Genomic DNA, 576,716 nt, shown 5'->3' with positions numbered 1-576,716 from the left:
GCTTACCTTTCCTCTTGAATCTCGAAAAGGAAGACAAATGGGAGTGGCCTTGAGAGCAGCACTACAAAACCTATTGTCCCATTGGGGCACGGACAGGATGCCTACACACCAGGGCTGGTTAGGTAGGCAATGGAATGTGCTAGGCATGGAACACATTATGCTCATGTTACAGGGCGACGGGGCCTCCTTTGTGGACCTCTGGCGCTCATTCTTGTTTATATTGAGCACTGAGATGAGAGAACTAACCTGCCCCAAGTATTTGCGACTGCTGTGGCTTTCAGAAACCACACAGGAACCCACCCCACTTGCCACTCTGGACATGGAGGCGGAGAAGCCACGAGCTGCTAGTTGAGCCTGGATAAGAGGGCGGAGAGGGAGAAGTTGTGAGCTACACTGGAACTTGACCCGGGAAAGCGTTTTCTTTTTCTTTAATTTTCAGTCAGTCAATAGATCTTTATTCGATTCACAGAATCATAAAAGCATTACACAAACAAGAGAAGTAAAATATATAAGAGCTATTTACATTACTAGGGCTGATCCTTCGTAGAAATACTCCTACCAGCATTTAAAACCCCATGATGATACAAAATGCAACATGTTTGGTCTCTAACAAAGACACATAAATGCTTATTACTTGCTTGTGGACTAAGTATTTGTATATAGACAGAATTAATTTTCATAGAAAGGAAAGTGCGAAGTAGAAGATACAAAGTGCAAAGTGCAAGGTGCTTTATCATAAAGTGCTATAGTTTGAAAAGGTGTAAACATGAATTCGCTAAGAATAATAGCCTTCAATCATAAACTTTAAATACACACTAAGTACAAATTTTTTTTTAATTTTTTTTTTTTATTTTTTTTTAAAGAGAATTCCCACATTTCTCAATAAATATGAGTTTAAAATCTAAGGCCCTTTTTAGTCCTAATAAAATAAACTGACAGTAAGAATCTACTGGTGCCAAATACAAAGAGTCTTGATGAGTCGGTTTTTAGGATGCGTAGCATTTCAAGGTATTTTCCAACACATAACTTCCTGGCCAGAGGTTTTATCCATTTATTTCTCGGTACTCTGTAGACAGGGCAAAAAAATAAAACGTGTGCAACATCCTCTTTAGTCCCTGTATTGCATTGGGAACACCTGTCATCGGCTTCCCCTCTCTCTCTGTGGACAGGCCCCCATTTAGATGTAAAAGACTTAATTTGGAGAGTGCCATACCTGAATTTAAGATATAAAACTTTAGCGAGCTGAGGCTCGATCTCGTCCAGAAATTGTTCAAAGCAGGGGATTGTTTTGAACATTATAAATTGAGAGGTGAGGGGGCCAGCATCACAGTTCAAAACAGCATTGAGCATTATAAAGTTCCAGTAGATACTTTTTATTTCCTGTTTTGAGTCAGAGTTGAGCAGGTTCGGGTTAACCCAGAATCTGCTCAAACCCAGGTCCAGTAACCATTTGCGAATGTGTGCCAACCATGGAAAACTAAGGTTGGTGTCTAGGGCCAGGAGTTCGATTAAAGCTTGTCTGTACACGTAGAGTTCCTCTGTCGTCCAGATTTTTATCCAGTAAGACAAGGACATCCACACAGCTCTATGGCCCAAGCGTTTTATACCTAGGTCCATCATGAGGGGGGTTAATGGTGTGTTTTGTGGAAGTGTGACAAAACTCCTTAATATCTTATTCTCCCCCTTAGTTAAAACACTAAGCGAGCCCCCCCCCCCCCCATAGCTCTGAGCCGTATAGGGCAGCAGATTGGGCCCTTGCCTTGTAGACTTCCAATGCTGGAGTGATTGCCCTGGACGTGGTTGCATGCAGTTTTTTTAAAATTGGGACTGAGTTTTGCATTAAAATTGTACTTGATTTGATAATCTGTGGATTCCAGGAAAGTTTGGAGTCAATGTTCACACCAAGGTAGATAAAATTACGGACACACTCTAGGCTCATTCCATTCAATTTGAGATTATGCTTAAAACATTTATGGGGTCTGATTGACATATATTTAGTCTTTGCAGGATTGATTTCCAGACCCTTTAAAGTGCAATAGTCATTAAGTGAGTTCAGAAGGTTTTGCAGGCCCTTGGGTGTTTGCGATAATAATATTGTGTCATCTGCAAATGTTAGAGCACAAACATGGTTCCCCCCCAACTTCGGGGAATCATGGTTAGATCTTTGGAGGAACTCAACCATATCATTGACATAAAGGAGAAAGAGTGTTGGCGCCCAGACACATCCCTGGCGTACGCCTCTATTAACTGGTATTTCTTCGGTGAGTTCACCCGCCTGACCCCAACGTACTCTAGCATAATTGTTCTCGTGTAGCCTGAACAGTTGAATTAAGATGTTTCTGGGAACACCCTGTTGGAGCAGATTTGACCACAAAAGCTCTCTGGGAATTGAATCAAAAGCGGCCTTTAAGTCTATAAGGGCCACATATAAATGGCCGTCTCTTAGCCTGGTGTATTTCCAGGCTATTACTATCAGACGAAACACCTGATCTATGGTGCTTGTCCGTTCCCTAAAGCCTGCTTGGTAGGGGGAGATGATGTTGTTTGCAGTTATCCAAGCTTTTAAATTTCCCAGAATTTGTTTTGCATAGAGTTTTTGTAGAATGTCCAACAAGCTAATAGGCCTGTAGTTAGCCGGGTCGTCTCTGCCACCCTTTTTATAGATTGGAACAATCTCTGCTCCCTTCCAGGAATCGGGGATTGGCTGGCCTCCTGCAATTGCTTTAGTCTAGTATCTTCGATAGTAAATCACAATGGAGCAATCGTAGTTGGTGCAGTGAGACTACCAGTGGCGCTACTATAGCCACCCGTCATAGGTACTTGGGAAGCATATAAGTGGGCAAAGTGTCTATGCCAAGTGCCTGGGTCCAGGTTAAGGTCATGAGCCGGAATACCTGGATTCTTACCCTTAGCGATAATTCGCCAAAATGAGGATTGATCGCCCAATTTTGCTGCTTTTAATAGTTCTTCCCAGCTCGAATCTTCCCAGCTCCTACGTGCTACATTCAAAGTTTTATTATATGTTGTCCTTACTTCTCTAATGAGCAAAGGATCCTTTGTGTGAAGTGCCTTCATTAAAAGATGTTTTTTTTCTACGCAATCTTTGTTGAACCAGGGGTTAGATTTCATCGCCTTAGCAGGGTTTTTTATCTTAGCAAGCCCAGGTATTGTCAGATCTGGTTCGATTCTCTTTACCAGTTTTAAGTGGGTCTGTGTTATCAAGATAGACCCTGTAGGTTCGTTTAGGTACGATGACATAAGGTCACTGAAACTATTATAAATATGAGTGAGCGATTCGGTGTTCCCCATTATAGACGGCCATTTCACCGCCCTTCTGTTGTTACTCACAATAGGCTGGATTACTTCGTGACCAGATCCCATTTGGATCGTTGGATGTTTTTGAAACGATTCTACTGCGAGATCTAAGCAGAGTGGGAAGTGGTCACTTTCTCTTCTAGCGTCTATTTTAAAATCTTTAACAAAGGCCCAATAAGCTGCGCTGAGCATAATGTAATCGATCCTGAATGTTGCGGACCCCCTTGAGAAGGTGTTTGATCCAAGGGGGTCCGAAGGTGTCCTACCATTGCATGATTTCAGGCCATTTGCTATGGTAAAATTCAATAACTGTAGTGTGGATTGAGAAGTTCTAGAGGGTTTAGGTATTCCCAGAATGGGTATGCCCATAGCGGTGTCTTCATCTTCGAAAATTTCTTTCAGGCCTGACAGGGGTTCGTAGCAGCAGTTAAAATCACCGCCAATTAGAATAGGGCCAGAGGAGAGTAAGGGGATTAAAACATCTTCCAGTAGCTGTACTGTCATTGATTCTTTTGCATTGTCTCTGGGCCTAATATATACATTGAATAAAAATAGCCTCGTATTATTTTTAAATTTGAAACTTAATGCCAGAATGTCCTCTGTGTCTGAGCGTATTATCCCTATTGAAGCATTAATACTATTTGCAACCCAAATAAGGAGACCGCCTGATGGTCTACCCCTGGCTGATTGCCGCGCCTCTACACTGAATGTTCTATAGCCCGCCTCATACAAAGGTTCCCTGTCCCATGTTTCTTGAAATAAACAGAGATCGAAGGTGTCTATGTATTCGTGCCAGTCAGGTTCCTGCAACTTCCTTGTGAGGCCGGCTATATTCCAGCATACCATCTTCACAGCATTTAAGGTGGTATAAGTGGGGGGGTTACGGTCTACTACAGGTTGAGTTGGCTGGGTATGGTATGATGATAACTCAGAAGTGTTGACCAGATTGCCCGCTTCCTCTGCAATAATGCCTAATCCTCCCTCAGGATAAGATTTTTCACAAAGTGTGTCATTCTCAGGTACGGGAGGACATGCAGTTAAAGTTTGTTGTGCCAAGACTATAGGAGGTATTTCCCTTGTAGGCGGGGTACCAGTCCACTGTTGGGTCAGTCAGTCCGGGTCTTCTAGGTTCGAGGGCCCCCCTATGGTGTGGGGTGCTATGTCCCTACCAGCTAGACAAGTTCTTTTCTGTCTAATGCCAATGCTAGAGTTAAAAAAGGAATGGGATCTCAGGTTCATAGTTATTAAGTTGTCTGCAATGTTTTTGGAATAAAAAGTTAACTTAATATCATCCAGGTCACCCTTATCTTGTTGGATCCTTTCAACATTTTTTAAGTCAGATCTTATTATGGATATACACTGCCTTTCCTTTCTGATCCAGTGGACTGCTTTGTTTAGTAGGGAATCCTTGTCTTCCTTGTTGCCCACCTTCAGTCTTGGGACATTTGTGAGAAATACACAACATAGCTCTGGATCCTCCCTTGTTACAGAGTAGTTGGCCTGGTCTAGGTATCGGTTATGTTCTAACTCATTATCCATTGTCCCCCTCCTGGAAGTGGAACGTGAGGGTCTATCTATGTAGTGGATGCTCGGGTTTACCTGAATGTGTCTGGGGTATTCGTTGTTGTTATGCTGTACTCTGCCCTCATTAATCTGGGGAAATGTTTGTGTACTTGGGTTTTTGCGTTGTATGAGTTTCTGGTGCTCTGGGTGGCTATTGGGTGCTCGAGGCAGGGATTTTGACATTTGACTACCCATAGTCAAAATTGTTAATTTGGGTTCAGGTGCAGCAATTACTCCCATGTTTGGGGGTGGGACCCCTATGTGATGCGGTAAATGGGACGTTAACGTCTCAAGCATTTTTTTGATTATCCTAACCTCCTCTTGGAGAACATCGAGTTTGGTGTTTAGGGTTACCACTAAGCTGTAGATATCCAATGTTACTGAATTGGTTGATAGCTGTACCTGCAGATGAGCCCCCGTCACATCTAGATGTTTAGAAGTTGTTTCGTCGCTATTTCTGGTGGGGATTCCGATATCAGGCACTAAGTTATCACATAGAGGTGAAAATCTGTTTGAGCACACGACTGTGGGGACCTCTCTGCGTGTGGGACTATCTGGCTGCCTAGTCACTACCTCCGTGATATCAGAGATTTCTGAGCCAGCTAAGGGCTTTGTATTGGGCCCCCTTTTTTGCATTGGGGATGGGGGGATTAAGGGTTGAGATTGTATCTGTGGGGGAGAATGGGGTTCATGTACTATGAAAATGGGTTCTGGGGACTTTACCCTTGGCACCTTCTCTTTTTGCCGTAGTAGGATGAGATTTTATTACCCTTAATGTTAACCCCCTTGTCACTAGATAACATAGACTCTACTTCTTCAATTAAATTATCGATCTCAGCCAAAGTGCAATTATTTACGACAGATTTTGCTTGTTTTTGCGTTTTGGCTAATTTCCTCTTCCCGGTCATGGGTTCGGTGGCTTTCCGCTTCCCCATCGCAACCCAGTCGATGTAGCAACACTGTTGACCCCACAGCCAAAATGGGTCTTTAACCAATTACCAACAAATGAGTAAAACCAAAGAGTGTAACGGAAAACCAAACTATCGGTATATCTTGTGTAGCAGCCTAGGATAAAAGGTCCCGAAGATGTATTAGGGGCCCAGTCGGTATATCAGAGCTCGAGGTTGCGCAGGCCCCCTGCCACAGAGTAACTACCTTGGTGTCTTGGTTGGATCACTAGTACCAGTAAAGTCACAGGCAAAACTATTCCTAAGCACATGGAAATTGCACTCTTTTCTATTTGGTCTTACTTGAAAGGTGAGGGGGGTGGCCCTGTCCAGTCTTGTCCGGGCTTTGACGGGCAAGGACGGGCCTGCCCTTGGCCCGGGCTTCGCCCGGGCGCTGCCCGCGCGCGTCCCGCGCTACGGGAGGCGTGCGGCGTTGAAGTAGGCAGGTGACGCCTGCCACTGACGTCACCTGCGTGCGCCACTCGGGTGAGCCTGGGAGCTGTAGTTCACGTTGGTGAAGCCGTTTCCCTCACGGCGCGGCAAGAGGTTGTCCAGTAAGTGACCCCTGTAATTGGACCCTTCAGAGAGTGTCTGCAGGTTTCTCGTTATCCCCGTTGCACAGGGAGGGCGATGAGGATCAGGCCCCTTACAAACGCGTCCCGCGCTGCGGGAGGCGTGCGGCGTTGAAGTAAGCAGGTGACGCCTGCCACTGACGTCACCTGCGTGCGCCACTCGGGTGAGCCTGGGAGCTGTAGTTCACGTTGGTGAAGCCGTTTCCCTCACGGCGCGGCAAGAGGTTGTCCGGTAAGTGACCCCTGTAAATGGACCCTTAAGAGAGTGTCTGCAGGTTTCTCGTTATCCCCGTTGCACAGGGAGGGCGCCTTACAAACACGTTAATTTTATTTGTCGAGGGGGGAGGGAGGGAAAGAGGGAGTTTTATTTCCTATTCTTGTTAAATGAAACGCAATGTCTTATTGCTACTTGTGATCCTTTACCACTGGCACTGTTTGATTTATAATAACAACAATAAAAATGATTTAAACATATAAATATTAATAAATCATCCCTACGTAGGCTTTATAAGCCCTAGGGAAGGATACATTATATTTAACAGTAGATCTTATAAAAAAAAGAATGTTACACATGCCCTTACAGTGAGAAAGCTCCTAGAGCAATTTTCATTGTATCAAGTTTGTCTGTTCCATAGGAAAGTTAAAGTTAACGTTTTGTAGATTTATATAGCGCTGTATAGTTTTTTTAAATCTATTTTAATTGTAGAATTCATTAAGTGATAACTATTTAGGAAGAAGTAATTTTAGAAAGTTACCTTTTCTCTGCCTGAAGCCCCGGGGGGCCCATTTGCATGAGCTCCAACTGTCACCTACTAGCTGAATACCCCCCCCCCCCCTTCCTGATGAGGTGGCAAAACTGCTCTCAGTGCAGGATAAAAACCTTGAATGTTGGGAGGTCTGTTTGTTCCTCTGGCAGGATGACCATATGGGCTGTGCCTATGAGCTTAATTAACTTTAAGGAGATCTACCCTGTCACAGGCAAATGTTAGCTGACACCTGGCCAGGGACCTTCTTTGTTCTCCCAGGCAGGCAGGCAGGTAAGCATCAATCCAGGTGGAAGAGTAGCTGCCCTCAGAACTGAAGTGGAGTGACCATAGAGGAGGGATTGCTTATTTCCCTGGCCACACATCTAGGGTGAGCACATATGCTTTGTACAAGGGGAGAAGAGTTTCACCATCTAGGATTTGGGCAGAGAGATGCACTGTGGAGTTATTTGCAATAGGGCACACAGGAACTGCTGGAAACGTAGGTAGGGTTACCCCTACAGACTTTTTTCCTATTGATAGGGAGGTGCCATGAGCCACCATGACCACACAGGCCAGTGTAAGGAATACATGTGGCACCCCAGGGGACCATCTTCAGAACACTACTGGATCTACTAGACCTGTGAAAGACAAAAGGACTGTTGTTAAGACATGTAAGGAGACCTGAAAGGCTGGGCCTGTTCCCACTTGTACCCAGAACTAACACATGGACTCCAATGAAGAGTTAGGTGACCTCCTGTTAAAAGACAGGGCTATAAAAAGCTGCAAGAAGTCCCTTTTACCGACCAGCTCCAACTGGAATTGCACTTCTATTGGCTTCGGCTCGAGAACCCTTAACCCCTAGGTCTGTTCCTGAGATTCTGGAACCCTTGACTGTGTGAAAGTGCACTCCTTCTAACATCCTGAAAAACCTGGGACTAAAAACTTTTTGAACGAGCACCGGGACAAATATGCTAAATCAACTTGATGAAGGTGCATTGTCACTTAGCCAAAGATTGAGTTTGCTCCCACTTGGTTCTTTTCCACTTCAGCATCCATTTCAGTGGGACATCAGAGAGACGGTATCTGGCCTCATGAAGTCTTGTTCGGCTACAGCTTGCTGCCTTTCCAGGTGGAGGAATCCAAGCTTCAAAAAAGAGACTGGGTCTCACTCGACGAATTTGCAAAGCATCTGGTGAAGGCACATCCTTGGGTGCAAATTTTGAATCACTTCCACTCTAAGCTGTCCCATCGAAAGTCAACTGCCTCACTGGGACCTCAACTGACAGCTGTCTAGCCTTATGAGCCCTTCTCAATCACAGCCTGCTGCTTTGCCCTGCTGAGGACTTAAGACTTTAATTTCAGAGACTAAGCGGCATATCTACAAGGCGGCAATAAAAAATTATCGCCGCTTTTGCGGCCGTTTTCGGCCAAAAAGTGGCGATAATTGTATCGCTATATCAGCAAAGTCACGCTATTGCGTGAATCCTTGCCTTAGCTCCTGTTCACTTATTTCTTTCCCGAAATAACTGGAGAAATGTCGCTAACCGACATTTCTCCAATTCTCAAGGGAATCGCTAACACGCATAGCGATAAGAAAAGTAGCGCTAACCATGGTTATCGCTACTTTCCTTACGCCTGCTTTAGTTCTGACTTAGCCATGTAATCCAATGGGAGGTGGATTACATGGCTAAGACCACCCTGCCCTATCAGCAAGGTATTGCCAGTCACAGTGCGATTATCGCTGGATTTCCAGCGATAATCACACTGTTTTCCAGCTAACGCTTGCATTTCAATCGCTTTGGAGATAGCGTTGCAGATAGCACGCTATCTCCGCGATAGAAAGCAGCGATAGCCGGCGATAATTATCCTTGCGCTAAGTGCGCTTAGCGATAATTATCGCCGGCCCTTGCTGATATGCTCCTAGGTAATAAACCCTGAACTCTGGTGGCTTTGGCTGAAGTGAGCTTTGAAACAGTCCCCCCGCCTCCAACCAGGTCTGTTCCTGAGATCCTTGGCTGTGTCAAAGTGTATCTCTCCTAACATCTTGAAAGATTGGGGCTCCAAAGACTCCCAGAGTACTGGGACAAACCTGCCAAGTCAATCTGACAAAGGTGAGTTGCTGTAGGAACTCTGCAATTGTGACTGCCTGTTCAGTAGGCAAATATAGCAATATTATGTGTTTAGAAGAGTTCGGACAACTTTGGGGCCCGGTGCTACTGCACCTGCTGCACCATTGAAATCTTGACCCTGTTGTTTGCAAGGTAACTGCTCTTCTGGTTGCCTGTTTAGGAATACAATAGCAATATTAGGTGTTTAGTGGGGTGCCTGGAGCTTTTGGTCCCAGTGCCACTGCACCTTCTGCATTATTAAAAACGTGACCCTGGTGCTTGCAAGATAACTGAACTTATGACTGCCTCTTTAGTTGTAAAGTATATCAGTATTAGGTGCTTAGAGGAGTTTTGACAACTTTTGGGACAGGTGAGACTGCACCTGCTGCACCATTCAAATAATGACCCTTTTGCTGCAAGATAATTGCACTTGTGAGTGCCTTGTTTAGTTGTAAAATAGAGAAATAAACGGTGTTTAGTGGGATACCTGTAGCTTTTGGTCCTGGTGCCACTGCACCTGCTTCACTATAAAAATCAAGACCCTAGCGCTTGCTAGATAACTGCACTTATAACTGCCTGTTTAGTTGTAAAATGTAGCTATATTAGGTGTCTCGAGGAGTTCTGATAACTTTTTTGTGCCCGGTGCCACTGCACCTGCTGCACTATTCAAATAATGACCCTGTTGCCTGCAAGATAACTGCACTAGTGGCTGCTTCTTTGGTAGTAAAATATAGCAATGTGTTTGGTGGAGTTATGACAACTTTTGGCCCCAGTACTCCTGCACCTGCTGCACCATTTAAATCAAGCCCCTTTTAACAGCAAGGTAACTGCAATTGAGACTGCCTGTATAGTAGTAAAATATGGCAATATTTGGTGTTTTGAAAAGTTCTGTCAACTTTTGGGCCTGGTGCCACTGCACCTGCTGCACCATTCAAATATAGACCCTGTTGTCTGTAAGCTAGCAGCACTTGTGATTGCCTGTTTAGTGGTAAAATATAGCAATATTAGGTGTTTACCGGGGTGCCTAGAGCTTTTGGTCCTGGTGCTACTGAACCTGCAGCACCATTCAAATCATGACCCTATTACCTGCTAGATAAATGCACTTGTGACTGTCTTGTTTAGTAGTAAAATTTAGCAATAGTCTGGGGGAAGTGGGGTCCCTAGAGTTTGTGGCCCCTGTGCCACTGCACCTGCTGCAGCATTCAAATCAAGTCCCTTTTAACTGCGAGTTAACTGCATTTGTGACTGTCTGTTTAGTAATCAAATATAGCAATATTATGTGTTTAGAGAAGTTCTGACAATTTTGGGGCCCGGTGCTACTACACTTGCTGCGCCAGTCAAATCCTGACCCGGTTGACTTCAAGATAACTGCATTTGAGGTCGCCTGTATAGTAGTACAATATAGCAATATTAAGTGTTTTGAGAAGTTCTGTCAACTTTTGGGCCTGGTGCAACTGCACTTGCCGCACCATTCAAATCATGACCCTGTTGTCTACAAGCTAGCTGCACTTGTGATTGCCTATTTAGTAGTGAAATATAGGAATATTAGGTGTTTACCGGGATGCCTAGAGCTTTCGGTCCTGGTGCTACTGAACCTGCGGCACCATTCAAATCATGACCCTATTGCCTGCTGGATAAAGACACTTGTGACTGTCTAGTTTTGTAGCAAAATGTACCAATAATCTGGGTTTAGTGGGGCCCCTAGAGCTTTTGGCCCCGGTGCCACTGCACCTGCTGCACCATTCAAATCAAGTCCCTTTTAACTGCAAGGTACCTTCAATTGTGATCGCCTGTTTAGTAGTCAAATATAGCAATATTATGTGTTTTAAGAAGTTCTCACAACTTTTGGGCCCGATGCTCCTGCACCTGCTATGCCATTTGGCATCCCAAAGTAAGCGACCCTCCTTCTACACACCGCCCTGTCGGTGTGCCTCCATATCCAACCAATGTACCCTTCTTATCTGCCACGCCTCCAGGGAGGCTCACGTGTTCCTGCGGCATCTCCCATGCTGTCAGTTTGTTTTCTTCTTTGTCTTCCGTTAGACGCAGCCTGCTAAAGCTATCACGCCTCACAGGTTGCTCTGAAATACACGCCTCCCTTCCTCTGACATGTGAACCCCGCCCTGCCCCTACAGCTCTGGGCGGCCTGGTTGGGTGAGGCCATGCCTAACACTCCCTAGGCCATTAGTTTTTCAAGATTTCTTTTCTTCCGGTGGTTTGTGGACCGTCAGCCTTCCCTTGTGCCACCCCTTCTGTCCCTGATGCTGAAGTTGCCCACCCGACCATGGTCGTTGTTATTTCATTACTGGATCTTTAGGTCTGTGGCACCATAACCTGGTCTTGGGAGCCTGCTGTAACCAAGGCTTGTCAGATGTAGAAGTGTGCCCCGCCGACTGATTCACCATGGGCCCTTACTTTGAGCACCCGAGCCATACCCAAGACTAAGGGGGGAGGGGAGGTATGCCTCTGCAGTTGCCCTCCACAGGCGTGTGGTGCCCCTGTTACTCAGCTTTCCCTGTTGCCAATGGGCAGCAAGTTGCTTGGCAGCACTAGGTGTGTTCAAATACATTCAGTCAACTCTATAAACCTACTTTGCCTTGCTCCCCAGTCTTTTCAACTCCAATGACCCTGTACCAGTAGCTTCTGAACTGGAAAGTTCTGTCCCTCTTTGAGTTCGATTTTTATCGCCAAGGCCTTAATGAACCTGGCGATGCCCTCCAGAATTACCATTGTGGCAGACTGTGCCACGCCTAGATTTACTGCAAAACCGGTGGATGCCATAACGGTCTATGGTGCCTGAACAACTAGAGGACCCCGAAATTAGCGATCCCTATCCTTTTTGTCAGGAGTTTGTAGCTGTACCTAGGTTCCCATAGTCTGGATATCGCCCCGGCATCCCAGGACGGAGCCCCGTCGATCTGTCAGAAGAGTCAGGTATTAATTATTGCTTGTAGGTGTCACTTTAACCACTGTGTATTCAAAACGTATTTATTTATTTGTACATGATGGCTTCTTTTGTCTAACTATTAGTATTATTATTATTGTTATTATTTTTTGGATTGATAGATATTGTAGCAATCACTGTTCAGCCTGGGCATCCATTGAATATTATTCATGTCTTACTGTGGGGGTTAGGGACTCCACTGGCGTCCAAAATATTAGCTCATCACTTTGAAATTTTAGATGCTGCCACTGCTGGCTTCTGCATTGGTGGCAATAATCTGCCTCTTCACCTATTCCTTCACTACCATCTTCCCATGCCACCCCTTGTTACTCTATACGACCACTTATCCACTTATTTTTATGTGCCTTATGGTGCTGCTTATAATACTGTAATATGTCAGGGCCATTCCCACCTCACATGCATCATGCCCGGGACAATGGATTATATGCCCGTAAAGCAGTGTATGAGCCATGTCATATCAGATCAACAAGCCTCCGCTGAGTAGTCTTCAACCCTCGTCTCCACGCAGTTATATTTGAAAAAATTTTGGCCTGGAGAAGAGTAAGCGCAGGAATTGAAGGCAACCCGCTAGCTGTAGTTGGCTGTGCTAATATAAGAATGCATGTATACCCCTATCGATTTTTTTTTTTTTTTGCAACCTTAGCCCAGTTAATGCTGGGGGAGTCAAAAACGTTCTACCCGATACCTTGACTGCAGCCCGTACTGTTGGTCCCTCGCTCACCATTATCTAGTAGGCTTGTGACTTCGGAACTGTAAATACCAAGCAGGGGGGGCTCAGTGACCAAAGAAGTCTGCCTGAGTTATCTGTTTCAACAATTCTGTGATCTGCCTGGTGTACGTCCTTTGCAGCAGGATATGTTGAGTCACAAAGTGAAAGTAGACACCCTTCGCCCTCCTGACAGTGGGAACATTCATCGCCAGAGTTATCTTTACCCCATCTGCCCTCTGCCATGAACTGGGAGTAAGTTCCTCAACACGCATTTCATCGCACAAACTGGGAAATCGACCCGCGACTTTCTCAAGGCTTTAATGTCATTGGTAGCAACTTTCCATGTGGTGATAATTCCATCCCACACGCTTTAGACTGCGGGTTAGTCTAGTATCCGTGCTTCGAAGTGAGCAAATCCGTAATTTTCAGTAAAAGCACCCAGCTACGCTCCGTCGTACAGCCACAACTAGATCACTCTGTCTCGTCCTCGGTATGTTTTACTCATCAATCCCCCAGCAACCTGGTGTTTCTACAACTCTCCATCTCTCAAACACCCTCGCTTAATGACCTGCCCAGCATATTAGCTTACTAATAACTTTGTGCTCCACTTGCATTTCACCGGATGAGTGTGAAAGCTACCGTCCATCTATAAGACGCCGGCACACTTCAGCTGAGATCTTATCCTACATTAAAGCAAACACAATAACTGCAGTTACGTAGACCAGGAAGTCCAGCAACACAGGACTAGTGTTGACATTGGGCACCAATGAATTCATGTCTGAAATGTATACAATTAAATGGGCATAACTGTTTAGTTTTAAATGCGGACAAGTGTCACGCAAAGGGTCCCCTCTAAGGTACGGTAGTATACAGTAATAACCCTTCCTGTGGGTTTATTTATTTGCAGATGTATATATCGGAATCTCGACCCGAAGGTATTGGATCGCTTTACATTAGCACCAGTGACATTACACAAGGACACATTCATTATTTTTCTTTTTTCTTTTTGGCAGGCACGGGGAGAGGGAAGATTAAGTGATTTGTCCAGAATCACAGGATGTATATTCAACCTGAGGCTCGAACCTTGGATTCCCAGCTTCAAAGTCGGGCAGCTCTAGCCGTGAGACCAAATGAGCAACAACAGCTGAAACAAGCATTGGAAATGCAATAGGTCTTGCATTTGCTTGAGTAAGAGTTATTGGTATTGTAAATGGTAATGTCTTTTACCTACCAAGGAAGGAGGGAGGGAGTAGAAGAGATACTTTGAGGTAAGGGGCTTATGCCTGGAACACAAGCGAGAGGAGTAGAAAAGATAGAGAAGAGTAGGAAGAAAAACAAAAGTTGAGGGTCAGAAAGAAGTCTATGGCATTTTATGTCGATTTGCATCCTTATCTAACCAAAGGAAATGTTTTCCATTTACTGCATCACGCACGCGCACAAAACACTAATGACTGTGTACTCTGCCGTGTCAGGCACATTAAAGACATGCTTTTGAGCACCTTAAAATACCAAGGGCCTCATTTGGCAAGTCTGGATGCAACTGGAGAATCTCAGGGAATATAAAATGCTGGTTATTACAGGTGTATCTGAAGCTCACAAACGCAGAGTTAATCCCCAGATTTTTCTAAGGCGCCACCGGGAACTCGTTCACGCCGCCAATATGGCGGCTGTGCCGGTCCCCGGGATGCTTCCTTGGCGGGGGGCAGGGGCCAGCGCTGGAGGTCGCGCTCGGCGCCCGCCTTCCGCTCGCCCCCATTGGCAGGCAGGCCATGCCCCGGAAGCGCTCTAAGCACTCCCAGAGCAAACTCAGGGGAGAAAAGCGGGTCCCGGAACTTGCCGGGACCTGTTCTTACCAGTTTTTTCTGGGGAGCATAGGTTCAGTAAAAGGAGCCGCGGAGCGGAAAGAAGGTCTTTTCCTCGCCGCTCTGCTCCAGCACACACCGCCTCACCTGCCCACACGCCATAGGACTTCTAGAAGCTCCGGTTTCTTTTTCTCTTGTTTCTCTTTCGACAGGTCGCAGGAGGACATGGGGGCTCATTGGAGGCAGTTCGAGGAGCGCCTTTTTTCGGCGGGAGGAAAAGCAGACACTCGTTTGTTGCACCCCTGGTAGGCCTGCATTACACCGCAGCCGAGAGCCACTCGGGTTGGAGTACCGACTAACTCGACCCACTGTATTAGCTGGAGGGAGTGGCTCTGGCAGTGGACGTGATTGGGCAGACCCGGGACGTGCACAGCCAAGGCAAGGGTTTGGGCATTGTCCCGGACCAGAGCATTGGAGAGCCACCCTGTGGTAAAGAAGGTTGTAGTTTCAAGAAGGCTGTGGTTTCTTGGCTGGTGTCAGGAGCCAGGACATTAGGTCTGACAGACAGGGAAATTAAAGACCTAAAGGCAGCTAAAGGTGAGAAGAGATGTGTTAGAACCGGCGGTCTCTAGTTGGCAGAGGTATACACTTCTGACAAATAGGGACCCACCTTCTCTAGTCAGGGCACTTATTTATCAATTTTTTATCAAATTCCTCCACAACAATAACAGCAGGGGTAGCAGCTCCGGCATCCTCCATGGTCAAAACTGACAGTGTTTAAAAAAATAAGCTCCAGGAAAGCGGAGAACAAAAATAGAAGATCCTACCAAAACAGATTGTGGCTGCGCTATGGTCTGCTTTCACTATGTAGCGTACACTAATCACTGCACATGAGTCATAAATGCAAAGTTCAATCCTCACCGCTGACCACCAATGTTAGAACCGGCGGTCTCTAGTTGGCAGAGGTATACACTTCTGACAAATAGGGGCCCACCTTCTCTAGTCAGGGCAAGGGGATTACACACTCAGATAACCCCTGCTCACCCCCTTGGTAGCTTGGCAGAGCATACAGTAATAAAGTGAATACACTACAAATGGACACAACACAGGAGTTATTATAAAAATAGTATTTTTATATAAGGTTTAGCACAAGACCAAATAACGACAAAAATATACCACAATCTTAATAAATACTCTTTGGAAGGAAAAATAATAGTTCAGGTAAAGTTTCTTCTTAGCAAATAGTTCTTTAGCAACAAAAGTAAGTATTCTTCTGAAAACACAGTTCTTGGCAACAATGTGACCCCCACAGGAGTCACACGACGTCAAGTTTACGATATCCCCAAGGTTCGGCGTCGACCGCGAGGAGCGCTACGTCGAGCCTGGAGTTGCAACAGACCCCACAAACACAGTACCTTTGGAATGAAGAAAACGATGATCCACGGCGTCGAGGGGTCGGCGTCGAGGGGTCGGCGTCGATCGTGCCTCGTATTCGGGGCGGTCCGCAGCGGCGTCGAGAAGTGTCGGGCCGGAGCAGCGCTCACGGCGTCATGAAGGGCGTCGCGTCGATGCGATCAGCAGCGGCGTCGAGACGGGGTCGCTTGGAGCTGGAGCCGAACTCACTACTCACTGGCGTCGATACCGGCGTCGAGACGGGGTCACTTGCAGCTGGAGCCGAACTCACTACTCACTGGCGTCGCTATTGGCGTTGATCGGGCCCGGCGGCCGGCGCCGAAGGCTCGTAACACTGGAGCCGTTACTCACGATGTCGAGCTGGATTCGGCGTCGTCGTCAAGACTGCAGATTTCCCCTGTGGACTGGAAACAACACGTTCCAGCAACTAGTAATCTAGCATCGCGTCGATGCGATCAGCAGCGGCGTCGAGACGGTGTCGCTTGGAGCTGGAGCCGAACTCACTACTCACTGGCGTCGATACCGGCGTCGAGACGGGGTCAATTGGAGCTGGAGCCGAACTCACTACTCACTGGCATCGCTACTGGCGTTGATCGGGCCCGGCGGCCGGCGTCGAAGGCTCGTAACACTGGAGCCGTTACTCACGATGTCGAGCTGGATTCGGCGGCGGCCGGCGACGTCGAGACTGCAGATTTCCCCTGTGTACTGGAAACAACACGTTCCAGCAACTAGTAATCCAGCAGAGGGTGAAGACCTTTGGCCCTGTGACTTCAACAGGAGGCTGGCACTCTTCCAGCCCTTGGAGATTTTCTAGCAAGCTTGAGAGTACACACCAAGTTCCTCTCTCCTTGTCCCTTGGCAAAAATAAAGAAGCAGCTTCACGTTCCCCCCAGCAAACAGCACACTGGCAGAAGGGGGAGGCAAGTCCTTGGATCAGCAGGCTTCTTGTTCTTGGTAGAGGTTTCCTTGTCAGAAGTGATCTAAGTTCTTTGGTTCAGGGGTCCTTCTTTTATACCCCTTTTCTGCTTTGTTCCCTTTGTCCAAGCAGGGAAATTCCCCCCATCCTAGGTTTGTTGTGGGTGTTGCCAGGCCGAGGCACCTGGCCTATTCACTGAGCAGGGCAGGGTCATCAGCCGCCCAGCAGGAGGTGGAGCCAGCATTGTGTCAGGCAGGGCAGGCTAACAGGGACTACTCTTCCCCCACTCTAAGTGTAGATGCCTCATTCACCCCACACTGACTCATTCAGACCTCTGGAGCCACCCAGCAAAGTGCCACCAGAGGGATTCAACTCTAAACTCTTAGTTTTAAGCTCCATCTCCCTCAACATCTTCTCACGTTCAAACACTAATTTCTCTCTTTCAAAATCTAATCTTTTTCTCTCCATTTCAGCTTCTCTCTTGCTTCTTGCATTCTCTAACTCCAACTGCCCTCCTAATTTAAGTTTTGCCATCTCTAACTTGTACTCCCTCTCCTTCTCCCTGTCTTCCAACTCTTCAGGAGAAAGGCTCTTAGAGGAAACACTGCTGCCGGGAGATGCCACGTGCCCATCCATGGCCTCTTCCTCTTCCTCTTCCGGTACCACCCCCGGATCAGAGGGATTTCTGGCCTCTAACCAGGCCTTCAGCGCTTTAAGGAAGTCCTCTCTCACTCTGAGACCTGTGGTAGGAACTTTAAACTGCTTGCAAAATTGCTCTAGCTCCTTTTTCTTGTACTTATTTATCAATTTTTTATCAAATTCCTCCACAACAATAACAGCAGGGGTAGCAGCTCCGGCATCCTCCATGGTCAAAACTGACAGTGTTTAAAAAAATAAGCTCCAGGAAAGCGGAGAACAAAAATAGAAGATCCTACCAAAACAGATTGTGGCTGCGCTATGGTCTGCTTTCACTATGTAGCGTACACTAATCACTGCACAGGAGTCATAAATGCAAAGTTCAATCCTCACCGCTGACCACCAATGTTAGAACCGGCGGTCTCTAGTTGGCAGAGGTATACACTTCTGACAAATAGGGGCCCACCTTCTCTAGTCAGGGCAAGGGGATTACACACTCAGATAACCCCTGCTCACCCCCTTGGTAGCTTGGCAGCGCATACAGTAATAAAGTGAATACACTACAAATGGACACAACACAGGAGTTATTATAAAAATAGTATTTTTATATAAGGTTTAGCACAAGACCAAATAACGACAAAAATATACCACAATCTTAATAAATACTCTTTGGAAGGAAAAATAATAGTTCAGGTAAAGTTTCTTCTTAGCAAATAGTTCTTTAGCAACAAAAGTAAGTATTCTTCTGAAAACACAGTTCTTGGCAACAATGTGACCCCCACAGGAGTCACACGACGTCGAGTTTACGATATTCCCAAGGTTCGGCGTCGACCGCGAGGAGCGCTACGTCGAGCCTGGAGTTGCAACAGACCCCACAAACACAGTACCTTTGGAATGAAGAAAACGATGATCCACGGCGTCAAGGGGTCGGCGTCGAGGGGTCGGCGTCAATCGTGCCTCGGATTCGGGGCGGTCCGCAGCGGCGTCGAGAGGTGTCGGGCCGGAGCAGCGCTCATGGCGTCGAGAAGGGCGTCGCGTCGATGCGATCAGCAGCGGCGTCGAGACGGGGTCGCTTGGAGCTGGAGCCGAACTCACTACTCACTGGCGTCGATACCGGCGTCGAGGCGGGGTCACTTGGAGCTGGAGCCGAACTCACTACTCACTGGCGTCGCTACTGGCATCGATCGGGCCCGGCAGCCGGCGTCGAAGGCTCGTAACACTGGAGCCGTTACTCACGATGTCGAGCTGGATTCGGCGGCGTCCGGCGACGTCGAGACTGCAGATTTCCCCTGTGTACTGGAAACAACACTTTCCAGCAACTAGTAATCCAGCAGAGGGTGAAGTCCTTTGGCCCTGTGACTTCAACAGGAGGCTGGCACTCTTCCAGCCCTTGGAGATTTTCTAGCAAGCTTGAGAGTACACACCAAGTTCCTCTCTCCTTGTCCCTTGGCAAAAATAAAGAAGCAGCTTCAGGTTCCCCCCAGCAAACAGCACACTGGCAGAAGGGGGAGGCAAGTCCTTGGATCAGCAGGCTTCTTGTTTTTGGTAGAGGTTTCCTTGTCAGAAGTGATCTAAGTTCTTTGGTTCAGGGGTCCTTCTTTTATACCCCTTTTCTGCTTTGTTCCCTTTGTCCAAGCAGGGAAATTCCCCCCATCCTAGGTTTGTTGTGGGTGTTGCCAGGCCGAGGCACCTGGCCTATTCACTGAGCAGGGCAGGGTCATCAGCCGCCCAGCAGGAGGTGGAGCCAGTATTGTCACTGGCAGGGGCAGGGCTATCAGTCACCCGGCAGGAGGTGGAGCCAGCATTGTATCAGGCAGGGCAGGCTATCAGGGACTACTCTTCCCCCACTGTAAGTGTAGATGCCTCATTCACCCCACACTGACTCATTCAGACCTCTGGAGCCACCCAGCCCCTGACACACACACCAAACCAGCAGAGACCGGTGGATAGTTGGACAAGAAAATAGCCACTTTCTAAAAGGGCTATTTTCAAACACAGAATTTAAAAACCATCCAGCCTAAAGGGTATGTTATTAAATTCTGAGTTCAGGGATACTAAACTCGACCTGCTACCGTGCTCCCTGAGTCAGATAGATTATAATGGAGTTAATAATCCGTCTGCCCATTCTGGCCTATGGGAGGCAGGTAGCCCTTCAATAGCGAAAAATGGCTGTAATTCACTATTAGGTCATGCCACACACATCAGGGCATGACCTACCTTTTACCAACAATGCACCCAGCACTAGAGCCTACCATAGAGGTGTCTGAAATGTGGCAAAGTGAAGGTTTTAGAGACTGGCAAGTAGGTTTCCTTGCCAAGTCGACATGGCAGTCAGGGACTGCACGCAGGCTCTGCAATGGCAGGCCTGGGACACATTTTATAAGCTGCTTCTGTGGGTGGCACAACCAGTGCTGCGAGCCCACCAGCAGCAGTTAACTTACATGCCCTTGGCACACGCGGTGCACTAGACTAGGGTCTGAACAGTAAGTCAACCAAGCCAATCATGGTAACACCAATCAATGTATCAATTTAACATAGGGAGCACTTGCACTGTGGCACTGATCAGCAGTGGCACAGTGCCCAAAGCAATATTCCAGCAAAAACATCGTAAACAGAGGAGTCCAACAGAAAAAAATGGAGGAGAGACTCATGCCAATGATGCCAGGTCTAACAAGATGTTGTCCAGAGACATAGGGTCGAATGCTTTGTTCCTCTCACTTTTTATCAAATATCAGTAATTTCGTGCCCCAGTATTCCTCACGCTTCTCCTCTAAGGGGCATGCCAAGGAAGAGGAATTACAACATTGTTGCTGGTAAATAGGAGCTTCATCTCTGAGGCGCGGTGTTGGAAAACACCAATGGGTGAAATAATAACGCGATAACTTGGTAAAAATATTACAATTGTGCATATTCACAGCACCAGCTGATAGCGCGGTTAGGTTGCAAAGGGTATTGAGTGCTTACTGAGGAGAGTGTGTGTGACTCGTGAGTCACGGTTTCGCCACTTAGCTGTTGTCAGCTTGTGCACCCTCAGCTAACTACAATGTGGCCTTATGGCTAGAGTGGTCATCCTCGACATGGGTGGAACTGGGTGCGATTCTCGACAGGTGATTCTGGGCAAATGAATGTATCAATCCACTCATCTCCTCGTGCCTAGCAAAATAGAGAAATAATAAAAATAAACGTGTCAGTCTGTAACGCAACAGGTGGTCATGGAAAGCGCTATGATACCTTCGGGTCAAGTTCGCGCTAAATAAAACATCGGAAAAATAAGTGGGTGGTTTTAAATGGTGCACAAATAGAGTAGCCGATAGGTCTGCACATCAGCCGATATATTGCACGCCTCGCGCAATAAATCCACTCCACGCTGTATGTTTAGCGTAAAAGGCCATTTATAAGGACAATGTTGTCAACACAAACTTTAACCAAACATCATTAACTTATAACAATCCTCAACCTCAACCTTTCATCCACCAACCATTCCTCCACTCCTCTTACTCTCTCCCGTTTCACTCTGCGACCTCCTCCCTCATTCCATTCACTTCCTCACTTATCTTTCAACCTCCTCTCCAGCATCTCCAGCCGTTGCACTCTTGCATCCCGAACCCCCATCATGCATCCTTATTTCCCTCCCCAGAGGGGTGAGTATGCCTGTCATTGACTCTCCACCCCTCCAAAGTACTGCTAAAACCTCCTAACAACCTGTCCTAAACTGGCACGCTGCAGCCAGGTCGAAACCCCGGTCCCAAACTCCTGAAACTTGCAGGGTGGGTGGGTGGTCCAAAAATCTCTAGACCCTTCCCCAATGGTGCTGGGTACAGGAAGAGGCTGAAACCTACTCCCCTGCACCCTATAATTCCTCGCCCTAAACCCCACCCCTAGCCCAACCCCTTGACCCCACCTTGTCCTTAATGTGATGCGCGAACAGCCAGGGGGAAGACTGGTCTGTCGACCCTACTTGCCCCGGGAGCCGGCATTCCGGTCAGGATGCGTGCATCTTTAACCAGCTTTGGCCTGGTCACTGCTAGATATTCATACTTTCACCTCCTGGGGACCAAACTCTATGGATGCAAATTAAAGGTGGCGAGGGCTTGCGGTTTAGTGCCATGGGCCACTACAAAACTGACTGGGCACCAAAGCACGGTTTACCTTTTTAACACTTTCCACTCCTCCCTAAGAAGTTCTTGGCATCGCCACGGAACAGTGAAGCAAGAGGAAAACTGACTGCCCCATATGGTGTCACTAGGTGGCAAAACGTGTTTGACGTCACTTCCGCTATCCCTGAAATTTTGTTAAATCGCTGTACATACATGAACCTGCAGTCGTAGCTCACGTCAACGTAATGATGGCTGCAGGCCGCGTCTGCTGGAATAGCGTGCGGAATATAAAGTTGTCCAAGGATTTACCAATCCCTGTGCCCTGTGTAGGTTTTCCTCAATGCCAGCCGCTTAGCATGAATCACACTCGTCCAATTTCTAAATGTGTTTACATCCACAGATGTGTCTTTTACTGTTGTAACACAGCAGCAACTCGCTGATACTACTGCAAAGAATATCCGGGGCATTACCCCGTTTTCTCATATGTAAGGACTAATGTTATCTAACTTTCTCTTATGGATGCTGCATGAAAGATAAATACAACATTGCTCTGCCAAATTTCCAGAATAGACACACTCACATCACCCACATTGCATTAAAGGAAATGGCAACTAAAACAGTCTTTTTGAGAATTGTTTAAGGTCACTGGGGCAGGCCTCTCTGTGGAGCAGAACAGGCTCTATCATGGGGCACCCCGAGAGGCTGGGGCCCTGGGTCAGGGCCCACTTTGCCCATGCCTCAAAAAACATTTGTGTCTGGGGAATGTTTTTGTCTAAACATTACTATTCTGCTAGGTAGGGGGACCAAGTCATGGCCCCAGAAGAGTATCTCGCTATTTTCATGCTGGAATACATTGCAGCAGCAGACACCATCAAGACATCCTCTTCCTCCATTTCCCACTCTTCTCCCGACACTCCAGTGGTAGGTGCATCATCACTGAATGCTACAGACACCATGCTTGGTCCCATATTTGGAGTAAGCCCACCACTGATAAGGCGATTGTTGGAAATGGCCCTTTTTGCAGGGTTATTCCCAAACTTTTTGCTTCTTCCTCCTTTATTTTTTCTGACCCGTGGTTGTTGGCAATAGGACTCTGGGCACTTTACCACTGCTGATCAGTGCTAAAGTGCATATGTTCTCTGTATAAATTGTTACATTGATTAGTTATCCCTGATTGGCATATTTGTTTCACCTGTAAGCCCCTAGTAAAGTGCACTGAGTGGGCCAGGGCTGGTGATTCAAATGCTACTAGTGGGCCTGCAGCACTGATTGTGCCACCCACATGAGTAGCCCTAAAATGGTGTCACAGGCCTGCCACTGCAGTGCCTGGGTGCAGTTGCTTACTGCCATGCTGACCTGACCAGTGTCCACACTGGCCAGGCCTAACCCTTCCCTTTCTGTACACATTGGACACCCCTATGGAAGGCCCTAGGTACCCCCCTGGGCAGGGTGCAGTGTATGTGAAAGGTAGAGCATGTATTGGTGTAGGTGACATGCTCTGGTAGTGAATTACAGCCATGTTCGTTTTTCACTATTGAAAGGCTATCTTGCCCATAGGCTATAATGGGGAATGCTGAGTATAATGTTTACCTGCATATCTTCCCATAGGAGCAAGATTGAAAGCTAAAGTCTGGTATCCCTGAATTCAGAATTTATTAACACATCTTTTAGGAAGGATGATTTTGAAATCCTGTGTGTGAAAACAGCACTTTTTAGAAGGTGGCTGTTTTCCTTTTCTGCCCTTTTTGTGTGCCTTGGCCTGTTTGTGAATTGACTGTCTGGTTTGTGAGTGACAGGGACAGGGGTGGCTCCCAGGGGCTGGATGAGTCAGCCCAGGGCTGAATAGGAAATTCCCCTGTAGATGGGTGCGAGGAGTAGCACCTGGGCCTGAATAGGGCTGTACCTGCCTTCCACAATGCTGGCTCCACCCCCTGCTGGGCGGCTGACGACCCTGCCCCTCTCTCTCAAAGGAAAGAAGAAACCAAGTAAACAGAGTGCTCCAGGACTGGCCAGAACTGGTTCTGACTGGGCCAAGGCCCCTCTGCCTGCAGAGGACAAAGGATTTTGGGGTATAAGTATTGGGACCCAGACTACAGAAAATTAGATCATCCTGGAATCAAGAAGGAACCTCTGCCAAGGAGAAAGCTGGAAGACTGAAGAGGAAGGACTGTCCTGCTGTGTGTTTGTGGGCCGACCTGCAGTTGCTTTACTGCCAAGGAGAGGGGAAGGACTTAGCTGTTGCTGTATCCCCTTGCTTGAAGAGATCTCCAAGGGCCTGAGAAGAGCTAGCCTCCTGTTAAGAAGTCCCAGGAACAAAAGGACTTCACCCCCAGCTTCCCCCTGAACTCTGCTGAGTGAGTTCTGCCCTTCCTAGAGTGCTTGATCCAATTGTTGGGCCTCTGGAAGTTGTGCCTGCTGTTGGTAAGCTGACCAAGAAGAAAGAACCAAAGGATCTACACTTTTTCACGCACAACCGGCTTAGCGAGAAAATTTCCGTCGCTCCGCTTGTTAGCGGGCAAAATGTTATCGCTGCGAACATCGTCGCAGAGCCAGCTGCCGCTGAGCCGGATCATCGCTGGAGAAATCGTCGCCCTGCCCGTTAGCGGGCCGAATTTCGGCGCTGCGAACATCATCGCAGAGCCAGCCCAGATCCCCGCTCCGCTCGTTAGCGGGCAGAATTTTATCGCTGCGAACATTGTTGCAGAGCCTGCCGCCGCTGGGTGAGATCGTCGCAGAGCCAGCCAAGATCATCGCACCGCTCGTTAGCGTGCAGAATTTTATCGCTGTGAACATCATCGCATCGCCAGCCAAAATCATTGCACCGTTCGATAGCGTGCCAAATTTTATCGCTGCGAATATCGTCGCGGAGCCAACCCAGATCATCGCTGGTGAAATTGTCGCCCCGCTCGTTAGCGGGCTGAATTTTGTCGCATCGTGCCTTAGCGAGTAAATTTCTACCGGAAAAGCTACGCCTTGGAATCCATACAAGTATCGCCTCACTCTCCATACAGACCGGATTCATCGCCCACGCCCGCTGCGTGCAGCAGGGTTGTCGCCTCGCCTCCCCAGGGTCTCAGGACTGACGCTGTTGCTTGTTTTTCGACGCCTGGGCGCCGCTAAGAACTTTTATCGCATCACCAGGTACTGTTGGCTAAAATTGACGCTAAGGTGAATGATTTTGTCGCTAAGCTAAGAACTCTTTTTGAAACCATATTCTTGAACTGTGTATGTTAGATTTTTGTTGTTTTGGTCTTGTGTAGTTTATCTAAAAGTACTTTATTTATCTACACTGGTGTGGAGTCCATTTGTGGTGTTTTCACTGTGTTACTGTGAGTGTTGGTACAAATACTTTACACATTGCCTTTGAGAAGCCTGTCTGCTCGTGCCAAGCTACCAAGGGGGTGAGCAGGGTTTATCTAAAGAGTGTATCCCCCTTACCCTGACTAGAAGTAAGGGTCCCTATTTGGACAGCGGTACCTACCTCTGCCCACTAGAGACCCCCAGATCTAAAAGCGATCATCACACAAGGGAATCATTTTATCTTGGTACATGGGGTAGGAAGTTAATTACTCATCACATAGTCATCCTTTCGGAAATAGATGCCCGATCTAGCAGGGTGGGCTACGTTTGTTCCAAGGGCGCAACACAGGCCCCCGCAGCCCCCGCAGTGTGGGGGGGCCCCAAGCTCCAAGGGGCCCCCTCGGCACTGCACTCTGGCCAGAGAGCTCCTGATTGAGCCCGGACGGGGCCCCTCTGCGTAACCCCTCACTTTTCTTTACGCCAGTGGTTTGTTCCAATTAGACACATCGTTGGGTATTATCTACTGGTGATTCATACGGATCTAACATTCAACCTGTACCAGGAGGGCCCCGAAAAAAGAAGACAAATGTCGCTCCTATTTCCCAGATATATTTATTTCAGTGCTTAATTGGAGCAAGTGGTTTCCGGTGCTCGGTACTGAGGCAATTGTCAACACCGACTCATAACAGTCCGCCACAGGGTGGCGCTGTCTATCTAAAGGGAGAGATCAGGACAACAACAGTCGCTGATTCAGTCGATATATGGAAAAATAACTAAAACCTGCAGTCTAAGCCATTGTTGTACCTTTGAGGTCCAGAAATAGCCTCAAATTGTCACACTTCAGGTAGTTTGAGGGTGGGTAATTGTGTTTGCGGTGTCATTGGTGGCACTGGCAGAGGTAAAAGGTGGTGCAAGCTGCAGTGGCATCCTGACGAGGGCCCTGGCACCTACTATTATTTCACACATTGTCATTCACAGCAGATCATTGGTTCCTACCTATCATTGACATATTGCATGGTGCACCGCTTAAATTCATGTACGTACACCTGTTGTGTTCCCCTTTTGCCTGCTACCAGATCCCGCTGACTCAGAGCTTATAGAAATAAACTGTGACTTACTGCATAAAAAGCTAAGATGAAGTGATAGTAAACACAGATGTTGTGAAAGAGCACAACCAAGGTTGTCCGCAGCAACCACGGTTCGGATCCGAGTCATGGCATTGTGGGCGACAGTGTCCCGGCAGTTGGCTGTACTTTTGTAGAATACCTTCACCTTTTGATCATAAAACTGTTTGCATGTCATTACTCTGACATATAGATTGTTGTCAGCCTGAATTAGAAAATTATTTTGGGTGCCTGTCTGCACGAGGGATCCCAAGGGCTAATTTCCGGTCCAAAGGGCTCTGATGGGTGGCTGGGGTAGAGAAGCTCCGCATCCGGTAGGCCTTTGAGCCAATTCCCGCACAGGAGCATGGGCGCCAAAAAACTGGCATAACAGCACAGCCCCTAGGGAAATAGTAGTTGGGGCGTAGGCTGGAGGGTGCAGGGTGCAGGGGAAGAGAAGTTCTGCTTCTGACAGGCCTTTGGGCTAATCCCTGCACAGGCGCATGGGTGCCAAGTCGGCATAACAGCACAGCCCCTGTGAAATAGTATTGGGGGTGTAGGCTGGAGGGTGCGGGGGAGTTAGGGAAGTTCAGCTTCCGGCAGGCCTTTGGGCCAATCCCCACACAGGCACATGGGCACCAAGTTGGCATAACAGCACAGCCCCTGTGAAGTAGTATGGGGGCTATAGCCTGGAGGGTGCGGGGGTAAGGAAGTTCGGCTTCCGGCAGGCCTTTGGGCCAATACCCGCACAGGCGCATGGGCGCCAAGTTGGCATAACAGCACAAACCCTGGGAAGTAGATTTGGGGGTGTAGGCAGGAGGGTGCAGGGGGTAAGGAAGTTCCGCTTCTGGCAATCCTTTGGGCTAATCCCCGCACAGGCGCATGGACGCCAAGTTCGGTTTAACAGCATAGCCCCTGAGAGGTAGTATTGCGGGCGTAGGGGTGCCCGAAGAAGGTAGCAAGGTCATCCAGGTAGGATGGAGGACCTAGCACATAGTTAGACCAGTCATGACCTTGCCCGTAGGCTCACTTCGGGATACACGAAAACAAAAACAAAAATGATGCATATAATAATTCAGTTAGGTTAGGAATGGCTGTGTATTAGATAAATGTTAAGGTTAGCCATTACCTCGCTAAAAGCGATATGTGAGGCTGCATCTACTCTAAGTATCATTGCTAATGTCTGTTTTCACTCCTCTGCAGTTTTCCACGTCCTGTCCCGCAGGAGGGGACCTATCCGTCGGGCAGCTGAGCCATGCCCACTCCATGTACCCGCCTGGGGGGGCGGGGCCACAGAGAAGTCTGGATCATAGGCTATTCGTGTGTGATCATATTGAAGCAACACATTTTCCACAGGACGGTTTGGCGGATAGGGCCCACCAGGCGGGGGTTACAATACCAATATATGCTCAAGGGGGATGGAGATTGAAGCAGTTCCATACACTTGTTGGTCCTTTGTTGCTTAAGTCTCCAGCGGCACCCGCTGCGGTAATAATACGGCTGGGGCAATGACTTGGTACACATGGATAGGAAGGGAGTGGTAGAGGCTCTAACCACAGAAGTGGGTTGGTTGTCCAAACAGTGCACGCTGGCAGTATTAGTGCGGTCTCACGCGATCCCGGGGTTCCTATGGCGGTGAGGGGAGTCTATGTGGGTTTGATCACTCCGTAAGGAGGTTTAATAACAGGACTGACAGTTTTTTTCCAGTACCACATACTACAGACAATTGCACATGGTTGTATCCGTAGCAGCACCAGCAGGATGTGGTTCACCTTTCTAAACTGGGTAATGGTCTCTTCCCGGAGAATGTGCTAGCTTGGATGGCAGGGCATATACACAGGTCATGACCTTCTGGTCAGCAGCAGATGGGGGGGCCAGATAGTCAATCAACTATACTGGCCTGTGGCGGTAAGGTCATGATTGCTAGGTCAATTTTACATCCCTTAGTAGGCATCCCATTGTTTAATGAGGATGCCGAGGGGGGGGGGCAGTGGTCCCTCATCACACTCCCGGGGGCGCTTACGGCCGGTGGGCTGTAGGGTGCAGGGGTAGAAGTGCCGCACCCGACAGGCCCCTTGTGCCAACCCCCACGCAGGCACATTGCACGCCAGCTTGGCATAACACCAGTCCATGGGAGGTAGAATTGGAGGGCGTAGGGGGTACCCATGGAAGGGAACCCGATGGGCAAACTGGCCTCCTGCGCAAGGTCCGTTAAAGTGGGACCTGGCAAGTAGTTGGGAACAGTCATGACCTTGCACGTAGGCTCATCCGAGATACGCAGAAAACAAAGTGTACATATTGCAGTTTTTAGGTTTAGTATGGCTATGTATTAGACCCATGTTAAGGTTAGCCATCAAAGATCTGTAAATACGTGTATTTTTAAATGTTATTGAATATGTTTGGGTTTTCTGCGTATAAAAAATTGTGTTAATAATTTTAAATTATCCTTTATTCATTGTAATAAAATACGGCCGGGGTTATCCAAACCCTAATCCAATTCCTGTGGTTGGATGACTTAATTATCGGTACCTATCCCGGGGGTCTTGTCTCGAGGGCAGTGTGGGGGGTCAACTATTCAACCCATTGGAGGGGACTCAGCAGTACCAGGCCATATAAAAGGGACAATTGTCTTTCAGACAGAATGAGGTGACATGAGCATCGCATCCCTGAACAGAGCAGACTTTAACAATCCAAGCCCTTGTATCACAGGCAGCCATCGGTCAAAGGCTGACCATGAGAGCTCTTCGAGGTGCCCCGAAATCTGCGGCAGAAAACACGCAAGTGTTAAACGTGTATATAAGTCATAGCTGTCAAGTGGCCTCGTCCTGGGTCTGTAACTAACAATATGATGCGTGCAGAGATTTGTAAGTCACCACTTGCATTGATAAACAAAACTATACATTCACGAGTTAATTAACTAGATCACTGGTAACATTTGACAACATGTTTCAAATCCTATTTTATAGAGAACAGTCTAAACAGAAAGTGATCTCTAATTTTCATTGACTTAAAAATCACCTCCAAAGGCTTCATGTTCTGAGGTGTGATCTGATTTTACCCCTCAACTTGCAAATCAGTAGAATTTGGGGCCGAACTCCGCGTCATTTATATTTCCTATGCTGCATGCAAATTTCTCACACTTTCCAGGTATTAAGAAGGTCGTTCACACGTGTACTTTTTCTTGTAATTTATTTCCAATCCGGCAATATTTTGCCCTACACTTAAACACCACCAGGTTCGTGAGCCACCTATCCGTTTTAGAGTGCAGTCGGGTTTCAGCTCATCCCCGTGTCCCAGCTAACCCTCGCCTCTCTGAGCAAAGCAATGAAAATTCACGTTCGTCACCTCACACAGCGCAGACTCGGTTAATGTTTAGCTGCAGACAAGTCATGGTACAGCTAGAAACAGAAACAATACAGAAACGAGGGTTCTAACCTCTAGTAACCTCTGAGCCTCGGTGAAAGCCGGCTCGCAGTTTTCCATGGGGCTGTCTCTCCACTCCATGGCCGGTGGGGATGGTGGAGGTGCGGACAGGGATGGTCAGCGGGAGAGCCAAGACTTTATGCTGATGCAGAGCTGAGCTTGAGTCCTCTACATGATCAGTCCTGCTGCTTCAATAAACTGAAGGAGGAAGCAGTGGGTCACACGCCCCTTCCCTGCTGCTACCGCTGTCTGGGACACCAATGTAATAAAAATCCTGCGCACTCCCGCCACGTAGGAGATTTGAAGAAAACGTTTTGCAAGACGCTCCTCCGCACAGCGGTGAAGTTGTTTCACAGGCCAAGTCACCCGTTCGAGGAAAGCGGCGAGTTTGCTTCTTTCACTCCGGTTGAGTGGGATGAAAATCAAACTGACGGGGGGGGGGGGCACGGACTGTGAGAGATAGTGCTCACAGTCTAAATAAAATATACTGTGCAACACTCAAAGTAAAGGGGCCAGCAGCCATGGAAGGATACAAATGACGACATGGCCGTCATGAGGAGGGACTAACAAGCCTAAGACCAATCGGGAGGCAGAATTTAGGAACTAAGCCAATTAAAAAGATGGGCAGAGAGTGTGGGGCGCTTCCACGGAGCTTCCGCTCGATACTGAATACTGCATGCCTCGCAAAGCGAGCAGCGCATGCGCGCTGCCGCTATGGGCTCGACCTAAAAACGACTGTGCCTGATTTTGTACTTTGTGTCCACCTCAGAATGAGGTCAGCCTTCAGTGTACCTGAAATTTCCTTATGAGAGAAATGATTTGGGTGCACATTTTTTTTTTAATTCTAAGTAGAATAAACTTGCAATGTGGAGTTACATGCAAATTTTACATGCACATCCAAAGTGCACAAACTGAGAATTTGCAGTGTTTTAATAAATATTTTAATAGATTTTTCTTGCCAAAATACATAACATATTTATAAGGAGGGTGTAACCAGGGTTGTATTGGGAAGGAGGGCAATTGGGCATTGGTCAATGGGCTGGTGCCTCAGGTTCACCTGGAGGGCGCTTTTTGGGCCTTTGTAAGCCAGCCCAAGAAACTGACTTTCTTCCCCACTCCACGCCAGGAAACTTTAATGTGGCGCCAGCATCACACAGCACTCCACTGACAGTCTGTAAACTGAGGCAGGGTCCGAGGTGTTGCTTTAGCCTTTGGGGCATTCTCACCTCTGCCCACTGCCTCACGTGTTGTGCTAGAAGAAGTTATCACCCGCTTGGCCAACACATTTAGACCATGGGGGTGCAAGGAGGGTGTGTTGTATGCAGGGGCCTCGCTGGGGGGGGGGGGGGGACGGGTGATATTGGACCATTCTCACCTAAACCCCTCTCCCACCCCATTGAGCAGCAGCAATGCGCTTTTTGACACCTCCCTTGGCAGCTAAATGCCCTGAGGCTATAATGGGCTGGGGAGGGGGTGAGTAAGAGAGGTGGCCTCCGTAGCAGCCAGGTGTTGTCATCTCAACCCCAATGTCTTTTAGCCTTGTTAGGAGAGAGCAGAGGGTTGCATATAATTGAATGTAGTGCTATGGTCGGAGCTGCAGAGTTGAAACTAGGTTTGAGTCCCAGCGTCAGCTCAACGTCCTGTGATTCTGGGCACATAACTTAATCACCATACTGAAAATGCCAATGAATATGATCTTGTGTAATGTAACTGGTGCTCATGTCTCCAATGACTTTGGGCCGAGTTCACCCTATACAAAACTATGGCCACATGTATCAAAATTGGAAATTCAGATTACTTAAATGCGATTTTCTGAGAATAGCAATTAGGTAACCGCAATTTCCAATCTATGAAACTCCAACAGTTTCATATACCGTTTCCGAGGGGGTCACAAACCAACCTACCTCATTAATATTATTGAGGTAGATCGCAATTTCGGACACCCTAGGATTCGCTAAAATCACGGGGTGGTGGCCTCCCGGGGTCAGCAGACCACCATGTCCGTGATTGCTTTTAAATAAAGCAATCTTTTTTTTTAATTCAGCTTGTTTTCCTTAAAGGAAAACGGGTTGCATTTAAAAAGAATAAATGAAAAGTTTTATTTTTATTTTTTAAGAGCAGGCAGTGGTCCAGAGGACCACTGCCTGCTCTCAAAAAAACGTTTTTACAGCCATTCCCAAAGGGAAGGGGTCCGTGGGAACCTCTTCCCATTTGCGAATGGGTTACCACCTACTTGAAGTAGGTGGTAAAATGTGAATGTTTTGTGAATGTTTTGCGACTGCATTCACAGTCACAAAACATTCATTCATCCCATTAGGATTTACTATTTGGAATGGACTCCCTGAACACGCCCCTACCACTGGCGTAACGAAACTTGAGGGGGCCCCCCTGAAAGAAATGTGGAGGGTCCCCCTGCAGATACGATCAGGAGAGCTCCGACCAGAGTACTTTGCTGTGGGTGTCCCTTGGAGCTTGGGCCCCCCCGCACCGCAGGGGCTGCGTGGGACTGCGTTACGCCACACGCCCCTACCAAATACCGAATCACAACCCCATTTTATGATTTGTTAACAGGTTACCGAATCGCAAAATGGGTTTTTATACATGTAAAAAGCCTGTTTTGCATTCTGAAACGGAATTTGGTTGATACATGTGGCCCTATAACAACAAGCATTGGAATAGCCAATAGATCTCACCTTTGGGACCTTATAAGTGTTTAGCCATGCAACAGTTGCATAACTAAATACTTATAAGGTCCCAAAAGCGAGACCTATTTGGCGATCAAACATCAAAGCGGCCGTGAAAGTGAAAGTAATCGCGGTCAAGCGCGACGCGCGCGCCCCCGCACATGCACTGTAGCTCTAGGCTTGCCTGGTAGCACTTTTTGGAGCCCTCTCAAAAAGTCTTGCCAGACCAGTGCATGCGCTGGGTCAGGCAAGACCTAAAAAATAACCAGCCAGATTCCAGTGAGACTAACCAGACTGTTATCCATGAAAGGGATATGGGCCACTTTTTTGGGAGTGCCCGGGCCTAATTCTGATCCGAGTCCGACCCTGGGTGTAACACAAACACCCCCCACACCACCAACCCGCGAAGTTACGCTCCTGAGGAAAGTGTGTCTCAAAAAAGACATTAACTATGACAAAAGATAATCTCTACCTCTGGTTCCCAAGTCTCGCCCAGGCACCGAGCCCAGGCATGACAGGTGGTTGCACGTATGAGCTGTATTAGTGCTTTTTTAAACATTTGGAAGCGCTCAGCTGTCTACATACATATAACGCTCTCAAATAATGTTTAATAGCTGTCTTAAATCTGTCTGGGGGCTTTCTGCGGAGAAGCCTAAAATAGCTTGTGTTTACTTCTCTCGTATGTTTGTCACTTAGGAAACCCTACCCCTTGCCTTTCGCTTAAGACTTACGTTTCCAGCTCATGGCACTGCTTTTTCCCAGGGTCTTAATTGTAGCACACTTGCAGATGCCGGTCTCAGTGACACCTTCTCTGCTCCTCATTCTGCCCACCGAGGCCTCTGGTGTCAGTGGTCTATTTTCTGTGCGTTTAGTGATGACGGACGATGAGTCACAGAGAGCCGCCTGAAGGGCAGCGTCACCCTTCCTCGCGCGGTGAAACGTCCTCACGCGGTGAAACCTGTCCTCGCGCGGTGAAACCTGTCATTACTCGAGAAACGAGGGTAGACTTGTCATTGAAATGCAGTACTGTATTTTTTTTATCTAAAAATGTATTACTTTTCGTTATAAAGCGCAGCAATTACCCCCGAAGGGACGTCATGGCGCTAAGAAGAGAAGGCCACTAGGTCTAGGAGCGAACACCTGGGTAAGGCGATTTTGTAATTTACATTCTTAAACGAACGGGTGGCATTCTGAGCTGCAATTTTCAACTTGCCCATGTACCAAGGTTACAAGGAAACTGTATGTATTAACAAAATTGCAGCGAGTCTGAAAATCTCCTTTGAAAACCAACTGCGCGGCTTCGAAGCTGCTAGAACACTTGCTTGGCTCGTCTCGCGGGCAGTACATTCTTTCCACAGCACTCACGCAGCCAGTAAGGCAGCGTTGACTTTCAACATGTCTTTGAGGGTGCAGAGCACAGCATTCCTCGAAGGGGTTAGAGATAAGCCTACTCCTAGAGACGGCGCTGTCGAAAGACATGGGAGAGTGATGGAAATGCTGAGTGTCTCGGCTCTGAAAGGGTTCGGGCTCACCGCCTTGATTCTCCCTTTGATGATTTACTTTCTAATTGCAGCACCAAGTCTTGCGTGCTGATCATATCAAAATATTGTATTCGACAACGAGCTTCTGAATAGGATCACAAGCGAAGATCTGAGACCACAACTCGGTTTTGCCTCCTTTTCTCCGGGCCCCCATTGTCTCCTGTTCTCCATCCTACGTGCCATCTCTCGGCTGCCCCTCTCTTTCTCTTTTTTGTGTCTTTTTTAGATCTTTTTATTGATTTTTGATCAACCTGCTGGTAAAGCAGCCTCCGTTCCGCTAACAACAGAGTGAACCATACCGGTTCGGACACATTAGTGGCAACCGGACCTGCACTACTCCAGCACCGACCAAGACGAGCAACAGCAGCAGCCACCTGAAATGCATCCTGCTCAACACCCGCTCCATCCACAGACACGCCATCGAGCTCTGGAACCTGCTCGACACAACCTCACCAGACGTCGCCTTCCTCACGGAAACCTGGATGAACGCCTCTTCAGCGCCCGACATCGCCATCGCCATCCCGGACGGCTACAAGGTCATCCGAAGGGACCGCATCAACCAGACCGGAGGAGGCATTGCCATCGTCCACAGGAACACCATCCGCATCACGACCAACACCGATGACACCCTCGCACCCGCCGAGCACCTGCACTTCCAGGTCCACATCAACCCCAAGACCACCCTCAGAGGCACCCTCATCTACAGACCCCCGGGACCACGTACACAATTCAGCGAAGACATCGCCGACTTCATCAGCCCGCACGCCCTCCCCTCCGCTGACTACATCCTCCTCGGGGACCTCAACTTCCACCTGGAGAACAACAACGACCGCAACACCACCACCCTGCTGGACAACCTCGCAAACCTGGGACTCAAGAAGCTGGTCACCACCCCCACCCACTACGCCGGACACACACTCGACCCCGTCTTCTCATCCAGCAAGGACATCGCCTTCAGCCACGCCACCGGACTCCACTGGACGGACCACAGCTGCGTCCACTTCAGCTTCAGAAGGACCACGGTCCACCACCTCCAGCAACAGGTTGCACGCAGAAGCTGGAACAAGATCACAGCCGACCAGCTCGCGACCTCCCTGAGCATGAACCCTCCCACCAGCGCAACGAACCCAAGCCAGGCGGCCATCAACCTCGCGAAGTGGATCAGCAACTGCGCAGACGACCTCGCCCCTCTGAAGACCCCGCCTAGCAGACCCGCTAGCAAGAAAGCCCCATGGTTCACCGACAAACTCAAGAGCTCCAAGAAGAACTGCCGAGCCCTCAAGAGAACATGGCGCAGAGACCCGACACCAGACAACATGACCACCCTCAAGCTCGCCACCCGAAAACACCACCAACTCATCCACGTCACCAAGAAAACCGCATTCAAGGAACGACTGGACAACAACGCACACAACAGCAAGGAACTCTTCACCATCGTCAAAGAGCTCTCCAACCCCAACGCCGGAAACAACGACATCACCCCTTCGCAAGACCTCTGCAACTCCCTCGCCTCCTACTTCCACAACAAGATCGCTGACATACACAACAGCTTCAGCACTCAACCGATGCACGCCACGATCGAACCACCGCCCCCCACCACCACCCTCCCTGCCTGGACCCCGATCAGCACCGAAGACACCGCCCGCACGATGAACTCCATCCACTCCGGATCTCCTACCGACCCCTGCCCTCACCGCGTCTTCAACAAGGCCAACGCTGTCATCGCACCCCACCTGCGGGACATCATCAACTCCTCCTTCGACACCGCCACCTTCCCGGAGAGCTGGAAGCACGCCGAACTCACAGCTCTACTAAAGAAGCCATCAGCCGACCCCACCGACCTCAAGAACTACCGCCCCATCTCACTGCTCCCGTTTCCTGCAAAAGTCATCGAGAAGACCGTCAACAAACAGCTGGCCGCCTTCCTCGAGGCAAACGGTTCCCTCGACCTCTCGCAGTCTGGCTTCCGGGCCAACCACAGCACCGAGACCGCCCTGATCGCAGCCACTGATGACATCCGAGCACTGCTTGACAACGGAGAAACAGCAGCCCTCATCCTCCTAGACCTCTCCGCGGCCTTCGACACTGTCTGCCACCGTACACTAGTGCAGCGTCTCAGCAACGTCGGAATCCAGGAAAAGGCATTGGAGTGGATCACCTCCTTCCTCACAGGAAGGACACAGAGAGTTCGCCTCCCCCGTTCAGATCTGAAGCCACCGAAGTCATCTGCGGCGTTCCTCAAGGCTCCTCGCTCAGTCCAACCCTCTTCAACGTCTACATGAGCCCTCTCACAGACATCGCACGCCAGCACAACCTCAACATCATCTCCTATGCCAACGACACCCAGCTGATTCTCTCCCTCACCAACGACCCCGCCACCGCCAGAGCCAACCTTCACGAAGGGATGAAAGAGGTAGCCGAATGGATGAAGAACAGCCACCTGAAACTGAACTCGGACAAGACGGAAGTCCTCATCCTGGGATCCTCACCCTCCGCCTGGGACGACTCGTGGTGGCCCCCCGCCCTAGGCAGCGCACCCAAACCAACAGACCACGCACGCAACCTGGGCTTCATCCTGGACTCCTCCCGCTCCATGACCAGACAAGTCAACGCCGTCTCCTCGTCGTGCTTCAACATCCTGCGCATGCTACGTAAGATCTTCCGGTGGATCCCCACCGAGACCAGGAAGACGGTCACCCAGGCCCTCGTCACCAGCCGTCTGGACTACGGCAACTCCCTCTACGCTGGAACCACCGCCAAACTCCAGAAGAGACTCCAGCGGATCCAGAACGCCTCAGCACGACTCATCCTGGACATCCCCCGTCGCGGCCACATCTCCGGACACCTGAGAGACCTGCACTGGCTCCCGGTCAACAAGAGGATCACCTTCCGACTCCTCACCCACGCACACAAAGCCCTACACAACCAAGGCCCAGGATACCTCAACAGCCGCCTCAACTTCTACGCACCCAAACACCAGCTTCGATCGACCGGCCACGCCCTTGCCGCCGTCCCCCGCATCCGAAGAGCCACCACAGGGGGACGGTCCTTCTCCTACCTCGCCGCCAAGACATGGAACTCCCTCCCGACCCACCTCCGCCTGACCCAGGACCACCTCGCCTTCAGGAAGCAGCTCAAGACCTGGCTGTTCGAGCAGTAGCGGACCCCCCTCCCCCAGCGCCTTGAGACCCTCTGGGTGAGTAGTGCGCTATATAAATGCTTGATTGATTGATTGATAGCAGAACCACCGTCCTGCACCCCTATTAAACTTTTCATACATATGCGAGCACCAGGGCCGGCTTTAGGGCAGTGCGGCCGCACTGGGCGCTGACCTGTGGAGGGGGCGCTGACCTCAAAGGTGTGCTGTGTTTAGCAATAGGTTATGATTGGAGAGGTGAGGGGCACTTTTGCCTGGTGGTAGTGATAGAATTCGAGAAGGCGGTTATAAGGTGTTGGGGTGCTAAAAATTATTGTCGCACCGGGCGTCACCAGTGCTAAAGCCGGCCCTGGCGAGTACACCGTGACGTTCCTTGATATGGCTCTTTGCGTCCTCCCCATTGCACGATGCAGCGAGGCGTTTGCTCAAAAAAAAAATAAACCTCCCCTTTGTGAACTTCAGTCTGAGAGCATAGTTTTTAAATTTGCTTTCCCCACATTCCCTTTCACTTAATTCTGTAATGTATGTATCTGGAACATAGCTGCCAAATTTCCCTGGTCAACACGTGACTAGTTAGTCTAGTCCCAGTTGTTTCTTACAATTCTGGGACGTGTAGTCTTATTTACTACAAGTCCCCGAGTTCAAAGAAAAAACTGAATTAGGGTGATTACTCCCACATGGACTTGGGGAAACTTGCCAGATATGTTGGTTCATTTTGTATGTTAATCAATCTGTATGCCAAATTGCCTCATATGTGTCTGTTCGTTATGAGCATTGACACATTTGTGCTCTGCTTCCTTATTAGGCCTTTCTTTGCCTCTGACTTCATGTGTGATATATGCAAAAAGAACAGATGATGGACAGAATACTGAACCAATCAAACATTCAGCCCCAGTCACAGATCTGGCTTGAAACCATGTTTTTTTTATTTTTTTTCATGCCACATCATTCCAGTTTAGACCCAGCCATATGCAAATCAGCCTTGACCCTGCTTCCCATGGGAACATACCAGCCCAAACTGCCAGGCCCGCCCATCCCTGGACCAGAAACAAGCATCCTGGGGCCGATTTTGGGGGTTCACCCCTCATCAGGCAGGCTAGCTTGAATCTGGTGACATAGCGAGCATCGGACCCATGTCTGGGCCTACCCTTCCCCCTTAGGGTGACAAATGCAAAAAGAACTCATGATGGACGAAATGCTGAACCTATAAAACATTCATCCCCAGTCACAGATTTGGATAAAATTCATCGGTTTTTTTTTGCCCACCACGCAATTCCAGTTTCATATGTGATATTGGCAACCCCCTCTTGCCAATGTAATTTTCTTTTTTCCACCTGTTATAGGCCCACCTTTTGGCAAGGTGTGGTCCACTAGTGGATGACTGGACTGTATTTATACTGTAGTCCAGACACCAAACATGTGTGTACAGTGGTGGCAGGCATGGCTCGCGGGTGGCAGGCGTGCGCCGTGGGGTGTCACGGGCGGGTGTAAAAGGGGGGGGGGGGAATAAAAAAAAAACTTACCTTGCCGCCGGGTCCCGCGTCCCTGCTCTCTTGCCACCGACTCCAGGAACAAGAAGCAGGGAGCCAGGATCCCTCCCCTAAGCCAATTACTACGCTGCAATGCAGCATTGTGATTGGTCTGAGCGCCGTGAGGGGCTGGATGGGTGGGCATGTTTTCCTTGCAGGCTGTAATGCAGCCTGCATGGAGAAAGGGGAAAGTGCGCATGACTGGTTTAGACGGCCCGAGAGGGCCGACCAAACAGTCAATGCGCACTCGGAAGTGGGCAAACCACTCCTCCCCTGCTCCGAGAGCAGAGCAGCCCCCACCCACAAAGCAGCACAAACATAAAATGATAATAACTCAGTTACTATCATTTTATGTTTCTACTTGGCACTGCTTAAAAGCAGTGGGGTGACGCTACTCCGCCAGACTGGAGGAGTCGCCACCATGTATGTGCCCCAGAGGCTACTCAGTGAACAAGGAAAGCGGAGTTGCCTAATGCAGACACATTGTCCAACCATTGTCCCATTGTAGAGGACACCACAAGTACAGCACATTGATCCCACACATAGGCAGAGCCACACACCCCACATTTGGTGAAACGAAATTGATTTCCGACAGGCGGGATAGTAGACACTTCTGGATTTTAGGTGTCTCTGCCTATCAAGCACCTACTGGCATTTGCTGGTTTCCCTACACCCTAGAGAGAAGGGTGAAGCTACTCAAAGCTGAGTGGGGGTGCATTCTAGTTGCAGCCCCCCCCCCCAATTTGATCATAGTTGAATGCTCTGCTGGTTGTACACTCAAAACATATGATGCACAGCTGCATTGGTTGCTCATGTATGATACCTACTATGGACTTATTCGAAAAAGAGCTGTTTTGCACACCTGTACATACAGCGTGAGGACTTGCCTATCTCATACCACAAATATAAGTACATAAAAAATGTAGGCACTTTTGAGAAGCTCAGCACCTGCTAAAACTTTTATTAAGTGAGGATTTGTAGCGTCGAAGAGAGAGAAATTAGGGGCATATTATCAAGCCAGGCGATAAAATTATCGCCGCTTTAGCGGCAGAAAACTGCCGCTATAACGGCGATAATGGCCTTGATAATATGCTCTATGGAATTCCAAATGAAACCCATGTTAGATGTGAAGGACATCTAACCTGAGCTTCAACTGGAATTCCATAGAGCATATTATCAAGCGCATTATCGCCTGGCTTGATAATATGCCCCTTTGAGACTAGGTAGAAAATGGCCAGCGGTTAAGATGGGGCATATTAACAAGCCAGGCGATGAAATTATCGCCGCTTTAGCGGCAGAAAACTGCCGCTAAAACGGCGATAATGGGCTTGATAATATGCTCTATGGAGTTAAACCAGATTGGTCGCACACTGCTACACCTACCAGGCGTGTTCCCCCAATGAAAATGGTCCCTGAAGGTCAGCGTCGGCGGATACACCTATGCTCGAGTGTGAATGCAATTATGCGTGGCTTGTGCCATCCCTGGACACGTGTTTCGAGGTAGTTGCCTCTCGTCAGCAGGGAGTAGGAAAATGTGTGGGGTTGCTGTGTAAGCTGCTAAAATCGTATCAGGTCTAGTACCTCTCGTAGCGCGCAGGTGCGTAACCATGAGTCCGTCGACTTTAGCGGCAGAAAACTGCCGCTAAAGCGGCGATAATGGGCTTGATAATATGCTCTATGGAATTCTAATTGAAGCCCATGTTAGACGTCCTTCACATTTAACATGGGCTTCAATTGGAATTCCATAGAGCATATTATCAAGCCCATTATCGCCGCTTTAGCGGCAGTTTTCTGCCGCTAAAGCGGCGATAATTGTATCGCCTGGCTTGATAATATGCCCCCATGTGTTTGTTGCTCTCTGTTAAGGGCAGTGTTGAACTGTAACAGAAAATACACCCGGCTCCAAAATAAAAGCAGCAGCACATCAGACAGCTAAAAGAGTGTTCCACACTTGCAAGTCCGGGCAGTTTTGAACCTGTGCAGACAAGCTGTAGATGTGTTTTGCAAGATATGAGCCCCTGCATTCCTTTTGTGCCTGCTGCAGGCAAAGTTTGAGGCAATACCAGGGAAAAAAACATCGGCCCACCAGACCACAAAGTGGGCCCACAAGCAGCCCAAACACCGTCCTGACAGCGAGTGACCTGTCAGACCAGGCCTTCGTGCACCACCAGGGTGCCCCATAAACAGGTCCAACCCCCGGGTAAGGGATGTTTTTCTGAATTCATTTTAGGTTGAAGTGTGTAAAATGTTCAACACACCTCTCTGCAAGGGTAGAGCTGCATGCTATCGGTAGCGAAATGAACCATACTTGCCTCCCGGGCGAGCGTGGCCGGACAAGCTAGAGAACGGAAAGAGTATGATTGAGTTATTTAAGTAAGGGCTCTGCTGCCCCCTTCTGGTTTATAACGCTACTTCATGCTTGTTTTCTGAATACTTTTCTTGCTTCTGTGTCTTCTTTTACTTTGTTTTTTCGAAATGTTTTTCACTGTTCTTTTCTGGCCAGTGAGGGTCATTACGCATTTGTGGAGAGTAGGAGGATCGGCATAGATCGGTAGTGCTTCGGCCCTACCAAACACCAGCGCCCTCCCCATCTATATTTAGAGTCGAAGTTCCACCGGCGGAGGCACTATGCAGTCTAGCATACCAGGCAGAGGAAACGATCCCTGGCTCCTATGCTCAGGGAGACATTTCCCTGCATGTCAATGTCACTGGCTTTCACATCAGGTATTAACTCCCGCTTTGGGAGTTTATTTTTCGAAAACAAAAAACTTTGACGAAAGTGTACCTCAAACGTAGCGTCCGCCCGGCAAAGCTTCACTGCTATAAGACGAGCCATTGCGGGGGCTTCCCCCGTGAAGGTATAGAGATCCGGGCCTGTCCGGTCGGTGTGGTGCGCGGTTTTACGCTCAGAAGGCAGAGGCCTGGCCTGTCTGTCATCATCTAGATTCCCCCCCCCCTCCCCCGTCCCCGGGTTATATAGACCAGCGCATGAGGGGCAGCCAGCACACACTGGCAGGTGCCCCGTCTGCCCTATTTAGAGTGTGCAGTCAGATATATAAGATAAATAAGTATAAATACCCGTCTCAATCTTCAGGAATTCAGTTTGTTAAATTCAATCTGGGGATTTGAGTAGTTAAATTCCTAATCCGTTGAGAGCCCTACATTAGATTAGCCTCAGAGGGCTTGACTCTGTTGGGCTCATAAACAATGCCCTCTTACTTCAGATGGGCCCCCTAGCAGCTGTTACCACCCCTATCAACCTTATGAGCAGTGCTTTTAATGGAAAAAATAAGTGCAGGTTACAGTACTCACCAAAGTGAGCAGTGGACTGGGGGATTAGGGGGGCAGCGAGGCAGGGAGAAGAGTGGGGAAAGGGGCGGGCTAGGTTTTTGACTTTTTCAAGCTTTGCATACAAGAAATTTGCATAATTGTAAATATGTCCAATTATCCGTCCGTGAGGTATTACACTAATATCCATTTATACAGCACTTACCAATATATGTTTATTACGACCCAAAGTAACTCTTTTTAGCAACATTAGATAACAAAAGATTGAGGAAAAAATGGTAAGGTTCTAAACATATGCCATGTAGTTTGCATGCAGCTCCTTCGTGCAGGTCTATAACTCACTAAGCTGTATGACAAGGATTTTGACTTGTGGCCAGGACCTTTCCAACTAAATCAGTAATCAACTAAGGTACATAAAAAACAAATCTGCGATCTGTATGTTGCATGCTGTGCTTTACAATAGGCACATATACCCTCTATGTAATTTTATGGTGAATCGAAACTTTGACTAGAAAGCACAAAGAGCTAGTTATTAATTAAAGTTATATAGAAGCCAGGAACATGCTGAGTACACAAAGATTTCTGTACCAGGTGATATTTTGAAATGCATCCCAGTTTGACCAAATAAGAGGCATATCAACAACAACCGGTGATAATTATCGCTGAGCGCACTTAGCACTCGGATAATTATCGCCGGCTAGCGCCGATTTTTATCGCTGAGATAGCGTGCTATTAGCAACGCTTATCTCATCAGCGATAAAAATCCTAGTGCTAACTGGCTAACGTGAGATTATCGCCGGAAACCCAGCGATAATCTCACGTTAGCTAGTTGATAGGGACTCACAAACTTAGCCATGATATCCACCTTCCATAGGATATCATGGCTAAGTCAGTCCTGAAGCAGGCGTAAGGAAAGTAGCGATAACAGGGGTTATCGCTACTTTTCCTGACGCTATGCTTCATACCGTTAGGCTTGCTGATAGGAGAAATGTCGCAACATTTCTCCTATCATGCCAGGTCAGGAACGCCCACTTTGCATCTCATTAGAGATGCAAAGCTGGGCGTTAGGAATCCTGGCGCTAAAGCAAGGTTTCACGCGTTAGCATGAACTTGCTGATTAGGCGATAAAATTATCGCCGCTTTTTGGCCGAAAACGGCCGCAAAAGCGGCGATAATTTTTTATCGCCTGCTTGTTGATATGCCCCCAGGTGTGCCAGAACAGAGATACAGATGCAGAGAGATAGAAATGTGGTTGAAATGACTGAAATAGAAGTATAGAAATGAGTGGAGAGCGAGGGAAAGAAAAGGGGAGAGGTAGAAGAGTTGAGGTCAAGTAAGGGTAGAGATGTGAGACAAAGAGAGGCGAGGCAGAGAAAGAGAGGTAGAGAATAATAAAATAGGTGATATAAAGGTAGTCAGAAAGAGAGCTAGATGGATATTGGGAAGGGTTTAATGACTGGTGATGAAGAGGGTTTAATGACTGGTGATGAAGAGCGAAATGAGTCCCAAAACGATAGGTTGAAGGTATCAAAAGGCGAAATACAATGACAGAGGTATAGAGTGAGAGGCAAGGCAAAAATAAGGAAGATGAAGAGTAAGTTAGAGGGAGGAAGACACAAAAGTAGAGTGATCAGTAAAGAAGGGTGATGGCAGATAGTGAGATATGCTTGAACAAGTGTGCCCCCCCTGTGGCCAAGCCACAGGGGGGGCCAGGTGGAGAAGCTTGAATGCCCCTTACTGCTGGGTATGGGATGAGAACCACAATCACCGCCCAACGTTATTAAAAAACATTAGAAATTCAGGCATTGTCCCATTAAAGGATTACCAATGTGTTTTGAAATGTCATTACTGTCCAATTAAAAGCTTATTTGAAGTAGCAGCCAGTAACACAGCTTAGAATTGACAGTCCTCATTGAAGTTATTATAAATGCCCTGGTGTACTCCAAAGGCTGGGGCGAGGGGGGAAGGGTATGCGTAGCTTGGTTCCCTGCTGAGGTCTAGGGCATAAGTAGTAGTCAGAGTAGGGGCCTTGTGAACAGCCCAGTGAAGGTGCCAAGGTTATGTTGGATGCTTTTACTAGTAATATGCTTCAAAAAGAGGGCTTGATGAGCTGCGACTGCGGCTGACATCTGCTATGACCTGCTGGTGAAGTGCTCTAATAAAAGCAAAAATAAATTATGCTTCTGAACTAGGACTATTGAGTACTTTTAAACTGGGTGAAAGTGACACTTTTATGGACAGTGCTTAGAAAAATTGAAAGAGAAGCACTATATGAAAGCACTCGCCATCCTCTGCAAATACACACAGAGGGACAGATTAATAAAGAAAGTGACTTAGTGCATTCCGTAAGCCATTTGGCTGTGCCGCACTGAGTCACTTTCAAAGCACAGGGATGCAACATATTTACAACTATATGTCACATCTCTGTACTTCCTCGTGTGCTGGTGCACAAACTGCAGCCGTGCGCCGGCACCCTTGCACCATGGATGCCTGCATCATGGGGAGATTGTTTTTGTGCAGGAAGGGGCACCGTCCTGCACAAAAACAATCCCTACAGGCATTTTCCTTTTTCAGCGTGTGCTGTAGAATGCAGCACGCATTAAAAAAGTAAAAAAGAGGAGAAATGAACACATTTCCCCTCGTTGCTCCTCCCTATGCCTCCCCTGGGGAGGCGTAGCATTTAGACGCATTTCTAGATTTATGATTCCTCGTAAATCTGGAAATGTGTCTTGTTCCATGGGTGTTCTCTGGGAACACCCACAGCAACACCCATAGAACGCCCCTTCCACGCAAAGTGCTGCGGGTAAAGGGGCCATATTTATATGTACAGGAAAAGTCAAACAGGGTGGCTTTTACTGTCCTTGTAAATATGGGGCAGTAAAATGCACCACCAGTACATCACAAACAGTGACATACTGGTGGAGCAGGGGGCTTGTAAATCTGCCCCAGAGTTTGCATCACAGAAAAAGAAATCACACCTCTAGCATATCCCAGTGAGGCACCTGGCCTCTTTCGCTTATCCCTCATACTCCCTCTTTTATTCACGTGTGTCAGGCAGGCAACTAGAGCCAAACATCGGGGAGGGGCTGAAAAACTTTCGGGGGGGGGGGCTAAGTCTTCCAGCCATAGGCAGAATGGCTGTAAGAAGGGGTGAAAACACAACAAAAGCCTCATTAACGAGTAAATGGTCTTTTAAAGACCCGTGAAGTACTCTGCTGCGGCTGCAATTAGACGGACGCCAGCCCGCGAGGCTGTCTCAGCCGGGCTGTCAGACACGACGGGGGGGGGGGGGGGGGGGCTGAAGCCCGGTGAGCCCAATGGGTGTTGCGCGCCTGACGTGTGTACACCATCTCACACAACCGTAGCCTCGCTAATTCCTATCCTCCATGTTCCCCTTTTCATCATCTCTAATATCTCGAGCACACTTTTTCATTCACTTCTGTTTCTCTCACTGTAAGTTTCTCTTGTCCCTTCCTTTACCATAATTGTACTGTCCCTCCATCCAGCACTTTCTCTTTCGAATCTTTGCTCTTTGTGTCTTTTTGTGTGTCTTACTGTTTCTATGGCCCCATCTGTATTTTCATCACTCCTATCCCCATCTATCCCCCCCTGTCTATCTCTTCTTCCCCTTCAGCCTCTCCTCTACCCTTTCCTTCACCCTTGTTAAATTCTCTTTCCTTGTTCTCCCTACATGCCTCCATCACGGGTAGTCCTAAACTCCATGGGCTCGGCAGGAGAAGCGCGCCAGGAATCTTGCATGTGCAGAGAGCCTGACTGGGCAGGGACTGAGCAGTACAATTTCGTTTCCTACAAGGAGGTGAGGGTGTGAAATGGCCCCACTCAACCTGGTCTCCAACTCCCAACCCATTTCTCTCAGCGCCACTCCTCTCATGTGCCAGTTGGGAAGGGGAGGGGTCAGATTAAGGACGCACTACCCACATACAGTGAGTAGCGGGGGTGAAATGTCTCTTCACAGCATGGCTCTGAGGATCCTTCTCACTCACCTCCCCTAGATCAATCTGCACACATTATGTGTGCCCGTAGCCGGCCCTAATGGGTCGGCCCAGCATGAGACTGATATGGATGCTGACAGACCCCCGCTGCCCCACTAAGAGGTGGGGATAGGTTGACCAACTGTCTGTAAATTTCACGGACAGTCCGTAATTTCGGCCATCTATCCGCTGTCTATGAAGGATTCTTTAACGGACGCCATTTGTCCATAATTTTAACTTCTGTTGGGTGACAGCTAATTATATGGAGCCTTTGAATCACCAATCGTTGCTGAGAAAAAACAAAGCTATCTAGGATTGGCTTGAAAGACGTCAGCCAATCCAAGAGCTCGTTGGTCCACTGTAGGACTGTTCTCATTGGACCTGATGCTTCAGGGCCAATGAGAACAGCTTTAGGGTACCCAGCCACTGTCCTTCTGGATGTGCAGAGCACATTCCGAGTCTTTCGTTTTCAGCCCATAAACACACTTAGTGTTCCTTACGAGTTTTCATATGAAATTGTAACATATAATGTTATGTGTATTTGTATAGCGCATGCCCCAAAGGGTATCCAGGAGGAGCAATAGGGGCCAAGCCAGATACGGTCTGACATTAACATGTTCACCATTCTGACTTTCTACTTCAGTGTGGTGTAACTGGCACATGTTTTTGTGAATCACAGCAAGAAATCACTCATTTCACTATATTTTAAATAGAAAGAGACTTTAATGGGGATCTGGACATCAAAATGGCTGTAATTAGGGAACTGATAATCATCAAAAGGCTGTTTGGGTAGAATGCTCGTAGTTATCCCACAATAGCTCCTGAAGACTAATGCTCCGTGCACTGCCTCAGTTACGTCTTTGAATTACATCTACTTCATGATTGTGTCTATGAGTGGTGGATGTTCACTGTTAGGGTTCAGTTCAAATTGTTGGATGTGGGTAAAGAATTGTGCCAACAGGCATGCAGGGAATGGGCCCAGCAGATAGCGAGTGAACACACTTGTCCTTCGGAGGGTTTGGAGGGGTTCTCCACCCCAGAATTTTTAGGTCTCGCCTGACCCAGCGCATGCGCTGGTCTGGCGAGACTTATTGAGAGGGCTCCAAAAAGTGCTACCAGGCCAGCCTAGAGCTACAGTGCATGTGCGCGGGCGCGCGCGCCGCGCTTTACCGCGATTATTTTTACTTTCGCGGCCGCAGGGTCGCTTGGCATAGCCAATAGGTCTCGCTTTTGGGACCTTATAAGTATTTAGTTATGCAACTGTTGCATGGCTAAACACTTATAAGGTCCCAAAGGCGAGACCTATTGGCTATGCCAATGCTTGTAATTAAATAGTTTTTATTTTGGCAGTCTAACACACTACAGACAAAACATTTCAACGGCATGTTTTAATTTCCGCACAGTGACAGTTGCTGAAAAAGTGCTTTGTTGCTTTATACATCGGAGTGAAAAACAACTGCCGAAGAACCGACAGGGCGGGCAGTCGGTCACAACACCGGGCTGGTATTTTTATTCAAGGGCGCTGTTCTTTTAAAGCGCTGATGCAGTTGTTAGTTTTTCTGCCTGATTGTGGGGCACATGTTACCAGCTCCCTGGGGGATTTGCTTGTGCTGATCAAATGTAGCATCAACTGGGCTCTCACGGCAAAAGGACATTAAAAATCAGCTTCAAAGGTGAAACACCGGAACAATAAGCTGCGATTCGGATTTGGGTGGAGCGCGCGTTCTCAAAAGGAATGAACAGAAGGCTCATTTTAGCAGCGCACAATTCAAAGCCCTGTCAGCATGCGGCCACTGCTTTCATTTTCAGGCCAAATGCATTTCAACCCTCAATGCTTAACTGGTGCCTGCAAATAACAACCCTACTCCCAGAGCTTCGCCAGCAACCTAGATTTTATGGGACTCACATTCGAGTGCACTGCTCAGCATTGTAAATGTAGCAAGTGAAATAGGCGTGACTTTGTTACAGACACAAGAAGGAGATGCCACACTCTTGTAATAAGTCCTACATTCCGCCCCTATGCTCAGTGCTGTAACATCATATAGGAACACTGCAGCCGCTATGACAATGTCCCAACCACCAACAACAATCTAGAATGTTGCTTCGTTTGAAAATGTCAGCTTGGAAATTAAGATGCATTGTGACAGAAGTCACGGGGCGGTCCCTTTAAAATGAACATTCATACAGAAACACAAATCACTTCAAGGAACGCCTCAAATTTGAAATGCATTGTTGGATTATTTAAAGTGAACTTGCGAATTCACATTGACCCAAATCATTTCTGAAGCTCAAAATAAAAGAGTGTGCAACCTTCATGGAGATCGGCTTCATCATACCTCACCTTAACTGGCGCAAACTTAAGCAGCATTCAACAGAAACAAGCATTGGCATAGCCAATAGGTCTCGCCTTTGGGACCTTATAAGTGTTTAGCCATGCAACAGTTGTTGTTGCACCAAGGATATTTTGCTGCATAACTAAATACTTATAAGGTCCCAAAAGCGAGTCCTATTGGCTATGCCAATGCTTGTTTTATATGGAGTGTTGTGTGTTGCTGTAGTCTGATACACTGGCGTAGCTCTCAACTCCACCTGAGAAATTTGAAGACATGGGTAAAGTGGGCAATTGCCCAGGGTACGCACCATCCAGGAGTGCCCATGGTAATGCGAGTGGGACAGTCTCACCCCACTCTCTTCCTTCCTTCCTCTCCTCTACTGCATGTCTTTGCCTCTCTACATATCCTAAGTCATCCCTCTTGCTTTTTACTACCTCTTCTTCTGTACCTGAATTATTTATTGTTCTATCATCTTTCTCGCCCTACATTATTCACCATCTTTACCTCTCTCCACTTCTGTGTCTGCACTCTCTACCTCCCTTTAACTTACCTCATGCTGTCTTCTGTGCCTCACTACCTCTCCCCTCTCATTCTATCTCTGCTTCCTCTGCTGCATCTCTCCCTACTTCTCAAACCAGTAAATACTGATTATTCTCTCTGCCTCTCTCCCCCTCTCTAGACCTCTGCTGTCTCAAACCAACCACTCATAAGGGCTTGATTTAGCTGAAAATGAGTAATAAACGTAATGTTGTTCCAAACAGGCGGTCCGCAAATAGGTCTTGCCAAGGGCCCTAAAAAATCTTTAAGATAACTCCCAACCAGGGCTGGCTTTAGCGCTGGTGGCGTCTAGTGTGACAGTCTTTGTTGGCACCTCCCAATGACCTCCTTTTCCACAGATTCCCTCACTGCCTTCCTCCAAGGGTGCCCCTTATCCTTCCATGGTCCCTCTCACATGTTGATTTCTTTTACAGTGGGACTCCTACCAATGTTGGAAGTCAGATCACATATACATTATACAAAGACAATGAATCATGCAAGTGTGTAAATCAATGTATAGGAAATGCTGCATGAGACAATGAGGACTACTAGGTGTCACATGACAGCCATACTAGTATGCAGTATATTTTAAGAGTGTTTGGTCTGTATGTAGGAGAGTAGGATCTGCACTTATGTTGCCCCCACTTTTTTGATGTTAAAACTGGTTTCTGGCTATAGTCTGGCTGGGTCCCTGCTAATCAGGGCCCCAGTCTCTCTGTTCTCTCTAAACAACTTTGAGTGCATACTAGATGCACTAGTGATTGAAAACTGTGGTACCTTATGAGCCCCTAGTATATGGTACCTTAGGTACCTAGGGCATAGGTACTTCACAGGCCTACCAGGGGCTGAAGCATGTTTTATGCCACCCTTGGGAAGCAGACTCAATCTGACACCACAGGCCTGCTACTGCAGCCTGGGCGAGGTAGTGTTAGCACTCCTCACTGAGGTATAGGTTCCTATATCTCCCCATACACACACATATAAACCTATCAGCCACCCCTATGGCAGGCCCTATCAATCCTGAGGGCAGGGTGCTTGGTTTACAATGTGAGGGGGTGCCTCTGCATGAGCAGGACCCCTCTGCAGCTGGCAGAGTCTATTCTCTGTGGCTCTTTGTGGATGCGGTTAAACCATATACTCTTAAGTGCATTATAACCTACCGGTAAATGCTAACTTTGGAATGACTGCATCAAAACATGTCGTGTTTGGTGTCAAACAACTTGGAATCATACCCTCACACCAGTAATTGGTGTGGGAGTATGATCCCACCCTTCTAGAGGTGACGACATGTACCTACTGTGGTAACATGGTAGAAATCTGAAAGAACCCTGGCATCACAAAATGGATGCCACCAGCACAGACACTGGGCTGCCCTCCTGCTGCTGACTGAAACTCGCAGTGGAGGAGGCCCAACAAGAGGCATCCTGTCACAGGGAGGTGTCACCACCTTCCAGACAGGATTTAGTGTATTGGGACTGGGTGGGTGCACTTCTAGAGTGCTTTGAAGTCCTGCACTGGGGGAGCAGTAGGCTCCTCTGTGCATATGCCAGCTCAAACCGGTTCAGGGTCTACCTGTCCCTGCTCTGGCATGAAACTGGACAAAGGGAAGTGGGTGTAACCACCCCCTACCCTGACCTATCCAGAGGAGTGGTCATAGAGCTAGTCCCTCCCTTACCTTCAGTATAAGATAGGGAAACCTTGCCATTGCAAATCAGATATCCCTGGACGACGCTCTACAAGAAGAATCCTGGCCCTTCGACGTTCCACTACCTTTGGAAGACAGAAGAATCTCCCTTGGAGTCAAGGAGTGACTCCCCAGCTTGGCAGGCACCAAAAACTCTAATCAACGGTCGCAAACTTTCCCGCTCCCGCCGGAGTCCGAAGTCCCTGCAGCCCTGGAAGTAGATTTCCTGAGTTTTTCAACGGCCATTGTGAGTCCCCAGCAGAGCTGAGGCAAGTGGACCCCACGAGTGACGAGGAACAGCAATACCCTGGTACCATGCACTATTGTCAAGTGCAACCCCTTCACGATGTTCTACAAACTTGTGCATTAGACCATTTATGGCCCAAGCCTCCAGCAGCTTTTGCAGTGAAAATCAGAGGCCTACTCCATCCCGAGTAACCGTGGGCTCCTGTGAAGCACTTCCTCACGAGGCGTCTTTGCAATCCCATGCCCGTTGGCTTGTGGGTCCCCTGAAGACTTTCTGATTAAACCAAAGGACTCCCCTGATTGCTCCAGGCCTGCCCTCACTCACTCTCACTGGATGAGTCCCTCAGACCTTGCTGGTCTGCACCGCTGACTTTATTCACTTTCCACAAGACTTGCTGTTGCCAAGGCTTGTTGGCGCCAATCCGGTTGCCGACACCTCAGTAAGCTGCAGACATTGTGGGACACTCCGAATCCAGATGCTGGTCATCGTTGATGCCTCCTGGTCCTCGTGAGGAAAGAGTCAAAACACCCTTGATCGCCTGAAATCACCCGACTTCCGTGGGCATCCATCTTCCTGGCCCCGGGTCACTGGCAAGTGACTGTGAACACTGTCCCTTCTGCTTTCAGGTCATCTTCATCCTGAATCCACCCTTGGATTCCACCGGACACTTCTTCAGTCTTCGCAAGCAGCAAATCTTCTTTGGTCTCCATAGAAAACAGCGACGCGACCCGACACCAAAAGACACCTATGCACCCGGCTTCCCTGGGTGAGGTAACTCGTGCACTCCAGTACCCTAGTGTGTGTTGGCCCTCGAATTACTTACCTTGTAAGTGGCTTGCTTGTAGACTTCCTCGAAGTACCCTAAAACTTGAAAAATCCAACCGCGAGTTGCACCATTGAAATCAATAGGGAACCCGCGGCTGTGTTCTCACACTGCACGCGTCTCCCGTGGGTCTTTTACTTACCTGATTTTGCTGCATTAGTGAAGCCCCAGCGATTCTACAGGCCCTAGGCCTTGTCCCCGTGCAAGTCGACTTTCCTAAACCTCTTTTTTAGTATATGGTCTGTGTAGGACCGGGGGTCACCAGGCCCTATGGGGGTAGCGTGGCGCGAGCAGGTAGGCATCCAAGGGCTTACGTGTAAAGTGACCATACAGCACACACATCCACTGAGACAGGAAACGCACGCAATAATTGACACCACACCAGTAGGTTGGATAAAACCAATCAGTTTTATCTAGATCAACCTCAGGATCAAAAGCATTAACACATCAAAACCTGGCATGGAATCAACGCGCAGCACATAGCAAATCCATAGCGCTTCAAATATGGCAGTTTAACATAGCGCTGCACATAGCAATTTAATAGCGCTTCAAATGGAGCATTTTAACATAGCGCTGCACATAGCAAGTCAATAGCGCTTCAAATGGAGCATTTTAACATAGCGCTGCACATAGCAATTCATTAGCGCTTTAAAAACATGGCACTTAACATAGCCCTGCACATAGCAAGGCAATAGCGCTCCAACACATAGCCTTTAGGGATAGCGCTGCAAAACATGGCCCTTAAGCCTAGCGCTGCCCATAACAATTCAATCGCGCTTCAAATAGGACATTCTAGCATAGGCACATTCACCAGGGCTGGTCCTTGAAGCACTACCTAGTAGCTCACTGGAGCATTAACCATAGCAAGCTCATGGAGCATTAAACGTAGCAAGCTCTTACAGCGCTTCCCAATATCAGGGATCCAAGCGCTACCTCTGGCACTTGCTTGGAGCCTTCCTTGGGGGCATTACACCGGGTCCCTTCTTCCCGTGTCCCGCCGGGCCAGAGACACCGTTAGTTATTCTTTACGCGGCCGTCGGCCGGTGCGGTGCCGCTCCCGGGCAAAAGGGGGCCCAATGGGCTCCACACGGGACTCCAGAAGTTACAAAGCGCCAATACCTTACAAGTTCTGGGCCAGACCTCGAAGCTCTTAGGCGGGGTACTTGAGGCCACTCTTCAGCCCAGTCGCTCCTGGGGATATCCTCGGATCCCCACCAGATCCCTCCAGTCAGGTCCCTCGTTAAGGGGCTGTGGCCCAGTCCATTCGCGCTCTGTGGCCGTGGGGCTTAGCAGCTCCGCGATCGATTTCCCCGGGGGAGGGGCGTGCTCCGGGCCTCGTGGGCCTCCCACTCTCCTCCCCAGGAATTACCTGACTCTTTGGCCTGACGTGGGCCCTTGCGAGGGTTCTCTAGTCTCCTTTGGCTCGGGGCGGGGGAAGCAGGCCCTCCTTGAGTCCTCCCGGCGATGTCCAGGTCGAGGGGCTCCGCGGTGTTCACAGGCGATTCCGGTGATCTTCCGGCAGGCTTCAGAGGCCCGCCCGCAGCCGCCAATGACAGCGCGGTCTGTGGGGGCGCGGCCCACTTGACCAATGGCACAGCGGGGCGGGTGGCGTTTGGCAGCCCGCCCCCGTCAGGTGACGCAGGCCTCGGCTTCAGGCCTGACGAGGCCTTCGCTGTGTTCCGGCGACCTTCTCCGCCCTCCGACGGCAGTGACGGGGGCCCCGGGCTTCTCCGCGGGCCCCGGTGATCACGGGGACAATCTTTCTCCTTTCCACGGCGGCAATATGCGGGGTGGGCACCCACTTAGTTACACAGCCTGCAGAGCGCCGCCATTACGCGGGGTGGGCACCCGCTGTCAAGACGCAGTACCCAGGCGCTAGAAACACGGGGTGGGCTCCCGCTGTTTGAAGTCAGCAGAAGGACCGCGATAACGCGGGGTTTTCAAATAAACCAGTTCTCCTCTCCTCCCAGCGCTATGGGGGCCGTGGCTATAGCGCTTCCCAGGCGCTAGGTAGCAGGCAGCTGGGATTACCACACTCACCAGCAGAACACAGTCCATTCCATGGTAGCGCCCACCGGATATAGCTCTCTCCTTCCACGGGCAGCTTGTATATAGTGCTCTCTCTCCGCAGAGACTGCAGTCAGGGTCCCACGAGGCGCTTGCTGGTTCCTGCGCCCTGGGTTGAGGGTCTCTTGAGGGGGGGAAGTTGAGTTGGTGGCTAAAGGCAGTTTAATCAGTCTCTGCCAGTCGTCCCTGGGTTCTCCTCCCGCCGGGCCAGATCAGTGGGTCAGTTCAGGATCCCTCACTCACTTAAAAGGCAGCGCCTAAGCCCTGTCACTTCCAGCGGCATAGGTCCCTGACTAAGCCCTACCGCCTAAAACTCCTGCGTAGGTTTCTCCAGGTCTGCTTTGCCCCAACTGTAGCTTTCCCTCTCCCTGTGGACAGTAGAGGGGGGGTAGGTAGGCTCAGGGCCCAGCACACAGGCCCCTGTGGCGGTAACCCCTGGCAGCAGGTCCCCTCTCTCTCAGGTCCACCAGACCAGACTGAGCACATGGCAGCCCAGCTCCGCCCTTTATACGCCCCTCACCCCACCTACCAGACAGTGCCAGAAGCTTCTAGAAGCATCTGGGGGAACTGGTTCTAACTGGCCTAGGGGGAGGGGTAGAGCACCCTGGGTGCCAGGCTTCCCTCCAAAAGCTGGGGTTGCTGGGAAATAACCATTAGACTGTTAACCCAGCTCAGTCAAACGGCGCAACCACAGAGCTATGGCATCCATTTTAAGTTACATGTTTAAAATGGGGAAACTCAATCTGCGTACACCATCACACAGCTTCAATCTTCGCATTTATTTAACATGCGATTTCCCTTAAAAGCAAATAATTTCAGGGAAAAAGGGCCAAGTCCAACACAACCCCCTTCCAGCCAAAAGCCAGGGTAGACCGATCAATGCCTTGATGGGCTTCCCTGCTTGGGGCGAGAAAAGGTGGACGCAGGCCCGCAACTGCAGGAGCACCCGCAGGTTCTCCTCCATTCTGGAACCCGATGGTTCCCTCTCTCAAACCTTCCTCGACCGAGTAAGCCACCACCCGGGGGTTCCCTAGCTGGTTGTGGCCAGGACTGGCCCCTGGGCCATCCAGATGTCTCTGGCCCTTGCGGTCTCACAGAGTGGGAGGCAGTAACCCCAGGCCCGTAGTACCCGTTGACCACTCTCCTCCTCCTCCTTGCAGTTCCAAACTGCCACTGGTCCTCTCACCTGGGGTCCGCACCCTCAGGCTGACCAGCCATCCGGGGCGAGGCTCTACTCCCCTACCTCTCCTTCTGGGGTTCCTCACCCTACTCCCATGCGAGGCACCCTCAGACCACCACTTTCTCCCCAGTCCAGGGCCTTGACCCTGCAACTGGTTCCCCAACCTAGGGTCTAAACCCTTAGGCTGCACCGGTGCCAGGGGCGAGTCCTCCCTCCCCCTGCACACCCTCCCAGATTTCCGCACCCTCCCAACGGGAGCAGTACCCCTGGAAGACACTTCTGGGGGGACACTACTAACAGATGTCCCACCCGCCAGGTCAGGCAGTACCCATCCCTGGCCTCCCAACCCAGGATCTAAGCCCTGTGGCTGAGCCGGTGCCCGAGGTGAGACCTTCCTCCCTCTGCACCCCCTTCCAGAGTTCCGCACCCTCCCACCTGGAAAAGTACCCCTGGAAGTCAATTCTGGGGGGACACTGCTTACAGATGTCCCACCCGCCAGGTCAGGCAACCCCTGAACCTGGCATCCCAGCCCAGGATCTAAACCCTGCGACTGGGCCGACCCCAGAACCTCAGGAGCTCTGATTACAGTCGCCCCTGGTTCTCCTGACACTAGGGGCTCCCCTTCACTGGGCGGCACATCAGGACACCCTAGGCTCCCAACCTGGGGCTCCCTTATGGAACTCTCCAGGCCCTGAGACTGCGGTTGGGGCACCTCGGGACACCTCCCCGTCTCACTCCTTCCTGCAGATAGGACGTGAGGCCCTACAACCCTCTCACTTCCCTGGGACCAAGCTGGGCTATTCGCCACCTCTCCCACCTCGCTGGGTTGGAAGATCCCTGCACCACCCCCTTCAGGGTCACTCCCCAATGCCTCCTCAGACACCCTGGCACTCACCCAGAGGTATGCCTCCCGTGCAAGCTCCCTGGGGTCGGAGAACCCGCACTGTAACAGGTGGTGACGCAACCTTGGGAAACAATTCCTGAGCATGTGCTCCTTGATGACTACCTGGCACAGCCCTTCCCAATCATTCACTGCACTCCTCACCACCCAATCCTCCAATGCAGTCCAACATACCTCCGCAAACTCCCCTCAGGACTGGTGGGACAGTTTTCCCCTGTCCCTGAACTCTAACCTGTCCCCCTCCTTCTGGGAATCAGGCAGCGTCTCTCGGGCTCTGGGAGTGGTACACCCTACATTGGATCCACTCTCGCTGCCACCACTGGATCCCACCCTTACTGGTGAATCCAGACCACAAAAACCACTCTCAGGGGACAATCTACCCTCCCGAGCTAGTCTCTCCCTGGCAAAGGCCCTCTCTGCCTCCACCATCCTTTGCTGCGCTAGGACCTTCTCAGTCTCTAGCCTCCTCTCCTCCACACTCAGCCGCGCTAGCTCCACTCTGAGCCTTTCTAGCGCCAGCTGATGCTCCCTTCCTTCCCTCCTATCCACCCACTCTTCTGGGGACAGGGAAAGGGACGGGGCAGTGCCCCCGGGACTGGACTCAGCGCGGGACTCCCTAACTCTGGTGTCCTCACTCGCTACTGGCGTCTCCCCCCGGTCATCTTCTTCCTCCTCGTCAGTGTCACCACCCTCCTGGGTTATGTACTGTGCACCCTCACTCTCGGAGTCCTCCCCTCTTTGGAGGTCCCCCTCCGGGTCTCCACTAAATCCACCCTTTAAATATGCGGAGGGGTAACCTGACAGGTCCCCACCGATCTCTAAGTGTTCCCCCCTCCTGAGGGCCTCATAGAGAAATAGCTTCCGGCGTGTGTTGCCTACTGGGGGTATCCCTCTCTCCCTGCAGAAATACATCACTTCCTGCTCCGTGTACTCCATAAGGCAAACCTCCTCGTAGGTCAACCCCATCCTGGCAAGGTACAACCGGGACACACCACCCACAGTGCAACAGGGGAACACAATTTAAACACCATTTCTAGGAGGAAATCACAATCACAATAGGCGTCCAATTGCGGCGCCCACCGTCTCACTGGAGGGTGCTGTATAGTCACAGGTCCTTATCACACCGCTGGCAAACAATGTAGGACCGGGGGTCACCAGGCCCTATGGGGGTAGCGTGGCGCGAGCAGGTAGGCATCCAAGGGCTTACGTGTAAAGTGACCGTACATCACACACATCCACTGAGACAGGAAACGCACGCAATAATTGACACCACACCAGTAGGTTGGATAAAACCAATCAGTTTTATCTAGATCAACATCAGGACCAAAAGCATTAACACATCAAAACCTGGCATGGAATCAACGCGCAGCACATAGCAAATCCATAGCGCTTCAAATATGGCAGTTTAACATAGCGCTGCACATAGCAATTCAATAGCGCTTCAAATGGAGCATTTTAACATAGCGCTGCACATAGCAAGTCAATAGCGCTTCAAATGGAGCATTTTAACATAGCGCTGCACATAGCAATTCACTAGCGCTTTAAAAACATGGCCCTTAACATAGCCCTGCACATAGCAAGGCAATAGCGCTCCAACACATAGCCTTTAGGGATAGCGCTGCAAAACATGGCCCTTAAGCCTAGCGCTGCCCATAACAATTCAATAGCGCTTCAAATAGGGCATTCTAGCATAGGCACATTCACCAGGGCTGGTCCTTGAAACACTACCTAGTAGCTCACTGGAGCATTAACTATAGCAAGCTCTTGGAGCATTAAACGTAGCAAGCTCTTACAGCGCTTCCCAATATCAGGGATCCAAGCGCTACCTCTGGCACTTGCTTGGAGCCTTCCTTGGGGGTATTACCCCGGGTCCCTTCATCCCGTGTCCCGCCGGGCCAGAGACACCGTTAGTTATTTTTTACGCGGCCGTCGGCCGGTGCGGTGCCGCTCTCGGGCAATAGGGGGCCCACTGGGCTCCACACGGGACTCCAGAAGTTACACAGCGCCAATACCTTGCAAGTTCTGGGCCAGACCTCGAAGCTCTTAGGCGGGGTACTTGAGGCCACTCTTCAGCCCAGTCGCTCCTGGGGATATCCACGGATCCCCACCAGATCCCTCCAGTCAGGTCCCTCGTTAAGGGGCCGTGGCCCAGTCCATTCTTGCTCTGTGGCCGTGGGGCTTAGCAGCTCCGCAATCGATTTCCCCGGGGGAGGGGCGTGCTCCGGGCCTCGTGGGCCTCCCGCCCTCCTTCCCGGGAATTACCTGACTCTTCGGCCTTACGTGGGCCCTTGCGAGGGGTCTCTGGTCTCCTTCGGCTCGGGGCAGGGGAAGCAGGCCCTCCTTGAGTCCTCCCAGCGATGTCCGGGTCGAGGGGGATGGCGCAGGGCTCCCGGTCGGGCCAGACGTGGCCGAGGAGCTCCGCGGTGTTCACAGGCGATTCCGGTGATCTTCCGGCAGGCTTCAGAGGCCCGCCCGCAGCCGCCAATGACAGCGCGGTCTGCGGGGGCGCGGCCCACTTGCCCAATGGCACAGCGGCGGGGGCGGCGTTTGACAGCCCGCCCCCGTCAGGTGACGCAGGCCTCGGCTTCAGGCCTGATGAGGCCTTCGCTGTGTTCCGGCGACCTTCTCCGCCCTCCGACGGCAGCGACGGGGCCCCGGGCTTCTCCGCGGGCCCCGGTGATCACGGGGACAATCTTTCTCCTTTCCACGGCGGCAATATGCGGGGTGGGCACCCGCTTAGTTACACAGCCTGCAGAGTGCCGCCATTATGCGGGGTGGGCACCCGCTGTCAAGACGCAGTACCCAGGCGCTAGAAACACGGGGTGGGCTCCCGCTGTTTTAAGTCAGCAGAAGGACCGCGATAACGCGGGGTTTTCAAATAAACCAGTTCTCATCTCCTCCCAGCGCTATGGGGGCCGTGGCTATAGCGCTTCCCAGGCGCTAGTTAGCAGGCAGCTGGGATTACCACACTCACCAGCAGAACACATTCCATTCCAGGGTAGCGCCCACCGGATATAGCACTCTCCTTCCATGGGCAGCTTGTATATAGCGCTCTCTCTCTCCGCAGGGACTGCAGTCAGGGTCCCACGAGGCGCTTGCTGGTGCCTGCGCCCTGGGTTGAGGGTCTCTTGAGGGGGGGAAGTTGAGTTGGTGGCTAAAGGCAGTTTAATCAGTCTCTGCCAGTCATTCCTGGGTTCTCCTCCCGCCGGGCCAGATCAGTGGGTCAGTTCAGGATCCCTCACTCACTTAAAAGGCAGAGCCTAAGCCCTGTCACTTACAGCGGCATAGGTCCCTGACTAAGCCCTACCGCCTAAAACTCCTGTGTAGGTTTCTCCAGGTCTGCTTTGCCCCAACTATAGCTTTCCCTCTCCCTGTGGACAGTAGAGGGGGGGTAGGTAGGCTCAGGGCCCAGCACACAGGCCCCTGTGGCGGTAACCCCTGGCAGCAGGTCCCCTCTCTCTCAGGTCCACCCTCTGACTGAGCACATGGCAGCCTAGCTCCGCCCTTTATACGCCCCTCACCCCACCTACCAGACAGTGCCAGAAGCTTCTAGAAGCGTCTGGGGGAACTGGTTCTAACCGGCCTAGGGGGAGGGGTAGAGCAGCCTGGGTGCCAGGCTTCCCTCCAAAAGCTGGGGTTGCTGGGAAATAACCACTAGACTGTTAACCCAGCTCAGTCAAACGGAGCAACCACACAGCTATGGCATCCATTTTAAGTTACATGTTTAAAATGGGGAAACTCAGTCTGCGTACACCATCACACAGCTTCAATCTTCGCATTTATTTAACATGCGATTTCCCTTAAAAGCGAAAAATTTCAGGGAAAAGGGGCCAAGTCCAACAGTCTGGTACGCCCCTAGGGCCCCAGCCATATTTGTGCTTAACTTATTGTGAAACGTTGATATTTGAATGTGTTCCTGACTTCTAATCTCATAAAGAGATTAGTAGAGTGTGTCTAGAAATAAATACATATATATTTGTTATGTTATGTTATGTTATAGGTACTTATAGAGCGCAAACAATCATCCCAGATAGGATATCACGGCGCTATTTGATATATATACCTGTGTGGTGTCCTTTCATTTGGTAATTCAAGAGATTATAAGATAAAACAAGCTGCTTTACATTCCTCTGAGACTTAGCCTGAAGGCTGCTCTCCACAGCTACCACTAGGATAGCTTTCTTTAAAAGGTTGTCTTAAACCTATCTAGCATAAGAGTCGAATTGGACTTGGGAATCCCAGGTTGGCACCGGTACACACTTGTGACAAGCAGGGACTCTTACTTCTAAGTCAGAGTAAGGGGATCACCCTTTCAAATAACCCCTTCTCACCCTTTAGGTAGTGTGGCGCAAGCAGTCAAGACTATTTTCAGGGCGTCATAGGTTAAGCATTTGGGAACACATACAGTACTACAATGACACACCACAAATGGACACCAGTCAAGGTTGTATAAAAATAGTTTTCTTTATATAAGGCTTAGCACAAGACCAGAGTAACGAGTCAAAATGACCACAGTATTATTTTAAAGTTCAATGTTCTTGTAGAAAGGCTTAAAATACAAAAATAGGCTTCTCTTAGCTAATTACGCTTCTTTCAAGGCTCTGTACGGTTCGTACCTGGATGTGCGACTCGTTGGCATTCAAAACAAGGGAAGTACGAGTCTAACAATCGTTGCCGACTCCGGGGTCCGTGGCATGCACGCTGCGGTGCGAACAGAACAAAGTACCTTGGTTTTGTAGGGTCCGCGACGGACAGTGCTGGACAAGTCGATGGGTCCGGGTCGTAGCTCGGCAGCGTATTCGGATGCTAGTCGGGTCGCGGCGTCGGTACGCGGCGTTGGTACGGGACCTTCAGGGATACGTGCGGATGGCCCGGATCGGCTTGCAGAGTCCGTGGCGTTCGGCGTTCGAGCCGTACCTTTGGTGCGGATAGGCGGCGACACTTCTCGGCGAGCCGTACAGCGTACGGGGAGGATCGGTGTGATGCGGCTTCTCGGCTCTGAGCACGGCACAGTGCAGTACGTCTTAGCAGCGTACGGACCGTACCTGCGGGACAATGAAGCTTGTGTCCGAGGCGTACAGGATTAGGCAGCCAGGGCTGTATGACTCGAATCGGCGGGGAAGGTTAGGTGCGATGCGGCCGGGAGGAATACGGTGCATACTAACGCTTTTAAATCAGCGTAGACACACGGTGCCGGGCGGCAAAGACACGGCTTCGCGGCGGATGGGGTACGAGTTGTACTGGGGCCAAATCCAGCGGGAAACATGCAAGAATTGTCCAGGCAACTTAATTTTGGAAGGCAGATGAGTCCAATGGTCCTGGGACTCAGTTCAGGGGGCAAGCTCTCTTCCAAGCCCTTGGAGATTGTTGAAAACAAAGTTGCAAAGTCTCTTTTAGTCCTTTCCTCTCCTTTCTCAGCAAGGCACCAACTGCAGGCCAATCCCCCAGGTTAGGGAAAGTTACTCCTCCTTCAGCTTCTTCCAGGTCCTTCTAGTCAGGCAGAGTTTCTTCGTGGTTCAATCAGGATCTGAGCGCTCACCAGGCACTAGAAACAAAGCCCTTGATAGATCAAGAAAACAGCAAAAAGGCCCCACAAAGTCCCTCAGGCATCCAGGGGCTGGGCAGGGCCCAGGGAGGCAGGCCTTCCCCTGGGCCCCAGCAGGCAGCACGCCCCTGGTAGATTCGAGTCAGAGCAAGAACATTTTCATGGGGTCACAGCCCCTCTTTTATACACCAAATCCTTTGTCTCCAAAGGTGCAGGGGAGGGGCGAACCAGATGCAACTGGTTCCTGAGCACTTTGTTTTGCTCAGCCCCTCTCCCTATTCACAGAACAGGCCAGGGTCATCAGTCGCACCACAGGGGGCGGAGCCAGCAATGTGTGGGGAAAGCCCAGCCCTATTCAGGTCTCAGGTGTACTCCTCCCACTCATCAACATGCAGCTCTCTCCACCCACCACTGGGGCAGACCCAGCCTGACTCCTGGAGCCAGCCAATCACATGTCAGACAGTCACTGCACATTTATGCCAGCGTCTAGAAGTGGCACTTCTATACTAGACACAGTAACGCCGCACACATCATCGCGCAGCATTCACTCTCACGAATTCGCACATACCAAACTCGGCCCTGTACTCCCCACGCATCAGGAACTAACATGGTCACTCAGATCCCCCATGCATTCCTATGGGAGGGCAGGTCAGTCTCACTCAATGTAACCCAGAGCGCACGCACTTTCCAGTGGGACACAGTGTGAAAGCGCCTAGAGGCCTAAAACCACTAGTAGAACACAGGAAAAAGGCTAGGATAATGCAAAAAGTTCTAGGGGTGAACTTGCCAGAAGGGCCAAGTCCAACAGACTGGTGCAAGGTGGCCACTATAACTAGTGACCAGCATATACCAGGCCAACTTCTCACATTGGTGGGCAGCGTGTGGGATTCCAGCTTGCCATTGTTTTACCAGAGAATCTCTATTTGAATTACTAACTGAAAACCACTAAAGGTACTCAAGGTACATGTTAGAACCGGCGGTCTCTAGTTGGCAGAGGTATACACTTCTGACAAATAGGGACCAACCAACTCTAGTCAGGGCAAGGGGATTACACACTCAGATAACCCCTGCTACCCCCTTGGTAGCTTGGCAGAGCAGACAGGCTTATCTCAGAGGCAGTGTGTTAAGCATTTATGACCACATACAGTAATAAAGTGAATACACTACAGATGGACACGACACAGAAGTTATTATAAAAATAGTATTCTTATATAGGGTTTAGCACAAGACCAAATAACGACAAAAATATACCACAGACTTAATAAATACTCTTTGGAAGGAAAAATAATAGTTCAAGTAAGGTTTCTTCTTGGCAAATAGTTCTTTAGCAAAGTATTCTTCTGAGCACAGTTCTTTGGCAAAAATGTAACCCCCACAGGAGTCACACGACGTCGAGTCTACAAGATTCCCAAGGTTCGGCGTCGACCGCGAGGAGCGCTACGTCGAGCCTGGAGTTGCAACAGACCCCACAAGTACAGTACCTTGAGAAACGAAGAAAACGATGATCCACGACGTCGAGATGTCGGCGTCGAGGTCGGCGTCGATCGTGCCTCGGAGTCGGGTCAATCCGCAGCGGCGTCGAGGGATGTCGGGCCGGAGCAGCGCTCACGGCGTCGAGAAGGGCGTCGAGTCGATGCGATCAGCAGCGGCGTCAGGACGGGGTCGCTTGGAGGTAGAGCTGATACTCACTCCTCACTGGCGTCGATACCGGCGTCGAGACGGGGTCACTTGGAGCCGGGGCCGATACCCACTGCTCACTGGTGTTGCTGCTGGCGTCGATCGGGCCCGGCGGCCGGCGTCGAAGGCTCGGGACACTGGAGCCGTTACTCACGATGTCGAGCTGGATTCGGCGGCGTCGGCGGCGTCGAGACTGCAGATTTTCCCTTGTGTACTGGAAACAACACTTTCCAGCAATTCAGCAAATGGTGAAGTCCTTTGGCCCTGTGACTTCAGCAGGAGACTGGCACTCTTCCAGTCCTTGGAGATTTTCTAGCAAGTGTTCAGAGAGTACACACCAAGTTCCTCTCTCCTTGTTCCTTGGCAAAAATAAAGAAGCAGCTTTCAGGTTCCTCCACAGCAAAACAGCACTCTGGCAGAAAGGGGAGGCAAGTCCTTAGATCAGCGGCTTCTTGTCCTTGGTACAGGTTTCCTTGTCAGAAGTGATCTGAGTTCTTGGTTCAGGGGTCCTTCTCTTATACCCCTTTTTCCCTTTGTTCCCTTTGTCCAAGCAGGGCGATTCCCACCATCTCAGGTTTGTTGTGGGTGTTGCCAGGCAGAGGCACCTGGCCTATTCACTGGGCAGGGCAGAGTCCTCAGCCGCCCAGCAGGAGGCGGAGCCAGTATTGTCACTGGTAGGAGCAGGGCTATCAGTCGCCCAGCAGGAGGCGGGGCCAGTATTGTGTCAGGCAGGGCAGGCTACTCTTCCCTCACTCTACGTGTAAACGCCCCATTCACCCCACACTGACTCACTCAGACCTCTGGAGCCACCCAGCCCCTGACACACACACCAAACCAGCAGAGACCGGTAGATAGTTGGACAAGAAAATAGCCACTTTCTAAAAGTGCTATTTTCAAACATAGAATTTAAAAACCATCCATCCTAAAGGGTGTGTTATTAAATTCTGAGTTCAGGGATACTAAACTCGACTTGCTACCATGCTCCCTGAGTCAGATAGATTATAATGGAGTTAATAATCAGTCTGCCCAGTCTGGCCTATTGGAGGCAGGTAGCCCTTCAATAGTGAAAAACGAAAATGGCTGTAATTCACTATTAGGTCATGCCACACACATCAGGGCATGACCTACCTTTTACCAACAATGCACCCTGCCCTAGGGCCTACCATAGAGGTGTCTGAAATGTGGCAAAGGGAAGGTTTAGAGACTGGTAAGTAGGTTTCCTTACCAAGTCGACATGGCAGTCAGGGACTGCACGCAGGCGCCGCGGTGGCAGGCCTGAGACACATTTTGCACGCTGCTTCTGTGGGTGGCACAACCAGTGCTGCAAGCCCACCAGCAGCAGTTAACTTACACGCCCTTGGCACGCACAGTGCCCTAGACTAGGGTCTGAACAGTAAGTCAACCAAGCCAATCATGGTAACACCAATCAACGTAACAATTTAGCATAGGGAGCACTTGCACTGTGGCACTGATCAGCAGTGGCACAGTGCCCAAAGCAATAATCCAGCAAAAACATCGTAAACAGAGGAGGCAAACAGAAAAAAAATGGAGGAGAGACTCATGCCAATGATGCCAGGTCTAACACGTGTCCCCTCCAGCTGAAATGTGGGGAGAACTACCCTTCACCCAGGGAGTCCTCATCACTAAGGCGGAAAAATCTGGACAGACCATCAGCATTGGCGTGATCTGTACCAGGGCGGTGTTCCACCGTAAAGTCCATCCCCTGTAGGGAAATGGACCACCTCAACAGCTTTGGGTTCTCACCCCTCATCTGCATTAACCATCTGAGGGGCCTGTGGTCTGTCTGAACCCGGAAGTGAGACCCAAACAAGTAGGGTCTTAGCTTCTTCAGCGCCCAGACCACAGCAAATGCCTCACGCTCTATCGCACTCCACCTTTGTTCCCTGGGAAGTAACCTCCGGCTGATGAAGGCTACAGGTAAGTCTCGGCCCTCCTCATTCATCTGTGCTAGAACAGCCCCCACACCATGCTCTGAAGCGTCTGTCTGGACAATGAATTCTTTTGAAAAGTCGGGTGCCTGGAGGACCGGTGCTGTACACATTGCAGTTTTCAGGGTGTCAAAGGCGTTCTGACAGGCGTCAGTCCAGATCACAAGTCTCGGCTGCTTCCTGGAAGTCAGCGAGGTCAGGGGGTGCACAATGTTGCCATACCCCTTGACAAACCTCCTGTAGTAACCCGTGAGACCCAAGAAGGCTCTCACCTGAGTCTGGGTTTTGGGCGGTTCCCAAGCCAGGATGGTATCTATCTTGGGTTGCAGGGGGGCCACCTTGCCGCTCCCTACTTGGTGCCCCAAGTACACCACTGAACCCTGCCCAATCTGGCACTTACTAGCCTTGATTGTGAGGCCTGCTCTGCGCAGGGCCAACAACACTTCCTGGAGGTGGCGCAAGTGTTCCTCCCAGCTGGCGCTGAACACTGCTATATCGTCCAGGTAGGCGGCGCTGAAATCTTCCAGCCCGGCCAATACCTGGTTAACCAACCTCTGGAATGTGGCAGGGGCATTCTTCATCCCAAAGGGCATCACACGGAACTGGTAGTGCCCATCTGGTGTGGAGAATGCAGACCTCTCTTTTGCCCCATCAGTCAAGGCGATCTGCCAGTACCCAGACGTTAGATCAAACGTACTAAGGTACCGGGCAGCCCCCAACCGATCGATGAGCTCATCAGCTCTGGGGATGGGGTGCGCGTCAGTCTTGGTGACCGAATTGAGTCCTCGGTAATCCACACAGAACCGAAGTTCTGGTGAAGCACCAGGCGCTGCAGCCTTTGGGACCAAGACCACTGGGCTGGCCCAAGGACTGCTAGAGGACTCAACCACCCCTAAGGCAAACATCTTGGAGACCTCCTCCTTGATGTATGCTCTGACCTTGTCAGTCACCCTGTAGGCCTTGTGCCTCACAGGAGTGCTGTCCCCGGTGTCCACATCATGGACACACCACTGAGTGACACCAGGGATTAAGGAGAACAGATCAGGGAATTGTACCAACAGATGGCGACAATCTTGCTGCTGCTCAGGGGTCAGTGTGTCAGAGAGGACAACACCATCCACTGACCCATCTTTTTCTTTTGCACACAGGAGGTCAGGAAGAGGCTCACTCTCCTCCTCCATCCCAGCATCTGTGGCAAGGAGCATGCCCACTTCGGACCTTTCTAAGTGGGGCTTTAACCGGTTGACATGCAGGACCCTTAAGGGGTTCCTGGGAGATTTCAAGTCCACCAAGTAGGTGACATCGCTCTTCTTCTCCACAACCTCAAATGGTCCAGTCCACCTGTCCTTGAGCGCACAAGGTTCCACAGGGGCCATGACCCAAACTTTCTGACCAGGTTGAAGCTCAACCAGAGTGGCATTCTGATCGTACCACCGCTTCATCTCTTCCTGGCTGGCCTCCAGATTTGCCTGAGCAAGATCTCTGAAGCGCCGAGTCTGGTTCCTAAAGGCCAGCATGTAACTATATACATCCTGGGGAGGTTTCCTGGGAGATTGCTCCCAGCCTTCTTTGACCAGACTCAAAGGTCCTCTTACCGGGTGACCATACAAAAGCTCAAAGGGGCTGAACCCTAGAGACTTCTGTGGCACCTCACGGTAAGCAAACAGCAGGCATGGCAAGAGGACGTCCCATTTACGCCTCATCGGTTCTTCAAGACCCATGATCATGCCTTTTAGGGTCCGGTTGAATCTCTCAACCAGCCCATTACCTTGAGGGTGGTAAGGAGTGGTAAACTTGTAGGTTACCCCACACTCCTTCCACAGGGACTTCATATAATTCGAAATGAAGTTGGTGCCCCGGTCTGACACCACCTCTCTGGGGAACCCCATGCGGGAGAAAACACCCATCAGTGCCCGTCCCACCACGGGGGCCGTCACTGTTCGGAGAGGGATGGCTTCCGGGTACCGGGTGGCATGGTCCACCAAGACCAGGATAAACCTGTTGCCCATGGCTGTCTTGGGGTCCAGTGGCCCCACAATGTCAATTCCCACTCGCTCAAAGGGGGTACTGACGACGGGAAAAGGTTGGAGGGGAGCCTTCTGCTTCCGCCCACTTTTCCCACTTGCCTGGCAAGTTTGACAGGTCCTACAATGGATATCTGAATCCCTTCTCATCTGGGGCCAATAAAAATGGGTGACAAGCCTGTCATAGGTCTTGTCCTGCCCCAGATGTCCAGCTAACGGAACGTCATGAGCCAACCCCAGTAGGAAGGCTCTGAAGCGCTGGGGTACCACCAGCACACGGGCTGACCCAGGTTCAGCAGCCTTAGGCTCGCTATACAGGAGGTCGTTCTCCCAGTAGACCCAATGTGATCCTGACTGATCACCTGTCGTTTGGGCTGAGGCCTGCTGCCTCATACCCACAAGAGAAGGGCACACTTTCTGTTCAGCACAAAATTCCTCCCTGGAGGGACCACCATCCTGCTGCCAATGGGTCAGCTCGGGCAGGTCTCCCAGTTCGGCCACTTGTTCTCCTGTCGGTTCCAGGGCATCCCCCTCAGGGTCTGCTCCCTCCTGGACCGCGGGAACGATGGGGGACGGTTTCCCGCGCCCCCTGCCTCTTCTCTTCACGGTTGGGACCTGGGCCATACTTTCAGGCTCCGGGCCCCCATCAACACCCTTACTGACTGACATGGACCGGGTGGTCGCACACACCCACTCAGGCAGACCCAACATTTCCAGATGCGCTTTTCTCTCCACCTTAGCCCAAGGGGAGTCCTCCAAATCATTGCCCAAGAGACAATCAACAGGCATGGCGGGCCTCACAGCAACCTGAAGAGTACCCGAGACCCCTCCCCACTCAAAGGGAACTTGAGCTACCTCACACTGACTCTGTGAGTTGTCAGCAGCTACAACGGGGTAGAATGCATGAGGGACCACCTGCTCTCTGGACACCAAGTGACACTTGACAGCTGTCACACTCGCTCCGGTGTCTCTGAGAGCTTCCACCCTATGGCCATTAATGGTCACCCACTGCCTATATTTCTTAGTGTTACTAGGCAGAGGGGTTGGAGGGACCATTTCCACGTCTCCTAAAGAGACCAGGGACATTTCTGCGGGACCCCACCCACCGGGGGCACCCATCTCATCCCCTCCCAGGGCTACACTCGCTACCTGACGAGGGGGTGCACGCGGCGGTGCATTCGAATCCTTCATGGGACACTGGGGATCATAATAACGGTGTCCCACCTGCTTACAGGCATAGCAGGTCATGGGGCCCCTGTGAACAGGTTTACCTGTCGGGGCCTCTGGCTTCTTTACAGGGGGAGGCTGGGAACCCTTCCCTTGGTTCCCTTGGGGACTACTTTGGGGCCCTTTCTGAAACTCCCTCTGTTTACCCCTGTCCCCCCCACTCTTCCGCTGGGGACCCTGCCCACCTTTGGCTGAGTCTCCCACTGGACCCTTGTGGACCCTGGTACTGACCCAGCGGTCCGCCTCCTCAGCAAGTTTTCTAGGGTTAGATAGCTTGCTATCAACAAGGTGCTGGCGTAGCTCGGGAAAACAGTTATTAGACAAGTGCTCCCAAGCAAACAAATCATAAAGAGCATCATAACTATCAACCTTGCTACCCTTTATCCAACCATCCATGGTTCTGCAGAAAAAAGACACATATTCAACCCACGTAGTACCAGGCAACTTCTTACATTCTCTAAAGGTTTGTCTGTACTTTTCTGGAGTTAAGCCATATCTCAGCATTAAAGCATCTTTCATATGAGTATAAGACATCCTATCCTCAGCAGGAAGGCTCAACAAGGTATCTCTCCCCTCGTTTGTAAAGCGGCTCCACAACCCCGTTCCCCAATCCTTCTCAGGGACCCGGTGGGCCAACAATGCTAACTCATACGCTTTAAACCATTGGCTAATATCTTCATTCTTACTGTAATCCTTGATCACATCTTTAGGAAAATAAAACCTACTTTCTGCAGGCACAGATGGAGTGCTGCCACCAGAGGGATTCAACTCTAAACTCTTAGTTTTAAGCTCCATCTCCCTCACCATCTTCTCACGTTCAAACGCTAATTTCTCTCTCTCAAAATCTAATCTTTTGCTCTCCATTTCAGCTTCTCTCTTGCTTCTTGCATTCTCTAATTCCAACTGCCCTCCTAATTTGAGTTTTGCCATTTCCAACTTGTACCCCCTCTCCTTCTCCCTGTCTTCTAATTCTTCGGGGGAAAGGCTCCTAGAGGACGCACTACTGCCTGGAGATGACACTGGCCCACCTGTGGGCTCTTCCTCTTCCTCTTCTTCTTCCTCTTCCGGTACCACCACCGGATCAGAGGGATTTCTGGCCTCTAACCAGGCCTTCAGCGCTTTGAGGAAGCCCTCTTTCTTTGAGACACCTGTGGTAGGAACTTTAAACTGCTTGCAAAATCCTTTTAGATCTTTTAGCGTGTAGGAATCTATCTTCTCCTTATCAAATTCCCCCACAACATTCTCCACAGGTGTAGCAGCTCCGGCATTCTCCATGGTCAAAACTGGCAGTGTTTAAGAAAATAAGCTCCAGGAAAGCGGAGAACAAAAATAGGATATCCTACCAAACGGACTGTGGCTGCGTTATGGTCTGCTTTCACTATGTAGCGTACACTAATCACTGCACATGAGTCATAAATGCAAAGTTCAAATCCCACCGCTGCCACCAATGTTAGAACCGGCGGTCTCTAGTTGGCAGAGGTATACACTTCTGACAAATAGGGACCAACCAACTCTAGTCAGGGCAAGGGGATTACACACTCAGATAACCCCTGCTACCCCCTTGGTAGCTTGGCAGAGCAGACAGGCTTATCTCAGAGGCAGTGTGTTAAGCATTTATGACCACATACAGTAATAAAGTGAATACACTACAGATGGACACGACACAGAAGTTATTATAAAAATAGTATTCTTATATAGGGTTTAGCACAAGACCAAATAACGACAAAAATATACCACAGACTTAATAAATACTCTTTGGAAGGAAAAATAATAGTTCAAGTAAGGTTTCTTCTTGGCAAATAGTTCTTTAGCAAAGTATTCTTCTGAGCACAGTTCTTTGGCAAAAATGTAACCCCCACAGGAGTCACACGACGTCGAGTCTACAAGATTCCCAAGGTTCGGCGTCGACCGCGAGGAGCGCTACGTCGAGCCTGGAGTTGCAACAGACCCCACAAGTACAGTACCTTGAGAAACGAAGAAAACGATGATCCACGACGTCGAGATGTCGGCGTCGAGGTCGGCGTCGATCGTGCCTCGGAGTCGGGTCAATCCGCAGCGGCGTCGAGGGATGTCGGGCCGGAGCAGCGCTCACGGCGTCGAGAAGGGCGTCGAGTCGATGCGATCAGCAGCGGCGTCAGGACGGGGTCGCTTGGAGGTAGAGCTGATACTCACTCCTCACTGGCGTCGATACCGGCGTCGAGACGGGGTCACTTGGAGCCGGGGCCGATACCCACTGCTCACTGGTGTTGCTGCTGGCGTCGATCGGGCCCGGCGGCCGGCGTCGAAGGCTCGGGACACTGGAGCCGTTACTCACGATGTCGAGCTGGATTCGGCGGCGTCGGCGGCGTCGAGACTGCAGATTTTCCCTTGTGTACTGGAAACAACACTTTCCAGCAATTCAGCAAATGGTGAAGTCCTTTGGCCCTGTGACTTCAGCAGGAGACTGGCACTCTTCCAGTCCTTGGAGATTTTCTAGCAAGTGTTCAGAGAGTACACACCAAGTTCCTCTCTCCTTGTTCCTTGGCAAAAATAAAGAAGCAGCTTTCAGGTTCCTCCACAGCAAAACAGCACTCTGGCAGAAAGGGGAGGCAAGTCCTTAGATCAGCGGCTTCTTGTCCTTGGTACAGGTTTCCTTGTCAGAAGTGATCTGAGTTCTTGGTTCAGGGGTCCTTCTCTTATACCCCTTTTTCCCTTTGTTCCCTTTGTCCAAGCAGGGCGATTCCCACCATCTCAGGTTTGTTGTGGGTGTTGCCAGGCAGAGGCACCTGGCCTATTCACTGGGCAGGGCAGAGTCCTCAGCCGCCCAGCAGGAGGCGGAGCCAGTATTGTCACTGGTAGGAGCAGGGCTATCAGTCGCCCAGCAGGAGGCGGGGCCAGTATTGTGTCAGGCAGGGCAGGCTACTCTTCCCTCACTCTACGTGTAAACGCCCCATTCACCCCACACTGACTCACTCAGACCTCTGGAGCCACCCAGCCCCTGACACACACACCAAACCAGCAGAGACCGGTAGATAGTTGGACAAGAAAATAGCCACTTTCTAAAAGTGCTATTTTCAAACATAGAATTTAAAAACCATCCATCCTAAAGGGTGTGTTATTAAATTCTGAGTTCAGGGATACTAAACTCGACTTGCTACCATGCTCCCTGAGTCAGATAGATTATAATGGAGTTAATAATCAGTCTGCCCAGTCTGGCCTATTGGAGGCAGGTAGCCCTTCAATAGTGAAAAACGAAAATGGCTGTAATTCACTATTAGGTCATGCCACACACATCAGGGCATGACCTACCTTTTACCAACAATGCACCCTGCCCTAGGGCCTACCATAGAGGTGTCTGAAATGTGGCAAAGGGAAGGTTTAGAGACTGGTAAGTAGGTTTCCTTACCAAGTCGACATGGCAGTCAGGGACTGCACGCAGGCGCCGCGGTGGCAGGCCTGAGACACATTTTGCACGCTGCTTCTGTGGGTGGCACAACCAGTGCTGCAAGCCCACCAGCAGCAGTTAACTTACACGCCCTTGGCACGCACAGTGCCCTAGACTAGGGTCTGAACAGTAAGTCAACCAAGCCAATCATGGTAACACCAATCAACGTAACAATTTAGCATAGGGAGCACTTGCACTGTGGCACTGATCAGCAGTGGCACAGTGCCCAAAGCAATAATCCAGCAAAAACATCGTAAACAGAGGAGGCAAACAGAAAAAAAATGGAGGAGAGACTCATGCCAATGATGCCAGGTCTAACAGTACATATAAAAGTCAAGCTTAGTATCAATAAGTTCTACTGAACTTAGAGTTTTTTGTGAAGGGATAGCACACCCTTGCTACAGCTCAAGCTAGGATCAGTAGGCCACAAACTAGTGTAGGTAGTGCAACACTGCATAACACTAGAATGTCCTCAAGGGATGGAGCCAGTGGGTCCACCCAACCTCAGTTTAAGGACATGACCTTCTTTGACTTGAAGGCCATGTGTGTTGCAAGGCACCTGGGGTTAGGACAGAGTCCCTCCACACTACACCTGATAAATCTACTGATAGCAGATGATCTTAGACTAGCTCTAGGAGCTAGTGGATCTGGATCAGGGGGTGGGTCAGCCATAGTCTCTGGGTCAGATGATGAAAATCAAGATGACCTGGAGTCTGTGATTGAAGGGCCAGACCCACAAGGGTCTGAACAGGACAGAGGAATTCTCCCTAAGAGAGCTGGCCTGAGTGGAAGAGAGGCCTAGTTCCCCCTCAAGGGAATCTAACCACTCATACCACTCTGACAGAGAATCTGTCCATCAGAGGAACTCATACTCTAATAGAAGAGAGACCTCCTCTGAAAGAAGGTACAAGATGCTCCAGTATGAGGAAGCTAGGCTTGCCCTCAGAACCAAGCAATTGGCCTTAGATAGAGAAGCCTTTGAGCTACAGAGAGCTTCTAAAAAGAGGGGTTAGAACCCCCTGGTGGCAGCAGCAGTGTCCCTTGAGGCAGAGATTACATTCCAGACCATAGGAACCTGTCCAAGGTTGTTCCTCCCTACCAGAGTGGGGATGATATCCACAAGTGGATAACTGCTATGGAGAGGGCCTATAAAGTTCAACAGGTCCCCCAGAAACAGTGGGCAACAATCTTGTGGCTCTCCTTTTCAGATAAAGGTAGAGACAAGCTCCTCACTGTTAGAGAAGAGGATGCTGATGATTATGATGTCTTGAAAAGTGCATTAATAGATGGGGTTGGCTTAACCACTGAACAGTACAGGTTGAAGTTCAGAGACACCCAAAAAGCACAGAATCAGTATTGGACAGACTTTGTAGATTGTGCAACCAAGACTCTGGAGGGTTGGCTGGTTGGTAGCAGAGCTACTGATTTTAAGGGATTGTATAATCTTATGATGAGAGAACATATCCTTAATAATTGCCAAAACCAGTTGTTGCATCAGTACCTGGTGGACTCTGATCTGACCTCTCCTCAAGAATTGGGAAAGAAGGCAGACAAATGGGTCAGAACCAGGGTGAGGCAGAAAACCCAGAACCAAGGGGGTGACACCAAGAAGCAGGATCCTAAAGCCGCTGAGAAAGGTGGGGATAAAGCAAAAGACCAGAAGTCTTCACAAGGGCCCCAAAAATCTGCATCTGGTGGGGATTCACAGTCTACAAAGGGAAAAGGCCAAAAGAAGCTGTAAACAGAAAGGGCACTGGACTTCGGATTGTACCAAGTCCAAAGACCAAACCACCACCACCCAAGCCCCTAAGGCAACTGTTCCCCCTAGTACAAGTATTGGTGGAGGTGGTAATCAGAATAAGGGTGTAGTAGGGTTGACCCTGGGTTCTGATGTGGACTCTGGCCTAGTCAGAGAAACCTCACAGGCAATGCTGGTTTGTGAGGGAGACATTGACATGTCCTTCCTAGTGAGCCCCAGTAATCTGGGTAAATACAAACAGCAGCCTAAAATTAATGGCAAACAGGCTTTGGCATTCAGGGACACAGGTGCTAGTGTCACCATGGTGACAGAGGACCTAGTGGACCCTGCACAGATCATCCTGGGTGAAATGTACGAGGTTACCAATGCAAGCAATGTCAGGACCAAGTTGTGAATTTCTCCTGGGGAGGGGTGATTGGCCTCAAAAAGGTAGTAGTCAGTGGCAAGACCTCCCTGTCGAAGGTCTATTGGGCAATGATCTGGAGACTTCAGCCTGGTCTGAAGTGGAGTTATGGACTCATGCTGAGATGTTGGGCATACCTGCAGAGGTATTTGCCGTGACCAGGTCACAGGCCAAAATGCATAAAGCTGAACTAGCTCTGGATCCTGAAACTATGGACCAGATGCTACCCAAGAGGAGGAGCAGTAGGGTTAAGGCAGTGCCTTCCCCTCTGTCTCAGATCTCAGATTCCCCTCCTGAGGGAGGAGAAGCAGAGCCTGAAGAAGGAACTGCCCCAGATGAACTTGAGCATAGTCAGGTTGAGTTCTTGGGGGCAGGGGGACCTTCCAGGGAAGATCTGAGTAAGGAGCAACAGTGCTGCCTCTCTCTTGAACCCCTCAGACAGCAGGCTGCTGCTGAGGCTGCTGGGAGTGCTAGTGAGTCCCATAAAGTTTATTGGGATGAGGGACTCCTATATTTTGAGGCTAAAGATCCTACCCCTGGAACCACAAGGAGGTTGGTAATACCTCAGAAGTTTAGGGGGTTCCTCTTGACCCTAGCACATGATATCCCATTGGCAGGACACTTGGGCCAAAACAAGACCTGGGACAGGCTTGTGCCTCATTTTCATTGGCCACACATGTCAGAGGACACCAAGGAGTTTTGTTACTCCTGTGTCACTTGCCAAGCCAGTGGCAAGTCAGGTGGCACAACAAAGGCCCCCCTGATGCCACTACCTGTGGTGGGGGTTCCCTTTGAAAGGGTAGGGATTGACATTGTTGGTCCCCTTGACCCTCCAACAGCATCTGGGCACAGGTTTATCCTGGTGATAGTGGATCATACCACCAGGTACCCAGAAGCAAATCCCCTCAGGACCACCACAGCCCCTGTGGTGGCAAGAGCTCTCATTGGAGTCTTCTCCAGAGTGGGTTTCCATAAGGAGGTTATATCTGACAGAGGTACAAACTTCTTGTCAGGATATCTAAAAGCAATGTGGAAGGAGTGTGGTGTCAACTACAAATTCACTACTCCCTATCACCCACAATGCAATGGGTTAGTTGAAAGGTTCAACAGAACCCTAAAGGGAATGATTAAAGCCCTCAGAGAAAAGCTTAGGCGAAAATGGGACCTTTTACTTCCCTGCCTTCTGTTTGCATACAGGGAGGTACCACAGAAGGGGGTTGGCTATAGCCCTTTTGAAATTCTGTTTGGGCACTCTGTCAGAGGTCCATTATGTTTGGTGAAGGAGGGCTGGGAGTTACCTCTCAAACCTCCCAAACAGGATGTGATGGACTATGTACTTGGTCTCCGCTCCTGGACGGCAGAGTACATGAAGAAGGCAACCAAAAACCTTGAGGCTAGCCAAGAATTACAAAAAGCTTGGCATGACCAACAGGCTGTCCTGACTGTGTATCAGCCAGGCCAGAAAGTGTGGGTGTTGAAGCCTGTGGCCCCAGCAGCTCTCTGGGACAAATGGAGTAGCCCCCATACAATTGTTGAGAAAAAGGGAAAGATCACCTACTTGGTGGATCTTGGAACTCCCAGGAGCCCCCTTAGGGTGTTCCATGTCAACAGGTTAAAGCCATATGTGGACAGGGCTGACATGGGCTTGCTCATGGCAACTGATGAGGAACAGGAGGAGGAGAGTGACCCTCTCCCTGACCTGCTCTCACAGAACCCGGTTGATGGGTCAGTTGATGGTGTTGCTTTGGCAAGCAGCCTCACTGATCATCAGCAAACTGAATGCAGACAAGTTCTGCAACAGTTCGGACATATGTTTAGCCTGACCCCAAGTCAGACTTCCTGGTGCACCCATGAGGTGGACACTGGAGACAGTCTGCCTGTAAAGAGTAAAATCTACAGGCAACCTGACCATGTCAGGGACTGTATCAGGACTGAAGTCCAGAAAATGTTGGAACTAGGTGTGATTGAGCCTTCAGATAGCCCTTGGGCTAGTCCAGTAGTCCTTGTGCCTAAACCTCATACCCAGGGTGGTAAGAAAGAAATGAGGTTTTGTGTTGACTACAGAGGCCTCAATGCAGTCACCAGGACTGATGCCTATCCAATCCCCAGGGCAGAGGAACTGATAGATACTTTGGCCTCAGCCAAGTATCTTAGTACATTTGACCTAACAGCTGGCTACTGGCAAATCAAGTTAGATGATGATGCCAAGGCCAAAACAGCATTTCAACCCCTGGTGGGCACTATCACTTTGTGGTGATGCCCTTTGGTTTGAAAAATGCACCTGCCACTTTTCAGAGGTTGGTGAATAAAGTTCTGACTGGTATGGAAACTTATTGCTCAGCTTATCTAGATGATATTGCTGTCTTTAGTTCCACCTGGCAGGATCACCTGGTCCACCTCAGAAATGTTTTGGAGGCCCTGCAAAAAGCAGGCCTCACTATCAAGGCCACTAAGTGCCAGATAGGGCAGAGTCAGGTTGTGTACCTGGGACACCTTGTAGGTGGAGGCCAGGTTCAACCATTGCAGATCGAAATCCAGACCATAATGGAATGGGCAGCTCCAACAACCCAGACACAGGTTAGAGCCTTTTTAGGCCTGACTGGGTACTATAGGAGGTGTGTTAAGGGATATGGATCTATAGTGACCGCCTTAAATGATCTGACCTCTAAGAAAATGCCGAAAAAGGTTCAGTGGACAGCTAGCTGTCAAAAGGCATTTGATGACCTAAAGCAGGTAATGTGCACTGCCCCCATCTTGCAGAGTCCAGACTACAAAAAGAAGTTCATTGTCCACACAGATGATTCAGAGCTGGGTGTGGGAGCTGTACTGTCTCAAATAAATGATGAAGGTCAAGACCAGCCAGTAGCTTTTATAAGCAGAAGGCTGACCCCTAGAGAAAAAACGTTGGTCAGCTATAGAGAGGGAGGCCTTTGCTGTGGTGTGGGCCCTGAAGAAGCTGAGGCCATACTAGGTTGGCGCTCACTTCATAGTTCAGACTGACCACAAGCCCCTCCTGGGGCTCAAACAGATGAGAGGTGAAAATCCTAAACTGCTAAGGTGGTCCATTTCCCTACAGGGGATGGATTATACAGTGGAACGTAGACCTGGGACCCAACATGCCAATGCAGAAGGATTCTCAAGGTATTTCCACTTGGAACACGAAGACTCAACTGGTCAAGGTAAATTTAGTATCCTGGCGTTTGGGGGGTTGTGTAGGAGAGTAGGATCTGCACTTATGTTGCCCCCTCTTTTTTTTCTGATGTTAACACTGGTTTCTGGCTATAGTCTGGCTGGGTCCCTGCTAATCAGGGTCCCAATCTCTTTGTTCTCTCTAAACAACTTTGAGTGCACACTAGATGCACTAGTGATTGGATACTGTGGTACCTTATGAGCCCCTAGTATATGGTACCTTAGGTACCTAGGGCATAGGTACTTCACAGGCCTACCAGGAACTGAAGCATGCATTATGCCACCCCTGGGAAGCAGACTCATTCTGACACCACAGGCCTGCTACTGCAGCCTGGGTGAGGTTGTGTTAGCACTCCTCACTGAGGTATAGGTTCCTATATCTCACCATACACACACATATAAACCTATCAGCCACCCCTACGGCAGGCCCTATCAATCCTGAGGGCAGGGTGCTTGGTTTACAATGTGAGGGGTGCCTCTGCATGAGCAGGACCCCTCTGCAGCTGGCAGAGTCTATTCTGTGTGGCTGTTTGTGGATGCAGTTAAACCATATACTCTTAAGTGCATTATAACCTACCGGCAAATGCTAACTTTGGAATGACTGCATCAAAACATGTCGTGTTTGGTGTCAAACTACTTGGAATCATACCCCCACACCAGTAACTGGTGTGGGAGTATGATCCCACCCTTCTAGAGGGGACGACATGTCCCTACTGTGGTAACACGGTAGAAATCTGAAAGAGCCCTGGCATCACAAAATGGATGCCACCAGCACAGACACTGGGCTGCCCTCCTGCTGCTGACTGAAACTCGCAGTGGAGGAGGCCCAACAATAGGCATCCTGTCACAGGGAGGTGTCTCCACCTTCCAGACAGGATTTAGTGTATTGGGGCTGGGTGGGCGCACTTCTAGAGTGCTTTGAAGTCCTGCACTGGGAGAGCAGTAGGCTCCTCTGTGCATATGCCAGCTCAAACCGGTTCAGGGGCTACCTGTACCTGCTCTGGCATGAAACTGGACAAAGGGAAGTGGGTGTAACCACCCCCTACCCTGACCCTCCCAGAGGAGTGGTCATAGAGCTAGTCCCTCCCCTACCTTCAGTATAAGATAGGGAAACCTTGCTATTGCAAATCAGATATCCCTGGACGACGCTCTAAAAGAAGAATCCTGGCCCTTCGACGTTCCACTACCTTTGGAAGACAGAAGAATCTCCCTTGGAGTCAAGGAGTGACTCCCCTGCTTGGCATGCACCAAAAACTCTAATCAACGGTCGCAAACTTTCCCACTCCCGCCCGAGTCCGAAGTCCCTGCAGCCCCGGAAGTGGATTTCCTGACTTCTCAACGGCCATTGTGAGTCCCCAGTAGAACTGAGGCGAGTGGACCCCATGAGTGACGAGGAACAGCAATACCCGAGTACTGTGCACTATTGTCGAGTGCAACCCCTTCACGACGTTCTACGAACTTGTGCATTGGACCATTTGTGGCCGAAGCCTCCAGCAGCTTTTGCAGTGAAAATCGGAGGCCTACCCCGTCCCAAGTGACCGTGGGCTCCTTTGAAGCATTTCCTCACGAGGCGTCTTTGCGATCCCTTTCCCGTTGGCTTGTGGGTCCACAGAAGACTTTCTGATCAAACCAAAGAGCTCCCCTGGTTGCTCCAGGCCTGCCCTCACTCACCGTCACTGGGTGAGTCCCTCAGGCCTTTCTGGTTTGCACCGCTGACTTTATTCACTTTCCATGAGACTTGCTGTTGCGAAGGCTTGTTGGCTCCAATCCGGTTGTCGACACCTCAGTAAGCTGCAGACGTTGTGGGACACTCCGAATCCAGCTGCTGGTCATCGTCGATGCCTCCTGGTCCTCGTGAGCGAAGAGTCAAAACACCCTTGATCGCCTGAAATGACTCAACTTCCGTGGGCATCCATCTTCCTGGCCCTGGGTCACTGGCAAGTGACTGTGAACACTGTCCCTTCTGCTTTCAGGTAATCTCCATCCTGAATCCACCCTTGGATTCCACCGGACACTTCTTCAGTCTTCACAAGCAGCAAATCTTCTTTGGTCTTCATAGAAAACAGCGACGCGACCCGACACCAAAAGACACCTATGCACCCGGCTTCCCTGGGTGAGGTAACTCGTGCACTCCGGTGCCCTAGTGTGTGTTGGCCCTTGAATTACTTACCTTGTAAGTGGCTTGCTTGTAGACTTCCTCAAAGTACACTAAAACTTTAAAAATCCAACGCGACTTGCTCCATTGAAATCAATAGGGAACCCGCGGCTGTGTTCTCACACTGCACGCGTCTCCCGTGGGTCTTTTACTTACCTGCTTTTGCTGCATTAGTGAAGCCCCAGCGATTCTACAGGCCCTAGGCCTTGTCCCCTTGCAAGTCGACTTTCCTAAACCTCTTCTTTAGTATATGGTCTGGTACGCCCCTAGGGCCCCAGCCATATTTGTGCTTAACTTATTGTGAAAAGTTGATATTTGAATGTGTTCCTGACTTCAAATCTCATAAAGAGATTAGTAGAGTGTGTCTAGAAATAAATAGATATAGATATATATTTGATATATATACCTGTGTGGTGTCCTTTCATCTGGTAATTCAAGAGATTATAAGGTAAAACAAGCTGCTTTACATTCCTCTGAGACATAGCCTAGAGGCTGCTCTCCACAGCTACCACTAGGATAGCTTTCTTTAAAAGGTTGTCTTAAACCTATCTACCATAAGAGTCGAATTGGACAGGTGCAAGGTGGCCACTATAACTAGTGACCAGCATATGCCAGGCCAACTTCTCACACTGTAGAAGCACAAACTCAGGATTTCAAATGTAACACAGAGTTTAACGTTTTCTTTACTAATGATAATTTATTGTTTACCCAAACAAGCCCTTTTTATCAACCTTAGGGTAACAAAAGACTGTGGAAAGTGAGAGGATGTGGCGTAACGGCCCGAGCTGCCGACTTCAGAACCTGTGGGAACAAGGTTTGAGTCTCAGTATCAACATCCTGTGATTCTGGGCAAATCACTTAATCTCCATGTGCGGGTGATTTGTGCGCTTTACAAATCCTGGATTTATTTAAATAATCATAAGGTTCTAAGCCTATGCCATGCAGTCCCATGCTGTGCTTTGATGCCAGTTCATAGCTCGCTGTGCTATATTAGAAGGATTATAACTTGTGAACTACAAGAAACAAAAATATCTCTAATACAAAAGCAGTAACCTATTGAGCTTTCTACGTAAAGTACAGTTCTGTGATCTGCTTGTGCTTTGCAGCAGGCACATTAACCCTCTGTACTACTGTCTAAACTGCTATAATACAAAACTTAGATCTCTCTAGCAGGTAAATTATACAGTGCAGTTATCTTGAAATTTTTATTATTGCTTGAAAATTGCTGCGCACACAATGAACTCAGAAGCATGTGCTTCTACACCCGTAACATATTTCAGAATGCAGCGCCCATGGAGCTCAGCGCTTGGTGCAACGGCACTGGTCGCACCAACCTAAAGCCGGCGCAGCTTCCAACCCACCTCCCTTCTTGACTCGTGATGCTGGTGAGGTCAGGTGTAACAGACTCCGATGCAGTACCAAAGCTCAGATACCAAGCAGCATTGGAATATTACTCTTCACATAACAGACGTTATTGTTACTCAATTATTTTCAAATGGACCAGTCTTTGGGAGGATGCATGTCCTCCTCCTACTAGAGTGTGGCCCTTCACCCTATCAGACAGGTCTTCTTTGCAGAATATGAAAAGTAATTTTTCAGTTCAGTTCAAAACAAAGTTTATTTGGACTATACAGTTCTTAAACATATAAAATCATCATAAAATACAACGCCTAAAAATCGCAAATTACACATTAAAACAATATCATAAAATTCAAGTTTAAAATCCTTGGCCCTTACTTCAAGCCATATAACATAACACATATCATAAGATAAGGCAAGAATGTATTATTGGACCCATTTCAGATTTCTTTGGCTTGTTGAATAATCTTCCCTAGGGCACAAACGTTAAATGCATCGTCATACAATTCCAGGATAAGATCATTAAACCTTTCTTCGAATCATATAGCCTACTCATATACTGTGAACAGGTAAACTTTAGGATGCTAGTCACATTTCAAATATTCATTTACTTTTTGAATAAACCTCCCCAGAGCACAAGCTATATCCAGAGTCCTCATTTCCAGTAAAAATTCTGCTGCCTGTGCCCTGTTTTTTATTTTATACTTTTTAAAAATTGGGCATAAAATCTCTTTCCGTATATCTAAAACCATTTGGCAATCCAATAACATGTGTAAAATCTCACACTTTGTCCTCAGGGTACAGTTACATTTCCCATTGCTATCGATCATTTCTCTTTTTATCCACTGTTAGAGTAGCATGGGTTGACACCAATTCTCAACCTTAAAACTTCTCTTCTCAGTCATTGGCAGGGTAATCTATTGATGTAGGGTAAATGAAATTCATTTTGCCATGAAATAGCTATAGAACGTACCGATTTGTTTCCCCTGAGGTACTCCTGATCCTGGGCTTGAGAAATTCTTTGCCCAGGGATCTAAGTTTCCTCCTCTCAACCTCAATTTGTAGAGACAAGGGGCTAATCTTAAGCGTCATCATTGTACAAGCTGTTATCAGAGTTTTTCTTACCCCTTTTGCCCATGTTAGATCACTCATCAATATCTAATTTCTGCACCACTGCGAGACTTTATAATCCTCACCTAATCCCTGGTGCTGCCAGAATCTTACTAGTGCCATGCAGGCCGTTATATTCCAAGAGGTGATACCTGTTTCTAGCCTCGCTGCTTGCACCATTGAGGATTTGGGCAAAGATAATACATTTTTCAGGGCTTTTCCCTCCTCAACATCCCATCCATTTTTTCCACTCAAGTATAGTAGTTCGGCTCCATAAAGAAACTGTGGTGGGACCATAGCTCTATATGCTTTTAACACCGGTCTGTCCGACTTTTCCCCGTATACTCCATTACTATTCTTTAAACCACCAATCGAAGCTGATGTCCTTACTTTCAACGCTTCGAGATGGGTAGAGCAGTTCATATTTTTCTAAAACCACATGCCGAGGTACCTGTATTCATCTAATATTTCCAACTTTGTGGAACCCAAGTACCAACTGAACCTTATTTTCCTTCTTCCAAATCTCATTATCTTTGTTTTGTCCATGTTCACTACAAGTTTTTTATGCCCACAATATTCGTTAAAACTGTTCAGCTTTCTTTGTAGCCCAATCTCTGTTTGGTCTATTATTACTAGATCATCCGCATATAATAGCCAAGAGATATGTTTCCCGTCTCTACCTTTGGGCTGGCCCCCCTTTCTTTGCCTAAAACTGAGGGTAAATATGCAATAAATAGGGAAAATAGTAGGGGGGCCAATACACACCCCTGTCTCAGCCCATTTCCAATTTGTATTTTCTGAGAAAGACTCCCCTCTATATCTAGAATTACCTGCGCCCAGTAAGAAGTGTCAAGTTCTTGTATCAAACTTAGTAAGTCTCTTGGGATGTCTTAACCAATCAGAGTCTCCCATAGCTTCCCTTGGTCCACTAAATCAAATGCTTTGCTAAAGTCCACAAAGCAGCAGTACCAACTTCCACTCTGCTCAATGGACTTCCGCGCAATGGACCAGAGCACAAAGCAGTGATCGACCGTTGAATGTCCCTCCTTAAAACCCCACTGTTCCTGGGGCACAATCTGGTTCGCCTCTGTCCACTCCTTAAACCTCTCCAAGATTATTTTGGTGAATACTTTTTCACCTATATCTAAAAGGTTAATTAAGCTATAGTTCTTTTGGGCATTTATGTCTCCTATTTTGTGGATGGGTCTTATAATTGCACCTCTCCAGTTTTCTGGTATGATATCTGTATTAAGTATCCCCAGGAACATGCAGTCGCATGCAGTGCTTTGATGCCAGTTCATAACTCGCTGTTCTATTTTAGAAGGATTATAACTTATGAACTACAAGAAACAAAAGTATCTCTAATGCAAAAGCAGTAACCTATTGAGCTCTCTAAGTAAACTACAGTTCTGTGATCTGCTCGTGCTTTGCAGCAGGCACATTTATCCTCTGTACTACTTTTTGATGTGCCGAAACTGCTATAAGACAAAACTTGGATCCCTCTAGCAGGTACATTATACAGTGCAGTTATCTTGACATTTTTATTATTGCTTGATAATTGCTGAGCACACAATGAACTCTGAAGCATGTGCTTCTACACCCGTAACATATTTCAGAATGCAGCGCCCATGGAGCTCAGCGCTTGGTGCAACGGCACCGGTTACACCACCCTAAAGCCGGCACAGCTTCCCACCCACCTCCCTTCTTGACTCGTGATGCTGTTGAGGTCAGGTGTAACAGATTCCGATGCAGTACCAAATACCAAAGCTCAGATACCAAGCAGCATTGGAATATTACTCTTCAAATAACAGACATTTTTGTTACTCAATTATTTTCAAATGGAAAAATCTTTGGGAGGATGGAGGGTAGCGACAACTCTTCCATGATTCGAACTCCTAACCTGCCAATACCACTTTGAACATGTGATAAACATTCAATACATTAAGTCATGCCTCCGACTTTAAAGATCAAGCTTCTATGCTTCCCTTTCAGATATGCTCCTTGGACTTATCTTTAAATCGTACCAGGCATGTCCTCCTCCTACTATAGTGTAGCCCTTCACCCTATCAGACAGGTCTGCATTGCAGAATATGAAAAGTAATATTTTAATGTGTTTGTGTTTTCTTAGAGGCATACAGTAGCTTAAATAAATAACCAATCTCTTTGATTTAAGCTGCAACTAGCTCTCCTGTGCGGCATATATGTTAGAACTTACATATAAATGTGAATACTCTATAATTGAGGAGCATGCTGCAATCTTTTTTAAACTCTAAAAAGTGAGTATTACACCGAGGCAGTCACTAAATTGTAAGCAAACCTCGGTTCTTCAAACATGCAGTCTATAATGTAATAAAATAAGAAATGGCACAATCCCACCCAAACTGATTAAAAAAGAATGGAGGACGATCAATTAAATCAGTTCTCTTGGAGTATCTCCTGTGAGTACTGTACATCAGTGTGGGGTGCCAAAACTAACATTTTGGACAGAGGACCTGTCTTCTCGATGTCTTGTCCAGGAGGTGGTGAGGAGTCCTACCCCACTCTGGAAGAGACCAAGATGATACTAGGATATTGGAGAGTAGGGTGACCAACCATCCATAAATTTCACGGACCGTCCGTAATTTGGATCTCACGTCCATTTTCCGTGGTGATCCCTCTTACGGATGCCTTTTGTCCGTAATTTGGGGGGTTACAGTGCCCTGCACTGTTCACCTTTGAGAAGTCTCAGTGTTCTGAGAACTCCATGCTGGGCCGCCTCGCACTCCTCTGTGCTCAAGAGCAGCCCCACACCAGCCTCTCACAGACTGTGATGGACCCATTTTCATTCTGTGTGTCAGCTGATGGTCGCATACAGAATGACAATGGGCCAGTCTGGGCAGTTAAGGCATGTGGTGGGCCTGAAGGCAAGGGCACAAAATGTAACACATTAGATGTAAGTAACATTGGCCAGTTACTTAAAAAAAAAACAAGCATATGCAATGAGGCTCGCATTTGTACAGGTAAGAGCTTTTGGCATTGAAAATAACAATGTTTTTTTACTTTTTTGTTTTTAGGTCTCGCCTAGGCAGCGCTTGCGCTGTCTCGTTGAGACATGCAGTGTACACTATAGTGTATATAAGCTCCACCCACTCTCCAACCCTCATTTTCATTGGCTGGTGTCCTAGATGGTGCCTTCCGATTAGTTGTAGGCTTGTTAGTCCCTCCTTATGATGGACATTTCTTCATTTGTGTCCTTCCACGGCTATTGGCCCCTTTACTGTACAGACTACTTTCTTCCAATGCCTTCTCACACCCCCATACTATTGCATTGCCAATGCTTGTTTTATTTGTCTCTGCCAATGCATGTTTTATTTGTCTCTGTCAATGCTTGTTTTATGTGTCTTTTATGTGTCTCTGCCAATGCTTGTTTTATTTGTCTCTGCCAATGCTTGTTTTATTTGTCTCTGCCAATGCTTGTTTTGTGTGTCTCTGCCAATGCTTGTTTTATTTGTCCCTCCCCACAAAGCTTGTTTTATCTGAGATCTCTGTTTAATTATTTAGGATTAATTCAGCCCACGCCGCGGACCTTCTTTTAATTATTTATCATTATAGAGCCCAAGCAGAGGATCGAACTCTGCTCTCCAGCTCCAACGTCGGCAGCTTTATATGTTACGCCACCGCTCGTCGCTTCAAAACAAGCCCCCTTGAAGGGGTTTATCTTTGTGTCCATTGCGTGCACTATAGTGCCCCTGGGGCAAAAGCAGGGACCTACTAGAGTGCTTCTCTATCAGAATGCACTTTGCGGTCCCCCCGGGGCACAAGCAGGCATCCACTTCAGCATGCCTAAGCAAGCGTGTGATGAGTTGATGCTTGTGTGCATGCTTGCACACGCGAGGCTGCAGGAGTGTACGGATGGCGAATTTCACGATCGCCAGGCAACCCAGGATCTTTTAATTTTTTTGCTGCCCGGGGGTCAGACATCACAGCCGGAGCCCTGACGTCAGCCCGGAATGAGGGAGATAGGCGGGGAGGGGGCAGTAAGTAGGGAACCCGGTTCGAATCTCACATCGGCTCACCATCTTGAAATCCTGGGCAAATTATTTAATATCCCAATGCCTAAAAATACACAAAAATGAATTTGTTCTTGTCATGCAAGCAAGTAGTGCTGATATAAATTTTGCATTCCTCCAGGTCGAGTTTGCACTAAGTAGCCTAGCCCTTCCTTTATTTCTTTTACCAATGAAATTTATTTTGCCAGAATGAGGCTTGGAACGCACTTCTCCTCTCGTGTGACGTGTCTGCCAGCTAGCTACAAGAGCATGCACTGCGCGTCTATCGCTTTCTGCTTCTGTCATTGTATCCAGATATATGATAGAACAAGTGACATTACACCTCCCCCTCCCCCCTCCCGCGAGCCGCGACTGTGTGTGTGTGTAAATTGGGTGTAAACGTTTCCAAAGCATTCCTATTGTTCGTGTCAAGGGGGTAGAAAAATGAACTTCGACATCAGAAAAAAATAAATAAAAATGTAAATTTGATACTTGTATAGCGCACTACTCACCCGCAAGGGTCTCAAGGCGCTTGTACGAATACCGCTGTGGAACCCATCCTGGCTTTCCCTGTGAGGCGTCCACTCCTGGGCACCCCCAAGGTGGAGGCCAGGCATCCTTAGCGTTGTGGGGGCCGTTGTGGAGATTAAGCAAGCTATTGCCCAGAGTTGCAGAGTGGAGACTCCATGATTGGAATAGGCACCGAGTTGAGAATTATCAGGTCCGTGGAATTTTTGAGCCCAAGACCCGCCGAGGCGGGGAATTGAACGCTGGTCCCAGGCTAGACCTCTGCATCAGGGTCTGCCGCTCTAATCATTGAGCCACACTTCTCCACTTATTGAGCCACACTTCTCCACAAATCTGGCACATAACAAAAGTTGGTTAAATGAAGATATGTTTGTGACTCGGCTCCACAGACCCAGCGTGACCGTGCACTTCATTACGATTGGATGTTTGGAAATGTTCACTATCATGGCGCCACTGGCGGTAATCCGCCTTTGGAAGCGGACTGCAGGCTTTGGTACATTAGACGTAGCTGTCTTTCTTACCAGGAATCGGGCCTTACTGGGAGCAGCTTTTATGCACCTGAAAAACCTGTTTCTACGAAGAAAATAATGGATGGATGAAAGCTCTCAGGTGTTTGGCACGGAGCATGGCTAGCGCCTAAAGACCTGCACTGAACACTGTAAAAAATATTTTCACTCGGTCATTGCTCCAGTCTTCAGAAAGCATTTTTGTTCAAAATATTATTGACACAGGATTTGGTGAAAAACTAGGATGCATGCCTAACAGCTAAGAAGTGCGTCAGCCTCATGACATAGGGTTCGTGTGATCACTGCACGATGTTGTCATTGTTCGCAGTGATTATGTTTCTCTGTAATGTACAAGCATGATTTGCATAAAACACTGCCTTGTGGCAGGCGCTTCTCACTGCACGCCCATGTACAACAGTTAAGATTTGAAGTGCAGGCTGTTTAGCTGTACAGAACCTGCTTAACACCCTGCCACAGATTGCATTCCTTTTTTATAGTACATGGTCATATACTTTTACGTGACCATTTAAGTTAAAGTGACAGTTTTTCCCATTTTCCGCTCCCCTGCTGCATCTGAGACTCACAACTGGGAGTGATTGCGTAGAACTATTTAGATGCATCACTTCCATTTTCAATTCCAACAAAATTGCAATGCCCTTTCTTTAGCTTGTTTTAGTGTTATCATTACCAAATAGAACTGCTCACGTTTCAGTGCTTGCTGATGTGTTTGCAGTGCATGTTTTGTTTTATATGGTACATACTTTACATTTTAATTGCTATGCTCATATTATGTGCTGCTTCTCCTTGTCAGAAGATGTCTTGAAGTTGTAGCATAACTGACTATGGGGCCTTGACTCCAAGTATTGCCTCGAGCCGCAGGTAAAGGCGCACATGGGGCTGTACAGAAATGTCACAGGTCCACACAATCACAGACATGCCCTCTCCTTTTTGTGGCCCCTAACTTTAGTGGCTTCTTTCAGTAAAATAGGTAATCAAGTTTTTATAAAGTGTAAATTTCGCTCCAACCCAGCACAGCGATGTTCAGTGAAAAGCTTCAAAACACCAAGCATTCAATGATCAAAGTCAAAAAAATACAACACAATGCCCCACGTGCCACCAGTGCCAAATGATTGACAATGAAGAGCAAATTAGATGCGAAGGAGAGGATAACGGTAAAAATAAATGTCGCTTGTTTCTGTTTTCGGCACTTACTTGGATCTCTGAATGTGTGATTAGTAAGTTGAGTCTTAGTTTCCAATATGATTTGTCGGATTGAACAAGTTGTGCTCTGAACAGCTAGGTTTAATTTAAAAGAGTGCTTGCTGTATGTTCATAACAAATGCAGTTCAGCGGTACAAGCTGAGCAGAGGGGGTTAGTTCACTGTGCAGGCAGGTGAGATCTTGCTGTTCGAACCTGGTAATAGGCAGGTTTAAAGGGGGCTGCTCTAAACAGCACTTGTGTGCCCTTGATGGAAGACTTGCACAGTAATAAAACCTTAAAAGTACAAATAATGAAAAGACAGGTTTTCGTTATAAGAAAATCATAGCAAGAGACACAAACTAAATAAGATTGCTTTGTGGTACTGTGGGCTCCAAACAAGTATGGTCAAATAATTGTTTTTGGACTAGAAGGTGTTCAACCCAAAGCCATGAGGAAGGGAGCAGGTAGAGGATAGCAATACAGGTCTCACGGAAGCCCTTCCGCCTTCAACCCACAAAACAAATCTGACCTTCTGTATTTTTGGAATACTCGCGTGGCATCCACTATTACTTTTCTGTCTTACATTACCGAGAGAATAGGATTCATAAACAAATCAATGCATACTGTGACAATGAGCCCTTATATGTTACACTAGGCCATCATTCGGAATTAGGACTGATCTGCATGTGTCTCATGGTGTACACACATGAACCGGACACCATGGACACTTTAGAACACAGTCATAAGGTGCTTCATTGTGATGAGGTTCCCTGGTGCAGTGAACAGAGTTGATGCATGGTTGAGGTGATTTAGCGGGTCTGCTCCACAGCTAGCACGTGCTCGACTCCGCCTGAACAGTGAAGCCACTCAGTGCACACTTTTTGTCGTTGGTTTCGGAAGGTGGCCGGACCGTTGCTTGCTGTAGAAGGTAGAACCGGTGAGATTTAGACTATTAATGGCAAGCAGATTAGGAACATTTGACTATTTCCCTCTGATGGTGATGATTCAAGAATATCATTGCTCTCTCTGATTCAGTGTCTCCTCTGTAAAGGTTCTGAATCAAGAACACACTATGTGCACACCGCCTGTACATGTTCTGCCCATTAAGCTATAGGATGAATTAATCCAGAAATGCAGCCCTCTTTGAAAGCAAACCCTATGCTGTCTGACTGCTCTCATGCTAATTCTGCACATCGCATTAGAAATTAAAATTACACATCTTATTTTTTATTTGCAGCTTAAAACAGGCTTCTTTTTATTAAGCTCACTGTAAGGTGCTAACAGCCTGCTCATTGCCGAATAGTGTGTTACGGGCCTTTCTTTGTTTAGGTTTGTTAAAGTCCGAGATCGGAGCCAAAATAGACGTCATGTCTATGATTTAATTTCTTATATGAGACGAAAGCATTAATACTGGGCTAGTAAAATGAATTGATGCCAAATGACCACCATCAATTTCTATGCAAGGGGGAGCGAGTTGCTGGCTACTCTACTTTTTAATACCTTCTGTGTGGGGACAAAGCTTGACTTCCTGATCACAATGGCTTTGCTTTTCCTTTGTCACTTTCTTTTGCACTTTTTACAAAGAGAGAAACAGAGAGAGAGATGGAGCTAAGCAGAACCAGAATGAGAGAGTGTGGCAGAAAGAGAGAGGGGAATAACGAGTATGTTGAGCTAGAGAGAGAAAGAGGGACATAGGAAGTAAGACAGATATAGCTATGAGCATACGTACACAGTTATCTGTACTATAATCAGACACTGAAACAGACCATTGAATGTTGGAATGTAAAATCTTGTCCCGTTTTGGAGTAACTTAAAATTTTGTCTGCTACAGGAAATTTTAAATATGAGAGAATGTTAAATTGCTTTTGCAAGTCATGCATTGTAGACTGCACTTAGCCCACATGAAATGACACATAGGCCTGCTTTGGCAGTGAATTGGACATGGAATTTCTGAGTTTGAGTCGGGTGGTCAATATTTGTGTCACTTTCATAGTTATTTAGACTGTGTTTCTGTTTTACACTGTTTCTGCCAATATGTAACCTTGAGCCACAGTTTTGGTTGATTTTGATTGCAGTGGCTCAGTTTATTTGGTGATTCACTATTCCAATCATGGGTAAAACATGGCTCGTTGAACATAGATGAGATGTACTTGCAAATTGTTGGATTGCGTTTTGCATTTCAGGTTTTCAATTTGACCAATCTTTTGACTTCTTACCAACGAAATATGAGTGCCTTCGTAGCCGAGGAGTGGACCACACTGTATTTTCAGTAATATGACCACCAAAGGCCCTGATTTTATATTAAAAACAGAGCTTTGGACTATACCATTTCCCTCTAAAAGGCATGTTTATCTCCATGTGTTCCCATACCTAGCGTGTCACGCAGTTTGGTGCATACTTTCCCTCCATGTTAAAGAACAGTAGATGTTTCAGCACCCAGGCTAATGTGCTGCATAGCTATATACATATAAGGTCCCAACGGCGAGACCGATTGCATTGCAAATGCTTGTTTTATTTGCAGTGGAGTGATTATATTGTAATTTGTATGACCTTGCAGCTCCAGAGAACCAGAAAATGGGAACTAGGTTATGAGGGAGGGAAGACAAGGCTAATATGATGTCTGGAAAAAAGAAAGTAACTATATCCTGGAAAAAGCAAACCCTTATAGGGAATGCAAGATTGAGTAAAGCATGTGAAATGTAAACAGAGCAGTATAGTTACCTGAACATGTTTATACTTATTATTCAGCAATGAATTAATGGTTTTGCCAGGAAAGTTAAGGACATGACTACAGGGCCCGGGAAGAGACCACAGGGACCAGGGTGCACTGCTAAAAGCCAACAAAAGCAAATCATGGCAATTACGAGAAGTGAGTGTGGAAAGAGCATTCTAGTCCAGCACTGCAGTACCAATGCAGTGCTGCTTTACATCTCACAATGACACTCAAATATGAGATGCTAGTAAGAAATTCCATCCGAGCACATCATCCCGACCACTTCACTCACCAAGCATGCGCATGAACTGTTAACAAAATATCAGACTGGAACACCCAGTGCAGTAACCAAATAAATAGATCACGATCATATGAAAAACCACAAAAAGACCTGCACAGTTACTCAAAGCTGCGTGAAAAACTGTGAAGTGCACAATTCTCTCAACCTAATGTAAATTTATTTTGACTTGTACTTATGTTGGTTGTCTATTTACTTATATACTATTGCGTGACCTCCTCTGATGTGTCTGTAAAACTTAACTTTTGTCCCAAGGTTTTGTCCTGAATTTTGACCTCCTGTCCTAAAATATTGTCCTGAATTTTGACCCTTTGTCATGAATTTTTACACTCACCGTCCTGAATTTGCACCCATGCCAATTGGTCACCCTAGGTGAGGAACTCCCAAGATTCCATCTGTCCGTGCTGCAGGCTTCAAGAGAGGCCCCAAAGAGCCACTGACGACGCTGGGCAACACAGCTCAATACAAACGTTTTCAAATCTGGCACCACTGAACATATTAGTAACAGTACTGTCCTTGTCCAAAGAAAAGTTCCGGTACTGAAGGGGAGGAAATGGAAAATTGTCGGTACTCAGAACCGGTGAGTACCAGCCCTTTTAAAGCATGGATTATAAATCATGCGGGAACACCACGGGTCGAGTCCGCTGCAAATACAACACGGAGACGAGGAATAGTCACCAGAATAGGGCCGGCAAGCAACAGTTCTCCTAAATGATGTCCCAGATGCGCCTACCTGAGGCTAAGGAGGATTGCTGTTCTGTTCTGAAAGGTACTAGCGGAGTCTCACCTTAATGTACTCCAACCTGACACAATCCTATACAGTGGTATGTTAAGGTTACTAACCAGTGCCACTATAGTAGTCTGAATAACCTTGATTGAATTTCTCCTGGTTGGCCATGACCTGGACTTCCCAATGCTTTCACTTCCACTGCCCACCACTGGGCTTCCTGTTTCAAAACACAACTTGTGATTCCTGCCCGTGTGAGGAGGGCAGAAAACTCCCGACTGTAATCAACTGACCTGCCACATTTAAGCCACCCAGCCGTTCAGGTTGGGCATGCCCAGTGGCGGCTGGTGACATCTGAAAATGGTCAATGTAAAAGTTTGTGAGCAGTGCCATGTGAGAGCAAGTGAAGAGACCAAGCCCGACTGCCCGGCCTGGGGGGGTTCTCCCCCAGGGATTTAAAAAAAAAAAGAGTGGGCAAATTGTGCATTTTCAAGCACATTTGAGAAATCAAGAAGGGTCATTAATCAATTGTGAAAGTGTAGTTATGATATCAATGGATAGATTTCATATGATAATGATGTAGGTAGCTGCTTATTCAGTATAACCATTCTTAACATACCTGCTCAGTGCTAGCTCAGTACAGTGGCCTGTTCAGGAGAGCACAGTGCACCAAAGGCAAGTGCAGTCTCCTGGGAGCTCCTTTCTCATAGATTAGATTACACTGGAAAGGAGTACAACCTAAGGCACCATGTCTTTGCCAACCCATGGAATCTGTTACCACCAGGCCTTGTGTGTTTTGTTTATTTCCAGACAAATGGCTTGAATTTTACTGCTTGCATTTGAAAGTGCCTACTTTCAGCAAACCTGTATATGTAGGCTGCATGCAAGCCATTTGTCAGGCCGTAAAGACAGCACACAGCAAGGTTTAGGGCTCAGAAGGAGTCAAACAGGCTGCGAACTGTTTTGCTGGCAAAGGAACTCGAGAACAGGACAGGCCGAGTCCACTGTGAAAAGTAAAACATGTTTTATTTACATGCAAGTCTGCAAGCATTTGTACAGTTTTATCGAGCCTCCTCTGGAGAAAGACAACTGTGTGACTTGGTGCTGCAATTGGTACCGGTTAGGGGTGATATATGTCACTTTTCCAAATTATGTCGTTCAGCACAAACAAAACATCCTGTACGAGCGGTGCTGCTTATAAATGTTTGTGTTGGTCCCTGTTACGTGCGGACAGATCGCGATCCTGAGTACCGTCCTTTAAATGGCAGTGGTTTGATGTTCAGGGACATTGAAAGATGCATCGAGCTACACAAATAATAAAGGAAAGTGCATCTTTCACATGGCGCTGCCGAACAAAAGCTGATTCGAAAATGGTCACTCTGAATGCCAATTGGCCTGGAAAGTGCATCCTTATCGCGCTGCCATAAGTTTAGGAATTGACTAATGCTGCTGTATCTGCATTTAAATTGGCAAAGCAACATCATTGAATGTTATATTTCACATGCATTTCACAAAAACGTGTCTCATAATACAATATTCATCTGGCTTGTCACTGGAACAAGCTTGTGTTTTCAAAAAAGTCAATTTGTATTTCACTTTTGTAATCTTACTATGCACGGTGGTGTTCCAAATCAACTTTCCAAGCACCACACACTCTAAATGGGGCATAATAAATATCACGTGGGCAAGCGCTTCTACGTCTGGTCTGTTGTGGTAAGCACTATCTAAATGTTATTGTACAATGCAGACATATAATGCAGGCAATACCGCCTAAATTGACTGCTGGTTGAGAAGTACAATCTAACACTTTATTTTGTAAATGCAGTATGGCGTTTTCCAGGTACCTAAAGATACTGTTACTGTCTTCTGGAGGAGTGTGTGGCTCCTTCTACCATAGGAGAAAATAATTTTTAGTTGTTTCAATATACGGTGTTACAACCTGGTGAGTTCACTGTGTTCAAACACTGATTATATGTCATTATGTTTACCAAATTCAACAGTATTCTTTATCGGCAACTGAAGGATGAAAGGCTATGACTGACTCGGTGACTGCCGAAACTTGAATTGTGCCTGGTGGTCGCACACAGGTCTCTGATTGCAAGTGGTCCCTCTAGCCTTTCCGAAACATGTGGAGTAGATCACGTGTGCATACTGACAACCAAAAATGCGTGCAACTATTGTACTCTCAATTTTAAACTTTTTTTTCAAAAGTATGTGCAGGTGGTGAAAAATGATATGCAGATCAAATGGTGATACAATAACATTGTGTATTGCATACACCATATATATAGTACTATTTTTTGCCTAATTTTCCAAAGCTCTTTTGTATTTAATAATTGATTGCAGCAAAGGAGACCCCAGAGCGCAATGACTCATACTGTCAAAATAAACTAACATGTTGAGGACAAACAAAACATCCTGTACGGGCGTAGCTGCTCATTTAGATTTCTGTTGGTCCCTGACCCTTCATTCGCGTGCACACAAACAGATCGAGGTCCTGACAACCAAAAATGCCATTCAATAAAATACTGTACTCAAATTTCAAAGCTCTTTTTGTGTTTGATTAATGAAGGTTCCATTGGAGCGATTTTTGAGCCTACAGCAAAGGAGACCCCAGAGCTCAATTGCTCGAATCGTTAAAAGAAAGAAACATGTTCAGCACAAATAAAACATCCTTTATGAGTGGAGCTGCTCAAGTGAGCCTGGGGTTCTCGGAAAATAACACTAAGTGCTGATTGAGTCTCAGCGCTCGGCCCAAGTATATCCTGGACCTCATTTATGAAAAGTGACGCATCGCTGCGTGAAAACAGTGATGCGTCACTTTTCATTGCGCCCTCCTTGCGACATGCTGGATGCGTCATATTTACAGTATGACGCATAATGTCGCAAGGAGTTACAGATACATCAGTATTTCTGACGTATCTGTAGGCGCAAAAATTACGCATTGCTGGAGTGTGTCACAAAAGTGAAAGGGCCTGCGTCAGTCTTACGCCTGCTGTGAGGTATTGACGCAATGGCGTCCTAGAAGTGATGCAATGAAATCTCATAGATTTCACTGCGCCACTTCTACGAGGCTTACTTGCGTGGGAACGCCCCCACTTCCTGCATACATTATACCTGACGCAGGTATAATGTAGCGCAGGGGTTTACAAAGTGACGCATCTGCTTAGATGCGTCACTTTGTAAATTGGATGCAAAAGGGGGCATGTTTTACGCCGCCGGTGCGTCACAAAAAGTGACGCAACAGCAGCGAAAAACTGACGCAAGGCCTCATAAATAAGGCCCCCTGTGAATTGGGCAAATCATTTAGCCTTCTGTTCCCTTAAAAAATCTGACCTTGAGTAATGTAGCCTGGGTGCACCTGTAATGCGCGCCAATACCTTTGGGTTGTGTTTAACTACACACTTTCCTGTGTGAACACCACATGGCTGATCAACTGCATGCAAATGAAAAATCCCCAAAAAATTAAGTATATTAATTACAGCTTAAAGTGAAAATAGGCACCTACCAGCCTGTATTCTTTTGAGCCTACGCTGGATCAAACACAATGAGACATGGCTCAGCTTCAGCTGCATAACGCTTTTAAAAGTGAAAGCACACTACACATGAGGAAAGGAATGAAGAGAGCAGCGAGCTGCACCCCTCCTACAGCCCTCTCCTTCTCGTGATGACTAGTAATTGTTGCCACCCACTACGTCCTTCTCCCTCTCAGCCTGCCCTGCCCCCTGCCATTGAAATGAATAGAGAGTTCTGCCAACTCCTCCTAGTGCCATTTTGTAAACGCCCGATAAGTAGCCTTTTTCACGGCATTCTAACTCGGCACACTCCCTGCCATGATGTCACCGTTGTAGCGTGTGCCTGCAGGTCGAAAGATGACCTCGCCCTGGCAGGCACATGTGCAGCAGGACGTCTGCAGTTTATTACAGCTGCCCCATTAAAAGTAATAGAGCAGCCAGCAAGTAGAAATTTCTTTTCGGCTGATTGTTTTTTTTAATTCATTTCTTGCCTCTCCCCTCAGGCTCAGGATGGCAGGGCAACACCCCTTTTGCCCACTAACACCAGCCGCCCCTGGTAGGAATGATTCCTGGGCACACCCTTATTAATGGGGAAAACGTTCATTCCAGCAACCCTACCCACTTTGGGCATTTTCAAGATGATGGGTATCTTCAGCCACACCAAAATTGGGGATTGAGGACTGTGTGTGTGTGCATGTGGAAGTGTTTATGGTAATCCTAGTGTCCTCTAACATCCAACACAGAAATACAATTTTCGACAGTCACTATACACAAATTAACTGAGAGACAGAAGTCTGGTAGAACAAAGCAGGGGTTTCCAGCAACCAGACAGTGAATACATAGGAACTGTTTGAGGATCCTGCTTTCACCCTTTGAAGTGCGCCCAAATGTTATATGCAAAACCCCAATAGACCCGTCAAGTAGGATTTGACACTCCAGCAGGAGTTGGCACTGCAATGTCACAGAGGATGCTCACATCCTCACCCTACATATTCTATCAGGTTCAGAGGGGTTATCACTGCCTTTTCTGGTCAGCGTATTGTTTGCTTCTGGAGGTATTTCACACCCATTCACAACTATTCTAGTGCTAATTACTTGCTTGCAGAAGAGAGAGTGCAAGTGCAAATTGGCCCTCAGGGGCTTCAAAAAGAAAATAGTTAGCATTCTGAAAGTACCCTTTCCTTAATATTTATCAAAAATCTGATTTCACCACCAAATTAGATTTATTTTAATAACTATTGTAAAAAGTTATTTAATTTATTTTTTCTATTTAGTTGTTTCCTACCCGAAATTAACATTATTAAATGTAATATTGTAACCTAGTGTTTTCCTATGGAACAGCCAACCTTGCTGCAGTGAAAATAGCTTTTGGGGCTATTTAACTGTAAAACATGTTTAAAATGTAATCCCTACATGTCCTACTTTTAAATACCATGCACCCTGCCTTAAGAGTAATAAGGCCTGCATAGGGTTGATTTTTAAGATGCATACATTTTAAAAAGAAGGTTTTGGCCTTTCAAAAAGGGTTATTTTGGCAGGTCGAATTTGCAGTTTAAAACTGCAAGAGTCAGCTACAAATAGGTGGCCTGCATTAATGTTTCCACAGTCACTGTAGTGAGTGGCACTATGGATGCTGCAGTCCACTAGTGGCATTTAATTTACAGGCCCTAGGTATACTTTGCACCATATACGAGGGACTTTTAGGTAAGTTAAATATGTCAATTAGGGGAAAGCCAGATTTGTTGAAAGACGGGAGCACAGCCCATTATCACTTGTGAGCAGGGATAAAGTGCCCAGAGTTCTACAGCCAGCAAAAATATATGGTGCAGCAGAAGGCTTATTAATCCAGGGTGACCCTACAGACGGTGCATATTTCTTATAATTATGTTTAGTTTTTGGGCCCCTGATGGAAATGACCATCTGTCAAGTGGTGTATCCCCATATTTTTGCATTGACTGCTTTTGCTGGCTGTAGAACTCTATGCACTCTACCTCTGCTAACCAGTGGTGAAGTGCATATGCTCCTCCTTTCAACATGATGAAAGTGGCTGTTGGACTTGGCCCTTTTCCCTGAATTTTTTCGCTTTTTATGGGAAACCACATGTTATGTGAATGCATGTTAAATGCAAAGATTAAATGCTGTCCACTGGTGTACGCACCTTTATCTCCCCTATGGTATCGAAATGTATAGGCCATGTGTGGTGTGAGATGCCATAAGACGTGCTGTGAAATGGCGTGTGCAGACTGAGTTTCCCAATTTAAACATGTAACTCTTAAAATGGATGCCATGGCTGTGTGGTTGTGCCGCCTGACTGAGCTGGGTTACCAGTCTAGTTGTTGTTTCCCAGCAACCCCAGCTTTTGAGGGAAGCCTGGCACTCAGGGTGCTCTACACCTCCCCCTGAACCAGTTAGAACCAGTTTCCCCAGACGCTTCTAGAAGCTGCTGGCACTGTCTGGTAGGCGGAGCTGGGCTGCCATGTGCTCAGTCAGAGAGTGGACCTGAGAGAGAGGGGACCTGCTGCCAGGGGATACCACCACATGGGCCTGTGTGCTGGGCCCTGAGCCTATCTGCACCCCTCTGCTGTCCACAGGGCCAGGGAGAGCCATAGCTAGGGCACCGCTGGACCAGGGGAACCTCTATTGGAGTATAGGCGGTTGGAGCTAGGAGGAGACTACACTACTGTGGCTGACTGAGCTGAGGCTCTGCTGTCCCCAAGCTAGCTGAGTAATCCTGCCTGCCTGTCTGACCTTGCCCATGGGAGGGGAACCAGGGAGACTAACTCCTGAGTGCCTGCTGCTCTGCTAACTAGTGCCGGAGGAAGACGAGCGCTACCCTGGACTGTATCCCTGCCTGCACCCTAGCGCCTCGTGGGACCCTGACTGCATGCCCTGCGCAAGGTGAGCACTATATTTGGTGGGCGCTACGCTGGAGTGACTGTGTCCTGCCTGCTATCTGGCGCTTGGTGTGGGTGGCGCTACATGCTGAGTGCCCCGGAGAAAAGGAGCACCGTCTTATGCCCCTGAAGCTGGTGGGGCTGCCAAGCGCCTGTGAAGCGCTAGACTTGATGACCCAGTGGCGCTGTGTGGCCAGGAGGAACTGTTTTGTGCTTGAAGGCTTCGCGGGAGCCTGCCCCGCATGGTTGCTGCCCTGGGGTTTATTTTAATAGCGGGTGCCCACCCTGCATTATTGCCCCATTGTCTGCTGAGGAAGCGGGTGCCCACCCGGCGTGAATGCCGTCTTGAGCGGGTGCCCACCCCGCGTGAATGCCGTCTTGAGCGGGTGCCCACCCCGCGTGAATGCTGTCCTGAGCGGGTGCCTTCCCTGCGTGGTTGTTACGTGGCGGGAGGCCACCCGCACTTCAAAATTGCCTAAAATCACCGCCGCGGCCCGAGCCGCTGACGCGATGAGGAAGCTGTGAAGCCCGCCTGGAGGTGGGCGGGATCCGCACGACGGAAACCAATGTTGGCTGGGCCAGGACGGGGCAGCGGATAGGAGGACGGGAGCCTACCCCGCCTCCACAAGTCGAGCCAGAAGTCCCGGGCCCCACGAGGGGTGGCCCGGGTGAAGAGAGCCCCGTGTCAGGAAAGGAGCCAGGCGGGAGCCTACCCCGCGCTGGCCAACGTCGACGGAGACTTTGCTCCGTGGTGGGGGCCCTCCAGAGGCGGAGGAGAGCCCCGAGTGCAGCGGGAGCCCCGCCAGCTCCATGATAAAGTCCCGGGCCCCAGGGGAGGGACCCGGGTGAAGCGCGACATCGGAAGGAGACCAGAAGAGGTGGAGGACACCCGCAAGATCCCCGGTGAGTGGGGGCCCGTTGAAGGAGGAGGGGGGGTAGCGGGGCACAGTGTCGGTGCCCGCCCCGTTGGGCCTTCCCCGGAGACACCGGGAGTGTCCGTGGCGGTCCGGTTTCTTCAGCTGCCCCGACTGGCAGTGGGCAGCTGCAACGCACCGCCATAATTGCCCGGAGGCCCTGTGGGGCTCCCCCCACGGACAGGGCCACAGGGCCCCAGGGGCTACACAGCGACGCCGCAGTGGCGGGTCACTGCAACGATTGAGGCATTTTTGAGCCTCGGGCCCAGAAGAGGGATTACACCGTCCCAGTGTTGTTTTGGGGGGCTCCAACGTGACTGTACTGACTGGGACTGCTAACTTGTTGGAGAGTGCCTGTATTTAAAGGAATGTGTTGCTCATGGTTAATGCCCCCTGCAGATGGTGTTATATTGAGGCCTAAGGACCCTGCACCTGCGTTGAGGAGGCTTATGCCTAATGCATGTGTTCAAAATGCGAATGGGTTCTTTTCCCTAAGGCTACAGCGTTGGTGTTTTGCCTCAGGAGCTCTGCCTAATTTTTATGCCCACAGGTTCAGGCTCGAGAGGAATGCCTTATGCATCTGCTAATGCCTAATGTGATGTTGCCTGGCGTTTTACCCTAATGATGCCTGCTATGTTTATGCCCACAGGTGGATGCCTAATGTTGTCCCCTTACAGCGTTCCTGCCTGAGGGGTCATTCATATCGTTTATGCCTAATGTTATGCCCTGATGTGTTTTATTGCAGGATTGAGGCTGACGGACTTTGCCTTTATTCCTCACATGTACATTTATCCTATCTGTATGTCACAATGGTTCCGGCAGTGGCCCGATTGGCCCTGCCATGTATATAATTCCCCCCTGTAAATATTGCCTTGGCGCCGGTTTGCGTAGTATAGAGATTACTAAAAATACCTTGTGTTTCTACAATACAAAAGTTATTCTTACACAAACTTGTGTAGCGTCTCTTTTTGGAGTGTGCCTTGTGTGTCGCCTGTGTGTACTGCGTGGATGTTTTACACATTTCCTCTGGAGTTTGGCCCACCCGCTCTGCACCACGCTACCCGTTTCCAACAGTGGCATACCCCTGATTGGCATATTGAACTAACCCATAAGTCTCTAATATGTGGTACCACAGAGTAACTAGCACCTGTAAGTTAAATATCACAATTGGATTGGAGCACTCATTGTGGCATCCACTTTAGACAGAATAAATAAACATGACCGCAGGCCTGTCACCAATAGCCTGGCCATGCAAGTTTAAACTGCAAATTAAACATATCAAAATATCCTCTTTTGACCGGCTTGAATTTCTCATTTTAAATATTAATAAGTTACTCCTAAGTAGGCCTTATTAACCATTATGCAGTGTGTTAGACCTGTCAGCCTTAGGGTTGTCTTCCCTCAAACGTTTTGCCTTGACTTTTTTGGCCTTGGGACGCTGCACACTTTGCCACCGATAACTAGTGCTTAAGTGCCTTTTCCTTTAAACATGGTTACACCAAATTACCACATCTAATCTACTTGAAAGTCCCTAGTAAATTGGTACTACATGTACCAAGGAAGTGTAAGTGAAATGCTGCTACTGAGCCTGTAGCACTTATTGTGCCACTCACTTAAGTAGCCTTATAAAAACATATCTCAGGCCTGCCACTGCAGCCTGTGTGAGTAGGTTTACACTGCCATTTCGACTGGGCAAAGTAAACCTTTTGCGATCAGTGTGTGAATGCTCTGTGGTAGACGGGTGCAATTAGATTCGAACTTCGGGGGTCTAATATTTCCAGCCAGGGCCGGCTCAAGCGCTGGTGGAGTTCATTACAACAGTCCTTTTAGGCGCTCTCCTCCCACATAACCTCCTTCTCCATGAATTCTCTCTCTTGCACTCTTCAACAGTGCACCTCATCTCTCCATAGCCCCTATCTGATGTACATTTAATTTTTTATAGTGCTACTCAGTTCACTCACACTCAGTTCTGTGATCTGCACGGTACACATTCTTTGAAGCAGGCACATTAACCCTCCATGCTACTTTACGATGAGACAAAATTCTGAACTCTCAATAGCAGGAATAATAGTTACCAGAGTTATCTTGAGATTGTTATTATTGCCTGAAAACTACCTGATCAACAAGGAATTTCATGTGTTTTTAAATAAAGAAATACTTTTAAATACAGCGCCCCGCATCAAAGTCAACACCAGGTGCAGCTGCACCAGTTGCACTGCCATAAAGCCAGTCCTGCTCCCAGCGTTGGGGCATAACAAGCTTTTCCAGAAAAGGCATGAGAGCTAACCTCACAGCCACTATATGGGAAAAAAGATCTATGTAAGTGGTGGGGTGTGATACTTCCAGCAAACAAAACAAGTTAACTTTCTTGTAGATGATTTAAGGGAGAGTGTGTTTAAACTTTTGGGATCAAATTTGCTAAAGCGTCACAGACCCTTGTAGGGCATTCATGAAATATTTCAGTACTTTCATGGTGCACCAGGGAAGCCTGGCCTTTCCTAGGAGTAGATCATATTGTTTTTCAAATGTCTTAAGTCAGAAATTACTTCCACTATACTAAGGCCATCGTTTTTTCATGGGTGAGTCCCTTATGCCAAGGAGTACATTAAATATGACAGTGCCAGAAATTTACCATGGATACTTCAGCCACAGTCAGGGGCACTTCTAAAAAGTCCCTCAGGTATACAAGGGTGAGCATTTTGCCATTGACAACTTGCATTGTACTACATGTCCCGGAACGAAGCATTGTAATAAATGGAAAGCCAGGAATAGCTGAAGGTTTCTCGATCCATCACCATACCCCAAAGCCTCAGCCCAAGTCTCCCTCATTGTGTCATCCCACATTTTCAGTCCACTCTCTCCTCTTGAACCAGCCCCATTGCTGCAGATGGAATTAAGTAGGTATCTAGTACTACAGAAAGAGCAGGTATTCTGTGAGTTTCTTTGCAAAAATATGTGTATACTCTTGAGAGTTGTGTAATTTTTATATGTGCAGAGTAAGAGGTGTGCTGGGTGATGGTGAATAGTGTGAGTGAGTGCAGCATGAGTGGTGCGAGTGTAGGGTGAAAAATGTGCTGATGTGAGTGTCGGGTGAGCTGCATGAATGTAATGTGAGAGGAGAGCCCATGTGAGTGTCAGGTGAGAGGAGTGAGTGCAAGGTGATGTGTGCGGTGTAAATGCAGGATGAGTGGTGTGCCTGAGTGTGGTGCAGGGTGTGCGGCGGGAGTAAAGGGTGATCTGTGAGAGGAGTGGTGTGTACCTCTGAGTTCCAGCAGACTATTATCCCTCTGTGGAGGCAGGATGAACAGAGTGCAGGATGAGAGGTTTGTCTGTGTGAGTGCATGGTGAGAGGAGGAAGTGCTGAGTAAGTGGTGTGACTCCGGGGTGAATTCTGTGCTTGTTTGCATGGTGTGAGTGCAGGGTGAGGGCCCTTGCCCATGAGAGTCATGGGTGAGCTCTGTGATTGACAGACGGGCCTATGTGAGTTCACAGTGAGCGATGTGACATATGAGTTCGGTTGCGAGTGAAAGTGCAGAGTGGGAGGAATGAATGCAGGGTGAGTCATTTGCTTGTTTGAGTGACATTGCAGAGTAATCATTGAGAGTGACAGGTGAGTGAAGTGTCACATGAGTGCAGGGTGAGTAGTGTGCTTGTGTAAGTGCAGGGTGAAAAGCCTGAGCGCATGGTGAGTGGTGTGAGTGCAGTGTGATCATTGTGAGTGCAGGGTGAGTGTTGTGCTCATGTGACCGCAGGGTGAGTGGAGGGAGAACCGCATGAGTTCATGGCAAGGGCATGACTGCAGTGTGGTTGCTGTGAGTGCAGAGTGAGGGATGTGCTAGTGTGAGCGTAGGGTAAGAGGAGGATGAACAGTGTGAGTGCAGGGTAACAGCGTGAGTGCAGTGTGATTGCTGTGAATGTAGGGTGAGTGGTGAAAGCGACAAGTGAGTGGAGTTCCATGTGTGTTCAGGGTGTGTGGTGTGCTTGTGTGAGGGCAGGGTAAGAGGAGGGTGAATGGCGTGAGTGCAAGGTGAGTAGTGTGAGCGCAGTGTGATCGCTGTGAGTGCAGGGTGAGCGTGAAAGTGAAGGGTGAGCAGTGAGAATGAGGAGTGAGTTGTGTGAATGCAAGCTGTATTCCCAAACACCTGGAGTAACTCAGCATTGTATTGACGGCTGGCGTAGGGTTTCAGAAATAAGTAAACTATTGCTATTATGGTTCAATCAGGGATGGAGGTTGGAGGAAATAAATAATGTGCTGATCCTGCAACAAACGTTCAGTCTCCTCTTTAGGGTTGCCTGATAGGATTTCTACCGGCACCACCAGTATTTTGATGTCCTAGCCAGTACAAAAATAAGGAAAATCACCAAAAGACGGTATTTTTAGCACTTGTTTCTGCATAATTCGAGCAGCAGATTTAAATTGAAAGCATTTTTAAATGTGTTCTAGGACTGTATTCTTTATCCATGACTAATAATTAAAAGAAACAAAGACAGAAAGGTAATGTTACAGGTGAATACATACCATTTTATTTACAACCCTATTTAGTGTGAAGGTGAGGCCTTTGCAGATTCTTTAAAGAACAACAAATGACCCATATTTTTCTGCTGGAAAGGTGGCATCCCTATTTGTGAGATGTTTCGCCCAAATGAAAACTTAAAAAGTATTTAAGTATGCATAGCCAATTGAGTACGACACAAATACCATCTTCGAAATGTTATAGTGAAAATACGATTCAGGATGTACGAGACACTGCCATGTTACTCTCTATTACGGAATGTGTCAGGGGTGCCTATGTGTTAGAGACTTTACTGTCAGACTTACAGATCAACAGTGGCCTTAGTTTGGATAGTGGGTTAAAACAGAACTCTAGATTGACACCACAATTGCCAAATGGGAATAAACTCAGCCTGTTTTTCGTGGCCATTGACCTGGATTTAGATAATCTGGGTAGTAATATGGAGATAAAGTCAGTGATGACGAAATGTGTCTTGGTTAAAGCGGATCAATAGTTGACTGAATAAAGAAGAATTGCTACATAAACAGTGACTGGAATTTTGATCGTTGGACTACTTTGTGAGGAGTACTCAAGAATGTTTGGCATAATCGTGAAAAGTATGACTCATTATTTTATCATTATACATATGTGAGTTCCACATGTATAGCACATTTATTGGAAGCACTATCTATACTAACATCGACTTCATTGATGTAAGAAGGATAAAAGGCTGAGTTTGCTATGCAGTATTTTGATACTGTGCTCTGCAGATGGCATACAGCTTATGATTCACATAGGGAAGCATTTGAGGATGAATGTGGGAAGAGTGCTGCTCTTCCCTCCAACAAAATAGGGTAACAAGCCTATGACCTGAATGCAAAGTAAAAACTCCGATTTGTTTGTGCACTTTGTGTGCGAGAGAAAGACTGACTGAGAAAGCTGTTCCAGCACCCACGTTTGGGCGAAATTGCTTAGGATTTCCATGCATGAGTAAAAAGTATTTGCCTCACCATGAGATAGCACATATTTCTCCACCAAAACATCTCAGCAGTGATCAGTGCTTACAACTGTGGCATTTTTAGGTCTCGCAGTCTCGCATAGGCAGCGCATGCGCTGCCTCTTCAAGGCATTAAGTAATCTCTATGTGTTGACAAGCGGCCGGTAGTTTCTCCTGCCGCTTGCCATTTTCTGAATGTTGGCATAGCTCCTGTTAGCTGGCTTTTTAGTGGCTGTTGATGGCAAACTGACTTCCGTGTAGTCCGGAAGCAGCGGCCACCAACTACAGTTTTCGTCCGCCAGATCGCACTTTTTGTTTGTGTCGCGCATTTCTGCCTGTTCTAAACATGGCAGCGGCGCATGCGCAAGGCTGCGGCAGGAGCCGGTGTGTGCGAGGGGCGGGCAGCGCATGCTATTTGTCTTCCAGCACATGCACACCACTCGCAGGACGCTGCTTATTTATATTATGAGTGTTTCCCTGTGCCGTGTTTGCCCGCCCCACCAACCCTCCCAGATCGCTGTTATTTTTCCCTTCAGCACGCGCACATCACTCGCATTTGAGCCTTGCTCGATCTTTCAGCGGCTCGCTTTCAGCGGCTCATAGTGCATTATAAAACCTCTAAATAAATGAGTATCACAATCAAGCTGTGGAGTGCCAGGACCTTGGAATGCTGCTTGTTCCTCTACATCACGATTGATTCAATTAGTAAGTAACCTTCATCCTCTCGACTGGCTCAAATTCTATATTTCCAGCGACCAAGATAAAGTGTTCTAAATTCAGACTTCATGGTCTTAAACATTTCTTTTGGAAGATGGTTTGTTGTCGTAGCAAATGTGCAGGCAGTTAACAGCACATTTGGCGCAGAGTCAATGTAATTTCCTTCTTACCGCGAGCATATCTTCACATATTTTAACAGACATGAATCACTTCACAGCTCGGGCAGCAATTAATAAAACAGTTCTCACCAAAGCCATTAAGCGCATGGTAAACAATATGTGAACACACGAGAATAAATGAACTGTCCTTTGTTTCCATGGTTGCCATAGGCACTGCAAGTTAAAACTTTTCAAGCGGCAGAGAAAATGCCCTTTGGCAGTTTTCCATTCAACCTCATTTTAAAAACCAACAGGTAGCACTTGAACTTGAGTGGAAAATATGTAACTCGCCTCTAAGTTGTTATAATTGTGAAAACTGTTGCTGTAATAAGTCTCACAAAAACTAGGAAAGCTAGGATTACATTCGGAGACTCCTGTCTCTTTGTCAGATTGTTGGTGTTTGTGCGCAGCTATTTCAGTTCTCTCTGCAGGCTGGTGCGGGCAGGCTTCTATTATGAGCCGCTTCGTTCTGGTTTGTTCTCATGTTTTACTTATGAAAGGACACTGAATAATAACAACAGGAGAATTACTCCTTGCAAAATGAGCTCTTCAATCTGGCTTCAGCAATTGAGACATCACTTAACTTACTTCTGTCTGTGAGGAATGTCTGGGTGGTAAACAGAGCTCTTATAAATGGCGGGAGTCACCTGTGACGTAGCAGGGCCTCGGGACAAGAGGCCGCAGCAGCGCTGGAATGAAGACACGACGCAGCCAGGTTTGATGCTATGGCCGGAAGACCCCGAGCGGTCACCTGCCATTTATTTATCCCCTCGGGTCGAGCCTGCCCTGAGGGGTGTATGCATGCGTGTATGTATACTACAGTGTAGTAGAGAGCCCGGATGCTCTCTACATCCCTCCTTTCTTTTAGTGACCAACCATCAGGTTCCTGAGGTTCACGGGGAGGTACACACAAAGACTTTCAGTCTTTGGCTGGGTGCAGGGTTCGGCAGGAGACCATACCTCTGGCTCCGGGAGCTGGAGCTGACTACTGAGACTGATGGCATGTTCGGGGTTGACCCAGTCACCACATCCTGACTGAGCCTGCCAGTATCGAGAATGGCCTCGTCACTCCCCACTTGTGAGCTCCTCGGCGGCGAGACCACCAGCCTGGCGAGCCGGTGAGGTGATACTTGGGGTAGCGTCTGGATCTTCCGACTCTTCTTGGCCAGAGTTCAGACCATAAATCCTCTTGAATCTGGACACATTCCTTGTGACAAACTGTGACCCTCGCTGGGCGGTGACCATGGTTCCTTGTATATTCACAACAGTCCACCCTTCTGGCTCGAAGGGTGTCCGGAACTTCCAGCCAGGGTGTCTGTCCTATACCACCACGCAATCCCCCCACCTTCATCTGTGGCTCTCTTGCCCTGTGGGCTTCACTCGCTTTCTGGTTATTCGTTGTCCTTTTCGCTTGGACGGCCACGTTGTCCCATTCTAGGGGCTTCCATGTTGGATCTGTCGGGATGCTATCTCGCGGGGGCCTTTTGAAGAGCAAATGTGAGGGGGCACACTTGGTCGTGCTGTGTGGCATCTGCCTGTAGGCATCAAGGAATTGGTCAAGTGCCGACTCTGCATCTTTCCCTTGGTCCATAGCAATGCACAGGGCCCGATTGAGTGTTCGCATGAGACGCTCCACCTCCTTATTGGCTTGGGGCCACAGAGGGGTGATCTTCCTGTGGTGGATCGCTTTTCTCTTCAAGTATTCTTGAAATTCCCAGCCTTGGAACGGGGGTCAATTGTCTGAACCAATTTCATCCATCAGACCCATGAGTGCAAATGTCTTGTCAAGGACTCTCCTGACATGCGTGAATGCCGTTGACGCCACTACTTCCACGACTGGAAACTTTGAGAAGGAGTCGACCATCACCAACATGGTGCGCCCATCCGGGAAGCTTCCGAAGTCAAGGCCGACCTTGGCCCATGGGGTTTCACAGGGCTCTTCAGTGATTACCGGCGCCGGCGCCAGCTCTCCTCCAGTGATGGTGCAAGCGTGACATTGTCTCACCATGTCTTACACCATGGAGTCCATAGCTGGGAACCATACCATGTTCCGTAGTCTGGCCTTTGTCTTAGCCATCCCTTGGTGTCTGACATACGCCAGCTGGAGGATCCGGTGTTGCAGTCTCTTTGGAATTACAATGAGGTGGCCCCTCAGAACAACTCCTTGTTCCCCTACACTCAGTTTGTGGCGCACCTGCCAGATCTGCTGCAGAGTATGGCTGTCTTCTGTCCGGAGTGTATGAGTCCCATCCAGGAAGTGGGCCCATCCATTACTCAGCAGGGTGGATTTCACTCTGATCAGCGCCTCGTCTTTGTCCGTCACTTGGCCAATAGCCGCTAGCATCAGGGTGATGGGGTATGCATCTTGCGAGACCATACTCACAAATGCTTCTGAGTATGCTACATCCACCTGTGTACTTTGAGGGACCATGGACTCTGGGTGGCTTGAGAGATTGTCCGCTGGGTTGTGTGCCCCGGGACGGAAGACAACTTTGAAATCGTACACCTGTAGCTGTACGGCCAATCTTTCTATCCTCAGAGGTGCCAGTCGTGACGATCCTGCAAAGAGCGGTAGCAGTGGCTTTTGGTCGGTTACCACTTGAAATTCTTGTCCGTACAAGTACAGGTGAAAATGCTTTTCCAAATGATATGTATTAGTGTGTTCTTCACAAGCGACACTAGATTGGGAGAGTGACTGCCTTGCCTCACAGTTGAAATATTACACAAACACAGTTGTTTCAGATTAGAGGCTGACAACTGAAACACAAAAGAGGCATCATCGAGAGTCGATATCCCAGAACCAATCTTATGGAAAGCTATTCTTGTATAGGCCGAGGCAATTTTATTACAATTCCAAGGGAAAGGGTTTTGTAAAAATAAATGGATGAGAGGAGCTGCCCATGTCTTTGCTGGCTCTGCATAACTGAATCTAAATATATAGTTTACCCCAAGGTTAATATCTCATCGAGCCCTTTGAGTGCATGGCAATGCGGTTGATGTCTCTTATCCAGTTGGTTTCCCCTACAGCAAGATCTGTGGATATTTACTTATTTTGTAACCACTGTCTATTTCTGCTGAGAGAGACATCCTAATTCACTCTGAAATCTGAAACATGTTGGATGTAATGTAATGGAAGATCTACTTTAGAATTGAAAAAGCATTTTAGGCACCAACTAATAAACATCTATCAGAGACCTCTACCTATTTGGAACACCCCCTTTGCTGTAACCACAGCTCAACATGGCGACTAAAATCTCATCTCTAGTTGATTCCTTGGCTATTGTACGAAATGAGACCAACATAGAATCCGATAGGGCTTCTTTTCTACACAAGAGATCACTCTTCAATGGAGAGGTCATTCAAAGGATGGGCTGGCAGCTTTGGCAGGACAGGGGTGTAAAAGGCTTCGGGAATAGACCGAGCCTGAGGATCTGTATGAATTGCTAGTGAATTAACAGCATACCACCCATAGCGCTAGTAATACATTTCAGCGTTATTGTCTACTGTTTGTGTTTTTTTATCACTCCACCAATGGTAGGAAAACCGTGGTCCAAGGGACCTGTTCACAGTTGTCTTAGGTGTTGAGAACTTGTGGCAGAAAGTGTTCAAATGTTGCCACTTTGTCCAGTCTTTCGTTCATTTTAGAAATCCTTCTCCAGTGACTTATCCTCTGTTTGTGGTCTTTTGATCCACTTTGACCCGTTGTTAATTGTGTTGGGACAGATGGATAGTTAAGGGTGATTTTACATTTTGGAGATGTCAGTGCACCACTTGATGGTTGTGGGGTGCAGGAAGGACACTTTTTTGTCCCTCTAGTGTGACGGGGTACGAGCAAATCCAGGAAATATATGACTTTGAGAAAGAACTGGCATAAATTCAGCAAACATGGCAATTCTATAAGGTATTGGAGCACTTCAATGTTGATACATTTTTATATATGTTGATTAGATCTATGATACACGGGTCAATGGGCAGCGGGTACCATTATCTATTTTTATCTTGACTCGTGCAAGACTTAACTCACCGCACATTTTATTTAAAATATGTATTTGTTATGCAGCTTAATAGGCCTCGCGATCGTGTCACGGTATGTAATGCTGACAGATAAAAACAACTGCATAAAAATGTGTTTTAGTTAAAAATGAAATTTAATATAATCGTTTCAGATAAAATTTTGTAACACAAGAATAATACTGATGACATACCAAACAATATTTCAAACAGTGCATACAATGCATCTAATTTTATTTTGTACAGTACATATTTAAATTAAAAACAATAAACAAATCTTGTAATAATTATGCAAATCCTCAATGTATTCTTCTCTGGTCAGTTGTCACATTCCTTTCCCTGTTGATAAAAAAGAATATATTTATTTTAGATTAGGTACAGTGACAGACTATGAGACAATTCATTCAGTATCACCGGGCTCCCCTGCTTTCGCACTTTAAAAAAGTCTAATTGTGCCCGCACTCACAAAACGGCGCCCGTGCATTTCCTGATGCAACCTAGGCAAGATTCAGCATGTTTTCTTGAGCACAACCTCATGAGTTTTAATCAATTTTTAATATTTGATGGCTTTCTGAAGTGTTTACTTGCGCCCAAGCACTGTACAAATTGGCACACATTACCACATTTACATTTAGTTTAAAGATGCTTTCAGCATACCATCTAGCAAGTGACAAGGATCTCTTACAGGGAAGCACTTCAGCTCAGGGATCAATTTTGACAGGTCATCATACAACTTTTTCATATACATAGCAGAATTACTGCAAATACAAACAATATCACTCCAATTTTTATTGAACTCGGTATGAACTTTTTTGCAGCAGCATTCCAAGTGACACACTGCGTTCCTTGTTTACCAAACGTCTGGTGTCATGTTTTCACCACTATCTCAGATGCTTGATGACAACACTCTTTTCACATATGTCCAATTGGTCGCACACTGCTCCACCTACCAGCGTGTAGCCTCAAAGAATTGTGGTCCCTGAAGTCAGCGTCGGCGGGTACGCCTATGCCCGAGTCTTGAGTGCAAGTAAGTGTAGCGTTAGCCATCCCTGGACACGTGTTTCGAGGTAGTTGCCTCTCGTCAGCAGGGAGTAGGTGAGTGTGTAGGGTTGCTGTGTAGGCTGCTAAAATAAGTGTTCTCAGGTAAAGTACCTCTCGTAGCGCGCAGGTGCATAACCATGAGCTCGTCAGCTCCACCGGCTCAAGGAGCCTGAATATTAACAAAAGTCCAATCGGTCGCACACTGCTCCACCTACCAGCGTGTAGCCTCAAAGTATTGTGGTCCCTGAAGTCACGCTGACCTCAGGGACCACTTTCATTGGGGGAACACGCTTGGTAGGTGGAGCAGTGTCCCACCAATTAGATTTAACTTTATATTCTGGCTCCCTTGAGCCGGTGGAGTCGACGGGCTCTTGGTTACGCACCTGCGCGCTACGAGAGGTATTTACCTGATAACGATTTTAGCAGCTTACACAGCAACCCCACACACTTTTTCCTACTCCCTGCTGACGAGAGGCAACTACCTCGAAACACGTGTCCAGGGATGGCACACGCTACTCATACTTGCATTCATGACTCGGGCATAGGCGTACCCGCCGACGCTGACCTCAGGGACCACTTTCATTGGGGGAACACGCTTGGTAGGTGGAGCAGTGTGCGACCAATTAGATTTAACTTTATATTCAGGCTCCCTTGAGCCGGTTGAGTCGACGGGCTCTTGGTTACGCACCTGCGCGCTACGAGAGGTATTTACCTGATAACGATTTTAGCAGCTTACACAGCAACCCCACACACTTTTTCCTACTCCCTGCTGACGAGAGGCAACTACCTCGAAACACGTGTCCAGGGATGGCACACGCTACTCATACTTGCATTCATGACTCGGGCATAGGCGTACCCGCCGACGCTGACCTCAGGGACCACTTTCATTGGGGGAACACGCTTGGTAGGTGGAGCAGTGTGCGACCAATTAGATTTAACTTTATATTCAGGCTCCCTTGAGCCGGTGGAGTCGACGGGCTCTTGGTTACGCACCTGCGCGCTACGAGAGGTATTTACCTGATAACGATTTTAGCAGCTTACACAGCAACCCCACACACTTTTTCCTACTCCCTGCTGACGAGAGGCAGCTACCTCGAAACACGTGTCCAGGGATGGCACACGCTACTCATACTTGCATTCATGACTCGGGCATAGGCGTACCCGCCGACGCTGACCTCAGGGACCACTTTCATTGGGGGAACACGCTTGGTAGGTGGAGCAGTGTGCGACCAATTAGATTTAACTCTTTTCACATATACCTGTCACTACACCTTGCATTGAATATTTAAAGCCTGGAGTTTTTGGCAATTCATCTACAATCAATAATGACTCGCTAGAAAAGGGGGCTGATGCATCAGAGGATTTCACCCAGTCTCTGTCTGTGGGTAAATGTGATTGTATATATTGAGAAAGATTCTCATGAAACCAGCCATTTTACCTATCAGTGAAATCAAATGTAGCCAAAATATCAAATATGAATTTGATATTTCATGATTCTCTACAGTTTATAAAATAATTAAATAGGACGTAAACATGCTTCTAAACACTGTATCTTTAGAACAAAGACCACAAAACTCAAAACAAGCAGATGGAAGAAGAAACAATATTTTAGTGACATCCCTAAACAACAAAACTCAAGCAGAATAATGTTAGCCCAGTCTTTCTTGCTGCTGCCTAGTACAACAAAGTTACATTGTATTTGCCCCTTCAGGAGGAAATAAAAATGAATCTTTCACTCATCTTTTCCTTTCTTTGAATGGCACTTAGTTTGTGGTTCTGAAGGTGTTTCTTTCAGTGTTTATATGTTTACACTGGTGATGGCTATTTTCCTTTCGGTGGGGTTTAATCAGTTATCATAGGTTTAAACCTAAAACCAGGTAGCCTAGTGATGCTTTTCGAAGCATTGAGAGCCCTTTGAGCCTATCTGGTACTGTCGTGCACAGATGGCTGGAATGGACTGGGAAAAACTGGGCCTCACATTGATAGTGTGTACTCAAAACCCTTGCTTTTTGGCCACAGGCCGCCATGTCACCACGATGGACTGCCTCACACTCAGAGGTGGCTTTTCCGCTAAGGCGGAGGAGTATCGCCCCACTGCTCTCTGAACAGTGTAAAAAAGGAAAAATAAAATGATAATAACACAACGTTATTATCTTTTTATTTTTAGTACAAGCTACAGGGCCAGGTTAGGGTGGGACTGGGGTCACAAGGAGGAGGAGTGGTTGGTGCACCATAAGTGCGCATGACAGTTTGACCGGCTGTCTTGGGCCGGCCAAACAGACATGAACACTTAGCATTTCTCCACCTGCCTGTGTTGCACAACCGGGTGAAGAACTGTCACAGGCTCCCAGGCACTGCAAAAGCAGCCAAACAGGCCACTCAAACCAATCACGACACTGCTGTCATGCTGGTGACAGCAGTGTTGTGAGTGGCTTAGGGGTGGTCTGGGAACCTGCGTGCTTCTGTGTTGCCGGAAAGTCAGGAAGAGAAAAGGATGAAGGAGAGGGGGCAGCCGTTCACAAGTAAGTGATCTTAATTTTTTCAATGCCCCACCATCCCCCATTCCGTAACAGCTGTCAGTGCTCACACTTTTAGCAAAAAGGGTCTTTCATACTAACAGCCAACTGAATACATATGAGGTGTGCATCTGCCAATCTAGACTCTTGGCTAAACTCAAAATCCCTTCTATGGTCCCGAATAGCACTGGAAGCATTAATTGATATGGTTCACTGCTTACTCATCAAGCTCAATTTGTGTAACGAGTCCCTCCACTTCTACCATATTCCTCATATTTTTCATTTGGCGAAATTTTTAGCTGAGTCACAATAACTGCTAGGTGTTTTTGTTACCGTTATGCTAAAGTCACGAGTCTTTGTTTTGAGCTTGTTAAGCTGAGAATCTACAATGTCAGCGCGTTCTTCAGCTTCATCCAGGTCGTGCTGCATCTTCCGAAGTCTAGAGAAGTGAAGGTTTGCTTGCTGTTCCTAAAAGAGATGATCACATGGTTGAGTTTTGGAACTTGAAAAATAGTTTGTTTTAATTTAATAAATAACCTATCACAAGTTGGTGAAGTATTTTCTTACCAGGCAAAAATTACATGTCCGTTCAAAAGATAAAAGTTGCATCTAGAACTTAGACTATTAATTAATAACATCTTTCAGTGTAATCTTCATATTGGATGCAAACACTGCATTAGAAAATTAAGCTTGCATTACACAGTCATTTTAAGAGGTTACTAATTAAAAGATTGCACCAGGAAGTCATTGGCGCTAGAAAATATTTTTACGTATTGAAGAGCAGCTCTGGCATTTTAATTAATGTTTCCCCAAAAATTGCAATCTGCACTCTTATTTTCCATAGTTAAATGTAAAGTTTTACAATTCCTCCTAGATTACATCTGCCATTCGATGTAGTTTATCCTTTCTATTTCTGATAAATGTAGTCGGTGATGAAAAAAACCTTTGAGATAACTACTGTATACTTTCAGAGATCTGTCCCATTAGAATGACACTTATTATTATGATTAGAAAGCCAAGATGATTCCTTATTTACTTGACTATTTTTAGAGTGGCTTTGTTCCTGTCTGTTTCTCTTCAAATGCTAGACCCAGCATGGTATATGAAGGAAGGAAGTGTATGACACAGAGGCATTTATTTGACCAGGTGCACACGCCTCCATCAAGATCTTAGAAGAAAAGTACAAGATGTACAATTCAAGCTCCAGCTTCTGAATGTCCACAAAGGGAGGTGAAGGTGCTTCTGCCCTATATCATTATGCGAGGCAGACGACGACGAGGGAAAATTAAATATTTATAACATATCCCCTTGGGGTTGTCTGTCGAAATCCTCCCTCACCTGGCCCCATCGCCTGACTGCTCTTACCTGCATGGGCCACTGCTGAAATTAACTGATTATATTTTATGTGTAATAATGATTCACAATGGTATATCTAGTTCTCTCCCACCCTTTATCCCGTATCAATAAAGATATTGTATATGGCAGATCAGAGTGGATATTTTACACATTGCAATTGGGTCACACTTAAGTTCAGTAATACCATTTCAACACAGGCTTCCTCTAAGCTATCAATTTGAATTTTTAGTCTTCCTATGATGTTTTATTTCACCATTAAACATTCTTATGATTCACTTGTGACAATAATTATTTGGATAAACTATCTTTGTATATAAAGGCAGCATTCCCAACATAATCTCAATATCTGGCAATTATGTTGGTTTTTAATTTCGGTATTTCTTATTGTTTAATTTGCATTTTTCTACCTTTGATATGTTTAATCGTGTTCATCCATACTTTAAAAAATAGTTATTGGAAATGCCAATTGCATTGTCTGACTTTATTTGTTGTAGAAGGGTGGGCTTTCTCTTTCATCCACTATCTCTGGTATTATAAATAATCATACTCCAATCATCATTTGGTGACACATTTCACCAGTCTGTGCCTTCTTCATACAGATTAATTGGCCATGGGACACTCCCTCTCTCTCCTTTCCAGCTATAAAAGCTAAGAATCTGGGAGTTAAATTGATGAAAAGCTTTCTCTTGACACTCAGACCTGCTATGGTTTTTTGCATTCTTGAAGACATTTTTGGACTTTCTTTCAGTCAAAATTACAGCAGTTGTCCACGCTTTGATCATTTCTTTGCTGTACTACTCTAACTGCCTTTATATTGGCATGCCCGACTATAAGATTGGGAAGCGTCTGGAAGTCCAAAATGGAGCCACCTGCCCTATTATGGGATGATCTAGATGAGGCTCTTTCTCCTCCATCTCGCGTGAATTACACTGGTTACCCATTAAAAAAAGGATTCTGTTAAAAGTCTTAATTTTCATGCATCTAAGCATTGATAGCCATGACCCTCGTCACTTGATCAGCAGAATCTTACACTACACAGTCTCTAGATCTTTGAGGTCTGCTTCGTATCTGTTGGTTCGTCTCTCTAAGATTTGTCTGGCAAGATCTGGAGTTCGTTCCTTCTCTGTGCTGGCAGGCGAGGCAAGGCAAGTAACAAGCTTTTACTCTTACTGCATACTAATCAGTGTAAGACTCGTGTTAGGAAAGAACTGAAGACACCTCTTTTTGCAGTGAATCTGCAGTAAGGAGCCGGTTTGATTTTAGCAGAGTTGAGCCAGGACACTCCTTCGGAGTAGCTGTGCACTTTTTAAATTGGCTGAGTCCATCCATTAATTCATTCATCAGTTTTATTTGGCTCACATGTGTAGAGGTTTGAAAGTTGAAAGGTTGTGTATAGTTTTCCATCAGGAAATTAGTACTTAAACATTCCAAACGCCTTTGTGTTTAGCAAACCACAACATCCTTTCTATGATATTATACATTTATTTTACTCATGATGATTGTTGTGGTAATTTGTAATACCGGCTCTAAGTACTCCACTGTAGCACTCGGGCATTGGTAGTGTAGATTTGTGAGTCTAAGTCTGTGCCAACAGAATAAAGATGTGAGTACTTGTTTCACCCCAAATTCAAAGTAATAGTGTCTGTGCATGGATAAAGAATGTATGTGATCATAATGCCTCACCTATTCTGAATTTATCAACACTCTACTGATTTTATCCGCAGAACTTTCTTACAATGTAATTGAATAGGTCTGACACACCTCGAGGGTCAGTCATAGTGAATGTGCTGTACTGTAGAATCTTAAAACCGCGAACAATGAAAAAGATCCATATAGATGCATCTTCCCTCATAATGGGAATTTGCTCCTGGCTGAAAGGGATTCCCCTCCTTCTGTATGGCATGCCTGAATCAACTAAAGGAACACATGCAGGGGGCTACTGAGGACTTTTTGTCCCATGTGCATTACATAATGCAGAATAACCCCTGTGTTTTCTTCTGTAATAGAAAAAAAATTTGTTGAAAGTGCTAGGAGTACTACTATATTCTGTTTGGCTTCCAACTCATTTTACGTACATTGGTCGCTAAATGTCCTCAAACGGGGTTTGGCAGGGGGCCTTGCACTTCAACAAGCCTATTTAAATTAATATAGAAGTAGCTGAAGACTCTTCCCTAGATTTCCAGGTTTTATCTTTTAAGCAGATGTCTTTGTTGGTCCCTGTATTTAGAAGAAAGTCCTTATATTGGGGCTGGATGTATTATGTAACAATGCTGAAAGAAATATAGCTGATGTACTTACAGACTCTTCTGCCTGTTTCTTGTATGCTTTCACCTTTAGTTGTAGTTTATCAGCCAGATCTTGAAGCATCAAAATATGTTTTTTATCTTCTTCTGACTAAAGAAAGAAAGAGTACTCAATGTTATAGATGCAGATAACAATCTTTCCAAAATATGTGCAAATAATAAATTTTTTCAACATTATATTATATAAATATTTCACTTACCAAATCCTGTTGCTAGACGTCTCAATATAGGGTATATACACATATAAGTATGCACCTAAATGCATCTAATTTAACATTTATAAACTTCAAATATTCTACACATTGGGGCATTGAGAAAATATAGCTATTCATTGCTTCTAAGAAAACTCTTTATGAATTTTGTTTTATACAATCACCATTTGTGTTAGAATAGTTGAACTATTTTCAAATCATTTCCACCCAGGTAAGATGATGAACTTTAATCTGACTACAATTTTTTTTTTCTTGAAATGCTATTTAGGTAAACTTAATTGAAATACTACTGTACCTGGTATGTTAGCTCTTTAACTCGTTTTTCAAATTTGCGGAATCCTTTCATGACATCACTGCTTTGTTTTTGCTCAGCTTCAAGCTCATGTTGAAGTTCATGAATCTAAAAATAAAAAACATTTAAGAACACAGCATACTATACCTAAATTATTCACTTCACTTATATTATTAAATAATAATTCTGTATTATTATGCTAAAACCAACATTTCTAATCCTTAACAGGTAGTGATAGATCCCTACAGGCTACTCATCATCCAGTAATTTATTTTATATCACAGAAAAGGAAACTGATATGATTTGAGGTAATTTAGCTTCTTTGATACTGGCCTTAAAGAAAATGACTTGTGAGCTTGTAAATGACAGTTCAGTTCATCATATTATTTCTGTATTGCTGTGTCTAATCAATTAGTTCCACTTTCTTATTATGTTTTGTTATGTTATAGATATCTTATATGGTGCTATTTCATCTATTGGGTTTCTTGGTGTTCGGAAAGCAATCTTGGTAGTACTTGGTCACTTTGGCTGAATTTGTGAACAGACAAAAGTTTAGTTTCTTCCTAAAAGCTAAAAGCTAAAAAAACAGAAGAGCTGTTGGATAAAGAGGGAGCCAGTACAGTGAAGGAATGTCCAGCTAACCTTGCTTTTTTTTACACTTAACATACGTTTTGTATTCAATCTGTTACCTGTACTCAATCTGTTACTAATATTCCAATATTCCGAGACATATTAGCATTAAAGAGGAGGGGTTATTCTGTAGCTACTCTGAAAAGGGTTCTTAGAACTCTTGGTGTCTGAAATAATGAAATATCATTTCAGTATCCAAGAGTTTAGCGACTATCCAAAAATAAGGTTAACTTTGCAAAAGAGAGGGCTACCAATCTGATGTCCGAGAGACAGTGTGATTATTGGAAACCCAGTTGGAGGTTACCAGGGCAGTCAGAAGGTAAGGTACTGGGCCCCAACTGTAAGAACCGTGTTTGTTCTCCTAAAGTTTGGGGCCCACATACTGCAGACCCCCAAATTAACATTCAAGTACCCCTTGTCAGTGCTTGCCATAAACGGTAGAAAGGAAGAGCAGCCCAATGCTAACTCAGGGAAGGTGCAATGGGCTACCCAGCCAATGCTTTTTTTGAAATAATTAGTTATAATTAGGAAAAGCACGTTATTACACACATAATTAAATACTACACACAAATGAGCAAATATATACAGAATTGAGGGGACATCTATACTGTCTCCCAACCTGCAGGGATGCACACTCAAGAAAAGTCACACAGGTAACCTCCTAAGTGAACCCCGAATTACATGCGCAGGACGCACTTTTACAAGTCTGAACACCAGCAAACCCTAACCACTAAAGCATAATTTCCCACCTGTGCATCTATCGTAGGATATGGGTTAACAAAAAGACAAGCGTAGGGCATCACCATAATAATCAAATGCAAAAGATGAACCATTTTAAGGGGATACTAAGAAATATGCCCTATATTTGACTCCAGAAATTTGCAACAGTTTCAACTTTCATTGTTACATGTCAACAATAAAATGTGGAACAGTCCAGTGCCAGAGTCTCTTTTAAGTATTAACATGTTTGCCTAACAACTTCAGAGGACCTGACAACAAAGATCCATGCACCCAAGACCCTTTGGATTAAAAACCTATCTACAAGAGGGTTTGAAAATGGCAGAACTGCTCCAAGGTTCACTCTTCCCTGATGTAAGAAATTGGTTTATTAGGTGAGAGACTCAAGTAATTAACACAATCCCTGTCAGTGTGAACCACAAAAGTCACTAAATAAACGTGTGCTTGCCCTCTGATAGCTTGGCACATAAACAGTCTGGCTTAACTTAGAGGCAATGTATAAAGCATTTATGCAGCTCTTAAACAGTTATAAAGCTAAAACACAACACAAGAAAATTCCCAAACCAATTACAAAAAATAGTATAATGTAATACATAAAATGTCACTAAGATAGCAAAACTCTAAACAATAGGACCTGTAGTTATGAATTTTTAGGTCAAAATAGCATTTGAAAGCACAAAGAGGCATTGCAAGTATCTAGTCGCACTGGACCAGGTAAAGTCACTAGTTCAGACCAACCGTGATGAGGTGCAGGTCAAATACAGGGACCGGTTTTACCCGGTGAAGAGTTTACCTTCATTGAGTCAGTTTTCACGCAAGAAGTCTCAGTTGGAGCTTCATGTTGGCGGCAGCAGTGAGTAATTATCGGCGCTGGGAGCAGTCGTCGCTAGAGGTTTGCGTTGGTCGGACATGCGGGCCGTCACTGTATGGTGCAAAGAGGAGGTTGATATCGGAACTTCACATTGGCAGAAGATGCAGCGATTTTTGCCAATTAGAGAAGCCAGCTTGTGGTCGCAAAGAGCCCCTAACTTCAGAATTTTTACCTGGGGTGTAGTTGTTGTATATTTGATGCAGGAGTACACTTATATGCCAGCCAAGAGTCCAGAACCCGGGAGGGCACCTCTTTGGGATCGCAGGCAGGTCAAGGTGGTGTGATTAGCTGGGATAATGCAGGGAGGGCTCTGAAAGCTTGTTGTGTCCCTACATCTAAAATAGGAAGACAGCCAACTGACTCTTACCGTCACTTCTGGGGATTCTGGTTCAAAGCAAGCATATCCAGCCTTCCCTCTTCAGACAGCTGATCAGCCCTTCTTTTGAATCTTCCACAAGTCAATGAGTGACCTGATGAGAGGTTCTGAAGGTGTCATTCTTATACCTAGTGCTAGCCTGCAGGTGTGGTTGCCCCCTTTGTTTAGCCTCCCCTGGCTTTAAACTATCCAGGCTTACATAGGACAGGCAGGCCTAGGTGTGAGACGCATTATTCAGTGGCAGGGCAAGCAGCCTCAGAAGTCAGATGGGAGTGGGCACAGCCCTCAGACTAACCTTTGAAGTTCAGAAAGACTGAGTACAACCCCCCCACAATATCAGGAGAGAAACACCCTGCCCCATATTCCATGACCTTTCTTCCCTGTGTCTAGAAGGAATGCACAACACACCCCAAGAGAGGTACTAACAGTCATGTGATCCTTGACACTGGTATACAGGCCAATTTGTTGTAGGCAGAAACATGCTAACTCTTTAAAAGTGGCGTTTCCAATCCACAGTATTGCTAAGTTTGTGAAATTGAGAAATAGTGAATTCTATGCAAGGGAATTAAGCAAGTGATGATATCCATATCTACCTTATGGCTAAATTAGGGCTTCGAATAAGTTCACTCAATGTTTGTGGGCTCAGCAATTATAATAAAAGGCAAAGAGTTGCTGCAGAGCTTAGGGTGATTCATGCATATCTTGTATGCATACAGGAAACGCACATACCTTGGGGAAAACGTAAGGTTTTATTAGAGTTGGGGCATGTACTTCTAGCCACTTCACAACAAACAACTATGAATCATGGGGTGGCTGGGTTGGCCAAACCGATTGTACAAACTTCGGGATGTATAACTGTAGACAGCCATGGGCGGTGGGAAATCTTGGAATGCATCTTGGGGGGCTCTAAATTTACTTTATGTACAATATATGGGTCCGATTTGGATGAAGCCCCCGTTCTTGAACACCTAAATCTTGAACTTCCATCATGGCCCACCCCTCTTGTGTTATGTGGGGACTTTAATATCAATTTGGTACAGGGCGAACTATAAGCAGGTATAAGCAAGTATTCAGAGTTACAATGGCCAGAAACCTAAGGTGTTGGGATCATGGTTTAGTTGATGTTTGGGGTATGCTTAAAACACTCGACCCTGGCTATACGTTTTATTCTCACCCGCTTGATAAATTAGTTTGTCTTGACTATTTTTTATCTCTACTTTATTGCTAACAGAAGCTCAAATTCAGGTCTTCCCCTGAATTACCTCTGACCATGTTCCAGTAGTCTAGGACATTCCAGCTTTGGGTAGCAGCTCAGTACCAAGGGTATTCACTTCTGATAGAAAACTTATTTTGGATAATGGTTTCATCGAGTATATGAGTAAAATGGGTTAGGGATTTTTTTCAAAATAACCGTTACCTTCAAAGCTTGTCTTAGAGGGGAAGTGTTGAGTTTTAGATTATACAAACATAAACAGGCCAAATGTACAATCCGGGAGTTGTATGATAAATTGAAAGCAGCAGAAGGAAACCGAATATGCGGGATTCACTCTGGAATAAATCTTACTGAGCTGCAAACTGAAGTGGCTAGATGTAAAGCTAATATAAATATGACATGGAGTAAATTGACACAAAATACCAGCTTTTTAAGAAAGATCGTTATGAGTATGGGGAGGCTACACAGCGCTGTTTAGCTCAAAGGCTACGTTCCAAAGAAGCATCACAAAGAATACAAGGTATGAAGAACGTTTCTGGTAGATTGGTACATGATTCTCAGGAGATCTTAGACATTTTTCATAGTTTTTATCAAAAACTTTACACTGACCAGGATGGAGAGCTTGACGATGTGGACTTTGGGCTTTTGAATGTGCAATTTCAGCGGCTAGCTCATGAGGAGGTAGGAATATTAGACAGCCCTATCACAATGGATGAATTAGAGCAAGCTATTAATGCTATGACTCACAGTAAAGCAGCAGGGCCAGACAAGCTTCCATCTGAACTTTATCAGATTGTTTTTTCAAGACCTTAACATTTATTTTTGGGTGGTTTGCCAGGCCGCTCAAACTGGTGTGGCACCGCAATCATGGGATGACGCTACTATTATTGTGTTCAAAAAGAGGGGCAAGCCATCTGATCTCCCGGGGTCTTATTGCCCAATTTCACTTACAAACTGTGATGGGAAGATCTATGCCAAAATTCTCGCGAATAGACTGGCCAAGGTTATATCCCCCTTAGTTTCCCTCAGACAGCATGGGTTTATCCCTGGCAGGGGGACGGCGAACCACATAGCTAGAGTTATCATTATTCCTGACATCGCTCAAGTGAAGGCCAGAGACGTAGGAATAGTGTTGCTCGATGCCAAGAAGGCGTTCGACCGCATCTCGTGGAATTTTCTTTGGAGAGTTCTACATATGATGGACTTTCCTTAGGGCTACATCCAGGCTTTGCAGGTTCTATATCGTTCTCCTGTGGCTTGGATCTGTTCTATAGGCCTAACATCTAAGGTAGTTCAGGTCGCGAGAGGTAGACGTCAGGGCTGTCCATGCTCTCCGCTCTTGTTTGCGCTTTACATCAATCCTTTCATGGACATGCTGGAGCAGAGTGCTAGGATAAGACCGTTTATGGTGGGGCAAGATCAGTTCCGAGTCTGTGCATATGCGGATGATATTGCCATCATAACATCTGACCCAGTGATGGTGCTACCCGAAATTGAGCATCTTGCACATAATTTCGTCCGTATGGCCGGCTATAAGCTCAATGCGTCTAAAACCCAGATTCTTTGTACTAATCAAAACATCAATAATGATCCTAGAGTTGTTGAGGAGGTTATTTATCTGGTTCTCAAGATACGGGTGTGTCTGAAAGAGCTGGTTGATGCTAACTGGGGGGCCATCATTGGAAATATTTAACAAGCTCTTGAAAGGTGGCAATGTCTCCATTTGTCTTTGGTTGGAAAGCCAATGTTCTTAAAATGAATGTCTTGCAGAAAGTACTATACTTTTTTAGATCAGTACCTTTGGAAATATCTCACTTGCAACTACAACAATTACAATCTCTTTGCTCTAGATTCTTGTGGGCCCCAGGGAAACTACGTAGGGCGGCACGATTTATGACTCTACACCGATACAGAGGGGGGTGGTCAGTTCCTGACTTTGCAGTATAGTATTATGCTTGTATTTTAGTCAATATCCGACTTTTGTTATCTGGGGAAGAAGTGGACAATCTTGCTGAAGCTCCAACAATATATCAGATGGTGCTTGGGACTCAGGCAAAAAACTGTCTCTTCCTAAGAATTGATGGTAGCTATTACAAGAGAACTCATTTTAAGATCTTGGGGGCTGTCTATAAGGTCTGGAAAACAGTCCGAAAAGATTTGCAGATTGATGGACTTTCATTTTATACACATGTGTCAGCTGTAGGGATTCTTCCATCAATATATCACGATTATGTGGCAGGAAAATTGAGACTCTCTGGAATCACACAATTGGGACATTTTATGGAGGCGGGGGGCAGCATGTTTCCTTCTCTGACCTGGCGGTTAAGTACCAGCTCCCCAAATGTCATTTTTTAAAATATCTTCAGATACGTGATTTCCTAAACAAGCATGTCACGACCTTAAAACCACATAAGATAGTTGAAGCTATCAGATTTCAGGAAAGAATTGTGTTTCACTATAATATACTACAAGCTGCCAAAACTGATGACCTCTAGAAACATAATCTTAAATGGGGGAGCTCCCTTGGAGTACAAGCTGTGTTTTTAGAGGCTTCGATTGACCTAGCAGGAAACATCTTTATGGCCGCAAACTTAAAAACACAGCACTATAAAACAATATTCAATTTATATTATACTCCTGCAAAGATGAAGAAATGGGGGAGTCGATATGATGGGAAATGTTTCCTTTGTGGTGCAGATGATGCCGATATCTTACATGTTTTTTATTCATGCACTAATTTAGCTTTGTATATACAACATATTGAGCAGTTCGTAGCAGAGGTTACGAGTGTGGTTATAAAGATCTCGGCTTCTGTCATATTATTGGGTACAGAGGAGGATTTGCGTCAAAGGACATTGATATATAAATATAGGTATCTTATTTTTGTAGCTATGGGGGTAGCAAGGCTATGTATAGCATCTACATGGCTTCACCCAGAGGCACCTTCCTTTGAAATATGGCGTTCTAGGTTTTATGATATATTTAACCTAGAATTTAGTTTGTACTTGGTTAAAGGTTCAAGGAAGCGTGCGCTGGGTATGCAAATATGGGGTCCTATGTTTGATCATTTGACTTTTTGATTTTATGTTTATGGTATGGAATGAATTAATATGTATTTATAATTGGCACCCGAATTATGATTTATATGTATGTAATGTTTTGATTTTTTTTTATATACTGTGGATTTTCAATAAATAAATAAAATAAAAGTGGCGTTTCCAGAATAGCAACCTAAAATCTGACTCTACTATGAAATTACAATTCAAATGAGTGGAAAAAGCTTTTCTCTATCTCTTCCCAATGAGGTAATTATCACTTATTAAGTGTAATAATAATTCTAAAGTATAAAATGCAATCACATTCTGTGATTATATTATACATTGTGGATGCATCAAATGTCTCCAATCGGTAATGACTGTATTTAGGTATACTACATGATGTACTGTGACTTAAAGTCTGTATAAAGCTGTTATTGGTAAATATTGGATAACAAACAACAAAAACAAAAATGCTATAAGTACTTGCTATGATATATTGCATCCAAATTGAGGTTTTCAATAAAGTTTGTTTAAAAAAATAATTAAGTGCAATAAGGTAACCCAGTGTTAGTCTATGAAGGAGACATCCTTGCTACAATGAACAAGCATTTGCAATGCAATAGGTCTTGCAATTACACGAGTTTAAGCTATTGGCATTGTAAATGGCACTGCCTTTCATTTATGTTTTTAAAATGAAAACAAAAATAAAAGGCATTGTTATTTGCAATGTCAATAGCTCAAACTCACGTAAATGCGAGACCTATTGCATTGCAAATGCTTGTTTAATTTAAGGCACTGTCTTCAGCATCATTTTGCTGTCTGGGTGATGTGCGGCAATAGCCAGCAGAAACATGTGACTTGTCATCTCATGTCAGTGGCTGAAAGAAACTGCCCGAAAACTCACGCTATGTATATTGTGAACCGAAGGTCTGATTGACATATGTGCTGCCAAAACCGAGACTTAAAAAAAGTACTGAGCGAAAAAACAATCTTCAATAGAAATGTGCAAAGAAATGGGTAACAAGTGGAGCTTCCCGCATACCTTGGTCTCTATCAGGCCGGTTTTGTATTCTCTGGAGTTTACTCATCAGAAGTGAATGAATGCTGAGATCTAGTACATTGTCCTATCTTAATCTGGTAGAGGTGAACATATTTGAGACAAGAATATGCAGGTCAAAAAGGCAAGAATATCCCAAACAAGACCACAACTGTGCTGATTTGTGGAGACAAAGCTCTATCAAATAGTTTTCCTCACATTTTTGACAAACTGTGCAAAAAGTGGGCAGAGGTGCTGCCTAAGGTCATCATCTACACAGCTGAATCCCAAAGTTCTTCTCTAATTCATCATACTCCACCAGCAAAACCTTAATCTCATTGCTCTTTAAAGTAAACAAGTTGATTCCATTTCAGCGATGGATGGCACAAAACAATCACTAAAGTGTGAGCAGAGTTAGAGACAGTCCAGTCCGGGTGCAGAATTATTTGAATGTCATCAGCTTGAGTGGAAAAGGTGAATCCAAAATTATCAAAGGTGCAAGGCGCTGATGTTGAGTAAGACAGGAGAGAGGGGGGATCCCTTTCAAACACCACAAGTGATCGGACAATAGTTGGAGCAGTAGGGACAGAAGAACAAATTCTTGCTTTTAATTTCCCAGAAAGGAAGGAAACCATTAGAGATCAGTCCTGCTATTCCTACAGAGGTTTGCTGGTTGATTGTTGTTTTGTGGTCTACAATATCAAACATCAGAGAATGATCCAAGCATAATTGGAACACAGGTGTTTTCGGAGTTCTGAATTATCTGAAGATTATCAAATACATGGATGGACAGGGAATGAAGATGCCATGTGTACAATAACCTCCTCAATGCAAATGCATTCAAAACGACCACTACATATATTTGATATACTTCTATACATTACTTTGTTTGAGTGGCATATCATTGCCGACATCATGGCAAAAAAAGAGTGGTATAGCTAACGGTAGTTCTTTATTCTCTAATCAACCTGTTGATTTTGGAAACATTGTTGCTCACCCTGGGTGGCCTATATAGATCACCTGCTAGGGCAGCCTGACTTCCATGCACAATTGTGGGATGCTTCTCTGTCACTCCTGTGTAGACTCTTCAGATCATTTGCCCTTGCTGCTTGCATCTTCTGCATGCCTGTGAGTTGCCCTTTTTTTTCTTGATAGGCTCCAAAGTGCATTTAGCATGGCTGCTTATAAGTGCACTCCTGTGGCTTGTTCCTCGATAGTTGAAATGCAAATAAGAGCTATAACGTTACCCCTTCTCAGAACGCCGGGAACTTCACATATGCAGCTGTCTCACGCTCATCTGTTCCACTTTACCCATTAACAAACCTATACATTTACAGTTACAAAGAATGGACTGCATTCCACTACTCAAGATACATGACAGCACAACACTTCCCACACAGACCCTGCTTACAAGCTTTCAACCAGACAACTATGAATTAATGTAAAGCACATGTATTCATCCCCCGCTCATCTTCTCTACAGCTCACATTGAGGCTGTTTGACTGAAACCTGCATGACAGCATCAATCTGGTCAATTCTGATACACTAAAAGAAGACCCACTTAGCCGACCTGCAATACAATTCAACACTCTTCCAGGTCTAACCAAGCATGGCCTAGCACTAAAAGTCTGCCGATTCCTTGCCAGGGGTATGATGCAATTTATAAACGCAATTAGAACAGGTGTGGTCAGAACACGTTTAATGTGTCACAGTGCATGAAACGGGACTTACGCCAGAGGCAATGCGAGGATAAGTAGGGTAGACACATATTCAATTGTAATGTCAAATTTCTCCATAACCTATATCCCTAGTTAAAGAAGTGCCCTTTTCTAGTCACGTGTCCTGCTAATGTAATGCTCTAACAGCTATCAGAGGGATCTAAAGTGGCTACTGCAAGGAATGGTTTTGACAATTGCTAGCACATTCATACAATACTATAGTAAGGTCAAGAGATGATTACTAATAATTTACATGACAGAGAACACTGGATGGCCAATTTTCCTGGTAAAGTAGTTTGTGAAACAGTATATACCTTTATAATGAGTTTGATAGAAGCAAAGTAGTCGCTGGCAACATATAGATTTCAGGATGTGCAAATGATGGAAACTCCCCAAATTGAATTCACAGCAAGTGAATCGATCAGCATAGGGTGTGCTCTCCCAGGTAGATGATGGATTTAGGAGATGTGCTTCCACCGCTGTCAAAGCATTCGAATTCCATGGTGAAAAATATGCAATCGGGAAGAAAGGCCACCTTTTTTCTGCTTTCTTGGAATTTTCCCAAGTGTTCGATGTAGTTCAAAGAGAACTTCTTTAGTCAAGCCTATGGAAGCAGGGCATGAATGCTCACCTAGGTGTCCAAATCTCAGAGTTTTACCTATGCTCTTCTGCACAATGTGACTGATAATTCAGACCGACTTTTCAGGTTGTTCGAACCAAACATTTGATGCTTGCTAATCATTGTGCTATTCAACCCATAGGCCAGTGATCTCTTGGATGTACTGAGCAAAGTAACACAAGATGTCCTCAAATTTGAGTACTTCTTTATGCTGAATACTCTCCTTGCAAGAAGTGGGAAAGTTCTTCAACTTGTAATCCTATGAACATTTCCTGCAAAAATGTGAGACTAATTATTGAGAGAGATAATGATAGACATTTATAAAACTCATCTGCCAACCAACAGGGTATCCTAATATTAGAGGATACGATGGCAAGAAGCACGTCTGAGTTAGTGCCTGCAGAAAGGAAAGTTTTCAGGAATTTTATTAAAAGAAAATGAACATCTATAATGCGATTGGAAAGCGGCAGCAAGTTCTAATGTTTGGCTGCAAGGTGAGGGAAAGAACAGGATGGAAAATTTTGGGCAAATTCAAAATTCGAGCGATAGATGGCACACACATTTGTTGATGGCAGGTGGAATGTAAATTGTTTTGAAGAAAAAGCAGTCCTGATTTATGAAATGGAAATTGGTGGAGACAAAGGGATTTGAACAAGATGAAATTGGCAGCCAGTAACGAGACGACATACAGTGAGAAATATGAGCGGTTTTAGGTTGGGTAAAAATGAGGCGCACAGCGGCATGTTGAAGCCGGCAGAGCCGACTGAGAGCAAAATCCTGAGGCTAAGACAGTGTTAAAGAAGTTAAGATGATAAAGTATTACTGACTGAACAACAGAATGTTGCAAGAACAGAGGCAGGAATGGAACGATTTTTTCAAACTGGTTGTAAGTGGAAAGTGATCGCGAAAAGTAATCGCTGTAAACAACAAAGCGGCTGTGCGGCAGCGAAAGTGAAAGTTATCACGGTTAAGCACGCGTGCGCGCCTGCGCACATGAACTGTAGCTCTGGGCTGGCCTGGTCGCACTTTTTGGAGCCCTCTCAAAAAGTTTCGCCAGACCAGCGCATGCGATGGGTCAGGCGAGACCTAAAAATTACTTTAAGTTATACATGTCCTGACAGTGAAATACTCCTAAACACACACATGTCTTACATTTTAAATACCATACACCTTTCCAAATGACTCTTTAGAGTCTACCTTAGAGGCGATTTATAAGTAGTAAAAAGGACATTTTAGGTTTGGCACAGTGCTTAATTTGTAAAATATGAAGTCAGGTGCTCAAATTTTTATCGGAGGCCACACCTACTTTCCCACTGACTCCACCCATTTTTCCCACAGACTCCACCCACTTACTTATTGGCTCCACTCACATCATCAACTGGCACTGCTTAAAGTCAGATGTATCTGGTCACCTCAGTACTGCTGCCACACTCTGCAAACTCTGCACAAGCTGTAAACAAACTGAGCAAATATCACCTCATGCTACGTGTGTATGACCTTTTGACACTTCAAACACAAGAAACAAATTAATGGACTCTGCATATAGCAGGCACAACTCAACATGATGCACCCCAGTGATCTTAGAAACTGTCAGCTCACAGTTTCAAGGTGTATTTTACCACATCATTCCATGAATTGGGCCATCACCCCACTCCTAATTTTTGGGAATCCACACCTGACTAAGTTGTTTTATTTACAGAATGCACAGCTTGTGAGAAATACAACTTATTCTGAGAGTGAATAAGCAACGTTTTTAGTTATTTATAAATGCGTCATTGAGCAACGTGATCATATTTCCAAGGCAGCAGAACTCTCATCAATTTTCACTGTCTGGGACGACCTCCTAACAGGAATAAAATGCAGGTAATGCCCATGCATGATATAATACGCATATTCCTGTGGTTGCCTATCATGGCAGTACACAATGTTGTGAATTTGGATAATGAGTTTTGTGAAAATGCTGCTGCATCTTCGTCTATGCTGCCTGTGAAACATCATTTTCTGAGATGGCATGCATTCCTTTCTATACGCCATCCATCACCACCATGAACTTTGACGGGCTAATTCATCTGGAAAAGACTTTATTTTAATACATCACAAGGGCCGTTTATTGAGCAGGAAACCACCCCGGTGCCTCACTCTGCATCTAATGAGTAATTCAAAGACACAGTCTTTTCAGGGCCAGGGATCATTACTAAACACAAAACTCCTCTTTACACTTATTAGAATGTTAACAGTCAGTTTCGTATGGTATCCTCATTTAATGGTTCAAGCAAAAATGGCCAAGGCCGGTGAGCCAAAGATATTGTTGGAAGACTGATGGCCTGAACTGCGCGCCAGATCTGGGACCAAAAGTCAGATTAACTCGCCGGGACATTGTACTTCTTTGCAGCCTGAGCCTTGCACACGCTGCCCAGCGCCGAAAGCATGATTGCTCAGCCTCAGGGCAGGTCTCGGACTCATCACTCGGTCCGTTCACTCATAAAGCCGTTATTATATATATATAACTACCATGGTGACTGTCACCACGCTCAAGGAAAAGCAGAGTTGGTTTGGGCTACTGCCTACTTACGGTTACTGGTGTCTGGTGGGCACCGGACGGCATCGCCTTTAGACCTGCTGCTGCCTGCCCTCAACTCGATGACGTCCAACTGCTGATGATGACTCGTGGGGTGCGGCTGTGCCGGGGCGTGGCATTTTGAATTAAATCTGCGCACGCTGCCTCAGCATAGCCCCTACCCTCATAGAACCAATTCCAGACCAATCAGAGTCACGCCCTCTGACAACACTGAACTTAGGCCGGCTGCCGCCTAAGGCAAATTCGGATCGGATATATGGTTGGGAATTAATCTTTTCTTTTTATTATTACCTCTCACAACCACTCTTCACGATTGCAGGGGACTCGAGAGACAAACAACACTGTCTACAGCGGTGAGACAGTGAGTGAGGTAATTATATTACGTACTTTGCCACAATGCCATCTGACTTGCAGACTCACGGTGTAGACCCGGCCCTGATAAATAAGTGCCGGTGCTTAGCACCCGCAAGCACCGGCACAAATTAAGCACTGGTTTGGCAAATGGTTTATTTTCCCATGTCGAAATGGCAAACTAGAATTGCACCACAGGCTGCAGTGGCGGGCCTGATACATGTTTTGCAGCGTTACCTTAGAGGGTGACACAATGAGTATTGCAGCCCTCTTGCAGCATTTAATTTACAGGCCCTGGGAACAGTTTGTACAATATACCAGGGACTTTCAAGTAAAATAAATGTGACAGTTGAGGGAAAGAGCACAATCACTTTAATATGGTTAGCAGGGGTAAAGTGCACAGAGTCCTAAAGCCAACCAAAACAAATTCATTAAAAATAGGGGAGTGAAGGCAAAAGGTTAGGGGTAAAACAATGCCAAGGATGCCAGGTCTCACACCATATAAATCAATCAATCAGTATTTCCTAAACATGGCTTATCACCCCAGGGGTATTCAGGTGCTGGGGTATGGAGAGCCTCAGGTCAAGAGCTACAGGTCTTGAGTACCCCCCTGAAGTTTTTGAGTGACGGGGAGATGCAGAAGTGGAGAAGGAAGTTGTTCCAGGACTTGGCGGTGAGGTAGGAGAAAAGGCGGCCTCCACTGAGGCTTTGTCAGATGTGGGGAAGGTGTGCAAGGGAAGGGAGGAGGATCTTAGATATCTGGTTAGGTGGTGCAAGGTCAGGCTGTGGTTGATGGTGGAGGGCCGGCATGGTGGAGGGCCCTGTAGGCAAGGGTCAGCCTGCTTCAACTGTCACCTTTTCGGTGCCGGGAGCCAAGTAAAGTTTCTTAGGTGAGGGGGTGATGCTGGTCCATTTGGGGAGGTCGAGGATGAGTCTGGCTGCGGCATTCTGGATGGTCTGTAATCGTTTAAGGAGGCAGTTGGCGGATCCGGTGTAAAGTGCATTTCTGTAGTCTAGAGAGCTGGTGACGAGGGCTTGGGTTAATGTTTTCCTAGTGCTGGTGGTCATCCACCTGAAAATCTTGCGAAGCATGCAGAGAGTGTGGAAGCAGGAATAGGTGACTGCATTGACCTGGTGCTTCATGGAGAGATCACTGTCCAAGATGACGTTGTGGTTGTGGGCGTGGTTGGTGGGAGGAGGTGATGGTCTAATTGCCGGGGGTCACCATGTGTCATCAAATGGGGTGGTGTTATTTCCAGAGATGAGAACTTCTGTCTTGTCAGTGTTTAGTTTCAGGCAGTTGTATCTCATCCAGTCAGAGACGTTGGCCATGGCATTCTGGAAGTTGCTCCTGATGGTGGCAGTGTCCTCAGTGAGGGATTGGATGAGTTGAGAGTCGTCTGAGTTTGAGATGATGTTGCTTTCATGAGTTGGACAATGTTGGCCAATAGGGTCACGTAGGGGTTGAAGAGGGTGGGGCTGAGGGATGATCCCCAGGAGACTCTGCAGAGGATGTTCGTGGGTTTGGAGATGAATGGAGGAAGGTGGATTCTTTGCGTGCATCCTGTGAGGAAGGAGTAGATCCACTTGAGGGCATTTTCTCTGATGCCAATGTGGTGGAGTCTGGCGATGAGTGTGTTATGGAATATGGTGTCGAAGGCCACTGAGAGGTTGAGGAGGATCAGGGCAGCTTACTCGCTACGGTCGAGGATGGCACTGATGTTATTGGTTCCGGGTATCAAGGTGGTCTTGGTGCTGTGTTGGAGCGGAAGCCTGACTACGTGGCGTCAAGTAGCTTGTTTCTTTCCAGGCGATCGGTCAGCTAATGGTTAATGGCTTTCTCCAGGACCATGGCCGGGAAGGTAGTAGAGAGATAGGGCAGTAGTTCTTGAGATTGCTGGGGCTGTCGGAGGGTTTCTTTAGGATGTATTTCACCTCTGTGTGTTTCCAGGCATCAGGGAATGGGCAGTGGAGATGGAGGAGTTGGGAAGGTGGTGAGTGTGCTGCTGATTTCCTTCTGTCCCTGGTTGAAGATGTGGTGGGGCGGGGCTTTGTCGGTGCTCTGGAGTGAATGGAGGTCATGATCGCTGTAGTGATGGACGTAGTGAGTGGGGTCCATTCAGTGAGGTGGCTGTGGGAGTTGTCGGTGTGTGTCAGGAGGTGGTTGAGGTCAGATGGCTGCTGGTCGAAATTTTAGTAGATGTCTGCTAACTTGTTGTGGAGGTAGTCTGCTAGGGAGTTGCAGAGGACTTCGGAGGGGATGATCGAGGTTTCATTGGCAGAATTATCTGACAATGCTGAAGAGTTCTTTCATGTGGTTGGTGCTTACCTTAGCACAGATGGTCAGGGTGTCCTTTTTGGCTTCCTTGAAGTGGTGGTGATATTTGCTGAGAGCCGCTTGGAAGATGGTGAAGTCTGAAGGGTTCTTGCTGTAGCACCATCGTCTCTCCTGTTGTTTGCACCTGCATTTGAATGCTCAGAGTTTGGGGACCCCTTCACTGCAACAAACTGTTTCTAGGAGCATCACAAATACTTCCCCATGCAGTATCCTGTGCATTTTCAAAATGACAGAATTGAGCCATGGTATGCAAGAAGTCTCCCTGTGCCTTAACCGCACCCCTGACTGACTTAATAAATCTGGCTCCTTCCCTCTGTACTTCATAGGGCACTCCTGGTGTGAGTGGTACCAGAATTCTGCAGGTACCCTTTGTGTCGCTGTGAGAAGCGTATATCCAAATGTGTCAGCTAATCAGCCTGTGCAGATTTTTCCCCACCTCCTTGTTATAGCGGGAGAAGACTATACTCAGGTAAATGGGCCTAGTGTTCTGGAATAATTAGAGAAGTAATTATCTTTGCCCATGAGGGAAGTTCAAAACTTGAATTTAATTAGGACTAGCTTAGGGAAATATTGTAAAAACCCGCAGTGCATGAAGAATCACATAAAAGACTAAATGAAAATGTTATTTATAGTTAGGACCTTTTGTGGAGAAGTGTGGCTCAATGGTTAGAGCAGCAGACCCTGATGCAGAGATCTGTCCCGGGCCCAGGGTTCAATTCCCGCCTCGGCGGCTCTTGGATTCAATTTCCCTGGACCTGATAATTCTTGCCTCGGTGCCTATTCTAATCACGGGTCCCACTGTGCAACTCTGGGCAATAGCTTGCTTAATCTCCACAACGGCCCCCACAGCGCTAGGATGCCTGGCTTCACCTTGGGGGTGCCCAGGAGTGGACATCTCACAGAAAAACCAGGAAGGGTTCCACAGTGGTATGAATACAGCGCTACGAGACCCCTGGGTAGAAGTGCACTATATAAGTACATTTACATTTTTAAACATAGAAATCATTTCTTTATGTTGGGCAATCCAAAATTATTGTTTTGTGCAGTTGTCGTGCAAAGTGCAAACACAATGAATCGTGTGAACCTACACATTAGTTAAAAAATAAATTGGACATTTCTTTTTCGATGCCCAAATAAATTACATGACCTGCACAGCCCGTAAGAAATTTATCCTGAATCCCATCTTTGACAGGCTACTGATGTGCCTGGGTCTTACAGTAGTCTGTGTTGCTCAGCACACATATATACGTGGACAAGCAGATGTACATGTGTTCCAGTATAAGGAGTGGTCTTACATCAGCTGTGCAACAGAGGGTCTTATTTTTAAACGCTAGCAATGAAGAATATCACTCAAATCCATTTAATCAGAAGCTTAAAATTGGTGCGGCACAATTAGTGATAGACATAGTCTACAATTCAAACGTCTGGAAAGATTAAACACAGTAAAACCCACCTCCTAAAAGTGACCATACACATATCTCAGCCTAAAACCATGTTTATCCTGAGGAGGCATCGTGAAAGGAAAATAGATCTCACAGGTCGTTTTCTTAAGAGAAGAGACACCTTAACATTCATTTTTTCAGTTGGGAGATGTAAGGAAAAATCATCACTAAATAAACATATTTATTATAAGGGAGACACAGCATCCGATTCACTAAACATGTCCCCTATTTGTACTTGTCAGTAGTACACATATTGACTTATGAGTATGCATTTGTACCATGTGGAAGGTCTAAGCTTGGAAGAATTCCTCATTCACAAAATGATGCATTGATGTACCTACTGCACAACGCTTTCCTCCTCTAGAGGTCTGGTGCAAAGGTCTGTTGCAGGGGAAGCCAAAATGGAGGTAGGAGAAATGCATGACTGGTGGATAGACATGCAAGGGCCTTTAAGTACCTGCACATGCCAATGTGCTGCAATGAGTGACTACAGTGCAGGCATTGGAGTCTTCTAACATCAGCAGTCTTGTGGGAGTCAGTGCACGACAGAGCAGTGAGAGTGTACCCGCCACTTTGTTATACACATAACGTGAGCTAAGACTGCAAACACAGAAACTGTGCTCGCTACCCACCTTCCCCATGCCCCCAGCTCCCGACCATGCACTGTTAACTGTAGGCTTTCAAACTAGAGGCATGCATTTGCAATAGATAATTTTAATCTCTCAAATTTGAGAACATAATATCATGAACCAGGACTATAAATCAAAAAAATTAAGTTTAAAAGCAAATAAGTAAATTTTTTTGTATTTATTATTGATGTTGCCAGTACGTGGCCTTTTGAAAGTATACAAAGATTAAAAACAAATTAAAAAATATTGGCTAAGAGGAAGATGTCATTCTTTGTTTGAGGTCGAAGATTAAAATTCTAACTTGTAGGTGCATTTCCTTTTGAGGATGTTGGATGACAAATAAAAACCAGGGTATGGCAGCAAAAGTGGCTTCCGTGACGGTGTTCCAGGCCAGTCCTTTCATATTCCCACCTATCTACTAAACCCAGGAGGAACTTGGACAAGGGGGACAAAAACAGCTGTGCACTAAAAGCAGCTGCCAGGAAAAGCTCTTTTGTTACTTGCGGCTGGCCTAAAATCAAGGCCGTTTTTTGGCATTGGTGAGCTGGGCCATTCCTCAAAGGGGCAAAAAGAATTGTCTCATATAAGGTCATGCCAAGAGTAGTGCACTTCTCACTTGGCACCACTGATTCAGACTAGTTTGAAGTCCCTAGGAGCAGCACAAAGACATGCTCCCACCGCCCCCACCCGACTGATGTAACAAAACTGGTTCCTTCCCTATGTACTTCAAGGGGGACTCCGGGTGTGAGTGGTGCCAGAATTCTGTTGTTTCCCTTTGTCACTGTGAGAAGAGCATGCCCAAACTTGTCAGTTAATCAGCCTGTGCAGATGTTTTCCCACCTTCTTCTACCACAATACTAAGAGCAGTTCTTTTAAACACTGTGGGGCAGATTTATGTTTCCTGGCGCATCCCTGCAAATCAGCAGGGATGCGCCAGGAAAGATGCATCACAAAAGTTTACCCTTGCGCCACAATAGATGCGCCGCATTTACAATGCAGCGCATCGTGGCGCAAGGATAAACAGATGCGTGACGCATCTGATGGCGGAAGGTTGGCGCATTGCTGGAGTTGCGTCGCAAGCGCGACGCAGCTCCGGCAAGGCTCGGGGGTGCCCTATTGTTACAATGCTGCGTCAATCCTTACGCCTGCTTCAAGCAGGCGCAGGGTTTTGACGCAGCATGGCCGGAAAAGTGACTGAGTGAAATCTTGTAGATTTCACTCAGCCACTTTTCGGAGGCGTTCCTGCGCCGGAACGCCCCCCCCTGTGCAGGTACGCCCACATGTGGCGCAAGCTTTACAACGTGACGCATCTCCCTAGATGCGTCACGTTGTAAATGGGGCGCAACATGGCGCAGGGTTTACGCCGCCGCTGCGTCACAAGAGTGATGCAAAGGCGACGTAAAAGTGGCGCAAGTCCGTTATAAATCTGCCCCTGTATATATAACATGCCACATGTGCTGTTTTTAGGTTTTGCCTGTGTGAAATCTCTTGTATTAAAAATATCTTAAAAGGGGCCTTTTTTAAGTTCTCATTGCCTAATTACTGTTTTCATTTGCTGTTGTGTGGAACTTTAAAAAAAAATTCCCCTGGCTGCACGCATGTACGATAATTCTACTAAAGCTGTGCACTCTGTTTAAGCCCCATTCACTGTCACAATAAGATCTCTTCCCCTGGAAAATGCAGACAGCTTCTAACAGTATGCTGGAAAGCTTGCTTTTTATTACTTAATTGTGTAAAGCAGATGCTTTAGTCTTAGAACGTTTGTGGCATTTCCTATTCATTCCTCAGTACCTTTCTTTGCACTTTGTAGGCATATCGGATTGTTTTTTTCAATTTTATCTATTTGGTCATTATGATCAAATTCTAAATGTTGTAATACACATTGCAAGTTAAAAACAAAGTTCATATACAAGAGCGATACTATATTTTACTACTAAACAGGCAGTCACAAGTGCAGTTACCTTGCAGACAACAGCGTCATGCTTTCAATGATACAGCAGATGCAGTGACACCAGGACCATATTCTCTAGGCACCCCAATAAACACCAGGCCCAAAAGTTGTCAGAGCTCCTGTAAACACCTAATATTGCTTAGTTTTACAACTAAAAAGACAGTCACATGTGTAGTGGAGCAGGTGAAGTGGCGCCAGGACCAAAATCTCCATGCACCCCACTAAACACAAATTATTGCTATATTTTAAAACTAAATAGTCAGTCACAAGTGCAGTTATCTTTCAGGCACTAGTGTCATTATTTTATTGGTGAAGCAGGTGCTGTGACACCTTGCCAAAAAGATGTCAGAACTCCTCTAAACACCTAATATTGCTATATTTTACTACAAACCAGGCAGTTACAATTGCAGTTACCTTGCAATTGAAGGGCCTAGACTTAAATGGTGCAGCAGGTGCAGTGGCACAGACGCCAAAAGTTGTCATAACTCCACTGAACACCAAATATTGCTATATTTTACTACCAAACAGTCACAGGTGCAGTTATCTTGCAGCTAACAGCGTCATTATTTGAATAGTGCAATAGGTGCAGTGGCACCGGTTCCAAATGTTGTCAGAACTCCTCTAAGCACCTAATATTGCTATGTTTTACAACTAAACAGGCAGTCATGAGTGCAGTTATCTAACAAGCACTATGGTCATGATTTCAATAATGCAGCAGGTGCAGTGGCACCGGGGCCAAAATCTCCATGCACTCAACTAATCTCCCAGTATTGGTATATTTTATTCCTAAAGAGGCAACCACAAGTGCAGTTACCTTTCTGACAACAAGGTCACGATTTGAATGGTGCAGCAGGTGCAGTAGCACCAGCCCCCAAAGTTGTCAGAACTCCTCTAAACATATAATATTGCTGTATTTAACTACCAAACAGGCAGTCACAATTGCAGTTACTTTGCAGTTAAAGGGGACTTGATTTGAATGGTGCAGCAGATGCAGTGGCTCGGGGGCTAAAAGCTCTAGGGACCCCACTAAATGCAGAATATTGCTACATGTTGCTACTAAACAGGAAGTCACAAGTGCAGTTATCTAGCAGCAACTAGGGCTATGATTTCAATGATGCTGCAGGTGAATTGGCACCGGGTCCAAAACTTGTCAGAACTCCTCTAAATACCAAATGTTGCTATATTTAACTACTAGATAATCAGTCACACCTGCAGTTACTTTGCAAGCACTGGGGCATGATTTGAATGGTGCAGCAGGTGCAGTAACACCGGTAATTAAAGCTCTAGGAACCCCTTTAAGTACAAAATATTGCAATATTTTACTGCTAAACAGGCAGCCACAGGTACAGTTACCTTACAGGCAATAGGGTCATGATTTGAATGGTGCACCAGGTGCAGTGGCACCTGGGACAAAAGTTGTCATAACTTCTCTAAACACCAAATATTGCTACATTTCACTACTCAACAGGCAGTCACAAATGCAGTCATCTTGCAGGCACTAGGGGCATGATTTGAATGGTGGTGCAGTGACTTGGGGCCCAAAAGTTGTCAGAACTCCTCTAAACACATAATATTGCTATTACATCAATTAATTCTATTTTTTCCCTCTTTATTTCATTTTCAAAATTTTGGTATTACTTACCCACACTATACCACTAGTAACAGCACAATATATTGCCTTTTTGTTCATAAAGACTTTACAGACTTTCTGTAACTTATATTGTACAACTATTCAGCAAGCTACAACTTGGAACACAATCAAATTATTTTTAATCACATAGGTGACACCTAATGCATTTACCAATGATTGTTAATGCTATCAGACCCTTTCCTTTCTCTCCCATCTCACAGTCAACCCTGCAGCAGTGCCCCCCAACTGGCACACACAAATGTGCTTACCTCCATTCCAAAGAACAAGTTTGCCCCAGCGTTAATGAGCTAAAGTGTGAACATAATGGGTGAATTGGGCAGATATGTGCAGATGTTTCTGTTCAGAGGGCAGTCACTGCTCTGAAGTAAGCAGCCAGATACTGACCAGGGGACACAAAACGTCCCAACTTATTGCCTTATTTTATTTACCAGCAACAGGCAAGAGTGCCACATTTTCCCCCACCCAGGGAGCTACCTGAGCAAGAGCTGGCTTTCCCTATAAATGTGATCCTCACATGGGAAAACTGCTTCATGGACTAGTGTTATTCTCACAAGCGCCACCTCAAACCAGGCAGTTTAAAATGTGTTCCCTAGACATGGTAGAAAAATTTCAATCAGGCATAAATAGGGAGGCGGGGAGAAGTTTTGTGAGAAAATGCAGAATAGAGACTTTTCACGTCTACTTACAGTTTCCTCATCTTTCCCACCTTGTAGTCAATTTTTTGGGCTCATTTGACCTCTTGTCCTTCGACTACAGTCATGGTCAGAATGTCAGGTAAACATGGAAGGCCAAAATCAATTTTGTTCAAATTTTCCCCATGTTCACCGCAAGCTCAACAACTTCAAAGGAGTGGTTAAACCACTGGTTGATCTATTTTATCAATCGCTAAGTAAATGAACACTAGAGCAAGGACTGAAAATTCCAAATTAACATCTGAAAATAGCAGATAGTCTTTTTTTCACAATATTCTTCACCCTTTTTTGAGCAATTTCAGAATTAAATACATTTGCATTTAAAAATTAGCTACAGTGTTTGACACATTCTTTTCCTGAATTACTATATCATGGTATTTCTGATTATGTGTGGAAAAAGGGTAATAGCAGATGGTCAGTCATTAGAAAGCTTGTGTGTGCAGTTACACACTGCCATGTCGACCTGGCAAGAAGGTCCTCCTGCCAGGCCTAAACCTTCCCTTTTTATATATATAAGGCCCCCCTAAAGTAGGCCCTGTATAACCCATAGGGGAGGGTGCAGAGTATTTAAAAGCAATTTTAAACTTTACATGTCTTGGCAGTGAAAAACTCCCAATTTAGTTTTTCACTACTGCAAGGCCTATCTCTTCCATAGGATAACATTGCGATTACATCTTTTAAGTGTAACTCCAAATTGTAAAGAGATAGTCTTTTCGAGCTCACAATTTAAAAATACTACTTATGGTGAGGTTGAATTTTAAATTCCAGTTTAGCAAATGTCACTTTTAGAATATCTGCATTTACTGCCTTTAGCCATTTGTGCATTCTGCCTGTCTCTGGAATACATGTCTGTGGTGGGTGACAGCTGGCTTCATGTATTCCTCCTAGACAGTCACACAGAATGGAAGGGTGGGTGTGCCTGAGTTGTCATCTGCATGCAGATGAGCCATCCTGAGTAGGATGGTAGGGAGGAGCTGACACTTACACCTGAAAGGGCTTTGCCCCGTCCCCACACAAAGGATTGATTACCCCCTGGAGTGTCTGTAGCCAGGGCAGGAAGGGAGAACCTCTGTGCACTTCAAAGCTTTCTTTGAGGTCTCCCCCACTTCAAAGGCACCCCTGGGTATAAGGACTGGACCTCTGTCAGTATCAAATGAATACGCCTGGACCTGTGACCACTCTGCCAGGACAATGAAGATCTGTTGTGCTGCTCAAAGACTGCCACTCTGCTGGAACAGCTGTTTCCTAAATTGTTGCCTTGTTATGTTGCCCTGCTGCCAGCTGCTCTTGCTCTGGTTGGGTAAGAAGGACTAGACCTGCACCACTTGAAGTCAGGGTGATTCCAAGGGCTTGCTGGCTTACCTCCTGTTGTCTAAGTCTCAGGGACACAAAGGCTTCGTACCTTCTTGTTCCAACCCTTGGGCTCATATACTTGTGAGTCTGTCCTGCCAAGTGGTGCCACCCCAGTATTGGACCCTTGGAAGTGGACCTAGGAGTTTGCTCCAGTGGAACCATCACAGCCTCTTCTCAAGAGCAGAATCGATGCATCACCACTGTAGTGAGAATTGGACTGGTGTATCACACTCAGAACCATCACTTCGGAACTGATGCATTGCCGCCACTGTGTGGAGAATATCAACGCATCACCTTGACAGCATGGAGAAACCCAGCGCATCACATTCGGAACTGCTGCACTGCGGAACCAAGGCTTCATTCACAGACCTCACAGATCGCCGCAGTTGCATGGAGAAATTCTGCACACCACCTCACATGCTTAGGGGTCACACACATATTGCTGTTGCGACCAGGATCAAGGTACTTTTGCTCAGGGGCTTGCGTGAGTCCTGTATCTGGCTTATGCTCCATCGCGAACAGCCTAAACTTTTGATCTTGTCCCGGTCCAGTGTGACCAATTAACTCTTTAGGTGCTACTTGCTTCTAAGCGCTATATTTTGCATTTAAACTTTAAAAATTCATAGCTCGACTTCTCCAGGATGGAGTTTTGTCATTTTGGTCTTGCTTTATTTATTAAATCATAGTCAAGTGTTCTGACCTGGTGTACATAATTTGTGTGGTGTTTTTGCTGTGTTGTTATATGAAGTGTTGCAGAAATACTTTACACATTGCCTCTTAAGTTAGGACTGACAACTCTGTGCGAAGCTACAAGATGGTGAGGACAGGCTAATTTAGGTTGTGTTGTGAGCTACCCTGACAAGGATTGTGGTTCCTGCTTGGACAGGGTGCATACTTCTGCCAACCAGAAGCCTCCGTTTTACTGGCTATAGGAACATTCCACATGTCTACATATTGGTGTCATGGCCACATTGATAGCCAGGTCAGAGGAATGCAATTGCTCACAAATGGAGTATCACTTAGTCTGTATTCATTATATCCCTAATGGCTTTGTGGCATAGAATGATAAGGTTCTATAATTCTCATGAATGATATGAGCATTGGGGCAATGCTACCCTCCCAGTGAATTCTAAAGAGATAGATGTTTCTTTAAGCTTCAAGTTAGTTTGTGAGGCAGACAGAGTATGTCAGAGTTATTCACTCCATAAGTCCAACCATTATTTGAGCTTCTCAGAAATCCCTCTGTGAAGGCTGTGTATTCAAGCGTGTCAGCGGGAATGAGTTGACTTTCAAAACCTCAGAATATAGGGGCAGGTCCCAATCTAAGCGATTGCCACCCATTAGGGTGAAGAATGGTCAGGATGACCTGCTATATATTTTCTGCATATCGTCTGGATAGCGCCCCAAAGATTTGGGATTTCTTTGGCTCTGTATCATATCCAGTGGCTTCCTCTATGCTGCAGAGATGGACAAGGACCTTGAGTACCCTGTAGAATGTATCTGTCAGTTTGTGACTTAAGCCAGCCTAGTGCTTGCCCATCCAGTCACTGGAGCAGTGAGAGTTCTGACACAGCTCCAAGCTGCTTTCCTCTGCAAGGTCCCTTACATAGGAACAATTGCTATATTACCTCTGAATCAGGAATGCAGAGTCGGACCATCAATTCATGCAACACAAGTCCTTGACATCTCCCAACATGCACATCTTTCAGAACAATCTCAAACATATATGCTCTCACACTAGCAGACTTTCATGTAATCAGCCTCTGGCTCATGCATGATTGATTCTGGGCTCTATCCTATTTACACTATGAACACATCCTCTTTCTTCCTTGCACTTCACTCTGACACCAGTGGACAGCTCACAGGGGCCAAGCATACATAAAGACCCTACTGTGTCAACTAGCAACCAGTCACCATGACAAACGTACCTACAGGGGAAAAGGTTCCTACACCTGATTCACTGAACAACACTGCAATTAAAAGGTAGCGTAATTTCTAGTAGGACAAAATTACGCACAAAAAAGATGCATTTCTGCATATAAATGCTCAATTGTAGGTTACAAAATCAAAGTCTGCAGGATTTCTGTGTACCGGCACTTCATCAACTGTGGACCATTTACCAAGTGTGAAGATTTTTCCACAACTGTAAAAAAACATATACATATGCGAGTGGTAAATTCCAAGGGAGGGTCAGGTGACCATATTCACGAAACATTACAATTTATTTCCCATACAGATATGCACTGCCAAACTTGGGTCGATCAAGAACAAATGTAAGTGTTGCAAATTGTGTAAGAAAATGCAAGCAAGACCCCCATTTTTACAGGGATGTACCAGAAAGGAGACCTTCATATTATGTCCCATGTGACAAAGAAAACATTTATGAAAGGCCACATTACAAATTACATGTGCAAAAGGATGTTCCACAGTGTGCCCAAATCACACATTACAATTAATATTTGTAAACACGCATTTGAAAAGTCAGTAGAGCTGGCTTTGATGCACTAACACATAGAAAGACAGGCATGCATTTAGCACATTATCAGACATAGTGACTTCACCAGCACTGATCTACATGCAGCGCTCAATGCTTTGTTCGCCCTAAGTTGGCAGGGTATGCCCAGACGTGGGTCCCTTGCTCACTTTGCCACTGGATTCAAGATAGCCTGGCTGATGAGGGTTATGAACCCGAAACCGGTCCCAGGATGCTTGTTTTTGGTCCAGGGAAGACATGGCTTGGCAGTTCGGGCTGGACTGTTCCCATGAGGCACAGGGTCAGACTGATTTCCTTATGGCCATGTCTGAACTGGGGTGGTGGAGTGAGATAAAGAATGATGATGGATTAAACCCAGATCAGTTGACTGGGGTGAGTGTTTTATTTGCTCAAGCGCTCCGTCCATCATCCCCTTTGGTATCGCTTTGTTCGCCCTAAGTTGGCAGGGTATGCCCAGACGTGGGTCCCTTGCTCACTTTGCCACTGGATTCAAGATAGCCTGGCTGATGAGGATTATGAACCCAAAACCGGTCCCAGGATGCTTGTTTCTGGTCCAGGGAAGACATGGCTTGGCAGTTCGGGTTGGACTGTTCCCATGAGGCACAGGGTCAGACTGATTTGCATATGGCCATGTCTGAACCGGGGTGGTGGAGTGAGCTAAAGAATGATGATGGATTAAACCCAGATCAGTTGACTGGGGGTGAGTGTTTGATTTGCTCAAGCGCTCCGTCCATCATCCCCTTTGGTATCATTGGGACTTCACCAGCACTGATCTACATGAAGCGCTCAATGCTTAAAGTGTTTTTAAGATGCAGCAAGTAGTTAGTGGCAATGCAAAAGTGCTTTTGAATTATTGAATTTCTATATTAACACCTCCTCCCCAAGAGCAGCCTGTTTTGAGAGCCAGCTATTCTGGCACATTGAAAGTAGCAACTCTATCCCATCACTCAACAGTCCCGTTCCTGATCTAATTTCAGCTCAGGGATGCAGCAAAAAAGCTCATACAGACAACACGGCTGTGGCAGCGTATTCCACCGGTACAGACTTGCAGCGATCCGCTGCTTTTTGGCTTGATTTGTTCTATAGAAATACAATAAACCTACATACAAACATACAAGAAACATAGGGCCTAATTTAGATTTCTGAGGAAGGGTGACTTTGTCACAACGGTGCCGGAGATCTCGTCTGCCAAAATATAAATCCCAATTTATATTTCAGAGGACGGGATATCCATCACCGTTGTGACGGAATAGCCCATCCACTGAAATATAAATCAGGTTCTTAGATTGTATAACACGGTCCCATTTCCAAATTTAAATATCTGCATTTAAGCTGTTACTGTCTTCTGAAAAACATCATCATCAAATGTGTAGCGTCACTGCTGTGGCTTTGCAAAAGACAAAGATAGGACCAAAAAGGTATCCAGGTGCCATACAACCGGTGGTGGTCATCTTAGAGCAGGACACTAATAAAACAAAAGGAGAGGGAGAAGTATAGACTTGTTCGCCTTCCCAACCGCTAAATGTTTGCACCACAATAGAACGAGTCTTCTACCTATATCTTTTTTGTGTTTTCCATACCCTTTATTTTGGTTGTTGTCCAAAGTATAATTGATTTGGAAAACACAAGGTGTTTTTAAAAAAAACCTCACTCACCTACCTAGTAGGTGACATGCTTCATCATATGGTTCCCACCCTGGTCGTCGAATGCTTCTAGGGTGTGCTGCGATGCCTGATTACAGAGGAGCTGGGTTCTGTAATGGAGTGATTTTATGGTTATGTTTGTGTTTGTATAAGGTGAAAAATGTAATTAGCTCGAGACTCCTATCCACAAGTTGGGATATTAGTTTCAGGACTCTCGGTTAATATTAAAATTGTGGCAGATAATTGTGGATATTAAATTGCTCCCACTTATTCTTGGTGTGGTCGACATGTTTCATCCATGCTGTTTGCCTCTCAGGGCCAGATTGGCGTTCTTCAGGACCAGAGACTATGTTCAGCTCGAGCTTGTCTACTACAACATGCAGGTGCTGGGTGTCATGCAGTAAATACTTACTGGACCCCACAACTGGGAGTGGGAGTAGTAGAGGTTGCTGTAGGTTTGCATAAGGGTGAGGTACCTTGTGGAATGTTTGACCACAGGGCCCACCTCCTCACAGTATCCCAAGGAGCAACAAGCTACTTTTAACTAAGACAGGTCACAAGAAGTACTGTCTTCACTAACAGCAGTGTTCTGTAAGTATTTACTGAATGACTTAAAAATAAATACAGACAGAAAAATAAATGGCTTTTTGTTGGTATATATATGTAAAAATCTGTAAAAACAGGGAGTCTTACTCATAATTCATGTGTGCACATCAGTGGCCAACCGAAAACCATCTTCAAGCTTGCTGCCATGCATGTGCATGCTCTGAAGAATGTTCATGTGTAGCATTGTAAACAAACATTAACAAAGACAATAGGTCAGCATTTCAGAGCCAAGAGCTATTGGATTTGATAATGTTTGTTTAAAGATTACTTAAACAATGAAGTAAGTAGTCCCTGCTTCTGAGAACAATGCACCTAATGAATTGCAATGCAATACCCACAGTGAGATAGAAGGGCACATTCAAACAGACAGTAGCATTAAGTGGGAGGCCTATACACTTCGGTGCTGAGCCAAGATATTATTCACAAAGGTTTGAATCAATGGCTGAAAGAGGCTGTTCCAAAAAGGACCCAATATATTTCACAGTTATATGCATTAAATACTAGGCCCTCCTTCTTGTAAGGGCATAGAGACTTTCATTAAAGGGGCAAGGTACTCTAGCGTGATGGGACCGGATGATCTACTGACAGCTTTCATTAAACAAGACAGCCTCGCATGGGCTCACTTCCTTTACCCGGTGTTCTCTTACTGCTATACTTACAGGAGGATTATTCCGATCTCTTGGAGAGGAAGCATAGTGGTTCCACTATAAAAACAAAAGGCCCTAAAACAGCTCCCACAAGCTTCAGGCAGATTTCATTACTGGACGCAACCGGAAAACTGTTGCCAAAAGCATACTCCTGGATTGGGTTTTTAGTAATGACCTTGTACTCATAGAGCAAGCGGGGTTCCGTAAGTATAGTGACACTTTCGATAACATCACTGTTCAACAAACACAAAAGAAGTAGGTTGCCTATACCAATGCGATAAGCAAGGAAACCGTGGTTGAATGTGGAGATATAATTGCTGTAAGTCATGTGTAGTCTAAGTAGGTCTAAAAGGCCATCCTTAGTGGAAGAGGATGCCTCCCACACAATATTGTGTCATGCTTCATCATAGGCATCCACTCCCCATTCTGGTAAGATGGTGCTACCAGGGCAGACTCAATCTCCGCGAAGACTTTGTCTAAAGGAGGGAGTTCATACATAAAACTTACAGGACAAAGGCGGGATCCAGTTTAATTAAAAATGCCTTCAGGTACCTCAGTTATCAACTTTATTAGTGAGGACCTGAGGTATGTTAAAACCGAATACGTTGATGGACCCTAAAGAGAGTAATGTCTCTAATCTATTTTACAGTAAGCCAACATGTTTCTTCCCACACAAAGAGCCAAAAAGGTCTGGGGCATTCGTCAGGGCTTTTGGATCCCTAAAGAAGCAATGTTGGATGTCCACTATATCCCTACATGCTAATATGGGGGAGTACGCCTGAAGTGTGCCCAAGTGAATCCTACCTGGGATACTCTTATGCACAAATCCTCAAGCACCCTAGACTTTAGGGGATACCAAAGACTCAGTCAAAATTAGGGGGGGTGGCCTTCGTAGTCACACATTCCTCACGTGGAAGCACCTACTCTATCTGCTCCCTTACGGTTGGAACATCACCGTTCTACAAACCTTTATTGAGAAATATCCAATAGACAAAGGAATGGCCGTGTATGCTGCCTTTTTAGATTTCTCCACGGCCTTCGGGTTGACCGAGGGATGCTGTGGAGGAATCAGGCATCAATGGTGGTTCCGGCGCATTTGCTAAGAATGATCTTTGCATTGCATTCCTTAACTTGGACACAGGTGCTGATGGGAGGCAACCAGGGCCTGTCGAGTAAAGTGGAAACTCACAATGCGCTGAAGCAAGGGTGCTTATTAGCCCGCTCCTTTTCTGTTTGTGCATTAATAACTTGCCGAGCTGGGTAGGGGACTCACCGAAATTAGGACCTATGGAATTGGGTTGTCTACTTTATGTAGGCGACGCCATTCTATTGGATTTAATTTAGAGTGACTCAACGAGTTAGGTCATTACTCTGAAAATCATTTAAAAAAAAAAAAATCTTAAAAAGTAAAATTATGTTTTTTATGTCCCGTGGATGTAGGGTTAGGAAAAATATGCATTGGTTTTTAGAAAAAGATAAACTTGGTAGACTATACAAATGCGATAGGTGAAGGCATTTTTCACATGTTTTATCTATCTATGAAATCAAAATCCCACTAGTATTGAGTTACACATGTAAATCAGTGGATGCGTAGCAGTGGGACTTTTTTCAGAAGGTGGAAGGGTGCATTTGGCACCAAATTCTTAACCTGAATTGTGCTTTTCTGAACTTACATGTTTGCCATGGCAGCATGTTTAAGGTGATGTAATGCCTTATTGAATAGTGATGTAAGTTCTATACGGGCTGGGCTAAGACAGGAAATTTTGTCCAATCTGAAGGGAAAAAGTGTTGTCTTTAAAAATTATGAGAAATCTTTAGACTTATGTGAAATCAGGCATAGTGGTGCATGCACTCTACAAAAACCTGTATTGAATATTCTAATAAAAAATTGTCTACAAAGTCAGTTGTAAAACCGATACTGCATTGTGTTTGCGGCATTCTAGGAATGGCACAATGGTGGGGAGTAGTATGTATAAAAAACCACAATCGTACGTCATACTAAACCTCCCCCATGGAGTGCATAGAACCATTCTACATTTAAGGTAGAATGTTCCCTCTTTGCGAATTATAACAGGGGCTTGGGAGGGATTACTTCGGGAGAACAGACTTTGTGACCTATGTGGAAATTGGGTGCAAGATTTAAATCACGTTCTATTTGTCTGTCCCCCTCTACAACCAATATGACTTCGTTTATTAAAGACCTGTAATTTTAAAACATAACATCACCACTGCAGAGGAGGCCCTGAACTGCCTTTTGGCCACTCCCTCTGAATCAGTACGTTTTATCATTTTTAGCTTGTTTAAACAATTTTAAAATATTGTTAAGAGAGAATTATTATAATGCATTTAGCTCTGGTATACTGGACACAGTCCCTGCTGGATAGCATATTTTGCCAATTATAAACTGAAACCTAGGGCACCTGAATTGCATACATGAAGTTGTTAGAATATTTAATTGGGATAAAGCCATTTGCAGATCTTGCACTGTATTATAACCAATTTGTGTAATGGTTTCTACATATGCACACTTGTACTTTATAGATCATGTACTGTGATTATATATGCAGTCATTCTTCGTCTTGGAGCTGCTTTAAATTTTGTATTGCATAGCAAAACTTATAATTGTTAGGTCCATGAATATATTTTATTCTGTTATTAAGAACTGTATGATACGGTATATCAGAGTTCTTTTTTCCTTTTGTATATTTTATGTGGCTCTCCTTCGAGTTCCGAATCATAATAAATTGAAATTAAAAATGAATTGGCTGTTCCAAAAGTCAGTGACTGAAAAGGGCAGTAATATGTCTGGTTGGATAACTTTGCTCTAGAACCCAGGACTAAAAAGTAGCATAAAATTGTTGCTGGTGAAAATAGTTTTAACCTTTAAATTCTGTCACTATGGATAAAAAACTGTTGACAAATCTTTAACAACATAGTTTTTTTTTCTTACTCTACTCTCCAGTTTCTGAAGCTGCTTCTTTCCACCCTTCATTGCAACCAGCTCAGCATCCTCCAGTTGGTGCTGCAGGTCCTTTACTGTCTGTTCAAGATTCTTCTTCATCCTTTCCAGGTGGGCACTTAGGTCTTGTTCCTTCTTTAGCTCCTCAGCCATCATGGCCGCCTAAATATAGGAAGAAAAAAGATATACAATGGAAGAAAACAATAGGTAAGAAATAGGAAAATTTGATTTATTTGTTACGAAAACACCAGGATGGAAACATTGAGTTGAAACATACGTCGGTGATGGCTTTTTTTGCTTTTTCTTCTGCATTTCTAACTTCATGAATACTTTCTTCCACTTCCGAATGTAGGTGGGTAATATCACTTTCCAGCTTCTTTTTGGCATTAATCAGCCCAGTATTCTAAAACATAGAAAATAATACATGAAAAAACATTTTCTCATGAAAGGGCTTTTTATTAACAATACATTAATTACACCGAATGGTTTTAGTGACACAAATGTAGCCTTTTTGATTGTGAAAATCATTATGAAAATGCAAACCTCCTATGGGCCTTCCACTTTTCCAAGGATAGTTTGGGCAGACAAAATGTGTTAATTCACACATTAGAAATAGTGGGAATATGCTGAAAGTTTCTGAACAAAACACATTGTTCATATGCTATGTTATGTCATGTAATATCAAAAATAACTTGTAAACCATGCAATATTACATCCCAGAAAGAATACTTCAAAGCACAGGTTTTTCGGCAATACACTAGTGTACACTTTTGCAAAAGAAAATGGAATTAGAACATAAAGTACCTTTGTAAATGTATTCTTGTGCTAATGTACAGATTGTATTTTGTAAGCATTGAATTTTGTGTGTGTTATAGTGTGCATGGCTGTTTTTGTGCAAGTGCGTGTGTGTGAGAGAGAGTTCATATATGTGTGTGTGTTTATATATGTGTGTACACAAATTAATGGTTTCATAATACGAACTGCTGGAGAAAATCTTTTTTCTACTTTTTTGAGAAGCATTTTGTGGGCTGTACATCAGGTATGCATCTTAACCTAATTTGAATTATCTGTCATTGACTACTGTAAATTTGTATGTGCAGAATGTGTCACTTACAGTCCACTAACTACCCACAGTTGGGAAGAACACCCATACCTGCCATTATTCATATTCAAATATTTTAATGTTACTTGACATTTTGTGGACTGACACTTTGAAAAACAAACTGGAAAGGTTTGGAGCCATACCATATAGACAGTTTACTTATTTTTTTAAATACCACAAATCTGTTCTCAAAAACCCAACAAAATTATTACACTTTTAATTTAATAATTGGGGATGTGGAATTGCAGTTTAGGAGGGATAGACATTGAACAGGTCGCCTTCAGATAAAAAAGAGCCTTTTGGGGCCAATCTATGTTTTTTCATAAAGAGTTGTAGTCATGAATTATAGGATCATGAAGAGGACTCGACCGACTATGTTAAATTAAATACCCTCTAAAAAGTTCTATGAGCATAATGTTTAAATAATAACAAACCAATAACTTGCCAAATAATATAAGTAGTTTGATTTTTTTATGAATTTGGTAGAATCACACATCTCTTATATTGCAACAGTTGATATGGTTTGCTTTACACGGAGGTGATATGAAAGATTAAGTGAATCAACATTTACAACTGGTACAGGCAAGCCAGGGTAATTTGCTCTCTTGATGGTGAGTCCTGCTGGTGGTATCCACGGTCTCCTTCCATTGTTTAACAATTTCTTTAATATATTGTCTACATCTTCATGATCGTTGATAGATGACAACAATATCTTAAGGCCTGCAAAGATTTGAAGAAAGTTCATCATGACTGTAAATGTTTTGGTACATTGATATTTGAATATTTGTAGAGTGGAATGTCCCTCTTAAGCATTTCAACATTCTCAGATTTCAAGAGACTGGCCACAGAAGCCACCTTCATATTAATGTCAATAGGATTTTTGTCTGTATGATTGTGTGCAGACCGGACCATGGTCCAGAGCTAAGACTTTAATGGACAGATGTACAAAGGGAATTTGCAGTTCTAAAGCCTCTGATTCACAAAAACCTTTATAACTGCAAAATTACATTTGGTTTTGTACAAAACTCAACATGTTACCGAATCCCAATTTGAGTTTGCTAGTCTCAAAAAAAAGTTTGAATATACAGCCGGTTTTCCTCTAAGAAAAATGGGCTTCCTTTAAATAAAAATAGATTGCTTCATTTAAAAGTAATCACTGACATGGTTGTCTGCTGGCCTCAGCAGGTCACCATCCCTGCAACTGCAGCGAATCGTACTGGGTCACAGTTTGCAACCTACCTCATTATTATGCATTAGTAGTTTAAATTGTGACTCAGTACCATTCAGTATCTTGTGACCTGACCTATTAGCTCTGTTTGCAAAATACCATTGGATTCACTGAAAGTGGCAACTTTCAGCAAAACCAATGTGCATACATCTGGCCTTAGAGTTTCATCTTCAATAGCTGAAATGTTTTCATCTTCTTTTGGAGAAAGCAATATAGTTGATGTAACCTAATGTACATCACCATTGTCATTATAGCATATTAGTTGCGCAATCACTGTGTTCAAACATGGCTTGAGGTGGCAAGTACCTTCTTCAGGAACAACTTACTCTCTGCCATTTGTTTAATTAATAGATTCATACTTTGAAAGAGGGCTTTGAAGCCTTATCTTACAGTCTGTGGTGATGCTGCCTGATATTTGTATCTTACGTTATCTAATGTCAATTCATTGCTTTGGTTTTGTAATTGTATTTGTTCTTTGCTATTTGGTTTGTATGGTTGCTTGAAAGTAGGAGGAGTCTTGACGTTTGCAGGCAATTTACATGTTTGTCCGCAAGGTAAAAATAGGGAGGTAGTCACCCACACATTTTCTGGCAGTTTATGTCAGTGAGTAATTCTTACAAAGAGAAAGCTATTTTCCACATTGGAAAAAAATGGAAAATAATGTAGTGCAAATGCACATTTCCACTTAATTTAACATATATTCTGAAGTCTCACTTCCTCTTGACCACGGTTTTAGGTTCTTAACAGTGCTCCCAGGAATCTGTGAGAGGAATGTATTTCCAGGACTTATGTCTTCAAACAAAAGTTACCATTCAAAGAAAAAACAAAAAATCTGATTTTAAGATAGATGTGTTCCTATTCACCTAAATGTACAACTTTTTTTATGATTCAGACCGAATTGTGTTTATTTAGTTTGTTGTTATAGGGACTATATTTGTTTGGGTAAATAAGATTAATTAGAGCCTTTGAAGCACCCGCCTAGTCCCATTCCCCAACAAACGTTGTCAATGGCAATAGGTCTTGCTTATCTTTACGTACAAGCAAGATTGATTGGCATTGCTAATGCTTACTTATAGTATTCTGTCTGGATCCATGTTGTATTTTTCCCGCCTTTGCTGCATTTTTTTCTAGTGACCACTTAGTAGCCCTGAAATGCACCAAACTGCTGTTGTTTACAAAACGCCTCTGTTTCATAGATGTAATGATTTGTTTGGAGCAGGTCGACTGACAAATCTATCGATGGCGAAAGTGAAAAGCTTCCGTGGGCCAGTCAAACACAGGCAGTGAGGAAAGCATCAAATAAGAGGAAGGCAACTGTGATTGGCATGAAAGCCATCTAATCTTGAGCAAGGATTGGCTCTGTAGAATATTTTATACTGTGCTATCTCATGACAGACACCTTGGTAGTCCAGATTTGCAACCACAAGGTACTTGAACAGAAATGCAACTGCCCCACCTGTGTTCGCTCTCCAGAGATTTTTGCTTTTTTGAGTCTGGATTTACTGGTATATTTTTATTATGTCAGTAGAACATAGCTACCCAGTAATTGTGCTGTGCTCCATAAAACGTTCAACAAATAACTAATTTCAATGGCCATAGCTAACTCTTTAAAAGGACCCTACTAATATGTTGAAGGTTGGGCACCATTGGCACTATCACGTGTAATCTGCAGTATGGCTTTACAGCACTCACTTGAGTTGTTTAGCTAAGCTTGATCTGACGAAAGCTGAAACTACAGCCAGCACATTCCAAAGTAAATCAAGCTTGTCATGTTGCAAAGCCTACTTTTAACATAAATGATGTTGCTGCATATGTAAATCATTGGAGTCCACAAGGTATGGGTGTATGATGTATGAGAGAAAGTTATCCTCTCTGCCCTGATCACTTCCCAGTTTTTTGACTGATACTGGTGGTAACTGGCACTGACTGTACCCTGGACCCGGCAAAGCAGGCCCAGGGCCAGTGTTCTGATTAAAAGGGTATATGGTATTTACGTGTAATTACAATTGGAACTGACAACCTACCTGTAAGTCCCTAGTATATGGTAGGGCCTGTATGTTTAGAGGCCCAGCAGACTTCATGCACTTGAGTGTGCACTGCTGTGTTGCCTGCTGTCACTTTAAAAATCAGACCTGCTTTGTAAGCTTCTTTTAAATTGAAATTACATGCAAATTCGACTTTGGATTTAAAGGTACTTCCAAGTATTAAACTACCTTATTTTTACATAAAAGTCACCGCTAAGGTCTACCCTAGGTGCCATCAGAGTAGGGTGTCACCTAAAAATAAGAAGGGACATTTTAAAATATGTTTTATATGCCCTGGTAAGGGAAAACAACCAATTTCGTTTTTCCCCCATTGTAGACATTTAGCTCAATAGGCTAACATTGGAATACTTTAATAAAGTTTAACTATTGATAGGAGGGAGCTAAAATAATTTTTCCATTGCTTAAAAGATTGGTAATGATAAATACAACAACTTGTCACTGTTGAATTTATCATAATGGGTACAGAAAAGAAGTTATGAAACTTTCTTTCCTGTGAGCCAAAATCCAGCCTTCTAGCAACTTATCCTGATTGGTCTTGCCAGGCTGAGCCAAACTGCTTTGATTAGGTAATAAGTGACCTGCATAGAAACATAGGTTAGTTCAGGAACAGGGTGGGCAATCAAACAGAGCTTTTAAGAGAGTAGGACAGTAAGAATGCAAGCAAGGCTACCCCCATGTCCCATACCCCCAGCCAGATGGGACCCCCAGCAATGGAATTTGCAGAAGGTCTGGAAGGGGGAGTGTTAAGGGATATGAGGCACACCAGTAGGTTGACTTAGCCAGGTCTTCACTCCACGGAGAAATTCTCTGTGTTGAATTTTAAAGTGCAGTGCTTTGTGGGACAAGAATATGCCACACTTTGGAGGAAGATGTCATGCTTTTGGGTGGTATCATGCACCCCATCGGGTAGGGGTGCCCTCTTACTTGTCGCCCCAGCACATTGGATAAATATGGATAAATATGTTGGAGCTGCTGGCAACTCAGATCTGATGCCTGAAATGCCTGAAACGACAAGAAGAAGAAGAATTGCCCTGCTGGAACCCTGGCCTGCACCAAGAGGACTGCACTCTGAATGACTGTGCCTGCTGCACACCAAGGACTACAGCTCTAAGGACTTTGCCTTGCTTCAAAAAGAGAAGGAGTGGACTCCCTGAAAGCAAGAGGTTAAAAGTGCTCTACTGACATCATCGTCGGCAAAAAGAATCCAGCTGACCACCTTAAAGGATTTGCCAATGGTGCAATGTTAGAACTGTAGTCCCAACTTCCGAGGAGCAACTCAGAGACTCTGGAACTTTGGATTTGGTTTGTGGACACTTGGACCCCCAAAGGAACTTCAGAGAGCACCTCCTGAAATTTTGAGAACTTTTGAGAACTTTGTAAAGAATCTCCATAAGGAGAGCGACCCGATGTCGAGAGTCAAGCCAACTACTTCGCACCACAGCCAGGCCTGGATTTCGGGTTCGTACAGTTGAAAGATCCGGAGCTCAAGATCTTCAGTATTTAACCAGGGTTCCCTCTGAACCCCGCTGGCAAACCCCCTACTGAATTGCCTTGCTCGCAGTCTGGAGAAAATGCACTGAAAAAGTTTCTAAGTGTGAAGATAAAATTTTGACCGAGGCCTCCCACTTGGTGTATCTGACCAGGGCTCCATCGCGGTTGGCCTCAAACTTTGACTTTGTCCCGGCCAAGTGTGACCAGATGTCTCAATTTGGCGCTATTGGTTCTTAACCACTAGAAAGTGTTTATTCTTTAAAAATTCATATCTCTGGTTCCCTGTATTGGAGTTTTGTTGTTTTGGTGTCATTGTAAAGAAAGAAATATTTCCTGTTTGTATAAATCAGTGTTGGATTTTTATTATGTGTTGTGTCTTACTTATTTAAGGTATTGGTGTTTTTAAATCCTTTACACACCTGTTTCCTAAGTTAAGCCTGCCTGCTCATTGCCAGCTATCAAGGGTTGAGCAAGGGAATCATTTATTGAGACCTTGTCTGGAACTTATATTGCATTAGTGACCTTATTGCTAGTGGTAAGTGCAACCTTACTCCTACTAACAATCCACTTTCCAACAATATATAAACGTGATCCATGCCAAATAAGGAATTTGCATTTCTCTGCAGTAATAAGATCAAAGTGCTGCATAAAGCTGAATGTATCATTTCCATTTTACCAAGAACTGCTTTAAGATTAAGCATAATATTTTCAAAATTGACTTTGGAAACGGCCATTAAAATATAATTTGTGGTATAATAAATGTACTTGTGATTATGATGTGCCCTAAAGATGATTTTTTATAAAAGTTATTAATCTCTGTCTGAAGTCTAGCTAGTTCTCAAAGTGGATCTGTAACTGCATCTGCAAGAGGATAGGCACCCCCTGCAATGATGGCAGTAATTAGATTTCCCCAGTACAGCTGAAAGTTGTGAAGTGACGCCCACCCAAAAACAAAGGGTCTTACAGTAGATGGTCTGTGACTTGATCCCTGTCATAAAGGCAGGGGAAGGGTAATAACAGCAACATTACTTACAAACACCAGCAGGAAACCTAACAGTATCTTCATACAAAGGAAGGATGTGATTAGAACTCACTTTTGGAGTTTGTCTTCCCCACTAGCAAGATGGTTCCTGTCTCTCCAGGAAGTTTCCTAAAATCCAGAACATGTGTAAATGGGCTTGTTGCTGGTGTGAAATGGAAGGTTCTGAATTAAAAAGGCCAGACCCTTGAAGAGATAAAGAGTCTGCCATTTACAACAACCTGTGATTGGGTTTTCTGACATGGTGTTGATGTGAAGTACAAGGAACATAGCCAGTAACCACTGTAAGAAAATGTCCTATGCCCAAAGACTTCACATCAAAACAGGACTTCAAGATGAACAGGTAATGAAGGGCCTGATACTGTGTTAAGTTGGAAAACTAATATGTCGGAAGACGAAAGGCCTGGACCTGTTCTTCGTTGTTCTGTGAAATTTGCCGCTCAAAGGTCAGCTCAGCTGGCTTACTATAATTCCAGGGAGATTAAGGGGAAAGAAGGGCATCATAGTAGAAAAACTAGGTACCAGCAGTAACAAGGCCATGTGCTGGAACCCTGGATAAGAAAGTAGCAGAGACTGTCTCCCACTGCAGCCCATGCCCTTTATCCTGGAAACTGTCCTTGTAAGTTTTTGAAACTTTGTCTGACCAGAAGGAAGATATTTAGCAGCCTAGAAAGCTGGAACTACATTTTAGCAGGCAACGGCTATTGAGAATGTCTGAGCATGCTTCCCACTGTATCCAGGGAGCTGTCCCTCGAATTTGTGAACTTTAGGAGTGAAAAGGAGGAAGCTATCCAGTCATCTCAATAATTGGTACCAGACCTTTTACTGTGGCCAAGAAGCAGTGGTAGAGAAGTCTTTTTTCCCTTGACATTCATGGAATGGGTGGTGTCCTCATAGGAGCTCCTTGAAGTCAGGAGCATTTCAGTGTACCAGCCTATAAGGTAACTGCGGAGCCCCTGTCCATTCAGCCTTTGAAAAGAACACAGGTCACTTTAATTTTGAAGTTAGTACTTCCCTTTCATTTCTCTTTGGGAAGCATGTTACACCATAGGCTATCAGGGATGAGCTCAGGATTTCTCGATATTTACATTGTCATGTGTCTTAGTTAGGCCAGGGGAGAAACACTGCCATTTTCAACATGTACACATTTCCCCAGTTGCCTTGTCTTTCTCACAATGACTTTTGACACACATTTGCGTGCGTGACAATGTAGGATTAGTTTCTCGGAAACTACATTGCTTACAAATTCCACTTAGTAACAACCTTATCATGAAATCTTGAACATCATGTACAAGGCCTCGACTCACATTGTGCAAATGTTGTTATTTGTTTTTATCCGTAAGGCAACACAACTATCAATAGATGATAACAATCACGGCCTGACTAAGGTCATGGGCTCAAGAGCAAGGATGTCTTTTGTTATCAATAAACACACATTTCTAGGTTTAGGCAGAGGAGCACTTGCTATCATTGTGAGGTAACTGCATGCTGATACCTCAGCCAAGCTGCTTGCTGATCCCTCTGCAAGGACGGATGTCCAATCTGTGACTGAGACGGGGACCTACATTCATTCCCTGCAGGTAATAGGGTTTAGATCATCTAGCTGGTGATTCTTAGAACACATACATACACCCTGGGCATCTAGGTTAGGTAACGCATCATAGGAATATGCTATACATACATATATATCTTTATATATTATTTTTCTAGGCGTGCATATATACATTGATTTTGCAAGATGGTGGAACTGTTCATTCTGTTCACAGTTCTTGTACTGCTAATCACTTTCACCTGCTTCTGTCTATTGATCACTGCAGCAAATATATTCTATATATGAATCATGATGATCCAATACATTTTGAAAAAAGTTTCTCTGTGTGTATCTTGTATATTTCTCTGAGAGAAAGAGAGCATGAGTGGCAGAGTGAAAAGGCTCTAGATCTCTCAACACGATCCCTGGGGGGAGGGGCTCAGGTTTTTCATGCTCTGTGGTTGCCAAAAAATTTGCTTCCTATCTATGTTTAAAGTTTGCATATGGTGGCACTCTGAGCTAGCTGGTATCTAGGACGACATATCCTGCAGGGGTGCATGGAATCAGTCTAGCACCCTCCCTACGTTCATGTTGCCCAACAAATTAACAGTTCCTACTGGAAGGTCGGAAGCTGCATGACAACCTAACAAGGCATTGGCTTACTTATTTAAACCTTACATTCCCCACTCAGTTATCCCAGCTCTCATTGTAGAGCCATTTGAAACATTTGAACTTTATTGTATTGCAGTCTTGTACCTGACTATGCAGTAGCTGCACACGTTCGCTGACTTCCATAAGCTCATGTTCAGTGAGCCTGTGAGATCTTTCTGTCTGTTCAAGACTTGTTCTCAATTCTTCGATTTCCGAATGCTGCTGCTGGTTTCTGCGCTCTAAATTTCCTAGGGTTTCCTTCAGATCTTCATTTGCCCTGAGAACCTCATCAAGTTGCACTTGAGCATCCTATATTAAAATAAAATGGGAACAATGAGTAGTGAAATGTCATAGTTCATCACATAGATACCAAGGATTAGTTGTTTTTTGTACTGGAAGGTATACCAATGTGTGCTCTTACTGCAAGACATCAACAGTGAGTCATGAATATACCTAATAAGGTAGTCAAAATAAAATATCGTGAGAAGTCTGCCACATAGTATTGACAGAATTGGTTTCAAAAAGAGAATTTACTAGTTTTTTAGTACTTTATAATGAGATGTACTAAGATATAGTTCTAAAAAGTGGTTGCAATAATGCACTAGCTTTTTGGGATCTCTTTTTGAGTTTTTGAAACAACCTATGTATGAGACGTTCGTGTCACAAAATCTCTAGTCACAGGGTCTTGCATAACGACAGTGGCCATTCCTCTGCTAAGGGCGAGGAGCGTCGCCCCACTGCTCCTAGAGCAGTGAAAGAGGGAAAAGTTAACTGATAATAACTGAACGTAATTTTTGGTTGCTGCAGGACTGGGTTGTGGTGGGGCTGGTGTCTCAGAGTTGACTATGCACACTAAGTGCGCATGACTGCTTAGCTGGCCGTTATGCCCGGCCTAGCAATCATGCGCACTTTGCATATTCCCAACCAGGCTGCACCGAACAGCCTGGTAGGGAATATGCAGAGTCTCCCTATCCCAACCTGAGCACCGATCTACGGCACTTAGGCCAATCACAATGCTGTATTGAAGCATTGTGATTGGCTCAGGGAAGCCTATGTGCCCGGGTGCTTACTGCAGTTCTTCCGGACTGGAGTCAGAAAAAGCAGAGAAGCGGAGGAGAGATGCAGCTGGTGGCAAAAGGTAAGTGCGTTTAAAAAAAATATTTTCAACCCGCCCATTGTACCACCACCCGCCACACCCTTTCCCTACTAGCCACCACTGCATAATGACCTTCCCAATAAGTACTAGTTAGACTGCTGCTTCTGTCACTTTCACTCGAGATTAACTGCAGCAGTCTTTTGGGAGGTGAGGATGGAGGTAAAGTAAAAGCGATTACAGAGGGATAAAAAGGAGAGAAGAGAGAAAGAGAGGGAATAGAATTAATACAAAGAGAGAGGTAGCGTGAGGAGATGAAGGTAGCACGGCTGGTTTGAACATTTTTGCCAAGGCTGCTTTCGGTTTCCCAGTCAGGCCCAGGCCAGGTCCCAACGTTGAAAATAAAAGATAAAACATTAAATTAACAAATTTGTAGCACATTTTTACTCTGTAGAGAGGAAGGTGGAACCCAAATGTACTATTCTAAAACCCATGCATTTTCTCTACCCGAGTGTAAATTTAGCCCCAAGTACCTTCCCTTTTCTACCTACTACATTTGCAACATTCAAGGGCCAGTACTGCCATGTATTGCAAAATATTTTTCACATTAGCTGAATATCACCTTACTGTGAGATTGGCCCTGAGAGATGGGGACAAACAAACATGTGGGAATTGTTGTTACCACGCTGATTCCCGCATGCCGCTCCCCATTTGGAGGTCAGTTTCACCCAGACACACAGGCTGCTTTGAGCAGATGAAATATCTGGGTGAAACCTTTAAAGCTGTGGCATTCAGATGCTGACTAAATGTACCCTAAGAGCTTTCATTGCTTGTGGCAATTACTAAACGTCTTTATGAAAGCCTGTAAAAATATCCAGGTACATAGGAATGGTTAATAAGAATAATGTTGTTAATATCAACAACGAAACAGCAATAGTAATGCAACACTTTCCACATTTTAACATTAAGCACAATCATATTTGTATAGATGATACCATAACAAATACTAAATAGGGCAAAGAAACACAAGACTAAAATAATAATAATGATATGGTTTTTGCAAAGTGCTAAAAAGGTAATGCAGTACTGTGTATTAACCACACTTACCTTCATCTGTGCCTGAAGGTTTCTAAGCTGCTTTTGACTCTCTACGGCCTGGCGGCTGGCGTGGTTCAGTTGGGCCTCCAACTCGTTTAAATCTCCCTCCATCTTCTTTTTAACTCTAAGAAGTTCGTTTTTGCTCCTGATCTCAGCTTCCAGCGTGAGCTGCATGGCTTCCACAACCCGCTGGTTGTTTCTGTTGATAGAATCAATCTCTTCTTCCTTTTCTCCAAGCTTTTTGTCCACCTCTGACTTCACTTGGTTCAGCTCCAGCTGAATCCGAACCACTTTAGTCTCTTCTTGTTCAAGGTTTCCCTAGAAGGCAGATTTAAACAATAAATGGAAGTATTTTCTCGCAAATGACATTAAAACCTTTTTGGTGAAATTAAAAGTCAAGAGTTTGGAAGGTACAGAACATTAACCTTTTTCAAAAACGGAAATTCACAAAGTACCAAATGGGTGATTTTAGCACCAACGAGTGGCCTTAGTTCACGCTGACTCGCTGCAATTGAATCATTTATTCAACTCGCATTGTGCACGCAATCGAAAGCTATCCCTGTAGTCATATGTGAGACCCACACATGTAAAGGGAGCTGATTGGCCGAACATGTTTGGTATCAGCAGGTTCCGCAGCCTACGAAGGAGTTCCAGTGTCTGCATATTCATTGTCTGGAAGCTCGAGCATTTGCAGGCTTTTGTCTCCCTGCGATGCAGTGTAAAGAAGCCCTTCTGGCTACCTCAGATTGCAGGGTGCTTGTGGTGTATTTGGTACTAGAGTAGAGTCCGCAGTTATCTGCATGCCGCTCATTGAAATCCAAAGTGAATGTATGCGTACACATGGCACCGCTAACTGGTGTTCAGCCTCATGAAACATAAAAATGTCTAGACTAACTTCAAATAAAACAATAAAATGTAATAGGGAAAAACGATAAGTGATTCAAATATTTATTGGAATTATAAATATAAATCCAATGAAAGAAAACAGGAAAACCCATTACAATAAAAATCAAAGCAAATGGAAAAATAATGGAAATTAGTTAAATATTAGATAATGGCCACAGCTGTGAACTACTCCGAGGACTCGCTTGTAGCATAACTGGTGGGGCATGTAATTGAATGCACCATAGGTTTAGTACGTATACAAAATTCCATCTTCACATTTCACACACAAAAAACTATGGAGCAACACCAAGTCCAGAGAGACCAGTAAGACCAGTATTAAGATTGCCGGAATACAAAGCTTAAAGAGTTAGGGTTCATTTGACAGTAATCTTTGATGAAATCCAAACATCTGGCTTATAAAGCTAAAAGCAAACATGCTGAAGTCTCTGTTATGAGTTTAAGCAGCTTACCTGAAAGTGGTAGTTCCTATCCATTAGAAATTCCACATTTGAACTTTGATTCATTTTCATACCAGAAAGTCTTAACCAGGACTGGGAGGCCAGTCGGGCTGAATCAACAGGGGGAGCTCAGGCCTCATAATGGTCGGGGACAACTTTGGTCCTCTTTTCCACAGGCCAGGGGCGATGGGTGCAGAGGTGTCCTTAGCCATTGGGGTTTTGTCGCTGTAGAGGGATCTGCAAACAGAGGCTGCAGGCAATGTTGTGAAATTCACAGCAGGGAAACCTAAGGAGGGCTTCGATTCTGGAGGGTCTGGGGACCACATTGGCACTGTTGGCCCACTTCAACTCGTTAGCCTTCTTCTTTCAGGTCAGCAGGATTTGATTTCCTGGTGCCAGGGGCTCCCCTAAATACTGAATTCAGGGGTGTTGGGGAATGTAGGGTAATAGCCAATGGGCTACCTAGCTATGGGTTCACTACACCCACTATATGACCACTTCCTGTAGACATAACCCTGTCCCAGAGTTCCTAAGTTTGCCATTACCAAGATGGCAGACTCTGAAATTTCGTCTTCACTTCAAGAAGCCCACCTTAGGGGGGAGCTAGCCTGAAGGTGAACACACTACTCATTTTCCCACCTTGTCCATGCACCAAATGGGCCCTAGTCAAGGGGAGGGACAGCAATCACTCCTGTGAGAGAAGCCAGGTTTGCATACCAAAGGCAATAGGTTCTTTGAAGCTTCCTGCCTTGGCATGCTAATTCTCAGGTCATCATGTGGGAGGGGTTGTAAACACCCTTTGGCCGAGCAGGCTGACCTCCTAAGAGCAAAGGCCTTCACCCTTGGGATCAGAAACATGTCTGTGGGTGACAGGCTGGCAGGGGCCAGTCCGTAAGCACACCAGTAGTTAGTAGGTTTTCAGTGAGCACCTCCAAGGTGCCCTCTGAATGCATGTATAAATGAGTCCAACACTGGAATCTGTGTGGGCTTATTAAAATGAGATACCAAACATCTCTGGTTTGAGCCATCATGTAGCTGGGGAACTTGTTTTCACCAGTGTCCAGCACATGTATTTCAAATGGCTTCCCTTGTCACTTACTGGCAGCAAAAGAATTGACCAGCACTGGGGCATATCTGCCCATGCAGTTATGCCCACGCATGAAGTGTAGTGCACCCTGCCTTAGGGATGTAAGCCCTGCTCTAGGGGTGACTTACCTATACTTCATGTAGTCTCTGTCTGTGGGCCATGTCACATTTTCACTTTTGTCTGCACCAAGACAGTAGCTGCAGTCTGTATATGTTTGGTGAGGGGTCCTTTAGGATGGCACAATTCATGCTGCAGCCCTTCAGGGCCCTCTTTAGTCTCCTTGCCCTAGGTACCAGAGATCCCATTTACTAGGGACTTACAGGGAGTACTAAAGGTATTTTTCAATTGGGGAAACAATTTTACAGTTTTGGGAAAGAGATTTGGCACTAGTGATCAGGTTAGCAGGAGCCCAGTTAACTTTCAGTCAAAATCACATCAAATACCAGGCAAAAGGTGAGGGTGACGGTTGTACTTGACCCTTTTTGCTGGGTCATCCCTGAACTTTTTGCCTTCCTCCTGGCTTTCTAACATGGTGTTGGTGGATTTAGGACTCTGGGCACTCTTGTACTGTTTAGCAGTGCAAAGTGCTTGTGCTCTCTGCCCTCCATTGGCTAACATTGGGACCCCCCCACCCCCTTATGGGATAACTCCTAAATGGAACAAAATATGTATGTCATGTTTGGCATGAATGGAATGGAAATAATAAATGCTGCGCAATGGTGTGCGCAGATTTATTTTCACTATTCTAGGAATGCCACTTTTAGAAGTTGGTATTTCTGTGTGCTATGTGCCTACCTGCCTGTTGTGTATTGAATGTCTGGTTCTAGAAGTGACCGGGGCTGGTGAGGTGTGGGTGGCTCCAGGGAGGGCAGGGCGAGTCAGCACTAGGCTGAATAGAATATCTGCAATTGGAGTAGTGGGAGGAGAAGTCCCCTGTCCCTGAATAGATCTGTGCCTGCCCTGTACAATGCTGGCTCCGCCCCCCGTGGTGTGTCTGATGACCCAGCCCCAGCTCACAAAGGAGGAGGGAAGCCTGGTAAACAAAGTGACTGACACCCCTCCCAGAGCCAGTTGGGACTGGAACCTCCAAGACCCTTCCAGAGGCTTATAGAATGGGGCGGACAAAGAAGAAATGTAATATAAATAGAGGGGCTGTGACCCCATGTACCAGTGCTTGTGTTTACTAGGAGGGGACACTCTGCCAGGAGGAACCGCCACGGGACCCAGCTGCTGGCTCCTGAGGGTCCCTGTGTGCTGGCCTGCTTGTGCCCAGCTCTGCCCCTCTGCCTTCTACTAGACCAAGAAGAGACTTTTGCTGGAGTAAAGACTGCTGTGCCAGGAGGACTGCCACCTTGCTGAGTTAAGACTGAGTTAAGACTAAGGCTGAGCTGCCCTACTGCCTGCTGATCCTTGTCCAGCCTGAGCCCATGGACTGTGCCTCAGGAGAAGAGGAGTGCTATTTTTTTATTCCTGGAGCGCTATATTTTACCCAGGACAAGAAGGGGAGCTGGTGGTCTGCAGCGCTGTGCTGCCAACTGTTGCGAGGGAAACCCGGCGTGTGGGATTCCCCTCTGTGCTCCTGAAGCCAACGGGAGTCCACCCCGCATATTAGTGGTAAAAGCGGGTGCCCACCCCGCCTGACTGCTGCTGTGAGCGGGTGCCCCGCTGTTCGTGTGCTCGTTATGGGAGCCCACCCCGCGTTTTTGCCTCTTTGCCGTCGGGTGCCCACCCGCATGGTTGCCAGTCTAGCAGGAGCCCACCCCACTGTTCTATTCCTTTTTTTTTTGGCGGGTGCACACCCCGCGTTTTTGCCTCTTTGCCGGCAGATTCCCACCCGCATGGTTGCCAGTCTAGCGGGAGCCCAGCCAACTGTTCTATGCCTTTTTTTGGGGGATGGCGGGTGCCCACCCCGCAATGGTCTTTGATTTATAGCGGGTGCCCACCCCGCACTTGTGAGGAGGAATCACTGCCGTGGCCCGGCCCGACAAAAGAAACCGCGACCCTGAAGTTAGGCCGACTCCGCCTGACTGTGGGTTGAGCCAATTGTCTTTGCCCAGAAGCAGAAGAGGTGCAGCCGGCTGTACAACCGGGGGCTCTCTTGACCGGCGAGGAGAGCCCCGAGTGCCTGCCAACCCAGTTGAGGTGGAAAGAAAGCCTCCTGAGGCAGAGGAGACGGAAGAGACTGCGCTGGGTGGACTTGCTGTAGACTTCGCTCCGGGTCCTGCTGCAGCAGTTTCTCGCTGACTGAGAAGGGAACACAGCCCTCGAGGAAGCCCCAGTGAGTGGGGGCTCAAATTGGGCATGGTTGGTGGAAGGGATTGTGGTCTGCACAGCTGCACCGCACAAGGACGGGCAGCTGCAACGCTTGGGGGCACACTTTTACCCCAGAGTCCTGGAGTGGGGCTCCAACGCGATCAGTGGTGCCAGTGTTCTTCTTGGGTTGTACAATTGCGCCGCAATTGCTGGGCACTGCAACGTTTTGGGGGGCAAATTTGTAAAGAGAGCCGCAGAGCGGGGCTCCAGAGCGCCACATTTTCCCGGTACAGCTGCACCGCACCAGCACGGGCAGCTGCAACGTTGGCCCCATTTGTTCCACAGGGCCCCAGTAGGGGTCCAGAGTGCACAGATGTGCCAGTGCCTCATTGTTTTTATTCACCAGTTGCGCCGCCGTAGCGGTAACTGCAACGTGGGTACCATTTGATTTAGAGTCCCACGGGGGCTCTCAAGGCACGGTGAGTGCCAGTTTGGTGTGGACAGCTACAAAGTTTTGGGGGCCACTTTTGGTCATTTGTATGGTGGCATTGAGACACAAGGCCCTAAAGGTGATGTAGGCACCCTGTTAATGTTACTATGGTGCACTGCTGGTTTTATGCCTAATGTCATACTATGATTATGCCTAATGCTAATGTGCATGCCTGATATCATGCTATGGTGTTTTAGGTTCATGCCTGAGTTCATGCCTGATCTAATGTGTTTTTGCCCCATATTAATGTGTTGATGCTAGGTTCATGATCTTGCAAGTAGATACTGGTTGCTTTGCATTCATTGGTTGTTTTGATGATGTTTCTGGCAGCGACCTGAGTGCCGCTGCCTTGTACATAGTCCCCTGTAAATTATGACCTGGTGCCAGTTGGCACAGTGTATATATCTGTGATGGTGATTCTAATGTGTTTTACTTAATACAAAGGCTATTTTTATATAACCTTGTGTGGAGTCTCTTTTGTAGTGTGCCTAGTGTGTCGCCACTGTGTGTGTGTTGCGCAAATGCTTTACACATTGCCTCTGGGATAAGCCTAACTGCTCGTGCCAAGGGGGTGAGCTGGGGTTATCTTCAGTGTGTAACTCCCTTGCCCTGACTAGAATGAGCATTTCTGCCTGGCTTTGGAACATGCCCCAGCCTCCCGGGAATACCCGTTTCTAACAGTGACCATGTCAAAAATTGCACATTCCTACAATGTTATGTCTATGGCAGTCCATAGTTTTTATTAAACAAGTTAAGTCTTGGATAGATGCTAGTTTCAAATCTACCTTTAGTTTTCTAATCACCCTTCTCCAATGCCTTGGCATAATTTTTTCTCGGGAAACAACCTTTACAACGCAGGCATTACATCGCACTACCTTTACAATGCAGTCATTACATCGCAACATCATTTACATCACATGACATTACAACACAGCTATTACATCGCATGTCACTACAATGCATGTCATTACAATGCATGTCACTACAACACAGGCATTACATCGCAAGTCATTACAACGCATACCATTACAACGCATAGTACCCTTACACTGTTGCACTCACTAGAGTGAGAATAGTAATTTTTACCCCTACACTATCCAACACTTACCCTACTGTTGCACTCACTGGAGTTAGAATAGTAATTTTTACCCCTACACTATCCAACACTTACCCTACTGTTGCACTCACTGGAGTTAGAATAGTAATGATTACCCCTACACTATCCAACACTTACCTTAAATGCGATGTACTGGTATGCGTTGTAATGGTATGCATAGTAATGGTATAATGTGATGTTATGTTATGTTATGATGAATTTGTAAAGCGCGCGTACACCAGAAGGTTTCATGGCGCTGAATTGAGGCCAGGTGACACGGCGGGGAGGCTAGTTGTAAGATAGTGCAAACAGCTGTGTTTTGAGGACTTTCCTAAAGCCCATGAGGTTGTCCTGTTTTCTGATGTCTAAGGGCAGTGAGTTCCAAAAACAGGGAGCAAGGTAGGAGAATTTGAGCCCTCCTTGACGTTTAAGTTTGATAGTCGGGATGGCGAGCAACCGCAGGTTGCCAGACCGGAGGGTGCGACTAGGGGTGTATTTCATGATGCGGCTGCTGAGGAATTTGGGGCTCCTACAGTACAAGGCCTTGAAGAGGAGACACCCGGTCTTGAAGGCAGCACGTTGTGCGACTGTGAGCCAGTGCAGTTTAGCCAGCAGGGGCCTGGCGGAGTGCCATTTGGATTGATTAAAGATAAGCCTGGCTGCCTAGTTTTGTACCATTTGTAGACGTTTGAGCAGATAAGTGGGCAAGCCAAGGTAGATCGAGTTGGAAAAGTCAAGGCGCGATAAAACTAGGGCTATGACTGCCTGAGTGAGGGCCGAGGGGGTGAGAAGGTAAGCTATTTTCCTGATTTTCCTGAGTTGGAAAACGCATGAGGAAACCACTGACCCTACCTGACCTCTAAGCGAGAGATCGGAATTAGGTGTCACTCCTAGACTTTTCACTGAGGGGGAGGGAGTGGGGGGTGGTCCGAGATCGGGAGGCCAGAAATGAGGGCCCCATGTGGTTGCACTGTTTCCCAGCAAGATTAGTTCGGTTTTGCCGGGATTAAGTTTAAGGTGGTTAGAGTTCATCCAGCGCTGGATGTGGAGCATGGTGGCCTGAAAATCGGAGACAGAGTTAGGTCCACTGAGCTTGAAGACGAGCTGGAGGTCGTCTGCATAATTGAATGTGGTGACCTTCAAATGTTTTAGGGAACTGATGAGGGGTCTGAGGTAAAGATTAAATAAGAGGGGGGAGAGGGAAGATCCCTGAGGAACCCCGCATGAAGAGTCCACCATAGGTGCGGTGAAAGGGCTGAGGCGGACTGCCTGCGTTCTGTCCTCAAGGAATGACTTGATCCAGTTGAATGCGGAGCCTTGTATGCCCGCCTGCTTGACACGGGACAGGAGGATGTGATGGTCCACCGTGTCAAACGCAGCGGACAAATCAAGGAGGACGAGGGCCTGATGGATGCTGTTGTCTGCATTGGATCGTAAGGTGTCTAACACGGCAAGGATAACCCATTCGGTAGTGTGTGCAGGGCGGAAACCGGCTTGGTTGGGTTCCAGGTGGTCGGATAGCTCGATAAAATTAGATAGAGACTTGGTGACATGAGCCTCAAGAATCTTTGCTAGGTAAGGAAGCAGAGATATGGGGCGATAATTAGAGTGGTTGAGGGGGTCAGCTCCAGGTTTTTTTAATAGTGGCACCACTATAGCCTTCTTAAAAGCAGAGGGGACCTTACCTTGAGATAGGGATTCATTAAGGAGAGAAAGCACACAGTGAGGGAAGTGAGATAGAACCTCCTTTAAAATATGAGGGGGGCAGTGATCGTTGGGGGAGCCGGATTTGACTCGAGACAGCAGTGCCGATAGGGTCAGGGGGCATAAAGCGGGGAGACGATCGAGAGTAAGAGGGCAGGTAGTGCTGGAATCCACATTGTCCGGGCAACGTTGAGCGGGGATACTGGCTTTTATGGTGGAGATTTTATCCAGGAAGTAGGAGTTCAGCGAGTTGCAAAGCTCCTGAGTGGGTGACTGAGCGGGTTGGATTCGATCTGAGTTACATAAATCGTTAATTATAGAGAAAATCTCTTTAGATTTGTTTTGAGCATTCAGGATTTTGGCGGAGAAGTATGTGGCTTTAGCTTCCCGAATGGCATTTTTATAATCCGTAAGGGCTGAGGAGAAAAGGAGTTGTCCACCGAGCCTTAGTGTAGTCTCCATTTCCTTTCTTTTTGCCGTAGCTCGAGTTTCAGTTTTTTGAGCTCAGCAGAAAACCACTTATGAGCATCAGAATGGCGGGAGCGGGTGAATTTGGTAAGAGGAGCATGGAGATCACAGGCCTTAAGTAACCAATCAGTTATGGCGGAGTCCATGACCTCAACATCAGGGTTGAGAGGGGGCATAGACCTAGCTAAGAAGTTAATGAAGCCGGATTTGTCAATGGAGCTCCATCTCCTGGATATGCCACCGGCAGTGGGGGGCAAGTGCTGGTTGGGAATAGTGGTGATAGTGAAGTTAATAAGGTGATGATCAGACCAGATGCAGGGTGCGACCGTGAGGGCAGAAAGAGTGAGGTTTGAGGTCCAAATTTGGTCGAGGATGTGTCCTTTGGCGTGGGTGGGTGTGGAAACATGTTGGATGAGATTCAGGCTGACAAGCAGTTCTGACAGTTCCGCGGCGTGGGGACCACCCCGGGCGTCATTGAACCAGTAGTTCATGTCGCCAATGAGCATAATACTTCCGTGATTGGTGAGGAGGTAGGTCATTTGTTCGCTGAGGGCTGAAGGGAAGGTGGGCATGGCAGATGGTGGACGATACAGTAGTACCAAGACAGTCGAACCAGTAGTGGCCTCGAGCTGAATCACTAAATTCTCCACCCCTGGAAGGGTCAGAGGGGTGAGGGAGGTAAAAACGTGATCTTTATGAATAATGGCGGCGACTCCACCACCACTTTTTCCCGAGGGACGGTTGGCTGTAAGTATGTAGTATTCCGAGGGGAGGGCTGCTAAGATGTCGGGAGCAGAATCCTGAGTAAGCCATGCTTCCGTTACCAGAAGTAAGTCTGGTTTTTTGAGACTAAGTAGTTGAAATCTGCTTTTATGAACTATAGGAACGAGAAGCGAGGGAGGATTAGTGGTAATTTAACAACCTGTCGGTTTTATGGAAGTTTCAGTGAAACGACAGGGTTTCAACCGTACTTGAGTTTTGTTTCCAGACCCTCCCACAGATTCGTTCTGACAAGACTCCGTTTTGGTATTGTTCATCATTTGGTGGCATTTCCAAGCATTAGAAAACACCCAATTGGCCCTTGCCCATGTGACAATATTACTGTACAAAGTACCGTGCACTTCTTACTGTTTTGTTCATTTTATGGGAATATTCGTTCAGCTTTTTTAAAACCCGTTTTTAAGAAGTATGGAGTTAGGACTGTAAATGATACTATGAAATTGTTATTCAACCCATCACCTGATGTCTGTTTTTTTACTGCCACTTTTCTTCTACGGGCCATTAAAGCAAGGCCAAGTATGTCATTTTAAAACTGTTTTAAAGTATTTTAAATGTTAGATTGATTTGTCAAAATGATGATGTTGTTTTATATGTATGTATGTGCTTTTATGGACTTTGTCTTTAAGCTCCGAATAAAGCCTTATGAACTGAACTGAACTGACTAAGTAGCAAGAAAATGTCCAATTGGTGTTTAACCAATGAGCGAGTGTTTAAGTAAAGTATGTTCAGGGCGGTCTGCCTGCTGATTTTGTGTGGATGGGTGGTGGCAGTTGAGGGGCTGTGGACAGGGGGGGGCATGGTGGGGGTTTTGAACAAAAAGGTTGAGCTCCTTCAAGCGGTTTTCGCAAGAATAAGTGAGGGAAGAGCTGCATGTGACTAACGAGCGCAGAAAGTTGGAGGTATACGTGGTAATTTGGCCAGAGTCTGTGGCCCTTGGGCCCGGGCGGGGGTGGACGGGCGCAGACGGGCTTGCCTTAGGCGCGCCTTCGGTGCACCATCGGCGCGCCGGCTGCGCGCGTCCGCTGCGCTTCCGCGTTGCTGCGGGCATGTTATGTTAAGCCCCGCCCTTAAGCTCCTCCTCCTTGCGGCCGATAGGCTGGGGCCTGGGGAGGGGAGTGAGAGTAAGAGATAGCGAGAGCGAGGAGGCGAGCGCCGAGAGAATTCAAAGGAGACAACTTCTCAGTAAGTTTCTACCTCGTATTAAAAAGTTAGTTTTAAAAAACAGTTTTTAAAAGTGGTAATGCAAAGCAGAGCACAAGTACAATCGGCTGTCCGCGCTTTCAGGCAACAATTCCCTTTCCCGCGCTACCACCAGAATTTTATGCTAAGCCCTGCCCTTAAGCTCCTCCTCCTTGCGGCCGATAGGCTGGGGCCTGGGGAGGGGAGTGAGAGTAAGAGATAGCGAGACCGAGGAGGCGAGCGCCGAGAGAAATTCAAAGGAGACAACTTCTCAGTAAGTTTCTACCTCGTATTAAAAAGTTACAGTTTTAAAATACAGTTTTTAAAAGTGGTAATGCAAAGCAGAGCACAAGTACAAGCGGCTGTCCGCGCGTTCAGGCAACAATTCAACGATGTAATGGAATGCATTGTAAAGGTAGTTTTTAAAAATGCGATGTAGTGGTATGCGATGTAAAATAATGCATTGTAAAGGATGTTGCGATGTAAAAACTGCATTGTAAAGGCATGCGTTGTAAATGTATGAGTTGTAACATCGTACATTCTTTTTTCTCACAAGGGTTTTTTGGTACCAATAACCCATGATTCTTTTGTGTGTGGGTGCATAACCTGCTTCGCTTTTCTCTGTAGGACACCAAAATTGTACTGTTGTTTACTCACCAACATTTTACAAGTGAGTACTTTACTATCTAACTTTTTCTTTCAAAGAGTCGAAAAGCATGTCCGCAATAACTCACAAGCATTTTGTATTTGCAGGTATAGCAAAAGAACAGGAATGAGAAGAGAAACGGAAAGTCCTTCTGCTGTTATGCTTTTCAAATCTGTGACTCTGTCTCCATCCAAATTTGCCCAGCTTTAGTTTAGTAGCACATCGTTCATAGTCAACCTTCAGGGTTCCCACTGAAGTGGCCCCCACTTGTAAATCAGTGCCTCTCTATGGTCAGCATAATCTCTTGTATTTCCTTCTTCATATCACTTTGCCTCTTACTCATTCATCTCTTCAGTACCCCCTTCCTCTCTACCGTCAGAAGAGGTCTAGCTTCTGTTCTCCTTGTTGTACACTGCTGACCTGTAAGCAGTGAATTATTAATATAATGTCAAGCCTCAGTGACAACTTGAACCCCCATTAGTGGGAACAGCTTTGGGGGGACACGATTATGCTGAGTTAAGGAAGCACATGCCCCTTAGAATATTTAGCAGGTTTCAAGCATCTGCAGAGGTAAAACATTCCAGGGTGCAATAGAAAAAAACAGATGGAAACCAACAAAACAATATAGTTTTAGTGTAAGGTTAGGAATTGATACTAAGGATAGATTAGTATTCGTGTTAAGACCAGGTTTAGGTGTAGGGTTAGAGTGAGGTTTAAGGTTAGGAAAGGGCTAGGGTAGAGGTAACAGTTAGGATGGGTTTGTGTGAAGGCTGTTGAAATGCATTTCCCTCACAAAGTTAATTGATTTTTTATTGCATCTAAGGAGATTTGAAAGTTAAATTACGGGTCCATATTACATGTAAAGATGTGGTAGTCTTTGACATTTCCATTTCCTTTTACAATGGAATGTGCATTTTTTCAGCAGCACAATTTGAATGATTACAAAAGTAATATGCTAAATCCATGGATGTGCAACACTATAATTGAGAAATGAAGCTACTGACAGAGATGGGGAAGAGTTCATAGTAATATATTGAGTCTAAATGGCACCTGATGTGAACAGTATCAGGTTTGAACCTATAGACTAGCAGAACACATATGACACTGAGAATATGTTCTCCATAACTCATTTCCACTGGAAAGACCAGCTAGTGCATTGTTAAATACCAATGACTGTTCAGATCAGAACTGTAGTTTTCTCTACTATTAAATCAGAAAAATAATCTGTATAGTTCAGAATATATAACATACCTCTGCTTCTTCCAAGGCACTCAGCAACTCTGACTTTTCTTGTTCGGCCTGTTTTCTTAGTTTTTCAAGCTCATTCATACTCTTTCCATAAGATACGATCTGGTCTGTCAGATCTGATATTTCATCTAAACACACAAAAAACAAGCCACATATTTATGAAAAGATTACGTTAAGGAACATGCCATATTTATTCCAGATTTTAATTCTAGCAACTCGAGTACATATTTCAGGATGCACCTACACCTTCTCTGTCTGGAAAGCATTTAATACTTCATTTCATAAGGTCAAAAATAGGGTATTTTGATAAACTAGTCTTCATTAGAAATAGATGTCATTAAATTGAATTGAATTTGACATGCTGACTAAAGTTCTAAAACCATTGGCTATGACTGTTGTCGCTGGCCTGAATTCAAAGGTTAGTGGCACGGACATGATGCACAAGAGGCAGCGAGCATACTTCCATGCCTGTGTTGAGCAAAGAATATGGTAACTGGTGCTACTACCTCACTGCTCGCATGGTATTGATCTTTCACAACTGTTATTTATTGCAACTATCGTTATAAACCATCACCTTTGTCTTGAACCCTTAATTGTGAAGGAAGCTACTAACATTTCTTAACATAATACGTAGAAGGCATTGCCAATAAAAAGTCCAAAGCAAGCGGAAGTAAAGCTTAGGTATCCCATTAGTAGATCCATTTCTAAGCTGACACTAAGACTAGTCACTGTGCACTATTGGTGTTCAATGTGTGCAAGTTTTTTTACAAATAATAAATCTCATTTGTGAAGGCTAAATAAAAACATGTTTTCACTAAAAACATCAGGCCAGCACATGTCTTTGTCCTACACATGTAGCTAGAGAGACCTTCCTGTACATAAACAATCCAAGCCTTCTTTGCTATTTCCATGTGTGCTGCACACATGGAAAAAGCAAACACAAGGAGAAATAAAGCATTTCTCCTCGTTTCGCCAAGTTAAGACCAGGTTTTTCCTGGTCTTAATTTTGGCACTGCCTCCTATTTATGCCACCCTTGCCAATAGGGGGCAGCGTCAAAATCACTGGGTGTTGTGGTGGAACGACCACCGCAACACTCACTGCCCACCCCTTTCACGCTAAGCATAGCATAGGAGGGCGCCTTATTTACAAGGCAGCGTTAAGCCACATTGAGTGCCTTGTAAATAAGGCTAACCCCTATCGGCACCACAACAACTTAAAAAAGTGATGTTGCGGTGGTGATAGGGGCTTGTAAATATGCCCCTCTGTATTTTGAAGAGGTGGCTGTGAATGGCAGCATTATTTCCTCAGATGTATTGCAGCCAGTGCTCAATATGTAAAATAAAGTAAAGCCAGGGCCCTTCTCGGTAGCCCACTGAAGCCCGCATCACCCATTGCCCCTGCCAGTGCTGCCAACGTCTGTACAAACACATCTACCAATCATCACACTCCTACAAGTGCGACAATTCAGACTATTCCAGGCCACCCAAAGCTATAATAATGGCATGTGCGGCAGGTATTATTCTTTTTAATGGGTAGTAACGTATTAAACACTGTTGTTGTGCTCTTTTCAAAATTGGACAGCTAGCACCACCTTGTGGTGGGCTATCACAAGAGCCAGTGCTGACAATTAAGTGCCAGTACCGAGCACCGGATATCATTGGCTCAAATTAAGCACTGATTGCAGCACTCTACCGCTATGTAGGAAGCTGCTGGTAACACAATGCAAGGATAGACTCAGTGAGAATTGTGCTAATGTTAGACTACATTATAAATCTACTTGTAATTTCGTTTTGAAATGCGTGTGCTTCAAGGGTACATTTGGAATGGGTACCTGGCCAGGATTTGATAAGTGCTCGAAAATGTATCGAGACAGGTTTCTTAATGTTTTGGAAATACTTGGTATTGAAAAGGAGACATACTGGACAATTGTGTGGTTTCAAAATTGTTACTGCAAAAGCATAATTTGTATATGGCGATTTTTGTGAACATCAATACTGTTAGTCAAAGACATTCACTAGCATGATTTCTTTCTTTAATTATAAGTGTTTAATTATATGAAAACGTCCTTACGCTGTAAATTTTTATTTTCACGTTTAACTGTTTCCAGATGGTCTAGCGCCTCTTCGTAAGAATTTTTCAGCTTGAAGAGCTCTGTGCTCATTGAGCGAGATTCTTTGTGAGAGGCCTCCAGCTCTGCTTGGCTCTCTTCATACTTCTGTTTCCATTCCGCCACAAGCTTGACATGAGATTTGTGAAAGGGAAAATAACAATTTATGTATATATTGAAATATACAAGCATTCATTTCACACATTCTACGTGCTTGCAGATAGATGATAAACGCAACAATAGATTAGGAAGCAATTTTTGGATAGCCTTTTGCAGTACATACTGTGTATTTTACTAATGCCACTTTAGATTGGACAGCTACAAATTTACATCATGCATGTCACAGGATGTTCTTAGCCATTCAGAAAGCATCATCCATGAACCCAATTTCAAAAAAGTTTTTTCAAAAATATCAATTTCACAAAATACTACTTTGCATACAGTCCCTCTCTAGAAAGTGATTTGAATCCCAATAATTTGCGTCTGAGTTCCTCACATGTGCAATAGAATTTCCAAGATTATCAGCCAAGAAAGCACACATCCCTGGTTTACTGGTAATTTATTCTTCCAAAACCCCCCTCGTGCTGTATGTTTCCAAAGAAATAATCAGATGTTTAAGGAACCCTGAGGTCTCTTTTCCCATACCTTGTCGAATGCCCTCTGCTTCTTATCCAGGATGGCTGCCGCTGCATTGGCCCGCTCCAGATCCTGCATCACGTCCTCCACTTCGCCTTGTAATCGTTGTTTTGTTTTTTCAAGGGATGAACACTTCGAGTTTGCCGCTTCCACTTGCTCTTCAGCTTCTTGGAGGCGCTGAGCAATTTTTTTCCTGTGAATTACACGGCACTGTTTATACATGTTTTTTCTTGTTCATAGCATTACTTACAAGAAGTACATACGGCTGAATATAACCTTTCATGATATGACAGTATAATGGCATAAATAAAGAAGTGTCAATACTGTCATACTAAAATCACCTACATTTATCAGTTTTTTTTGCACCTCATTTTTGACCTTCAGTGAGGCCTGAATCTTAGATTTCTTCCTCAGCCATTATTTACCTCTTCTTTACTCCCATTTACCCCTGCAAAAACACACAGGTAATATCATCGTGCTGTCAAATGAGCTAGGACTGCTGATTTGTCACTGGATTCAAGCAAGCCTGGCTGAAGACGGCTGAAATGCCAGAAACCGGTCCTAGGAAGCTTGTTTCCGGTCCAGGGAAGGCATGGCTTGGCAGTTTGGGCTGGACTGTTCCCATGAGGCACAGGGTCAGACTGATTTGCATATGGCCATGTCTGAACTGGGGTGGCAGAGTGGGCTAAAGAACGGTGATGGATCAAACCCAGATCTGTTGACTGGGTGTGAGTGTTTGATTGGTTCTGATGCTCCGTCCATCACCACCCCCTTTAGGACTGCTGATTTGTACATGGGTTACCATTCCATATAATGCTGTTTTCAAGAATGGTTTTCTGGCAGTATGAAGCCCTTCCTAAATACTGCACTGCATTTAAAATAGACCTTACTCAGGACTTCTCCTGGGCCTTGACAGCTCACGTGATACAACTGCTTATAGGCCATATGTTGAATATTATAAAAAGTAAATTATATTAATATTTTACATGTTCTATGCTGATGACATCTTACTTTTAAACCATGTTTTTTTGCCAGTGGATGCAAATATTACTTTAAATCAGCCAGTAGATACAATGGGGCTTATTTACAAGCCTCATGCTCCACTTTTGCGTCATTTTTAACATTGGAAAAGTGACGTGCGGGTGGCGCAAGGGGCTTGTAAATCTGCCCCAATATGTCTTGGAGTGCCCTGGCTAGAGTTATCTAAAAAGACACAAGTTACAGACACACCTGTGATCTGGAACAACATACACAATCACTGATCATTATCATTCATTCAGTCAGGAAAAAGCTGAATACAAATCTTCCACTTATCAGGACTCTTCCTATTCCTTCTGTTCATGTGGCCATTCACAAATAGAACTCCCTTCTCAGTCCCTCTAGCCTGCCCTCTGTACCTGATTTTGTCTCTTTCCTTCCTTACCTGCTGCTGCATACAGTCATAGGTTGTGCCTCACTTAGACTTTGAATTTCTTAATTACAATTGATACATACACTTATTGTATATATGTCTTCATGCATATAAATATTTATACAGTCAGTGAGTTTTGTAAAACACAGCGTACATTCTCTTGGCAGCATTATTACCCTGTACTGCAATCACCAATGACAGATGTGTAGGACTTCGTTTGTCTCTATGAGATTCTGATATCCCTGTATAAATGTATCTACTTTCTTTAAAATCAGTGACTAGTAGCGCACTCAGTCACGGATTATAAAGAAAAGGCGTAGGAACTCGACTGTAATATGTTATTGCAGGCGAGTCCTGATGTCACATTGCCTGCTGCCAGCAGCCGAGGTGCAAGGCAGGTCAGGTCACAGAACAGCTCTATTTTTCTATCTCACAGTGCTAGCAGAAAGAACATGATTATATTTTGCATTCCTTAGATATTTATAGAAAATATAGAATCTTCCTTCATGTTTTTACATATTCTGGGTAACTGCTGCTTTTTTATAACTACTTGTGTTAAACTGTCTCAAAAATATTTTCAACAAATATCTAACAGGGTTTTGACGTGTTTAATTTTGAATAGAAGCTCTATTTTATATTTTTCATGTTTGCAAAAATGATCTCTCTTTCTGAAAGAACTATACACCAAGGTTTTAGGTGGTTTGTGGGGAAGGTAATGGTGTGACCATGTATTATATTGTCTAAATTACCCCCGGCCATACATGATAAGAATACTGCAAGTCACCTCTGAGTTCCATAACTTATAAAGGAACTCATCCTTTGGCCTTGTTCCGCTATATGGGTATGGTACTCCTTGGTGACCTGCAATATCCTTAGAATGCACGGCAGAGGGCACTTTATCCCTTATATTACTCCATGGGTAAGCATCCGGGTTCTCTAGGAGATATTGGGTAGTGGTTAAAGTGAAGGTTGCATTAGTATTAAAGCCATAACAAAGTGAGTTGCATTGAAATGGTGCTTGGAAGGAAAGTGAGGAGTCCTTTCATTGCTTGGCTAGTAATACAATGACTTTTTAAATAGGAAAGAGTTTAGGTATTTTCTGAATTGCTTCTAGTTATGTGATCTGAAAGGAAGGTTAAAATTAATTCCATAAAACAAAGCCCACAAAACCTAAGGTCGGTTTAGGAAGCACGCCTGGAGTGTCACACCTGTGCCAGTCATCGAAGATTTATCACTGTGATAAATAGCAAATGTTATACAACCAGTGATTTGTCAGAGAGCAGAGTATCTTGTTGGCTCCATTGTCAGCTGGTGAGTACCTCATGTGTATCTCCATCACATAGATACATTTTCCTTTAATGCTAATGACAAGTCAGGCAAAAGTAGGTAGAGAGCTCTTACTACGAAGTAGAATTGACTGTCAATTTTTATTTGTTGGCAATTAGAATATTTGATTTTGTCTGTCCAAGCCAATCATAAAGTGGAGCAAATGAATCGTAGAACCATGCAGTAGATAAGAAACACTAGTTTGCCTGTGTGAGGTTCACCCTCCTGATAAGGTTGTTGCGAAGAGTAGCTACATGATACGTAGAAACCCTTTGTCTTCTCTTTGCCTGGAGAAATTCTTACAAACTTGCATGATGCAGGTCCATACCCTTATTGTAAACTGCTACTTTGCCAATGTATAATATAGTTACTGCCTGAATTGTATACAAATAAAGAGAAGAGATTTGTGATTATTTATAATTAGAGAAAGTTCATGTTTTTGTTCTGTTTTTTTTTTATACACGTAGGTAGCACATGCCAACACCAACAAAAAACTAAATATAAGAACATGCATGTGAAATCAAGACGAGAGACCTAAAGCATTCATTAGATGAACACTATAAGGACAGAAATGCAAGTACCTACTCAAAACCCTTTGTTGGTATATAGTGGGGAAAATACATTATAGAGGTGACAAGAGAACTAGCCATGAAAAAAGTAGAATACATATGGATGTTAAAATTCAAAGTGGTGGAAACAGGATTGAGCACGAAATGCATAATTTTACATAGTGATAGTCAATAAAATCACCATCAAGAGACTGCTTACAAACACAAATGTATTGGTTAAGCATTTGCATAACCATATTGAAGATATGAGTATGCTCACGACATGCTAAAACTTACACTAATTTATTATCTGGTATGTGTGTTCATCTGTCTATCAATATTTACACAAACCGAGAAGCATAGATACTGATGATAGAGAGCTCTAGTCATTATGTATAACGCCTTATCCCAAAAAGGCATAATTGAGATTGTTCCTTTACTGTGCCGTAAGAGTAGATTGATACCTAATAAAGTTCTCCAGAACAGTTTTCTTCTAAATCCACCCACCAAAGTGCAGTAAAATGTAAATATAGAGTTAAATACAACAATATATTAGAATTGACACAGTTGTGGTGCTCAATACTTCTGTAGTACCTTAAATTCAGTAATTAGATCACACTAGGATATCATAGTATCCTTGATACTCATGATAATCTTTGCTGAGTAGTTTTCAGTAGAAATTAAACACAGATTCAAACCTACAGCCATCTTAACTGGCCACTGAGGGTGAATGTTCATTCAGTACTCACCATGCCATACTGACACATTTTATATTTACTATCATAACACTTGAATTGCAAAGCCATATCCCACACTACTCTGATATGTTACATGATTCATTTCTAAGGCACAGAAATCATGATGGTTAGGACCACAGTTTGGCATGTAAGCCACTGTAAGACAGACCAGTACCCTGTCTTGCAGCTGTCCAAGAAATTGTCTTGGCTGGTCTAGCATAAACATGGGATTTTGGTAAATCGTGTCACATTTTTAGGTTAGAGGTTGTTTATCCTTTAAACTTGGTTCTGGGCATTAATTTTTTTTTTTGAGCGAAGTCACAGTGGTTCTGTTTGATGCCACAGTTCTGCCTGAACCAGGAGTGGAGCCCCAGTCAGTGCTTAGTTTGAGCAGGAGGGGCATAGCGGCAATCAGTTTTGGGGACCAACACATATTTTTCAAAATCAGACTTTGACACAAACCAAAAGGGACAAAGTCATGAAAGGGGAAAACAAGAAGGAAGAGAAACATTGTTGAAAATTGAGTTATTGGTAGGGGTAAGTGTGCACCTACCACTGGTAGTAAGACCACCAACATGATATAGGGTCCAGTTAAGGTCTCAGTATATGTGCCCCTTGCTCAAAGACTTGGTAGCTGACAGTTTGACTTACCCTGCCTCCTCTTTTTAACCTAGCCTTCTCTGCTTCAGATCTCTCTCCACCAGATAACCTCTGCTCCATCCAGGCCACTTATCACCTAATCAACGCAGACTCGGCAAAGACCACTAGAATGTTGTATTTAGGCTTACAGAACAGAAAGTTCTATAACTTCTCTTCTGTACTTGGTATGATAAATTCAACAGTAGCACGTTTTTGACTTGATCAATACCAATCATTTAAGTCCTTGAATTATATTTGTTACTCCTTTCCTACCAATAGTTATACCTAAATAAAATATTACGTTAGCCTATGGAGCTAATTATTTGCAAATGGGAAAATGAAATGGGCAGTTGTTTCCTCACTAGGGCATATAAAACATATTTTATAAGGTCCCTGCTTATAGTTACATGGCCCCCACCTCTAGGACACCTCCTGGGGGAGACGCTGGGTGTGCATAATATGCAAGAATAAGGTAGACTATCACTTTTAAAGTGTCCATACCACCAAAGTCGAAATTTCACACAATTTACTTTTAAAGACAGTTTGCAAAGCCAGGCTGCCTTTAAAATGACAGCAGGCATCCAGCAGTGCACAAATGCAAGGGGATGAAATCTGCCGATCCTCCAAACTGCCTAGCCCTGTTATATACTAGGGACTTATATGGTCTGTCAATACCAATCGTGAGAATTTACTGGTAAAGGCAGGATGCAAGGCAGGACTGCCTTTAAATAGACAGCAGGCACACAGCAGTTTATGCATGCAAGTGCAGGAAATTTGCTGGTCCTCTAAACCTCCATGCCCTTTTATATACTAGGGACGTATAGGCAGGTTGCACCCCCTGGCCCTAATATCTACTAGGGACTTATAGGGTCTGTCATTGCCAATTGTACAAGTTCCCTATTGCATGTACCCCTTTAAACATAGCACTGGCCCTGTGCCTGGTTAGCAGAACCCAGGTAACAGTCAGAGTCAGTCAGTATCGTTCAGCAAAAAAAGGGGGGTAAACAGGGCAAAAGGAAGAGTTTCCAACAATATGAAAAAACGGTGACAAAGGAAGAAAGCAGGGATGAAAAAGAAATTCTAAGAGTGAGATATAGGGGCAGGTAGTGTGTGATGTTGGATGAAAGAGGCATAAGGTGGAATCTAGAACTATGAAGCTTTATTCGCAGCCCTGGAATTTGGTAGAACATGGTATGGGCTTCTGAGCAGAAGAGTGGATGTCAAGTCCTTAGAAATAGGGCAACTGTGTGCGGCCAATCAGTGCAAATGCATAGCTTAAGTTAGAAATTTCCAATCGGATAGGGTTACAGTTTCCCTTCTTAGCGTTATTTTTGGGAAGGACAATTTTTGACTATGCTCTGTATTGGCCAGTAAGTGATTGCAATAGATGTGTACGCTCTCCAGGGCAGCTGTGGTAGGAAACGCGGTTTATACCCTCAGACCTGACTTGGAGACAAAGGAAGAAGTACAGAAATAATATAGGGAAGGGGACCATGCGGTGTCTTTGTTGCCAGCATTCTTCCTCCATCAGGTGAGCATGAACTATGTTCTGCCTGCAAACAGTCCAGTGTTTTACAAACATATTGCAAAACTCCTGAATATAATGCTTACAAAGATTCATTGAAATATTCACATTTATTCAAATAAAATACAAACGAACCACATTTGTCAGTGTCATCTTAAGGAGTTTGGGGGTTCTAACACAACATACCTTAGGGTATGTTATGCTTCAGAAATGAATATCCATAAATTACAATGTGCAGTTTCTATGGTAGATGTAGTATTTAGATATGTGCTCAAAGAAGGACAGTCAGAAATGAGGGAGGGTGGTTGAGTCTCAGACTTGTTTGTACTTAAATATGGCACCTACTTTGCTTCCTCAAGTTCATCCATGCGCTGGATAGCATCAGTCTCATACTTGGATCTCCACTGACCAACTTCACAATTGGCCTTGGACAGAGCACGTTGGAGCTCAGACTTGGCTTCCAGCTCCTCTTCGTACTGCTCACGTAGTAGTTCGCATTCATGACGGGCACACTGCAGTGCATGTGCAAGAGCATTCTTAGCCTATGTAAATGAGAAAGAGGTTGAATAGAATTCAAAATGGCGAATGATGGAGCTACGGAACAATGCGCAATTGATGCTGGAAAAGGTCTACAGTGTTTACTGAGAAGGTGTCATGTTTCAAATATTTTAAAATTACAGTTTTTACATGTAATGTTTTAGAGTTACATCTAAAGTGGAAAAAAAATTCAGAGGAGTTGTTTTATGGTTTTGGGTTTTTGGGCTTGCAGTAGTAGTGCAGTGCACTTACATTTTTGATACATGTGTTCTCAAAAGTAAATGCCTATTGCTAATTTTCAAACTAACAATCCCATTATGACATCTGAGCTATCGCCCCTACGCCTGCTATACAACTCCAGGGAGCACTACATTACTTACCAAATACATCAGCCATTGCTATAAGTAATAATGTTCATGTGTGTTAGTACGGAAACAGTGGTGTGATGGGAAACAAGTTAGATTGAGAATGGATTTGGTTATAGGCCATTTTAAATAGGGTTTAGACTTTGAGAACTGTTTTGTATAAAGATCCTTTATAATTCATTACCTCTTAATGTCTATGGGGTTAGTAACACGACTAATGCTCCCAGTGTAATTATGAAATCAGTGAGAAAAATGTAGATGTCTTTACTTTCGGAAAGTAAAACATTTACAGGCACAGCAGAAGATAACACAGTAGCATAACACACATCAAATTGACTTCAGAACAAAAATATAGAAGGCACAATAAAACAAAACAGTTAAAACAAAACAGCACAACAACCACTGTACAACAAGGTCCTGGACAAGGTTAAAATTACGCCAGAATAATTCACATAATTTCCGGAATTTCGCATTACGCTTGTTATGCGAAATTCCTCCTTACTCGACTTGACACAATTTCATGTCATTTGCAGTAGTAATATACCATGAATGTGCCTTTTGCTGTAAAAACTTACCGCGAACGCATGAGAACAACTGTATGAGAGCTGATGTTCACAGCGTTTTTATTTTTGCACTTTTTTTAGCTCAATATGTGTCATTGCACCACAATATATCACTAAATAACAAATTTGCATTTTGCATAATTTCACGTAATTTTGCATACATTTTCTGAAAATGTATATAAATATGCAAAGTTGCACACCCCTAATTACATCATATTAAAACCCAATGCCATAATACAGCACAAAAACACAATAGAAAACATAACAGAATATATCATTACCACAATAAAAAGCAAAATAACAAATATAAATTAGTAATCATGTCACAATTTACCACCTCCAAACGTATGCTCTCGTAATAAGGTGGAAATAGGTGCACCAAACAACTTACCACCGAAGAGACATAGGGGCATATGTATCAAGCCCTTTTCCCGTTCGCAAACGGGCCGAATCGGCCTGTTTGCGAACGGGAAAAGGCCTTTTGGGATGTATCATCCCAAAAGGCCATTGCAAATTAGAGAATCGCAAAATTTGCGATTCTCTATTGTGCGATTGCATTTAAGGAATCGCAAATTGCGATTCCTTAAATGTGATGTAGAAAGCACCTAAGTTGTGCGAATTTGGCATAAGAAATCACAAATTACCACCAACTGACAGTTGGTGGTAATTTGCAAATTCTTTGAAAAAAGCACTTTTTTGCTTTTTTTCAAAGTTCCATGTGGCACAGATACATGCCCTTAGGGCACGTATGTGCACCACATGTGCACACATGCTCATTTCAGGTTTGCATCAGGGTGTCCTTTTGACACCCTTGCGACCTTGAAATGGCATTCTCAATTTGGGATTCTCTAATTGGTAATCGTAAATTGCGAATGTCTTATCATCCATTCCTATGGGCCTCTACGCCCATAGGAATGAATAGGAAGGTATTCCTTAATTACGAATCGCGATTTGCGATTCGCAATTAAGGAATATCAAGAAATCACAATTATTATTGCGATTCCTACATACATAGCATTTTGCGATTCCTTAATAGCAATTCGCTAAAAATCGCTATTAAGGAATCGCAAAAGGACTTGTTCATACAAATGCCCCATAATGGCATAAGTCAAAATGTTTTATGTTTCAGCCTCGAATCTCTTTTTCAGTCAGTCATCTAGATTTGAGGCTACAAAACATCTACAATATCCAGCATGGTGACGTGCGACATTAATAGCCTCTATTAAATGATTTTTTTGAATGCCACCATCAGGAGATGGCAGACAAAATTCGAAATTGATGTGTTTTCCTACTGTTTGGGAACGTCAAATAGACAGTGATAGCTTAAACTGAGTAAAGAATGGTCTATAATTTCTGTGAGCAGCTGTGCCTTACTTCTGACTTAAGTGTCTTATTCCTGAATTTCCAGACACACTTACCTACAGAACACAAAACTGTGTGTCAGTCGGATGGTGTCCTACTTATAATTGTTTATAATTATTTATTCCATCCTGGATTCAGGGCATGCTGCAGAACAGAGACTACTATTTTGCAACTCATTGATGATGCTCTACCTCTCTTTGACAATAATGAATCTTGTTAGCTTCTTACTCAAGTTCTTGGTGGTGTTTGATACTGTCAATCATGATATACTCATTTACAAGCTAGACCACATGTGCTCTGAATTCAAAGTTCTAATTTTGTTACATCCTGTCTAGAAAACTAATCACAATTGATAAAACTTGGTAGCTCCTTGTCGAAACGAGTTGCTAACCCTCAAAGTGCTTTGTTTTAGCCCTTGATGTCTTCAATCTATACTTCTATGGTATAAGAATCCGTTGCATCATATTGTTAATATCCCAAAAAAACGTAGTTATACTTTAAGGAAAATTCAGTGCTAGATAACCCATCAGCACCTCAAATGTAATCCTATAAAAATGCTATTGTTCTAACATTACACTTCCTCCATCACAGTGCAGAAATGGCTGGTTTCCACTAATAACCTGGACTGTTCTCTGAGTAGAATTGAGAGTGTCAAGTCACATGGCTTTATTCTTGACAACACAGAATACATTTTTACAGACACATTAATACCAAATCAAAGATTGCAAAGACTACTCAATAGATTCAAACCTTGCCATTCGGACCTAAAAGAAGCAACACAGGTCTTGGTCCTAGCCACATTAGATACCAGAAACACTATCCAATCTCCATTTTCTTAAATATAGCTTGCCCTACCCAAATATCCCATGCATACATCTGTCACATCTGACTGCCTGATCTCAGAAGTTGCACATTCCGAGGCACATTGTCTTTGTCCTCCGCAAATTGAGTTGGCTTTTAGTTAAAGGTCGTTCCACCTGAATGTAGCGAACATTTGTTAACAAACTCAATCTTGCTGACCAATCTCATTATCTGGGCAAGAAATTAAAGACGTTTTTTGAATCCCGGAACCTCTGCAGTTCTGATTCTCTATTTCTGGAAACACCGGCGTTGAACACGAAACACATTTTGAACCAACATTTCTCTTGATGTGTGCACACAGTTTGGATCTTACTCCAAGCTGGTACTCGCACCACCTCTTCTCTAACTGCCTTTAAAAACGTATTAAAACATTTGCTTCTCGGCCTCTATTTCATGTCTAGCACATAATAGACACAAGATTGACCTTTTTATATATCGCCAGTTAGGTACATTCCTAGTGCTTCTCTTACTACTGGTTTTCCTATGCCTTCTCCATACTGATTGACCTCCCGAAATGTCTACAATCCTCTCTCTCGTCCTGTTTACCAACCTGTTTTTAGATGGGGCTCTCTGCCTCATGGACCTTGTTTTACTGAAGGTTTCTTCTATTTATATTGATCAATTTTTCTAGTCTATTAGTCTTAGCCTCTTCACAATATCCATCCACTCCCTGGCTCCTTGCCTTTGTGATGCGTATATCTTGTGTAATAACACTCGAGGACAAATGCATCTATCCAATCAATCAACTCAGCCCCTGAAGCCTGTAGACAAGAGCCCTCCACTTAGTGTTTGGATTAATGATGTCAAAGTCCAGGGTGGTTCAGCCAATAAGGTTATAACACAGGTTTATCAGTGACAACGCATTGATATTCCTGCAGCCGGAATAACTGGCAGCGAGCGTATTGGTTATTTTGGGATAGAGGAGGACTGCAGCAGGATTCAAAGTCTGACCCTTAGGAATACCGCTTGCAGCTCCCATAATAATGTCCAATGTTTAGTCCCATTTGCATATAATGATTTCATCAAAAGGAAAAGGTGCCCTAGCTCCTCAGAGCATCTAAGGATATTTGCGCGCTAGTACTGCATTGAAGCTGCGCTGCGCTGGTATTTTTAATCTGCCGGTTTTGTATTTACGTTGTGAGTTACTTTATTCTCCCTTGTTTTTAATACTGGGCTTTCTCCCTCTCACTTGCATTTTAAAATTGGCTATTCACCGCTGCTTTAGCGGGTCCGGTCCTGGGGTCCTGATATTGTGGGGAATTGGCCGCCATCTTGGAGTGGTGGTGGGGACGTTTTTGGGTCGCCATATTGAGCGGTCCAGTGGTGTGGTAGACACGCGGTCGCTCTACTTAAGGCGGTGCTTCAAGGGGGTCAGCCTGGAAAAGGTGCCCTAGCTCCTCAGAGCATCTAAGGATATTTGCGCGCTAGTACTGCACTGAAGCTGCGCTGCGCTGGTATTTTTAATCTGCCGGTTTTGTATTTACGTTGTGAGTTACTTTATTCTCCCTTGTTTTTAATACTGGGCTTTCTCCCTCTCACTTGCATTTTAAAATTGGCTACTCACCGCTGCTTTAGCGGGTCCGGTCCTGATATTGTGGGGAATTGGCCGCCATCTTGGAGTGGTGGTGGGGAAGTTTTTGGGCCGCCATATTGAGCGGTCCAGTGGTGTGGTAGACGCGCGGTCGCTCTACTTAAACCAGCCCTCAAGCGCGCAGCGGTATCGCGCAGCGGGCGTGCCGTCCTCGCGCCGGAGTCGTGCCAGAGTCCTGCCCGTCTGCGCCCATCAGCGCTAAGGAGGCGCGAGGCGTGTGGGAATGCTCTTCGTTTGAGTCCATTTCCTCTTCATGTGATGTCTGCGGTACGTGTGTATTCAAGGGATGAGTTGTGGGACATTGGACAGGTGGTCCCATCTTGCCCTCATGAGCCTGTGAGTCCCCTACGTGGCCCGTACAAATGTACCTGTGGGAATTGGCTCCTCACTGCCCCCTCTAGAATTTCGACTCTGATGGAGTCTTTGACAGTTAAGCCTCCTCGTAGTAGACCTTTTGCCTCTCGACATATTTCCATCTGGAATCTTAATGTTAGGTCGCTTTTGAAGCACCATTCGGAACTTTATGACCTCTTAAGGGATGAGACACCGGATGTGTTCTTTATGACGGAGACTTGGCTTCAGGAAAAGGTCACTGCAGTCATGAATCTCGCACTTCCTGCAGAATATTCCATCTTTACTGACAATCGGCCATCTAGGGGAGGTGGCATTGCCATGGTTGTAAAATCTTGTTACCCATGTGAATGGAGGGTAGTTACTCTGTCAGGTTGTGAAAGTGCGTTCTTTAGAGTCGCAATCAGCCACCACTTTACTTTTTCTGGCCTTTTAATTTACCGTTCCCCTGGGTGTGACACTGCATTTAGAAAAGCTCTCCCGGATTGCGTCAGCTCTTTAGCACTGGGCTGCGCTAATTTTAGCATCCTGGGAGACCTTAATCTACATTTTGACTCTTGTCATATCTCAGCTATCAGCAGTACTTTGGCAGATCTTGAGGCCCTTCAACTTAATCAGTTGGTTACATCTCCCACTCATGGGGGGGGGGCACATTCTCGATCCTCTATTTACTAATCTGACTGAGGTCAAGGTGGATATACCTTGCCCTGTTGCCTGGTCTGACCATTTTTTAGTTAAAGCTTCTCTTCTGATCACTGAAACTCCATTTAAGCCTCTGGATAGAGTAGTGTTCAGACGACATTGGAAGAAACTTAAACTGGAGGACTTTCACCATTTGTTGGAGGTCAATCCTCTTGGCCCTTTGTCCAATGTCGACTCTGGATATGACCTTTTTTGCGATTGGATGTCGCGGGCCTTGGATGTTTTGATCCCAGCGGTCTGGACGAAATGCCGCTCCAGAGAACCTAGTCCATGGTATGACAGTACCTTAGTGCCGTTAAAAAAAGCCTGTGAACAGGCAGAAAGGGATTGGCGGAAATCTTACGAGGCGGGGAAAAAATCTTTGTATTTCTCGCTTGTAAAAAAATACCACAGAGCTGTGTGTAGAGCACCTGCTGCTTATTACGCACAGGAATTTAGATCAAGCCTCAACCCGTCCAAGTTGATTTTTAAGGTCCTAAAGGACCTCACGGCCAAAAGAGCCTCTTCGGCGTAAATTTGCTCAGTGGCCCATTGTAATGACTTGGCCTCTTTTTTTCTTGAAAAGGTCCAAGCCATTTATCGTGTCTTCCCCATTTCTGAGCCTCTAGCTGAGCCTCCTGTTTCTCCACCGGCTCTAGGTGAGACTTTGGCATCTTTTCCTAGTCTGTCAATGGAGACATTGTCTAATTTGGTCTATAAGATAAAATCCGGCTCGCCAGATGATCCTATGAGGCCAGCTCAGTTTAGGGATTCTGCTGCTATTTGCCTTCCCTCGGTATGCCATCTTATAAATCTTTCCCTCTCCTCAGGTGCTGTTCCAATTAAATGGAAACAAGCTGTGGTGACACCCATCGTGAAAAAGCCCACACTGGACCCCCTTAAACTCGAGAGCTACCGCCCAATCTCTCTCCTGCCCTGGGTCGCAAAAGTTGTTGAATCTCATGTGAATGGGGTGCTGACAGAACACCTTGTAAAGACCAGCTTTCTGGATCCCTCCCAGAATGGCTTCCGTGCTGACCACAGCACTGAGACAGCCTTACTCTCAATGACTGAACATCTTCGCTCTGCGCTCGATGCCGGTCAGACTGCGGCACTGATACTACTTGATCTGAGTGCCCCGTTTGACACGGTTTCGCATGGGATTCTTCTTCAATGACTCAGGGAGGCAGGTGTCACGGGCACTGCTCTCGAATGGTTCCGCTCTTTTCTGACTGATCGGACCTTTAAGATTGCTATTCCACCGTTTGAGTCTAAGTCCTACTCACTGGAGATGGGTGTGCCACACAGGGTTCGTCGTTGAGTACCACATTATTTAATCTTTATGTGAAACCGCTAGCGGCGGTCGTCAAGCATTGGGGCATCACGATGGTCTCCTATGCTGATGACACGCAGCTGGCGGTTGCCCTGAGCGGAGACTCCGACCTTGATGCCCCCAGATTCCGGAAGGGTATTTTGGCGGTAGCTGGCTGGATGAATGCCAACTGTCTCCAGTTAAATGCTAAAAAAAACGAGGTCATGATTGTGGGGAAACGGTCGGACCTTTGGGGTGACATGTGGTGGCCCCCTGAACTGGGTGTAACTCCTATCCCAGTTTTAGAGGTAAAACAACTTGGGGGTGTGGTTGGATTCCGCCTTAAGCTTTAGTACTCATACTAAAAAAGTGGCGGCCACTTGTTTTGGCATCCTACGAGGGCTGAAACCCATTTTGAGGTTCTTTGACGCTCCCACTAGGCAGCTGGTCATACAGGCATCCATACTATCTCGGCTTGATTACGCCAGCTCGCTCCTGTTGGGGGCCAACCAGGCAGAAATTGCCCGGATGCAACGTATTCAGAACGCCGCAGCCAGAGCCCTGGTTGGGTTACCGAGGTCCTGTTCTGCGGAAAGTACCATCCGTTCTCTACACTGGCTTCCTATGGCACAGAGGATTTCTTTTAAAACCTTGTGTCTTTCTTTTAAGATCCTCAAATTGGCTTCTCCTCAGATTCTTGCCGATTTTTTGGTGCCTTACGTGCCCTCACGCTCTCTGAGATCTTCAGGGCAAAACCTGGTGGTGGTTCCACGGTTTAGGCTTTGCAGGGCCGGTGGCCGGTCTTTCCGGGTTCAGGCCGCAAAGTTATGGAACTCTCTTCCACCCTATCTTCGTGATATGAATGAGCTTTTGCAGTTTAGAAGGGCTATCAAAACGTATTTGTTTCCTTTTTCAGTTTAGCCTGTGCGCCTCTACCCCTGCATGGCTGTGTGGTGTTGGGACCTTTCTGGAAGCGCCGGGACGCCCCTTGGCTGGAGCAGCTGTGTGCTATAGAAATGTTTTTAACATAACATAACATAACATCAGCTTTTAGCTAGAGAAACGTCTGGGGAGATTGGAAGGATTGCCAGAATTGTGGAATTCCTGCATTCCTTTTCATTTCTGCTTTCGCCCGAATCAGGAATTACAAATGACCCTTGTATTGAATTTGCTCTGGGATGTTAAGGCCTTCGCTGGGTTAGGTATTTGATAATCAATCATTTTTGGTAGAATGTTTTTTCCCTCGCTCCCATCTTTTGATTCTTGAAATGCCTCTGGTACTTGCCTAACGGTGCATTGCGTTGAGGGATCTTCAACATCCCTTTTCTGCTGTCAGAGATCACTAATGTCAAAGGATGAAGCAACGTGTTGGTGAGGAACACTGGCATGGGCTATATTTGAATCAAGTGAAGCAAAAAGCATGTAACAAGACCGAAGTGGTGAAGAATAGGCAGAGGAAACTCGTGTAACATTTGTAACTGTTTGCTTGCGTACTACTGTTACACTGACGTTTCATTGCACCATAAAGCAGTATGAGGTGCTAGTATATTCTATAAACCTCTCGATAGTAAACTCAACTGTACTCATTTAAATTAACCCATAATGGCCACAGTCTGAGCGACCTAGCCAGGATCGTAACCTGTGCCTTAAGGATTTAAACATAGATTTCTGCAGTGTCTGTATTACTCTGCTGTGCTGTCTTATTAGTAAAATGAAGCTGCCATGCACGCAACAAGAGTAAAATTATTTACACATAAAAAGAACCAATATTTTTCTCCTTCACGTTTTCTGGATAATAAATTATTTTGTTCTGAAATATTTCCATTTGTTTTATATTGGAAAAATGCCTACGTGAAAATAAACTAATGAGGCATTTGTGAATTCAGCATAGCATGACTTGGGATCAATATGAAAGTTAAGTCAATCAGGTGATCAGGAGGGTGGAAGTATAAAGTCTAAAGAGAACAGGTGCTATATTTGTTTCGAGTGCTTTATAAGGTGTGCTGGGTGAAATTTAAATTGTTCGGGTGAAATTCCCAAAATGTCAGAATTTCGCATTATCTGAAATTATGCAATTTTACACAATTTTTACACACTTTCACCTCTTTTCCACATTTAACAGCCTTCTATCGAGTTCTATCGGATTTCAACATGTAAAGTGTGCCCTTAAATGAAACAATCACACGACCCGGCGACCCAGATTTCTCAATCAAACTGTTAGTTTGCAAATTTTGAAGTTCAATTTCGTGCAATTTTGCTAAATTTCTTTGAAGTGTCTTGAAACTTCACAAAAATAAATTGTCCCATATCTCACTCCATCATTTAAGTTACATCCTTTGTCTTGTGATGTGAAATTCAAATTACCACAATCCAGCCTATTAATTCACCAGAAAAGAAGACTATGTACCTATGGAGGCTACAAAAACAACAGACTGAAAGAAGACATGCTCTTTTATTGTATTCGAATCCCTGTATGAATTAATGCATATCGTGTAGTGAAACACAACACATATGTCTAAAAAGGGTACATTTACATAAACTATTTCCACTTATTTCGAAGACCTTTGAATTCCATTGTCATCTTTCCATTGACTTTATGTATTTAAATTGGAATTGTACTTCTCGTGATACAGAACAAATGCAGTGCATTGCAAAATATTGAATACGGATAAAATATCCCTCACAAATAAAATACACATTGGAGGTGACGTTGCTCTTTAACATGATGACGTTGGTATTACCTTTGTTTCTTCATCAAGCTGCTTCTTTAGATCCTCAGTCTGTTGGGTGTAGGCTAACTTTCCTCTGCTCAGCAGAGATATTAAAGATTCTTTCTCTTCCAGCAGATGAGATATTTCCCCTATAAAACACATTATAAACAAATTGTTATCGATTAAAAGCATGGACTAAACAGAGTATTTCTCATTGAAGCGGAAGCATAGCCTAAAAATACAGTACTCGTCTTTAGGGATCATTGTTAGAAAATGTGAAAGTTTCCATAATGTGAAAGAAAAAGCAAATGTATATCACAAATCGCATTTGCAGATTAAACATGAATTTAGATGGAGTATTCGGATGTTTGGAGTTGGATTCCTTCTTTGTCGCTACCCTACTTGTTTTAGCCTTCATTTAAATGTGTTTCATTTAATTCAAGCCCATGTTCCTAAACTCTGGCGTGGAAAGCAACTGCAATATTTGTGAATATTGTTTTTGAGTTACACAAAAATGAATAGATTCATAGTGTCTTTCCCTTTCTCTACCAGCGCAGACATGGAAAACTTTGCATCTTCCACATTTGGAAATTAAAAAGGTTTGCTTCAGAAGGATAATCTATGCTTCAGATGAGCAATTTGTGAGCTCAGGATCAGTGGCGGCTCCTCTGTTATGGCGGAGGAGCGTCGCCCTACTGCTCAGAGCCACCAGATAAAAAAATTAACTGATAATAAAGAATTTGTTATCATTTTATTTTGTCCCTGACAGAGCCGAGTCCACAGAGTGGCCCAAGTCTATGGCTGGGTGGGCCATCCTCGGGACAGCAGCAGGGAGTAGTTTGGCACTGTAAGTGCGCATGTTGGTGTGGCCGGCCTTCTTAGGATGGCTAACCTGACATGCACACTTACATTTCGCTAAACCTGCTGTGTTGCACAGCCAAGCTGGAGAAGAAGCACATGCTCCATGCCCCTGAGTTAGCATCAAACCACCCCCCTCAAGTCGATTCCGGTGCTTCTCTCATGCTGGGTAAAAGCATGAGAGCAGCATCTGGATTGGGTAGGGAGTCTCGGAGCCTGTACAGTGTAGCCCAACAACTGCACTCATGGAAGGAGCTGTACCCTGGCATATAATTTATATTATTTATTTCTCCTGCGCTGTCCCACCACTTTGTATTGGAAGCATCTGCCACAGCACGGGTTGGACCTGGTGGCATGACATCAATTGGACAACTGTATATGGCAGATTTATTCAGCTCCCTTATTCCAACATTTTCGCTATATCCTTCAAACCTTCCTGTATTTTTGCTTTTCGATATGGTTCCAGAAACCACTTCTTCAAGGAGTGCCCTAAACATCAAGGCTCATCTGTGACATACTTGATTCCCTTGGAGAATGTGGAAAAGTGATAATTCGCATCCAACATGTGCTCTCTGTGGCACCTTCTCTCAACCCTTTACTTCTAGTTCCTGACTGGTGGAAGTGTAATTCATACTTGTGAAGTGCAAGAAAGCAGCAAACACAGTGAATCATGCAGGCACTCCAGATAAAATAAGTCCAGAGTCCATCTCTTTTGTACTGCAGACTCCTTTTTGTTATCACATTGACCTCAAACAGTGGTATAATTCTAAAGAGCAGTGTCACCACAACAGCTCAAACCCTGAATGTGTATGTTCGCAAAATGGATGATTGCTGCTGACCACGGGGAAACAACAAGGTCAGGCTATCCCATATTTCTACATCTGTGCTCAGATCAGCACTTCTTTATATTAATGACAATCACTAGTGAACCCATTCCCATTGCACCAATGATGCTTCACTTTCTTTGATAGAGCACAGGTCCTTCACTAGCCTCTTGGCTGGATGGTAGAAATGTTTCTGAGACACGCATGTTGGTTTCCAAGTTGCCTGACTGTGCAGTGGCCCTGAACCTGTTTTTCTTGAGCAATAGCTGGACTCTAAGATTTTGAGCTGCAGATTCTTAGCTGCCGTTTAGACTCTGGCAGGCAAGAGTTGGCCACATCCCCTCTGTTGAAGGGCCGCCCAATGTATTTAGAGATCCTCGAATGTCTGGCAGGGATACCTGTGACAAAACAAGATCTGATGTTTCTGCACTTGTATTACTGCTAATGACAAGTGGGCCACCATGTTATGTTTTCTTTTTTGGGAAACAAACTGCCAATGGGGGAGGGGCGGGGGAGGGGGGGTTTATGAAAAAGAAAAACACGGTAGCACTAAAACACCAGGAGGTTTCTCCAAGTGCATAGGGGCCACTGCAAGTTTTTTTTGCCAAGGTCCACCATGCCTTACATGACGGACCCCTGCAGGAAAAAGGAGTCATTGTTCCATCACCCCTCGCCCTGAAGAGGGAGGGTAACAGTCACGCGGACTGAGAAGCCCAGTGGCAAATGGGTCACCAGTTCAATGGTGTCCACATACAGAGCAAGCTGAGGCTCTGCCATGGAAACGCTTCAGTTTCCCCGCGAAATGGGTAGAGGAACAGCAGGATTGGTGGAGCCGGCATCCACCATTCTTTAGCAGATGTTCCACTTGTATCAACTTCTCAAAATGCTGGGCGTTTTCTTATGCAGATTTTAGCTCTTATTTCCAGCCAAATATTCCAATGCACTGGGTACTCCTGACTAGTTTCATATGCAGGTTTGCCTCCACCGTGGTCCAGCGCTTTTGTTACACTACATTCAATATTGCTGTTCTAAACACATTGGAGACCCTTACCATAAACTACGAGACAGCTCTAAGCAATTCACCGTTGGAATTTCTTGGCTATGATTAAAGGTTCAAGACATAAACCTTTATAAAATTTTGGGCCACCAAACCCAGGTCCTGATTAAATGTTAATCAGTGAATCAGGGGTAGTAAAACTGCATCACATTTTACAGTTATTGGCTAGTCAAATCAGCAGTTGACCTGGAACCATCAATCAATTTTGAGTATTGTCCTCATCCCTTCGAAATTATTTTACTATTTGCAATTTTACCTATGCGTAAAATCGAAGGAGAACTGTACATGAGCAAAAACACCCCATCAAAAGGAAATGACATATTAAAAAGAGGAAAATTCAATTTCCTGTGCAGAAGATTGGGTTTTATTTGAGGATTACTAATAGCTCTTTGTTTCTGATACTCATCTTCCAACTTTAAACATCTGGCTTCCATTTTGTGGAATTTGAACCTATTATAACTCACAATTTAAAAAATCCATTCTTCTATTTTTTCTGATTCCATTATTCATCATGGCTCCTGAGGCAATCACAAAGTACCAATTCAGTGAGGCGGGACTACAAGTGATTGAGGAGGAGATGGCGAAAGAGGAGGCAGGCCTAATGTGGCATTTGGTGTCCAAGACAGGTGCCAAAACTAGATTGATATTTTTGCAACAAATCGATATTTGCATACATTTTACATATTTGTTTTTAATAGATGTTTTTAACAATATATTAGAATAGTGTGTTACAGAGTGTAAGGGCATGGTTATGATTTTGAGCAGGTTAATTCGAGGAAACTTATTTCTGAAGTACATATGCAATTTAATGATGCTTGAGGTGTTCCTCCAGTCTGCTCAGCATAGATAAAACAAGCGACCTATAGCAACTACTTGAAGAGCAAGTTCTCAGGCAGCACCACAGCCTGCCCAATACCAAATGTCGCCTGCATTCTTGAGGAAGCATATAGTGCTGTCCTGTACAGTCTAACCACTACCCTGAAATCATGCCCCACCCCCTCAACCCAGCCTCCACACACCCTCATCGAGCACGATATATAAATATTAAAAATATTGCAAAGTAGCATAAATATTGAGTCTTCTTTCAATAAACTACACGCAATAAATAACTTTATTGCTGGTTCAAGGCACTTATTTTGATGAACACAGAACAATCATATAACAAGGTTGTATTAAATATGCTACATTAAGCGTATTCATGATTTCAGAGCTGCTACTGTCCCTAGTCCAAAATCATGGTCAATGATAATCATTTTGTAGAAGTATGTGTATTGCTTACCAGAGGCGCAACTAGACCCAAATTTCTGGGGGGGCTAAGAAAAAATTTCGGGGGGGGGCTGAATCTTTAAGCAATAGGCAGAGTGGAGCTGATTTCGGGGGGGGCTAAATCTTTAAGCAATAGGCAGAGTGGAGCTGCAGGGGCTCTTAGAAGGGGTGAAACAACAGCAAGGCCTCATTAACATGCAAATGGTCTTTTAAAGACCTGTGAAGTGCTCGGGTGCGGCTGTGTGTGTGCCCGGGAAGCTGTCTCATCCCAGGCTGCCACACACGACGGGGAGGGGGTGAAGCCCTTTGAGTCCAATGGGTGTTGCACGCCTGTTGCTTACTAAAGATTGTCTTATAGAAAAAGTAAACAATGTTTTAGCTATGTCTTTACAAAACACGCATCTAAGGACAGGGCTAGACTGGGAACCCAAAGCAACCCTGGCAATTTTGTTGGACCAGCCCCTCAGGGAGGTGAGGGTGTGCAAGTGTAAAGCACTGCTGCTTTTGTTACTGAGGGCTGATATTGTAAAACCTGCCCCCAGTTACATAACCGGCCCCCACAGCGGCAAAACAGGTCTCTACCCTTCCAGCCTTCTGGGGGAAATGCCTGATGCCTGCTACAGCTGGCCCTGTCTAAGGAATGCACAGGATGGTGCTCTAGAAGTTATAATCTATCACCACCCCCTGCAAAGCGACCTAAAACTAAATCTGCAAAAACAACAAGTGAAAGCATTGCTACCATTGAATAAACCCTGTCAATTCAACAGGCCACAGCACAATTCGCACCCTCAGTCACTGTGCCTATAATAACTAAAAGGAGAATCACACCAAGCCAGCTTGCCTCAGTAATATGACCTGTGAAACAATACTGTCACAGAGCAGTACAACATTTACAATGTTCAGAACCCAACCAATGTTGTTAGCTCCTTTGCCTCAAAGTGTTGTGAATGGTCCCGTGGCTGAGGGAGAAGAGGAAGCAAAGATGAGCCCATCAGAGAAACACATGATCCTGTTTACATAGAGTGGAACCCATTGGGTGAGCAATAGCAGCAACCTGTTTGTTTCTGCAGACATCCAGCCATCTGTGACCACGACCTCAGTTGAAGGCACCTAGGCCTTAATATCACAGAGAATTTACATCATGGAGGAAGCACATTCTGCTTTACAGCAGTATTCACAAAAATCCACAATCCCTAATATTGCAATATGCAACAGGAATGAGGCTCTGTGTGACAAATCGTCAGAATGTAACAACAACAAAATAAGCAGCAACATGCCATAGGATATAGTTGTGACATGACAACTATAGGTCTGCTCAACGATGAAGAATTTGAGACCTTATTGAATAAAGGGCCAATCGACGCGCCATCTATCACATGACACATGCAGTTAGAAAATTCAAAAGCAAGGTGGTAGAAGGAAGTCACCTGCTTTGTTTATTAGATACACATGCAAGTGCCATTCAATAGGGAGCACTGAGACAATTGCCAGGTAGGTGAAAAAACGCCTTTACCACGCAACCGTTGCAACGCATGCCATTACATCGCATGCCGTTGCAACGAAAAAGGTGTGCAGCAGTGGGTAGAAGGTGTTGGATTTAACTCCAACACCCTCCCTACTGTTGCACACACTGGAGTTGGAATAGAAAATTAATCTATTCCAACTTCCAGTGCTCCTCGACAAAAAGTCGGGGTAAAGGTTGGCGTTGCAACGGCATGCGATGTGATGTCATACGTTGTAACGTCACATACTCCCAGGTAGGCAAATCTATCCAAACACTGTGTAAATGTATACAATCTGAGAATGGGCCTAAATGTGTGACACTCTGCCAGCCTTCTTCTCCTTGACCTCTTGCCAACTTTGATTTTGTGTCTCATTCCATTTTAAGCCAACCGGCTGGCGGTGGTTGGTCTGCAGGGTGCAACTCTGTCCCGCCTTTTTTCATATCTGTCTGGGCAAGCTAGTATCTCTCTTTCACATTTCTTTTCCATTTGTGGAGCAGAAGAATACGGCCAACATTGCAAAGATGGACTTCTTTCCTACATCCACCCGTCTCATTGTACCCAGTCCATACCTGCACAGAAAGAGGAAGGCGCAAGTAAATGCTAGTGCAGGGGTTATTCCTCCAGACTGGCCTCTAGCCGTTGGAAGATCCAATGGGTGAAGGGGCTCCTGAGGGATATTCTGTTCCTCCAAATGCACAGAAACTGGATTTACATTTAGAGTTGATGTAAGTGATTGATAATAGTATTTTACTTCCAAATGAACTACAGTCTGCATTCCTCATAATGATATGGGAACTGTTAGATCTAATGCACCTGTGATCATTTTAGAAATATTCAGAAGCTATCTGCAATATTCGTAATTTCCATATTGCTTTGATAGGATCAACAGAGGCAATTGGCTCATATATAAAATTCAGTAAACATTAGTTGATGATATGAAGCGACGTTTAACTATGTTTCATGCTCACCAGTCTTAGTCTGAAGCTGAGCCTTTTGCGTGGTTAAGTCAGAGACAAGTCGTTGATTTTCATCATTTCGGATCTTCGCCTCAGCAAGCTGGTCCTCTAGTGTCCGTACCATCTTTTCTAGATATATCTTCAAATAGAAAGTAATAACAAAATAAAGGGACATCACTTTAGTATGTGTGCATTACACCTTACCACAGAGTATTTTCCCTCAAAGAATCCACAGTTGGGCAAATATTATTTCTACTCTATTAACAATAGGGTTAACAGGGATTCAAAAAGAAGACATTTGTTGAGTGTGGTCTGCATGTGTGATCATTGAACCCTAGACTCTAGGTGCGCAGCGCCATTACTCCGCCAATCTCCTAACTCATACACAATTTCTGAATTCTGTTTATTTGTTGCCTAACACTTTGGCATGCTATATATGTAGTTCTCATATATTTGTATATGAGTGCTGATTGTTGGGCCGAATGGGTTTAAAGTATGCAACTAGTCACCAATTGGGCACGTTTTGGCATGCTATATATGTAGTTCTCATATATTTGTATATGAGTGCTGATTGTTGGGCCAAATGGGTTTAAAGTATGCAACTAGTCACCAATTGGGCACGTGACAAGAGAGGACCAGAAGTCCATTTGTGGGCCATGGTATTGGAGCAATACTCATGTACCACAGGAATGCAAGTGGGATACCTACTATTGGGTTTTTCACTTGTGGGTCACCCCAACACCAGTGTGGGGCTCTTTCACCAACTGTAGTACACAACCAACCCATATACAGAGACTAGCAAATGGTGGTCCTCTTTTTGGTGCCAATCTACCACTTCAGCAGGCTCTGTAATATGGGTTGGAGGTGCGAATGGACGTGTCAAGCTCTCCCAAACACTCAGAAGATTTTCACTTAAATGCTGAATCACATGGGAAACAGACCCACACACGAGAAAACCATGCATGTAATATCCAACATGAATGCAGTTGCAGCCCCTGCAGGTAAAAGCGTTGTGGTGGTGGGGCCGGGTTGGAAGGGATTCGACATACAACCATGATGGGAAATTAAAGAAATAATTAATGTTCCCTCGTCGTTGTCTGTCAAATCCCCCCCCCCCCTCGGCCTCACCGCTCTTACTTGCACGGGCGGCGGCGGCATGTATGTTGGAAAAACCCAGTGAGGTGACTTCCTACTTCCATTTAGAGAGGGGGGCAATTGCTTTAGTGGTTTTAGTGTAGAGCAACCCACTGAATATTAGGGTACTGCTCTGCTGCACAGTTCTTAGCAAGGGCTGTAGAATTCCTTTAGATTGAAGGGGATATGCCCTTTGTCTTATTAATGACAGAAACAAATATTTCAACATAGCTGCTGAGGACATTTTGTCAGTAGATTGCCTATTGATTTTTCCTTTTTTGTACCACATTAAATCAACACGCAACACAGTTATTAGTGCTTGACATCACAAGTCTTACCTTTGCTTTGCTAGCTGATTCCATACTACTTGAGAGATCATCAAGTTCCATTTTATATTCGCTCTTTTCTTTCTCTAGTTTCTGTTTGACTCGCTGAAGAGTTTCAATTTGCTGGCCAAGTTCTGCGATGCTGTCAGCATGCTTCTTACGAATGGTTGCTAATGATGCTTCATTTTGCAGAGTCAACTCTTCAATATCCCGGCGCATTTTTTGGAATTCAAATTCTCTCTTTTTATTCATCTCGATCTGAGCTGCTGTTGCCCCTCCGGCTTCATCTAGCCTTCCACTGATATCTTCCAGCTCTCTTGAGAGATCTACTTTCTGCTTCTCTATTTTAGCACGGGTCGTCCGCTCAGCTTCAATTATTTCCTCCATTTCCTCAACATGAGCCTTGTATAAGTTGAGAAAGTGTTTTAAACACAAACATGGTCAAATGACAGCCAAATAAAGATCTAGGTTGTAGAATAAATCATTTTACACAGTGAAGGCTGGTGACATTTGAAAGTGGTAGGGCGCAAAAGTTGGGCATGACTTCTATGTAGCGAGCAAAGTGAGCAAGCTTAGTGGACAAACATGGGTTCCAGGGTGGGTCTTCCTCCCAAGCAAAAAATGGAAAAAGATTGGCAAATGGGCATTGTAAAGTAAACAAATTTAGTTGTAAAGCAAGGTTTATATAGCAGTGCCAACGTATAGTCTTGAAATATTAAACACATATAAAATGCCCCATATCTTACAGCATTAATATGCTCAAAAGTTAATTTGCAAATTGCACAGGACGACAACTTCAGGCCCTTTAATGTGTGTTCTTCCCCAATGTCTTGCTCTACATGTAGCATCAAGTTTAGAAAATACTCCAAACCAGGCTTCGGGAAACACCTACAGCTTCTGATGCAATTAGTCATGTAAAAATATGTGCAGAAAGGTCTTTAGGTGGGACGAAAAAAGATGGGACTCCCTAAAAGGGAACAAGTCAAATACACTTCTGTGAAACCCTTAGTGTGCCACCCAACCGGTATTTTGATTTCTTTCTGAGATGTTATTGCATCCATATGTATAACACAACAACTGACATACACCTAAAACCTGTCAGTACGATTGGCGTTGTCAATGGTTGTTAGCTGTTTAAGGTAAATGAGTGACAACAATGATTTGTTATAAATAAATTAAATAATTAACATTGGAATGTTTCAATTCTGATATTGTGAATCTGTGAATTAAATATTATTGGAGCCTGTGGAATGAGTAGTTGCGTTCAGTTAAGTGTGCTTTATGTTAGATATGTATGCCCTTTTTCTATGCAAATAATGTCCATCTGCACATCTTCAACCTCCTCTCTTTCCTCTTCAGCACTCTCCTATCACTCTCCCCCGAAAGCACGTCCTCACATCTCCTTTACTTCACCACCCCCAAAAATGCACTGCAAATACTCACATTTAAGCACTTTATTTTCTTTTGCTTTTGCCTTGTAAGCATTTTTATATCTGTGGGCGCCCTTCACACACATTTAGACAAAATTTAAATTGCAACTGAAATACATGACCATTGTTCTAAGTGCTCTGCAGCGAGGCCAACCCACTGACAGGCACTTTGCTTTGCCTTCAGCTTCAGAGCTCTCAATCAAAGCCCCTCATACACACCTGGCACGACTCAAAGTATGCAATATGCAAGAGTAATAAGATGCACATAAAAAAATACAGAAGCACAACATGATCAAATAGCTAACACTCTTAGGGAATGCAAGATTAAGCAAAGCATGCGAAATAAGAGAGGAACTAAATCAATGACATTCATTACCTTAAAGTTTTTAACATTCATTGATTGTAAATCAAGTCATTCTTTTAGCATTAATGTTAAGGGTATGAAGATAGGGCCTATTTTAATGCCAAAATAGATAACTGCATTTACTATAAGCACATATTTCTCCCTTTGTGCTTGACTTGGATATTTGTTTCAACTTTGTGAGGGATCAAGAAACCTGCTCGTCTTTTGGATCAATTTCGTGGGGAACAGATACAGCACCTCCACTTCTAAAAGGGGTCAGTGACCTGAAGCCTTGGCCTGGGTTGTCACAGTGGGGGAAGTTGGCATGAACACGGGTCTCAGCACAATATATATAACATACAGTAACAACATAACACTTGCCATTACCGAGGACAAGGCACCAAATCATACATGCTTGCATTCACTCCTGCCCTCCGCCAAATGGGAAAAGGCGGGATCTATGCCTGTGAATTACAGATGTCTGGCCTCACACATGGATGCAGACATAGGCGCCTCCCCATCTAGGGCTTCAGGGCTCCATCCCCTTCACTTTCTACCCCCAAAATCTACCCCACATCGCAGTGCTTTTACAACGCGGTTGTTACAATGACCGCGTTGTTAGTTCACGATACCTTTACATCGCAAGTCATTAGAACAACTTGCTGCAGGGTGCGCTAAGCTATTGGATATGAAATCCAACACCTTCCCTGCTGTTGCACAAACTGGAGTAGGAATAGTAAATAATACTATTCCTAAGTCTAACGCGCCACCTACAGCAAGTCGTTCTAATGACTTGTGATGTAAAGGTATAGCGTACTAACAACACGGTCGTTGTAAAAGCATGTGATGTAATAGCGTGCATTGTAACATGCTATATTCCTTCTCCACAATAGCGGAGGAGCGTCGCCCCACTGCCTGGGTCAGAGGCTGAAAATGAAAAATAAAATGATGTTCTAGCATTGTTTTATTTTGCATGTGCTGTTTGTGACCCAGTGCTGTAGGGACGGATGAGGCCCAGGCGTTTGAGGGGGAAAAGGAGTGCTATGTGCACTCCCTAAGTGAGCATATGTGTTTGGCTGGCCATTTCAGGCTGCATTGAACAGGCAGGATGGAGAAACCCCCACAGACTCCCTGGCCTGAGCGGAGCGTCTTTCCAGCCCGCTCAGGTCAATCCCCTCGTTGCTCTGCAGCATTGGGATTGGATGGGAGTCTGTCCCAGAGGCTGTTGGGACCAGGAAGAGGACAGAAGGTGCAACACAATGCAGGAGGGGGACAGCAGCGAAAGGTACTTTTTAAAAATATATTATTTCTAACACCCCCAGTGTGATCCTCCCTTGGAATACCCCAACACTTCCCCTCCTGCATACCCACCTCCACCAGCCCACCACTGTTTGTTTGTGGCAGCTGCCACTGTTAGTTTGAGTTTTTGGATGCCTTTTAGACAAAACGATGCACAGGCCGAGGGTAGCACTCTCCCCAGCCTCGCTTACTCGTTTGTCCTGAGCATTTTAAATGTCCTGGTGCACATGAGCAGACAGCGTATCTCAGGATGACTGCAACAAAATTTGCTGGGGTAATGATCTCCCTGAGGCCAGTGACATCATTAGCCCAGTAAAACCATAGCCTCATGGGCAAAGCTCCTCCCCCTGATGACGTTGAGTGAAGTTAGCCCCCGGCACTTCAGGATGAAACCCTGCAGTGCTAGGGGCTCATGTCAATCAGACACTTTAGCCTCACTCACCCCACCCTTCACAACTCGTTATAGGGTGGGGTAGGGCCAGTAAGCCTTGTGACCCTGTGATGCTTTGAAAGCTGGTGGGGCAGAATATTCATATGGGAATTTGAGCACTTGAATGTGTGTATTGTCCAAGCATGAGTATGGAGTTACATTGCTGATTCCAATGATCTGAGGCAGATTCCCTTGTTGACCTGCACTTAAGAAGTGTACCTGTCTGTCACCTCCATATCCTGAGTGGACACCAACCAACTGGGCATGCGTTTCAGGTTTATCCAGTACCCCTGAGACACTGGAGAACAGCTGCAGGTATTAGGTGCATAAACATGTGAATGAGCTGGGTCCAGTTTAAGTGTTCAAATTACTGACAATTGTCACAGAAGCTGAGTCAATTATTCTAATTCTGTGTAGTGAGTAATTTGCTGATTAAAAGGAGAGATTTATGGATTCTGTTATTAGATCATTTTTTTTTTCAGTAGTGCTCGGTTTGAGCTCCAGTGTGAATAAAAAAAATGTAGTTAGACAATCTAATCGCAGGCAAAACTCAGTCCCTTGCATGCAGTTCAATATGAAGTCAAAATTGTTAAAAATTCATCCAGCAATAATTAATAATCTAAACGGTTTCACCCAGGCTAATGTCTATACTGTTGTCAGTTTGTGCTCATTATTCTGTGTATTGGCAGTCAGGAAGAGAGTGTACTGTCCATAGTTACGGGGACTTCTCGTACCTTGCCAGAGCGGGACCATTGTACAAATTGCCAGAAAAGCTGGCACACCAAGGCACTTCTCGTACAGCATGCACAACACATATACACAACAGATATACACATATACATAACACACCACACATAAAATATCAGGCAGACACACAAAGAAAACATTTAAAACACTAAGGGGCTTATCATCAATGAGGCGATAAAAAATTATCGCCGCTTTTGCATCCGTTTTCGGACGAAAAGCGGCAATAATTTTAAAGCCCTTTTCGCAAGGACACGCTAACACGTGAATCCATGCTTCTTCGCCCTTTCCCTTAATGCCCAGCTTTGCATTTCTAATGAGATGCAAAGTGGGCGTTCCTCCCCAGAATAACGGGAGAAATGTTGCTAAGCGACATTTCTCCTATTATCAAGCCTCACGCTAAGAAGCATAGAGGCAAGAAAAGTAGCGATAACCTCTGTTATCACTACTTCCCTTACGCCTGCTTTGAAACTGACTTAGCCATGATATCCTATGGAAGGTGGATATCATGGCTAAGTATGCCTTGCCCTATCAGCAAGCTATCGCCAAACCCTGTGCGATTATCGCTGTATTTCCAGCGATAATCGCACAGTTGGCAGCTTGCGCTCTGAATTTTATCGCTTTGGAGATAAGCGTTTCTGATAGCATGCTATCTCCGCAATACAATTCAGAGTTGGCCAGCGATAATTATCCTCGCGCTAAGAGCGCTGAGCGATAATTAGCACCTGGCCTTGATAATATGCCCCATAGAAGTACTTGCACGCATCAGGCACAATTTTTCCATTCATGATACCATAACTAGATGATATCTGGCTCTGTGGCCAAAGATCAACAGTCATGATTCTTGATTTGAAAATGTTGCTTTCTGTAATGTTTTGTGAATCTTAGTGAATATCGGCAAGTCACATAAGCAAGTGCAAGGATCCTGTATCGTGCACTGAAAACTCAGATTACACATTTAACACTGTATAAACTGTTTTGTGCTCCCTCAATGTGCATTTATGTGCCCGAACACAGTATCTTCCTGTATGTTTACCAACTTTCAGGCCCCTTACTTGCCAATATTATGTAATCTTACAAAATGAGGTCCAGTATGTAAAACTGGGCATGAATGATTTGTCAAGAAGCAACTAGTGGCACTGTGTTCTATAGGTCTCACCAGTGTATCAAAAAAGCAGGAGCTTCTACAACATAACATAGATGCTACCTCCTATTTAGTATGCAGCTATAATTTAAAGTACATGAGATTTCACCACATTGCTATATGGCCACCTGCTTAACTACGAGACCAGAGCTCTAATTAAGGTTTCCTCAATTGTTACTGGACCTCATTCTCTCCCTCCCAAACCCACTGTATGGCAGTCACACTCACTCACTGCGCTCCCTCCCCTTAGAAAATTCATGGTTTCATTTTTACACCTCACCACTTTCAGGCTTCACAAGCTGCCACTGGATGCAGACTTCGAGGACCAAAACCCTGATGCTGACAGCATCACAGGCCTACATTGGATACTACAGTAGACTACATGGCAATGAAGGGCTTTAGAAAGGTAAGCCCTGTGTCGTGCGTCACACTGCAGAAAGTTGATTTCCTGCCTGGCTTCTGTCTCCTGCTTCAGAGAAAAACGGGGAAGGCATCTCGTGACAGACAGCACAGACTTAAATACATCAATGTTTTCAGAATTACGATCGTATCACTAAACAAATCTATCAATGTAATATTTTTTGAGGTATATGTGAGGGAATTTCAGAGAGGTGCAGCCCCAGAGACCCAATGAAGAAAAAGCCCCTGGTTTTACATACAGCAACATAGCGAGAGAAGGTTGTGATTAACTCTTTTATTGTATTTACACACCTCTTCTTTGACCCAGTCACAATAAAAACATATTCTAACTAAAAATATTCATGTCCTTTGTGTTCTCATGTGCTCTTCTCTCCAATTAAAATTTCTCCCAAAGATACTCTTTATTTCTAACCACAAATTATGGCATCATCCAGTAATACAATTCTGAAATTCCTACAAGTGCTGATCCTGTCTTAAGCATGTATATAAATCAGAAACACCATTACTATAGCCCTGATATCACAACAAAAACTAACTCACGACACTCCCTCCTCTAGTTCCCCCTTCCTCTCAGATTCCCAGACCCATCTCCCTGGTGTCTACTTGAAAGCCAGGTCAACACTCAAAGATATATTGAAGATAGACTAAGAATTGCCTAAAATTCCCCAGAGAGTCTTCATCATTGTTGAAATATATTTCTGCTTCTAAATCATCCCAACGGTCCTAACCTTTCCCTGCCCTGCCAGCATCTCTGATTTCTTATGGGATACATTATTAGATGTATTCACTGCACAACCCTGCTCTGCTAGAAAGCCAACAGTGGACATTTTCTTCCTTTGTTAACCTTGTTAACCTTAGCACATACTGCAATAGAACCTATCTATTTCTACCCAGGTCAAACATGAACCTCAAACTAGGAGCCTTCTACCTCTGGCTAAAAATATCCCTCCATTCAGCTAGTCCATGAGCTCTTAACCACTGTAGCAGAACCTAGCTTACAATTTGTCCCAGATGATCTACACACGGATCACAACATTTCCTTTATGTTATTTTTCCACCAGCTTCCAGATTTAGCTCCAAAAGCCATTGCACTGTTGGGGCCACATTGTTATCTATTATAATTAACCTTCACAAACATATATCTTCTAATAAACTCCAAGGGGCTTATTTACAAGCACCTTGGGCGCCGCTGGCACGTCACTTTTCCCATAATAAAAGTGATGCACCTGCAGTGCAAGAGGTTTGTAAATAAGCCCCCAAATATTTAGAGCGCCTAATGGCCTCACTCATTTTCCCAATTTGAAAACTTCAACTGCTAATCATTTCGTGAAACCTTTTCTGTCAACACTGCATTTGGTTGCCCGGCCCCTCTCAGGGTATTTGGAATACTCTTGACCATTTTATTTGTCAATCTTCTCCTGAAAGGGAAATCTCACATTAATCTAATGGCCACTAACACTTACTCTACCTATAATTTCTGACTCGCGGAGCCTCCCTGCACATAGTATCATATGACTTCCCCCTCTCGTTCCTGCCCTACTGCTCCCCCATACTCCCCTCTCTTTCCCTCTTTTTCCATTATTGCCTCATTGGTACATTCGTGGAAGGTATACACCTGACAGTCCCACCTGGTTCACTTCAACCAGTCCAATTTCATCCACATAACCATGTACCAACTGCTTCTATTGCGTCTTATGTAACGGATCTAAGCATAATATTACTTCATGCCTTTATCATTTGTATCTGTATGGGCCACACTATTCTATACTTTGTGCACCTGGCAGATGTGGGAAGATAAATCTTTTCTTCTCCCTCCTCATTCTCCCTGTATTGCTTTCATTATAAAAATCAATAAAATGTACTGAACTAAAAACCCCTCATGAATAAAGAAATCAAAAGTGAACTCCGGCATGCACAAGTGAATGCTCATCAGTATAGCGAATGTGGTTCACGTGTGCTACAGATGTGTTAAACATCTATGTTTTCAAATGTTTCAAATAGCCATTTTATATACATGCATCATTCATTTTGTAGACCAGTTACAAAAAGATGCATCCACAATAATAAATTACTATTATTTAATATGTTGAAGCAATAAAGCCATAAAACTGTGAAAGCAAATGTGTTACTAACCTGCAGCTCTTTAATCTTTTTCTGTAGTTGAGTACTCATAGATTGCTCCTCTTCAATTTTTCTTTGCATTTCAAGAAACTCAACATCTTTCCTATTAGACACAATACATTAGTGCCTATAATCCCAATGAAAAGACCACAAAGCTGTGCAAACTTAAAGTTAAATATATATTTGGTAAAGCTTCTATTCAAAATTGCTATGTTTATATACATAATAATTTTAATGAACGAGTGGACAAAGAACTTTGGACATACATGGCCTTATTTAGAGTTTGGAAGATGGGTTGCTCATATGTATATCCCATCTGTCGTATAGTAAGTACACTATATTCTATGCACCTGTAGTAAGTTGGATGTGTTATCCATCAAGTTTGTGACAAAGTAACCAGTTTGCCAAACTCTAAATCAGGCCCCTAGTCTTTTTTGCAAAATTATATATTTAAAACATTGTGTACTATATAAAATAATATTTAATATATAGCAATAGAGTGCCACTGATGGTTTGACAAACATATTTTTTGTCAGAGATTCCGCTCACCTTAGCACATACCGCACATGTTCTTAAAAAGACATATACAGATGATTGAATGCACAGTATCTTTCCATTGCATGCACCTAAGACCTATTTCTATTATAATTCCATTAAATATGGAGAATGGTGCAGTTAAGTTTTACTGATCTATCTGATTGGTAATGTGTCTGAACTAGTTGCAGTGCACATCTTTTTGCATATTTAGTATATGTTTTTAAACAATGTGTGCATATATACCAAAGGCTCTGCCCACTATATACATTGATGTTAGGGTAGCTCTATAACAGATCCACATAAGTATGCTATGTTTTATACTGGCATACTATCACTTTCATGGTTAAGATCTCTGTCCATGACTGTAAAATTTAACAACACAATGATGAACATCTCTGGTGAAGGGTGCATTATAATTCACACTGGCTTTACTGTCATGCCTTTTGCAAAGCCCTTACTTTTTACATTTCTCCTCCATTAGCTGGTTGACATTTTCTAGATCGATGACGGATTCTGAAGTTAATTTAAGGTCCCCTTCCAGTTTTCTCTTTGTTCTTTCAAGTTCCATTCTTAGTTTCTTTTCTTGCTCAAGACTTCCTTCCAACTACGAAAGAAGGCAGATAAACAAATGTTAATATGCATGCTAAACCTGGCCATAATAGTCATGGATATATCAGAGAATACATATGATGTGTTGCATTGCCAGAAAAATCATTATCACAATGTAGGTCTTTCATATACACTGATACAGTTGACATAAACAGTTGATGAATTGAAATCCTGAAGAAAGTTTCAAGTTCTTAGTTGAAAGACAATCTTGTCCGGATAGCCAGCTTTGTCAAAACTGGACCAGTATTGGATTATATCTATGTCCTAACTGATACAATGAAAGGGGCAAGCAACCTCCTTTTTCCTAGCAGTGACTTTAATTGACATGCTCAACTATCAGGGTGGCTAGCAAAGCAGAGTGAATCATAGTTTCTGTTGGACTTGGCCCTTCTGGCAGGTTCACCCCTGAACTTTTTTGCTTTTTATTGGTGACTTGGTGTGGTGATTTTTCGTTTCTGCGCACTTTCCCTGTGTCCCAGGGTAAAGTGTGTGCGCACTATGACTGCATGTGGTGAGATAGGCCTGCCCTCCCATAGGAATGCATGGGGAATGTATGTGTCCCTAGTAGTTCCTGATGCGTGGGGTGTGCAGGCCCGAGTTTGGTATGTGCGGACTCGTGTGATTGAATGCTGCGCGGTGATGTGTGCGGCGTGCATGTACCTAGTGTGGAAGTGCCACTTCTAGAAGTGGGCACTTCGGTGTGCAGTGTAAAATGTGTGCCTTGTCGCGTGATTGGCCGGTTGAGGTCATGTGATGGGCTAGGGATTCCCCAGAGTCAGGATGAGTCACCCAGTGGTGAATGGGGAGATCAGCAGCTAGATGGGTGGGAGGAGTACACCTGGGTCCTGAATAGGGCAGGGTTTTCCCCACACAATGCTGGCTCCGCCCCCTGTGGTGCGACTGACGACCCTAGCCCTGCCAGTGAATAGAGTGAGGGGCTGAGCACATCAAGGGTGCTCCCCAACCTGCTGCGACTGGTTTTCCCCCTCACCCTGAACCAAGAACAAAGGGTTTTAGTGTATAAAAATGGGGCTGTGTCCCCACAGAAACTGTTCTCTGCCAGGATCTTACCTGAGGGGGGCTGCTGCTGGACCAGAGGACCGCCACTTGGACTACCTCCCTGCCTGGAGGCCCAGTGAGCTGGCTCTGGGTCCAGCCTTGCCCCCCACCCCTGCCCTGCTGCATGCAGGGAAGAACTTTGCTGGACTTTGTGGTTCTTTTTATCCTAAAGCGCTGGGAGCGCTTTATTTGTGTCCCCAAAGCGCCTGGAAGCGCTTCTTATTTGCCTTAGCGCTAGGAGCACTTTATTTGGTGCCCCCAGCGCTTCTAGAGCGCTTTCACTTTGGCCGTAGCGCTAGGAGCGCTTTATTCTGGAGGCCGGTGCCCACCCGGCATTGTGGTGCGCTTGCGGGTGCCTACCCCGCTTATTTAATTATTTCCCTACGGCGGGTGCCCACCCCGCCGTATATTGCTTATTGCAAGGGAGCCCACCCCTCTTGTGAAGTTAAAATCACCGCCGCGGCCCGAGCCGCGCATTGGATTCCCTCGGGCCGCTGCCTAGCGCGACCAAGAAGGTGGGGACTCCGTGGGCGGGACTTCCAAAAAGGGAAGCCCCGCGAGAGGAGAGTCCGCGCCGGGACCGAGAAGAGAAGACGGGAGAGCACGGGAGCCTACCCCGCCTCCCCGAGTGCAGCGAGTGAAAGCCCCGCAGACCGGAGTCCTGCCTTCGCCACCTCTCCCCCAGCCGGTAAGAGTTAAAGGGAGTCCGGGTGGGGAGAGGCGGTAGCAGAGCGGCCCCGCTCCAGAGCGGACCGCTCCAACGGGGCGCATTTTGTTTAAGAGCCGGGAAGGCTCCAACGTCTAAGGGGGCATTTTCCTCGGTTTCTGAGCGCGAGGCGCTCCAACGTGGTGATTGTGTTTGTTGAGCCCAGTGAGGCTGCCACGTACTCGGGGGGCATTTTGTTCAGAGCCGTGAAGGCTCCAACGAACGGGGGCAATTTGTTTAAGAGCCTAGAGGGCTCCAACGTTACCGGGGCATTTCTTCCGTGTTAGAGTGGCCCCAGATGGCAGCGGGCCACTCCCACCTTGCCCCACAGTAGTTTACAGAGCCACAGAGGCGTAGGGGGCTTGTGTTGTTGTTTAGAGCCCCGAGGCTCCAAAAAGGTGCACTGTTTGTATTAGAGGGTCCCGAGAGGCCCCACGTGACTGCGATACTGGTGTTCAAGGCACAGTGGTGCCCCAGTTCAGTTCCACAGCTGCCCAGCACTTAGTGGGCAGCTGCAACGTTTAGGTTGGGGGCCCGTGGCGCTTTGCGCCGACTGCGTGCGCAGTCTTGCCTTGACTCTGCATTGTGGATTGCGCCTCCTGCACAGTCTTCCCCTAAACCTGACTGGGACACAGGGCGTCCTTGCCCCTTCAAGGCCAGTTGGCCTAGGGACTGCCACAGGTGGTGGCTAATGTGAGTTTTGCGCTATTGTTTCTAACCTGCACCTTTGAATGTGATGCATCATGTGTAATGTGCGTTTACCCCTACAGGTATTGTGATACTTAGGTGGTTGTTTTCTCCCTAGTACAGGTGGTGCTAGTGAGGTCCTGATTCCCTAGGCAGTATTTTCCTAAGGTGGTTAGGGTTGCGTAGGTGGTACTTACCTGTTACCAGTAGTTACTGGTTGTGTGCTACATGTTCTATTTTTAGTACTACAGTGATTGTATGTGCTATGCTCTAAAGTATTATTCCTATGTTCTAAGTGCTAATTTCCTACAAAGTGCTAATTCCTGACAGTGGTCCATGTGGCCCTGTCCCCTGTATATATAATCCCTTGTAAATTCTGCCCGTGCCTGTTGGCACATTGTAAAGTGTGTGTTTTTATCTAATGTGTTTTGTTATAATACAAAGGTTATTTTTATATAATACCTTGTGTGGAGTTTTTTGGTGGTGGGCCTTGGGTGTTGTTGCTGTGTGCGCGCGCAAACGCTTTACACATCGCCTGACTGCTCGTGCCAAGCTACCAAGGGGGTGAGCAGGGGTTATCTTTGGCGTGTAACTTCCTTGCCCTGACTAGAGTGGTGGTTTCTGCCTGGCTTTGGCGCAAGTCCTAGCCAAACAGAAATCCCATTTCTAACATTGGTGATCAGCGGTGGGATTTGGACTTGCGTTTGCGCTGTACCGCAGCAGCAACTGGCCGCACTACAAAACTCTGCATTTAGATAGTCACATGGTATAGGGATTATTGTTCTAAGTTTGTTTTTAATTGTCATTTCTTTGGAAATGTGTTTTTGTGCACTGTGAGTTAGGTGTCCCTAGCTCGGGAGGGTAGATCATCCCCCTAAGTGCATTGTGTTTTCTGGATTCACCAGAGGGTGGGATCCAGTGGTGGCAGCGTAATAGTGTCCTGTACATTTGTCCCCCGCCCTGCGCCCAGAGTTGGTACCTGTGTCACGTGGTGGTCAGGTTGAGGAATCAGGGGTGGTAGAAACTGCCTTACCAGAAATCCTATTTCTAACAGTTTCCACATAAAAATTCAATGAATATGGTTAAAATAAGAATTTTTTTATGATTCAGAATTGAATAAAAAAATACTTTGAGACATGCTGGGGTAAAGACTTGTAGAATTGCTCAGCACTCATTCCCAGTGCTCTTATAAGATTGGTTCAGCTTTACACTACTCAGCATAGCTAAGATTTCCAATAAACCTACATCATCCACTTGCTGTTCCAGTTTGAACTTCATCTTAGAGAGGGCAGTCACTTTGTCTTCCTCAGCTTGTAGGTCATCCAAAGCCTGTTGATGAGCCTCTTGATAGACCTTTTTCTCTTTGGTCAACTTTGAAATAATTTCATCCAGTGCAGCCATTTCTTCTGTCAGATTTTTGACCTAAGAAAAAGATGACAACAGTTATTGTAACAACTTTATAGATGCTTAGCTATTACCTCAAAGTTCTGGCAACTATCAGCAAGGTTTTGGCTTCAACCTGGATCAAATTTGTTTAAAGACTTGCATTCTTCTCATTGTACACATCTTAGTGCACTTCAACCAACAGATGAAGTACCCAGTTACTGTACTATGTAATAGTAATACTGCAGTCACTTCCATTTCTGAGAATCCATCTCACGGCCACAATTCAAACTTTAGAGATCAACATTCTAAGTCTTTAAAACACAGTTGGCTCAACTGCCTACCCTTCCTCCTTCATGACCCTTAGATACCAACACTGCAGATCATATTTGTTAGACCTGGCATTCTTAGTGAGTTCTCCCCCTAACATTTTTTCTTCAGACCTCCTGTTTATTCTGACTTCGTTCTTTCTGGCTTTAGGACTTGATGCACTTTACCACTTCTAACTAGCACTAAAGTGCTTGTGCTCTACACTCATAACATGGTAACATTGGCATATACCCAATTGGAATACTTAATTTACTTATAAGTTCTTAGTAAAGTGTACTACACGTGCCCAGGGCCTGTAAATTAAATTTTTTAGAGTCTCTCAGTTACAGCAATGCAGTAAATGATCCTGAGGAGGATCATTAGGTGTAGCGGAGGGTGAGACACCTTGATGAAAGTGTAACTACAGGGTCCACCCCCTCAAAGCTATCCATGTTGTGGAGTAGTGCTACATAGAAAATAATTATTGCAAAAGGTGATTCTGAAAAACAGTGAGTTTGAAACCAGGATCACTTACGTATGTCTTAGTACACGTACATTTGATTATACGCTCCTGGTAAAAGCCATAATGACCCACTTGGGCACTTAGCATGAATGGTTGAAAAGTTTGATCATGATAAGGGGTAAATGATACCGTTGACATCTAAAGGCCATGAAAAATAAATAAATACCTTTAGGTAGGTGACTTGAGTCAATTTAAAGTCACTTGCACCTTTCATTTCACTCTAAAAACAACCGGTTCCGCTGTAATAAGGCGTTAAAGCACACCTTAAAGGCAATTGGCTTCCAAGGAGGGAACCCAATGATGAAGCATGTCACTAACTAGGTTGGTGAATGAGGGTTCTTTTAAAAACCCTGAAGTTTCCCCCCTGCATTGCTGTAAGTGAGAGACTCTAATGGATCCTTTGTTAGGTAAACAAGGTGCTCACTCTTTTTGTTTGATATATAGTCAAGGGAAGGCAGCTGAGTGTTCTTTTTCTCTCTCTTTTTCCTGTTTATGATATTGAAAAAGTTGGAGATATGCTTTTTAGTTTTACATGTCTTGGTAGAGAAAAACTCTTAAGTTTATTTTTCACGAATGCAAGGCCTGTCTCTCCCATAGGATAACAATAGATTTGCCTTATTACATTTTATAAGTGTAATTTACAAATAGGAAAAGATAACTGGTTCATGTTTGTTGTTTCTGGAATCCTAATTTGAAATCCTAACTTATGTTGAAGTCAGATTTTAAATCACAATTCTGAAAAGGCTCCTGTTAGAAAGTTGACACTTTCTTGTCTTAGCCTGTCTCTGATCACATGATTGGGTGTGTTTGAAAGTGCCCCTTTTAACAAAAAACAAGAGAGGGACCCTGAGGTAATTAAATAGGTGGGGAAGTCAACAGGGAAATCACAAATATCAAAAAACACAAAACTTCCCTCACACTATTACATCAAATGTTGACAGTAAGTCCATTGAATTAAGTACACCCACAGACAAAGAGTATATTTATAAAATATCTTTTTGGTTCATTTATTTATCAAAATATATTTTTCTTAATGATTTTATATACATTTTTCTTCATTTTCATGTATGGCACATAAAATAACACAGATATTAAATAAAACACAACCTAAGCCCAGCACATAGAATAGTTAGGGAGCCGATCTCCGAAAATACATGTAACTGCCCAAGTCAACAACATGAGAATGGCTACAATGATAACTAACAAAAGACTCAACAAAACAATGAATGACAAAATAAAATAAAACATACAGGAAAGAAATAAAGTTTATTTCTGTTCTTTCCTGTATGTTATATTGTATTTTGTCATTATAAATAAATGAACCAAAAAAAATCTTTTAGGCATGGAGCTCACCCAGGACAGTCACACCCTTAAGGTGAGCTGCCATTTTGATGATGGCATAAATTAGAAAACTGTGACAGGGTTATTCCCACTTCCCACAGGAAGTGGTCATATAGGGGGCATAGTGACCCCTAGGATAGGTCATTTTCTACTCTCCACTCACCTAACACCCCTACATTTAGTATTTACTGGGCTCCCTGATTTCAGAACTTCAGATTCCACTGACTGAAAAGAAGAGCACACTGAATAGTTAACCTTGCAAGAACTGAATACTGCTGTGGCCCTTTCATGCCAAACCCTGCATGCCGAGCAAATACTGTACAGTTGCAAAGGCCCGACTCACCCTGTAGCTGTGCATCCTCCACAAGCCCCAGAGGGTTGCCAGCACTTTGCCCAGCAGACAGCATCTCCCTTGGAGTAGAGGAGCTACTCCCCTTCAGCCTGCAGGAATTGACCATGACATCTGGTTTAAAGAAGCAGCTGTCCACCAGGTTCACTAAGCAGTAGCTACCCAGGAGAAGGTCATCACACACCAGGAGGTCAGATCCATATTTCTGCCAAGCCTGAAGACACCAGGACCTCCACAAGCCCTCCTTCACCATTACCTGGGGACCCTTGCCTCTACCAACACTTGTTGAACGTCCAGTCTGGACTTCAACAATATCACCAACAATCAGTCACCAAGGGACATCAATCAGCACTGCAAGGACCAGCACCGAGAGTAGTCCAGCTGTCCTATTTATGTCCCCTTTGCTGGTCCTGACAGACACCAGTAAGCGCCTTGATGTACGAGAGCTAGGCGACCAAAAACACTCTGCACCCGGGCTGCCTGGCCCTAAGGAAACCAACTGGTCTCCCATGCTCACAGGGCCCTCAAAACCCTCACCTCATGTTGGGAGCTCCTGGACATGTCCCCAAGTCCCCTCTTGCAGTTTATTTCCATGTGCCCCCCTTCATTTCTACAGTGTAGCATGCAAGGCTACCAACCCATCCAGCACCTCTGCACCCGGACTCACCAGGGTAGATACAACTGATCTTTTACTTTAAGTTTGAACTTTATTCGGTCATTACGACCATCAAAGTGCAAGTGCATACATTACAGAGGTTCAGTTGATACCAATGTAGCCGTTATACAATCAAAATCAGAATTTGAATATAATGTGAAAACCAACAACATAGTATGGTTATTTAAAACAATGATAAAAAATAGATAAAACCAAGAATAAGCCTTCTAATAATGTAAAAATAAACCGACACAGGATTTTGAACAAAGTGCAAGTGTGAAACAGTACAAAGGTACAGTACAGCCAGAGTAAGGATACATTGTTCATAATGCTAGCTTTGGGTTGGTTAGCACTCAGCTATATTTACTAAACAGCTAAAAAGACAATTAAATAGGACTACAAGATAAAAAGGTATTAGGATATGATAAAAGAGGTAGCAAGAAGATCAGGGAGGTATGCTTTGTCTCTTTTTTATTTCATAGCGTCTAATGATCCATATTTCCCCCAAGAATATTGCCACTGCGCAGACTATTAATGGCCTAGGATCTGTTTTCAGGATACAAAAAGCTTCTTGGTGGGACTGGGTTCCCATCAGCCTACATACAGGTACTAGCCATTTAAGTCTTGGTGCAGTATATAACGGCCACGCAAAAAAGACATGCTTACCTGTTTTGAGTGTCCCGGGGCAACCAGGGCAATGCTGTACAGCCTCGGAAGATCGTTGCCAAGCCACTTTGAAGGAGTTCACAGGGAGGCAACCAAATCTAAACTGTATGTAGAGCTTCATGTTTTGTGGGGCCAAAATTACCTCCATATACTGTTCGTACATACCTATCCACTTAAACTCCAGAAACTCTGATGTCAAACGGCCAGCAGAGGGCTGGGAAACAGTTGACTGAACCATCCAATTCCAATAGTGGGATTTTACAACGTCTCTGCTGGGTAGGAAGCTAGGATCAGAAACATCCCACATGGTACCCAGGCCTATGACAGAGAGCAGTGCTTTAACTTTAGTAAACCAGCCTATTTTTTTTAAACTGTCAAATTGTAAAGGTCTTCAAAGGCTATAGTGTAATGGCTAAGCTCAGGTGTTTGTTTAAATCGTAGCCAAAAGAGAAGGGGACGGAGACTAGCTTTATCCACAATAGTGGACTTACCCATATCCAGTCTAAGGGGAATAAGCGGGGTACTCTGGGGGAGAGAGCATACAGATCTTCAGAACTTATTTTCAGTTTGTAGAAGGCTCTCAAGATTGTCAAAACCCCAGATTTCGGCCCCGTACAGGGCAGATGTTGCTACTTTATGATCGTAAAAATAAATCTGAGCGGCTATTGGCCTAGATTGAGAGGTCCTGTGCTCTTTCAACAATGCCCCAGAGGTTTTCTTCTGCTGGAGGTTCCTTTTGATGATGTGATGCTTCCATGCCATTGTCTCTGAAGTTGTCATCCCCAGATAATCAAAAGTAGACACTTTCTCCAAAGGAATCCCTCCCAGATTCAGTTTACCTTTGAACGATTTGTGAGGGTTCATTGTCAGGAGCTTAGTTTTTGAGGTATTAACCTCCAGTCCTCTCTGATTGAAAAAGGCCATAAAGCGGCCCAGAAGGAGTTGAAGGCCACAAGGGTTCTTGGAGACTGCTAATGTGTCGTCCGCGAATAATAACGTTGTTACTTTTCCACCCCCTAATGTAGGTGAGTCAGCAGGAACTTCCTCCAAATGCTTCACAACCCCATTTATTAAAAGTGAAAACAGGGTGGGAGCCAGGACACACCCTTGCCGAACCCTACTAACAACTTTGATTTGTTCAGTCAATTGCCCTTGATCCCCCCAACTTACCCTTGCATAGGTGTGTTCATGCAGCCGAACTACCAGCGCAAGAAGCTCCCGATGTAACCCCAAATTCTGTAGTACCTGCCATAATTGGGTCTCGGAATAAGGTCGAAGGCCGACTTTAGGTCGATAAAAGCAATGTACAAACTAGCTGGCTCAATGTTCACTGTTTTCCATGCCAAGGCAAATCTGAAAACGTGGTCGATGGTGCTGACTTTCCTCCTAATCCCAGCTTGAAACCGGGATAAAATGTTGTTTCCCTACATCCAATCTGTAATCTTGGACGAAAGTGCACGGGTGAAGATCTTCTGGACACCATCGATTAAACTAATCAGCCTATAGTTGGAGGGCAGTGCACGGTCACCCTTTTTGAAGACCGTAATTACTTCTGCTCCCTTCCAAGATGGTGGTATTGGTGCCCCGGCAGCAATTCCATTGGAAAGTATCCAAATATATTTGGACCAGTTGGCAATATCGTTGAGAAAGACGTCTCCAAGTACGCCATCTGGACCCGATGCTTTGTTCTTAGCTGCCGATGTTACACTTTGAGTAATTTTGGTTATTGAGAACAGCTCACTGGATGGAGTGCCAAAGTATTCACATGGAGGGACTTCAGTATCCAACTCTGCTGACCCAGTGTAAACAGCAGAAAAGTGATCAACCCCGGCAGCTACAGAGATGTTACTATTAGGCAGCCTTGGTCTGTCGGCCTCTCCTCTTGTAACCAACAGCCAACATTGTTGGGAATCTTTCTTCTGGCAAGCATCACGGATTTGTCCCCAGCAATTTTCAGCCCAGTCTTTTTTCACTTTTACTTGGGCTACCTTGTAGGTCTTCCTGGCCTCTCCTATTTCTGGAATATTATTTGTTTTGACTGCAGTAGGCTTCAGATTCTGGCAATCTTTATTGAACCAAGAGGATTGTGGGCGAATAGACGGACTTTTGAGTTGATTCCAACTTGGTAGAGTGATTATGGAGGATATCTGCTCAAACAAAGATGTATGCCTATCTGTTACCTTTAGGAGGCCCTCCCATTAGTCACTCAAATTATGGGACTTTTCAATGGCTTTAAATAATAATTGCTTCATTGCATCACATCACATTTAGAGGTATCTATTGCAACCCTGGCCCACTTCATTCTTCTATTATCTTTTGTGGGACAAATCATCTTGGTTGATAACATGGTGCCAGATGGGTTACAATGTCTTGTCCAGACTGATGTCATGTCAAGCTCGAGGGGGTTGTGGTCACTATTGATGGTCATACTCAAGGGTAATTGCTTGGAGCTGCAAAGCTGGTTGCGTCTATTTTTTAATTGTGGTAGGTCAAGCGGGGGAACAGACCACAGCTCGTCTATCCGGTCAATATTGGTTAGATCTTCAGAATGGCGTGGTTCTAAAAAGCCACGTTTAAATCTCCGGCTATTATTAAGGGCGAAGGTGACTCTCTTTTCTTGAGACAATCTTCTAGCGCTTGGAGTGTTGGAGAACTACAACCTGCTTTAGTGCCTCAAACATAAACATTGAATATGGCCACAGAGTTGCCATTTCTTCCCTTGAGATGTACTGCAAGAATATCAGGGCTATTGGTCTTAATTTCTTTCTTGGAACATTGTAAATCAATTCTGATCCATATCAGAAGCCCTACAGCCGGTCGTCCTGGTCTATTAGTGACTGCTGGGCGACATATAGTGATGTATCCCGGAATGAAAACTGGTGCTGTGGCCCATGTTTCCTGTAGTATACAGATATCAAAGAGTTTGATATATTTAACCCAGTAGGGGAGTACTACCTTATTTCTTAAACCGGCCACGTTCCAAGATAGCATGCGTAATTTAGTAATTAGACCCTCCGTGTCGAGGCCCTCAGAATGATGTTCGTCTATTGCGCATCTGGGCAGTAAGCTCACGGATGGGACTTGGTGTGTAGGACTTGCCCAGTGGTTGCTGTTTAAAGGCTGTGAAGAGACGGGGACCTCAGAATTATGAGACTGATGTACATCGACTAGCAGTTGGTTTTCCTGTGGCTTATCCTAGAGGGCTAAATGAGTGGTTAAGTCTGGGAGATGGGATGTCAGATGACTTGGTGATGCGTGGGATGCCAGTCAGTCAATATTGGTTTAAGTTGAATCTGGATACAGCGAAATGCCATACCTATTAATGGATTGGAGCTGCAGTGTACCAGTCGGATTGTATTTCAACTGGATTCTGGTGGAAGAGGGCTAACATGTCCGTGCTTCAAGAGCTATTAGACTGTGTACCAAGTTTTCAGGAGCGGTGGGTTATCCTTTTTGCCCAAAGGATGTCATCTCTAATGACTGATCTGCACCCCCTAACCTTCTGGATCCAGTGGATCGATTTATTTATTAGAGAGTTATTATCTTCATACTTGGCATGCATTTGGATTATGGGCACATTTATCATGTAAATGCTCTTAGTGGGGCCATGAGTCGGCTCATGCCTATTACTTAGATGTCATTCAGTTCAGCTACATGTGGATTATTTCTACTCATATTTTTACCCATTAATGCACATGTTGCCAATATGGGAGGTTTAGCGGAGGAGCAAGTGGAGATGGACAGTAAAGGAACTATGTTGGTCAAGGGCTTAGGAGCACCTACGCTTTTAGATAGTGTGGTAGCAGACATTATAGTACCCTCTGTCTGTGAGGTGGTACGTGTTATTGTTGGATCTCTATCCAGAAGGAGTTTAACTTGATCAGTAAGCACGAGTATAAGTGACGTGAGGGTAGTGACTTCAGCCCTAAGCTCATTGATAGTTGTTATCGTATCCAGCTCAGATATAGTGGGCTTTGCCTCAACTACCCCCTACCCTTCCCTTTGTTGAATCTTGTTTCTCCTGGATGACATCTGAGTTTGGCAGAGAGGATACCATCTCTACTTCTGATACCCCTTCCAGGAAGTGATCTGAAAGATCCAGTAATGGTAAGAATCTATTAGCCAAGGGGATGATAATATCACTAGGGTCGACAGTACTCATAGTATCTACACTGTCCCCTCCTCTTGAGTTAGACTCTATTTCTGCTGATAAGTAGTTAAGGCTTCCTTCATTAACAATCTCGTTAGAAACAGTAGTTTGCATAGAGCTTCTATGGCTAGGGGACTTATCTTTTCAGCTCCTTGTAATGCGTTTAGTAAAGATAGAAGGGATCTGTTTAACAGTTGAGGGGAATAGGCTGGGGGGGGTTGAATCTCAAGTAGGGTAGGTACATTTTCTCCAGTGGTAAATTAGAGTAAGGATCCAGAATATCTTGGCACTCTGTCAGTAGATCATCTATGCGATCTAGGACACAGTTAGCTATAGATCTACGGACTACATTAGTTTTGCTAGCTTTAGCAACTTTAATAACTTTCAGACGAGACCCAGCTGTCTTCCTAAGGCCCTCATTGGTGTTATTCTTGCATGTCCCCATCCTGTTTACAACAATGCAAGGTAGACGTGAAAAATCTCATACAGTTTACTTAAAAAACGCTATCTGATAAAGCAGTAAGCACTTGCTAAGAGAAGAGATGCACCAGGTCCTAGCTCAAAAACATTATAGACAAAAAAGAAAGGTGTGGAAGGACAATGTCCGGCACTTACAATTTAAATCTTTAGCAGGGAAAACTGTCCGTTATGTCCCAGTTTACTTGCTCAGAAAAGCAAAGGGGGTGGCCCTGCCCTGTCTCTTCCTGGCAATGACGGGCAAGGATGGGCCCGCCCTTGGCCCGGGCACGTCCCGCACTGCGGGAGCCCTTCGCAACATATCAAGCGCATCCTGGCGTGCAACAATTACAGCGGTGGGGTTGGCAGGTAGCTGCGTTGCAGGCTGTTGGTTGTGGTCCCAGCCTGAGGCAGCAACAGGTAGAACGGGGGTCCTCTAATTGAGTCTCAGTTGGATCTCAGTTGCTTCGTTGCTTGTGATTTGTGGTCTGCCCTCCACTTTTGCTGTATACACCCCAGGCGGTGTTTGAGTTTTATTTCTGTGCTTGCCAATAGCCGCAATCTAAACTAAACGAGCTGGCAGCCCTGGAAATGCCTCCCCTGTCTTCTGTTTGTGTTATGTTTGTAGAGGGAGAGGTGGGGGAAGGGAGGGAGTCTTCCAGTGGGAGTAGGTCTGGTGTTGCGCGGCAACCGATCTGCTAATGGAACTTTGGTCCTTGTCCCTCTACCATATCACGACCGAAAGAGGTCACACAGAAACATATGGGAAGTATATGTATGCAGTTAATGTTCTTTTTTGCCATAGGAAAGCATTATGCATAAAAATGCACTGTTGATTACAGTGCTAGAACTGTAAAAAGTCTATTACGAAAAATAACTTATATGCTAATGAAGATCTTGTGTGCAAAATGTATATAAATACATCTGTTGCTTTTTCAAATTGGCGTGGATCTCCTTTTTGAATGTGTGTGTCATTTGTTGAATCTGTGTGTGCAACAAATGTCAAACACTACTCTCTGATAAGCCTAAGACTGCGCGCCCACACAACCCTAAAGAGAGCACCTTGGGATTGCTAGACCAAGCCCCTATCCACTCAAAAGGGATACCTGGACTCTTTACACAGCATACCACTTTTTGGTATACTATATAAAGAGACAGCTTCCTACCGGGTGTAGTTAGCAGTTAGGCCTTTCTATTTTTCTCCTAGACAGCCACACACAATGGGAGCATAGGTGTGACTGGATGTACCTTAACTGGCAGGATGAGAGGGAGGAGCTCGGCCCAGCCTCGCTTACAGCTGAATAGGCTGTGTCCTGTCTCCACACAAAGGGCTACATACCCCCTGTAGTGAGTTTAGAGCCAGGGCCAGGAAGGAAGGGCAACTGTGCACTTCAAGGGCATACCTTTAGAATCGTGGTACTCTTAGTACGGCCCACCAGTGGTCCAGCAGGCCTTCCTTGGCGGCCCGCGAAACCCTGCATGTAATGTACCCACGGCCCCCCAAAGAGAATGAGAGAGTGGAGTGAGAGAGAGTGGAGAGAGAGAGAGGGGAGAGAGAACGGAGAGAGAGAAAGTGGAGAGAGAGAGAGAGTGGAGAGATAGTGGAGAGAGAGAGTGGAGAGATAGAGAGCCAGTGGAGAGAGAGTGAGGAGAGAGAGAGTGAAGAGAGAGAGAGTGGAGAGACAGTGGAGCAAGAGAGTGGGGAGAGAGAGAGACTGTGGAGAGAGAGTGAAGAAAGAAAGAGTGGAAAGAGCGTAGTGAGAGAGACTGGTTGACTCACTGAGAGACTGAGATACTGACTGACTGAGAGACTGTCTGACTGACTGAGAGAGAGACTGAGAGAGAGAGAGAGACTGAGTGACTGAGAGAGAGACTAAGTGACTGAGAGAGACTGACTGACAGAGAGAGAGAGAGACTGACTGACAGAGAGAGACTGACTGACTGAGAGAGAGACTGACTAACAGAGAGAAAGAGACTGACTGACTGAGAGAGAGAGACTAAGAGAGAGAGAGACTGACAGAGAAAGAGACTGACTGAGAGAGAGAGAGTCCGACTGAGAGAGAGAGAGAAACTGACTAAGAGAGAGAGACTGACTGACAGAGAGAGAGACTGACTGAGAGAGAGAGCGAGAGAGACTGACTGAGAGAGAGAGAGACTGACTGACAGAGAGAGACTAAGAGAGAGAGACTGACTGAGAGAGAGAGAGACTGACAGAGAGAGTGAGAGTGAGAGAGACTGACTCACAGATAGAGAGACTAACTGACAGAGAGAGACTGAGAGAGGGAGACTGACTGGCTGAGAGAGAGACTAACAGAGAGAGGTACTGACTGAGAGAGACTGACTGGCTGACTGAGAGAGAGACTGACTGACTGAGACTGAGCGAGAGAGACTGACTGACAGAGAGAGAGACTGACTGAGAGAGAGACTGATGCGAGAGACTGACTGACTGAGAGAGACTGACTGAGAGAGAGAGACTGACTGACAGAGAGAGAGACTGACTGATTGAGAGCCTGACAGAGAGAGAGAGAGACTGACTGACAGAGAGAGAGAGAGACTGCCTGACAGAGAGAGACTGACTGAGAGAGACTGACTGACTTAGAGAGAGACTGACTGACTGACAGACTGACTGACTGAGCGAGAGAGACTGACTGACAGAGAGAGAGAGAGAGAGACTGCCTGACAGAGAGAGACTGACTGAGAGAGACTGACTGACTTAGAGAGAGACTGACTGACTGACAGGCTGACTGACTGAGCGAGAGAGACTGACTGACAGAGAGAGAGAGACTGACTGACAGAGAGAGAGACAGACTGACTGACTCAGAGAGAGAGGGAAAGAGAGAGAGAGAGAGAGAGAGACTAACTGATTGAGAGAGAGAGAGAGAGAGAGAGAGACTGACTGACTCAGAGAGAGAGACTGACTGAGAGAGAGAGACTGTGATAGATTTGGGGTCAAAGTGTGTATGAAGCTATACAATGCCTCTTAAAATTGCTATTGTCTGCTAATAAAAATGTATTATCAAAATGTGCTCTTTGTAGTTACATCAGCTTTTGAAATACAGCATTGTCTAATGTTTTGAAACGGGTTTGATTTTTTTACTCTCGTGCCGCCCCCCCACTTACCCAGCGCTCCCACTGACCCCACCCCAACCGGTGCAGCCCTCGGCCACAAACCACACTGTAATTTTGGCCCCTGACAGAAAGTTTGTGGGTACCTATGCTCTAGAAGCTTCTCTCTACTTCAAAGGCACAACAGTGTATAAAAGAAGGACCTCAAACACCACCACTTCATTTTACTTTTGGACCTGTGGATATTCGGCCAAGATGAAGTACTGCTGTGCTGATACAAGGATTGCCCCGCTGGTGGACTGCTACTTTGAAGGAGCTACTGCCCTGCAGTGCTGGCCTTCTGCCTGCTGTCCTCTTGCCTGGGGAAGAAGAACTGGAACTGAAACCCATCTCAAACCCAGGACCCCCAAAGTGACTCAAAGGGCTAGTCCTGATCTGAGCTTTAGGAACATTAAAGGATCCTCAGCAGCTCCTGAACTCATCTTCAGCAATTTCCTGACCCCCAAGTGGTGCCCCTCGGATCCTGGGCCTTTGCTGTGGCTCAGCGGGCTCCTAAATCAAGCTTTTGGGCTCTTCACACTGCGAACAGGCCTGATTGCACTGGAACCACACCTCTTGTACCGGAAATCATCGCCAGCCCCCGCCAGCCCATCTCTTTGCACAGCAAGCATCGATTGTCGCGGAGGACCGCCAACACGAGGCTCCAGACCACTCATCCATGACATGCATCACACCAACCACCTTCCGTGGTGCTCTACTTGCTCCTAGCAACCCTCTCCAACGTGAACAGGACTCTCGACACGAAACTTGAGAAGGTAAACTTTCAGCGAGTCTAATCTGGGACTATATTCAACCCATGCTCCATTGTGGTCTGCCTAAACTTTTAACTTTGACCCATTCCAGTGTGACCAGTTACCCCCATTTGTCACTTTATATTTTTAGGTGCTATTATAAAGTTTATTCTTTAAAAAATATTAGCTCTAGTTCTACTGATTAAATTTATCATTTTGGTTTCGTTTTATTCATAAATTAAGCTCTAGTTTTCTAACCTGGTGTGGGATCCTTTTGTGTGGTGTTGTCACTGTTGTACTGTCTGAATTGTTGCACAAATACTTTACACATTGCCTCTAAGTTAAGCCTGACTGCTTTGTGCCAAGCTACAAAGGGGTAAGCACAGGTTAATTTGAGGTTTGCTTGTACCTTACCCTGACTTGGACTGTGGTTGCATCTTGACCAGGGCTCACACCCGAGTGTACCAATTTCAAACAGCATAATATAAATGTGTGTATCATGTAAATGTCCTCAAAGTATTCTTGCTTCATCATGTTTATGCCACTCTATTCAGAATATAAGCATCAAGATTGTATCTCCACCTTACAAAACTGCTAGCAATTGTTTTTATGTATTGTTCACTCTCCCCATTCTGTAGAACATCCTTTCCCTAATGGGACAAGTGAACATCCTGAAATGAAATTATGTCTGTCAGTTCTATAATGCGTCTTCTAAACGGCTGATTTGATTAGTATTTCAATGGTTTAAGTATTTTTTTAACAAAATAATTTTGCATTATAGAAAAAACTGCATAATGTGCCACATTATGGAAGTCAGTTTATTGTAGACAACCCTTTATGTACACTATCTCTTTTGCATGAAACAAAAATGGAGAAAGGTCAGGATTTGACCAGGATTGTGTCATTTCGTTTCTTCAGTCTTTCTCTGCCTGCATCCCATCTCTTTTATTTATCAACTAAATGAAACACTTCCCAACTATTATAAATGCATTATTATTTAACACAAACACCCATATATTCATTGTTCAAATGAACAATCAAGCTACTTTCCAGTAGCTATTATGAACATCCACGGGTTTTCCAAATAGAAGCCATTTACATTTTGAAAATCCTAACTGAATTAGGCTTACCTTGTTTTCAGTTGCATGTTTTTCCTTCTCAACTTTACTCAGAGTAAGTTCTAAGTCATCAATGTCCTTCTTCAGTTCGGCACAGGCATCCTCAAACTTCCTCTTTTTTGACATTAAGTCTGCATTCAGTTCTTCTTCATCTTCCAGATGTTCAGCCAGCTCCTTCATCTTCGATTCCATCATAATCTTACTTTTGATAAGCACTTCACATCTCTCTTCAGCATCACATAAGGTTTGTTTTTCCTGAATTTGGGACAAAAAGACTTTTAGAAATGTACAATGGAGAAGGTTGTGATTCAAACATTGCACTCAATAACATAGCATTTTTTTAATTTTACCCACAGTGGACTTTACCAATTTGTTTTGTTATGAATTATGTCATCTTGGTCTGGTTAGTGTGGATTGAAAGTTAAAAATCACAAAATATTTTGCAATTTAGTTTTTTTTTTTGCGAACTAGGTTCCCCGTGTGGGTCAGAGTGAGCTGAACTCCGCTGCTCCTCTTTCCCCCTCCTTCGAGTGCCCGCAAATGAGTTGATGATCTTATTTTTGGCACACTGACTAATATACCATTACAATCTGTATTTGTAAATTGTTTCTTCACCGACAAACCAACCACTTTTTATTGATAACATATTAATTGATAGTCCCTCAATGGTGGTAATTTTATATACAACAAAAAGATGAAAGGCTGGTGAGACCTATGACTACACAGTTGAAGACAGATCCCTGCATTGGATGCATTATTTGATTGAGCCACCAAACAGTCACATACACTATTTGGTTGTATGTCGGAACCATGCAGGTATTTTTTACCCATGCCTTTACAACGTGGTCTGAACCACGAATGAGTCTTTACAATGTGTTCCCTTACAACGACTTGTCCTAGGGAAAGCGTTGGAGTTGGAATAGTATAATTTACCATTCCAATTCTAGTCTGTGAATGAATGAATTAATAGGTTTATTTGCATAAGTTAACTAAAACCATTGCAAAACAAATTAAAAAAGAAAAAACATTTTCTTGTACAATAAAAAAAGTTGATAAAATACTGTAATTAAGGGCCAGCAATTGTCTCAGGTCGTGTTTTCAAATTTGGGTTTGACCGTTGCACTGTGGCCCCTCCAATGGGAAATTATCACCACCCAGAATGTTCAGGGCTGCTTTTAATGCCCTACCTCTCATTTTGAGATATTTCTTGTGTAAAGTGCTAATACATTGCTAATTCATGACCTAGTAAGCCAGATTTGTGTCTGAACACATACAACTGTTGTGAGCCATCTGGGGACACATCCCTGTGGACTCGTGGTTTAATTTGTCCGGTGGCTGCGACCAGTAAGGTGCGAGGGAGCTTTAGGCACCATTAATGCTTCGTAGGCTTGGTCCGTTCTTTTTCGAGGACCTTAGTTTGAAGTAATCCTGGATCAGCGTTTGAACTGTTTGAGAGCAAGGTGCAGTTGCAGGGTGGGGATAGATGGCTTTCCTGATTGTTTGTACTAATCTTCCACAGCAAGCCAAAATGTTGGGTTCTCTTTGTGTAAAGCAAATAGCAGAGGTCTCGAGGCAGGTGTTTGCTTTTTCACTTAGGCATAATTGTCTAAGGAGGATCCTCCTTTCGGTTGCTAGGGTCGGGCAGCAGCACAAGAGGTGTAGCCAAGACTCTTGCTTATAGTTGCAAAGACGGCATGCCCCTCCTGTGCTTTGGTATGCCCATGCTTGGCTAAAGTCCGTAATTGGTAATGCCAGCAACCGCATGAATATGATCTCTCTTCTGACTTTGGGGTTCAGAAGGGCGGCAAGGTGGGCCTGTGGTTTGTTTACCATATATGAGTCATTCAGCAGGATAAGGAAAGCTGAGGTTATTAGTGTTGCCCGGTTTTGCTGGAATGAGACTTTGTTGGACTTGTTTGTTTATTCGGTTTTTCCATGTGGCGTATGAGATAGAAGGCAGAACGAGTGCTGGTTCATTTATATCTATGGAAGCCAGGGCTTTCCTGAGTTGAGTGTTTCATGGCGAGCCAGATTTTTTAAATGTATCTCTGAGGCAGCTATTTAAAGATTCCCCCTGCGTTTTTAAGATTCGAATATAGTATTTTGAGTAGTTGGCCTCAAAGGGAAGTGAAGGTTTGACTAGCCCAAACTCCAACCTGAGTCTTGCCCTGGAGAGGTGTTTTGAAAGTTGAAAGATTTTTATGTAGGCCACACACTGGGCCCACTCCAGGGTTTCCGTGCAAGCGCCCGGGAAGGCTTGATTCCCATACACAAGTGCTGTAGAAGCGCAGCTTGGGTAACTTTCCTGATGCTCTCTGTAGAAGAACTTGTTGTTCAGTTTTATTAAACCATATGTGATAGCCGCCGATTTTTTTGTCAGATCTTTTTTGTGGTCGATGGAACTTGAAGTTTCTGTGAACCAGACCCCCAAGTACTTGTATTTCTGCACACAGTTAATTACCCTAGATCCAATTGTGCATGTAATGTGTTTTTTATGCTGTTGCCGACCTCTTGCTACGATCTTGGTCTTATCCGAGTTGATAATGAGATGGTTCAATGTGCTATATTTGTGTAAGCTGGTCAAGACACGTTGGAGGCCCACTTTGGTGTGGTCCATGATGACAATGTCATCCGCGTACTGCAAAAGGTGTAAAGGTCGGTTACTCAGTCGAGGAGGAGCCAGGCTGCTGTTGGCTAGCTTGTTTCCCAGGTCCACTGTATACAGATTAAAGAGGAGGGGGCGAACACACACACCTTGTTTCAAACCGGGGGTCCGTTTTTTTGCCAACAGAGATGTCGGGCCTGTTTTTATCTGTACCCAGGTTTCTGAATAGAGTAATATTATGGCTGTTAGAAGTGAGGGTGGGCTGCTCTAGTTGGCAAGTTTCTTCCAGAGCAGAGGTCTATCAACCTTATCAAAGGCGGCAGTTAGATCGACAAAGGAGCACCAAAGAGGAGGATGTAGCGGCTGAGTGGCTTGGTGACAGAGGGCCGATAGAGAGATTATGTTATCCATTGTGGCGGCTCTTCCACGAAAGCCAGTTTGAAAGAAGGGGTGCAGCTTGTTATCTACGACCCAGGTTTCCAGTTTTTCCAAATGGATATGGGCGTATGATTTAGTTTCCAAGTCTAATAGTGCTATTAGGATATAATTGCTAGGATTTAGATGGTCTCTGTTTTTGTGAATCAGGCATAATATTATTAGTCTTGTAATTTCCCTTGGTTGGAATGGTGTTTGTAAATCTTCTGTATCCGATGAGACAGAGGTGGTAACTGTGTGTTGGTGGGCCAAAAACTGGCTTCTCACATGGTTCTCCCATGCGGCTGCTAGAACTGCATTTGATCTCGGAGGTCCAAGGGATTTTAAGGAGTTCACGTATTGCCAGAATCTAACTAGGGATCCTTCTTTTAGCATGAAAAAGATCTTGTTCCATTCATTCTCTTGTTGGACATGTTTCAAGGCCCAAACGTTTTTTTTTTGTAAGTATTCCTGCTTCTTTTACTGCCAGAAGAATTCCAGGTGTTGTGTTTCGTTTGCGCTGGCGGGTTTTCTTCCTCAGATTTCTTCGCGTGAGTGTAATGCACCGTAATGCCAGCGGTTTGTTTGGGAAACTTGTTAAGCGTTGAATCCTCTTTACAGGGCCACTTTGATCCTGGTGTAACAGTCCCCCCTCTCTGGTCTTATGAAGGGAGACTCCCAATTCTGGTCAACTGGTCCCAATATGTTAGAAGGAAGTTCCCCGCATGGTCCTGGTGATGGATTCCCAGGTCATCAAGCCAGTTGGAGACCTGGGGCAAGTGGAACTGGTACCTCTTGATTCTTCTTACCGGGGACATAAGTTTGTCTACCATCGAATGGCCAAGGTCTTGGCCTGGATCTGCTATCTGGTAATTTAAATCTAAGCCTGCAACCAGAGGGTTGTGATCACTGTCTGTGCGATTTACAATGTCGAAGCTCTGTAGATGATTGATTAAGCCACTTGACAGAAGATATAATCAATTGTTGAGATATTCTTAAATGTGGGGTGAGTGACCGACGGAGTCCGGTCTGCTGATTTCTGGTCAAATGTGGAAAGTAAGTTGTTGAATTGCTTTTCTCATTATTCCTCTGGGCGGGTTTGTGATGGAGGGTCAAGTGTTTGGTGTTGAATTACCCTACCAGCACAATTTTGCTTGTGGGATAGGTTTCAATAATTGCCTTGATGTGTGAGCACAGGGCCCCCATGGTATGTGCTTTTGATATTTTATGTGGATTTAAATAGCAGTTTATAAGAATGAAGGGGAAGAACTTCTGGCCGCTTTTCAGGCCTTCGACGGATAAAGCTTGTACGTTCTTCTGGACCTGCATGGGTAAAGAGATCGTTGCTTTAACTGCGTGTTTCAGAAAGATAAAGAGGCCCCCCAAGGGCCGCCCAAATAGACTTGTTTGCGTTGCTGGTTGAAAGACTTCATAGAACCCATAGATTGCTGTGGGGGTCAGTGCTCACGTCTCCTGCAGACAAATAATGGCGTACCTGTTTAAAAATTCACGCCCCTGATTGGAGCGAAGTGTTGAGGCCACCCCGTCCACGTTCCAGGAGACGATGGAGAGATGATCTTTCGAAGCCAAATTCCCGGTCTGGGTGGGTAAGGTGATCGGCCTGGCTGGGGGTTCTCATGGGCTTGGGGTCATACTGGGGCTTTTTCCCCTAGGATTTGGGTACAGGAATATCCCCTGAAATCAGCTTGTACATTAATTGGGTGCACAAGCAAGATTGGCCTGCTTCCGTCTGGTCAAGTTTCAATTCTTATGTGGTTAGCCTGTTCCCTACGCCCACTAAGCTTGTTGCTATCGATTGTATGAGGTCAATATGGAGCTCCAATTTTTGTGACTGCCACAGTAGGGGTTTGGCTATTGTGTCTTGTTTATGAAAGGAGGAAAGAACCAACTGAATAGCGGCTGACGGACTAGACGTGGAGGCTTGTACGTAGCTTTCGTCGTGCTGTTGAGGTTTTCGGTGAAGCTCACTGTTTGTGGCTCATGTGCTCGCTGACAATGGCGTTTCGAGCTAGGGACACTTCAATTTGTGCATCTATTTTAACTTCTGGGGTGGTTAAGAATTCCTTTGAGAGGTCCCCTGGGCAAGATCTAGTGTGTTCCAAAAACTTTACTCCCCTTTTGAGGAATCAATCAGGGGGTTTATAGAGCACACTACTCACCCGTGAGGGTCTCAAGCACTGGGGGGAGTTACAGGGGTAGGCAGCTCCTGCTCAGGTGAAGAGCAAGGTCTTGAGGTCCTTCGGGGAGCGTCTGATGCTGACTGGGAGCTCGTTCCAGGTCTTGGCTGTAATGAAGGAGAAGGCCCTTCCTCCTGCTCTGCTTCTGTGGTTGTGGGGGGTCTCTGCTAGGGCGAGGTCAGCGGATCGGAGATTTCTTTTGGGTGCGTGGAAGCAGACTCTCTTGTTGAGGTATTTGGGTCTGATGTTGTGGAGTGATTTGTAGGTGTGGGTGAGAAGCTTGAAGGTTATTCTCTTCTCAACGGGAAGCCAGTGTAGGTCACGAAGGTGTTGAGTCATGTGTTCATGGCGAGGGGTCCCGAGAACGAGTCTGACCACAGCGTTCTGGATGGTTTGGAGCTCGTGTAGAAGGGTCCTGTTGATGCTGGCGTAAAGGGCGTTTCCGTAGTCCAGTCTGCTAGTTATGAGTGTGTGGGTAACAGTTTTTCTGTGCTCGGGGGGATCCATTAGAAAGTCTTTCAGAGGATGCGGAGGCAGTTGAAACTGGTGGAGGTGACAGCATTGATCTGGGGCTGGTCATGGTGAGGGAGGAGTCGAGGATGATGCTAAGGTTCCGGGCATGGTCTGTCGGGGAGGGGGGACTCCCGAGGGCCACCAAGTGTTGTCCCATGCGGAGATCGAGGGTCCCAGGATGAGGACCTCTGTTTTCTCTGTGTTGAGCTTCAGGCAGCTGTCCTTCATCCAGGTCGCGATGTCCCTCATTCCGTCCTGGAAGCTGAGCCTGGTGTCTTCGGTATCTTTCATGAGGGAGAGGATGAGCTGGGTGTCATCGGCGTAGGATACTATGTTGAGCCCATGCTGTCTGACGATGGCGGCGAGGGGGGCCATGTAGATGTTGAAGAGGGTGGGGCTGAGCGATGATCTCTTTGGTACTCTGCAGTTGATCTCAGTGGGTTCGGAGATGAAAAGGGGGAGTCTGGTCTTCTGGGTTCTGCCGGAGAGAAAGGATGTGATCCAGTTGAATGAGACCCGGGGGACGCTGCCGGGCTTACTTGACTGACTGCACCCTGTGCTGGTTGGTTTGTGTAGACTTGCGCTGTTGTAATAATGCAATTAGTTTTCCCCACAGATCTTTGTAGGCCGCGGATTTGATTGAAAGTTTGGTGGGAGTTTGATCGACTTAGGTATCCCTACACGAGTTGGAACGGCTCTGGTCTCAGTGAAACTGACCCACGTAAAGATTGGGAGCGCCTGGTCACAAACATTTTGCCCTTCACGTGGTTTCCGGGTAAAGTAAGTTGGGGATTGGTGTTAAGGTTAGGGATTGTCGGGTATGATTCTTTGGAAGTAGCTTAGAATTTTGCCCCGTGGGAGGGAGCCCGGGGGTAAGTCTGATCTATCTGGTGGTGCTTCCTTACATGGGCGCTTATACTGTAAGTTGTCAGTTCCAGTTGTCTGTTCCATTGTGGGATGGCATTGTAGCTGGGTATGGCTAGTGTTAGGTAGTGGGCTGTCCTGCCCCCCTTCTGCCGGCCCTACGGCCGCATCCAGAATTTCGCACATGTAATCTGTGTGTCTTTTTTTGGGGATGCTTTTGCCCTGGCCTCTCTTTTTGACTATGCTTAGTCTTTATTCCTCACGCTTAGTAGTAAGCCCTTTTTAAATGTATTTATTATTGTCCTTTGTTGCCCTTTATTGCTCCGGAAAGCTGTGGAATCTGTGGGGTCAGCCTGAGCTTTTGAGGTACTCTGCATTGCCGATCCAGTGCTGGCGCTGCTGGTGTTGCTGGCGTAATGCTGAGCACAAGAGGTGCTTAGGCTCTCTCTCGTGCTCTTGTGCTCTCGCGCTCTAATCCTTGACTTGATTTGACTGGGTGTAGAAACTCGTATCAGTCGGAGGGGGCCCAACCTGGACCACAGGGAGGGTGTCCTCTGCTTCCTGTGCCTCCCCTCCTTGACGGGCTGCCTCTGAAGCTGGCTGCTTGGCTTGTCTGGCTGCTTGGCGGTGAGGGTCTGATAACACTCTGTCACTCTGAAAACAAGAGTGACAGAGGTGGCAAGGGGGGTAGCAAGGGCTAGCGGGGGTAGCTGTGGCCATAGGCATAGGAGAGATTGCAGGGGGAGTTGGGCTGCGTGGGGCACCACAGGTGGATGCAGGCTGCACCCGGAACTAACCGGGCCGCCTCCTGTGGCACGTTCTCAGCAGCTACTGTCTGACGGCGGCCGCACTCACCTCTGCTGAAAATGCACTTACTGGGAACTGTGCAGAGATCCAAGCCGCAACTCGCCTGTTTTCTTAACCAAGCTCGTCCCAAATCACTGGAGGGCAGCTGGCAGAGAGTACGGTAAGTTCGGCTGCAGCCCTCCGCATCTCTGCTCCCGGCTTGAGGCCCGCCCTCCTCCTTGTGTTACAGCGTTACTGTGTTACAGTTTGTGCAACAGATGGGAAACTGTTGGATTTAAAGTCCGACATCAATCCAACAACGCTTCCCTTAAGGCAAGTCATTGTAACGATTTGCGATGTATAGGAATGTGTTCTAAAGAAGTATCTAAGATTTGAATCACGTTGTTAAGGCACGGCATGTTTCCAGAATTGTTATAAAGGCTGTTTCCCACAATATCTCAGATGAAGGGCCTGATCTAGAGTTTGGATGACAGAGTTTACTTTGCTGGGATGGCAGAGGACATTAGCTTTGCAATCCCAAGGGACCTCTGCACACGAAATTTAGAGCGGTCTGCTGGCCCAAGGATATCTCTCTACATTGACAGGACCCGCTATTATTGCAGTTGCTGTCAATGAGGAAAACATTTCATGGATGGTACCATCAGTTGTGATGGTGGGACATCAAACTTTAAAAAGATTTTTTGATTTTCAAAAACAAACTTCAAAAGTAAGATTTTGTTTTTGAAAAACAACAATAAAACTAAACGAATGGCACCACACCCTGATGGTTTTCTCCCGGGGCGTGGGGATCATTTTATGGGGCATACTATCAAGCACGGCGTTAAAATTATTGCTGCTTTAGCGGCAGAAAACTGCCGCTATAGCGGCGAAAATGGGCTTGATAATATGCCGCAGAGAATTCCAATAGAAGCCCATGTTCACACCAGAACCTGGGCTTCTATGGGAATTCACAAGGGCATATTGTCAAGCCCATTATAGCCGCTTTAGCGGCAGTTTCCTGCCGCTAAAGCGGCGATATGTTATAATGTTATCGCCTTTCCTAGATAATATGGCCCTAATTTTTCTCAACCCTAGCTATTTCTGTTTACTTTTCAAAATATGTAAATAATGTAGACTATAAATGTTCTCACCCCAAAATATTTCTGTTCTCTTTTCAGTTTCAGCAGTCTGGAAACAGTTTTGTTTGGCTAAAAACAGACTTTTTATTTACTAAGTAAAATCTACCCATTAACACAGCCTTTTGTCACTTTACGAGTTGCTTTATTGGATGATTTTCGATGTATACATTTGACACAATCTGCTGGTAATAATCAATTATTAGATTGTTAAGGTATTTGACTTACAGAGTTCATTTGAAGGAGGAGGTCATTCTTCTCTTTCATTTGAGACACCATGGTTTCTTCTATATCCTTCCGTCTCACTTCTGATTTGGCTAGCTCTTTCTGCACTTTCTCCAACGCTTCTTTGAGGTTCTGTAGCTCCTTCTCTGTTTCTGCACTTTTCAGCAAAGGTTTGATCTTGAAGAACAGCTTCATCCATGGCCAGTGTTTCACATTCATGAACGAACGCAAATTGTACTTAATGGTGACAATCGCGTCTCTGTGAGAGAGGTATGTATACGTTTAATGTGTGAGAAAGTTGATAAAATGTTTGGTATGTCAAATAGTTTTCTTTTTTGCCAGTGTTTAACTTTAAATCAAAACTAGACTCAATACTGCCAGGTAAAGATTGAGAAGTGTGCACTAATTTTAAAATATAGGCTGTCTTCATACTAACATATCTATTTTCTAGCATACACAAATTAATATTCACTACTTGGCATACACATTAGCATATCTCTTTCCCTACTCTCACATATTTGAGCATTTGCACAGCATAGCTCTGATGTGATGCACATTTTCTGTTTAAGCTCACTATGATGTTACTTAGCATCATGCCTATACCAGCATTCATGATCCATGACCACATACTGCCTCAAGAACAGTGCCTGCATATCCTGAACATTGCCTCTTATGGAAAGGTGAGACATTAGCCTTACACCTCAAAAAATTAATACAACATCGATTTCACTGAAGTACCTCCTGGTATTAAATTTCATGCAAAGGAACAGAGACACACTGCCACTGACATGTTTTCTTGCCAGACCCGCAAGAACTAATGTGGCCCAATATCATGGAGAGTCACTGAAGGTTTATGAAATGTCCTTGTGCACACTGAGCAAAACCATCGGACAACGAAATTGTTAGATCTAACATATATCTTATGTCAGGGAATGGGTAAATGGATAATGGATTAGCAGAAAGACTGAAAAGCATCACTAAAAGATGACTGCATGATTTACTCAGCTGAGTAACTGTACTGATCTCAAAGTCAATTTTAAAATGTGTTAAAAGGGTGAAAATGAGTGGAAAAGGGATGTGATGGGGTAACATCAAGAGGCTTTTATCATGAAGCAAATCTCTTGGGATATAACATGCATTTTTAATGTTTATGCAAACTAATGTAGAATAACCTGTAGTTTTAACTTCACTGTCATACAGAGTAGCTGAACAAGTCGTGTTCATATTTCATCTCATCGCTAGTTCTCAGTTTGAGACTCACCTTCTTTCTACCATCTTTTTGAACTCTTCTCTCGCAAGGAAGCCTCGGGCAAATGCCTGGGTATGAGTTATCAGTTGAGTCAGCCTTTCATCTCGCATTTCTTCAAGGAGGCCAAGAAGACCAGCCTTAAAAAACACCTGAAAAAGAATCAGCCAACTTGAGCTTTGATCCTACTGATTATAAACATAGTTATGTGTATGTTTATTTGTATCCTGCTAGTGCACAAAGACAGCAGTTGTATATAACATCTACCTATCTGAACACATTGAGAAACTAAACAATAGCACACAACATAACAGTAGTTGTCTGAGATCTACATTAGTGTAATATTTATTATTCGAGTTAAAAAGTGAACATTAATACTGTTATCGTGAGAGCCAAAAACAGAGCTAGGCTCGGATTAGGTGCGCTTCGAGTCTCCTTGAGAGGAGCATGAGGGAAGAGGTGTTGTGCATCACTGATGGGACTTCATTCCAAGTGGAGAGTGCCAGCACTGCAAATTTTCTACTACCTCTGTTGTCTATTGATCTTGGTATTTCTAGAAGGATTTTGTCTGTGGAGGTGGTTGAAATAGTTGGAATTTCTTTATCATGGCTTTAAGGTAAGTTGGGGCAGATCCTTTAGCGCATGTGTAAGAAATCTACAGTATCATGCGTTTGATTCTTTCCTGTACTGGTAGTTAGTGAAGGCCTCTATAGGTTGCTGCCATAGGTGGCTGTCTTTTAGCAAAATATTAGACAGACAGCTTCATTTTGGGATTTTCCATCATGCGATCTGCCAATGTAGTGTTTTGAAGATGGGAATGATTTTGTCTTGAAAAGTCAGGCTGAAAATTGAGCCAAGCTGCATGGTTCTGAGATCTTTGAAATCTGGAAAGATATAGTTAGAATGCATTGTAGTCAAACCAAGAGTAGACCACTGCAAGAACTAGAATTAATTTGCTAGGATGCATTCATTATAACTGCATTTATTTGGAATGTGAAGGTAAGGTCTCTGTTCAACAGTACTCTTTGGGTACGAGTCTTCTGGACTAGTCTGGGTGAAGGTTGTGTCACACACAGAGATTGCACTAATGAGACACATGACTGACAAGAACGCCAGAGCGCCAGAGGAGGAGCCAGAGTCTGGGGCAGTGAGCTTGTGGCATGTAGTGTGGTGGGAGAGTACGTGTGGATCGATTTAATCAATCCAAATCTGTGCCTTTATGTTCCTCATGGACCCTGCACCCTCCTGGCCCTCTTGGTGTCCTTGAGGCTGATGTTGTCAAGGCTGCATTCTTAAAAGCAGCTAGGGGTGCCTGTGACCCACACTGGTGGGAGAGGTGCTGCCTCGTGTGCCGCGTACGCTGACAGTGGAGTCCTTCGGCTCCCTGGGTCTGTGGTGCTGTGGTGTTGTTGGGTTGGGTTGTTGAGCTAGAGAAGGAGCCATAACTAGGAGTTTTGGTAGGGGACATAAACCCTGAAAGAACACAGAAGGAGTATTGAAGGAGCACTGTAGAGCTGAACGGAACAGACAGCAGCCTGGGACCTTCAAAAGTATTTGGTGCCCCTACCGTCGTGGCCGTTTTGAAATATGAACTGGACTTAGATCTCTCTTTTTGCATTAAATCTTCCCATACTGACATAGTGATGCAGTGACTCAGAGTGACCTAGAGATTTAGGGACCTTTCACCTATTATCACATAATACCTTGCTCAAGCATATGCTCCTCTACCTTAGAGCCACTGCAGCCACTAATGCACATACCACGGTATTGGCACATGGCTTCAGCTAGTCCCTGCTGAACATACATTGCCAAACATATATTGTTTAATATTACATAATTTTTCTATCATTCTACCTTAGCCATATCCTTAGATTTCTGTACCAGAGATATCTATAACAAGGTGCACTAAGTACGGCTGAACCCTGTGTCGTACCCGAGTGGACATGGCTCTTCCTTTTGACTTTCCTTCTTGTTCTTTCTTTTCTTTTTTTCTTCTTTTCTTCTTTCTTTGAGTCTTTGCTTTTCATTTCTATTTCTCACCACTCATACTCAAAACCACAAGAGAGCTATTGAAGAACAAGGAGACAGTAGGTCTGTGGGTGAAGGGAGCCCTCTAGCAAAGGAGGTGAGCACGCAGGTCGACATAATTGCATGTGCCTGATCGCTTTAGAGTTGGCCAACTGAGGGGTGAGGCAGATCTGGTGCAGCCAGAAGGCGATTTGGGAGTCTGTGCATTGAGCCACTGATAGAAAGGGTCTCTCATGCAAGGATTAGTGAAAATCCCTTAGTCATCTGCATTGTTAGACCTGGCATCTTTTGGAGTGATTCCCCCTGCCTTATTGCATTCTAACCTCTTGTTTTGACTGTGTGCTCAACTCAATATTTGCTGGTTTTAGGACACAGGGCACCTTTTCACTGCTGACCAGTGCTAAAGTGCGGGTGCTCTGTGTCTAAAAGGTAATAACATTTGGTTTCTCCATGATTGGCATGTTTGATTTACTAATAAGTCCTTACATAGTACAGTGCACTACATGTGCCCAGGGCCTGTAAATCAAATGCTACTAGTGGGCCTGCAGCACTGATTGTGCCACCCACATGAGTAGCCCTTCAAACCTGTTTCAGTCCTGCCACTGGAGAGCCTGTGTGTGCAATTTTAAATTGCCATGTCGACCTGGCAAGTTCACCTACTTGCCAGGCCCAAACCTTCCCTTTTATTACATATAAGTCACGATTAAGGTAGGCCATAGATAGCCCCATGTGCAAGGCGCAGTGTATTTAAAATATGCAACATGTACTTTGGAGTTTTACATGGCTTGGTAGTAAGAAAATTGGAGTTTGGTGTCTCTGGACTCACTATTTAAAAACACATCTTTTGATGAAGTTGGTTTTGAAATTGCAGATCTGAAAATGTCTCTTTTAGAAAAATTACATTTCTTACGTTAACAATTCTATGCCTCTGTCTGTACCTAGAATACACGCCTAGGTTGGATGACAGCTGGGCTTTGCGCATTCCCTCTAAACAGCTACACACACGAAGAGAGAGGTGTGCCCTGCATATCCTGATGGTCCATCACCAGGCTGATGGATCTTTCTGAGCTAGAGTGAGGAGGTGCTGACACTTGCACCTGAAAAGGGCTGTGCCTGTCCCCACCAAAGAGTTGCATACCCCCAGTAGTGCATCTGGAGCCAGGGTCAGGAAGGGCAGGTTCTTGTTCCCTACAAAGACCTTTCTTTGAAGTCTCTCATCATTTTGTTATTTCTGCGAAATAGTACTTACGTCAATACTATGCGTTTCTGCTTGTCATCTATTCATATTGTTCAATATTTTGTAGGGAGTAGGAATATCAAGTCTAGTCAGGACTGAGTAATTTTGCTATTTTTTATGTTCACGATTTTGAGATCTAAAGGACAAATGATTTACAAAATTATGTTTACAAAGACCCTTTGTAACCCTGCATTCTGATCTTCGAAAACATATTGCACTTTGATATAAGAGATGAACACTGGTATACGCAATGTATTTATGTTTTTTTTAAATTCTAAATTGTAGACGTTGCTATGACTTAATGCTGACAACAATTAAATAAAAATTATGCAGTGGCGTCTCCTCCGCTAAGAAGGAGGAGCGTCGCCTTACTGTTTTGAAGCGGTGCAATGAAAAAAATAATATGATAATAACGCACGTTATTATCATTTTATTTTATGCATTCCCGTTGCCGCCAGGTTAGAGCAGGGCTGGGCACCTTGACCCAGAGGAAGGAAGAGTAGCTATTGCTGTACCTAAAGTGCATATGACTGTTCGGCAGGCCGTCTCCAGCCGGCCAAACAATCATGCGCACTCTGCATGTTCTCCACCCAGGCTGCAGTACAGCCTGGGTGGAGAACATGTCCAGACCCCCAGACTCTGTCTGAGCGCCGAACCACAACACTCAGACAAATCACAATGCTGCTGACAGCAGAATTGTGATTGGCTGGGGGTGTCTGGATGCCTAGGTGCTTCCTGTTCCTGGCAGAGAGGAGGCAGCTGGCGGCGGCGACGATCAAGTAAGTTTTTTAAAACGTTTTATTTCCTAACCCCCACACCTTCCCCTGTCCCCCCGCCACTGTCTCCTATCAGCGGCCACTGAAATTAGGACTAGTTTGGGGGTGGACACATTCAATCTGGCAAGATTAAAGCAATGTGTGAATAATCAACTGTGCCTAAATGCATCCTCTAGTATCAGTTTCTTGACTGTTACAGCAAAGTCAGGTGAGCTTTATTGGGTGATAGACATCCATGAAGTACTTTGTTACTCGGCTGGGGACTCAATTTTTTCTCAAATTTCATTTACGATTTGTGTGTCATTCATATACATGTAATATCCAATATAATTTGCTGCCAAGGTGTGAGTTAGTAGGACCACATACACATTAAACTAGATCAATGAGAATGTTCAGCTTGGACTGCATAATCAATGTTAATGATATTATATAGGCAGGAGTCTAGTCTGACTCAGGAATGATGTAAACCTGGATAATGTGGTCAAACTGGCATCAGCATGTGGATCTAGGCAATTAAGCAATTCACTGTGCTGAGTGATTTAAAAGACAGTTATAGATTTATATTATTCAACAGACTGTGCGCCTTGGGAGGAGCAGTGAAATCCTATTTTCTGATGTATAGGAGAGTGGTTTTAGGGCATTTGTATTTAGGGAAAGCTGAGTAGAGTTTACGTACTAATTTTTTTAAAGGACTTCTACATATACCACTCTAACAACACACATCCCTTGCCCCAGAAAATAAGGATGGTGGTCAGTGTTACAAAACACAGTCTCATCAATCTTCTGTTTATGTGAGGTTTTCAGATCGGAGGCAAACTGGGTATCCAATCAACTTCCTTTTCAAAAGTATTATTAGTCTGGGCTGAAACTCTCAGAAAGTAGGCTATTATGATTTATGTGCATATTTAGGCCCGCCAAGCAGAATCAGGGTTTAGATAATCTTAGCAGGTCGCACTGGTTAAAGTTCTTACCTTGGGACTTAGAGCGCTTTTTGAAGCTCATAATCTTCCAGCAGTACAAGGCAGGAATAACAACCCAGCAAGGGTCTCTCAAAGTCAGATACACTGTGGTCAAGCTGAGGCTGAAAACTTGAGTGGAACAATTCTGGATTCCAAAGATATTCAGGTCTAAGCATTTTCCGAGGAGGTGGTGACTATGTTCCAGTATGATTCTGTGCACTAGCCCATGACTGTAGAATTCACTACACTCAATCCTTTCCAGCACCTCATTTCTCAATTTTCTACAAACCTTCCCTGGGTCATTCAACCAAGATGGCCCCAGCCATGCTCCATCTGTAGACATTATGACCATTCCCATAGCCACTTGCCTGTGGACATGAGATGCCCTTCCCTCTGTCAGTGCTAGAGATGGTTTTCCCTCTTACTTGGGTTGGAGACAGAAACTCTAGAGTGACTCTGAGAATCAGTGGTTGAAGTTTCTGATAGCATCATTTGGCATTTCAAAGTCATTGATAGAGGTACAAAACGTTTCCCTTTTTTCTGTCACCTGGACCTGGCACCCTCCCAGCTGATTAATCCTTGCTCTGCGACAACTGACTGAAACAACCTCCCCACCCATAGAAATGTGGGTGTCTTCTAGGGAGGCAGCCATAAGCAATTTATCCAAGAATGTGTGTTGAGTCTTCGGAGCAGGGCTGAGGGACAAACAGGTTCTAAAGAAGTTTACTTTAAGACAGCACAAATTGCAATTTATTAAAGTTACTTTTCCACCAACATTATCAAAATCTACTTTTGCCTTTGGTTAGATGATTTAAACTATGCAAAAATTGACTTTTGATCATGCTCTAGCATTTTCCCATGCTTAGAAATGAAAGTGTGGTTGTATTCATAACTAGGCCTTTCCCCGTAAAAGCTTTATCTACATAGTGAAACCAGCTTTGTGTGATTGTTCATTGTGAGGGCATACTTTACCCAATATCTAGTATGGTCAATTTATATATATATTAAGCTCTCAGGCCCACAGGCTTACGAGGCCTACTTTAGGGCTGACTTAGCTAAAATAGGTTTTCATGCGTTGCGAATGCACTTTTCTTGTGACAATACAGTGCTTTTAAACAGCAGCCCAGCTAGAGCAGTATGGTGCTTCCCAGAGTCATCTTATTTGCCGTATGTGTGGGTGGTGTAAATGCACGTTGTAGCACAAATGCTACTTTAACTGCCATGCCAAAGGGCATTTATTGGGGCATCTACAATTGCTTTCATGGAATGTTAAATGAACCAAATGAAATTACAGTTTAGGATAGCATACACACACTGTGGCACCCAAAAGTAATAGGGTCCATAAAATGTCAAAAAATTCCAAGGTGACCACACAGAGCCGGATTTCCTCCAGATACACATTAGAAAATAGTGTAGAGGGTTTGTCTTGCTATGGAAGAAAATCATTTCTAGTGTTCTCCATCCAACATCTGTCATTAATAAACTCACCCCATTTCAAAGCAAGTCATTTATTTTCTTATGCACACTTTGATAAAATAAAATCCACTCAGTCATTGTAATATCTGTATCTGAGGTTCTATATTACCTCTATGCATTTTTCCTCTATCTAAAATTGTCCTTGACTATACTACAAATTTAGATGTTAACAGACATTTAACTAGCTAGGAACTGGGCCTACTGGAGGGACCCAGGGACCAAAGAATTTGGTTGTCAGAACAACGTGGAGCATTAAGGAATTAAATATTGTTGCTACTATTCCAGTAAAGTGAAATGCAAACGTTTTGGAGCTCACAATCACTATTTCTTTCTATGTTTAGGAGAAATAATCATATAGATGTGTCTTTTAAATTAAACCGTGGCCAGATTTTCAAACTCAAAACGGAATAGGGGAAGAGCCAGAGAGTAGTTAAGGGATGGCACCCACAATGGGGAATAATGAGGAAGAACAGGCGAGAAGGGATTGAACAGGAAGTTATGATGGGGAGAGCAAGAGCGGATGGTAGAGCAGGGAAGCCATTATCAGGCAAGAAAAGGCAGGGTTGACTTGACAGAAGTAGAACAATAGCCTAGGGAGCTCTGCAAAAGCAATGATAGGGGAAGAACAACAGAGCCGAAGGAGAGAGATGACTGGGAAAAGAATTGAAGAGCAGCAAAGACAAGTGGATAGCAATGATGGACAAAAGTGATGAGTAGCAGTGGGCAGAAAAGAATGATACAAATGGTACAAGAAAGAGGAGAGTGACACACTGCGGAGAGATGGGAAAGAGCAAGATGGAGCAGACACAAAAGTGGAAACAGAACAAGCATAATGGAGCCAACTGGGAGGTGTTGTAAACTTTTTATGCACATGATTGGAAGTTGAACCATTCAAACAGCCAATAGCATAAGGTGAGAGAGCGATACTGCACTTGACTGCACCAAGACGTGATGGACAAAGTCTCAGGTCAATGACTGAACGTTGCTGCTCAACAAAGTGGTTTAAAGGAGACGAACCAAAGCCAACTCTAAGTGTTTTAGACAGAATAAGTCTGTGAAAACCCAGACCTGAAAATGTTAGAGCCACAAATTTCCACCAACACTGCATATGGTTTTCACACCATGCAGCAGACAAAACCCATGAGAGGAGTTAGACCCTGATTAGAAGGAGCATAATTTAAATTAGTCCTAATACTAGATCAACAGGCCCACTGAGTTTTCTACCCACTCTTCTTGTGCCCAACCTCAAGGTGCATTGTTCCCTGTGAGACCTGTGGTAACGCGCCAAACACTTGGGCCTCTATAATCAAGTCTCTGATTGAGATTTTCCTTGTGTGATGCCCTCTTTTTTTGTAAATGACCCCACCTCCCTCAAGATTATGCTATATGACTCCTCCCATTGGCGGATGAATGGGGTGCTACCTGAAAGGTGGAAGGCCCCTGCACTGCATGTTTTGCAGGCATTGTGCAGGCATCATTTCTGTAGACCGTAACCCAGCAATTAAGTTCTCTCCTTGCTAAAATCTCTCTCCTAGAGGCGAGAGTCTCCTGCAGCCTCTCGGTCACCGGTGAGGCCTCCTTTCTACTTGACATATGTCAAAAGCTCCTGAAGCGTGTTCCACAGCCGTGAACTCCACGACAGTCCCTCCGATCACTGAGACCCACTGTACTCACTGTATCCTCTCTATCAGAAGCGAAAGTGCCTCCATAGTCCTTCAGTCCTTTTCTAATGAGTGAGGATCCTCAAAGCATCTCCTAGCAGTCAGCCCTCTTGATACAGTTCCTCTTTCAGCAGCAAGCCCCTTATACTGTCATCACTGAAGCGCCTCTCCCACCAGTGAATCCCATGCAGCCCTCCTTGTTGCGGTAACACTTTCATCTATGTTTCCTTTTGCAGCCCCTCATCCAACAGCACTCCTGCCCCATGCACCTCTCTCCCATGATGTGTGGCCTCTGCAGCCAACCTCTCTGCTGGTGCAAATGTTCTAAAGCCTCCCTCACTCCTGTGTGGTAGTCCTCCATTCCCTTCTCTTACTTGCATTGATCGACGCTCGCTCACTCTGCCGAAGGACGCCTTGCAGTGTCTCTGCTAGGGGGGGAGAACCACAAATCCAATTTGAAAATTCTGAGATATTTTAGGAAACGGAAAGCTTGCACTGCTGCTTTAGGTATTGCACGTGTTCCTCGGTGTGGCAAAGACTTGTTTGCTGCATGGTTCCTGTTCCTGTTGGGTATGCTTATGGAATCGCTGCTTGGAGCACCGCTTCTCCATTGGCGGTACCAGTTCTGTGAGTTGGAGGGTAGCTTGGGCTCACGGCTTAATTTAACAAACATTCTCAATGCATATGGATCAGCCGCGGCCCATGCAGGTAAGAGCGGTGGGATGGAGGAGCTGGGTGGGTGGGGATTTCGACAGACGAGGAGGAGGGCACATTAATTATTTATTTAATTTTCCCTTGTCGTATGTTGAAATCCCCCCACAGCTGGCCCCACTGCTCAACCGCTCTTACCTACACAGGCCACGGCTCATATTAATGCTGCATACAGTGGAACTTAATCAACAAAAAAATCTGCAATTCTTGCACTGTTATTGACCATGCAGTCCTTGTGTGTTGGGGTGAATATGTGGGGCCGGGGTGTTTGTTTGTGTGTGTGTTCATGGGAGAGAAAACTGGCAAACCAGTTTCACAGTACAAAAGAACAATGTTGTTTAATGGTGTTTAAATAATGCAATTGATCTTGGTCGCGCTCTAGAAAATGATAACATTTATGTTTTTGAACTATGAAACCAGAAGCCACGCAAAGTAAACTGCTGACCAGAAAATCGGCATCATAGGTAACACTTGCCTTTGTATGGCCGAATTTGTACTGAGTGTGGTCGATGTCAATGGATCTCAGGAGCTTCTCGCACACCTTCCTGCTGTCGATAAACTTCTTATCAGGGATGGCAGCTGGGTTTAACACTTTGTACCTGTTACAGCCAAGCGTACAATGAAAGTGTTATTTTTCAGCCAAATCAATTAAAATCCAGTTCAAAATACAGATATTTACATTTAGTGAATCGGTAATAAATCATTTTGTAAAATGCATGTATTTTTTTTTCAATAACGTATTGCCTTTTCAAATTATGATTATAAAGAGGAGTATTATTCCATCTGATCATCTGAGAAAGTAATTCCATTATTTAATATATGCTGTATAGAAATTGTTGAAATAATTATGACTCCCATTGCCAGTTTAGCTCCCCTGAGGCAAGCTTACACTGCCAACAGGACGTCAAATCTGCGGACTAATGGGGCAACGTTAGCAACACTTTGCACAAGTGAAAAGTCACGCAAAATTACACAAACCAATGCAAAGTCTTGATAAAGTATTTACTTTCCAATACAAAGCTCTTAAAGTAAAATGCTTTGCACTTCTGTGAGTGAAGAGGGTGTCCTATGGATGGCATTTTGGTGTTACCACATTACCACCCAAGGTATTTGTTCAAAGCCCATCTAATAACATTGTTAGACAGCACTTTGCACCTACAATTATGCTTACTTAAGGTAGGCACTAAGCAGGAGACATCCAAATGTGTGAAAACTTTGAAACTTTTTCTGAGCATAGTATTTACTATAAGGTGTTCTTCCAGTACAAAACATTTTCTAGACATCACACACACCTTTGCATTATGTGCAATGGTGTTGAGTGGCACTAGGCAGCCTGTTAGTGCGCCAGCATTGGGAAAGAAAGTATCAGAACCATAACTTAGAGCCTAATTTAGATCTTGGCGGAGGGGAATACATTATATCCTATGGAGATCATAATACGGCGGACAGGATATCCGTCACGTTTGTGACAGAGTATTCCATCCATTGAGATATAAATAAGGGGGCAGATTTATGTTAACTGGCGCATCCCTGCATATCAGCAGGGATGCGCCAGTTATTATGCGCCACAGCTGCGCCACCATGGATGCGCCGCATTTATAATGCAGCGCACCATGGGGCAAAAACGGCACAGATGCGTGACGCATCTGTGCCGTAAAAGTTGCGCATTGCTGGAGTTGCGTCGCAAGCGCGACGCAGCTCCAGCAATGTTCTGGGGGGCCCTATCTGTACAATGCTGCGTCAATCCTTACGCCTGCTTCAAGCAGGCGCAGGGTTTTGACGCAGCATGGGCCTAAAAGTGATTGAGTGAAATCTTGTAGATTTCACTCAGCCACTTTTAGGAGGCGTTCCTGCGCCGGAACGCCCCCACCTGCCCTGGAACGCCTACATGTGGCGCAAGGCTTTACAACGTGACGCATCTCCCAGATGCGTCACGTTGTAAATACCCCGCACCATGGCGCAGGATTTGCGCCGCTGCTGCGTCACAAAAGTGACGCAACGGCGGCGCAAAAGTGGCGCAAGTGCAACATAAATCTGCCCCAAGGCCCTTAGTCTATATGACCCTGTGCTGCTCTCTCCCAGTAGCACAAAGCATGTGAGCAACTTTGGGTACTGTGCAGCGTTGCACTGTTTTTAGAAAATCTCTCTATGGTCTCAAGGTGAAGTAATGAGACATATGGGAAATCGGAAGCATCACAAGCCCCATCTTTGAATCATGGCGTATAGCGATGGACTGGTGCATGGCTTCTGCGAAAGTGCTCTGTGGGGTCGCTAGATGCATTTGTAATTGATGACCTTCTTCGTTTGTTGCAGAAAATCAATCCGTTCTTTTGTTTATAATTCACTATTTATTTTTTATTTAAACTAGAATAAAATAATAAAATCTTTTACACTGCCCACAAGAACCAGTACCTTTGTTTGAAATCTCCATAGAGGATTCTGCTAGGGAACCCCTTCCGGCATATTCTTATTCCTTCCAAAACACCATTGCAACGTAACTGGTGCATAACAAGATAGTTGTCCATGGCTCCTGAAATTTGGATATGTTACATGAATTTAATGTCAAATATATTATAGCTGAACAAAACACAAAAATGCAGGCATTTCTAGAGTGTTTTACCTGGGGTTTTGGTTTCATTGGGAATCAAGCAGCGAACAAAATGTGGTCGAGTTATTCTCAAATTTGTCATCAATTTGTTCAGGTTTTCCTAAAAAAATCAAGATATGAGTACGCGGCAAAACAATAAGAATATAAATCAAAGTGAAGCAAATGTTTAGCACGGATATTTACCCTGAAAAGTGCAGACACTGTCTGGAAGGAAGATCCTTTCTTCTTCCCACTTAGTCTACCTGCATTTTCTGTAGTTTGGTGGAAAAGGGAGGTTTTGTGAGGATGTTGACAAATGACAATTCAATCTGCATTAAACATTCAATATTTAGGCACAATACATCAGTGCATGAATCTAGTATAGCATATGCCCCAAGTACCACTATGAGCGCATGATTTATTAACAGATGTGTAGAGAATACAACCTTGTAATTAGGTGGTCCTCAAGGTGTTTTTAGGACAAGTGATTGTTATTGGGCGTTGGTGTCAGGAGGTGTCCATTGGCATTGAAGAAACTCCTACAGCCCTGGTATGGGGTCCTGACTCAAAGAGTATGAGGTGTAACTCCTGATGTTCTCCCTATCTCCCTTGGGAACACATGTCCTGTGCAAGCTTTTCCCTGGAATTCAAGGTTCCTCCTGTGGCAGAATGTGTGCGGAGCATGACACTCAAATCTCAGGAGCCTGATGCTTTCCCAGGACACCACTTGAAAAGCTACTCTTTATGGCAATATTGTGAATGCAATGTTGTCTTAGTTACTTGATTTTTATGTTCACTTTCGATGTGTGAACAAGTGTTCGATGAATTCATGGTATAGGTCAGCAATTTTAGCAAAGTTGCTATGGCTCAGAAAAAATCAAGAAAAAGCAAAAGAACACAATGAGTTTTTCTCCATTCTAGTATTGTTTCTGTGTTCTACTTTTTGAAGGGGCAAATAACATTTTATTACGCCACATTTTCTCTAGTCACGCCCATCCCATTATGTGAAGCAAAGTTAGAAATTCAATTCTAACTCAAGCCTAACCAATAGCCAGATTATAATAATTAATTAGCATTGCACATTGATGTTCTATGAATATGATATATATATGCCAATGGGAAGAGTACATATTGACCGGATGTGACTACACGGCTAAGAGAAATATTTTTTATTCTAATTGATAACTGACTAGGTAAGATGGCTTAAGAATATTTGACACTATTTTGCGTGGGAAATATTTTTGTAGCTGTGCAAACAATAACAGCTCCAACAACTAAACCATGGCTTTACTTTATAAAAAGATCCTATTTTCATATTCAGCGTATATTGGGAATCATACATCTCAACATTTATTTATTTAGTTTTCAGTTTTATATAGTACGAACGCAACCTAAATAAACTTGGAGTGCTTCACATGCGCACCACATTAGATTCCACGAGGTCAGGTTCTTTTTTTCAGGGATTGAGAGATTTAGGCCCCAATTACGAGACTACTCGCGGGGACGGTGGTCTCCCGACCACCCGATTATGAGTCGGGCGGTGGGACGGCCACAGCCTTCCAGCAGTCGCCAGGGAACTGCCATTCCCTGACGATGTTGGGGTGGTCAGGAGGCTGCAATATGCTTGGCAGGACGGCCACGGTCCCGCCAAGCATATTATGAATCTCCGCCGGCGGTGTCATGGAGGTTCCTTCTCCCTAAACACCGTGGCGGAGAGGAAAAAAAGCCTCCTCCAAATGGGGATGCATACAGGGGGCACCACATGTGCCCCCTTGTGTGCATGTGCCCCTGTTCTTGCATGGCATGGACTTCTCAGTCCATGCCGTGCAGGAACTGTTTTTGGCATTAACATTACGGTGCCTCCTTTTAGAGCCAGCACAGTGGGAACACCAAAAACCAGCCCGCCAGACAAAAGGAAATTCCTAATCAGGAGAGGCGGTTTGACCACTGATATGGCGGTGCGCCGGCAGTGCAGACCCGGCACCGCACCGCCAAAGTTGTAATCCGGCCCTAAGTGATTTGCCCAGAATCACATGATGCTAAGCGAATGCTGTTACTCAAAGGTGCTACCCCAGTTTCAAAGTTGGCAGCTAGGCGAAATGCCTTCCCAAATCATTTTGTGTGATGGAGCTGGATATTCATATCTTAAGGAATGTTTCAAAATGGTTAATATTAATTTTTGTTAAAATGTAATGTATCTTCTACCTTTAGAAGTCCAAAATATTAGATTTGCAAATTTGATAATTCCCACAGAGAAGGACCCTAGGGTGACCAGAGACAGATGTAAGGGCTGCATGATGAAAATCTCCTCATGGATGAAAAATAACTATCTGCAGCTCAATTCCAACAAATCGGAGATCTTATTGTTTGGCAAAGCAGCAGAGATCTGGACAGATGAGTGGTGGCCAGAGGAACTAGGATCAGCCCCCTCCCCAATAACAGTGTAAAAAACCTAGGTACCTTAATGGACAACAACCTATCCATGGAAGAACAGACTAAATCCCTCTCGGGTAAATGTTTTGGACTGATGCGTATGTTAAGGAAGGTCTTCCCATGGATTCCCATCTCCGCCAGAAGGGCCCTGATCCAGGCACTTCTAATAAGTAGACTGGATTATGGGAATGCTCTCCTGATGGGGGCTAGGGAGGACCTACTTTCCAGGCTGCAAGTAGTGCAAAACATGGCCGCCCGTTTAGCCCTAAACAAACCTCCACGGACGGCATCTATGCCACTATTAAAAAAGCTACATTGGCTGCCCATCAGAAAGAGGGCACTCTCAAACTTCTGTGCCTAGTATTTGAGGCACTACATGGACAGGGACCCAAATACCTCTTGAAAAAGCTTGAATGGTACACTCCATCGCGACTCTTAAGGTCCAGCAGCCAAAAGCTTCTCCGAGTGCCCAAAATTAAAAAAGCAAAGATAAGGGGCCGCGCCCTTTCCTATATGGCTCCGAAACATTGGAATGCACTACCTCTAGAACTGCGCTCCTGCACCTTGCTAACCAGATTTAAGAAACTTTTAAAAACCTGGCTATTCAACTGAGACATGTCACCGTAGAAGTCTGCCGCCCAGGCGCGGAGAGATCCCCTTGGGAATGATTTGTGCGCCATATAAATAAAAATAATAATAATAATAGCCTCAAAGTCTTAACTTTTATCACTAGTAACTTTACTGAGAACATAGACAAATTTAGAACTCATAGCGCAATATGAGACTGCGAGCAAGGAATTGGCAGCCGTATTTTCCGTCAATCTTCTTTAATACATATAGCAGAATAGATTGTGGTGTTCCCAAGAAAAGGGAACAACTGTGAGTCAGGAATTCTAAAAAAGCAAACAAGTCTGTTTTGGGTCCATAATTAATTAGTTTTAGGTCAGGTGACCTAGGTTGAAATAGGTGCGCTATTGCTGAGAGATTTAAACACAGTATGATATACCTTGTGCACATTTTGTCAAGATTTATTGAAATATATCTCTTAGAAAGTTCATAGATTTGCTGTGCTTCTCTTACCTGCATCTGTTGCAGGAAATAGAGATGCCAAAAGTTTCATTGATGCTTTCTGGTACAACCCCACCACAGTCTCATTTAGTGGATCCTTGTTCTTCTCCAGCCAACCTGTGACATTATAATCTACAGTTCCAGCATAGTGAAGAAGTGAAAAATGAGATTCAGCCTTCCCTTTTCCTACTTTCGGTTTCTGGAAATTGGGAGATTTGCCAAGATGCTGGTCAAATAGCTTGTTCTTGAAGGTTGTGTCCGAAGCTTTTGGGAACATGCATTCTTCTTCAAGAATTGAAAATATTCCCAGTGGCTGAAAATACAAGTCAAGTAGTTAGAGTGTTAGAAGATTATTGCAGTGATGACCAAGATATAGAACTCAATTGTTATCTCTTACAGCAGATCAAATTTTGCAATGATTATCTGTAAGGATTATAGCTATTGAACAACAACTAGGACTTGACACCATCTTAGGCTTTTGATTATGTTTTACAGTTGTATTAGGGACATTGCCATAGTGGTTCAAAATAAATAAAAGCTGATTTTATATAAAATACAAAAATGTCATGAAATTGCAACATTTCCAAAATAGCTACTCTATCGGTATACTACAAAGTCATTCATCAGAATATTATTAGTTACATAGCCACCATGTGCGAGCCTGTTTCTATGCAATAAAATGTTCCCAACAGACAAAGCAGCAAACAACATGGCAGGTCCACCAGCCACCAATCTTGCTGTTCCATACCACATTTAGAGGTGGGGGAAACCCAGTTAGTGACTTGGACGCTAGGTCATAATGATTGTTGTCCCAACCATTTTAGGGCAGTTGAATGTCACTGAATTTGCTTGTGAAGCATGGCAATCCTGGAAAGAAAATCAATAAATGTCCCAGATGGGCCACAATAAAATGCCCTAGGCCTCAAGGCAATTGCTTGTTTGTTGTTTTACAACAAATTCCTGATCCTGAAATTTGTTGTAGTAAACAGAAAAGCACGATGCATGTGGGCAAATAAACATGCCGACTGCTCAGCAGCTAAAGGCAGAGAGATCCACCATTTGGGGATCTCATAAACCGGCACATGGTCCTGCATCCATGGAGTGGTGGCAGGGGCTGTCCGACAAGGTCTAAATGGCCCAAATAGTTTTTGGGAAACAATTTCTGCTTGCGAATATTTTTAAAGCTGTTTATAAAAACTTAGCAAATCATCCCCAAAATCATTCCATTCATGTTTTCAAACAATTCCAACGTTATATCAATTACTTTCAATGAACATTAATTGAGCATAACCATTTTAAAACGTTTATTTAGAAATGCAAAATATTTATTGAAGTGTGTAGTTACTTAAAAAGTAAGAATATTTTACAGGATTTATTTAATAAGTAGACAAATTATTACAAATAGGAGGACATTTTTCAAAAACTTTAATCATTATCGATGAGCTTCTCACAAACAAGAACAGTTTCTTAAAGGTTTAAAAGTGAGTTAAGGTTTTTAAACATAGTTAAGGTTTTCTATCAATCAAGCATAATCATTTAATTAGACAAGGGCTTTAGGAGTGTTAAAATGTACTTAGTGCATGCCATTCCTCTTTTCTTTTTCCTTTTGTGCAATGCTTCCACTTTTGCTTTTGTATCATTATCTTTGACTCTCACTTTGACTTTCATTGTAATAATATACTGAATTTGCTGCCTTTCATCTTATACCATTTTTAATCTCCTTCCTGAATTTGATGGTGTATCAACTTGAGCAAACTCTCTTGATCTCAAACTTACACACATTTTTCTTTGAGGTACAGCTAAGAATGGCTACACTTGCATTCTTTAATATATTTGTGTGCGTTTAGATTCTGGTTGGCTTATTATAGTTACATTATTTTACGAACAATTTACGCCATTTATAAAACACACCTAGATGTTGATGTAACTACTATACCATAAACAAACATATATGCTACTGTTAAATGAATTGAAATTAAGCAGAAAACTATGTGCAACATAGATTTTGGCAAATAGTTTACCTTTTCTATAAGCTGAATGCAGGCTGCCAGGTCCATCCCAAAGTCTATGAACTCCCACTCAATTCCTTCCTTCTTGTACTCCTCTTGCTCCAGGACAAACATGTGGTGGTTGAAGAACTGTTGCAGTTTTTCATTTGTGAAGTTGATGCACAACTGTTCAAACGTGTTGAACTGAATATAAAATAAATGAAGAAAGATAAAGTTTTGGTCAAAGACTAGATAAACCTCCTACAGAACCGTGCTAAAATGGAACATTACAACTCAGCGTACTGGCAACCCTTACATCAAATATTTCAAATCCAGCAATGTCCAGCACTCCAATGAAGTATTGCCTTGACTGCCTTGTATCCAGTTGCTGATTAACACGGGTCACCAACCACGAAAATAATTTTTCATACACAGCTCTTCCTAATGCACTAACAGCGTTTTGAACCTGAAAACATGAAATACAATAATTAGTGTTTCATTGACAGTGCTAGGATGTATGTATGTATATTTATGGCAAGCCCACGAAAATAAATATTGTACAATAATGCATTATTTTTATCCAATGTACTAACAAATACAGATCCACACATTCATTATCATTGTGAAATGGTCAAATATCATGGTATACCACAGTACACCTTAATGACTGGAGAAAACGCTGGTAATGTATCCATAGACTGAATTCTATAATCACTTTTCAAAAGAAAACTAGGGACATTCTTATATGACTTAGGGCAAGATGTAGCAAGCCAAATTGCGATCGCAAACGCTGAAATTCGCAGAATTTCAGTGTTTGCGATTGCAATTCAGCTGTGTGCAATGTAGGAAGGCAAATACCTACTCGCAAGTATTTAGAGAATCGGAATTTGCGATTCCCTAAATGCTGTGCTAGTAGGCATCGCAAATTGCGATATTGCCTTAAGAAATCGAAAATTACCACCAACTTCAAGTTGGTGGTAATTTGCGATTTCCTTTAAAAAAGCACTTTTTTGCTTTTTTCAAATTGCCATGTGGCACACATACATCCCCTTAGGGCATGTATGTGTGGCACATGTGTACACATGCACATTTCAGGGGTGCCACAGGGTGTCCTTTGGAACCGTTGCACCCTTGAAATTGTGCACGCAATTTGCAAGTTCCTATTGGGTATTCGCAAATTGTGTGCGCAATTCCTATTCATTCCTATGGGCCCCTAGGCCCATAGAAATGAATGGGAAGGTATTCCTTGATTGCGAATCGCAATTTTCAATTCACAATTAAGGAATATTAAGGAATCGCAATTATTATTGCGATTCCTACATACATTCCATTTTGCGAGTCCTTAATAGCGATTTGCTAAAAATCGCTATAAAGGACTCGCAAAACTGATTTACCTACATCTGGCCCTTAGTTGTTTTAGTCTTACCTCACTGCACGGATTTAACCCCTTCTACTCTGCTGAGAGTTAAATAACTTTATTTACATTTACTCCACTTGAAAACAGCATGGCATACATAATGCATGAAGATTCACTAAGTATATAGTGGTATGCATTGCAATTCTTGAAAGAGGTGATGGGCATCAAGGCTTTGCCTCTCATGAGTCATGGCCTCTCTGCATTGTTGAGGGTGCGGTGGGACCGACAGACAGACAGACAGACAGACAGACAGACAGATAGATAGATAGATAGATAGATAGATAGATAGATAGATAGATAGATAGATAGATAGATAGATAGATAGATAGATAGATAGATAGATAGATAGATAGATAGATAGATAGATAGATAGATAGATAGATAGATAGATAGATAGATAGATAGATAGATAGGTAGATTGGTAGATAGATAGATAGATAGATAGATAGATAGATAGATAGATAGATAGATAGATGGATAGATGGATAGATAGATAGATAGATAGATAGATAGATAGATAGATAGATAGATAGATAGATAGATAGATAGATAGATAGATAGATAGATAGATAGATAGATAGATAGATAGATAGATAGATAGATAGATAGATAGATAGATAGATAGATAGATAGATAGATAGATAGATAGATAGATAGATAGATAGATAGATAGATAGATAGATAGACAGACAGACAGACAGACAGACTGTCAGGCAGACAGACAGACAGACAGACAGACAGACAGATAGTTATCATTATTAAAGTCTTATATAGTGCACAGCTACCCACACAAGGTTTCCTGGCGCTTTAGCAGCAGTTTGGATCTGGCAAGGCCCTACTGACTCGGACCATCCAAGTCTTAAACTGTTTTCGGAAGATGGTCAAAGAGGTGCAACTTCAAAGGTTCATGGAACCCTGATATTCGATAGACCAGCCTTCCATGTGTTCTGTCTAACTCTGGGGACTATGAACAGGGATAGGTCGCTTGAGCATAGGGAACGAGCTGGCTGATACAAACTCATTAGTTCTTGAATGTATCGTGGACCGACACCTGACCTCGCTCTGTACACATAGCACAAGACTGTAAATGTGATTCGCTTCTCCATAGTGAACAACGGAGGCTTACGGAGGAGGGTAGCTGTCAAGGCACCCTTAGGGAGACTGTAGAGCAGCCTATAGCTGAGTTCTGGAGTACTTGCAAAAGTTTGACGGAGGCTTTATCCACCTCCAGATAAAGGACGTTGCCGTAGTCCAGCCTTGACAAAGTGAGTGCCTGCATCACCATCCTTTGAGCTGGGAATGGCAGTAACCAAATGATTTTCCTCAGCCATTTCAGAACTCTGAAACAGGTGGTGGCCACCTTCCCCACCTGAGGCTTCATGGACACATTCTCATCCAGCAGAACACCAAGGTTCTTACCTTGGGAGCTGGATCTGGAAGAGTACCCAGGGTTTCAGGCCATTTCAGTGGGTCCCAAAGCAAGGGGTCCTTTCCCAGCACCAATACTTTATCTTGTCTCCATTGAGTTTGAGTGAATTGTTGTTCATCCACGTAGCCACCAAACCCAAACAGTTCAAGGCCTTGGAGTTGTGGTACTGAGCAGATGACAAGGAGAAAATGATTTGTGTGTCGTCTGCATATGAAATTAGAGTCAGGCCACAACTGTCCACCAATTCAGTGAGTGGACGGACATAGATGTTAAATAGCGTCGGACTTAAGGCTGATCCATGCGGCACTCCAGAGGTGAGGGCATTGGTTTAGAAGATGCACTGGATGAGAAAACCTGGAAGGCACAATCTTTTTAAAAGGATGCCATCCAGGATAAGGCTATCCTTTGAAGACCAAGATCTGGCAACCTCTCCAAAAGAGTGGCATGGGACACAGTTTTGAACGCCGCGCTAAAATCGAGTTGAATAACCTCAACCGTTTCACCTTCATATAGGAGCCATCTGAGGTGTTTCACGACTCCTAGAAGGGCAGATTCAGTACTGTGTCCTGCTCTGAATCCTGATTGAGAAGGATGTAAAAAATGTTGAGACTCCACGAAACTGGAAGGTTGTTTATTAACATGATTCTCCAATATTTTGGACATGATGAGAAGCATTGAAATTGGTCTGTAATTTGACCAATTTTAGGGGTTCAAATTAGGTTTCTAGGAGGAGGACCGTGCATATTTCCATGTTCGTGTAGAGAGGAGTTGAGGAGTCATGTCAAAAAGGACATGATATCAGGATCAAAGGTGCTAATCTTGACTGGGGAGAGGGGATCTCTCAGGGAACCAAACTTTATTGAATGAAGCAATGACAGAAACAGAGGGTGTGTCGAGTGTGGCCCACGAATTCAGTTTCTTGCAAGCTTGTGTGGGGACTGAGACTTTTAGGTCCTCGATGACCAGAGACATCAAGCTGATGCTTGACTCGGAAGCTTGCATACAGCCAGTCGTCAGTGAATGTTGGATGTCCATCACCTTTTTAACAAAAATAAGTGCCAATTCCTTGCATTGTGGCTGTGACAGTACCAGCACTGCTGAGACGTTGTTAGGGTTAGAGAGGTCCCTGACTGCTCTGAAAAGAGTTTGGGGACAGTTTTGTGCTTTAGTAATTTGCTCTGAATAAAAAGTACTCCAAGCAACTCTACAAAGACCATGATGATTTTTCAATGCTGTTTTATATCTAAGCTCGCTCTCCTCATCATAGGAAAGCCTCCCAGACCTCTCCAGGCACTTACATCTTTGTTTCAGTCCCCATAATGCCTAGGTAAACCAAGGAGCAGGGGGGTGGTATCTGACTGAATGACTGAGTTTGGCTGGTAGGACTATGTCAAATGAGTCTCGTAGCCAGTTATCAATCCTAGGCGGATTTAGCTCAGCCACTTGTGCAAGGCTGGGAATCGTACTGGATATTATGGGCCATGGCTTCTAGCCACAACCAGGTCCTGGTCTTGACCAGAAGACCACTCTCAACCATGGCAGGAGCGGGACAATAGAGAGAGAGAGAGAGAGAGAGAGAGAGAGAGAGAGAGAGAGAGAGAGAGAGAGAGAGAGAGAGAGAGAGAGAGAGAGAGAGAGAGAGAGAGAGATAGATAGATAGATAGATAGATAGATAGATAGATAGATAGATAGATAGATAGATAGATAGATAGATAGATAGATAGATAGATAGATAGATAATTAGAAGGATAGATTAAAGTATGGAAACTAGGGGAGTGAGACAGGCAATAAACTGACTTTTTTTTATTATTTGGGAAGAGTTTTCCAAAGACAATTTATAATTAAAAGAGACAGATTCTGGCTGTATAGGATTACCTGCTGAACACTTTGACTTCTTGTTACATATTCATTCCCAACTTTTACTCTGGGACAACACAAGGATTTTACGAGGTCAGAAGAATTCAGGCCCATCAAATAGGCTACTTTGTCTGCATCTGTGAATAATAAATCATATCTTTGTTCAGTAATGTTACTTTCATCTGGCATAGAAGCTCACACATATCTAGCACTGCTGTAATACTGGGGTTTGCAAATTTGTGAAGGTTTTCCTCTGTAATTCACAATCATTATGAAAGTACAAACTTCGCATAGTTAAAAAAACATAATGCGTATTCCCTTTTGTACACGGTTGGAGACAGAAGCAATTTATTTCGTTATTGACATACGTATTTTCTAGAAGGCCTCATGTATGTATGTATTGCATGCATTCTCTTTTATACTGTCTCTAAAAAAATTAAATATTTAGAAGGAAAGAAAGGGTGAGAAGGTTCTTTAAAAACAAATGCCCTTGCTTTTTCAAAATAAATCTAAGCATAGAAATAAACACATCTTGCCAGTCTGATTGAATAAATGCATCAGAAGTCTAAACCCGTCAGCAACATAAGCATTGATTTGAAAGTGTCTTTCTCGCCATTTTCCATGGAAGATCTAGCTAAGAACGTATGTTATTAGAAATAGTTCTAGAACACTAACCTATAGATAGGGCAGTAGAACACACCACATGAAAAGCAAAGAAGGTGCAAGAGAACTATTAAAATGAAATACATTTATTTACACGCTTGAAAATAGGCCATTTTGTAGAGTTACATCAGAGAAAAGCTGTAATGTACACAAGAGATATTCTTGCTCCATGGAAGAAACAAGGGGCCTGATTCTGAAAGGGCCTCCGCACTGATGGCGGAGGCCCCGCAGCCGTGGGGGAGTTTCCGCACTTGGGGTGGAATCTCTGTAAAGAGAATTCTCATTGCGGAGATTCGGCCCCGAGAGGGGAGACTCCCCCATGACTGCGGGGCCTCCGCCACGAGTGTGGGGGCTCTCTGTGAATCAGGCGCTAGAAGTTCAATTTATACAGGCAAATGTGTCCTGCGTGTGCACAGTTTATATTTTACATGTGCATATCAGGTTCCGACTGGCACGGTACTTAATTTGAGCTGGTTGGGGCCACCAGCGCTCATTTTTGAGGACCAACACTTATTTTTCACCATCAGATATTGACTGTGAGCAAGAGAGTGAAAGATACACACACAGGAAAGAAGGGGGAAGAGAAAGATAACAGGAACAAAGGGAGAAAACAGGAACCTGCAAGATTGAAATAAGGGGGCAACAGTGTGTGGTGGTGGAGTAAGGAGGGCTGAGATGAATTCAAGTCTATGCAGCCTAGGCTTATGAGGCACTGAGATTCACAGCACTGCCAGCAGAGCTGTTATGACTGTGGAAAGATCGCTTATTTCAACTGGCCAAGAAATTGTGTTGATTCGTGTTATTTAGCTTGTGTCTTCTAGAACTGGACTGGCATAAAGACTATCTGGCAGAGCCCAAAGAGCTGGTCTGACAGGTCAGTGTTTAGGTTGTTTTTTAGCTATTTTATGGCCTGTTTTATGGTCTGCTATGCAGAGTGTTTACTGTGATTTCCCTGAGTTAATCACAAGCTTTGACCGCAGCAAGCACAGATTCATAGTCTTCCACAGCTGTCAAAATATTTATACAGGGTGTCTTTACAAGTTTAAAACTGCCCTGATTTGCAAATGTGGGGTCCTTTTGAAAGTATCTAATACGCTAATGGGGAACAATTTTCTTTTAATAACATGACCTCTTTTCTGTCCCAATCCTACCCTGTTGCATATTGGCTAAACGTAAATTATAAATAGGTGAAAAAGGGGGAATACAAGGGAGATGACTAGGGGGCGATACAATACAAGAACCTTTTGTACACTCTCAAAGGCCGCAGAAGATTTGCCAAATCATCTAACTGTTAAGCTTTGCTCCTCTATTCTTTATTAGTAAAGCAGTAAATTCACATTGGTAATTGTGAGCAATATAAGGCTTCACCGATATATTTTTTTTTACTTAGCGGAGGATCATGTCCAGCATTCAAAATATGCATTTGTGATAGTGCCGCAAAACTATTTCCACTTTTCTTTTGGCCATATGTAAATTAATTGCTCAGATCTTGTGACATGACCTCTGACTAAAATAGTCTTTGCCTCTCTGATTTGTGGGTAAAAATTTATACCACACTTATTTATCTACAAAAATCAGGACATGTATTTTAGGGGTAATTCAGGTATTGAGTATATTATTTTCACACTATCTGTGAATCACTTCCATGCATTTAAGAACTTTGGCCGAAATGATCTTTGGGGAAGGGATGAAGGAAAGCATGTTCATCCTTCTTTTAGTATTTATTTACAAGAAGTATTTAGACTTTGCATGATTCACAAAGACAAAAGAATGGAAAACTGAAATTGACAGACAGGAAAGCATGAGAGGAAAGTAAACCATAACTAGAATAATGAGCGAGTTAGTTCAAATACGGTTACATTGTCCCATCACAAAGTTACTCTTACATTCTTGAAACATTATTGCCTTATGGAAGAAGAATATTACCTTCTGTTCCATCTGGCTCCGCCTGCTCTTCTCTTGGTTTCTGCTTGAACCTCATGTTCCCCTGGTGCATGACAGCCCCTGTTAGTTTGAAGATCCCTAATTTTTCTTCGTGGTTGAACCCCAATACATCAATGGCTCCCTGTGAAGGAAAATCCATTTTCATGAAAGTATCCACAGTACAAACGAGTTTCATGGCTGTTCTGGATGCTATACAACGTTGAACCACTTTAAGTAATGTTTAACTAATGTGCCTATAAACTTTGAAAAGTGTTTTTTCAGAAGAACCCTTACCCACTGGGTGTCAGGGTGTTTTCCAGGAAGGGAACAAGAGTACAAGTGGATCATGGCTTTTGTCATTTTCATTTTTTTACTTACAAAGCGCTGGATAATATCTAGTGCTAAATAAAATATGCATTTTCAAAGACATTGGGGTTCAGTAGTACTAGGACTATCGTTTGCATCCACATCACCTGCTCTCTGTTACAGAAAGCTGACAAAGTCCTCATAATGTATCATGATTTGTCAAGTTCGAATCATGTACCATTTAATAAAGCACAGATTGCTGCTGGGCTTCTTATTAATATGGACATTATAATTTATTGGTGAAACCCCGAAACCGGTCCTAGGATGCTTGTTTCCAGTCCAGGGAGGACCTGGCTTGGCAGTTTGGGCTGGGCTGTTCCCATGAGACACAGGGTCAAGACTGATTTGCATATGGTTGGGTTCAAACTGGAATGGCATGGTGAGCAAAAAAACGATGGATTTAGGCCCAGATCTCTGTACTGGGGTGAATGTATGACATTGTTCTGCATTCTGTCCATCAACTGTTGTTTTTGCATTTGTCACCCCGAGTGGGACGGGTATGCCCAGACCTGGGTCCTGTGCTCTCCATGCCACTGGAATCAACCTATCCTGGTTGAAGAGGGGTGAAACCACGAAACCGGTCCTAGGATGCTTGTTTCCAGTCCAGGGAGGACCTGGCTTGGCAGTTTGGGCTGGACTGTTCCCATGAGGCACAGGGTCAAGACTGATTTGCATATGGTTGGGTTCAAACTGGAATGGCATGGTGAGCAAAAAAACGATGGATTTAGGCCCAGATCTCTGTACTGGGGTGAATGTATGACATTGTTCTGCATTCTGTCCATCAACTGTTGTTTTTGCATTTGTCACCCAGAGTGGGACGGGTATGCCCAGACCTGGGTCCTGTGCTCTCCATGCCAATGGAATCAACCTATCCTGGTTGAAGAGGGGTGAAACCACGAAACCGGTCCTAGGATGCTTGTTTCCAGTCCAGGGAGGACCTGGCTTGGCAGTTCGGGCTGGACTGTTCCCATGAGGCACAGGGTCAAGACTGATTTGCATATGACTGGGTTCAACCTGGAATGGCGAGCAAAAAACCGATGGATTTAGGCCTAGATCTCTGTACTGGGGTGAATGTATGACATTGTTCTGCATTCTGTCCATCAACTGTTGTTTTTGCATTATAATTTATGTGTCATAGCATAATTGTAGGTGTTAGTTTACATAAACAAAACAGTATATTGACATTAAATTGCATTGATTTAAAGATATTTAAAGAAAATATTTTTGCAATGCAACACAAGCACATTTTGTATGACTACAAAATATTGTGTGAAATATTAGTATGTGCTTTATCTGCAGAGTATGTCATTATTTGCACATGTGCATGTCGTTTTGTTTACACATTAGCACATTAACAGAAGGGTTCGAGGTCACAGCAAGTAAAAATCGGCAAACTATATCCATTCTTTTCCATATGGATTTCAAGAGCTGATAACTTCAGCATTTGTTAAGAGTGTATTTTTGTTTCATGACAGCTTGCACTGACGTATGTGTTATTAACACTACACAAATAAAAGATGGACAATGGAATCCCATATGTTTAAGAAAGCATTTTAAGAATTAGATAGCTATCATTATATGAATACGTTATGTGTTTTTTGTGTTTAACATGTATCTTCTAGACACTTCATGTGGAGAGTCCTATGTCTGCAATTTGTGACCATTCCAAATGTAGGCAGTGCCTTCGTGAGGGTTTGGATGGGCAGGGTCTTCGGTCCAAACCTGGCAAGGGGGAGTGTGAGTGATGTGGTTTGAAGGGCGATCATTTTTGCTGTGGGAGTGATTTCTGGGGGGCGGGAAGAAATGCCCTTCAATTAATCCTAATCATCTACAATGATGCTATCTGTTATTTGTGAACCCTCTACAGGGGAATCAGTAGTTAAAATATGTTTTTAGGGCTATGGGGTATTTGTCTTAGGTGCCTCGTTCCTGACGTATGATATGAAGGGCCACAGTGGCTCATGTCACACTGGACTCAGTTTTACAAAATGTTTTGGTTTTCCTGCATTAGTGTCTGGGGCCCAATATTTTTTCATTATCATAAACTAGACTTTAACTCTTACATTCATGATGCTCAGCCTCCTGTTTATTGACCACTCTGTCTTCCGAAAGTCGCTGTCCTCTTGTTTCAGGCTCTGTGACATTATTCATGGTTTTAACCCCCGGGAAATTGATTATTGTGAATCGTGGTATTTGAAACTTGGGGGGATATTCACAAGGACCGGCGATACCTATTGCAAACGCCAGTTAGCAGCAGTTTTCTATCGCCGCCTAACGCTGAAAACTATCGCCATGTTAGCGGCGTATTAACAAGCCGTCACTACATGGCGATAGTATCAGGGAACGGCGGTGAAAACTGCAGCTAACATCAGCGCGAAGGCGATAGGAAATCTGGCGTTATCGATAGGTCAATTAGCGGCAAAAAAACTCACGTTAGCCAGCCCAACGTGAGTTTTTTTTGTCTCTAATGCAAAAAATAGCCTATCAGTTAACATCCAATAGAAAATAGGCATAAAAACCAAAATAATGCAGAATGGGGCCACCTAACATCCAGGATGACCAGGATGAGAGCCAAGATGCCTCGCTGAACCTGCATCTGGAGCCTGGATGCCTCGCTGAACCTGTGTCTGGAGCCTGGATGCCTCGCTGGACCTGCGCCTGGAGCCTGAATGCCTCGCTGGACCTGCGTCTGGAGCCTGGATGCCTCACTGGACCTGCGTCTGGAGCCTGGATGCCTCGCTGGACCTGCGTCTGGATGCCTCGCTGGACCTGCGACTGGAGCCTGGAGTGGTATGCGGAGGAGTTGTGGAGTCGATGAGCCATGGCGGTAGACATTGATGTGTGACAATCGCCCGTACCTGGTGGTGAAATCTGGCAGGTCGCATGGAGACACGCTGCTTGTCTGTGTGAGAAGACCACCTTGCGACCCTTGGAGCTGTTAATAGTAGAGGCGCTCCTGCGTCCCAACGTAGGGAGGTCTGCATCACATACTACGATCCACCACTACACCGGGGTGCATGGAGGAGATTATCAACGGTGGGTGCCGCCTCTCTGTATCACAGGCTGGATGATGTTGGGCTGGCCGGACGCTGTGGAGGGTGAGGCCCCTGAGCTGCTCCAAACTTGTGTGGTGGGAGCACTGCAACTTCACGCCAAAGGGGGCCATGCTGCATCAACTGCATCGGGAGGTTCAACAGCGGACTTGGCGGCAACTGCTGGACCCAGGCTTGTGAAATCCCACCTGGCTGAGGCTCCTGCTGGCTGAGTCGCAGATTTTTAGAGAGTGCAGCGGATTGCGCCACAGTGTCAATGTCCAGGTAAGGAGAAGTTGGGACACGTAGTGCAGGACGCCTGGGGGTCGAGTCGACCAGGCCTAGCACACATAGATGGAGCACCCCCAATGGCTGCTCATCCGATATGGTGGAAGAGCGTCGCCCCACTGCTTTCAAGCAGTGCAAAAGAGGAACAATCATCATATGATGATAACTTACTGATGTAACCGTGCTATGTTTCCTTTGCGTGTGGGAGGGTGGGTAGGACTGCTCCAAGCATGGGGCAAGGCATGGGCGATTGGCATGCCCACTCAAGTGCGCAATGACTGCTTGGTCAGCCCACTCAGGCCGCCCAAAGCAGTCATGCGCACTTCCCTGTTCGTAATGCAGGCTGCATTACAGCTTGCATGGATAACATGCCCACCCCTCCAGCCCCTGGCTGCATGCCTTGTCCCGTTGCCAATTACCAATCCCACCGCTGCATCGCAGCATTGTGACTCAGGGGAGGGAGCCTGGCTGCCTACTTCCTGTTTTTGGAAGCAGACGCAGGAGATCAGGAGCAATGAAGACACAGGACACGGCTTCGAGGTAAGACTTCCCTTATTAAAATATTTAAAAGCCCCGCTCACACACACATCCCGCATCCACACCCCATCCAGTGTTCTTTCCAGCATTTACCACCTCACAGCTGTCCAGCCCCCCCAGCACTTCTCAATGGCGGCAGCTGTGCGCCCATGCACAGTGGGCGCACCACTCATGTGCCAAAGGCACATACGTGGTTGTGACGCATGCCATAACATCTCATTCCATTCCAATGCATACTAATACTAGGCACATTGCAACAGTAGAGTAGGTGTTGTATAGCGGAGACATTAATATCACTATTCCCACTTCAGTGTGTGCAACCCAAACCCAACCGTGAATCCTAGAATTCCCCTTTGGACCCCCATAACACACCCAAAAATCAAATTGGACCCAAATGCACACCCCAATTTCCATATTTTACCTCAAAACACACCCCAATTTTCATATTTTACAACTGAAACCCATAACTACCCGAAAAACTTTAAATTACCCCATTATTGACCTCCCAATGCGTTGTAATCAAATGCGATGTAAAGGCACCTGCGTTGTCAGAGTTGCGTTGTTAACGATGTACTGCCTGCATTGTAATGGTCGTCTCCCATGCCAAAGGCAACCCATAGGCTAAGCCATTTGCGTCCGTCTGCCCCTGGACTCCGCTCAGCACCAAGGAGCCTTCCTCTTGGGCACTCCACCGCTACGATGACAGCAGCCTCCTCGCCATCAAGCCTGGATGCTACCTCGCCTGCCAGGACCAACCCCTGCTCCGGACCGGACATCTCCATCGCCATCACTGACGGCAGCAGTATCACCCACAAGGGGCACCCCGACCATCAAGGAGGAGGCATTGCCATCACCTACAGAAGCACACTCTGACTGACCACACACTCTAATGACCCAAGGGAGACCATGGACCACCTCAACTCCCAGATCCGGACCAAGCCCAAGCACATCCTCTGCGATACCCTCATGTGCAGGCCCCCCGGGCCATGGCCCGCCATTCTCCAATACCACTGTAGACCTCATTGCATCCCAGGGTCTCCCATCCACAGACGACATCCTACTTGGTGAACTCAAGTTCCACCTGGACAACCCCAGTGACCAGGACACCACCCCCTCCTGGGGAAGCTTCCCTACATCAGATGCAAGTCACCTCAACAAACCACATAGCAGGACACACGGTCGAGCACGTCACCTTTGCAAGCGGGAACTTCAACTACAGCCACAAAACCGGACTCTACTGGACCGACCATCATTGGTAACATCACGTCTTCACCTTGCCCACCGGATGCCACCGTTATCATTGCACCCCCTAGCAGCTGGATCAAGGCCACCGAAGAACGTCTCATCAACTTCCTCCGCACCAACACTCTACTAATGCTTCCAAACGATGACACCGCAGCACGCAACCACCACCTATGGATCTCCAACAGCGCCAACATTCGGGAACCCCTCATGAAGAGCACTGCATCAGTACCTTCCACCTGCCTGATGGCAGGCATGAGGGTGATGCAGTGCCACAGGGATAGGCTGGCCCCATGGATTGATGGAGTTGCATCATGGTTTGTGTCATGACTGCAGCAATGCGTGAATTTAGCAGAGACAGATACGTCAGGATTCCTGACGTATCTGTCATTACTTGCGTCATGGAGCGCTGTCCAGTGAATACAGTACATCCATGCTGTCACAAGTAGGGCATAGTGAGTAGTGTTGCAACGCTGTCTTGTCGCAGCGCTGCAACACTTTTCATGCCTGGGGCCCAGTAATGCGCACTATCTTATTGATGGTGCGCATTCCTGCACTGTAGTTGTGTCGCAGGGCAGCTCTGCAACATTCCACCAAAACCTGCTGAGATGAGGCCCAAAGTTGGACTCCCATTTTTAAGACCAGCTATTTTCTGGTCTTAAGTAACTGACTCTAACTGCAGTTAGAGACAGTTTTTTTGGGCTTCAGAACTTCAAGGATCCCCTTGTGAATATGGAGTAGTGGGCTTTGCGGACGATTTTGCACAGGAATGCCTCTCCTGCATATAATTATCGCTAACAGAAGTAGTGATCTTTTTAACGGGCGGTTTTGCCTAAAACTGTCGCTAACAGCTGTGAGCGACAGCTTGGTAATAGGGCGATAAAATGATCGCCGCATTAGTGGCAGAAAAGTGCCGCTAACACTGCGATAACTCCTTGTGAATATGCCCCTTTGTGTTTAGATGCTACCATCTTTTGAAATAATCATAAATGTTGCCCAGGAGACGGTCTGTCAAGGCAGAGTCTAGACAGCAATAAACTCTCGGTATTAAGCAAGATATAGAATTTTCAATCTACTCCTGACCCCTGGCAACTACTGCAGCCAGGTTTGGGTGCCTGTGAGCTCTGCGACCAGACACACGGCAGGCCGGGCATTTCCAGTGCTAGATTATTTCTCTCAACCCTTCCACCTCAGGACACACAGAGGGTAGAGCTATTTTATTGCTGAGAAGATCAGTGCCAATACATTTCTTATTGACAGGTGAAAACATTTGAGAGAGTTGAATGTCAGTAGCTGCTGTAAACCAAAAGTATCATACTGGTAAACAGGGTTACTGCTGAAGAGACAAGCGCAGTGTTACAGTGTATGGCACACAGAGAAGCATTATTGTTAATGACAATGTTTTAAGGTTTGTATGAATGATCATGTACTGTTGTCAATGCACCCTTGGCAGAATTTGGTGTTTATAAATTTTTACATTTTTTAGAGTACTTATTTTGGGTGGACATGTTTTCATTGGGTGTGTTGTTGAAAAGGCTGAAAGCTGTGCACTTCTGCATGTGCTTTAGTAAGTGGTGTTGTCGTGTGGTGTATACTGTAACCACGAAAAGTGGTGTGGATTGTTGAGGGTAGTTTCCATTCAGAAGGCGCTGCTCAGTGTGGTGTGGTGGGAATGTTTTAGAGCTAGTAGTGTCGAATTGCCCGGACCTGTGAACAAGAAGCAAAGACTTTGAAACATGTCGGGCGTTATTTTTTTAAAGAAAGTTAATCACATGCTGATATATTGGAGCCCCGGCTGTCCTTTCGTTTCCTTTGACATGAACACGTCAGAAAGAAGAATGCGGTGAATGTGTATATATATATGTATATATATCGCAAATCCAGATGAATCTCTCCAACAAAGGCGAGTGAAGACCCATAAATTGTGCAGAAATATTTGTTTATTTGTCACCAGATATGTCCATGACGCGTTTCGGCTGACAACGCAGCCTTGATCCATATATATATATATGTGTTATAATATGCTGTGGCATCACATGCTTTGGTTTAGTGAGAAATTATAATGAATAGACTTGTGTCGAGTGGTAGATGGGAGTAATTAGGATGAAATTTGATATGTTAAAGTGCAGCGTGATGTTATGCTTTGTAGAACAGTGTTATTGCATTTTATATGATTTGTAGTTTTTAGTGGAATGGTATGGTGATCTATACAGTGGCTTAATGTGGTTTGGTATGGCGAGGAGCAGTGACTGATAGTGTACTGAGATCATAAATGCTATGATGCGGTTTGATGTGGTTTGGTGGAATGTATGACAGAATTCCACATGCTTTTTTCATGCATGCCTTGGGAACTCCGTCATTTGAACAAATGCGTCTTTAGCACGCATTTGTTATGCGTGCAAGTCGTTTTTATGACTTGCCTTAGGAGGGTGCTGGATATTGGAATTCTTTAATTTACTATTCCAACTCCAGTCTGTGCAACAGTAGGGAAGGTGTTGGACTTTAATTTCAACACCACTCCACCATTGCGCCCTCCTAAAGCAAGTCATTGTAACAACTTGTGTGCAGAACAAATGCCTTCTAAAGACACATTTGTTCTGTTGCCGGTGCTGTAAAGGCACAGCGTGATTCCGGCTTCGTCTTAAAGGAAGTTTTCTAGTTTGGAGACCTGTAGTGAAACTTGTTAAGCGGCAAGGAGTGGTGTGTTGTAATTTACACATTTCACATTATATGCTGCAGTGCGGTTTTATGAACTGTGGTTTTGAGGTATCATATGGAATGATTGGCTATGCTGGGATTTGGTGATGTTGCATGTTACTGTGTGGATGACGTATATTCTGGTGTTGGATGTTGTAGAGTGGAATGACATGGCATGACGTGCACAGTGGCATAACGAAACTTGAGGGAGCAACCCTTGCTGCAAAGTAGAGGGAGAGGGCCTCCTCCGGACACAATGAGGAGCACTCTGGCCAGAGTACGGTGCTGAGGGGGCCCCCTGGAGCTCTGGGGCCCCCGCATTGCGGGGGCATTTGTTACATCACTGGACGTGCATGATGTGTTATATTATATGGTTTACTATCGTATTGTATGGTGCTGAGCTTAGTATTGCATCAGATGATGTAGGATTTTATGCCTGCTCTACTAGAAGATGATGTAAGGATGTGTATTGTATGGTGGTGTTTGTCAGTGTGATAGATATAAAGTAGTATGGAGTGGTGTGTGTGTATGTGGTGAATAATAATGAGAAGTGGTGTGTTTTTGCTTTGTCACATGTTTGTCTTGTGTGTATTGTATGAGTTGGTTTTTTATATATTTTTAACCTAGCTGGGCAGCAATAGAGCACTGTATATGTGTACCTTATTTGGGAATTTAGACATTTAATTAACACTACATTGGTTGATGGTGTGCTATGTATGGTGTAATCTTCAGTGCTGCAATACTTACATCTGTAGCCATTAACTCTTCTGCATCGTCAATGCTTTTCACGGATATTTCCCCCTGGCTTGTAAATTGGTAGTCATATGGATTGGTTGTTATGAGAAGCATTTCTGGAAAAAACAGAGTACAGCAATGTTTGTCCAAATAAAATATGCAAACAACTAAAATGCAAAGCATTAAGTCATATACTATCTTGCACTTATGTTCCCCCAACCAATATAACTCACAAAATATTGATATTCAGTTTCCCCCTCCTTCTTTCTTTCGAAATTACACATAAGGTTTCACACAATATATATTTGCTGTGCAATAGGGAGTATTACCCATGTAGCCCATAAGAACATACTATACCATAGAGGTTCTCTTGCTTGGTACCTGTTAGCCTTTATTAGTCATTGATTGTTTCCTATTGATTCTGTACATATTCTTGTCTTTGTACATGCTCCAGAAATTGCTTTCATGATAAGCTATTATAGGACAGTTTTCCCATGCATTTTCTCTTTGATCAAAATACAACATTAAGAAATTCAGGGCCTGATTTAGAGTTCGGCGGATGGGTTACTTCATCAGACGAATACACCACATCAGAATCAGACCCCCAATCAGAATAAAACACCTTTGTCTTGCATTATCTTGAAATTATCATATCAGCTGAGCAGGACACAGTCAAAACATATGAGTCAATGCTATCATCAGGCAGAATGGTAAAACATTAGCCCCCAACATCCCTGTAGTTCACAAATTGACCCAATCAGGGAAAGCCACTTATAAGACACATCCAGCCATCAGGCAGTGTTCTTTAACATTCATCCATAAAAGACAGTCACTTGAAAAAGATACATCTGCCCCTTCCAGGCACAGTCATCTCTGTTGAGTACAGCCAATCATTGGTGTGAAGTAAATCCATCCAGTCTGTCAAAGGAATACTGCCACCCTACCTCAGTCAACGACATCTACCTCAGACACAACCACTTTCTCTCCAGACCCTTCGGGCCTATGTCTTTTTTACAAACTTGTTGTATACGACCCTACTTTTAAAAACGTTACTGTTTAGTGGAGGACACACCTCCAAAAATATCCCTGAAAGGAGTCGGACTTATGGTGTTCCACCTGTTTGTTTAGAGCAATTTGGGGGCACATATTTGCCCCCCACCAATTTCAAAGTTCACCAGCCCCCACTGATCATGACAGTCAATTGGAGAGAGGAAGAGAATGAAAAAAGGTGAGGTGAGAGAGCGCATGAGAAATGAAAAAGGAGTGAAAGCAACATAGAGATAGAGAAGCAGACAGAGAGCAGTAAAAAGAAAATGGTCCAAAAGAAAGAGTCGCTACTAAGGACACTCAATGGAAGCCATAGTCAGAAAAAGAGGGCAGCAAATGAGTATAAAAGAGAGCTTGAGTAAAGCGACTGTTGTAAAGAGGGCCAGAGAAGAAGCATGGTCTAGTCATGGAAATTGAGCCAAACAAGACAAATATGTGAGGACAAAGAGTTAGAGAGCTGGAGGTCGACATCAGAAGATTAGAGGTGATCGAAGAGGAGAAGCAAAGAGTGAGAGTAATTTACTCAGAGGTGTTGCAGAGGAGTGGGAGAAAAATCAGAATGAGAGAAGGTAACATTCAAAGAGAGAGTGAAATAATAATGGCCATCCACGGATGGATCATGAGCAATAGGCCGTAAGCACAAAGCATGGTCATTGTGATTGTATCTCACTGCACAGATGTAACCAACTGAGCTCTTTATAAACCATGCATGCAAGTCCACTGAGTGTAATGTTCTGTTTATTAACTTAGTTGAGCATTGAGAGGGGCATCATCATCTACACAAGGCTTGTTAATCATGGCCATTCCCCTCATTCGACAATGGTAATAAATTGCAGACTAAACTCTGTTCATCTGATATATTGTAAGAAATGTGGTTGTTGATTGATTGGGGTGCGAGCCCTGGTCAAGTAGCAACCATAGTCCTTGTCAGGGTAGGGCACAAGCAAACCACAAATTAACTGTGCTCAGCCTCCTGGTAGCCTGGCACAGGGCAGCCAGGCCAAACGTAAAGGCAATGTGTAAAGTATTTTTGCAACACTTCAAACAATAAAATAACCACACAAATATTCCACACTAAATTTGAAAAATAGAGCGAAATGTGATAAATAAAACACAACCAAAATGACAAAAATCCAATCAGTAGAATTAGAGATATGAAATTTTGTAGATTTTAGTGGAAATACTGCATAAAAGTACAAAGCACCAAATGTGGTCACACATTGCGAGACTTTGCGTCATCCGGCGTCAGTTCAGAGAAGCTGTGCGGTCAGTGGTGGCCGGCACAGGCAAGAGCAGTGAGGCAGTGGAGTGGGGCAAGGGTGGAGCAAGGTAGGGCAAGGTGGAAGTCAACAGACAACGGGTTAGTGAAAATTAAAAAAATAAATAATAAATTATTAAAACCATTTACTTTGCCCTTCCAGGCACATATAAGCTCCATATTGTGTGTGGCTGTCTTGGAGGAATATGCAACGCTCAACTGTCAGCTTCAGCCAGTCATGTGACCAGAGACAGGCAACAGGCACGAAATGCCTAAGGTAAGAAATGCCAACTTTCTTAAAGTGGCATATTTGAGGATTGCAATTTAAAATCCAACTTCACCATAAGTTAGGATTTTAAATTGTGATTCCCAAAAAACCAAACATGAACTGGTTCTCTCTTCCTATGTGGAAATTACACGTAGAAACTATAATTCTGCAACTCCAGTGTTATCCTATGGGAGAGATGGGCCTTGCAGTAGTAAAACAAATGTAAGAGTTTTTCACTACCAGGACATGCAAAAGTATAAAGTACACGCCCAACTTTTTAAATGCATTAATCCCTGCCCTCTGGGCTGTCCTGGGCTGACTCTAGGGTTGACCGATATATATTAAAAAGGAAAGTTTAGTCCTGGCTGAAGTTTATTTTGCCAGATCGAAATTGCAGTTTAAAACTGCACACATACAGGCTGCAATGGCAGACCTGAGACATGACTAAAGGGCTACTTAAGATGGTGGCACAATCAGTGGTGCAGAACCACTAGTAGCACTTAATATACAGGTCCTGCGCACATGTAGTGCCCCTTTACTAGGGACTTATAAGTAAGTTAAATATGCCTGTTGAGTATAAGCTAATGTCACCATATTTTGAGGGGAGAGCACAAGCACTTTAGCACTGGTTAGCAGCGGTAAAGCGCACCGAGTCCTAAGACTAGCAAAAACGAGGTCAGTAAAAATTGATGTTTGGGGAAAGAGCACCCTTAGGCTGACAGGTCTAACACATATGCTTATAACCTGCTTCTTTTAAGAGGGCTCCATACTTAATGGCTGATTTAGAGTTTGGCGGAGAGGGTACTGAGTCGTAACAAGCTCCCCTCCCCTCATTTAGAATCAAGAAGACCTTCATTATGTCGGTGGCGGAGTCTACTCTGTCTCCGCCGATGACATAAACCTCCGAAGGGCTGTTGGAGGTTAGGTTGTGTGTCTGCACACCTTAGCTAGAGTGAGCCTACACATGGTCAGTTTTCACTGTCCATCACCACTAGGTAAAACCTGGCAGTAAGGGGCAGGCAAAACTGTAGAATTTCTCCTCTCATCATGGAAAAAAATTCCCATGGTGAAGGGGGCAATAATTTTTTGTTTTCCAAAACAAAATCCCATTTTGTTTTTTTGTTTTTGAAAAAAAAAAAATGGACATTTGCAGTGCAGATAAGTCATGTTGACCGAACTGTCCTTCAAACCTACAATGTATTGACAAGCACCACAGTGACAGTGGTCACTGTGGTACCTGCCAATGCTAGACATATCCGCTGAACTTCCGGACATTTCAACATTTGCAGAAGGGGACTCTGTCAGTACTTTACTCTATTGCCCTGACAGAGTAAAACCCTGTCCGCCAAACTCTAAATCTGCCCGTTAGTCAACTGAAAAGTAATCATCATCCTTTTCTTAAAGAAACCTAACCTAGAGCCCTCTGAACTGGTCAACTTCTTGTCCATCCCCATCTTCTAATTCTAATAACAGGTGGATTCCAAGCAGCATTTTGAGAGAGCTTCAGTAGAGCATCCTGGTCAGAACTGCTCCTTTGCTATTTAGCTGATGGCAGCCAGACAGGCAGAAGGCCATTTGCAGACCTCCATTTATGATCTCCCTTTCCTATCATGTTGTACAGATCCACTTTTGAGGCGTTCATTGGTAGCAACAGGCAGTCAGGCCTCCTGCAACTCATAGCCCTCTATTTACCATAAGGCGTTTTCTTTCACGTTTGTCTGTGATACACCTGTCTAATATTCTCGCTGTGTGAAAGAATGACCTGCAGGAGACCCAGCTGTGCAATCTATGGGAAATAGACCACTGGGAATGTGCACGTGGGACATATTTACAAGCCCCTATCGCCACCACAATGCCACTTTTCAGGAAGTTGAGGTGGCTATAGGGGCTTCGCCTTATTTACTAGGCAGCATTAAGCCGCTTAACGTGGCTTAATGATGCATTGTAAATAAGGCACCCTTTCACGGTATACTTAGCTTGAAAGAGGAGGGCAATGGGTGCTGCTGTGGGTGTTCCACCGCAACACCCATTGATACTGCCCCATATTTACATGGGTGGTGTAAATATGGGGCAGCACCACAATTAAGACCAGGGAAAACCTGGTCTTCCCCTGGTGAAACAAGGAGAAATGTTTAATTTCTCCTCGTTTTTGCTGTTTCCATGTGTGCTGCGTTGTGCAGCACATATGGAAACAGCAAAACACCAATGATTGTTTATGTGCAGGAAGGGACACCTTCCTGCACATAAACAATCATTGGTGTTTTGCTGTTTCCATATGTGCTGCACAACGCAGCACACATGGAAACAGCAAAAACGAGGAGAAATTAAACATTTCTCCTTGTTTCGCCAGGAGAAGGTGTCCCTTCCTGCACATAAACAGTCATTTTTACAAAAAAGACGTTTGAAACTTTTATGTGTGCTGCATTGTGCAGCACACAGAAGTTACAAAACGCCATTTAAAGATTGTTTATGTGCAGGAAGGGACACCTTCTTGCACATAAACAGTCTTCCACTGCAATGCAGGCACCCTTGCACTATTGTGCAAGGGTGCCTGCATTGGTGCTAGGCAGCTAAATTTAGCGCCAACGCAGGGGGAAACATTGGGCTGCACCATATTCTTGTATATATAGTGCAGTCCTGTGTTTCTAAAGTGATGGAGCGTGTTGTTAGCCTTCTTGCCTTAACGACACGCTTTGCCATTTTACAAGTAAATATTCCCCTTTATTTGCAAGAGACGGCTGGTGATCCTGAGAATCACTAAGAGCCAGGTACGTTGGAATATGTGTGGGACTAATGTGTCATGACAGCACAAAAAAGCAGTTTTCTTGTCACTGTTGTCACAGTGATTAACTGGTTTTCTAAATGTGTTTGTATTAATGGCAGCGTATGGGGCTTGTATATATATATATATATGGTTTTGCTAATTGGGAATTGTGAAACCAACATAAAGCTTTGTAGAACAATATACAACAGCATTGGCATTGAGTTGATAGATGTAGAAGGTGAATAAAAAAGTACATTACATGTAAAATACAAAAACTATGCATTTTCTAGTGTGCATGGTATTTGCTTTTTTGCATACACCACTTTTGCCACAGATAGTGTAAGAAAGACTTACTTACCAACAATATCAGGCTTCTTATTTGATTGAATCTGATAAAAGATATGATAGTTTCTCTCAGTTGGAAGCTGAAAGGTTACTCTGGACTTTTCTAATAGGTCTGCAGTGGAAAATGAAGAAAAAAACTTTAATGGTAAGGGCCAGAAAGAATTTTAAGAATCATAAATGACATCTCTTGGGAGGGGGGGGGGGGGGCAGCCAAACTCAATACAGTCTACATTTTATGACATCATTAAACATACTTTTGAGCTGTGGGAATTTGCCTAAATACAGTTGACACTTTGCAAAATTATTGATGAATACAAACGAGTTCCAAAGCATGGGAATAATACACCCTGGTGATGTTCTGATGTCAGAACAAAACGTGTTGGCTGGTCTGTCGAAGTGAACTTTGATGTATTTCTTCCATAAAACATCAACAGAAGAGAAGATTTTGTCCTGATGGTTATTTCAAAATAGGATACAGAAAGCAAATGTGCGAGACATTTATTTACAAATGGACAATTCTAATATGAGAATGTAACTTCAGGTACCCTTCTTCCCATGCATCAATTTGAGTTATGGTTGTTATGGTCATATGGGCAACATGACCTATGGTTGTTAAAGCACCCCTTGGTTGTTAAAGTTCCCAAAATCTAAGTATTTTTTATTTCTGCATATGCAAATGTTATAAGCACTGTTGTTCATTAGGGATGTTCCCCTTTTTGGTTTTTGTATTTTGTACTGGATACTTTGTCAACAATGGCAAGTCCTGATGAGTTTCAAAGCATATTGGAGTTTTTATACTTTGTACCTCCATTTGCAAGTTTCAAAGCCTGCAGAACTCAAATAAAATCTGCTAGATCTTTTGATATTTCAAGAACTGACTGAGAGAGATTATTTACTTGGGGTAGGAAAACTCATCCCAGCCTCTGGCCTCACTTCCTATACTCTGAGCGTTTTCATCCTCTTTACCTCTGGCTAAGCAAATCCTATTTGATGGCACCATTGCTAAACTTCATTTGGCACAACTCCCTACTGAACACATCTGTTCTCCTAAAGCTTTGCACAAAATATTACAAGGACATTCCATCACTTGGGTGACATGGCTGGATGTGCAGTTTTGGCCTGTGGACATTTATTTTCCAACGTGGATTTGTTTCACCATATCAATTTATTTTTCACTGGGTGTTCCTGCCTGTGGAAATGACCATCTTTTCTGTGGTATTCCCCCAGATTTGTGCCTTCACTAACCTATTTTTGCTGAACCTGTTTTTATTAGCTTTAGGACTCTGCACACTTTACTCTTGCTAAGCAGTAGTAAAGGGCTTGTGCTCTCCCTTACATATGTGGTAATCCTGGGATACACCTAATTGGCACATTTAATTTACTTACAAGTCCTTAGTAAATGGTACCACATGCAGCAGCGGCTTGTGCAGGGGTGGTGGGGATGGGTGGGTGGGGCAATTTTGTCAGACAACGACGAGGGAAAATTAATTATTTATTTTATTTTCCCTCATGGTTGTCTGTTGAATCCCTCTCCAACTGGGCCACATCGCTCTTACCTGCATGGGCCACTGCTGACCACATGTGACCAGGGCCTGTAAATTAGTTGCTACAAGTGGACAGCAGCACTCATTTTGCCAACCACTAAAGTAGCACAATAAAACATGTCTTAGGCCTGCCACTGCAGCTTAAAGTGCAGTTTTGAACCTGCCATTTCCACTTGTCAAAATAAACCATTTTTCAGGCCTAAACCTTCCTTTTTAATATGTATAAGTCACCCCTATTGTAGGTCCTAACAGCTTATAGGGCAGGTGCATGGTATCTAAAAGGTAGGACATGTATAGTTCATGTTTTACATATCCAGGCAGTGAAAACCCCCCAAAGTCATTTTGTGCTGCAGCAAGGCTAGTTCTCCAATACACTAATAGTGGTTTACCTTATTATATTTAATAAGTGATAGATTCAGAAGCTAATAAAATACTTCTTCCACTCATTTTAATTGTAATTTAAAATCTTATTTAATAGCAACGTTGGATTTTTCATATCACTATTTTGAAAATGCTACTTTTAGAAAGTTGGCATTTTTCTACCTAAACCAAATGTGCCTTTCTGCCAGTGAGCAGGGTCACATGACTGTTAATGGTTCTCTGTGGTGTGATATGTGTTCCTCCCAGACATGGGACAAAAGTGCAATGGTTGTGGGGAACTAATGTTCCTCTCCTGAGCAGAATGGCCTGGAGGACTTTAGCCAGTCCCTTCCTAAGCTTCAAAAGGTAGTCTAAGATTGGTGCTCAGCCCCTCCTTGACTTCAGAATATGCTTTCCCTGTCACTGGGCAATGAAGCTTACACCTGGGCCTGCCTGCCCTTTGTTTAACTAGCCAGGCTGAAGCCAGACCAAGGTGAAAGGGAGGAACTGACCAGAACCAGTTTAAGGTTAGTCAAAGGGGTTGTCACTCACCCACCGGCTAGCACTGGGCCTAAAAAACTCTAGGACCTCTCATCAGAACGCTCCTGGACATGTGGAGACTCAGAAGAAGTAGTGACTCGCTGTCTGAAGATTTGACCTGCTTACTTTAAACCCAGGATCCCAGAATTGACTCCAAGGGTCAATTGACTGACCTCCCATTTGAGCTACAGGAACACAACAAGTTTCCAGAGGGCTATCCAGGCGACTGCCCAGCAGCCCAGCACCAACTAGACCTGCTTGGCCCCTGCTGCTGTCTTTACTGGAATGAGTCCCGATCCCATAAAAGATGCCCCAAACGTCCTGTTGTTAGTGTACTCCTCCAACCTTAAAACTGCAAGAACTGAATTTCTGATGGAAAAACAGAGGCTCAGAGCTCTTTACATTGAACAGAACTGGCTCTGGTCTGCCCGTAAATGGACTTTACCAAGGCCAACATGGATGCTACATCTGACTGCCAACAAGGCATTCCCAGCTAAAGACCCCATACTTCACCTGCACCAAGCTCTTTGCCTCAACATTGATTACTCTGTGTTTCCCACAAATGCATAGTTCCTATCATCGACCAGCTCTTCGCACTGACAATGACTGCTCCATGGTGCCACTGCCCATGTGAACTTCTGACCATGGCTTAGAATTTCAGCAATACACCGTCAACAAGCCCATATGCAGATCCAGTCTGCAGGCTGTCCACCGGTGAACTCATCAAGAGCTTCTCGTGTGAAACACGACTAAGTTAGAAGGTAAACTTTCCAACTGGACAAGCCTAGCTCTTGTATCTGACCAGTGTTCAACAGTGGTAGGACTGAATTTTTGGCTTTGACCCAGTCCAGCACGGCCCGATAACTGCAATTGTCGATTTGTGCTTTTTGGTGATATTTCTACTGAAGACTTTCAAAATTCATATCTCCAGTTCTACTGGTTGGATTTTTTTGTCATGTTGGTGCCATTTTACTTATTAAAATTGTCTCTAGCTTTCTAAATTGGTTTGAGATTTTTCATGTGTTGTGTTTTCACTTTATTACACTTTGAGTGGTGCATAAATACCTTACACATTGCCTCTAAGTTTAGCATGACTGCTTTTGTGTCAAGCTACTCGAGGGTTAAACACAGGTTTACCTAGTGACTTTTGTGATTGAACCTGACAAGGTTTGTGAATATTACTTGAGTGGGCCTCTCACCCCTCTGAACTAATGCAATTTTCTAAACTGCCCAACTGAGCTAAGATGTGACCAACCTCCATTTGGATGATTGTTGCTGCAGGTATACCAAGGTAACGTTTATTGTAGGGCCCACGCCCTTCCTCAGATCACCTTAATCTATACATGCTTCACCTTGTAACTGGTTGAAAGACACAGCAAAACACTTTGAAGATTTGTGGATACTTTTTAATACCATGCAAACGTTAATGGGTCTCCATTGCCTTCACCATAATGCGGGCACTCGCTTACTTTTATTGAAACAGTTATGCCTGTTGTTATTTCACCCTAAACTTGCTTGTGGGTCTGCTGCATATGGCTTGGGTGATATAGCGTTACCACTTAAACTATTAAACAGACACATATGCACAGTTTATAAGGTGTGCAGTAAATTCTGTTCCCTGTGAAAACTCTTATTTGTACATCAATTGGAACTGCAGGTAATGCGGTCAAACTTGCTGTAAGTTACTGGGAGAAAATGCGTGTTTTGTGTTACATTCTGATACACGTAGAGTTTGTTGCGGAAACCACTAATGCTGCATGTAATTCTCATTTTCCAGAGGCAAACCCTAACTATCAGGTTATTACATCAATCTGTAAAACGTCATCCTTTTGTATCAATATTTGCTAAGGGGCATATCAGCAAGGGCCGGCGATAATTATCGCTCAGCGCTCTTAGCGTGAGGATAATTTTCGCCGGCCAACTCCAAAGCGATAAAATTCAGAGCGCAAGCTGCCAATTGTGAGATTATCGCTGGAAATACAGCGATAATCCCACAAGGTTTGGCGATAGCTTGCTGATAGGGATAGACATACTTAGCCATGATATCCACCTTACATAGGATATCATGGCTAAGTCAGAAAAATACCAGACGCAAAAAAGCAGCGTTAACCGCGGTTAGCGCTGCTTTTTTTGTCTCTAACAGGGTTAGCGATATTCTTGATAATAGGAGAAATGTCGCTTAGCGACATTTCTCCTATTATTTTACTCTGGAACGCCCCCTTTGCATCTCATTAGAGATGCAAGGGGAAGCATAGAGTAAAAGTGTGCTAACATGCGAATTTGCATGTTAGCACCCTGTTGCTGATAGGGCGCTAGTTTTATCTCTGCTTTTTTGGCTTTTAAAGCCAAAAAAGCAGAGATAAAGCCCTTGTTGATATGCCCCCAAATTCGGTAATATGTCACCCATTGATGCCGTACTTTGAATGAGGGGCAAAGTGTTGGTCAATAGATTTACTGGTCACAGCTTCCAGCAGACTCGTGGGCCTCAAAAAATCACTCAACATATTCCCCTTTCCCCCCTGCATTCTGAAAGAAGCAGAGTGGGTTTAAAATTTGTAGTGTTGTGAGATATACTTGAGGGTGGAATAATGAGATTTCAAGAGAGAAAGAGGGAGACATTGGGGCTTATTTACAAGCCCCTTACGCCACCCATACGTCACTTTTCCCATGATAAAAATGACGCAAAAATGGTGCATTGGGCTTGTAAATAAGCTTCATTGACTTTTAATTTAAGCCCAATTGGGCCACCATTCTTTTTACATCTCCAGCACCTGAAGCAAAAATGCTTTGAGCTCCGTCTGTACTGTTTTTTCTATGATACTTTTAACCAGTCCCTGTTTGAAATGAATATTGTACGACTTCAAGATAAAGTGTGTTATGCTTGCAGCCACTTTTCCATCATTCCCCTCTCCTGCCGGTCTCTTCAGTCCAGACAGACGCTGGATTCAATTTTCAACAAAGTAATACCATATTCGTAAGTCCATATTGTTTTAAAAGAATTTGTAATGCAAATTCCTGTGCATAATTTGCAAAAAACATAAGTGCCAGGGTCCTCATCAGGCGGCCACTGCTGCTTGCTGCACCCATTGCCTCTGCCAGCACTTCAATGCAACTACTAAGCACCCCACTCCTACAAGAGTGGCAGCTCAGACTATGCTACACCCCGAACGATATAAGAATGGCTTTGGCAGCATGTATAATAGTCACTTTTAATTTATACTGTGTTAATAAAGACCTGTTGTTGTGCTCATCTCTAAATTAAGCAGACAGCACCATCATGTGGCAGACTGTCATAAGTGTCGGCTTTGACAACTAAGTGCCTGTGCAGAGCACCAGAAACCACTGGCTCATGTATAAGCACTGGCAAATCCTAATATTTATGAGGGGTGCAAATATATGGTCATTTGATTTTTAAATTCTAGGGTTAAAACAATTTTCCTCCCACAGTTTCAGAAGTTCCGGAGTAAATTGTCGTTTCAATCTTACATTTTTCAATATTAAAATTGATTTTGTAGGCCACATAAACTAATAACAAGAAATGCCAAATTGATAGATCTCTCCTCTAATAGGTCAATCCTTTGGCTGAATGTATGACGTTACAACGCACACATTCATAACGTGGTATTTTACATTGCGTTTGTTACAACGCAAGTCGTTACAACGACTTGCGCTGGAGAGCGCTGGACTTAGGAATAGTATGATTTACTATTCCAACTCCAGCCTGCGTAACAGTAGGGAAGGTGTTGGAATAGTAAATCATATTATTCCTTAGCTTAGAGCGCCATCCGCCGCAAGTCGTTGTAACTACTTGCGTTGTAATGTCTGCGATGTAAACATACCTCGGTGTAACGACCGCGTTGTAAAGGTCGTTTTCCCCTTTGGCTATGCCAACACTTTTTTGTTGGCAACAAACAAATGCATGTGTCTTGACGATGTAAACAAATGCTTCTTTTTGCATATACATGCATTTCTGCAATTTTGCAATTAATTTTCTTTCAAAGAAAACCCATTCCCAGATGGACACCAATTCATATGCATGCTTCATGACACTTGAACACCCTTTTAAAGCCTGGGCAAGTGTAAATCGAGTAGAAAATGCACATGCAGGTGACCTGTGTGTGCGAATGCATAGCGGCACATGGTAGTTATTTTTATTTTACCATTCTAATATGGCTGATTGGCAATTTAGAATGGTAAATTCAAATAAAAAACAAGTTTAAGACAACATATGCATGAGTGCAATAAAAGAAAGTGAGCAGCCCAGTAGCACCTGGCGGGAAGCAGGATGGGGAGCATCAGGGACCGGGGTAGAGGAGTAGAAAGAGAGAGCGCAGGAACGAGGGGCTTGCACAGAAACAGCAAAATTAATTAATAAAAATGGGATGCTGGATTTGAAGTGGAGGTGCTGGAAGAGCAGAAAAGGACAGAAAGCTCGCATGGGTCACAGAATTAAGCAGGGGAGGGAGCAAGCAAACACACGCGCGCACACACACACACTTCCATGGAGTGCTTTAGTGGACAAATGGAATAGAGATGCAAGCCATTGAATCAAGAACAGACATCTGAGATAGACAACAAAGCCATCCAATCACGAGTAAGGGGATGACCCAAGGCCTACTTTAAGCATATGTTATGTATTAGAAACAGTAGATCTGCCAATGCTAAAGCTGTCTTTAGCTGAGACGTAAAAAGGGCTCTCATCATAGGGGCCTTCACACCCCTAAAGTGGAAGTGTGTTTTGGCTAGTAACCATGCGTGTTCTGTATTGCCATTCTGCTTTATAAAGAGGGTATTTACAAAAAAGCAAACTACTTCAATAAAAGAAACATACTTACAGGTTTCTATATCAGCTGAAGCCAGCTTCCCCGTGGTGCCGAAATGAATTCTGATAAATTTCCCCTATTTAAACAAAAGAAATGTCAGCCATCAAATGTCAGCAATGTGTGATTTAAGGTTTGAGATTCCAGAATGTTGACTTACAAAGCGTGATGAGTTGTCGTTTCGGACCGTCTTGGCGTTGCCGAAGGCTTCCAGCAGCGGGTTGGCCTGGATGATCTGGTCCTCCAGGGTACCCTGAGGTGAATGGATAGAAGGATTTAGGGGACATAGCAGGGTTTAGATATTTCTTTAGCATGTAAACACTTTTACTTTTTGTTAAACACATCTCTAACCTTCATTTTACTTCCTGAAGATCCCTCCTTGATTTTGCCCATGTCCCCAGCGGCAGCGATGGTTGCAAAGTATTGGATGACACGTTTTGTATTCACAGTCTTTCCAGCACCAGATTCTCCCCTTTAGGTGAAACACGTAAAGATTCAGAATAACTGTCTAAACATAATGAGTTGCAGCCAGCATTCATAAAAGCACAATTTCTGTGCATGATTTTCAAAGAGGGCATGCTTTAGATAATCACAATGAAGCCGTCTTTGCATTAAAAAAGCCACGTTTTCTCTTTCTCTACATCAAAGCCATTGACATCTTGTAGAACATGAAATAGTAAATAAAACTTAGTGGAACATTATTGCACCAGACACACGGTATACACATTTATAAATCAGTTTGCTTTTCGGTGCCCTGCTACACTTGCATTCCTGTAGGTAAAATTATAGCAATGATCAGGCTTAAAAAAATGTATTTTTGAAAGGTTGCCCTATCAAAAGTGAGGGCCAAATCTATCTGCATGTGAAAGTGAGATTTACACACATAAATAGCCTAATTTCTCACTCATTTCTAATTCAGAAAAAATTGTTTTGTACCAATAAATGGACTTTTGTGTGAGGACATCTCTGATCTGAGGTGAGGAGTAGACAAGGCGTTGGAGTTACTGGCCATGAATGGCCTTTAAGTTTGTGAAAACCTCAAACCCAAGATTGCCAGTTGTTAGAAATTGGGTTTCTGGGTGGCTAAGGTATGCACCCAAGCCAAAGATAACCTGTGCTCACTCTCTTGTAGCTAGGCACAGCGCAGGCTGGCTTATCTACAGAGGCAATGTGTAAAGTATTTGTGCAGTCCACTCACACAGCAATATAACGAATATACCACAAATGAAACTCCACACAAGGTTATAAATTTAGCCCTTTATATTTAGATAACTGTGTTTCTCGTTCCTCTCGACCATCGCCTGCTCAACAAGAGGTTCCTAAACCCCCATGATACCCTTCTAAAATCCACAATTTTTCATTATACCATTTTGTTTTTACTTTTTTGTTCCTTTTCTGTACTTAATTATCTAGATAGGATTGATGCAATTTATTTACTTCTTTTAATATGCCCATGATTGCTATTTTACTATTTTATTGTAAACTCTCTCTTACCAATTCTACTTTGTTGTAAACTTTCTTTGACATGTTGTATTCTGTAATCCCCCTCCTTACCCTTCCACCCCCTTCCCTTCCCCTCTCTCCCTCCTACCCGATATTTTGTATTGCATACTCATTTTCCTCTGCCTAATAAAGTTCTTTTAAACTTAAAAAAAAAAAAAAAAAATGTTGCCCTCTATATTACGGATAACACAAGACCAAAACGACTTGAAGTACTGTGCAAGTAATGCAGGATTTTAAAGACATTACATAGATTGCAGTAATATCACTATGATACACTTTGTTTGGCAGAACACAAAGTCAGAATGATAAGTACTCATACACCATAGACCGAGTGTTCTAATTCACCCTTGGTCGCGTTCCCACAGTAGGACAAACTCGACTAAGAGTGAGCATCCCTCCTCCCAGTCTTGTGATCAAAATCCTCAGTGGAAACAAGTCTAAGGTAAGTCTCAGCCAACCACTTCACACAGGTCAGCTTTGTGGCCACGCAGGTCAACTGACCTAAATTTCCAGCCAGAAATGCCCACCAATACTTCGGCATATCCGCAACCCTCTGGGGCCTCAGTAGATGCATTAGAGCTGCCTGCAAAGTAGCGCGGGTCAACTGAAGTAGGACCCACAACCCACGTGGGCATGGGCCCAACCTCGGGTTCACTGGCATGTGGGCTCCCTCGTATGGTGCTGCAGGGGAGGATGCCTGCAGGGAGACCTTGGAAAGGATCCCACGTCTTCAATTTCCAGCCTTCCCTGGCAGTCGCACATGGCGCTGTTCCAGGGGTGGGGTTGCGCTGATGGATCTCGTGCACCTGGTCCATTCCTAGTTGCTGGCCAAGGCGCTGAGGATGACCCGTGCTCACATAGCAGGGGACTCCCCTCAGTGTTGTGGCATCGGAAACAGCTTTCGGGTAGTCGAGCTGTCCTTAACGCACAGAGAGCACTGAACTCAACTGGCACTCGGGCAGCGCTGTACTTTATGAACATTAAGTTTGTGGTTCACGCAGGTTGGAGCAATGATTCTATCAGCACGGTCCTCCACAGAAGTGTCGGGGTAGCGTGTAATGGGGTCTTTGATGGCCCTAAGTCCTGGAAACAACACGGGGCGAGCCAACAAGCCCTTGGAGAACACTTGAGGCACAAAAGCAGATAGCAAGTGGCAGACCAGCACATCCAGGCAATTTGCAGAGGGGCAGTCCGTCCTGTAGCCCAGCACTTAGCAGGCAGCAGGCCAATGGAGAAAAGCTGTTAGCAAGAATGGTGGTTCCTCCTGGCAGCACAGCATTCCCCCTAGCAACGTGCAGATGTAGAGCCAGCAGTGTCTTGTTACAAGTCCCACCCAGTATCTAAATATATGGGGACAGAGCCCCAGTGCTTATACCCGATAATGCTTTTGATGTAGGGGGTGACTTCAAAGGAACTCTCTGAAGTGCACATGGATCCCTTTCAACCTAGCCTTGGCTCCAGACTACCAGTAGTGGGTAAATCAGTCCCTTGTGTGAGGGCATGACACAACCTATTCAAATGTAAGTGTGAACCACCTCTCACTCTCCCTGGCCAGGAAGACTATCAGTATACAGATGAATGCAAATGTATCCCCTGTCACACCCAGCCCTTCCTGTATTGTGTCTGTCGAGAGAGAATGCACAAATGTAGCTGTCACTCAGCCCAGACGTGTATTGCAGACAGGCTGCAAAGCACAAAGAGGTATAAGCACAGCAAAAAAAACAATTTCTAAAAGTGACATTTCTAAAATAGTAATTTGAAATCCAGCTTCACTAGTAAGTAGGACGTATCACTATCATCCTAAACATACCAAATATGTCAATGCCACTCCTTTCTAATCACGAATTTCCATTCAAAAGTATATAAGGGAATTCCCAATGCCTGCCTATGAGAGGAGTAGGCCTCCCAGCAGTACATGTCCTACCTATTACATACACAGCACCCTGCCCAAAGGCTACCTAGGGCCTACCTTAGGGATGACTAATGTGTAATAAAAGGGGAGTCTGAAGCTTGGCAAGTAGTTTTAAATGCCAAATTGAAGTGGCAGTAAACTGCACACACAGGCCCTGCCATGGCAGGCCTGAGACAGGTTTGAAAGGCTACTTCTGTGGGTGGCATATCAGTTCTGCAGGCCCACTAGTAGCATTTAATTTACAGGCCCTGGGTATATGGTGTACCATTTTACAAGGGTCTTACGAGTAAATCAAACATGCTAAATATGTGTAAACCAATCGTACCATGTTTAGGGAAGAGAGCACATTCACTTTAGCACTGGTTAGCAGCCAACACAAATAGGGTTCGAAAAAATGGAGGAGGAAGGCATAACATTTGGGGTAACCCTATAAAAAGGGCCATTTCCAACATCAGTGTTCACAAACTTTAAGGGATTTGAGATTTACCCATGTTAAGGGCAGGTGTAAATCCTTTTTCAGTGTGAAAACAGGAATGTAGCCTCAACAGAATGGTTAGGCATCCATGGTAAGGATTTTATTTAAGGAAAAAGAAATCCCATAGAGAAACAAATAGAAATGTCATCAGATACCCACCCTTTTCTTTCTTTCACTTCTACTTTCTAAATTATTTTCCTTATGCAAAAATATGAATGCATGTGTTTTCATAAATTGACAGTGCCATTGTATGAAAACACATGCATGCATATTTTTGCATAATGAAAAGAATTCAGAAAGTAGAAGTGAAAGAAAGAAAAGGGTGGAGTAGAGATCTCTTGGCAAGACTCAGTAATCTCAGACATCTTGAAGCTGAGTGGAAGCAGCATGTCTGACTTGGCCTTCACTAAACCAAATCATTCACTATTTGCAAATATAGACATGTAGTGAAACTAGTGCCTTACTGGCTGCAAAATGATTATATGTAAAAATGAACTGAGGTGCTTTAAATGAAGCTAGTTATACTTGTGAAAATCCTGTTTATTACTTTTTGTGGCTTCTGTTTTTTACGGCTGCTGTTGCCCGAGGCCCCCAAAATGAGTCTAGTTCACTGTAATACACCTACATTGTTTCTGAGCTGCGAGGCCAGAGCTCTTTTTTTATTATGTCTGTAGACAGCTGGAGTGAGGAACTCTCAGCAGGTTATGTGCAACATGTGTAAACATGCATGTGCAGACGGCAACTGAGCCAGGAAGACTATTTTCTGGCTCACTCTGTTGTCTGTTCGCAAGTAGCTCTTCAACTGACATAACCCAGTGTGAATTATATACGACAATGCACAGTGATGCCAAAGCCTTATAATTCATTTGGGTACCTTTTGATCTCTGGTATTTCACAATGTTACACTTTATTTTTAAAGGTATACTAAGCTGGTTCCAATTGCCAAGTGGTGCAAGGACCAGAGTCATGTCTTGCGGATATGTTGCTGGGACTGGAATTCTTATCTAAAATCTGTTTTATCCTAGATTTATTCCTTCTTAAACCTGTAGGAATTGTTTTAGTATCCCACTAATGAAATTCCCCCTTGAGTTGCCTGGCTGAGTGGGGCTAATTGCTATGATCATTAGCCTCGAAGTTTAAAGGCCACAGTGAACTACAGGCCCATTCAAGGGGACATTAAATTTTCCTACTGGAAAAGGTCCAGAGTCCTTATAGAGAAGCTACCATTTTCAGGATGAGGAAGTTGTTGTGCCATGAAGGGTGGACACAGTATTCTGAGGCCTGGGGCTGAGGGTAGGTGCAGTATTTGCACCAATTGTGGGTAGTCCCCTCAGGTTCTGGTTCAAGGGTTTTTAGCCGCTATCTTTTGAAGGCTACAGGTGGTCCCCATCAAAAACGGTCCAGTGAGAACCAAAGCATCTGAATTATGATCCGGCATTCATGCACTGCCTTTCTGTGTCTCCAGTGGCTCATAATTGATCGCAGGGAAGCTCGACAGAGGTCTTCGATGCAATCCTGTGCTCCACCAGACCCATTCACCCCCATAGTCAGAGACGTCTTGGTTAGGGATGCTGTAGTTCTGGTCCGGCAGAGAAGGCTAAATAAGATTCTGATTTGGGAGGGATGGCGTGAGGGTTTAGTTGGAATGTGGTGTTTTTAACCATCACCTTGATGTGTAGCTCAAGATGGAGTAGCTTGTCGAGCTTCACTCCGAGCTGCTTCAGAACGAGGCCCATGTAAACACCAGTTCTGTACACACACAAGGGAGGAGGGAAAGGTCTTAAGGATGCTGCAGCCTTCAATTTTAAAGTAAAATCTTCAGCATATTGTGGTTAAGAGATATCGGGCCTCATGTAGGAAGCCGAATACCGGTCGGTAGAGGCCAAAATTCGGTAAATATCCCGTTACCGACCGGTATTTAGGCATTTGCGATGTAGGGGGCTGATTTCTGGATTCGGTATTTACCGAATCGGAAATTAAGAAATCGGTAAAATACCGATTCGGTAAATACCGAATCCTGAAATCAGATGTAGGGAGCACTCTAAAGAGTGAAAATTAGTATTAGAAATTCGTTATTTACCACCAAATACAGGTTGGTGATAAATAACGAATACCTTGCAAAAAGCAATATTTTGCTGATTTAAGAGTGCCATGTGGCAGACATACATGCCCTTAGGGCATGTATGTGCGCCACATGTGCACACATGCAAGATTCAGGGGTGCAACAGGGTGTCAATGTGACACCCTGCCACCCTTGTATATGCTCCCCCCATTACCGAATCGGTATTTACCGATTCGGTAATGAGGCATACCTTCCCATTGATTCCTATGGGCCTCCAGGCCCATAGGAATCAATGGGAAGGTATGCCTCATTACCGAATCGGTAAATACCGATTCATAATGACCGAATTTTTCCGATTCGGTAAACTTTACCGAATCATTACCTACATCACATTTACCGATTCATAAATACCGAATCGGTAAAATTCGGTATTTATGAATCGGTAAATGTGAGGCTACCTACATATGGCCCATCATATCTTGTTAGCACATTGCTTATTTATTCAACATAGAGACTGAAAAGGAGGGGCGTGAGAAAGGAGCACTGAGGAACTCTGTACTTTTGCAGGGGTAGAATAGGAGTTTCCTATTTTGATGATTTGTGCTTTGTCAGAGAGAGAAAATCTGAACCAATTTAGCAATGTTCCTTCAATAACCAGCCTTGTTTTTAGGAATTTACGGTGGGTATCGTCATCAACAGTATAAGAGGCTGCTGATAAGTTAAGTAGAACTGGCAATCAAGTATGTCCTTCATCAAAGAGAGAGAGAGCATCCTCCACAATTCTCAGGGTACAGGTTTCAGGACAGTGGACTGCACAAAACCCGGATCGGACTCGCCTAGGAGAAGGTTGTTATTGCTGTATTCTTCTGGCTGTTTGGCTACACATCTTTCATTAATATTTGAGAGAAAAGGGAGGTCTTTAACGTGTCTCTAGTTTTTCTATCTGTATTTGAGTTCTTAAGCAGTTGATGACCATGTCCCATCTTTAAGTGATCTTGAAAAAAGCAGTGGTTTAGGGATGAGTGATCATTTAGAGCCAGAGAGAGCAGAGGACATCAGAGTGTTCTTTGGCTTGGATAGTTACATTCAACTCAAGCTTATTATAAAGATAGCACCCTTAGCCATAAACTACAGAGCAAATTAAAAAGAACAGTAAGAGATCCTAGAAAAAAGGTTCAATTGTTTCATTTAAAGTTAATGAAAGCATCATTGTAGTTATATACAGATACGAGTTTCACACTTACTCTGTCAGGCACAGAGAAAATGGGGCACAAGCTCATAACATTAAGTAAGTATACACAGTAGTCTTCCATAGCAGAAAGTCAGGGGAATGTGGCATGCAGTACATCCTCAGTCTTAAAGAGACATTGGCACTGGCATTCGTTTTTGCTTCAGGAATCAGAAAAATCTTAGTGAACCAGAAATTTGCAAAATGGACTTTAAGCCTGGCACTCTGTGGGAAACAGGTGCTCCCATACGTGCCATTTATAACACTAAAGTCCACCCTTTGTAAGCTGTCCTAACACATGCTTACAAAACAAAGAGGTTTCACCCATTAGTCTAAGGCCACTAGAGTCTTACATGCAAGGACACCTTAACCCCAACAGTGACAAATGGCTCCTTATTTTCATCATCAAAGTCAGTGGTTCCTCCTGGGTCAACCTAGTCCTAACTAGAATCAAGGCACGTTCACGAATTTGCCACAAATTACATACGTTTCCTAGTTTCACAAAGTTATCCTCTACCACCAGGGAGAAGAATGTTCTTTTTCTTAAAAAAAGGTTATCTGGCACAGGCATGTAGCCAATCTTGCATGCCCTTCTCCTGACCTCCTGGCAAGTTCAGCACAGTGGAAATTACTTATGCTCTGCTCCTCTGGCCCTACCGCGAAATCATACGGCTAGAGAAGAGAATTGAAAGCTTTTTCAATGTCGAGTGAGGTAACTGCAGAGTCCGACATGGGTCCATCTCTGGGGGCTTTGTCTACACATGAAATAGTCACCTGAAGCTGATAAATGTTTTACACTGTGGTATGAAAACTCTTTGGGGGTGATAAGCAATTTATTATAATACTGGCAACAGCCTATTTGCTATGATTTTGCGTTATAGTTTGTATTATGTATTTAGAAGTGACAAGGAGTAGTATGACTGTATATCCAAGAGGTCTCTTTCTTCTTTTGGTAGCACCACAATCATCACTTTTCTAAACGACTGTGATAGGATATCTTTTTTGTTCCCCTCTTGATACTTGGACAGCAGTCAGGGGCTAGCTGTGGTTTCCCGAGGTAGCCCGTCCCTTTCAGGTGTCTTATCCTTAGTCAATTGATCTATACTTATTTTCATTTTGTTTAACATCATGGGTTCCTCTAATGTGTTTTTTTGTTTCAAGGGTATACATACGCAGAGTGAGAATTGAATCCAGATTTCCTCGAATTCAGGGGCATATTATCAAGAAACGGCGTTAAAATTATCGGCGCTTTAGCGGCAGAAAACTGCCGCTTAAGCGGCAATAATGGGCTTGATAATATGCCCTTGAGAATTCCAATAGAAGCCCATGTTCTGGTCTCAACATGGGCTTCTATTGGAATTCTCTACAGCATATTATGAAGCTCATTATCGCCGCTTTAGCGGCAGTTTTCTGCCGCTAGAGCAGCGATAATTTTAACGCCGTGCTTGATAATATGCCCCTCAGTTTGTTTCCCATTTCCTGGAGGGCAGTGTACAAGGTGCTGTATTATTCAGCAAACGTTATATTTATTTCGGCTGCAGAGCTAACTAAAATCTTTATTTGGGTAATCTGGGGATTTCTGCTGCCACCAGCAAGACTGGTTGCCTGCCTACCTTGCTTCATTATGCATGTTGTGTGGATACATATTCTATATAATCTACACACCTGAGGTGTCCCAACAATACGGCTCAGCTGTCCTTGTTTTGTTAAGGATCTGAGCAGCCTATGGGTCAATTTGGACTTCTCTCTCTACTTGTCTAGTGGTGTGTTGCATTGCAAGACTCTCCCTATTCAATGTCTACTGAATTCCATATGTGTTTTACCCATATCACCCTAATTGCCACTTTTAATGCAGTATTGTGTGACATGCCGTAATTTTTATTAACCTTTTGACTCTCAAATCTCTCAAAACTCACAATTCTGACACAAGGATGAGCCCTGACAAACTCCACATTCATATGTTCGTGTCTCGAAGAAATAAGGTTTATCCAAGACCTGAAGCACCCCCTTTAAGAAAGGAGGCAAACTAGAGGCCTTGTCTCGGTCCAGTGAAAGACCCTCTGTAATGTGCAGTTAGTAACACATAAGCATAGGATCGAAAAGTCGACGGCAAGGTCTTATGTCCTACGTCAGTTATCTTAAAAGAGACAACGAGGATAAAAGGATATTCTGATCTTTGGAATCTGGAAATTTTTCACCATATGTTTTCATTGTTTCATGTATTGTGTATATGTACACCGGGCTTTGTACATCTTCATCATGTATATGTTGATTTTTTATATGTAATATATCTGTTATGGGCAATATATTGTAAAACAAAAAAGTAAAGAAAATTGCTTGATTGGAAATAACGATGGTTATTTGACAATGAATATACTAAAACTAGAAATTGGCCTTTGTGTTGTGTGTGATTTTTATGTTTAAGCATTTTTGCTAAACAATTTAGCACACTAGTGGCTGCATTCAGGGCACACCAGTGGCTTCATTCAGGTATGCACCAGCTTTTAAAGGGATCATTTTGTGATGCTTTTGTACTAGTATTGATTGTTCAACAATTTTCCACAATTCTAGATTAAGAATTGTGTTATCTGCCAGAACGCCCTGTACCTTATTAGCTTTTAGAAAGTTGGCATTTTCCTGCCTTATCCATTTAGGGCTTGTAGCCTGCCTCTGGGTCACATGACTGGGCGTAGCTGACATTCGGGTTTTGCATATTCCTCCTACACCATCCCACACAACAAGAGTGCTAAGCTGTGCCTGGATTGGCCATCTCTGGTAGGATAGGAGGGCGAAGCTGGGCACAGCCCTACATATACTTGATTGGGCTGTATGCTGCCTCCACGGAAAGGGCTGCATATCCTCTGTAGTTAGTCTGGAGTTAGGGCAGGGGAGGCAGGATGCCTGGGGACCTCAAAGGGAAATCTTTAGAAGCATCTCTCACTTCAAAGACAGAAAGGGGAATCAATATTGAACATGAGGCAGCAACTCTTCAGTATACTTCTGGACCTGTGGATACTCTGCCAGGAAGAAGGACTGCTCTGCTGCCGAAAAACTGCCACTCTGCTAGACTGATGCTCTGAAGGACTGCTGCCCTGCTGCTTGCTGGCTTACTACCTGGCTGAGAAGAACTGGACCTGCATCTGTTGAACCCAGAACCCCCAAGTGACTCCTAGGGCTAATTGACTGGCCTCCTGACTAGAACCTCAGAGCCAGAAGGCTCCAACAACCTTGAACCCAGCACCTGGCCTCAGCCATCTGTGAGTACTACTCTGCCAACTGGTGCCACCCCAGTCCTGGACCCTTGGAAGTGGGCTTGAAGGTGCTCTGGCAGCATATCTGTGGATTCAGCAGAACCAACGCATCTCCCATGTTGTGTGGCACAATCCTAAATGGAACCAATACATGTCCTCTTCTGCAAGGGTTTTCACAGTGCAAGGACTCCACATCGACTCTGCAGTCCACATCAGAACTGCTGATTTGCGAAGTTTCACTGGTGCAGGCCCTTGCATCACAAATCTCTTAATAATACAGCCTTGATGACAGCACAGGCTCTCACATTGCAGTGCCATAGCTCTTCAGAACCGATGCATCGCCTCAACTGCATGACGTATCCTCGATGCCGGACTTTGCATCACAAGTCCTCATGGACAGTAAACTCAATGATGATTTAAGACCTCGCATCGCATTTCTGCAGCTCCTAGGAGACAATGCATTTTCTCGGCCGTGCAGCGCATCCTTGGCACAAGACCTTGCAATGCTCTTCAACCAGAAGTTAAAGTACTCTTGTTCAGCAGGCCTAAGTGGGTCTCTGAAGCTGGCCCACACTCCATTGCTGTTGGCCTTAACTTGTGACATTGTCCTGGTCCAGCACAACCAGATATCCAGATATGGTGTTTTTTTCTTTTTTCCGCTATTTTTACTGAAATCTTTAAAGTTGCATATCTCCAGTTCTACTGATTGGATTTTTGTCATTTGTGTCTTACTTAATTTATTTAAGCAAAATTTCCCTTTTAAATATTAATAATTGACCACCATATAGGCTTTGCCACCCACATGACAGGGTGTATTTTATTTAAAAGTAGGACATGTAGAAATGTAATGTTTGCATGTCCTTACAATTACTAGCACCAAAAGCTATTTTTCCCTGTGGCAGGTCTAGCTGTCCTGTGTATACAACTAGTGTACATATTAAAATCTTAATACTGTATCTCAGAAATGGAACTAAGTAAAAAAAATAATTAAACAAATATGTTTGATAGTTATTAAAAATCCAATCCAATGGTGAAATCAGAGTTTTAATAAATGTTAGGGGACAGTAACTTTTAGAAGGTTACATTTTCCATGCCTGTTGTACCTGAAAGCTAATTTGCATTTTCTGTCAAACTTCTTCCAGTGATTGATTAGCATTTGAAAATTTGAAAAAAGTGTAAAATGCCTCCCAATAGAAAACAATAGGCAGGCATGATTGGGCAGATATGATTCCTCTAAACATTCCACAATATGCAATGTGGGGGCTGTGAGCATCCTTTTTGACAATACAGTGTCAAATCCTGCTTCAGTGTCAAAGCCTGCTTGATCAGTTATATATCCCACTTAAAAAGGCAGAGAACAAGATACCATGATAATTCTTGTGCATTAACTGCGGAGTTCCTGAAGGACCTACTATGTCCCACCAGACTTCTCACTTTGGGCTTTACATATAACACTGGGTGTGCACTTGAAAGGAAGAGAAACAGTATGCTAAAACAATACTTGTGTCCACAGTGTCTGGTTGACAGAAATCCCTCTTGTTCCACAAGACTTCTCTCTCTCTGGGTTTATTGTGGATCGTGTTGCTGCATTAAACTGGACTTTAATGTTAGAATTGGGAGGGCAGTAGGATTACCATAGTCCACTTCACACACACCCATTATTAGTTTGGCCACAGACTTTCACCATCTTGAAAATGTCCTAAGTGTGTAGGGGTGATCCTGGGAACCTTTATCCTATTTGTTAGGGCATGCCTATTTGTTATTCCTACCCACTAGCTCGTTCCAGGCATAAATGTGGCATCTCCAGGCACCCACTTCAGATTAGTCCTGGACTAGAGGAAGATCAGAAGAGGATTTAATCTGTTATCTGCGACCTAAGAAGAGCCTTGGAGGACTGGACTGAATCTCTCTCTCTCTCTCTCTCTCTCTTGTATCCAGGGCAAAGAAGTGCACTCCAAGAGCCATAAGACGGACCTCCGGATCAAGCTACAAGGATACAACAAGCTACAAGAGGCCTTTCCTGCAACTGTCAGTGGCAACTGGACCTTGACTGGACCCTACTGATGGCCTCTACCTGACACCCTATGAGTTTCTGAGTGCTGCCACTAGGGCCCGACACCCTATGAGTATCTAAGTGCCTTCCCAGGGCTCTGTGTGGGCGGGCTTTAGAAGTGTCCTGTGGCGGATTGGGACTTAAAGCAATAAAGTCAGAAGGTAAAATATTTGAAAAGATCAAACCTGATTGGTATATACGACCCGTGCTCCATTATGGTTAATGTCAAATTGCTTTCGGTCCTGGTCAACCGTTAAAGTTGACTATTGTTGGCATTTCATGCCTCTTGGTGGTATTCCTACTTAAAACTTAAAAAAAAAAATTCTCTTGATACTCTTTATAAGATTTTTGTAAACATTTGGTGTAATATTGTTTATTGATTTTTTACACTATTTTTCATATTCAGATGGAGATTTTTAACATTTGGTGTAATATTGTTTATTTATTTTTACACTATTTTTCATATTCAGATGGAGATTTTTATTGTTTTACATTTTGATTTCATTAATGGTTTGGTACTGCATAAATATTTTAGGCGTTGTTCTGAATAAATCCTGTCTGCTCAATGCCATTGCTACCAGAGGGTTGATCTCATGTTAATTTAGTGACTTTGAGGGTTCAACCTGGCAACGGTTGTGATTATTCCTTGAGGTGGGTAGCCCTCTCCCCTAAATAATAATCCAATTTCCTGGAGTACTGATTCCTAATCAATCTTAGGGCAACAAGGTACAACAGGAGGACTGACATGAATCTTCAGTACATGGGACATAGAGAGTAGCATCTAATTAAAACATGTTGTTGGGTAACTGTGGATACATATTTAGATTGTATTTCTTCATTCCGATTAAATCCATTTCAAGTGAATTGTGAGTGACTTTACCCCATGTGGTACATATGGCATTCTACACCCTGAGGCTATGCAGTGCTTAATTTGAGCGGGTAGGTTCCGGTGCTCTGGACTGCCACTTAATTGCCACCACCAGCACTTATGACAGTCTGCCACATGGTGGCGCTGTAAGTCTAATTTAGAAATGAGCCCAGCAACAGTCATTTACTAATTCAATGTACATTAAAAAGGACTAACATCTGCTGCCCAAGCCATTCTTACAGTGTTGGGTGCCTGGAATAGTCTGAACTGTCACACTTGTAGGAGTGTGAGGGTTAGTAGTTGTTTTGACATCCTCATTGGCAGCGCTGGCAGGGGCAAGTGGTGGTGCAAGCTGTAGTGTCCGCCTGACCAGGGCCCTGGGCACTTATGTTTTTTTACAAAGAAAGCACCAGCATATGACCTTCCAAAGTATTCCACGACACTCGTTTAACAATGGTTCCTGTACCAGAGCAGGAGGGTGGATACACTGATCCAGTATGTTTATTTTAATTTGATTATGATGCAGTTTTATATAGCCCGAACTCGATCCGAAGGTATTCGAGCGCTTTACATGAGCACCAGTTGCACTACACAAGGTCACATTCATTGTTATTAGTTTTTTGTAACTAGAGGGAGATTAAGTGATTTACCCAGAATCTCATGGTATTCTGCTGATGCCAAGACTGGAACCTTGTTCCCCAGTAAGGCTACAACTGTGGCAACACCCCTCACATCTACTTCATAGAATAGCAATGTTTCCCCCCCCCCCACAAACGTGAGTTAAATATAATGAACGGGGGCAGGGGGGATGCACTTGTACAGCAGAGGGTTGTAGGATTAGAAGAGAAATGCTTCCTGCCTCGCTGCCTGGGTGTGGAAACAAAGATGTTTGGCCGCCTCCACCTCGCAGTTCCATGTCGGTATGGCTCAATGCCATGCAATGTAAACCCAACAGCTGCAGCCCTCTCTAGTCGCATGCCATGGAAGATGGCAAATGGCTGAAGCATCGGCTTCTGCCATCGCTGGCATTGCTCTGGCTTTTCACTGCTCTGGAGTGCGTTGTGATGGGGGGGTCAAAGCTGCTTGGCATCCTTCGGGATATTGACACAGTTGGCAACAAAAGGGTCCTCTCAATAACTTTTTTTACGTTGACTATATTTACTCCTGACTTCTACACAATTATTTACAGCATTAGAGGATACTGTCATTACAAAAGAGAATGTGTTCGCTTACGTAATAAGGATGGACTGGTTTTCACGATCTGAAAGAAGAGGAAACACAAGATAAGCATTCGGTGTCAGTAAATAAAATATACAAGAGTTTTCATATTACCTTCTCCACAATACACAAAGGATCACAGTCTCCCCTGCGACCCCCACTGCCAGCACGTTAAATGAGTGAGCTATTCTAGGTGGATTTGTGACATGGAAAGAACAGGCAACGAGGTCTTTCCATGTCACACAAAAACAGTAGTCTTGAAAGCTATAGAGTTAATTTCAAAACAGTATTTGTGTCCATTTAGGATCACGCCTGCCACATATTGAACATTATGTCGCACTTCTTTCCTCAAAGCAATCTGAATCTACTCGTGTCTTTCTAGGTGTCGCTGTAATTGTGCATTAACACTTTAAATCCCAAATCTATTGCGCTTGCTGTAAGTGCTTTCAGATCAATGATGCAGTTTTTCTTTGGTTCTCATTCATTCACGATATCAGAGCCTTCTTGACTGATGTGTTTGGACCATTTAATGTGTGTCCACTTCACAGTGCATACAGAAATGCCCTGCAATGTCACATATTTAATTAGCGTGTGCACAGACACAGATGCACCTGCACACACACACATATGTAAAGCCAACCCACGGATGTATGATGTTACAACGCATGCTTTTACAACGCATGCTGTTACAACAAAATTTTTACAACGCAAATGCAGTGAAAACGCAAGTCTTTACAACGCAAGTCTTTACATCGACTTGCACTAGATGGCGTGCTAACATTAAAAAAGTGTAATTTAATATTCTAACTCCAGTCCACGTAACAGTAGGGAAGGTGTTTGGATAGGAAACTACACTATTTTTAATGTTAGCACGCCATCTAGTGCAAGTCGATGTAAAGACTTGCGTTGTAATGGCATGCGTTGTCAATGCATTTGCGTTGTAACAGTTTAGTTGTAATGGTAGTGCGTTGTAAAAGTTGCGTTGTAAAGGTTGTTCCCCCCAACCCACCCATTGCACACAACCTTTGGCTGTGCACCACAGAGGGTTAGCCGCAAGGCTGTTCAAATGCCAGGCTCTGTAGCTAACCCCCAGTGCTGAGCCAACCCCGCTATGCAAGGCCATGCACCGCAAGGGGTGCTTGCAGGGCCTAGCTTGCGGTCAGGTCCTGCAGCCAACCCCCTGCAGTCAGCCATCCCCTCGCAGCATGCGGCCTTTGTCTGTGAACAACAGGGGGTTGGCCACAAGCTCTGCACCCCGTTTGTGTGGTGTGGCCGCTGAGCAGTCAATTCTATGACACACACAGCCTACCGCAGATCTATCGTCTTTCTCCAAAAATCACCAATAATTTCAAATACATATTTCAATATTTCACATAATGCAATGTTTATTAATATTGATTACTAAAGAAGTGTTTAATAAAGTTGTCTTAGAAACATGTCTGTGTCTCTTTTTTTTTTACATAGTTGAAAAATGTGAAAGTAAATAGTCAGAGACATGTTGTTTTTTCTTTTAACATTTTTAGCCCATAGAAATGCAATTATAAAAACAACCACACAGAAACCTTGCAATTTTTTTAATACATCTGCAAATCATATAATAGGCAGCCAAAAAACAGCCCCTAGAGTGTGCTGCACTCCATGCTGTAGAGCAAAAGCTCCAGCCTGGAAAGTGCTTTTAAAAAAACATATGGCAAGTTATTCTGGGGTCATGGAATTAATGACCGAGCAGAATTACGTTCTTTCTGCCCAATGTTTCTGGGGTGCTGCAGAACTCTGTGCAGCCTCACACAACATGAAAACAACATTGGTGGTGGCCCTACCCTTTCTAGGGACATCACCAAAAACAAAATATGTAAAATATTATGTAAATTGCCCTTGCAAAGCATTATGCAGCGCTCCTTGAAGGAACCGTTGATTATAAATGTGTGTCTCCTGCTGCTCATTCATTATTCACTTTGGTGTCCCTATGCTTACCGGGGACACCCTTGTGTAGGTCGATCTTAGGCAACTCATGCATAGTCTCTTTGACATATGCTGTATTCACTCTGTGGACTTACAGCTCACCCATAGGCTTGCTATTTGCTGTCTCCATTTTCACACTGTTATTCTTTCTTCCTATTTGTTTATCGCATGCATTTGTCATGCTTCCTTTAGTGTATATCCCTCCACGAGAGCAGTGACCAAGTACAGTATCACTCCACTCCACTAGTTACAATTATGGCATGTGATCGTCAAACAACTTTTTTCTTTCGCCTCAGCTCGTGTTTCTGAACATGCTCAGCCAATGTTTTAAATCAGGTCCTTGTCCTGGTGTTTCTTCATCCCCCAGTCACCTTCCTCCCACTTGGTCCTGGCTGCTTTCCCTTTTGATTTTCGCAGACAGCTAAAAATTGCATTTTGGGGATTGCTGTAGTGCTATTGAACGTGCATTGCAGAGGACATGATGATCAGCATCCATCCAATACTGTAAATCAGCAAATTTCATATATTATTTTTTTTTGCAGAGTTTTATATAGCGCAAACTTGACCCGAATCCAATCAGGTATCAGAGCGCTTTACATAGCACCAGTTACGTTACATGAGGACACAAATTCATTTTTTGTTAGGCACAGAGAGATTAAGTGATTTGCCCAGAATCACAGGAAGTTTTAGCGTCATTACCGAGACTCAAACCCAGTTCCCCCAGGTCGAGGTCGAGCGCCCTAGCCGTTAGGCCAACTCCTCTCCCCAATGTTTATGCTTTCAACTTGAGTCACTACTTTTCGACACATGCTCAAAAGAAGCATATTGTATTCCACGCTCATGTGGAAAATATTAATCCGCAGTTTATCGTGTGGTTAGTGACATCAAGTGCGCCGTGGCTATGGTGGGGTTGGATGATTCTGATAGCCAAGTCTCGGTCAAGAACAATGTATCAGGCTTTTCCTTGCTCAGGAAATCAAAAATAGTTGCATCCTGCTTTTGTAAGGACTAGACATTGATAAGAACTGCAGAAAACTACACGTTCTTATCTCTATTTCCCAGGGCAGAGATAGTTACCTTTGTCTGTGGTGGAGAATACATATTCGACCTGCACAGGGTACAAACATAGGCCTCTTTTAGCAAATGTGGAGAGCAGTGAGGCATACATTTTAGTGTAGAGGCCAGGTCAAGCAAGTCATCATTGTTGAAGTAAATATGTGGCCTACCTTCTGAGGGATGACGCAAGTCAAACTCTCTTTCTTGAGTGGCTCAATTACCGCTCCCCTGACTTAAACTTTACATCTCATTCAAGTAATGATCATATGGATTTTTTGGACCTCGCAATCGTTCTTGATGATGGTAAACTTGCCACGAAGCTTTATATCAAACCTACAGTTTGTAACACTCTGTTACAATACACAAGTAACCATCCTAGAGGGCTGAAGGTTGGTTTGCCGTTCGGGCAATTTCTGCGTATATGCAGAAATTGGGCTGATTATTTTCGTGAGGCTGGTATTTTAGCAAAAAAGCTTGAACATCGTTGCTATCCCTGACGGCTAGTGAAACGATCCGTTAAAACGCCTTGGTATAACCACTGTGAATTTTTGTTGGTTCCTACAACCAAAAACAGATGAACAGAATCCCTTGTGTGACAACGTTTTGAACACAAAGAACTAGGATTATTAAAATCATCAAGAAACATTGGCCTCTTATTCTATCTACAGGCATTTCGACAGAACCCCCTCTTTTTTGTTTTAAGGGGAGTCGCAATATAGTTGACCATCTTGTGCGTGCAGCTTTGCCTCATTCCAACTCTCCTGATTTAGTCTCCATGTGGGGGCTCAACCGGATTTTGGGACATTATCGTTGCGGTAATTGCTTGATGTGTGATTCTACATCTAATACCAAACAATTTGTACATGGGGATATACTGTATACCCTAAAAGATCACACTAATTGCAACTCCCAAAATGTAATTTACGCACTATGGTGTCCCTGTAAACTCCTTTATGTTGCCCAGACTGCACAAAAAATAACAGCTCGTCTCTCACAGCATAAAAGCCGCATTAGGTGCCGTAATGAACATGAACCTTTGGTTTCTCATTTTCTTGAGATAAATCACACACCATGTGATATCAGTTGGCAGGTCATTGAAATCATCCAGAAACCGCCACGGGGTGGGGATATACAATGTATACAACGTATGCTAAATAAAGCTGAGGGCCCGATTCACAGAACTAACTTAAGACAAAATCCTAAACTTACTACCATTTTGGTATTCACAGAAGGCACTTACTCATTTTGGTATTCACAGAAGGCACTTACTCATTTCGATATTCACAGAAGTTGGGAGTCCTAACTTTAGGACTCCTAAATGCCTTCTGTGAATACCAAAAGTCTTAAAGTTAGGATTTTTCTCAGTGTAGGAGTAGTAAAGTAAGGACTCCTAACTTTAGGACTCCTAAATGCTTTCTGTGAATACCAAAAGTCTTAAAGTTAGGATTTTTCTCAGTTTAGGAGTAGTAAAATTAGGACTCCTAACTTTAGGATGAGGGTGGTTATGAGACCCTGGACTTAAAAAAGGTATCTTCGGTTCTCTGGAGCTATTTAATTTGGGTCATCCCCCAGACACTCACCCCATATATGCCGCCGCCTTTGTTTTAGCTAGATAGATGTTTTTAATTGTGTCCACCGGACTGGCTCCCAACTTCTTGGTGAAAACGTTTAATGCTTGTATGCTTCTTTCCATACCCAGGACTCTTGCTGCCACCAGGTTCGACCAAGTTTGTTTACAGTTGGACAAGACTCCTAGGTATGCAAAAGAGTCAACCACTTCAATTTTCTTTGAGGCCAGATGGAAGTAAGCGGGTTTTGCTCCTCTGGCCACTCCAGCTACGATGATAAAAGATTTGGTTTCATTAACTCTAAGGTCTAGGGAGGCCATGAATGAAGGGTATGCAGTTATGAGGCTCTGGAGGGCTACCCCTGTCCTGGCAATTAACACTGCATCATCAGCGTAAGCTAGAATTGGCAGGGGAGTGTTGTCAAATATAGGCACGTCCAGGGTCGTGCCAGACAGGGCTGCCTCCACCCCTTTAGTGTAGATGGAAAACAGCCGTACGTCACGCAAGCAGTAGCATTAACATACAGCTGGCGGATGAAGTGGATCACCGTGGGATCAATCTCCATTTCCTCCATCATCAGCCATAACTTCTGGTGGGACACACAATCAAAGGTGGCTGACAAGTCCATGTATAGTGTCCCTTGTTTATCCTTCATATATTTATCTATACAGAGCGAGAGGTTAAGACATTGGTCTACTGTTCCCTTCCCTTTCTGGAAGCCATATTGCGCCTGAATTAAGATGTTATGTTCCAATGCCCAATCCTCCAGCCGGACTAATAACAGCCGGCCCATTAATTTAGCGGTTGTATCCAGAAGGGAGATGGGTCTATAGTTCTTCGGACTGCCTCTGTCTCCCTTCTTGACGATTGGGACTATAACACTCTGCTTCCAGGATGGGGGAGGGCCCTCTACCGCTATGCTATTAAAATCATTTGTTAGCAAGGGGACCCACATGTCACAGTTGGCCTGAAAGAGATCAGTGGGAATCCCATTGGGACCTGGGGCCTTTCCCGGTATGCAGGCATCTAACCCTAATCTGACTTCGTTTAACTTGAATGTCAGGGTTCTCAGGAGAGGGGGTGTTAAAACAGTTTGAGGACCTTCAAGGGTAGATTTTAGACTGAAAATTCCTTCAAAGTACTCAATCCATGCCTCTTCCTCTACATGGGTGTCCAGAGACGGGTCATTTGTATCTTTAAAATAAGGGGCATTTATAACTTCCCAAAACTCCCTACTATGTTTTGAGCTAGCAGCCTGTTCAAGGTCATCCCAGGCCTTGTCCCTTATATATTTCACTTGTTTGTTTCTGGCCTGCTTCTACACATTTCTTAATGTTCTTACCAAAGCCATATCTCTGGGCTGGGTATTTAGAGCGCTTACAAGTGATCTCTTTGCTATAGAGCATGATGCATCAAACCAGCGGCTCGGTTGTGGTTCAGTTGCTGGCTTGTGTCGGGTGAGTGAGTCTTTTATTTTTGTTAATAGGGTTCTAAACTGAGTGACTAGGAGGGGGGAGAAAGCTCCTCATCCAGACAGTGTAAGATATTCTCTCTTACTTGGGCTATTATTGCGGTAGCCAATTTCTACTTCACAACCTGTGCCCACTTTAGTTGGTATCCGTTGACCCTAGATAACATAATGTCGTCCGCTACCTGTTGGATTCTAATAATTTTTTGCAGGAGGGTTAGATGGATATATAGGATTGCGTGATCGCTATGGCATGTGAACGAATTAGCTAAGTGGTCCACTCTGTCTCGTGTTGCAGAGGAGACTAAAACAAAGTAAATTGTGGATTCACAGTTACTCTGCCTGAATGTTTTCTCTATCTGGCCAGTGTTTAGGCTGTTAATTATACTCAGGCACCTCTAGTAAAGCAGTCTATTGAGGGTGTCGCCATATTAATTATGTGAGAAACTGAGGAGGGGGTTGCCCTGAAGGTCATCCAGCCCACAGACCCTAGCCTCATTATATTTGCACAGATGAGTGTTAAAATCCCCGATTCAGATTAAATTGAATGGGCCCTTGTATGGAGATGAGTTAAGGGACCCCAACTCATTATTTAGGTTGTCTGCCACTTGTTTCATATTTCCCCCAAATTCATTATTACGGAACCCTGCAATAAAAATTGGATCCTTAGCCCATGTTTCCTGGAAGCAAACAATGTCCAATTTTGACCAGTAGCTCTGCCACTCACCGTTTCCTGCCTTTGCAGCTAGCCCTGCCACGTTCCAGGATGCCAGACTGATCTTGTTTCTGACCACTAAGCCCTGAGCTTGGGGGGACACCTGCAAGGCAGGGGCAAAGTTGGCTGGGAAAGTAGCTGGGGAGGGGATGGATATTGATGGTCAATCACAGGCTTCCAAATCTGAAAGTAGGTAAAATCTATTTGATAACCCGGCCCCCATGATAGTGTGTACACAATCCAGGCGTCGTGGCATGTGTATGGTTGGCCTTTGTCCGCCCCTCTGGCCAATTCCTGGCACAGGGCCTTGCTTATAAAAGTACTCCAGACCTACAGGAATAGTGTGAGTGCTCCTAAGTGGTGTAATGTGAAAAATTTCAATAAGAGCGGTACCAAAGTAGAGTTTATTAAAATGTATCACCACACAGTCTCCTGCGTGGGATTTAGCAGAGTTAGCAACCCACCCCGCTCTCCTTGCCATGATAATCTTGTTAGCTAGCTGGAGACTCCCCTTGCCCCAGTCCCTGAGATTGTTTGACAGCCAGTGCAGGCATTTGTCCGTTAGCTGTGTGGTGGATTCATACTGTTGGTCCCGCCAAAGAGGAACATTTGTCAGGACCAACACGAGGGGGGAGGAGGCCAGTGGGAGGTGGAGGACTTGCTGTGATTGTTTGGACACCGTTGCTAAGGGGATGTCCTGGATTCCTGGTGAATATTGTCCCAGTCTTAGTTCATCCAGTCCTTGAGGTACCTGGAGCACATTGTCCCATCTGGCCTTAGGCCAGATGGGACAATTGATCAGTAAGTTGTGCATGGTGTGAAGGGCCCAGGCCACCCCACGCGGGAGACAGTGATATGGTGGCCCTGGACGTTGAAGGGTTTATGCCCTGGCCAGTGATTACAACAAAATCGGTCTTCTCCGTAATTACAGCTGGAGGGTCAATGGAGTGGTTCACGTTCAATATGGGGACGGATGTTATTTGGGCCTCCAAGCCAGCTAGCCTCTCTTCAATTTTGTTTAGCTTCAGCATTATAGGGTCAAGTAAAATGAACATGATTTTAGTTGCTTTATCCCAGAAGGCTTTGTCAAAAACTGGTTCGCAGGGTGGAACATTGGCGGTTAATGGCATCGATGTTACGGGAGTAATTGAGGTAATTGAAGTAACTGCCTTGACGCGAGTAACCTGAGGTTTAGTTACTCGCGTAGTTTTCGGTAATTTCGACTTGTTAGCCCCTGTGCCCCTAGTTCATTTTGCTGGTGGATCTTTAGGAAAGTCAATAAGGGATGGTGAAGAAGCGTTTCTCCTGTTAGGAGTGAGAGACAGTTCGGTGGTGGATAAAGACTTCCATTGGGCAGCTGGGAGATCGTCTGGCGAAGCCACTTGGATTAGTGGAGTGTGCTGGGCAGTGGCTAGGGGTCTCCCAGGAGGTGATATATTAGTAAGGAAAATTGGTTCCATAGATAAGTGTCTCTCTGTGAAATCAAATCAAAGTTCAATTTCATGTGAGAGAACGCTCGCAGCTCTTCACAGAGTAGCAACCTTCCTCCCCCCCCTGTTGTCTCCACCGTATTCTTCTTTCCCCCCATGGTGTCGAATTGCTAATGCACAATAGCTAAGAAAGAAAGTGAAGTACCTTAGGTCCGTGCGCCAAGCTGTCTGGGCATTGTAGTCCCTCAGAGCCAGGTGAGAAGCAAGCGTTGGCGAGGTGTGAGAACCCCCGCAGTGAGGACAGAGGTCTATTGATTTGCACCGCTACCTGGATTAATTCCTTCTGGTTTCTCACCATATCAGTGGGCGGTGAGTCCTTCAATTATTTGCATTTTCTCTGCTTCTTTTTGAATAAGACAGTTATCTCAATCTATACTTGACATGACTTTAATGATTAACAAGACTTGGATTCGTCCGTGTTGGTTCAATTGAAAGTTTTCCATCACTCGGAAAGTCCCTAAATTATTTTTGACCTTTAGTGATGATATATATATATATGTGTGTATATATATTGTTTTCAGGTTAATTATTCCTAACTGTCCTTTACATCTTAAGGATGGGTGCCTAAATTTCACTGGCACTATATTAACACAAATTTTTTTGATTTTTCCTAAACTATTTTTATTCTGTGATTTCTGCATACAAGGTTTTTCCATTTAGGGCTGTGCCAATGCACTGGGCGGTATTTCTTCATTTTCCTTATCTGGGATTCTAATCACAATTTGGTCTCAAACCTGCTTGACACGGAGCTCTCCCCTTTTTTTGTTTTTGTTTATAATGATTAATTTTTGATTATGATACCCATATATCATATATATTCCTTATTTCAGAAATTACATGTAGGATGCACTGAACTATGTCGTTCTTTGTCCTGATGATGACCACACTAATTTGTTTTGGTTGAAACACCTTTGACGTACATCTTTGGCATACATTCAAGAGGAAGTATTTAATGCCAATCCTATTGTTGCAATTGTTTGCATCAGTTGTCCTTTTTATATATTTTCCTCGGCCATTGTTTTATTGTTTACACTGTCAATTTTTTGTTTTGTATTTTCAGTTGTGTAATTGTATGAACACCTGTTTCTTCATTGCTTCATTGTACTTTTTCTAAAAAATCATTTAGCTTCAAGTAAAAATAAGCCTTTTTTTGATAATTTTCTGTTGATGGGTGTCGTTCGCTATAATATTTTTCTTTGTATTTTTTCATTGCATTGCACTTTTTATTTCTGCTTTCTTGTGTAATTTTGCCTTGAACCACTTTTGCTATTATATATTTTATTGCCCCCGGTTCGGGTAATAGGGCTGACACTGTTTGATGTAACCAATACCTTCTGAGGGGCCAGGGGCAGAGTGCCATGCTGCTGACGGGTGCAGACAGGCTTGCCTTTGGCGTGCCTTTGGTGCACCAGTGACGCATCCGTGCAGTGTCGGTTTCTATAAACATATGGCCCAAAAGAAATGCAATAGCTATACACTTCACAAGATTATGCCTCTAGAATGTCCCAAAGTGGGAAAAATGGCTGAAAGAGGTATAAAACATTTTTAGCTGCTTCCACCTCCTGGTACAATGTGCAATAATCGCACAAAAAAGATTGAAAAGATTATAAAAACAAGTGTAAATGATCATGTGCAAAGAGCAATCACCTAAAGCTGCCGTGTCCATGCAGCATCTGCTTTTATAAGCAAATAACCCAAAAGAAAAGCTAGAGCATGCGCTACCCAAAATGGCAACTCTAAAATCTCTCAAAGTGGGAAAAATGTCTGACAGAAGTATACAATGCTTTTAGCTTCTCCCACCTCCCGAATCAATGTGCAATACTTGCAAATTTAACAGTTTATTCACAGCAACACAATATTCGTTTTAAAAAGTATTAATAGGTTCTGAAAACAACTGTAAATGAACATGTGCAAAGCGCAATCCCCTAAAGCTGCCGCGTCAGCACATCGTCTTTTTTATAAGCATATGGCCCAAAAGAAAAGCTAGAGCGTGCATAATGCAAAATGTGCCTCTAGAATGTCTATATTGTGTCTATATTGACTATAATAGTCTTGCAGTCAGTCTTAATAGTCTAGGAGTCAGTCTTAACATTTACATAGCTGCAGGTAGGGCCCCGGCCCCAGATTGCATCCCGGTGGACATATTTAAATCTGACCGGGAGAGTTGGCTCAAATACATTTTTATTTTTGCGAATGGTTTGGCCAGCGGTGCCCCATCCCGGAATCCTGGCGCGGGGCTGAAATTATCCCAATATATAAAAAGGGGGATCGTGCCAGCCCAATTAATTATCGTCCGGTAAGGCTCATTGACACCATGCATAAGCTGGTGGCTAGATTAGTGCTAAGCAGTGTTAATAGGTGGATTGATGATAATGAAATCTTATCCACCTGTCAAGCAGGATTTCGGTCCCAAGTCTTTAGATTCATGTTAATATACTGGAATACAGTGATCTTAGCAGGGGGGACCCTCTATGCAGCATTTATAGATCTTAAATCTGCATTTGATTTAGTCCTCCGCAATAAGCTGTGGGACAGTCTTAATGAAGTAGGGATGCCCGCTGAGATCTTATCATTTATTATAAAACTACATGAATCTACTTATGCCCAAGTCCGATGGGGTCAACAGGGTGATGTAACCGAACGTTTTCCTGTGGACAAGGGAGTTCGGCAGGGGTGTATTCTTGCCCATACCTTTTTCTCGTTGTTCATAAATAATGTTATCTCATATTATTCTGAATATCCCACAGACGCCCCTACTCTTGCTGGATCGAGGGTCCCTCTCCTAATGTTTGCAGACAACACTTTAATCTTGTCTAAGACACAAGCTGGTCTGTAAAGAGCCCTTGATAGATTTAGTCTTTTTTGTAATGACCATGACCTTGTAGTAAACGTTGACATGACGAAGTTCATGGTCTTACATAAATATAATATAGTGAAAGCCAGAGTAGAAATGAATAACGCGTCCCTGGAACAAACTGACTCCTTTACATATCTGGGCGTTACTATGGGCAAAAGGATGAATTGGAAGCCGCAGATGGATCTGTTAGTATTAAGGCATAATCAACTAGCAGGGGCCCTTTTAAAAGAACACCGGCTATCACAAACTAAACCTGTTGCTCCGGTTCTAACTATATACCAAGGGAAGGTTAGAGCTTCAATAATTTATGGAGCGGGACTCTGGGGCTTCGAAAATTTAGTTCCATTAGTCCAAGCTCAGAACACGTTTCTGAGGGTACTGACCGGCCTCCCTCAATCGACACCACTCAGACCTCTACTTTTAGATCTGGGTTGTATTTCTTTTGAGGAGGCTGCGGGTTTTAGACCTCTTGCCTACTGGCGCAGACTATGGACTACCCCAGAGTTAGCCCCTTACGCGCAAGCTGTTAAGTATATTAGAGAAGCTGACAAATCTAATAAAATCACATGGTTACTAAAAGTTAAGGCTACTTTATTGGATATGGGCCTCAACCATTTGTGGGAGGACCCAGAAGGGAATTCTTTCCCCTTTAAAACAGATTTTAAAGCCTTATATAGGGGAATGGTCTGTCATAAGTCTCTTTCTTTGGGGAATGGTGCTTTCCTAACAGGTCTCTTAATGGACCACAAAATTGAATACAGGCTAGAGGCCTATTGGGATACCATTACGAGCCCTGGTGACAGGAAGCTCTATCACCAATTTAGAGTGGGCACTCTCCCCCTAAAATCTTTCACGAAAAGGTGGGGGATTGACTATGAGATAAAATGTCATATTTGCCCATGTGCGGAAGAGACCTTATCACATGTTCTGTTTGTGTGTCCTGCATACAAGGGCCCTCGTCGTAAATGGCTCAAGCCGGTTTGTGTTAAAATGGGAACAAGATCTTGTCAAACGACTCTGTGTATCTTAAAAACTGATACCAGTGAAGTCATTGTTATTGCTATGGTCAAATTTTGGAGTTGGACGTGGGCACTTAGAAGGAATAGTTTGCATGGTACTATGTAACTTGATTCTACTGAGTGTTACTGTGTTTTTTCTGTTTTTTCAGTCTCTTCTAATCTAATCTGCTTATAAGAATGAAGCGTCAAACCAAAACTTGTGCACATTTCTTTTATCATGGATTTTATCTGGTCTAGAGGAAAGGATTTATAATTATTTCATAATCTGATATGTGTCTAGAATTTTATGGAATTTTATTATGAGATGTTCTTTTAATATCTTTTGTTTTAAAAAGTTATCCTTTTTCAAAAATTATATTGTACTGTTTATTTGAGTCTTTTATGATTGTTTATGATCAAATAAAGACAAATTGAAATTGGACTATAATGGACTTGTAAAACACTGAATGGGACATCCACAAAGTTTTTGATAGAGTACCCTGTCGGCTAAACTCTAAATAAGAACCATAATGCACAAAGCACAAGGTGACATGCAGAAAGTAGAATATCTGCACTTTACATGCAGGTACAAGAGAATCTACAGTTTATGACTATGGATTTCCACATACATTATAACTTTTTCAACCAATACTCATATCAGTCCTTCCAACATGAGGTGTGTGCACCTTCCCTTAATCACAATATGACCTAGATTAAACCCTCCATGTGCTGCTTCTCCATATTCCCCTTGAAGTCCCTACCCTCATCATTTCTGTTTTTCTGTGTTCTCCAGCAGACAGGGTCACGTGGACCCTGCTCAGACAGTCCTGCATCTCTAGATTTCTTTTTATATTCTTTTGCTTTTTAATTCATTCCCCACCCCCTTACAATGGGATGAAGCCACTCTTTTTGCTTATTTTTTGATGCAGTTTGTCACATTCAAAATGGTTTCAAAGGGTCTGGTTTGTGATCAGCCCCTCTGCAGGTGGGTTCCAAGTTTTGCTGACCCTGCTTTGTGGCACGCTTGGTGTAGAGCGAGACAGGCTGTGAAGACTCATCAGCGATGCGACCACAACATAGATCTTCACCCCTAATCTGCTGCAGGTGAGGTGTGGAAGGTGGTAGCTTGCTGGGTTCTTCTCAGCAGAGTGGTGTTTCTTTGGAGCTCGGGAGATTGTTGATTTTGTCTCACTTTGGCCTGGGTTGCACTTCTTGTTTTTTGTTTGGTCATTTTGTTTTTGCCTCTCCAAGGTGTGGGGCGGGAGATGCATCCTGGAGGGGGTGGGGGCTGGAAAAGAAGGGTTGTCTTCTTGGCTTTGTGGATACCTTGTGCAGACCCTTGTTTTTAGTTTGTCTGGTGTTGGGTCACACTTGTTTTCTAGCCCTTCCACTGGGTGACTCGTCTTCATTATTTCAAGGACTGCATCTGTGGTTTCACCTTTGTTTGGGCAAGGTGGTTGTATGGCTGCCCATGGGTCTCACATCTGGACAGTTTCACTTTGGGAGCTCGGCATTGAAGCCCAAAGCATTATTTATTGTCCATTCTCCCATATTTTACTTCTTTTCACTTTCTCTCCCTTGAGCAGGTCATCACTTCTGTTCTGTCAATCAGGGGATTTTCTTCTTCTCTATTGATTATTGACAAATGTGTATATCCAGGGCTGTCTAGGGCTATGGGTTGGTTTCTACTCTTTCACACTATGCTTGACGTGCACGGGAATCCAGTTTCTTCAGTCTATCCATTCTGTTGTGGTGCCTTCATGTTTCTTTTTCCTGTCTGCTGTGCTCTTGTCAGTCTGCGTTAACTTGGCAGTGCTGCGCTAAAGCCCCTCCTTGTTTGTCTGTGGCTGCTGAGTGTGTGTGGGGGGTGCATTTTATGGATGCTTGTGGGGACTAGTGATTCCTTGCTTCCTTGCCTGTGCTGGCTTGTGGCGGTGTCCCTTATTTTGTTCTGCAGGCACCTCTTGGGACTTTGTTCATCCTTTGGGAGTCCTTACTCTGCCTATCCTCCTAGCACTCCCCCCACCCCCTGGGATGGGACTTTGGGATGTATGTAGCATTTCTCTGGTCACTTTCAGTGTTTGCCTGCTGCACTGTTTCTCCTTGCTTTACTGGGGCTATGTGAGGCATGAATGGTCTATAGCAGTATTTCCCTGTGCTGAGATAGTCTTCCACCTCCCTGATTTTATTTGGGGTGGACTGGGCCTGTGCTTAAGACAATCTGGACTCCTGGTTCATGTGCTGCCCAGTTGCTTTCCTTGGTTCCCATTCTGTACCTCTGAATCCCTCGTTGGCTTAGGCCTGCGTGGTGGTCATGATGACATTTGACCTAATTGTCCCGGGCTCCCTGTTAGGCTTGTGGCTGTTATTTAACTGTGGTCTTCTGGCCCGGTGTTGGCTTAGTGTGGCTACTTTGGGTGTGGTTTATGGTCCCTTTTGCTTAGTACATTAGATGCCCCTCCTTGTTTGTTGTTGGTGGGCAGCCATTAGCTTCTCTCTGTGCTCCTTTATTCCTTCACTGTTGCCTTGGCTTCTGTGATTGTTGCTCTTGCTGCTTCTCTCAGTGTCTTGCCTGGCCTTCCCTGTTCCCCAAGTTGGCATGTATGGGGGGTTGTGTGAGTGGTTGCCCATTGTCCCTACCCTTCTTGACTTGCTCTGCCCTCTCTATTCTCAATCTGGTGGGCATCTTTTGCTCCAGTTCTCCTATTGTGGGACACATGGCTTGTGATGTGATGTGCTCAATGATTTTTTCATAGGAGTTTACATGCACAGTAGGGAGGCATTTCTCGTGGTCCTTGAAGAAAACAACCTGCCATTTCGCGACAGTAACACTATGTATGTCTTTCCATCAGCTGGCAAGCTTGCTACTTAATCACACCGTGGCAACTTGCACAGAGGGTGTTATCACGGTGTTCTAACGTAAACCTACCCTTAAAAAAAATTATACCCTTACCAAACAATAAATAAAGCCGTTTATTCATTGGAAAACGGATATGGAGTATTAAAATAAACAAACAGATTTTTTATGAAGTCTCAAACCCTGTAAAGAATTGATAATCATTTTGAAAAACGTGTGACTTTCAGAATTTTCTTAGATATATGTAACTTTATTGGAAATTCTATGCCTTAAAGAGGCGACATACCTAATGTGACTGCCGCAAAACAAACGGCATTTTACAATTTGATCATTAATTTAAAAAAAAAATCAACTTGATGGACATCTACGCCTCAATTCTGTTTGTCTTATATGCATAAATATATCTGTGGGGGGGCGCTAGAGGGCGCGCACGCAGAATGGCCGCACTTCTGTGAGGCTCCTGCCGCCTGGAGCAGAAATCCTTTGTTTATCCTTTCAGCTGGCCGCCTTCCCGTCGATAAAGTACGCGATACTGCTGCGGGTACTTGCCTGAGGCTCCGATGCAAGTTTGGGCGCTGTGGGACCTTCCGTGACGGAGTCGGAGGCAGCGAGGTTCGCAACGTGCCTTAGGCGGCCTGAGGGGCAGCGCGCGGCCGGACCTCGGAGCTGCGCGAGACCGGGGCTCGCCACGAGGCAGGTAGGCCCTGCAGAGAGAGTTGCCGAAGCGGGACCCCCTGGGCCTCGAGGACTGTATTCTGCCGGCGGGAGAAGTGCGCTATGTGAGCACGAACGGCGAACGTACGGAGGCCGTTGCAGGTACGGTTCGCCTAGGTTCCGGGGAGCTGTGCGGTGCTGGTGAGAGCGGACCCCCTCCCCCCCCTCGACCTTGCTCTGTAAACACGTTGGTGCCGGCCTGCGGGGTGGGGAGCATGGCGAGTGCTGGATGGGCGCCCCCCCCCCACTTCTGGAGAGTTGATTGCCGTGCCTGCTGGATTGCGGGGCGGGGTGCCTGGCATGTGCTGAGTAGCAGGGCCCCCCCGCTTCTGGAGAATTAATCGCTGTGCCTGACTGCGGGACCGGTGCACGCTGTGGTGCTGGTGCCCCCCCCACCCCCCCCGGACCTGGGGCCTTGTCCAGGCTTCGTGGACGATCGGGGGCCGTGCTGCGGCGGACTATCACGCATCTGGTGGCGGTCCTGGCTGGGGCACAGGGGTCTAGACCGGACAGTCTTGGCCCCGCTGGCTGGTGTCATCCTTGGGCTCGCCTTCTCCCTACCCGGCCGTGCCTGCAGCCGTTGGGCCCCTTTGAGACCGTTCCCCGGCCCTGGTTCTTGCCGCTGTTTCTGGGCGCGGATGATTAGAAGACCTGGAGCTGGAGTCGCACCGGTCCTGCGAGATTGGGGGTGACCTGTGGACTGTGCCCACTTCCTCCTTGGCGGCGCCTTTCTAGCAGCGGGCCCAGGATGGGCAAACAGGACAGTAGACAGCCGAAGCTCACTTTCGAAGCCCCAGCGGCCAAAAAGGGGTTGCGCAGCACGCAGGATGCGGAGAGCTCGTGCAGCCCGCCGGCGGCGGCCACGGGCCTGGGCACTCCAACGCCCGAACTTCAGCAGTTGATGCAGGAGATGAGGCAAGGGTTTGCCACTGTAGTTGATAAAGTGGATCGCATTTCCTCTCGCATGGATGCCTTTGCACAGAAGATGGATGTGCATGAGGAGCGCCTCACGGAGGCTGAAAGGCGGATCTCCGATGCTGACGATCTCGCTGTCTCGCATACCTCCCAGCTCTCGAGAATGGACAATGTCCTTCGAGTTATCGCTGCCAAGAATGAGGAGTTGGAAGCTCGCAGCCTCCATTGGGCCGGAGGCGTTTTCCAAGCAATTTATTGTCGAGAGGGCTCACCGTTCCCTTGGGCCGCGGCCCAAGCCCGGGACTCCACCGCGACCCATCATCGCTCGGCTGTTAAATTACAGAGATCGTGACGCTGCGCTGAGGGCTGCGCGTCAGAAACAACAACTCTCTTGTGACGGTGTCAGCTTTACTGTTTTCCCGGATTTCACACCGGTCGTTCAGGAGCAGCGGCGTAAATTCATTGAGGTAAAGAAAAAACTTCGTGCTCTTCAAATCGACTATGCGCTGCTATACCCAGCGAAGCTGCGTGTTACACACCAAGCTAAGCAACATTTTTTCATGAACCCGCAACAAGTGGAGGACTTTTTGAAAACTCTGAAGTGTGCACGGGCTGAACGACGACTAGAGGAGCGTACTGAACATGATGATGACCAGTAACTTTTTTGTCTGTTGCTTTCTTGTGCTTGCTGCTGCTCCTGGGGGCAGCGTGTCTGGTGCCTGACCGGATGTCCACCGCATGTGCCCGCTTGCACGACTGCAATGATGCTGCTCAAGACTGTCCCAGCCGGGAGTTTGGCGGCGGCTGGTACTGTACTCCAGGCACCACCCTCCCTAGTTCCCCTAACGGAGTTGGGGCGCTGGGTGTAGAGGGTGGCTGTATGTGGCCCCTAGATGACCCCTGTAGGGTGTACCCCAATGAACAAATTGACTAAGTTGCTCCTGTTGAGCTGTTGGGTGGAAAGTTTGGGAGGGGGGCGGGTTGAGGTTTCTGGCACGTTGGGGCTGCTTCAGTGGGTTGGGGGAGGGATTGGAGGTTTTCTGCTTGCTTTGATACCTTGCATTTTAGAGCATTACACTGATGCCTTTTTTTCCTTACTGTCTTGGATTGGTAACCCCGCATCAACTGTCAGGCCTGTATTGGCGAAAGATGTACATTGCACAGTGGGGATGGATGCGGGGACGGGCGGGGAGATCTTCCGGGGTGTTTCTGTTGTATTATTGTTGTGTGCAGCTGATGTCATATGGATGCTGTTTGCAGAGTTGACGGGGAGTGATTCCATGGGGCTGCGAGGCGGCCCGTGCGAGCGACATATACAACATGCTAGTGCTGTCTGTGTGATAGAAGTTGGGCAGGCGGCAGGCGTGCCTCTACGATGGCACAGGATTGCAGGCTCTTTGCTTGTGGCCCACATTTCATTTACTTCCCGGCCTGCCTATGGGAGACTCTGACTTGAACATACTCACGTGGAACGTTAGGGGTCTGGGGGACCCGAGGAAACGTAGGCAGATCCTCGCCTATTTAGATCGACACGCCATACACATAGCGTTTTTACAAGAGACCCACTTTAGGGCACAGGCTGCACAGCCCTTTGCCCGCAGATGGGCTAAATACACTGCTTTCTCATCCTATTCTTCATACTCCCGTGGGGTTGCAATACTGGTGAAAAAGGGGACCCCCTTTGTTATGGCAGGCACTAAGACCGACACCCAAGGCAGGTACTGTTTGGTATGGGGTAGGCTGGGGCATATGGTGGTTACTCTTGCCTGCTGTTACGGCCCTAACGTGGTTGACCCGCAGTTCTTTGCAGACCTAGGCGCAGACATAATAGGCGCAGGCCCACAGCACCTCATCTGGGGGGGAGACTTCAACACCACACTTAATCCTCAGATAGACAGGTCCCACCTGGCTCCGCATCACTACACTAGTTCCCGTGAGGCACTCTTGGAGATACTTGAGGAGCATGGTCTGATTGATGTCTGGAGGCACCTCCATCCGACTGGGCGGGAGGGCACTCACATCACGGCGCAGGCGAAGACCTGGGCACGGCTGGACTATGTCTTCGTTGCCCCATGCTTTCATGCGGCGCTGGCCCGGGCAAGTCACCTCCCCCGTACCTTTTCGGATCATTCCCCACTACGAGTCACCCTGAGAGCTTCGGATCTTGGCCCCCCGGTGTCGGCCTGGCGCCTGCAGCCTATGATGCTGTTGGATGCCGCGTTTCAGGAGGAGCTGCGTGAGGCGTGCCTAGATTTCTTCCGTCGGAACAAGGACTCAGTAAAAGATGTTGCAACCATCTGGGATGCCTTTAAGGTGACCCTCCGTGGTGTGTGCATTGCAAAAGGGTCGGGGGTCCTGCGGAGCATACTTGCGCGACTACGCCTCCTGGAAACTGATCTTAAGGCGCTTGAAACGTCGCTGGCTGATAAGCCTGACGATGCCACATTAGCGCGTATTCGTGCCAAAGTCACCGAGTATAGTGACGAAGCTGCTAGGGAGGTGAAATTCAGGGGCAAGTATTGGACCTCCCGTCGGTATGGCGAGGGCGAGAGGCCGGGTAAGGCCCTGGCTGCAACGATGAGGTTGATGCGACCTTCCAACTGCATTGTGGAACTCATTGGGGAGGATGGTGCTCTGTACAGAGATACCGCGCAAATTCTCAATGCTTTTGTCACGCACTATCAGGGACTGTATACTTCGGCCAGGGAGGGCGAGCTTTGCTTGCATGAGTACCTAGAGGATGTGTCTCTCGGCTGGCTAAGTGATGCGCAGAGGGAATTCCTGGGCACCCCTTTCCAATTGGATGAGGTGCGGGAGGCCATAATGCACATGCGGTCTGGCAAGGCCGCCGGGTTAGACGGGATACCTATTGAATTTTACAAGACCTACATTGATTTCATGGCGCCGGTCTTGCGAGAGGTGTACGAGGACGCTCTTGAGGTGGGCAGTCTTCCTCCCTCAATGCGCATGGCCCTTATCACGTCCCTCCTTAAACCTGGTAAAGCGGCGACTAGCTGTGACTCTTACCGGCCTCTCTCATTGCTTAACTGTGATGTTAAAATCCTTGCCAAGCTTATTGCCACTCGCATCAATTTGCTACTTCCCAACTTGATACTACCTGACCAAGCTGGGTTTGTGCCCGGTCGGGCAACGTCACATAACCTGCGCACGTTCTTTTCCATTTTGAACTCTGTGCATGACGATCAGCCGATGGCCGCAATCTTCCTCGATGCCACGAAGGCGTTTGACTCCCTGGAATGGGTTAATGTGTTTCAGGTACTGGAGCGTATGGGGTTCCCTAGCATATTTATGTCCTGGATTAAGCTCTTATATATCGGCCCTAGAGCGAAAGTACTGGTGAATGGCCGGCTCTCGGATGCATTCTCCATTACCAGGGGCACCAGGCAGGGGTGCCCTCTGTCGCCTCTGCTGTTTGCCATAGCCATGGAGCCCCTGGCAGCAAAATTGCGGCAGCACCATAAAGACAGAGCGCTGAGATGCTTCCAGAGACAGATACTAATTTCTATGTACGCTGACGATATCACTCTTTATGTGCGCGATCCTAGAGAGAATCTCAATCCGATTCTTCGGGAATTCATCCGCTTTGGCAGGATTTCCGGGGTCCAGATAAACTGGAGCAAGTCTTGCTTTCTTCCCCTGACGCCCTCCACCGGGCGCTTTGGGTTAGATTACCCCCTCGCCTGGTGTGACGGTGACTTTAAATACCTGGGTATACACATTGAAAAAGACAGGGAGGAGCTCCTGAGGGCCAATTATGGCACGGCAATGTCTCGCATTTCCGATTGCATTACGCGCTAGATTACTCTGCCCCTCTCCATGGCGGGCAGATCATCCCTGATTAAAATGGTGATCTTGCCGCAGCTGCTGTATCTCTTTCTGAATATTCCCTTTTACCCGGGTGCCTTTTTTTTCCGACAGTTACGCGCGGAGCTCATTCGACTCGTTTGGGGCGGTAAATCGCCCCGTCTTCGGTGGGAGACCCTCGTTAAGCCATACAACCAGGGCGGTTTTGGCATCCCCGACTTTGAACTGTATTATCGCGCGGCCCAGGCGCACTACGCCTATTTTTGGATCCGGCAACCTAGATATATGCCCCAACTAGCTGCCGAACACTGGCTGGCACACCCGATTCCTATCGAGGGCGCATTGTATATCCCGGTGGCGGGTAGGGATAAGACGCCGTCCACAGTGGCCAGCACGGTGTCGGCATGGAGCGAATTGACTGCCAAGATGGGGTTGGCTTTGCTATATGCACTGCTTTTGCCCCTCGCTTATCACCCTGACATGCCCCTGCTTCAGGAGGTTGGCTTCCGGAGGCTGCTTCGGGCTGTCGGTGTGGTGACGTGGGGAGATTTATATCATAATGGTGAATTCCGGACGATTGACCACCTTTATGAGAGCATACAGCCTTCCCATCTAGACGTATTCCTGTATCTTCGGCTTCGTCAGGGGATACGGGCGCTCACACCCAACTTTCCACGGGAACCCCCACCCATGGCGCCGTTGCAACAAATTCTTCTAGATGAAACCCCTGTCAAGCTAGTTTCTAAAATATACAGATCGGTGCACTCAAGCATGATCGCTCCGAGACTGGCGGCGAGGGACAAGTGGGACCGAGAGCTGCACGCCCAGCTGACGGATAAGCAGTGGGAGTTCTGCCTACTGCAGACAGAGCACATCTCCTCTAGCAGCAGATTCAGAATCATACATTATAAGTTCATCCATAGATTATATTACACCCCCGTGCGTCTGTGTCGTTTTTGACTCAGGGATAATGACCGCTGCGATAGGTGCCACGCTCCTGGGGCTGACTTTCTGCACTTGGCGTGGGATTGCGAGGCAGTGCACCGTTTTTGGGGCTATGTTTGTGAAGCTCTCTCCAAGATGATCAACTCGGTAGTTGAGCCCTCACCCCTTTTGGCCCTGCTGGGATACGTGGAGCCCATACAGGCAGCGCACCGCAAATTCATCGCACTGGCCTTACTGATTGCAAAGAGAAGAGTTGCATGTCGTTGGGGTCGGGGCAGGGCCCCGAAGTTCAAGGACTGGTTGCGCGACCTAACTTACTACCAGGAACAGATCTGCACATACGCTGAGCTCTTGCCGACAGCATCGCGCCCCACAGACATCTGGGCTCCATTGCGGTGTTACCTCTTAGCTGAAGGGGCCGCTGGGGAGGGCGGGCTGCCAGAGTAGGGTCCCGTTTTGTGATTGCCCCGCATGCACTGGGGTTTGGTTGTCCTGGGTCATTGCCATCTGGGTGGAGGATGGTGGGATACTTTGCACCGAGTGCCCCCCCCCGCGCGCCTGCATCACACATGGTATGGGCCTGCGAGTGGCTGGCGTGGGGGAACGCTTGGCTTCGTGCACCCTCAGATGCCCTTCTGTGTAACCTGTCGATTGTCCCATTGTACTGTTTGAAGCTACTGCCTGCCTCGATGATGGCTGCCGAGGCCTGTTGTGCCCATCTACAATGCCTTCCCCTCTCCTGCTTCTGCACTGGTAATTATGCTGTTAATCTGTGTTATATCACACCCTTTTGACCAAGCTGTATGTTGACTTTAAAATGCAAAAATAAAAAGTTTAAAAAAAAAAATATATATATATATATCTGTGATACTGTGGTGAGCCCTGTCAAGGCAGAGGGAAAGCAGAAAGAGACCCCGAGCGAGGATGGGGGAAGCATGTGTGTGTAACTACTAATGTGGCGTTTGTAATAGGAAGTACAGTGGGATGATACCAGCGCTGATAGACAACCCTCCTTGCCAAGGGATAAAGCCAGATGAACCGCAGTAGCCAATGGCTGAATGAGTTTAAAAGTCCCTTGCTGATGCTGGACAAGTATGTGAATACATATGTGTGTTATGTAACACCAATAAGTCTCAGCATCTAGCTAGAGCTGTCTTTAGGCGAGACCGTAAAAAGTTCGAGAAGTAGTCTAACATATATTTTTTATATACATTACCTGTATGCCTTAGTCTATGGTGCTAGAACAATTTGTATTAATGTTATCTCACCAAAGTCATAGGGATTGTGAAAGATCCAAGCGTCATACAAAAAAACAAGTGTTGCAAATGTGGTACACCCATTCAGCAGGAGAGTGGTATGGGTGTGGTATGTAGATGATGGTGCATTTTGGAGCACTGATGAGATAGCACATTATCATTTACAGACAAAATATTTTCTGCTGAAGTGGCCACTAAATTTGCCTATGCAGACAGATTTACTGGTGAAAATATTTAGAGCAAAAACACATGTGAGAAAGTGTTTTGAGTTATTTTGCTCCAATTAAAATCTTTGTTTCCATCACACCTCAAAATTACAAAAAAAAGTGCTTCATGTGTGATTTTCTAATTGCTGATATAATACGAAATGTGTATAGTTGATTTTCTGATTTTTAAATGTGTGCTAGAAAAAAAGTGACATGCACAGCCTTTCTTTTCGTTTCCTGTACCCCAGCAGGACTGCCAGCTAGATCACTTTTACAAACTCCTCTCACTTTGCAGTAGGAGAAATAAAAGTACCCTCCAGTTTCTGAATAAGCAGCAATTTGTCAGAAGATATAGTCTGACATTCGACCTTTGTCTTTGAACACACAGACAATGCAATGGGATGCACACAACATTTGAAGGCATCTTTATTGCTCATTAACCTTCTGAACTCCAGCATGAATATTTCTGGAGGTGCTGCAGCACGCCAGCACCCCTAATTTCAGTGCCAATGCAGTGGGGTCGCTAGTCTAGGGTTTGCTCTTAAACTCAGTTTATGAATTGGGCCAGACGTGTAATCCAGTGGCCAGATGTGCTGTGTGAATTTCACTTCGTTTTAACACGATAAAGATGTGTTCTTACCGTTTAGCATAGATTGATAGGCATTGTCAGAAATGGAGAAGATGTGTGGGGGGGCCTCCTGGCGCTTCTTCCCTCGGTAGGCAGTCACCACCTCCGGGTTGTACACTGGCAGCCACTTGTAGGGGTTGACAGTTACACAGAAAAGGCCTGAGTAGGTCTGTGAAATGAACAAGACAAATCACTGCTGCATTCTCTATCTTCAATAGCCTGTGAGTTCATTTATCTATTAATTATTGGTGCAAACATCATTGTTGAATATGAAAATAGCAGTTTTAATGACATATATGAATGAATTAAAATATTAAGGAATGCTATGGTAAAGACAATTTTTCATCAAAAAGGAATACATCCACGTTTTCGTTTAGCGCTTGAAAAAAAAACCAGGGCAGCATTCAGTGCTTTACAAATCTTCAAAATATATTACATTAATAAGGGAAAATACACTTCATTAGCACTGATGTACAGCTATTAACTATAAAAGAGGTTGTTTTCACAGGGCAGGGTCAGTGGATTTTTAGAAGAACAAACCCATGGTGTGAGGACAGACTACATGACATAATACGGGGGAAGGAGGACAGAAGCAGCGCATACTTCCAGTCACAGTTCTTTTTAGCGCATTCTATGGGTCACAGCTTAGCCTTTCTTCAGTATGGCTTACAGTTGGACTTGGCCATCTTTGCAGGGTCACCCCAAACTTTTTGCCTTCACCCCTCCTGTTTTCTGAACTTGCTTTTGTTAGCTTTTATTACTCTGTGAACTTTACCACCACCAACCAGCGCTAAGGTGCTTGTTCTCTCACATCTAAACATGGTAACATTGGCTTACTCTCAATTGGCATAAATAATTTATTTGCAAAAAGATGACTCAGCACCCACCATTCGTCATACGAAATGTAAAAATAATTTGAATGACATAGTACACAGACACCATCAATGTTTTTCTTAAAAAGGGTTTCTTTATTCGCAATCTTCTTATACTTTTTTTAAAACCTTTTTTCTCTAAATTTTGATGTAGCCAACGCGTTTTGTCCCTTAGCTGAGACTTCTTCGGGGCTTGTGGGGGTAATTTCGCTTGTATAAACTAGAAATTTCAAGACACTCCCAAAGTCACAACATGATGCCCAATGAATATTGAGCAGTTTGATAGCTGTACCAAAGTACCAAATCCGTTGTTTCACTTGTATCGGGTGCCAATAGTATTGTAGCACCTAACCTTGGCATGTGACAATCTCACAAACTGATTGATTGTACTGTCACCAGCATATTACATCCAGAACCGTGTCGGCATCAAGACCAGCGAGTATTGTAGCTCAAATTCAGCATAAAGCGGCAGAACCTGAATTAATTTGGGCTCTGCCGCATTAAGCCACATGTGAGCTACGATACTACAAGTATACTCTGAGATGCTATGCATATCGTAGCTCAAATGCGGCGTAATGCGGCCCCCGGGGGAAGAAAGGTCAGCAGACTAGTCTTCCCCCGGGGATTTCGTGCAAGGGAGGGACAGGGTGTGGAAGGGGTGGGATTAGGGGTGGGGTCGTGTTAGGAGGATAAAGGGGGCTGGGAGAGGAAGTCCTTCCTCTTCCTTTCCCCAGCGCCTCAGGGTGGGTTAGTTAGGTTGTTTTGGAAGGGTTGGGATCGGGATTGGAGCTGTGTCGGGGCCTTCGGGAGCAGAGCAGCGGACACGAGGCGGCCCGGTCTGGCGACGGGTGGCGGCCTGTCAGCGGGGCATACATCGGCGGAGGCGGGGATCTTGGCGGCGCGGAGGCGACTGATCGACGATGGAGGTAGGCGCGGGGCAGAGGCCAGATGACGCTGCGGTGCGCGCAGCACTGCAGCTCCTCGGCCGCGCTGGGAGAGCGGATCTCCTGCGGTCGGGGGTTTTAGACCAGGCATGGGTGGGGATGACCCGGATGCCGCGCTCGGCCTCCGCGGGGGTGGCGGCGGCAGTGGCAGAATGTATGGAGGAACCGCCTCCTAAGAAGCATGCAGGGACCGTGCGGGGGGGCAGGAGAGCAGGATCTGGGGGGAAGCGTGGGGATTGGCGTATGAGCCTCCCTGCGCTGGGGGCCACTGGAGTTTGTGGGGCGGGGGAGCGGGGGGGGCGGGGGGCTGGGCGATTCTGGAGCAGGGGGTCCCACGGGGGCGGCCATGGGAGGGGTGTGGGCAGAGCGCGGGGGGGACGTTGCGCTTGGGCGGGGGAGGGGCGGGGGCCTGGTTGAGTACAGTGAGGACAGCGACCCGGGGGAGGAGAGTGAGAAGCCGGTGGGGGAGGATTTTGCACTGTATCTATCTGGCAGTGAGTCGGCGAGGGTGGGTGGGTGAGGGGACCAGTCCCCGGGAGTCCTGGGTGGGGGCTAGGGGAAGGTTGGGGGGCGGGGGGGCAAAGGCAACACGGGGATCTGGCCATGAGGCCCCTGGCCCATCCAGGGGTGCGGTCGCGGGGCGTCGGGCGTGGGCAGGGGCGAGGTCAGGTGGGACGACCGGTGGGAGGGGATGTCGTTGGAGGAGCGCATCCGGAAGCAGCGACAGTTGATTGAGGAGACGGTGCGTAAGTGGGGGAGATGTGCACGGCCAGGGAGAGGGCGGTGGGGGGTGGCGTTGGGGGGGCACGGTCAGAGGATGGGGCGGCGGCGCGCGGGGGAGTGCGGGGCGGGCAGGGGGGCGTGGCCGGTGGGTATTGGTTGATTGAGTCAGGGACTGACTTGACGTTTCAGAGACCTGGTGGCACTGGGGCCCCCTCGGACTATGCCGGTCCCGGGGGTGGTGGGGGGGGGGTCCAAGCCAGTGCAGCTTGCTGGTAGAGGCCAGGGTGGGCCGGCGGGGCGCACAGCGGCCTCCAAATGCTGGGGCGAAGCAGCAGGGGGGTCCGCGGCGGCCTGCCCTCCATCGCGGGAGCGGGCATCGTCGGCGCCGGAGTATGAGTTTGTGCAGGGTGCGCAAGGCAAGGGTGTGAAGCGAGTGGTGCGTGAGGTGCGGACGGATTTGTGTATGGATGATTTCGAGGAGGAGCTGGATTATGAGTCGGATGGTGAGGAGTTGGAGGAAGGTGAGCTGCGTGAGGTGCATGAGGTGAAGGGGAAGGCGGCAACCTGAAAGGTTGGTGTTTTGCAGGCACCAAAGGCCAGCTGTAGCAGGACGACAGTGGAGAGGACGATGGCCCCAGTGTTCGGACGGGCGCAGGAGGTGCCAGGCAACATTGCAGGTGAGGGCGCGTGGTGTGGGGGGTGGCGGTGGACAAGGCTGAGCGTAAGAAGACATGCAGGTCAGTGGGGGTAGGTGACGGGTCGGTGCGGGAGGCGGGAGCGACGGCAAAGGGGACAGAACTGGCGAAGGCGACGGACCTGGGGGGGGATGGGAAGCGGCTCGAGGGGGCCGGTGTGCAGACGGACAAGGAGGGGTCGAAGGATGGGAAAGATGAGGGGGGGAGAAGCACAAAAAGTAGCTGCCCTACATGGGCTTGGCGATGCATTTGGGGTCGCATTTGTCTGAAAAAACGAGGACGCGGATTTGGAAACATGAGTATGTCGATGTGTTCAAGCTGTTGCACAGGGAGATACAGGCTACGGAGGGGTCTAAGGAGGAGGAGGAGTGGGAATTGACCAGGCGGTCGCGTGTGCCGGTGAACATGGAGAATTGGACGTCAGTGTTTTTGATTTACGCAAGCATTTATTGCGATAAACATCAGGACAGGGCCATCGCGTTATTTAAATACATGGATATTATTCGCAAAGCGCAGATGCACTTTGGGGGTTTCGCCTGGCTTAGCTATGACGAGGAGTTTCGGGCCCGGATCAGTGTGAATCCCGATAAGCCCTGGGGAGAGGTGGACCAGAAATTGTGGGTGCAGTGGATGTCTTCGATACAATCGTCCGCATCCACGCATACGGCCAGCGGGCTTCCGGTGACATATCGGCCTTTTCAGTCCCGTCCCGCCTCGACAGGGGCAGGGGGAGGACAGACTGGCGTCGCGAGTGCAGGAGGACAGGCTGCCACTGCCGGCACAGCTGGCGAGTCGGCCAAGAGCGGGGGAGCCAACACGGGGGCTTGTTGGAACTTTAACAAGGGTTTCTGCACCCGCTACCCGTGTAAGTTCAAACACGAGTGTTCCAAGTGTGGAGGGCGACACCCTGTCACACAATGTTTTACGATGGCCACTCCCTCCGAGCAGTGGCGGATTACCAAGGGCAGGGGCCAGGCTGGGCCAAAGGGCTCCTATGCCGGTTAAGGTGTTGGCCATGGGGCCATGGCTCTCCCGGTATCCTGATGGGGAAGCGGCTCTGAAGCTTTACTGGGGGTTCACTGAAGGGTTTCGGGTGGGGTATCAAGGACCGCGGGAGCGCAGATGGGCGGAGAATTTGAGGGCAGCGAAAGATTTGCCGGGGGTGGTGGAGGCCAAATTGCGGAAGAAAGTTCTTGAGGGGAGAGTTGCGGGCCCGTTTGACACGTGGCCATTGCCTGAGCTTATCATATCCCCTTTGGGGGTGGTCCCAAAGAAGGAACCAGGGGAGTTTCGACTGATTCACCACTTGTCGTGGCCGGAGGGGGCGTCGATGAATGATTTCATCGTGGAGGAGGATTCCAGGGTCCTGTATGCGTCGGTGGATGATGTGATTGAGCTGGTGAGGGCGTGTGGCCAGGGGGCGGAATTGGCTAAGTGTGACATCAAGTCTGCGTTTCGCCTCCTGCCCATTCACCCGGCGGATTTTCCTTTGCTGGGGAGGCAGTTTGGGGGGGGGCTATCTTCGTGGACAAGGTTTTGCCCATGGGTTGTGCGGTGTCTTGTGCGTTGTTCGAGACTTTCAGTTCCTTCCTGCAGTGGGCTTTCACTGACAGATCGGGGCACCGGCTGGTGTCCCACTATTTGGACGACTTCTTGTTCGTCGGGCGCAGGCAGTCGGACGAGTGCGGGGACGCGTTGCGGCATTTTCAGCACATGGCTGGAGAGTTTGGAGTTCCCTTGGCGCCGGAAAAGACGGCTGGGCCTAGCTGTTGTCTGTCATTTCTGGGGATTGAATTGGACTCGGTTGCATGGGTGGCGCGGTTGCCCCAGCAGAAGGCGGGGGAAATGCAGGAATTTTTGCTGCATGTGGTGGCGCAGCGGAAGATTGACTTGAGGTCCGTCCAGCATTTGTTGGGTCTGTTGAATTTCGCGTGTCGTGTGGTGAGGGCTGGCAGGACTTTTTGCAGGCGACTGGGGCTGGCCATGTCGGGGGCGGTGCTGCCCCACCACAGGGTGCGGATTTCCATGGGCGTGCGGGCGGATCTGCGGGTTTGGCACATGTTTCTGTGTGACTTCAACGGGGTCTCCTTGGACTTTGTGGATGACAATATGGTGTGGCAGGTGCAAATCTTTTCGGATGCAGCTGGGGTACAAGGTTTTGGCATTTTCTGGGACGGGAGATGGTGCGCAGAGCAGTGGCCGGCGCACTGGTTGACACAAGGCAGGAGTATTGCGTTTTTGGAGTTCTTTCCGCTTGTGGTGGCATTTCAGGTGTGGGGGCCGGAATTTCAGAACAGATCAGTGTTGTTCCATGTGGACAACCGAAGGTTGGTTGACCTGGTGAATCATCAGAGGGCCAGGGACCTGCGGGTGCTGCGCTTGCTGCGAAGTTTTATGCTGCTATGTCTGCGTTTCAATGTGCTGTTTCGCGCGAAGCATGTGCCGGGCGCTAGCAATGACATTGCGGATGCATTGTCTCGTTCGCAGTGGCAGCGTTTCCGAAGGTTGGCGCCCGGAGCAGAGGTTTTCAAGACCAAAGTGCCGGAGGGTATCTGGAGCTGGGGGGAGTGAGAGTAGTGGAGTTGGTTGAGAAGTCTGTTGCGGATTCTACAAGGTGGGCGTATCGTTTGGCTTGGGCTGAGTTGGGTGCTTTTCTTGGTTGGTCGAAGGATGCATGGCGTATATCACAGGGGGATTGTGAGGAGGGCGTGATGAGGTATGTTTTGCATTGCATGGACAAGGGTTTGTCACCAGTTACGATTGCGGGGAGGTTGGCGGGGATTTCCTTCTATGGGATGGTTTATTTGGGTTTTGATCCCGCACGGAGTGAGTTGCTGAGTAAGATGTTGAAGGGTTGGCGTAGGGTGCGGGGGGGCACTGGGGGGGCAGCCGTGCGGGCGGCTATTACGTTTTAGTTGCTGTTGGACATCTTGGCGGAATTGAGTTTCTGTTGTTATGACGAGGTGGAGGTGGCGCTGTTTCGGTTGTGCATGACGTGGATGTGTTTTGGGGGCTTCCGGGTTTCGGAGTTGTTGGGGGCTAGAGGTGCTCCGGGTAGGGGATTTGAAGACGTTCGAATGGATGGAGCGCGCCTGGGTATTTGGCTGGGGAGGTCAAAAACGGACCTGGCTGGAAGAGGCACGTGGGTGTGGTTGTGCGAGTCGGGGGGGGGGTAGGTGCTTGTCCGGTGCGAGAATGGAGGGCTTTTTGCGGGCAGGTGGGTAGGAGTGTAGGAGAGATCTTTTGTCATGCTTCCGGGAAACGGGTCACGGCTTTTCAGCTGCTGGCAGTGTTGTGTATGGCAGTGAGGCGACTAGGTAGGGACCCGGCAGGGTATGGGACGCACTCTTTCCGGATCGGCGCGGAGACGGCGGCTGCTCGGCTGGGGTGGTCCTGAGACAAGATCAGGCGGATTGGTAGATGGAGATCGCGCTGTTGCGAGCGGTACGTAAGGAAGTAGAGCGGCACGGTGTGCATGGGTGCGACAGCGGTGGGGCGGTTCTGTTATGTTTCGTGTTCTAATTTCTCTTTTCTTCGTAGGTTGTGTTGGGGGTCCGGGAGCCAAGACGGTTAACTGGATCGTTGGACATTTATCTGTGCATTGGGCCTCCAAGTATTCCGACAGGCAGGTGTACGGTCGTAGCCTGGGCCTGAGAAGCAGCCATCACGAGGTACATTGGTGGGGCAAGAGTGGAATGCGCTGGGGGGAGCTATTGCCCTGGCTGACTAAGAAAGTTTCGCAGAAGGGATGTCCGGACTTGCTCGTCGTCCACCTGGGGGAGAATGACCTGGTGAAGCAATCAGGGGTGTCGTTGCTGTATTTGATGCAAAGGGACTTGGAGGCTATGAAACGCAATCTGGCTGGCGCCTGCATTGTGTGGACTGAGTTCATCCCTCGCCGGATCTGGAGGGGGGCATTGAAGCCTGCAGCGATGGAACGAGCCCGTAGGAAATTGAAAAGGGCAATGCGGGTATTTTGTGAGAACAGTGGGATCAAAGTGCTGGCGCACACTGGATTGCGGCTTGAGCAGCCCCTGCTTTTTAGAGACGATGGCGTGCACCTTTCGCACATGGGCAATGCGTACTACATGATGGAATTGAGGGATGTTATTAGTGGTTTATGGAATGAGTCTATCTGGTGTCGGAGAGCGTGAGGGCGAAAGGTGCACTGGTATGGGGTGGGGCAGGTAACCGCCCTCCGGGGGTTCCCTGGTTGGCGGATTTGGGAGGGGGGAGGAGTCCATGACAGGCATACTCACCCTTCCGGGGAGGGGGATACTGGTGAAAGGTGGGGGTGCGTCATACCAGTTTACGATGAATGGAGATGATGGAGGAGGTTGGAAGAGAAGTGAGGAAGCGAATGGGATAAGTGAGGCGGTTGCTGTGTGAAGTGGGATGGAGTAATTGGAGTATGGGAGAGAATGGAAGAATGAGAAGTTATGTTGTTGGGGATTGTTGGGGGGTTTGTCTGATGTTTGGTTATCGTTGTCCAACCCTGTCCTAATAAATGGCCTTTTACGCTAAGTTACCTTGCGTGGAGTGATTATTGCGCGATGCGGCCCCCAGGGGAAGAAAGGTCAGCAGACTAGTCTTCCCCCGGGGATTTCGCGCAAGGGAGGGACAGGGTATGGAAGGGGTGGGATTAGGGGTGGTGTCGTGTTAGGAGGATAAAGGGGGCTGGGAGAGGAAGTCCTTCCTCTTCCTTTCCCCAGCGCCTCAGGGTGGGTTAGTTAGGTTGTTTTGGCCACCCGCCCACCCTACAGTCGAGGAATTCGATTGAGGGCTACTAAGTTTTTCTATAAGCGTGCCAGTTTAGGACGGGTTGTGAGTGCTTGAAGCGGATTTGGGAGGGGAGAGGAGTCCATGACGGGCATACTCACCCTTCCGGGGAGGGGGATACTGGTGAAAGGTGGGGGTGCGTCATACCAGTTTACGACGAATGGAGATGATGGAGGAGGTTGGAAGAGAAGTGAGGAAGCGAATGGGATAAGTGAGGCGGTTGCTGTGTGAAGTGGGATGGAGTAATTGGAGTATGGGAGAGAATGGAAGAATGAGAAGTTATGTTGTTGGGGATTGTTGGGGGATTTGTCTGATGTTTGGTTATGGTTGTCCAACCCTGTCCTAATAAATGGCCTTTTACGCTAAGTTACCTTGCGTGGAGTGATTATTGCGCGATGCTGCTGAACCCAATTAATTCGGGTTCTGCCGCATTACGCTGCATATGAGCTACAATTCTCACTGTTCTTGATGCCGACATGGAAGGACACTTGAAGTGAACAGGAGCAGTTGACAGATCAAAGAGCAGCTTTAGTACTGCCCTTGATACGAAGGAGGGCTTCTCCTATTCATCCTCAAGACCCTCCTAGACAGTTAGGACCCAGCCGCAGAAGGAGGAAAAAATGTCAGCTAAAGGAGTGACCAAGAAGCTGAAGACATGTCTGCCTGTTGGTAGCTGGGTCTTGTCATTTTGAAACAGGGGGTCCTGGGTAATTTTGCAGTAAGGTAAAGAGGGAGTGCTTCAAAAGGAAGGTGGGGGCTGTGAGAAAAAAGCAATGATTCGGTGGCAGATTTTCACAAGCATTTGCAATGCAATAGGTCTCGCATTACAAAAAGTTAATGCTATTGGCATTGCTAATAATAATGCAACGCCAATAGCTACAAAATGCAGTAATGAGAGACCTAGTACATTGCAAATGTTTGTTTAGTATAACTATGCTTCTAAAGTGTTATATATTTCTAAAACCACACGCATTAATAATACCTGAAGTTGTTCAGTCGTTTGTTTTTGTGGACTAGATTTATGTTATTATTTTTGGTAAGAACATCCTAAAAGGTTTGATAAAAAAAGTAACAACAAAGGATGGTAGAGAGCGGGAAAGGCTGTTGAATTTCTAGGAAGAAGCAAGGCAGAGCAAAGCTATGGGTCTGGCTTTCTTTGCAGATTTATATAGCACGAACTCAACCCGAAGGTATTGGACCACTTTACACGAACACCAGTAATACAAGGACACATTCATTTGTTTGGTAGGCATGGGGAGATTTAGGGGCATATTATCAAGACAGGTGATATAATTATCGCCGCTTTAGCGGCAGAAAACTGCCGCTAAAACGGTGATAATGGGCTTGATAATATGCTCTATGGGATTCCAATTGAAGCTCAGGTTAGATGCCCTTCACATCTAACATGGGCTTCAATTGGAATGCCATAGAGAATGGACCCGCTATGCTTGCATGATATCTGTCTACAGGGAGCAGGCAAAAGGAACAGCAAGTATGATGGTTCTTCGCCGCATTTATTGCTGCAGTAAGAGGAGCGTCAATGTGTGGGAAAGGCAGAGAGTGAGTCAAACCTCTGTAGTAATTTGTGCTGGATTACTTGTATGTGTGGGCGGTGAACTTCGCTCCGTTGGAGGAGCGTGCAAAGTTTTTTTCACTTCGCGCTCCGCTTGGAACATGGAGACAAATCTCTGCCTCCTGCTTAGAGGAGTGGAGTTTATCGGCCCAATCATCACACTACGGCTGTTTCCCAGGAATTACATTTGTTAAAAGTTAAGAACACTGAAATTGTCACAGTGAGTCATTTGCATTTTACTTTTATGCCTGTGCTTAATTTTTTATGGGGCATTGCGCTTGTTTCACCCAGGCCCACCGAGGGAGCCATCAAGAGCTGCCACCAAGGGGGACCGAACAGAGCCTATGATCAGAGGGCAGGCTGCACGAGGCCAGTCCCTCACTGGTGGCTACACTAGGACAGTCCCTCACTCGTGGCTACACCAAGTCAGTCCCTCACTCCTGACTGCACCAGGTCAGTCCCTCCCTCACTCATGGCTGCACTGCAAGGGACAGGTGACATTCCAAGGAACAGGCTGTGGTAGAGAAAGAACAGAAAGGGCCGCACAGGGACCGGCACAGCAGGAGACACCTGGAGCAGCAAGAGATACAAGGGAAGGGCAGAAAACAGAGGCATGAAAGCCTTGTTTAATCCATTGAAGCCCTACACCGGAGCGGACCCCCATGGAATTCCACTGGGTTTATATGCAAATCTGTGGAACACCGTGTAGAGTAACTTTGCATACTCTGCCCACCTCTAGTTACTTGCTGCCTGTGTAGGAGGTGAAATTGTTGGAAATGGCCTTTTTAGGGTTCTTTCCCTTGACTTTTTGCTTTTGTCTCTCTGGGTTTTTCACTGATCTATGTGCTATCCTTAGGACTTGAGTGCTGTGATACTGTCATTCAGTGGCAAATCACTGTGCTTGTCATAAATATACTGGTGATTGATGTATGCGTAATTGCCTGATTTGAGTCAGCTGTAGGTCGATTGTCCCTATGTAAGACATATACATAGGGCATGTAACTCACATGCTCCTCCATGGGCCTGCAGCACTGGTTGTGCCACCTACGGAGGTAGCTCTTCAAATGTATCACAGGTTTATTATGGCGGGGCCTGTGTGTGTAGGTTACTGTTACTCAGTTTGGCATTTAAAAGCTACTAGCCAAAGTACTGAGTGTCTCTCGCTGCATCTGAGTACTTTCTGGCAGGGTGCGGTGGGGGGAAAAGATAGGGCATGTTCGTTTGCGCTACATGCCATAGTAGTTAAATACCACCGGACGGTGTGTTCAGTACTTTGAGGCCTGCTTCTCACATTGATTAGCATGGGAGATCTATTGAAAAGCTACTGAGCAGTATTTCCTATGTGCAGAAAAGTAGCAGTATGGTGTTTAGTATCGATGAATTAGTAGTGGCAAATCCTCTCTGGTAGTGCAAGTGGATTTGACATTACTAATCTAGAAATGCCATTTTGAGAAAGTGCAACAAAAAACAATGTCTTAACTGGAGGGTATTTTTGAGGAGGGAACAGTTTAGCGAGGTGAGGTAAATCACAAGAGAGCGGAGGACAGGGAGGGAGACCACAGCATTAGCCAAGGGTAGAGAAATTGAGGTTTATATACAATTCTGCAAGTAGTTAAGAAGCACTACAGTACATATACTTGTACAATGACCATAACACACAAGGTGAAAACTGAACGTGCTGGTGAATTGTGAACAACGCAGTGACACAAGGGTGTGAGAAACAGCATGAACGGCGCAATGGAAAAGAAATACAAATACAAAGGTCAACAAACAATGTAGATATATACAATTAAGTACAAACATTTTTTTGATGGTTTAGTTGACCACAGGAGGGCCTAAGTCCTAGGCTGTGTAGTCGACGGCGTTTACACCTGGATAATTTCAGGTCATCATCAGGACAGAGGTCATAGGTTAGAGGGTAATGCTTCTGGTGGAAATAAGGCGTCGCGTAAATAATTGGATAAATGGGTGGACGCTGTATGATTCAAGGATTCGGGATCCAGGGGGAGAAGGACGCGAGCTGTCTAGCTGGCCAGAGCGTGAGGATTGAGGGGAGGATCCGTGAGGGTGGCCAGTACAGGGCACAAGGGCAGTATTTATATTGTATGGTCCCAGATGAATTAGGCAGGGGGAGGAACCGGTACTAGGCGCGAGGGCGGAATTTAATTTGCAAAGTCCCAGATAAGTAATGCGCAGAGAGTAGATCAATCCAGGTATGAGGAATGAAACCTCTGGGCAGTGGGCAGATTCGTCCGATTTAGAGAAAGTGGGCATTTCAATGCTCATGGCATTCTCTGTGCCTGTCAGCATGTCTCCAATCCACATCTGGCTTCTGGGGGGACAGCTACATCTGTGCATTCCTGATAAACAGCCATAAACTAGGGGCACTCAGGGGAAACTGCAGACCTCAGACTCCAAGAGGCCTTCCTGGGACAGATAAGAGGGGGTGGAATTGCACCTGCATTCTAATGGGCAGGGTCCTGGCCCCACTAAAGGTATTGATCAAACCTCCCAGGATAGGATGGCAGACAGAACTAAATTTAGAGGGGGCTTGTGCATTTCAACGGTGGCCTTTTAAACTGATTTCAACTTCAAAGACCATGGTGTACTGGGGCTCCGTCGTCAGGAGTTTAGAGTTGCTTTTGGGATTGGACCCATACTACGCTGGTTCAACGCTGGGACATCGACAAGAAGAACCATTGGGGTAGGAAGGACTGCAATTGGATTATACACAGACTTATGGTGGCTTAGGGTTTGTTGTGCTCCAGGAAGGGGACTATCACTTGGTAGATTTTGCCTGGATGTTGTCTGGCCTGCAGCTAATTCCCAACTATCGTGGCCCGGGACCCTGAGCACTCTCCAAGAACCGGTTGGTTGGCCTCCTGTCTACAAGATCCCAGGGACAGAAAGGATCTCCTTGTTTCCCCAAGATTGTAAGGACCAAGCAGGGTGCGGCAGATACAGGTGAAAGTTATTGTTGGTTGGGACAAGGACAGTCCTGACGAATGCAGTAATCACACTGTGCAGAGGAGTGTACATGTAAAGATCAACGGCCCACCTGGGGTGCCATAACGTGAGGAGTTCCTGGAGTGCTGAGGAAGTTTGCCGAGTTCGAGGTCCTCAAGCGTGCAACTGGAAGCCTGTGCTATGGTCTGTCTTTAATGTGATCCTTTCCTGATAAGGCAGTCAAGTTTGAGTGTCCTTGCAACTGCCTGGAAATAGCCAAGAAAGTTTCTGTTTTTAGGCCTCTTCTATAGAAAGAAATTATGAACTCACGGTATAATCATTTTATGTTGTTGCATTTTATTACACTTCATTTATTAGGTACATGGTGTGCACTGCATGATTTACGTATTTTGTTTACTTCCACTCTATTGGGTTGGTTCTGGGTCACTCAACACAGATTACCATCATAGCATATTTAAAGAGCATTTGTTTAACCTGCCTCTGCTCATGGAGGGTTTGCCGATGGGCAGAGTCTCATCGGTTAGTCCGTTTGTTTGAAAATTTTGTTCAATTCATTGATGTTGTACAGGTAGGTACGGCATGTCCTATGTTATGGCGTTGACGCATTGGTTTTCACGCTAGAGCAGATTTATATTATATCATGATTATACTGAGAGTTCATAGTTTGTTTACATTCGGTAGTCTTTTCACTGTGGTTTTCGGCACTGAGTATGTCTTGTATACCAACTGATAAGCATAGGGTACATTTTCAGTTATGATGCAAATGTGGATCTTGGCATAACTAGTTAGCACAAACTACTCAAATTAATGTTTTATTAAGTGGCAGTTTAAAACATCATTTCATTTCTTGTTTTACATAAAGCATGAGTTTTGTGGTTATGTTCACAAAGTAATCTGGTGGAGGGTTTATGTGTCAGTATTTAGCAGTTGCACATTATGCATGTTGCATCAGCATAATTAAGAGTACAATTATTTATTAATGTTTGAAGACACGTTGTTATTGATGGTTCTGATGTGATTTTTTATATAATATAGTTACCCCTGACAAAGGACTGCTCCTGAAATGCATTGTGTTTATACCATCATGGTCACTCATGACGAATTGTTAAGTTCCACATGTTGCTGAAACAAGCCTAAATCGGCATTTCTTGCGCATTTCAATATCAGAATCACTACATCTCTGAATAAGTATTGAAGAAAATATTGAAGAAAGAAGAGAAAATTGATTAAAAAGAAAATATTGATTAAATTGGACTAAGACTGTTGATTATGTTAGCCTATGACTGTTGGTTGTGCATCTTGGGTCTGGTGCAACTATAGCTAGCAACAGGGAATATATGCGTGTTTTTTGGACAGAGCACATACCAGGGTCGCACACCAAAACAATTCCTTTGAGCAAGGCATAACTCTCCAGTAGGATAAAATTGGGATACGTTATTCCTTTAATAAGTGATAACTTTTGATTGGAAACAGGTAGGAATGTTAAATTTGATCTCAAATGAATTGTAATTAAAAACTCTCTTTACTGGTAAAGGTGGATTTTAAGTCACAATTCGGAAAATGCCTCTTTTTGAAAGTTGGAATTTTTTTATCCTAACCCTTTGGTGCTTTCAGCCAGTCTCCTAGGTCACATGACTAGCTCTAGTTGGCAGTTGGCCTTTGTGTATTCCTCCTAGAAAGAGTTGCAAAGGGAGACTGAGTGTTGGAAAAATGGACCATCCTGACAAAATGAGAGAGGTGGTACTGGCATCTACCACATTTGCACTTCAAAAGGGCTGCCTCAGGGCACTCATAAAAGGACTTTACACTAATCTATTGTCACCCCAAAACCCTCAGAGCCAGGTCAGGGGAAGGATGGAAAGTCTAGAGGTTTCTCCCATTTCAAAGCTGGCACCAGGTGTAAATATAGACACAGCCTGATCCATCTTGGTGCAGCACCTCGCAGCTCCTGATCGACGGCCCCAACAGAGCCAATGCAACTTGACACAACATGACGAAGGACCTCATATCTCAGGCAAGTACACCCAGATACATTGTCCAGTGGGCTGAACTTGGTCCTGTACAGCAACCTGTGCTCCTTCACGGTTAGCTTGAACCTTTGACTTTGTCCCTACGTGACCTGATAACCCCATTTGGTGCTTTGCGCGTTTTGCCACTACTTTTAAGCTAATACTTTGAAATTGCAGATCTCCAATTATACTGATTGGATTTTTGTATTTCTGGTATCATTTGGTTTATTAAATTGTACTCTTTTTTTTGGAATTGAGGGATTTTTCTTGAGTTATGTTTTCACTTTATTGCTGTTTGCGTGCTTCAAAACTACTTTACACATTGCCTCTAAGTTAAACCTGACTGCTTTTGCGCCAAGCTACGAGAGGGTTAAGCGCAAGTCAATTTTGGGACTTTTTGCGGTTCACCCTGACAATGATTGTGGTTGTTGCTTGAGTAGGGTTTCAGCGCCCTCAACCAATAACCCAATTTCTCGCAATATCATTGCCATTTTATGAGTTTTTCTGGCTCTTCTAGCATCCTTTGATTATGCTCATCACTATTACACCACGGTTTATACAACAGGGAGCTAGTGTTCTACTGTCGTGTTCAGCTGTCCCACTCTCCCTCCTCTGCTCACAGTGCTTTCTCCCTCCATTCGTCCGTACTGGATAATCTGAAAAGCCCTGCTCAGACCCAGGGTCTCCTACCATAAATTATTGGTGAGTGTTGAGACCCACAAACCTTTATACCAAGGCGCCAATGGCCTTACTCCTATATTAGATATTGTCAATCAATCAATCAAAGGCATTTCTAGAGCGCGCTACATACCCGTAGGGTCTCAAGGCGCTGGGGGGGGGGGGTGCCGCTACTGCTCGAACAGCCAGGTCTTCAGCTTCTTCCTGAAGGAGAGGTGGTCTTGGGTCAGGCGCAGGTCGGTCGGGAGGGAGTTCCAGGTCTTGGCGGCCAGGTAGGAGAAGGACCTTCCTCCTGTAGTCGCTCTTCGGATGCGGGGGACGGCGGCGAGGGCGTGGCTGGCAGATCGGAGGTGGCGTTTGGGAGCGTAGAAGTTGACTCGGCTGTTGAGGTAGCTCGGGCCTTGGTCGTGTAGGGCTTTGTGTGCGTGGGTGAGGAGGCGGAAGGTGACTCTCTTGCTGACGGGGAGCCAGTGGAGGTCTCTCAGATGTCCGGAGATGTGGCTGGTTCGTGGGATGTCGAGGATGAGTCTGGCTGAGGCGTTTTGGATCCGCTGGAGTCTCTTCTGGAGCTTGGCGGTGGTGCCGGCGTAGAGGGCGTTGCCGTAGTCCAGTCGGCTGGTGACGAGGGCCTGGGTGACGGTCTTCCTGGTCTCTGTGGGGATCCACCAGAAGATCTTCCGTAGCATGCGTAGGATGTTGAAGCATGACGAGGAGACGGCGTTGGCTTGCCTGGTCATGGAGAGGGAGGAGTCCAGGATGAAGCCCAGGTTGCGTGCATGGTCTGTCGGTTTGGGTGCGGTGCCCAGGGCGGGAGGCCACCAGGAGTCGTCCCAGGCGGAGGGTGAGGAGCCCAGGATGAGGACCTCCGTCTTGTCTGAGTTCAGCTTCAGGCGGCTGGTCGTCATCCACTCGGCTACCTCTTTCATCCCTTCTTGTAGGTTGGCTTTGGCGGCGGCGGGGTCGTTGGTCAGGGAGAGGATCAGCTGGGTGTCGTCGGCGTAGGAGATTATGCTGAGGTTGTGTTTGCGTACGATGGCCGCGAGGGGGCTCATGTAGACGTTGAAGAGGGTGGGGCTCAGAGAAGATCCTTGGGGGACACCGCAGATGACTTCGGAGGCCTCTGACTTGTATGGTGGTAGGCGGACTCTCTGTGTTCTACCGCCGAGGAAGGAGATGATCCATTCTAGCGCCTTGTCCTGGATTCCGACGTTGCTGAGGCGCCGTACTAGGGTGCGGTGGCAGACCGTGTCGAAAGCCGCGGAGAGGTCTAGGAGGATGAGGGCCGCTGTTTCTCCATTGTCCATCAGGGCTCGGATGTCATCGGTGGCGGCGATGAGGGCGGTCTCGGTGCTGTGATGGGACTGAGAGGGGTCGAGGGATCCGTTTGTCTCGAGGAAGGCGGCCATCTGCTTGTTGACGGTCTTCTCGATGACTTTGGCTGGAAACGGGAGAAGCGAGATGGGGCGGTAATTCTTGAGGTCGGTGGGGTCCGCTGTTGGTTTCTTGAGTAGGGCGCTGAGTTCGGCGTGCTTCCAGCTCTCCGGGAAGGTGGCGGTGTTGAAGGATGTGTTGATGATGTCTCGCAGGTGGGGTGCGATGACAGCGTCGGCCTTGTTGAAGACGTGGTGAGGGCAGGGGTCAGTCGGTGATCCGGAGTGGATGGAGTTCATCGTGCGGATGGTGTCTTCGGTACTGATCGGGGTCCAGGCGTGGAGGGTGGTGGTGGGGGGTGGTTGTTCGGTCATGCTGTGCGTTGGTTGGTTGTCGAAGCTGCTGTGTATGTCTGTGATCTTGTTGTGGAAGTATGAGGCGAGGGAGTTGCAGAGGTCTTGCGATGGGGTGATGTCGTTGTTTCCTGCGCTGGGGTTGGAAAGCTCTTTCACGATGTTGAAGAGTTCCTTGCAGTTGTGTGCGTTGTTGTCCAACCGGTCCTTGAATGCTGTTTTCTTGGCGGCGCGGATCAGCTGGTGGTGCTTCCGGGTAGCAAGCTTGAAGGAGGTCCTGTTGTCCGGTGTCGGTTCCCTTTTCCAGACTTTCTCGAGGGCTCGGCAGTTCTTCTTGGAGCTCTTGAGTTCGTCGGTGAACCATGGGGCCTTCTTGCTGCCGGGTCTGCTGGGCGCGGTCCTCAGTGGGGCGAGTTCGTCCGCGCAGTTGCTGATCCACTTCGTGAGGTTGTCGGCGGCCTGGCTGGGGTTCGCTGAGCTGGCAGGAGGGTGCTGGCTCAGGGAGGTGGCGAGCTGGTCTGCTGTGATCTTGTTCCAGCTTCTGCGGGCGGCCTGTTGTTGGTGATGGTGGGTCGGCGTTCTCTTGAAGGTGAAGTGGACGCAGCTGTGGTCCGTCCAGTGAAGCTCTGTGGCGTGGCTGAAGTCGATGTCTGTGCTGGATGAGAAGACGGCGTCGAGAGTGTGTCCGGCAAGGTGGGTGGGGGTGGACACCAGTTGCTTGAGTCCCAGGTTGGCGAGGTTGTCGAGCAGGGTGCTGGTGTTGCGGTCGTTGTTGTTCTCCAGGTGGAAGTTGAGGTCTCCCAGGAGGATGTAGTCAGCGGAGGGGAGGGCAAGCGGGCTGACGAAGTCGGCGATGTCCTCGCTGAATTGGGTGCGTGGTCCAGGGGGTCGGTAGATCAGGGTGCCTCTGAGGGTGGTGGTCGGGTTGGTGTGGATCTGGAAGTGCAGGTGTTCGGCGCTGGTCAGGGTGTTGTCGGTGCTGGTCGTGAGACGGATGGTGTTCTTGTGGATGATGGCGATGCCTCCTCCCATCTGGTTGGCGTTTCGGTCCCTCCGGACGATCTTGTAGCCCTCTGGGATGGCGATGGCGATGTCGGGAGCTGAAGAGGCGTTCATCCAGGTCTCCGTGAGGAAGGCAACGTCAGGGGCTGTGGCGTCGAGGAGGTTCCAGAGTTCGATGGCGTGTCTGTGGACGGAGCGGGTGTTGAGCAGGATGCACTTGAGGTGGGTACTGCTGGTGTTCGGCTTGGTGGGTGCGGGGCAGGATCGGATGCATGAGAACTTGCAGGCGTGGCAGCTGAAAGGTCCGTTGGTACGTCCAGGAGTGGCTTGATGGCATTCTGGGTGTCGGCCGGTGTTGAGAGCGCTGAGGGTGGCGGCTGAGTACGTCAGGTGTGTAGGTCGGGGTCTTCGAGGTCCAGGGGTCCTGGCACTGGGCGCGGTCCAGGCGCGGACGGGCGTAGACGGGCTTACCTTTGGCGCGCCTTCGGCGCACAATCGGCGCGCCCGCTGCGCGTGACCGCTGCGCGTTCGCACGGTCGCCATATAAGGCGAAGTGCGCGGGTGGGCGGGGCAGCTGGGAGGCGGGAGCGGGGAGGGAACAGAAAGAAAAAAAAGGGGCGTGGTCAGCGGTGGTGGCGGGAAGCGGGGAGCGGGGAGGGAAGACGGCGCGGTGGGCGGGCAGGCAGGCAGGAGGGCGCGAAGGGCTGAAATAGACACGAACAAAATGCAGGCACAAATGTCAGGAGAAAAGAAAACAGTTGACACGGGGAGAAAAGCAGTTTAAGCAAGCACAAATTTTTGACAAAACAAGCGAGAACAGACGCTACGAAAAAAAATAGTTAACACGGGGAGAAGAGCGGTTAAGCAAGCACAAATTTTCGACAAAACAGGCGAAAGCAGACGCCAGCGGCGTCAGCCGGCAGCGAGGCAGAGGGCAGGCAAGGGGGCACACACAGCGGTTGGTGGCCGTGCGGCGCGGGGGTGTCCCACAAGTGGGTCACACTCACCTGCGTCGCACGGTCGCCATATAAGGCCAAGTGCGCGGGTGGGCGGGGCAGCTGGGAGGCGGGAGCGGGGAGGGAACAGAAAGAAAAAAAGGGGCGTGGTCAGCGGTGGTGGCGGGAAGCGGGGAGGGAAGACGGCGCGGTGGGCGGGCAGGCAGGCAGGAGGGCGCGAAGGGCTGAAATAGACACGAACAAAATGCAGGCACAAATGTCAGGAGAAAAGAAAACAGTTGACACGGGGAGAAAAGCAGTTTAAGCAAGCACAAATTTTTGACAAAACAAGCGAGAACAGACGCTACGAAAAAAAATAGTTAACACGGGGAGAAGAGCGGTTAAGCAAGCACAAATTTTCGACAAAACAGGCGAAAGCAGACGCCAGCGGCGTCAGCCGGCAGCGAGGCAGAGGGCAGGCAAGGGGGCACACACAGCGGTTGGTGGCCGTGCGGCGCGGGGGTGTCCCACAAGTGGGTCACACTCACCTGCGTCGCACGGTCGCCATATAAGGCCAAGTGCGCGGGTGGGCGGGGCAGCTGGGAGGCGGGAGCGGGGAGGGAACAGAAAGAAAAAAAGGGGCGTGGTCAGCGGTGGTGGCGGGAAGCGGGGAGCGGGGAGGGAAGACGGCGCGGTGGGCGGGCAGGCAGGCAGGAGGGCGCGAAGGGCTGAAATAGACACGAACAAAATGCAGGCACAAATGTCAGGAGAAAAGAAAACAGTTGACACGGGGAGAAAAGCAGTTTAAGCAAGCACAAATTTTTGACAAAACAAGCGAGAAAAGACGCTACGAAAAAAAATAGTTAACACGGGGAGAAGAGCGGTTAAGCAAGCACAAATTTTCGACAAAACAGGCGAAAGCAGACGCCAGCGGCGTCAGCCGGCAGCGAGGCAGAGGGCAGGCAAGGGGGCACACACAGCGGTTGGTGGCCGTGCGGCGCGGGGGTGTCCCACAAGTGGGTCACACTCACCTGCGTCGCACGGTCGCCATATAAGGCCAAGTGCGCGGGTGGGCGGGGCAGCTGGGAGGCGGGAGCGGGGAGGGAACAGAAAGAAAAAAAGGGGCGTGGTCAGCGGTGGTGGCGGGAAGCGGGGAGCGGGGAGGGAAGACGGCGCGGTGGGCGGGCAGGCAGGCAGGAGGGCGCGAAGGGCTGAAATAGACACGAACAAAATGCAGGCACAAATGTCAGGAGAAAAGAAAACAGTTGACACGGGGAGAAAAGCAGTTTAAGCAAGCACAAATTTTTGACAAAACAAGCGAGAACAGACGCTACGAAAAAAAATAGTTAACACGGGGAGAAGAGCGGTTAAGCAAGCACAAATTTTCGACAAAACAGGCGAAAGCAGACGCCAGCGGCGTCAGCCGGCAGCGAGGCAGAGGGCAGGCAAGGGGGCACACACAGCGGTTGGTGGCCGTGCGGCGCGGGGGTGTCCCACAAGTGGGTCACACTCACCTGCGTCGCACGGTCGCCATATAAGGCCAAGTGCGCGGGTGGGCGGGGCAGCTGGGAGGCGGGAGCGGGGAGGGAACAGAAAGAAAAAAAAAGGGGCGTGGTCAGCGGTGGTGGCGGGAAGCGGGGAGCGGGGAGGGAAGACGGCGCGGTGGGCGGGCAGGCAGGCAGGAGGGCGCGAAGGGCTGAAATAGACACGAACAAAATGCAGGCACAAATGTCAGGAGAAAAGAAAACAGTTGACACGGGGAGAAAAGCAGTTTAAGCAAGCACAAATTTTTGACAAAACAAGCGAGAACAGACGCTACGAAAAAAAATAGTTAACACGGGGAGAAGAGCGGTTAAGCAAGCACAAATTTTCGACAAAACAGGCGAAAGCAGACGCCAGCGGCGTCAGCCGGCAGCGAGGCAGAGGGCAGGCAAGGGGGCACACACAGCGGTTGGTGGCCGTGCGGCGCGGGGGTGTCCCACAAGTGGGTCACACTCACCTGCGTCGCACGGTCGCCATATAAGGCCAAGTGCGCGGGTGGGCGGGGCAGCTGGGAGGCGGGAGCGGGGAGGGAACAGAAAGAAAAAAAGGGGCGTGGTCAGCGGTGGTGGCGGGAAGCGGGGAGCGGGGAGGGAAGACGGCGCGGTGGGCGGGCAGGCAGGCAGGAGGGCGCGAAGGGCTGAAATAGACACGAACAAAATGCAGGCACAAATGTCAGGAGAAAAGAAAACAGTTGACACGGGGAGAAAAGCAGTTTAAGCAAGCACAAATTTTTGACAAAACAAGCGAGAACAGACGCTACGAAAAAAAATAGTTAACACGGGGAGAAGAGCGGTTAAGCAAGCACAAATTTTCGACAAAACAGGCGAAAGCAGACGCCAGCGGCGTCAGCCGGCAGCGAGGCAGAGGGCAGGCAAGGGGGCACACACAGCGGTTGGTGGCCGTGCGGCGCGGGGGTGTCCCACAAGTGGGTCACACTCACCTGCGTCGCACGGTCGCCATATAAGGCCAAGTGCGCGGGTGGGCGGGGCAGCTGGGAGGCGGGAGCGGGGAGGGAACAGAAAGAAAAAAAAGGGGCGTGGTCAGCGGTGGTGGCGGGAAGCGGGGAGCGGGGAGGGAAGACGGCGCGGTGGGCGGGCAGGCAGGCAGGAGGGCGCGAAGGGCTGAAATAGACACGAACAAAATGCAGGCACAAATGTCAGGAGAAAAGAAAACAGTTGACACGGGGAGAAAAGCAGTTTAAGCAAGCACAAATTTTTGACAAAACAAGCGAGAACAGACGCTACGAAAAAAAATAGTTAACACGGGGAGAAGAGCGGTTAAGCAAGCACAAATTTTCGACAAAACAGGCGAAAGCAGACGCCAGCGGCGTCAGCCGGCAGCGAGGCAGAGGGCAGGCAAGGGGGCACACACAGCGGTTGGTGGCCGTGCGGCGCGGGGGTGTCCCACAAGTGGGTCACACTCACCTGCGTCGCACGGTCGCCATATAAGGCCAAGTGCGCGGGTGGGCGGGGCAGCTGGGAGGCGGGAGCGGGGAGGGAACAGAAAGAAAAAAAGGGGCGTGGTCAGCGGTGGTGGCGGGAAGCGGGGAGCGGGGAGGGAAGACGGCGCGGTGGGCGGGCAGGCAGGCAGGAGGGCACGAAGGGCTGAAATAGACACGAACAAAATGCAGGCACAAATGTCAGGAGAAAAGAAAACAGTTGACACGGGGAGAAAAGCAGTTTAAGCAAGCACAAATTTTTGACAAAACAAGCGAGAACAGACGCTACGAAAAAAAAATAGTTAACACGGGGAGAAGAGCGGTTAAGCAAGCACAAATTTTCGACAAAACAGGCGAAAGCAGACGCCAGCGGCGTCAGCCGGCAGCGAGGCAGAGGGCAGGCAAGGGGGCACACACAGCGGTTGGTGGCCGTGCGGCGCGGGGGTGTCCCCGCTTGCAGCATGTAAACAGATACATTTAATATTTGATTGAAGGAAAAGTATCTTTTCATGTAGAATTTAGCCTAATTTTGCTGTATCCAGAATGATAAACTAATGAAACCCAATTGTGTTTGTTCCAGCGACACCCAAGACAAAGAACCAAGCTGAAGGTTTAAGAAAAGGCCTTTACTGGATGCACTCAGAGAGAATTATTTTATGTCTCTGTTAGACTTGGCATTTTTGGCATGGTTTCCCCTGACTTTTTGCCTCTACCACCTGTATTTTTGATGCTGTGCTGGATTCCGTTTTTGCTGGCTTAGATGCTTTGGACACTTTGCCACTGCTGATCAGTGTCAAGTGTGCAAGTGCTCCTCGGGTAAATTGTTATTGAAATTGGTTGTCCCTGATTGGCATATTTGATTTACTGGTAAGTCCTTACTAAAGTGCACTGAGTGTGCCAGGGCCTGTAAATCAAATGCTACTAGTAGGCCCGCAGCACTGATTGTGCCACCCACAGCTGTAGCCCTGCAAATATAACTCAGACCTGCCATTTCAGAGTCTACATGCAGTTTCGAACTGGCATGTCAACCTGGCAAGTGCACCCACTTGCCAGACACTAATCTTCCCTTTTCTTACATGTAAGGCACCCGTCAGGTAGGCCCAAGGTACCCCAATGGGCAGGGTGCAGTGTATGTGAAAGGTAGGACAGGTACTGGTGTGTGTGACATGTCCTGATAGTGAAATACTGCCAATTTCGTGTTTCACTATTGAAAGGTTATCTGTTCCGTAGGATAGCATGGGAGATACTTTGTAATATTTTACAAGTATAACTTCCCATTGGGAATAGATAAAGAAATAAAGTCCAGGCTCTCTGAACTCAGAATATATGTATCTTTTAGTAAAGATGGTTTTTAAATTGTGTGTTGGAAAATGCCACTTTTAGAAAGTAGGATGGAAAGAACAAAAGGAGTGCCAATGCTGCATTGAAACTACACGAAAAACTTTTTAAGCAAGAACTGAATTAAACACGTCCATTGCTACCATTGATTAGGTTGATTTTAATCAAAAATATATTTTTTGCAAATTTTCTTATTATTTTGCACGGTAAAGTAGAGAAGTGATTAAAGCAATTCAATAATCAAAAATTCAAAAGCCACAGATTTTTACAAATATATACATTACATTACATTAACACATATAAATGACATCACCTCTAGCGTACCACAATCACTCGACGAACAACAACACTCAAAACACCACAGATATGTACAAAAAGTATTCAATAAACATTATAAAGCTCACAATATACAGTTGTATGTACAAAATGTATAAGGCCATCAACAACTAACATTTACAGTATTACTAAACATATATTTTAATTGTTCCGACAGATGATTAGCCAAGGGCGAAGACAAGTCAAGAAAGGGGGTCTACGCGTTTCGAATCCCTTCACCGGGGACTCTCTTCAGGACCAATATTTTTTGTTCAGGTATGGTAACTCATGGGCATGATTGTATTATCGTGCAAAAAGGCGTGTTGGAAATCACCAGCTGAGGCCTTTATTCCGCAATGGCGGCATTTGACTAACGGAATAAAGGCCTCAGCTGGTGATTTCCAACACGCCTTTTTGCACGATAATACAATCATGCCCATGAGTTACCATACCTGAACAAAAAATATTGGTCCTGAAGAGAGTCCCCGGTGAAGGGATTCGAAACGCGTAGACCCCCTTTCTTGACTTGTCTTCGCCCTTGGCTAATCATCTGTCGGAACAATTAAAATATATGTTTAGTAATACTGTAAATGTTAGTTGTTGATGGCCTTATACATTTTGTACATACAACTGTATATTGTGAGCTTTATAATGTTTATTGAATACTTTTTGTACATATCTGTGGTGTTTTGAGTGTTGTTGTTCGTCGAGTGATTGTGGTACGCTAGAGGTGATGTCATTTATATGTGTTAATGTAATGTAATGTATATATTTGTAAAAATCTGTGGCTTTTGAATTTTTGATTATTGAATTGCTTTAATCACTTCTCTACTTTACCGTGCAAAATAATAAGAAAATTTGCAAAAAATATATTTTTGATTAAAATCAACCTAATCAATGGTAGCAATGGACGTGTTTAATTCAGTTCTTGCTTAAAAAGTTTTTCGTGTAGTTTCAATGCAGCATTGGCACTCCTTTTGTTCTTTCCAGTTTATATGACTTGGCCTTGCTGCCAACGAGTCAAAACCCAAGTGTGTTTTGCTAACTTTTAGAAAGTAGGCATTTTCTTGCCTAACCATTCTGTGTGCCTCTGCCTGTTTGTGGATTGACTGTCTGGTTTTGGAGTGACGGGCTGGGGATGTGCATTCACTGTAGACAGCCACTGGGGGGGTTTGAGGTGTGCCTGGCCCTTCCTCGATGACTCAGAGCTGAGCCAAATAGACTGTGACCACATTAAGAGTAGTGGGAGGAGTTTTCCTTGCACCTGAATAGGCCCGTCTCCCTTGCACTATGCTGTCTCCACCTCCTGTGGTCATACTGCACAAGTGAGGACAGAACTGGTTTGGACTGGGCTCAGAGACCCTCGCACAAAGAAGAACAAAGACAAAATGGGGTGTAAGTAGTGGACCTTAAACCCCAGAACGTAAGATCACATCAAGAGGACCTTTGCCAAGGAACAAGAGCTGGAGAGCTGTGAGGAGGAGTACTGCCCCTTTTGCTGTGTGGAGTTGGCCTTCAGTTGCTGCTTCTGCCAAGGAAAGGACAAGACTGGAACTTTGCTGGGAAACCTGCATGAAGAATAATCTCTAAGGGCTTGTGTGTGCTGGCCTCCTGGTCTGGAGTCTCAGGGACACAAAGACTTCACCCCCAGCTCCCCATAACTCTATTGCTGAGAGTTCTGACCTGCCAGGAGGAGCCTATTCCAGTTTTGGGCCTCTGGAGGCTGTTCCTGCTGTTTGGAGCTGGAAAAAATCTTTAAAAAAGCAAGAAAAGCAATCTCCAATGCCGTCAGCGACACCCGACCTGCAATAAGGCCAGGGGCACTGTTCGTGAAGTGCACGATGCACCGCCCGGCCTGAAACACAGGTCCGACACCCTTCAACTCCTGACTCCACAAACTCGCCAAACTTTTCACCATCACTGGAACCGACGCCTCACTGCCGACGCAACCGACTTCACCTATCCTGGATTCGACATGTCGCCTCCTCGCAGACACGACGCCTTGCCTCCCCCATGGCAGCCAGGGAGCCTGCCTCGACCTCGGCACCGACGCCTCACCTCACATCCCCGACACCAGGCATGTTTATAACATCCCGACACCGGGCATCGTTATAAACTTCGTTATCCAGAGGTGCTGTTTGTTTGGGGGATCCGCATGACTTCTTGCCCAACGCTGTGCACCTCGCAGTTGACACTGTACTTTGGATTTATTGCTGGCCTGACGTCGTAATAGCCCCAGGTGGAGCTATTTGTTTTCTACAAGCTTTATTTTGGAAATAACTGTTTTTGAGTGCTATTTTACTACATATAAGTTGGATTTTTGTTGTTTTGGCCTTGTTGAATTTAGAAAAAGATACTTTATTTTTCTAAACTGGTGCACTGTCCATTTGTAGTGTTAGCACTGTATTACTGTGTGTTTTGAGTACAAATTGCCTTTGGGATAAAGAATGTCTGCTCGTGCCAAGCTGCCCAGGGGGTGAGCAGGGGTTATCAAAATTGTGTATTCCCCTTACCTTGACTAGAAGCAAGGATCCCTATTTGGACAAAGGTACCTACCTCTGCCAACTAGAGACCCCCAGTTCTAACAGTCTCCTTTATGCATTTGATTGATACTTTATTTAGCAGTTTAGTTATTTCATGTGCCGTTATATACCGTACTACGACCAGGGAGAGCAGCGTTGTGCTAGCTAAGCAAGGGAGATATTTAGGCTTTTCTAGATATGATTTTTCCACAGCTAGTCAGTAAAATGTGTGGTGCACATGGCTCTCACATACTAATATTGATAGTTTATTAATTGATTAGGTACAAGAAGGGACAATGTTTCTACTGAAGGGAATCCACATCAATTTTTTAAAAAATGGTACGCGTGGTAAATTTACTGAAATCTGGATCTTGGCCAGGTGCCCAATCAAAGGTGTGGCTTTCGCCTCAATAAACTTACATAGATCATCCAGGAAGCGTAGCGTTCCTTGAGATTGTAGAGGACAGCGGGTTCGTTCAGGTGTGTCAACATGACCATGTCTTCAACTTTGTCAAACTTCGGAGGGTTCATGGCGAAGATGTCATCATCAGTAACCGTTACAACCTTAAAAAGTAAAGAACATTTTGTAAATTGTTTGCAAAATTTGATATTCTTTCTCCTGTGACGAAAAACATGCTTCGCACTTACTTTCCCACTTTCGGTTTTCACTGTGACTTTCTTTCCTTCTCTGCTCTGGATAACGCCAGGAGCATAAAGATGTTCCTCTTCTGAGACGTAGCAGAATGTTTTGGCATCGAAGGGTTGGTTCTGTGCTTCATGGCGCTCTCTTTCTGTTTTCCGTAAATACGGAGCTGCTGCTCCAAAGATAATCATTTCTCTGTCTCCACTCATGATTGCTATTAGCTGAAAAAGCGAAAACAATATATAGTATCAGCAAATCGACTCGCATGTGAATCTTCAGTTACGGACAGTACAATGTCAAATATACTTCCATTGAGGCTAGTTTTTGTATTTTTTGTCAGACATTTTTGTTTGCTATCGGTAGGTGGTTTGAGGAATATTTTTCTCTCAAATATATTTTACATGTTATAATTTGTATTGTTTGTACGTTGCATCGTCCTACTTAATATTCAATGAATGAATGTAAAAATATTTTAATGTGGCCGTTGAATGTCTGCTTTTGTTATGCTATTTCACAACGTGATTGCGATCATCGCGACATCATCATGGATTTAAAAAATTTTTTTTTTTAAATGTTGACAAGAAAATGAAAAAAGTTTTGGCCTCTTGGGTGGCTCTGATTTAAAAAAAAAATTCTTTAAGTGTATTTTTCAGTATGTGAAATGTATTTGCTGATCACAAATTCGCCATAGTAAATGTGACAATGTTGTGCCGACTCAAAGAATTCTTACAAATAAAGCCAGTTAGTAATGTGTCTGATAAACATATACAAAATCAAAAAGTGAGTGGTATAATAATATAAATATAATATACAATATCCAATTAAAGACAGAAAATACAAAAATCTTAGAGGCTCACATGAAAAATGTACATTACAATTAAGAAATAGAATTTTAAAAAAGCCTTAGAAATTCACTGAAAGAAACAAAAGTTAGGGGGACATTATAGTTAGGAATTAGCATTTAAAAAACTTCAGAAATTTACTGACAAAAACAAAGGTTACAGGGACGTTATAGTTAGGCTGATATTTCACTTGTACAAAATCAGATAAATGTATCAGTTATATTTAGCTGAGCTAACTATAACTTGTGCCCCAGCAATGCAATGCTTATGACCTCACATATTACATCACTCATGTTATGTTATGTTATGTTATGTTATTTTATATTTATAGAGCGCACAGATGCCACAGCCAAGCGGTGTCCCGGCGCTACAAAGGACGAGCCACATAACATCCAACATATCAAACCAGCCGTAACCATTAAAACAAAGGAAACAAGAATGTTTTTACAGCTTTCCTAAAAAGGAGCAAGTCAGAGATAGATCGAATACTAACCGGCAATGTGTTCCAGAGGCTAGCTGCCAGAACACAGAATGAGCGACCGCCCATTCTGGCTTTTTTAAAACGGGGAACTTTAGCTAGGAATTGTCCCGTTGAACGTAGTGTTCTAGCAGGAGTATAGTATGAAATGGCCTGAGCTAGAATAGGAGGGGAAGCCAACTTCAGAATTTTAAAAGCCAGAGACAGTACTTTAAATTGTATCCTCTGCCTAACAGGCAACCAATGAAGATCGGAGATAGAACGCCTGACTGAACAAAACTTAGGCAAACCGATCAGCATTCGAGCAGCCGCATTTTGCACACGCTGAAGGCGTGTGAGCTCTGCTTGATTGGTGCCCAATAAAAGTGCACTGGCATAATCCAATCTGAAAAGAATCATGGCCTGCACTATGAGTTGCCTGGTGGTGGCGTCGAAAAATTTAAAAATAGGCCTGAGACATGGTCAGTGACATCACTCATGACATCACTCATGTCAGCCTAAATATAATGTTACCGTAACCTCTGTTTTTTGACTGAATATATATAGATAAATTAAGGTCAAAGTAACTCTATAGTTTGGTGAATTTCCCAGTGACAACATTAACATTTTGAACTGAATAAAAAAACAAAAATCCACCAGTTACACTTAGCAGAGCTAACTATAACTTGCACCCTGCCATGCACTGCTTATGACCTCACATATGACATTACTAATGATATGGTCCATGACATCATTTATGTCATCACTGATGACATCAACCAGTGAGTGTGCTGGTTTGTTTTATAGTTTACATAGTGGTGGATAAATACTATATTGCTTTTCTACCTAATTTTGTACAGCCTGCATCCAGCTAATTGGTGTAAGTGTTTACAAAATGCATGTGCTCCTAATGCACCATGGGTGTGTAGAGATATTGAACACATTATAAATCTTTGCATTGAAGAGTAAACTCTATGTGGAGGTGACAGTTGACTTGTGTTCATTATGTTCCACACAAGTTATTTGGTACTGCAGAAAAGGTTTCGAGGGCAAAGATTCTACGTACTAAGTATGGTAGGCAGTCATGAGTTATTTGACAGAATCGTCTCAGCATGACAGTTTCTACTTAACATAGAAGAGTGTGTACTAACCTATGTACATTGTGGTTGTTTTTCTTTAGAAGATGGGATATCTGTAAAGTTTTCACCACAGTATGAAGGGTGCAGGTAGTATAATCTTTAGCTCCTTCAGACCTTGGTTATTTTAAGTGAATAGTCACTCTTTGGACAAATCTTTCATAGATTGTGCACTGTGTTTAGTAGATCCACTTTAATACTCTGTGGTGTATTTTAGCCTAAGGGAGCCCTTCACCCAGGGTCTGGCATCATTTTTAGGGTGGGGGAACACACTCCCCAGGCCTATTTCAGCCAAAGGGACCCCATCCACAAGGGCCCGTTGTCATATGCAAGGGGAGGGGGGCACATGGCCACCCTTTCCGTGGCTATCTCGGCCCTAGGGATCCCATCCTCAAGGAGCCAAACTTGTTAAAGGTGGGTGACTTAGTGTCCACCCATGGCACCCCCTATACTTTTGTTGTGGGCCCCAGGGGGGGGGGGGGCAGTGGCCCCCACAGCTCCAGCAGGCTCCCCACATATCACATGAGCTAGCATTGCTCCCACCCGCAGGGAGCAGAGCAGCTCCCAATGCCGCTCCCTTTGGAAGGGAGTAATATAATGACCTGTTTTCCTGCCCCCTTCAAAAGTCTGCTTTCAGCGGGTGGGAAATTTTTCAAACCTCCCGCCAGCTGGTCACTGACTTGGTGTTTGCTGTGCAGGAGATTAAAAAATGCTCCAACCAAGCAAGGGCAAATGCAGGTTTCTCTGCCTGGGCCACTGTGGGCAGGGAAACCGCTATGTCCCAGGTGTGGGCTCCCTGGGACATAGCTACTGAGCTGGCCCAGGGTGACGGGGTCCCCGAGGCCATTAATGTCTGATGGAGGGGGAGACATGTGGCCCCTCACTTAAAGTAATCATCCCCGAGGGTGAGCTTCATGGGGCCTTTTGATGCTTGGGAAGGGGTGCTGCGAGGGCCACCTGCCCCATAAAGTACTTTTGTCCTTGGGGTGGGGTCTACAGGGACCTCTCAAGGCTTCGAAAGGGGGGTGGCGCTGCTCCCTCCCCTTATAAACAAATATTAGACCCTGGGGTGTGCTCCCATAGCTTCTGAAGGCTCGAGAGGGGGCCACACAGCACCCTCCCCTTCATTGATACAGCATCAGGCTCATAATTATTGAATGTGGCCCAGCCACCATTTTTTTTCCCGATCCTCCATGTTTCTTTTGGGATAGTGACATTTCTTACAATTTTTTTTTCTAGTTTGGCCCCCTAAGCGTTCCCTTTGGGGCCCCCTCACATGAGACAAAGGGGGTCAGTGTATCCCTATCCTGACACTTTATGCTATTTTTTCTTTATTTCAGGACAGGACAGGGGACGAAGTCCCTGAGTCCTGTATTGGCTACCAACAACATTTTTTGATGTTGCTGGTAGCCAACCAGAGTGCTCATTCATGGACCAAACAGAACCCAACCATTCAGATATACAATTACTTTTCAACCTTAATTTCTCAAGAACTACTGAATAGATTTACACTAAATCACAAAAAGCACAATCTGCAGAAAATGATCTAGCTTCCAGCCAAATTTGGTTCAGCAGTTTTTTGTTGTAACCCCTCTTAAGGAAGTCTACAGTAATGAATGGGGATCATGAGTTTTTAGACTCCCTTTTTTCTCTTCCCCCGCTTGATGGATCACCAGGAAGCTGAACAGTAGGTGGATGAACTTTATTCTTGGAAAGCTTTGTGAAGATCCTTCAAATGAAGCCAATGTTATTAGCAAACCAAAGAATGCTTTTTCTATCGAAAAGAAGACCTATCTATAACTAGCTAATCATCTTGTACTATATTATAGTTTTTTGGTGAGTACATCTGTTTTAGTCACTTCTTTCTTGGATATTTTATTTCGTTGTGACTCATATCCTTCTGGATCCAAATGTTTGCCCTGGCTGTGTGTTGTTTTCTTGTGATCCTTCATCTTCTAATATATATATATATACATATATATATATATATATATATATATATATATATATATATATATATATATATATATATATATTACCTATTGGCGGTCGCCAGTAGGTAGTTATAGTTAGGACCTATTCTCCATAGGAAAATCATAACATTCTTTTCCCAATAACTTTGGCGTCGGTTGACGAATCTTCGCAACATTTTCAAAACTCGTGGGGCGCTCTGGTCAGCTCCTATCTTAAAAGTTTTGGGGTGATTCGACAAGCGGGGGCTGGGAAAAAAGGGGGGTCCCAAAACGTGTTTTCTCCATGTTAATTCCCATAGGAAACTTTAGACACGGCTACAGCCCGAACTGCTGAACGGAATTACACCAAATTTGACGAAAAGGTAGCCCTTGGTTAAGAAAGATCCCTTTTTGTTAAATGGTATACATCCATTCAGTAGTTCATGAGAAATTAGAAAAAGAAAAAGTTTCAATATCTGGGTGGAGCCTAACGACACATCTCCTCGTGAGATCTGATTGGCAGTCAGCACTTCATTCTGGAATTGCTGGCAGCCATCTTGGGAAAAATATACATGATAGTACCCCATTGAAATGCACTGTAGTGAATCGAAGATTTTGAGGGTTACCAAAAGGAGAACTATAAAGGGTGATAACAGACTTTAGTTACATTAGAATTCATTTGTTGATGGTACCATACTAATTTCAGGAATTGTGGTGTGTTCTAAGGTGATTTTACCCTGTGAAAAACCTTCTGCTGGGATATCATGAATCATGTTTGAGAGAAAATTGAAGCTAACATGAGAGCATATTTTCTGTAAATTCACATTATCTTTCTCAGCCATGTGAGAATGAAGTCTGTCATTCTCAGTAAATCATGTACATCCAACAAGAGCAGAGACTTGTCAGTTGATTCCTTCGTGTTCTACTGCAGCTTCCCAGAGTTTTCTAAAGAACAACTAGAGCGCTAACAGCCTTACTTTTGACAAAAGTATGGTACACCTGAAGCCATCTTGATTGGAATAAACTGGTAACACTTAAAACATTTAATTTAAAAAGGAACAAAATGATGGTGTTCATTTTGTCATAGAAATTATGGTTAGTGCTGAAGAAAGAAAAATTAGGACATGTTTCAAGTGTGATCTCAAATATCTTCCTGTTATATTTCAACAGGAGCAGCCTGTCAGTTGATGCCTTTGTGTTCTCCTGCAGCTTCCCAGTGTGTTCTAAAGAACAACTAGAGCGCTAACAGCCTTACTTATGACAAAAGTATGGCACACCTGAAGCCATCTTGATTGGAATAAACTGGTAACTCTTAAAACATTTAATTTAAAAAGGAACAAAATGAGGGGGTTCATTTTGTCATAGAAATTATGGTTAGTGCTGTAGAAAGAAAAATTAGGACATGTTTTAAGTGAGATCTCAAATATCTTCCTGTTATATTTCAACTGGAGCAGCCTGTCAGTTGATGCCTTTGTGTTCTACTGCAGCTTCCCAGAGTGTTCTAAAGAGCAACTAGAGCACTAACAGCCTTACTTATGACAAATGTATTGCACACCTGAAGCCATCTTAATTGGAATAAACTGGTAACACTTAAAACATTTACTTTAAAAAGGAACAAAATGAGGGGGTTCATTTTGTCATAGACATTATGGTTAGTGCTGTGGAAAGAAAAATTAGGACATGTTTCAAGTGTGATCTCAAATATCTTCCTGTTATAATTCAACAGGAGCAGCCTGTCAGTTGATGCCTTTGTGTTCTACTGCAGCTTCCCAGAGTGTTCTAAAGAAAAACTAGAGTGCTAACAGTCTTACTTATGACAAAATTATGGCACACCTGAAGCCATCTTGATTGGAATAAACTGGTAACTCTTAAAACATTTAATTTAAAAAGGAACAAAATGAGGGGACTCATTTTGTCATAGAAATTATGGTTAGTGCTGTAGAAAGAAAAATTAGGACATGTTTTAAGTGCGATCTCAAATATCTTCCTGTTATATTTCAACAGGAGCAGCCTATCAGTTAATGCCTTTGTGTTCCACTGCAGCTTCCCAGAGTGTTCTAAAAAACAACTAGAGAGCTAACAGTCTTACTTATGACACAATTATGGCACACCTGAAGCCATCTTGATTGGAATAAACTGGTAACACTTAAAACATTTAATTTTAAAAGAAACAAAATGAGGGGGTTCATTTTGCCATAGAAATTATTGTTGGTGCTGTAGAAAGAAAAATTAGGACATGTTTTAAGTGAGATCTCGAATATCTTCCTGTTATATTTCAACAGGAGCAGCCTGTCAGTTGATGCCTTTGTCTTCTACTGCAGCTTCCCAGAGTGTTCTAAAGAAAAACTAGAGTGCTAACAGTCTTACTTATGACAAAATTATGGCACACCTGAAGCCATCTTGATTGGAATAAACTGGTAACACTTAAAACATTTAATTTAAAAAGGAACATTTGAGAATGAAGTCTGTCATTCTCAGTAAATCATGTACATCCAACAAGAGCAGAGACTTGTCAGTTGATTCCTTCGTGTTCTACTGCAGCTTCCCAGAGTTTTCTAAAGAACAACTAGAGCGCTAACAGCCTTACTTTTGACAAAAGTATGGTACACCTGAAGCCATCTTGATTGGAATAAACTGGTAACACTTAAAACATTTAATTTAAAAAGGAACAAAATGATGGTGTTCATTTTGTCATAGAAATTATGGTTAGTGCTGAAGAAAGAAAAATTAGGACATGTTTCAAGTGTGATCTCAAATATCTTCCTGTTATATTTCAACAGGAGCAGCCTGTCAGTTGATGCCTTTGTGTTCTCCTGCAGCTTCCCAGAGTGTTCTAAAGAACAACTAGAGCGCTAACAGCCTTACTTATGACAAACGTATGGCACACCTGAAGCCATCTTGATTGGAATAAACTGGTAACTCTTAAAACATTTAATTTAAAAAGGAACAAAATGAGGGGGTTCATTTTGTCATAGAAATTATGGTTAGTGCTGTAGAAAGAAAAATTAGGACATGTTTTAAGTGAGATCTCAAATATCTTCCTGTTATATTTCAACTGGAGCAGCCTGTCAGTTGATGCCTTTGTGTTCTACTGCAGCTTCCCAGAGTGTTCTAAAGAACAACTAGAGCACTAACAGCCTTACTTATGACAAATGTATGGCACAACTGAAGCCATCTTAATTGGAATAAACTGGTAACACTTAAAACATTTACTTTAAAAAGGAACAAAATGAGGGGGTTCATTTTGTCATAGATATTATGGTTAGTGCTGTAGAAAGAAAAATTAGGACATGTTTCAAGTGTGATCTCAAATATCTTCCTGTTATATTTCAACAGGAGCAGCCTGTCAGTTGATGCCTTTGTGTTCTACTGCAGCTTCCCAGAGTGTTCTAAAGAAAAACTAGAGTGCTAACAGTCTTACTTATGACAAAATTATGGCACACCTGAAGCCATCTTGATTGGAATAAACTGGTAACTCTTAAAACATTTAATTTAAAAAGGAACAAAATGAGGGGACTCATTTTGTCATAGAAATTATGGTTAGTGCTGTAGAAAGAAAAATTAGGACATGTTTTAAGTGCGATCTCAAATATCTTCCTGTTATATTTCAACAGGAGCAGCCTATCAGTTAATGCCTTTGTGTTCCACTGCAGCTTCCCAGAGTGTTCTAAAAAACAACTAGAGAGCTAACAGTCTTACTTATGACACAATTATGGCACACCTGAAGCCATCTTGATTGGAATAAACTGGTAACACTTAAAACATTTAATTTTAAAAGAAACAAAATGAGGGGGTTCATTTTGCCATAGAAATTATTGTTAGTGCTGTAGAAAGAAAAATTAGGACATGTTTTAAGTGAGATCTCGAATATCTTCCTGTTATATTTCAACAGGAGCAGCCTGTCAGTTGATGCCTTTGTGTTCTACTGCAGCTTCCCAGAGTGTTCTAAGGAACGACTAGAGAGCTAACAGTCTTACTTATGACAAAATTATGGCACACCTGAAGCCATCTTGATTGGAATAGACTGGTAAGACTTAAAACATTTAATTTAAAAAGGAACAAAATTAGGGGGTTCATTTTGCCATAGAAATTATGGTTAGTGCTACATGAAAGCAAATGTTGGGCATGTTTTAAGTGAGATCTCCAATCCTCTTCTATTTCATTAGAAACTTCTGACATGCAGACTGAAACAATCACTTTCAATACCAGCAGTAGACTTCCAGTTAACTCCCTGGTGAGCAGTAGCTTTACTACAGTGATCTAATGAGCAACTAGACTGCTAACAATCTGAATTTATGGCAAATGTGTGACACATCTGAATGCCTTCTTGATGGAATCCAAGTAAAAAACTGAAAGCATTTCCTACTGAGGAGGCTGCAGTAAATGAGGAAATTAGGAAACTTTATAACAAATAAGTCTCCCAAGATGGCCACCAAAGAAAAAAGAACTCAAATGTAGCACAAATATCACCCAGATTTAGCCCACATATAGCTCAATGACAGAAGTGTGCAAAACACTTTTTATTTTTAGTTTTTCTGCAGTTTTATATAGTGCAGACTGGTCAGGTATTGGAGCGATAAATCTTACTTGGACCCCTTATTTTGCACGAAGTACATGAGATTGATCTTGTGAAACATTGAACTTTAGGATTCTGTTAACCTGAAGTTGCTCTGAACCGGGCTTTGAAACACCCGTTTTTACCTACTGGTTTTAATTAATTCTCACTCTATTGTATTAGGAAAGGGGATTTACTATTTTTATGTACACTTTTATGATCTATGTTTCTAAATCAGATCGAATAAAGTTTAATGAATTCTATGGCAGGACGGAGGCGAGGATTATGCATATCTTTCCTCACTTTATTTGCATAGCAGTTCAAAGAAAACGTAACACAACAATCATTAAACAAAAGACTACACAACCCATGAACCATTAGGGGGGTAGTCTCCAAGGCAACTATAGTCCAATCATATCACAGTCCATCGTATATAATATCGTGACGTCCCTTCCGCTTCCTCTTTCTTCACTGCTCGTCAGTTAAGTGCATTCCTTACATTCTTGGCTTAATCGGACGTTGTTGCTGTTTGTATAGCGGTTTCTTGTGCACGTTATTAGCACTATTGCCTTGGTATTGTTTCATATTCCCTGCGCAGCAGGCTCTTGCCTGAGAGTGTTCTCCCCCTCGCAGTTTCTCCCATTGTGCGCTCTGCGCGTGGTGAGATCCTTTCAGGCGCGTCTGAGCGAGGCAGCTCCGTCAAACGCTCCCGCTGGTCTTTACGCATGTTTGGGAATCCGGTCACTCCTTTAGTGTCCGTTTTATTCCCGACCAACCTATGCCTACGCGGTGATTTCCCCACACGGCCACGTTAGTGACCAGCACCACCTGGTGGTGGTAATTGGTATTGCGCCTCAGACTATTCTTATAACCGCTTCGGTGAAAGCACAGCTGTTGAAGCACCGGCGAGGGGGCTGCCTTAAGGATTTTAAGGGCATTTGTTCTGTGCTCCCACCCTCTGCTATCATGTCTTCTCCAGAAGACCATTTTTACTCCTCCTACCAGGAAGTGGAGGAGCAATGGCCCCCCCAACTTCTCCCTCCAGCAGTGGACCAAGCCCTCTCTCTGGCTATTTCTAGGGAGCTGGCTCGTCTTAGGGATCAGGTTGATAAGCTGGCGAAAAGGATCCCTGGGGTGTTCAGTGACCCAGATCTGGTGGTGGCGGGTCCCAGTAGCTCCCAGATGGGGAATAAAAGAGCCATTAAGCATAACGCGGGGCACTTGGAAGGATTTGATAAACTTACGGAGACCTTCCTCAAGAATGCGTGAACACTAAAACATGCACCCTGCCGGGAGCAGGAGGAGTCCGGAGAAAATTGTGACGCTGTCACCACTATTGTAGACCCCGATGGCGGGTTTTCCTTAGAGGGAGAGGGTGTATCAGAGGACGATTTCTCTTCCGATGAGGATAAGGACTCGGGGCGTCCCTGGCATCCAGAGTCCCACTCCTCTCAGTCCCGGGTTGGGGACGGGGTCCACTTGGACATGATCGAGCCTACCCAAATTTACTATCCTAGGTCGGCGGAGTGGACCCCTGACACCAAAGTGGCAGAGTATGTGGTGGGGAAAATCCATCAACCCCTTGAAAGGGAGGTCAGGAATAGGATGAGGGGAGAATGCCCCAGGCCCTAACTGAAGGGGAAGGTGGCACACATGCCTGAAATTGATGAGACACTATGTACCTTTTTCTCCAAGTATATGAGGGATCCCAAGAAAGGAATTGATAGGTCTTGGACGTGGTAGGGCCCTTGACCCAAATTATTCAATTGGTGGAGCGTTCAAAAGAGTCAGGATCCCCTTTGTCCACGGATATTGTGGTTGGTTGGGCGCACTACCCTAAACCCTAAAACACTACCCCCAGCATGACACCCTACACTACCCAAACATAACTGCACTACCCGAAAACCCTAAAACACTACCACCAGCACGACTCCCTACACTAACCAAACACCACTGCACTACCCTAAACCCTAAATCTACCCCCAGCACAACCCCCTACACGACACAAACACCACTGCACTCCCCTAAACCCTAAAACACTACCCCCAGCACGACCCCTTCACTACACAAACACCACTGCACTGCCTTAAGCCCTAAAACACTACCCCAGCAGGACGCCCTACACTACACAAACACCATTGCACTACCCTAAACACTAAAACACTATCCCAGCACGACCCCCTTCACTACCTAAACACAACTGCACTACCCTAAACTCTAAAACACTACCCCCAGCACAACCCCCTTCACTACCCAAACACCACTGCACGACCCTAAACCCTAAAACACGACTCCCTACACTACACAAACACCACTGCACTACCCTAAACCCTAAAACACTAGAACCCAGCACGACCCCATACAGTACACAAACACCACTGTACTACGCTAAACCCTACAACACTACCCCCTACACTACACAAACACCACTGCACTACCCTAAATGCTAAAGCACTACCAGCACTACCCCCTACACTACACAAACACCACTGCACTACCCTAAACCCTAAAACACTAGAACCCAGAACGACCCCATACAGTACACAAACACCACTGTACTACCCTAAACCCTACAACACTACCCCCTACACTACACAAACACCACTGCACTACTCTAAACCCTAAAACACTATCCCAGCACTACCCCTACACTACCCAAATACCACTGCACTACTATAAACCCTAAAACACTACCCCCTGCACAACCCCCTACACTACGCAAACACCACTGCACTACCCTAAACCCTAAAAAACTGCCCCAGCACGACTCCCTACACTACTCAAACACCACTGCACTACCCTAAACCCTAAATCTACCCCCAGCATGACCCCCTACACTACCCAAACACCACTGCACTACTCTAAACCCTAAAACACTACCCCCAGCACAACCCCCTACACTACACAAACACCACTGCACTACCCTAAACCCTAAAACACTACCACCAGCATGACTCCCTACACTACTCAAACACCACTGCACTACCCTAAACCCTAAAACACTACCCCAGTACGACCCCTACACTACCCAAACACCACTGCACTACCTAAACCCTAAAAAATAAAACCCCAGCCCATGCTCAATCCTCCTTACCTCTCACTCCTTGTGGTTCCTCTCTCCTCGTGGTTCCTGCTTCACGTCGTCTCTGAGGGGCGGTGCACGTTGTTGTGAGGAAACGGAACAACCTCTGTTTCCTTACAACAACGTGGACGGTCTACATGTTTTTTAGAACGCATGGTCATTTACCATACATACCTTTACAACAAAATTTGGAGTAAAGGCATGGGTGGTAAATGACCATGCGTTCTAAAAAAATGTGTAGTAATGACTTCGCGATGTACAACGCATGCGTGGCAATGCATGCATTGTAATGGTATCGCGAAGTAAAAAAAGTCGTTGTAACGGCTGTTTACCGATCGAAGCTGGCCCCTGTTCTTCAGTGAGACGTTTATTTGATTAATTAGGAGGAAGGAATGTGTTTTTTTACTGAAAAGTGCATTCTCAGCTGTTGTATTGTGAAAGTGTCCGCGTGGCCTGGTTTCACTTCCAGTGAGAAAGTGGAAGAGTCTGTTTGGATCTAAAGGAGTTCTGTTGTTGGACGGGGCCGGCGCGACACGTCATCAGAAAACATAGCTAATGGAAATCGTCCTCCCTGAAGTGTTCAGCAGTGCCATGAGAGGTCAACGAGTTGCGTCCCACCGCAGTATGACCGTACCGTGTGACCCATGTGTTGCCTCCAGGGTACGGGAGGCAGAAGCGGCATCGCAGGTCCTCTTGAAGACCGTTGTATCACTAATTCTACATTCTGGTACTAGGGCATTTTAACTTTGGTGTTCCTGCCAGATACAAAGAGAAGATCCTGTGTTATACAGTGCCCTCGTTACCTTTTTTGTGGGTTGTGGTGCTTGTCACCTCGCTGCCCCGCCGGTGCACATGACTGGGTACCCCACCTCATGTGCTATATGCAGGGCCTCTGCCCTCGGATCACTGGTTTTGGTTTCTGGAGTGGCAACATAAACAGTTGCTCCCAAAGGACTAGCCTGATCACTTAGGTGAATATCCCCTGCACCAGCATTCCACAGAAATTCTTTCCTACCTCTCCCACATCGACGAGAACGTCATAATAGCACGGCTCCACTGGCGACACCGTATGACGACATCGGAGCCATAAGAGGACCTCGTCGGCGTGTTGACGTCAGTTCCACCCATATTTTCTGTTCCACCGAGGCAAACAGGCGGACCGAGACATTTTCACATGTATACATAGTATAATAAATATACATATATATTCACTGAAAAAAACCATAGGTTTCAGGCACGTTATATTTAGAAATTAGCATTTAAAAAACCTTAGAAATTCACTGAAAAAACCATAGGTTTCTGGGGCGTTAAATTTAGTTGGACATTTCACTCGTACAAAACCATAGAAATTCCCCCGTTATAGTTATTTCAGCTAACTATAACTCATGCCCCTGCAATGCACTGCTGATGAGGTCACAAATTACATCACTCATGACATGGTCAGTGACATCACTCATGACTTCACTGATGATATCTCAAATGACATCATCCAGTGAATGTGTGTTTTTCTGAAAATTAAATATGTTTTATATGTGTATCTCGATGGAAGAATAAATGGGTATATAAGTGTCTAAATGGATGATTTTTTTTGTAAAATTGATTGTATAACTGACTGATTAAGTGTATCTTAGTGAACACATGGGTTAGTGAGCAATGTTTAAATATGTAAATATCTGTATCAGTCTCTCACTTTATGTATAAGTGGCTGCATGGGTTGGTGAGTAGCTACATGAGTGTCTATATGGGTTATTAGTTGGTTTTTTGAGTATCAGTATGAGTGTCTGAGTGTCTGTATGGTTTGGTGGGGGGTATTACTTAGTGCATAGATGCATAAAAGTGTGACTCGCTGTTTGTATGTGTTGAAGACAGCATGTGTGCAGTACTGTATAGGTGGATGAATGTGTGTATGGGTGTGTTAGTGAGTGAATGATTGTCTCAATAGTGTCTTTATGAGTAACTACATATGTTTTAAACTAGTATATGTGAGTATTGGTGTATATAAGTGAGTATATGTGAGAGTGAGAGATTGGAAGAGTTCCTGTACAAATAAGTAGGTGTTTCTATAAGTGATTGTTACTCTCTAGCAAGTATGTGTACGTTTCTGTAGAAGTAAGTGTGGTAGTGTGTGTATAACTGTATGTGCAAGTAAATGGATGTTTAATACTTTGTTTGCATGTGTGACTATGTGTGTGAGTAACTCTATGGATGAGTGGCGGTGTATAGCAGGATGTATAGGTGTATGAGTACATATGATGAGTGAGTACATGTATGGGGACTGTTGGTGTATGAGAGGATGTATGTATAGATCTTGGAATTACTGAATAGGTGTGTTGTAACTGGTATTGGTATGTCCATTGTTTTGAAAATGTTAGTTTGTATTTTTGAGTGTGTGTATCAAAGGTTATATTAGGGTGAGAGGAGGTCTGCCACTCCATCACAAGGATGATGTCATCAGTGATGTCATCAGTGACGTCATTTGAAATGTCATCAGTGATGTCATGAGTGATGTCACTGACCATGTTATGAGTGATGTAATATGTGACGTCATCAGCAGTGCATTGCGGGCGCGCGAGTTATAGTTAGCTGAACTAACTATAACGGGGGAATTTCTATGGTTTTGTACGAGTGAAATGTCCAACTAACTATAACGCCCCTGAAACCTTTGTTTTTTTCAGTGAATATATATATAGATATATATATATAACTATAATATATATATATATATATATATATATATATATATATATATTATCTACTGGCGGTCGCCAGTAGATAGTTATAGTTAGGACCGTGTTTCCATAGGAAATCTCAAAATTCTATTTTGAATAACTTTGGCGCCGGTTGACGAATCCTCGCGAAATTTTCAAAACTAATGGGCCGCTCCATTCAGCTCCTACCCTGAAAGTCTCGGGGTGATTTGTCAAGCGGGGGCCGAGAAAAAAGGGGGGTCCCAAAACGCGTTTTCCCCATGCATTTTTCCATAGGACCTTTAGACAGAGCTACAGCCCGAACGGCTGAACACAATTACTTGAAATTTGGCAGAGAGGTAGCCATAAGGTCAAGGAAGTGCCTTTCGCAGGTCTGGTGTAAATCTGTTCAGTATTTCCTGAGAAATTAGCATTTAAAAGCATATCAATATCTATACGCGCGCACCGTGCGCGCTGGGTGCGCGCACCCTGCCGTGCGCGAGCGCAATTCTGATTGGCTGTTAGTTGTCGGTAAACATTCGAATCGGTCGAAATCAGGAAGTGTCGGCCGCCATTTTGTCTCTCGCAGTCTGAGGGGGTGAAAATCAAAGGTGGAGAACGTGAAAATGGGCCAGAGTGTACAGTTCCTGACCCCCTAGCCTTGGTCAGGGGGTCACAGAAGGACCCCCAAGGGGAAAAAAAACTTTTTTTGTTTTTAAAATCGCGATGGGCGCTCCCAGCGCGCACTGAGAACCGAGTGCCCACAGAGTGCGCACGGTGCGTGAAGCGCACCTTGCGTGCACGGTTCGCAGTGCGCGCTGGGGGCGCGCACCTCGCGATTTTTTTTAAAAAAAAAATTGCTTTTTTTTCCCTTGGTGGACGGTGTAAAACCTGAAAAAACAAAACAAAAAAAAAACCCATAACTTAGCATTTAAAAAACCGTACAAATTCACTTAAAAAACCATAGGTTTCACACACGTTATAGTTAGGAATTAGCATTTAAAAAACCTTGCAAATTCACTTAAAAAACCATAGGTTTCACACAGGTTATAGTTAGGTGGACATTTCACTCGTAAAAAACCAATGAAATTCCCCCGTTATAGTTAGTGCAGGCAACTATAACTCACGCGACCGCAATCCTCTGCTGATGACGTCAGATATTACATCACTGATGACATATGTGTCTTTCTGAAAAATAAATATTTGTAATATATGTATAGCTAAAGATTAATGGAAGAAGACATGGGTAAATAAGTGTCTAAATACAGTGATGTAATATCTGACGTCATCAGCAGAGGATTGCGGTCGCGTGAGTTATAGTTGCCTGCACTAACTATAACGGGGGAATTTCATTGGTTTTTTACGAGTGAAATGTCCACCTAACTATAACCTGTGTGAAACCTATGGTTTTTTAAGTGAATATATATATATATATATATATATAAAGGATCATGATGCCTGGTAAGGACTTGAGATTAACCGGAATTATGCACTGAGCTAATATCCTACCGGGAGTACTGTAAGAAATAAATTACTATTCCAAGGATGTGATAAAACAGCAATCAATCCGATTTATAACACACACTGAGTGTGAACACAGTAATCTACATATTCCCGACTAATCGAATTAACCTAATAAACATTGTACGCCAATAATCACAATATACGGATACGGCAACCTCCCTTGTTGAAACAATGTAAATATATCCATAAAGAAAGAACTTAACATGCTGAAAAACGGTATAAGGAACAAAAACTACATCTCCCATAATTCCTCCTAAATGGTCAATATGGGTAGAACTATAAATACAGAACACTGAAAATGGACTCACACACCGTGAGCAAGACCGATTGTGGTTGAAACGCGTTGGTGGTGGATGTTGGTGATTATTTGCACGATAATAAATTTCCTGAAATCCTCAAAACGTACAACTTCCTTGGTGTGCAGTGCTTCCTTCTCGAGGGAAATTGGTGTAAAATTGATTACGAGGACTGGCCCGTTCTCGGCACTAGCACCCGCTATCAGAAAGAGCGCTCTCCTTTTGGGCCATTTGGCGAATCTATATATATATATATATATATATATATATATATATATATATATATATATATATATATATATATATATAAAGGATCATGATGCCTTGTAAGGACTTGAGATTTTTTGGTTTACGTGCTATATCGAAGACGTTTCGGCTGAAAACAGCCTTGTTCGCCGATAAGGAGGCACCATGTTCTTTCAATATTTACAGAGTGAAACTGTCATGTGTGCAATAAAAAGCGAAAACAGACGTTATCTTCTCGCTGAATACCTGGCAATTCACATATGCAACAATCTGTATTATAGATATAACCATATTAAATAAACTGTAATTAAACTGTCCTTATACAGAATAAGGGTAAAATCAGTTACAATAAAAATTATAAAAATTATTCATGCAATGATTTATACATATTTGCATGTAATGGTAAAAAACATGTTCTTGCATTTGATAAATAAAGTGCATAAGATAGCAGGATATGTCCTAAACTGAATATAATTATTAAATTAATGTTAGTCAATATTTAGGAACCATCCTAAAACAGTCAGCACACAAGTAAAATAACATACATAAATGTATATAATATTTCATACTGGATGTTTGTGATTGCCAAAAATATTTTTTTCTTTTGCCAATATCTTTAGCGCTGATTGACGAATCTTGGTGAACCTTTCAAAACAAATGGGGTGCTCCGGTCAGCTCCTTTCCTGAAAGTTTCGGGGTGATTCCTCAAGCGGGGGCCAAGAAAAAAGGGGGGTCCCAAAATGCATTTTCTCCATGTTAATTTCCATGGGAAGCTTTAGTCGCAGCTACAGCCTGAACTGCTGAACTGAATTACACCAAATTTGGCAGAGGAGTTGCTCTTTGTCCAGAGTGCATTCTTTGCTTTAAATGGTGTACATCCGTTTAAAGGTTCCTGAGAAATTAAAAAATAAAAGAATTATCCATATCTGGTGACAGCGGTGGATCCGCAAACCTTCACGATCACGACCTTGATTCTGATTAGCAGCCAACACTTCAAACCAAGAAGTGTTGGCAGCCAATTTGTGACTCGGTTAAAAAGGTTAAAAATGAAGAAAAGGGGGCTGGGTAGAAACATCCTGACCGCCTAGGCCCCTGGGGTCCTGTCGGACCCCAGGGGAAAACAAGCATTTTTTTGGTGCTTCCTGCAGATTTTTTATTTCTAAAATTGAAGCGTGGTTCCCTGCGTTTCTTTTTAATTACTCCCAGGGTAGGCCAGGTCCTGTAAATGCAGGGGGCACGCGGTCCCTCAGCAGCCCCAGGGACCGCCATTTCCTCAGGTCTTTGATAATGAAAATTGCATGGGGGAGCTCCTGCCTCCCCATCCTGCCCTGGGGACCTCCCCGGGTCTTTAATTCATTAGGGGTGGAGGGTGAGGCCCCCCCAAGCCCTGGGGACAGCCAGCTCCTCAGGGCTTAATTTAAAAACAAAGTGTGGGGGTGCTCGAACCCTCCACACTGGCCCAAGGGACCACCACCTCCCTGGTGCACTAATTCTTTAAATATGAGGGCCTGTTGCGGCCCCCCAGCCCCGGGGACCACCACCTCCCCGAGGCTATGTGCAAGTTGCGAAGGGGGCCGTGTGACACCCCGTCCAAGAGCCTCTTTGGTCCTGGGGACCTCCAGGGCAGGCTCCAGCAATGTCCCAGGGTGCCCACCCCGGGTACATTGCAGTTTGCATTGGCAGGGCGGGAGCACTGCTCCCGCCCTGCCATTGCAAACTTCTGCTTTGCTTCACAGAAATGTGAGCAGGAAAACTGCTCTCGCTTCCATGAAGCAAAGCAGATTTTCTTTTGGGCAAAGGGAGCTGCATGTTACCAGCTCCCTTTGTCCAAAAGCAATGCTGGCTCCCTCAGGAGGTGGGGAACCGGTATGGACCGCAGGGCCTTTGGGGCTCCCCCCGTGGTCCCCATGAGGCCAGGCCCTGGGGATGTGGTCCCCGGTGCCAAAAGTGGCCAAGGGAAGGGGTGCCACGTGAATCCCCAACCCATAAAGTTATAAAAAGAAAATAAGACAAAAGAGGCAAAGTCCTGGGAGATGTGGTCCCCGGGGCTGAAAAAGGCCTCAGGACAGGGGCGGAGCGCCCCCCCCCCCTCCTTTGAATGTAGTTTTTTTATTTAAAAAAAGTGGCTTGCCCCAGGCCATGGGGTCCCGAGGCCAAAAGTGGCCTTGAAAGAGGGACCGTGCGGCCCCCTTCCGGTTTAAAAAATAAATTAAATTTAAAAATGGCTCAGGCCCTGGGTGATGGGGTTCCCAGGGCCCAAAAAAAAGTAAGAGGAGGGGGGCCATACAGCCTCCTTCTAAAAATATAAAAAGAAAAGAGAAATCGGCATCTCGCCTGAGGACCTGCACCCTCCCTGCATGTAGGAGAGTAGGATCTGCTTCACATGGGTACCCCCACTTTTTGCTGGTGTTTCACTGTTTTTCGACCTTAGTCTGGCTGTGGCCCTGCTAATCAGGACCCAAGCCTAGCTGTTTTCTCTCTAAAATGGTTTCCATGCACATTAGGTACATTTCTAATTGGATTCTGGAGTGCCTTATTAGCCCCTAGTATATGGTATACTATGTACCTAGGGCATAGGTACCTCAGAGGCCTACCAGGGGCTGAAGCATGTATTATGCCACCCCTGGGAAGCACTCCAAAATGACACCACAGGTCTGCTACTGCAGCCTGGGTAAGGTGGTGCTTGCACCCCTTACTGTGGTATAGGCTACCTATATCACTACCATTGCACACACATATAAAACCTATAAGTCACTTCTATGGCAGGCCTTAACAATCCTGAAGGCAGAGTGCTTGGCTTTTATGTGAGAGGGTGCCCCTGCATGAGCAGAGTCCCTCTGCAGCATTCGGAGTACCTCCTCAGATTCTGTTTGTGGTGCAGCCTGACCATATACTTTTAAGTGCATTATAACCTCGCGGTAAATGCTAACTTTGGACTGGCTGCACGGAAACATGTCATGTTTGGTGTTAAACGCTTTGGAATACTGCCCTCCGCCAGTTCTGGCGGCGGGGGTAGCATTCCACCCTTCTAGAGGGAGAGACATGTTCACACTGGTCTAGCCCGGTAAAGACTTTCTGCAGCCCTGGCATCACAAAATGGATGCCACTGCCACAGACACGGGTCTGGCCTCCTGCTGCTGACCGAAACTCCGGCAGGGGAGGCCTGGACAATAGGTTTCCTGTCCCAGGTAGGTGTAACCACCTCCCCAGACAGGCAGATGTGTATTGGGGCTGGGCGGGAGCACTCTCTGGTGCTTTGAAGTCCTGCACTGGGGGCACACTTGGTGTCCCTGTGCATAGTCCAGTTCAAACCGGTTGCAGGGGCTACCTGCCCCTGTTCTGGTGCGAAACTGGACAAAGGAAATGGGTGTAACCGCCCCTCTTTCCAAACCCTCCCATAGGTGGGTCCCTAGAATATGTCCAACCGCCAAACTTTGTATAAGAATGGGAACCCAGTCCTTGCGACTTCAGATTACCCTGGACGAAACTCTGCAACATATATCCTGGACCTTCGACGTTCTATTTCAACTAGAAGAATGAAGAAATCTCCCTTGGGGGTCAAGGAGTGACTCCCCTGCTTGGCAGGCACCAAAGAAGCAACTGTCTGGTCTGCAATTCTGAAGCTCCCGATGGACCCCGAAGTCTCTGCATCCCCAGAGGTAAATTTCCAGACTTCCCCAAGGCTACCATGAATCCACAGCAAAGCTGAGGCCCGTGGCTATCGTGGGTGACGTGGAACCATGACCGCTGGACACCGTGATCTTTTGCTGATCCATCATCTTCCTGGTCTTCCTTGAAGTTGTGCTTTGGGCTTCGAGTAGCCCCAGCCTTGAGCACCTCCTACACTGAAGATTTCTGGCCTCCACTCCATGAGTGACCCGTGGGCCAGTTTCCAGTGTGACTGCTCTAGGCTCCTTTGCGATCGCTAGCCCGTTGGCTAGTAGGTCCCCATGAAGGCAACTTCTCTTCTGATTGGGCTTTCCTGGTTGCTCCAGATGTGCCCCGACTTACCTTTACTGGGTGAGTCCCCCAGATCTTGCTGGTCTGCAACAACGTCCTTTTTCTATTTCCAAGTGACTTGCCGTTGCCAAGGCTTGTTGGGTCAAATCTGGTCGCCGACACCGCAGCACTTGGCAGACTTTGTGGGACAGCTCGAATACAGCTCCTGGTCATTGTCAACGCCTCTTGGACCTCGTGGCTGAAGAATCAACACACCGTCAACTCACCTGAAGCACCTGACATCTGTGGGCATTGGACTATCGTGCCCCTGGTCACCGGTAAGTGACCCAAACTCTGTCCCCTCTGCTTTCAGGTTCCTTCCATCCTTGATCCAGCCTTGGATCACTGCGGACACTTCTCCTCTTCACGGCAGCAGCACTTCCTCAGCAGCTTCCATTGAAAACGCGACCAGACACCATTTGAAACCTATGCACCCAGCTTCCCTGGGTAAGGTAACTCGATTACTCTGGTGCTCCCGTGGGTGTTGGCCCTAGACTCCTCTACATCCAAAAGGGTTCGCTCATAGACATCCTCTAAGTGTCCTTAAACTCTTAATTTCCAACCGCGACTTTCCCCATAGAAGTAAACGGCGATTCGTGGCTGTGTTCTCACACTGCACGCGTCCCCCGTGGGTCCCCTGTGTCACTACCTTGGGTGGTTCCTTGTGGTCCAAGCGCTTCTACAGGCTCTAGGCCTTGTGTCTAGTTCAGTCATGGTTCTTATACCACTTTATTGGTATATGGTTTGGTACGCCCCCAGGGCCCAAACGTGTATTTGTGCTTTTACTGTTAAATACTGACTTGTAACTTAAGTACTTCGAACTCCAGCCTCATAAAGAAACTAGAGGGGTGTGTTTTATCTTAAATACATATATTTTAAATATATACCTGGTGTGGTTGTCTTTTCATTTGATCATTCGAGAGATTATAGACTGGTAAAACAAGCTGCTTTACATTCCTTCAAGACTTAGACTGAAGGCTGCTCTCCATAGCTACCATTAGGATAGCTTTCAATAATGGTTGTCTTTAACCTATCACCATAAGGGGTTGGTTGGACTGATACAAGGTGCCCACTATAACTAGTGGACAGCATATATCAGGCCAACTTCTCACACTGCACCACTCTGCAAATATACCTGCTGGCGCGGTCTGGGTTGGGGGATTAATTCCCTTTAAATCCTAAGAGTCCTCAGGGGCCAACTAGCCCACCGGTTACCTCCAGTAAGCCTCACACAGTGGGATTGCTGAGAGGTGGTGTTGGCCATACCCCTTTTTACACCACTCTGCAAATGCGTCTCTTGGCGCACTGCTGTTGGGGCAATGAGGTCCTCTTGTGTCCTGAGGACCCCAGGACTAAAGTGGACTTCATCCCAAGCAGCAGTTCGCCAGCAGGCTCGTTTGCAGAGTGGTGTAAAAAGGGGGGTGGCCTCGGAACACTCTCAGCAATCCAGCTGTGTGGAGCTTACTAGAGATAACAGAAGGGTTAGTTGGCCCCCAGGGACCCTCATGAGGCAAGGGGACTTCATTCCCCAACCAAGAGCGTACCTGGAGGCACGTTTGCAGAGTGGTGGAGAAAGGGGGGTGGCCTCTGTCCACCTCTCAGCAAACCCACTATCAGAACCCCCAGTAGTGAAGGGGACTTTAATCACCATCCAAGAGCTTGCCAGGGAAAGCCTTTGCAGACTGATGGGAAAAGGGGGTGTGGCCTCCTATGAGAATTTACCAATGCTGCTGTGTGGGACTTACTGGAGGTAATAGGAGGGGTAGTTGGCCCCCAAGGATGTCCTAGAGGGCCAACTACCCCTCTTGTTCCCTCCAGTAAGTCCCAGACAGTGGGTTTGCTGAGACGTCTTTGGAGGCCACGCCTACCTTTCTCCACCACTCTGCAAACGCGCCTCCTGGCAGACTACGGGATGCGGGATGAAGTCCACTTTACTCCTGAGGGACTTTGGGGGCCAAGAAGCCCTCCTGGTACCTCCTGTAAGTCCTATGCAGCGGATTTCCTGAGCGCTGGTCGGAGGCCAAGCACCCTTTTTCCACCACTCTGCAAGCGCAACTACCAGTTAAAGAAGCATTTGTAATCTAATAGGTCTCGCATTTGCAAGAGTTAGAGCTATTGGGATGTGAATCTAAAAGTGTTTTATTAAATTGACTTGGAGTGGAGTGGATGTAGTTTGTGTGTAGTGGAATTATGTGGTATGTTGTGCAGTGAAATTATTTGAATAGAAAGAATGTGGTATTTAGTGTATAGGAATTATATAGAGTGGGATTATGTGTTATGGAGAGTAATTATGTGGTATGGTAGTCTGTGTTGTGGAGTGATAACCTCAGGTTTAGTCACGAGGAGAGAGGAACCACGAGGGGTGAGAGATAAAGGGGATTGGGCATGGGGTGGTGGTTACTTAGCTAGGGTTTAGGGTAGTGCAGTGGTGTTTGGGTAGTGTAGGGGGTCGTGCTGAGGGTAGTGTTTTAGGGTTTAGGGTAGTGCAGTGGTGTTTGTGTAGTGTAGGGGGTCGTGCTGGGGGTAGTGTTTTAGGGTTTAGGGTAGTGCAGTGGTGTTTGTATAGTGTAGGAGGTCGTGCTAGGGGTAGTGTTTTAGGGTTTAGGGTAGTGCAGTGATGTTTGTGTAGTGTAGGGGGTCGTGCTTGGGGTAGATTTAGGGTTTAGGGTAGTGCAGTGGTGTTTGTGTAATTTAGGGGGTCATGCTGGGGGTAGTGTTTTATGGTTTAGGGTAGTGCAGTGGTGTTTGGGTAGTGTAGGGGTCGTGCTGGGGTAGTGCAGTGGTGTTGGTGTAGTGTAGGGGTCGTGCTGGGGGTAGTGTTTTAGGGTTTAGGGTAGTGCAGTGGTGTTTGGGTAGTGTAGGGGGTCGTGCTGAGGGTAGATTTAGGGTTTAGGGTAGTGCAGTGGTGTTTGGGTAGTGTAGGGGGTCGTGCTGGGGGTGGGTTTAGGGTAGTGCAGTGGTGTTTGGGTAGTGTAGGGGGGGTCGTGCTGGGGGTAGATTTAGGGTTTAGGGTAGTGCAGTGGTGTTTGGGTAGTGTAGGGAGTCGTGCTGGTGGAGTGTTTTAGGGTAGTGCAGTGGTGTTTGGGTAGTGTAGGGGTAGTGTTTTAGGGTTTAGGATGTGCAGTGGTGTTTGGGTAGTTTAGGGGGTCATGCTGGGGTAGTGGTTTGGGGTTTAGGGTAGTGCAGGGATGTTTGGGTAGTGTTGGGGGTACTGCTGGGGGTAGTGTTTTAGGGTTTAGGGTAGTGCACTCGTGTTTGGGTAGTGTAGGGGGTCGTTGGGGGTAGTGTTTTAGGGTTTAGGGTTGTGCAGCAGTGTTTGTGTAGTGTAGGGGGTCGTGTTTTAGGGTTTAGGGTAGTGCAGTGGTCTTTGGGTAGTGGAAGGGGTCATGCGGAGGGTAGTGTTTTAGGGTTCAGGGTAGTGCAGTGGTGTTTGGGTAGTGTAGGGGGACGTGCTGGGGGTAGTATTTTAGGGTTTAGGGCAGTGAAGTGATTTGGGTAGTATAGGGGGTCGTGCTGGGGGTAGTGTTTTAGGGTTTAGGGTAGTGCAGTGGTGTTTGGGTAGTGTACGGGGTCGTGCAGGAGGTAGTGTTTTAGGGTGTAGGGTAGTGCAGTGGTGTTTGGGTAGTGTAGGGGGTCGTGCTGGGGTAGTGTTTTATTGATTAGGGTAGTGCAGTGGTGTTTGGGTAGTGTAGGGGGTCATGCTGGGGTAGTGTTTTAGGGTTTAGGGTAGTGCATTGGTGTTTGGGTAGTGTAGGGGGTCGTGCTGGGGTAGTGTTTTAGGGTTTAGGGCAGTGCAGTGGTGTTTGTGCAGTGTAGGGGGTCGTGCTGGGGGTGGTGTTTTAGGGTTTAGGGCAGTGCAGTGGTGTTCGGGTAGTGTAGGGGGTCTTACTGAGGGTGGTGTTTCAGGGTTTAGGGCAGTGCAGTGGTGTTCGGGCAGTGTAGGGGGTCGTGCTGGGGGTAGTGTTTCAGGGTTTAGGGCAGTGCAGTGGTGTTCAGGCAGTGTAGGGGGTCGTGCTGGGGTAGTGTTTTAGGGTTTAGGGCAGTGCAGTGGTGTTCGTGCAGTGTTAGTGGTCGTTCTGGGGTTGTGATTTAGGGTTTAGGGCAGTGCAGTGGTGTTTGTGTAGTGGGCAGCCGCATGCGCTGCATCGCTAGGCGAGACCTAAAAAGCATTGCACCAAGATGGCTGCCAATACTTCCTGGATTGAAGCCAATTAGAGCCAAGCTTGTGCTTGTGTAGTTAGGTCCCCTCCCAGATATATAAAGATTTTTTTCCTTTAACCCCTTCAGTGCCCATGACGAGCTGGACTCGTCATGGGCTGCGGTGGCGCTGTGCCCATGACGAGTCCAGCTCGTCATGAACTCCGCCCGCTAATGAAAGGCGCGGCACTGGGCGGGGAAAGGGGCGGGCATGCAAGGGGTTAATATGTCGAAAACTACTGAACGGATTTACACCATTTAAAAAAAAGGCTGCTTTATGAACCAAGCACTACCTTTTTGCCAAATTTGGTGTAATACCGTTCAGCAGATTCAGCTGTAATCGTGTCTAAAGCGTCCTATGGGAAATTGATTTTTTTACCTCTATTTTTTAAATTATCAGGAACTATTGAACGGATTTACACCATTTGAAACAAGCATTTGCAATGCAACAGGTCTCGCGTTTGTGAAAGTTTGAGCTATTGGCATTGTAAATGACAATGCCTTTTATTTATGTGTTTGTTTTGAAAACAGATAAATGAAAGCTAGGCATTATCATTTATAATGCCATTAACTTAAACTCTCGCAAATGAGAAACCTATTGCTTCGCAAAGCTTGTTCGAGTTTACATTTGATTCAGTCTGTCATTGATCAAAATGTGTTTTAAAGTGTCTCCGAAATAGGTGGTGTCTGAATAGGTACTTTTGTACCCTGACATCACAAACATACATTTGTGTGATGTCTTTATAAACTACTGGATTATCAGAATGTATCTTATCCAGATTTGTAAAATGAAATACTAACTTTAAAATATTTAGTTGTGTGATCAGAAATAATAAACATTGTAGCTGACAGAATAGAGTGCACCTAAACCAGTAAAGCTTCTTTATTTACAGATCTTTTTACTTTGAGCGATAAGACATCGAAAAAAATTTGCGCTATATAAAAGCGCATCAATAAATAAATAAGTATCCCGCAATGCAAATAAACCCCTCACACGAAAAATAATCTTTTAAAAAGCTTAATTGAAAACTGATCGCTACGAAAATGTAAACGAGTCGGACCTACAGAGTGAGAAAGGATGTTAGACAGCCTGTAGAGCAGTGCAGTGTGCATACAGGTGACAGCTGTCTTGTGCGGTGTTGACTGATACGTTATTCTGTTCGTAGGGAGACAAAGACAAGATAATACAACACGGAGCCGAACTATTTGCCCAAAAAGTATTCCACTTTTTTTCAAAGACTCAGACAAAGTCTAAATGTTACCTTCCGTCGAGGAACCACATAAATTACGAACCATGGAGCTTCAGTCCAATCAATTCAGCCATGCTACTTTATTACAAGCACAATAATCTAGTGAACCTTTGTTTAAAATATGAAACCTTAGAGTGCCCTCTAATGTGGAAACGGGATAAATGTTTAAAGATGTTAACCAGGAGTTTTCACGGAGACTAAAAATAGAAATAGATTGATTAACTTAGGGTGGTTTATATTTGCTTTTGCTGCCGAATCCCTGCCGTCGTGAGCTGGTGGGGGTATGCCAGGCTGAGTATGGTGGCACTTGTAGGGAGAGAGTGGAGCTTGAAGCGTCGGAGACTGAGAACCACTTCACACCCGCGGACAGGGGAAATTGCTCAAACCACTGGGCAAACGTACTTTTAACCAAACCGCGCCCTTACGATTGTCATTTTAAGCAAACCACACCCTTTCAATTGTCAATTGTGATACGTCCTCACCACAACAACTGTTCTTTGTGTTCTTGGATGGTCAGCTGCTGGAGCGCACCACGTTGCTATGTTAACATCAATCCCAACAAGCGGCAAGGAAACCTGACACCAGACAGATGGCCCGGCGCGCCCTGCTGGCTCCCCAGCGTTTACCTTGCGGGAGCGAGCGCGAGAATTGTTAACATATGGTGCCGCTCGCTCCCGCCAGGAAATCGCCAAACGTGCACGCGTTGCAATAGAAAGCAATGCAACGCGTGCACGTTTTTGGGGGAAAAAGCTTATCAATTACATGAGGTCCTCTCCTATGCAGCGCATGCGCGCTAGGTAGGCGAGACCTAAAAAGGGTCTCTTTCTGAACCAAGGGCTGCCTTTTTGCCAAAATTGGTGTAATTCTGTTCAGCAGTTCGGGCTGTAGTCATGTCTAAAGTTTCCTATGGGAAATAACATGGAGAAAACACGTTTTGGGACCCCCTTTTTTCTCAGCTCCCACTTGGCGAATCACCCCGAAACTTTCAGGATGGGAGCTGACCGGAGTGGGACACAAGTTTTGAAAATTTTGTGAAGATTCGTCAACCGGCGCCAAAGTTATTGGGAAAAGAAAAAACGCTTTTCCTATGGAAAGGGAGCTAGGGCTTTCTTAGCCTGAAACGCGTCATTTTGTGAGGAAATGGTCTAATTAAATAACATCTTGCCTGACATCTTGCCTGATATTCCGTGGGTCCGTCTGAATGATGACGTCACATATTAAATCACTCATGACATGGCCAGTGACATCACTCATGACATCACTGATGACATCTCAAATGGCATCACTGATGACATCACTGATGACATCATCCAGTGAATGTGTGTTTTTCTGAAAATTACATATGTTTTATATATGCATATCTCAAGGTCGATGGAAGAATAAATGAGTATATAAGTGTCTAAATGGATGATTTGTTTTTGAAAAATTGATTGTATAACTGACTGATTAAGTGTATCTTAGTGAATAAATGGCTTACTGGCACATGCATCAACAATGCCATTTACGATTCCTTATTAACGAAAAATAAGGATTCGCTAATAAGGAATAGCAGAAGGCTATGCATGTAGAAATCGCTTAAGAAATAGCAATTTCTAAACATTCCTTAATTGCGACTCGCAAATTGCGAGTCGCAATTAAGGAATACTTCCCCATTCATTCCTTATTGCCTAGAGGCTCATAGGAACGAATGGGAAGACTATCTCAATTTGCGATTCTCAATTAGAGAATCGCAAACTGAGAATGCAATTTCAAGGATGCCAGGGTGTCAAAAGGACACCCTGTTGCACCCCTGAAATCTGCATATGAGTATAGCTTGCACACACAAATGCCCCAAGGGCATGTGTGTGTGTAAAATGGAACTTTGAAAAATGCACTGCATTTTTTAAAGATTTTGCAAATTACCATGAAGTTCATCTTCATGGTAATTTGCTCCCCCTATTAGCAAAATCGCTATTTTTTTTACTTTAATGCATTGCATTTAATGGATCTCAATGTGAGATTCCTTAAATGCAATCGCAATTTAAGTAATCGCAATTTAGAGATTACTTAAATTGCGATTTTTAAATTTGGGATGATGCATCCCAAATGCAAAAATACCGGTTGCAAAGGGGCAGATTCTGAGAATCTGCCCGTTTGTGACCGGTTTTTGCTTTGATGCATGTGAGCCTTAGTGAGTAATGTTTAAATATGTAAATATCTGTATCAGTCTCTCACTTTGTGTATAAGTGGCTGCATGGGTTGGTGAGCAGCTACATGAGTGTTTATATAGGTTATTAGTTGGTTTTTTGAGTATCAGTATGAGTGTCTGAGTCTGTATGGTTCGGTGGGGGGTATTACGTAGTGCATAGGTGCATGAATGAGTGACTCACTGTTTGTATGTGTTGAAGACAGCATGTGTGCAGGACTGTATGGGTGAATGAGTGTGTGCATGGGTGTGGTAGTGAGTGAATGACTGTCTCAATAGTGTCTTTATGAGTAACTACATATGTTTTAAACTAGTAAATGTGACTATTGGTGTATAGAAGTGAGTATATGTGAGAGTGAGACATTGAAAGAGTTCCTGTATGAATAAGTATGTGTTTCTATAAGTGATTGTTTAAAAGTATGTGTAAGTTTCTGTAGAAGTAACTGTGGTGTGTGTGTGTGTATAACTGTATATGCAAGTAAATGGATGTTTGATTCTTTATTAGCATGAGTGACTGTGTGTGAGCAACTCTATGGATGAGTGGCGTTGTTTAACAGGATGTATAGGTGTATGAGTACATATGATGAGTGTACATGTATGAGTGACTGTATAGGACTGTTGGTGAATGAGTGGATGTGTATGTGGATCTTAGAATTACTGAATAGGTTGTTGTAACTGGTATTGGTATGTCCATTGTTTTGAAAGTTTTAGTTTCTATTTTTGAATGTGTGTATCAAAGGTTATATTAGGGGGAGAGGAGGTCTGCCACTCTATCACAAGGATGATGTCATCAGTGATGTCATCAGTGATGTCATTTGAGATGTCATAAGTAATGTCACTGACCATGTCATGAGTGATGTAATATGTGACGGCATCAGCAGTGCATTGTGGGCGCGCAAGAAAAGTCCAGCTAACTATAACGCCCCTGAAACCTATGATTTTTTCAGTGAATTTCTAAGGTTTTTTAAATGCTAATTTCTAACTATAACGTGCCTGAAACCTATGTTTTTTTCAGTGAATTTCAAAGGTTTTTTAAATGCTAATTTCTAACTATGCCTACAGAGATAGGACATGTAAAGATAGACGAAAAAACACACAGAAAGAAAAAAAAGAAATGCAGAAAGAAGCAACAAAGACGAAGAAAAGTGCAGGAAGAAGGATAACGTGCAGAAAGAACAAACAGAAGAGCAGAAAGAAGCCTTGTTGCAAAATCATCCTGTACCCTCAACTTTTTCAGACGGATACTGGTGGTAACTGAGTCTGACTAACCAGTCCTAGAGCCAGTGCTATGTATGTTAAAAGACACTCAGAACACAGTGAAAACACCTACATACACTAGGGAACACTATGCGTTGGGGTCCCCCTGTGATTAGCATGACCTCCTCTGTAAGCCCCTAGTATATAATAGGGCAGGGGATTAAAACTACCTCTTAAAACGCGCCACAGGGCGTGTTTGCACACGTCACCTCAGGCCCCATCCCCTCCCTTACCCACTGTGTAAACACGCCCTGTGGCCATTTTAAGTTGGGAGATTAAGTCCCCTTGAATCTTGAGGGTCCCTAGGGTCCAACTAGACCACTAGGTACCTCCAGTAAGCGCCACAGAGCTGCGTTGCAGAGAGATGTAAAAAGGGGCACGGCCTAGACCACCTCTCTGCAACGCAGGGCAGTGGTGCTTTCTAGAAGCACCTGGTGGGTTAGTTGGCCCCCAGGGTCCCTCAGGATTGAAGGGGACGTATTTCCCCAACTTAAAACGTGCCACAGGGCTTGTTTGCACGCATTAACTCAGGCCCCGTCCCCTCCCTTCACCACTGTGTAAACACGCCCTGTGGGCGTTTTTAGTTGGGAGATTAAGTTCATTTGAATCCTGAGGGTCCCTAGGGTCCAACTAGCCCACTAGGTACCTCCAGTAAGCGCCACAGAGCTGTGTTGCAGAGAGGTGTAAAAAGGGGCACGGCCTGCACCACCTCTGCAACGCAGAGCAGTGGCGCTTACTGGAAGCACCTGGTGGGCTAGTTGGCCCCCAGGGTCCCTCAGGATTGAAAGGGAATTATTTCCCCAACTTAAAACGCGCCACAGGGCGTGTTTGCACATGTCACCTCAGGCCCTGTCCCCTCCCTTCACCACTGTGTAAACGCGCCCTGTGGCCGTTCTAAGTTGAGAGATTAAGTCCCCTTGAATCCTAAGGCTCCCTAGGGTCAAACTAGCGCACTAGGTACCTCCAGTAAGCACCACAGAGCTGCGTTGCATAGAGGTGTAAAAAGGGGCGGCGCCTCAGAACACCTGTCTGCAACACAGCTCCCTGGCGCATGCTGGAGATACGTGTTGGGCTAGTTGGCCCTCGGGGACCCTCAGTATTGAAGGGGAATTAATTCCCCAACTTACAACTGGCCAGGGGGCGTGTTTGCAGAGTGCTGCAAGGAGGGGGCGTGGCCTCCGGCGCGATGCCGGTCTTTTATTTATTTTATTTTTTTAAGAAGGAGGGCTGTGTGGCCCCCCTTCTTTTTCTAATTTATTGGCCCTGGGGATACATCCCCCAGGGCCTGCACCCTATTTTTTTTTGTTGAAAAAAATTAATTTGGCCCTCCCACGGCCTTAATCAGCCCCGGGGACCCCAACCCCCGGGTCACGGCCTTTTTTTTTTTTTTATTCTTTAGGAGGGGGGCTGCGTTGCCCCCCTCCTCAGGCCACTTATGGCCCCGGGGACCCAATCCCCCGGGGCCGGCCTTTGTTTTTTATTATTTAAAAAAAATATATATTTATAGAAACACCTAGGACATGCTGGACAAACCGTATGTACCTATCACCATGACGATTTGCGTGATATTCATTAAAAGGCGACTATGCATACAATGAATCCACATGGAATGTGTTTACACCGCTAGTGAAGCTCTGACGTGTCTGACGCCCTACCGTGCCTAATCCCAGCGCCCCTGCCGGTGGGTACTCTGCAAGTAGACACCCTTGTCATTTATTTATACAAACATGGGTAGCTATTGACGGGCACATTTAATACACACGCACACCAAGCCATTCAAAGGGGATTCGACAAAAATTCGACCAAACTATGCAAGAAACCCCCCTCACGGTTAATAAACCACACATCCACCGCCGGATGTTTAATACTTTTTATTTTACTCTCTGGAAAAGAGACGAACCTCACTTGAGAGTCACAGCGTGCTCCTGGCTGAGCCCAATGCTGTGTTACACCCACCAGTGCCTGCCGAGTGCCACACAACTCTGTGTTGTATTCCACCAGCTAGTGCGTATGCTATGACACTCTCTAGCCCATGTGCACTGTAACACCACCCCGTGAATGTCATGCCACACTTGCCTTCGCACGGGTTATATTGCCCCATCTAACGTGCCTTCCTCGATAGCTATGTTATAACGCACAGCGCTATGCAATACATATTACAATCTGGGATCCATATATTTGTCACAGTGCATATGCAACGTTACACTCCCCAGCACATATTTTATATTACAACTTTAGAGACTAGTTAGGTTACACAACACTGCCCTGTGCATATTACACTCCAAGGCGCATATCGCATAGCACGCGCTGGTGCCTGTGCTACCTCGCGCTCTCCAATGAATCTGTCATTGCGCACAATGTATTGCTTATTATATTTCACACCCCGGTTCATCTTATATCACACTTTTTGGTGCATAGTTTATACCATACACTATATCTAGTTTTCATTTTCAATCGTGCTCTCAGGACTATGTTCTATGTAACACTGCGTCCACCTAACCTTTTCACAGGCATTACATTGTGCGATGGGGGTGGAGGGTCAGGGGGTGTTTCTGCCAAGTGAGCCCGGAGTCAGTCACAAACGTCCTCTTCTTCCTGAGTAAAAGTGAGATTATGCTGCATACTTGTTCATATTTTCAGTAGTTCGCACAGACTCACATTTTAAAAACAATAAAGTTCCTAATACCCACCTTCTCTGAACAGTTAGCTTGCTGTCCCATCCACGTCCTCCCTATCCTCTGTTGTCTGAATCCATGGACTAGCCTCCTCCCTCCTGCCATGCATGGTCTGATGTGCTGCCACTGCCCTCCATTTAGCATGATGTACCAGTCCACTCCTCCTGCCCTCCATTGCCCAATTCTATGGCCCATCATTGACCTCCTGCTTAGCCTCTGTGCATAGCTTGCTGCCCCTATTCTCCTTCCCCCTGCCCTACGATGTCTTTGGGCATGCCCCTGCTCCATCCTTTTTGCCCACCATGTTCCATGGACCTGCCACTCCTATCTACTCTGAGTGTTCTGTTGAGCTGCCACTCCCCTCCCACCTGCCTAGCATTGTCAGATGACTGTAACCTGTCCCTGCCACCTCCACCCTGCCTGTCCACATGCCATGCCCCTATCCCCTTCCTCCTGTCCTCCATGGTCTATTTTACTGCCACACCCTTCTGCCCTCCCTGGTCTGTTGTGCTGCAACTGCTCCTCCTGCCCTGCACGGTCTGTTGTGAGGCCCCTTCCCCTGAACTCTCTTGTCTGTGCCCAGGTCCTGACCCTCCCTTCTATCCTCCATGGCCCTTTGTGCATGCCCCTGCACCCTCCTTCTTGCCCATTATAGCCATTGTGCTGCCACTAACCCTACCGCTTGCCATGCATGGTCTTCTGTGCTGCCATGGGCCCTCCCACCTTCCCTGTGTGGTCAGCTAGCTGCCCCTGACCCCCTCCCACCTTCCCTCCATGGTCTGTGTGTATGCCATCACAGTCTCACTGTTGCTCTTCATGGTGTGTCTTGTTTCTAGTGCCCATCCTGCCTGACCTCCATTGTCATCTTGCTGCTCCTGCCCTGCCCCCTTGCCTCCAGCCCTCTGTTTCCATGTGCAGACCCCTATTCCCTCCCTCCTGGCTTGTCTGTTCCATTGTAATGCCCCTGATTCATCCCTCCTGCCCTTTATGGTCTGTTATGCTGCAGCTTTCTCTCCTGTCTGTCCATTATGGTCAGCTAGCTACCATTGCCTCTTTCCCCTCTGTTCTCTGTTGTCCATGTGCATGGTCCTGTCCCCTCCCTATTGCTTTCTATGGATTGTTGTGCTGCACTCCCGTCCCGCATGCCCTGTGTGGTGTATTGTGCTGCTGCAAACCCTGATACCTGCCTTGTAGGGTCAGTTTGGTGCACCTCTCCATGTCCCTCCTGTCCTCTGTTATCCGAGTCCATGTCCCTACCCCAATTCCTCCTGCCTACCATGATCCAATGTACCATACTTGCAAACATTTTGAACTTGGTAAGAGGGAGATTTTGAAAAAAAACTGGGGTATTGATTTTTCCCTTTGAGTTACATTTAAAAAGAGGAGATTGTAGACAGGAGACAGATCAAATAAAGCCCATTTGAGCTTAAAAACATTGGACGTTTCCTGGCTGAAACGGGTATGTTGGCATGTATGCTTGTACCACCACTGCCTCTTCCTGCTGCCAACAATCTTCTATTATATTGCCACAGCCTTTCTTGCCAGTCATGTATTGTTGGTTTGTTGCCCCTGCCCCCCTTTCCACTGCCCTCCATAGTCTGTTGTGCTGCCACTGCCCTTCCTGCCTGCCCAGTGTGGTCAAATTGTTGCCTCTGCACTCTCCTACCTGCCTTCAATGTTCAGAGTCCGTGCCCCTGGCCTCTGCCTCTCAACAGTATCCCAATGAACAACTAGATTGTTAACATTCTATATTTATTACAAAAGTGTGGAACGCCTGACGTCATCTTGATGTAATCAAAACTGTAATATCTAGAGCATTTCCTTTAGAAATTACATATATGAGAGGGTCTTATTTGCATCAAAATTATGGTTAGTCCTCTAAAAAACTAAAATGAGGACATATTTTCTGAGTTTTCAAATAGCGCCAAAGAGCTTTTAAATTATTTGTAATCTTTGTTTTTTTTATCCAGTTGACCACTTGATTAAATGTTGCACCTAGGGGAGAGGATGTGGTGTTACTTCCAGAGCTGCAGACTTTTCCACTGGGGAACCAGGTTGGAGTTTCTGCTTCAGCTCAACATTCTGTGATTCTGGTCAAATCACTTAATCTCCCCATGTCTACAACCAAAATGAATTTGATCTTGTGTGATGTAACCAATGCTCATGTAAAGCACTCCAATACCTGACAAGTCTGCACTATACAAAACTGCGAATACACAAAAAAATAAGTGTTTTGCACACTTCTGTCATTGGGCTACACGTGGGCTACATCTGGGTGATATTTGTGCTGCATTTGGGCTCTTTTGTCTCCGGTGGCCATCTTGGGAGATTTATTTGTTAGGAAGTTTCCTAATTTCTTCATTTACCGCAGTCTCCTCAGTAGGAAATGCTTCCAGTTTTTTACTTTGATTCCATCAAGAAGGTATTCAGATATGTCACACATTTGCCATAAATTCTGAATGTTAGCACTCTAGTTGCTCATTAGATCACGGTAGTAAAGCTACTGCTCACCACGGAAGTCTGCTGCTGGTATTAAAAGTGCATGTTTCAGTCTGCATATCAGAATTTTTTAATGAAATAGAAGAGGATTTGAGAAGTCACTCAAAATGTGCCCTAATTTTTCTTTCTTCAGCACTAATCATAATTTCTATGGCAAAATGAACCCCCTCATTGTGTTCCTTTTTAAATTAAATGTTTTAAGTGTTACCAGTTTATTCCAATCAAGATGGCTTCAGGTGTGCCATACTTTTGTCATAAGTTAGACTGTTAGCGCTCTAGTTGTTCGTTAGAACACTCTGGGACATTCTGTCATTGGGCTATACTTGGGCTGCATCTGGGTGATATTTGGGCTACATTTTGGCTCTTTTGTCTCTGGTGGCCATCTTGGGAGATTTATTTGTTATGAAGTTTCCTAATTTCCTCATTTACTGCAGTCTCCTCAGTAGGAAATACTTTGAGTTTTTTACTTTGGTTCCATCAAGAAGGCATTCAGATGTGTCACACATTTGCCATAAATTCAGAATGTTAGCACTCTAGTTGCTCATTAGATCACTGTAGTAAAGCTACTGCTCACCAGGGAAGTCTGCTGCTGGTATTCAAAGTGCATGTTTCAGTCTGCATGTCAGAATTTGTTTATGAAATAGAAGAGGATTTGAGAAGTCAAAATGTGCCCTAATTTTTCTTTCTGCAGCACTAATCATAATTTCTATGGCAAAATGAACCCCTCATGTTGTTCCTTTGTAAATTAAATGTTTTAAGAGTTACCACTTTATTCCAATCAAGATGGCTTCAGGTGTGCAATACGTTTGTCATAAATAGGACTGTTAGCGCTCTAGTTATTCTTTAGAACACTCTGGGAAGCTGCAGTAGAACACAAAGGAATCAACTGACAGTCTCTGCCCTTGTTGGATGTACATGTTTTACTGAGAATTTCAGACTTCATTCTCACATGACTGGGAGAGATAATGTGAATTTACAGAAAATATGCTCTCAGTTTAGCTTATACATCACCTTCCAAACCTCTGTGGGAAAAGCATGAGAAAATAGTTTTCTCTCAAACATGATTCATGATATCACAGCAGAAGGCTTTTTCACATGGTAAAATCACCTTAGAACACACCACAATTCCTAAAATGAGTATGGTACCAGCAACAAATGATTTATAATGTAACTAAAGTCTTAACACCTTCTATTAACTGCAATGCTTTTTAATGAGGTGCTATCATGTATATTGGTCCCAAGATGGCTGCCAACACTTCTTGGATGAAGTACTGACAGCCAATCAGATCTCACGATGAGATGTGTGGTTAGGCTCCGCCCAGATATATCTATCTTTTTAACTCCATTTAAGCAAAAGGCACGAGTCTGAACTGAGGACTACCTCTTTGCCAAATTTGGTGTAATTCCGTTCAGCAGTTCGGGCTGTAGCTGCGTCAACAGGTCCTATGGGAAAATGCATGGGGAAAATGCGTTTTGGGAACCCCCTTTTTTCTCGGCCCCCGCTTACCGAATCACCGTGAAATTTTCAGGATTGGAGCGGACCGGAGCTGGTCAAAAGTTTGGAAAATTTCGCAAAGATTCGTCAATCGGTGCCAACGTTATTCCAAATAGAATGTTGCGGATTTGCTATGGAAAATAGGTCCTAACTATAACTACCTACTGGCGACTGCCAGTAGGTAATATATATATATATTTATATATATATATATATATATATATATATATATATATATATATATATATACATCCAACAACCCTCCAGGACGAGTGTACTTCACTTTCCCTTGCCACACGATGTTATCCAAAAATACTAGGCTGGAATTCTCTGTGCCTTACTGTTTGGAACACTGCGGGCGGGTCCCGCACCTTTTAATAAAATATCCAAGCTGAATGTGTCTGCATAAAGCATGGACCTCTTCAGGGCGGTCACGGCGCTGGGGGCGGACAACCTCCATTCACATCCAACAAACCTCCAATTGAAGAAAAGAAGCACGCCGGACCAGATTTCGGGGGAATCATTAGCACTTTATTCCACCAAGAAACAGCCTTTTTGCAAGTCCTTATGCGTTTCAGCCACATTGGTAGCCTTGATCACAGGTGAGCTGCATAAACAGATTTGCGGCGTAACTGCATATTATATACGCCTTCATCAGACTCCCACGTATCCACCTGGTACTGACATCCTACAAATCCCAACATGCATTTTGAATGTGCAGTCTCATAATCTTTTAAAGTTCACTGTTACTCGTTTTTCTTTTCATTTTGCTTTCATAAATATTTTCGCAGTGCACTGTGTAAAATACTGATTTGATTCCATTCAAAATTATGCTTATTGCTCCTAATCTTAGGCTGTTGCTTATTTCCAATTCATGGCAGTATCTTGAGTCCTCAAAATCCAAACGTGAAGGACGAGTGTACTTCACTTTCCCTTGCCACACGATGTTATCCAAAAATACTAGGCTGGAATTCTCCGTGCCTTAATGTTTGGAACATTGCGGGCGGGCCCTGCTACTTTTAGTAAAATATCCAAGCTGAATGTATCCACACAGGGCATGGACCTCTTCAGGGCGGTCACAGCGCTGGGGGCGGACAACCTCCATTCAGATCCAACAAACCTCCAATTGGAAGAAAAGAAGCATGCCGGACCAGATTTCGGGGGTATCACTTGTACTTTATTCCACCAAGAAACAGCCTTTTTGTAAGTCCTCACGCGTTTCAGCCACATTGGTAGCCTTAATCACAAGTGAGCTGCATAAACAGATTTGTGGCGTAACTGCATATTTTATACGCCTTCATCAGACTCCCACGTATCCATGTGGTACTGACATCCTACAAATCCCAACATGCTTTTTGAATGTGGAGTCTCAGAATCTTATAAAGTTCACTGTTACTCGTTTTTCTTTTCATTTTGCTTTCATAAATATTTTCGCAGTGCAGTGTGTAAAATACTGAGTCAATTCAAAATTATGCTTTTAGCTCATAATCTTAGGCTGTTGCTTATTTCCAATTAATGGCAGTATCTGGAGTCCTCGAAATCCACCACTCACACATTGTTAAACAAGGCTGTACGCAGCTGAAACGCGTACAATGGAGGCCGACAAATAAAGCTTTTACTATCTGCACACGGCGTCGTCATCTTTCTAACAGAAGGAAAAGGAGAATACAGAAATATATATATACATAGACAGTCCATTCTTGAAACGTTAAATAGCCTCACATTCAAACGGTGTAGAAAACAACATGCTGCCCATCCAATTCGGTTCTTCAGGTTTATTCAACATTTTTTTCACATGTGCAGCAGCGTGAGATAGCCTACATGTTTCGGCTGTAGCCTTCCTCAGGGCCATGGAGATATATGCACATATATATGTATATAAAATCTTGCTCAATTTATCTTCAACAAGATTAAACTAATATGAGAAAACATCTAGGCAGAAAAAGTACCATACCTGATATCTATTCTATGACAATTTTCAATGCTCAATCTGTGATTACTTTTAACTCTTTCACATCAGTCTTGATGATACTGCTACAAACTGTCATCCAACTGCCTTATGTCCAACTAAATTCAGAAAACTACTTCTCCCTTTTCTCAAAACTCAATTGCAGGTTCAATTTCACAGTTCTTAAGTAGAAGCTATTTTCCCCATCACACAGAACAATTTCACTGTGAAATCTGTCAAAAAAATACTCTCTTGACCGATAACATCTCAACAACTTTTGACTAATTTCCCTTTTACCATTTGTTGACATACTTTTGGAAAAACCGGTTTGTAATGTAAACAGCTCCAGCAATTTATTGAAGACAATATTCTTTTGGATACTATCCAGGCAACATTCTGGACAGGACACAGTACAGAACTGTTGATCCTATTGTTTTTAGATGATCTTCAATGCCTGTTCGATAATAAGGTTGCTAGGGCATTAGTCTGTTATACCTGTAAACAGCATTCTATACAATAAGTCATTCCATTCTGAAAAAACCCTAGATGAAATTCTCCATGACCGTCATCAGATCACTAAGTTACCACCTGTTCATTCCACACCTAAGCAATTGTGGTGCCCTGCAAAGATCAATCCGATTTCACTACTTTTTAATCCATTCTCCAATAAAATCCATGGGTAAGCATATATATGAGTGGATTACATTCAAATCATGTATAATCAGAGTGGAAATATGAACCTTGTACCAGATGGAAAGATTATGATCAATTGCTTTAATGTTGCACTATATTGGCTATCTTCTAACTTCCTGAGAGATAAATACTACCAAAACCGAGGTGCTGCTTCTAATCGACAAAGCATCTCCTTCCTGGCTCACAGTCTGTTGGCCTTAGTTTGTACAACCTCCTCCATCCCCATGTAAGTGCATACGCAATCTGGGCATCTATTTTAGCACTAATCTATCACTCAAAACACAAGTGTCAAGTGCGTCTGGTATGTGCTTTGGACAACTCAACAACTTGAAGATACATTTATCACACATTTCTAGGATTTAGCACATACCAGTAGTCAAAGTCTTGATTCAATATAGGTTGGATTGCACTAAAAGCACTCATTTAGCCATCGCTGAGAGACACATCTTTTGACTTCAACTTATGCAAAATGCTGCTGCTTGTCTCATATTTAGTATCTCAAGACATGGCAGGATGTCACCACCCTGCACTGACTACCACCCGATCGAGAATTGCCCTTAAAGCCCTTATACGTGTGCATGAAATCTTAGTCCACCGTATATTTGGTCCTGGATGGGGGAAATTTATTGGTAGAAAAGGGGTTTATTGGGTTCCAAGATGGGTGGAGTTTAGAGGTGGTGAGGAAGTTTTAGAAGTTAGAGATGGGTGGGGTTTGGGGTTTAAAAATGAGTGGAAGTAATGGGTGGTGAGACGTTTTTGGGGTTCAGAGATAATTGGAGTTTAGACGATGTGATTTTTTTAGGGTAAGGTATGTGTGGAGCTTAAGGGGTGGTGAGAGGTTTTAGTGGTCATGAATAGTGGAGTTTAGGTTGGTGAGGGTTTTTAGGATTCAGGGATGGGTGGAGTTTTGGGGTAAAGGGTCATGGATGTGATATAAAATATCCCGATTTCATTGTTTTTCAGCCTCTGATGAATAAGCTGAGAAAAACACAGCATCTAATAAAACAACATACAACCTGTGTTGCGACTCTCATGGACGTCGTACCTCTCCCTAGGCCTTGCAATCCAGGGCAATTCCTGGGAGGCAAAGAGAAGGGGAGCCAGTGGCATATCAATTTTAAGAGTGTGTGAAATTCTCATAATTTCCTTGCATGAAATTGTGCAATATTTTGACAAATTACATGAAATTATTTGAAATGCAAATCTGTCATTTCATGCTATCTTTTATAATGAAATGTATCCTTGATGCAATATTTTATGAAAACACATTTGGTGCTAAAAAACATAGTGCCGAAAAACTAAAGCACAGTGAACAACAGCTGTCTGCATTCTGTTTTTCCTATACATTTGCAGTAATTGTGTGTGATTGGGGCATAATTAAGTGAAGTGGTGTAATGGGTAGTATTAGGAATCTCGCTCCAAAAGTGTAACATGTAATTATGTGAAAATTACGTAAATTACACTGGTGCAATTTAAATGTTGCCCAAACCTATTCCATTGTGCAATTGGCCCTGGTGCAAGGAAGGTAAATTGTTCCTCCACGACCCCCCGACAACTGACCGAATAGTAAAATATATCCATAACTTAGTCCATTTGCCTATACCCCAAAGACTCACAGTACCACTGCATGTGTTACACTGTTGACAACTATAATTCTCAGAGGGCCTCTTCCTCCTGGGCCCTCTAGACATGATCCGGTTCTGCTAGGCCCAGGGAGGAGTCTCCCTCCCTTATACCTTGCAGCACTAGACCATAGATACTAGCTCTAGGGACAGATGGGCCTTTCAGCTCTGGATCCCCAGGGTTTCGGAACACCATACCATGGCTGCAGGGCCCCGGGGAAAGAGGCCTAGTGGCAGAGACATGTTTCCATTACCCCTGATGCAAGCAAAGCATGCAGGACAGTAAAACACAGTAATAATTTTGGTGCATTTTACCCTAACATTCCTTAGCCCTGCTGCCACTGTACCTGTTGCACAATTGAGAGCCACACCCAAGAGAAAGACATCTCATCACTTAGGTCTTGCACCCATGGTCCAGTGCTGGAAAGCCCACGGTTTGATGGTCCTTCTCCTGAGTACCCATCCATTCCTGTGATGGACACGGGAAGGAGGGCCGCTCCAGGACCTGACAGTGCTGGCACATGGCTGCGATACCGTAAAAAAAAGAGGCAAGTAGCATGGTAATGGTGCCATCGGCCCTGGTGCAAAGTAAATGCATTCCCAGATCCCTGTTCACTAGATTCACAGTAAAATACACCCACAATTTGGATACATTGGGCACCTAATACACCTGGAGCCTGGTGCCAAAGCATCTGCTACATCACTGATGGTTATGCCCTTGATATGGACCAATGCGTATAGTCATGGTACCACACTGTGAGAAAATTGCCCTTGAGCCCAGGGAAGGAGAACCCCAACCTCTAGGCCTCTCAGTGCTACACCGTAGCTAGTGTAAGGACCTTCACTCTGCTCAGCATGCATGACTAGCACTGGGAGGCCCGGAAAGGGAAACCCAATGGAGGAAAACCCTCTTCCCTGAGCCTCACAGCAATGTTGTCACACCCACCCTCTGGGTCTTGCCACTATTCCAGAGCTGTGAAGCCAAAGGCAGGGGTGCTTTTCCCTGGGCCTCTAATACGTGTCTAGCTTTGTGGGCCATGAGAGGGCTCCCTCCCTTGTATACCCCTGTCATGGTTCAAGTGCTGCAAGTCCCATGGGAGGGTGGTTCCCTGGGCATCACTGCCATGGTCTAGTGCTGCGAGGCCATGGGAGGGAGAACCCTTTGCCCTGGGCCTCACACACATGGGCTAGCATTGCAAGTTCCAGGGGAAGAGATATAACCGAGCACCAGGATCGGCTCCTTCATTAGAGCAGAGGAGCGTCGCCCCAGTGCTTTCATGCAGTGTGAGAAGCAGAAACATAAAATGGTGTTTTAAATACCATTTCATGTTTCTGCTTCTTGCGCTGCGAGAAAGAAGAACATGCCTTGTTGGGACGGGTGGGTAGGTCAGGGAGGAGTGGCTTGCCCAATGCTGTGGGCCCTGACTGTGAGGGCCGACCAAACCAGTCATGCGCACTCTGCATTTTCTCTATGTAGGCTGCATGCAGCCTACATAGAGAAAATGGCCTCCCTACAGGCGCCCGTCTGGGCGCTGTCTGCGCCAAATACAACACTGCCATTGCAGCATTGTGATTGGCCTAGGGTAGGGGAGGGAGGATGCCTCCTTCCTGATGCGGGACTCAGCCAGGAGTAGAGGCGGCACCGGGCTTGGTAAGATATGTTTTTTTATTTATTTTTAAATCCTCCCCGCGCGAACACCCGCACGAACCCCGGTGCGACCACCCCACCCCCATCCGCGAGTAATGTAAGCAGCGACTGCTGAGCCCCATGGTCCCAAGGGAAGTTAGAAAATTAACAACTCTACTATCCACATGGAATGAAATAGTCTTAAGCGTTGAAACACCAATGGGAAATACCATTATTTATCACACATACTGCATGCAGCCTACATAGAGAAAATGGCCTCCCTACAGGCGCCCGTCTGGGCGCTGTCTGCGCCAAATACAACACTGCCTTTGCAGCATTGTGATTGGCTTAGGGGAGGGGAGGGAGGATGCCTCCTTCCTGATGCGGGACCCAGCCAGGAGCAGAGGCGGCACCGGACTTGGTAAGATATGTTTTTTTATTTATTTTTAAATCCTCCCCGCGCGAACACCCGCATGAACCCCGGTGCGACCACCCCACCCCCATCCGCGAGTAATGTGAGCAGCTACTGCTGAGCCCCATGGTTCCAAGGGAAGTTAGAAAATTAACAACTCTACTATCCACATGGAATGAAATAGTCTTAAGCGTTGAAACACCAATGGGAAATACCATTATTTATCACACATACTGCATGCAGCCTACATAGAGAAAATGGCCTCCCTACAGGCGCCCGTCTGGGCGCTGTCTGCACCAAATACAACACTGCCTTTGCAGCATTGTGATTGGCTTAGGGGAGGGGAGGGAGGATGCCTCCTTCCTGATGCGGGACCCAGCCAGGAGCAGAGGCGGCACCGGAATTGGTAAGATATTTTTTTATTTATTTTTAAATCCTCCCCGCGCGAACACCCGCACGAACCCCGGTGCGACCACCCCACCCCCATCCGCGAGTAATGTGAGCAGCGACTGCTGAGCCCCATGGTCCCAAGGGAAGTTAGAAAATTAACAACTCTACTATCCAAATGGAATGAAATTGTCTTAAGCGTTGAAACACCAATGGGAAATACCATTATTTATCACACATACTGCTCAGTAACAACCTACTGCCACTGGACATGGTCCGGTTGGTACATTATAGCCCAAAAAACTACTAATCCTAGCTTTACCACTTCACCTAAACATGATAGGAATAAACATTGTATTCAAAAGCTGGCTAGGGCCCACAACACATTGACATTTCTGACATTTCACTTGGAACTGCAGCCCCGTGGCCTTGTCATCAGAATTACAGCCCAGTTGTAGACTAGTGAACTATACTGAAATGTGGAATCAGAGTAAACAGTTTTTTTTTTAATTCCGGACTCCCATTTGGGCAAAGTGTGCGCTCTTGGACAAGAACTTTTTTAAAATTATCCCTATGCTCCCCTTTTGGAAAGATTGGGAGAACTTAGATGCAGCAGAAGAGCTGCTGGTGAGCATATGGTTCTAAAAAGCACTGGATATTACCTGGGGAGGGAAGAAGTGCATAGTCACATGTTCTATTCACCAAAATACAGTACAGCGATAAATGTACAGCCATTGGCAGCTGTTGAAGTGCATTAAAACAACTATTGTAACTGAGTGCTTTGCACAGTGTGGGCGGAGTGAGTGAACGTGGGGGTGGAGTCAAAGGCGTGGCTAAAAAACAAAATATTCTGTAACTTTTTTCAATCTTTTACCGTCAGCATACAATGTTAACACACAACTTAAATAAAAATAAATGTGAGTTAAGTTAATTATTAAGAAATGCACTATTGTACATTATGAAACCTCCATTAGTTAATGTACTTCAGAGGTATTTGCATGTAACCAGAGACCCACAGAACTGAAACCTGGTTAGTGCAGTGGAGAGTAGTGACTTGAATATGTTTAGTGTATATATGTAGAAGCCATTATTTTAAACTTGCATTATATACAGTATAAGACAGGCTGTTACAAAATGGTCATAAAGGGTTAAGATGAGTAAGTACTTCTAAAATATAGATTTTGTAATACCCAGACTGTACATAGTGCAAATTGTTTTTATAATTGTCTTTTAAAAGCACACGCTTCACAGCTCATCTAGTAACTTCCCTGCAATACAACTCAAAAATACTAAATATGTGTCATCAGGAAGCTTCAATTGACAAACTAAAGCCAATACCAGCTTCCAAGCACCCTTTGCATTTGCATGTTAACTAGTTGGTCACATTTACATTTCTTTTAGATGAGCAGGCACCCTGGCAAGAGGCCTGTTTAGCTGTCTGCCCATCCCTCAGTTTCAAAGCAAAGGAGGCTCCTTGCCTTAGACTTCTGCAGAAGCTTTCAACTGTCGGAATTAACCATCCCGGAAAGGTTTGACTTTTCACAACAAGCATTGGCAAACGCCAAAGAGTTATGCCTATTCAAGAGCTAGTGGCTTCATCAATGTGTTTTAGCCATGTTGTACGCCAGTGTGGCTGTTGTTTAGCATGGCTCAAAGTTAGTGGTGTAAAGAAGAGAGAGTGGTGTGGAGTGGAGTGTCATGGATTGGAGTGTTGTAGAATGGAGTTGTATAGTGTTGTGGAGTTGCATAGACTGTCAAAGTGACGCTGAGTTGCATAGAGTAAAGTAGAGTGGAGTTTTGTGGAGTGTAATAGAGTGGCATAGAGTGGAGTTGTGTTGAGTGTTGTGGCGTGGCGTCGAGTGGAGTGGCATTGAGTGGAGTAAAGTAAAATGGAGTGGCAAAGAGGGAGTTGTGTAGAGTGTTGTAGAGTAGAGTGGCATAGAGCGGAGTAGATTGTTGTAGAGTGGCGTGGCATAGTGTGGAGTACTGTTGTAGAGTGGAATGGCATAGAGTGGAGTAGAGTGTTGTAGTGTGTCCTAGAGTGGAGTGACATAGAGTAGAGTAGAATGGCATAGATTGAAAAGGCACAGAGTGTCATCGAGTGGAGTGGCAGAGAGTGGCATAGATTGGCGTAGAGTGCAGTGGTCTAACGTGGAGTGGAGTAGAGTGAAGCAGTGTGTTGTAGAATAGAGTGGAGTAAAACGTCATAGAGTGGCATATAGTGAGCTGAATAAAGCATCACAAAATGGAGTTGGGTGTTTTAGAGTGCATAGAGTGGAGTAGTGTGTCATCGAGTGGTAGGGTATAGAGAGGAGAGGCATAGAGTGGAGGGGCGTAGAAGGCGTAAAGTGTTGTAGAGTGTAGTAGAGTGGAGTGGCATAGAGTGAAGTCCAGCAGAGTGAAGTGGAGCAGAATGGAGTGGCGTGGCATAGAGTGGAGTAAAGTGTCATAGACTAGAATGGTGTGGAGTGGAGTATCATAGAGTGAAGGGATGCAGAGTGAAGGAGCATGGAGGGTAGGGGATTGGAGTGGCGTGTCGTAGAGTAGAGTGGAGTGGCATACAGTGGAGTGGGTTGTCATGAAGTGGCGTGTCATAGAGGAGAATAGAGTGCCATAGAGTGGAGTGCCATTTCGTAGAGTAGAGTAGAGCGGCATGTCATAGAACAGAGTGGAGTGGAGTGGCATGCTGTACAGCAACATGTCTTAGAGTGGAGGGGCGTGTTGTGGAGTGGCGTGTCATGGAATGGAGTGGCATAGAGTGAAGTAGAGTGGCGTAGAGTGGAGTGTAGAGAATGGAGTGGCATAGATTGGCGTAGTGTAGAGTGGTATAGAGTAGAGTGATGTAGGAAGGAATGGCATGTCATAGAGTGGAGTGGAGTGGCATAGAGTGGTGTAGAATTAAGTGACATGGAGTGGAGTATGATAGAGTGGAGTGTTGTGAAGTGTCATAGAGTGGAGGGTCATGTCACAGAGAGGCGTAGAATTGAGGGGTATACAGTGGCATAGTGCGAAGTATTCATGGTGTGATAGAGCACTGCCATTACAAACAACACATTTGCATCTGAACTGCCCATTCCATTTGCCCATTTTCCTTTACTAATAAAACTATACAGTGCACAAAAGATAATATGTGGAAATTCCATCACCTAGTGTACTGATTTGTTTTGATTGTATTAAAATATTGTTTCCACCACACTTCAGAATTACAAAAAATATGCTTCATTTGTGCTTTCCTAATTTTGATATTTGATTTTGAAATATCTGCACAGTTTATTTACAGACATCTAAATGTTGTTCTGTACTAGAAAAAATGACATCATACAGCCTTCCTCCAGCACACCCCAACAGTCAGCATGATTGTCATATAAAGTCTCTCACTTTGAAGTCAGAGAAAAATAAACACCAAGCACCCTTGGTAGACAGAGCTTGACAATTAACCTCTGTCTTTGAATGCATAGCAAGTGTGACAAGATAAGAACAAGATTTAAAGGCATGTTTACAGAAATGAGCACTGATAGAAGGATACAATAAATAGGTTATGCTCCATGGGAGGGACCAACTCAAGCCTGACAGCCTAAAACAAATGTAGCCAGCAAATAGAAAGCAAGCAAGTGTGACCTACGAACCACAAAGCCAATAGTGAGCAATAAACGGAATGCATTCCCAGGGAAACTTTCCAAATGTCCCCAAGATGTCTTTAGTAAACCAGACAGCTACACTGCCTGGTAGGCTTCATCCAAAAAAGTGGGGAAACTGTTTTCCTTAAGTTAAAAAAAGGATGGACTTGACGTGCCCCTCAGATGCCTCTACTTTTACCGCTGTTTTTCATAAAGTAGCAGTGTGGTGTAGTCTAGGGTTTACTAATTTAACAAACTGTTTGATCCTGGGCAAATAAAACTCTCCCTATACCTCTATCTATTGCTCTTGCAATCTGTCAGCACTTTGCAACAGACTTAATGGAAGATATAACCACCAAGGACATACTGCCAGGGCAGGTCCCCATCGGGATTTTCTTTCACACATTCAAGGCTGTTTGCCTCTCAATAGCTGAAGGCGCTTATGAATCTGCTATGTAAAGGATTCCACCCTTGCAGTGGCTTCTCCCTCCCAGCCACCTGCAAGTATTTTTATCTCTTTCATGCAGCGCTTTCCCAAACGCTGCGACCTTGTTAGTGTCAACGATTGTCTAACTCACCCACTCCTGTAAAAAACTCTTTTATATTTAGAAGCCAATTACATGATGTATGGTGAGCCACCACGAGTGACATGGCCGACCAGATGGCACCCTGCTAAGCCCCTTCCCTGATTGACATTCTGGGAGGAGCCCACACCTGCCTATGCATGCCCGCACCATGCCCTTGTGGAGGCACCAAGGACCGCCAGCAGGCGCGGCAACGGCACCTGCTTGTGAAATCTGGATGCGACCGAGGTGGTCAGCAGGGCTGTCGCTGTCTGTCTATTGAATAGCAGTGTTCTCAGAGCTGCTGAAAGAAATTCACATTTACAGATGGAAGGATCTTTTCTGCGATCACAAAGAGTGTTTGCTCAGGCAAAATCCGATTGCTTCAAATGTATGTATTAAAGCGCTCCTGCTGTTTTGGGCTTTCACTAAGGTCGACATGGCTTTGGGTGCAAGCCGCGCCCTGTATATAACACGGCAGATCAGGGGCTAGCTTGCATTGTGCAGCAGGTGCAGTGACACCGGGGCCCAGAGGCCTGACGGGCCCACTGATCCCTCAATGCTGTGTTTCACACTTCACACAGCGGCAGTGGGCGCGTTTTTTTCTTCTCGCATTGGTGCCCATCATACACTGGCTATTCCGCGGCTGTAGAAATGTAAGTCGTACAGAGTTACGATAGGAAGGGGCATATTATCAAACCAGGCGATAAAATTATAGCCACTTTAGCGGCAGAAAACTGCCCCTAAAACGGCAATAATGTGCTTGATAATATGCTCTATGGAATTCCAATTGAAGCCCATGTTAGACGTCCTTCACATTTAACATGGGCGTCAATTGGGATTCCATAGAGCATATTATCAAGCCCATTATCGCCGTTTTAGCGGCAGTTTTCTGCCGCTAAAGCGGCGATAATTGTATCGCCTGGCTTGATAATATGCCTCGAAGCTCGCGCGGGTAACTCGAACGTGAGTTCTAAAATACTCAAGGAATAATATTTGTTTAACCCCGGCAGAGCTGGAGAGACACCTGCTGGGCCAGCTGACGTGTTCGCTCATTGCAAGCAGGTTGTGCAGTTTGTGAACACCCGAAGAACCACCTGGCGGACCCTCTCTGTACGTCAACGGGTTACACTCAGAGGGTGAAGTCAAGCCGGCAACTTTACACAGGTGTCTGTCTACGATTAGAAAACGCCACTGACACGAATCGGCGTGTTGATTAGTTTGCAAGTGTTGTGTGCACACTAAGGAGGGCGGGGTGATTGAGGATTAGACCCGTTGCTTCCCTGCACATTTTTGCCACATTTCGGGTAGGAATTCCAAATGCCTCCAACTTATTGTGCAAACGTCTCTGCTTCAGATGCTTTCATCCAGGGACGCCCGTTAAAGAGGAGAGAAACACTCAGAAGGGTGTGTTAGGCACTAATTAATTGGACCTCAGATGAGACACATCACTTTTGTATTATCTGGATGTTGGTGGTGGTTTTGTGAGAGAGTCCTTCTAAATGTCCATGTAGTGGAGTAGATCCACCAGATCAAAATATATGTCTTATAGTACAAATAGCTTTCCAGTTGGCACACTGCTGACCACTCAGTTGGGGCACCGTTCTCGATGCCAGTTATAGTGCACTCCCCTCCCCAGCTGAGTACACTCATCCCTCCAGCTTAAGTCAGGTGCAGTTACCATCCCAGCTCAGTTTGTGTACAATCGCCTTCCTGTGGAAGCACTGTAAGCTTTGCAAATGGGGTAGGGTTACTTTCCGGTTACTGACCCAATATCCTTCTCCGCTGGGACAGAGTCAGTTTCTCAGTTTGAGTACAGTTACCTGATCATGTGACATGCAATTAACTTCCCTCTTGGAGTACGTATCCTTCTTAGTTTATCCTTCTTAGTTTAGGTACTATCGCCTTCCCAGTTGAAGTAAAATTACTTTTAAGTTGGAGTGCCCAGTTAGTGTATAAAGACCTTCCAAGCTGGCATACAGTTACCTTCCCAGCTGGAGTACAACCTCTCTCCTAGTTGAGAAATGATGCCCTTCCCAATAGGAGTATATACAGTTACCGTCGCAGCTGGAGTATGCTAACCTTCCCAACTGAAGTATATTCACCTTCCCAGACGGGAAACAGGTACCTTCCCAACTGGACTAATTCCGTTTCCTGTTGGGACACAGTCACCTTCGCAGATTAAGTATATTTGCTTGCCATTTGGACTATTGTGCCCTTCTCAACAGGAGTTATGGTTACCTTCCTAGTTGGGACACAATGACCTTCCTAGTTGGAGTATATTCATCTCACTAGTTGAGGCATGCTGCCCTCCTCAGCAGAAGCTACTGTTACCTTCTCAGTTGAATTATACTAACCTTCCCTGTTGGAAAATAATCACCTTCCCAGTGGGATACAGGTACCTTCCCACTCAAAGATATGAACCTTCCCCATTGGAATATATTCACATTTCCAGTGGAATACAGATACCTTCCCACTGAAGTATACTAACCTTCCCCATTGGAAGATAATCACCCTCCCAGTGGGATACAGTTACCTCCCAGCTGGAGTACACTAACCTTCCCCATTGGAATATATTGACATTTCCAGTGGGATACAGGGACATTCCCACTGAAGTATACTATCCTTCCCTGTTGGAATTTAATCACCTTCCAAGTGGGATACAGGTGCTTTCCCAGTTGGAGTATGTTAACCTTCCCCATTGGAAAATGTTCACATTTCCTGTGGGATACAGGTACCTTCCCACTGAAAGATATGAACCTTCCCCATTGGAATATATTCACATTTCCAGTGGAATACAGATACCTTCCCACTGAAATATACTAACCTTCCCCATTGGAAGATAATCACTCTCCCAGTGGGATACAGTTACCTCCCAGCTGGAGTACACTAGCCTTCCCCATTGGAATATATTGACATTTCCAGTGGGATACAGGGACATTCCCACTGAAGTATACTATCCTTCCCTGTTGGAATTTAATCACCTTCCAAGTGGGATACAGGTGCTTTCCCAGTTGGAGTATGTTAACCTTCCCCATTGGAAAATGTTCACATTTCCTGTGGGATACAGGTACCTTCCCACTGAAGAATATTAACATTCCATGTTGGAATACATTCACCTTACCAGTGGTATACAGGTGCCTTCCCACTAAAGTTTACAAACTTTCCTTGTTGGAATATATTCACCTTCTCAGTGGGATACAGGTACCTTCCAGTGAAGTATTCTAACCTTTCCCATTGAAATATATATTCACTATTCAGGTAGGATGCAGGTACCTTCCCACTGAAGTGTAGTAAGCTTGCCAATTGGAATATTATCACCTTCCCAGTGGGATACAGGTACCTTCCCCCTGAAGTATACTAACCTTCCCCATTGGAATATAATCACAATCCCAGTGGGAAATGGTTAACTTCCCAGCTGGAGTATACTAACCTTCCCCATTGGACTATATTCACAAATCCAGTGGGATATAGGTACCTTCCCACTGAAGTATACTATCCGTAGCTGTTTGAACATATTCACCTACCTAGTGGGATATAGGTACCTTCCCACTGAAGTATACTGACTTTCCTTGTTGAAATATATTCACCTTCTCAGTGGGATACAGATACCTTCCCACTGAAGTATACTAACCTTTCTCATTGGAATATATTCACCTTCCCAGTGGGATACAGGTACCTTCCCACTAAAGTGTACTAACCTTCCCCATTGGAATATAATCACCTTCCCAGTGGGATACAGGCACCTTCCCACTGAAGTATTCAAACCTTTCTCATTGGAATATATTCACCTTCCCAGTGGGATACAGGCACCTTCCCACTGAAGTATACTAACCTTCCCCGTTGACAAATATTCACCATTCAGGTGGGATACAGGTACCTTCCCACTGAAGTATGCTAACCTTCCCCATTGGAATATAATCACCTTCCAAGTGGGATACAGGCACCTTCCCACTGAAGTATACTAACGTTTCTCATTGGAATATATTCACCTTCTCAGTGGGATAAAGGCACCTTCCCACTGAAGTATACTAACCTTTCTCATTGGAATATATTCACCTTCCCAGTGGGATACAGGTACCTTCCCACTGAAGTATACTAACCTTCCCCATTGGAATATAATCACCTTCCCAGTGGGATAAAGGGACCTTCCCACTGAAGTATACTAACCTTCCCCATTGGAATATAATCACCTTCTCAGTGGGATACAGGCACCTTCCCACTGAAGTATACTAACCTTTCTCATTGGAATATATTCACCTTCCCAGTGGGATACAGTCACCTTCCCACTGAAGTGTACTAACCTTCCCCATTGGAATATAATCACCTTCCCAGTGGGATACAGGCACCTTCCCACTGAAGTATACTAACCTTCCCCATTGGAATATAATCACCTTCCCAGTGGGATACAGGCACCTTCCCACTGAAGTGTACTAACATTCCCAGTTGAAACATATTCACCATTCATGTACCTTCCCATTGAAGTATACTATCCTTCCCTGTTGGAATATAATCACCTACCTATTGAGACATAGGTACCTTCCCACTAAAGTATACTAACCTTCCATGTTGGAATATAATTACCTTCCCAGTGGGATACAGATACCTTCCCAATGAAGAACTCCAACCATTCCTGTTGGAATATAATCACCCTCCCAGTGGGATACAGTTACCTCCCAGCTGGAGTATTCTAACCTTCCCCATTGGAATATATTCACATTTCCAATGGGATACAGGTACATTCCCACTGAAGTATACTAACCTACCCAGTTGGGATACAATCAGCTCCCCATCTGGGACATCATTCCCTTCCCAACAGGAGTTCAGTCACCGTCGCACCTCGACTTGGGTGGCAGTCTTTCCTTCCAGGCATGGATTCAGAGGGGCTTTTGGAATAGTTCATCTTAACGTTGATCTATTATTATTTTTTTAAACACAATTCATGCTTTTCTATTTACAGTGCTATGATTTTTCCTTCCATAATGAATTCCCCATTGCAGGCTGCCTCTATTTTACAACCCAATACGGAGTTGTATAATAAATATAGAATAGCTGCTTTTATAGCGTTTTAATGACAGACCATCAAAAGCCACCCTCAAGGCACGAACTGTCAACAGTGCACCGAATCCACTGATTCCATTTCATGTTCAAATGCACCTGGTCCCACCTGTTAAACCACCTCTCCCTGAAACAGGAAGTCCTACAAGTGCACGATTTAATGCAAGTTTCCATTTTTATTTCTATACGTGGCTTTGGAAAATTAAAGATTGCATACACGTGGGGCATTAGCATTAGATACTTCTTGTTTAGTGACGTCAGTTTCTCTGTAGAGAGTCACTAACATTCCAAGTCATTCTTCTTTCTGCCTGTCTGTCCATCGATCTATCAACACGCATTGAGTTTTATTAGTATTTTAAAAAGGTATGATTAAAAAACTATCCTACTGTGCAGAGTATGGAGACGTCCTTCGGCGCGGGCTGTCTCTTATCGGTGCCTGGCTCAGTTTCTGCCTCTTGTTGTGATCTGTGACACATGTGTTAGACAAAAGACATCGAGCTCAGCTTTCTACAGTAATTAAAGGGCTGTCAACAGTCGCCGCAAATAAGTCATGATCCTGGCCTGGCAGGCGCAAACACAGGCCCCTCCCCAAATCCCTTCCTCAAAAGCAGACCTGACAGCAACTCTCGATGCTACAATTGTCTTTACACGCTATAACTTTTGAAATCGTATGAATGATTCCATCTTATAAAGCTGCCAGTCTGGAATCACTCACATCGCACAAAATACGAAACGTATTCATTGTCAGTAATTATAGTAACAAAACATAGATGCCTTCACACTCCTAACTAGTAAGAAATACAAAAATATAACTTCATGCATATCCGCCGCATTGTATGGTTAAAAAGTATAAATACACACATATTAACACACGTGATGAATACAAACAATACTTGACCTTAAACATTTTAAGTCGAGTGAAGAAATAAAAAAAAGATATGACTGCATGCGTTCTAACTGTAATGAAGACTTTAAAAAAGGTCAGATTTTAGATGGCAAGTCTAGGGAAAACTTTAAAAATACACGAATTCCCAAAGTGGACTTTTAAAGTTACACTTTCACACACCCCAGGTGTAATGAAGAAGTCCCGGTTTGTCATTTCATCTACTTATAGCGAATGATGGAACCTCTCTTATGCATTGCCTCGGTAGAGAGCCTTTGTAGAGCAATGGCGAACATTCCTAGCTGAAGGCGAGACACATACCTCTGCGCGCGGCCTGGCGGTCCCCTGTGCCAGGCGCTGCCCGGCCGGCATTTATAGACAATGGGCCGAGCCACACAGGAGGCGCGCTCTATATTTGGACAGCACAGGGCCCCTTCTCAACTGTTCTCCCGACCAGTATAGTGCCCGGGGGTCCCGATAAGGCCGTCCGAGTTAACCTGTTGAGCATCAATCTGCCTCGCTGAACTAACTGTCAGGCACCAGGAGGCTGCAGCCGCTACCGAGCGCCTAGAGTACTTAGCATTCGGTGCTTTTCATTTTAGGGGCCTTTCCTGGGCCACTGGCTCTACTCAGATGAATGATTTATTCTGTCCGCACTACAATAAATAAATGAAATATTAGCTATGTATTTGCTCTTATGGCTAGGGAGAGATGTGGCGCAGCGGCCAGAGCGACTGACTCGGGAGCTTGGTGCTCACGGTTGGATCCCGGTGGCAGCTCTGCTCAGCACCATGTGACTCAAGGCAGAACTCCCTTAATCTACCGACGGCCTCCAGCACCTTGAGACCCTTAGGGGTGATTACTTCGTGCTTAACAAATACCAGGCTTATTTATGGCTATCACAGGCTTTACGTGATTGAAATTAACTAAGGGATACAGTGAGAGGATGGGGTATAAGGTGAGAAATGGCATTGGTGGGGAGGCGGTGGAAAGGGAAGTGTTCATGCAGTGGAAGGATGTCTCAGATGTAAGAGGAGATTCATAGGTCACCTTCCGTTGGAGCGTAGGACCCGCAAACAGGCCGATGTCCCATAAAGGTCATTCTTGTATTCTACGTGAAATCTTCCCCTGCTTCCCTAGATGACATCCAAAGGGCATCTCAATAGAAGCAAGGCATGACTGGAAGTAGTGAACAAAGAGAAGGGATTTTAGGAACCCATGTGTTAATCATTGGTATGCAAAACTGGCTGGATTTTGCGTGCAGTATTTTTACGATCACTAAGGAATTTTCGCTCCAGTTTATGTACTCATAGGTTAGTTCTTAAACTGCCTAATCCTACATACCTAATGAATATTAATTAGATTTTGACTCACTCTGATTGGTGGTCATCACAGGAAGGGTAGGCTGCTACGGTTAGCAGACCACCTTGTTTATGATCGCCCTTTGATGGCGCAAATGTGCAGTATTTCAAAATAAAAGATTACTTCTTTAAAACAATTCCGTTTGAGAGTTGACAGTAGTCCTGTGGACCACTGCCCAATTCCCAGCAAATCTTTTTTAATGATCACAATGGTGTAGTGGTTCCCTTAAGAAACCTCCCCTCCATGCCTTACCCCCCCAGACTGGGAGCTAGTCATTTTTCAATGCTTTGAGAACGGATTTCGGTCAGAAAACATTGATGCATCTCACACCTGAATTACTGTTTGGAAGGGATGACACAAAACACTCCCTCTAAATAGCGATTCAGTACAGTGTCTCAAAGCTATTTCAGAAGGCGGAAATCTAACTTACAGATTTCTCAAATTACTTTTGTACATTCTAAAAAATGTTTATTGAAGTTGTAATCAAGAAAAACGTTTAATGCAACTGTCCTTAACGTGTTTCTTGAGGATGTGGTATTAAACAATTGGTCCTCAAAACTTTACAGTGAAAGCCAGAGTGTCCTGAAGCAAAACTGTGGGACACTGGGTTATACCAGTGGCTGCTCCTCCGCTAAGGTGGAGGGGAATAGCCTCACTGCCTTGAAGCTAAAATAAAATTATAATAACTAATGTTATTATCATTTTATTTTGGCCTGCTGGTGCGGCCGCTTGCGTGAGGGGACAGGGCGGAGCTACAGAGCAGGGGATGAGTGGTAGAGCACTCCTAAGTGTGCAATGACTGTTTGGCCGGCCCTCTCAAAACAGTGATGCGCACTTTCCCAGTTCTCCATACTGGCTGAATTACAGCCTGCATGGAGAACATGGCCACCCCTCTTGCCCCTCGCTGAGCATCATGTCACGGCGCTCAAACCAATCACAACGCTGTATTGCAGATTTTGTGATTGGCGGCGGGGAGTGTAGGAGCCCAGGTTCTTACTGTCCCATGTTTCTCCCAAGAAGCCAGGAAGAGGACGCAGGAGAGGTGGTGGGGGCTAGCTACTCGGCCGACCAGAAGGGAAGTGATTTTTTTAACCCGATACCCTCCCGCACCCCCCTCCCTGCCCCACTGCTGCTTTCAGGTAGTAGCCGCGACTGGGTTTTACAGTACCCCCACATACTTTTTGCCTGGTATCTGGGGCAACTTTGACTGAAAGTGTGCTGGGTTTCTGCTAACCAGGTACCCAGCACCTGTGCTCTTTCCCTAAACTGTACAATTGTTCCATAATTGACAGCCCCTTTAGGATCCTTGTAAGTCCCTTGTAAGTGGTACCCCTGGTACTTTGAGACTTTAAACCTAAGGGCTGCAGCACAAATTGTGCCACCCTAATGTACCCCTCACTAGGTTTATGCAAAACTGCCATTGCAGCCTGCACATCTTGGTGCAGAAAACCAAAGAGTTGAAATGGCACACATCTATATGTGTCATGCCAGCAAAACACTGCATGTAGTATAGGTGAGGCACCCCTTGTGCAGGCCTTACAGCCCTAAGGCAGGGTGCACTATTCCCATATGAGGGCAGATCTATAAGAGTGGATATGTCCTGGTGATAGCTCACTCTTAGATATTATGAGTGTATAGGGAATCCACAATGAGTACATAGGCTGGACACTCGTCATTACCAGTTTTCCAGCTACATGATGGCTTCACGTACCCCAAGGTGTTATGTACCAAACACCTCGTCTTCATAAACCCACACTGATGCCAGTGCTGGATTTATTAATAAATGCATGCAGAGGTGCCCCCTGAAAACCTACTGACCACTAGCTTGTTGACTGAATGGTCTTGACCAGCTAGCCAGCCACTCTAGACAGGCTTCTGACTGCCTGAGGTGAGAGCCCCACTCTCGGAGGTCAGGAACAAAGCCTTCTCTGGGCAGTGGTGTTCTCCACATTTCAAAGCACGATGGGCATCCCAAAGCGAGAAGCTTCACAGGCCCTGCCACTTTTGAAATGCAGCCCAGCCCTCTCCAGTTAGTCCAAGTTGCCAACCCTGCTGTCTTGACACCACTTTTGGCGGCAAGACAGGCAGGAAAATGTGTTAGGTTAGAAGGTGTGCCCACATTCAGCCAGCACGACCCCGTGGACGGGCCAGCTGATATGCACCCCACTTTTAAAATTCTTCCATCTTGTGTTGGAGAGAATGAGAATTAGCCTATTAGGTTCAGGGTTATGCCTACTTCCCACAGGAAGTGTTGATATAAAAAGTGTAGTCACGCTACAGGTAGGCAGCCCTTTGAATACTTCATGGTATGCCCCTTAAACCCTAAATTGAGCAATTAGGCGGCACCCCTGAACCCAGAACTTCAAATTCAATGGATCTAAAGATGAAGAGGACATAGAAGAGCTGCTGAACCTGAGAAGTGAGTGCCTGCTGCAGATTCTAGGCACAACCCCCTGCCTGCTGCTTTAAGACTCGACAGTCGAGGTGAACTGTCCCATCCTGCTGCTGTGTGGCTCCTAAGAATCCCAGAGAACTACCAGCCTTCGCAAATTGCCTAAATTCCCTCCGAGTAGAGGAGCTACTCCCCTACAAATTGCAGGCACCGAAACTACATAGTCTGGCCCACCAACGTGCAGTTCCCTGGCCCAACTGGCACAGCAACTGACTAGGAAGAGGTACTCATGCCCTAGGAGCTCAGATCTGTCTTCCCACCGAGTGTGGAGGCACCAGGACCGACCAGAGCCATGCAGTACCAATCCCCGGTGTACCGGACACTCTGCAACCAAGACCAAAGTGAGTCAACAAGGTGGGTTGGTACGGAAGACGGATTTCCGACTAGATTAAGGGATTGCTCAATTTTTTATACTTTTTCAGTAAAGAAGTTGACAATTTCTTCACAACGTTTGGAAGGGAGGTAAGGGTAGTTTGATCATGTTGAAGAGCTCCCTGGGCCTGTTCTTGGCTTGGTCAAGTTGGATACGAAAAAGGAGGCTTTTTCTCTAAAGATGTGTTTCTTATAAGAAAGCCGTGCAGATCTTAGGAGTGCGCGGTGTGTTGTAGAGGGGTACTGTCTCCAGATTCTTTCTGATAGTCTTAGCTGTCTCCTTTCATTGATGAGGTCGGTGTTGAACCAGGATTTCGATGACCGCACCAAGGAGATCCAGGAGGAAATCCCAAGGATTCTTCTTGAAGGGAAGTAATCCTGTTTTGTGAGACCAAATGAATTACTCTTTCTTAACCACAAAAACCCACATACTTTGGTGATATATACTGTGCCCAAAATTCATAAGAATAGAGACTCTCCCCTAGTAGACCAATTGTATATTAGAGCCAACTGGCCAGTGCATAGATTTCTTAATTAAAGTGTTTGCTTCCGACACAAGCAGTTACTTGAGGGATAGCATCGACTTTATTAACCTAGTTGGGGATCAGCTTTTGGATCTGACCATTTCTCTATTGGTGATTTTAGACATAGAGTCACAATCCAGGAATATCACTCAGGACGATAGTATAGAGGTCTTCCATAAGCATCTTGATACAAGAATCAGGCCACTTTAAGTTCCTTCTGCATTTATTATTTCATTATTGAAATTAGCCCTCAATAAGAATTTGTTTATGCTCGTAAATGAGTTTTTCCTATAGATGAAGGGCACTTCAATGGTAGCAGTCATTGCTCCAAATTTTGCGATCCTATTTATGAATGGCCTTGAATCTCAGATCATTTTGGCCCAATCCAATCCCCACTGTGATGACATTCTGTCGTAGAAATGGCACATAGAGGATGTTTTCATGATTTGGCAGGTATCTCCCACACTGTTACAAGACTTCCATCATTGGCGCAATCAGAATTCCGACAATCTCAAATACACTATACAACATAGTGACAGCGAATTTGCTTTTTAGAACTCACAGTGAAGGTTGAAGATGAAAGATTATACACACCCATCTTCCTTAAACCCACAGAGAGAAACACATTACTAGAATATTTTCACCTCATATCCCTAATGACTCTTTAATGTACAGCCAATGTTTTAGGATCTGCATAATTGTAAACATAAAAATGATTTCTTTAAGGAGGTTCAAACATTGGCATATAAACTACTAAATAGGGGTTACCCCTAACAACTAATCAGATGATACCTTAAAAGAGCCTGGTACTGCTCAATAGAGTCTCTGTTGGTACCCAAATCTAAAGAAAAACCGAAGAGACTGATATGTGTCCAATATTGTCTTCAGTCTCTAACATTGTAACGTGAGATATCAACAAGTTCTGCCATGTCCTATGAGCAGGGGACCTTGCATTGGAGACACCAATGTTTGCCATTAAAAAAAGGAAAACACTTGAATGACCATTTGGTCTGGGCTGCATTACCAAGAAATACAACCCCCCCATATTATTGCTGGTCTTTGGGAACTCCCTCCATTGTTGGGACACTATAAATGTGACCACTGTAGTGTCTGCCCCTTTACCATTGAGAGTAAGGAGTTTTTGTATGGTGATAAGAGGATTGTTTTTAAGAATCTTTCTAATTGCAATACTTACAATGTAGATTATGTTATTGTCCGTCCCTGCAGACTTTACCTACATAGGTAAGACAACACCGAAAATTAAGATTAGAATCTGTCAACATCGCAGTAGACTCAGATGCAACGTCCTTTTTGTTCCTCTTTTGAGTACATTTTTCGGCAAAGCACCACACAGTAAATGATCTACGTTTGTAGGTGATTTCCATCCTCTCAACACCTCCCTGCGGAGGCGACATCAATCTTAACAAAGAAGAACTGAAGTGGATACTTCATCCAAACACAATGAACTCTGGACTCAAAAGGATGTAGGACTGAACTACACTACTGTAACTCCTGCTTACAAAGACTGTAACTGCTCTCTGTACTCAAATTAATACTGTACATTTCTGCCACTTTCTGGGAAGACTTTACTTTTTCTTGATGCCTTTCTTATTCAATCATTCAGCCCTATGAATGTGACATGCCACTTTTTCTAGTAACTTACTCCTTTATGTATCATGTTATTTAATGAGTCTCTATTAAATCCCCGTTGGTTTAATTTAATCTTCTTACTATTTTTTAAATAACCTCTATGTTAAAATTTTCCTGGTTCCTCCACTGAACAATAATCACTGCCTTAACTTGGTTTTCCAAACCTTGCCTACGTTAGTCTAAGATAGCCACTACTCTAGGTCCATGGTATCAGAGCTTAGGGTTGTTTCTTTGTTTACTGTTTATTATGCTATTGTGTCTGCTCCACCTTTAGTGCCTAAACACAAAAAATGGCTCTCCATTAAATTCTCTTTTCTTCCATCTTCTACTGTTTTGATTTTCCTTGGTTCCTCCATCATACCAGATTTATTGACTCAACTTTGTTTTGCCAATCTTGCCTCTATAACTCTAAGATTGCTGTTGCTTTGGGTCCAGGGTATTAGAGCATAGTCCTCTTTAATTGTTTGTCCTTTATTGTATCCACTGCTATTTAATCACTTGAATGTGGTGGAATGGCCACGTCATATCTTTCACGAATTCGTGGTTTCTCTTCTTGGGAAACAGTCCACTGTAACAGCATATCTCCTGGCACCACAGGTCGCTGAAGCTTTATTTTGTTTCACTCTACTTTTCCCCTGCTCTGCAGCTGGTTCAGATGTCACTTCCCTCAAGGAAGTCGTCTAATCCCACTTGCTCACCCCCAGGCTTTGCCTTGGTCCTTTCCTCAAATTGTTTTTATAACATTGAGTTGTGTAACAATAAACATCTGTTATTCAGCGCCAAGATACCTTTGGGTGAATGTGCAGTTTATAAATACACGTTATGTTATGGTATGCAATGTTATGTTATGTTATTTACCCACAGCATTTTGTCGTATTCATCCTGCTCTTTGTGGACCTGCACTTCAATCGAGTTTAAACACTCTACCAATTCAGGTATTTATCTATGCTTCTGAGATTCACTCTCCCTGGCACTAATTGAACATGCCAATTACTTCTTACCCTTTTCTTCATAGATCTCTCACAACAATCTTTGGAGTCCTCTGCATGTACGTGAGGATTCTGTTACATGCTATCAAGTAAGTGGTTGTATATTGTGACCATTGATCACATATAATGTGCCTGTGTGAAAATTATTTTATTCATGTATCCTTTTTTCTTATGTTACACCTCCCCTCATCTTTCCCTCCCCAATTACATATAGCGTCTTCTCTGGCTCATTTATAATAGTAGTCCCGATAATGATCCCATCATCATTAGAGATTGAAACGCTGTCATCTAATTAGGCAAACCAAATAAAATTTGTATCTTAACTTGTTCTCTGGGTCATCTATTAAATAAGCTTTGTGATACACAACTATTTCTGTATGTCACATGTAGGTGTGCTACTTTTATGAGCGCAAACACTTTTGCACCTCACTCTAAATAGTAATTTATTGTTGGATGAAAATTGGTAAATACATACACTTATCTATCATAAACAATTATCACTATTTGATTTTCATGACATTATTTGTTAATTCGGATGACTGAGCGTGAATCTGAGCCTAACCTTCAACACCGTATCCCACAATCTTCTATTAGAGCGGTTGTGGATTTGTGGTGTCAGCTACAAGGCTTTGCAGTGGTTTGCATCTTTTCTGCAGGACAACACTTTTACGGTCTAGCAGAAACTTTTTCAATCTCAGGTCCTTCCATTGCAGAAGGGGGTGCCATGGGGCTCATCTGTAAGCCCTACTTTATTCAATCTATACATGCGCCCCCCTGGCAGATATCATTGAGCATAATGATTTTGATATCATATGATATATCATACACCAATGATACTCGGTTGATTGTCACCCTATCACAGAACTCTTCAAGTGTGGCTGTCTCTCTGAGGGCCTGCTTGTCAGAGGTCACCCAGTGGTTGGACCTCAATTGCCAGAAATTAAATGCAGGTAAGACTGAGGTCCTTATCCTGGGCAAGCAGCCTTAAAATGTGTCCTCCGATTGGTGTCCATCGTCACTTGGTTCTCTTCCTTTGCCAAAGCCTAGGGTCAAAAAGCTAGGCATTAGGTTTGATGCAAAATCTTAAGTTTGACAGCTAAATAACAGCCTTGGCAAGCAAATGCTCTGGGATGTTGCCACATGGAAGCACTGGAGTTACCTTATTACATTTAATAAGCTGTAACTTCTAATTGGGAGCAGGTGAGCAGGTTGAGTTGGGTGTCTAAAGAATTGTAATTAAAAGCCCTCTTTAATGGTAAAGTCAGATTTGTAATCACAATACTGAATATGCCACACTTAGAAAGTTGGCATTTGTTCATGCTAACCATTTGGTGTCTGCAGCTTGTTCCTGGGTCACGTGACGAGGTGTAGCTGGCAGTTGGTCTCTGTCTATTGCTCCAAGATAGCGAGACAAAGGGTTATAGGTGCTACCAAGATGGGCGTTCTCTGACTTGATGAAGGGAAGGAGCTGTCACCTACCACAATTGCACATCACAAAGACACTGCCTGAGCACACTCACAAAGGGTTTTACACTAGTCTTTTGTGACCCCAGGCAAGCTGGGGCCAGGGTAGGGAGGAAGGGGGTATGACTCCCCAGGGGAGTGGAAACGTCTGTAAGATTCCTCCACTTCAAAGTGGGCAATATGTATAATATTGGACGATAGACCCCAACTGTTCCGTATAACTCTGGATCTGTGGACTCTGCAAAGAAGGACTGCTGTGCTGCTGAAAGGACTGCCACTCTGTTGGCCTGCTGTTCTGAAGGACTGCTCCCCTGCTGTGCTGACCTGCCGCCCTGTTGACCTCTTGCCTGGGTGAGAAGGACTGGACCTGCATCTCTAAACCCAGGACCCCACAGTGACTTCATGGGCTATTTGGCTTGCCTCTTGATCAGAAGTCTCAGGTACATAACAGGTCCTCAACAACCTTGAACCTAGCACCTGGACTATGCCATCTGTGAGCCCTGCTTAAGTGGTGTCACCCCAGTTCTGGACCCTTGGAAGTGGGTTTGTAGGTGCTCTGCCAGGCCACATGGCTTAATGGCTAAAGCAGTTGAGCTCGAAGCTGGGGAACCTGTTTCAAGTCTTGGCAGGGACATTCAACATCCTGTGATTCTGGTCAATTCACTTAATCCCCCAGTGCCTAACAAAAATTAATGTGCCTGCCTGTACCACAACTGGTGCTCAAGGAAAGCACTCTGATACCTTTGGGTTGAGTTTGCACTATACACCTCAGCCCCCCCAAAAAATCTATGGATCCAGCAGAACTGACTAATCTCCTCAGCAGCACATCTACCGCAGAAGCAGAGCATTGCCTTTGCTGCTTGATGCATCGTCCTCGGAACTGGCACATTGCCTCTGCTGTGCAGAGTTCCCCACACAAGGACTGTGCATCAGCTATCGCAGCCGATCAGAACCAACGCATCTCCATGCAAGGATATCACCTTGCCCAGCGCAGCTCCCGAGAAGTGCCGCTGAGCTGCGCATCTCTCCGCCATGAGCACGCATTGCCTCTTCTGTATGGCACATCCTCAATCTTTGTTTGCAAACTTTGAGGGTCCCTTTAGCCAGCCCACGCTCCATCGCGGTCAGCCTGAACTTGTGACTTTGCCCAGTCCGGCATGACCAGATAACTACAGTTAAGGCTTTCTGCCTTTTGGCGCTATTTTCACCTAAATCTTTAACACTGCATAGCTCTGGCTTTATCGATTGGATTTTTCTTGTTGTTCTGCTCGATTTTCCCGGCCTTCTTGTGAGGAAAAGATGATTAAATGTGACTTCAGTCTCTTACCATTCAAGTCTAGGGGTTAGAGTAGTGAATGGAGCCTATTTACTAGGCACTTCGACATGATTCTGTGCTCTTCCCCATAGATCAGGGCTCGCACACATAGCCTAGGGGATAGATTCATTAGTATTAGGGATAACCTGTCCTGTAGCGAGGGTATTTCATGGAGCTGTGCTGAATTCAGGCCTGGTAGGCCTCAAACGGGAGAGACTCCATCTTTCTTTCTGCTCCGGCAGCTTGGGATGCTTCTAGGTCAAACGTAATGTTTTAGTTATGAGGTGTTATTCGCTTGGAGAGAACCGGTTCAGGAAGGCCCTTATCGAAGGATTGTATTTTTCTTCATGCCGAAGACACTACATCAGGCCGGCCGGCTGGGAAAGTGTCCTTGGTACGGGGAGGTACAAGAATTTGTTGGGCGGCAGGTTACGGGCCGGAATTTTCCATGAGGAAACGCACCTCTATATTAGTGAAAGTCTGAGGCAGTTACATGTTCAGTCCGTAGGCGGCATCTAGCCGTTAGCAGTAAAGCTACTACTTATTCCAGGGAAGACAGACGCCATCTTGAAGGCGGAGAAGAACCGAGAGACAGATGCTTTCCTAGCAGAATAGCCAGAGAGGAGAGAGTAGCCGATAAGGAAGAGGTCCCAGTGACTCGGAGAAGGGTGATTCCAGGCGAGCCGAGGCACAGACGAGAAGGGAACCTAGATGACCACCGAGTGCAGGCTACATACTACTAAGGTGATGTCGACCCTTTCTTATTAGAGTGTACAACTTAATCTTTCACTTTTCTTTGCAGGTTATGTGTTATATCGTAATGTTATGTGATTGTGTATGTAATGACTAATAAAGTATCCAGTTTGTAGTGAACCAACATGTGCTGCGTGTTCTTGTATAAGAGGGTAGCCTATTCTTCTAGTCAGCTGCGGCTACATGAACAGATGTTAACCCTGATCAGGTAAGTGGTAACTAAATAAGGGAAAGAGGAGCCCCTCGAACCTGAGAACAGGCTATGCTTGAACTGGCAATCCTTGTGTGATCTGATGAATAGTGAGACTGATTCCCTTTTTGTATGTTATGGTGATCATAGGATGAACTGTCGTATGAGACTGCCGTCTAGGTAGAGAGGTCTGGATTCGTATAGGATCGCGAGGCCGCCACTTGTGATACTGTCGTATGGGCAGAGAGGTCTGGATTCATAGGGGATCGCGAGGCCGCCGATTGTGCTGAGACTGCCGTCTGGGTAGAGAGGTCTGGGTTCGTATGGGACCGCGAGGCCGCTACTTGTGATACTGTCGTATGGGCAGAGAGGTCTGGGTTCGTATGGGACCGCGAGGCCGCCACTTGTGATACTGTCGTATGGGCAGAGAGGTCTGGATCCGTATGGGATCGCGAGGCCGCCGATTGTGCTGAGACTGCCGTCTGGGTAGAGAGGTCTGGGTTCGTATGGGACCGCGAGGCCGCCACTTGTGATACTGTCATATGGGCAGAGAGGTCTGGATCCGTATGGGATCGCGAGGCCGCCGATTGTGCTGAGACTGCCGTCTGGGTAGAGAGGTCTGGGTTCGTATGGGACCGCGAGGCCGCCACTTGTGATACTGTCGTATGGGCAGAGAGGTCTGGATCCGTATGGGATCGCGAGGCCGCCGATTGTGAGGTCTTGGTATGCATAGTAGGAATCCCCTGTCCTTAGGTGATAGATATATGTGGTTGCAGGATTGTAAATAGGTTCTAGGGAGGGGGTAACGTTCTGGCTGGGTAAGTGAGGCTCTGATGAGCGGGTTCTATCTGATCCGAAAACCCAAGCAGAACATTTGGCGTCACGAACCGTTTACGAAACCTGTGTGCGTTGTGGTTGTATCGTGTTTGCCTTCGGCGCGTGCGTGGTTTTGTTTGTATATTATTTGTATCTACCTGCGTGTAGTTTTCTTTTCTCTTTCTTTTTCTCTTTTTCTTTCTTTTCCGAGATGTTTTCTAGAAAGTCGAAATCTACTTTTAAGTTGCCCGTTGATATTCCCGGCTGGGATTCAACGCCTTATGAAGCCTTAGCCCGTGAGTGGGCTGATTCTACTGGTTTGAGTGAGAATTGGAATTCTTTTTTGGAGCTGGCGGAGCCGGCTAATGTGATTACTTGTTTACAGAAGGTGCCGGTATCTAAGGGTGATGAGCTTCCCGTTTTGGGGCGCAGAGGTTGGATTGTTCTGTCTGCGTACAGAATTCTGCATGAGAGGTTGTTGAAGTTACAGAACTTGCATAAGGATTTGGAAGCGAACTTTGTTGAGATTCAGAATGCTCATACTTTGTTGCGGTGTCAAAATAAGTTGCTTGCTGATAAACTTGAGACGTACCAAACTATTGCCGAGAGGGCGGCTGTGCGAATTGCTCGTTATAAATACAAGAATCGGCGTGGTCGGGTTTCGACGCGAAAGGTGCGTCTGGTCGTGGCGAAAGCCGGACTGGATTGGAATCCTGATGAATGGGATGGTAATATCTGGAACTCGAGTGATTCTCCTTCCTCGGGTGAGGAGTCTGCCAAGCGCGAGTCCTCTTGCTCCGGCCGTGCTTATAAATCTGCTTCTTGCGCCTCTGATGGTGCACCCCGTGATTGCGCTCGTCCTTCGAGCGGGGTCGATGCTTCTTCCACTGATTGTTCCTCTACGTGTACTGGTTGAGCTCCTTGTGATGCTCGTCCCGCGGTCTCGGTGCATCCAGTTTTTCGGCGGAAGGTGCAGCAGGCTCCCGGTGCTCCGAATGGTATTGCTTTAGACTCTTTGGAGGATTTTACTCAACAAGAAATTAGTGATATTTTGCAGCGATTTCGGCAGCGAGCTGGTGACACCTTACTCACATGGATGGTGCGCCTTTATGAACTGGTTGTAATAAAAAATATCCTACTGAGTCTGACTGGCCTACGAATGACAAACCGTGGTATACTTTGCGCGATGCTGCGCAACGTCTCAAAGAGGAGGTGATGAAAACGGCAATTTTTCTAAATACTGCCGACAGGTTGCTTGATGGTTTCTTGACATCTTCTGTGCGGAATCGTATTATTCGTTCTTCCCCTGTTGCTTATAAGCAGGTCATGATGACTTTATTGATTAATCAGACTGGTAACATGTTATCTGTGGTGCTGGAATCGGTACGCCAACTCGGTGAGTTGGGTGAATGGTTTAAACCTGAACGGCAGTCCCGGCCTGACACTCGTACTCCTGGTGACAATAAACTTACTAGACGTGATATGTTTTTTGGTCTTATGGCCGATGGTGTGCGGAAGGAGGACATTGATGGTGAGACTACTGCTCGTTTGTGGGAAATGTTTCGCAAACGTGGCTTGGATCGAAAGGAGGGTGCCCGGCGTGTTCGGACAACTGAGTGTGATCGTGGTTGTTCTGACGGTAGCGGTGATGACGACCGCCGTGGGCGCTCTGATCGTCGTGATGATCGACGTTATGTAGTGATTTGTCCCCCCGTCGTGAGAGAGACAGAGAGAGAGAGGGGGAAAGAGAGAGGGGGAGAGATGATTATGTTAACAGCAGACGTAGAGATGATAGGGATCAATCCCCTGAGTTGAGAAGGAGAGAGGATCGACACATATTGGCCGATCGAAACCCGCAGTACAATGCAGAGAACAGTAATCCATTTCGTAATGGAGATGGATATGAACAGGAGGTATCGATACCTAGGAAACGTGAGAGTCTTTATCCTGATTTATCCTGGTACACAGAACACAGTAAAAAGGACTAGGAAATAGGTCAAGCTCCAGTACACAGATGGGCTCACAGAGATAATAGACCCTATGTAGATATTGATATTTATTGGAGACATCGTAATATCCAAAGGGCCCGAGCATTGGTAGATACAGGAGCGGAGGCCACTCTTATTCATGGAAAATCAAAGAAGTTTAAAGGTCAGCCTTTTACAATTACCGGATTAGGTGGAAAGGAAACTCCCGCAGTTCAAACTTTACTTGAAATGAGAATAGGTAGAATTCCTAGAAAAGAATACTCTGTATTAGTGGTGCCACTCTTAGAATTCATAATTGGAATTGATATTTTGAAAGGAATGACTTTGCACTTAGATGATGGATGTTACCAATTTGGAACTAAACATTATATATCGTCCAGGCCTGTACGGGTTGGTCGTTTAAGAATGCCCCCCATAAAAGTTCCCCAGGCGACAAAAGTGGTTCGTCAGAAGCAGTATCGTATTCCAGGTGGTCATGAAGAGATTAGTACCACTATTCAGGAGTTGGTGGATGCAGGAGTTATAACCCCAGTTACTTCTGCTTGGAATAATCCTGTTTGGCCTGTACGTAAGAGTGATAATTCTTGGCGCATGACTGTTGAGTATCGAGAATTGAATAGACACACACCCTCTTTGACTGTTGCAGTACCGGATGTTATTACCCTAATTGAAAGAATCCAAAAACATCCAGGTACATGGTATGCGTCCATTGATATTGCTAATGCTTTCTTTTCGATTCCGATTGCCCCTGAGTGTCAGGAATAATTCAGTTTTACGTGGAACGGGCGTCAAATGACGTTTAGAAGTCTTCCCCAGGGCTATGTGCATAGTCCTACGATATGTCACCGGCTGGTGGCAGAGCATCTGGCTGAGGTACCGGTTCATCCGCAAATTCAGATATGTCACTATATTGATGATATTTTGATCCAAGGCGAATCACAAGAGGAAGTTCAGACCCAATTGGATAGAGTCATTGAGTGCTTGCGTGAGAAAGGTTGGGAAATCAACCCGGATAAATTGCAAGGTCCGTCCCAGGCTGTGAAATTTTTGGGTATTAATTGGCATGAAGGGCACCGAGAAGTGATCCCTCAGGTTAAACAGAAAATTCTTGATTTTGCAGTTCCGAGAAATAGGAAAGAAGCCCAAAGCTTCATTGGTTTGTTTGGTTTTTGGCGCCAGCATATTCCTCATTTGAGTCAAATATTGGCCCCTTTGTACCAGGTCACTCGTAAAAAGAATGCATTTGAATGGGGTAAACCACAGCAAGATGCGTTCAGTCTGGCAAAAGAAGCAATTCAGCATGCTCTGGATTTATGGCCTGTATGTGATGGTGATGTGGATTTGAATGTGTCTGTACAAGGCCTTTATGCGAATTGGAGTTTGTGGCAGAAACAAGGCAAGAGTAGAGTACCGTTAGGTTTTTGGACTAAAAAGTTACCTGATGCTGGTGAGCGTTATACACCTTTTGAGAAACAGTTACTTGCATGTTATTGGGCTCTGGTGGATACCGAGCAATTGACTTTGGGACATGATATAGTTTTGCGACCTGAAATTCCTATCATGCAGTGGGTTATGAGTTCGCCGAAAACTCACCGAATTGGACACGCTCAAGAGGCGAGTGTGATTAAATGGAAATGGTATATACAAGACAGGGCACGTGTGGGACAAAAAGGAGTTGCATCTTTGCATGAGCAGGTGGCACGGGCGCCATCAACTGAGACTGAGAGTGAATGTTCCGTACCTCTAGTACAGGAGTCTCCTGTTAAGTGGGGTAAACCTTTTGATGATTTGTCCGCAGAGGACAGAAACCATGTCTGGTTTACGGATGGTTCAGCAAGGTTCATAGGGACGAAACGGCATTGGAAGGCAGTGTCCTATAATCCGATCACACAAAAATTGCTGAGTACAACTGGTGAGGGTAAGAGCAGTCAATTTGCTGAACTCTATGCTGTTTATCAAGTTCTGAAACAAGAGTTACCTGGCACATGTCATATTTTTACCGATTCTTGGTCTACTGCCAATGGACTGGCAGTTTGGTTACCGACTTGGCATTCCCATAGTTGGAAAATCCATTCAAAAGAACTGTGGGGAAAAGAATTATGGCAGGAGATTTGGGAAATGCTCCCACAGAGTACTGTTACAATCTTCCATGTGGATGCTCATACCCCGATAGACTCTCTTGACAAATTCTTTCATAATATTGCAGATGAGAAATCTAAAATTGCTGAGGCAGTGGTGGACACGCAAGATTCTGATATTGCGGGATTGGCGAAATGGGCCCACCAGAAAGCAGGACACTTTGGAGAGAAAGCCACTAGCAGGTGGGCTGCTGATCGAGGAATTTATATTCCCCTAGATTTAATCAAAAATGTTATTCTACATTGTCCCATTTGTCAGCATATCAGGCAGCGCAAAGTGCCCCAAATTGTTAAAGGTCATTTACATCGCGGGAAATTGCCCGCTCAAATTTGTGTAGGAATTGTCAATATGTTTGCACCATTGTTGATACATACAGTGGTCTGTTGGTGGCCCTTCCCTGTAAGCAAGCTACCCAATTGAATACTATTAAAACATTGGAATTGATTATGATGTATTATGGTGTACCATTCCAAATTCAATCTGATAATGCATCCCATTTTCGTGGAAGATTGGTACAGGAATTCTGTGTGGAAAACAATATTGAATGGGTGTTTCATATACCATATTATCCACAGGCCTCGGGTCTTGTGGAGAGGTTGAATGGCCTGCTGAAAGACCAATTACGCAAATTAACAGATGACAAGTATAAGAATTGGCGAGACTTTTTGCCTCAAGCGTTATTGATTTTAAATAACCGTCCTTTTGAATGAAATGAAATGAAAAGGAGTTTTATAAAGCGCGACTGCTGACCAAGGGCGTCCAAGCGCTACTAGAAAAAAGATAGTACCTCATAATGCAAAGACGCCGGGGGTGATTAGTCAGTGAAAGAGAAATATTTGAGCTTTTTCCGAAAGGAAAGCAGGTTCGGGTCGCGTCTGAGTTGTAGAGGGAGGGAGTTCCAGAGCTTAGCCGCGTTATAAGAAAATGATCTGCCTCCTGCTCTTGATCTCCTAATCCTGGGGACTACAGCCAGGAAAGCATTAGCAGATCGGAGTTGTTTACTTGGTTGGTACGGGGATAGAAATGCTGAATCCCCACTTATGCGTTTGTTTCCTCCGAATGTTGATGCTAAGCCCAATGAGATCAGAGAGACTGTGATGTACTGGGAGATTACTCCCGGAGCTTTGGCTCCATGTAGAGCGACCCCAGGGTCGGCAGGTTTAGACTTGCATGCCATGAATGACACCGTTATAAAAAGTAAGGATCGAGTCATCATTGAAACCGGTGTTGGTGTTCATATACCAACTGGAAATTTCGGATTAATCGCCCCTAGATCGGGGCTGGCTGTAAAAGGCATTCAGGTGCTTGGAGGAATCATTGACAGTGATTATCAGGGAGAGATTAAGGTGCTCCTGCTGAATAGCAGTGAGGTTGACTTACTGATACATCAAACTGACCGAGTGGCTCAATTGCTAATAATGCCTGTCTTCAGTGGTGAGATGACAAAAGGCACTGCCCCAACGTTGCTAACTGTACGAGGCCAGAAAGGTTTTGGCTCCACAGATAATCCTGGGGCCAGAGTTTGGGTGCAGTCGCCTAAGAATCCCCCTGAACAAGCAGAAGTCATTGCAACCGGTCAAGACAACACCATTTTAGTTATGAGACCAGGGAAAGATAGCTGGGAAGCAGTCCCGGCTGACAAATGTTACTTACGAGAATGAATAATGCCTGTATTTGATTCTTTTTCAGATCATTCTTTGGACTGTTGCTGCAGGATGTGTCGGCGTTGGACTCCTTTTGGGCTGGTACGACGAGAGAGGAGGGATCCCATCAACCCGGGCTGAGTTGAGAACCCGAGTGTCGCGTTCCTTCGCTGCGTGGGATTCGTCGCCGAACTTTTGGATTACATTGGCCAAGCAAGTGACTAACGCCCCTCATTTCTGCTTGACATCGATGAGATCGGTGACGGATATACTGGCAACTTGTTTAGTTGCTGTCCCTGCTTCATTGGAGACTTTGATTCATATTTTTAATATATCAAATGCTCGCCCCAATGTTCTTCTGGGCGATTTCGCTGCCCATGAGTATTGCCCCTTGTGTACTGTACTGTCAGACCCGATACCCCCCATCCAGTCCCAAATAGTTACCTATAATATCACACAGGGCGATTTATGTTTTTTCCTTACTTGTGATCCTAGTGCGATTTCTGAATGTATGCGTTTAAAATCGAAAGGTGCCACTTCATTCACCGCTCATGAACGGACTTTGTGCCTTCAAAGGACACCGAAAACATGTACTACTGTTCAGAATAACATGACTTGCAAGAGTATGGTAGTTACCCCCAGTCACTATCGCACGATGTTACTACCTGCCGGATGGCTTTTCTCATGTGGTAATACTTCCTGGCCATATATCCCCGCAAATATTTCTGGAGGCCCTTGTGCCATTACTAGACTGAGCTTACTAATGTTTTCGTCACATCCGAATGCCAACTCTCGTGTGATTCGAGATACAGTGAGGTTACAGGAGGATTGTGACTCATCTTTGCATTTATATTCCAAGTCTGAATACCTTAGCCTGGCTGTTTCAATTGTTGGTGTTCCGGCTTTGGCAGTTTATAATGCCAAATCTATTGGGAAAATGGCCTGCTGGATGGTAAAATCCATCAATCATACTTCTACAGTCCTGTCTGACATGCTATTAGACGCCCAGGGTGAACGTAGGGCTATCTTGCAAAATAGAGCGGCCATTGATTATCTTTTGCTTAAACATGGACACAATTGTTCTGATTTTGAGGGTCTTTGTTGTTTTAACTTGTCGGATCATACAAAATCCATTCAGGCTCACATTGATAAATTACATGACTTGACAGAAGAAGTTAGAAAACACATTGACCAGGGCTGGTTTGACTGGCTCTTTAATTGGTTACCTGATTTGCATTTGTTACGTCAAATATTAGGAGGTATTCTGATTGCTATTGGCATTTTGATTTCTATCTGTTGCTTTATTCAGTGTATTCCTTCACTACTTCAATTCTGCACACCTGGTACTAGACATAGATCAGTTAGTCTTGTTTCATATTATTCTTCCACAGATATTAGTTCTGTTTAATGAATGTATAATAGACTGAAGTCAAGGGTGAAATGTTCTGCTCGATTTTCCCGGCCTTCTTGTGAGGAAAAGATGATTAAATGTGACTTCAGTCTCTTACCATTCAAGTCTAGGGGTTAGAGTAGTGAATGGAGCCTATTTACTAGGCACTTCGACATGATTCTGTGCTCTTCCCCATAGATCAGGGCTCGCACACATAGCCTAGGGCATAGATTCGTTAGTATTAGGGATAACCTGTCCTGTAGCGAGGGTATTTCATGGAGCTGTGCTGAATTCAGGCCTGGTAGGCCTCAAACGGGAGAGACTCCATCTTTCTTTCTGCTCCGGCAGCTTGGGATGCTTCTAGGTCAAACGTAATGTTTTAGTTATGAGGTGTTATTCGCTTGGAGAGAACCGGTTCAGGCCGGCCCTTATCGAAGGATTGTATTTTTCTTCATGCCGAAGACACTACATCAGGCCGGCCGGCTGGGAAAGTGTCCTTGGTACGGAGAGGTACAAGAATTTGGTGGGCGGCAGGTTACGGGCCGGAATTTTCCATGAGGAAACGCACCTCTATATTAGTGAAAGTCTGAGGCAGTTACATGTTCAGTCCGTAGGCGGCATCTAGCCGTTAGCAGTAAAGCTACTACTTATTCCAGGGAAGACAGACGCCATCTTGAAGGCGGAGAAGAACCGAGAGACAGATGCTTTCCTAGCAGAATAGCCAGAGAGGAGAGAGTAGCCGATAAGGAAGAGGTCCCAGTGACTCGGAGAAGGGTGATTCCAGGCGAGCCGAGGCACAGACGAGAAGGGAACCTAGATGACCACCGAGTGCAGGCTACATACTACTAAGGTGATGTCGACCCTTTCTTATTAGAGTGTACAACTTAATCTTTCACTTTTCTTTGCAGGTTATGTGTTATATCGTAATGTTATGTGATTGTGTATGTAATGAGTAATAAAGTATCCAGTTTGTAGTGAACCAACATGTGCTGCGTGTTCTTGTATAAGAGGGTAGCCTATTCTTCTAGTCAGCTGCGGCTACATGAACAGATGTTAACCCTGATCAGGTAAGTGGTAACTGAATAAGGGAAAGAGGAGCCCCTCGAACCTGAGAACAGGCTATGCTTGAACTGGCAATCCTTGTGTGATCTGATGAATAGTGAGACGGATTCCCTTTTTGTATGTTATGGTGATCATAGGATGAACTGTCGTATGAGACTGCCGTCTAGGTAGAGAGGTCTGGATTCGTATAGGATCGCGAGGCCGCCACTTGTGATACTGTCGTATGGGCAGAGAGGTCTGGATTCATAGGGGATCGCGAGGCCGCCGATTGTGCTGAGACTGCCGTCTGGGTAGAGAGGTCTGGGTTCGTATGGGACCGCGAGGCCGCCACTTGTGATACTGTCGTATGGGCAGAGAGGTCTGGGTTCGTATGGGACCGCGAGGCCGCCACTTGTGATACTGTCGTATGGGCAGAGAGGTCTGGATCCGTATGGGATCGCGAGGCCGCCGATTGTGCTGAGACTGCCGTCTGGGTAGAGAGGTCTGGGTTCGTATGGGACCGCGAGGCCGCCACTTGTGATACTGTCGTATGGGCAGAGAGGTCTGGATCCGTATGGGATCGCGAGGCCGCCGATTGTGCTGAGACTGCCGTCTGGGTAGAGAGGTCTGGGTTCGTATGGGACCGCGAGGCCGCCACTTGTGATACTGTCGTATGGGCAGAGAGGTCTGGATCCGTATGGGATCGCGAGGCCGCCGATTGTGAGGTCTTGGTATGCATAGTAGGAATCCCCTGTCCTTAGGTGATAGATATATGTGGTTGCAGGATTGTAAATAGGTTCTAGGGAGGGGGTAACATTCTGGCTGGATTAGTGAGGCTCTGATGAGCGGGTTCTATCTGATCCGAAAACCCAAGCAGAACACTTGTGTAGTGTGTTCACTTTATTTCTATTTAAAGTGCTGCATAAATACTTTACACATTGCCTCTAATTTAAACCTGATTACTCTGTGCCAAGCTACCAGAGAGTTGAGCACAGGTTAATTTGGGGTCTGCTTCTGACTTCACCCTGACAAGGATTGTGGTTTCTGCTGGAGAAGTGTTTCACCCGCCTCAACCAGAAACCCAATTTCTTACACAGTTCTATGCTTCTATGCTTAGCGACATTTCTCCTATCATGTCAGGTCATGAACGCCCACTTTGCATCTCATTAGAGATGCAAAGCTGGGCGTTAGACATCCCCACGCTAAAGCAAGGTTTCACGCGATAACGCTGCTTTTTGGCCGAAAACGTCCGCTAAAGCGGTGATCATTTTTTATCGCCTCGTTGTAAATATGCCCCCTAAGTTATTTACACACACATTTTCTGTTGGCGTTCCTGCTCACATTGCTAATGTCGTCTGATTCGTCTCTGCATATTTAACAAACAGAATTGGCACAGGGAGCCATATTGGAATATATTAAAAAACACTGGGGCACTTAGCAATCTGGTTGCATTCTCACTTCATCATGAACACACTCAACAGGTACGCAATATAATATATTCGCACATTTTGAAGATCTGTGGCATATATGATCATCTCCCTGGCATATCTAAGCAGCAAACCTGACAGAGAACCACGGGGCATATCAGCAACAACCGGCGATAATTATCGCTCAGCGCTCTTAGCGTGAGGATAATTATCGCCGGGTAACGTGGATTTTTATCGCTGAGGTAGCGTGCTATTAGCAACGCTTATCTCCTCAGCGATAAAAATCCTCACGCTAACTGCCTAACGTGAGATTATCGCTGGAAACCCAGCGATAATCTCACGTTAGCTTGTTGATAGGGACTCACAAACTTAGCCATGATATCCACCTTCCATAGGATAGCATGGCTAAGTCAGTCCTGAAGCAGGCGTAAGGAAAGTAGCGATAACAGGGGTTATCGCTACTTTTCCTGACGCTATGCTTCATAGCGTGGGGCTTGATGATAGGAGAAATGTCGCTTAGCGACATTTCTCCTGTCATGTCAGGTCAGGAACACCCACTTTGCATCTCATTAGAGATGCAAAGCTGGGCGTTAGGAATCCCCACGCTAAAGCAAGGTTTCACGCGTTAGCGTGACCTTGCTAATTAGGCGATAAAATTATCGCCGCTTTTCGTCCAAAAACGGCCGCTAAAGCGGCGATAATTTATTATTGCCTCCTTGTAAATATGCCCCCACATTGTTTTAAAAAGTCTAAGAAGGTGGGATGTGTTTTTCACTTGCTCATGTTGTTTTGCCTTTGACTAAATTTATTTTATGTTGTGTTTGAAGGGCCAGTATACATGGTTATCTATTCTTTGCTATGGTCGTACTTTAATCTTATCATAGTTATAATTAACTTTTCTGTAAACTATTTAAAATTGTTGATATCTACATTGAGGATTACATTAACAAAAAACATTCTCAAATATTGAGCAACTTTGTGGGCGCTAGAGGGCGCACGGCAAGATGGCTGCGCTATAGTGAAGCTCTGCCAGCCGAACATCCTATCTGGTTATAATCCTGCATGCAGTGTGCCATCCTGTGCATTAAATCGAAGCACACTTATGCTGTATGGCGGGGGTGTAGCCTGGAAGTGTGGTAGAAAGCCTGCAATCCTGTGATTGACAATCGGTGCTGCCGCGGTGCCGAGTGAAACATGGCGAGCACGAGACACAGTCGGCCTCCTCGCTGAGTGAAGGTGACAAGAGCTGTTGCGGGGGCGGTATATAAGCTTGTGAGAGCCACGCACTGCTGTGAGGACGACACCATATCCGAACGCCTGCTGGGGAGCAGGGTGGCTGCCACTGACAGCAATCCCCGGTGGCTGCGTGCAGCCTGGGGCCTGCGGACGGGGCGTGGCATCCTCTCATGATCTCCGCAGTGCTGCAGGACTGCGGGTGAGAGCTTACACCCTGAGAAGAGCGTGGCACGGACCTGCCGGAGGGTGTATGTGACACGGCGTGGGACAAGCAAAACTCAGCCCAACATTACAGTAGGAGATGCCTCCCTGCTGTGAGGTCAGGGCCTATGAATGGGGCTAAGTGCGGCTGATAGAGTTTGCAAGTAGCCATAGAGCATGGGAACTGAGTTTTGCACTGCCTTGATCAAGCTTGGGGGCGCCCTGTGACGCTCTAGACCTGCATTAGGGGCTGAGGCGACTAAAGGTGCACAGCATGGAGTGATGGGGGCTGACGGCTCTTGGTGCGGCTGCTCGACCAGGAGGGGCTAGCGGTGGGATCATCTAAGTAAAACACATCACACCATGCTCCCCTATCTCCCAACGAGGAAATACTAAAGATCAATAAGAAAAACATTGACAAAAGCAGAGCAGAGATCATTAGATAAACTGGAGAGCGACGCACACTGGCGCGCACACCTAGTGTGGCAGTATTGAACAGTCTTCATTGCAGTACACACTGTTGCAGGCTATAGAAGTTGCCCAGTGGACCTGTACAGGATCCTCTGCATCCTGTGGAAGGCTCCTGGCATAGCGTGTGACCCACAGGGACGGCAAAGGCGGCGGGGGGCAGTGGGCTGGCGTGAGGTGATCCTTGCAGAGCGCCACAGGCCTGTATGGACAAAATGGCCAAGACAGACAGGAACCAATCTTGTCTTACTTTTGTACTGCGGAAGCCTGGCAAGTCACAGCAGAGGGCAACCTCGGATTCTGAGCTCGATGCCCCATCCGAGGGCGCGCCGTCGCTTGAGGCAACTCTCCTTGCAATGCTGAGCAGACTGCAATCTATAGATGGAAAAATTGACGCCCTCAATCTGAGAATGGATCACAAGTGGAAAAGCGAATCTCCAATGCAGAGGACAGCCTGCAAAGTGTCTCATCCAAAACCCTCAACATGGAAAAGGCACTTGCGATCATCCAGGCCAAGAATGAGGACCTTGAAGCTAGGCTAAGGCGCAATAACCTACGGATCACGGGCCTGCCAGAGTTGAACAATACAGGAAAACTGGAGCCCTGTGTTGAGGAAATGCTAGAGGAGATTTTTGGAGCGGGAAACCTGTCGATGATGCTAATCGTAGAAAGAGCTCACCGATTGCTGGGGGTGCACCCGTCTCCGGGCGCTCCACTGAAAGCCGATCTTCGCATGGCTGCTAAATTATAGGGACTGCGATTCAGTCCTACGCCTGGCACATGAGCAAGTGTAGGAAAGTAGGATCTGCTTCTTATGGTTACCCCCAGGTTTTGCTTCATGTTACACTGTTTTTGACAAGTCTGACTGAGATCCTGCTTATCAGGATCCCAGTCTATCTGCTTTCTCCCTAAACTGTAATGTAATGTACTTAGGTACACTCCAGATTGGATATTGGGGTACCCTTATCAGTTCCTAATATATGGTACCCATGTACCCAGGGCATAGGTACCCCAGAATCCTCCCATGGGCTGAAGCATGTATTATACCACCCATGAGAAGCCATGCAAAATGGAACTACAGGCCTGCCATTGCAGCTTGTGTAAGTTGGTGCCTGCACCACTTACTTAGGATATAGGTTTATTATATCTAAGGGTCACTACACTTAAAACCTATAAGTCACCCCTATAGCAGGCCTTGACAATCCTGAAGTGCTTGGTTCTAAGTGAGAGGATGCCACCGCATGAGCAGGACACCCTTGCAGCGTATGGAGTCCATTCTCCCGGGTTGTTAGTGCTGCAACCATTTAGGACATATAGAGTGGCATTATGTGTCCAGGTGATGGCCAACCCTAAAACGGATGAAAGTAACCCTATTGTGTTTGGTGTCAAACATTTTGAATCCTGCCCCTACACCAGTAATCGGTGTGGGAGGTATGATTCCACACCTCAGAAACGAGTTTTGTGAGGTCCCTGGTGTTCCCTGTACCAGCCTTCTAGTCCTGGGCAGCCCAAAATGGTTCCTGCCGACCAGAGACACATTTCTTCCCTCCTGCTGCTAAGCCAAACTTGAGCAGGGGAAGGCAGAACAATAGGCATCCTGTCACAGGGAGGTGTGACCACCTCTAAGACAGGATTTAGTATATTATTGCTACTTACCATTGTTTCTGTGTTACAGTATGGTGTGCTTTGTGAGTATCTTCATTTAGAAGATACTGTGTTGTACTTTTAGTGTGTTTTATTAATAAATACAGTAGTATTTATTAATAAAACACACTAAAAGTAGTTATAACAATATGTATTAATAAATACATATTGTTATAACTACTGTGTGGTTCTCGTTTCATTTCATCAATACCATAAGGTTACATTCTGGTAAAACAAGCTGCTTAACATTCCTTCAAGACTAAGCCTGAAGGCTGCTCTCCACAGCCACCACTTGGATAGCTTTCCAAGGTTATTTGTGACTTCTTAAATCACCATAAGGTTTGTTTGGACTGGTACAGGGTGCCCACTTTAATTAGTGGACAGCATATACAAGGCCAACTTTTCACAGAATGGCAACTATAAACTATCATGGAAGCAACTTGGCCTTCTACCCGGATTTTACTGCAAGGGTCCAGGCAGCTAGGCGGGAATTCCAGCCTCTCGAGAAATTGCTACTGGCAGAGAACATCCCATATAACATGTTGTACCCTGGCCAGTTATGAATTGGATCAGAAGGCAAAGCTAGGATATATACACGCCCTAAATCTGTCGTGAAGTATGCTTAGCCGACACAACACATCAGATGGCCCGAAGAATGAAGGGGAATGAAGGTCGTCGCTATGCTGAGACTCTCATACTGTTCTATGGTCCTCTCCCGCTGCTATAAGGGTGGGAATAGCAGCTCGGGGCCAGAGAAGATGGTTGGTGGGTGATGGGGGCAACCAAGGTGGCAATATCTCCATATGGTCTTTGATCACACACTTGCCTATCAGTACATAAGTATTTTAATGGCATAGCTGTTAATGACTCTATACAGACAGGCCCTGTCATAGAAGAATACAGGACTGGCAAGCTGTTACACTGTACTTGTTCGGCCACCTCCCTGACACCTGGGAGAATGATTGCACTCTGGTGTACCCCTATGGGTGAACCCCACTTCTGCATTTGGAAAATGTTTTGTAAGGGGGTTATGTTTACATGTTTTTGGAATGGTTTTAGCATGATGTGGGTGCTGAAGTGGGTGGGGGGCGGGATGTTTGTTAATGTTTGGGTGCAGGTACAGTGCAGATTACATGTAAAGGTCACTACAGTGAATTTAGATGTCGGCTGTCTTTGTAGTAGTGAAAATAGCAGGTCAAGAATAGGCAAGGTGGTACTATTAAACTGGTAACATGGAATGTGCGAGGTCTTAATAGGAGGCCTGGGCGGTAAATTTCGTTCCGCTCGCGGAATTTGCAATATTTTGACATTTTCGCGTTCCGCGGAGAGCGTGAAAATGTCAAAACTTTCGCAACCTGCCGCGAAACAGAAGTATTTTTCTTGTTCGCGCTTTAAAAATGTATTCTCGCACGCGCGGTCGCGACTTACCGGGTCTCTGCGTTGGTAGCCGGTCGCGCTATCCCACGAGAGTTTGCGATCGCGAACACGTCATTGCGATCGTGAACAGGAAATAAGCATCGCGAGCAAGATGGCCGCGCCCATTAGTGACCGCATGGGCAAGTTGGAGATATATTTCCCCGCGAGCACGCAAAAACACATCGCGAACGGGCGGGAAAAGCAATCTCCGCATCTTCGCGAAAGTTTCGCATGCTCGTGGAGATTTTGCGCAATTTCGCAAATTCCGCCCACCCTTACTTAATAGCCCCCCAAAAAGCTGCAAGGTACTAGTATACTTAGATAGACAGGGCATCCAAGTGGCGTTCCTGCAGGAGACGCATCTTACTAAGCACACAGAACAAAATGTGGGGGCTAGCTGGGCTGCAGTTAGAGTGGCTACGTCGTATTCCACATATTCTTGAGGTGTAGTTCTATTGGTGAAGAGGTGGGGCTCCTTTCATGCTAACCCACTTGGAAACAGATGATCAGGACAGGGTGCTACTGCTAGAGGGTTGCCTGGATGGCATGAACCTAATTGTAAAATCATATGGGCCTAACATAAATGATCCCGTGTTTTATAATGATATCTAGAGATGCGTTGTGGTGCTGCCCCCCTCAGCTGTGATATGGGGTGGGGACTTGAATGTATATTTAGTCTTGCAGCTAGATAGATCAGCTAACACAACATGGCATGGGAAACAAGCTGCGCAAATGATAAGCAAAGTAATGGAGGCGGAGGGCCTAGTTGATGTGTGGCGGTGTCCCAACCCCACGGGAGGGAGGGCACATTTGTATCGACGGTGCATGGCTCATGGTCCAGGTTGGACTACTGGCTGGTATCCAAGGAAGTTAGTGCATGGGCAGTGTTGGTCTGACACCTCGCTAAAACACTCTCTGATCATGCCCCGTACTTTTGGAGCTTGACATACCGACCTACATGAGGCCGGCTTTCCAGTGGCAACTGCAGTCATCGTCGTTACTGGATCAAGTATTTTGCCTCACGATTGGGGCAGTCATCACTAATTTTTTCTCAGAGAACGAAGGCACGGTGGACGGGGCTGGTACACTGTGGGAGGCCTTTAAAGTAACTATCCGTGGGGAATGTATAGGCGCGCAGGCTGGTGTTTTAAAATCATTGAAGAATCGGCTGGGGGATTTAGAGGATAGGATTCATGCGCTTGAACGTATATATGAACAAGCACCCACACATGTACTGTTGGCCCAAATGAGAGATTTAATAACAGAATATAACGAGGTTGCAGAGCAGGAGTCACGGCATAGGTCCAGAAAATGGATGGCGCGATGCTATGGGGAGGGGGGCAGACCGGGCCGCACTCTGCCCAGTAAATTACAGACGCCTGGGGGTCAGGATCACATTATAGAAATAATAGACAATGACAGGGTAGCACGTCACACTACGCCGGAGATTAGCCGGGTGTTCACAAGGTTGTCCTAAGACCTGTACGGGCCTGTGCTGCCTGCTGCAGAATGCGAGATCTCAAACTATTTCGATGACATTGCGCTGGGATGGATGTCCCTGGGTCAGCGTGAGTCCCTCACGCAGCCTTAGATGACTGGAGATGTTAAAGAGGTCATAATGTTGCTCCCGAATGGCAAGGTAGCGGGGTTAGATAGGCTGCCTAGTGAGTTTTATAAGGCTTAAGCGGTCTTGTTTGCCCCAAGATTGTTAGAGGTCTTCACTGAAGTGTGTGAGAGAGGTGTGCTTCCCCATTCCCTGTGGGAAGCTCTTATAGTGACGTTGTTGAAGTCGGATAAGGTGTCCAATAGGTGTAAATCATGTAGGCTGCTCTCCATGATAAATATTGATACTAAAATATTGGCAAAAATAATCACGAATAGACTGCAGCCTCTGATCCCAAATCTGGTCCTCCCGGATCAATCGGGATTCGTACCCAAAAGATCCACCACACATAACTTGCGTACTATATTTGCTGTGCTGCACTAGTTGGACCCTAAGCATCCCGATGCGGCTGTTCTATTAGACACGGCCAAAGCATTTGATTTGTTACTTTGGGATTATATATTTATAGTTTTGCAACGTATGAGGATACCACCATTTTTTCTGAAGGGGGTGCGCCTCCTTTACTCGGGCCCGGTTGCCAGGGTGCACATGAATGAGGTGGTCACTGACCTTATAAATATTTGTAGAGGTACTAGGCAGGGTTGCCCCCATCCCCAACGCTGTTCTCTCTGGCACTGGAGCCTTTGGCTTACAAGATAAGGCAAGATCATGCCAACGTGGCACTGGGTCGGCAGGGACCGCTCGCTATTTCCTTATATGCAGATGATATGCTATTGTACGTTAGGGAACCTGCAATACACTTGGAGCCCCTGTTGACCGATACTCAGGCCTGGGCATTAATTGGAGTTAGTTCACGTTGTTTCCCCTTACTGAGTGTACGTTGGCGCAGGAGTTGGACTTCCCGCTGGCCTGGTAGAGTGAACCTATGCGATACTTGGGAGTCTGGGTGCACAGAGACCATGAAACAGTGATCAGCATGAACTATAGATGAGTGCTGGCGAAACTAAGTGACCAAGTTGCTAGATGGACCCACCTCCCTCTGTCTCTAGCAGATAGGATAGCTGTTGTTAAGATTACAACTCTCCCTAAATTGTTCTACTTGTTTGTGAATATCCCAATAGTACTAAATAAAGCCATGTTTCAGGCCCTTCAGTCGTGTTTGCTGGGAATGGTCTGGGCGGGCAAAAAACCGAGATGTAGTTGGGAAACTCTGGTGCAACCATTCGAAAGGGGAGGCTTTGAGGCCCCAGATCTTCGATTATATTATCTTTGCTCACAAACCCAATTTGCTCACTACTAGTACTTACCTACCTACCTACTAAACTTGGCAGTAGAGATGGATACTGCACACCCGATCCCGCTGACTGCTATGTTATCACAAATAACACAGGGGAAAAGGAAAGAGATAGACACGGTTAGATGCACCATTAGCGTGTGGAAAGCCCTGAGAGCCTGTGCAGGATGTGAATATTTGTACGCAGTGGCTATGCCGATTACAGCACACCAGTGGCGCAAGAGACTGGTGCACTCAGTACTTTGTCCAATGCAGGAATTAATAAATTGAGGGATATATATATAAATGGAAAATTTCCATCCCTGTACGACTTCACATCAGTGAATCAATACAATGCGATGCAAGTATTTGTCTATGCCAGGTTGTGCATGGCTGTCAGAGCGCTGGAACCGGGGTTCCGAAATGAGCCAAAGATGTTAAAAGCATTACAAATTGTATTAACAGTGGGGGAATCCCGAGGGCTTATCTCTCTGTTGTAAAATGCATCACAAAGAGAAATTGATGTAAAACGCTTTATCTCCCTTGACTATTGGAATAGACAGTTGGCAGTGCCACTGGCTTGGGAAGACTGGGAAGCATGTTGTGCATTGACTGGTTGCCTCACTGCCAACTGTTATCTTAGAATAATACATTTTAAATTCCTGCATCAAATGTATTACACACCGATGAAACTGCAGAAATATGGGCTGCGTGAGGATGCTAGGAGTGTGAGATGCGGGGAGGATGGGTCAAACTTTGTGCAGCTGGCGTGGACCTGTAAGTCTATCTATGATTTCTGGATGAATGTAACTCGGACGCTAACGTTGATCACAATGGAAACTGGGGAATGTACATCTGAGGTATGTTTACTAGGACTGGTAAAAAGGCTTGAGCCATGCAACAGGCTTATAGTAGCTGTCATAACCCTACTGGCGAAGCGCATGGTTGCAAATCATTGGGGTGGCAGAACGGCTCCCACAGTGGCGCAATAGATAAAGGGAACTTGTATACTGTAAAGAACAGTTGGATGCATATGCAGAGGAACTGCCTATGGCCTCTGTGAGAAGTTGGCCTGGTATATGCTGTCCACTAGTTATAGTGGGCCCCCTGTACCAGTCCAAACAACCCTTTATTGGTTATAGGTTAAAGACAACCTTTATTGAAAGCTATCCTAGTGGTAGATATGGAGAGCAGCCTTCAGGCTAAGTCTTGAAGGAATGTAAAGCAGCTTGTTTTATCAGTCTATAATCTCTTGAGTGCCTAAATGAAAGACAACCACACCAGGTATATATATAAAATATATGTATTTATTTCTAAACACACCCTCCTAGACTCTTTATGAGACTAGAGGTCAAAACACATAAGTTACACTTCAAAAATGACAGTAAAATAGCACAAATACACGTTAGGCCCTAGGGGCGAGCCAAACCATATACTAAAATAGTGGTGTAAGAACCCCGACATAACTAGACACAAGGCCTAGAGCCTGTAGAATCGCTGGGACACCAAGGAACCACCCAAGGTAGTGACACAGGGGACCCACGGGGGCGTGTGCAGTGTGAAAACACAGCCGCGAGCTCCCGTTAGCTTCTATGGGGAAAGTCGCGGTTAGATTTTTAAAGATTAGGGACACTTAGAAATGAGTTAGGACCAAATCCTTTGGGACTTAGGAAGTTCTAGGGTCATCTCCCACGGGAGCACTGGAGTACCCGAGTTACCTCACCCAGGGAAGCCGGGTGCATAGATGTCAAATGGTGTCGGGTTGCGTCGTCGATTTCAATGGGAGCTGGCAAAGAAGTGCTGCTGCTGGGAAAATGAGAAGTGTCCGAAGAGATCCAAGTCTGGATCGAAGTTGAGAAGAACCTGAAAGCAGCGGGGACAGAGTCTGGGTCACTTGCCAGTGACCAGGAAGACGATAGGCGAATGCCCACCGATGTCGGGTGATTTCAGTTGAAGAAGGTGAAGCTTGACTCTTCAGCCACGAGGACCAGGAGGCGTTGAGGATGACCAGGAGCTGGATTCGAACTGTCCCATGAAGGATGTCGAGTGCCGCAGCATCGGTGCCCGGATCGGACACTGCAAGCCTTGGCAACAGCAACCCACGCAGAAAGGAGAAAGATGCTTCGGTGCAGACCAGCAAGGTCTGAGGGACTCACCACTTAGTCAGGGCACGTCTGGAGCTACCAGGGAAGCCCAAGGAAAATCAAAGTTACCCCCTCAGGGATCCACCAGTCGACAGACCAGGGATCGCGAAGGGACCTTGAGAGGAAACACAAAATGGCGGCCCACGAGTCACTTGAGGTGACTAGGCTGACAATCTTCAGTGGATCTTCTGCTCGAGGTGGGGGCTACAAGTAACCCCAAGCACGACTTCAAGGGACGTCGAGAAGTCAATGCACTTGCAAAAGTGCACGGTCACCAGGAGTTCCGGTTCCACGCTACTCACGAGGTCTGTGGGTCTCAGCTTTGCTGGAGACTCGGGTCGGCCTCTGAGATGTCTGGAAATCCTCTTCCTGGGCTTCAAATACTTCAGATTCCGGCTGGAGCTTCGGAAATGCAGACTGGCAAATTGCTTTGTTGGTGCCTGCTAAGCAGGGGAGTCACTCCTTGACCCCAAGGGAGATTTCTTCAGTCCTCTAGTCTTTAGTAGAGCGTCGAAGTTCCAGGATTCAGCTTCAGAGTTTCGTCCAGGGATATCTAAAGTTCTGGTTACAGAGGCTCCTTACTTTTACCTAAGGAAAGGGTTGGACTAACTCTGGGGACCCACCTATGGGAGGGTTTGGAAAGAGGGGTGACTACACCCATTTCCTTTGTCCAGTTTTGCGCCAGAGCAGGGGCTTCCAGCCCCTGAACCGGTTTGAGCTGGACTATGCACAGGACACCAAATGTGCCCCCAGTGCAGGACTTCAAAGCACTCTGAGAGTGCTCCCACCCAGCCCCAATACACATCATCCTGTCTGGGAGGTGGTTACACCTCTCTGTGACAGGAAACCTATTGTCCAGGACTCCACTGCCGGAGTTTTGGTCAGCAGCAGGAGGCTAGACCCGTGTCTGTGGCTGCAGCATCCATTTTGTGATGCCAGGGCTCTATTAGATTTCTACCGGGTATACCAGTACTGCCATGTCTCTCCCTCTAGAAGGGTGGGGTCATATCCTCACATCAAGAACTGATGTGGGGGTATGATTCCAAGGTGTTTGACACCAAACACGACATGTTTCCGTGCAGCCAATCCAAAGTTAGAATTAACCGTTTTAGATATAATGCACTTGAGAGTATATGGTCAGGCTGCACCACTGACAACCTCGGGGAAGAGATTCCGAAGGCTGCAGAGGGGCTCAGCTCAGACCTGGGCACCCTCTCACATATAACCAAGCACCCTGCCTTCAGGATTGATAAGGCCTGCCATAGGGGGTGACTGATAGTGAACCTATACCTCAGTAAGGGGTGCATGCACCACCTTACACCGGCTGCAGTAGCAGACCTGTAGTGTCATTTTGAAAGGCTTTCCAGGGGTGGCACAATACATGCTTCAGCCCCTGGTAGGCCTCTGGGGTACCTATGCCCTGGGTACATAGTATACCATATACTAGTGACTCACAAGGGTACCCCAGAATCCAATCTGGAATGTACCTAAAGTACATGCAATCAATTTAGAGCGGAAGCAGCTAGGCTGGGGGCCTGAATAGCAGGGTCCCAGCCTGACTAAAGTCGAAAAACAGTGAAACACCTGCAAAAAGTGGGGGTAAACATGTGAAGCAGATCCTACTCTCCTACAGCCTCGAGGCCCTAAGAACATCTGTGAAATAGGCACTCACATAGACACTCTCCCTAAGCACACAGATGAAGCAGGACAAACGATGTTTGAGGATGATGGCGTCACAGAAGCTGAAATAACGAGGCAGATCAGGAAATTGAGGAACAATGGGGCGCCAGACCCTAATGGCATTCCAACCCTTGCTTTTAAATCAGTCCAAACATTCTTTGCCACAGTCTTTACCCCCTTATAGAACTTTTCGTATTCAATGGCAATAATTCCACATTCTTGGAAAGGATCAATCCTCTTTCCTATTCACAAAAAAGGTGATAACTCCAACCCCGCCAACTATAGGCTAATGGCCCTGCTGGATTTAGAAGCCAAAGCTTTTGCCAAACTACTATTGAGAGATCTAGAGGACTGGGCTAATAACAATGAAATACTACCATTCTCCCAGACTGACTTCAGGACAAACAGCACAACAACGGACAACATATTGGCCCTGGCCTACCTTTCCAATCGTGCTGTGAAAGATAGGCACCTGCCGTTGTGTTGCTGTTTTATTAATTACAGCACAGCTTTTGATAAAGTCGATAGGGGCAACCTTTGGGGAAAACTGTCAGCCTGGGGGAATTCAATCTAAGCTATTGAAACGCATCATATCCCTTCATGAGGGAACCTGGGTACAAGTCAAGATAAGCTCCACAGCTCAATCAGCAAAAGTCGAAACCAACAACGGACTGAAGCAGGGCTTCCTGGCCCCCCTACTATTTAACCTTTACACAGCAGATATGGGGGGAGCTGTGAAAGAGGCAAGTCTAGTTCCACCGAGACTGGGCACGGCGAGACTGGCAGTTCTTCAATACGCAGATGACACCGTAGTGATGGATCACACAAGAGTGGTCCTCCAAAGAGCACTAAAAGAGCTGTGGAAGTACAACAAGGAAAATCACCTGACAGTTAACCAAGGTAAAACAAAGATAATGGTATTGGGCAGATACCCCCACAAAAAACAAGCAGTCTGGAATTTGGGAGATCATCAAATTGGGACCACCACAGCCTATAATTATATTGAGAGGACAACATCGGCAGCTCATATAAAACATCTAACTGCTAAAATCAACAGTGTAATTCTATCAATGAGACGCCTAAGTCAATGCCTGACCAGCCCCACAGCAGACCCCATGCTGATGGTCCTTAGGGCAAAACTAATTTCGGCCTTTAACTACGGTCAGTTGGCATTTCCAGGAGCCTTAGACAAACTTATAGCAGCAGCGCACGTCAAAGCCCACAAGATCGTGCTGCAAGCACCCAGGTATGCAAGGAACACCTGGTTACGGCTGGAATTAGGGCTCGGCAGACCTCAACTGGCCCTTCAGGAGGATCTAATAAAGTATTACATTAGAATCCTTAAAGCACCGCATAACTCTCTCAAACATCACCTTGTAACAATCATCAGAGAAGAGGACTCTCCCTGGCACACTAAGCTAGGCAAAGCAACAGAGACCCAAAACATCGAACCCAATAGTCTGTCCCTAACAGACATCCCGCATAAGGCCTGGTCGAACATCATGAGACAATAGGTCCGCTCCATTTCGTATGAAAAGGATCTAACCGCGCTCCGACATAACACCTACACAATGGCATTGGACGAATCTTACACCATGGGGAAAGCCCCACCATATGTAAGGGAAGCCCTAGGAGCCCAGGCCTGTAGGAAAATTCTTTTCATGAGGCTAACGGCCCTTAAAACTTCGGACTTCAATCCAGCATGGGCACGAGTAGACGGAGCTGTCTCATGCCGCCTATGCAACTACCAACAGGAATCTTGGTTCCATTTACTATGTTGCTGCCCTAAATTGACTAACGAACGACAAAGGCTGCTTCATCCCATCTTAAGAGACCTTGGCATCAGAACACGCAAGGAGGCATCAGACTGCTGCTTCTCGGAAACAAAAACCCACCACCTCGCAAGAGCGGCAACATTCATTTACCAGACTGGACAAGCTCTAGACGCAAGTGCATAAATGATTTCGCACAAGCTCTTGAAATTCAGAGACAGATTAATGTGCTAACAAGGTGCTTCCATAACATATACGGGCAAAGATGAACTTGCCCGCCACTCCATGTGCTTTGACTGGAATATTGCCGCAATATAATTAAGTTCCCGGATCGAAGGCAAAAGGGACCCTGCAATACAAGATTGACTGTTGGAAACGGGGTTTTTAAGGCTCAGAGGAGGTTTGGGGAGGGGTGTGGAACGGGTGGAAAGGCAAGTAGGGTTGGGTCTCAATTTTAGCTTTTTTACTGTAATGATTTTAAATAATCGAACGGTTAATAATAAATCAATTAATCAACCACTGATATGCTATCTGCTGGAGCACACGGACATGGTATAAGTTAGTTGACCATGAATTGGCGACATATGGGTAAATATGATTCTCAAGTTTTTAGACAGGATAAACGGCAGCTATGGACTCGGAATCTGGTATGAGGCAATGTATTGTACACGTTCTGTATCTGTTTTCTTCTTTTTGTCTTTTGGTGCTTGTTATCTGCTGTTATGGAAGGTATATATTCTATGCAACACTGTAACTACTATGGGATGCTATTCACAATGAAATGCTGTATCATTTTTGATAACAAAAGATAATTAAAAAAAAAAGAAATAGGCTACTGAGCAACACCCTGATTATGACAGTTCAATTTAATATTTTGTGAAGACTAAGATATATGCTTGAAGCTTAAAACACCTTGGGGTAGGATGGCAACATCCTCTTATAGAAGAGCAGCAATTCTGATATTAAGTGTTTTCTAGCACAGGATATTTTAATTGGGGTTCTACTGGCAAAAATAGTCGAAATAATTATTTATCCTGAAAAAGTACTTAAAAATGATAGTAGTTCTTCTGGTGTAGAATGTATAATGTGATGGGTTAGTGCTTTTGATCATTTCACATAGCTTACCTGTCATGCAATCTAAATGAAAATCTATTTGGGACGAACATGGGGGTATATTAGCAAGGGCAGAATGCCTGCTTTAGCGGCACTTTTTGGCCGCTAAAGCGGCGATATTTTTATCGCCCTATTAGCAAGCTGTCGCTAACAGCTGTTAGCGACAGCTTACAGGCGATAGCGCCCGTTTTTGTACCGCTTTTCATGTCAGCGATATTTATCGCTAATGACATGCAAAGGAGGCGTTCCCAACTTGAAAGTGACTGAAAACAGTCGCAAACACACCTTCCGCCTATTACCAAGGACCGCGAAGCGATAAAAAAACAAATGCTAACAGCGTTTGATGCTTAGATTTTACACCTGGTAGAAACCTGACTTACCCATCATAGTCAATGGGAGGTGGACTCTACGGTTAAGTCCTCATCTGCCTATTATCAAGATTTCCATTAGCGATGGGATTTTTATCGCTGGATATCTCAAGTTATTGTTGGGATTCGCCGCTATCGCTGAATTTAATATCGCCTTTAAGACAAACGTTGATGATAACGCGTTATCTCTGCAATAAAATCCAGCGATAGCCGGCTATAAAAAAACAGCGCTAAGCGCGCTTTGCGATAATTATCGCAAGTCCTTGCTAATATGCCCCATGATGAGGAAATGGATTTCAGAATTTTCAGGCCTGAGACAGCAGAGTTATCCCTTATTTTAGAACACTCTGAAACGCTTAGACGGCATGGACACCGCAAAAGTTATGGTGATTTTGCAGTGTCGTACAGAATGCTCAGACCTTAAAGTCAACCAATGCAACCCTTTAAGGTCTCAGACATCACTAATATTTAGTGATGATAATGTCATAAAAGCAAGTCAATATAAATATAGTGAAACGCATCCACATGCTTCTAGATACAGCCGTTACAGCAGCGAAGAGTTACCCTGCAGTATGAAGGTAAGGAGGCCATGGAACCCGCGACAGATGTTCCCAACTCAGCACTCAAATGGTCGCTTCATACACATTTGGGGAATGTACTAATTTTGACCCCCAAACACCACTCCCTCTTTTCCAAAATACTCTAAATGTGTACCCAAATGCCATTGTTACATTTTTGGTAAAACATTTATATTCTTTCAACCTTCGGTTTAGCATGCTTTATAGCACACTCATTTTGCCTTTATCATAGTTGGGTAAACATACTCATGCCAGCCCTAAATATAAAGGGGCAGATTTACAAGCCCCTTGCGCCTGTTTTACGCCGCCGTTGCGTCACTTTTGTGACGCAGCGGTGGCGCAAAACCAGCGCCATGCTGCGGGGTATTTACAACGTGACGCATCTGGGAGATGCGTCACGTTGTAAAGCCCTGCGCCAGAAGCAGGCATTCTGGCGCAGGGGGGGGCGTTCCGGCGCAGGGACGCCTCCTAAAAGTGGCTGAGTGAAATCTACAAGATTTCACTCAGTCACTTTTAAGGCCATGCTGCGTCAAAACCCTGCACCTGCTTGAAGCAGGAGTAAGGATTGACACAGCATGTTAGGGATAGGGCACCCCCGAGCCTTGCTGGAGCTGCGTCGCGCTTGCGACGCAACTCCAGCAATGCGTCGCCTTTCCGACAGGGGATGCGTCACGCATCTGCCCATCCGAGTGCCACGGTGCACCGCATTATAAATGCGGCGCATCAGTGGTGGCGCACGGGTGGGCAGATGCGTCACAACTCTTCTGGCGCATCTCTGCTGATTAGCAGAGATGCGCCAGAAGTCACAAATCTACCCCCTAGTTGTTCTTTTCTGACAACATACTAATTAGGCAACCAAACGCCAGTGTTCATTTTTGGAAAATATGTTCATATTTTCCAAACAAAAGCAATTACTTTTCTGAAAATGCACCCAAATATCAGCTTAGCATGTTTGGTAAAATCACAACCCTTGTTCCTAATTGTCGTCTTGCTAGTTCAGTGCAGCATTGAAGCATAGAGTATGGCAATCCCATCAACAGATTCATTTGTCCGTGTGCCACATTCATATGGTGCGGTTAAACTTAACGTGTCATTTTCAATGCTCCACTTACACGAAGCCTCATTTGTTCACCCATCAGCATCAAATGCCAGAACGGCTTCTGCATGCCAGGAATGACCATATGATACCCTTGATATATGTTTTCTGCTGTCACAGTGTTCCAGGCATATCCTGCTAATGCCACAGATGATCATTATATGCCAGTGATAGCTATAATAAACTACTCAGTAGAAACAGGTATCAGAATAGCCATCACCACTGTGCACTAGAATGATCACAATTTTCTTGTTCTGGCCACTCTATGACGGCGATATACTGCTCACCATCTAATAAGCATGGTCACTGTATGCCAGGGTGGCCTCCACATGCTAAGGATGTTCATCAATTCTAAAAATGGCGACAATATATAAGGGTTTGCCACTAGATATCACTTACATCATAATGCGACATTCATTAACTTGAGATGTCATAGATGGTCATCCGATATCTGGGATGACCACAACCATCATTTAATAGGCATGATATACATAAGTAATGGTTTGCCAAAGTTTTTCTGGGATGATCACCTTTTGGACATGGCCTTCTTAGGGGAACTTCCCCGAAACATTTTGCTTTTTTGTCCTCCTAGTCATCGCCTACTCTCTGTTCGTGACCCTAGATTTCGAGGCATGCTCCCACTGTACTGCAGTGGGAAGTTACGAGCACCTCCCTACATAAGCTGGGAGTGGGGTGATTGCGTGATTTGACTAAGTCTCGTCCCCAGGAGTGCTCTATGAAAATGTACACCATATACTCTGGGTGGGTACGGCATTGCCGAGTAGGGGGACATAGCAGTGATCATGCCCTGTGGGTATCGCCTGTCCATTATGTCTCCTACTCAGGTTGGCGCCTCCACAGGTGAGTCAACCCGGAGGGAGCCTCAACTGCTATAGGTTTGGCCCTAGCATTTGTCCTGAGGGGTGAAGCTCGGGGTAGTCAAGTAGCTGGATGGGGGCCTGAGCGTGACTGCTGCCCGAACAGGGCAGAGCCCTTAGGTGTGGGTCCTCCTACCTCAGAGGTCAGTTCCCCTCCATGGGACACCTCCTGAGGCTGTTGAGGCTCCTTTGCAGCCATAGGGCCATAGTACCTCCCCACTGATGGTACAGTGTGGAAGTGCTAGCACCCATCCTACTTCTCATAGGAAGCAACGCTTAGCTGAGTGGGTGAAATAGATGGTTGCCTGTCATGACAATCGATGGGTGTGCTTGCACCAAGGTTGTGCTGGGCTTGTGTCTGACCTGCTTGTGCTAGTCAGCCTGAGTCTGTCCACCAGTGATGTTTCTAGGACCCCACCACCCACCTGCCAAGATGGGCTTGTGTGCACGCTGGCATCAAGGAAGTTCTTAGTGTGAATCTGGACCACCATAGTTGGTCGGATAGCGCACAGAAACCACAGGTGTCCTGGAGACCCACTGCAAGCCAGTGTGCTTGCTGGCTGTCGAGGCTCTGGGCCCTTTCCCGCTGTACTGCAGCCTTCCGACACATGTAATGAAGTGGTGCAGACATGATGATTGAAAATGTAGGTCAGGCCTGTCGCTGGTGTAGTTTACCTATATGCCTGACCTCCTATTACAGGCCGGTGTGTGCACTCGGACGAACTGTGCATTTTTGTACGTGTCTGACCTACCACTGCAGGTCTGTGAGAGCGCACTTGCACGCATACTACGGCTAGCCTGTAAAAAACATGGTCCATCCGAAGGGGGCCTTTCACCTCCACTTGGATGGAAGGTGGAGGACTGGGCAGGTGCCCATGGGTGTTCACTGCCCAGGCAGTAAGGAAGACTAATGAGGGTTTCCCAACCGAGGAGGCTTGCTTTTCCCTTAAGTTATCATGGGGACGGGGTCACTGGTATTTCAGGCAGCAATAATGGATTGAATTGGCGCAGCCTTGTGATGTTTCCTATCATTGGATTCACTAGGCCAAACCCATTCCAATGGTAACAGTGGACTTGACATATCTTGCATGGAAATGCCACATATGGAAAGTGAACATTTCTATGCATGAAAATCTTTGTATGACATGGTGTTTAGAACGAATCAACACAGGAGGCTGGGAAGCACATCTGGGCATTCCCCAGTGACGGTTCATAAACCATTGGATATGCACTTGAGATAGCTGACCTCTGCCATTTCTAGGCCTGTCGGAATAGATGGGGGGCAAAGATTGTGACACCTGGCCTCTGGGGCTAGATCACGGCCCCCATAAAGATAGATATCTTCATTCCATGGCAGACAGGACAGAAATTTAGGGGACACATCTGTGGTTCAAAGGAATACCCTTTGAACCATCCCCCAATTTCAAAGGCTCAATGCGGTATAACTATTCAGTGCCACCCCACCGAGTGGAGAGCTCTGCTAGTGGGGACGCAGGACTGGAGAACCTGGACTGCATGTGCACATTGACAGGGGACACTTTTGTGCACATGGAGGATACATGCCCATGGAAAGGACTGCGTGCCTTCCTCAATAGTGGCTGGCCTGGTCCACCTATGTGCTGATGTGTGGCACCCAGAAGCTGGCTCCCAAGGACCAGTTTGCTGGTCTACTGTTCTCGCTGAGGTATCAAGGATATTAAAGTTCTTCTATGAGGGGCCCACACTATCTATCCTGACATCTGGAGAGCAATGCCCACATCACCTGCTGAAATCTTGACAGTGCGGTGTGAGCTTGGAACTACAGAATCGAGCCTGGAGAATGGAGTGCCTACTGGGAAACTCAAGAAGTTGCCACATCTACTGCAAAGTGGTTGCTGTACTGTAGGGACCCCGGCATGCATAAGCGTCTTGTTGGTAGTGAGCGGATTTATGGGTTGCAGGATCCAATCCAATCTACATGTCTCTTGTGCACCACGCCAACTGCATGCTCATTGCGCAAGGTGTCCGATTCACAGGTTGCGACCGTCTGAGGTTGGGGACTCACCCATTGCAGAGTCTCAGTCTGCCTCATGAGGCATTGCTAAACTTGTGTCTGTGTGTGTGTTTGAAATTGTCTGGTGCAACTGACATCAAGGTGTGCCAGACAAAATGCTTAATTTCCATGGAGGTTCTGAATTGCAATTCTACTTTGTGTAACCTGAAGTGTCTGGTGGTGCTCATCTTGTCATGCGCCAAACCCTGTGCCCAGATTGCGGGGCACCACTCGTATCAACGTGTACCAGACAGCGTGTCTCTTTAAGCTGAGAGGCTCCCCTGTGTGTTGTTTCACATTCACTGCTTGTTCCCTCACTGGCCCCATCATGGTGGACCAACTGCCTTCTCACCATCTGGTCCTTCCAAAGACTTTGTGACTCCAGGAGTGAGAGGAATTGACTAGACTGGAGTGATGCTTCAGAGAAGTTTCTGGAGCAGATGAAGAGACTGTGGGACTTCCCTGTGCTTTGAGGAACTGTGCTGGTGCCAAAGGCCCGAGTGGACCCATGTTTGTAATGAATTGTTGCTCTCTGCCCGTTTCTGATTCACAACATGTTGGTGAACTTCCTGAGTGGCTCCACGACTCATTTTGTTTACATTCACCTCATGTTTCTGTTTACTGTCTATCCACACCTGCTTTCCAGGGACCCAGACGAGGTGTGACCTCAGCCATGAGTGGCTTTGTGTCCAGAGAAAGGGGCTTGTAAACTTCCATCTGGGGTGTCTGGGAGAGTAGGGGTGAATTGGAGGGTGGTAGGAGACTTGGAGCCACTTGGTCTGCAGAATATTATCTACTAACCTGTTTGGTATCAGTGGCACCGCATTAGGATGTCAAATGCATTAGTGTGTGAAAGTGCCCATACACGCCGGGCTGGTGCCTGTCGCATTGTGTAGCGCTGTAAAGTGAGTGTGTGTGTGGGAGGGACTGTCTGCAGACCGTCGTGCTTAATGACATTGGTTAGAGGTGTTGGTTCATACGTTATTCGCTTGCCAAAAGTACCTTACCTCTCAACAGTGGGTTTACCCGCATGGCCTCATCGAACGGTGCTGCTAAAAGTGTTCTTATTCTGTGTATGTACATATTACTGATATAGTTGTAGCCCAGGGAGCATGCTATAGCCTTGTCAAATTGCATTATTAGTATTGTGAGAGTGGGCCGGGGGTTGACATTGTGTCCCACCGCATAAGGGTGCTCTGGGGGGTTTAGAATAGGGTCAACATGAATTGGGCCTAGTACTGCTAGTAATATTGCAAAGTGTGATTTATGCCCAAAACTTCATGATATTCATGTTGCACTGTTTAATGTGTGTGTTGAATATAAACAACATTTCTCAACGTCAAGTGTGAACTCTCCCTTTTGTGTAGTGCAGAACAATTATGGTGTTCACATGCTGTGCTCTTGCTTTAGACATTGCTTCTGAGGGACGCCTGACTGTTCAGTGGCAAGCTTCCCAAGGGTGAGCACAAGTTGTACAGTGTGTGTAATCACCTGCCCTTGATGGGAGCCATGCATTCTGCCTGTCTAGGGCACCCCTTCAGCCAACCAGACAGTGCTCGTTCCAACATCACCATATTCCAAGAGTGCCCACCATATGCCAGAAATGCCTTCTTCATGCAAGGAAAGACTCTCTGATTCCCTTATCAGTCACTAATCACCACAAATAAATTTTTCATGTGAGGAATGGTGACTATATGTGAGACATGCCAGAAAATGTCATTCATGTCCACACTGTGTTAGACATGGGCATCAGTTGCCAGAGATGACCAGTACCAACATAAGCTACAATTAGTCACCATATTCCAGCTTGCCCAGTGTATCAGGTCTGTCCTGCCCACTATAACCATGCTAGACCACTAGATCTCAGAAATGGCTACCAGCTAGAGCTTGTCACCAGATGCCAGGAAAGGCCAATACCACTATTGGTCAAGAATTGTCATGTGTCAGGGATGTTTCACACACCATATACTACAGGTGGCAGTACTTAATGCCATGGAAGGCTAGAACATGTAAATGATAGCCATGAGATGTCACCAATGGTCATCAATTTCTAGAGAGCTACTAGATGGCTGGGGTGGTTGTAATCATCATATCCTTGAAATGGTCACAATGTGCCAGTGATGGACACTGTGCTCAAAATTACTGCATCCAAGTGCAATGGGATATGATCCAATAAGGCCCATCGAGTGGGGAGGGTCAAAATAACACAACAAAAAGTCTATACAGGAGCCAACCTGTCCATTAATCAACATTAATCTAAAAGAAACACAACATACACATTGATCCAGTGTGTTCGAGTATTAATCACCTCCTAATTTAAAACATTTTATCACAATAATTTTTTTCAATTTTTGACAATCTTTTCTTTCTAATTATAAATTCAGTGCTTCCTAGATAAGTGACCATATGTTTATTGTAATCTCGTGTGCAGCCCGGTGCTTTGAAAGGGATGTAATGCATGTTTCAGAAAAAGGCTCACCAAATCCGAATTCCGAAAATCTAAGGCTCAATCACAAGTAAAGCCACTAAACTGCCACCATAGCGGCAGACTACCAGAGGCAGTAACATCAATTCTGATTGTCGAGAAATGAACAATGAAAAAATGAACAGTGAATAGAACACGCTGTTATGATTATGTGCAGACTATATCTTATGAGTCACATTGTACAAGTCCAACATCTACATAGCGAACACTTCACTGCTGTCCCCTATAGTTTCATCCAGGTATTTCTATTACTATACTCTGCGAGTTCAAGAATCAAGTTGAGAATAAATGTACAGTCTCACACTAAAGGGCCGATTACGATGTCAGTCGGAGTTGCCTCCAAATGACACCATCATGGTCTCGCTGATCGGTCGCATACTCCCAATTCTCTATGGTAGCATGTGGTATGGCCATATACCGGCTGTAATACAGTCTCCCATAGAGAAATGGGGCTGTGTGTAAAACCCTGCACCATGTGGCAGGCACCATGGTGCCTGCTATCAAAGGAGGGGGACAGAGGGCTTCAAAAGGTCCAGCATACATGCCCTAGTCAAATTACGAAACAAAAAGGTATGCAGTTCCTGGGGGGGGGGGGGGGGGAGGAATGAGGGCGGGCTCCTAAGCAAAGAGCGAACAAGTCTCTAAAGAAAGGAGGGAAGGGGGATCCTTCATTTCGGAATGAGGGCCTTCACACACCCAGTCCGCTGGGTGTTTTGCTTCATGATTGGGCATGCTCCTCGTTGGGTCAGCGCTGCAATACCCGACGGGCACCCTTTGCAGGGACTCTTTGGCGGAGATCTTTTATTCCTTGCCATATGGTGAAGTGGGTGTGAGGGGCCTAAGAAGTGTAGAAATGCAAGTGTGTGATCCAAGGTAGACTTTGTGAGTTAAAACAAGGAGTGGAAGAGTCAGGCAGAATAATTTTAATGACCCTACCTTCCACCCTGATTAAAAAAGTGGAGTGGCGACTCACTGCAATGGTGTTGCAATGTGTTGCGCTCAAGATCATGCAGTCAAAATGTTTCTTGCCTGTTAGTCTGGTGGATCTGGCGGCAATTCTTCAGGACCTAGTGAACAAGTGATGTATCTACACTAAAAACTATGGCAGTGTGGTATATTAACCTAATATTACCATTTGTTGCACCAAAAAGTGGTGGTACCTGTCGATGCAGCGGCCAATCTATAAAATATTTGCGACTGGCCCCATCAAATCTCGGCATGTAAAGGACACCTTGAGGTAACGCGTGTCAATCAAGTGACGCCCATTCGGCGGAAGACCTACCCCGCAATGCCGGATCCGGGAGGTGCCGGCCACACAGTGCAGGGATTTACATGGGGGAAACCTAGGGACCCCCTCGGCCATCGACCGTAGCCGCGGTGGTAAGGGGGCCCCCAAAGTTGCTTTCCGACAGCCTTTCAATGTCCGAAAGGCTGGCACCGAAAGGCTGTCGGAAACTGACATCGTAATCCTGACGACGGAAACGCCGTCGATAGGGGAATACGTTGTGGGCTGACCGGCCGAAACTCTCTGAGAGCCGGTAGGAACGTAGTTGCAATGACCGTCAGGTTGTGGAAATGTGGATTTTCCTGATCAGTTATGTCCCCTATCTTGGACCCCAACGGTTCTATATGCATGTTACAAGTACATGTATGTTCCCTCCAGTTCCAGTTTCTAAGACGCAAACATATGTGTGTCTACCGTCGACATGTTCTCTGTCAGATCCGCCATCAAAGGGCTGGATATTCGATTCCTAAACATGAAAGGCCACCGACTTTATATGGCTAAGTTACTCCATTTTTACAGTTCAGGCAAGTAGGCCCGATTCTGTCCTCAAAGCCTTTCCCTGCTCTCTGTCTTTGACAGCTTCAGCTTGAGCTCGCATCTGTATCCATGAACTTTGTCCTACTCCCTGTGCAGCTAACGGTGTCTGCCTCGGCCAGTTTTCGCCTGCCTGCCAAGAAGCTGTATTTCACCTTCGAATTATCTATTTTGCTCTTCAGCCGATGCATTCCTGTCTAGTGATTTAGGTAAACATTTCCCTTAGCTCACAAGCAAGGACTCAGCCTTTCCGTCCTCCTGCAAGTGATTCATAGCCCTGCTGCCATGGAAAGTTTTCTATCCCTCGCATCTCATATAGACACTTAGACGTTTGTGCACGCACACAGTCAGTATAGACTAGATTCTGTTCGAGAGTCCTTCCTTGTGGATAACATAGTTCTTTAAACATAGGATGTTAGATATGATTTGGGATTAGGTTGACTTGACCCCCCAGACTTCTCGTCTCCACATGTAGAGCTAAATGTCAAGTCCCCTTCACCCCCTAGTTGCACGTCTATCACACGTCATGCTGCTGCGCGCGCATCTATGCCAAGTATTATCTTATAGATCCACCTATGTCTGATAATCCTAACCAATCATGTTTCTTTTATTCCTTATTACGCCTAGTTTCAATTACGTACCTGTTATGTCACTTTTCTTATCAAATGTTACGCCTTCTACATTCGTTTCATTGTAATGCACTTATTATAAAAATGCATGTCTGTCAATAAAATATTGTACTTCACTTCCTGAACCCTCGTGGTGACGGAACCTGAAGGCCGCGACTCGAGTCGGCCATTTTGAATGGAATAAAGCCCATTTAGAAAACCTCTTATACCACGGATTCTGCCTCTTGTTATTTTGAGCTATTTACTTTATTTTAAGATTCCGTATGAAATTCAGTCCGGTATTTTTATTTACCACATAATGGCGCCCGAACAGGGACACTTTCTCATCTCACGCGCCGGCGGTGCGTTGCAGGCCCGGTCTCCTGCCACAGCTGGACGGACCATAAACGCGTACCAGCAGGATTTCCTGTAAGCTCCCTCCGGTCAAGCGGGGGCGACTGAGGCTGCGATCAACCCAGACGAGGCGGTGAGAAGTGCGAAGTATCCCGACCAGAGCCTAGCTGAGAGAGCAAGATCCGAGGTATACAGAGGCCCACCAGGTCTTTCGAAATCCCGATGTCCAGAGGGTCCGCTGTCCGCAGTTATCGAGTCCTGTCCATTCTCTGAGGCCTTCCGTTTCAAGGAGCTACTCGGTGAGTACCATCGCCGGGGAGGCGTGTTGACGCGCACATAGGTTGTGCCGGTCAAGACGGATTTGGGTACACAAATCCGGTCTGCACTGTTTAGCAGTGTATATGTACTGTTTAGCAGTATATCAAGTATTCCGAAGTATTCAGTTATTGTCAAGAATTCAGCGTGGTGATTAGTTAAGCAGACTGTCATCATTGTCGGCCATTGTTATAATGTTTAATGTTTAATGTTTAAAGTATTCAGAAATGTCTTGCATATTGTGGTATGAATGATTGTTCATTGTTCACTGTTCATTATTGTGTTTTCTCGTATTAAGTAAGTTCAAGAGTAAGTATCAGATCAGTTGTCAATATGCCGCTCTTCTCGAAGTTAAGACAGATTACTACCAGAAAAGGGGTGCTTGAAGAAGCAGTTCCTATTCCTCCTAGGGACACTCCAGGGCATTTTATGTACCATAAACATGGCTTAGATGCCATATTGTTTCTTGATCTATGGGTAGATTATACCAAGGGATTACCGGAAAGTCAAAGGTGGCCCGCAGCGGGAACCTGGGATGCAGAGTGCATCATGAAAGTGGAGGAAGAGTTATGGAAAAGAAAGGTCAGACAGTCACAGAAAGACGCTGTTGAGTTATGGCGTAAAGAATCTCATAGGCGAACAGAAAAAGCACGTAGACAAGAAGAGAGGAGTAAAGAAAGTTCAAATAAAGTTCAAGAAAATCTATTAATTGAGGAAGGTATCCGAGTGAAATCAGAACAAGTAAATAGACAAAGAAATGCTCTTATGAATGGTATGTATCCCCTTCTAGCCGAAGGACTACCTAAGGCTGCTCCAGAGATGCCAAAAGACTTGCCACCCCCATTATTTCCAATTAAGGTACATCCAAAAGGGCATCCCAGAACCGCAGAAGATGTTTTTCTTTCCTCATATCTAGACGACGCAGCTCCCGAGTATGCTAACGCCACACCACATAGACCGTCTAGCGGAGGGGTTCAACGTCAGGATCAGGTATCTGTCCCCGTGCAACAGCAAGTCCCGACACAAGCTTCGGCAAGCACATCTGTTTCCGCATCTGTCTCCGCAGTCGACTCTACAGGGGTATCGACACCCATAGTTGCTGTGTCACGTTCAACGAACCCATTCACACCCGACGCCCCAGATGGGGCCACGGGAGGGGCTAGCAATACCTTCACACCACCTAGAATAAATAAACTTGTCTTTCAAGAGTCAGCACATTCACGTACACCTAAATTCGTAAGTGAACGTACGCTTAAGGAACTCCTTGTAAATTGTAGATATGACCCGGTGGTTGGTAAAGAGGACGAAATGGTCCTGGCATCATTACGTATCAGGCGAGCCGCCGAGTATTTAGCGAGGTTACCAGGGATGACTACGCATCTGGATAACATATATCATTTTGTTCAAACAGGACGAGATCCAGGATGTATTAACAGAGCTATGGAATTCCAGAAAGTAGAGATACAGGGGGAACTGTTATGTTTCCTCATAAACTGTGTAATCAGAAATCAAGATCGTCCGGGGGTAGACCCGAGTGCAATGCTTACTCTTACAAGATGGAGTCAGAATATATCAGAAGGGAGACACGATAAGCAAAATTGTATAATAGCCATGTGCCGAAAAATACGTAAAGAAATAGAGCGTATTCATGAAGAAAGATTGGGAACAGACGAGTTTGAGCAAGATGAAGTGTCCGAATCAGGGAATTCCGCAAGACAGTCAGAGACCATAGCCTATGTAGGCAGAGGAAGACCCTGTGAAAATACTAGATGTTTTTCTGATCCCATACACTCTGTATGTCCAAATAATAGCAGAACGTATCCGACGCCTGTAATAAATCTGAAATCTCCTGAACATTCGTTTCAAGCCGCAGATAAGATACTACGAGAACGAAGGGGTTACCACCTCCTCGATTCCATGGATGAGCAAGAATTAGCCAGATCAGCCGTTCACTGGATTGACAGTCCTGAAAAATACGGTGATGAGACCGTAGCACACACGTTTTTTAATCTCAGTACAGATGAACAACGCTTAGCTGGAATCTATATGATTCAGCAACTCCTCATATTATATAAGAGCCAACATGCTGACCCCGGTCCTTTACCTGATATATTAACGGAACTACTCACGAACAGATGGAGAGGTTCTAGTAACAAGCTAATTAAGGAGATATTAGTGTCACGTAAACAGTATGTCCTTTTTGTAAATCCAGATTCTCTCTCCCTGCCCCGCAGAGAAAGAGCACCGTACTATATGGATAGACAAAATCCTTTACGAGAAGTGCACCCAATAAAAGGCGAAGACAATGAGTTTCACCGTGTATTTGTTTACACACCCATATCAAAAATGGAATTATTAGAAATGAAGAAAGTAGTACCTAGTCACGACAAGGACCCAGCGGGTTTCCACCGAGAAATTAAAGACATGTTACTGATGGGAGAGTACACCTTTCCTGATATTATGACGATATTAAAGGTGCTTTTGCCTGCTGGCATTTATGAAAAACTGAAAGAAAAAGAGTGGGAAGTAGGAGACCAAAAGATAGACTGGACAGCATTAGCAGAGGAAGAAAGGGGCCGAACTGCAGGTTCGGGGCTCGGGGATAAAGTTAAACTGTTACCAGGTTTACTAGTACAGGTACTGCCACGTTTATTAACTACAAAAAAGGAAGATTGGGGTGCAATCACAGCCTGCAAACAAAAGCAAGATGAAGACACAAGCGATTATTATGCTCGATTTGAAAAATGTTTTGGTATAAATAGTGGTATAAAAGCAAGTAGTGACTCATATCCACATTTATTTGTGACAAAATTGGTGGAAAATGCATTGCCTCCAGTGAAGAATAGAATATTGAAATTTGAGAGTACCTGGCAAAGTAACACTCCGTCGCAAATGCTACAAATGTTACAGTATCATCACAATAGAATTAGGGATGAACAAGAACATGAGCATAGACGCATGAAGGATACAAAAATGAAAATGCTAGTTTCTCAGACAATACCAGCAGATGGTCACAAAAAGGGTGTGACACATTCTGGTGATTCTGCAGTTCCTGTAAAAGGAACCTGCAATTACTGTAAACAACTAGGCCATTATGTACATGATTGTCCAGTCCTGAAACGTAATATAGCTACAGGTATTGCAAAAGAGAGACCACGATTAGTTAGACAAGATCAGAATGAACAAGGAGCTATGCAGCATGGACAGTCCATGCCAGTTCAGCAACAGGCAATGCCAGCCTCACAGCAACCCATACAGTTTGTGCCAGCTGCACCACCGTTGCCTGCTACTGCCACACAAACCACAACACGACAAATGTATCAGACTGCACAGTATGAATACCCTGAGTATCAGCGTTACGCATGAACCAGCCTAGAGAGGGAAGTTGACTTACCGCTTATCGAGATTCCTGTAGATCAAGAAGGACCTTATGTACACAGTGAATTATTAGGTCAAGATAGAAAATTCTTACTCGATACAGGGGCAAGTCGAACAACCATAAAACGTAGTGAAGTTCCAGGGGCACCCCTCTCAGGCTCTCAAAATGTTTCCCTTGGTTTTTCAGGAAAACCTATTGTTAATGAAGTATCACAGCCTCTACCACTTACGATAGGACCTTTGACACGAACTACAGATTTATTGCTTACTAAATCATGCCCAGAAAATCTGTTAGGAATTAAAACTCTGAAAGCACTAGGAGCCATAATATGTTGTTCTCCGGAAGGAGTAAGGTTGTTTTTACGTGATTTTAAAGGTCACTATGTGTCTAGAGACATGGATCCCCGACTACAGACTTTACCAGTACATCTATGGGCACAAGGCCCTACGGATGTTGGCTGCATGAACATTACACCCTATCGAGTCACATTGAAAGCAGGAGTGGTACTACCACGAATGCGACAATACAAGTTACCGCATGATGCTGTAGTGGCTTTGCTGAAAATCATTGATGAGCTGATTGCCCAGGGAGTAGTTGTAGAAACAGACTCCAATATATGTAATTCACCGATAATTCCGATTCTTAAACGTACTGATCCTACTGCCCCACCAGTATACCGATTGGTTATTGATTTGCGTGAACTAAACAAGTGCATTGTACCACAATTTCCTGTGGTCCCTGATATATCATCATTATTGACAGCAATTGATTCCGAAGCAACATTCTTTACTGTAATTGACCTCAAGAATGCCTTTTTCAGCGTCCCAATAGATCCGGAAAGCCAATACTTGTTCGGATTCAGTTTAAATGGGCGCAGCTTTAAATTCTCACGCGCTCCCCAAGGATTCACAGAAAGCCCCAGCATCTACAGCCAAGCATTGAAACGAGAACTTGACAGTATCCACATGCCAGTCAATACTGCACTGCTTCAATATGTCGATGATCTGCTGATCACCGCGAGAAGCGAGCCAGAATGTGAAAAAGCTTCTCTGACAGTTTTACATTTCCTAGCCGACAAGGGGCACAAGGTGTCCCCTTCTAAGCTGCAATTCTGTGTCCAGCGAGTTATTTATCTTGGTCACTCGCTGTCCAAGGAGGGAAGGCAGCTTACACCAGATCGCATCCAGTTAATTGCTAACATGTCAATACCCCAGACACAAAAGGAGGTGCGGGCTTTCATAGGCCTCACTTCATATTGTAGGCAGTGGATCCCTCAGTACGCATTTCTAGCAAAACCACTCATTCAGTTAACCACACAGGAGGCAGCCACATCGACTGTTCTCCCTTGGACTCAGGAACATACACAAGCTTTTGAAAGCTTAAAGGAAGCTTTATGTCAAGCACCTGTTTTAGCAACACCATGTTATAGCAAACATTTTACACTCTTTGTTACAGAACGCGAAGGTACTGCCTTGTCAGTACTCACTCAGGATCAAGCAGGATCACGCAAGCCATGTGCTTATTTTTCCAGTACATTAGATCCCGTAGCTCAGGCTTTGCCTGCATGCCTGAAATCAGTGGCAGCGACAGCCTTAGCTATCAGACAAAGCGATGCCATAGTATTAGGACACCCATTGACAGTACAAGTACCACATGCAGTAGAGGTTCTTGTGAACCGAACACAAACACAACACTTGACCATAGCAAGACTTACCGGTTATGAACTGACATTGTTTCAACCACACATAGAGATCCGACGGTGTAATACATTGAATCCTGCTACACTATTACCTGTAATTGGAACAGACCCACTAGCTCATGATTGTGTTGAAATCATTGAAATAAAGACGAAACCTAGACAAGACTTGACAGACGTTCCATTGTTAGATCCAGACCTGACGTTGTATGTAGACGGATCGTGCATGAGAACAAGTACAGGAGATTTAGTGGCCGCGTATGCAGTCACAACAGACACTGAAGTTATTGAGACAAATTGTATAGATACTTTGTCAGCCCAAGCAGCAGAACTTATTGCTCTAACACAAGCCTGTATTCAAGCCACAAATAAGAAAGTTAATATATACACTGACTCACGTTATGCATTCGGAGTTGTACACGACTTCGGCGTGCTGTGGCGAGAGAGAGGTTATTTAACCTCCCATGGTGCCCACATTCAGCACGGACCCCTCATTCATGCTTTGTTAGACGCAATACATCTACCCACTGCTATATCGATTATGAAATGTAAAGCACACACGAAGGTTACTGATACCATTTCTCAAGGCAATGATTTAGCTGACAAAACAGCTAAACAGACTGCTCAGAATCGCACATTAGACATGACAAAGCCAATAGTTCAGACACCAACACAGTGTATGACAATTAAGGATCCCGCACTTGACGTAATTGACATACAGACACATGCCACAGCAGAAGAAATAAAGAAGTGGACTGAACTAGGAGGGATCCAGACAGATCAAGGATGGATGACGAAGGAGAAATCTGTATGGTTTCTCCCTGATTCCATGGTTCAAGCCATTATAGCTACAGTTCACAGTCCAGCACATTTAGGAGAGAAGGCTATGCTAGACAGCATTCAGCACATTTGGTTCAACAAACATTTACGAGCAGCAGCTAAACAAAAGGTTCGTACCTGTATGATATGTTGTCAGTTTAATCCAGGAAAGAGTGTTCCCGTAGAGCAGGGTGGATTTCAGCCTCCTGACCATCCTTTTGAAGTCCTCCAGATGGATTATATTCAGATGGAACGTTGTCGAGGATTCAAATATGTTCTCGTAGTTGTCTGCGCTCTCTCCCGTTGGACAGAGGCGTATCCCGTATCAGATTACACTGCCCCGACTACTGCCAAGCAGCTAGTTCGAGAATTCTTCCCACGGTACGGTTTACCACGTGTTGTATATTCAGATAACGGCCAGCCTTTCTCATCCGAATTAATGAAACATGTCTCACTTTTGTTGGGATATCAGTGGAAATTCCACTGTGTCCGACACCCCGAGGCAGCAGGTCTCGTGGAACGACATAATCAACTTTTAAAAATCAGATTGTCTAAAATATGTCAGGAAAAAGGTGTGGACTGGATAGTAGCCTTACCAGTTGCGCTATTCTACATGAGAATGGTAGCACACTCTCGAACAGGGCTATCCCCGTATGAGGTGATCTTTGGTAGACCACCGAATATGTGGGGGACGCCTATACCCCGTAAAATAACTGATGTTGACTGTAATATGCTGACAGATTACCTGGCTTCCTTGATGTCTGCACTACAATCTTGTCGTTCACAGGTAGTCGCAGCTTTTCCTGACAACACCGAGGTGAAACCTCATGACGTAATTCCCGGTGATTATGTCCTCGTCAGGAATTTTGATCGGAAAACCCAACTGGAGCCAAGGTGGAGGCTTCCTAAGTTGGTCCTGCTGACGACCAGAACAGCTGTGAAGATCGAAGGAAGGAAAGGCTGGGTGCATTCCAGCCATATAAAAAAATTTCATGGACTTCCTCCTGACACAAACAGTACTCCCCGTGTGTCTTCCCCCATTGACTCAAAGCTACCCTTGGCTGAGGCCAGTAGCACCGAACTCTATAAACAGAAACTCAGGTCCAGATCTAAACTGTCGGACGATTTGATTGTTTAAGTCCTCTCCAAGGTGAAGCGGTTGAATCTGTCCCGACATGTATCCCTTAGGTCTGAATCATGTAGAGTCCAGAATCATAATGAAACGACATGCTTATTGTAAATTACTGCGTAATCACTGTATTGTGACTTTATTAATTTTGTTTTCTTTGAGTTTTTTAATAGTTACTGCAAGTATATTGTTGCATATGTATTATCCTGTTTCTAAACGTACTTTCAATATAACTGGTGAACATTCTTTTAGTGACCTACCCCCACATGAGTTGTCCTATAGACTTGCGCTGCGCAATAACACCTTCATTAGTATGTTACATCATTCCCATCAGACTAGTAATGCGACCAATTGTTGGGTGTGTGGCCGACTACCTCCCTATCAGAATAACAAAGGAGTTCTGCCTTTCTTTCCACATCCGTTCACACACAATGGCTCCTGTGGAGCATGGTTTAGCTTATTAAATTCCATAGACCCAGACACAGCAGTTTATCAACAACATTGGATATGGGGAAATCTGAATCTAGTTTTATCCAAAGTCTGTCACCCTAATAAGGAGGGTCACCCCAGTAGAACAGGAACTGATTTAGAAAATGAAGTGTATAAATTAGGTAATTTTACGCCTAATCTTATGATTTTGAATGTCAAATCCGAAGTTGAACTAATTCTGCCCACTATGTCAGTATTTCCAGTTAAGGGTGAATTATGTGTGAGAAAAGTTGGTTCCATACATATGGGCCATAGTAAATGTGTTACTACAGTAGAATATAGTGATCAAGGTAAATCTTCATTTAGAGCTTCTCGCCATTCTTACTTCATATGTGGCCAGACGGCATATATGCGTCTGCCTCTAGATTGGGATGGTACCTGTTACATAGCATTCCTTTTGCCACCTGTTTTCCTAGCTACCCCTGATTATTATCGAAATGTTCATTTAGTACACAATAGAGAGCGAAGAGATCTCCCAGTTGTCGATTATACTGAGACGGCATGGGACAAGTATGTAGATTTCAATAAAGGCATCTTTCCCTATATAGGTACAATATCAAATAGTAAGCTGATACGTAGACTCACCAAGACTCTTGAAGCTGTAGTAAACGAGACTATAGCCGCCCTAGGCAATCTGACAGAGGAACAATCAGTGATGAGAATTGTTGTTCTCCAGAATCGTCTTGTCCTTGACGTCATCCTGGCCGATAGGGGCGGAGCTTGCAGGGTCATCGGATCCAGCTGCTGCATATTCATACCAGAAAATTCGCCATCTGTATATAAAGCTATAACACGCCTTCATAAGATTGTAAGCCAGATACACGAGAATCCAGGCACTTGGACGTGGTCCGGGTGGTTTTGGAGTGTGATATCAGCCTGGGGATGGAGAGTTCTATCCTTCCTAGGTATTGGCCTTCTTATGCTCTTCAGTTGTTGTTTATGCCTGCAATGTGGACCAGCGATTTGTGGTCTGTGTGCCACATCATGCATCCCATATCAAAGTTCTCGTTCAAAATGCCGGAAGAAGAAGGAAGAAGAAATGATGCTCCATGAGCAAATCGATGGAATAATGAAGATTGATGTCTCTTGAAGGGCAAGAAGGGGACAAGGAGGGAATGTGGAAATGTGGATTTTCCTGATCAGTTATGTCCCCTATCTTGGACCCCAACGGTTCTATATGCATGTTACAAGTACATGTATGTTCCCTCCAGTTCCAGTTTCTAAGACGCAAACATATGTGTGTCTACCGTCGACATGTTCTCTGTCAGATCCGCCATCAAAGGGCTGGATATTCGATTCCTAAACATGAAAGGCCACCGACTTTATATGGCTAAGTTACTCCATTTTTACAGTTCAGGCAAGTAGGCCCGATTCTGTCCTCAAAGCCTTTCCCTGCTCTCTGTCTTTGACAGCTTCAGCTTGAGCTCGCATCTGTATCCATGAACTTTGTCCTACTCCCTGTGCAGCTAACGGTGTCTGCCTCGGCCAGTTTTCGCCTGCCTGCCAAGAAGCTGTATTTCACCTTCGAATTATCTATTTTGCTCTTCAGCCGATGCATTCCTGTCTAGTGATTTAGGTAAACATTTCCCTTAGCTCACAAGCAAGGACTCAGCCTTTCCGTCCTCCTGCAAGTGATTCATAGCCCTGCTGCCATGGAAAGTTTTCTATCCCTCGCATCTCATATAGACACTTAGACGTTTGTGCACGCACACAGTCAGTATAGACTAGATTCTGTTCGAGAGTCCTTCCTTGTGGATAACATAGTTCTTTAAACATAGGATGTTAGATATGATTTGGGATTAGGTTGACTTGACCCCCCAGACTTCTCGTCTCCACATGTAGAGCTAAATGTCAAGTCCCCTTCACCCCCTAGTTGCACGTCTATCACACGTCATGCTGCTGCGCGCGCATCTATGCCAAGTATTATCTTATAGATCCACCTATGTCTGATAATCCTAACCAATCATGTTTCTTTTATTCCTTATTACGCCTAGTTTCAATTACGTACCTGTTATGTCACTTTTCTTATCAAATGTTACGCCTTCTACATTCGTTTCATTGTAATGCACTTATTATAAAAATGCATGTCTGTCAATAAAATATTGTACTTCACTTCCTGAACCCTCGTGGTGACGGAACCTGAAGGCCGCGACTCGAGTCGGCCATTTTGAATGGAATAAAGCCCATTTAGAAAACCTCTTATACCACGGATTCTGCCTCTTGTTATTTTGAGCTATTTACTTTATTTTAAGATTCCGTATGAAATTCAGTCCGGTATTTTTATTTACCACAAGGTTTACGCTCCGACCGCCGACATCGTAATTCGGCATTCGGACCGCAAACCGACCGTGTCAGTCAGAAAGCTTCCACCTAGTGGTTGGATGATTTCCGACTGACATTGTAATCGGCCCTATAATGCGGAAATCATTTCTCTCTGCATTAATCCATATGCTGACACGGCTTTGTGAAGGCGAATCAATGCTTCCGGGCTTGGTCTTCTGGATGGAAGCAGTGAATTGTGGGGAGTTTAGTGTACATTTAAAGACCATTCCCCAAGGTGGTACTCCATCTATCGACAAAGGTTCATGTCTGTGAATAAATACTGCAGGATTTGAACTTCCGGTTTAAAACGGTGAAAGGTTGGGAAATTAAGTCAAAACTGTATACAAAACACTGCCCGATTTACAAGTTACCACAATACCAGCACTGATAAAATTCTATGCAATAGTAAGGAGTCACTTCAAGGATATGTAATCAAAAATGCTTTTTTAATAAAAAATATACACAACTAAATCAAAGGGCATTTATTAGACATACATATCACTACTGGGAAATGATACAGTTCTTGATCTGAAATGGACTGCATTTATACAGGTACACCTGAAGTATGGGGGTGATTCATACTTGTCAGGACAAAAGGCACTCTTAATAATGAGGTTGCGTATAGTTGAAACTGGTTTGAATGAATTATCAGAAGTTGCTAATGTTTTCTAAAAGAAAACTGTATAGGCTCCCAGTAGTGATGTGTATGTCTAATAAATGCCCTTTGGTTTAGTTGTGTATATATTTTTCTTTTTTAAACAGCATTTTGTATTAAATATCCTCGAAGTGATGTCTTACCATCTCATGGATATTTTTTTTATCAGTGCTCGTATTTTGGTAACTTGTAAATCGGGCAGTGTTTTGTATTAATCTATACTTTTGACTACATTTCCCAACCTTTCACCATTTTAAACTGGAAATTTAAATCTGGAACGGACATGAATCCGTACTGATAGCTAGAGTGATGCCTTGAGGAATAGTCTTTAAATGTAAACTACACTCACCACCATTCACTGCTACCAACCATAAGTGTGCGCCCGGAAGCATTGATTCACCGTCATGAAGCCGTGTCGGCGTATGGAGTAATACCGAGAGAAATGGTTTCCACATTTGGTGTGGTACTGTACATTTATCCCCAACTTGATTCTTGAACTGGCAGAGAAAGACCTGGATGAAACTAGAGGGGATGGCAGCAATGTAAGTGTTCAACAAATAGATGTTGTACTTGTACAATGTGACTGTTATAGTCTGCGCGTAATAAGATCCTATATGGGCAGGGTCCCCAAATCCTGAAGGGGCTCTGCACACCATATGTCCCATCCCGCGCCCTGCGCTCTGCCGACCAGCATCTGGTATGCATTCCTGCTACGCACAGATATAGAGCAGGGGGGGCGTTCTTTTAAGGCGAGGGCTTCTGCCCTTTGGAATTCCATCCCACTTATGGCCCGGAGCACACAGGATCATTGGGCCTTCAGGAAACTGATCAAAACCTGGCTTTTTTCTACCATCTAGCTTCCTTTATCTGGTCACGTGGTCTTCTAGCGCTGGGACACCCCGTTGCTGGGGTAGCCATGCACTATATAAATGTATTTAACATAACATAACATAATCACTACAGCGTGTTTTTTTCATTGTTCATTTTTTTCATTGTTCATTTCTCTGCAATCAGAATTTACGTTTCCGTCTCTGACTTTCTGCTGCTACGGTGGCCGTTTAGTGGCTATACTCGTGATTGAGTCTTAGATTTTTGCCATTCAGATTTGGTGAGCCCTTTTCTGAAATATGTATTACATCCCTTTTAAAACAACGGACTGTGCATGGGATTGGAGTCACCACATGTTCACTTATCTAGAAAGAACTGAATTTAGAATTCACACAGACTGGATGTCAGGGTCCTAAGGAGGATACCTGCTAATAGTCCTTCTGTGGGTAGTATCCAGATGGGCAAAATTATAAAAAGACAAAGACACTCTCAATTAAGAGGAACAATTGGAGTTTGAGTTGGCAGAGGTGGAACACCAAAACGTCTGCCAGTTCAATCCCCCCTGTAGCGCTCTAGTTTATTTTAGCCAGGAAAAGAAGAATAGAATGTGAAGCACTAGCGCCTGTCAAATGCGCACTTCACCTGACAGCCGTGAGGGAGAATAATAAAGATGTAATAAGAAATACTTACCTTATCCTTTGATCCAGTGTCGTTGTGGAATCATTCCTCCACACAAGTACCGCTCTGTAGAAAATTAGAAAAGGCATTAACCTTATTAAATTGAAATTAAAATGTTGAGTATGCAATACAATCATTCCGCTTATACTTGAAGAAAGAAACATCAGTGATGATAATAGAAGAGGAGCTAAGGCCTGATGCACAGGGAGTATGTAAAATTAAGTAAGGTTAAAATCTAATGCAAATGTATGTGTAGTGAGGGAGGGTGGTAAATGTTTAACATTCTCTTGCAGTGCCAAATAACTAAAGGGAGGTGACAATTGAAATCATATTCCAGAAGTACAGAAGAAACCTTCCAGGCGATTCCACTGATTTGGGCAGTCACTTCTCTCTATCCCCATCCCCTTCCCCCCTTGGAGCACAGCTGCACAGGGGTTTTACTCCTCTAGGGCAGTGGGTTGTGGAGAGGAATCGGGAAAGGTTGTCACGTCACTCCCATGCAATCAAAGAAGAGAAATACTTAATCTGACAATGGATGAGTCAGTTCCGTATAAAGGATTGACTCTATGTTTTAATATTTGAAATTCTGCTTCATGTAAGGGTGTAAGGTACCACACCACCTCAACAGGCTAAATGGAGCACTATAACAGCATGACCAATATAGATACAACTGGACTATAGATTTGAATACGTATGTAATTGTTTTTCTTTTTGTATCCAGACTGAATGTGTGAGATTGTGCCCTGATGATGACATCTTAGAAATGATTATATACCCCATGATTTTGTTTTAGGTCTAAATGTGTTTGCAGTTTCTTGAGGAAGACTAGGAACCTTTTCTGGTTACAGCAATATAATTTAGTTCTGAAACTTGAAGATTTTGCGCAAAAAATTGAATGAATTTGGAATGTTTATGCCGAGGAGGAATTATACAAAAGATGTCCTTCAAACCCCATGTTGTAATATGGGTGTACAATGAATGCTGAGATTGCACATTTGATTTAATGTTTATAATTCATAGACATTATGAAGTGCTAGAACTTCAAAATCTCTGTATAGCATGATGCCTTGTTCATTATAAATTAGGGTTAGGACCATGTGCAATAGTACTCTCCCATATGTCAGGCATTTTCAGATGTGTCACCTGCACTAGTGTATTTTTTGGAAAGCGCTAGTACTCTCCCATATGTCAGGCATTTTTAGATGTGTCACCCGCACTAGTGTATTTTTTGGAAAGCATTAGTACTCTCCCATATGTCAGGCATTTTCAGATGTGTCAGTAGTGTATTTTTTGGAAAGCATTCACATTATGCACTATCACATTCTGTATCGCCACTCTTCCATGCATACGTGATCCCTTTACCCATCATCATCTGTTCTCAAGATATCAAAGTTCTCTCCTCTAATATGCACGCCCTGCTCACAAACAAGCTGCACTATGATGTGATCAACAAAAAACCCACCAGAAGGCTGCAGATCATTCTGAACTCAGCACCAAGAATCATTCTTAACCTTTCTCATCGCATTCACATCACGCCACAGCTGAAGGAACTCCACTGGCTCCCTATTCACTAATGAGCAAAATTCACACTCCCTAACCCACACTTTCAAGGCTCTACATAGCAATGGCCCAGCGTACCTTAGCAATCGCATCTGCTTTCACAAACCTTGCAGTCACCTCCACTTATCTGGACACCTACTTGTGCAAATAAGGCGCATACGGAAAATCAGATTTGTTGGTTGAGATTTCTTCTACAATGCTCCTAAAGCATGCAATCACCATCCTCTACACATGAGAGCCTCCTCCTCTCTTCTCAAATTCCACACGAAAACAAAGACCTGGCGTTTCGAGTAGTCCCACTTAGCTCTTGGTGTGCCTGTCTCACACCTGCTCAGTGCCAGGATACCATCCTGGGTGAAAGTGCGTTCTACAAATCTGTATAACATAACTTTGTATTTACTACCTCCTGTTATTTCAGTTTTTTTCAGAGAATTCTCCATTATGCAATGTGGTACATTTATGATGCTTTTGTAATGTTCTTTACTAAAAGTTCTGGCATAAGTTTTTTATGAGCCTTGAAGTTCAAAGTATTTGGCATTGTTGGAGTACACAAACAACTAACATGTTCACATACTCCGAAATGGATGAGCAGTGCCTCAGCAAAACTAGAGAGACAAGGTGCATGACTGCATGGGCAGACGAGACAGGGGGTTTATCAAACACCTGCCTGGTATGGGAAGGTAATTTGTGGTAGCAAAATATCGATTCAAAGATATCCACATGCACAATATTGTCAAGATAAGTACATGTGAACTTAGATTATTACATTCCATACTCCCCTATTGATGATGTTAGGCAAATTGATATTTTCTGGTTGATACCCCACCCCACAGTACTTCCATCTTTAGAGCTCAGCACATTGCTCTGAGGAGAGACAATCTTCACAAAATTCTTTCATTCACAGAGCTAGAGCCAGAGGCATTGCTGTAGGTAGGAGCTCTGTTAGACCTGGCACCATTGGCGTGGGTCTCCCTTCCATTCTTCGCTGTTGTCTCCTATGTGGTTGCTGGTGTTAGATGCTCTGGGCACTGTGCCACTGCCATTCATTGCAAATTAACTGCATTAACTTTTATAATCCTAATTCACCCAAGGAACCTGATAGGAAAGCCGAATTTAGTATGCCTGAGATCAGAATATTAAAGTGCATCTGGTAGTGAAGATTATTTCTTTATTCTGGGGTTGAAAATACCACTTTTAGAAAGTGGGTATTTTCTTGACTAAACCTTCCAGTGTGCTCTGCTGTTATGTGTATTGGCTGTCTGGTTTGGATGGACAGGGCAGGCTGATCCCGACCTGGATTGAATGGAGAGATCTGCAGTTGGAGTATGGGGAGGACTGACCCTTTGGTCTGAGCAGGGCTGTGCCTGGCAAGATGAATAATGGCTCCACCTCCCACTGTGCGTCTGATAGCAGACCCCCTCTTCCTGAAAGGCAGGATGCAGCCTTGTAAACAAAGTGCTCCAGGACGACACCAAACTGGTTCTGGCTGGGTTCAGTTATTTGTTACTTTTTGAAAACAAAGACTTTTGGGGTATAAAGATCTGTGCTAAAACCCCTACACGGTGGGTTACTTTTGGATGTCAAGACGAGCCTCTATCCCTGTAACTAGAGGGAAAGGACTTTGAAACTTTCATCCATCTTGCTGAAGCAACTACCGAAGGGCCTGATTTGAGCTTGCCTCCTGCTGAAGTCTCAGGGACATTAGACTTCACCCATCAGCCGCCCGGATTCCTATTTGCGGGGAATTCTACTGGCAGGTGAGGCCGCTGTTGAGAATTACAGAGCCTCTGGTTCTACTGCGGGGAACGCAGGCTGCAAGTCATCTTATCGCTAGTGTGGGCCGCTGCAGCTGAGGAGCTGTGCCGCTGAGGGCCCGCATTTGCCGTACTACGAAAATCATCAATATTGCTATTGTGGGCCGCCTCAGCTGAGGAGCTGTTGCCGCTGAGAGCCCGCATTTGCCTGCGTTACCCAAGTCATCGCGATCACTAATGTGGGCCGCCTCAGCTGAGGAGCTGTTGCCGCTGAGAGCCCGCTTTTGCCTGTGTTACCTAAGTCAACGCTATCACTATTGTGGGCCACTGCAGCTGAGGAGCTGGTGCCGCTGGGAGCCCACATTTGCCTGTGTTTCCCAAGTCATTGCTATCGCTATTGTGGGCCGCTGCAGCTGAGGAGCTGTGCAGCTGAGTGCCCGCATTTGCCGTCCTACGAGAATCATCGCAATCGCTGTTGTGGGCCGCTGCAGCTGAGGAGCTGTGCCGCTGAATGCCCGCATTTGCAGTCCTATGAGAATCATCGCCATCGCTAGTGTGGGCCGCTGCAGCTGAGGAGCTGTGCCGCTGAGTGCCCGCACTAGTCACTATTTCAAAGATCTTATTATCACCTGCGTGTGCCGCTGGGTGCCCGCCTTAAGCCCCACCCCAGGATTATCATGAGTGCACGCTGCGGACCGCTACAGCCGGGAGCAGTGGCCGCTGCATGTCCGCCTGTAATCACCGCGGCTTCTTTGTGAGGCTGAACGCCGTGCCCCATTTAAATCTCAGGTTCATTGTGCATCACCGGGTCGCGTGGACCCCGGCCTCGAACTAAGTTTGTTCCACACGCTTTTTAAGTGCCTTGATAGCTTTTGAAGTGAATCTGTAATTATGTGCATTGTGGTTTCTTGAGTGCTTTTAAGTCTCGTGTTCAGTCTATATAAAGATAACTATTTTTCTATAACTACTTGTGGTGTCTGTTTATAGCGTCCTTCCTGCGTTATTGTGTATGGTCATAAATGCTTCACACACTGCCTCTGAGATAGGCCTGTCTGCTCGTGCTACGTTACCACAGGGATGAGCAGGGGTTTTCAAAGGGTGTAGCCCCCTTACTCTGACTTAGGAAGAAGGATCCCTATTTGGACCTCATCGCCAACCTCTGCCAACTAGAGATCCCCATTTCTAACATTGGTGGTCAGCGGTGAGGATCAGGACTTGCATTTATGATCCACATACAATAACTAGTGTACGCTACTAGTGAGTGTTGACCTAGGCGCAATCACATACGGTTTGATTTTGTTCTATTGTTGATTGTAATTGCCAGTTATGTCTACAATGGGTAGGCCAACGTCCCATGCTTCGGAGGATCTCATCTTTGAGGAAGATAGGTTAGAAACCTACACTGCCAAGCAGCTAGGCCTGTTCAGAGGGGGCCCCTTATTTGTTTTAAGTGTGGTCAAGTGGGCCACCGGTATTAAGATCCCCAGTGTCCCCAGAGGGACTCCAATGCACCACCCTGTGCGCCCCCGCAGATTGCTAGTGTAGCCCTGGGAGGGGAGGAGATGGGTGCCCAAGGTGGGTGGGATCCCGTAGAATTGACCCTTGTCTAGCTAGGAGACTTTGAGAAGGTCCCTAACCCCATGCTGCCTGATAGCACTAAGAAGTACAGGCAGTGGGTGACCATCAATAGCCATAGGGTGGAGGCTCTGAGGGACACAGGAGCTAGTGTGACTGCTGTCAGCTCCCAGTTGATGTCCAAAGAGCAGGTTGCCCCCATGCATTCTGCCCAGTAGTGTCAGCAGACAACTCTGAGAGCCAGTGTGAGGTGGCTCAAGTTCCCTTTGAGTGGGGGTGGTCTCAGGAACTCTTCAAGTAGCTGTGAGGTCAGCCATGCCGGTAGACTGTCTGTTGGGTAACAATTTAGAGAACTCCCCATGGGCTATGGTGGAGAGGAAATCTCACTTGGAAATGTTGGGTCTGCCTGAGTGGGCGTGCGCGACCACTTGGTCCATGGCAGCCAGTAAGGATGTTCAGAAGGACCTGGAGCCTGAAAGTATGGCCCAGGCCCCTGCCTTAGAGAGAAGGGGTAGAGGGCTTGGGAAACCGGCCCCCATGGTTCCCACGGTCCAGGAGGGAGCAGACCTTGAGGAGGATGTCCGGGAGCCTACAGGGGAACAAGTAGCCGAACTGGGGGACCTGCCTGAGCTGACCCATTGGCAGCAGGAAGGAGGTCCCACCAGGCAGGAATTTTGTGAGCAGCAGAGAACGTGCCCTTCTCTTGAGGGGCTGCGGTGACAGGCGGCAGCCCAGGCAGCAGGTGATCAGTCAGGGTCACATCTGATCTATTGGGAGAATGACCGCCTTTACAGCGAGCCTAAGGTATCTGAGCCCGGGTCAGCCCGTGTGCTGGTGGTACCCCAGCGCTTCAGAGCCTTCCTACTGGGGTTGACTCATGATGTGCCATTGGCCGGACATCTGGGGCAGGCCAAGACCTTCGAAAGGATGGTCACCCACTTTCAGTGGCCCCAGATGCACAGGAGCTCAGACGCTCACTGCAGGACATGTGAAACTTTCCAGGCAAGTGGGAAGAGTGGGGGGAAAATCAAGGCCCCACTCCAGCCCTTTCCAGTTGTCAGTACCCCATTCGAGCGAGTGGGCATTGGAATCGTGGGGCCTCTGGACCCCAAGACAGCCATGGGCAACAGGTTCATTAAGTGGACCGGCCCCTTTGAGGTGGTGGAGCGCAAGAGTCCTGTTATCTACATGGTGGACTTGCGGTCTCCCAGGAACCTCTTGCGGGTCCTGCATGTTAACCGCCTGAAGCCCCACTTTGAGAGGTCTGAAGTGGGCATGCTTCTGGCCACAGATGCTGGCATGGAAGAAGAGAGTGAGCCTCTTCCTGACCTCCTGTGTGCAGAGGAACAAGATGGGTCAGTGGAGGGTGTGGTCCTCTCCACCACACTGACCCCTGAGCAGCAGAACGATTGTCACCAACTGTTGGGGCAATTCGGTGATCTGTTCTCCCTGGTGCCTAGTGTCACTGATTGGTGCATCCATGATGTAGACACTGGGGACAGTCCCCCTGTTAAGCACAAGGCTTACTGAGTGACTGATCGGGTCAGGGCATGCATTAAGGAGGAGGTCTCCAAAATGTTCTCTTTAGGGGTGATTGAGTCTTCTAGCAGTCCTTGGTCCAGCCCCGTGGACCTGGTACCAAAAGCTGCCACGCCTGGTGCCACCCCAGAACTTCGGTTCTGCGTGGACTACCGAGGTCTCAATTCAGTCACAAAGACTGACGCGCACCCCATCCCCAGAGCTGATGAGCTCATAGATCGGCTAGGGGCTGCCTGGTACTTCAGCACGGTTGATTTGATGTCTGGGTATTGGCAGATTGCCTTGACTGATGGGGCAAAGGAGAGGTCAGCATTCGCCACACCAGATGGGCACTACCAGTTCCGGGTGATGCCCTTTGGGATGAAGAATGCCCCTGCCACCTTTCAGAGGTTGGTCAACAGGGTGTTGGTTGGGCTGGAAGATTTCAGTGCCGCCTACCTGGATGACATTGCAGTGTTTATTTCCTCATGGGAGGAGCACCTGCGCCACCTCTGAGAAGTGTTGATGGCACTGTGAAAGGCAGGCCTCACAATCAAGGCAAGTAAGTGCCAGATTGGGCAGGGTTCTGTGGTGTACTTGGGACACCAGGTACGGAGCGGCCAGGTGGCGCCCCTACAGCCCAAGATTGAAACCATCCTGGCTTGGGAGCCCCCAAAGACCCAGACACAGGTGAGAGCCTTTTTAGGACTCACGGGTTATTACAGGAGGTTTATCAAGGGGTATGGTGACATTGTTGCACCTTTGACTGAACTGACTTCTAAGAAGCAGCCAAAGATTGCGAACTGAACTGACACCTGTCAGAAAGCTTTTGACACCCTGAAGACTGCCATGTGCACAGCACTTGTACTTCAGACTCCCAACTTTTCAAAATAAATTGTTGTCCAGACAGACGCTTCCGAGCATGGTTTGGGGGCCGTTCTGTCACAGATCAATGAGGAGGGCCCAGACCAGCGTGTAGCCTTCATTAGTAGGAGGTTACTTCCACAGGAACAGAGGTGGAGTGCAATTGAACGTGAGGCATTTGCTGTGGTCTAGGTACTGAAGAAGCTGAGACTATACCTGTTTGGGACTCACTTCCGGGTTCAGGCAGACCACAGGCCCCTCAGATGGTTGATGCAGATGAGGGGAGAGAATCCAAAGTTGTTGAGGTGGTCCATTTCCCTACAGGGTATGGACTTTACGGTGGAACACCGCCCTGGTACAGAACACGCCAATGCTGATGGTCTGTCCAGATTTTTGTGCCTTAGTGATGAGAACTCCCAAGTGGGTGGGTAGTTCTCCCCACATTTCAGCTGGAGGTGATGCGTGTTAGACCTGGCACCATTGGCGTGGTTCTCCCTTCCATTTTTCGCTTTTGTCTCCTCTGTGTTTGCTGGTGTTAGATGTTCTGGGCGCTGTGCCACAGCGCGAATGCTCCCTATTGTAAATTAACTGCATTACCTTCTATAATCCTAATTGACCCAAGGAACCTGATAGGAAAGCCGAATTTAGTATGCCTGAGCTCAGAATATTAAAGTATATCTGGTAGTGAAGATTATTTCTATATTCTTGGGTTGAAAATACCACTTTTAGAAAGTGGGTATTTTCATGCCTAAACCTTCCAGTGTGCTCTGCTGTTATGTGTATTGGCTGTTTGGTTTTTGAGGGACAGGGCAGGCTGAGCCTGTCCTGGATTGAATGAAGAGATCTGCAGTTGGAGTATGGGGATGGGTAACCCTTTAATCTGAGCAGGGCTGTGCCTGGCAAGGTGAACGATGGCTCCACCTCCCACAGTTCGTCTGATAGCAGACCCCCTCTTCCTGAAAGGCAGGATGCAGCCTTGTAAACAAAGTGCTCTAGGACGACACTAAACTGGTTCTGGCTGGGTTCAGTGATTTGTGACTTTTTGATAACAAAGACTTTTGGGGTATAAAGATCTGTGCTAAAACCCCTACACGGTGGGTTACTTCTGGATGTCAAGACGAACCTCTGTCCCTGTAACTAGAGGGAAAGGACTTTGAAACTTTCATCCATCTTGCTGAAGCAACTGCCCAAAGGCCTAATTTGAGCTTGCCTCCTGCTGAAGTCTCAGGGACATTAGACGTCACTCATCAGCCGCCCGGATTCCTATTTGAGGGGAATTCTACTCGCAGGTGAGGCCTCTGTTGAGAATTCCAGAGCCTCTGGTTCTACTGCGGGGAACGCAGGCTGAAAGTCATCGTATCGCTAGTGTGGGCTGCTGCAGCTGAGGAGCTGTGCCGCTGAGTGTCCGCATTTGGCGTACTATGAAAATCATTGTTATCGCTATTTTGGGCCGCTGCAGCTGAGGAGCAGTTGCCGTTGAGAGCCCGCATTTGCCTGTGTTACCCAAGTCATTGCTATCGTCATTGTGGGCCGCCGCAGCTGAAGGAGCTGGTGCCGCTGAGAGCCCGCATTTGCCTGTGTTACCCAAGTCATCGCTATCGCCATTGTGGGCCGCCGCAGCTGAGGAGCTGGTGCTGCTGAGAGCCCGCATTTGTCTGTTACCAAAGTCATCGTTATCGCTATTGTGGGCCACCGCAGCTGAGGAGCTGTTGCCGCTGAGAGCCCGCATTTGCCTGTTACCAAAATCATCGCTATCGCTATTGTGGGCCGCTGCAGCTGAGGAGCTGTGCCGCTGAGTGCCCACATTTGCCGTCCTACGAGAATCATCGCAATCGCTATTGTGGGCCGCTGCAGCTGAGGAGCTGTGCCGCTGAGTGCCTGCATTTGCCGTCCTACGAGAATCATCGCAATCGCTATTGTGGGCCGCTGCAGCTGAGGAGCTGTGCCGCTGAATGCCCGCATTTACCGGCCTAAGAGAATCATCACCATCGCTAGTGTGGGCCGCTGCAGCTGAGGAGCTGTGCCGCTAAGTGCCTTCACTAGTCACCACTTCGAGGATCTTATTATCATCTGCGTGTGCTGCTGTGTGCCCGCCTTAAACCCTGCCCCAGGATTATCGTGAGTGCACGCTGTGGACCGCTACAGCTGGGAGCTGTGTCCGCTGCGAGTCCGCCTGTCATCACCGCGGCTTTCTTGTGAGGCTGCGTGCCGTGCCCCCTTTAAATCTCAGGTACATTGTGCAGCACTGGGTCGCGTGGACCCCGGCCTCGAACTAAGTTTGTTCCACGTGCTTTTTGAGTGCCTTGATTGCTTTTGAAGTGAATCTGTAATTATGTGCATTGTGGTTTCTTGAGTGCTTTTAAGCCTCGTGTTCAGTCTATATAAAGATAACTATTTTTCTATAACTACTTGTGGAGTCCGTTTGTAGCGTCCTTCCTGCGTTATTGTGTATGGTCATAAATACTTCACACACTGCCTCTGAGATAGGCCTGTCTGCTGATGCTATGTTACCACAGGGTTGAGCAGGGGTTGTCAAAGGGTGTAGCCACCTTACTCTGACTTAGGAAGAAGGATCCCTATTTGGACCTCGGCGCCAGCCGCTGACAACTAAAAAGCCCTAATCATCGTTTCAGTGTGTGAACAACAAAAGGTCTCATTCCAACCAAATATTGGTTCTTAATAAACGGAGTCTGCCCTCACTTATGCTTTCAAAACTTCACCCTGGACACGTCTTGGAGATGCTCAGAAAACCCATAAATGGAAGACCTCAGCTGACCACCACATTGATTTGAGACATCTAATAAACATTTTGTCTGCCATCAAATCAAAGGTGCTCACCCATTGCATGGAATAAGAAATGTTCACATAGCAATCGTGTAAAGAGGTTACCCGACTGATGGAGACTTTCTTCAAAATGCAAAAATGAATCTTAAATGTTGTCAACTTCAGGGCTGCTCTCAGGCACTACAAGTGGTTGACCCCATCGAAGCCTTTGTTTCCTCCAGGTACAACAGTATCTAAATAGTAACAGTAACTAAACTCATGAGAGCTATGCTGTCTTATAATAACCACATGTGTATAATAAATGGGGAGGTTAAGATGTGAAGAGCCTCCATAAGGCAACAGCATATCAGGATACATGAAGGAGAATAATCTTAACCCCTCATGTCTTTGTGATGAAAGGGAGAACAGCCACTCAAGGGCGAATCCTGAAATACCAGCATTGACTTGGATTCTAGCCAAAAGGATTTTAAGTTTGTCGCTATCAAATGCCGCTTACGAATCCATGAGGATCTAACCTCCTAACCAATGTGGGACAGGATATTGTGACAAGAAGAAGTGAAAGAAGAGCCTGAAATACTTATAAATACCCTTTTTCTTATATAGCACTCAGTGCCACAGTTTTGTTATTTTTTCATTATATACATGACGGAAGAAAGAGACAGCTAAGGGAAAATCAGAGCCCCAGTAAGACACCAGAGAAGAGTAGGCAGGGACAAGGTCATGTGCTGAATGATTCCACAAAGGGTGAAAGGCTGTAGGGAATGAGGGAATGAGACCAAGATGAAGGGAGGACCATGGAAAGAGATGTAACAGTTGAAACCCATAAGGTTATGGCTGGATGAAGCAAGGGTTCAAGCAGTACTTGAAAGAGTACCAACTGGTAATGCTTCGATCAGAGTCTGAACATTTTGACAAAAGCACAACCGGGACACTAGACAAGCAGTGTTGTGCATGAAGAAAAGAAATGTTTGAAAACGGCTTATTAATAGAACACATTTTTGCAAAATTTTTAAAGGTGAATGGAAGCATAGGTCTAGTACAGAAGCCTATTTTAACGAAGAAAGCCATTTCCAAGAGAACATACTAGTGCAATCAGTTGATTTAACTGGTCGATGTTATGAAGTAAAGGTGATACTCCTGTTGTAAAAGAGGGGATGGTTCCAAGGAATGCAGAGGAAGTGGTAGCTGAAGAGATGCAAGGTAGGCGTACACAGGCCCCAGTATTCAAATGGAGCTTTAGTACTATTTGCAGTATTCGTCAGGAGTAAATTTATATTATAAAAAATTTTTATACGTGACTTTCCATCCAGCAGTCTCAAACTGAAATTTGCAATTTTGCAAGGATTAGATCCATGCAAAATGAGAAAATATACTTATTTACGGGACATTCATTGGCATGTCTTTCAAGGAAATTTTGCAGAAGCAGTTTCAGGATGTTAGGTGTTCACTACTCCAAAATATGAAGTTTGGTTAGAAGACTTTACTATATACTTTGCCAACAACACTCTTAATGTTTTCCTTTTGCTTAATAGCAACACTGACCCTCTTATACTTCTTATTCCTTTTCACCAAATTTTGTATTACTTTTGTAATTTTGTGCTATATTTTTGCTCTTAACTTCTTAAACAGTTTATGTTTCCATGACAAAGTCCCTGATTTCTTAGAACATTTTCTACTTTCAGAAAGACGTACTTCTTGCTTTTTTCCACTTGATGTGTAAACTCCATTTTTGGACAAGACTGTAGTCACATTTTACATTTTATGGGATGTTTGTTTGAGAAGCTGTTTGGTACCATTATCAGCTTCTCTTTTTCTCTTCTGGATATTCTCCTCTCTATTCTGTTAGTCTCTTTGAGTCTGCAGTTCATAATACTGTTTTCTCTTTTTCTTTTGTCTTTCTCTCTTGCCAGGCATCGTAAATCTTCTTTCACAAATAAAATCAGAAGTCTGTAAAAAATAAATAATACATTCACATCTATAACAAATACCTTTATTACTAATTTACTGAGTAACTGGTTATTCTGTAGTCTAGAGTTCATAATCATACTGGTTCTGTGAAGGGTTTTGATTAGGACAGGAAGAAATGGCGCTCAAGCAGATTCGCAGTAGAGTATGGGATACAAAGGAATAGTTACGGTGCTGCCAGGTCAGGGGAAACAAAGCCAAGCAAAAACCCCTGAGAGAGTGTGGGTGCAGATCCACACTGTAAATTAGAAGCAAGTCCCGGGCACACGTTCAGAGTATTGGGTTTAGAGTTACAACCCACAGTTATAGTACTTCCTGTGAAAAAAATGTGAAGGTCGACATCAGAAAGTTCTTTATGTTGAATTTTTATCGCGTTCTTGAAATGGGTAAAGAAAGAAAAACCAGCCGACACTTGTTTCGTCACATGGGATTTAACCCGTGACTCTTCAGGGCTGTAGGAAGAGAAAAAGTACTGTGCGATATGTCGCTGGACCGGTGATAATTCCAACCCGGCCTTGACACGGGTTACTTCGTGAGTGGCAAGTGTGGAGCAAAAGCCACATAAGGTGAATGGGGAGGACAGGTCTGTCACTATCCCCAAATATTCAATGTCCCAAGGCAGTAAGCAGATGTCATCAGTGATGTCATTTGAGATGTCATCAGTGATGTCATGAGTGATGTCACTGACCATGTCATGAGTGATGTAATATGTGACGTCATCAGCAGTGGATTGCGGGCGCGCGAGTTATAGTTAGCTGAACTAACTATAACGGGGGAATTTCATTGGTTTTTTACGAGCGAAATGTCCAGCTAACTATAACATTTGTGAAACCTATGGTTTTTTCATTGATATATATATATATCTTTATATTTGTAGATTTATATAGTGAAGCTTATCACCCATGAGGGTATTCTGGTGCTGTCCATGGGCAAGGGGAGATTAAGTGATTTGCCCAGAATCACAGGATGTTGTGCTGACACCAAGTCTCAAACCAGCATGCCCAGCTCCCGAGTTGGGAACTCTGGCCACTGCCATATTCATATGTATATGTATATGAATATACTGAATATACTGAAGGAAAGGTTAAAGTAGAATTATGCATGAGGAAGGTAGTAATATTTTAACTGATGTTAAATAAACCTTATAAACTCCCTGTTTAAAAACCAAAAAGACGCTGACATTTTCTTGTTATACAAAGGTGCTTTTAACAAGGAATATGAACTGCTTGTCTCGCAAGGAGAATTTAGGATGTTGGAATATTTAATTGATCTACCTATTTCAGTTATATACTTTCCTTACTACAGAGGTGGGAGGGAAAGGTTAGTACATAATATAGTGCCTAAATGAGATGGAATAGTCAACCAATGGTACATTATTCCTACTAGTACCTTCCCCAACAGAGACAAGCTGCAGTGTTTACAATAAATCTCAGAAACATGCTCCACACATTCTTCCTTGGCGTACCTAATGAAGTAGCTTAATTTTCTTGATTCTAGTTCAGAATTTTTAGATTTTACATGCAATATACATTTCCTGGCTCACCAAACATAGATTGCTAGAATGTACGCTACAAACCTAATGCACTTATATGTTTTTTGTTTGGACTGGCCCCCAAACCAGTTCTATTTTAGGACACTACCACGTATGTTTAATGATATTTTATTTTATAATTTTAGGTCTGGCCTAGAGACATCCTTTGCTACTCTGTCGCCAACTCTGCGATGCAGCGCACGCAAGGTAAATTGTTTTATTTATTTAATTACTTACCTTACTCCTGTCCGTTGTATGTCGGACTCCACTACCCTTCCACCCTGCCCCTTCCCTGCACCGCAGCACTCCCTCGGTGAGCCACCACTGCCCAAAACGAAAGGAGATAAGATTAACCTTGACCAGTTGAGTCTTCATTTTCTAAGTGGAAATATCTTGAGAGTCCATCTGCATTGACATGGTTACTCCCAGGTCTATGTTCCACTGTATAGTCCATCCCCTGTAGGGAAATGGACCATCTCAAAAGTTTGGGGTTTTCACCCTTCATCTGTTTTTGCCATAAGAGGGGCTTATGGTCTGTCTGAACAATGAAGTGAGTGCCACACAAGTTTGGCCTCAGCTTCTTCAGAGCCCAAACCACAACAAAGGCTTACCTTTCAATAGCTGACCAACGTTTCTCTCTGGGGGTCAGCTTTCTGCTTATAAAAGCTACTGGCTTATCCTGGCCCTCTTCATTCAGTTGTGATAACACAGCCTCTACCCCCAATTCAAATGCCTCAGTTTGAACAATGAATTGTTTGGAATAGTCAGGACTTTGCAGAATGGGAGCAGTGCACATTGCCTGCTTCAGGTCATCAAATGCCTTCTGACAGCTAACTGTCCACTGAACTTTCTTAGGCATTTCTTTAGAGGTCAGATTATTTAAGGGGTTCACAATAGATCCATATACCTTAACAAACCTCCTGTAATACCCAGTTAGGCCCAAGAAAGCTCTGTCGTTAGTCTGGGTAGTTGGAGCAACCCAGTCCATGATGATCTGGATTTTGCTCTGCAATGGTTGAACCTGGCCTCCACCCACAAGGTGGCCCAGGTACACAACCTTATTCTGCCCTATCTGGCACTAGTGGCTTTGATAGTGAGGCATGCTTTTTGCAGGGCCTCAAGAACATTTCTTAGGTTGACCAGTTGATCCTCCCAGCGGGAACTAAAGATAACAATATCATCAAGATAAGCTGCACTGTAGTCTTCCAGACCTGTGAGACCTTTATTCGCCAACCTTTGAAATGTGGCAGGTGCATTTTTCAAGTCAAAGGGCATCACAATAAATTGATAATGCCCACTAGGGTTGAAAATGGCGTTTTGGGTTTGGCATCCCCAGCTAGTCTGATTTGCCAATATCCATCAGTGAGGTCAAATGTGCTCAAGAACCTGGCTGAGGTCAAAGTATCAATGAGCTCATCTGCCCTAGGAATAGGGTGGGTATCAGTCCTAGTGAGTGTATTGAGCCCCCTGTAGTCTACACAACACCGAATTTCTCTCTTACCACCCTGGGTATGAGGTTTGGGTACCAGGACCACTGGACTAGCCCAAGGGCTATCTGAGGGTTCAATCACTCCCAATTCCAGCATCATTTGGACCTCAGTCCTGATGCAGTACCTGACATGGTCAGGTTGCCTGTAGATCTTATTTTTAACAAGCAGACTCTCACCTGTTTCCACTTCATGGGTACACCAAGTGGTCTGACTAGGAGTCAGGGAAAACATATGTCTGTACTGATTAAGGAACTTCCTACAATCAGTCTGTTATTGCGCAGTGAGGCTGCCTGCCAAGGCTGCATCTTCAACTGAGCCATCATCATGGTTCTGTGAGAGGAGGTTCAGGGAGTGGGTCACTCTCTTCCTCCTGTCCTCATCATTAGCCATGAGCAAGCCCATATCTGCCCTGTCAACATATGGCTTGAGCATATTCGCATGGAGCATCCTGTGGGGGCTCCTGGGAGTTCCTAGTTCCACCAGGTAGGTGACCTCTCCCTTTTGCTCAAGAATGGTATGGGATCCACTCCACATGCCCTGGAGAGTTGCTGGGGTCACTGGCTTCCACACCCATACCTTCAGTCCTGACTGGTACACCGTCAGTATAGCCTTTTGGTCATGCCAGGCTTTATGTATTTCTTGGCTAGACTCAAGGTTTTTACCTGCCTTCTTCATATACTCAGCCATCCTGGAGCAGAGACCAAGTACATAGTCCACTATGTCTCGCTTAGGTGGTTTGAGAGATAACTCCCATCCCTCCTTCACTAAACATAAGGGACCCCTAGCTGGATGCCCAAACAGAAGTTCAAAAGGGCTGACCCCCTTCTGTGGGACCTCTCTGTAGGCAAAGAGAAGGCAGGGCAACAGGTTATCCCGTTTTCGACTAAACTTTTCTGGTAGGCCCATGATCATGAGCTTCAGGGTTTTGTTGACCCTTACAACTAACCCTTTGCATTTTGGGTGATAGGGTGTGGTAAATTTGTAATTTACTCCACATTCCTTCCACATAGCAGTAATGTAACTAGACATGAAGTTTACACCTCTGTCAGTTAAGACCTAATTAGGGAAACCCACTCTAGAAACAAATCCCAGGAGGGCCCTGGCCACCACAGGAGCTGTGGTGGTTCTAAGGGGTATTGCTTCTGGGTACCTAGTGGCATGGTTCACCACCACTAAAATATATCTGTGCCCAGATACAGTTGGAGGGTCCATGGGACCAATTATGTCAATCCCAACCCTCTCAAAGGGAACCCCCACCACAGGTAGTGGTATAAGGGGGGCCTTTGTGGTACCACCTGCCTTACCACTGGCTTGACAGGTGGTACAGGAGCGACAAAACTCATTTGTGTCTTCTGACATGTGAGGCCAATGAAAGTGATGGATAAGCCTGCCCCAAGTTTTACTTTGGCCTAGGTGTCCTGCTAAAGGATATCACGTGCCAGTGTCAGTAGGAAGCCCCTAAACTTCAGAGGTATGACCAACCTCCTGATGGCACCAGGCTTGGGGTCTCTACCCTCTGAGTAAAGGAGTCCTTCATCCAAGTAGATCCTGTGGGACCCACTGGCACTCCCAGCAGCCTCAGCAGCAGCTTGCTGTCTGATGGGTTCAAGAGAGGGGCAGCGGTGCTGCTCCTGACTCAGTTAATGGATTTTGCATCATTCATACAAGGTATACATCAATCAATATCAGTAATCGTTGCTTAACATACATTGCACACATTACCATGACAAAACCGCGTCAATCAACAGAATAATTATTTGTCTTAGCGTATGTGGTGTGTGGAAGTGTATGACGGTTCGAGGGAAGTGGATTCCGCATAGGACTGTTTAGTTCTTGGGTTTGACTGGTTCCCCTTACTGTACCTATGTGTCACTCGAAAGAAAAAATCCATTTGTACAACCTAATTGGGGAGACATAACTTGGGGAAAATGGGGCTAGGAATAAGGGCATTGATCTTAGCTGGTCTAATAACTCTGAGAGGTGATCTCTCACTGGGACAAATACGGCGTTCCTCTTGAGGCAGGGGGGAGATGGACTCGCTCAGGAAATTCTTGTGTGGCACTGTGTATAACTGGGCTAAGCACCACCTGGGTGGCAGTTGGGGTTTCTGTGAGGGCGTCTAGTGCCTGCTTGAAGCTATGTAGGAGCATCGATCACTCCATGGATATGGGGCATCGCCGCGTTCTGCACACCTCCTCCTGTCTGATTGCGTCCTCCTTAGCAGCGCCCCATTTCTTGACCGCCCCCCTCCACGCTGCTATCGGGGGACCATCCGATGAACGCCAGTGCAGTGTAATGCTTTCTTTTGCTAGAAGTATGGCTAGTATCGCGAATCAGGTTTCCACCTTTTTCCGTCTATGTTGCTTAAGGGCGATAGTCTCCCATGTGGTAAGCCCTGTCAGGCCTGTGACTGTCAGTATTGTGTTATGTACTCTCGTCCAAAAGGGTTGTAGTGTGGGGCAAGCCCATAACATATGGATGAATGTGGCATCAGGTGTGTGGCACCGCGGACAGTCAAACTGTTTTGCAGGGAAAAAACGCTTGAGCCGCTCCGTTGTGAGATAAGCGTGGTGTAGTATGTTGAATTGGATGTTTTTGAAGCGCTGGTTACATGATACTTTTTTGTGGTGTTCCAGTACGATGAGCCATTTGTTGTTGTGTAGCACTCGACCGATGGAAAAAGATAAGGAGGAAACATATTAAGGGAGGTTTAGCAGCCCCGGATTTTCAAATATACTCCTGGGCTTTTTTGCTTAAAAACTTCAGAATTCTCTTGGGGAGTCCAGGGAAATCAGCGACTGGGGAACTACTATCTATTTTGTTAAATATTGAAGGGGTTAAGCATGTCGGGTTTATGTACAAATTTTCAGACCCAAAATTTTTCAAAAAAGTAAGATTGAAGATCTTAAGAGACCTGGCTATGCTCTGGTATCGGGTCAGAAGGACTACAAAAATTCCTTATTTTAGTGCAAACGCACCAATTTGGGAAACACCGGGCGCCCCAAGCTGGACAGAGGATTTATTGGCAAAGTCTTTAAAGGCAGAAGGTCCCCAGAAATGGGGGGAATTATTCATGAATGGCATCCTGTTACCATGGTCTGAATGTAATCAACGTTGGGGTTCAAAGTTCTCCAAATTTAAATATTATCAGATTCAAAGCTGGGCTGTGGGGAAAAACATCTTATTGGTCGCTATAACGTTTTTGAGGAAAAACTAGCTTTGGAAGTTTGTTTTAAAAAAGAGGTGGCAACGTGGTACTGGGCTATCATCGAGTTGGAAGATGGCCCGTTTCGACTTCCGGAAATTCTTTGGGGAGAGAGCTTGCCGAGGATCGCGTCAGAAGATCAATGGCAAGTAACTATGTTGATGCTTTATAAGGTGGTGAAACCAGCAAACCTAAGAAGAAATCACCTGTTCACTCTCCACAGGGCATATTGGACTCCAAAGCGGCTGGCAAAATTTAAAGATGGTGGTAATGTAAGATGCCTTAAATGTAACAGCCTAAATGAGGACGACATACACATGTTTGTAACGTGTCCGGCGATCAAGATCTATTGGGACGCTGTAAGTAACTGTCTGTCAGTTATTTTAAAACAGAAGATTGAGGTAAGCCCTGAAAGTATTATTACAGGTAGATTGGATCTACAAGGTAAGGGCTTAGACGACAGAACCAAATTGGTGTTTTATGCTATACTGTTGGCCCGCAGGGAAATTTGTAAATTATGGGTCTCTCCCGATCCCCCTACTGACTTGATGTGGATTAGTGCTATGAGAGCTACTGGTAAACTCGACATGACAGTACCCCTGAAAAAGAAGCATAGATTTTGGTTGTTATTTTATGAACATTATGGGTGAGGGGATCGTTTAGGACCTCGAAGAATTTTGTTTTATGTTGGAAAATGTGGTCCTATGATTAAGTCGCTGGTAATCTCTTGGGGCTGTTGCTTTGGAGAGTTTAGGTGAAAGGGTCATTCCTTTTCCCTTCTGCTTTCTAGTGAGCAATGTTTCCTCAGATATGAGATGATTTACACCCTAGGGCGCTTTAAGGAAAGAATGGGTGGATGCGGCACATGAGGACAAAAAAAAAAAAAAAATCAGGTGTGTGGCACCGCGGACAGTCAAACTGTTTTGCAGGGAAAAAGCGCTTGAGCCGCTCCGTTGTGAGATAAGCGTGGTGTAGTATGTTGAATTGGATGTTTTTGAAGCGCTGGTTACATGATACTTTTTTGTGGTGTTCCAGTACGATGAGCCATTCGTTGTTGTGTAGCACTCGACCAAAATCCTCCTCCCACTTTAGTCGAAGCCATGTTAGTGGCATACATGTAAGTTCCATGACAGATTTGTATATCCAAGTGATAAGGTATCTCCCTGCTCCCATGTTTAATACTGTGTGCAATACTGGGTACGTTTTGGGTTCACCTTCTGTTAGATCCCACGTCTTCCTACAGTCAGCTACAAGTTGCCTGTGAAAAGGGAACTGTCCGGCGGGGAGCCAGCTCTCCTCCGTCATGCCCTCAAACGAGGACAACCGGCCTTCAGTGAACAGGGCTTCCACCTCGGTGAGTGCATGTTCTGTCCATGCTAGTAATTCTCTAGTTGTGTAGTGCCCACGTCCTTTAAGGAGACCCGCTAGTGGTGACAATGAGGACTACATTGGTGCTGCTCTAGAGAGGCGATGGATTTGTAACATGCAGGATCTGGCCACCTTCACCAGCGAGGGGTGTGCCGGATTAGGTTTGGACCCTGGAAGGAGCATCCGGGTTATTTCTGTGGTCGACACAGTCCCCGTCTGTGTTTCCGTCTCCTCTAGGTGATGCCCAGCTTAAGGGTCTGAATTCTAAGAACTCGTTGTGACGTGGGATGGATGGATATAGGTGACCATGCCTGTATTTGGATCTGCATGGCCAATGCCTAAATAAGGACTGGAATATTATGCCTAAATAAGCACAAGTCGAATTGTGCCTATAAAAGGACATGATTCAAAAGACATATATACGGGTATCTAAAGCGCCATGTAGTGTAGTTCCTATTTCGCTTATAGGCTTTGCGCATTGGAATAATATAGTTCTGTGCATAGGACTGAGGTCAGTATGCTCCTATCGAGTATATTAAACTTAATTACTTGTGTGCCAGCTAACTCAGAGGTCACGAGAAACTTCTCAAATGAACAAGAAGGGATTAGTTTCTGACAACCGCATAAACATGACAACTTTGCTTCCTTTCAGAATCGGAACGTGTCTCAGAATCGTGGAAACAATAGATAACAGTTTCACTCAGTCAATCGTACATGCTTAGTTTCTTCAGAGTTACACAGAAATTAGGAAGATGGGCGTTTTCAATAAAAAAGGATTTATTGAACAGTCTTAGTTCTCGTGTAAGAGATATGAGCTGTCACGATCATTAGACAGTAAGCAAGACATAATATGCACAGCGTCACCAGTAAGAAGAAGTACAGCTGCAACAGCATTGTCTTTTAGCTCTGACCTATATCTATATACTTACACATAAATACACAGGCTAAAAGTGGATACTCATCTGGTGCTTCTAAATAATTCTACCCCCGTGTACCTAACTTGAATGTAGTGCGAGGTAGGAAGTAGGTGCTGATTTAAGCTATAGTTGGTTTGAGCTTAAGTTAGTATTTTATATGAGATGCCAAGAATTTCCTTAGGTTCTAGTCAGCTCCATACCTTAGAATGAAAGAGGTGGGAATCTCTTTCCAGATCGCAAACTCTAACACCCCGCAAGGGAAGTTGGAACACTGGAAGCTGGAATCTCTGCATGCAGGGAAGACAGCGTCTGTTCAGTGTGCCTAAGGACGGGACTCGGACTCCTTCAGGACTTGCCGTGGTGAGCCGTATAGCCGAGCTCTGCCGTGCCGTGCATTGCTAGGGCAAGTGAAGATATATTTATACCTTTTAAGGTGTCTAGGAACGCTAGCATTGACGTAAAGTCGGGCAGAGGAAGACGTCATGAATGAACCCCTAAGAAATAGTAGCTCATGCATAATAGATGAGGTCTTGGAGAAATCAATAATCCCAGCAGGGAAAATCCCAATGGCTTAAGGGTCTGGTTTCTAAGAACTTGTTGTGGCGTGGGATGGACGGATGTAGGTGACCATGCCTGTATTTGGATCTGCATGGCCAATGCCTAAATAAGGACAAGTCAAATTGAGCCTATATTAGGACATGGTTCAATAGACCTATATACGGGTATCTAAAGTGACACACAACAAGCTGTCCAGCACGAGAGCCATTGCAGCTACGCTGCGAGGAAGTAGGCCTCAAAGGATGAGGCACCCAGCCCTCCCCTGTCTCGTGGCAGCTGCAGTGTCATCAAAGCTTCTCTGCGACAGCCTTTTCCCCAAATCAGAAATATCAGTATGGAATTTAGCTCTCGAAAGAAGGGTCACGGGGGGATCAGTGGGACATTTACAAAATAGTATAAAAGTCTGGCCACCATTATCATTTTACATAAAGCTACCATTCTTATGGGGGCCAAGGGCAACGTACGCCAGAAGATGACCTGGGTTTTTATACCTTGTAGGGCTCTGTAATGGTTACCCTCAAGGAGATCTCTTGGTGTGTGATATAGTCTAATTGCTAAATATCTTGGGGCGTGCCCCTTCCAAGACAATTTGGCCTCCCCACACTGATCTCCCAATGGGTGTATCTAGGTGAAGGGGATAGATAGTGGATTTGGCCCAATTCACTATTAAACCCGCTGCCTTCCCTAACTCGTAGGGGCCGATTCACAGAACTAATCTGAGACAAAATCCTAAATTTGCTACTTTTGGTATTCACAGAAGGCATTTAGTAGTAGTAAAGTTAGTATTTTGTTTTAAGTTAGTATTTTTTCTTAAGTTAGTATTTTCTCTTAAATTAGGATTTTTTCTTAAGTTAGGATTTTGTTTTAAGAACAAAATTTAAGACAAATCCTAACTTGAGACAAAATCCTAATTTAAGACAAAATCCTAACTTAAGACAAAATACTAACTTAAAATACTAATTTAAGGCAAAATACTAACTTAAGACAAAATACTAACTTTACTACTACTAAATGCCTTCTGTGAATACCAAAAGTAGTAAGTTTCGAAGATGTGAATGGAGCCAGCTCGTCAGGGTCTCCTAGAATATTGTTTGTTCTGTATTGAGGGTGTATATACTGCCTACTAGTATTGGCTGACCATCTAGTAAACCCTTCAATAACGCATATGTCCCTTCGGGATCTAACTTCCTGCCGGTCTCTAGAAAGGGGACTCCCGGTCGAAGCCAGACCAGGGCTCCCCGTGCATACACTGAGTATGTAGTGGCACAAAAGGTGCCCCGCCATTTCTTATGGAGCTTGTCTAGTTCCCCCTTAGCCAGGTAAGTCTCTTGCAGTAAAATGACTTGTGCTTGCTGGTGCTTGATATACGCGTAGATGGCATAGGATTTTCTAGCCGCATGTATACCCTGTGCATTTAGAGTGAGAAATGTAATATCTGTCGCCGGAATCATGGTGATTTATTGGTTGTGCGACGTTGGAAGGTGGTCCCGGGAGTCCCTTTGTAAGCCCTCTGGTACAGGTTGATCATACCTGGTGTTAGGTGTAGATATGTTAGTGAGTGTCTCTGCTCTCTGTGATGGGATGGGTGCAAGGTCATGGTATGGTAAGGGGTTGAACTAGAATACTGTGGGGTTAGAGACCCAATACAGGGGATCTGCTGTAATGTACAGCACATGCAAACTGGTAAAACCGTGTCTCCATTAACGAAACGTACAGGGGAATCCATCTGGCTCGCGCTCGCTCCCAAGATCCTCAAGCGGGGACCCATAACCTTGTGTGTAGAGTATGCGACGGCGCCTTGCGCTGGTGGGTGTTGGGTTTTTACCATCGTGGGGCATAATATGTGGTGCGGAGCTAGCATGTGAGGTTACTTTGACATCTAGGGTCAATATAACTACCAGCTCTTGGGAACCGTTGGTAGGGTCCCACAGTTCTCACCAGAGTCACTGGAGTTGTTAGGGTCCTCTTCGGGGGTGAAGATGTGTGGAGTGTCTTTGTGGTCCAATGTGGAAGAGTCCGTTCCCAATCCTGCAGCTGCCTGTATTGCTTTCCGGCGTTCTGTTATGATCTGTTCCAGGTCTGGCAATGTCAGCGATTTATGAAGTGACTGCATGTCCGAGTGGCTCAAGGCTCTCTTGTTGCTGTGCCTTGGGGGCCTGGGCATCTTTTGTCTCGGTGTTCTAGTGTTCCTTTGCAGTGGCTCAATTTGCAAGTTCAGTACCATCCAGTTTGTTACTTTTTGCCGGTCTTTGAAGAATATTGTAGTGTCCTTGTGAATGATTTTGAGCTATGCTGGGAACAGCAGACAATATTGAATGTTCTGGCTCTGTAGTAGTCTCTTTATCTCGAGGAATGACGTTTGCTTTCGCTGCACTGCTCTGGAATAATCTTGGAAGAGCATGACATGTCTTCCACCGTGATGGGGTTGTTCTGTCTGGCAACTCGTAGTATGGCATCCTTGTCCCGGAAGTGGAGTAGCTTTACCAGCATGGGACGAGGAAGCAAGCCTGGAGGAGGGCGTCACACCAGTACTCTGTGCGCCCTTTCAATTGAGAAATAAGGAGTACGTTCTTCTCGTGGCGTGAAAGACCAGAGCAAAGACTTTCTGGCACTCTCAGAGTGCACCCACCCAGCCCCAATACACTAAATCCTGCCTGGGAGTTGGTGATATCTCCTTGTGACAGGATGCCTATTGTGCTGCCTTCCTCTGCTCGAGTTATCTCATCAGAAGGAGGGCAGAAATGTGTCTCTGGTCGGCATTTTGTGCTGACCGGGTCGAGAAGGCTGACACTGGATAGGCCAGTGAACCCACAAAGCTCGCTTCAGAAGGGTGGAATCATACCTCCCACACCGGTTTCCGGTGTGGAGGTATGATTTCAAGATGTTTGATACCAAACACAATATGTTTCTATGCAGCAGTTTTCGAGATAGCATTTACCGTGTGGTTATAATGCACCTCTACGTATATGTCCGGCTGATTCACAGACAACCAGGCAGAATGGACTCCGAAGGCTGCTGAGGGGCTCTGCTCATGCATGGGCACCCGCTCACATACAACCCAGCACCCTGACTTCAGGATTGATAAGGCCTGCTAAAGGGGTGACATACGTTTTTGGTGTAGTGGCCTATAGATATAGTGAACCTAAACTAAAGTAAGGGGTTTCTAGCACCAGCTTACACAGGTTGCAGTAGCAGACCTATAGTTCCATTTTGCATGGCCTCTCATGGGTGGCATAATACATGCTTCAGCCCATGGGAGGCCTCTGGGGTAGCTATGCCCTGGGTACATGGGTACCATATACTAGGGACTTATACGGGTAGCCCTGTATCCAATCTGGAGTGTACCAAAGTACATGCATAACAATTTAAAGGAGAAAGCAGATAGACTGGGGTCCTGATTAGCAGGATCCCATTCAAACTAGTCAAAACAGTGCAACACCAACCAAAAAGTGGGGGTAACCATAAGAAGCAGATCCTACTTTCCTAAAGCCCCATTTCAGGAAATAATCGAAAGATTTAGAAATGGCAGGATGTAGAGTCACTTGCATAGTCTGTGACACACGACCCTAAAAAATGCCAAACCTATTGCATTGCAAATGCTTGTTTACTTTTAATGTCTATTACAGTTGTTGGCTTACCAAGACCAGACCTGCAGGCTTTGGCTTTCTATTAATAAATGTGCACTGTGCTTATTACAATGTTGAAAAAATATTGTCAATACTTTACATTTTAAGGTGTGATGGAGTGACGTAGGTGTCATGAAGCTAACCATTTGATGTGAAGAAGGAAATTAAAATATCATTTTGATGCTCCAAGCTGGCCTCTTTTGTGAACTAGGCAGAAGCAGTCTATAATATCTACGTTTATTGCAACCAGAATTAAAGAATTGAAGTGTGAGTGTTTCAAAATCCTCCTTGCAGTTTTAGCTGTTAATTTTATTTTTGTTGCATGGGAAAATCTTAAGCATGTATATTCACTTGCCTTTAGGCTTGGTGTCCGATGTTGGTTAGCTCCATATGCTCTCCAGCTTTCACCTTACTGGCTCAAATCTGCACCTGATGTGTGGTAAATAATTTCATTACCGGAACTTAATTTGATGCGGAAAATCTATAACAATAGCTCAGTAAAATAAGAGGCAGAATCTGTGGTATTAGAGGTTCGGAACGGGCTTTATTCCAAAACAATTTAAATTGATGAGCTCCATATTCCATCACCACGAAGGTTCAGGAAGTGAAGACCGTACTTTATTGATAAGTAATCATTTTTATACAATAGGCATTACAGTGAGGCAAATGCAGGAGGCGTAACAATTGATAGTAAAGATAAAACATACATGCGTAGCAAAAGTGGGTGTAACTGGGCGTAACTAGAGAACGTCATCAAGTATGATGTCATAATAGGGTGGTTCCATGAAAGAATTTCGCAATGTCAGCAGAAATACTTGGCAGAAATGCGCGCGCAGCAGCATGACGTGTGCTTGACGTGCAACTGGGGGGTGAAGGGGACTTGACATTTAGCTCTACATGTGGCGACAGAAGTCTGGAGGGTCAAGTCAACCTAATCCCAAATCATATCTAACATCCTATGTTTAAAGAACTATGTTATCCAAAAGAGAGGTCTCTCAGAGTAGAATCTTATTCTATACTGACTATACTGACTATACTGACTGTGAGTGCGTGTACAAGCGTCTAAGTGTCTACACAATATGCGAGGGCAGGAATCTTCCATAGTAACAGGGCTATGAATTACTTGCATAGAGACAGAGAAGCCGGGCCTTTTGCTCGGTAGCTGGAAGAAATGTTTACTTAAACTACTAGACAGGAATGCATTGGGTAGGGAGCGGAGCAGATAATTTCGAAGGTGAAATACAGTTTTTTTGGCAGGCAACAGGCTGATGTCAGGCACCGTTAGCTGCGCAGAGAATGAGGACAAAGTTCATGGATACAGATGCGAGCTCGGACTGGAGCTTTCAGCGGCAGAAGGCAGGAAAAGCTTGATGGCAGAATCAGGGCCTACTTGCCTGGACTGGGAAATGTCATAAGTGAACCATATAAAGCCGGTGGCCTTTCGTACTTAGGAATGGAATATCCGGCCCATTCATGGCGGATCTGAAAGAGTACATGTTGGCGGTGGACGCACATGTGTTTGCGTCTTCATAACTGGAACTGGAGGGAACATACATGTACTTGTGATTTATACATGAAACCGTTGGGGTCCAAGATAGGGGACATAACTGACCAGAAAAATCCATATTTCCACATTCCCTCCTTGTCCCCTACTTGCCCGTCAAGAGATATCAATCTTCATCAATCCATCGATCTGTTCATATAGCATCATTTGTTCTTCTTTTTTCTTCCGTGATGAATGAAATCTTGGTGGTGGAATACACGATGTGGCACACAGACCACAAATCGCTGGTCCACATTGTAGGCATAGACAGCAACTGAATAGTATGAGAAAGCCAATACCTAGGAAGGATAGGACCTTCCATCCAAAGGTGGATAATACACTCCAAAACCAACCGGACCAAGTCCAGGTGCCTGGATTCTGGTGTATCTGGCTTACAATCTTATGAAGGCGAGTTATAGCTTTATATACAGATGGCGAATTTTCTGGTATGAAAATGCAACAACTTGATCCGATGACCCTACAAGCTCCGCCCCTATCGGCCAGGATGACGTCAAGGACAAGACGATTTTGAAGCACAACAATCCGCATAGCAGACTGCTCTTCTGTTAAATTGCCTAAGGCGGAAATAGTTTCGTTCACTACTGCTTCAAGGGTTCTGGTTAATCTACGTATCAGCTTACTATTAGTAACTGTACCTATATAGGGAAAGAGACCTTTATTGAAATCTGTGTATTTTTCCCATGCTGTCTCAGTGTAATCGACTATTGGGAGATCTCTCCTTTCTCTATTGTGTACTAAATGAGTATTTCTATGATAATCAGGAGGAGCTAGGAAAACAGGTGGCAAAAGGAATCCGATGTAGCAGGTACCATCCCAATCTAGAGGCAGACGTATATATGCCGTCTGACCACATATGAAGTAGGAATGGCGGGAAGCTCTAAATGTAGACTTGCCTTGATCACTAAATTCTATTACAGTGGTGCATCTACTATGGCCCATATGTATGGAACCATTCTTTCTTACACATAATTCACCTTTAACTGGAAATACTGACATGGCGGGCAAAATTGGAGTAGCTTCGGATTCGACATTCAGGATCATGAGATTAAGTGTAAAATTACCTAATCCATATACTTCATTTTCTAGATCAGTTCCTGTTCTTTTGGGAAGTCCCTCCTTGTTAGGGTAGCAGACTTTAAGTAAACCTAAGTTCAGATTTCCCCATACCCAGTTGTCTTGATAAACTGCAGAATTTGAATCTAGGGAATTAATTAAACTAAACCATGCTCCACAGGATCCATTGTGTGTGAACGGGTATGGAAAGAGAGGTAGTATTCCTTTATAGTTCTGATAGGGAGGGAGTCGACCACATATCCAACAATTTGTAGCATTGCTAACCTGATGGGAATGATGTAACATACTAATAAACGTGTTATTGCGCAGCGCAAATCTATAAGACAACTCATGCGGAGGTAATTCACTAAAAGAATGTTCAGCAGTAACATTATAAACATGTCTAGAAATAGGATAATATATGTGCAACAATATACTTGCAGTAATTATTAAAAGACTTAAGAAAAACAAAATTAATAACGTCACTGTGCAATGACTACGCAGTGATTTACAGTACGCATGTCGTTTCAGTTTCATCCTTCTGTTTCTTTCTCTATACAGGTCTAAGGGATACATGTCAGAGACAAATTCGACCGATTCACCTTGGAGAGGACTTAAACAATCAAATTGCCTGACTTGTTAGACCTAAGTTTTAGTTTATATTGTTCGTGGTTAGTCAGTTCAACCAAAGGAAGTTTTGAGTCAATCGGGGAAGACACGCAAGGTGTGTCGTTTACGTCTGACGGTAGTCCATGAAATTTCTTGATATGACTTGAATGTATCCAGCCTTTGCGACCTTCGATCTTCACGGCTGTCCTCGTCGTTAACAATACGAGTTGAGGCGACCTCCACCTAGGATCCAGCTGGGACTTCCGATCAAAGTTCCTCACTAGAACTAAATCCCCTGGAATTACGTCATGGGGTTTCACCTCGGTGTTGTCGGGAAAGGCTGCAGCTACCTGTGAACGACAAGATTGTAGTGCAGACATCAAGGAAGCCAAGTAATCTGTCAGCATATTACAGTCAATATCAGTTATTTTGCGTGGTATAGGCGTCCCCCACATATTTGGTGGTCTACCGAAGATCACCTCATAAGGGGATAGCCCTGTTCGAGAGTGTGCTACCATTCTCATGTAAAAGAGTGCAACGGGTAAGGCTACTACCCAGTCGACACCTTTCTCTCTACAAATTTTGGACAATCTAATTTTCAGGGTCTGATTATGTCTTTCCACGAGACCTGCTGCCTCGGGGTGTCGGACACAGTGAAATTTCCACTGATAGCCTAACAAAAGTGAAACGTGTTTCATTAGTTCGGATGAGAACGGCTGACCGTTATCTGAGTAGACAGCACGTGGTAAACCGTACCGTGGGAAGAATTCTCGAACTAACTGTTTGGCAGTAGTCGGGGCAGTGTAATCTGAAACCGGGTATGCCTCTGTCCAACGGGAAAGAGCACAGACGACTACGAGAACATATTTGAATCCTCGACATCGTTCCATCTGGATATAATCCATCTGGAGGACTTCAAAAGGGTGATCAGGAGGCTGAAATCCACCCTGTTCTACGGGAATGCTTTTACCCGGGTTAAACTGACAACAGATCATACAGGTACGAACTTTTTGTTTAGCTGCTGCTCGTAAATGTTTGTTGAACCAAATGTGTTGAATGCTGTCTAGCATAGCTTTTTCTCCTAGATGCGCTGGACTATGTACAGTGTTAATAACGACTTGGACCATTGAATCAGGAAGGAACCACACAGATTTTTCCTTCGTCATCCATCCTTGATCCGTTTGGATCCCTCCTAATTCAGTCCATTTCTTTATTTCGTCTGGTGTAGCATGTGTCTGTATGTCGATTACGTCAAGAGCGGGATCCTTAACCGTCATGCAATATGTTGGTGTCGGGACTATTGTCTTTGTCATGTCGGATGTTCGAGTTTGAGCAGTCTGTTTAGCTGTTTTGTCAGCTAGATCATTGCCTTGAGAAATGATATCAGTAACTTTCGTATGAGCTTTACATTTCATAATTGATATTGCAGTGGGTAGATGTATTGCATTAAATAAGGCATGAATGAGGGGTCCGTGTTGAATGTGGGCACCGTGAGAAGTTAAATAACCTCTCTCTCGCCACAGCACGCCGAAGTCATGTACAACTCCGAATGCATAACGTGAATCAGTGTATATGTTGACTTTTTTATTTGCGGCTTGAATACAGGCTTGTGTCAGAGCGATGAGCTCTGCTGCTTGAGCTGACAAGGTATTTATGCAATTTGTTTCAACGATTTCAGTGTCTGTTGTGACTGCGTAAGCGGCCACTAGCTCTCCTGTACCTGTTCTCATACATGAACCATCTACATACAACGTCAGGTCTGGGTCTGACAATGGGACGTCTGTCAAATCTTGTCTGGGTTTCGTCGTGATAGTGATAACTTCAATACAATCATGTGCAAGCGGGTCTGTTCCATCTATAGGTAACAGTGTGGCAGGATTCAATGTACTACAACGTCTGATTTCTATATGTGGCTGAAACAATGTTAATTCGTAACCAGTAAGTCGTGCTATAGTCAAGTGTTGTGTTTGTGTGCGGTTCAAGAGAACCTCTACTGCATGTGGTACTTGTACTGTCAATGGATGTCCTAATACTATGGCATCGCTTTGTCTGATTGCTAAAGCTGTTGCTGCCACTGATTTCAGGCACGCAGGCAAAGCCTGAGCTACGGGATCTAATGTACTAGAAAAATAAGCACATGGTTTGTGTGATCCTGCTTGTTCCTGTGTGAGTACTGACAAGGCAGTACCTTCGCGTTCTGTAACGAAGAGTGTAAACTGTTTATTGCAACATGGTGTTGCTAAAACAGGTGCTTGGCATAAGGCTTTCTTTAGGCTTTCAAAAGCCTGTGTATGTTCCTGAGTCCAAGGGAGAACAGTCGATGTGGCTGCCTCCTGTGTTGTCAATTGAATGAGTGGTTTTGCTAGAAATGCATACTGAGGGATCCACTGCCTACAATATGAAGTGAGGCCTATGAAAGCCCGCACCTCCTTTTGTGTCTTGGGTACTGGCATATTAGCAATTAGCTGGATGCGATCTGGTGTAAGCTGCCTTCCCTCCTTGGACAGCGAGTGACCAAGGTAAACAACTCGCTGGACACAGAATTGCAGCTTAGAAGGGGACACCTTGTGCCCCTTTTCGGCCAAAAATTGTAAAACCGTCAGTGAGGCTTTTTCACATTCAGGTTCGCTTCTAGCGGTGATCAGCAGATCATCGACATATTGAAGCAGGGCAGTGTTGACTGGCATGCGGATACTGTCGAGTTCTCGTTTCAGTGCTTGACTATAAATGCTGGGGCTTTCTGTAAATCCTTGAGGTGCGCGTGTGAATTTAAAGCTACGTCCATTTAAACTAAATCCGAACAAGTATTGGCTTTCCGGATCTATTGGGACGCTGAAAAAGGCATTTTTGAGATCAATTACAGTAAAGAATGTTGCTTCGGAATCAATGGCTGTCAGTAATGAAGAAATGTCTGGGACTACGGGGTATTGTGGTACTATGCATTTATTTAATTCGCGCAGATCAATAACCAATCGATATACTGGCGGGGCTGTTGGATCGGTTCGTTTAAGAATCGGAATTATCGGTGAATTACATACATTGGAGTCAGTTTCCACAACCACTCCTTGGGTAATAAGCTCGTCAATGATTTGTAGTAAAGCCACTACAGCATCTGGGGGTAACTTGTATTGTCGCATTCGTGGAAGTACCACTCCTGCCTTTAGTGTGACTCGATATGGTGTAATGTTCATGCAACCAACATCTGTAGGGCCTTGTGCCCATAAATGTGTCGGTAAAGTCTGCAGTCGGTGATCCATGTCTCGGGACACGTAGTGCCCTTTGAAATCACGTAAAAACAATCTTACTCCTTCCGGAGAACAACATATTATAGCTCCTAGAGCTTTCAAAGTTTTTATACCAGCAAGTTTTCTGGACATGATTTAGTAAGCAATAAATCTGTAGTTCGTGTCAAGGGACCGATCGTAAGTGGAAGAGGCTGTGTTACTTCGTTAATGATGGGTTTTCCTGAAAAGCCAAGGGAAATATTCTGTGAGCCTGAGAGGGGTGCCCCTGGAACTTCACTACGTTTTATTGTTGTTCGGCTTGCCCCTGTATCAAGTAAGAATTTTCTATCTTGACCTAACAATTCACTGTGTACATAAGGTCCTTCTTGATCTACAGGGACCTCAATAAGGGGTAAGCCAACTTCCCTCTCTAGGCTGTTTCATGAGTATCGTTGATAATCAGGATAGTCATACTGTGCGGTCTGATACATCTGTCGGGTCGTTGTTTGTGTGGCAGCAATAGGCTGCGGTGGTGGAACTGGCATAGACTGTTGCGGAGCTGGCATGGACTGTGCATGCTGCGGTGTTCCTTGTTGATTCTGATCCTGTCTAAGTGGTCTTGGTCTTTCTTTTGTGTTACCTATGGCGATATTATGTTTTAAAACGGGACAATCGTGTACATAATGACCTGGCTGTTTGCAATAGTTGCATGTCCCTTTAACAGGACCTGCTGAAATACTGGACTGTGTTATACCCTTCTTATGACCGTCAGCTGGAACTGTCTGGGAAACTAGCATTTTCATTTTTGTGTCTTTCATGCGTCTATGTTCATGTTCTTGTTCTTCTCTGATTCTATTGTGATGGTACTGTAGCATTTGTAACATTTGTGACGGAGTGTTACCTTGCCAGGTACTCTCGAATTTCAATACTCTATTCTTAACTTGGGGCAAGGCATTTTCAACCAATTTTGTCACAAACAGATGTGGATACGACTCGCTACTTGCTTTTATTCCACTATTTATACCAAAACATTTCTCAAATCGGGAATAGAAATCACTAGTGTCTTCATCTGATTTTTGTTTACAGGCTGAGATTGCACCCCAGTCTTCCTTTTTCGTAGTTAATAATCGTGGCAGTACCTGTACTAGTAAACCTGGTAGTGCTTTGGTCTTGTCCCCGAGCCCTGAACCTGGACCTCGAGCTTTTTCTTCGTTTTCTAATGCTGTCCAATCTATCTTCTGATCTCCCACCTCCCAATCCTTTTCCTTGAGTTTTTCGTAAATGCCCGCAGGCATTAATACCTTCAATATTGTCATAATGTCGGGGTAGGTATATTCTCCCATGAGTAACATATCTTTAATTTCACGGTGGAAACCCGCTGGGTCTTTGTCATGACTGGGTACCACTTTCTTCATTTCTAATAGTTCTATTTTGGATATGGGTATGTATACAAACACACGTTTAAACTCATTGTCATCACCCTTTATCGGGTGCACTTCTCGTAAGGGATTTTGTCTATCCATGTAATACGTCGTTCTTTCCTTGATGGGCAGTGAGACATGTTCAGGACATACAAAAAGAATGTACTGTCTTCTAGATTCTAGTATTTCTTTAATTAACTTAGTACCGGAACCTCTCCATTTATTCGTGAGTAATTCAGTCAATATATCAGGTAAGGGGCCAGGATCGGAGTGTTGGCTTTTATATAATATAAGGAGTTGTTGAATCATATAGATACCAGCTAAACGCTGTTCATCTGGGGCGAGGTTCAAAAACGTATGTGCTAGTGTATCATCACCATATTTTCCAGGACTATCAACCCAGTGAACGGCTGACCTGGCTAATTCTTGTTCGTCCATAGAATCGAGTATATGATAACCCCTTCGTTCTCGGAGTAATTTGTCAGCGGCTTGGAATGAATGTTCGGGGGACCTTGTATTTATTATAGGAGTTTGGAATTTTCTGTTATTATCTGGACGTATCGGACATATCGGATCAGTAAAGCATCTAGTATTATTGCAAGATCTTCCTCTACCTACATAGGCCATAGTTTCTAACTGTCCTGTGGGCAGTTCTAATTCTTCCTCGTCCTCGGTTTGTTCAGGTTCGTCTACTGCTAATCTTTCCTCGTGTATTCGTTCTATTTCTATGCGGATCTTTCGGCTCATAGCTACTATACATGATCGTTTATCGTGTCTCCCCTCTGATATATTCTTACCCCATGTGGTAAGAATTTGCATTTCTTCCGGATTTACCCCTGGTTGATCTTGATTTCTGATCACACAGTTTATGAGGAAACGTAACAGTTCCCCCTGTATTTCCACCTTTTGGTACTCCATGGCTCTGTTAATACTCTCAGGGTCTCGCCCTGACTGAACAAAATGATATATATTTTCTAAATGTGCAGTCATTCCTGGTAGCTTCCCTAAGTATATTGCAGCTCGTCGGATACGTAATGATGCCAGCATCATTTCGTCCCCTTTTCCGGGCACTGGGTCATATCTACAATCTATTAGAAGTTCCTTGAGCGTGTTGGGAGTTACTAATTTGGGCGTACGTTGGTGGGCTAATTCTTGAAAGGAAAGTTTATTTGTTCTGGGTGGCGTAGAAAAAATGCTTGATGCACCTCCGGTAGCACCACCTGGGGTGCTGGATGTGAAAGGATTCGTTGAACGTGTTATAGCAACCATAGGTGTGGATGCGGATGTAGAAACAGATGTGCTTGCCGGAACTTGTGTCGGAGTTTGCTGTTGCAGAGGTACAGACGGAGGAGGGTCTTGGCGTTGAACCCCCTCGGCAGACGGCCTATGTGGCGCAGCGTTAGCATACTCAGGAGCTGCGTCATCTAAATAAGAGGAAAGAAAAACATCTTCTGCGGATCTGGGATGCCCTTTGAGATGTACTTTTATCGGAAACAATGGGGGTGGCAAGTATTTTGGTATTTCCGGAGTAGCCTTAGGTAATCCTTCGGCCAGAAGAGGATACATACCATTCACAATGGCATTTCTTTGTCTATCTGTTTGTTCTGACTTTACTCGAGTACCTTCTTCAACTAGTACACTTTCTCGAACTTTATTTGAATTCTCCTTACTTTTCTCTTCTTGTCTGAGCGCTTTTTCTGTGCGTCTATATGATTCTTTACGCCATAATTCAATGGCATCTTTCTGTGACTGTCTAGCTTTCTTCTTCCACAATTCTTCTTCTACTTTCATAATGCAATCTGCATCCCAGGTCCCAGCTGCGGGCCACCTCTGACTTTCTGGTAATTCCTTGGTGTAGTCTACCCATAGATCAAGAAATAATATGGCGTCTAGGCCATGTTTATGATACATGAAGTACCCTGGAGTGTCCCTAGGAGGAATGGGAACAGCTTCTTCGAGTACCCCTTTTCTAGTTGCAATCTGTCTTAATTTCGAAAAGAGCGGCATATTGAGAACTGATCTGATACCTAATTTTGAACACGTTTAATACCATAAAACACAATAATGAACAGTCATTCACACCACAGTATACAGAACATATTTAAAACATTTTAACATTTAACATTTAATGAATAAACAATAATGGTCATTTAGGGAAACTAGTCACTAAGCATAATACTCGATACTAACTAGGTAAATCTGAATTATATACTAGACATACTTGATATACTGCTAAACAGTACAGATACACTGCTGAAACAGTGCAGACCGGATTTGTGTACCCAAACCCGTTTTGACCGGCACAACCTATGTGCACGTCAGAACGCCTCCCCGATAATGGTACTCACCGGGTAGCTCGGAACGGAAGGCCTCGGAACTGAACTGAACTTGAACCGGACTGGACTCGACTCGGAACTTCGGAAACTTCGGAAACTGGTGGGCCTCTGTATACCTCGGATCTTGCTCTCTCAGCTAGGCTCTGGTCGGGATACTTCGCACTTCTCACCGCCTCGTCTGGGTGTTGATCGCAGCCTCAGTTACCCCCGCTCGGCAGGAGGGAGATACAGGAAATCCTGTGGGTACGCGTTGTTGTCCGTCCAGCTGTGACAGGAGACCGGGCCTGCAACGCACCGCCGGCGCGTGAGATGAGAAAGTGTCCCTGTTCGGGCGCCATATATGTGGTAAATAATTTAATTACCGGAACTTAATTTGATGCGGAAAATCTATAACAATAGCTCAGTAAAATAAGAGGCAGAATCCGTGGTATTAGAGGTTCGGAACGGGCTTTATTCCAAAACAATTTAAATTGATGAGCTCCATATTCCATCACCACGAAGGTTCAGGAAGTGAAGACCGTACTTTATTGATAAGTAATCATTTTTATACAATAGGCATTACAGTGAGGCAAATGCAGGAGGCGTAACAATTGATAGTAAAGATAAAACATACATGCGTAGCAAAAGTGGGTGTAACTGGGCGTAACTAGAGAACGTCATCAAGTATGATGTCATAATAGGGTGGTTCCATGAAAGAATTTCGCAATGTCAGCAGAAATACTTGGCAGAAATGCGCGCGCAGCAGCATGACGTGTGCTTGACGTGCAACTGGGGGGTGAAGGGGACTTGACATTTAGCTCTACATGTGGCGACAGAAGTCTGGAGGGTCAAGTCAACCTAATCCCAAATCATATCTAACATCCTATGTTTAAAGAACTATGTTATCCAAAAGAGAGGTCTCTCAGAGTAGAATCTTATTCTATACTGACTATACTGACTATACTGACTGTGAGTGCGTGTACAAGCGTCTAAGTGTCTACACAATATGCGAGGGCAGGAATCTTCCATAGTAACAGGGCTATGAATTACTTGCATAGAGACAGAGAAGCCGGGCCTTTTGCTCGGTAGCTGGAAGAAATGTTTACTTAAACTACTAGACAGGAATGCATTGGGTAGGGAGCGGAGCAGATAATTTCGAAGGTGAAATACAGTTTTTTTGGCAGGCAACAGGCTGATGTCAGGCACCGTTAGCTGCGCAGAGAATGAGGACAAAGTTCATGGATACAGATGCGAGCTCGGACTGGAGCTTTCAGCGGCAGAAGGCAGGAAAAGCTTGATGGCAGAATCAGGGCCTACTTGCCTGGACTGGGAAATGTCATAAGTGAACCATATAAAGCCGGTGGCCTTTCGTACTTAGGAATGGAATATCCGGCCCATTCATGGCGGATCTGAAAGAGTACATGTTGGCGGTGGACGCACATGTGTTTGCGTCTTCATAACTGGAACTGGAGGGAACATACATGTACTTGTGATTTATACATGAAACAGTTGGGGTCCAAGATAGGGGACATAACTGACCAGAAAAATCCATATTTCCACAGATGGCAGCGTAGATTAATCTGGTGTCTGTACGGGAAAGACCCTACATCACTCCGGATCTGAAGGTGGGTCCCCGGTCCAGCATTTCTGCAAGGGATTCAGGGTAGTGGACACTAGCTTCCGCATCCTCAAGGATGATGTAGAGATGGGTAGGTTTACACTGGGTAAGTGGAGATGGTCGGGCAGTCCACAAAATTGGTTGACTTCCTCAGTTTCAAGGCTGCCTCACGATTTTGTTGGTCCAGAGGTGTATAGAAGGCTGTGGACCTCGCTGAGCCTGCTGGGAACTGGCGCAGTGTGGAAACAACATAAAAGTTTGGGTGAGGCCTACTTGCTGTCCTATCTGCGCTACTGTCACCACCACCTTCTCCTACCTAAGTGGTGTGTCAGCTTTTCTATTTTTCTCTCATAACACAAAAGGGTATCCTAAAACCTGTGAGCACCAGTGGAAAGCGACAACTAAACAACGGTACTAATTGTTTTAAAAGACCCACGCCCTCTATATTAATGGCATGGTTCATCCTCAGGTCTCATCCTGGTTCCTAAAGATCAGAATGGGCTAAAGCATATTCAAGGGAGAACTTGTGATATTTTTCTACCGGGGGCTTGGTCTAAATTAAAAATAACTAGAAGGGCATTCCGGTATCCCTTCAATCATGGGTGTCCCTGGTATACACAAAAACAATGCATCAGGTGTTAGGAGTATTTAATACATGGGATTCTGTAATCCCTGTATAAACGTCAGTCTCTAATTTCTTTATAATCCGCTACTAGTAATTCACCCCGTCACTGATTATAAAGAAAAGACGTCAAAACTCGACTATTATAAGTTATTACAGTCGAGTTCTGACATCACAATGTCTGCTGCCATAGCCAGCAGCCAAAGTGAAAGGCAGGTCAGATCACAAGCATAATTGAAGTAGCTATTTAAACCAACAGAAACAGAAGGTTGTTTTTCATTTTCCTCTCTATTTCAATAATTTACAATGACAAGCAGAGAGAATATTTTTTTCACTCCTTTGAAAGAGAAAAGCTAGAATCGTTCTGATTGTTTCTGCACATTCCAAGCTACAACAGCTTTTACTACAGCTTTTTCTTTTTAAACCTGAGTTGTATTGAACTGTTTCTAATATTTGGTTGCAACAAATATCTAACAGGTTTTTGATGTGTTTAATTTTGCACTAGGGGTTTTATTTTTATTCTTCATGTTTGCAAACATTCTCGCCTTTTCATATGAGACAGCTATGCACCAAGGCTTTAAGTGGTTTGTAGGATAGGCGAAGAAGTGACTATATATTATATGGTATAAAGTACCCCCTGACGTACAAGATAAGGTTAATGCAAGTCACCTCGTAGTTCCATAACCTTTAAAAGGGAACTCAGCCTTTGGCCTCGTTCCTCAATATTATTATGGAACACATCGGTGCCTTGCAATAGCATTACAATGTATGACAGGAGATACTTTATCCTATATATAATGTTCTTACATCCTCATCTGAGTAGACATGTTTCAGACTTTTTTGTGGCACCTTAGGGTCTCAGTCTTTCGTTGGGGCAAAAGAGAATGCCCTGGAACATATGTCTATTTGATCTATTTTAAGTCATGTGCAACTTGAGCTCTTTCCCTCGTCAGTCTGGATATAAGACATACAGATGCAATTCTAGCTCAATTATTTTCGTATGACTTAATGTGCCTGTAAAGAGAAGAAACAACCTATAGAATGCATGTATATCTCAAATAGGTTTTACAGTGCATTTGTGCATGTTGGTGTGTTGTGTAATGTTCCTATGAGTGCAATGTCTCTTTTTAGGTCTCGCCTAGGCAGCGCTTCCGCTGTCTCGTTGAGACAGCGAAAGACACACAATTGATGGACGGAATGCAGAACAAATCAAAACATTCACCTCCAGTCAAGAGATCTGGGTTAAATCCATCATTCTTTTGCTCACCATGCCACCCCAGTTTAGACCTGGCCATATGCAAATCAGTCTTGACCCTGTGCCTCATGTGAACAGTCCAGCCCAAACTGCCAAGCCATGTCCTCTCTGGACCGGAAGCAAGCATCCTAGGATCGGTTTCGGGGTTGAGACATGCAGTATATGCTATACTGGGGAAGCTTTGTTTAAGCTCCGCCCACTCTCCTCCCATCTTTTGGATTGGCTTACATCCTAAATGCTACATTCTGATTGGTTTTCGGCTTGTTAGTCCCTCCCCAAGACGGCCATGTCGTCATTTGTGTCCTTCCATGGTTATCAGTCCCTTTACTGCACAGAGTATTTTCTTCCTGTCTTTTCCCCTCCCTCCCGCAGTCCCTGACTTCTTGCCCACCCCTCCCCTGGAGCGCGAGGGCTCCAATCCGGAATTCACTGCTGCTGTCCTAGCAGAGACAGCACCTGTTCTGCTTTGCGGGCCAACCCGAGGCCTGAGCAGAAAGCTGCAGAGGAACGAGTGCCTCTCTGGTGGGCGGGGCTCAGTGAGTGGAGCCGTGCCACCTGTCCCCCGTCTACCTCAGCTAAGGCCATACAGCTCAGCTCAGGGGCTCTGTTTAAAAGGAGACTTTGCTCCGTGCTGCACCCGACCCCGCCTGAGACCAGAGCAGGTCTCCAATGCAGGGACTGCTTGTTCCTTTACTCTGTGGGGCGATCGTGCTGCTGCGGGAGCCACGTGGAGTCCGACCGCAGCCCCAACACGTTACCCCACAACCACAGAGAGAAAGCCACCAGGAGAAGGGAAAGCCGCGGCTGATGCGGCCCCACCCAGCAGGACGCCACGGAGAGCCCTGGTGTTACGTTGGGCTGTGTAAAATGGCTGCTACGCGGTGAGGAGGAGTGGGCGGTGTAGCAGAGGGCAAGTGTCCAGCGCCCAGAGGTCATGTATGTACTGGGTGCCTTCCTTGTTATACTGCCAACAGCAGCGGGAGGATTGTTTCACACCGCTTTGGTAATTGTATTTACATTTGCATAGCGCTTCCTATCTCTAATGAGGCGCCGAAGAGCATTCCACTTCCTATTGCCACGCTTCCCTATGTATCCTGCTTAGCAAGTTTCCCAATTTTAACACTCGCTGCATGCGCGCACTTACGCACAAACGGTCTCCATACGCCCTGTGCCAGAAACACTGACTTTTACCATAACATACATTGCCAAGGGGTTTTAGTTTAACTGAATTAGCATCATGCGACTGGTCAACCTTCCCACTGAGTGCCGCCGGAACTAGCATAAGCAGGAGCTACATCACAAGCACTTTAAATCACGTGCTCTTTACCCGCTGCACGCCTTTTACTTATTTCAGCACGGACGGCTTTCTCGTGTCCAGTGCCTGCCCGGTACCTAATTACACTTGGCTACTATAATATTAGCTTCATTCTGAGCTGCCTTCCGTGCCCCTGTACTCTGGAACTGCGCAGTCAAGCAGTCTGTCTCTGCTTGAGCAGTAAGTAACGCTTTAACTCACATTATTGCAGTGTAACATTGTGTGTGGGCATGGGGGGCATGCTTGTCGACTAGCGCTGCATGCAATCTCCCTGATTATAGTGCCAAATAAGACAACAATCTCTCAAGCACAAGAGCTGTCTCACCCAGCTCAACAGTAATATCAGGTAACAAGGGCACCCTCACTAGATTAGTACCCTTCAATTTCTGGTGCTATGCTGCAATTTTAAAATCTTCTTTTTCATATCGCTCAAATGGGTGTAAATTATGATATTTTTGTTTCCCTTGTCTTCATTGCTTCATTTAGCTTGCGAGAAAGTGTCACTCATTGTCGTTCAAATGTCACTCATAATTACACTAACATTATGTAAATGTCACACATAGCAATATGAAACCTTGGCAGCTATGTACTGTCCTCAGGCAAAGTACACGCTATATAAAAACAAACTGTAGAGTCGGGCGTCTCGTGATTCTCGACTTTGGTTTGCGAGGCTATAGTAGATAAAGTTGTAGTGTGAGCATTGCTTAATATATAATGTAGCCATAGGACCGAAGGAGAGAGGGTGATGAAAGAGTAGGGGGAGTGACCAAACAGCGGAGAGCAGGGGTTGGATAGAAAGAGAGGAAAGACATGGGCAATAGGATGAGTGGGTGGACGAGGGGGCAGATCTAGAAGTGTGGGGAGGACGGGGTTTTATAGAGTTGTTTTGAGCCCCCTGGAGCTCCTCACATGCAGGCAGTGAATGGGAGTACACAAAACCTGTGCAGCTCTGCATGGCATGGACCGCCACCACTGCACCCCCCCAGCCCCTATCTGCAGTATGGCCAGCGCGGACTGGCACTACCAGGTATATGTTATATGTTATGTTATAAAAAAAAATTATACAGCGCACGTACACCAAGAGGTTTCATGGCGCTAACTCTAGAACTTGCCGGAACCAGTGGATGGAGTTATTCAAGAGCCTGCACAAACAGCCATGTCATAAGCATTTTCCTGAAACTCAAAAGATCAGTACATGACCGAATCTCCAGAGGGAAGGAATTCCACAGTCTTCGGGCCAGGGCTGCAAACCTACATCCTCCCTGTCGTTTTAGCTTGAAGGCAGGGGTGGGCAGCAGCTGGAGGTGTACTGAGCGGAGGTTGCGAGAGGGAGTGTACCTAGATAAGAGGCAGTTAATTAATTTAAGACTCCGACCGTGTAGAGATTTAAAAATTAGGCATCCCGTGTTAAAGGCCGTGCGTTGGGGAATAGGGAGCCATTGTAGTTTTTTTTAAAGAGGTCTGGCAGATTGCCATCTGGATTGCTGCTGGATCAGTCTCGCTTCTTGGTCCTGAACCATCTGAAGCCGCTTGATTAGGAAAAGTGGCATGCCTAGGTAGATTGAGTTGGCGTAGTCTAAGTGTGATAGCACCATGGCTATCACAACCTGTATCAGAGCTGCGTGAGTGAGCAGACGGCTGATCTTCCTGATCTTTTGTAGCTGAAAGAAACAGGACGAGACTACCGCATCGACTTAAGATCTTAACGATTGGTCGTTATTTATGGAGACCTCAAGGCTCTTGACAGAGGTAGAGGGTTCGGGGGGAGATCCGAGTTCTGAAGGCCAGTAGTGTGGACCCCAGAAGATCTGACTGCTCCCTGTCAGAACTAGTTCAGTCTTGCCTGGATTGAGTTTTAAATGGTTTTGGTCCATCCAGTGGCGAATATGGAGCATAGTGGCCTGGAATTCAAGGACTGAGTTAGGTGAGTTATCTATGGTGAATGTTAAGTGTAGATCCTCAGCATAACTGAAGGGGGTCACATTCCTTTCCTTCAGGCACTGAATCAGAGGTAAGAGGTGAAGAATAAACAGATGGGGGCATAGTGATGATCCCTGTGGGACCCCACACGTAGTTGTTAGCTTGGCTGCAGTGAATGAGGCTAAGCGTTACGCTTGAGTGCGGCCTTCGAGGAAAGAGCTGATCCAGCTGAAGGCTGAGCCCTTGATGCTGGCCTGCCTGACACGGTCCTTCAAAATACCATGATCGACCGTGTCGAAGGCGGCCGAGAGATCTAATAGCACCAGAGCCTGTGGAATGCCTCTGTCAGCTTTATCTCGTAAAGTGTCCAGGACTGCCAATATCACTGTCTCCGTAGAATCAGCGGGACGGAATCCCGCTTGGTGTGGGTCTAGATAGTCAGAATGTTTCATGAAGTTGGACAAGCACTTTGCCACGTGGGCTTCCAGTACTTTGGCCAAGTAAGGGAGCAGGGAGATGGGGCGATAGTTTGGCAGGTTTTGAGGGTCTGCTCCAGGTTTTTTTAGGAGGGGGACCATGATTGCGTCTTTGAATACTTTAGGGACACGGCCTTGCGAGAGGGACTCTATCAGGAGGGTCAAGGTGGAGCACGGCAGGGCGGAAAGTGTGTCTTTTAAGATATGAGGTGGGCAGCAATCCATGGGGGAGCCAGATTTTACTCCGGACAGCAAGTCCAGGAAGGACTGGGTACTAATGGCTGGGAAGTGATCCAAAGTAAAAGAGTTCCTCATCGTAGCGAGGGGTGTCTCAATGGATCTGGGTATTGGGATACTGGCTTTAATAGTAGAGATTTTTTCAAAAAAGTAGTTATTCAGAGAGTCGCAGAGTTCTTGGGTAGGTGTGGGTTTAGGTAGGAGTCTCTCTGCGTTAGATAGTTTGTTAACAATAGAGAAGATTTCCTTTGACCTGTTGTTCGAATTTAAAATTCTAGCAAAGAAATGAGCAGCCTTGGCTACAATAATAGCTTTTTTATATTCTTTCTGTCCTTCCGAATAGTGGCATTTTTCTTCTGGGGAATAGTTCAGTCTCCATTTCCTTAATTTTTGACGGAGGGCCAATTTTTGTTCTCCTAGTTCATCAGAGAACCATTTCTGTGCATCAGAGCAGCGAGCTCGTTTTAGTTTTTTGAGCGGGGCATGCATATCACTAGCCGCTAGTAGCCAGGCTGAGATATTTGCTTCCAGGAGATCGACATCAGAGTCAAAGGTTGGGGTTGAGCTAGCCAATGTGTCCTGAAATTCCTGTTTGTTAAGGGCACTCCATTTCTTGATCATACCCCCCTCGACTATGGGGGTCTTACTACTGATAGGAATCGTTACTGTAAATGTTATTAGGCGGTGATCAGACCATATACATGGTAGGATCGTGGGCGCAGACACTGTAAGGTTTGTGGTCCAGACTTGGTCCAATATGTGTCCTTTGGTGTGTGTGGCTGAAGATAGGTGCTGGGTTTAGGTTGGTTAATAGATCAGTCAATTCGGCAGAGTGGGGCCCTCCAAGTGTGTCATTAGACCAATAGTTTAGGTCACCTATTAACAGTATCTTAGCAAAATTAGTTACGAGGTTGGCTATTTGTTCACTCAGCGAAAGAGGGAACAGGGGCATGTGCTGCCGGGGCCTGTAGACCAGGACACAGATAAGCGGGGCAGAGTTGGACTCTAATTTAATGACGATGTTATCCACTGCAGGGAGACTTAAAGGAGTAATGGCAATGAATTTGTGGTCACGATGGATGATCGCTGCTACTCCACCACCCATCTCTCCTGGTGGGCGATTCACGTGGAGGATGTAGTAGTCGTTAGTCAGTGCGGCCAGGATATCAGGGGTGGAGTCGAGAGTCAACCATGTTTCCGTTACAAGGAAGATGTCTGGTTTTTCGGACACTAGGAGCAGGAAAACATCCCGCTGATGTTTGAAAAGGAACGGGTGTTTAGATAATATATACGTAGTGCTGTGTGCTTAAGTTAGGTAGTACCCGGTGCCCGGGATGTGTGGAAGATAGGTTCAGAGATTTCTGGGAAGGATCTCCGTGTCTGAAGGATTTCGGTAAGGCTCAAGCGCGTACAAATGACAGGGTTGAGTGAGAGCGATGCCTGATGGAGTTTTCTAAGTTCCTCTGAGGAATAAGTGAGGATTTGGGGATGGTTTATGGCCCCTGGGTCCGTCAGGGCGCGGACGGGCACAGACAGACGCAGGCGGGCTGCAGCAGACATAAGTACAGGTTCCCTGCCTATGGCTCCTCCCCCATCCGGCGTGATTGGCTGAAGCCGAGGGGTGTGCAGAGGAGACCGCTAGGGAGCCAGCGCCGCCAGCAGAGTGCAAACGTTGGTATTTAAGTTAAAAGTTACTTAAAATACATCAAATTCAAGCAATTTTTAAAAAGCAATTCAGCACGAGTAAAACAGCAGTCCGCAGGGAAGCGGCACAATTTCCAAGTTCCAAGTGATCCTCCTAGGGGACGCCACGGCGGGGAAAACTTCGCTGGTGCAGCGGTACACCGAGAAATACTTCCTGGAGCAGGCGGTGTGCACTCTGGGCATGGAGCTCCATGTAAAGATGCTGACACTGGCGCCCGGCATGCGGGTCAAGCTGCAGATGTGAAACACTGCAAGGCAGGAGCGCGTCAGGTGAGTGACTCCCCCAACGCCACAGCCGCCATGATAGTTCACTGGGCAACCTGCAGTGCGTACACTTTCGTCCCCGCCACCATAGCAGCAGGGACAATTCAGTGGAGTTCCTGACCTGCTGTGCATACCTGGACTGGAAGTTACCGAATTCACGAATCCTGCTGGGCAGGAGCACCAGAGGTGAGTGCGACTCACCTGACCCCACCAACATAGCGGCAGGGACAAATCAATGGAGTAACCTGCAGTGCATGCTTGTACTGCAATTAACCAAATTCACCAATTTATTTATTTATCCTAATCCTGCGTGGCAGGAGCACTACAGGTGACTGCAGGATACTCTCGCACTGCACATAACTGCAAAAACATTTCAGGAGATTGGGGCTCCAGTGCACATTTCAAAACAGCAACATTTCAGGCGAGTGTAATCCTCCGCGCAGGCGTACTGCACTCCAGATGAGAGAGATTCTCCTATGTGTGACCTTGGTTCACACCTGCATTTCCTCACCTGTGGGCAGTGCTTTAGCTAGGCATTCATGGAAACATTTAAATACTACAAAGAGGGAGATTTTGGAAACATAAATCAAAAGACTTTATTTTCCCTGTCCCTTTAGGCTGGAGACTCTTAAAATAAAGCAATTTTTGGCTTAAAAATCGCAAGTCGCCCGCCTGAATAATTGGACATGTAGGTGGCTGTGGCCCCAAGGAAGCGCCCTTGTCCACCCCCATACTGTATAATTCTGCTCGCCATGCATACGCGCTGAATCCATCAAGGGGACACAAGTGCTTCTCGTTATCATGTCACTCGTGTGCACATATGCACGGAGTCCTCAATGCACACAGTACACACCTGGCAGAGGCATGTAAGACAACAATGGTTCTAGTGTGCACACCCCCGAGAGATCCCTGGGCTAGTTATGTGTAGTTTGTGACAGGGCTCCGTTGCTGGTAGACCTTCTTGTGTTGGGACCGTGTTCTGAGTGCAGGCAGGCCAGTCTCACAATGAGAGCTTCATGTGTCCGTGTTCTGGGTGCAGACCCTGTCTTGCTGGTAGACCTTCCTGTGACCGTGTTCTGGGTGCAGGCCCTGTCTCGCCATGAGAGAGAGCCTTGGTCTAGAAGTGTGTGGTTTGTGACAGAGCTCGGTTGCTGGTAGGCATATCTATGCTGTGAGTGCTCTGGGTGCAGCAGGCAGGCCTGCCATGAGAGAGAGCCTTGGTCCAAAAGTCCTGCCAGTGCTCGGTTGGTGATAGGCTTATCTGTGCTGTTCTCTAGATTCCAGTCCATAGAAATTGTCTTTCACGAGCACCCGTACACAGTATTTTTTTCAAATCTTGTATTTTCAGAAATATAACCACTGAAGGCCCTGATTTTATATTAAAAACAGAGGTTTGAACTATACCATTTCCCACTAACAGGCAATATTTCTCTCCATGTGTTCCCATACCTGGTGTGTCATGAAGCTTGGTGCTTACTTTCCCTCCATATTAAAGAACAGTAGATATTTCAGCACCCAGGCTAATGTACTGCATAGCTAAATACATATAAGGTCCCAAAGACGAGACCGATGCATTGCAAATGCTTGTTTGTCCACTGACAACATTATCATATTCCCTTGTCCTGATGTTTTCTCCTTTTACAGAGCATTCTTCCTACAAGGAACCTTATATGTCAAGTGTCCATTCTCCTTGACTAAGGACTACAGCTTTGAGGCATCATCTTAGAGCTTCACTTATCACCGTGAGCTTGGGGTGCTGCATTCAGACACAGTGTGAAGAAACCTCATTTTAGAGATTACAGGCCTGATTTATTGGTTTTACCTCATTACTGACTGTATGTCTCTGAGGACAGATCTGAAACGTAGCGTTTTCAATGGTCTGCAATGTATACCTGGTTGTGTGAGTGAAGTTTCATAAAAACAATTTCACCATACAAAAGGAAAAATGATTTGCATTGACAGTATTTGTTTGACTGAGAATTGACAAAGTGCTCAGATTTTTTTATGATTTAGTTTGTCTTTTAGAAGTTATGTGTCTGTAAAACAAAATTAGCACAGTCTATTCATTTTGGTGACAATTTGCATTTGTAACGTTACCCATTATACCCATGATCCATTGCTGTTGACATATCTTGAATGAGTACCGTTTTTGAGTTGAAATGCACAGGTGGCCTATAGTATTTTATGTGCCACATTCACTGATGATCACAATCCCTAGCTCGCAGCAGATAGACTACGTGTCCAGAGCACCACAGGATTCTCACAAGACTCACAATGGTGGAACCATCTTGGATTATAAATTCCCTGTGTGTTGTTGCAGGTGTTTGAAAATTATCACACTATCATTGGGATTTATCAAAGGCTTACTGGATACACATAAGTATTCTGGAATAACACTAGCGAACACAGATTTAAACTTTGATTTGCATGCTAATACTGGAGTCATATTTTACAAGGATTATGAACTGTGATGGGCACTTATTAGTTTACAAAAAGAGTGAGGTGGGAACCTCAGATTGAACAGACTTATGAGTCAGTCATAGTATTAAACTGATAAACTTGTTACATTGAGAATCATCCAGATCACAGACTTAATTTTACTGATCACTGAAGGTGGCTATCTATATAGAAATTCATATTACAGTTCAGGTTAGCTTGGACATCTCTGACAGTCTTTTAACCAATCATAGATCGTTGGTTATACAGAAATTGTCATAAGGTATAGTGTGTATCATTGTAGAGATAGTGACTCATAAAATATTCAGCTTAGCAGCCACGCCCTTCAGTCCCTCATACAAAGGCAAGCAGTTATCTTGTGGTCTGCTGACATCTAGCTTAACTTGTCTGCTATCCTTTAGTGCAGAATTAATATAGACATTGAAAACAATCGGGGATAGCTGCAAGGCCTGTGGAATCTCACTATCGAGTGAGACTTGTTGGGATTTAAAAATACCAATCTTGATACTTGGGGGCATATTTACAATAACTGGCGCATCCCTGCATATCAGCAGGGATGCGCCAGTTATTGTGCGCCACAGCTCCGCCACCATGGATGCGCCGCATTTACAATGCGGCACACCATGGGGCAAAAGCAGCACAGATGCGTGACGCATCTGTGCCGTAAAAGTGGCGCATTGCTGGAGTTGCGTCGCAACCGCGACGCAGCTCCAGCAATCCTCTGGGGGGCCCTATCTTGTTAATGCTGCTTCAATCCTTACGCCTGCTTCAAGCAGGCGCAGGGTTTTGACGCAGCATGGGCCTAAAAGTGATTTCACTCAGCCCTTTTAGGAGGCGTTCCTGCGCCGGAACGCCCCCCACTGCGCAGGAACGCCTACATGTGGCGCAGGGCTTTACAACGTAACGCATCACCCAGATGTGTCACGTTGTAAGTACCCCGAACCATGCCGCAGGATTTGCGCCGCCGCTTCGTCACAAAAGTGACGCAACGGCGGCGTAAATGAGGCGCAAGGGGTTTGTAAATCTACCCCCTTGTGTGATTAAACAAGGCATTTTCCGACATAAATGTAGGCTTGCAGCCAAACATTACTTGTTCGACACTTGCCGCATTACTCACGAAAGGATATATTGCAGGAGCATCTATCTAAACTTTCATAACCGAATTCCTGCGGTTACACAGGTGTTACTTCATCGCGAGACGCCGGAAGTAAGCTTTCCACGGTGAGTTTGTGGACGCTACACACCTGTGAGCTAGGAGAACATTCATAAACCCCTCTTCGACCCTCTCCCTCTGCTGAAATAATCATGGGTTTGCTCCTACATTGTGCTGAAGGAAATCCCTCTTCGTGATAATAAAACGGAAAATGAAAAATTCCCAAACTTGGGGGCATATTATCAAAACAGGCGATAAAATTATCGCCACTAAAACGGCGATAATGGGCTTGATAATATGCTCTATGGAATTCCAATTGAAGCCCATGTTAGATGTGAAGCAGCGATAATTTTATCGCCTGTCTTGATAATATGCCCCCTGGTGGTGTAGGGGACTGGTAACCTTCAAGGGGAACGACAAAACAGACAAATAGTATCCAGTTGTGTGTAAGCGCTGGCTTCCCGCAAGGACTCCTACTGGAGCCCCCGGAGAAGCCATATGACTTTCCTAGTAGGTCCCTGAAGAGGGAGATTTCTGATATTTCACTGGGAATCCCTATCAACTGCAGTACAGTGGAAAAATGTGTTCAAGTGAAAGAGCCTGCAGTAATGAAGGGGTTAACCGGTGCCACCTTAAGTCTCTAGCGCTGTGATTCATCCGTGCTCAGTGACACATTGGCCCATAAACCATTTATACACCTTGACGTGCTAAACAGATGCCTTCTCGCCCTCCCTTTGTCAAAAGAAAACAACTTATTTATAGGCCAGGCGTGTCTCGAGCCTTTCCTAAAGAGGCTTGGGAGCGACACGTAACATGTAAAGTGATGTCCAACTAGTGGCTGGCGGAGTGATTGATTGACTGAGTTCTTCATTAATACATCTAATGATTTCGTGATGCCGAACAAGCGGGCTCGGGTTATTAAAAAAAGGTGAGATGCAAATAATACCAGCAGCAGGCCCTCATAATGCAGCCGTGGACTGACACGTCAGCAGATGAAACAGAACTGCCCCACGATCACACGCAGCGGAAGAGCGTCGGAGGCACTGCTGTCCCCGTTCGTTTGTAGTGTGCCACGGGTCTGCTGAAATCACAACTATTTGACAACAGCTGTGAGGACGTGATAAAACCCTCCGCGGGGCATTCACCGTATAAATAGATCGAAGAGAGACAAAACTAAGATGAAATGAGGCGACAGGGGGCACGGCGAATTCCACTGGTCCACGCAGCATTTTCTCACGGTCGAACAATGACACACAGATAGTAAACATAGGCACGGGAAAGCAACCGCTCTGTCATTTATGACTTACTTTGCCAATGCGTACTGTGTTTGTAGATTGTTTTTAGTTTTCTATGAAGGCACTCGTATGGAAACAAGCATAGTCTAAAAGCTTACACACACGCGCACGAACTCAAACACACTGGCCACTGTGTCGTTACAGTTAGGACCTAGTTTTTTATTTTTAAGTGTTTTTATTTAATTTTACAACTGTTTCCGGTGATACACCTGATATGAATCTACATTTGTCAGATCATCATAAAAGGTGACATGCAGGGTTGGAAAATAGGCCCCGGCACCCCCAGAAAAGTGGCCCACTTATGCGAATTGCACCTTTCCGCAAAAAAAGAGGGGGTTTCTCTAAAAGAGGCATGTTTTCTTGGCTTCACTGAGATTTTTTAAAAAAATGCAAATGTTGCCAGGACTCTTTGTGCATGGATTAGTTCACACTGGTGAACCACACGTGAATATAAGTGAGCCCACTTCTGCTCAGGCCCTCTGCCCATGCTCAATCTGCACACATTTATGGACTGGCCCAGCGAAAGACTGGGAATGACACCCCCGCCTTATTGGTAAAAGGGAGTTGGCAGAGGCCCATCTGCCTCCAGAAAGGCCACTCAGCCCCCCACTGGGCACTGGGGGTATCTGAAATGCATGGACACAGCCCAAATCGGCTACCACACTGCCCAAAAAAGCTGGCCACAGCTGCAACTCAGATTCCCGCCCATCGCCTATTCCCTGAGTGCCCGTCTTACCAATCCGACACTGGACATGTTCATCATTTGCTCACATATTTTAGTTCAGTATGTTCAGCCTGGTCACTATTCAGTTGCGTGTAAATCATTCGTATAAATGGCATGGTGTCCGGAACTGTCAATAACAAAGTGAAATCAAACTAATAGTGCCAACCAACCATCAGTTAGTTAGTGTCTATGTCGCGTGTCTTCTCCCTCCCCGTCTCTATGTAGGTTCTCTTCATGTCCGGTGTATCCCAATACACATTATTCATTCAGTGTCAATGCCTTCCCAGGTGTATCACTCTCATCAGGGAAACACGGTCTCCATTATCCTCCTCTCTCCCATTGAGGATGTCTAGGATGTGGGCCCAGTCTTCTGTCAGTGATTGCCTGTGGAGGCCACTGCTCTCCTCGTAGTTTAGCCCATACCCATTTAGCAAATTCCGCCCTCCACCTGCTGTAGGGAGGACGTTCAGGGAATTTCCAATGAATCACTATTGCCTTCGTGGCGACTACGAGCCCTAGGTCTAGGAATCTAGTGGCATCCTTGGTGGTGTGGGGGTTGGGGCACAGGCTCAGCATACACCTGGGAAGTTCTCCTACATGTTTGTGTTCCATTGTGTGCTCTAGGAATTGGGATATCTTAACCCGAAATGTAGCTATTGTTATGCAGCTCCACACCATGTGCAGGAAATCAGCATATTCTCTCTCGCATCTTGTTTTATCTGTTGTACCTGCTATGGTATTCAGTCTGTGTGGGGACAGGTAAATAGTGTGGAGGTAGTTCATTTGTGTGTATTTGAGTCGGGTGTTCCTTTTGTAACTGGTGAAAAGTGCTGTCGTGGTATGTAGACCAGGAGCCAGGGATGTAGTTAAGTAGATTTATTGGTTCAGGTAAGTTGGTACAGGGTGCCCCACCGGGAGCAGCATCCTGCTGCTCAGCCCCTTTCAATTTAACTGATCACTCATTCAAAGCATGCACACACTCCCAACATTCCATGACATCATACTCATGCAGGCTGAGCAACCAGGACTAATAAACATAGGATACAACAGTTCCTAAACACCCAACGGGTGTACAGTGGTTTGTTGTTCTGTTCTTTGTCTGTCAGGCATTTTTCTAAGGATTCCTCCTAAGTGGTTCTAGCTTAGTCTTTGGGTTCCATGGTCATCCAGAGCATAGTATTATAGAGCTGCAAGATTTGTTTCTGCAACCCAACTCCCCAAATGTGAGGAGTGCCTGTAGGATGTCATCTGTGAGGGTTCCGTGGATCCCATTTACCATGTGGCACGTATCGCACCAGTGAGTGCACCATAGGTTAGGAATTGGGATTGCAGCAAGTTGTCCTTCTAGGAAGTCAAAACTCAGAAGTTTTCTGTTGTTGTAGCAGTCTCTCATCATGAATATCTCAACCCTTGACCAACTCTCCAGTCTTCAAGGTTTGAAGGACCCCCACCTCAACATTGGGAGTCCCTCCAACGGGAACATGGGGGCATAGAGAGGTCCAGCTTTTGTTTTCTTAATGATTTTCTTCCATAGCACTACCACCAGCAGTTTAGGGCGTTTCTTCGTGATCATCTGGCTACCCATTAATAGAGCCACAAGAGATCCTTCGTTACGCACCTCTTCTAGTGGGGCCTACTCTTCTTTTCAGTCACCTTCTAGCCTCCGAGCCCCCCACTGTAACTGTGCAGTGGCATAGTAGAGTTCAAGGTCAGGCATACCCAAACCACCCGCCTCCATGGGTCGTTGAGGAAGAGGAATCTTTATCCTTTGGTGTCCTCCATCCCAGATCAGCTCCCTCTGCAGTGTGGTTATTTCTCAAAACCAGGACAGGGGTACCCATATTGGTAGTGTTGCGAAGAAATACAGAACTCTGGGTAGCATCACCATTTTCGCCAATGCAACACCTGTCACTAGGGAGAGGTGCAATGTGCACCAAAACTTCACCATTGCCCCCAGTGACTGCAATGCTGTCCTCAGGTTACCATCACAAACATCTCCGTCTGAGTGATACACTTTCACTCATAGATATTTTAGCATTGTGGGCTCCTATGAAATGCCCTGTTCCATCAACTTTTTCAGGGCTACCAGCAGAGTGGGGTGCACAAGGAATGTCCATTTCTTGCTCCAGTTCGACGACAGTCCCAAAACCGCTCCGAGGTCAGCTAGTATTCCTGTTCTGCATCACATATGAACAGTAACATGTCATCCGTGTACAGTGAGATGTAGTGCTCTTGCTGTCTCAGTGGGATGCCTGATCCCAGGCCCTTTGCGCGGATTATGGCTATGAAGGGCTCAATATCAATGACAAATGATATGGGCGAAAAGGGACATCTTTGCCAAGTGCCTCTTCCTATCTCAATTGGGTAGAAAATCACATGCTCTATGTGTTCTCTAGCCTGCGAGCCCATTTACAGAAGCCTTGCCCACTGTGTCCATCTCTTACCCAGTTTTATGCATCTCATCTTAGCTATGAGGTTGTACCAGTGTAGCGTGTGAAAGGCTTTGTGTAAGTCAATAGAGAGGACCAACGCAGAGGCATGGTAGTCCAGTGGGATTCCTTGCTTCAACCTGAACAGGCATCACATATTAAGAGTTGTGTTTCACAGGGAATTAACCCATTTTAGTCCACTTGGACTAAGGTCCAATGAAGGAGTAGAGCCGACCTGCCAAGATTTTACTGAGTATTCTGTAATCGAGGTTTAGCATAGAGGGTGCACTATCTGCGGTCACATCTGCAAGGTCTCTATGGGGTTTAGGAACCGACACCAAGAGGGTCTCCTTTGTTGTGTTGGGGTAGAGGCCTCTTTCGTAGGCCTTAATATACATAGAAGTCAGTATGGGAGCTCTCAGTAGAATTCTGCTGGAAAACCATTGATTACCTGTTTATCCCATTGGCCTTCTCTTTCCTTGCTCCCCAGAACACCACCTCCGTAATGGGGCCATCTAATGCCTGTTTTGCCACCTCCGGTAAACGTGGTAGCGTTGTCCTATCCAGGAGGGCCTCTATTGCCTCATTGGTTATTGTCCCTTAGGGCTGGTATTGTTCTGCATGATGTTGCGTGACTACCTCATGGATGGCCATCTAAGTGTACCTCACTGCTACCCCTCTATTCTTATCTGCAAGGCAGGGGTGCCTCAGTCATATGCCTTCACTATCCATGCTAGTGTTCTACCTGTTTGCATCCTTAGGTATGAGAGGGGTTAAATACTCTGGCTTTTGTGCTGCCATAGTCGCTCATGCAGCACCAGATACTGGTACACATGCATCAAGCAAAGAAATAGCGAGTCGGTATTTGAGAAAAATAAGGAATCGCAAATAAAGACTCGCTATTCCCTATGCATGATGCAGATAGCGTAAAATTACAGATTCGGTAAATATCGCTAACCGCGTTAGCGAAAAAGCACCCAAAACTCGCTATTAGCTGAAAACACTCAATTAGCGATCTCGCTAATAGCGAGATCGCTATTAGCGAGATCGCTAATTGCGAGATCGCAAATTGCAAGAGTCACTTTGGGAACAGCCTGATGACATCAGAACCAGGAAGTAACTCTTCCCATGGTGCATTCTGTGTCCAGAGGAAGCCAGAGCAGGAAGCTGAGTGCCTGTAAAGAGCTGTGAAGAGGACTATTGAGCATCCAGACCACTGCAAACCAGGGAAATGGCAAATACAGCAGCTGAGGAGGGTGCAGGTGCCAGAAAACGAAAACTGAAGTTCAGTGAGAGGGAACTTGAGTACCATATTGAGGATGTGGTGAAGAGCCATGACAAGCTCTTCGGGAAGCTCTCCCTTAAAGTCCCAGAGGCAGAGAAAAGACACCTCTGGAACAAGATAAAGTCAAGGGTCAATGCTGTGGGAGGGACACACCGCAGTATAGACGATTTAAAGAAACGCTGGTACGATTTGCGCAGCCGTGCCAAGGAGCGAATTGCCCAGAGGCTGAGGGAGGCTAGGAGCACCGGAGGAGGTCCATCGACAGTCCCGGACAACACAGCCCTGGAGGACCTGGTGGAGGGCACAATCCTACCGGAAGCTGCTGTGGGGGTCACACAGATGTATACATCCGGCGCAGCCTGCAGAACTAAAGGTAAGAGGCACTATGATATACCCATCAATGTACATTATAATAGCGCCCATACAGTAATAAGAAGGCAGGAAGCTGTAACCAACCCCAGTCCACAGTCCATATACAGTTACTGATGCATCCTGGGAGTTGTAGTCCCATGAACCAATTAGTGAGTCACATATCAGTTAGTGTGACCATTGTGCCCAATATGCATTACAGACAGGGAATACAGAGAGTGAGAATGTAAGAGCAGACATAAGCACCATGTAGATAAACATTATCGAATGAAATGTTAATCCTGCACTGTTTCACACCACAGGTGCAGAGGAAGGAGACAGTGAAGGGAGCGAATGCAGGGAGAGCGCCCAGTCCACCGCAGAGCCTGCTGTAGCAAGACCAGTCACACCTCCCAGCACATCCCATGCACCCACACGACGCAGGGCTACAGTCCCTCCCATGCAGCCAATGGAGAGCACACCTGAACCTGAAAGGGCAACTGCAGAAGGGCCGCCTCGAGTGAGGTCCACCACCATCACCCTGCAGACACCCGTCCCGACGATGCAAAGACGCAGGGCAAGGGGCCACACAACTGCGCAGGAGCCATCCACTCCAAATGTCTGGGGACCCGTGGAGCTGCAGATGACAAGGGTGCAGCGCCTGCAGGCACGCCACATGGGATCCATCAGTATGCAAATGGGCAAATTGAACAAGAACCTTGCAACCATGGCAGAGCGCATGAGTGACCTCACTCAAGCAGTTGTGGAGGGCAACATGGACACCAATGCCACATTGCTTGAGCTCGTGCGTGTGATGCAGGAGGGGCAGAATACCGACCGGAGGAGGCATCGCCAATTCATGGGGCGCCTGGCTGGATTGACACGCTCCAACCACAAGCTGAGCAACGCCACTGCACTGCTGTCACGTCGGTCGGTGGCAATGCAGATCGACATGGGGCATTGTTGTGGGAACGTGGCCAGGGCCCTTGGCCAAGTCACAACTGCTGTAGAGCAGATCCAGGCTGGTGTAGGTGGGCTCAGCAATGCCACTGGAGAAGAGGGGAGTGAGGGGGCATCCAGCGTGAGCAGCATGTCTGCGCCAGTCAGCACCGGCAGAAGGTGTAGTGCACGCCGTTCAACACCTCCGATTCCACCAATGGGTGAGGATGGCGCTGCAGGAGATAGGCGCCTCGGTGTGCGTGGGAGGAAGCGCTGAGCAGTCACATCCCTCCGGACAATTGCCCATGGTGGCGTAACCATGGTCAGGACATACAGAGGGACTGCCAATGGAGTGCAATACCTCAATCTGCATAGTGCCCCGGTACATGACGAGAATGTATCCTTCGGCTAAATGTATGTTTAGACTCACAAGAGTCCATGTGCAAGTGTCAATAAAACTTGCCATGTGATTGATGATCGTTTCTGTCTCATGATTATGCACATTTGAGGATATGTTGGGTGATGTGGGCATGTATCAACTGCCCCTCCGCATAGCTTGCAGGATGCGGGTGTGGTGGGTGTACAGGGGGCTGATTGTCCGCAGTGCCGTGGTCATCTATGGGTATGCGTATCCTGGGAGGTACGATGGGCTACAGTGCACATGCTGCCACTATCTGACAGCCGGTCACCGGCTGGTCCAGCATCGCATCACCAGGTTTGTGCAGGATGTGGAGCCTACTCTTGACCTATCCAAATGTCCTTTCAATCACATTACCTGTCCTGGTGGGTGGTGCGTTGTACCGCAGCTACAGTTGGGCGCCTGGGTTCAACAATGGAGTCATGAAATAGTACCTCACCGCGCATGCACTGTCACCTACAGGGTAGTGTGGAATGTGTATGTGTCAGGTTAGCATTACCTTTCCAGTATGCTTTAGTGTGCATGAGTATATTGTCTGACCTAGTAGGTGTCCCTCGCTATGTCCCCACCTGAGCAGGCATGTGTGAATGCCAATGTATCGGAAGATGTGTGGATCATTGATGCTCCAAGGAGATTGCGCTGCGATGTCCGACATGATGTCATCCACATTGCACATTGGTTGGACGTTGATGGAGTGATAACAAGTCCGGTTACGGAAGCTCTCCTCATTGCCTGATGGTGGACATATGGGTCGTGTGTGCTATCCAGCCATTCATATCGCAATAGGGAACTGTGCAATCCTATATGAATGGAGTCTGGGTGGATTCCAATCCATTTGGGTTTTGGGGAGGCTGCTGTGGTCGTGGGTCTGAGCCATCATGGCAGCCAAGGAGGTCATCTGAACACGTGAGTGGGAGCCTAGTGATACCCCTCCCACTACTGCCACTACCCCCTGGACACCTTTGGATGCAAGTAGGTGCAAGCAACATTACACCTGGACACAGGGACGGTGTTCATGGGTCCTCTGTGTTTGGCTCAGCATTGTTGTTTCCAATTAGGCTATGTGGTTGAGTTGTATCGCTGCATTGCTCAAGTACTACTCATATATGTCCTTTTGGGTGTGTCACATCTGACTGATGCGCAGGCAGAAGGCCATCTCCTGGACTCTCCTCCTGCCCTGGCCTGCTGCATGGGTCCTCATCCTCCTATCACACAAGTAGAGTGACGCCTTTGGGAGCGTCCTCTATGGACTAATTGGTTAGTTGCAATGACCCTCACCAGCTCCATGTATTGTATTCCACTTATTTTTAGAAAAAAATATTTACCACCTGCTTATGTTTCTCCTTATTCTGCTCTTGCTAAATAGCGATTTTTGAGGAAATCGCTATTAGCGATTTTTGATGCATCCATTTGCGGGTAGATTCTGCGATTCCTTATTTGCTCCCGCTAATCTGGGTGCCGCTGATTCCGAATCGCTATATCTGGGATCCCGGTATTTGTGAGTCGGTAATTTTGCGATTTTCATTTTTTTCCTTGATGAATGGGGATTCGCTTGCATGCGCTCGCAAATAGCTATTCACTATTTTTGCGAGCTGCTTTTGGCTTGATGCATGTGCCAGACTGTTCCCTTTTCTCTCCTAGTGTTTGCCTGCTCATCGTGTCATGTGTGGTGGATCGTTACAGTCATATCATGTTAGTCTTTAATTACAGGAGGTCGCATTTACAGGGATCTATGCACTTCCACCAACTGCTGCATGCATTGGCCCTACAGCACAACCTTAAATGCTTCTCATTCTAAATGGGTGTTATCAGTGGATCATTGGTTGTGTTGGAAATAGTCGCAAATGACCTCAGCAATCGTGTCCAGGGTCACCGCTTCATGTAGAAGCTGACAGGGGAAAGACCACTTTGGGATCTGTGCCCTTCTTCTGCACTACTACATCCGCAAGAGTAGCAGGTTTTGGTCTGAGATGGTGCGAGAAAGTTACTCAGTTGATGTTCTAGATGCTCCCAATGTGTTTGTACCCAGCAGAGTGTCTAATTGTACAGTCATGTACAGGGGACAAGATGAGTATTCCCGCTGTCCAGGGTATCTGGAGCACCATAGAACATGGATCTCCGAGTTTGTCATCCACTAGCCAAAGACCCAGGCACATCGAATCAAGGGAGAATATGGGAGAGACGGAGTCGACCTATCCAGGTGCACATCTGCTACACAATTATAGTCTCCCCCTAGTAGTGTGGGCAGGTGCACCTCTCTGGACAGGGTCTTAGCAATGGTCTCGAGAAATTGTTGCTGGCCAATTTTAGAGGTGTAAAGACTAGCCAGGAGCACCTGGGTGCCATCTAGTTTCTAAAGCACTAGCATGTACTTCCTCTATTATCTCCTCCTTATATAGCTGGGTGATGATGGCTTCAAAGCGTTTTCCCGATTCGACCCAGATTAACGTGCCACTGAGAAATGCTGAGGATCCCATGGGAAACACCTGTCCTCTCGAATGTGTCTTCAGTTCTGATATCTCGGCGTTCGGCAGATGCGTCTCCTGTAATAGTGCAATGTGTACCCCTCTTTGTCTTAGGTAGGCCAGTACCTTGTAGCTCTTCCCAGGGTTCCTCATCACCTGTATGTTCCAAGTCAGTATATTGCATTTACCTGGTGTGTCTGCCATGTGAGTGGTACGATATGGTATGTGGGGGAGGTTTCATGAGCAGCCGTAGTCTCATTCATGTGTGAGGCATGAAGGAGCAACCAAATAAACATAAATACTTCCCAACTCCCACGCCCAAGGGTGGCAAGGTTGATGCCAACTGCCCAAACTTGATCAACTTCACCAATAGTCTATTGTTCATCCTCCCACGTACCTTTGCACAGGAGTCAATGGAGGAGGGGGCCATTCACGAGTGGACATCAGCACTCTAAGCATCTGTCACAAAGTCAATGGGGGATTGCTGCAGTCCTCTAGAGACTTTGTCCAATGTCGTTCAGTGCACATGCCTGGGGCCTGCACTAGGATCATTGCTGTCCCAGGTCATATGCTTTGCTATTAGAGTTCTGCAGTTGCCTGAGTATGACTTCTTTACATGTTTGCTACCATTCTAGGTGGTCTAGGCTTGTCTGTTCCAATGTTAATCACAGGATGAGTCCATTGTGAAACCATCTAGTTGTACGTCCTCTGGTGTGTCACTGAGCAAGTGCAGTGGAGGTGCATATGGTAGTGGCCTGGTACCATCACATTTGCCTGGTATTGGGCAGACTGTTCTCTCGAGGGATGGTGCGATATGTTCTTAGTTTTCTGTTACTGCTATTTAGGTTCCGGGTGCTTCGGTTGTTGTCACACTCCCGTGTCTGTCCCAGCTTCACATTGTTCTAGTAAGTCCTAGCCTTTAGATGGTTCTGTGAAGAGAAGTAGGCCTGTCCATCCATTATGATCTTCAGGCGCACTTTCTCGACTTCTTGAAATGAAATCCTCTAGCGTCTATTGTTTTCAACTCAAAAGTTGGCAATGGTCCGTGTCTCATGGATAAACAAATCCCTTGTCTTGTAGTAGAGGAGGCGAGCCACCACAGGTATGGGCTCGGCCCTGAAGGCAGGTGTCATGCTGGGACCCTATGAGCATGCTCCAATGAAAATAAAGGGGACAGCCCCTGTTGGGCTCCGTCGATTGCCAAGTCGCAAGGAAGCATATCATGTCTTTGCTCTCAACATTATCAGGCAGACCAGTTACCCTAATATTATTGCGGTGACTGTGTCCTTTCTCGTCCTCCATCCTCTCATCCAGGAGTGTGACCTTAGTCATAAGATCCATTACCTGTATCTGGAGTTCAGTCACCGCTCGGTGCATCCCCCCACCACATCTTCATGATGCTTTACCTTGCACACTAGTCGGCAGTGATCATCCCAGAGGACGCCCAGGTCTATCACCACCTTATCAATTTTGAATTCAAGGAGTTCTCTAGAGATGTGGACTGCCTTGATGATCCTGTCCAGTTTGTCATCTGCGCATTGCAAGGCTGGGATATTCAGTGGCACCTGCAATGGTGTGTCATAACTGTAGGGTAGTGCAGTGTCCAGGACCAAGTGCATTACTGGTTCTCTAGTAGATCTGGTTCTCCCCATGTTCCAGTTCATTCTGCTGACATTCATTCTCCAGTCCCCCAGAGCAATCCTCGTATCAGCAATGTATGTCAGGGGCCCTCTGGATCAGACATCCAAGGACTGCATGCGCCCCCCCGGGCATCCGCCTTCCTCTTGGCCCCCCTTTGCTGGTGTAGGAGCCGCCGTCCCTGGGTCCAATCATGTGAGTAGTACAGTTTGCTAGGACAGGGTCTCTCTCCACTCTCCTTGGCCCCAGGCAGCAGACCATTGCAGGGGCTTGTGCCTCACCGGCAGTCAGGCAGCCCTCCAAGCCCCGATCAGTCTTCAATCTAGGAGTCCTGAGCAGGGGTAGTTATCCACTCTCCAAGTGTCACATTAATTCTTTCAGAAGCGCCTCTCTGGTGAAAAAGGTGCTCGTGGGGTCTGCTCACAGTCCAGTCTCTGGCCCCCATCTGCTGCTCACTGCCCCCAGGTACTTACCATGAGGGGCAGTCTTCACAGCCGTCGCTCCAAGAGTATTCCTTAGAGCCTCAGGCAGATGGGCAAACTCAGGAGCGCGATGACAGCCGACCTTAGCGATCAGGATCCCCACTGCACTTCTCCTCGCGCTTCCTTCTTGAAACACAGGACCGACCCGGCTCAAATTCTCCCACCACATCTATGATGGCCTACTAGGGCACATCGAGTACACTCAACGGTCTCTCCCTCTTCAGGGCCTGGGGCCTTTGCTTTAAGCCACTCAGGTGTACGTTATAGAAGAGGATGCAGTATGATGCTGGCAGGCTGAGCGGGAGCTCGGAGTTAAGCCACCATCTTTGTTGGTCGTCAGCCATGCTTCCCCCTACAGTTAGGACCTAGTTGCCATAGGAAATGTTCATCCGCTTATCTCCTTCCATAAATGTTCAGAATGATCCGTCAGGTGGGGTTCAAGAAAAAAAGCGGGGTCCAAAACTGCAATTCCTGCAGGCAAGCTATTTAAAAAAAAGAATAGAGCTCTCAATTTGTCTGGGAGGGTTGTTTTTCTCCCTACCAGCCACCTTGCTGGAGTGAAAGGCTTCTGCAAGTCCTGAGGAAGCTTACACTCTGATTGGCTGGCCGCAACCTGAACAAAAAGGTTGTAGCCATCATTACAGCACTCGAGAACTCATTCCCCATGTTCTGAAAATTTAAAAAGTAATGCATGAGGGGTAAGGGAGGATATCCTGTGGGAGTCCAGCATGAGCAAGTACTGACCCCCTAGACATCGGTGGGAGTCTCATGGGAACCAGCGTGGCCCCCTTGGCTCCCTTAGGAGTCCCACTGGATCAGGTAAACAATTTAAAAAAGTGGGTTAGAGTCTGTTGGATTGGTGTTGTTGGTCACCCAGGAGGGTGGGGTTGGGTGCAGGGCATGTGTTAAAGTGATGTGATGATTAAGAGAAAATGTCAGTTAAAGTGTAACATTTTAAATCAAAAAAATACCTTGAAATTCACCAGCTATAGTTAACTCAAGTAACTATAACTTGTTTTCTCACAATGTATTACTTATGACCTCACATATTACAACACTCAAGACATTTTCTATTACATCATTAAAAACATCACTAATTACAATTGAAATTACATAATCGATGGCATCAATGTGAATGGCAAGGGTGCAAGTTATGTTACTTGAGTCTCTTCCAGACCTCCTCATCCGTTTGCTGACTGCAGTAGGTGAACCTAGTAAAATAGCTGTTGTTCCCTACACCAATCTTCCTGTAGGACATTTTATTGCAAGCAATACGAGGGAGGTATCAACTTTCACCTGCAATGCTGATATCTCACTGGCCAAATATGGAGTGGCAGATATGGGGTAAGGCATAGAGGAAAGGCTACTAAAAGGACTTCTCTTCTTGGTGTTATTAGTGAGATTGAATGAGATGAGTAGTGGCTTTAAGGAAACAAGATGCCTGAGGAAGGAGAAGGGTCGGCAATTGTCTGAGCAAAACTTTGGGCCTCGGCACTTATTCTTTAGCAAATTATATACTGAGAAATCCATTTTCAATTGTCCATTGTCTGTGAGTCACTATGATCCCATATGTGGGAACAAGTCCTCTTGTGAGGTACTGTCCACACAGACCTCTTTGATTTTTGTGGATTTCTGAATGACATGCCTCGCTAACATACCTAAAAGGTATTTTATTAGTACAACAAGTACTTGCACATTTAGAGCCATTATGATAATTAAATAATTACTGCCCATTAGACAGCAAGTTTTTGAGTCAATTTTTCCCTTGGTGAAATATTGTCTGAGGTTTTTTCATGTGTGGGCTAAGAATGCGACGAACATCTAGAAATATATTTATAGTAGTGGGCATAGATATTAATATGCTGTCTCAGACCTTGCCTAAACAGTGCTTTTGATATTCTATGTAACAAAGCAGCAGACACTACTGTATGCTAGTTCCCACTTAGAAGCCCAGCCTGAGCCATGAATGCCTGTGACTGATAGCTTGAGTCTTTGGGGCCAATTACGATGGCGGGCGGACTTGAGTCCGCCCACCATCGTAGAGGTATCGGGACCGCCCGCCTGTCAGGTGGCGGTCCCGCACCCCTAATTATGATGCGACCGCCACCGCGGCGGTCGCATCTGGCAATTTAACATTGCGGCGGGTGCTGCTGGCTGCAACACCCAACGCAATGTTAAATGGCCATGTCGTGCATTTCCCTGCACAACGTGGCAGGCACCGCGCGGTGCCTGACACCTTTTTGCATGGAAATGTAGGGATACCATGGGTACCCCCAGGGCACAACTGGCCCCCCTAGAGGGGGCTCACAATGAGCCCCCCGAAGTCAGCCTCCGCCAGCCTTTCCTTGGCAGTTCAACTGCCATGGAAAGGTTGGCTTACACCAGCATTGTGAACGGGCAGGTGGTGCGTGCTAGGCACCGCCACCATATCCCCGGTCAGATCTGCTCCGCCAGGCAATCGCAACGATTGTCTGTGGCAGAAGCGTGGTGGGCACTCTTTGCACCCGCCACGCTTGTGGCACGATTCTCCCCGCCATCCTAATGTGGCTGGGGAAATGAGAGGCCAGATGTCAGATGGACTGCCCCCGCGGGCCCGGCGGTGGTGGTCTCTCCGCCATCGTAATGAGCCCCTTAGATACATGCACTGTGGTGAGGCTCTAACTCCTTGTCCAAACAATCCACATAGAATGCTATTGTACATTTTGATTCAGCAGTGTAGCAGAACATATTGGGTAGAGTATGGTTCTGCTAATAACGTCCACCCAACTCCCAACCTGGCTAGGTCACTGTAACAGTCCCCTTCTCAGTCACTCTATTTAGGGTGATTCTGAGTGCTGGTTTCACAATCCACAATTTTTCTGAATTGTGTTCTTCCTTTCCAGTACAGGAAATATATTTTAGCCTGGTGTTGTCTAATGTAGAAAAAATAATACAAAGAGCGAGGAAACGGGGAAGGCCCCTTCAACCATTGGGGTATAGGATGCCCACAGCAAAGATATTCTGAATCACTCGTAATGAGTGACAGCTTTTTGCAGGGTACAAGTCCTAAAAAAAGAAGTGGGGGGACTAACCAAGTTACACAGTATGCCCGTGGCATCTTGGTGCATGACATTACAGTGTGTGACATCACAGAGCGGGTCATCACACATGGCAGAACAGGAAGTAGCATCACAACCCATGACCTCAGTAAGACGCTGGCTCTTAATATAGTGAACTAAAATGAAGTACACTGTGCAGAGAGTCCAGTGGGACCCTTATTGGTTCACAGTGGCAAAAGTATATAATACTAATGATCTATTTGTGGTAGTGTGGGCAAGCAGTAGGCTTATTAGAGGGTAGTGCTAAGCATTTGTTTTAATCACAGAGACAATAAATGAGACACATGCTCAAGAATAAATCTGAGACCAATTTGCAAAAATAACATCGATTTTTATACATTTTCCCGACCAAAAACTTTGTTCTACAGAAAGTACTTTTAAAGTTAGGAAATTTTAGAGTTCGCAAAATCAATCACATTTGTGCGCAATATCGCACCACTGAAGTCAATGGAGAAAAAGACAAAAATGCAGGTTAAATCGTACAGTAGACTTTAAAGGCTCACCTCTTGGATTTCAGTAGCTAGCACGGTCAGGTCTAATGTTCCACCAGCAGATTCTCTGGAGCATCTTGGATTTGGCTGGGAGCAGGGTGCTGAGATCGTTGGTAGCTGATGCACTACAGGGATAGGGGCCACTTGACAACAAACTACACAAAAAGACTTACACGCAATTGGGCCCACTCAAGGGAGCAGGTCGCAAGGGCCTCAGGACCATGGGAGCACAGTTAGTTCATTATTACAGGTGCCTGTTGGGCCGGATGCAGAGCAGATAATCAGCTGGTCACATGTGCCAAGATGTCCTCTTGGTCAGGAGCAGGCAACTTGGAGACGTGATTTCGGGACAGTGAGGCCACTCAAGATGTGGGTTCAGGTGTCTAAATGTCCCTTGACAGGAGCAGCTTCTTAAGGGACCAAACTACAACAAATGCTTCCCTTTCAATGGCACTCCAACACTGCTCCCTGGGAGAAGCCTCCTGCCAATAAAAGCAGCAGGTCGGTCATGGCCATCATCTTTGCTCTGGGATGAGACAGATGGTATCCCATGTTCAGATATATGTCTGCACTATGCACTGTTTGGAATAATCTGGAGCTTTTAGAATGGGTGCTGAGCACATGGCTTCATTCAAGGTGTCAAAAGCCTTTTGACAGCTCACAGTCGAGTTAAACTTTTTAAGAATTTTCTTGGATGTCAGTTCTGTGAGGGGGGTAACAATAGACCCATGATGCCTGTAAAAATCTCCGGTTGTAGCCATTCAAGCCAAAGAATGTCCAGACTTGAGTCTCGTGGTTGGAGCTTCCCAATCCAGAATGGTCTGGATTTTGGGCTATAGTGGCTGACCTTAGTCTCTTGGTGGCCCAAGTAAACAACCTTGCCCTGCCCTGCCCTATCTGGCACTTACTTGTCTTGATAGTTACGCCTGCACTCTACAGATCCTTCAGGACCTTCCCAAGGTGGATCAGGTGATCATGCCAGGTGGAGCTAAAGACAGCAATATCATCCAGATATGCTGCACTAAAGGATTCAAATCCAGCGAAGGCCTTTATTCACCAACCTCTGGAAGGTGGCAGGGAAATTCTTTGTGACAAAAGGCATGACAGTAAACTGTAAGTGCCAATCTGGGTTTGGGAATGCTGATTTATCTTTTGCTCCAGGGGTCAGAACTATCTGACAGACGTGAGATCAAAAGTACTCAGATATATGACAGCATTGAGGCCTCTATGGTCTATACAGAACCTCATTTTGTTCCTTCCACCATGAGAATGAATCTTGGGGAATAAAACAACTGGGCTGGATCAGGAGCTCTCTGAGAGTTCAATGGTACCCAATGCTAGCATCTTGCTTACTTCAGCCTTGATGCTCTCCTTCACGTTGTCAGACTGCCAGTAGATTTTGTTTTTGACTGGTAGGTTGACACCAGTGTCCACATCATGTGTCAAACTGTTAGTCAGAACAGAGGTCATGGAGAAGAGCTCAGCAAACTGATTTAGGACTTGCCTGCAATCATTCTGCTGTTGGTCAGTGAGAGTGTCTGACAAGACCACTCTTTCAACTGATCTATCTTTAGGGTTGTGAGAGAGGAGGTTTATTCTCTGCTTCCTGATTCTCATCTATGACCATGAGCATGGTCATGACAGCCCTCTCATTGTAGGGTTCCAGGTGGTTTACATATATGACCCTCTTGCGGTTCAACATGTGCCAAGATCAACCAAATAAGTGACCTGCCATTTTCTTTTTAAAGGATGGGGTAGGACCCAGTCCATTATCCTGGAGGGCCCTAGGTGCCATAGGCTCAAAAGCCCACACCTTCTGCCCTGGTTGAAACTCCACCATGGCAGCCTTTTGGTCATACTAGCGCGTCTGTAGCTCTTGGCTGGCCTCAGGGATTTTGTTGGCTTTTTTCATCTACTCAGCCATCCTTGAACGAAGGCCAATTACATAATCCACAATATCCTGCTTAAGCTCATTGAAAAGTCTCCCCATCCTTCCATCATGAGACAGAGTGGTCCCCTTGCAGGTTGTCCAAACAGAAGCTCAACGGGGGAAACCCTAATCCCTTCTGTGGTACCTCTCTTTAAGCAAAAAGCAAACATGGGTGTAAAAGATCAAATTTCATGTGTTTTTCAGGGAGTCCACCAATCATACCTTTTAGGGTCTTGTTAAACCAGTTAACAAGCCAATTTGTCTGCAAATGGTATGGGGTAGTCAACCTATAGGTCACTCCACACTCAGTCCACATGTGCTTGAAGTATACAGACATAAAGTTTGTACCTCTGTCTGATGCTACCTCCTTTGGAAACCCAACTCTGGTGAAGTTATCAAGGAGGGCCTTCACCATTGCATGGGCAGTGGTAGTCCTTAGGCGAATTGCCTCAGGATATCTGGTGGCATGATCCACTACCACCAAAATAAATAGGTTTCCTGATGCTATTTGATGTTCCAGGGGACAACAATGTCAATACCAATCCTCTCAAAGGGTACCCCAACCACTGGGAGTGGAATTAAGGGGACCTTTAGGTGGCTAACTGTTCTGACACTGGCAATAAACATCTGGTATTTAGCACCAAGATATCCTTGGGTGAACATGCTTTTTACAAGTAGGCAAGTTATGTTATGTTGCCACTGGCTTGACAAGTGGCACAAGAGCTATCAAACCCCTTCACCTTCTGATACATCCCCGGTCAGTGGAAGTGGTTCACCAACCTTTTCCATGTTTTGGTCTGGCCAAGATGCCCAGCTAGGGGAATGTCATGGGTTAGTGTTAGGAGAAACTCTCTAGACTGCTGAGGCGCTACTACTCACTTGGTGGCACCAGGTTTGGGGACTCTGGCCTCAATGTATAGGAGTCCCTCCTCCCAATAGGTCCTGTGTGAACCACTGACACTTCCCTTTTCCTGGTCTTCCCCAACTCTAGAGGAGAAAGTGGACCTAGGTCTACCAGATGCTGATGTACCATCTTATTATAACAATTACTTAGTAGATGTTCTTTCATGATTCATTTATAAAGCACTTCATAGTCATGCATATTGTCACCAGTCAATCAACCACCTAGTGTTTTCACCGAAAAGTCAGTAAATTCCACCCAGGACTGACTCTGGGTTTTTAGAGTTTCCCTGAATTGAATCCTGTATTCTTCAGTGGTGAGTCCAAAGCCCTCAATTTCGTGAGGTCATATGACTCAGCATCTTCCTTATTCAATGTCAGGAATCAATCCCTGCATTTTTGTTCCCTGCACAATTAGGGCACACACATGCATTTCCAAGTAGTGTGATGTTCCATTAACATTTAAATTTAACTTAATACTCACATTGATTCTGACCCTAAACAGTAATTGTTGGCCCTCTTTTAATGAAGTCAGTCCAACGATACTCTCAAGGGATCTTACCTTGTTGTTCAGAGCTTCCATAGGGTTCATTGGAAACCATGCTCTCTCCTTATTTGTAGCAATAGTAAGTGTTTTTTTGGATTGTGCATCTGGAGTAAGAGAGGTGTGGGAAGTTAGCCACTTTATGATTGTCTCTTTGAAGCATGTCTCAACTACTTGTATCTTTCATGCACTAATATTTAGATTTACATTTTTTAACAAAGATGGTGAGTTTTCTAGTTCTCTCTTCTTCCCTTTGGTGATGGACTTGTTGCGGCACAGATGATGATGATCTAGGCAGCGGTTGTGTACTTTAATATTTTCTTATGAGGCATTTTATTCTTAGCTGGATATTTGAATGCATGGCTCAGTGACATATATGATTGCAGGCTTTAAAGCCTGTCGGGGTCATAAAATTAGGCACTCCTTAGGAAGGCGCTTGTCCTGATACCCGTGTTGAGGAAGATTGTTCTTAGACACATTAGGAAATGAGAACATGACCAAGAACATGTGATGGAACAGACAGCACAAACAAATTGATCCTAAATTGCTTCTGAAATAGAATGTTTTGTCCATATAGACAGAAGTAAACCAGAACAGCGAATGTAACTGTTTTTTTAACTGCAACAAGGTTATTGTAACAGAGATCCAAAAAGAATTGTTGACCTAATCATGTTTCACAATCTATAGCACCATTGGTACAATGAATATATGAGACTGAGGTATGAATGTGCTAGCAAGCGAGAAAATGTATGTGTTTTAAATGTTTTCAAAAGTCTTTTTGTATGAAAACACTTGTGTACAAGCAAAAAAAGTTAAAAAATAGATATGATGAAAAGAGAATGATTATCTTATAATAAATAAGAAGCAAATTTAATAAGAATAATACATATTAAGGTGAATCAAATGTGTACTGAACTTTCATCGCATTCAGATTAAATTAAAGATTGATGTCTATAGGTAAATTAAGGTCGGATGGGGGTTTTGCTGTTTGCTGTGTAGTTTTGACGCTGACCAATGGCGTCATGTAGGTGTTGAGCAGGGTGGGGCTGAGACATAAACCTTGAGGGCCACAGCAAATTATGCTCTTGGGTTCTGAGGTGAATGGTGGTAGGAGGATTTCCTGCATTCTTTCTGTGAGGAAGGAGGCGATCCCTTTGAGGGCATCTCCATGGATCCCAATTTGATGCAGTCTCTTGATCAGAGTGTGGTGGGATAAGGTGTCAAACGCTGCTGAGAGCTTGAGGAGGATCAGAGCCACTGTTTCTCCCCAGTTGAGGATGGTTCTGACGTTGTTAGTGGCAGTGATCATTGCAATTTTGTTGCTATTGTTGGTACGGAAGCCCGATTGGGAGACATCCAGCAATTGTTGTTCTCCAGGTGTTCTGTGAGTTGTTGGTTGATTACTTTCTCATTGACATTTCTGGGAAAGTGGAGCAGAGGGATGGGGGGTAGTTCTTGAGTTCACTGGTGTAGGCGGATGAATTCTTGAAGAGGGGTTTGATCTCTTCGTGTTTCCATTCTTCCAGGAAGGTGGCCGTGGTGATGGATGGGTTGAAGATGGAGGTGAATTTGTTGCTGATTTTCTCACGTCCGATGTTGAAAAAGTGGTAGACACATGGGTGCATTGGTGCTCCTGAGTGGACAGGCTTAATGATGGCTTGTGTGCTCTGTGTTTGGAGATGTTACCAAGTGGTGAGTTGGTGGTTGGAACTGGAATCAGTGGGAGCGAGGAGGCTATAGAAGTCAGTGGGTTGGTCTTTGAAGTTTTAGTAGATGGTGGATATCTTGTCGTTGAAGAGGTTTGCCAGGGTGTAGCAGAGTTCTTGGGATGGGGTGATGGTGTTCTCGGTGGCTGACCGGCTACAGAACTCTCTGACAATGTTGAAGAGTTCTTTGCTGTGACTGGAGCTGGCCTCTGATGCGGTTGGCCAGGGCACATCTTTTTGTGCATTAAATGCTCGCAGTTGTATTTCATGGTTCTCAGTTCAGGAGTATACGAGCTGGCCTGTTTGATTGATCTCCTGGGTTTGGAGGGCTTAATCGAGATGACTCTGTTGGTGAAGTTGGTGATCTAAGTGGAGAAATTATTGGCGGCCTGTTCAAGGTTGTTTGCGGAGTCAGGCTGGGTGGTTGCGGGTGTCATTCCACTGGTTCTCAGTTATTTTGTTCCAGCTGCAATGGGAGGAGCTGGGAGGCTTGGTGGTGCCTGGGGATCCTGTGATGTTGAAGTGGACGATGGCATGGTCAGTCTAGCTGAGTTCTGTGACATGACTGTTTTTAATTCTATCACCGGCAGTGAAGATGGGGTCGAGTGTGTGCCCTGTGCTGTGTGTAGGGTTGGTGACTATTTGGGTGAGGCTGATGTTGCTCATGCTTTTCAGGAGGTTGGCGGGTCTTGTGTCGTTGAGGTCCTCAAAGTGAAAATTGAGGTTGCTTAGGAAGATATGTTTGGAGTGAATGGCAAGTCGGGCGATAAAGTCAGGGATGGCGTTGCAGAAGATGGGGAGTTGTCCTTTGGTTCTGTAGGTGAGGGCACCTCTGATGGTTGTACTGCCGTTGGTATAGAGTTGAGGTGTTCCATGATCAGTGTGGTGTCATCGTCAGTGGTGGTGCAGCAAATGGCTTCTTTGTGGAGGATGGTGATGCCACCTCCATGCTTGCTGGTGCGGCCTCGGTGAACAATCTTGCAGCCATGGGGAGACACAGAGGCGATATCGGGTGCGAAAGAGGGGTTAAGCCAGGACTCAGTGATAAAGATGACATTGGGGGTGAGGGAGGTGATGGTGTCCCAAATTTCAGTGGCATGCTTGCAGAGTGTTCGGGCATTGAGCTTAAGGCAGTTGAGTGGGTCCATGTCTGGTTTAGAGATAAGGACAATCTAGGCCCTCGTAAAGTCATCAGGTAGTCTGCCAGAGCTCCCCACCTCCCGGAACCCCCGCAAAACATGAGTAAGTAAGGGTTTCACCATTGTATAGTATTCAGCTGTCGTATAGTTTTCGTCCAGGTACCCATCTTCTACCAGGTTCTTTTCTGCTTTCAAATCATGAATTGCCTCTGACACTTCCTCCTCCATGAAATCTGCATCTAATTGAGCCATCTTTCCACCGACAGTCTAAGGAGGGGCAGAGTGTCCAAAGTATTTTCCTCCACCTCTCGCTCCATGTGTGGGTCTGAGCTATAAAGTGGTGAAATTCCTGCTGGATTTCACTGGAGTTTGTGAGAAGGTCCGCATGCCAATTGCCGATTGCCAGGATAGTAGGATAAGCTGCCATTCCTTTCAGCTGTAGAGCTAGAAGGCAACCTGCCTTTTCACCACTCTTGTAGTGTTGTTGTCTCAATAGTAAAAAAAGCCTTTTCAGCCTTGGTGGTATACATACAATTTAACTCATCTTTGACTTTTGTGAGTGCACTAAGCATGCCGGGAGCTAAGGGTCTCACATATTGTTGCATGAGGTTATTCACTGCATTTTCAAAGTCTGGTTACCACACCTTCTAGCTATAGTTGATTACCTCACCTGTTCCTCCCTAATACTAACTTTTCCTGCTCCCAATAAAGGGTCACCACTGACCCCCCATCCTAATCCAGTAACCATTGAAGCAGCAAAACTTCTCCACCTACTCTTTATATCTGTCAGTGGTCAGACGTCATTACCTGAAAGGGGAAGGGGATGCAGTGTCTAGATTAATCCTATGGGCCACCATTTCATGTTGAGAGACTGACCCTGGAATTATCCATTCTTTGTCCACATAGCCTAAGGTAGGCACTGAAAGAAGGAAATGCACGCTATACTGACTAGCCTTAGGGAAAGCGCTGGAATTTGAAATAGTATAATTTACTATTCCAACTCCAGCCTGTGCAACTGTAGGGAAAGTGTTGGACTTAAAGTCATTTATCAGTCCAACAACGCTTTCACTAAGGCAAGTCATTGTAACAACGTGTGTGGTAAAGGAATGCATTGTAAAGATGCATTTGTGGTTCAGACTGCATAATAAAGGCACAGTGTAGTTTGAGATGCATTGTAAAGGTTCTTTCTCTAAGTAAGTATATACTTGACCAATAACATTCTTTAACGCTACCAACATTATCTTCCAATCAAATATTTATACAGAAATTTCTACTATTTTGCAGACCTTGTAAAAATTTACTATAGTGGAATTTTCAAGTTCCCTCACTAATTGTACACCACCGAAGGTCAAAAAACTCCTTATTTTAAAGATGATTAAAATAGTATTATTTGAAAAAATGTATTGACTACTCAGATTTTATCCTGGATAGTACCTGGGGGCAAACTTACTATTCTAACCCCATCACTTACTTACCTCAGGGAAGGTACTGGACAGTGACTGGGGAGTAAAATAACTATTCTTACTTCGCTGAGAACTTACCTCAGGGAAGGTGCTGGACAATGTCTGGTGGGGGAGCAAAATGACTATTCTAACCTGCGAGTACTTACCTCAGAAAAGGTGATGGACAGTGACTCGGGGTCAAAATTACTATTCTAACACCATCACGCAGTTACCTCAGGGAAGGTGCTGGACAGTGACTGGTGGGCCAAATACCAAGCCTCACTCTTCTGGGTACATACCTCAGGGAAGGTGCTGGACAGTGACCGGGGGGCAAAATTACTATTTTAACTCCACCGGTTACTTACCTCAGGGAAGGTGCTGGAAATTGACTGGGGGGGGCAAAATTACTATTCTAACTCTGTTGGGTACTTACCCCAGGGAAGATGCTGGACAGAGGCTAGGGGGCAGAATTACTATTCTAACCCCACCACTTACTTACCTCAGGGAAGGTGCTAGACAGTGACTAGGGAGATTACTATTCTTATTCCACTGGGTACTTACCTCAGGAAAGATGCTGGACAGAGGCTGGGGGGAAAAATTATTATTCTAACCCCACCACTTACTTACCTCAGGAAACGTGCTGGACAGTGACTTAGGTACAGAAGGAAATGGTCCCAGTGGAGCACTGCTAAAACATTGATTTGATTGCACCTGTTAAATTACTCACTAACAATCTTTTGCATGTTGAACATTCTTTAATCATATTGAAAACATGTGAGCATATTCAAAACATAGCACATGTCTGAATAAATTATGCAGTACTATCTGCCACTCGGGTAAGAAACAATATTTTAACGAATGGACTTATGACTGATTCTTTTCATGCACGGCGGGGAGATAGAGTACGAGCGCTGTTGTTTATTGATGAGAATAGACTGAGCGGGTGGATAATGGGACTGCTTACGACGTGTGCTGTATAACTGTAATTGATATGTTTGTTAAGGGTGGGCGTAATGTGCATAAGGGACCTATGCGGAGAGGCACGGAGATGGAACCAATCTCCGCACTCTCCGCATAGTTCTGTTATGCACCTCCCGCCTCCCCCCGCCTCCCGCCCACAGTAGTAAATACATTTAAAAAGCAAATTTCAAATAACCTTACCTTATCGGCGGCGTTCCCGGGCTTCCAGCCGTCTAAATCGCGTCTTCTTCTAGGAAGTGCACATGCGTGGGAGCCCACGCATGCGCATTCCTGCCGATGAATGCGCATGCGCGGGTACCCGCGCAATGCGCAGTTTCCAGAAGAGGACGCGATGGAGATGGATGGAAGCCCGGGGACGCCGCCGATAAGGTAAGGTTATTTGAAATGTGCTTGTTAAATGTATTTAATACTGTGGGCGGGCGGGAGGCCAACTTCCGCTATGCCCGAGTGTGCGGAGATTTGCCTTGTTTCTCCACCTGTATCGCGGAAGGGAAAATCTCCGCACATTCCGTGGGCGGAGCGGAGTTGTCCGCCCACCCCTAATGATTGTATCAATACTGGATTAAGTTAATATTGCGACTTTGAGATGCAGAGATGGGGAAAGTCGGGTGGATAATTGGACCGCTTACAACGCGTGCTGATTGACTGTAACTGACACGCTTGTATCAATACTGGATTATGTAAATATTGTGACTTTGTAATGCAGAGATGGGGAAAATAGTTTTATCATTGGCGGGGTATATGTGAATCTTGGACATAGATATATTATTTGCAGGCCGAAACTAGCCTATGAGGGTGAATTGGGAGACCGTGTACAACGCGCTGTAATCTAATGCGCTGGCTCGGATACCGCAACTTGTGATGCGATTAACTGTAATGGACACTTGTGCATCCATATTAGATCAGGTGAATATTGTGAACTTGACATGAAGATAATGATGAGAATTGTGGTTCTAGGGTTGAGATCTATGTTTTCTTTGACACATATGTGCTGTTTGCAGGCTAGAGGGATTTTAATTGGGGTGTCTATTGTCTTGAAACGAGGACAGAAAGGAATGGCGGTAAGATTTTTGTATCAACTTCAGATGGAATAACATATGCCATATCTTTGCAATGAGTACTATGGCTAATGGATAGTGTCTTTCTACCTTGTGCTCTTGAATGAACAGAAATCAATATTTTGACGTAAGGAACTATAAGAGATTGTGAGAGGTGAGCTCATTAATCAGAGAAATGAAGGAGCAATTTGTGTTAGTCACTGGGTTGGTGGTGATTTTTATAACATATAAAATACTTTTTTGTGATTTGGTGCACATCTAATTACTGCTATATGTATATAGTGTGACCAGATATCTTACACCAAATGAGAAATACCTTCCAGAATACTTTAATGTGTTATGAGCTGTACTTTAACAAATCCCCTCTTTCATTTGTATATGTACTGAGATTAATTCTCCAATGTGGTACATGTATTGAAGCAGTTAGGATCACGATAATTATCTGGAGATCGCCTAGCACAAGGGTGATATGGTGAAGGTGACCTTATCAAGTATTTCAAATGAGCCAACACGTGTCTGACGAAACACGTGTTGGCTATATGAAGAACATAGTAACATGCCAGAAGAGGATTAATTGTGACCGTTTAAGAAAGTATCTTGAAAATAAACATCGGAATGGAAAGAAGACGAATTGGATTATAATTCTTTAAGACACACATAGTGGTGCTCAGGGGAATTTGTTTCTGTTGAAGGACTGGATTTGTTTAGTCCATATGTCTGGGCATTAGTGGCTGCCCTCTTCCTTGGAGCACACAATTTGAGACTTTTTGTATTTGACTGTGGGGGATATTGATAAATTTGCGCAACGAGCCATGCCACATTCAGTTTTTTATTATATATATATATATATATATATATATATATATATATATATATATATATAAATATGTATATATATATATATATATATATATATATATAAATATGTATATATATATATCTCAAAAGAAAATGATAACAAAACAATAACAACACAAAAACAGTAATGTCACCAACTATTTTCTTAAATATTAAAACAGAAAATCAACAAAGCAAGGATCCAGCCACACTGAAAACGTAAAGCAAATTCATGAGACCTTAGAAGATCAGATTTGAATAGAAAAGCAACCTTTCACGTAAAAATCCAGTTAAAAGAAAGGTGACGCGCCTAGCAGGCCCCAACCCGAATGGCTGGGTAATCCCCACGTCGCCTTGTTGTTTGAGAATTATTCAATGGGGATGCCCGCCGGCTGAATCTATGAGGTTGAAAGTATTGACGGCAGGGCCATGAATGAGAGGCCCGCTTCGACTCGACTAAATCTTTGTGGAGGAGCCAGGGTTTGCAGGGGTATCTTACCCTCACACAGCGTGCTACAAAAACAACTTCTCAGGCAAGTCTCCAGAGGCAATTGAATGCTATCTCAGATTTTATGTGGACTTTAATAGACCTTGCCATACATGGAATTTAATCCTCTAAAGGCGTAAAAGGAATGTTGGTGCATGTAATATTACATGGGATATACATAAGAACTGAGCGATGAAGGATACGTACCTTTGTGAAAAAGACACTCGCAAAGTATTGTGGTTGCTGTAGTTCCTAACATCGATAAAAATTACTGTGAAGGAATAAACTGACAAACTGTATCGTAAAGATCGATATTGAACTTCCTTATATAGAAAAGTAATTTGGCTCTAATTTGGTTGGTGAATTAGTAGAATAACAGCAACATTGTATCTACTGCAACTTTAAGAAATTCTCAACAATGAATGCCGATACATTGTAGTCCTTCATCGCTGTCTAAATCACATTTAAGAGAGCTAACGGATGTACTCGCATTTTTGGCTGCATATGATTAAGACTGTTTTGAAGTCGAAACGCGTAATGCTGTGAGTTCTGCCATCAATAAAGAATTTTGTACCGGAGCACGTCTGGTTGGGCCTGATTGCACGAACTAAGAAGGACGTGCTTTTCTTTTGGAAATATTGAGGTGGTGACGCGCCTAGCAGGCCCCGACCCGAATGGCTGGGTAATCCCCACGTCGCCTTGTTGTTTGAGAATTATTCAATGGGGATGCCCGCCGGCTGAATCTATGAGGTTGAAAGTATTGACGGCAGGGCCACGAATGAGAGGCCCGCTTCGACTCGACTAAATCTTTGTGGAGGAGCCAGGGTTTGCAGGGGTATTTTACCCTCACACAGCGTGCTACAAAAACAACTTCTCAGGCAAGTCTCCAGAGGCAATTGAATGCTATCTCAGATTTTATATGGACTTTAATAGACCTTGCCATACATGGAATTTAATCCTCTAAAGGCGTAAAAGGAATGTTGGTGCATGTAATATTACATGGGATATACATAAGAACTGAGCGATGAAGGATACGTACCTTTGGGAAAAAGACACTTGCAAAGTATTGTGGTTGCTGTAGTTCCTAACATCGATAAAAATTACTGTGAAGGAATAAACTGACAAACTGTATCGTAAAGATCGATATTGAACTTCCTTATATAGAAAAGTGATTTGGCTCTAATTTGCTTGGTGAATTAGTAGAATAACAGCAACATTTTATCTACTGCAACTTTAAGAAATTCTCAACAATGAATGCCGATACATTGTAGTCCTTCATCGCTGTCTAAATCACATTTAAGAGAGCTAACGGATGTACTCGCATTTTTGGCTGCATATGATTAAGACTGTTTTGAAGTCGAAACGCGTAATGCTGTGAGATCTGCCATCAATAGAGAATTTTGTACCGGAGCACGTCTGGATGGGCCTGATTGCACGAACTAAGAAGGACGTGCTTTTCTTTTGGAAATATTGAGGTAGTGACGCGCCTAGCAGGCCCTGACCCGAATGGCTGGGTAATCCCCATGTCGCCTTGTTGTTTGAGAATTATTCAATGGGGAAGCCCGCCGGCTGAATCTATGAGGTTGAAAGCACGTCTGGTTGGGCCTGATTGCACGAACTAAGAAGGATGTGCTTTTCTTTTGGAAATATATATATATATATATATATATATATATATATATATATATATATATATATATATATATATATATATATATTATCTACTGGCGGTCGCCAGTAGATAGTTATAGTTAGGACCGTGTTTCCATAGGAAATCCGCAACATTCTATTTGGAATAACTTTGGCGCCGGTCGACGAATCCGCGCGAAATTTTCAAAACTAATGGGGCGCTACGCTCCGCTCCTACCCTGAAAGTCTCGGGGGGATTCGTCAAGCGGGGGCTGAGAAAAAAGGGGGGTCCCAAAACGCGTTTTCCCCATGCATTTTTCCATAGGACCTTTAGACACAGCTACAGCCCGAACGGCTGAACAGAATTACTTGAAATTTGGCAGAGAGGTAGTCCTCAGGTCAAGGATGTGCCTTTTGTAGGTCTGGTGTAAATCTGTTCAGTAGGTCCTGAGAAAATAGCATTTAAATCAATATATATATCTGTAAGCGCGCTCCGTGCGCTTACCGTAAGCTTACCGTACGCGTACGGTGCCGTGCGCGAGCTCAATTCTGATTGGTGGTTACATGACTGTAAACATTCGAATCGGTCGAAATCAGGAAGTGTCGGCCACCATTTTCTGTCTCTCGCACTGAGAAACAAAGGTGGGGAACGTGAAACGGGGGCAACGAAGAGAGTTGCAGACCCCCTAGTGTTTGTCAGTGGGTCCAAGAAGGACCCAAAAGTACGAAAAATAAATTTAATAATTTTAAAAAAAAATCGCGGGGTACGCGTACGGTAAGCTTACCGTACGCGCACGGCAAAAAAAAAAAAAAATAAAGAAGTAACAATCACATTTATTAAATAAATTAAAGGACCCACAAGGGAGAAAAAAACAAATGTTACTGTGTAAAAATGTGATTGTTACTTCTTTATAAATTTTTTTTTGCCGTACGCGTACGGTAAGCTTACCGTACGCGTACCCCGCGATTTTTATTACATTTATTTTTCGTACTTCCTGATTTCGACCGATTTAAATGCTTTTTTCTCAGCCCCCGCTTGACGAATCCCCCCGAGACTTTCAGGGTAGGAGCGGAGCGTAGCGCCCCATTAGTTTTGAAAATTTCGCGAGGATTAGTCGACCGGCGCCAAAGTTATTCCAAATAGAATGTTGCGGATTTCCTATGGAAACACGGTCCTAACTATAACTATCTACTGGCGACCGCCAGTAGATAATTAAATAAATTAAAGGACTGCGTAAAAAAAGGCGAGGCGCGCACGGCATGGACTGCGCAACGTGGGTGCTCGGTGCGCGAAGCGCACCTAGCGCCCACAGCGCGCGCACGGTGTGCGAAGCGCACCGTGCGCGCAGGGTGTGCGCATAGAGAAAAACCAGAAAAATAAATAAAAAATAAATACATAACTTAGCATTTAAAAAACCGTACAAATTCACTGAAAAAACCATAGGTTTCACACACGTTATAGTTAGGAATTATCATTTACAAAACCTTGCAAATTCACTTAAAAAACTATAGGTTTCACACATGTTATAGTTAGCTGTACATTTCACTCGTAAAAAACCAATGAAATTCCACGTTATAGTTAGATCAGGTAACTATAACTTGCGCGACCGCAATCCACAATGTGTAATTTCAGATGTCATCATTGATGTCATGAGTGATGTCACTGACCATGTCATGAGTAATGTACTATGTGACGTCATCAGCAGTTTATTGTGGGCGCGCAAGTTATAGTTACCTGATCTAACTATAACGTGGAATTTCATTGGTTTTTTACGAGTGAAATGTACAGCTAACTATAACATGTGTGAAACCTATGGTTTTTTAAGTGAATATATATATATAAATATATCTATCAAAAGAAAATGATAACAAAACAATAACAACACAAAAACAGTAATGTCACCAACTATTTTCTTAAATATTAAAACAGAAAATCAACAAAGCAAGGATCCAGCCACACCGAAAACGTAAAGCAAATTCATGAGACCTTAGAAGATCAGATTTGAATAGAAAAGCAACCTTTCAGGTAAAAATCCAGTTAAAAGAAAGGAATAACCAAATTGAACAACTTTCATTTTACAGGCTACAAAGAATACTTCTCTCATTTTTCACAGCTACATTGCGCATAAACAAAATAAAGCTCAGTTTTAGACCATAGCATTCGCAGAACTTCTATTTTGTCTAGATTACAGGCCTGGGAAGAAGAAAATAACGTTTTAAGCACTTTGCAGGCCGGCTTCAGGAAGGGTACTTCAACCCTTGACCAGATATTTCGTCTTCAGGTTATATTCTGGAAGACTGTGAGAGTAGAGGGTGGCAGCCTCTACCTCATTTTTGTTGATCTAAGGTCAGCTTTTGATCTGGTCCCGAGAGAAAAGCTCTGGGCCGTTCTGCAAAGGCTTAACATTCCCCCCTATCTCTTGGATGTTTTGAAGAACTTACACAAGGCCAATTTCGCCCAGGTTAGATGTGGGAAGTATGGCGAACTCTCTGACCGCTTTCCTGTTAGTCGAGGAGTTCGACAAGGATGTGTGCTAGCTCCCACGTTGTTTTGCCTATACATTAATGGACTCATAAAACACCTTCTAGCCCTCAAAGACATTGACGTCCCTAGGCTTGTATCGGGCAAGGTTCCTGCTCTAATGTTTGCTGACGACACCTTGTTGTTGTCACGCACTCCCATGGGAATTCAGCGAGTTTTAGATGGCTTCGTTAACTTCTGTGGTGACAGGGGCCTTGAGATCAACCTAGCCAAAACGAAATTTATGATTCTCAACCCTCCTAAAAGTACCCGCACGAGCCCAGTATTGAATGGAATCCCCCTTGAAAGGGTGAAAACGTTCACTTACTTGGGGATCACACCCCAAGAAGATCTTGGCTGGGGAGGCCAGGTGGTCAATTCTACACTTAAGTTGACCCAAACTACAGGAGGTATGGCTAGATTGTTTAGTGGCACGGTTTTTAAACCAGCGGCCCCAGTGGTAGAAATTTTTAAAACTCAAGCCCGATCTGCCGCTACCTATGGAGCAGAACTATGGGGCCACTCCCAAATAGATAGTCTAACGAGGGTCGAAAACTCCTTTATCAGGAAACTATTAAGTTTACCCCCTAGTACTCCGTTGGTCCCAATTAGATTAGATCTGGGACTGCTTCCCATTGAAGAAGTGGTGGTGGCCCGGCCTGTCCAATACTGGAAGAGATTATGGTCCAATCCAGACCTCGAAATTTTCAGAGATGAATTTCTGGATCTCTGGCCTACACTTAAACACATGAAGATCCCTTGGTTAACTCACGTTAGGGAAACTTGCTTCAAGATTGGTCGCAGGGAACTCTGGGATACCCCAGAAGCTTCCTGCCTATCTGTTTCTAAAACCAATCTTGCTGAAGAAATAAGATACTTTCATCTAACACGCCTGCACATGGACCCTAACATAGGCAGGCTGACCGAACAGTTTCTTCAGATTAAACCGAACTATGGGAGGGAGTTATTCCTGGATCTGATTTTCCCTCCTCTAGCCAGGAAATTATATGTTCAATTTAGAATGGGTACCTTACCACTCAGGTCTTTCACTTCTAGATGGGACATTAAGAATAGTATTTCATGCCCTGCATGTGGCTATAAGCTGGAGGATGAAATTCATGTGTTCTTTGTTTGTCCTGTGTACCTTACCCATAGGAAACGCTGGGTAAAATCGATTTGTAGGAACCTTGGTTTTAGAGATTGTGTTAATGCCCTGCGAGTTTTAAAATACGACACCCATCCCCCAATTGTGTTTGCAGTTTCACGCTTTCTTAATGCTGTATGGTTTCAGCGTAGGAAACTTTCCATCAATTTTTAATAATGTGAAAATTTTAATTTGATTATTTTATTCTGTTTTGGTGGTTAAAATGTGATCTGCTCTTGCTTTCGACATATAAATTGTTGTATTGTATTCTGCTTTTATGGCCCTTGTGGCCGAAATAAAGTTTTTTTGACTGACTGACTATTTTGTCTAATATTTCTACAGATCACTAAACAATGGCAAGCAGAAAGCAGACAAACTATGTGTGGTCCCGGAGATGAAATAGGTTGCTCGAATATGGTGGCCATCTTTATTGTAAGGTGAAGTTAACTTAGCCCAGGAGTTATTGGAGGTGTGTGCAGTATTTTCATCTCATTTCAAAGACAGAACGGTTACTCTGGGTGACACTGTGGAAAAGGCAACAGAGCATGACCACTCTGACTCTGCAATGGCAATTAAAGTGTGAGAAAATGTTCAGTACATATAAATGCTAGCATCAACCTCTAATGAACCCTGTGACTTGGTTTTGAGGGAGGTATCCTAAAACATCCCCATGCATGTATCTAGTAGTGTGCCCACAATACCCAATTTGAGGAGAATGATACAGAGACAAAAACAGGAAAGTAATCTCCAAAGAGTTATACCACAAACCTATTCTGAAATTAACATTACCCTCAACTAACAGTTTCTTATACTCATGAACCTATCTTCCTGTATTACAACAAAAACCCTCTCAAAAGAAAACTAATCTTTAGCACAACCCTTAACTTGGTGACCCTTGATAATAGTGAAATTTGGATGATGGAAGGGACTTTTAAATCAACACACTACCAATTCACCCACATCTGGACTATTAGTGCTGACATAACCCACAAGTTGTGTCCCATTAGAGTACAGCTTACTCCCTGACAAGCAATCCTCAATATATACAAAATAATTTATCAGTAATAAAAACAAAACTGTATAAAAGTTCTAGGAAAATTATAATTGACTTTGAATTACAAATGATAAATGATAATATTATTTCTAAAATGTACCCTGCACCCAAATTCAAGGATGTTTTTTTTCCACAAAAATAAAAAAAACATCCTTAGCTGAGGATTTCATGACAATCAGTAAACTACAGTATGAGCGAAAAAACTAACAGCTTTTGTGTTTTGCACCTTCTGATTGTGTGAATGAGTTCTACACATCAATTACAGAATCTAAATGGCAGATTTACAAGAATTGACGTGTCTCTGCAGATTAGCAGAGATGTGTCAGTTGATTTGCGTCACGTAATAACCCCTTGCGCCACCATGGATGCATCGCATTTATGATGCGGCCACCGTGGCGCAAGATTTGACAGATGCGTGACGCATCTATTGGCGTAAAGGCAACGCATTGCTGGAGTCGTGTCGTAAGCACGACGCAACTCCAGCAATGCTTTGAAATGCCTATTTCTATTATGCTGCATTACTCCTTACGCCTGCATCAAACACGTATAAGGTTTTGACGCAGTGCAGTCGTAAAAGTGACTCAGTGAAATCTTGTATATTTCACTTCGTCACTTTTACAAGGCTTTCTTGCATGAGAACGCCCTCCCTGCATACATTATACCTGATGCAGGTATAATGTGATGCAGGGCTTTACAACGTGGCGCATCTCCATTGATGCTTCACATTGTACATGTGCTATGCAAACAAATGATGGACAGAATGCTGAATAAATCATACATTCACCCCAGTCAAGAGATCTTGGTGAAATCCATCGTTCTTTTGCTCACCATGCCTCTCCAGTTCAGACCCAGCCATATGCACATTAGTCTTGACCCTGTGCGTCATGGGAACAGTCCAGACCAACCGGCCAAGCCAGGTCCTCCCTGGACCAGAAAAAAGCATCCTGGGACCGGTTTCTGGGTATTACCCTTCCTCAGCCAGGCTAGCTTGAATCCAGTGGCACAGTGAGCAAGGGACCCACGTCTGGGCATACCCATCCCACTTAGGGTGAAAAGTGCTATGCAAACAAATGATGGACGGAATGCTGAATAAATCATACATTCACCCCCAGTCAAGAGATCTGGGTAAAGGCCATCGTTCTTTTGCTTACCATGCAACCCCAGTTCAGACCCAGCCATTTGCAAATCAGTCTTGACCCTGAAACCAGTCCTAGGATGCTTGTTTCCAGTCCAGGGAGAACCTGGCCTGGCAGTTAGGGCTGGACTGTTCCCATTGGGTGCAGGGTCAAGACTGATTTGCATAGGCTGGGTCCAACTGGAATGGCATGGTGAGCAAAAAAATGATGGATTTAGGCCCAGATCTCTGTACTGGGGTGAATGTATGACATTGTTCTGCATTCTGTCCATCAATTGTTCTTTTTGCATTCACATTGTAAATGTCACAACGTGGCGCATTGTTTACGATGCCAATGCGTCACAAAAGTGACACAAAGGTGGCGTAAAAGTGTCGCAAGGGGCTTGTAAATCTACCCCTAAATATTTTACACAAAAACAGGACAAATTGGCTCTACTCCTAAACTACTTCAAGGACACTTCGATTGGTCATTTAAGCAGGTTGGGTCACAGGAGGAAGCCAAGGTTACTCGACCTGCTTAGAGGGAGGTGCAAAGACAAACAATCCATTGAGGGACTGCACAATTCATTTAACAAATCATTTGGAAGATCTCACCCTAACCTTTATAATTTCTTGGAGATTTTGAAGGACGATTCTGAAGGAAGACAAACAATCTATTGAGGGATGGCACAATTCCTTTAACAAATAATTTCGAAGATCTCACCCTAACCTTTATCATTCCTTGGAGATTTTGGAGGAAGAACAAAGTTTCCAAAAAATGAGAATGGCTAAATCATTGTCAGGTAGTCTGAATCCTCATGTATCAAAAATAAAGTAAAGAAATGTCTGCGAGACTATTGGCAAAAACCCATGAATATCCATTGACGGGAGCTTCAGACTACCTGGACAATATTTCATCTACCAACAACCTGTTGAATTACCTGCCTGTTTTAACCGCACTCACTCATTAAATTGGTAATTTTTAATTTATTTTTAGCAAATTCAAGGAATACTTGGGGTTCCTACCTGTTGTTGTCTTCTTTCCTCAACTCTTGGTGTTATTTCATGCCACTTGTCTCCTAGAGTCTTCACTACTTCAATAATTCAAAGAGAGAATCCATAATACAAAGAAAAGGTCAGCTCACAAAAAAAAATATATATATATTTTTTAAAAACATCTCCTACTCTTCAATTATCCGCAAACATTAAAAATTAAAAGCAATAAATTCCTCCCCCAAATTTTTTTTTTTTAATGTGCAGAAAAAGCATCATCTAATAGTAATCAATCCATGAATCCTGAGTTTTCCCCAGCAACGACGAGCTCTTTGTCTTAAAAAATTAAGAAAGGGTTATAAAAACACAACACCATAAATGAGTTCCGGTCACGTGGCGGACATCTGTGGAGCAAGCAGAGCTGAGCGGAGCTTCGGAGTGCGAGCTGGTTGGCTAACGATCGACCGAGCGGACAAACAACAGTCGACCGGCGGCATGGAAGAAGGAAGAACGTAGAACGCAGCAGAGGAGATACGGAGATACGGAGAGATACGGTGACTGGAGGAACAGTGAGACCGTTGGTAGCAGGCTGGGGCCTGGCATGGTCCCGCGCGCCGCAGGAGCAGCTGATCACCTCCCCCAGTCTCCCTCCCCACGCTGTCCGGCTCTACCCCCTCAAAGAATCACCGCAGCGGTCACGGTCTGCAGCGTAAGGGCCACCGCTGCAGACTGTTGAAAGGGCAAGCGCGGCAGCCCCTTAGCAGGCGGCCGCATCAAGTGAGCGCCCCTGGCGATTTGCGGAGGCGGCCTGTTAGATCAGCCTGCAATTGCCTTGTGTGCCCGCTTGCCATAGCTCATACCCGCTTTAGCCACCTAAAGCCTTGTTGCCTACAGCCCACACCCTACAGCCTACAGCCCCGCGACAAACACCACTGCAATTTTTTTAAACTGACTTTAATTACCTCAGCCCCTCCTATTCTGCTACACTTACTCTGGGCTGCAGCAGTGGAGCAGCCCATCTGTTTATTCCTGTTTCGTTGCTGTTCATCTCGTGCTGATCTACAGTGAGTGTGCTAACATCAGAGCACCTATCGGAGCACACGTACAACGAGGGAAGCAAAAACAAAAACAAAAAAAAAAACAGGACCAGGCGATCCTCAGTTTTTTTAATACTTTTCACTGATCCAGCAGCTTAGTTTACTCACAACTATTCAAACCTGGCCACCTAGGTGGGATAACCAAACCTGCAAACTCCTACTGCAATAATACCAGTTACTAGCTTCCTGTTAATTCTTGTAAGTTCAACTAGTGTAGAGACCCTCTTTATAGTTAAACTTTCAGGAAGCCGGCTGCACCCCCCTTCAGCAGGAGCTCTTTAAGCATGAGATTGGGGTGGGTGAGGAAAGCACGAACAAAATCCACACAAAAAAAAAAAGTGAAGGCCTCCTCCAATAGTTTGGAAGTATTGGCTGAATCTGTCAAGCAATCCCAATCACCTGCGAATCTACATGCAGAATTGATCTTGACTTAGGATACAAACTCAAACTTTAGCAGCCCTCAGTGGAAGAACAATTTGTTAAAACTCACCCGCCATATCCCGCTGTAGGGGGGATGGCTACTGTGCAGGAACATCATAGAAATGAGGCGCCAAACTTGGGTTTAATAGATCCTCCAAATTCAACGACAAAACAACTTTCATTAAGGGACTATTGTAGGAACCTAGCACTATCAGCAGCCTCGAAGAAAAACTTTAGTCCAGCGGAATCGTCTCAAGCTTTCCCCTCTACGAAAGCAGTTGGAACCTCGAATCAAATTTTGATCCAGCCCATAATCCACGCGGCTGCCAATGAAGGCGATAGTTCTTCCCTGTTATGTTCTACAGTAACGACGGAACCTCACAACTTGGATGAAGCCTCAGAAGGCAGCCAATCACTTCAAACTCCAAGACTGTCCTCCTTGGACCAACAGTCAGTTCAAACAGAACAGGTCCCTTTCCAAGTCCCCATTCTCAAAGATGCCAGTTTGCCAACTGCTCAGCCTGCTCAGAACTCAAGTCAGTTTTCCCCATTAGCATCAACATTTTCAATTGTAACTTCACTTGATAGTCAAAAAAAGAGCGCCAGTGTTTTGATCCCTCAAGTCGTATCTCATTTTCATCCTGGCTGACTAAGGTGATCAAACGGGTAATTCAGAAAGGCTGCGAGAGAACATTATTCTTACCCCCCTAGATCTCTCATTTTTTTCAAATGAACCTCAAAAACCCGTTGCTCAGGAAACCCCATCATCAACTGACCTTAATGATCTCTGGTCCCAGTTACTGCAAACTCTCCAAACCTCTGCAGCTGCCTTAACTTATCATTCAAACAAGATGGACCTGCAGGTGCACCTTTTGAACATGCCAGCGGTGTACACTGCTGGAATAGACCAAAAACTTGAGGCACTTAATCTGCTCATTACTAAAGCTCAATCTCAAGCCCAATTGATCCAGTCGGTATGTTGCTGCTCCCCATTATTGATTCTTTATCATCCTTACCACAATTTCTTTCCTCAGTGTTAACAGAAATCAAGAAGCTACCATCAGCAGGGTCACCAGATTCCTTGCCCCCAGCTTCCAACCCAGCCGAGGGACCCACTGCTATGGAAGACCAATCTCCATCCACTTCCTCGCATTTTATGTAGTTTGAAGACTGTAAAGTAACTCCCACCAAATCAGCTCAACAACACAACACACACAGGTTGTCAAAACGGGGGTAAAAAAAGACTACGAAAGAGTCGGAACAAACATATAATTGAAACCAAAATCCTAAATGCTAGCAGCCTCGCCACCATCAACCTAGATCAAGCACAAGAGCAGCTGCCCACTTCAGGAGCAAATCTGAACCCGAATTCAGCAGCACAAGTCCCGAACCCCCAGAGCGATCCTCCACAACCAAATACCCAACAAGAGGGGCCTTTCAAAGATCGACGGCACATCCTTCAGTATTACACGCAAGAAATACCTGGATCCAGTCAATCCTCAATAGCCGCGCCTGCACCAGTCACAGTGCAATTGGGAACCGAAAATCCCCTGACGCTGCCCTTAGACACCCGCCCTAATTGTCCATCAACAGAGGAGGGTAATCACAATGCTTTGCAATGCACGGTCAAAGAGCCTGTTCACCAGAATCTCTCAAACGTGTCAACTGCTGGCGTCTTTTTTATCGGCAGTTACATGTACGAACAAGCAGGTTTTTATCGAAAATTCAAAGAAAATAAAGTCTCTAACCACTGATGAAGTTCCCACGCAGCTTACCACCAACTCAGGTACCACACTACTGCTAACTCCAGAGTATGTCTCAAGAGGCCCTCATGACATTTTAAATCATGGGACCATATTAAGACTTTTCAAATCATTTCCGGATTTGAGCGCCTTGCAGTGCAATGACATAACTGCCATTAAATTTATTCCATCATTAGGAACCAAAGCGGGCGAAACAACTGAACTAACGCTCGCATCCTCAGCAATTCGAGAACTGGTCCAGTCTAAAACTGATCAATTAAAAAACTGGGGCATAATAATGTCAACGTTCAGCGCCCCCTGTTATCCATCAATTTTGGAAAATAATCAGGCCCAGGCTCTTAGTGCTAGTTCAGTTCCCTTCTCAGTATTATAGTCAGCAAGAAGTCGCTCGCCTACAGCAACCCAGGAGCACATAACAAATCAGCAAAACCCCGAAAAGGCAGACAGGTCATGGCTCCCAGGGGCCCTAGTAAGAAGCTGGAAAGATTGAAATACCCTCAACTCTGGTCTATCAATATGTTCCTGGAACATCAATGGTCTCGGACATAAAATTCAATCAGCAGCCACCCTTTTTTTTTTTTAAAGGAACATGATATTATTCTACTACAGGAAACCTGGGCAGTAGACAATATTCCTATTGAAGGCTACCTTGAATTTGCGTCTTTCGCAATAAGACAGTTCAAGTTTGGCAGGCCGAGTGGTGGCCTGGCGATTTATGTGTCAACTAAACTATCCCATCGTATTAAGCAGCTAACATTTGAGGAAGACTAGCTCTCTGGAATTGTTTTGGGAAGTCAACAGATCAATAGCCAGCTGCTTTTTCTTAATGTTTATATATCCCTACGTACCATTGAGGAAAAATCTAAACTGGATTGTCTGACCAACACCGTTTACAACCTGCTTAGTGAGTATGGTAGTATTCCAAGTATAATCACAGGAGATTTTAACCCCAACATTTACTGCAACCCCTTCAAGGATCCAGAGATTGCTGGCTTAATGGTTCCACTACGTCTTGCCACACATTCAATTCCCGTAGGAAACAGACCATCAAAATTGGGGGAGTACGCAGTTACTCAGCTAAGTAGTGTAGGTTATACTGTACTGTACGGTCGTTTCCACACGGTCACCCATCCGGATTGGACACGATCCGATGGTCGAACCTTCTCCTTTCTGGACTTTTCCCTAGGGAGCTTGGAAATTCTCAGGCTGATGGAGAGCTACTACATTGCACCACAATGTGAGAGTGATCATCGGCCTCAAATAAAATTCTTGTCAATACCCCGCATCACCAGGAGCTCGCCTATACCCATGCAGGTGGCTACACGGAGAACTTAAAACAAATGAAATGGTCAGAAGACGCGGCACCCCTCTTGATGGAAAAATGCAGAGCACTGTTAATCCAACTATCAGATACTGATTTCTCTGCTATCAGCAGCTGGGCTAGCTTTATTGATCAACTAATAGAAGCAGTTCCACTTAAGAGGTGCACTGGGCAGTACATATTTCAACCTCATATTTCCCCATCAACAAAAAAATTAAAGTTATGCAGAAATTGAGCCCTTCGGCAATCAAGGAAGGGCCCAGGTAATAAAATTAAATTTAACAACTACAAGCAAGCTCAACTAGCTTTCAAGTCCGCAGTACACAGGGAAAAACAAGTGGTCTTGGATCAATTTTGGCTGAAGCTCCTCTACGAAAGTAAGAAACCAAATTCAAAGCAATTCTGGTCTCTTGTAAATAGGGGTCAGTGAGGTGGAAGTGGCCATGGCAGCACAAATATCAGTGCAGATGAATGGAACCACTTTTTATCATCTCATTTCAAGACTAACAACAACAAAGCCGATTGTCCCAAATTCCCCAGCATAGCTAACAAAAAGATACTATCCCCGGAGGCTACAAATTCAACACAGCCAGGCACCAGCTTCTCATCCATTAGTACATTCGAAGAACTCATAAATGTGACTTGTGGGAATAACAGCGACTCATTTTCAGAGACACCAATGACACCAGAAGAACTAAAACATAAAATTCTACGTTCAATAAAGACAGCATGGGCCGATGGTGCACCGGGACCAAACGGTCTTCCCCAGGCTTTGTTTAAATCGAAAGCCGAATTCTGGTCAGTCCATCTGACCCCCCTGTTTTTTTACTGCAGGTTAAACAACATAGTTCCTGAGTCTTGGAGAGGTGCCATCATTCATCCCATTTATAAGAGCGGGAAGAGAAACGATCCCAGTAATTATCGAATGATAGCACTCCTAGATGCTGAGTCTAAATATTATGCCAGCATTTTATTGGAAGAGCTGCTGACCTGGACCAATGAAGCAAAGCGCCTCCCCTTCAATCAGACGGGTTTTGTGACCAATTCTGGTACAACAATCAATCTACTAACCCTAGCCGTTTTGATAGAGAAAGTAACAGTTCAACAAACCCAACTGCACTGTTGCTTTGTAGATTTTAGAACGGCCTTCGACCGAGTGCCCCAGGGCTTACTGTGGCAAAAATTAAAGTCCTGGGGCGTACCCCGGTCTTTGTTACTTGCAATAGATCAACTCCATTTTGAAACATTGATAAGAATCAAGCTGGATGAAGGCTCTCATGTTTCTAGGAAGATCGAGACCAGAAGCGGAGTAAAACAAGGCTGCGTGCTAGCTCCACTCCTTTTTAACCGGTTTATATTGGATCTCTCGCCAATTCTCAACAGTGTTAACTGCCATCTCTCCCAACTAGATGGAGTACGTATTGGTAACCTCTTATATGCCGACGATCTGGTGCTGCTTAGCCATACGAAAGTGGGCCTACAGAGGCTACTTGATGAACTGCTTCCTTATACTACAAGTAACTTCTTAGAGTTGAATCTATCAAAAACAAAAATAATTTCCTTTGGGAAGCTAAAGAAGACGCGTGGAGGGTAGCACTTTAATGATTTAAAAATTGATTCAACACCTCATTACAAATATCTGGGAATATTTCTTGACACCAGAAGGTCATTTGTCAAACAGAAAGAAGTACTGAGGACCAAAGCCCAGGCTTTAGAGGTCGCTGCTACGAAACTGTCAAAAAAGCTATTCGGCCCTAGTTTAATCCCAATGTTTGAATGTGATGAAGGCGAAGATAACCAACTCGTTGACGTATGGCCACGAGATCACAAAGGGTACCACAAATACTCTTTTTAACAAACTAATAATCAAAATTTTTAAACGTGCGTTTCATCTGCCAAAGTCAGCATCGCCAGAACATGTTTGCCTCAAACTAGGTCTATTTGACCATCACGGCGTAGAGCCTGGCGCATTTATAAAGTTTTGCAATAGACTGCGTCATGCCCGGGAGGGTTCTTTGGAGGCCAGACTCTAGCAAGAAATCTAGAAAAGTCAATATCGGCTTCACCTGGATCATAGTTTACAACTACTTGGAGTCAAGGAATTCTGGGGAACAAACCCCTTCCAGCTGGCATTAAAAGCAGTTATTAAGAAGAGCATCAGGTTGTGGTCCTTTCATTCGGATAGGGCTATATTGTTAAAAAGGAAACACGCCTGGGCAGTGATCATAAATTTTAAACCAGGAGTTGTACCCCCTTATTTATCAAGCACGTTCGCACCTTATTGGAAACGAAAGTTCCTGGCTTTAAGGATGGGCGAATGGCCGTTTTTAAAGGACCTCCCAGAATGGCGCCGCCCAGATAATCATACCCAATGTAGGTTGTGTGGCTACCACACTGAAGGAATGGAACATATAGTTTGTCTATGCCCCGCAATGCTTACTGTTAGACGATTTTTACTGCAAGAAGAATGGATTAGAATCGGAATTCGATCATGTCGCCAAGCCATAATAGCAGCCTTAAACCCGGACAATACGAAGTTGAATATCGGGTTAACAAAATTTGTCACCAAAGCGTTAAAACTGTTGGAAGTCATCGGAGCTACTAACCACTTCCCACTATAGCAGCGCGGCACTCCATCCTTGGGTTCAGTGATAGCTTTCTGACCACCAATAAACTGCTGACCCTAACCTGGTCTTCGAGTTGAACATTAACTGCCAAGAAGCTCTGCAGAATTTTAAGTAAAATGATAATTTTTAACTTTTTGTAATTTTACTTAGTGTTTCTTTTAAGAACATGATGCAAGTGTTTTTATATTGTAAGGGTTTTTAATTAACCAACAATAAATTTCTTAGAACACCATAAATGTAAAATATTGCTTATAGTTTAAATAGGTTTAAAAAAGTAATTACCAATATTTTTAAACCTCCTTTGAAAAACAAACTGTCCAGACTTGAGCATATGAAAAAACTGCATGGGGATGCAAATGTGGTTAACAATAAAATACAATTGTATACAGTTTGACATCTACCTACCTTCCCCCTCTCCTTACAATAAACGTAGCCACCTATATGTTTAAAAATGTAAAGTAAATTGTTCTTATCTGAACGCAACTCTTTCTTGCATCTGATCCTGACCAAGACACAGCACCGACTGAAGAAACAGACTCAAAACAGCATAGGTCAAGCCTCAAAGTAAAAAGGAAAAAAGGACAATTTTCCCCATTATAGTCAATAGGAATGTCTGGGATAATACTCAAAAAATTATAGAAATATATGTTATATATTGTATACAAATATGTCATATTATTAAAAATTAACCATGATTCCAATTAATTTAATAAAAATGTTTTGCAGTGTAAATTTGTTTATTAATATATATATTTATTTAAAAAAACATAGGGCCTGATTATGATGTTAGGTGGAAAACCATCTGAAAGCTCGTCGGAGGTTTTCTGCCCATATCATGACACTGGCAGTCTGAGGGAAAACCACCGGGGAATTCCACTGCGCATCTGATGGGCTCAAGGAGCCAGACAGGGCCCCGGTGGGACAGATGATCTTCAAATGGCGGCCGTGCTTGCTCAGGCTCCGCAGTCGGTATTATGATGTTGATGAAGGTGGCTTTGGGGGCCCCTAGCAGGGCCCCGTTCCCCTGCGGCCTCTGCTATGAGGCCTGGGGGGACTCCTAAACATCCATGCATCGTGTGGTGGGCACCGCATGGTGCCTGCCACAAGGTGAATGGATGTTTTAAAAATGTATGTTTACTATTGTGGCTTGTGCTGAAGACCGCAGCACAAGCTGCAATAGTAAAAATACACTTTTCAACTGCTGTGAAGGCAGTCGCATTGTAATAGTGGAAGCACGACCGGCGACTCCTTGTCGGGTGGTCCCGTTTCTGCTATGATGTCGGTCGGACGCTCGTCTGACCAGCATGGTAATCAGGGCCTTAGTGTAGTTTTTTCTATTACATCAAAATTAACCAAAAAGTTTTAAGGTTTGTCATTTTTTTTTTATTGTTGTTTAATTCAAAATTATTTGATATAACTTACAAATTAATTCCACTCATTTTTTAATTACCTATGACAGAAAATAAATTGTTAATTAATCTGTAAACATGAATATTCAGGTATGGAAATTATTACCCGAGTATTAATACACCCCCCATCCAATACCCCTAGTTCCTTAACATCCCACCCCTAACGGTTTGTGTTACAGTTCTAAATAAAATTACATAAATAGTAGTATGATTAAATATTATATATTAATATAGTTAAACATTAATACTCAGGCTTTAAAATCAATACTTGAGCAATAATGCACTCTTCCACCCAATACTCTTATATCCCTTGCATCCCGTCCCTAGAGGTTTGTGCTACAGTCCTAATTTATTTAAATAGTAGTATGAATAAATATCATGTATTATAATGTTTAAACATGAATACTTAGGTATTCGAATTAATACCTGTGTGTAAATGCACTTCTTCACCCAATACTCCTATATCCCTTGCACGCCGTCACTAAAGATTAGTGTTACAATCCCCCAAAATAATTTTTTTTTAAAAAGAGACATGATTTAAAATCATACATATTTCATAGTTTTATTATTAATACTCAGGTTTTAAAATAATAATATTATTATATAAATAAATATACCATAGTGTATATACCTATGATGCGTGGTAACTAATGCGTGGTAATGGCATGAGTGCTAAAGGTATATGCCTGGTAATTACATGCGTGGTAAATATTAATGCGTGGAAGTGACTTGGTGATAAATGTCTTGCATGGGAAAGATTGAGTTGTAATGATTGTTTCCCCTCTGCGTAATTTGGTTAAATCCTTTCCCCACTTTCTTGTCACCTTCCCCAGATGCCTGCGTTCCACTGAGATGTCTCCATTCCTATCCACTCTGGTGCCGATCACGATCCGGTAAAAAATTCCCCCGTGCGACTCGTATCGGGTCTTTTTACCGTACGAATCGTACAAGTGCCGTACGAACTGGCAATCACGATTCGCATGGTAAAAAGTCCATACGAACCGCACCGGGAATCATTCCCCACACGTCCTCGGGTCGGAAAATGTGTCCGACACGTCCTCGGACGATTTACCTTACAAACGTAAAAATCCAAGTCCGACCGAGGAATCACGATCCATCCCGTGCGTCCGAGCCTACAACCGTATGGAAAAAACACCGTCCGCACCGAACACCTATAGCAACCATGGAGACATGTGCCCGCATACGCGCCCAACACTCCCCCCAGCCCCCGTACGTCCGACACGTACCCCCCGTATATGTATACCCCCACCCGTCTAGGTACACCCCAGTACGTTCCAGTCGTACCCCCACCCCAGTACGTGTCGTACCACCGTCAATGTACACCCCCCCACCCCTGTACGTGTCGTACCACCGTCTATGTACACCCCAGTACGTTCCAGTCGCACCCCCACCCCAGTACGTGTCGTACCACCGTCAATGTACACCCCCCCACCCCTGTACGTGTCGTACCACCGTCTATGTACACCCCAGTACGTTCCAGTCGTACCCCCACCCCAGTACGTGTCATAGCCCCGTCTACCTACACCCCAGTACGTTCCAGTCGTACCCCCACCCCAGTACGTGTCGTACCACCGTCAATGTACACCCCCCCACCCCTGTACGTGTCGTACCACCGTCTATGTACACCCCAGTACGTTCCAGTCGTACCCCCACCCCAGTACGTGTCGTACCACCGTCAATGTACACCCCCCCCACCCCTGTACGTGTCGTACCACCGTCCATGTACACCCCCCCCTGTACGTGTCGTACCCCCCGTGTACCTACACCCCAGTACGTTCGAGCCACACCCCCACCCCAGTACGTGTCATGGCCCCGTCTACCTACACCCCAGTACGTTCCAGTCGTACCCCCACCCCAGTACGTGTCGTACCCCCCGTGTACCTACACCCCAGTACGTTCGAGCCACACCCCCACCCCAGTACGTGTCATAGCCCCGTCTACCTACACCCCAGTACGTTCCAGTCGTACCCCCACCCCAGTACGTGTCGTACCACCGTCAATGTACACCCCCCCCACCCCTGTACGTGTCGTACCACCGTCTATGTACACCCCAGTACGTTCCAGTCGTACCCCCACCCCAGTACGTGTCGTACCACCGTCAATGTACACCCCCCCACCCCTGTACGTGTCGTACCACCGTCTATGGACACCCCAGTACGTTCCAGTCGTACCCCCACCCCAGTACGTGTCGTACCACCGTCAATGTACACCCCCCCACCCCTGTACGTGTCGTACCACCGTCTATGTACACCCCAGTACGTTCCAGTCGTACCCCCACCCCAGTACGTGTCGTACCACCGTCAATGTACACCCCCCCACCCCTGTACGTGTCGTACCACCGTCCATGTACACCCCCCCCTGTACGTGTCGTACCCCCCGTGTACCTACACCCCAGTACGTTCGAGCCACACCCCCACCCCAGTACGTGTCATGGCCCCGTCTACCTACACCCCAGTACGTTCCAGTCGTACCCCCACCCCAGTACGTGTCGTACCCCCCGTGTACCTACACCCCAGTACGTTCGAGCCACACCCCCACCCCAGTACGTGTCATAGCCCCGTCTACCTACACCCCAGTACGTTCCAGTCGTACCCCCACCCCAGTACGTGTCGTACCACCGTCAATGTACACCCCCCCACCCCTGTACGTGTCGTACCACCGTCTATGTACACCCCAGTACGTTCCAGTCGTACCCCCACCCCAGTACGTGTCGTACCACCGTCAATGTACACCCCCCCACCCCTGTACGTGTCGTACCACCGTCTATGGACACCCCAGTACGTTCCAGTCGTACCCCCACCCCAGTACGTGTCGTACCACCGTCAATGTACACCCCCCCACCCCTGTACGTGTCGTACCACCGTCTATGTACACCCCAGTACGTTCCAGTCGTACCCCCACCCCAGTACGTGTCGTACCACCGTCAATGTACACCCCCCCACCCCTGTACGTGTCGTACCACCGTCCATGTACACCCCCCCCCTGTACGTGTCGTACCCCCCGTGTACCTACACCCCAGTACGTTCGAGCCACACCCCCACCCCAGTACGTGTCATGGCCCCGTCTACCTACACCCCAGTACGTTCCAGTCGTACCCCCACCCCAGTACGTGTCGTACCCCCCGTGTACCTACACCCCAGTACGTTCGAGCCACACCCCCACCTCAGTACGTGTCATAGCCCCGTCTACCTACACCCCAGTACGTTCCAGTCGTACCCCCACCCCAGTACGTGTCGTACCACCGTCAATGTACACCCCCCCCACCCCTGTACGTGTCGTACCACCGTCTATGTACACCCCAGTACGTTCCAGTCGTACCCCCACCCCAGTACGTGTCGTACCACCGTCAATGTACACCCCCCCACCCCTGTACGTGTCGTACCACCGTCTATGTACACCCCCCCACCCCTGTACGTGTCTTACCACCGTCTATGTACACCCCAGTACGTTCCAGTCGTACCCCCACCCCAGTACGTTCCTGGCGCACCCCCAACACAACCTCCTAAGTACGGAGCGCACCCCATGCCCCAACATCACAACCGCATGTACGAGTCGTACAAAGCCACACACAAGGACCAAATCGTACAACCAAATGGCCCATGTACACACCGTACACACGCTCAAAACGCACGTACACAACAAGGACAAAACAAAACAACTCAACAATACACCATTCGAAAGGCACACAGCCACTAAACATGGCCAACAACCACTAAAATAACACAATCACTGACCTGCAACTGTCAAAAACAAACAGAGGCCCAATACACCACCACTCCTTATAACACACCCACCCAAAATTCAAACACTGCCACACCCACCCATGGACCAATAAAAAGGGCCCACACACACAAACCATGAGCCTTTGCAACAGACCCACTGCTGCCAGACACCACAGAACCAGACTACAAGCGACACCACATCTTACACTTGCACACCTTCACACGACCACCCTCACAAACACCCTCTCATCACATTCACACACACACACAACCATCCACACCCCCCCCCAACATCCACACACCCCCCACACCCACACCATCCCCACCCACACCCCTCACCATGCCCACTACCAAGAATCCAAAGTTCAGTCACCGAGAGTTGGAGGTCCTTGTTGATCAAATCCTCAGAGTCGAGCCACAGATCTTTGGAACATTGGTCAGAAGCACCAGCCAGGCAGCCAAAACAGCCATGTGGCAGACCATCGTCGATGCTGTGAATGCTGTTGCGGACACCAGGAGGACCAAGCAGGATTGCCAGAACAGGTGGTACGATCTGCGGAGGAGGGTCAGAGCCAAGAGACAGGAGGAACACGACCAGGCCAACGCCACCGGAGGAGGGCCCTCCCGCAGACCCGTACAGTACCATCCCTGGGAGGAGAGGGTGATGGCCATACTGCCGGTGGAGGCAGTTGAAGGAGTAGAAGGACTCCGAGACCCGGGTGAGTACACAAACAACGCACCTCACATGGGGGGAACTGCAACCACAACCAAAATTAATAACAGGCACGCAACCACCACAAGCCATCGCATTACTCAACCACACTCCATGAGCAGGCACATGCCACTGCTGCCACCATGCCCCATGCACCCAGCTGGACAATGTCAAGTCACAGGCCACAGAAGACAACAACACATGACACGGTAACCCGGATGTCGGGAGGCTGGGCACCAAGAATCACATAGTGCGACTCCAAAGCAGACAACAATGCCTTCTGCCCATATGGCCTAGGTCACAGCCAGACAAACACTGTGTCCCAACACAGGAATGACTTGCCAGCAAATGGCGGATGCCTTGCATCAACACATGGGGGTGAAGGCACTGTTTTGCACATGCCAGCAGCTAATGAACAGCCAACAGTGTGAAAGAGTGGCAGCACACACCACCACAGCAGCAGCGCACAGACACACAGCAGACAAAATGGGTGCCTGGAGATCAGAAACAAACTCACATCAACAGGCCAAGGGCCACTCAAAGATCTGCTAACAGTGTGTGCCCAGGAAGCTGGGCCAAGGTGACAGAGGGTGACACACGGAGGGAGGGAGAGGGGGACACAGAGGGAGGGAGAGGGGGACTGAGAGGGAGGGAGACGGACAGAGGGAGGAGGCTGACACACAGAGGGAGGGAGAGGGGGACAGAGAGGGAGGGAGAGGGGGACAGAGAGGGAGGGAGACACAGGAAGATGGACAGAGGGAGGAGGCTGACACACAGAGGGAGGGAGAGGGGGACAGAGAGGGAGGGAGAGGGGGACACAGAGGGAGGGAGAGGGGGACAGAGAGGGAGGGAGAGGGGGACAGAGAGGGAGGGAGAGGGGGACACAGAGGGAGGGAGAGGGGGACAGAGAGGGAGGGAGACACAGGAAGATGGACAGAGGGAGGAGGCTGACACACAGAGGGAGGGAGAGGGGGACAGAGAGGGAGGGAGAGGGGGACAGAGAGGGAGGGAGAGGGGGACACAGAGGGAGGGAGAGGGGGACAGAGAGGGAGGGAGAGGGGGACAGAGAGGGAGGGAGAGGGGGACTGAGAGGGAGGGAGACGGACAGAGGGAGGAGGCTGACACACAGAGGGAGGGAGAGGGGGACAGAGAGGGAGGGAGAGGGGGACAGAGAGGGAGGGAGACACAGGAAGATGGACTGAGGGAGGAGGCTGACACACAGAGGGAGGGAGAGGGGGACAGAGAGGGAGGGAGAGGGGGACAGAGAGGGAGGGAGACACAGGAAGATGGACAGAGGGAGGAGGCTGACACACAGAGGGAGGGAGAGGGGGACAGAGAGGGAGGGAGAGGGGGACACAGAGGGAGGGAGACACAGGAAGATGGACAGAGGGAGGAGGCTGACACACAGAGGGAGGGAGAGGGGGACAGAGAGGGAGGGAGAGGGGGACACAGAGGGAGGGAGAGGGGGACACAGAGGGAGGGAGAGGGGGACAGAGAGGGAGGGAGAGGGGGACAGAGAAGGAGGGAGACACAGGGAGAGCAAATCAGTCCTGTGGTGTGTGGGAATGTCTGCTCGTCAGCAGGTGGACTGCGTGCATGTAGACAAGGGTGGCCAGTGCCAGAACCCCCCCTCTTCATCATGGCAAAACGCAGGGCCATGTCACAACCTGTACACGAGCACAAGGACAGCCACCTGCATCATATGAGTGTGTGGATCCACTCCATGTGCACATGTACAGTGCTACAAGGAAGGCGCAAATGCATAGCTCGGCACACATGCACACTCCACTGCTGACTGCAGTCACACTTGACGCAGCAAGTAAGACTGTGCCACACATAGTGAAAGGGGCCAAATTGGTGCCCAAGGGACACACACATGCACAAGTGCACTGTGAGTGGAATGCAAGACAGATCCTAATTCCAAGAGGAAATGTGCCAACTTTGTAACGGATGAAACATGGATGTTGCATGGATCAAAATTAACATTTTCTCTCTCACACACAGGTCAACGTCGTGCTGCACCCCCCAACACTGAGGGGGAACACTCACAGGACCCGGATCTGCAGGAGACCGATCCCACCGGCAGCGACCACTCTCACCACTCTGCGGACGACCCCGACCGACCTGGCCCCTCTGGTGTCCAACCACCTGCAGCACCTGCGTCAGGTACAACCGTGCCAACCACCACCCCCACTCCTGCCACATCCCAGGAGACACCCAGGATCCCTGCCCCAACACCACAATGCAGCCAGGCTCGCCAGGAGGGACACGGTGTCCCGGGCACCCAGGAGGAGGCAGGCGACAACGCCAATGCCACCCCTCAGGGGTCCCGGAGACCCGATGTGCCCACAAGTGCAGGCCAGACGCAAGTGGGCAGGGGTGGTGGGAGTGGAGGACGGCGGAGGCGCGAGCCTGACCAGTTGGCTGGGGATCCGGTATTTTCACATGTCCGTAACATCCTGGACTCATACCGGCAGGACACCACGGGCATGGCCCAGGTTGTGTCCGTCCTCGAGGGGATCAAGGTCCAGCAGGCCCAGCAACATGCGGAGCTAATAGCCTGTCTACAGCTACACCAACGGAGGATGGAGGACAGACAGGCTGAGCAAGTGACGGCGTCCCAGGGGATTCACGCTGAACTCCGTCGGATGGCCGACACCATGGCCGACCCTCCCTGTGCCAGAAGGCGGAGAACATCACCACCCACAGGGAGGGATCATGAGGAGGAGGAGGAAACATCCGACGGAGCATCCCAGACGTCGTCACGGCCTGCTGCTGAGGTTCCCCGCAGGAAGCCGGGTCGTCCACGGAAAGGACCGTGAGGGTGGCTGCTACATCACCATCTCCCAGGACACCTGGCCTGGCACCTGGCCCACTGGAGCAACAGCATCACAGCATCAAGAGACATTCTCTGCCACATGGCCCTGCTGGTCACTGGCTGACCAATGTTGACAAAGACTGTGGCATGGACTCTGAGGATTTCCAATGGCAAGGACACCAACTCCCCTACTGAACTTTGGATTCCCTAATCCCGGAAAGCCCCCCACTTTGTCCCCCCCCCCCATAATAAATCACACTATTAAGAGTAGATGCCTGCTGGTAGCATTATTACCTAACATGTGTCTTGTACAGTCTAAACATGCCTGAGTCATCTGTTCACTTCAACCATCCACACCCTGGGGCCTGAGTCTGGCACAGGACACATGGGTCACAGTTTATTAGGCAAGACAGACATGGAGCACCATACACACCCGTGATGGTCAGAACCAGCTGAGGGGGTGGCCGAACAACCGTGCTGACAGACACATTGAGTACAGCAACAGTCATGCGCAGAGGTCAGGGAACCTGGCCCGTGTCCTGGGGGGCACCCAGGTACGTGTAGACAGGTGGCAGAACCATGTCCTGCAAGCTTGAGTCCGGTGGATGCAGAGAATGGGGGCCTGGACAACGTTGGATGCATGGGGATGGCACATGTCACACTACCCACACAGTCATGGACATCATGCCCAATACACAGTCTCAGCACACACACACAGCTTGCATCTTGCCACTCGACACATTGACACATAGCCACAATCTGGGAATACCATGCCAGACATGCAGGATGCACCGTGCCAACACACCAGCATTGACTGAGCAGAGGCACCTTGGAGGCATAGGGACACCTTTAATAGTCATGTTTTTGGGATTGCAGAGGCAACTTGAAGTACACATGAACACATCATGTGGAGTAACATGTGGCTCAAACACTGGCACCCCCCTTCTGCAGCACAAATGCGTGATAGCCATGGTACTGGCACACAAGCGTCGGCTAACAGCTAAATACCCACAGCTGCACACGGAGAGCCTGCCATACACCATAGATCCGCTGATGTGGAAGTCCCACGCCATGTCAAGCCAATGTCAACCGTATGTGTCCGAGGGCAGTGTCACACACATTGATGCCATCATCACAATCCACCATCCCATCACTGATGACTGACAACCAGGCAGCCCATCTATTCTGGTGTACCCAGCTGCATGTCGTGTCCCATGGGGATGCCACATGACTGCAGAGGAACCAAACCCCGACCTGGGCAGTGTGCACACATCGTGAACAACTGCCACACCCAATACACCCCAGATGCATCCCTTACCCCATGGAGACTTCCAAACGTGTCCGTGCCTGTAACGCTGAGTCAGCCCACGATGCCATGTCCATGAGGAATAGCAGTGCCACAACAATGCAACCAGCAGATGGCATGCGCAGGTACCTGGGGAAGAGAGACACACAAGAAGTCAGCCACAAAAAGCACAGCCACTTGCATGTGCATTGACTCGACACATGTATGGATGACAACATGCTAGGTCACAATTATGACTGGGGAAATACTACCATCACTGCCACCATCACTCCAGTGACACACCCACACACACCTCTGACTCACGTGCCATACATGCAGGTGGACACACACATCACAACACATGCCACACGGGGACCAAGGCGTGCACACTCAGACACTGGTACTCACCACTAAGCAAAGAAGTCGCGTATGAGCCGAGTCCGGATGTCCTCTTGCGGCTCCACATCCTTCACATCACTAGCCCCATTGCCAAGGCCTTCGTCCTCCACGGGTGGATGGTCCTCGTCATGTTGATTCAGGATGAGTGGCACAGCTCTTTCAACTGCCATGTTGTGCAGCATGCAGCAGACCATGAAGATCTTGCAAACCTTCGCCGGGGCATATGGGAGTGCGCCGCCGGTCTTGTGGAGGCACCGGAATCGGCTCTTCAGCATGCCAAACGTCCTCTCTATCACACGCCTTGTCCGGCCATGGGCGGTGTTGTAGCGGAGCTGGGCCGGCGTGATGGGGTTGCGGAGAGGTGTCAGCAGCCAAGGCATGTTGGGATAGCCAGCGTCCCCTACATGGAAAGCACATGGATATCGTTAGAACTGGCGAAGCGGTCGTGCTGCTCGGCTATACAGAATACAGGACAGACAGACTGTACCCACCAACAACACATGCCCGTTCGTTGCGCAGCTGCATCATCATATCAGGCATCCCGCTACGCCTCATGATGTAGGCATCGTGTGCTGATCCTGGAAAACGAGCACAGACATGTGAAATCACCATGTTGGACAAACACACCACAAGGGCATTGATGGATAGGCCTGGGCAAAAATTTCGTTCCGTTCGCGGAAATTGCGATAATTTGACATTTTTGCGTTCCGCGGAGAGCGCGAAAATGTCAAAAATTCCGGTTTCCGCAGCTTGGCGATAATTTGTTTCTTGCTCGCGCTGTAAAATGATACATTCTCGCGCGCGCGCGATCGCCTTACCTGAATCCCTGCGTTCGCCGACAAGTTTTCTTGATCCGGTCGCGTTCTCCATGAGATGTTGTATTGTTTTTAGCCATTTGCGCTGTCTCGCGACAGTTCGCGCCCGCAGTGACGTCATGCGTCGCGCGATCACGTCTTTCTTCTCGCGATCATGCACCGCGAGAACAACTCAAAACAAGATGGCCGCGCCCGCAAGCAACCACATGGGTAAGTTGGCGACCCGCAACCATGCAGAAAATCTCGCGAACATGCCGGAAAAAACCTTCCGCATCTTCGCGATATTTCTGCTTGTTTGCGATAATTTTAAACATTCTCGCGATAATTTGCGAAGGTTAATTCCGCAAATTCCGCCCACCCCTATTGATGGAGTGGTAGTGCTTTCGATTTCGGTACGCCACCTCCCGTGCGTGTGGTGGTACCAAACCTACATGTGTCCCATCTATGGACCCAATGACATGGGGCATCCCTCCCAGGGCATAGAAACCACGCTTGACCTCTGTCATCTGTTCAGGGGTTGGGAACTTGATGAAGTCATCCAGGTGAATCAACATGGCCTCCAAGAAATCATGCAGCACACCGCTGAACATGCTCTGGGACATGCCACCAACATGAGCTATGGTATTTTGGAAGGTACCCGTGGCAAGAAAATGTAGGGCAGCCATTACCTTCAGCTGGGGTGTCAGTGCCGTAGGATACCTGTGCTGCGGTTGCAGGTGTGGTGCCAGTCTCGCCGTCAGCTCCAGAATCAACGGTTGGGTGAAGCGGTAGAGCCGGATCCTGTCATTCTCCTGCATGGCAGCCAAGTCTGGAATTATTCGGGCAACAGGCGGCGCTCTGCAGTAATTTGGAAGTGACAAGGAAGAGTGAGTGCACTACGACAACAACTCATGTCTACTGAGCACATGTAAATCTGGCAATACACACATGCCACATAGGGAGTCAGATACGTGCTACATGCCCAGGACACGTATGGATGCAAGGTGACACTCCTTCCAAGACCCAGCTACACACGGAGATTGAGAACCTCCCCATGCCACGCCATGGGAATAGCTGTGTCCCAGTGCAAGTGAACAGCCAGACGCAACACAGGAGTGACATACACCCACACATCAGCAGAAGTAGGATGCCGATTGCAGAGACTGGTAGCGGAACACCGGAGCCACAGGTCACATGACATTACACTAGGCCTGCCCACACACCTTGCCATGAAGGTGCACATGTCATGACTCACCACACATTCCTTGTGAGGATGCTGACATGGCCTTGTCACGCTACTCCGTGTCCCATGCATACATGTGCACCTCACATCCGATAACACATGTGTCATGGTGTGCGGAACAGTGTACAATGACAATCTACACACAGACACATGTTGGTTGCTGCAACGGCTGCAGCTTTTGAGGGTGCTACTACATCAACCTGATGTAAATCCCGGACACATAAATGACATGGTCACATTGTGCACTGTGGCTAGTGACAAGTCATGTGTCATGACCCCTGTACCGGGCATCATGGGACACTTCCGTGTGTTGGTGTCCGTGCCATGCCAGTGACGCTCACCCCAAGTGCGCAGTACGACATGCACACATGTCATAGGAGTCAAGGGCATGCCTGGCACACATTGCACCCTCACACAGTACACCTGTACACATCTCATCATACATCTGGTGCCTCCTCCACTCAGGAGGCATGTTCCACATCACAGCCTGTGACACCTGTGCCCCACACATGTAGTAATGCACAGGCGATGCATTGATGTCCATTCCTGGACAAGTATGTCCATCGATGGACATGTATGTCCGCCCTATTCCTACCTGTGTGTTGCCTATCACCACAGTGATGTGTACAAACCGCCGTACTGCTGCTAAGAGGGCCTGTGTATGTTTCCAAATCACTGTGGGAGTGCTGACGTATGTGTACCCATCGTGATGGCGAGCGTACAGGCATTTGTACGGTCCGTACCACTACGAGTACGCATACGCGTGCTGAACCATAGTGAGAGGGCCGTACACTCGCATGTACGCTCACTATCACTATGGGTCTGCACGCGTATGCGTACACGTAGTGGTACGGACCGTACACACGCATGTACGCTCACTATCACTATGGGTCTCCTCGCGTATGCGTACTCGTAGTGGTACGGACCGTACACACGCATGTACGCTCACTATCACTATGGGTCTCCTCGCGTATGCGTACTCGTAGTGGTACGGACCGTACACACGCATGTACGCTCACTATCACTATGGGTCTCCTCGCGTATGCGTACTCGTAGTGGTACGGACCGTACACACGCATGTACGCTCACTATCACTATGGGTCTGCACGCGTATGCGTACACGTAGTGATATTGAGCGTACATGCATGTGTACGGTCCGTACCACTACGTGTACGCATACGCGTGCAGACCCGTAGTGATAGTGAGCGTACATGCGCGTGTACGGTCCGTACCACTACGTGTACGCATACGCGTGCAGACCCGTAGTGATAGTGAGCGTACATGCGTGTGTACGGTCCGTACCACTACGTGTACGCATACGCGTGCAGACCCGTAGTGATAGTGAGCGTACATGCGTGTGTACGGTCCGTACCACTACGTGTACACATACGCGTGCAGACCCATAGTGATAGTGAACGTAGGATGCATGTACGGGCCGTTGCCATGCATTTGGGGTGCCCTAGGGCCCCGAAACGCACCGTACCTGTGTGTGATTCTCCAAATTACATAGGGGACAAGTATTAAGGCCTACATGCATGCTGGTTGTCATGGAGACAAAGTTCAAATTTCGAAATTGTTCTGGAAGGTGCACAGCAGAAGTCAGTTGGAATTGTTCTACTTTGTTGCAATGTGTTTGTGGGGGTTACATCATGCAGGAGAATGAAACTGATAGGGAACCCACAGACTGCTAGGTTTGAAGGGATTGGTGGAAACATAGGATGCAAATGTGAGTGACCAATCACTCTGTACTCCTGTGCATGAGACTGGGCAGAAGGGCACATATAAGGCAGCCAGGTCCCATGAGGGAGTACTTGCCTGCACATATTTGCATTTGTCGACCAAGCTGCTGCTACTGATTCCCTGGAACCATGTCAAGGGCTGTGGAGAGGTCACAGCCATTCACCCTGGAGGAGAACATGGCTCTGCTGGATGTGATCCTCCCACAGTACCCCATGCTGTATGGGCGACCAGGGTATCAGGTGAGTGCATAGGCCACTGCCACAGACTGTCCCTGTGTTCTGACTGTGACTTCCGGCATTGTGTCCTGGTGTGACACACATGCCATGTACTGTCGGGGGGGTACCAGGGGGGGGGGGGTGCCTGATTCCTCCCAGCAGTGCCCTGAGACAGGAGGGGTGGGTACCGAGTGCTCCCAGCAGTGCCCTGAGACAGGAGGGGTGGGTGCGAAGTCCTCCCAGCAGTGCCCTGAGACAGGAGGGGTGGGTACAGAGTGCTCCCAGCAGTGCCCTGAGACAGGAGGGGTGGGTGCGAAGTCCTCCCAGCAGTGCCCTGAGACAGGAGGGGTGGGTGTGGAGTCCTCCCAGCAGTGCCCTGACACAGGAGGGGTGGGTGTGGAGTCCTCCCAGCAGTGCCCTGAGACAGGAGGGGTGGGTGTGGAGTCCTCCCAGCAGTGCCCTGAGACAGGAGGGGTGGGTACAGAGTGCTCCCAGCAGTGCCCTGAGACAGGAGGGGTGGGTGTGGAGTCCTCCCAGCAGTGCCCTGAGACAGGAGGGGTGGGTACAGAGTGCTCCCAGCAGTGCCCTGAGACAGGAGGGGTGGGTGTGGAGTCCTCCCAGCAGTGCCCTGAGACAGGAGGGGTGGGTACAGAGTGCTCCCAGCAGTGCCCTGAGACAGGAGGGGTGGGTGTGATGCACAGTGTGAGCCTTGATCATTGATTGTGACATTGCCATCATTCCACCTGTGTACCCACTATGGCACGTACTGCCTTTTCCCTCACCAGAGGATGATGTCCCTATGACAGAGGTGCAATGCGTTGGCTGCATGACATGCCTTGTTGTAACCAGCCAATTTGTTCTCATATGTCTCTATGTGACATGTGGCTGGTGTATTGATGTGGTGTCACTTGTTCTTCCTCACAGGTAGGCGCCACTGCCAAGGAGCAGATCTGGCTGACCGCCGTCAGTGCCGTGAGGCGTGTGGATGGTCGGAGGCGGAGCCTGTCCCAGGTGAGGAAACGCTGGCAGGATATCCGGTGCTGGACGCGGAGGATTGCACGGCTCCTGCTGGGGGACTCACCTGAGAGCCACAAGAACCGCGGCCGCCGCCGTCTGAGCCACCTCCACAGGCGTGTGCTGCCGGTGGTCTTTCCAGACCTGGAGAGGCGCTTACAGGCGATGCAGCAGGCGGAAGGGGGTAGGTACATGTGCGTTTGTTGTGTGTCACCGGCATTTGTAAGGGCACTGTGGCATGAATTCACTGGCAGGGTTTAAAGGTGCTGTGCAGATCCTGTTTGCCCCAGTATAGCGCTGCGCCCCTGCCACCCTTCCCCTCCTTGCAATGTGTTCCCTGGTCTGTGTGTAGTCACTCCTTCACAAGGTAATGTAGGCTGGCGCTTTGTCCACGAGAACAATGACTGTAGCATCATGTGTGGTGGTGGTGTGTAACAGGTTGTGGGACCTTGCCTGTGAACTGTCAAGTGCACTGCATGTGGGTTCCATGTCAGTTGGCACTGATGCTGACTCCAGACATGGGAGTTGGTCTCTCATGTGTCATGCCTCATAGCGCATGTCCTATGTTGTGGCCTGTGACATGATGTGCATGAGTGTGCGATACGCATAGTGCAGGGATGGTGACGTGTGTAGCAGTCATGACCATTCTGTAGCATGTAGTTGCGTGCCCACTACTGTCCCCTGGGGCACCTTATCCTCAGTATTGTATGTGTCATCATCAACGTGGACACTCTCACTGTCTACAGCGTAGGTTGTGCTCTGTGCCATTGTCCCCTGTCACCATGTATATAGACGTGCTATTATGTACAGGTGTCCACTGTGCAGCCTGACCTGATTGTCCTTCTTCATACTCACAGTTGCCAGTGCCTGTGTGTCTTGTTATACTCATCTGAGGATGGGCACTGGTGCCTCATTATTTGTACAGGCGCACCTTGGCTGTTTGGCGTCCAATCTTGCTTTTTGCCTGCCCCTGTGTTTATCACCCAGACTATGAGATGTTGGTGCCACCTGTGTCTCAACAATTTGCATCGTGTGGGGGTTGTTTGGGGCGGGCAATGCCTATGTGTCAAATCCTGATTTCTACTTGCTGGGTCTGGCCAGTGTGTGATGTTACTGGACACACACGCAAGGTGCAGTGACCGAGTAATGTTGGGCATGTTTGCAGCATTACCTATGCAGCATGTGTCTCAAGTTCATGGTTATTGTCCCTGGTCATCGGTATTTTCACCAACGCTGTGTGGTGCAGATGCTGGGCAGGATTGTCCCCAGGGCCTGGGTGCTATGTCAGACTCCGTTTCCTGTCTTTAGCTATTGTCTCATACTCTCCATGGTATTTCAGTGGCATGGTGGCTCAACCAACTGTGTGTTTCATGCCCTACATCGGTACCTTGTTTAGCAGATGTTAGGGATCTTCCTCTTCAGGCTATGCAATGTTGACTATGTAGATTGGACTCATGTGACAGATGTGTACAGGTGTCTGATTAATTTCTGTCTCTCCACCCTGCCCACAGCATCGTCGGGGGACACAGAGGGAGACATGGACACAGACCAGGCGGAGGGACCGAGCACCAGTGCCAGCCGTGACATCGGGGCTGGCACATCGAGTGGGACAGAGGCGGAGGATAGTGCGGCCGAGGACCTGTCGACTGGCACATCAGAATACGAAGCTGACAGGTCCGAGGAGGATGTCTCCGAGTTGGCGGAGGCTGCACCAGCAGCTGACAGTGGAACAACACCTGGCACCGCCCCCTCAGTTCCCATCAGCCGCCTCCCACTTGCTCGTGTCCCTTCCCAGCGTGCCCGGTCACCGCATGTCTCCTTCCTGCCAGGCACCGCACCCCCTGCCCCTGTCTCCACAGCTGCCGCCAATGCTGAGTCTATGGACATCCAGCGGCAAATGCAGGTTGGTCAGGCTGCGATCCTTAATGTCCTCCATTCCCACGGGAAAACCCTCACCAACATCGAGGCATTCTTGGAGGGCATTCATTCTTCGCAGGCTGACCAACGCAACTTGCTGAGGTCCATAGACTCCACACTGACTGCAGCAGTGGGTCTCCTGCAGCGCGACCTCCCCCCACCTACCCCTGCCCCATCCACACTTCCCACTTCCATGCCTGTCCCACGTACACCCAGACGTCGGCATGCACCCACCACAACAGACACAGGCACCACACCAGCAGGGAAGGTCCACCTCACTCCTCCTGACACGCACACACAGGGTGAGATAGGCACACCCACTGGGTCGGGGGGCAAACGTGTGACACGCAGCCAGAGTGGGAGTCCGCATTCCACACAATCCACTCCCTCCAAATCCCCTCCCCTCAGCTCTCCTGGCCACATCTCCCCCAAGGACTCCTTCATGGCCGCTCTGTCCCTGAGCCCCACAGTTCCGCCACCACGCAAGCGGTCAAGGAAGTCCTCGGTCAGGGTGGTTGAGTCTCCCCCCCTGTCTCCACCCTCCCCCGGTGGCGCTGCAACCCATCCCTCTGACCCCCCCCCCCCCTCCTTGGGGCCTGAGGTCACTTCGGGTGCAGGGGACTCCCTGGAGGACCTTGCTAAGGTGTGTAGTGCCATCCTGGCCTCCGCCTTTGGCCATGACACACCCCCTGTGGTTGAGTCCTCCATCCCTGCACCCACAACGCCGCCCCTTTGCCCTGATGTCCCTGCGGTGCCTGTTGCTTCCCCCCCCCTGATGCCCTCACCAGTATGGAAGACGATGGCATTTGACTGTGCAGGCAAGGTAGGGGACACACATCCCACTGTGTCCCCCATCCAGCTGGGAATCATTGACTGCCCTATGGCCTTTGTTGAATTTGAACTGCCTGCGATCCACGGACATTGTGCTCATGCTGAATAAAGCTTATTTTTGTTGTCATTCTCACACTCCTGCTATGGTGGTATTGGTGGGGCTGCTACATTGTTTTGGGTGGTGTTTAACGCTTTGGGTGTGTGGGATTTGTAGTAGTGTTCTGCTCTTTGGGGCGACCCTGGGATCTGTGTGCCATCACAAGGTGTTGGCTAACTTCCTTAGGTCATGTCAGCAGTTACTGCATGGTTCAAATGTCCCAGGGTGTATTCCTTCCTCTGTGTACCCAGTTTCTTCCCTGCAGGGTGTTCACAATGTTTAGCGCAGAACTGTGTCTACATGAGCTGTGTGTGTGACGGAGCCCTTCTACTTTGGCCATGCATGCATGGGCATGTCTCCACCTGCAACAATCGTGGCATCCTTGGTGATCACTGTACTTGTGTGTGGAGTCAGTTGACATGAGTTCATGGGGACATGTTCCCTTGTAGGCAGTATGGATGTGGGTAATTCTGGCATCACACACATGTGTTACACCCCTCCTGTGTCTGGGCACTGCTGGGAGGACTCTGCACCCACCCCTCCTGTCTCAGGGCACTGCTGGGAGGACTCCACACCCACCCCTCCTGTCTCAGGGCACTGCTGGGAGGACTCTGCACACACCCTCCTGTCTCTGGGCACTGCTGGGAGGACTCTGCATACACCCCTCCTGGGTCTGGACACTGCTGGGAGGACTCTGCACACACCCCTCCTGGGTCTGGACACTGCTGGGAGGACTCTGCACCCACCCCTCCTGTCTCAGGGCACTGCTGGGAGGACTCCACACCCACCCCTCCTGTCTCAGGGCACTGCTGGGAGGACTCTGCACACACACCTCCTGTCTCTGGGCACTGCTGGGAGGACTCTGCACACACCCCTCCTGGGTCTGGACACTGCTGGGAGGACTCTGCACACACCCCTCCTGGGTCTGGACACTGCTGGGAGGACTCTGCACCCACCCCTCCTGTCTCAGGGCACTGCTGGGAGGACTCTGCACACACCCCTCCTGTCTCAGGGCACTGCTGGGAGGACTCCACACCCACCCCTCCTGTCTCAGGGCACTGCTGGGAGGACTCCACACCCACCCCTCCTGTCTCAGGGCACTGCTGGGAGGACTCTGCACCCACCCCTCCTGTCTCAGGGCACTGCTGGGAGGACTCCACACCCACCCCTCCTGTCTCAGGGCACTGCTGGGAGGACTCCACACCCACCCCTCCTGTCTCAGGGCACTGCTGGGAGGACTCTGCACACACCCTCCTGTCTCTGGGCACTGCTGGGAGGACTCTGCACACACACCTCCAATTTCTGGATATGTACGCTTGGGACATACACGGTGTGGGTGCGCTCCATGCATTCGAGGTGAGGGTACGGGTCGTACTTACACTGTTGGGGTGGGGGGTACGCTCCATGCATACGCGGGTGAGGGTTCGTGTCGTACTTACACTGTTGGCATGGGGGGTACGCTCCATGCATACGCGGGTGGGGGTACGGGTCGTACTTACACTGGTGGGGGTGGGGGTACGGTCCGTACGTCCGCGGGTGAGGGTTCGAGTCGTACTTACACTGTTGGGGTGGGGGGTACGCTCCTTGCATACGCGGGTGGGGGTACGGCTCGTACTTACACTGGTGGGGGTGGGGGTATGGTCCGTACGTCCGCGGGTGAGGGTTCGAGTCGTACTTACACTGTTGGGGTGGGGGGTACGCTCCTTGCATACGCGGGTGGGGGTACGGCTCGTACTTACACTGGTGGGGGTGGGGGTATGGTCCGTACGTCCGCGGGTGAGGGTTCGAGTCGTACTTACACTGTTGGGGTGGGGGGCACGCTCCATGCATACGCGGGTGGGGGTACGGGTCGTACTTACACTGTTGGCATGGGGGGTACGCTCCATGCATACGCGGGTGGGGGTACGGGTCGTACTTACACTGTTGGCATGGGGGTTACGCTCCATGCATACGCGGGTGGGGGTACGGGTCGTACTTACACTGTTGGCATGGGGGTACGCTCCATGCATACGCGGGTGGGGGTACGGGTCGTACTTACACTGTTGGCATGGGGGGTACGGTCCGTACGTCCGCGGGTGAGGGTTCGAGTCGTACTTACACTGTTGGGGTGGGGGTACGCTCCATGCATACGCGGGTGGGGGTAGGGTCCGTACATATCCGTCCCCACGCTATGTGATGCTTGTGCGGGCCGTACCCAGGCCTTTGCCACGTGGGTACGATCCGTCCCGCCATTGTTGGGGTGACGTGTGTGTGGGCGTGGTACGACTCGTACCCACGCTCTTCAGGCGTGGGTACGGGACGTACCTGTCTGGTTGTGTTGCCGGTTCGCGTGGTGACGGACTTCCGTTGTGGCGGTCGCTGGCTTATCAGGACACACCCCCACCCCCTCGTGGTGACCAGGGCATGGGAGTCAGGTATGTCCAGGCCATGTGTGACTTATGTGGTTGTTTTGTGGCCTGCCCTGGTCGTGCCACCCCCACCCCACCCCACTTTCCCCCCTCCCTTAGTTATTCTGACCTTCTGCGGCGTCTGCGTCGGTGCCTGTAGAGCAGGTGGACTGCTATGAGGGCAGGGATGACTCGTAGGTTTGGGTCCATGTCTGTCCGTCGCGTACTGGTACTCCAATCGCGTCGTCCTGTCGCGTACGGGTCCTCCTTGCTCGCGTCGTCCTGTCGCGTACGGGTCCTCCTTGGTGGCGTCGTCCTGTGTGTCCGTCACGTACTGGTCCTCCTTGTTCGCGTCGTCGTCTGTCCGTCGCGTACTGGTGGTCCTTGTTCGCGTCGTCCTGATTTCCCGGCAGTTTTTGGCTGCCGCAAAATATTCACCGTGCGGGGTGACGTCGGTGCGAATCGTGATTCCTGGGTCGTGAATGGCTGGCTGCGAGCGTCCCGACGTCAGGTCGGCACTTTCCCGGATCGCATTGGTAGGTGTTTTTTTGTTCGGTCGGACTTTTTTACGAATCGTACGGTCATGGTGTACCCGTGCGATTCGTAATTCCTTGTTTGTAGAAATTGACGACCGGGTACGCGTCGGACGGAGAATATGCTCCGTCCGACGGTTCGTACCCGGTTTTTGCCGGATCGTGATCGGCACCTCTGTCTCCTCTTGAGCCATGTAGGGGTGGCTCTGATGTTTGTGTCCATCCCAGATTCAACTTTGCTTTCCAGCAGCTTTTTCAACTCTTCTGGTCAACATATTCCTGTGCCTGACCCTCCAAGGTGATAAGCATTTTCACCGCCTCCAACAGTCTTTATTTCACAACTCTCTTCTGGAGGTGATGCCGGAGTGGCAGAAAACGTTTTATGGTTTGATTTGTTTCAAAGGAGAAGTCCAATGTGAGGGGAATCCAGCTGTTCCCATACAGATTCTGTTCATGCTGTTTGGATGCATACTGTGATAAACCGGAGGGAGGTACTGTCGGGACCTTACCTTGTGAGCTCTCTGAAATTCCTAGGGCAGATCAAAGGTCATTGAAAGCAGGGTCAGGAGCAGCTGTCCAAGTAACCCTGTCATGTCATCCCTTTCATTCTTATAATCCCAGAGATTCAGATGTTTTTCAAATCGCTCTGGTCTTCGAGGCCAGTGATTCTCCATGGAGGCTCTTGAGGTCGGGCCCCACCCAGATATAGTGCCCCATCTGGACTCCATGTCTACTCCTGACATCCTAATCTGGAAGCTGGAATTTAAATGTCGCCCTTCTGAGATTGTACTTCTGCTGAGGTGGTCAAAACCAAGTTATTCACTGTGCTGATAGACACTTTGATCTCTGCTAATTCCTTCAATAACGTAGTTATTGTTTCTGCAATGTCCCAAGTAGCTGATTGTCAGAAAGGGAGAACTTTATCTGAGAGTTATGGTTCATTTATAGTTACAGTATGTCATGTGGGGATGGGTCATCCCATTATGTATAGTTCCGGAGGGGGTTTTGTGAAATGAACCCTGCCGTTGGGCTTCACAGTTACTGTGGTGATGTCACCGCCAAGGAAATAAAGAAAGCCGAGGAGTATGGCTCGTGGCAAGTGAAGTAACCATTATATAGTATCTGTCTTGTGTATGGGGCAATTACTACGGGGCTGACTGCCGATGAGATGTGGCAGTCCTAACAAACTAGCGACAAGCGGGCTCTCACTACCTGCATTTGTGTAGAAGCAGCTGCTCGCATTGACTGGCAGTGCATCTTCTGCAGCTCCACTGCGCCCCTAGGGCCCACACTTCCCCCTGCTTTTCTCAGTGCCTGGCGTCCCTCTTCATTTGGGTGCAGAGCATCTCCTGTGGCTCTGCTGTGCTCCTCCGGCCCTTCTGGTTCGTGGGCCCCACTCACGCTAGTACTGGCAGGCCTCCTGTGGCAATGCAGGCAACATTTTTGATGGTATTCAGAGCACTGTGGTGCTGGGGAGGAGTGGCAGTCTTCGTCAGGCAGCTGGTCCCTGGTTGCGCTGCCCAGCCTGCACATTCCATATGCTGTTTGCTGCTGAAGATGCGGCCAGCAGTGCTGCTCAAGCCTCCTGGAGCCTGTTTGCTGCTCGGACTTTCTGCTTCAACTTTTTGTGACAGTCTGAGGTCAGAGGTGCCTCTGTGCCCGGTCCACAGCCTGCCACGTGGCCCCCTGGTCTGTTATGGGGGGAATCAAGCCCAGTAAGTTTTCCTGTATGTGGGATTCTTCAGTATCCTGGCCATATGCACACCTGATGGCCCAGGGAACATTTGCACGTGCGCAGATTGCACCACAGTCACCAGGCCTCCCTCCTGTCCACAGATCACCAACGGCATTCAATTCTGCATACCTGGGCCACATGGACTTCCTGGCAGGTCAGACTACCACTCCTTGGCCCTATTCCACACCTGCCTATCTTTCTGAAGCACTGTGGGAAGGGTGTGCTTGCGTACCTTTGCGTCAGGTCTGGGCATGTAGTGACAGTCATAAGTCTGCATCATAATAGCCTCAATTCCTGCACTGGAGCCGTTAGTGATCTATGGCCCTCCACCAACCCTAGCTGCGAAATGGAAGGATTAGGTTGAGTGCCTGGAGACCTATTTTGCAGCTGTAGCACTGGAAGAGAACAGGCAACGTCCTATGATACTACATTTAGAGGGTGCAGCCATCCATAAGTTGGGGAAGTCTGTCGTGGACGTCTGCCCGTCTTTCACATATAAGTCATTGAAACAAGCGTTAACCGCTCAATTCGAGCCCTTAGCAAATCTTGATTAGGAGAGATTCTTGCTGTGCCAGGTTCATCAGCTACCTGAAGAGTCAGTGGACACTTTCTACACTCAACTCAAAGACCTGGCAGGTACCTGCACCTTGCCAGCTGCTAATGATGAGATGCGGGCTCAGTTCATGCAAGTCTGCTTCTCAGTCAAGCTCAGGGAAAACATTCTTCATGTCCAGGGGATGCCGAATGGCTGATATGCTGACGATGCGTCAGTCCAAAGAACTTTCCAACGTGTGAGCAGTGCACATGGAAGAAGCTCTGCAAAACACGTGAAGACAGCCTGTCAACGCAGTGGCGTCCATAAAGTATACGGGACCACAGGTGGCTCTAGAATGCTGCTGAGCTGCCAGACAGCGAAACATCGTCTTTAACTAGTTGCTTTTGCATTCAGCGTCCTAGTGGGTAGTTTGAATGAACTGGTGAATGAGTTTGCAACATTATTCTGTGGTATAGGATGTCACATTGATGACTCCATCCAGCCTGTCGTGTTGAAGCATCGGAGGGTGGAGTTCCATTTGTGCCCCAAAGAGGAGGCAGTACTACAGAAGCTGGAACAGGCAGACATTAACAAGAAGGTGGATAGCCCCATGTCCTGGGTATCCCCCATTGTGGTCCGCAAAAACCCAAGCTGTCAGGAGAGGTCAGAATATGTGTTGATATGTGCCTACCCAATTTGACGATCCGACGTGAGTGACACCTGCTGCCCACAGTTGATGACATTGTGGCTGATGTCAGTGGCTTGAGGTGGTTTTCCAAGATGGATCTCTGGGCAGGTGATCATGAGTTACTGCTCGCACCGTAATCAAGAGCAATCACCACCTTCTCCACCCATGTAGATCTGCAGAGATTTAAACACCTCAATTTTGGAGTATTAAGCATAGCAGAAGTTTTTCAGGACACCATTAGAGGGGTGTTGGCTAGCCTTACCGGTATCATCAATGTCAGCGATGACATTCTGGTACACGCAGTTACACTGGAAGAACACCTGGACTGTCTGAAAGTGACATTCCAGGGCCTAAAGGACAATGGTCTCACACTTCACAGAGAGAAATGGGCTTTCCTTCAGAAGGAGGCAGCATTCTTTGGGTATCAATTCTCAGAGGAGGAAGTCATGTCAGATCCTGTTATGCTGTGTTAAAAGGATTTATACAGCGCATGGCTGTCCCAGTGACAGGGCGTCCCAGCGCTACCCAGGTACAAGTTGCCACAGACAAGCAGAGGGAGAGAGGTTAGACTGGGAATAACCAGGTTTTTATAGCCTTTCGGAAGGTTAGATGATTCTTAATACCCCTAATGGATACAGAGAGTGAGTTCCAGAGTCCAGATACCAAAGCCTTAAAGGAGCGTCCCCCGGCTCTAGCTCGTAGGACTCGGGGGTACAAGCCAAAAACTGATCGGCTGAACGTAGGTTACATCTTGGAGAGTATGCTTGGAGAGTAGCATGTTCGCTAGGACAGGAGGGGTCTGCTGGGTCAAAGTTTTGTGAGTGAAGCACAATGTCGACAGGCAACCAGTGCAGCTTATGTAAGTGCTTTGACACAGAGCAAATTTAGGGAGAACAAAAAGAGTGCACGCTGAGTTTTGTACCCTTTGAAGGCGCTGAATGCCAGATTTATTTGCGCCTACGTATAGGGAGTTACCATAGTCCAGCCTGGATAAGGTCGTGTCTTGGACAACAGTCTGACTAGTTTGTTTGTCAAAGAATTCAAGAAGGGGCTTTAATCCTCGCAGAAGTCCAAAACAGACCCCCGCGACCACCTTTGTTTGGGTTTCAAAGGATAACCCTCTGTCAATCCAAATTCCCAGGTTTGTCACTGCCTCCTTAGGCAGGGGTGCCGGTTTCAGTTCATCTGGCCACCATTTCTCCGACTACAAATTACTGTCTCTCCCAAATAGTAGTATTTCAGATTTACTGGTATCTAACTGCAAGCAGTTTTCTGCAAAAGTCCACCAGATCCAAACAGCTCCATCACCCACTAGTGTCACTGCTGTGCTCTTTTTCTTAGGGCTGGTTACATACTGTGGGCAGTTCATCCAAAAGCTAATGGCCCTCACCCCCCTCTTAGGGAACTGACTAAAGCCAATACTGTATGGAGCTGGGGACCCACCCAAGAAGAGGGATTTCAGGTGACCAATAAAGTGCTGTTTTATTTTTATTTCAGCTGTGAGTCAGAGCTGTCTGTAGACGCAAGTTCCGTTGGTCTTGGGGTGTACTGTTGCAGAAACAAACCAATGGCGAGTGTAGTCCAGCAGCATATGCCAGTCAAAGTTTGATGGAGACCAAGCAAGGGTACTGTCACATTGAGAAGGAAGCCAATGCAATACACTGGGGCTGTCGCCACTTCCACCTGTATCTCTACGGTCAACCATTCCTTGTTCACATGGACCACAAACCGCTGGTTCCTCTCTTCACAGGCTCCCCCTCCAAGCTTCCTTTGAGGATCCAACTCTCCAATTGCAGGCCTATAGTTTCTCAGTGGTTTATCAACCTGGTGGCCAGAATCCTGTGGACTATTTATCCAGACATGCCAGGCCAGCCACCGTGGAAGAGGATGTTGAAATAGAAGAATATGTCTGGCTGATAGTGGAATGGTCTTGACCATTGCCCATCTCACTGGAAGACATTGTTCATGCTATAGGCAGTAATAAATGTCTCCAGTTAGCCATCTCTTCAGTGGTTTCCAGTAACTGGCACACTCTACGTCAAAACGTATCTCATCGCACACAGGCAGCAAAACTGACACTGGTGCTGTTACATAAAATCCAGCTGTAACTAGCGGTGTCCTAGAAAGATGTTTGACGAAAGGACCCGCTTAGTGATTCCGAGAGGTTGGCAACAGCGTGTGGTTGATCTTGCCCACCACGGCTCATCAAGGGATCGTCAGAACCAAATCCTAATTGAGGTGCAAAGTATGGTTCCCCAGTATCAACGATCTAGTTGAGCCGACAATAAGAGAACGCCCACTGTGCCAAGCTGCAATTTATGGAGAGCCGTCAGCACCCATTATTACAGAGTCCATTTCCCCTTTTCTGTGGTACCAGGGCAGTGCTGAGTTTGCCGGATGACAGACACATGCTAGTTGTCATTGACGATTTCACCCAAGTACCCGTAGGTGAAGATTGTCGAGTCAACAACAGCCAGCCAGACGATACAGCGTTTGGTAAAAGATCATGGCCACTTATGGTTTGTTAGGCAAACTCCGAAACTGACAATGGCCCTCCATTCTCCAGTCAATTTGCTGAGTATTTGCAGTCACTAGGCATTTGTTATTGAAAAATCACATCCGTGTTGACCCCAAGCTAACGGAGAGGCAGAACGGTTCATGAAGATATTGAGTAAAGTTCTCCAGATTGCCCTAGCCAATGGACAGAAATGGAGTGTGCACTCTACTCCTTCCTGAGGGCATACAGTCTCACACCACAGGAGACAACCAAGGTGAGCCCCAGTGCTCTCTGTATGAATCGAGCACTAGGTGGCACCTTTCCACAGATTGTGGAACAGTCAACGTCAACATTGAGAACTCAAGTAGCTGAAGCACTACATCAGTGTCAGGAGCAGAACGATCATGTCTCAGAAGAAAGACATGCCAGGAGGCGAGTCCCCCGGGTCGGTCATCCGGCGCTAGTCAAAACAAAGACAGCAGAGGAGCAAGTTCTCACTACCTACTATTGAGTTTGACCCTTGGAGAGTGACCTCTGTAAAAGGGACTATGGTAACCACCCAGAGACAAGGCAAAACAGTCAAAAGAAACATCTAATTTTGTAAGTTCTACAAACAACCCAGCAACCGGCAGGGTGGTCACCTGCAGTTGCTCCAAGAAAGGACAGTTCAAACCTGTCTTCAGGACCCGAGGCTTGGTTGACCACAGGAGAACTAGAGAGTCGAACTCCCAAGAGGCAAGGGACTTAGAGATACCATCTCAGGGCGCACCAAGTGAAGTCCTTCCATCTGAGAGACTTTGTGATGGAATAAGCCAGTTTATGAGCGCATGTTACTGTTCATACTTTGTTTTTTTCCTCTCTCTCTCTCTCTCTCTCTCGTTTTCTCTCGCTCTTTTCTTCCTTATTAATTCCCTCAAGTTCAGTTATATGGTGCCTCTGTGCAGGAAATGCTTATGTCCTATGTTTTGACGTCTGTGTAAAGGAGGAAATTTATGTTGGGATGGGTCAACCCATTATGTATACTCCCATAGGGGGGGTTGGGCTTTATGGTTACTGCGGTAACTGAAATAAAGAAAGCAGAGGAGTATGCCTCGTGGTGAGTGAAGTAACCACAATATAGTGTCTTGGGTATGGGGCAATGACTGTGGAGGTTATTGCCTACAAGATGTGGCAGATCCAACGGAGTATAGGGTGAGACATGTGTAACTAGCAATTTCTCTGCATAGAGCTGACTTGTTCCTATCTTTGGCCTCTTATCAGTAGCTATTGAGGAGTATCCGGGCACCGTCCTATAGTTGGTCTGTTTTATTGTTTTGATTCTGTTATTTTCACCTTGTCTTTTAAGGGCTTTGCAAGATTTCCAAGATGACAGAAACTGGAAGCTTGCAGAAAAAAAACTTAAAGTTTGGATTTGGGAGTTTCCTTTGGATTTGGATGAATCGACATTCGATATTATGATTGCATGATTAATTTGAAGCCTAGTCAGCTTGTTTTTTAACATTTTCATATTCTTCTCAAAAGTTTAGATTTTTCCATTGCTGGTCATGCAACTTGCCTCTGTGAAATATACAATTATTTCGTTTTATGATTTCTTCTGTTTTGCTGATAATGACACTGTTGAGAACCTCACATGTATTTTTCATGCTTAACTTAGTCATTTTAGTCAGCCTGCCTAACAGGAAGGAGGGCTTTGATGAGGGTGGATTGTTTGAAATTGTACAGATCTCTCAGATGTTATTTTAATACATGACTTTTCATATAGTACCTCATGTTTGCACAAAAAATAAAAATTGATTAACAAAAAAAAAGCATATCCAATCCCCGCTCTTTGGGCCTCATTTACAATAATTTGATGCAGGGCAGCTCAGCAAGCCTTCCTGCTGCGCAGCCATGTGTCAGCGGAAAGGGCAGGAATGTGCTTTA

The 576,716-nt window shown here is 45.7% G+C and overlaps 1 protein-coding gene across 2 annotated transcripts; it reads right to left on the bottom strand.

Moving 5' to 3' along the window:
• Positions 1–109,316: 109,316 nt before the first annotated feature.
• Positions 109,317–399,814, bottom strand: LOC146809876 (myosin-3-like). 2 transcript variants are annotated; one of them, XM_085616731.1, is made up of 41 exons: positions 399,728–399,776; positions 398,910–398,988; positions 346,268–346,483; positions 346,040–346,183; positions 319,576–319,732; positions 296,119–296,146; positions 281,885–282,005; positions 281,694–281,786; positions 281,549–281,612; positions 274,283–274,381; positions 268,600–268,703; positions 259,694–259,832; positions 257,123–257,241; positions 252,718–252,867; positions 252,435–252,605; positions 250,426–250,726; positions 247,117–247,184; positions 246,946–247,033; positions 246,738–246,855; positions 244,801–244,924; positions 235,493–235,629; positions 234,235–234,490; positions 225,503–225,745; positions 211,929–212,105; positions 208,081–208,226; positions 207,098–207,188; positions 199,167–199,556; positions 197,707–197,833; positions 191,259–191,377; positions 181,240–181,436; positions 174,718–174,901; positions 174,036–174,201; positions 171,968–172,092; positions 159,680–159,988; positions 157,585–157,788; positions 148,670–148,795; positions 148,384–148,554; positions 116,823–116,927; positions 116,311–116,406; positions 112,990–113,124; positions 109,317–109,438 (listed from the first exon to the last, which is right to left on the bottom strand). In XM_085616731.1, exons 3-41 carry the CDS (start codon positions 346,469–346,471, stop codon positions 109,418–109,420), a joined length of 5,817 nt encoding a protein of 1,938 aa, XP_085472857.1. In that variant the 5' UTR covers positions 346,472–346,483; positions 398,910–398,988; positions 399,728–399,776; the 3' UTR covers positions 109,317–109,417. The 2 variants fall into 2 exon arrangements, with proteins under 2 accessions (XP_085472857.1, XP_085472856.1); XM_085616730.1 differs by lacking the exon at positions 398,910–398,988 and having other exon boundaries at positions 399,728–399,814.
• Positions 399,815–576,716: the final 176,902 nt, after the last annotated feature.

Source organism: Triturus cristatus, chromosome 7 (assembly GCF_964204655.1).
Source record: "Triturus cristatus chromosome 7, aTriCri1.1, whole genome shotgun sequence".
In the NCBI taxonomy this organism is placed as follows: Eukaryota; Metazoa; Chordata; class Amphibia; order Caudata; family Salamandridae; genus Triturus; species Triturus cristatus.
This window is presented reverse-complemented; position numbering and strand designations above follow the sequence as displayed.

What these genes read in the sequence shown, in the direction of transcription:
- LOC146809876 (XM_085616730.1), bottom strand. Translation starts at nt 399,778, where the DNA reads ATGCCGGCCGGGCAGCGCCTGGCACAGGGGACCGCCAGGCCGCGCGCA. An exon ending in AACATGCAACTGAAAACAAG is followed by an intron (nt 212,106 to 225,502) that starts GTAAGCCTAATT and finishes TCTTTTTCTTAG; the next exon opens with GTCAAAAATCTGACAGAAGA. An exon ending in TGGAACAGCAAGTGGATGAT is followed by an intron (nt 208,227 to 211,928) that starts GTAGGTTTATTG and finishes CTTCTTTCGTAG; the next exon opens with TTGGAAGGAAGTCTTGAGCA.